Genomic DNA, 526,935 nt, shown 5'->3' on the forward strand with positions numbered 1-526,935 from the left:
TTATGATGGCCATTCTGACTGGTGTGAGGTAGTGTCTCAAATAGTTTTGATTTGCATTTCTCTAATAATCAGGGATGTTGAGCATTTTTTCATGTGCTTGTTGACCATCTGTATATCTTCTTTGGAGAAATGTCTATTCAGATCTTTTGCCCATTTTTCAATTGGGTTGTTGGCTTTTTTGCTGTTGAGTTGTATAAGTCCTTTGTACGTTTTAGAGACTAAGCTCTTGTCAGTTGAATCATTTGAAACTATTTTCTCCCATTCTGTCAGTTGTCTTTTTTTGTTTTTGTTTTTGTTTTATGGTTTCCTTTGCTGTGCAAAAGCTTGTCAGTTTGATTAGGTCTCATTGGTTTATTTTTGCTTTTATGTCAGTTGCTTTGGGAGACTGACCTGAGAAAACATTTGTAAGGTTGATATCAGAGAATGTTTTGCCTATGTTCTCTTCTAGGAGTTTGATTGTGTCTTGTCTTACATTTAAGTCTTTAAACCATTTTGAGTTTATTTTTGTGCATGGGGTGAGGGTGTGTTCTAGTTTCATTGATTTGCGTGCAGCTGTCCAGGTTTCCCAGCAATACATGCTGAAAAGACTGTCTTTTCCCCATTTTATGTTCTCGCCTCCTTTGTTGAAGATTAATTGACCATAGGTGTCTGGGTTTATTTCTGTGTTCTCTATTCTCTTCCATTTGTCTGTCTGTCTGTTTTGGCAGCAGGACCACACAGTAATCTGTTTTTGATTACTGTGGCTTTGTAATATTGCCTGAAGTCTGGGAAAATTATGCCTCCTGCTTGGTTTTTGTTCCTTAGGACTGCTTTGGCAATTCTGGGTCTTTGGTGGTCCCATAGAAGTTTCTGGATTGTTTGTTCCAGTTCTGTGAAAAATGTCATGAGTAATTTGACAGGGATTGCATTGAATCCGTAGATTCAATGGGTAGTATGGCCATTTTTACAATATTAATTTTTCCAACCCAGAAGCATGGAATATCATTCCATTTCTTTACATCTTCTTTAATTTCTTTGATTAATGTTTTATAGTTCTCAGCATATACGTCTTTCATCTCCTTGGTCAAGTTTATTCCCAGGTATTTGATTTTTTGGGGTGAGATTTTAAAAGGCATTGTATTTTGTGTATTCCTTTTCTACTATTTCATTGTTAGTATACAGAATACAGCTTTTTTTTTTCTTTTTAGGGCCGTACCTGTGGCACATGGAGGTTCCCAGGCTAGGGGTCTAATCAGAGCTAGAGCTGCCAGCCTATGGCACAGCCATAGCAATGCCAGATCTGAGCCATGTCTGCAACCTACACCATAGCTCATAGCAATGCTGGATCCTTGACCCACTAAGTGAGGCCATGGATTAAACCCACATCCTCATGGATCCTAGTCGGGTTCGTTAACTGCTGAGCCATGACAGGAACTCCCACAACCAATTTATGTATAATAAGAAATTCAGGGAGTTCCCGTCGTGGCGCAGTGGTTAACGAATCCAACTAGGAACCATGAGGTTGCGGGTTCGGTCTCTGCCCTTGCTCAGTGGGTTAAGGATCCGGTGTTGCGGTGAGCTGTGGTGTAGGTTGCAGACGCGGCTCGGATCCCGCGTTGCTGTGGCTCTGGCGTAGGCCGGTGGCTACAGCTCCGATTAGACCCCTAGCCTGGGAATCTCCATATGCCGCGGAAGCGGCCCAAGAAATAGCAAAAAAAAAAAGACAAAAAAAAAAAAAAAGAAATTCAGAATGTCTATAAAGACCGTAGAGCAAATAGTGTTTCTTGGTAAAGCCTGACTCATCCTTCAAGTCTTAGTTCAAAGTCATCTCTTCTGTGAGACTTTCTCTGAGCATCCTGACCATAACATCCTATACATATTTTTCTAGCATATATTATAATGCTGTATAACAACTGCATTACATAATCATATTTTTTCTCATACAAAATATTGATCTTAATGGAAAGAGTTATTTGTATAATACAGTACCTTGTCTGTACTTAATAATTTAACAAATATTTATTGAATGCATACTGTCAAGCTCTGTTCTTTGTATTTTAAATTTACTTTTGTTGAATAAGATCACTGCCCTTATAGGGCTTACAGTTTTCAAAAATCTGTGCTCAGTAAAAAAACATTGTTTAAATAAATGAAATTCAAATTTTAAGCCTTTTGGTAGTAGTCAGTAACAATGGATTAAACTTAAGAAAGCGGTATTTAACAAATAGACATAAATTCTTACAATTTGATTTTAAACAAAAACTTCTACAGAGTGTTAGGATGAGAAAAATGTCTTAATGGTAGTTTACATAACTTTTTAATATTATTGAGATATATATGATGTATAAGGTTACATAATTTCCAGGTGTACATCATGGTGATTCAAAAAATTTAAAGATTATATTCCATTTATAGCTGTTATGAAAAATTGGCTATATTCCCTGTGTTGTACACTATATCCTTGTAGCTTATTTATTTCATACATAGTCATTTTTACCTCTTAAACTTCTACCGCTATAATACCCCTTCTCCCTCCGCGTTGGTAACCACTATTTTATTTTCTGTATCTGTCAGTCTTTTTTGTTACATTCATCAGTTTGTTTTACTTCTTAGATTCCACATAAAAGTAATATCATATAGTATTTGACTTTCTCTGTATAACTTATTTTACTTTGCATAATACCCTCCAAGTCCATCCCCATTTTTGCCAATGTCAAATTTTTATTCTTTTTAATGGCTGAGTAATATTCTATTCTATAAACACACACACACACACACACACACACACACACACACACACACACCACATATTCTTTATCCGTTCTTCCATTGATGGACACCTAGGTAACTTCCATATCTTGGCAACTGTAAATAATGCTGCTATGAATGTTGGGTTACACATATCTTCTCAAACCAGTGTTTTGTTTTATTCAGATATTCATGTGAGTGGACTGGATGAGTCATATAGTAGCTCTATTTTGAGTTTTTTGAGAAACCTCCACACTGTTTTCCATAGTGGCTGCACAAATTTACATTCGTACCAGTAGTGCACAGTGGTTCCCTTTTCTCCACATACTTGCCAACATTTGAAATTTGTTGTCTTTTTGATAATAGCCATTTGACAAGTATGAGGTAATACCTCATTGTGCTTTTAAATTGTGTGTAATTTGCATAATCTATGATTTAAAATGTTGAGCATATTTTCATGTGTCTGTTGGCCATTTGTATGTCATCTTTGGAAAAATGTCTATTCAGATCCTCTGCCCATTTTTTAATCAGGTTTTTTTGTTTTTGTTTTGTTTGCTATTGAGTTGTTTGAGCATTTTATACATTTTGTATATAACCCCCATCAGACATATTACTTGCAATTATTTTCTCCCATTTGGTAAGCTGTCTTTTCTTCATTGATGGTTTACTTTGCTGCACAAAGCTTTTAAGTTTAATTAGAACCCATTGGTTTATTTTTGTTTTTATAGCTGTTTCTTTAGGAGGCAGACCCCCAAAAATATTTCTATGATTTATGTAAAAGAGTGTCCTGCCTATGTTTTTATTCTAGGATTTTTATGGTTTACAGTCTTACATTTAGGTTTTTAACCCATTTTTAGTTTATTTTTGTACATGGTATTAGAGAATATTCTACCTTCATTCTTTCACATGTAGCTGTCCAGCTTTCCCAGCACCACTTAATGAAGAGAGTATTTTTCTCCACTGTATATTATTGCTTCTTTTGTCATAGATCAATTGATCATACATGCATGGGTTTATTTCTGGGCTCTGTATTCTGTTCCTTTCTTCTCTGTGTCTATTTTTGTGTTAGTTCCATACTGTTTTGATTGCTATAGCTTTGTATTATACTCTGAAGTCAGTAAGCATGATTCTTTCTTTCAAAAGAATGTCTTGACTATTTGGGGTCTTTTGTGGATCTATATAAATATTAAAATTATTTGTTCTAGTTCTGTCAAAAATGTCACTGGTATTTTGACAGGGATTTTATTGAATATGTAGATTACTTTAACTAGTATGTTTATTTTAAAAATATTAATTCTTCCAATTCATGAACACAGTATATCTTTCCCTCTATATCACCTTCAATTTCCTTCATCAGTGTCTGATAATTTTCTGAATACAGGTTTTTTTCCCTCCTTATGTAGGTTTATTCCTAGGTATTTAATTCTTTTTGATGCAGTTGTAAATGGGATTGTTTCTTTACTTTATCTGATAGTTTTTTGTTAGTGTATAGAAATGCATCAGATTTCTGTATATTAATTTCATAACCTGCAACTTTACAGAATTCACTGATGAGCTCTAGTAGTTTTTTGGTGGTGTGTATAGGATTTTTTAATGTATAGTATCATGTCATCTGAAAGAGTGACAATTTTTCTTCTTTCTTTCCAATTTGAATTCCTTTTTTCTTTTTCTTATCTGATGGCTGTGGGTAGGACATTCAATATTATGTAGAATAAAGGTGGTGAGAGTAGGCATCCTTGTATTATTTTTCTGATTTTAGAGAAAATGCTTTCAGGTTTTCACCATTGAATATGATGTTAGCTGAGGATTTGCCATATATAGCCTTTATTAAGTTGAGTTATATTCCCTCTGTGACCACTTTCTGGGGAATTTTTATCATAAATGTATATTGAATTTGTAAAAGCTTTTACCACATCTACTGAGATGATCACATGGTTTTTATTCCTCAATTTGTTTATGTGGTGTATCACATTGATTGATTTGTGGATAATGAAAAATCCTTGTAGACTGCAATAAAACTTACTTGATCATAGTGTATGGTTCTTTTAATGTATTACTGGATTCAGTTTGTTAACATTTGGCATTTTGAGGATTTCTTATGCTCATCAGTTATATTGGCTTATAATTTTATTTTTTGTGATATCTTCATCTGGTCTCGTTATCAGGATGATACTGGCCTTGTAGAAGGAGTTCAGAAACATTCCTTTCTTTGCAATTTTTGGAATAGTTTTAGAAGGCTAGGCATTACCTCATCCCTAAATGGTTGGTAGAATTCACCTGTGAAGCAATCTGGGACTGGACTTTCATTTTTTGAGAGTTTTTAATTACTAATTCAATTTCAGTACTTGTAATTGGTCAGTTCATATTTTCTTTTTTTTTTTTTTTTGTCTTTTTGCTATTTCTTGGGCTGCTCCCACGGCATATGGAGGTTCCCAGGCTAGGGGTCGAATTGGAGCTGTAGCCACCAGCCTACGCCAGACCCACAGCAACGAGGGATCCGAGCCGCGTCTGCGACCTACACCACAGCTCATGGCAATGCCGGACCCTTAACCCACTGAGCAAGGGCAGGGACCGAACCCGCAACCTCATGGTTCCTAGTCGGATTCGTTAACCACTGCGCCACGACGGGAACTCCCAGTTCATATTTTCTATTTCTTCCCGGCTTTGAGAGATTGTGCACTTCTAGGAATCTGTCCATTTATTCCTGGCTGTCCCATTTTATTGGCATATTGTTGTTCATAGTAGCCTCTTATAATCCTTTGTATTTCTGTGGTGTTTGTTGTAATTTTTCCTTTTTCATTTCTGATTTTATTGATTTGGGTGCTGTCACTCTTGTCTTAATTCTGGCTAAAGATTTATCGATTTTGTTGATCTTTTCAAAGAACAAGATTTTAGTTTCATTGATCTTTTCTACTGTTTTTTAGTCTCTATTTATTTACTTCTGCTCTGATTTTGTGATTTCTTTCCTTCTACTAGATTTGGGTTTTATTTGTTCTTTTTTTTTTACTCCATTAGGTATAAGGTTAGGTTGTTTATTTGAGATTTTCCTTGTTTCCTGTGGTAAGTTTGTATCACTATAAACTTCCATCTCAGAACTACTTTTGCTGTGTCTTATAGATTTTGGATCATTGTTTTTATTTTAATTAGTGTCTGGGTATTTTTTTAATTTACTCTTTTATTTCTTCAGTAATTGAAAGGTTAGTAACATAATGTTTAGCCTCCATGTTTCTCTGTTTTTTTTTTTTAGTTTTTTTCCTTATTTAATTTCTAGTCTCATAGCATTGTGGTTGGGAAAGATGCTTGATATGATTTCAATTTTTTTTTAATTTACTGAAGCTTGCTTTGGGGCCTACCATGTCATCTATCCTGGAGAATGTTCCATGTGTTATTGAAAAGAATGTGTATCTGTTGCTTTGGGATGAAACGTTCTATATGTATATTTTGCTGATATATAGGAAAGCTATAACCTTTTAGACATTAATACTGTGTCTTAAAACTTTGATAAAATTGCTTATTAGTGCCAGAAGTCTTTTTGTCAATTCTTTCTAATTTTCTACATAGACAATCATGCAGTCTACAAAGACAGTTTTATTTTTTCCTCCCAAATCTGTATACATTTCATTTTCTTTTCATGTTTTATTGCATTAATTAGAATATCCTACTACAATATTGAAAGAGGTTCCTAAGAGGGGATATCCTTGCCTGTTCCTGAACCTTAGTAGGACAGCTTCAAGTTTCTTATTATTAAGTACATGTTTTTAGGGTTTTTTTGTTTGTTTGCTTTTTGCTTCTTAGGGCTGAAATTGTGGCATATGGAAATTCCCAGGTTAGGGGTTGAATCAGAGCTCCAGCCACATGGGATCCGAGCAGTGTCTGTGACCTATATCACAGCTCACAGCAATGCCAGGTCCTTAACCAACTGAGCAAAACCAGGGAACAAACCTGCATCCTCATGAATACTAGTTGGGTTTGTTACCACTGAGCCACAGTGGGAACCCCAGGTTTACTGATTGTTTTTATGGCCAGCTTTTTGTTTCCCTAATTTTCCCTAGTGTTTTCTAATTTTTGATATTATTAATTTCTAATTTTATTTTTAATTATTTCATTTTTCTGCTTGCTTTAAGTATAAATTTCTCTTATTTCTCTAGTTTCCTAAACTAGATTATTGAATTTAGACTTTGTTCATGTCTAATATGGACATTTATTGCTGTGAAGTTCCAGCTGAGCACTGTTTTTTTCTTTCATTCCACACATTTTGACAAGTTGTATTTTAATTTTTATTAAAAATTTTTATAATTTTTGAGGTTTCTTTGTTAACCCATGTTATTAAGATGTCTGTTGTTTTATTTCCAAATATTTGAGAATTTTTCAGATATAGAATTTTATTGATCTAGTTGAATTCCATAGTGGTCTTAAAGTGTACTTTGTATGATTTCTATTCTTTGAAATTTTTAAAGGTGTCTTTTATAACTCAGACTGTAGTCTTCTTTCATGAACATTTCATGTGGGCTTGAGAAGACTGTGTATTCAGTTGTTATTGTAACAGTATTCTATAAATGTCAATTAGATCAAGTCGATTGATAATACTATTTCCACCAATTATATTACTGATTTTCTGTCTGTTGATCTACATATTACCTACATAGATAGAGGTGTTACAGTTTCCACATGTAATAGTGGATTTATCTATTTGTCCTAACAGTTCTATCAGTTTTGCTTCATGTATTTAGAACATCTTTTTTAGGTACAAATATATTAGTTGTTAGTTTTTCTTGCAGAACTGACATTTTTACCTTTATGTGATACATGCACCATATCCCTAATAAATTTCTTTTCTGAAGCCTGTTTTTCCTTGATTAAAATAGCTAGTTTAGCTTTCTTTTTAAAATTAGTGTTGGCATTTTATATCTTCCTTCAGTCCTTTACTTTTAATCTGCCTGTGTCTGTACAGATATATGTTGCTTTTTTTGTAAACAACATATAGTTGGGTTTTATTTTTTATCCACTTTGACAATCTCTGTCTTTTTTTGACCAAGTGATTAATGATACATTGATAAATATCTACCTTGTTTATAACTGTTTTCTATTCATTGTGCTTGTTTATTGTTACTTTTACTCCTTTTTGTAAAATGTGGCTCAGTTGAGCATTTTTTATCTCATTTATCTCATCTTTTAGCATGATATTTATATTTTTTCTAAAAAATAATTTAGTAAAAATTGTTCTGAACTTTGTAATAATTATTTTTAAAAATCAAATTTTACCTTCAAATAACAAGGGAGTCTGGAAAAGCAAGTGTCTGGCTTCTATCTTAGTGATGCTCATAGGTGGAAAATTTCTCAAATATTGGAAAGATGTTCAAAATTGCTGTGTAGCTAGAAAGAATGACAAATATTTACTACATAATTTCTTAACTATTTTTTTCTCAACTATTTTTTATCATATTTCTCACCTTACTACTTAATCTCTAAAACAGTGAATTTCATTCTATTTTATCTTCCTGTTATTACATCATCTACATATATTTTGTTGCTCTTCAATTTTATAATTGAGTTTTCAAAAATATCATAGTGGCATGTTTTTAATTTCCAAGAATCCTCTTATTGCGATAATTTCGTGTTTTTGATTGAGTAATCTTTCAAATCTATTTAAAGGCATGCATTATAAATTTTTAGAAGGTTAACTTTTCTCTCCATCTGCGTGTATTCATTATCGTGTCTCTCTTTTTGCCTATTTGTTTTCCTCAAAATGCCTGGTAACATTTTTTTGCATCCATATTTATAAATGAAGGACTTGGTTCATCAAGCAAGGTATCATTATGTTTCTTGGTCATTTTCAAGCTTTCTTTCCTATTGAGACCTTCCACAAAAAAACAAACAAAAAAACAACAACAAAAAAAAACCCCAAAAAACCCAAAAGCAGTGATTTCCATAAACATGGTGGGGAAAAGCATAAAGAAAACTTCCTGTCCAGGGATAATGGTAAACTTTTCTAAAGAGCCCATAAACAATAATTAGACCAGGAAACATACTGGATCTTTCTGAAATGGTGAGATAAGGAAAGCATCACTGTGGTACAATTCATTTCAACCTGAGGCTACTTGTTGTTTTCTACATATCCATTCATGTCCATTTGAGGATCAGATTTCACATTTTACCTTGCTCCAGCCCAGGAGCTCATGGTAGATATTCATTTTCCATGAGTCAGAATTTTCACATGTTAACTATTCTAACTGAATTTAGCTGTAGTCTAGAGCACATTCAAATTGGATTGTCCCAACTATTGCACAATTCTGCTATGAACTGGCTCACTAATTGGCCTGTGGCCAGATCCTATGAACAACACTGCTGATCCAATGCTCTGCATTCCACTGCAGTTTCTAGCACTCATCCTGCTATCTCTTGGTTATTTTCAAGAAATTCCTCAAACTTTCAGTATCATGATTATATCCTTCTTTTTCTTCAGCCTTATGTTACATTTGTTTCTTCTCTTGCATCACTCTTATTTATCAAAATGATTTTATAGATAAAAAATAATGTCTGTCATCATGGTGTGGTGAGCACATGTGTTTTTTCCCACTTCACAGTAGGTGAATAAATCAGTGGGTAAATCAGAATGAACAGGCTAGCTTAGATTAAATGTGCATTGGTCTGATTGAAAATTCAGCTTTTTAAACCAGTATTTTTGGAATTTGTGCTTCTGCAGATTATTGTAAATGGGCATCTTTATTAATTTTAAAATGTAAGATATTATTTGATGTTTGTACAATTCATTTCAGTACTCCTGAGAAATTTTTTCTTAGCCCTTTTTGAACCATTATGTATATTCATTAATATAAAAAACATATATTGACAGAATGAATTTCTTTGCAGAACAGATACTGACTCACAGACATTGAAAAACTTATGGAGACAGTTTGGGGGTGGGGGGATGCACTGAGGTTGTGGGATGGAAATCCTATAAATCCTATAAAACTGGATTGTGATGATCATTGTACAACTATAAATGTAATAAATTCATTGAGAAAAAATGAAATTCTGTGGATAAATTTGCATGGATGGAGATAGAATTGTGGTATATATGTAAATAAAAAATGTAATTGGTTTTAAAAACATACATTAACATAAATACATTTTTATATGAAGATGAAACCATTACGGTTATTCTGGAGGGTGATATTTGAACTGGTGTTATTTTTTTGCTTCTAAATATATTTTGTTAATTTTCTATAATAAACTTATGTAATTTAAAGGAGTAAGTTGAAAATGAATGTATTTGTTTTGTCTTCTTTTGGTTTGCTAAATAAATGTTATACCATGCTCTTGGCTACATAAAGAAGTAATTATATTTTGAGGAGTAAATTTTTTTTAGTGATTTTTATTTTTTCCATTATAGTTGTTTTATAGTGTTCTGTCAATTTCTACTGTATAGCAAAGTGACCTAGTCACACATACATGTATACATTCTTTTTCCCAAATTATCCTCCATCAAGCTCCATCACAAGTGACTAGATAGAGTTCCCAGTGCTATACAGCAGGATCTCATTGCTTATCCATTCCAAAGGCAATAGTTTCCATCTATTAACCCCAGATTCCCAGTCCATCCCCCTCCTTCCCCCTCCCTCTTGCAACCACAAGTCTGTGCTTCATGTCCATGAGTTTCTTTTCTGTGGAAAGTTCATTTGTGCCATATATTAGATTCCAGATGTAAGTGAAATCATATGGTATTTGTCTTTTTCTTTCTGACTTACTTCACTCAGTATGAGAGTCTCTAGTTCCATCCATGTTGTGCAAATGGCATTACTTTGTTCTTTTTTATGGCTGTGTAGCATTCCATTGTGTACATATACCACATCTTCTTAATCCATTCATCTGCTAATGGACATTTAGGTTGTTTCTGTGTCTTGGCTACTGTGAATAGTGCTGCAATGAACATACAGGTGCATGTGTCTTTTTCAAGTAGAGTTTTGTACACCCAAGAGTGGGACTGCTGTGTCATATGGTAGTTCTCTATTTGGTTTTCTGAGGTGCCTCCATACTGTTTTCCATAGCGGTTGTACCAGTTTACACTCCCACCAACAGTGCAGGAGGGTTCCCTTTTCTCCACACCCTCTCTAGTATTTGTTATTTGTAGACTTATTAATGATGGCCATTCTGACTGGTCTGAGGTGGTACCTCATATAGTTTTGATTTGCATTTCTCCAATATTGAGAAGAAAATTTAAGGTATGGAAAATCTAAAAGTTTAAAAGGCCTTATATGTTCTGGTTGCATAGAGATTTTTTGTGTGTACTCTGAAGTTTAAAACTTCATGCATTATTTCTTTTCTACTTTTTCCTGCCATCAGCTAACCTTCAAAACAACATATTATTGAGATGATTCATGAGAATCAGTGTGAAATACAGTGTGTTACTGCTGGAAGTTTTTTCCTCCTTGGACTACTTTGTACTATATAAAGGAAGAGCAAAATTATAAAAATTGAGATCAGAAATTAGTTCTGTCAACATACCTTAAAAGAACTATAATTTTGTTAGGGATATGCAACAAAAAATTCAATGTTCACTATTCATTTAACAATAACATTGATTATTCAGAAAAAATAATGCATTACCAGCATTAGAAGATGAAATCATTTTGTCTAACACTCAAATACAGAGCTTTGTAGGTTCCATTATGATTTGACTAATCTCTAGCTCTCAAATTTCTCTATAGATTATATGGAATTATATGTACACAGATTATTTAAGTATTACGGCTTTAACATTTCTCTTTATTTAATATTTGGGCCTCATCCTATAGAAGTACCAGAGGAGTAAGAAAGAGAGTTGGCTTTAATTGTGGAAGTGACATTGGGAGGAATTTTCAAAATCTGGACAATAAAGAGTATAAAGTATTAATGCTTTCGTTATGAAAAATAGGCAAAATTTGAAAATGGTGTGAAATCTTTGGTTCCATGTACCATGTCATACACGAGTGACACTAACCCAAGGATTATCTAGGGAACTGGTTCCCAAACTTCAGGTATTCAGAATCATCCAAAGGACTTATTAAATTACAGATTGTTGGGCCCCACTGAGAGATTCTGATTCTCTAGATCTGGCATGGGGGCCTGAGCATTTTCATTTTTAATAAGTTCCCATGTGAGCATATGCTCCTGATTCAGGGACTGCAATTTCAGAATTGCTAACACAGAAGAAGGTGCCTATTAAACCTACTGTATACTATCAATTAAAGTTTCAGACTTTTAATTTATGACTGTTGAATTAATTAAACAAGGAGACTATCAGACTGAAGTGGCTCTAATGCAATGATAGCTTATATAAGCAAACCAAAACCTAAGCCTATAAATGCCTCATGGTTACAAAATTGAAACCCAAGAAACACCAGTCACAAATGGCCAACCAGGCTTTAAATTATAGTCAAACAGTTTCCGTCCTTGGCTTCTGTCAGCTGAACAGAAACACTTCCTGTTTTGTGCTGTCTGAATTGATTTTTGCTCAAATAGAATTTTAATAACTTTAACATGCCTCAGTTTATCTTTTAGCAAGACTTTTTTTTCAGTATACATGGAAATTTCTGTACAGTAAAACAGAAAACACTAAGCAGTAGTGCCCTGTAAGACATGATTCATTTTGATCATATCTAAACATGATCATCCTAGCTAAACATTTCTGTGTGAATGTGTGCATGTATGTCTATGATAGCTTCTCAAATGCTCCTTGAGTAAGTTTTAACACCTTACTGGTTCCCTGCAATAAGTTAAATGACATTTTCTTTCTTTTTTTTTTTTTTCTTTTTGCTTTTTAGGGCTGCACTCACAGCATATGGAAGTTCCCAGGTGAGGGGCTGAATTGGAGCTGAAGCTGCCAGCCTATGCAATAGCCACAGCAGCACCAGACCTGAACTGCATCTATGACCAACACCACAGCTTGCAGCAATGATGGATCCTTTAACCCACAGAGTGAGGCCAGGGGTCAAACCCATATCTTCAGGGATATTAATGGATACTAGTCAGATTCTTAACATACTGAGACATAACAGAAACTCCCTCAATAACATTTTTGACACAAATTCGTGTTATATTTGTATGAGTTATGATTTTACTTTTATAAAGCTTTAATAGATATGAATAAATGAATTTTGATGGAATTTTGGTGCTCTTCTGGACTTTGTAATGCAATTTTAATCAAGTTTAGCAGACAAACCATCAACACCTTCTAAATTAAAAACTACATGTTTTCTGAAACATTAAATTACTTTAAAATTTTTATTTCAACAGACTTCTGTTTCTTGCCTCAGATTTATGAGCTCTTACATCTTCTTAAAGCTTTATAATGTATTGTCACTCCAGCTTTCTTTTGATTTCATTTGCTTGGAAATAGCTTCTTCTACCCCCTCACTTTTAGTCTCTGTGTGTTTCTAGATCTGAAGTCAGTCTCTTGTAGGCAGCATATACACTGGTTTTGCTTTTGTATCCATTCAACCATTTTGTCTTTTGGTTGGAGCATGTAGTTCATTTATATTTAAGGTAATTATCAATATGTTATTAATTGCCATTTTGTTAATTGCTTTGTGTTTGTTTTTTTCCACCTTAATTCTTTTATTTTCTTCTCTTGTGATTTAATAACTATTTTTAGTGTTATATTTGGATTCCTTTATCTTTTTTGTGTGTATAGCTATTACAGATTTTTGGTTTGTGGTTACCATGAGGTTTTTATATAGCAGTCATATATATATATATATATCATTGTTTTACATTGCTGATCCCTTAATTCCAAATACATTTTAAAAACCCTGCATTTGTACTCTCCTCTCCTAATGATTAATGTTTTTGATGTCATTATTTTATATCTTATTGTTTTATGTATCCCTTACCTGCTTATTGAGTCATATTATATGATGATTATTATTCAGAGGTAATTTCCTCTGTTATCATTTAAGCAGCTTGTAAAGAGTTACTTTAACATGTGGAAATACACACATGGATCTATGTATGTTCTTTATAAAAATTTGGTGGCATCCATATTAGGTAATAAAAAATATATTTTTATAGAAATAATAACAGAACATGAAAATTAGGTGTTTATATACGCTTCCAGGAATTAAGTTACTAGTTGGGAGATTTATAGTCACAAATTCAACTGCAAGTTTAGCATAAATTTCCAGTGAGTCCTGGGAAATCACTAAGCTTTTTACTTCTTTTGTGTTACTGTTGGCAATAGAATGCCAACTATTGTAACATTTACTGGTATATGATACAGCAACTTGGCAACATTGATAAATTCAATGGTCTAGTGCAAAAAAAAAATAGTATCAAAAAATATGTTTTCAAAACCACCATGAGGTGTTATTTCACACTTGTTAGAATGACTACTATCCAAAATAAATAAATAAATAAATAAATAAATAAAACAGAAAAATAACAAGCATTGACAAGGATGTACTGAAATTGGAACCCTTGTGTACTGTTGGTGGATATGCTATGGAAAAGAGTATGGAGTGTCCTCAAAATATTAAAAAAAAATAGCATTAGTAATCCCACTTCTGGATATATATTCAAAAGAATTGAGAATAGGTTTTTGAAGAGATATTTGCATACTTAGGTTTATAGCAGTGTTACTGACAATAGTCAAGAGTTGGAGCAACCCAAAAGTATGTGGTATATACAGACAAGGGAATGTGATTCAGCCTTAAAAAGGAAGGAAATCTTGTCATATGCTACAACATAGATGAACCTTCAGGACATTGTGTTAAGTGAAATAAGCCAGTCACAAAAAATCAAATATTGTAGTAGTATATTTATATGAGTTATCTACAGTAGCCAAATTCATAGAACAGTAGAATAATGCTTCCCAGACCCTGAGAGCATGGGGAAAGGGGAAGGAGTAGTTGTTGTTTAATGAATACAGTTTAACTTTTGCAACTTGAAAAATCTGAAGATGTGTTAACAAAACAATGTGAATATGCTTAATCCTAGTGCACTGTACACTTTAAAAAAGGTTAAGATGGTAAGTTTTATGTTTTTATAATAATTAAAAAATAGAAAAATATATTAACCTTTCTAGATAGAACCAACTTTATGGCTTTATAAAAAGGCAGATACAGGAGTATAACATAAAGCTCATTAAAGGAATCTCTTCCCTCTGACCTTATGTCTTTATGCCTTAAATGCCACCCTTAGAGCATCATTCTCTGTGCTTATGAACATATTCCTTATTGTGACTAATACCTAACATAATGATGTATAATCAAGTATTTATATTTAAGAACATTTATATCAGATTGTTAAGAGTAACTTTTGATAGAATAAGGGAAGAAAAAGAGTAGAAGGGAAAGGGGTGCTTAGTGAAGGGAGAGTCCACCTCAGAGCTGAGGAAAAACTTTCCCTTCCTATTTCCTATTGCCCTGGGGAAAGTTGCTGTTACCATAGCAAAGGGAGTCTATGTGTGTAACCTATGCATTCCTTTCTAGCGGCAGACAAAAGAAACATTGTGAGGGAATTACTTTCACAGCTCTTCACCCCTGGGCCATTAGCATTAAGTTTAAGCAGTATTTTTCCTGTTTTTGAAGTTAATCCAATATTGATCATTTCTTCTCATTTCCACATCTTTCTTTAGTTCACATGAAGAACAACAGATTAATCATTACAATGGGACCAGAAGTGTTAATACATTTTAATATCCACTCCAACACAGACCACTCACCTCTCGGCCTTGTGCTGTGGAACTTACCTCTGAAGAAATGCCATTTTTAATTTTGTGATTTTTGCATGTATTACCAACCCCTCCCCCATGGTTACTATGGAAACTGGAGAGTGAGTGACTTCGTAACTTTAACAGAAGTTGCTATTGTTAAAGCTGGAATAACAATTGTGGATTTACCAGGGGAATACAGAATTTTCTATCATAATGTTGGCTATTTTTTTTAACCAGGTGTTCCATAACTCTTCTACAAGTGTATTCCCAGGATAGGAACAATATTTTCTGTATTAATGACATAGGAAAATGTTTGTGATTTTGAACAGCAGTATGATAGTGAAAAAAATTAAATTAATTAAGTCAATTTATATGACTTTATGTGTCTATATCTTTCCCTTCTATTCAGCCTTAAGCTTTAAGAAGAGCATCCTTAAAGATTTCATACATTTGGGTTTTCTTTATTTTTAGTTAAACACAGAAATGATTTATTATGCAAAATTTGGAGAGCAGAATAAAATGTAAAGAAGGTGAAAAAAAAAAAAAACTCAGGAGTTTCTGTCATGCTTCAGCAGCAACAAATCTGACTAGCATTCATGAGGACACAGGTTTAATCCCTGGGTAGAACAAAAGAAAAAAAGAAAAAAGAGAGAGAGAGAGAGAAAAGCAATCAGGACTGGACTAGCATTCATGAGATGGAGCTGTGAAAGTGAAAAGGAACCCATGCCGTGGAAAGCCACCTAAACAACAGGGATATCAGTGGAATGGAGGGACCTCAAAGTCTCCAAGAAAAGCACAGGAGCTGGACTAAGGAGGGCAAAGCAGAGTGAGAGCAGCACAGATCATCTGCACCACTGCCCTGGACACTACAGCCTGAGACACTCCAGCAGGGACTGGGCACTGAGAATCAGGCTTTGGAGGATTCTGCAAGTGGGAGCAGCCTGTGCAGCACCTCCAGTGCAGGCTAGGCAGAATGGCGTGCTTCTTGCATGGTCTACAGGTGGTGGGGGCAAACCACTGAAGTTATCTCTGACCCCACAGATAGGCGTGGCTGGCCATGACTAGGGGTCCATGAACAGGCACCACTTGCAGACAAATCACCTCAGACGGCACCACAGAGGAGGGCATTGCAACTGAACGCCATCTGTTGTTGCTCTCACTCCTCTGAGAGCTCACACACCCTGCCACAGCCACTGCCAAACAGGCCCATGCCAAGACATATTATAATAAAAATGGCAAAAGGTAAAGATAAAGAGGATTCTGAAGGCAGCAAGAGAAACACAAAGTGTTAATTATAAGGGAACCCCGATAAGGCTATCAGCTTATTTTTCTACAGAAACACTACAGGCCAGAAGAGAGTGGCAAGATATATTCAAAGTTCTAAAAGGGAAAATTTTGCAGCCTAGAATACTCTACCTACCAAGGATATCATTTAAAACAGAAAGTGAAATAAAGAATTTGTCCAACAAACAAAAGCGCAAAAAGTACAGCAGTACTAAACCCACTCTAAAAGAAATACTGAAAGGGTTTCTCCAAATAAAAAACAAGGAAGAAGAAATAGGATGGAGGAAATCACAACTGGAAAGCAAATCACTTAAATAAGCCAGCATACAGATCTAAAAGTGGGGGCAGGGGGGGGGACCTACTGTAAAAGTGATGATAAACAGAAGGAAGAACCAAAGGACAAACATGAAGATGTAAAAAAAGGACTTCAAAATCATAGAATGTGTGGAAAGAAAATAAGAAAATATACACTCTTTTTTTTTTTTTTAAATAATGTGTTTCAGCCTATATGGCTATCAGATAAAGCAACCAGATATACGAAGGGCTTAACATACTTAAAAAAGACGGAAACCACAAATCAAAACCAAACATTACATCCACAAAAACTAAAAAGAAAAGTACACGAGCATAAATTAAATGGAAATCATCCAACCAAAAAAAGAAAGGAACAAAGGAGAAACAGAATCAGCTGGAAAACAAGGTTTAAAATGGCAATAAATACATGGTTATCAGGAGTTACCTTAAATGTCAATGGACTGAATGCTCCAATCAAAAGACATAGAGTAGCAGACTGGATAAAAAAACAAGAGCCTATAATATCTTGCCTACAAGAGACTCACCTTAGGGCAAAGGACACATATAGATTGAAAGTGAGGGGATAGGAAAAGATATTTCATGCCAATGGAAAATACAAGAAAGCTGGGTTTGCAATACTCATATCAGACAAAATAGGCTTTGAAATGGAGGCCATAAGAAAGTAAAAGAAGGACACTATTTAATGGTAAAAGTAGTAATATCCATTCAAGAAGAGGATATTACAATTGTCAATATAAATGCCCCTAATATAGAAGCAACCATATACAGACAACAAATATTAATAGACATAAAAGGAGAAGTTGATGGGAATACAATAATAGTAGGAGACTTTAACACCCCACTCACATCAATGGACAGATCCTCTAGACAGAAAATCAATGAGGCAACAAAGATCATAAATGACACAATAGAAAAGCCAGACATAGTTGACATTTTCAGGACATTACATCCAAAAAAAAATATACATTCTTCCCAAGCGCACATGGAACATTCTCAAGGATTGACCACATACTGGCACAAAACTAACCTCAACAAATTTAAGAATATAGAAATTATTTCAAGTATCTTCTCTTACCACAATGCATGAAACTAGAAATCAACCACAGGAAAAGCAGTAAGAAAAAACTAACTACATGGAGACTAAACATGTTACTAAAAACCAATGGGTCAATGAGGAAATCAAGAAGGAAATTAAAGAATACCTCAAGACAAATGATAATGAAGACACATCCACTCAAAATCTATGGGATGCCACAAAAGCAGTGCTCAGAGGAAAATTCATAGCAACACAGGCCTTCCTCAAAAAAGAAGAAAAATCTAAAATCAACAACTTAACCCAACACCTAAATGAATTAGAAAAAGAACAAACAAAACTTAAAGTCAGTAGAGGGAAGGAAATCATAAAGATCAGAGAAGAAATCAATAAAATAGAGATTAAAAAAATAGAAAAAACCAATAAAACCAAGAGCTGCTTCTTTGAAAAGATAAACAAAATTGACAAACCTCTAGCCAGACTCACCAAAAAGAGGAGAGAAAAAACCCAAATAAACTAAATAAGAAATGAAAAAGGAGAAATAAAAAAGGATACTGAACAAATACCAAAAAACCATAAGAGAATACTATGCATAATTATATGTCAATAAATTTGACAACATTGAAGAAATGGACAACTTTCTAGAGACTTACAGCCTGCTAAAACTGAATCAAGAAGAAATAGATCAACTGAACAGACTTATTACTAGAAATGAAATTGAATATTAGTAAAAACACCCCCTACTAACAAAAGTCCAGGACCAGATGGCTTCACAGATGAATTCTACCAAACATACAAAGAGGAACTTATACCCATCCTTCTTGAACTTTTCCAAAAGCCTGAAGAAGAAGGAACATTCCCAAAGACATTCCATGAAGCCACCATCACCCTAATACCAAAACCGGATAAAGATACTACCAAGAAAGAAAATTATAGGCCAATATCCTTGATGAATAAAGATGCAAACATTCTCAATAAAATTTTAGCCAACCGAATCCAACAACATATCAAAAAGATCATATACCATGAGCAGGTGGGATTAATCCCAGGTTCACAAGGATGGTTCAACTTACTCAAATCAATCAATGTCATACCCAACATTCACAAAAGAAAAGTCAAAAACTACATGATCATCTCAATAGATGCAGAAAAAGCATTTGACAAAGTCCAACATCCATTCATGATCAAAACTCTCACCAAAGTGGGTATAGAGGGAACACACCTTAACATAATCAAAGCCATTTATGACAAACCCACAGCAAATATAATACTCACTGGAGAAAAACTGAAAGCCTTCCCACTAAAATATGGAACAAGACAAGGATGCCCACTCTCACCACTGTCATTCAACATAGTACTGGAAGTGCTAGGCACAGCAACAAGACAAATAAAAGAAATAAAATGTATCCAAATTGGAAGAGAAGAGGTAAAATTGTCACTCTATGCAGATGATATAACACTATATATAGAAAACCCCAAGGACTTCACATAAAAACTAATAGAACTGATCAACAAATTCAGCAAAGTAGCAGGATAGAAGATTAACACTCAGAAATTGGTCACATGTCTGTATACTAACAATGAAATAGTAGAAAAGGAATACAAAAATACAATACCTTTTAAAACTGCACCCCAAAAAATTAAATACCTGTGAATAAACTTGACCAAGGAGGTAAAACACTTATATGCTGAGAGCTATAAAACATTAATCAAGGAAGTTAAAGAAGATGCAAAGAAATGGAAAGATATTCCATGCTCCTGGGTTGGAAAAATTAATATTGTAAAAATGGCCATACTACCCAAAGCAATCTACAGATTCAATGCAATCCCTATCAAATCACCCAGAACATTTTTCACAGAACTAGAATAAACAATCCAAAATTTATATGGAACAACAAAGACCCAGAATTGCTGAAGCAATCCTGAGAAACAAATACCAAGCAGGAGGCATAATTTTCCCAGACTTCAGGCAATATTACAAAGCCATAATAATCAAGACAGTGTGGTACTGATACCAAAACAGACATACAGACCAGTGGAACAGAATAGAGAACCCAGAAATAAATCCAGACACCTATGGTCAATTAATCCTCAACTTTAGGAAAGAATGTAAAATGGGAAAAAGACAGTCTTTTCAGCAAGTATTGCTGGGAAAACTGGACAGCTGCATGCAAATCAATGAAAACTAGAACACACCCTCACCCCATGCACAAAAATAAACTCAAAATGGTTTAAAGACTTAAATGTAAGACAAGACACAATCAAACTCCTAGAAGAGAACACTGGCAAAACATTCTCTGACATCAACCATACAAATATTTTCTTAGGTCAGACTCCCAAGGCAACAGAAATTAAAGCAAAAATGAACCAATGGGGCCTAATCAAACTGACAAGCTTCTGCACAGCAAAGGAAACCATAAAAAATAACGAAAAGACAAACTACAGAATGGGAGAAAATATTTTCAAATGATTCAACTGACAAGGGATTAATCTCTAAAATAAACAAAGAACTTAAACAACTCAACAGCAAAAAAACCAACAACCTAATTGAAAAATGGGCAAAAGACCTGAATAGACATTTCTCCAAAGAAGATATACAGATGGCCAACAAGCACATGAAAAAAATGCTCAACATCACTAATTATTAGAGAATGCAAATCAAAACTACTTGAGACACTACCTCACACCAGTCATGACGGCCGTCATCAATAAGTCTACAAGTAGCAAATGCTGGAGAGGGTGTGGAGAAAAGGGAACCCTCCTGCACTGTTGGTGGGAATGTCGATACAACCACTATGGAAAACAGTAAGGAGGTTCTTAGAAAGCTATACATAGAACTACCGTATGACCCAGCAATCCCACCCTTGGGCATATACCTGGACAAAACTTTCCTTGAAAAAGACACATGCACCTATACATTCATTGCAGCACTATTCACAATAGCCAAGGCATGGAAACAACCTAAATGTCCACTGACAGATGAGTGGATTAAGAAGATGTGGTATATATACACAATGGAATACTACACAGCCATAAAAAGGGAAAAATAATGCCATTTGCAGCAACAAGGATAGAACTAGAGACTCTCATACTAAGCGAGATAAGTCAGAAAGAAAAAGACAAATACCATATGAAATCACTTATATCTGGAATCTAATATACAGCATAAATAAACCTCTCCATAGAAAAGAATCTCACAGGAGTTCCCGTCGTGGCGCAGTGGTTAACGAATCCGACTAGGAACCATGAGGTTGCGGGTTCGGTCCCTGCCCTTGCTCAGTGGGTTAACGATCCGGCGTTGCCGTGAGCTGTGGTGTAGGTTGCAGACGTGGCTCGGATCCTGCGTTGCTGTGGCTCTGGCATAGGCCGGTGGCTACAGCTCCGATTCGACCCCTAGCCTGGGAACCTCCATATGCCGCAGCAGCGGCCCAAGAAATAGCAACAACAACAACAAAAAGACAAAAAGACCAAAAAAAAAAAAAAAAAAAAAAAAAGAAAAGAATCTCACGGACCTGGAGAACAGACTTGTGGTTGACAAGTGGGAAGGGGAGGGAGTGGGAGGGACTGGGAATCTGTGGTTAATAGATACTAACTATTGCCTTTGGAGTGGAAAAGCAATGACCTCCTGCTGTATAGCACTGGGAACTATATCTAGTCACTTATGATGGAGCATGATGGAAGATAATGTGAGAAAAAGAATATATATATATGTATGTGTGACTGGGTCAATTTGCTTTACAGTAGAAAATTGACAGAACACTGTAAACCAACTATAATGGAAAAATAAAAATCATTTTTTTAATCAAAACTCATTATCCTAACTCAATTTTAGTTAGTATTTGATCTATGTTCTTCCAGGATTTTTTCTTAAGCATTTTTTAGCATAGTTGAGATTATTTAAGGTTTTAATTGCAATAAATTAAATTTTATTTATCATCTAGAACTTCTACCATTGGATAGTGAAATTAACAGTAATCATTCAATATGTATAACTGATTCCTTTTTGCTGTATACCAGAAATTAACATAACATTGTAAGTCAACTATACTCCAAAAAAATATTATTTTCTAAAAATTAACTAATAATAAAAAAGTAGTCCATTTGTCTGTTTCCTATTTTTTAAACTTGATAATACATTGGGTTTGGCTGGTGGTAGAGGGCATGGAGAATGGAGCATCATCAACATTTGCCATTCTTGAAAGCCCCAGGTATAGCGAATTTGCCATTAGCAAACTGTTTGAATTTATAAGGACCAGAGGTTGGAGAAAAAGAAAGGGTATTTATCTCTAAATTGAAACTGCAAGGGCTATACATGTTTCTCTTCTCAGCTGCCAAACTGTTACCATGCAAAGAATGCCCCTTTAGTTTAGATGCCATATAAAATAGATAAGATGTCAAAATATTCTTCTAAAACAAAGAATTTTAAAATTCAGTAAATTAAAAACTGAGCAGTGTTGGTCTACAATGCCTGAACTTGCCTAGCTGAAGAAAGAGCCCAGAGTCGGCAACACAGACATCAATGGTTTAACTGATAGGGGGATCTCACATGTTAGAAGCAAGGTCATGGAGCAATACCACCCATGTGTGTAACAGAGGGTGGGCAGAACATGGCAACAGATAGAGAGGGCAGGGGAGATTACAATAGGGTGTACTGTCCTCAGTTTAGCTCAAGGGTTACCAGGGAAACCAGCAGAGAGGTACACCCCTTGCTGCCCTTTTGATGAGCTATCAGGAAGAGATGTTCTGATCTAAATTTAGAACAATCATTAGCTGGGGCCTGGGGAAAGCATATAGGAAGAGGAGTCATGTGTTTAGGATATAAGTGAAGCAGGTAACGTCCAGCAGGGGATGTACAGAGAGCAAGAAAACAGCCACCTTGAGTAATCTCACCATACACTCCACCCCTACATACCCGGCACAACCCTTACAATCTTGGTCCACCACTCTTCTACAATATCTCTGGGGTCAGGGATGTAGGGGGCACTGCTACCAGACATATAATACAGACATCAGCAGCCAAAGATTATCAAGAGTTAAGACAAATGGTATGCTAAAACCAGTCATCCACCAGGATGTGGGCAAACTGTGGAACCAAGCAATTACCAGGTCAGTGGAGAGGGAGTCAATGGCAACAGCTCTCTGTCTAGTTATAATGAAGGTAAGGGCACCCTTGGTTTTCACTAACCCAGAGCCACTCCCAGAGGGAGGGGAAGGCCCTGGCTTTGAAGGAGACACTCTGTTGGCCTAGATAGGAGTCAGCAGTCACATCAAAAGTCTTATTGCATTTTTCTTTAGATGTCTACTCCATGTTATGTTGGGTGCCATTAGGGATAGACCCATTAGGTCTTTCCAACAGAAATAGTTAATCCCACTAGTTGGACTTGGATGTCCAGAATCTAGCCTTTCCACTCCACACAGGATAGCCCAGGGAGGCTCATGGCCAGTCGGCCGGGAAAAATATATGATGTGTTACACAGTAATGTTTACCATCAGCGGTCTTTCTGATATATTGGCATGCAGAACAGGAAGATGGTAAGAGTCTTTTCCCACCATTGTCATTTGTTCCGACCTGGTCACAGGTTGACTTTTCATGGAAGGCCAGAGAAGGACAATAACGGCCTCTTGCTATAGACCCAGAAATTAGACTCATTTCAACGTGAGCCCATTGCTGCTGTTCAGGATGCAAATAGATTTCCTCTGCTCAGGGAGGGAATGAAATGTAAGACATCCAGCAATAACAACAGGGGAGATCATGACCATGAAGCAAAATCAAGGGGTGCCCACATTCTGAGATAATACCATAACTGCCTGTGCTTTTTTCCTGGTCTGCAATACAGTTCAGAAAACTCAGGTTCTCAGTAATACAGGAATGTGTTCAAAATTACTTCTACAAGGGCCACCAATTTTTACATTGGATGTCTGAACAACAGCTACTCCATTTTGACTTTCAAATGCATTCCCCTCCACCAGGGCCAAAGCAGATACAAAATGCATGTTTGATAGGCCAAAAAACAGGTCACCCTGGTCAGTAAAGTTTTAAGTTAAACCTTTAATAAGCCAGACTGACTTCCCCATACATCCATATGTGAAGGTTTTTTTCCCATCATTTCCTCTTTTGATTGCAAATATTTCAATAGACCAAAGTATATGCCCTGGGTCCAAATCATGTCCAGAAGTCCCCTGGTGCTAGACCTTCTTGATATGTGCCCAATTATATTAGCTGAGGAAAAACTGATCACTCTCAGAGGTAAGTCATTGTATAAATATTTTACCCGCTATACATCTTATCAGTTACACTGAGTTGTTACCCAAACATTGTATGAGTTCTTTTAGCATAGACTTAGAGTAAGTAGTGTTACCTATCATGAGTAGTTATACTCTGTGACAACTTCACTAGAGAATTCTCTTTCCATCTAGAATAGCAGGGCCAAAGTATGGCTAACAATAATTTTCATAAATACAGACTTCAATTAGCAGAACAAGAATTTAATATCCACTGAAACATAATATTTTCCTCTCTAAAATTACCCTTGTCTCTACCAAACATAGCTCTAATTTCTGGTGATATCACGCAGAAGGAAAAGAAAAATGTTTCATTTCTACCCACAGGTTTAGTTTACCCAGTTGTTGTCAAAACAATAACTAACTTGAGGGAAAGGCTTCCCTCTACCTGGAAAACACACATAAAAACCGGTAATACTCCAGACAAAAGCCATAAAAATCATAACCATATTCACCAGTTCACTCAGTAACCAATCATCTTGTTAACTTTTTATGAAGCCATCGGGTTTTCCATTAGGATCCTTTAATTTGTATACAGCTCAGTAGTGAGATCTTTAATTTATCAGAGCCCTGGACTTATCTTTCCTGTTAATCTTCTTGAAGATGAAGCACTCCTGCAAAAGCCTCAGAGTGCTTACAACAATAACTATCTCTAATGATAACACTTTAAAAGTCATGGCTAAACACCTGATTACAATGCAATCAATAAAGAAATGATTACAATGTAATCAATAAAGAAACTTGATTACAATAACTAGAATTGTGACTGAGTATAATCTTAACTCTTAAAAACCTTAACAACTGGCAAAAATCAGGAAACAAATAATTGAGAACATCAGCAGATCATATCTGCTAGTCCTGATTGGGAAACTTATACTTTGGTCTTCCTCTGCTAAGAAGGCAAAGGTGAGTAAACTTAGACCCATCCAGTAGTTAATGTTCCAATATTTTATTCTGTTTGAAATGACCCACATTATAAAATAATTCTCTTCATTTAAATTAATTTAGTTTCAAGTCATGAAAATCCAGCAAAGCTACTTTTTTTTTTCCTTTCCATGACTGTGCCCATGGCATATGTCATTTCTGGGCCAGGGATTGAACTCACATAGCTTCAGAGATAATGCCAGACCCTTAACCCCCTGCAACACAACAGGAACTCCAAGAGAGACTATTTTAGATAGACTTTTCCAAAACATAATTATTCCTAAACGGTTTTAAAAGGCCTTCTTTTATTCCCTTCACTCTAAGAGATCAGGTAGGATTAAAGTTCCACAGAGTCCAGGTAGATCATTTACATCTTTTTTTTTTTTTTTTGTCTTTTGTCTTTTTGTCTGTTGTTGTTGTTGTTGCTGTTGTTGCTATTTCTTGGGCCGCTCCCGCGGCATATGGAGGTTCCCAGGCTAGGGGTCAATCGGAGCTGTAGCCACCGGCCTACGCCAGAGCCCAGCAACGCGGGATCCAAGCCGCGTCTGCGACCTACACCACAGCTCACGGCAACGCCGATCGTTAACCCACTGAGCAAGGGCAGGGACCGAACCCGCAACCTCATGGTTCCTAGTCGGATTCGTTAACCACTGCGCCACGAAGGGAACTCCATCATTTACATCTTAAAAGTACAAGAACAGAAATACCAATTCCTTCTAGAAACCTTACTTCTTCTGATGGCATATGAAAAAATCAGTTTTAGAATGTCAAAAATATCTACCTTGACTACTTTCAGGGATTTTTTTTTTTTTAAGTTTCTAAACAGTTCAGTTTAAAGAAAAAACAAGAATAGATAACAATACACATCTTTCACTGACATTCACATGCCTCAATTTTATAGGAATATGAACCAACTTTCAAGTTAACCATAACCTGTGCTGTTAGCTCAGCATCTGTGGCCTTTCTGAATCTAAAAAGCAACTGAATGGGAGTTCCCCTTGTGGCTCATTGGGTTATGAACCCAACTAGTATCCATGAGGGTGCAAGTTCCATCCCTGGTCTCACTCAGTGGGCTAAGGATCCAGAGTTTCAGGGAGCTGTGGTGTAGGCTGCAGATGTTTGGATCCCACGTTGCTGTGGCATAGGCAGCTGCAGACCAAGTAGACTCCTAGCCTGGAAATTCCATATGCTGAAGGCGTGACCCTGAAAAGACAAAAGAAATAAAAAGTAACTGGCAGCCCACAGCTGCAGCCACTACTCCTTTCTTCTCACCGTAATAGCAACCACAACGGCCTTATTGGTGTCTATGAATTCTCTGTACACTCTTGGTGGCCCCCCTTTGTCAAGAACAGTCACCGCAGGAGCACACATGCTAGTGAGTGGCCACCCTGGGATTTCTGTGCAATTCTCAGTCTTCAAGTGCTAGTGGATGTCTCCTACAACCTTCCACTCCCATCCTTATTTCCTGACATCTCAGCTTTCACGCAAAGTTTCTGGTCTCCTGGCTGTTCCACCAGTTGTTGGGCTGCACCCCCCGCCCCAGGCCTTCAAGGTGTGGACTTGCCCAGCCTCGGAACCAAAGAGCCCAGAATTAGCAACATGATTTAATGGACAAGGGATCTTACCTGTCTGAAGCAAGGTCCTGGAGCGACACTCCATTCTTTGCGGCAGAGAGCAGGCAGAACAGGGCAGCAGTCTTCTCTCCAGGGGGTGGGGAGAGGTTACCAGTTAAAAGGAGAATTGACTACAGGTTGGCTCATCAGTTACCAGGGAAACCATCAGAGGAGAATACCCTCACCTCCCTTTTGATTAGCTATCATCCAGATATGATACAAGCATTAGCTGGGGCCTGGGGCAAGTATGTAGGAAGATCAATTTAGTGCGTAGGTGTAGGTGAAGCAGGCACTGGTCTAAAAGGGGATGTACAAAGAGCAAGAGAACACCCACCTTGAGTGGCCTGATCATAAAGCAATTGCAACATTTTAAAATTTATTTTTATTTATTTTTTCATTTTTTGCTTTTTATAGCCATACCCACAGCATATGGAAGTTCCTAGGCTAGGGGTCTAATCAGACCTACAAGCCCCCAGCCTACACCAAAGCTGCAGCAATGCAGAATCTGAGCCGTGTCTGACAACCTACACCACAGCTCACAGCAATACCAGATCCTTAACCCACTGAGCAAGGCCAGGGATGTAACCCATGTACTTATGGATCCTAGTTAGGTTCATTACCACTGAGACACGCTGGGAACCCCCTCAACATTTTTTAAATGATAATTTACCACTGATATAAAACTTATGAAGGTCCAGAGACAATTAGAATTATATATATGTATATATTAGAAAAATGTCCTTTTTATTGAGAATTATTATAAAATTGTGCACAACTTTTTTTTCACTATTATTACTTTTCACTAAGAAAATTTTCTAGGAGTTTCCATCGTGGCTCAGTGGTTAATGAATCTGACTAGGAATCATGAGGTTGCGGGTTCAATCCCTGACCTTGCTCAGTGGGTTAAGGATCCGGCGTTGCCGTGAGCTGTGGTGTAGGTTGCAGATGTGGCTCAGATCCCACGTTGCTGTGGCTGTGGTGTAGGCCAGTGACTACAGCTCTGATTAGACCCCTAGCCTGGGAATCTCCACACGCACAGGAGCGGCCCTAGAAAAGGCAAAAAGACAAAAAAAAAAAAAAAAAAGGCGAATTTCGATAAGATAGCCCAGTATTTTCTTTTTCTTTCCTTTTTTTTTTTTTTTTTTTTTTTTTTGCTTTTTAGGGCTGCATTTAAGGCACATGGAAGTTTCCAGACTAGGGGTTGAATCTAAGTTACAGCTGTGGGCACTGCCACAGCAATGCAGGATCTGAGCCATGTCTGCAACCTCCACTATAGCTCATGACAATGCTGGATGACCTACTGAGCAAGGCCAGGGATAGAACCCCCATCCTCAAGGATACTAGCTGGATTGTTTCCACTGTGACACAATGGGAACTCCCTCTAATCTTTTTTACATATGAACACACCAAGTTTTTTTAAATAATTTTGTCCATTTTTGTATGGTGTACAAAAAGTAAATTTAATAATGTATATATTTTATATTGCATGTCAACAAATATTGCAATATATTCATTTAAAATAATAATTTTGATATCTAAAAAATTTTAAATTTTGATATGTAACAATTTTAAAAACACATAAATTTAGACTCCTTCACATTCATTGAGAAAACAAAGGTACTTAATTTCCGTGAATTAATTATGTAACACAAGACCTACTATGTCAAAAATATACTTAAAATGAAATATGCTTTATTTGGGGACTGAATATATGTTTAAAAGTATATTAATGTGAAACTGTTATACATCAAAAAGAGCAAAAACATTTTTCATGACTTTGCGATTCTAACAGATTCCTCAAAAATTCAACTGATTTGTTTAAAAAAAATTTTTTTTTTGGTCTTTTGCCATTTGTTGGGCCGCTCCTGTGGCATATGGAGGTTCCCAGGCTAGGGGTCTAATCGGAGCTGTGACACCAGCCTATGCCAGAGCCACAGCAACGCGAGATCCGAGCCGCGTCTGCGACCTACACCACAGCTCACGGCAACGCCGGATCCTTAACCCACTGAGCAAGGTCAGGGATCGAACCCGCAACCTCATGGTTCCTAGTCAGATTCGTTAACCACTGTGCCACGACGGGAATTCCTAAAAAATTTTTTTTTCATTGACAAGGCAAAAGCAGTGTTTTCAGGCTATTTCTGAAGATCTTCCTAAAATAAAATAATTGTTTTAAGGGTACAATAATTATTTCACAACACGTGGCTTACACATTATTTCTCATTTTAACATAAGTTTTTGAAGCCCTTCTCTTGAAGAACTATTTAAGAATATTATAGCTCTGGGATCTGGTAAAGAATAGTTTTGTATTATAACTACCAAGGAAACAAATTGTATGCTTTGTAGTATGACTAAATTGATGAGACTGATTTATTAAAGTGACCAACAATATCAAAACTGAAGAGAGTAAACTTATCCACTAGGGTATAAAAGAGATATTTTTCACAAGAATTTAATATTTTTCTTTGGATAAGATTATATCATGGACAACGAAAGCATTAACAAATCTCTTGAGCCTGTCTTTTTTTTTTTTTTTTTTTTTTTTTTGTCTTTTTGCTATTTCTTTGGGCCGCTCCCACGGCATATGGAGGTTCCCAGGTTAGGGGCTGAATTGGAGCTGTAGCCACTCGCCTACACCAGAGGCACAGCAACGCGGGATCCGAGCCTCGTCTGCAACCTACACCACAGCTCACGGCAACGCCGGATCGTTAACCCACTGAGCAAGGGCAGGGACCGAACCCGCAACCTCATGGTTCCTAGTCGGATTCGCTAACCACTGCGCCAGGACGGGAACTCCGAGCCTGTCTATTTTGCACATTGTACAATCGCAGAAAATCTTATATCAATAACATTTAATCTGTATAAAATTTTTCTCTTTTCTTTCTTTTATTTGAAGTCTGCACTTGTGGCATATGGAAGTTTCTAGGTCCCCAGGCTAGGGATGGAATTGGAGCTGCAGCTGCCAGCCTACACCACAGCCATAGCAATGACAGATCTGAGCCAAGTCTGTCTGTGACCTACACCACAGCTTGAGGCAATGCCGGATCCTTTAACCTACCTAATGAGGCCAGGGATTGAACTTGCATCCTCATCCTCATTGAGGTCGACATCCTCAACCTACTGAGCTACAGTGGGAACTCCCAAAATTATCTTTTCATTTGATAATTTTTCTTAAGGATTCCTATGATAATGATGAACTGGTTCAGGAGTATAAAGTGTATTGAAATAACTGAAAATATTTCTGCCATCTCTCAGAAGATAAATATATGTCATTGTGATATTCCAAGGGCTCTTTGAGAAATCTCACAGATAATTCTAATTTTGAAAGACATCTGGGAGTTCCTGTTGTGTCTCAGCAGTAATGAATATTATCCACGAGGACTGAGGTTTGATCCCTGGCCTTTCTCAGTGGTTTAAGGATCCGGCGTTGCCGTGAGCTATGGGGTAGGTTGCAGATGTGGCTTGTATCTGGCATTACTGTGGCATACGCCAGCAGCTACAGCTCCAATTCAACCCTTAGCCTGGGAATTCCAATATGCAGCAGGTGCGGCCCTAAAAAGCCAAAAACAAACAAACAAACAAAAAAACCCAAAACATCTAATGCTCACTTTTTTCTTAATGATTTTTATTTTTTCTCTTATAGTTGATTTACGGTGTTCTGTCAATTTCTACTATACAGCAAAGTAACCTGGTCTGACGCACACACACACATATTCTTTTTCTCACATTATCCTCCATCATGTTCCATCATTAACTGACTAAATATAGTTCTCTGTGCTATACAGTAGGATCTCATTGCTTATCCACTCTAAATGCAATAGTTTGCATCTGTTAACCCCAGAATCCCAGTACATCCCCCTCCCTGCCCCTCCCAATTGCAACCACAAGTCTATTTTACATGAGTTTCCCTTCTGTAGAAAGATTCATTTGTGCTATGTATTAGATTCCAGATATGTTTCTGCTGTGATGCAGTGAGTTAAGAACTTGACTGTGGCGGCTGGGATCACTGGGGAGGCTTAGTTCAATTCCTGTCCAGCACAGTGGGTAAAGATCTGTCGTTGCTATGGCCTGCAGCTCAGATTCGATTCCTAGCCCAGGAACTTCCATGTGCCATGGGTGTGGCCATTGAAAAAAAAAATGAGATTCCAGATATAAGTGATATCATATGGTATTTGTCTTTCTCTTTCTGACTTACTTCATTTAGTATGAGGGTATCTAGTTCCACCCATGTTGCTGCAGATGGCATTATTTTATTCTTTTTTATGGCTGAGTAGTATTCCATTGTGTATATATACACCATATCTTCTTAATCCATTCATCTGTCGGTGGACATTTAGGTTGTTTCCATATCTTAGCTATTGTGAAAAGTGCTGCAATAAACATATGGGTGCGTGTATATTTTTCAAGGAAAGTTTTGTCCAGATATATGCCCAAGAGTGGGATTTCTGGGTCATATGGTAATTCTATATTTAGTTTTCTGAGATACCTCCATACTGTTTTCCACAGTGGTTGTACCAATTTACATTTCCACCAACAGTGTAAGAGGGTTCCCTTTTCTCCACACCCTCTCCAGCATTTGTTATTCGCTGACTTATTAATGATGGCCATTCTGACTGGTGGGAGGTGGGATCTCATTGTAGTTTTGATTTGCATTTCTCTAATAATTAGTGATGCTGAGCATTTTTTCATGTGCTTGTTGGCCATCTGTGTATCTTTGGAGAAATGTCTATTCTGGTCTTTCACCCATTCTTCAGTTAGGTTGTTGGGTTTTTTTTTTTTTTGCTGTTGAGTTGTATAAGTTCTTCATATATTTTAGACATTAAGTCCTTGTCATTTCCATCATTTGAAACTATTTTCTCCCATTCTGTAGCTTGTCTTTTTGCTTATGGTTTCCTTTGCTGTGCAAAAGCTAATGCTCATTTTGGCAGCATATAAACTAAACTTAGAATGATATAGACAAGATTAGCATGGTCCCTGTACAAGTATGATGTGCAAATTTATAAAATGTTCCATATTTTTTTTCCAGCAAATGATGCTGGGAAAGCTAAACATTCACATACAAAAGAGTGAAGGTGAACTCTTACTTTATACCATATACAAAAAGATTAACTTAAAGTGAATCAAAGACCTAAACATAAGCACTAATGCTAAAAACAAACAAAAAACTTAAAAGAAAACATAGTTCGCGAGTGTGGTTGTGGGAATGATTTCTCAGATATGACCCAAAAGAACAGGCAAACAAAGAAAAAAATTGATAAACTGGACTAAATCAAAATTTAAAATATTTGCATATCAAAGAACACTATCAAGAGAGTGGAAAAGAAACCTATGGAATGGGAGAAAATATTTGCAAATCATATATCTAACTAGGGGCTAACATTCAGAATATATAAAGAACTATTCAACAAATAAATAAACAAGTAGATTTAAACGTGGACAAAGGAATCAAACAGACAATTCTCCAAAGAAGATATATAAATGGCCAATAAGCACATAAAAAATGTTCAAATCACTATTAGAGAAATGCATATTAATACCACAAAGACATATCATTTCACAAGTGTTAGGATTGCTATTATCAAAAAAAGGAAACAAAATAAATGTTGAAAATGATGTGGAGAAACTAGAACTGTTAGCATTGCTGGTGTGTCTATAAAATTGTGCAGCCACTATGGAAACTGGTATAACTGTTTCTAGAAAAAAATTAAACATAGAATTACCATATGAGGAGTTCCCATTGTAGTGCAGTGGAAAAGAATCCGACTAGTATCCATGAGGATGTGGGTTCAATCCCTGGTCTCCTCCATGGGTCAGGGATCCGGCATTGCCATGACCTGTGGTGGTAGTGGTCACAAACACAATTTGGATCCCGTGTTGCTCTGGCATAGGCTGGCAGCTGTAGCTCTGATTCAGCCCCTAACCTGGGAATTTCCATATGCCACGGAAATGCCTAAAAAGCGAAAAAGAATCACCATATGATCCAGCAATTCCACTTCTGGGTATATACCCTAAAGACTTGAAAGCAGGATCTGTTTTTTTGGAAAGTAGGATCTCAAAGAGACATTTATACATCCATGTTCATAGCAGCATTAATCACAAGAACCAAAAGGTGAGAGTAATCTAAGTGTCCGCTTAAGGATGAATGAATAAACAAAATGTAATATATACATACAATGAAATCTTAAAAAGGAAAAAAATTCTGACACATGCCACAACATGGATGAAACTTGAATAGATTCCAAATGAGATAAACCAGTCACAATAGGACAACTACTATATGATTCCACTTACATAAGCTACTTCCAGCAGTCAGATCCATAGAGACAGAAAGTAGCATGGTGGTTGCCAGGGACTAGAGGGGAGGAGAAATGGAAGATATTGTTTAACAGGCATGGAGTTTCAATTGGGAAAAAAGTTTTGGCAATGGATGGTGGTGATGGTGGCACAATAATGTGAGGTAAATTTTTGTACTTGATGCTATAGAACTGTACACTTAAAAATGGTAAAGATGGTAAATTTTGTTACATGTATTTTACCACAATTTAAAAAATGAAAAAGACATCCTAAAAACTTTTTTTTTTAATTTTAGTATCTAATCTCGAAGAAGCAAAATAAGAATTATCAGAAAAGAGAGAAGTTCCCGTCGTGGCGCAGTGGTTAACGAATCCGACTAGGAACCATGAGGTTGTGGGTTCGGGCCCTGCCCTTGCTCAGTGGGTTAACGATCCGGCGTTGCCGTGAGCTGTGGTGTAGGTTGCAGACGCGGCTCGGATCCCGAGTTGCTGTGGCTCTGGCGTAGGCCGGTGGCTACAGCTCTGATTCAACCCCTAGCTTGGGAACCTCCATATGCCGCTTGAGTGGCCCAAGAAATAGCAACAACAACAACAACAAAAAAAAAAAAAAAAAAGAAAGAAAAGAGAAAACCACATTTTACAGTAAAAATAGAAGGCGGCTACAAAATGACAAGGGACTTTAGCTATTCTGGAGAACTTTTTTTTAGTAATCAAGAACATAATAAAATCAGCACGAATTATCGGAACTTATTCTGGTGATATACAAAACTGCTAAACTTACAGATTACACAGAAAGGTAAAGCATACCCTTTATTGTCCTTGTTAAAAGCAGACTAAAGATTTCAATATCAATTTCTATTTCACAGGGAGAAAGTGAAATTCCAGTATTTCATTAATTTAGTCTTTAGCAGTGAGAGGTATTAACATATCTTTATAAAAAAACCCATCAAAATTAAGCAAAACTGTGACAAAATTTTTAAATATTTTGTCTATTTTCTTTCAGACTCTCCTAGATTATGGTGAATAAAATTCTCTTTCCTCAAATCTTCTACAATGTATTATATACACTCAAGTTTCATCCTTCACTGCATTCTTTAATATTCTGGAACAAACTGAACTTTACTCTAGAACAAATTTATTCTGTTTTTCCTCAAAAAAATATGCCAGGCTATCTCTCCTGGTTGTCAAAGGCTGTATTGCTCTTTCCCATTTTGTATGAGTTCATTTTAAAAAATTTTTCTGATATTTGTTACATGACTCATAGTATGTAACAATATATGACTCATATATTCTCTATTTGGAGAATGTTCCATGTTCATTTGAAGATCACTGTATATATCTCTTTATACTGGGTAATAGTTCCTTGCTTTGATGTCCCCATTATATGATATTAATCTACCACCCCAAATTTATTTTGTTTAGTGTTTATATAGCATATCATTTTAATCATTTTAACCTATTATTGCAGAGAGAGTATCGAATTGCAAAGGAGCATGAGGAAATTTGAGGGTTGAAGGATACACTCAGTATCTTGACTGGCAGTGAAATTATAAGAGTTATATATCTGTTATAACTCATCAAATTGTATACTTGAGTGCAGATTTTGGCACAAAAATAACACATCGAGGAGTTCCCATCGTGGCTCAGTGGTGAACGAATCTGACTAGGAACCAGGAGGTTGGGGGTTCGGTCCCTGGCCTTGCCCAATGGGTTAAGAATCCGGCATTGCCATGAGCTGTGGTACAGGTTGCAGACGCGGCTCAGATCCCGCGTTGCTGTGGCTCCGGTATAGGCCGGTGGTGGCTACAGCTCCGATTCGACCCCTAGCCTGGGAACCTCCATATGCCGCGGGAGCGGCCCTAGAAAAGGCAAAAAGACAAACAAACAAACAAACAAAAAACCACATCGATAAGGATGATTAAAGATAGAATAATCAAAAAATATCTAGAAACTCTTCAAGTATTTGGAATATTAATATGCTTCTAAATAAACCAGGGCTCAAAGAAGAAATCACAATGGAAATCTAAAAAACCTTGTGTTAGATAATAATGAAAAGATTTTGTATCAAAATATGCAGAATGCAGCTAAAGCAATGTTTCGAGCGGAATCTATAGTTCTGTGTGTTTACATTAGACATGAAGAAACATTTAACAACATTAATCTACATTTCTACCTTAGAAACTTAAAAATTAAAGTTAAATCCAAAGTCAAAAGAAATAAAAAATGAAAACTCAGAGCAGAACTCACTGAAATTGAAAATGGTCAATAATGGAGAAAATTAATGAAACAAAAAATTTTTTCTTTAAAATTGTTAATGCAATTGGTAAATCCCTAGGTAGGAGACATGCTGTTTCTTTTCTTCTATGACATAAACTCATCAAAGAATTTCAGTGTTCTAGACAATATTATTTCTTTCCCTGAATATTACCATGATGTCTATGGAAATCAGTCTTAGCAAATTTAGTGTTAGCATACAATTTAGGTAAGAGTTTGAAGAATGCTGTTGATTATACAGTGAGGTTAGGGTAAGTTCGTTCTCAGTACCCATGCAAAGACATCAAATTACAAACAAACATATCATGTTCACAATTTATGAAAAATAATCCAAAATTTTGAAATAAAGCCACGAGAATACAGTATATCTTTTCAAAGTCATACTGGATCATTATTTAATGAAAACCTCTGAAGATTATTTCTAAGAAAATTAAACTGGCACTTCTACCCAGGTTTTACCATTTTTTTCACTATTTGATTAGAGCCCAAACAATCTAAAATCCATGTTATCTTGTAGATTTCTGTGTGATAGAAGCATTTACTCCCAGCATTGTGTTGGGATTTGGGGGGTGGGGGTGGGAGCAGTGTTTTTTACTGTGAAGTAACAAGTTTTGTATCTAACCTAGTAATCTTATTCTAATTTTACTGTACTCAAGTGCCTATAAATAGTTCCTCAAAATGTTTTTTAATTAGCTTTACCATCTTACTTGCTAGGGTTAGGAGATATTTCTCTATTGGTCTCTCAACTTCTGTGTGTCCTAGGAGCAGAGGTACTAACTGCCTTTGTTCTGAATTATCTTTTCAAGAATGTTTGTATAACAAACACCCTTGGAAGATACAGTGTTTGCTTTCAAAGAAAAGTGCAGGTTTATTTAGAGCCATGGGAGAAAGACAGATCTACCTCCTAGGCAGGATGAGGGTCAGGCATGCTTAGTGTGTACTACCTAAGTTCAGAGTTTCTTTCCCAGAATGCAACCCACTGCATGCGCAGGAGTCACCTGGCCTTTTCCTATCACTGTGTAGAATTGTGGTTAGAAGAACTGGCACAAATATGCTTATGTTTCTGCTGCTTGCAGTGCTGTAAGTAATAACTTCTTTTGGCCTCTAACCCAGGCATCTTGTGTCTTCTGCTAGCATCCATGAATCCATGGCAGGCAACTTTTTCGCTTGCATCTAAGGTAAAATCTCAGACCCTTCACAGTTCTTGATATGTTCTTCATTATTTGAAAAATCGGGAAAAATACTTGAGCTGTGTTCAGTCCGTATTTGTATTTTAATTATTTGAAAACTGTACTTAAACATATTGACAGATCATCCACTGGGACATCTGAGTGGACTTTCATGCTGGATTCAATAGAACAGCATTGTCCAAGAAATGAACTTAAAGGATTGTTAAGCCTAGGCATATCTTTCTTCCACCCCTGCAGTGATTTCCACTCACTGTAGAAATTTACTTTGCTGACTCACTCTTTCACTCAGTTGTTTTCTTTTTTGTTTTTTGTTTTTTTCCCCTTTTCTTTCTTTTTCCCTCCTTGTTTTTGTTTTCTTCCTTGGCTCTTGGTCAAGAGTGTTAGTTGGTCTATGTTTTGTCTACCTGCATGTTTGGGCTAAGCTGCTTTTTACAGCCAAGTGCAGGGACAAATGTTCTAGCAGATCATCTTGACTGCATATTCAGTTGAGCATCTGATGTGGACTTGAATTTGACTCATGCGTGGCTGATAAATGTTTCCTGATTGATTGCAACAATTTCTGATAATCTCTTTGAATTGCCTCTCTGCAAGAATGATAAAGATCTGTTCTTTGTCAGGTTGAGACAACAAAGAATCTGGCTCATATCAATTAAAATATTTTTGTGTACACTGGAAAGGAAAAAGAACTGTGGAGTTTTTGTATTCTGTGTTTACTTTTACCCATGGCTGAGGCTGTAGAACTAATGGTGCAAATTCTTTTAGTGACTTTTCATGATTGAGGAAAGTCTTTAGCTCCTTTAGGGTGATTTCAAAATATTTTCCTATTTCAGAAGGGTATTAGTAAATTAGACTGTAAAGTCTTACAGAAGAAAAAAGCTCTGTTCTGATTGGTTTAAACAAGTTATTACATAAATATAATATTCCAAGAGTTTTTAGAAATTAAACTAAATTTTAATATTTTACATGTTAGTCTTTAAAAAATCAATTTCTAAAGAAACTTAGTTCAGAAGCATTTTCATATGAGGGTCCAAATATTCATTATCAAGGTGAAATCTGGACAAATTGGACTGGATTCATTTTTGGTTTAAACCAGGGTTTCTTCACTGTGGCACTGTTGACATTTTAGGCCACATAAGAATTTAAAATTAAACTCTTTGAAAAGACATCTCTCATTACATTTTCATTTAAACACACTTTATTATATTTTAATCCTAAAAAAAAAAAAAAAAAAAACTTGCGGAAACAAAAATAACTTAGCGGATCCATGGAACTGATGTTGGAAATCTTAATTATTTCAATCATGCAAAATTAAACTCACCTTGTACTAGCTAAAATATTCTACTAAACATTTTTATATGTTGATAAAACTAGAAGATAATGTGTTGATTTTAAGCTACAATTACATTACTGTAATTCATCCAAACAATTGTCTATTTAAGAATATATTCCTGATTTTTCATATATAAGTAAATCTCTATAATAATATCAATTTTTAAAACTCTAGAATTTTGCCAAAAGTTCTCAGTGTTGAGTTTTTCTTTCTAGGTGGAAACCACATCTATTACTTCAAACCACATCTATTACTTCGAACCACATCTATTACTTTGAACCACATCTATTACTTCAAACCACAGTTAACTTTTCTACTGAGTTTCACACTTGGCAAGGAAAAACATGCAAAAGAAAAGCAAACAATATAAAATTTCCTCTGTCCCTTTTTTATTTTGGAAACTTTTAACTTTATATCTGCACTAGGTATTCTAGAATTTACACATTATGACAGAGCAATGTTCATGAACAAATTAATTTCCAAATTTCCAAAGGGAAGAGAAAGAAGAAACAAGAGGAAACTAGCTTAAAACAGATATAAAAGTATCAATAAAAGGCTTATTATCTAACCTCTGCAAGGAAGGGAGAGGGATCAAATGAAAGAAACCCTATTTTCACAGAGATCACATAAGAGAACAAAGCATTACCATTATTTTAAACAATAACTAGGGTCTTTAACCATTTCATCAAAACTTATGATTAAAAAGCTGTTTAGTAATCAGAAAAGTAGGAAAACCTGAGGGGATAGATCTCTTATGTTAAAAAGTAGCCTCAGAGTTCCCATTGTGGTGCAATAGAAATGAATCCAACTAGTAACCATGAGGTTGCAGGTTCCATCCCTGACCTCACTCAGTGGGTTAAGGATCTGGAGGATCTGGAGTTGCTGTGAGCTGTGGTGTAGGTCGCAGATGCAGTTCAGATCTGGCATTGCTGTGGCTATGGTGTAGGCTGGCAGCTGTAGCTCTGATTAGACCCCTAGCCTGGGAACGTCCATACGCCATGGGTACAGCCCTAAAAAGCAAACAAAACAAAACAAACCAAAAAAAAGTAACCTCTTTTACATGTAGCTGTTCAGTTTTCCTTAAACCACATAGAGACTATGTTTTCTCTATTGTATATTCTTGTCTCCTTTTTCATAGATTAATTGACCATATTGCATGGGTTTATTTCTGGAATCTTTATTCTGCACTACAGATCTATTTGTCTATTTTTGTGCCAGTGTCATGCTGTTTCATTTACTGTTGCCTTGTAGTATAGTTTGACATCAGGGAGATTGATACCACTGGCACTGTTCTTTTTCCTCAATTTTGCTTTAGTTATTCGAGGTCTTTTGTGGTTGCAAACAAATTTTAGTATTATTTATTCTAGTTCTGTGAAAAATGTCATGGATATTGTGATATTTCACTTATATGTGGGATCTAAAAAATAAAACAAATGAATGAAACAGATTCACAAATACTGAAAACAAACTTGTATTTACCAGAGGGAGAAGGGTTGGTGAGAGGCAAGTTAGGAGATAAAAACTAGTAGGTATAAAATAAATATGATACAAGAATGTAATTAAATAAGATACAGGATGTGCATGGGGAATATAGGCAATATTTTTAATAACTTTAAATTGACTATAAATTATAAAATCTTAAATCACTATGTTGTACACCTGAAACTAATATAATATTGAATATCAATTATACCTCAATTTTATTTTCTTTTTAGGGCTGCACCTGTGGCATATGGAGGTTCCCAGGCTAGGGGTCCAATCAGAGCTACAGTTGCCGGCCTGCACCACAGCCACAGCAATGCAGGATCCAAGCCATGTCTGTGACCTACACCACACGTCATGGCAATGTCAGATCCTTAACCCAATGAGTGAGGCCAGGGATAAAACCCACAACCTCATGGTAACTAGTTGGATTTGTTTCTGCTGTGCCACAATGGGAACTCCTATACCTCTATTTTTTTTTTTTTTTAAAGTAACCACTTGTTTGAATACACAAGTCAGAGTATCCGCTTCCAAGGTTTTCTGCCCATTTGCATGTTGTTTACTTCAGAAATTCCCTGAAATGGCCACAGTAATTCTAAATACTCCTTGATTAAATGTCTACTTAGATCTCCTGCCCATTTTTTAATTGGGTTGTCTGGGGTTTTTTTACATTAAGCTGTATGAGCTGTTTCTATATTTTGGAATTTATTCCCTTATTGGTCACATCATTATCAAATATCTTCTCCCATTCTATTGGTTGGTTTTTTTTTATTTTGTTTATGGTTTCCTTCATTATTCAAAAGAGTTTAAGTTTAATTAGGTCCCACATGTTTATTTTTGCTTTTGTTTCCATTGCTCTAGGAGACAGACAGAAAAATATGTCACTGAGATGTATGTCAAAGAGTATTCTGCTTATGTATCCCTCTAGAAGTTTGTTTTGTTTTGTTTTGTTTTGTTTTAGTATTTGGTCTTACTTTTAGTCCATTTTGAGTTTATTTTTGTGTTGGATGTTAGAGAATGTTCTAATTTCATTCTTTTACATGTAGCTATCCAGTTTTCCCAGCACCACTTATTGAAGAACTATCTTTTCTCCATTGTATATTCTTGCCTACTTTGTCATAGGTTGACTATAAGTGTGTGGGTTTGTTTCTGAGCTATTCTGTTCTATTGATCTAGGTCTCTGTTTTTGTTCCAGTACCATTCTGTTTTGATTACTGTAGCTTTGTAGTACAGTCTGAAGTCAGGGAGTCTGATTCCTCCAGGTGTTTTTCTTTCTCAAAATTTCTTTGGCTATTTTGGGGCTCATGTGTCCATACAAATTTTGAAAATTTGTATTGTAGTTCTGTGAAAAAATGCCTTTGATAATTTGATAGGGGTTGCATTCAATCTGTAGATTGCTATGGGTAGTATGGTCATTTTGATAATATTAATTCTTTCAACCCAAGAATGTGGTGTATCTTTCTAGATGGCCAATAGGCACATGAAAAGATGTCCAACATTGCTGATTATTAGAGAAATTAAAATCAAAACTACAATAAGGTATCACCTCACGCCAGCCAGAATAGCCATCATCAAAAAGTCTACAAATAATAAATGATGGAGAGGGGGGTAGAGAAAAAGGAACCCTCCTACACTGTTGGTGGGAATGCAGTTTCGTACAGAAACTATGGAGAATAGTATGGAGATTCCCTAAAAAACTAAAAATAGAGTTACAATAAGATGCACCAATCCCACTCCTGGTTATGTATCTAGAGAAAACTACAATTTGAAAAGACACATGCACTACAATGTTCATAGCAGCTCTACTCAAAATAAAGACATGGAAGCAACGTAAATGTTCATCAACAGATGAATGGATAAAGAAGATGTAGAATATGTGTATTGTGTGTTATAGATAGATACATACATACATACATACATACATACATACATAGATACACAGATATTGATGTAGATACATATATAGATGTAGATATATACATATATATGTTTTATGTGTATACACACACACACATTAGAATACTACTTAGCCATAAAAAGAATGAAATAATGCCATTTGCAGCAACATGGATGGATATAGAGATTATCATACCAGGTGAAATAAATCATAGAAAGACAAATATCATATGATATTACTTATATGTGGAATCTAAAAAGATGAAACAAATGAACCTCTTTACAAAACAGAAATAGACTCACAGACATAAAAAATAAAATTATGGTTACCAAAAAGGAAAGGTGGGGAGAGGATAAATTAGGAGTTTGGGATTAACATATACACACAACTATATGTAAAGAGGATAGACAACAAGGACCTACCTGTATAGCACAGGGAACTATACTCAATTATCTTGTAATAACCTTAATGAAAAAGAACCTGGAAAAGAATATATATATATATATATATATATATTATATTTATATATATCACTATATATAATAACATATATTATTACTCAGTATTATATATATTTATACATATGGGTTCACTTAGGTAAACTCCTAAGACTAACACAACATTGAAAATCAACTATACTTCAATTAGGAGTTCCCATCGTGGAGCAGCAGAAACAAATCTGACTAGGAACCTTGAGGTTGTAGGTTTAATCCCTGGCCTTGCTCAGAGGGTTAAGAATCCAATATTGCTGTGAGCTGTGGTGTAGACCAGCAGCTGTAGCTATGAATAGACCCCTAGCCTGGGAACCTCCTTATGTGGCCCTAAAAAAACATAACAAAACAGAACAAAATAAAATAAAATACATTATACTTCAATTTTTAAAAAAAAGGAAAGTAAAAAAAAAGTACTCCTTGGTGAAATAAGCCAATTAAAGAAATATGCATGTGAATGAAAGCATGAAGACAGCACAAGTGTGGGCCACAGTGTCAAAGATGACCTCATGAGAACCACAGCACTTGGTGAGAATCTGTCCAATCAGCAAGTCTTTCTGGCTTGAGACTTCCAGCTCCAAGCAAAAGAAATGAAATTAAGTGATTATCAAAGGAACCAAAGCCAGATACAGGAACCTTATTAGGTTCAGAGAGGTGGCCCAAGGCAAAATTGGTCCTACAAGAATGAAGGTCTAATGAGACTTTTTGAACTTGTCAGCCCTCAGAGAAGAACTGAGAGACAAACTACTGAACCTATGCTAATCATTTCCCCTGACTTTTCTCTTATGACCTCACAACAAAAAGTGACAGGAAAAGAAAAAAACCCAAATATTATGTTATGAATAACAAGCTAGGTTTACCTTCAAATGTATTTTCAAGTCTGATCAAATAGACAAAGGATTGCTAAAAGGAGTCCTTATTTCAGGACATAAGAGAAACTCTGTTTTAAAATGCTTCACATGTATGTTTTGGACCTGAATGCAAGTGCAGTACCTACCTGACCACCCTGCAGTGGGAGAGTCCCTGAACAAGAGGTTAAAGAAACCTCAAGAGTCCACGTGGTTTCAGAGCTGAGGGCCTTGGGCTGTGTCAGCCAGTAGGTCTTGGTCAGGTCTTGTGTTTCCAGGGTCATCAATGCCACTTCCTCCAAAGACCAGCAAAAAAATCAATTGATCAAGCAAAGCAAAGTTTATTAGAATGACAGTCATAAAGGGGGGTGACGCCATGAAAGTCTTTATAGTATATCAGGAGGGAGATTTCAAGAAATAATATTTGTAGGGTTGAAGGAGCTGGACTGGCAAGGTTCAGAGCAAACCATTCATGGCAGGTTATTATTATGAGTATTTTGACACAATAATTTGGGATTGGTGGACATGGTAAGGTGTTCTGATGAATAAACTGTTGAAGGATAAGGAAGCTATTTACCCAAGACAGCTATCTATTGTCTTAATAGAAGAGTTATTTATCCAAATGAGCAAAGTCTCTACCTGGACAAAATTAGTTTGCAGAAATTCCTTTAATAGCAAAATTTACTGATTTACGGTCTTATCTCACTTGGCCAGAGTTCTCCAGAACAAACATTTGTGTCCTGACAGCAGAGGTGGTCTCAGTTCTTAGAACATTTCTGTTCTGTAACCTCTACTATAGCTTTGCTCAGTGACATACCTGGAAAGTATTATTGCTTTCCGATGCTGTCCCAAATAAAAACCTGTAACTATCTTGCAAAGGAAAAATTTTCTTCTGCTTCCTCAGAATATACCCTTTCTTTAGAATGGTATTAACCTTTCATTGGTCTGGTAATGTTTCTGTTTCCATTTTCTTACAAATGGAGTACTTGTTGTTAAAAGAATTCAAATAAGTTTTCCCAGGGTTTGCATCTCAGGATTTTTTCCAGCTTCCTCGGCACACTTGTCTATCCTTCCCTAACCTGCTCTCGTTCACAGGGAGAAAAAAATTCATCAAATTTCTAAGGCTAGAAATTTCTTCTGACTTTAATATTTTGTAGCTATTTCCATAAAAATCTAGGTTGAGAAAAATTAACAGTTTGATCTTGGGATCCTTATGTAAAGCAAACAATTTAGACATTTTTATTTAAACGTGATTGATAAGGAGTTCCTGTCGTGGCTCAGTGGTTAAAGAATCCGACTAGGAACCAAGAGGTTGCTGGTTCGGTCCCTGGCCTTTCTCAGTGGGTTAAGGATCCGGCGTGGCTGTGAGCTGTGGTGTGGGTCACAGATGCCCCTCGGATCCTGCGTTGCTGTGGCTCTGGTGTAGGCCGATGGCCACAGCTCTGATTTGACCCCTAGCCTGAGAACCTCCATATGCTGTGGGAGCAGCCCTCAAAAGGCAAAAAGACCAAAAAAAAAAAAAAAAAAAGATTGATTAAAGATAAGATGATAGAATCACTTTGTCACTTTGTAATATGAACTGTTTCATTGTTTTGGACTAGAGCAAAAATGTCTTTGTCCATCATAATGCAGTGAAGCAGTTTGAATGGGAGTCTGAAATACATATTTTACTGTTGCATCTATTAAAATAGAGAATTAAAACCTAAAATTGACTAAGTATTAGAAATATTTCTATAACCCATACAAATGAACTTCTTAATTTGACTAGCCAGATTAAGAGACAGACATAGGCAATGTAGATACATAAAGAAAATGATTTGTGTGTCCAAGTGTCAACAGAAAGCTTGCTTTTATTTATTTATTTATTTATTTATTTATTTATTTATTTATTTATATTTTGGGCTGCACTCATGGCATGCAGATTTAGCCAGCCCAGGGATCAAACCTATGCCACAGGAGCAACCCAAGCTGCTGCAGTGACAACACTAGATGTTCAACCTGCTGTGCCACAGGAGAACTCATATAGAAAGCTTTTATTTATTTATTTATTTTTTTTGTCTTTTTGTCTTTTTGTTGTTGTTGTTGTTGTTGCTATCTCTTGGGCCGCTTCCGCGGCATATGGAGGTTTCCAGGCTAGGGGTTGAATCGGAGCTGTAGCCACCGGCCTACGCCAGAGCCACAGCAACGCAGCATCCGAGCCGAGTCTGCAACCTACACCACAGCTCACGGCAACGCCGGATCGTTAACCCACTGAGGAAGGGCAGGGACCGAACCCTCGACCTCATGGTTCCTAGTCGGATTCGTTAACCATTGCGCCACGATGGGAACTCCAGAAAGCTTTTAAAAGTCAAGTGTGCAAAGACCAAAAAAGCCATGAGGATACCTGGAGTTTAATTAGGTATCTTCTAACATGTATCACAGTTATAGTCCTTAATAATAGAAAGAACATGAAAAGGATGCAAGAAGTGGTCAAGTCCAAAGGTTTTTGAAGATAGACAGAAAGCTATTTCAATATCTTAGGAGACAAAGTGGTGAAAATCCAAATGAGATGATGAAGCTAATGGCAACAATCTTAATGGGGACTGCACACTCCTTTTAGAAGACAAATGCAGACATTTCCTAATTAATGACCATAAACTGTTCCTGACAATAAGCACTTACACACTAAAGTGTTAAGAGAAGCCAATTATTTTAAACAGGGACACTTTTAATATGTTAACTATCAACTCATTGCTTCCAAGCAATTTCTTAAAATACTGAAAACCGTTGCATATGAGTAACAGGCTCTAACATTAGGATGTAAAATTATTATAACTAAATGTACTGTGTGCAGTAATCCTGAGACCTTTCTACACTATGGACATCATAAGAATCACAATAAAAGAGTTTGTATTGATGTTATGATTGCTTGTCAAGGCTTCTACACTGATTCTGTCATTCTGAATATTGTATTTGGTTTACAACTCAAGAATTTTCTCTCATCATTTTGATAAAAATATTGCACTGAGCTTTGGGGATATAAATATACATTTGTTCCCATATAAACACCAGCCTAAAATATTGTTTTGAGAGATAAATATGTTTTATGAAGTTAGAGATATTAAAAGCCTAGATGCATCCTAGTGGGAAAATCTTAGCTGAGGAGAGAATCAGCAGCTTATGCCTGTATTAGAAAATTTTGTAACTTATTTGCAGCTTCAATTCATGGACACGAACTATGTGAAAATTTTCTCCGTCCCCTTTTAAAAGGTAGAGTGATTTTAACTAAGCCTTAGAGACCCCTCACTGAGGTCGTTAAGAATCATGCTAGAATTTTGCCTTAGAAAGGAAAGAAATTCAGACACACTTCAATTAGGATGAACTTTGAAGCATTAGGCTCAGTGAGATAAGCTAGGCACAAAAAGACAAACACTGTATAACGCTATTTATATGAGGTATCTTGTGTGGTCAAATTCATGGAAAGAAAATGTAGAAGGGTGGTTGCCAAGGTCTGTGGGGAAGGGAAAAACAAGAATGATTTTTTTCCCCCTAAGTCAATAGACTTTTTATTGTATCTTAAAACATCACAAGGGAGTCCAAAGAATTATCTGGCATCTTGATGTTTCTGTAGCCATACAACACAGATCTTACTCATCAGCCTGCTGAACTGTTCCTTTCTCAGAAATAGAGATATGATCCAAAAATTTTCAGATATCCTTGTTCTTAACTTTTGTGGCTTGCTGAATCAAAGCAGCTGAATTTTATACAAGTTCAAGGCTGTTTCCTTCAAGAATCAGCTCATCTTTCTGCGTTTGAGATACTGAACAAGCAACCCCCAGCCTCATCTGAACCATACAGATGTATTTTTCACCCCCAAAATTTTGGATTTCAACAAGAGAACCATTCTCCTGAATAATGACGTTGATGGGGAAGAGAGCATACACAGACCTCATCTTGGAACAGAAGCCCAGTGTTACCCCTTGATCATGTTCTGTACATGACTACAGATAGTGTGGAACTACTGAACTACAGCCAGTAGTTCCTTTCTAGTTCCCCACCATTTGTCAACCTGGAGCCTCTTCTTTTTCTTTCCAAGGAGACTGAGTTCTACATTGATGTGGTTCTAGTGCCTCTTCAGAGTGCCTCTGGGGCCCTTCACGATAAATGTGTGTCCCATGGAATGTCGACAGTCTGATTGCTGAGAATGGTCTTCATTCTCGCAGTAGATGCAGCAAAGAAGGCTTTTTTTTTTTTTTTAATGGATATGGAGTTTTAACTTTTTCCAGATGAAAAGTTCTGGAGATTGGTTGCACAACAATGTGAATATACTTAACACTACTGAAATGTACACTTACCAATGGTAAGGATGGTAAATATTATGTGATACATTTTTACAACAATAAAAAAGAACAAAGAGGGAAAAAAGAATCATTCTAGAAGATCACATTACTCAGAAGACATTTCTAAACATTTTTGGTATTACTAAGTGTCTCTTTAGTGATAAAGCATCTTTTCACTCACGAAGAATTAGGAGTATATATAAAAATCTTAGAACATATAATCCATAGTGTTAATGTTTTGCATTAAAGAGTCTTGCATATTCACCACTGTATTTTCTTATAATATTTGTCTTAATTATTTGTAATTCCATTTTCAAAAGTGTACTTGGATAGTTGATTTAGGTTGGTGATATTCAATTCTTACTAAATTTATGTACATTCTTAAAAATGTCAGATAATTTGAGGTATTTATAAGTTTAACTTATGAGATTAACAAGAGTTTTAGTAGGCAGAAAGACTTATTAAAAAGTTATTAACTTATTAAATAACTTTTAATAAGTTATTAACTTATTAAATAACTTTTAATAAGTTATTGTTAACTTATTAAATAACTTTTAGTAAGTTATTGTTAACTTATTAAATAACCTTTAGTAAGTTAGTATTAACTTATTAAAAGTTAGATAATTGTTTTGCTGAAAAGAAAATTGAACATGTTAATGCAAAAAGTTAAATGTGAAAGGAAACTGAATAAACTGAGATTTTAAAGGAATTTAATAAGGTTCTAAAATCTCCCTTAAAAGCAACTATGAAAATTTGCTAGACTCCTAAAAAGAATTCAAATACTATAAGGTACATTAAAAGCTTAATAAAAAATAAAGTAAATAAAATATTCATTTTAAAAGTAACCTAAGTAAACCTCTAAGTGGTCATTTTTCACATAAAAGCTGTCCTTGAGGGCATAAAAAAAAAAAAAAAAAAAAAACACCTCACTTTCACACAAGCAATACTATGGCATGTAAAGAACAGAATGAAAGCTGGGTTGCAGCAAGTTAATGAATAGTTGTTAACTGCCACTGACAGTGTGAGCAATTTGGATATCGTATAGAATAGAAAGACAACTAAATTCAATGATTGCAGAGAACCAAGGCTAAAAATGTAGATGCAGAGAATTTGTTTCCTATTTAAATTATACATAACCCTTCTCGATAATTTTTAACCTCAGAGCCTTTACTCAGTTCTTTATTCATTAATTGCCTCACCAGCAGGCAATTTGAGTTCTAGGGTCGGCCTGACCCTGTGGGGCCATGACTACCAGGAGCCTTGATAATGAGCAGCTTAATTCTGTCTTCCTCTCCGGTACAGAGTAACTTATAATTCTGCTCAGGTGCAAAAGCAGTTTGAAACTGTCTCTGTCTCTGGTTCTCAAAGATTTTCTCACAATCAAAAATAGATTTTCTTTTCTTTTTAAGTAATCTGAAAAGCACCCCACTCAGTAACATGTACATTTAATAATTTGGGGGGAAGGTAATAAGGATGACCTAGTATGATATCATTTTAACGAGCCAGTCTCTCTCTAAGGAAGCTCTGGGCTTTGATGAGTCTGAGGCACATTTTCAAATGATTCAGAATCACTTATCGATCACACTTGGTGTGTAGATGAAGGTGTTAGTATTATTGACAATTTAAAAGAATAACAAAAGAAAAAGCCTTGGACTTCAAAGAGTTTCTAACAGTCTTTTTAGAATATGGAACAGTTATGGGCAGACAAGCCCAGGGCACCATGCTGCAGCCATATGTGCCTTCAGGGCCCTGAGTCACACAGCAGGATAAGAGGAAAGGAAACGAGGACTAGAGGCAGGTTATAAAAATGAAATTGCCTCCAAAGAAATCCTCAGACCAGTGGTCCAGTGGAACATGTCGAGCAGGGACTAGAGAAACCCATCCAAAATTACAGCTCTTGCTAACCACAGGACTTGGCCCAACTACCAGTTCAATGAAGATGTTTCCAATTAAAAAAAAAAAAAATCATTCAACGGGGACTTGCTGTTTAGCACAGAGAACTCTACCCAATATTCTGTGATAACCTGTGTGGGAAAAGAAGCTGAAAGAGAATAAACGTGTGTACATCTATAACTGAATCACCTTGTTGTACAGCAGAAAATATAACATTGCAAATCGTCTATACTTTGATAAAACTTTAAAAAATGGAAAAAAAAATCACTACCCTCACGGTGAGCCTGAAAATACATAATGACAATGCCAGAACATAAATCACCATACAACTTGGCCCCACAACTTCTGCAGCCATCAGCCCTGAATGATTAGGACTGGGTCAATGACTGCCAGTTTCTTCTCATTTTTGGCCCCAGCTTCTAGCTCAGGACCAACCAGAGAAAGCCATATAAAGGTCCCAAATCAATCATGCATGGTGACCTACTTCTAGTTAGCCACTTCTAGCTGCTACCCCCCTTTTCCGCTATCAAACTTCCTTGACTGTCTTGGAGTTTCTGCTAAAAGCAAGTGACTGGGCCTGACTGCCCCACTGTAGCAAGCTCTGAATATACCACTTTATAAAATTATAATTTGTGTGGTACTCATTAATTTCCACAGTTCTGCTAGAGGCCCTACATAGACACTCTCTTCTCTGCCTATTGCCACAGACCCCAGTATTTGACCAGATGCAGGACCCACCAAGGGAGAGCCAGGTGTCTTGCTGCTCAAGGCCTGTGGAGCCAGCACCAGTGTGGTGATGCAGCACTGAGTTCCTCAGCTATTTATCCTCAGTTTATTAGGCAAACTTTTACTAGTTTCTATTTGTTTGGCATTCTTGGTAGAATCTGTTTATTCTTTTCCATATTTGTGTGTGTGTGTGTGTGTGTGTGTGCATTCTGTTTTGTGTTATGCTGTCTGAAAGTGTTGTTTGTACAAGACAGGGAATCCCAGATTAAAACACAGGCATAGGTCCAATAAGTCTATTCCACATTTCCTCACCAATTTGCTTTTCTTACTAGACAGGCATTCATTTGGATGAATTCTGCTGAGAGTCACCAAAAACCTGATGAATTTTTCCTTCCATCTTGACTTTTTTATCTTGAGAGTTTGGCTTTGATCCAGAGACTGTTCACTCTGGTTTTCTGGCTGTGGGGTGAAGAGTTGGGGCAGGGTGTAAATGAAAAGATTATTGGGTCTGCATTTGGAAGTAGCCAGCCAACCTTCAGGTTAGGGGTTCAAAATATGAGGTGCATGAGAATCTCATTACTGATGACCATTGCCCAGCTCTGACGGTGTCAGCTAAGCCAAAGTCCTCCTTCTACGTATATACCCTCATTACAATCCTTGTTTTTGAGCCTCTCCTCTAAATGGCATGACTTCACCAAGGATGATCTAGGTCTTCGGTAGCACTCTGGGGAACACTAAACTTGAACAAAACTGATCATTTGAGAGGTGCCTTAGAAGGGAAAGGGAATAAGATTTCTCAGGCTTAATGGGCAGTGGTTTTTGATTGGTATGCAAAGACCTCTAAATGAAATTCTGAATCAAAAATTGCTTCACTATAAGAGTCTTTGGCCAAAAACAATGAGCACTTTAGCAAACCTAAGCGAAAGCAAACTAGACTCATTTCTTTTTTTTTTTAATGAAATTTTTATTATATTCAAAAATATTTTTTTTCTTTTTTTGGTCTTTTGTCTTTTTATGGACTCACATAGAGGTTCCCAGGCTAGGGGTCAAATCAGAGCTGTAGCTGCCAGCCTGCACCACAGCCACAGCAAGGCAAGATCTGAGTCGCATCTGCCACCTACACTACAGCTCACAGCAATGCTGGATCCTTAACCCACTGAGCAAGGCCAAGGATTGAACCTGTGTCCTCATGGATACTAGTTGGGTTTGTTAACCCCTGAGCCATGATGGGAACTCCTAGACTCATTTTGTAGTAAGTCCTCCAGTTGCCCCTTCTTCTCCCCCTTATCCTCTGATCTCTCTCCTTCTGCTCTTCCAAGGACACCTTCTTCTCCTTCCCCTGGTCCAGATCCTCTTCATCCTACCAACGACTCTCCAAAGACCCTGAAATACCACTTGCTTCTAAAGATCCATCCCTCTCATCAGCAAGGTATGCAAACAACTACAGAATTTAAACCTCTAAACTGAGGTAAATTAAAAGCTGTGATTAAGAATTTCCCTAAACCCAGACAAGGCCAACAGCTATTCATAGATGAATTTAGAATTCTTTTTGGAGTTTCCATTGTGGCTCAGTGGGTTAAGAACCCAATGTAGTCTCCATGAAGACACGGGTTTGATCCCTGGCCTTGCTCAGTGGGTTAAAGATTTGGCATTGCTACAAGCAGCAGCATAGGCTGCAGATGCTGCTCAGATCTGATGTTGCGGTGGCCGTGGTATAGGCCTGAACCTGAAGCTCCAAGTCGATGACCCCTAGCTCGGGAACTTTCATAAACCACAGACACAGTCATAAAAAAATAAAATTAGAGAGAGTTCCTTTGGATGTCTATAACCCAGGGTTACCTAGCCTCTATCAACTTGTACATACTGTGTTCAGAACTTCAGATGCTAATTCTTAAATGGCAGACTTTGATTGAACCAACTCAGAAAGGACCCTACAAGATTTCTCTTCTGACAGCAAACCTGAGGGTCAGAAAACAGCTCAAAAAGGAGAACAAAGTACCCTAAAAGCCCTACCTGAAACATTTCCATTTAAAATTGTTTGGGCCATTACTGAATTTTGCAAACAGAAAAAAAAAAAAATCAATGAGGAATAGGTTCTCATTCAAGATTAAAACATCTAGGAGTTCCCTTCATGGCGCAGTGGTTAACGAATCCGACTAGGAACTATGAGGTTGCGGGTTCGATCCCTGCCCTTGCTCAGGGGGTTAATGATCCGGCATTGCCGTGAGCTGTGGTGTAGGTTGCAGACGCGGCTCGGATCCCGCGTTGCTGTGGCTCTGGCGTAGGCCGGTGGCTACAGCTCCGATTCAACCCCTAGCCTGGGAACCTCCATATGCCGCGGGAGCGGCCCAAGAAATAGCAACAACAACAACAACAACAACAACAACAAAAAAGACAAAAGACAAAGATTAAAACATCTAAATTTTCCTTGCGATTCAGTTCTGATACAAAATATAGATGATGTCATACTTTTCTCAGAGAACAAGGAAACCTGTAAAAAAAAAAAAATGATGCCATTTACTTGCTCTCAGTCACAGCAGAAAAAAGGCATGAAGTCTCAAAAGATATTACATTTTTTCCCAAACACTGCTTGTTATTTAGGACATGGCCTAATTAAGAAGAGAAAAATACTCTCCAAATAGAATAAGACTACCCAAACTTATCCTATGCTCCCTATAAAATGACAATTGAGAGGGTTTCTGAGTTTAACGGGATATTACAAACACTGGGTTGCCAAATCTTTTTGAGTTTGTAACACTTGTTTATGAACTGAAGATCGTCCAGTACCATTGACCATGGAGTTTACTGAACAATCTCCAGTGGTGAAGATCTGAATATCTAGCCTTCCCTGAATTGATCAGCTTCTCACAAGTGACAGAATGTCCAAGGGGTGGGCGGGGGAGTACTGAGAGATAAATATGCAAATGGACAATAGCCAGATCAAGTGTGTATGTGTGTAATCCAGCTTTGACTCACAACTTCTGTGGCAATCAGCCGAAAGTGATCAAAACTTGGGCAATAACTGCCAGTGTTCCTCCTTTTTGCCTTGACTTCCAAATCAGGATGAACCAGCAAAAGCTAAGCAATCTCTACCACACAATTACACAGGATGCCTCACTTCTAGCTAGCCCTATATTTCATCTATAAAGCTTTTGCCTTCCCCTGTTTACCTCTGAGTCTCTGCCAAATGCAAGTGTTGGAGACTGACTGCCTTGTTACAGCAAACTCTGAAGATATAACCTCTGTTCATTCTTACCTCGGTTGTCTTTGGCATTTTCACATCCTCCACCTAGAACTGTCTCTTTTGAAACATTTTAGGTTCTTGCTATAAAAGTTCCTGAGCAGCATCGATCATACCCAGAGCCAGGATAGAGATGATGTTACTTGATCCCAAATTTCAGAGTCAACACGTCTGAGTGACAATGCCATTTTATTTCACTCTACCAACGCTACACTCAGGGAAATACCAGCCAGCTCAGCAAGAAAGCTAACATATTAACTCCAAAAATGTGATAGAAAAATTACCATCAAACCAGAGAGAGGCAAATGTGAGTACTGGGTATTTTTTAAGCAAAATGCTGGGCTTGCAGCTTTAACTTCCTGTTATCTGCACTGTTTTCTAACTCTGTAGGATAGAGGTTAACAAGCAGTTTTTTGTCTAATAGAGATATAAATAAATTCTATCCTGTATCATTTACTGTCCTGTGACTTATAAACCAGCTTAGCATCTAACTCAGAAATCTAATAGTAATGTTCTTTAATTAGATTAGAATTTAGATTCCTGGCTCCTCAAATGCTTTCTGGACTAATTTTAACATCTTACTGGTTCCCTCATTGATTGATAAGTTGAATGAAATATTTGACACATATTCATTTGATATTTTCCTAAGAGACATGATTTTACTTTTTGAAAATTATACTTTAACCATTAAAGATTGAGCTCTTAAAGGAAAGATATAATTTTTTTCTCCTTAAATATTATGATAATATGTACTAATACTTATCTTAAAATTGAATCAACCTTGCATTCCTGGGATGTAGTTTATATGATAATATGGTGCCAAATTCTAATTGCATATATTTGTATTTAGGATAATAGCACTTATAATTACTAACAATTTTCAGTGAAAGGGAAAAATCACTTATAAAAATATAAAAATAAACACATTAAATAATTTATTTTATTCCTATCATATGAGGGAACCAAACAGACGTTTTAATAGTTTACAGGAAAAGATAAAACAGAAAAAGGTTATGTGGAGTAAAGGAATTTTGAGAGGAATTGCAAAATGGGGGCAAAAATTTTTCCTAAAAGGGGAGGAAATTCAAGTAATTTCATTATCAGACAAAACATAATTTATGTATGTAAAAGTTACCTAAATGTAAACAGAAATGCAAAATAACTCAAAGACAATGAACAAGGCTAGAATCGATAACCTGAGATGGGATGGTACAGATGTTACATAGTTTCCATTGAAACAGAAAACATTTTTTGACATAATCATTGATAAATTGGTCTGTAATTTAACCTTTTTATGTAACCTTCATTGCATTTTAGTATTGTAAAGGGAAAAAAAATTCTCCAGTCCTTCCACTAAAGCAGAATTTCAAGACACATGGACATCAACGGTGTCCATTGGTGGACTAAGAATTTCCAGGTGCCTGTCTCTCTCAAGAAACATCAAAAAACCTGTTGAAACTTTCATAATCACCCTTTTAGAAACACTGGGAAGTAGTCAAGGATTTTCAACAACCCAAAAAAAGGCCACAGGAAAAGGGTAAGAGAATTTTGTGAAAATTAACTTAGTCTTGCTTGGCCTCTCTTCCCAGTACAAGAGCAGGCTTGGAGATGGTAACCTGTGCTCCTGATGTGGCACCATGGTTCCAGAGCAAGCCAAGCAGACCTTGTTCCTGAGTATTGTGTTTTGTTTTGTTTTTTTCTTTTGGCCTGTTCTTAGATTCCTGAAAGACTGATGTCAGGGGCCTGCCTTTGTTTTGCCTAACTTGGAACTCTCTCAAGGTGAGAACCAGCTATGTGAAGGATGTTTCACTAAAACATTGAAAGACAGAAGAATGAACTTCTACCAGCAGGAGCAAAAAAAAAAAAAAAAAGTAGACAAGCAGACATTATCTGTCTATCTATCTATCTATCTATCTATCATCTCAGTTGGCACAAAGGGTAGATACACAGAAAGCTAGAAATAAAATTATGGAGAGTGAGACTCTTTGGCAGAATAAGGGCTTTGAAAAGTTCCTGCCTATGATGGGGAACTTATGGAGAGTGAGACTCTTTGGCAGAATAAGGGCTTTGAAAAGTTCCTGCCTATGATGAGGCACATCATGCCCAGGGCAGGATGCCTGCTCAGAAAAGACCTGAGATGACCATAACCTTTCACTTTTGGCTGATCTTTAGGTTCAAAGAAAGCAGGGGTTGAGGACTAAGTGGGATTGTAAGCAGACTGGTTAATCAACCAAGGAGTGCCTCCACACAGTGCCAGTCTTCAAAGACCTGGAAGTATTGTTCTGTCTTTTCCATTCCTTCTTTTCTTTGCATTTTTCCTTCTTCTGTTAATTTTTCTTTTATCTTCTCTCTCTCTCTCTCTCTTTTGACTCCAGGAGTTTAAGGAAATCTCTGTCAAGAAATTAGCTAACAATTAAACTAAAGGAACAGAGACTCCAAATACATATATGACAGAGAATACAGTCCTTACAAAAATAGTGTTATTTCTCACAGCAAGCAGAAACAACAAATCCTGGAGAGAGGGGAAATTTTAATTTCCAAAGTTATCACATTATTATACGCAAAATATCAGATTTCAACAACAACAAAAAATTATAAGGTATACAAAAAAGGAAAAATTTATGGATCTTTCACAGGAAAAACAGAAATGAACAAAAACTGCACTGAGAAAGCACAAATACTATACTTAAGTAGACAAAGATCTTAATAAATGGTCTTATATGTGCTCAAAGAGCTAAAGGAAACCATGGGCAAAGAAACAAAGGAAACCAGGAAAATGATATTTCAATAGAGAATAACAAGAAAGAGATAGAAATTTTTAAAAGAGACCAAAGAGGATATTTGGAGCTAACAAACACAAAAATTGAAATGAAAAACTCACTGGTGGAATTCAAGAGCAGATTTGAGGAGGCAAAAGAAAGAATCAGAATTTAAAGATAAGTCAAATGAAATTATATAGTTGGAGGAGCAGGAAAAAAAAAAAGATGGAGAGAAATGAACAGAACTTGAGAACCGTGGGATACTATTAAGCATACTAACAAATGCATAATGGAAATCCCAGAAGAGGAGAGAAAGGGCAGGAAGACTATTTGAAGAATACTCAGTATTTCAAGAAATAGTGGCTAAAAATTTCCCAATTTAAAAAAGACATAAAGGGGATTCCTGTTGTGGCTCAGAGGTAATGAACCCTACTAGTATCCTTGAGGACGCGGGTTTGATTCCTGGCCTCACTCAGTGGGTTAAGGATCCAGCCTAGCGATGAGCTGTGGTGTAGTTCACAGACGTGGCTTGGATTCCAAGTTGCTGTGGCTGTGGTGTAGATGGGCAGCTGCAGCTCTGATTCAACTCCTAGCCTGGGAAATTCCGTATGTCGTGGGTGCAGCCCTAAAAAAGACAAAAAATAATAATGATAATAATAACAAAAAATAAAAAAGACATAAATCTATACATTCAGGTAAATACACCCTGAGATTGAGCAAATTTTCATAGTTTTAATAGTCACTTGTGTTTTCTGTCAACTGCCTGTTCATTTGTCTCATTTTTTCACTTTCCTAATATTTTTCTAATACCTTGTGTATGTATATATATATATATAAAAAATACATGTTTATGGTTTTATTTTGTCTTAATGACAGATGATTTAATTTTTATATTACCAGTTCTATGCTTTTTCTTTATTCATTGTCTGGGTTTCCTGTATTGCCTAATAGCACTTCCTCCTCTTCAAGATTATACAGCTATTCTGTTACACTTGCCTCTGATATTCCTATAATTTAATTTTTAACATTTAAGACTTTATTCCATATGCAGTTTATATTTTGTATTTGAGATATCAGGGGACTCAAGACCTTCTCTTCCAAATGTTTAACCCAGTTGCATTGACATAATTGCTGAATAATATATTCTTTCCCCTACGAACTTCTAATGCCATACTTCTCTTCCCCAAATCTTTAGAATTTAATATATACATGGAAAAGTTTGTAGACTCTCTTGAACTGCCTATTTCTACACTAATATCCTACCATTTTAATCAAGCAGCTTCAAGAAAATTTTTATGTCTAATAGCACTTCCTCAATAATAGTTTTTTCACAAACTTTCATGTGTGCACTTTTTTACATGCACCTAAGAGTTATTTTATTGAGTGTCAGGTTAAATACCTTTGGAATTTTGGTTGGAATTATATTAGATTTATATTTTATTCTGGGAAGGATGGCTATGAAGTCTTCTCAACCTGGAAAATGATGTCTATTTAATTGGATTTTTGTTTATGGTACCTAATATAATTTTCAAAAGTTCTTTTCACAAAAATCTTATTTTTCATATTAAATGCTTTCCTACATATCATATAATTTTTTTTCCTTATTATGGATACAGGACATTTTTCCATTTTGTTTTCCATCTGGTGATTTCTAATGTAAAAACTATTAATTTTTATGTATTTATTACTTGCTATTTATTAAATTCTCAAACTAGCTGTCAGTTTTCAAAGTTGAGCCTTTTGGGTTTTCTTGCTATAGATTCCACATAACTATAAATAATAATTTTCTTCTTTCAATAATAATTACACTTATTCCTTGTGCTTTTTGCATTATCTAGAATCTTTGGAAAAACAAAGAATAGTAGTGATAGCAGATATTCCTGTCTTTTTTCTGGTTTTAATGGCAATGCCTTCAGTATTTTTCTATTTTGATGATTTTTGTTGGTGGTGGTGGTTTCTGATAAAGACTTTTTCTTGCTTTAAAGAATTTCTGTTCCTTTTTGGTTAGAATTTTATGGCATTCCCGTCGTGGCGCAGTGGTTAACGAATCCGACTAGGAACCATGAGGTTGCGGGTTCGGTCCCTGCCCTTGCTCAGTGGGTTAACGATCCGGCGTCGCCGTGAGCTGTGGTGTAGGTTGCAGACGCGGCTCGGATCCTGCGTTGCTGTGGCTCTGGCGTAGGCCAGTGGCTACAGCTCCGATTAGACCCCTAGCCTGGGAACCTCCATATGCCGTGGGAGCAGCCCAAAGAAATGTCAAAAAAAAAAAAAAGAAAGAAAAGAATTTTAACCAGGAAAAGGTAACAAATTTTACCAAATCAAAAAAAAAAAAAAAAATCAATTGATGTCATGTATTTTTGCTTTTTGTTACTGTACTATATTGTTAGTGTTAGTCAACCCATTATAATTGCCTTACTAGTATAAATCCTACTGTTCTTTGAATAAAATCAAGACTTTTTCCCCATGCAGGCTATGGTAATTATTTTCAACATCCTTTCAAACCAAGTGCCTCCTTGGCCCATGCTTACTACTGTTCCACTCCACTAGCCTCCCTCATATTCCCCAAGATCACTAGGCCTTTATTACGTATTGCTGTCCTTACCAGGAGTGCTTTCTCCCTTGCTCTTCATATGTCAGACAGAGTCTAACCCAACAGACCTTAGCATCTCCTCAGACTAGCTTTCCCTAACTAATCTTCTTCTTCCACATATTCTCCATCTCCTTGAGTTAATTTTCTTTACATCAGTTTTTTTTTTTTTTTTAAACTACAAATTATCTTGCTATTTATTTGTGGTCTATTTCAGGGTTAGCAATTTTTTTTTCTTTTCTAAAGGACTCAGTAGTGAATATTTATACATCGTGGTCTTTATGGTCTCAGTCACAACTACTCAATTCTGCCTCTGTTATGTGTAAAGCAATAGGTAATGCATGAGGCAGGAGATGGGCTAGGTCAAAGAAAACTCTCCAGAATGGGCAGCAAGCCAGATTGGGCCTATGCGTTGGAGTCTGCCCATTCCTGGTTGTTAGTTGCTTCAGCTGTTCTTTTCTCAGTTTACCAAATTGAGTCTCAAGACCTGTAGTTGAAGCATTTCTTGAAGCAGAGGTTTAGCTACATTATCTTAGGTTCTTTAATCCAACAGACTATCTTTTCCATTATTCTTTTGGTGATTGCACATTTCATTTAAAAATCACATTTCTTCTTGGGATCATATTAAAAGACTTCAGTTATGAAGCAACTAAGTTTATATTGTTTGTTATTGATTTTAGTTTTTTCACATTTTAGTGAAAGAGTATCACTTACTCTCTTCATTTAAAATTTTTCCAAGACTTTTATCTGCCCAATTACAAGTGATTTTTTTTATAATTGTTCTATGAGTATAATAAAATAAGATGTATACTGATAGAGGTAGATACAAAATATCATATGCATATAAATGCTGGTAATTTTCCTGTTCAAAATCTTATTTGATAAATATTACTGATTGTCCTACTGATTTTTACTGTATGTTTATCACTATAAATATCCTTTGGTTGAATACTCTTTAATTCTACTACACCTGATATAATATCATCCTCTGATTATTTAATTTGTATCTTTCTATATCTCTTTATTTTCTTCCTTCATTTCTTATAGTCAATATATGGCTAGATTTTATTAAACCAATCTGAAATTCTATCTTTTCATGGGGGAATTGAACCAAATCAATTGTTCAGTTTGATTTTTGTTTTATCCAACTTATTTTATATTTACTCCTTTTATTTATTTTGTTATGGCCTTTTTTCACTTCCCATGGGCTTCTTGCATTTACCTTTTAAAACTATTTCTACATTAGTAATTTATTCTATTATATAGCTCTAATTTAATCAACCATATTTTTCTTCATTGGTATGCCAAAACTAAATCATTCTTGTACTGCTGTGCCCCAACTCTTTCTTCTCTGCTTCATCTGATACGGAGGAGTGCTGGTCTCTGACTGAGCTACAAAGTAGAGCTGCGGAGAGGCAAGATACGCATTCTAATTCTCAAGGTCTCTCAGATATTCTAACTGAATGTAAAGAATGAGCTAATGAGGAGGGAAGACTGGGGACAAGAACTTCCTCCTCAGAATGCATCTACTAGGAGAAGGTGGTGTCCAGCCAATTTCCGGCTGTTGACCCTCTTCCTGTCAAAAGGCTACATCCCTACTGCATTGTTCCAGGGCAAAAGGTCAAGCATTCATTGGCCTTGATTAGATTTGTTTAAACCTTAACATCTGCTTGTAATTAGTAGGAATCCTTCCAAGATTCTGATATATGATGAATTCTAATCCTTAGTTTCCAGAACCATTGCACATGTTTTATAATGTGTATTTTCATAGATATTTTACGAAAATTGTGATGGTTTTTATAGCTATTGAAAAAGTAACACATAACATTGCCTAACATTTGGAAAATGCAAAATAAAGTCCCCAAAAAGAAAATATCCATAGCCCACTTACACAGAAAAAATTTCTTTTATCAGATTGTTTTATAAATGTATTATTCTAATTCTGATTTTCTATTTATTCTTCGTAATGTAAAGTCTATTTGAAAGCTGTTCCATATCTGAAAGTTTATATATTATGAACTTTTTCCAATCTATATGTATTCTTCAACAGCAAAAATTTTGTTGCTACTTAGTATCCCATCTATAATTTCCAGAGAATTATTTTCAAATTCATTGGTAAAGTTGTGCTAGTATTGTCTTTTTACATTTTAGTATCTCTGGACTAAGCAGATATCTGCTTTCTCATTCTTAAAATTATTCATTTGTATTTACCTTCTATTGTTTTTTAATATATTATATACTGATTATCTTAAAAGCAACACTTTTTAAAACTTCTTTGGCAAAATTTTAATATAATTTCAAACTTGTATAAAAGTTGAATGAGTAGGATAGGAAATACCCATCTGTCTGTTACCCAAATTCACCAATTGTTTATATTTTGCCCATGTAATATATTACTTTATATGTGTAGATTGTGTATAAAATGTATATAATATATGTGTTACTACCACTATTGTACATTACACTACTTTTTTCTGAGCCATTTGGGACTAAATTGAAAATATGCCTATTTTTCCCTACATTCATTCAGTGTGTATTTCCTAGGAACAAGGGTATTTTCTTCCTTAACCACAATATAGTTGTCAAAATTGGGAAATTAGAACATTGATGCACTATTGTTGAATTTATAGTCTATATTCAGATTTGTCTTTGCCTTAATAATGTGCTTTGTAGCATTGCTTTGGTTATCATATCTCTATAGTTTTTTTTTTTTTTCAGTCTTGAAGACTTTCTTAAATTTTATCTTTCTTAACCTTGAAATTTTGAAGGCAGCTATTGCAGAATGTCTCTCCATGTGACTTTGTCTGATCTTTACTCATGATAAGATTTAGACTGTGCATTTTGATGGTAATATGACACAAGTTATGTGTCATTCTCATTATAGGATATAAGAAATAATGTGATGTAAGTTTTGGTCACTTGATTAAGGTGGTATCTGCAGATTTCTTCACTTTAGAGTAATTGTTTCTTCTTTTGTGATTAATAAGAAGTTTGTAGAGAGTTGAGACTATGAAAACGTCCTGATTTCTTATTCATTGATTTTAACATCTCTTCCTGATTTTTAACTCAACCATTCCTTCTGTATTTGTTGACATTTTACAGTACTATTTATTCTTTCCTGCTTATTTTTCATCTTGGTAGGTTCGTGCATTCTTATGTTATTAAACTGGTTATAACTCATTTCTCTATATATTTTGTAGCATATATATTTTGGTATACAACTCAACCCTTAAAGTTGTCATCTCTTGAAGTTGGCGTCTTTTTTCTAACCTTTAGATCATATTGCTTTTTCATTAGCTCTATCAACTGTTTCCTGTTGTTAAATTTGTTTCCATGTATACTCATGCGTACACTGAAATTTGATGCATAGAAGATGGATTATGTAATTTCAGCCTTTTACTCAAAGGTATCCAATCAGAACAATCTTGACTTGGTAAGAAAATAATTCACAGGTAAAATAGAACCTGCTATCAGATGTCAAAACACTAACCTTCTCTTTTTGCTTTTCACCATTTTAGTGTTTAATGCAGTAATGTGGTTTTGTGGAAAACCATCTGCCATTTTTATCTTTAGAAGACTATCTTTTTTGTTACGACACAGGAGGAGGACTTCATTGGATTTGTTAATGTTCTGTTTTGTCTGTTTGTTTTTTAGAGCCGCATGTACGGTTTATGGAAATTTCCAGGCTAGGGGTCGAATTGGAGCTGAGCTGCCAGACAACACCTCGGCCACAGCAACATGGGATCCAAGCTGTGTCTGTGGTCTACACCACAACTCGGGGCAACACCAGATCCCTGGCCCACTGAGCAAGGCCAGGGACTGAACCCACATCTTTATGGATACTAGTCGAATTGTTTCCTCTGCGCCACAACAGGAACATCCAGATTTGTTAATGTTCTAATAACACTGCTTTAGTGTTTGCACCATGATCTATATCATTCCCCACAAATTGTTGATTTTCAGTAACCACTTTACTCTCATTCATTATAAGAATCTGTAAGCATTACTCTCTCTATATATCCCATGCTTTCATTTGAAGTGTTGACAGGATTGGTCTTTGAGTTAAGCAATGTGCTTGCCAAGGAACAAAGATGATGTCATTTCCTCTGAGATTTCTGTCCCAGATAGGTGAGAAGAAATAGAGAAGAAACCAGACTTGCTTTTAGAAATTTGGGAAGAGAAATTCTGTGTGACTTGTCATTCTTTGTCTTGAATCTTTCTAAACTTCTGTATACTGGGATTGCTTCTTCCTTTATCTCTAGTTTTGACTCATCATGGTGGGGTTTTTGTTACTTAAATGTCATAATGAATGAGCCTGTTGAAGAGGCCCAAGACCCAGTATTTGTTGGAGACTTTGTTTCCCATGGAGTTGTTCCCAAGCAATGCCCCTGCCTGTCTTCCTTGCTGCTCATCAGCAGGGGCCAGGGATTGAAGTCCAGGCCTCCACTGAGGTTGCTCTTTATTCTTCAGACATAGTTCCATGATTATTTTCCCAGGGAAACCTGGTTGTTTTTAGTTAAGAATGCCTCTAGTCCCTTTCAGCAAAGAGAGCTAGGAAATAATCTTTATCGATTTATATCTATACATTATATCTGTCTTTATTTCTATATATAAATTAATGACTATGAGCTTCATTTCCAATTCAATACCACAAGGCATGATTGGTTCTCCTCTTTCCATATTTTTATCACTTCTTCACTGTACCTGAACAGTGAAAAATCTGGATCCCATGAGTCTCAATATTTTTATTTATTTGCACAAGTCTAGAATACACAAAAGTTAGTTTCAGAATTTTTAATGCATACTACTAAGAAAAGTAAGCATTCTAACAAGAACCTTGTTCACATGAGTTCCCACTGTGGCTCAGTGGGTTAAGAGCCTGACAAAGTGTCCACGAGAATGCGGGTTTGATCCCTGGCCTCACTCAGTGGGTTAAGTATCTGGTGCTGCTGCAAGCTGCAATGTAGGTCACAGATGTGGCTTGTATCCAGTGCTGCTATGGCTGTGGCATAGGTCAGCAGCTGCAGCTCCAATTTGACCCCCTAGCCTGGGATCTTCCATATGACACAAGTGCAGCCTTAAATAGGAAAGGAAAAAAGAAAGAAAAACAAAGAACCTTGTTCACAGATTTGCTTTTATACTTAGCTGCACAAAATCTAAGTCTACAATTGATGAGTGTTGACAAGGGCATACATACATATAGTCCACATCTTACCAAAATAATTTTCCATCTAAAACTGTAGGGCTTTTGTAGGCAAAGTTAAGATGTCTGCTTAAAAGAGACTGTAATAAATGTTAAGACTTTATGTAAGTTTCATTGTAACCATAAAGCAAAACCTATAGTAAATACACAGAAGATTAAGAGAAAGGAAGCAAAGCATAGCACTACAGAAAATCATCAAAGTAAGAGAGCAATAGAGGAACACACACACAGGGATTAAAAATAATCAGAAAAAGATTAACAGAATGGTAATAGTAAATCCACAGCTCTTAATAATTTCTTAAAATACTAGAGGAATAAATTCTCCTGAGAGTGGCTGAATGGATAAGAAATCAACAAACAAAAACACAACAACAACAACAAAAAAAACCATGATCCATCTATATATTTCTGAACTAAAGAGACTCACTTTAGCTTTAAGGACACATATAGACTGAAAGTGAAGGGCAGATACAAACCAAAAGAAAATAGGAGTAGCTTGGAGTTCCCGTCATGGCTCAGTGGTTAACAAATCCGACTAAGAGCCATGAGGTTGTGGGTTCGGTCCCTGCCCTTGCTCAGTGGGTTAACGATCCGGCGTTGCCGTGAGCTGTGGTATAGGTTGCAGACATGGCTCGGATCCCGTGTTGCTGTGGCTCTGGTGTAGGCCAGTGGCTACAGCTCCGATTAGACCCCTAGCCTGGGAACCTCCATATGCTGCGGGAGCGGCCCCAGAAGAGGCAAAAAGACAAAAAAAATAGGAGTAGCTATACTTATATAAGCTATACATATATCATGCAAAACCGATTTTTAAGCCAAAGACTGTAACAAGAGACACAAAAGGTCATTATATAATAATAAAGAGAATAATTCCTCAAGTGTAACATTAGTAAATATATATATATATATATACTCAAAACAGGAGTACCTCAGAGTTCCTGTGGTGGCTTAGCAGTAATGAACCTGACTAGCAACCATGAGGATGAGGGTTTGATCCCAGGTCTCGCTCAGTGGGTTAAGGATCCAGCATTGCTGTGAGCTATGTAGGCCGCAGACACTGTTTCAATCCCACATTGCTGTGGCTATGGTGTAGGCTGGCAGCTGCAGCTCCAACAGAACTTCTATATGATGCAGGTACAGCCCTAAAAAGCCAAAAAACAAACAAACGAACAACAACAACAACAAAAAAAAAAAACCACCAAAACAACAAACAAACATACACCCAAAAGCAGAAGTACCTAAACATATGAAGCAAATGCTAATAGACTGAAGAGTAGACATTATAAAAATATTAGGGGACTTTAATCCACTTTCAATAATGAGTAGGTTAGGCATACAGAAAATCAATATGGAAATACTGGACTTAAACTACACAATAAATTAGATGGACCTAACAGACATTTATTAAAAATTCCATACAATATTTATAGAATACACTCTCTTCTCAACTACATTCTCTAGAACAGATCATACCTTAACCATAAACAAGTTTTAATAAATTTAAGAAGATTAAAATCAGAATTCCCATCATGGCTCAGCAGATTAAATACCCAGCTAGTATCCATGAGGATGTGGATTCGATCCCTGGCCTTGCTCACTGGGTTAAGGATCCCATGTTGCTGGTGCTGTGGCATGGGCTGGCAAGTGCAGCTCCAATTTGATTCCTAGCCTGGAAACTGCCATGTGCCACAGGTGTGGACCTAAAAAAGGAAAAAAATAAAGAAGACTGAAATCATATTAAGCATCTTTTATGACAATATGATATTAGAAATCAATTATAAAAAGAAAAACCGGAAAATTCACAAATAAGTGGAGATTAAACAACATACTACTGAACAACCAATGAACTGAAGAAATCAAAAGAGAAATGAAAACATATCTTGAGAGGAATGAAATTGTAAATAAAACACATCAAAACTTATGGGATACAGCAAAGGAATTCCAAAAAGGAAGTTTATAATGACAAACTCCTATATCGAGAAATAGGAAAGACCTCAGAGCTTTTCCTTACACCTCAGAGAACTAAAAGAATAAACTCAACCCAAAACTAGTTTAGGGAAGAAAATAACAAAGATCATAGTAGAAATAAATGAAATAGAGACTGGAAAAACAATAGAAAAAAAGATAATAAAATAGACAAATCCTTAGCTAGAATTACCAAAAGAGAGAGAGAGAGAGATTTTGCACAGCAAAGGAAACCATTAAAAAAAATGAAAAGACAACTCACAGAATGGGAGGAAATCTTTGCAAATGATGCAGCCAACAAAGGCTTAATCTCAAAAATATACAAACAACTCACACAACTCAACAACCAAAAAACAAACAGCCCAATTGCAAAATGGGCAGAAGACCTGAATAGACATTTCTCCAAAGAAGACATATGGATGGCCAACAGGCACATGAAAAACTACACAACATCAGTAATTATTAGAGAAATGTAAATCAAAACTACAATGAGGTACCACCTCATACAAGTCAGAATAGCCATCAGTAACAAATCAACAAATAACAAATGCTGGAGAGGATGTGCAGAAAAGGGAACCCTGGAGTTCCCGTCGTGGCGCAGTGGCTAACGAATCCAACTAGGAACCATGAGGTTGTGGGTTCGGTCCCTGCCCTTGCTCAGTAGGTTAACGATCCGGCGTTGCCATGAGCTGTGGTGTAGGTTGCAGACACGGCTTGGATCCCGCGTTGCTGTGGCTCTGGTGTAAGCCAGTGGCTGCAGCTCCGATTAGACCCCTAGCCTGGGAATCTCCATATGCTGTGGAAGCGGCCTAAGAAATAGCAAAAAGACAAAAAAAAAAAAAAAAAGGGAACCCTCTTTCACTGTTGGTGGGAATGTAAATTGGTACAATCACTGTGGAAAACAGTATGGAATTTCCTCAGAAAACTAAATATAGAACTACTACATAATCCAGCAATCTCACTCCTGGCCGTATAACCAGACAAAGCTTTCAGTCAAAAAGACCCATGCACCCCTATGTTCACTGCAAGCACCGTTCACAATAACCAAGGCATGAAAATCATCCAAATGTTCTTTGACAGATGAATTGATTAAGATGATGTGGAATAAATGATGGAATACTACTCAGCCATAAAAAGGACAAAATAATGCCATCTGAAGCAACATGGATGGAATTAGAGATTCTCATATTAAGTGAAGTAAGTCAGAAAGATAAAGACAAATACCGTGTGATATCACTTACATGTGGAATCTAAAATATGGCACAAATGATCCTACCTACAAAATAAAAACAGATCATGGAGATGGAGAGCAGACTTGTTTTTGCCAGAGGGAGGGAGGAAGAGAGTGGGATGGATAGGAAATTGGGGGTTAGTAGGTGCAAACTATTACATTTAGAAGGGATAAGTAGTAGGGTCCTACTGTATATCACAGGGAACTATGTCCAGTCTCTTGGGTTAGAACATGATGTAAGATAGTATGAAAAAAAAAAAAGACGGTGTATATATTGTGGCTGGGTCACTTGGCTGTACAACAAAAATTGAAGCAATACTGTAAATCAACTACACTTTAATTTAAAAATTTTTTAAGTAAAAAAACTACAAAGGATCATAAAAGACTACTATGAACAATTATATAGCAACAAATTGGACAATCTAGAAGAAATGGATAAATTCCTAGAATTATATGACCTACAAAGACTGAATCATAAAAGTAATAGAAAATCTGACAGACCTGTACTAGCAAGGAGATTGAAACGCTAATTAAAAACCTCCCGGCAAAGATCAGGACCAGACAGCTTCACTGGCAAATTCTAAGAAATATTTAAAGAAGAATTAATATCAATCCTCAAACTCTCCTGAAAAACAGAAGAGGAGGGAACCCCTCCAAACTCATTTTAAAAGGTCAGCATTACCCTGATACCAAAGTCAGACAAGGACACCACAAGAAAAGAAAATTACAGGCCATTATCCCTAATGAATGTAGATGTAAAAATTCTCAACAAAATATTAGCAAACTGAATTCAACAATAAAATTAAAAGCATCATACACCATGATCAAGTGAGATTCATTTCAGAGATGCAAGAATGGTTCAACACAAGCAATTCAATCAATACAATACACCACACTAACGAATGAAGGATTAAAACCATATGATCATCTCAATAGATAGAGAAAAAGCATTCATATCTTTCATTCATGATTCATTCAATATTCAACATTCATTCATGATTAAAAATTCTCAACAGTGAGTGTACCTCACCATAACAAAGGCCACATATGACAAACCCCCAGTTAACATCATATTCAATGGTGACGATCTGAAAGCTTTTACTCTAAGAGAACAAGACAAAAAGCCCACTCTTGTTACTTTTATAAATGTAGTATTAGATATCCTATCCAGAGAAGTTAGGTTTAAAAAAAAAAGTAATAAAAGACATCAAAACAGGAAAGGAAGAATTAAAGCTGCCTCTATTTGCGTATGACATGATATTACATTTAAAAACTCTAAAGACTTCACCAAAAAATCTTTAGAATAAATGAATTTAGTAAACTTGTGAGATCAAAAATCACTATACAAAATTATTTTTGTTTCTAGAAACTAACAACAAACTCATAAAGAGGATAGTTTTCTACTTAAGAAAAGAGAAAGAATTTCCCATTTAAAGTAGCATCAAAATTAGTAAAATACTTAGGAATAAATGTAACCAAGGTGAAAGATCTATACACTATAACATTATGAAAGAAACTGAAGAAGATAGAAATAAATGGAAATACATTCCATTCTCATAAACTGGAATAATGAAAAGAGTTAAAATACTCCACACTACCCAAAGTGATCTACAAATTCAATGCAGTCTCCATCAAAATTCTAATGATGTTTTTCACAGGAATAGAAAAAAATTTCTAAAATTTGTATGAAACAACAAAAAGACCATGAATAGCCAAAGCAATCTTGAGGGAAAAATGTGGAAGTTATCACATTTCCTGATTTTGAATTACAGTAAGATAAAGATCTTTTTTAAAAAAATTATTATAGTTGATTTACAATGTTCTATCAATTTCTGCTGTAGAACAAAGTGACCCAGTTATACATATACCTAAATTCTTTTTCTCATATCTTCCATCATGTTCCATCACAAGTGACTAGATATAGTTCCCTGGGCTATACAGCAGGATCTCATTGCTTATCCATTCCAAATGCAATAGTGTGCATCTACTAACCCCAAACTTCCAGTCCATCCTACTCCATCTCCCTCCCCCTTACAACCACAAATCTGTTCTCCACGCCCATGAGTTTTTTTTTTTTTTCCTGTTCTTTAGATAGGTTCATTTCTTCAATATATTAGATTCCAGATATAAGTGATATCATATGGTATTTGTCTTTATCTTTCTGACTGACTTCACTTAGTATGAGAATCTCTAGTTCCATCCATGTTGCTGTACATGGCATTATTTTGTCCTTTTTTATGGCTAAGTATATCCCATTGTGTATATGTACATATTAATCCATTCATCTGTCAATGGGCATTTAGGTTGTTTCCATGTCTTGGCTATTGTGAATAGTATTGCAATGAACGAAGGGGTGCATTGATCTTTTTGAATGAAAGTTTTGTCTGGATATATGCCAAAGAGTGGGATTTATAGATCATATGGTAGTTCTATATTTAGTTTTCTGAGGTACCTCTATACTGTTCTCCCTAATAGTTGTACCAGCTTACATTCCAACCAACAGTAAAAGAGGGTTCCCTTTTCTCCGCATCCTCTCCAAATTTGCTACTTGTAGATTTATTAGTGTTAGCCATTCTTACCGGCATGAGGTGGTACCTCATTGTAGTTTTGATTTACATTTCTATAGTAATTAGTGATGTTGAGTATTTTTTCATGGGCCTGTTGGCCATCTGTATGCCTTCTTTGGAGAAATGTCTATTCAGTTCTTCTGCCCATTTTTCAGTTGGGTTGTTTGTTGTTTTTCGTCTGTTGAGCTTTATGAGTTGTTTATATATTTTGGACATTAAGCCCTTGTTGGTTATATCATTCACAACTATTTTTTCCCATTTTGTAGGTTGTCTTTTTTCTTATGTTTTCCTTTACTGTGCAAAAGCTTTTAAGGTTGATTAGGTCCCACTGGTTTATTTTTATTTTTATTTCTATTGCCTTGGGAGACTAAGAAAACATATGTAGAGTTGATGTCAGAATGTTTTGCTTATATTCTCTTCTAGGTGCTTGATGGTGTCTTGTCTTAGGTTTAAGTCTTCAAGCCAATTTGAATTTATTTTAGTACATGATGTGAGGGTGTATTCTAGTTTCACTGATTTTCCTGCAGCTGTCCAGTTTTGCCAGCACCACTTGCTTGAAGAGAATTTTTTCCCATTTTATATTCTTAACTCCTTTGTCAAAAATTAATTGACCATAGGTATCTGGGTTTATTTCTGGGTTCTTTATGCTATTCCCTTGGTTCCATGTCTGTCTTTGTACCAGTACCACACTGTCTGGATTACTGTAGCTTTGTAATATTGTCTGAAGTCTGGGGGAGTTTTGCCTCCTGCTTGGGTTTTTTTTTTTCCTGCCTCAGGATTGCTTTGGAAATTCTGGGTCTTTTATGGATTGGTATAAATTTTTGGATTGCTTGTTCTAGTTTTGTGAAAAATGTCGTGGGTAATTAGATAGGGATTTCATTAAATCTATAGATTGCTTTGGGTTGTACAGCCATTTTAATGACATTAATTCTTCCAATCAAGGAGTATGGAGTATCTTTTCTTTCTTTGAATCCTCTAATAAAGATCCTGAATTTTTCATAGTATATTTATTTGGATTAGAATTGCTATATAAAGTATCTACTATTACAAAATTGATTCTCTAAGTTAACCTCTTACCTAAGTTTAATGTCACTTTTCATCTTATACTTGAATCCCTTGAACCAAATCATTTATTAACAATCTACAAAACTTGTAAAAATCCAGTGGACATATTACAGATACAACCCATTCTAATTTTGCATGTTTCTGACTTTCCCGTTATCCCATTGTTTACCTGGTTTTGATTATCTGCTATGATTTTTTCCCATAATACCTTACTAACCCAAAAAAATTTTTAACAAATACATAATGAGAGAAAGAATGTCTCATCAAGCCAAGCTACATTTTTGGAACTTCTCTTTTCCCTTGATAATCAAACTAAAAGACATTAGTTGGTGATTACATTTAGATATTGTTAAGTAATAAAATTGCATACCTAGAAGAATAAAGGTATTCAACTCAAATCCACTAAATAATATTAGACACATGTTTAAATGAGTCTATTTTAGTAATTTTTTTTAAAAAAGCAGAAGGTAATGATGAAATCAAACTCAAAATTGTAACTTAAAGAGGGTTTTAATGGATTAGAGCTGAGATTTCAGTATAAATTCATGTTTAGTTTAAAATAAACACAGATGATTACATATGTAGAAACATGTATATTTGTTTATACACTAGCTAGTAAACACATACATTTCCTTGCTCTGTCAGCGAGAGGGCAAGAAACAGTGACATTCCAGTAGCAGTGAGGAGACCTAACACCTAGATCTTAGTTCCTAGTACCACTTTCCAAGAAGGAACCAGGACTCCTTAGAGAAATGGCTGATTCTAGTGTAGGGGCAGGAAATAGGATGATCTTGGAGTATCTTCAAGTGCTAGAAGAGTGAAGGTAGCCCTCCCTCCCAAAAAAAAAAAAAAAAAAAAAATCTCAAAACTTAAAACCCAAAGCAAAAACCCATGTGATGAAGACATGTCAAAGGGACACATAAGCAAACTGAAAGATTTCCCAGAAAACTGCAACAATTTGAGAAACTTAAAAACAAAACAAGGAGTAGCCACGTGGCTCAGCGGATCTGATTCTGTCACTACTGCAGCTTTGGCTGCAGTTGAGGCATGGGTTCAGTCTCTAGCCTGGGAACTTTCACATCCAGTAAGTGGGGGCAAAAAAATAAAACAGAACGGTATTGGGTTATAACACAAAGTATAAAATAAAATCTATGAGTTCATACTTATAGAACCAGATGATTGAATAAATAGATCAGGGGAGACAAATTTCCTGTACAGAGTTGCAAATAATTTGTGTAGATAACTCTGCTGGCAAGAAATAGGGCCATAACCTCCACTCCTTTAGTGTGGACTGTGCATAGTGCTTCCAAAAGGTACAAATGGGAAGGAGGGGAAAAGTAACTTTACAGGGGAGGAACCTGGTGAGCACTCCCTCAGACAGTGGATCAAGGTTAGCATAAACAATAACAAGTCATGTAAAAATAGTATCGAGTTCTCATCTTGGCACAGCGAAAATGAATCCGACTAGGAACCACAAGGTTGCGGGTTCAATACCTGGCCTTGCTCAGTGGGTTAAGGATCTGGCGTTGCCTTGAGCTATGGCGTAGGTTGCAGACATGGCTGGGATGTGGCCTTGCTATGGCTCTGGCATAGGCTGGCAGCAACAGCTCTGATTAGACCCCTAGTCTGGGAACCTCCATATGCTGTGGGTGCGGCCCTAAAAACACAAAAGACAAAAAAAATAAAATACAAATAAAAATAGTATTTACCCTTGATAGAAAGGAATAGGAATGGCACTCCACCTCTGTGATCTTCCTTCCAAAAATCCGTAACTCAAGTCTAACCATAAGAAAGATCACTAGTCAAACCCCAATAGAAGAGACTTCTATAAAATACCTGATCAATACTCCCCCAGACTGTCAAGGTCATCAAAAATGAGGAAAGTCTGGGAAACTGTCACCTGCAAGGGGAGTGTAAGGAGACATGACAGAATGTAACAAGGTATTCTGGATGAAATCTTGCAACAGTAAAAGGACCTTGAGTTAAAATAAGGAAATCTGATTAATATATAGACTTTAGATAATAAGAAGAATGTATCAATATTTGTTCATTAATTGTGACACATGTGTCATACTAACATGTCAAGGGAAATTGGTATAAGGTATAAGGGAATTCTGAAATATCATCTCAATTTTTCTGTAAATCTAAAACTATTCTAAAAACAGTTTATATTTTTGAAAGTATATGTTGGAGTATAAAAAGCCCTCTTGGTTTGAGATTGTATGTATAAACTATTAGCAGTCTAAAGGTCAATTGTATTGAGTTTTTATTTATTATTCTTTCCTTGGTTTGCAATGTTAACTGCATTCTTTTGATAATATGATTCAAAGCTATTTACTTTCACTCCCTCTGGCGAAAACTTCCCCATATGCTCCTCAGTATGCTATTCTGTAACCTCTTATTGCAGTATTTTTTTAATAAAAAACTCTTTGCAAAAACAATACATTGTGGAGCTGAGTTTTCAATTTTATTGAGTGAAGGACATTAGTTCTTCCCGTTGTAGGTTCAAATAAATTTTGTATTTAAAACATAGATTTCATATATATTATTTTACTCTGAAAAGGAAAATGTGCCTTGTTAGATAAACAAAATATACTGCAATATGTTACAGTTGTGGATCTTGAGGGCTGAAAATGACCCTGAAATGAAGAACTTCAAGTACAGGATTGTACAAATTATTTCAACAATGACTAAATTATGGCAGCCAGGACAAAAAGAACATAAGCAAAACAAAATTCTAAAAAAACTTAAAGCACATCATAAATCAAAAATATTTATAAATATTAGGAACAATATTCAAATAATAAAGGTCGACTTTTTTCACAATTTCTCAATATGGCACAGGAATATATGTGGGAGTCTATTTGCCATATTTATATAAATAAAGTCAGTTCATTTTTATCTGTTTTGGAGAATGTTTATTAAGATCAATGACTTTTCTCTGATATTAAAATTTTGCACAAACCCAGAAAAATTCTGGAAAGAAAGCTGTTTTTCCCTTTGTGCAGGATTGCTTTTTCTAGGGAGCTAAGATTGGAGAATTCATTTAGAAAAAGGGGGATTCTGGAGTTCCCGTCGTGGCGCAGTGGTTAACGAATCCGACTAGGAACCATGAGGTTGCAGGTTCGGTCCCTGCCCTTGCTCAGTGGGTTAACGATCCGGCGTTGCCGTGAGCTGTGGTGTAGGTTGCAGACGCGGCTCGGATCCCGCGTTGCTGTGGCTCTGGCGTAGGCCAGTGGCTACAGCTCCGATTGGACCCCTAGCCTGGGAACCTCCATATGCCACGGGAGCGGCCCAAGAAATAGCAAAAAGACAAGAAAAAAAAAAAAGAAAAGAAAAAGAAAAAGGGGGATTCTACTAGAGCATGATGATGTTACAAGTACAGAAAGCAGGCTTTAGATATTGGGGAAACTGGTACTGCTAAAGAAAATTATACCAATTCAAAGTAGGACAAAATAATGACTGTATGTCTTTTCAGTATCCTATCATAACACTGTCTGATAAGATCACCAAAGATTATCCAGTTCTCTAAGGGATGAGCCTTTGTTTGACTTACTAATTACCTTCGATTAAGACCCAGATTCTGTGAGTTATACGTCAGTGGTTTTTTTTCCAGTAGAAGTGTAAATGACTTCTCTCCGGTAGAAAAGATAATCCAGAAAGTTACACTTTTATCACCCTGTAGGATATTAACCATTTTATCTCTCACTGCGTACATTTACTTCAGGAAGACTTTTTTTCTTCTGACAGTGTAAATCAATCTTAATCTCTGTGTGTGTAGGTATTCACACATCTATACATAATATGTATGAATAATACATATTACATGTGTATATATATTTCAAGTGTTCTTTGAACCAGCTTAACCATTCTACTCGTAACTTTAAGTCAAATACACCTTTGACATATGTTTATACTGTATTTGTACGGGTCAAGCTATAATAAAATGACTCAAAGTATTTACTTTTAATTTTTCAGGTGAGAACTACATACATTCTTCAACCCTTTAAAACAGGTGACTGAAAAAAAGTTTTATGCCTCAATTCATTGGTTTAGAGCTGAATTACTGCCACTAGATTTCACCTCTTCCCAACTACTGCATATATCCTCATCTATTTATGATTGTGGCTCAAAGCAGTACTTGTGAGCTACTATTGGTAATGACAGAACACATAGCCTACCTTTTGTAATGTTGAACAGTTTGATCTTGTGATGGATGAACAATGTACCATAAGCTTTCAGAGCTTTTAAACAAAAGATCTTTGACTGATATCTGCTTAACATTTTACACTTAAAAACCCACCCACTTCATTAATGAAAATCAATATTTACTCATCTTTCATTAAATATTCTCAAGAGAATAAAATAGATTTCGATCTGTGGGTTATATGAGGGGAAAAACCTAATCGACTAACAACAACATTATCATCATCGTTATCTTTTCTAACAGAGAGAAATAATTTATCCAGTAATCAACTTTATCAATTGTCCTTTTCGGGACATAGTCACCACAGGATTGAATATAGTGCATAGATACTTGAAATACATAAAACAAGCGCAGAATAACTACTATGTTAAATATCATTAAATGATCATGTGGACAAATTAATGAACAAGTCATCTGGCTATGCAGTCAATCTAGGAAGGAAGATCTAGAAAATAACAGTTGTCCTTGAAACTCCCCTGTATGTAGCTTCTAGGACAAAATAACGAGTGTCAACAAATGGTGTAACCAGTATTGCCGATGAGAAAGCTCCTAAACGTTAGACTTTATATAACACAGTCAGCATTTTACACATAAATGGTCATGGAAGTACAAAGCCCTGTCCCAAGGAAAACTCCTTCTTTTCCTGCTTATATTTACTTATTGTTCTTACTGAACCAGTAATTTACAAGAGCCAGGAAGTGGCATGGTTGGAATTTTAATGCAAGACTTTTAACTCTATACCCAGTCCTTCTTCAAAAGATAATAGTATACATATTCTGTACACCTTGACTTTATTTCAGATCAGGGTTTATTAAAACTTATTTTGTATTTCAGCAAGGGAAAAAAGATTCTCAAGGTTTCACTTCATAGGAACAGGATGTGTGCATGTATAGTAAATTCTGAATAACCCATGCCAATAAAGAGCATTCGCATGAAAAAGGAAAATATAACTAGTGTAACACTTGCAATAGAGATCTGTTCTACCTCCAAAGATATGAATGTGTATTTACCTGTCCATTCACATGCATGTGTTTCATGACAAACACCATGTAGTCAATGCCTAATGTTTCCCACATATTTTCTGTCCAAATATTTAGTTAATGCCACCCACAATGGGGTTTCCCAAATACATACGTTCAGAAAACTTGAGGGTTTATCATTCTTTTACTGAAGTACTGTCTTTCTTACTGAGGCAAATTATACTTGTGATCCAAAGGCTAATAAATCTAATAAGCTTTAGGGTTTTTCAATACTTTAACAAATATACATAACACTACAATTTAGTCTTCCAACATAAAGGTGCCTTATTAAATAAGTCAAGTGGAAAGGCTAACCATGCTAGATTGGGGACTCAGAACCTCAGGTTCCAAGTTAGTTCACAGGACGTGTGTCACATGATACAATTAGTAAATCACCTGGAACTGTTTTCCTCAATGGAAAATCAGAGGGCTGGACTGATTTCTAGAAAATGGCTAAGTTCTTTCCCTTACACCTCATAATTGATAGTCTTCCTAAATTTTTCCTTCATGAAAAATAAATTTCAAATAAAATTCTTGTTTATGAAAGTATAAGCATCTAAAATAAATTGCAAATAACATTCTGTGTTTATTAAAGCACAAGCATCTAACATTTAAATAGATAGTTCATATCCTTTATAGTAGAATTATGAATTTGTTACTGGAGAAATGTTCAATTTATTGTAACAATAACTATAACTTTGACAGGAAGAAAAAAATTGTATCACTTAAACTTGGACATTCTGCAGTATTTTTTATATATTGACTAAAAATCAAACTGTATTAAATGCTAAGGATTATGTCATAAACTTTAAAAATAAACATCTCACAGATTGCCAGATTATTTATCTGAGAACATATAAATACAAACTAATATGAATCATTATAGCATTCACTTTTGAGTGTGACTAATGAAGTCAATAGTAAAACCTATATAACTGAAATTCCCAACTTTGAAAATTAAAAAAAAAAATTGTCAGTGTGAATTCTATAAGCTTCTGTTTTCCAATTCTCTAATTCTTCTTTTCCTATCAAAAATATTTCTCACTTAAGAATTATCTTCAGAATCATTAATAGCCAAATCAAGTTTCAATATGGTCTTACTAAATAATTTGGCACCTCACCTAAGGGAAAAAAAAGCAAATAATTTCCAGAAGAATTAAAACATAGTTTTTTCTATAAGTGTTGGCATTTCAGTTCTGCCCAGAGACCCTCTCAAATTTAGCTGGAGATAGTTTCCATGGTAACTGAAGAATGTGTTTGATGAGTCTTTGAAACAGACAAATAAGAATCTTTGCTTCTCATGCCACTTACAAGGGCTTAATTTCTAAAATATACAAACAGCTTATACAACTCAATAACAAAAAAAAACACCCAATCAGAAAATGGACGGGAGATCTAAAGAGACATTTCTCCAAAGAAGATATACAGATGGCCCACAGACACATGAGAAGATGTTCATCATCGGAAATTATTAGAGAAATACAAATAACTACAATGAAGTACTACCTCACATGGGTCAAAATGGCCATCATTAAAGTCTACAAATAACAAATACTAGAGAGGGTGTGGAGAAAAGGGGACTCTCCCACACTGTTGGTGGGAACGTAAATTGGTGGAGCCACCATGGGAAGCAGTTTGGAGCTTCCTCAAAAAACTAAAAATAGAGTTGCCATATGATCCAGCAATCCCAGTCCTGGGCATATATCCAGACAGTACTGTAATTCAAAAAGATACGTTCTCCTTTATGTTCATAGCAGCACTATTTAGAATAGCCAAGACATGGAAGCAACATAAATGTCCATCATGAGATGAATGGAAGATGTGGGACACACATACCACATATACATATATATATATATATAGTGTATGGGAGGTAGGCTAAGGAAGAATTGGGAATTTGGGATTAGCAGATGTAAACACATATATAGAATGGATAAGTCATAAGGTCCTACTGTATAGCACAGTGAGGTGTATTCAGTATCCCATAATAAACCATAATGAAAAAGAAATGAAAGAGAATATATATGCATATATCTGTATCACTTTGCTCTACAACATTATAAATCAACTAACTTCAATAAAATACATTGTTTTTAAGAAAGACTCTTTGCTTCTTACAAGTGAACAACAATTTACCTTTCTGATGCTTAATGGACTCGAATTTATGCTGGTTTAAGACAAAAACTGGAAAAAAAGTCAGTTCTGTCAACCACACAAAGTTTGGAAGGTAGCTATCAATAAAATTGAGGTCAGTATAAGATACTGATATACATCCCAGTTCTTTTAGTCTTCCTGAAATAATTTTTCCAAAGAGAGGAATATATTAACATTTGATATTAAATATCTTATACTGCTATGAAGAATTTTAAAAACTAATTTTCCTATTCCAAGAAAATATATCACTTACCATTGCCATTGTTGATTTTTAATTAATTACTTCCTGTGGAATCTGCAATGCAAAATTGTGACACTGTAAAAAAATCAGATTGGTCTTTAAAATTATTTTTTAATGGCCGCACCTGCAGCATATGGAAGGTCTCAAGCAAGGGAGCAATTCCGAGCTGTATTTGTATACACCATGGTTGAGGAAACACAGGATCCTTAATCCACTGCACTGGGCCAGGGATTCAATCTGCAACTCTGCAGTGACCCAAGCCTCTGCAATCAGATTCTTAACCCACTGTACCACAGCAGGAATTCTGGTCTTCAATTTTTTAATGTTTGTTTGGGGGGTTTGTTTTGGTTTTAGTAGAGAAAAATTAGGGATGGGTTAATGGGAATGCACAAGTCAGTATGTGAAGGAAGGAAATATTTGCAAACTACTGGGCTGAAAAACAGGTATACCTTTTCAAAAGGCTAAAAAAATCCCCATGAAAGTAAAAAAGAATATTGGTATAACTCAAGAACAAATCATGATCCTACTTAAAAGTATCTCTGCATACACTTGTATAGAAAAGATATAAAAGCAGATAAATGTACCCCAATCACAAACCAAAATCAACAAAAAGACAGTCAACTCCCTAAAAAAGAATCTGTGTTTCTCTTGGTTATGACACTGGTTACCAAGGTAGTGATTATATTTGAGAGACCCCTGGGTACAAATCCATCCTCTTGAAGACTTTCAATAAAATCTAAGTCAAACAGACCCTTCTAATGGACTAACTTGTGCTCCCAGTATTCAAATTCCCGAATCTTAGCAAATGGCGCTTGTTGCAAAGCAAAGGCAAAAATTAAGGTAATTATTGAAATTTTCCATTTAAAACTGCTTTTACCTCAACTCTCCAGAACAGAAAGTTATTTCCATCTAGTATAATTTCTTAGAACCCTGTGACCCAGGCATTGTAATTGGCTGGATAGCCAGTAGCCCACATAAGTATTTATGTGATTTAGAGAATATGAGTGCTGGTGTTGGGGCTCATGGCATGTAAAGTACAAGCTGAATTTAAGCTCTCCCTTACCTCTTTATCCAGACATATTTGGGCAGTATATAAACTGCACAGCTGTCTAAGATAGAGCATTGGATCTTAAGTATGCAGTGATGAATAGAACACCTACAGAAAACAATAATTGAAATCTGTTATTAAAGGACTGTTAGTATTTAAACCAACCCGATCAATAGTTTAAGAACCTACCATGTGCCAAGAACACTATTTAAGGAATACAAAAATGGGAGCTAAGAACTACAGAAGAACCCTCGTCATGTAATGACTTCTTCAAATTCCTATACCAAGAGACTTCACCAAACCAGTTGTGGCTTTTGGCAGCTGAAGACACATCCCCCTGGGATGACCTTACCCTTCTCCGAGTTCTGGCCTGCAAAAGCTCAAGGCTATCAAAAGAATTTAATGTTTGTTCTATCCTGTTCGAGACAATAGGACCCTGCTCCCCAATTCTTAGAACATTTACCAACAAAATCAAAACAAAAAAGAAAGCTTACAATCATAAATCCTTCATCCATCCCTTTAAGATAAATGTATATGTATCTCCTATAACCACAGAGTCTTTTTCAAGAACTGAAAGCCATTTCTTCAAAATGTTACCTGCAGAAAGGATAAGACCTCTGTCTTCCAGTCTCTTTCGGAGAATATAATCCTAACTTCAATTCTTGCTAGAAGCTACAGCTGGCCCAATCATGTGTATACTGACTGATCCTCTTACCCACTTTTCATAATTTTTCACTCCCCTGACACTGCTTGAGCACTCCCCTTTCCCTAATCCCCTTTTTTCCCTTTAAAACATTTAGTCACCTCTGTACAATTTGGAATGGAGCTCTGTTCTTTCCCCTGCTGCCAATAGTTACTGAATAGAATCTGTTTTCCCCACTCTAACTAATGTTTGGCTTTGTTTACCTTTGACAGGTCTAAAGAAAATATTCTAGTGGGAAAAATAAATGGCCATAAAATATAAAATAAATATGCTATGATAGTACGTTTGTTTGACTAGAGTGTGTATATAAAGACTGCACATTGATACAGATAATGATATATCTGAGAAGAAGAGGGACATCCATTGGGCAGAGGAGGAAAGAAATATGGAAGGAGAGGAAATTTATCTGGGAATTATGAGTTTGAATTTGAACAAGAGAAAGAGAATTTGGGGTTTTTTGTTTGTTTGTTTTTGTCTTTTTCTAGGGCCGCACGTATGGCACATGGAGGCTCCCAGGCTAGGGGTCTAATCGGAGCTGTAGCCACCAGCCCACGCCAGAGCCACAGCAACGCGGGATCTGAGCCACATCTGCAACCTACATCACAGTTCACAGCAATGCCAGATCCTTAACTCACTGAGCAAGGCCAGGAATCGAACCCACAACCTCATGGTTCCTAGTCAGATTCATTAACCACTGAGCCACGATAGGAACTCCAAGAGAAAGAGAATTTAATTTAGCACTGACATAGGTTCATATTATTCCAGAAGACATAAGCATTATCATAACTATACCAATAAATTGCAAGATCCATAAAGCACAGATCTTATTTTATATCTGTATCATCAATATGTAAAATACAATGGTCTAAATGAAAAGTCATCAAATTACCAAATACATGAAGTATAATTTAAACAGACACTAAATATATGAACTAAAAGGAAGCTTATACAAACTTAATCAGAAAATTGGGAGTTCCCGTCGTGGCGCAGTGGTTAACGAATCCGACTAGGATCCATGAGGTTGCGGGTTCGGTCCCTGCCCTTGCTCAGTGGGTTAATGATCCGGCGTTGCCGTGAGCTGTGGTGTAGGTCGCAGATGCGGCTCGGATCCCGCGTTGCTGTGGCTCTGGCGTAGGCCGGTGGCTACAGCTCCGATTCAACCCCTAGCTTGGGAACCTCCATATGCCACGGGAGCGGCCCAAGAAATAGCAGCAACAACAACAACAAAAGACAAAAAGACAAAAAAATTAAAAAAAATTAAAAAAAAACTTAATCAGAAATAAAGAAACATTACATCTGATGCCCATAGAAGTAAAAAGAATCATGAGACTTGTATGAACAATGATATATCAACAAACAAGACAACCTGTAAAAAATAGATAAACTGCTAGAAATATATATAACCTACCAGGACTGAATCATAAAAAAAAAAATAGTCAGTCTGAAGAAACCTATAATTACTGTAGACATGGAATCAATAATTAAAAACCTCCAAACAAATGTTTGGGACTAAATGGCTTCGCTGGTGAATTCTACCAAATATGTGAAGAATTAACACCACTACTTATCAAAGTTTTATAAAATACTGAAGGAGAGGGAATACTTCCAAACTTATTATACTGGGCTAGCATTACTGTAACATTCAAACCAGAAAAAGACACCACAAAAAAAAGAAAACTATAGGTCAATACCCATGATGGATATAGATGCTAAAATCCCCAACAAAATAATAGCAAACCAAATTTAAGAGCACATTAAGAGTGTCATACACTATGATCAAGTAGGCTTAGCCCTGGGATGCAAGGATGATTTAACATATGAAAATCAATTAATGTAATATGCAACATTAACAAAATAAAGTATAAAATCACATGTCCATTTCAATAAATGCAAAAAAAAGCATTTGATAAAATTCCATGCCCCTTCATGATAAAAATTTTCAACAAGAGTTCTTGCTGTGCCACAGCAGATTAAGAATGTGACCACAGTGGATTAAGAATCTGACTGCAGCATCTCGGGTCACTGCAGGTGTGCAGGTTCAATTTCCAGCCCAGTACGGTGGGTTAAGGATCCAGTTTTGCCACAGCTGTGGCGTAGGTTGCAGTTGTGGTTTGGATTCGGTCTCTGGCCTCGGAACTTCCAAATGCTGCTGGTACAGCCATAAAAAAAAAAAAAAAAAAAAAAAACTAGGAGAGTATCTGCATGAAAAAAAGACATATGTGCAAAACCCACAGCTGACATTTTAATCAATGGTGAAAAACTTAAAACTTTTCCTCTAATATCAGGAACAAGACCCTCTCTTACCACTTTTATTCGACATAGTACCAGAAATCCTAGTCAGTGCAACTGAAGGAAGAAAGGAAAGAAGGAAGGAAGAGAAGGCATCAAAATTGGAAAGGCAGAAGAAAAACTGTCCCTGTTTGCAGACACATGATCTTTGTATAAAAAATCCTAAAGACCTCACCACAAAACTGTTAGAATAAACAAATTCAGTAATGTCAACATACAAAAATCATTTGTGTTTGTATACACTAACAAGGAACTATCTGAAAAGGAAATTAGGAAAACAATATTATTTACAATAGCACTAAAAAATAAAATACTTAGGGAAAAAACCTAACTAAGGAGATGAAAGATTTATATAGTAAAAACTACAGAACACTGATGAAAGGAATGAAAGACTAGGAGTTCCCATCACGGCTCTGTGGTTAACGAACCCGACTAGCATCCATGAAGATGTGGGTTCGATCCCTGGCCTTGCTCAGTGGGTTAAGGATCTGGCATTGCCATGAGCTGTGATGTAGGTCACAGATGTGGCTCAGATCCCACATTGCCGTGGCTCTGGTGTAGGCCAGAGGCTACAGTTACGATTTGACTCCTAGCCTGGGAACCTCAATATGCTGCTGGTGCGGCCCTAAAAGATAAAAAGACAAAAAAAAGAAAAAAGAAAAAAATTGAAATCAAAGTCTATACAACCAAATGGAAAGCTTGTGTTCGTGGGTTAGAAGACTTAATATTGCTAAAATATCCATACTAGCGATTGAAAGAATCATCACAATCCCTGTCAAAATCCCAGTAACAGTTTTTTACAGAAATAGAAAAAAATAACTCTACAAAACATATGGAATTAAAAGTAGCCAAATTAATTACAACTATTAATAAAGCTGGAGGCATCCCACTTCCTGGTTTCAAAACATATTACACTTTTTACCTTGATCAAAATAATATAGTACTGGTTAGGACAGACATATAGGTCAAAGGAAAAGAACAAAGATCCAGAAACAAATCCATACATATATGGTCAACTAACTGATCTTCAAAAAGGATGGAAAGAATACACAATGGAGAAAGGTGCAGCCCTCGAAAAAAAATTTTTTTTTGTTTACAAAATGGTGCTAGAGTAACTAGATTTCACTATAAAGCCATCCATACTTTACAACCTAAATAAAAATTATCTTGATATATCACAGAAATTAAATTACAAAATTTTAGAAGAAAATCTTAATGACCTTGGTATACGTTTAACAGAACACACACAAAAAAACATAAAAAATTGACAATATACTTCATCGAAATTACATCTGCTTGCCAATAACTGTGAGGAATCTGACATTTCACTCAAGTTGTAAACTAATGCATAGCCTCCCATAGTTTTATGGATGCTGTCATCCAAGATTCCTGAATCAAAGCTTAAATATTCATGGCACAACAAGTAGCATGCCTATTCGCATATTTCTACCAATTTTCTTTGTCCCTAAATCCTACAGGGGTAAGGCAGATGGGCCTAGATGGATGTTTGAACATGCAGTGGGTTGCACTGTAGAAGAGGGAACTCAGATGTCTTATGATGTGCAGTACGCATGGCTGTCCTTTGCTCCAGGAAGATACATTCTGGCTTTTTGTTTGTTTTTTTTTTTTTTGTCCTTTTGTCTTTTTGCCATTTCTTGGGCCGCTCCCACGGCATATGGAGTTTCCCAGGCTAGGGGTCGAATCAGAGCTGTAGACGCCGGCCTACACCAGAGCCACAGCAACGCGGGATCCAAGCCACGTCTGCGACCTACACCACAGCTCACGGCAACAATGAATCCCTAACCCACTGAGCAAGGCCAGGGATCGAACCCGCAACCTCATGGTTCCTAGTTGGATTCATTAACCACTGCACCACGACGGGAACTCCACATTCTGTTTATTATACCGGATAATTAACATGCCTGCCTATTGCTCTGGAAGGAGACACTGTCCGTCTCTTTCTTCCAAAGCTACCTGCTATACAACATCCATTAAAAGATAGTCCAGAAAAAAGTTCAGGTAGTAACCTGCTCACAATAAATGAAGAAACATGAGAAATCTATGAAACACTGTTTCCCCAAACTGTTCTTGCAAAGAAACACTGTTAAGTACATGAAAAAGAAAGACACAGAGAAGAAAATATTTACAACACATCTATGTAACCCAAAACGTATAAATAGTATCTACTATTTGATAAATATACAAACAACCCAAAAAATAAGAAAAAGTCTTAAATAGGTATTTCACAAAAGATATATGAATGGCCATTAAGACATGAAAAAATGTTCAACATCAATAGTCATCACAGAAATGCAACTTAAAACCACAATCTGATACTACTACATATCCATTAGAATGGCTAAAATTGAAAGCACTAATATTAAATATATTTATATTAATAATATTATTAAATAATAAATATATTTTATATTAATGTTAAATATTTAATACATTTATTCATACAAGTGTATTTATATGTTTTAAATTTTATATAATTAAAAATATGTTATACTAAAATTAAATATACTTTATATTAATATAAAATGTTGACAAGTATTTGAAGCAACCAGAACAGTCATATATTGCTGGTGGGGGTGTATAATAGCATAATCATTTTGTAAATGTGTTTGGCAATTTCTAATACCCTTAAAAATACATCTACCCCAGAATTCCCTGGTGGATAGTAGTTAAGGATCTGGCATTGTCACAGCTGTGGCTTGGGTCACTGCTGTGGCACAGGTTTGATCCCTGGCCAAGGAACTTCTGCGTGCTGTGGGTGTGGCTCCCCACCCCCCGCAAAAAATAAACCTACCCCATGACCCAACAATTTTTTTTTAGGTATGTAGTTAAAAAGAATTGAAATGTCCAATAAAAGACTTACACAAGAATAAGATTTGTATAAAAATATAATACTAGCTCAGTCTGGAAACATCCCAAATATTCATTAATGGGCAAATGAATAAACTGTGATATATTCACACACATGAATACTACTTGGCAATTAAAGAAACAAGTACTACCAATATATACAAAAACATGGATGAGCTGCAGAAATATTAGGTTGAGCAAAAGAAACCGTACACAAGACTGTATGATTCCATTTCTACCAAACTCTAGAAGAAACAGAATTAATCTATAGTGATAAAAAGGAGATCAGTGAATGCTTTGGGGTTCGGGACAGGGCTTGACTTCAAAATGCTCAAAGATCATTTTCAAGTAATTGAAATATTTTGCTTCTTGATTATAGTGGTATCTACTAAGTTGTATACATTTATCAAAACTCATTAAGCTGTACAATCAAAATGTGTATTTTATTGCATATAAATTACATAATTACATAAATTTTATTGAGGATGTAATCCAGTTACATAAAAGATGACCTGAAATAACAAACTCACAGGTAAATATATTGTGAATGAAAAATGTGGTATTACATCTGAATACAGTGAAACATAGATTTAAATGTAATCATCTAGTATAGATGATTATACTAGATTCTGTACATAGAATGCAATTTTTATGAATATTGAGAATGTATTAGTAATTATAAGACAGTTCAGTAAGGTAGCTGGACACAAAATTAATGTATAAATCTTAATTCTTTTGCTATTTACAGTTTTAGAATGTAATGGTGAATATATCCAAGTAACAACATGTAAGTAAAAACACTTGGAACTACATTTGAAAGGACATACATAAACGTATTTTATAATTCCACTGTGGAACACAAGACATATTTGAAAAATGTAAGACTGTTTTTTGTTGACTGGTGCTTTATAACAAATCACTCCAAAACTAGATGGCTGAAAATATTTGCTTATTTGTAGATTTGCTAGGGTTTAGCTGGCCTGGAAGGAGCTTGCCTGGGCAGCTCTGCTTCCCCCATAATCCTTCAGGCTGGCGAGGGCACTTCTTCATATTGTAGCAACTGGAATGGATCTGTTCTACACATCTCTCATCCTCCTCCTGGGCTCCTAGCAGATGGATAATGTTCTCCTAATGCCAGTGGCAGAGGCAGTCCCATGACTCAAGTGCATTTCGAATTCTGCCTATGTTACTTTGACAATATATCTTTAGTCAAGGCAAGCCTGCACATTCATGGCCAAAGTCAATGGGCAGGAAAAAGTACTCCTATGGAGGAGTAGAAGGGACTGCAAATCACATGGAAAGGTTGCCATTGATTAGATGTGTCTACCCCACCCTGCAATTGATATGTTGAAGCCTTAACTCTCAAGGTAATGGTGTGGCATTGAGGCTGTGGGAATTAGGGAGGTAATTAGGTTTACATAAGGTTATAAAGAGAGGAGCCCCCATGATGGGATTTGTGCCCTTGTAAGAGGAGGAAGAGACATTAAATCTCTCCACCACATGAGAATACAGAAAAAGGCAGCTTCCTACAAGCCAGGACGAGAACCTTCACAAGAGCAGAATCTGCTCGTCTCTAGGACTTCCCAGCCTCCAGAACTGTGAGAAATAAATTTCTATTGTCTAAGTCACAGACTCTAGGATTTTGTTCTAGCAGCCTAAGACATATTGTCATTCAAGGGATAGATGAAGAATTGGACTAATAATGCAATATACTAAAAAGGCATACCTGGATTTTGGATAGAAAGAGTAATTATGGTGATTTTTAAACATCTTTGACACAAACTAATCCTTTGACTTCTCTCATGAAGAAAAGTCTGATTCCTCCGCTTGAACCTGGGGAGCCTTTGTTGATGAATAGAATGTGCCAGGAAAAATGCTGCATGACTCCTGAGGCTTTGTTAGAAAAGGCTGTGCTTTTTAAGCATGCCTCAGTACTTTAGAGTGACTATTATTGTGCTAAATAAATTCGTTAATTTGCATAATGTGTTAGTACACATGTTTTCATTAGTGTGACTAAAATATATCCAATAATTAACACCTACAATTCTGCTTACCTTTACATTTCAAAAATTGTTTTATGTAAAATCCATAAACAAATTCAAATAGACTTTTAGATTTGTTTACAGCACTCAGCTTTCAAGCCATATGAATCTCAATAATTAAGAATAAAAATAAAACAATTATGTAAGACCAATTTTTTCTGATTATTCTGCAAAGAACTTTTGAGGGGCTGGTTAGTAGCTACACTGTTGGTATAAGGCAAAGCATAGAGTAGACAAAGTTAAGAAGGCCAAGTCCAGACCAGTATAATAAGGTACAAAGGTAAGTGTTCACTGTATCACTTGAAGGTGGAGTTAGTATGGAACCACAGAGCTGAAGCTGTCTGTTCGACAGGGACTGAAGCCAACCCCAAATCCTTCGTCTTCACTGTTTTAAGAAAGAATTACACTGATGTCCTGAAATGCAGCTTGTCTCCACACTCTGAACAGCTGGATTCATAGCACCATGAGTCAGCTGACCAGGACAAATACAAGAACAAACGATAGTGTTCTACAAACAAATAGCTAAATAGTGTTTGTTTGTTGTACAGAATTAGGGCAGCTACAAGGAGAACATCCATAACCAAACTGATAGAACATATAAGCAAAATTTGAAGCAAAACTGCTTAGCAATAGAATGTGAGGTAGGTGGGTAGAAATTCACAATAGCAGATAAATTTGCAGGAATTATGGTAAGCATATTGGATTTTTTTTCTAACCAGATCCAAGACATGTTGTCCATGACATGGAGACCACTCATATACAAGTGTTGAGAGCAGAGACTATACCTTCCCAGGAGAACAGCATGAACTTTCTACTTCTGCTTGTTCCTCTAAAACACGACATGAGAATATATCTACCTCCTATTATCTCTCTCTGTTCAAATTCTTTTTCCAATTTGAAATATCTTCTTCACTCCTGCTGCCACCACAAAGACTTCCTGGACATTGATATCTGGTCCAAATCTCTCTGATTGAGTTCTGCTCACTTGCTTTAATATTTTCCATCAATTAGCACCCTTTTGATGTTGTTTTTTAAGCATGCCTGACAATTATTAATGCGTGGGTGCTATAATTTTGATTAAACTCTAAACTCTTAAAATGAACGTCCAACTTTTTTTCATTATGCCAATAATTGGCACAATGTTGTGTTAAGTATAAGGTGTACAATGTACTGATTTGATACACCTATATATTGCAATATGGTTTCCACTGTAGCATTAGCTAATACTTACATCACATCACATAATTACCATTTTCCTTTTGTTATAAAAACCTTTAAGATCTAGTCTCTTAGCAACTTTAAAGAATAACACAGTAAGTTGACAATAATCACAATGATATCCATTAGAACTGCTGAATTTATTCTAATTGGAACTTTGTAGCTTTTGACCACTATTTCTTTAATTCCTCCATTCTTGGTAACTACTATTCTATTCTGTTTCTATGAATTGGCTTTGTAAAATTCCACAGATAAGCAATATCACATAGTATTTGTCTTTTTTTGTCTGACTTATCTCACTTAGCCTAACAAGTGAGGTCCATCCATGTTGACTCAAAAGGTAGGATTTTCTTCTTTCTCATGGTTGAATAAAATTCCACTCTCTCTCTCTCTATATATATATATATACACACACACATGTATTTATGTGTGTATGTATATCCAGTCAGACACTTGGGATTTTTTCTCATGTTGACTGCTGTGACTAGTGTTGCAATGAACATGAGAGAGTAGGTATCTTTTCAATATCCTATTTTAATTTCCTTTTAATATATACCCAGAAGCAGGATTGCTGAAATACATGGTAATCAACTTTCAATTTTAAGGAAGCTTCATACTATTTTCCATAGTCGCTACAAAATTTACATTTATACCAACAGTGCATAAGTGTTCCCTTTTCTCTACTTCTTTGCCAACACTTGTTATTTCATCTTTTTTATGATAGCCATTCTAACAGGTGTGATGTAATATCTCATTGCCGTTTTGATTTGCATTTCCCTGATGATTAGTAATAGTGAGCATAATTTTATATATCTGTTGGCCAGCTATATGTCTTTTTTGGAAAAAAAACTAGCAAATCGAATTCAACAGCAAATTAAAAGGATCATATATCACCCTCAGCCTGGCACAGTGGGTTAAGGATCTGGTATTGCCATAGCTGTGGTGTAAGTTGCAGCTGTGGCTCGGATTCGATGCTTGGCCCAGGGACTTCCATATGCCATGGGTGTGGACAGAAAAAAAAAAAAAAAAGAAAGAAAAGGATTATACATCACGATCAAGTGCGATTTATCCTTGGCATGAAAGAATAGTTCAACCTACATAAACCAATAAAGATGATATCCACTTTAAAAGAAGGAAAGATAAAAATAATATGACCATTTCAAGAGATGCAGAAGAAGCAGATGACGAAATACAATATCTTTACATGATAAAACTCTCAACAAAATTGAGTATAAAAGGAACATACCACAACATACTAAAAGCCATATAGGACAAGCCACACACTTCATATTCAATGGTAAAAGCATGAAAGCTTTCCCTCTGAGATCAGAAACAACAAAAGAGTATCCACTTTTACCACCTTTATTCAACAAAGTACTGGAAGTCTTAGCTTGAACATTCAGGTAAGATAAAACAATAAAAATTATCTAAATGAGGAGAAAAAAAGTAAATTTTTCTTTATTTGAAGATGATATGATTTTATATGTAGAAAATCCTAAAGACTATCAAAAAATCGTTACAATTGATGAATTCAGTAAAGTTGTAGGATATAAAATCAACATCATAAATCAATTGTGTTTAAATACCACTAACAATGAAATATCTGAAAAAGCAAGAACTCAGTGAAAAAGGACTCAAATTGTTTATTACAAGTAAATGAGGACCCTAACTGAAAAGATAGGGACAGGGAAAACGAGGCAGAAACAATATTGGAGGTGATTTCCAGGAATTTTTTTTAAATTTATGGAATATATAAACATACAAAAATAAATAAATAAATAAATATACAGATGCAAGAACCTCAGGAAACTCCAAGCAGGATAAAGAAAACCATATATGAGGTATATTATAGTGAACTGATGAAAACAAAATGAGAAGAATTTCATAAAATCAGCCCGAGAAGAAAACCCACTACATTACAATAATAGAAATAAAGCTGATAATAACTTTTCAAAAGAAACATAAGAAGCAGAAGGTAAATTACATCTTCAAAGTGCTGAAAGAAAAAAAACTAATAATTCACAATTTTACTCAGCAAAACCATCATTCAAAATGAAAGTGAAATAAAGGTGCTTATAGACAAAAGCAGGAATAATTGTCAGCATACCCATAATACAAGAAATGCTAAAATAAATTATTCATGCTGAAATAAACTAATATCAGATGGAAGTACAGAACTCCAGAAAAAAATGAAAAGTATCTTAAAAAGTAAATATTATCTGTTTTAATCATGAATAATACCAATGTCTTCTAGAGTTTTATGACAAATATAGAAGTGAAATATATGTTGACAATTGCACAAGGGCATGAGATTGTTAAATTTAGTTAAACTGTTGAAAAATTTCTGAATTATTCATAAAATGGTAAAATTACTAATATGACATAATCTGAAATAAACTCAAGGATGACCTAAAATGGGCAACATAATCACTTAAAGATTAGTACAAAGGGTATATCTAAGAAGTTACAGATAAAATATAATAATTTAAAAAATACTTGCTTAATACAACAAAAAGCAGAGAAGAAAAAAATCAGAAAAATAATCGGAAAAAAATTGAAAATAGAAAAATGGTAGACTTAAATGCGGCTATTCAACTATACTAGTAATTACCTTGAATGCAATAGTGATGAAATACTAAAATTAAGAAGATAGCGAGACAGACTTTTTTTAATATATTCTATTCATAATGGACACAAAAATATGAAAATTGATAGGCTGAAAGAATGAAAAAATATGTACCATGGAACTATTAACCAAAAGAAAGCTGATATGGCTATGTTATAAAAATAATAATTTTATTTCCACCTAATTATATTTGTTTGCCTGTTTGTTTTTGCAGGTGGTGACAAGAGATTATTTATTTCTTTATTTAGGCTTTTTGCCTTTTCTAGGGCCACTCCCGTGGCATATGGAGGTTCCCAGGATAGGAGTCCAATTAGAGCTCTAGCCACCTGCCTAAGCCAGAGCCACAACAACACAGGATCTGAGCTGCGTCTGTGACCTACACCACAGCTCATGGCAACACCAGATCCTTAACCCACTGAGCAAGGCCAGGGATCAAGCCCACAACCTCATGGTTCCTAGTCGGATTCCTTAACCACTGCACCACAAAGGGAACTCCAAATTATGGTTTTAACATATATAAAATAAAAATTAACAAAACTGAAAGAGAGAAATAGACAAATCCATAATCAGAGTAGAAGATATTAACATAATTCTCTCAGCAGTTATTAGAACAAGTAGACAAAAATATCCTGAGGACATGAAAAATTTGAACAATACTATTAACTAATTTGACCCTAAATGATATGTTTGGATTACTACATACTACAATTGCAGAATACATCCTTTTTAAGTGCACAAGAAACTTTTACCAAAAATAGACCACACTCTAAACCATAAAGCATGTCTCCAAAAATTACAAAGAATTGAAATAGCAAAACAATAAATTTGAAATTGACAGCAGAAATAGAAGCAGACAATCCCCTATTGCATAATTAAACACTTTTCTGAATACCTCAATAGGTAAAAAAATAAAAACACAATGAAAATTAGAAAATATTTTGAACTGAACATAATGTAAATATATGAAAACATTTAATGAATACAGTTAAGCATATGTTAATACATATAGAAACTGCTTGCTTTAAATTCATACATTAGGGTGTTCCCATTGTGGCTCAGCGGTAAGAAACCCAACTAGTATGCATGAGGACACAGGTTCAATCCCTGGCCTCACACAGAGGGTTAAGGATCTGGTGTTGCCATAAACTATGGTGTAGGTCACAGACACAGTTGGGATCTGGTGTTGCTGTGGCTATGGGGTAGACTGGCAGCTGCAGCTCCAATTTGACCCCTAGTCTGGGAACATCCATATGCCATGGGTGCCCTAAAAAGACAAATAATGTAATAATAATAAATTCATAATTAGAAAACTGAAGTTTCTATCTCAAGAAGGTAGAAAGAGAAGAATAAATAAAAAAATATAAAAAGAAGTTAATGAAAGAAATGTAAGAAAAATAAATAAAAAGCAGACATACAGAGTTTCTGTTGTGGTGCAGCAGAAATGAATCCAACTAGGAACTGTGGGGTTGCAGGTTCAATCCCTGGCCTTGCTCAGTGGGTTAAGGATCTGGCGTTGCTGTGAACTGAGGTATAGTTTGCAGAAGTGGCTCAGATCTGGCGTTGCTGAGGCTGTGACATAGACCAGCAGCTGTAGCTCTGATTCGACCCCCAGCATGGGGACTTCCATATGCTGTGGGTGCAGCTCTAAAAAGCAAAAAAAAAAAAAAAAGCAGACATACAATAGGGATAATCAATAGAATTTAAAGTTATTTTTAAAAATAGTTTAAATATTGATAACCCCCCTGAAGATTAATCTTGAAATTATTTTAAAAATGGAGTTCCCATTGTGGCTCAGTGGTTAACGAATCTGACTAGGAACCATGAGGCTGCGGGTTGGATCCCTGGCCTTGCTCAGTGGAGTAAGGACCCCATGTTGCCCTGAGCTGTGGTGTAGGTCACAGATGCAGCTCCAACCCCGCATTGCTATGGCTGTGGTGTAGGCCAGCGGCTACAGCTCAGATTAGACCCCTAGCCTGAGAGCCTCCATATGCCGCAGAAAGGGCCGAAGAAATAGCAAAAAGACAAAAAAAAAAAAAAAAAAAAAAAAAAGGGAAAACACACATTACACCATCAAGAATGGAAAGGGTGATATCACTGCTAAAAGGGAGGGATATTCTAAATGCATTTTTTTAATCAGAGGATATTTTAAATTTAACAAATTGGATAAAATTATTGGAAAATAATTACTTTAAAAATATAAATTAAAAAACTAATGGAGGAGTTCCCTGGTGGTTCAGCAGGTTAAGGACCCAGCATTGTCACTGCTGTGGCTCTTGTTACTGTTGGGCTTCAGTTCAATCCCTGGTCCAGGAACTTCCACATGCTGTGAGTGTGGCCAAAAAATAAAAATTTTTTAAATTTTAAAAATTAATACAAAAAGAAATGGAATATCTAAATAATCATTTTTTTCTATGAATGTAAACTTTTCCACAGTGAAAACTCCAGCCCAAGATTACTTTAAAGGCAAATTATTTCAATGGGAGGAGGGATGAACTGGGGGTTTAGGATTGACATTTGCACACTGTGGTATATAAAATGATTGGCCAACAGGGACTTGCTGTATAGCACAGAGAACTCTACCCAATATTCTGTGATGACCTAAGTGGGAAAAGAAACTGAAAGAGAATGGATGTATGTACATATATAACTGAATCACTTTATGGTACAGCAGAAATTATCACATTATACACCAGCTATACCTCAATAAAACTTTAAAAAATAAAAAAAAGCAAATTATTTCAAAGATTTAAGGAAAAAATTCTATGACAATGCACACTCTGAGACAATGGAGAAAAATGAAAGACTTCTCAATCTGTTCCATTAATCTGTTCTCAATCTGTTTCTCTGACACCAAATTACCAAATACTTATAAAGACATCACAAGAAAGTAGCATTATAGGTAATATCTCTCATGAATATGGATTTTGAAATGCTGACCAAAATATTACCAAATAAATCTAGCAACGATATGTACAAATATATATGAATTACATATAACACACACACATACATAGTTGTTTTACATTAAAATTGATTTTTATTTCAGGAATGCCAGATTAGTTTAATATTTGAAAAGCAAACAATATAATTTTCCACATTACCAAAATAAATTTAAAAGTCATATAAGCATTTCAATAGATGGGAAAAAACAATTTTTTAAAAAGTTAAACTTCCATTCATGCTATAATTATTCTCAGGAAGACAGGAATAAAATAGAACTGCCTTAATCTGAAAAAAACAGTATCTAGAAAAACCTATTTCTATCATCATACAAAACGAAGATTTATTTAGTGAATACTTTCTCCCGAAAATTCAGAATGAGACAAAATGAATATAAACATAATTTTAGCCAATATCATAATGGAAGTCTTAGTCACAAGATCAGGACAGAAAAACAAAACAACACAAAACCAAGGGGGGGAAAAAGAAAAGAAAAAAAACATTGAAACCATCTACAAGAAAAACTATTAAATTAATAAGTGAATTTAGTGAGATTGATGGATATAATCAACATACAAAATATATACAAATATACAAAAATCAATTTGATTTCTATATGCTAGAAACAAACTAGCTTTCTATATATTATAGAACATACAGCAGCAAATTACTGGAAAGATAAATTTGCAGATATCATTTATATTAGAAATTCTAAAACATCAAATACTCAGATATGACCTACAAAGATGTGAAAAGCTTCTTCACTAAAAAGTATAAAACACTAACAGGTTTTTAGTATCTATTTATTTGCATTGTTTGAAAATAGGCAGGAGGAGTTCCCGTCATGGTGCAGTGGTTAACGAATCCGACTAGGAACCATGAGGTTGCAGGTTCGGTCCCTGCCCTTGCTCAGTGGGTTAACGATCCGGCATTGCCGTGTGGTGTAGGTTGAAGACTCGGCTCGGATCCCACGTTGCTGTGGCTCTGGTGTAGGCTGGTGGCTACAGCTCTGATGGGACCCCTAGCCTGGGAACCTCCATATGCTGTGGGAGCAGCCCAAGAAATGGCAAAAACACAACAAAAAAAAGAAAATAGGCAGGAGACTTCTAACTTCTAGGGCAAGGATGGATTATATACCTATAACATTAACCATATCAATTCCCATTTGCCTCAATTCTTTTCTCTTCAGGTAAAGAATCAGATTAGATATCACCCTACCAGTACTGGGGCCTGTAAGTAAACTAAAGAACCATAAAAATGTAAATCTGGAAGTTTAAGTTGGAGAGGAATTGCTGTCTGACTTTCCCTCCTGAGAGAGTTCAGAAGATTTTATTCCTTATTGTGAACATTGCATAAGATGAGAAAGGGAATGATATTGGACTGTTACCTTTTCAAATGTAAATAACTGTCTTTAGGGGAAGATAAGACAACCATCTTTGAATTTATAATCAAGATTTTATTTCCATGGCTTCAGTACTCAACCCCTGGAAATAAAAACTCATATCTCTGTGCAAGTAAATCTCTTTAAGTTCTCATTATCTGTTTAGTTATCATTTCAATTCCAAGACTTGTGTTTTAGCTCAGGTTTCATTTTCTTCACTTGAGAAAGCCCTAACTACAGAAAAAGGAAAAGCAAGCAAGCAAGCAGGCAGGCAAGATGGCAGGCAGACAAAATTCTCCCCAGCTTCATCAACACCGCTCAAAATTTTTATTTTTTTATTATCTTTTTATTTTTTTCTAAAATTTTTAGATATCTTAATAAATATCCATAGGCAATACCTTTAAGATCTTAGCTGTTAGCAAAATTATCCAAATATTCAATTCAAATGAATTCAATTCAATATGATCCCAATACAAATCTCAGAAAAAAATTTCCACAGGAATTGGAAAGCTGATTTAAAAATGTATGGGAAACCAAGATCTAGAATGCTCAAAAAAATTTTGAAAAAGACAAAGGAAAACATAAAACAAAAAGGCAGGAGCTCTCGTCGTGGCTCAGTGGTTAACAAACCCGACTAGCATCCATGAGGACACGGGTTCGATCCCTGGCCTCACTCAGTGGGTTAAGGATCTGGCGTTGCCATGAGCTGTGGTGTAGGTCACAGATTCAGCTAGGATCCCGAGTTGCTCTGGCTCTGGCATAGGCCAGCGGCTACAGCTGATTCAACCCCCTAGCCTGGGAAACTCCATATGCCACCAGTGCGGCCCTAAAAAGACAAAAAGGCAAAAAAAAAAAAAAAAAAAAAGACAACTCACAGAATGGGAAAATATATTTGCAAATGAAGCAATTGATAAGAGTTTAATCTCCAAAACAAATACCTCCTGCAGCTCAACATCAAAAAAACAAACAGCCCAATCAAAAAAAAGGCAGAAGATCTAAATAAACATTTCTCCAAAGAAGACATACAGACTGCCAAAAAAACCACATAAAAATATGCTCAACATCACTAATTATTAGAGAAATGCAAATCAAAACTACTATGAGGTACCACCTTACACCAGCCAGAATGACTGTCACCAAAAAATCTACAATGGTAAATGCTACAGAGGGTGTGGAGAAAAAGGAACCCTCTTACACTGTAGGTAGGAATGTAAATTGGTGCAACCACTTTGGAAAACAGTATGGATATTCCTTGAAAAACTAAAAATGGAACTACGGTACAATCCAGCACCCACTCCTGGGTGTCTATCTGGAAAAAACCATGACTTGAAAAGATATACGCACCCCAGTGTTCATTGCAGCACTATTTGCAATAGCCAAGACATGAAAGCAACCTAAATGTCCATCAACAGAAGAATGAATAAAGAAGATATGCAATGAAAAAAAAAAAAAAAAAAGGAGTTCCCGTGGTGGCTCAGTGGTTAACGAATCTGACTAGGAACCATGAGGCTGCGGGTTGGATCCCTGGCCTTGCTCAGTGGGTTAAGGATCTGGCGTTGACCGGTGTCTGTAGCTCCGATTAGACCCCTAGCCTGGGACCTCCATATGCCGCGGGTGCAGCCCTAGAAAAGGCAAAAAAAAAAAAAAAGAAGAAGATATGCAATGGAATATTACTCATTCATAAAAAAGAATGAAATAATGCCATTTGCAGCAACATGGATGGACCTAGAAACTATCACACTAAGCAAAGTTTGACAGTGAAAAACAATCATATGATAATCACATATATGTGGAATCTATAAAAAAGGATACAAATGAACTGGTTTATAGAACAGAAACAGACTCACAGACTTTGAAAACAAACTTATGGTTACCAAAGGGGACAGCTGGGAGGGGGAGGGATAGACTGGGGGTTTGGGATTGACATATGCACACTGAGTTATATGGAATGATTGACCAATGGGGACCTGCTGTACAGCACAGAGAACTCTACCAAATATCTTGTGATAATATATATAGGAAAAGAATCTGAAAGAGAATGGATGTTTGTATGTAGATGATTGAATCAATTTGTTGTATAGCAGAAATTATCACAACCTTGTAAATCAACTATACTTCAATAACACTTAAAGCTGGTAGTTTCTCAAGTGTATACATACATTAAAAATCACTTAACTCTTCCTTTAAAATTAGTATACATTATGAACATTTCTGAGTATATGCTACAAGTCAAACTTATAAAATGAGGAGTGTTTTTATCTGTTGAGAAGTGTGCAAGCTTTTTTGAGCATGTTTTGTATGAGAAACAAGGGAATTCTCAGAAGGAAACAAGAGTTTCTCCTTATCCGTGGTAATGTTCTATAAAGTCTTCATGAACACTGCATTAGCAGATACTGAACCATCCCTTCTAGGAGAAACATAAAATTATGTTCCTGCTAGCATATGGCCACAACATTTTTGTCAACTGATGAATATATACACTTGTTTTACATAATTTCTGCTTAAAAACACTAATATATGTTGTTTCATTAACATTGAACTTGCAGACAACACTATAATTCATACCTGAATGAATCTCATAAACTTCTGAGCTTAGGAACAGTAGACAGCACTTCAACACTTTGCCGAGGAGCCATGTGTAACTGCAAAATCACCAACAAAAAGCACAAAAGAGCATAAGCTGTGACATTAGAGTGCAAAAACAAGAGCTGAAAAAGAAGGCATAACCACACCTTATTTGAGCTCGGCTGGGAACATTCATATCAGATAACTCGAAATTTTCACCATTCTGTGCATGTCCATGAATGACCACAGAAATGATCCAAGTATTGATTTTTGAGGGTTACAAATAAATTTTAGTGAGTAGACAAAGCTGCAAACAGATTCCATGAATGAGGACTGAGTGTAACTAGAAGGCTATAAGACTCGTAAATCTTTCATCAATTCTCAAATTTAGAAATAATGTCCCTTAGGGGAAAACTGATTTGTAAGATATCTAAGTAGGCATAGAAGGAAATATGTAGAAATTAATAAAATATCAAGTCATAAATGAGAGTGAGAATAATAAAGCAAAATTGGACCTCTGGGCAAAGGTTAGAGAGAGCATTAAGGATGAACAAGAGGTATCACTGAAAGAAATATTAAGGAAGTAAAATGGATTGTGTAGTCCCTGAACATCAGCTAAAACCTTAAACTCATCTCTTTTGCTTCTAAGTGTTTTACTTTTTATCCTTTCCAATTGTTTTGATTTTTCTAATTGAGGTATAGTTTATGTACAACATTAAGTAAACTTCAGGTGTATAACAGAGTGATTCACCATTTTTAAAGCTTATGTCCATTTGTTATAAAATACTGCATATATTCCCTGTGTTGTAGAATATATTCTTGTGGCTTTTGTGTGTGTGTGTGTGTGTGTGTGTGTATGTGTGTGTGTGTGTGTGTGTGTCTTTTTAGGGCCACGCCCATGGTATATGGAGATTCCCAGGCTAGCGGTGGAATCAGAGCTGTAGCTGCTGGCTTACGCCATAGCCGCGCCAGATCCAAGCTGCGTCTGCAGAGGCCAGGGATTGAACCTGCGTCCTCATGGGTATCAGTCAGGTTCATTTACACTGAGCCACAATGCAAACTCCCTAGCTTTTTTATTTTATACATAGTAGTTTGTACCTCTTAATCTCCTACCCCTATTTCTCCACTTTCTTCTCCCTTCTCCCCACGGATAAGTACTAGTTTGTTCGCTATATTTGTGAATCTGCTTCATTTTTGTTATATTCACTAGTTTGTTGTATTTGTTAGATTCCACATGAATGATATCATACAGTATTTGCCTTTCTCTGACCTCTTTCACCTCTATGTCCATTTATGTGGTTGCAAATGAAACAAAAGAATGAAATGGCAGGGATTTCCTGTCATGGCGCACTGGAAATGAATCCAACTAGGAACCACAAGGTTGAAGGTTCAATCCCTGGCCTCACTCAGTAGGTTAAGGATCTGATGTTGCCATAAGCTATGGTGTAGGCCACAGATGCAGCTTGGATCTGGTATTGCTGTGGCTCTGGCATAGGCTGGCTGCTGTAGCTCCGATTAGACCCCTAGCCTGGGAACCTCCATATGCCACAGGTGTGGCACTAAAAAGCAAAAAAAAAAAAAAAAAAAAAAAAAAAAGAATGAAATGGCAAAACTTTCTATTTTTATGGCTAATATTTCCATTGTGTGTCACACACACACACACACACCTGGCATCTTTTTTATCCATACATCTTAGGCTGTTTTCATATTGCGTCAGTTGTAAATAATACTGCTGTGAACAATTGGATACACCTCTCTTTTTCAATTAGTATTTTCATTTTTTTCAGATATATGCCCAGGAAGAGGATTGCTGGGTCATATGGTAGTTCTATTTTTAGGCTTTTTGAGAAACCTCCATACTGTTCTCCATAGTGGCTGCACAAATTTACGTTCCCAGCAGCAGTGTAGGAAAGTTTCATTTTCTCCATATCCTCACCAGTACCTGCTATTTCTGTGTGTTTTTTTTTAATGACAGCCATTCCGACAGGCAGGTTTGAGGTGATATTTCATGTAGTTTTGATTTGCATTTCTCTGAAGACTAACGATGTTGAGCATCTTTTCATGAATCTATTGACCGTGTTTATGTCTTATTTGGAAATATTTCTATTTAGGTCTTCTGATTGACGGGATTAAGATGGCGGAATAGGACTGCAGCTCAACTTCTCTCCTAAAAACAACAAAATTCACAACTAAAGACTGCGCACTCTTCACCCAAATGGACCGGAAACCTTAAAAAAGATATCCTACTCCAGAAGAAAAAGAGGAGGACACATCAAGAGGTAGGAGGGGTGATTTCACGATGTAAACAACCCCATACCTCCCGGGTGGGAAGCCCCACAGACTGGAAACTAACTGGTTCACAGACACTCACCTACAGGAGTGGGAGTTCTGAGCCCCACATCAAACTCTCACGTGTGGGGATCTGGCATTGGGAGAAAGAGCCCCTGGAGCATCTGGCATTGAAGGCCAGTGGGGCTTGTGTGCAGGAGCTCCACGGGACTGGGAGAAAAGGAGACCCCATTCTTAAAAGGCGCACACAGACGTTCACGTGCACTGGGTCCCAGGGCAAAGCAAAGTCTCCATGAGAATCTGGGTCAAACCTGACTGCAGTTCTTGGAGGACATCCTGGGAAAACAGGGGTGAACGTGGCTTGTCCTGAGGGAAAGACATTGAAGGCAAAGCTCTAGGGAATATTCAGCAGTTGCCTTTCTCTGGAGGTGGCCATTTTGGGAAAATCTGACCCCACCCATCAGTCAGCTGCTGAGAAGCTCCAGGGCAAACAACAACCCAGGTGGAATCACAGCCCCGCCCCTTAGTAAACAGGCTACCTAGACCCCTCAGGCACACAGCTGCCTCTAATCCCATCCCCAGACTAAGCGCCACCCAACAGAGGGATTAGAATCGGCTCCACCTACCAAGGGGCAGGCATCAGCCCCTCCCATCAGGAAGCCTACAGCAAGCCCCCCATACCGACTTCAGCCACAGGGGGGCAGACATCAGAAGTAAGAGAGGCTATAATTCTATTATCTGTAAGAAGGTCACCATAGCAAAAACCTATAAAAATGAAAAGACAGAGAACTATAACTCAGATGAGGAGGGAGAAAGGAAAAACCCCAGAAAAACAGCTAAGTGAGGAGGAGATTCTTAGCTTCCAGGAAAAAGACTAGATTGTTGATGCTGAAGATGATGCAAGACACTGGAAACAAACTGGAGGCAAAGATGGATAACTTATAGGAAACACTGAGATACAAGATACAAAGAGATACAAGATATAAAACTTAAACAAGAAGAGATGCAAAATGCAATAACTGAAGTAAAAAATTCACTAGAAGAAGCCAATAGCAGAGTACATGAGGCAGAAGAACGAATAAGCAAGGTGGAGGACAGATTAGTGGAAATTACGGATGCAGAACAGAAAAGAGAAAAAGATTGAAAACAAATGAAGAGAGTCTCAGAAAACTCTGGGACAACGTTAAACACACCAACATTTGTATTATAGAGGTGCCAGAAGGAAAAGAGACAGAGAAGGAGACAGAAAAAATATTCCAAAAGATAATAGCCAAAAACTTCCCTAACATGGGGAAGGAATCACTCACTCAAATCCAGGAAGCACTGTGAGTACCATATAAAATAAACCCAAGGAGGAACACCCCGAGACACATATTTAGGTCTTCTGTCCATTTTGGGGGTTTTTTGATGTTGAGTTGTATGAGCTGTTTATATATTTTTTGATATTAACCTCTTATTAGTTGTATCATTTGCAAATATTTTCTCCCATTCAGTAGACTGTCTTTGTCGATGATTTCCTTTACTGTGCATCTTCTAAGTGTTTTCAGCACATCTTCTGGGGGTCTAAATACATAACAAACTCATATTGTTGTACTTTTATAGAAATTTATTTAAAATATATTAATCCTTTGATAACACACTACAATAACATTAATATAGATATGGCATTCAGAATGGACTTACATACATATTCCATACCTCATCAACCAGGTAGTATAGGTTGTGCTGCTTTAAAAAAAAACTTCAAATCTCAACAGCTTCATACAATAAATGCTGCTTTTGTTTTTTGATTTTCTCACACAACATGTCCTTTGCAGATCAGCTGGAGATTCTGCTTTAGCTATAACCTCATTCCAGGGAATAGCAACTGCATGGCTATTAGCAAGACTGTTCCTCCTGTCTTTCCACTGACCCTACCCAGAACTGTACAGTGTGGTAAAATATTTCTCTGTCATCAAGGGCTTTGTAGACAATACATATTGTTTAATAATCATTAGGACCAGGTGACATCTATGATTTGTTAGTCCCCAAACAATGAAAAAGTCCTTCATTGAGCATTCCCAGAACCAAGGAGGCTAGATACCCACTCATAAATCTTGATTTAGAAATGTACTCCCTTTTTCCAAGCATGTACTCTCATATCCTAGGTTAACTATAAAATTGTCCTAGTGGCCCCTTGGTAGTGTGGAATATAGCTAGTGAATGCTTTGGATCATTGTCTATATAATCCTGCCTGTGAATAAATTAATCTATAATTAACTGATTCATTGATTATATGGAACTGCCTGCCTTGTTTTTCTATTCTCAAGATACCTTCCCAATTCAGTGGGCACTTTTTGAATCCTCCATCCTTCAAAAACTATTATCTCAAAAGTTGCTTCTGGAGTGTGTAACAGAGGCAAAGAAATAGTTTTGGAGAGTTTTATATCAGCAATAAATGCTTCAACAGAGAAGTGATACTCATGGATTCTACTCGTAATCATTGGCCAAATCTAGTTAAATAATCTCATCCAACCAAAAGGGGGCTCGATATTTTGTTAAGAATATTTGTGGCTATGTTTACAAAGGATATAATCCCTGGTTTTCTTTTCTTGTAATATTTTCTTCTGGTTTTGGTATGAGGTTTTACAAAGTTGATAAAATTTCCTCCTCTATTTTCTTAAAGAAATCTCTAGGAGTTCCCATTGTGGCTCAGTGGGTTAAGAACCTGACATAGTGTCCCTGAGGATTCAGGTTTGATCTCTGGCCTTGCTCAATGGGTTATGAATCTGTCATTGCCTCATGCTGCAGCATGGGTTGCAGATGTGTCTTGGATCCAATGTAGCTGTGGTGTAAGCTGGCAGCTGCAGCTCTGATTCGACTCTTGGCCTGGGAACTTCCATATGCTGCAGTTGCAGCCATAAAGAGAAAAATGTAATAATAAATTTAGATAGTCTACTATTAAAAAAGGAAGGAAGGCTGGAGTTCCCATCATGGCGCACTGGAAACGAATCTGACTCGGAACCATGAGGTTTGCAGGTTCGATCCCTGGCCTCGCTCAGTGGGTGAAGGATCCGGCATTGCCCTGAGCTGTGGTGTAGGTCACAAGATGTGGCTTAGATCTAGCATTGCTGTGGCTGTAGCATAGGCTAGCAGCTATAGCTCCAATTGGACCCCAGCCTGGGAGCCTCCATATGCCATAAGTGCAGCCCTAAAAAGACAAAAAAAAAAAAAAAAAGGGAAGGAAGGAAGGTCTAGTAAGGATTATTTTACTCTTAAGGTTAACTAAACTTACCATTGATCCACTCAGAGCCTGGAGTTTTCTTTATGCAATTGACCCTTGAACAACGTAAGTTTGAAATGCATGGTTCCACTTATATGCATGTTTTTCTGATTATTGGAAAAAATTTTTTGAGACTTGTGACAATTTGAAAAATCTTCAAATGAACTGCATAGCCTAGAAATAGCAAAGAAAATTTTTTTAAGTTAGATATGTAGTGAAGATATAAAATACTCTTTACATACTAGTCTATTTTTTCATTTACTACCATAAAAATATACATAAATACATTACCAAAAGTTGGAAGTATAAAAACTTACACAAACACTCATAGATAGTAGATCAAGCCATTTGCAGTTGAGAAAAACAAAAGTAAATGTAAAAATAAAGTTAAATCACAACTGCATAAAATTAACTGTAGTACATACTATACTACTGGAGTAATTTTTAGCCACTGCCTTTGCTACTGTGGTGAGCCATGTGTTGTGAGTTTTCACTTAAAATACAGTGTGATACTGATCATCTCTATGCAAGCAGTTCATCTCCAGTAAATTGAACACCATGCTAAAAAGTTCTCTCTGCTGATTCTCCTGTATTTTCCATTGTTTGGAGTTGATACTGCAAACCTTGAATGACCCTATTATACTCACACAGAGTGCTCTAGTGATGCTGAGTGCTCCCAAGAAGAGAAGACATTTAAAGAGAAAGTTTGTAACATGACATTATTAGAGAAAGTTGAATTGTTTAATATGGACCACAGATTGAGGTCTGCAGTTATAGTTGCGCATCATTTCAAAATAAATTAATCCAATGTAAAGACCATTCTAAAAAAAAGAAAAGGAAATTTGTGAACCTATTTTTTGCAGCTATGCCGCAGGTGAGAAAAGAAAACTTTGTACTTTTTGCAAAATATCTTTTTATCTCATATTGCAAATGCAACTTTTATAGAGGTGCGGGGTTGTATAAGAAAGGCATACCTATAGGCTCTAATATGATTTGAGAAAAAGTAAAGTCATTATATGACAATTTAACACAAATGGAAGGTGAAGAATATAAAGCTAGAGAATTTAAGGACCACAAAAGTTAGTTTGAGAGTTTCACAAAGAGGTTCAGCTAAAAAAAAGCCAAAATAACAAAAGAAGCAGCTTCTACCCACCAATAGTGGCCCTAAAAAAGGAGAGGAGAGGGGAGGGAAATAAAAATCATTGAGGAGGGGGTTCCCCAGTCGCCCAGAAAGGTTAAGGACCTGGCGTTGTCACTGCCATGGCTGTGCCATGGATTTGATTCCAGGAACTTTTGCATGCTGTGGGTGTGGCCAAGAAAAAAAAACAAGCAAAATTAAAGCATGCATTAGAAAGAAGGAAGAAAAGAAAGAGGGAGGGAGGGAAAGGAAAGGAAAGAAATTGAGGAGAAAGGATAACGTCTGAATAGGTTTTTAATGCAAACAAAGGTGTCTAATGCTGGAAAAAGAAGTCACAAAGGACATTTATTAGTAAGGAAGAAAAGAAAGCACCAGGGTTTCAGGCCGGAAAGGACAGGCAGACTACTCTTTCGCTCAAAAACAGCTGGGTTTATGATCAGGACCACCCACTGCAAGGCTGCTAACTCCTGAGCCTTGAAGGGAAAAGATAAACATTAGGTACCAGTCTTCGTTGTACAAGAAGATGGCATGAACAAGAACCCTTTTTTTCTAGACTGATATCATGCTTGCTTTGTCCCTGAAGTCAGGAAAATATCTTGCCAATAAGAGACTGCCCTTTTTTTTAATTGTTTTGTTTTTTCAGGGCTGCACCCATGGCATATGTCAGTTCCCAGGCTAGGGGTCGAATCAGAGCTGCAGCTGCTGGCATACACCACAGCTCATGGCAAAACCAGATCCTTAATCCACTGAGCAAGGCCAGGGATCCATCCTCATCCTCATGGATTCTAGTTGGGTTCATTACCACTGAGCCACAAGGGGAGCTCCGGAGACTGCCTTTTAAAGTTCTTTTCATATTGAACTATGCCTCCTGGCTACCCAGAACTGGATAAGTTCAATGCTAGAGGCAACTAAGTATTCTACTTGCCCCCAAACACAGTGACATTAATTCAACGTCTAAAACAGGGATTCATAAGGACCTTTAAGGCTCATTACACGTAGTACACTACAGAAAGAATCATCAATGCTATGGAAGAGAATCCTTATAAAGAGAACATCATGAAAGTCTGGAAGGATTACACCACTAAAGATGCCATTTTTAATACATAAAAAGATGTGAAAGACATCAAGTCTGAAACAACAAATTTCTACTGGATAAAACTGTGTCCAGATGTTGTGCATGACTTCACAAGATGTACCAAAGAGCCAATCAAAGAAATAATAAAATTGTGGTTATGGCAGAAATGTTGGGGCAGGGGTGAAGGGTTTCAGGATACAGATTTCGGAGAAATTCATGAACTAACAGACATCACATCAGATGAATTAACAGAAGACGACTTGGTGGAGGTGAGTACTTCCAAAACAGTGCTAGGCGGGGAGGAAGAAGATGTAAAAGAAACAGTGCCGGAAAACAAGCTGACATTAGACAATCTGGCAGAAGAGTTCCAATTCTATTACATTACTTTTGACTTCTTTTACATGAGCTCTTCCATGGTACAAGTACTAAAACTAAAGCAAACAGGAGAATATCGGTATCTTATAAAAGTACTTTTAGAGGGAGTTCCAGTTGTGGCTCAGTGGTTAGTTAACGAATTCCACTAGGAACCATGAGGTTGAGGGTTCAATCCCTGGCCTTTCTCAGTGGGTTAAGGAACCGGCATTGCCTCGAGCTGTGGTATAGGTTGCAGACATGGCTAAAGTCTTGTGTTGCTGTGGCTCTGGCGTAGGCCAGCAGCTACAGCTCCAATTAGATCCCTAGCCTGGGAACCTCCATATGCCATGGGAGTGGCCCTAGAAAAGGCAAAAAGACAGAAAAAAAAAAAAAAAAGGGGAATTCCTGTCGTGGCGCAGTGGTTAACGAATCCAACTAGGAACCATGAGGTTGCGGGTTCAGTCCCTGCCCTTGCTCAGTGGGTTAACGATCTGGCGTTGCCGTGAGCTGTGGTGTAGGTTGCAGACACGGCTCGGATCCCGCGTTGCTGTGGCTCTGGCGTAGGCCGGTGGCTACAGCTCTGATTCGACCCCTAGCCTGGGAACCTCCATATGCCACGGGAGCGGCCCAAGAAATAGCAACAACAACAACAAAAAAGACAAAAGCCAATTCCCTCTCCTCCCTCTCCCACCCATAAAGCTTAGAATCAGTAAAACCCTTATAAAAAAAAAAAAAAAAAAGGTACTCTTAGAGAAATGAAAAAGCAGAAAGTCAGACAGGAATCTCCACGTATTCTCACAAAGTTACAACAAATGTGCCTGTCTCTCCTGCATCCCCTTCCACCTCATCCACCTCCTTCACCTCTGCCACCCCTGAGACAGCAAAACAACTCATCTTCTTCCTCCTCCTCAGCCTACTCAACACAAAGATGGCAGAGTAAGGACTTTTATGATGACCCAGTTCCACTTAATTAATAATATATAATCCTCACGTCATATAGTTAATGAACTTATCTGTTGTGCATGTGTCTTTGAGTGAAAATCTAGGAACCCCATGGCAAGAACTGTGAGATGTCTTTGTATCATCATTATCGCTGCCTAAGAATTCATCTTGTAGAACACTGCATGCAAAGCTTGTATTGAAGTAGATACACGATCCTTACATAGACATAAGGTGAGTGATATTTAATATAAAATTATAATGCGTTAACTTTATTACCGTTTTATAATTTTGCTTTCTTGCTTACACTACTGTACAATATGCCTCTCTCGTAATTGGAGAAACGGTATATCAGCCTATCATCATGGGTGGTCTTTTTTTTAATGTAACAATGTTTTCAATAATGTATTATGAATATGACTGTAATGCTGTCTGCCATAAAAATTCTATAATGATTCATTCATTGGTGTATAGGCCAGGCGACTGTGAAGCAATCATATCGATTACTCTAAGGTATCATAAAGCAATCATTGCTGCTTCTTTATTATCAGCGCATGAATCATTATAGCTGTAAATCAATATGAATTTCTTTTTCACAATACCTTTTCACTTTTGATGTCTAGTGTTACTAATACATATAGTATATCAGTATTTTGCATCATATAAGACAATATTGATGTAGGGCTGACAGACAACTCATCTTGTAAGCAGAAGAAAACTTAATGGTGTCAGTAAATAGAGTACAGTTCTGTAAAAGTGTTTTCCTTATGATTTTCTTAACATTTTCTTCTCACTAGCTTACTTTATTTTAAGAATGTAGAATACATAAAACACACAAAAAAATATGTCAGCTAATGTTATTGGTAAGACTTCTAGTCAACAGTAGGCTATTTATAGTTATGTTCTGGAGGAATCAAGTTATATATGAATTTCTGAATGCATGGGAAGGCTAGTACTTGTTCAAGGAACAACTGTACTTAAAAGGGATAAGAGGAATCATATTTTCTATTTTTTTTCTCAAGTCATATTGAACATTTTTTTGTTTTTCAAGGAACCTGCACATTTAATAAGCTTTTGAATTTACTGGTATAAAGTTGCTCACAGACAGATCTTTCTTGCCTCCCCACTTGCATCTCTTACAAGCATCCTATCCTAATAAATCTGTTTCTTGCCTATCACTTTGTCTTTCACTCAATTCCTTCTACACAGAGGCATAAAGAACCTGAACCTCAGTGAGTCCAGACACAGGGGGTGATGGCATTTTAGTCAAGTGGAAGGAGCTTGGATCTGGATAGAGGCGACATTCAGGGCGTTTAACAACTAGTGCACATCATAACCACACTGAACAGGCACAGGGGACTGTGCCATTTCTGGGGTGTTTTGGCTGTGCATCAGTGCTAAATCTGACAGTAGTCCCAGGCCAGAATGGAAGCTCTGCCAGGGACTAGTCCAGGCCCTTGGGAACATTACTTTAATCTCCTTTGGTCTCCTCCTGTGTTAAATGAAGGAATTAAAGTGAAGACTGGAGATGGGATTAGGAGGGCATAATAGAAAGACTAGAGCTCACCTTCTCTCTTAAAAACAACAAAATTACAACCAAATGAGGAACAACCTTCAACCAAATGGACTGGAAACTTTCAGGAATACATCCTACTCCAAAAGACAAAGGGGAGACTACATTAAGATGGTAGGAGGGGTCATGATGCTGTATAAGCAAACCTGTACTAGCTGGGTGGGAAGCCCACAGACTGGAAATTAACTATATCACAGAGACTTACCTACAGAAGTCTGAGTTTTCTCACGCCTGGGGTTCTGGGATTCCGAGAAAGAGCTCCCGGAGCATCTGGCATTGAAAGCCAGTGGGGCTTGTGCACAGGAGCTCCATATACAGCCCTATAAAGAAAAAAAAAAAAGTTTTAAAGAATGAGCAAAGATAGGTGGTATTTGGGGTCACAGTGACCCCACTACAGAATCCAGTATTTATAGATTGGGTTGAGTTATAAGGGGGGGGGGGGGGTGTCTAAGAAGCAGCTCCATCAATGTACCTGGCACTCTGATGCTAGAACTGCAGGGTAAGCTAGAATTGTTGAGAACATCAGCCAGATTATAGGAACTCCTGTGAGTTCCTCTTGAAGATATCTAATGTGGTTAGTAGCTAGCACTGATATCTGAGGAATACTGATGTTTATGAAATACCTGTTATATAAATCTCCAAGGGCTCTGGATGACCTGGATGCCTAAGAGAAGGCATGACCAGGATATGTTGGGCTGCACCAGCAGAGGACACTAGAGCCAACAAGAACCCACAATGACAGCTACCAGGGTGAGACAGAGGAGATGAGATATTGCCATGAAGTCAAAGCGACACAAGCAGCAGGTCACTATGGCTGACTGAGTGAGACATGCTCCAGAACATGTGAACATTTCTTCTGGGGCCAAAACATTAGAACAATAGATTACTGTTATTATATTTACTGACTCTAACTTCTAATAAAACTCCACTTAAATTTTGTGGGCAGTGTATTTACAAAAGAGCTCAGCTGAACATTGGTATCAATGCAGATACTTATATCAACAGGGAGATTTTTTTTTAGGATTCTTGGAATTCAAGACAAGTGATCGAATCAAGTGTATTATTATTTTTCCTATTTTTATCTTATCCCCTAACCAAAATCCAGAATATTATACTCATTTTTATTCCCTATGGTGTAACCCTGGTCGTCATGTTTTGGCCAAGTGTGACATTAATATATAAGAATACACACGTACACACACTATTTATCACCCTCCTAACTTTCAGCCAACTTCACAAATTGTCTTTCATTTCACCATTTCCTCAGGCAAAATCAGAAAAGCATTAAGGCTGGGTAAACATGGGTATTATATGTATAAGTTGAAATGACAGTAAATGACAATCTTAGTCATTCCTGGATCCTCTTTCTTTTAAGAAAAAAGTGTTATTTTTCTTAAGCATTAGTGTAAATAATGTGAATTAACTACATTTGAGAAATAAAAGGAGAAATTAAGCAAATGCTACAAGGGATATATTTAAATCAATAAAATCACAAAAATGAACATTGTAATAAAACTGTACAAATATTTAGCTAAATTGGAAAACTATTATGAGTGTTCCAGCATGCAATTTGGCATTATAACAAATCACAAGAAAAACCATGTCTTTGTGAAGGAAGCAAATGTGAAATGAGTAAAACTAAAGAAGGTTTTTTGCTAGCTCTAAAACAATGATTTACTTCAATTTTTCATGAAGGCTGCTTAATTAAATATGCTTAATATCTTGGCTTGCATGTTATTTTCTATTTCTTAGTGCTGAGAATGTTTTATATTTGAGAGGTATGTACAGCATATTCTAAAAATAAATCTTGGAACATGATTTTCACTCTTTATGAATGAGTAATTTTATTGCCAGAACTATTTGACCATTTACCAAATGTTCTGTCCAGTCACCTCTAACCTTCTAAACCATGTTAAAGGAAAATAGGATCTCCACAAAATTTTTGGGCTAATTCTTTTACCTTCACTGTCACCAGTTTTTAATTTGGAATCCTGGTTACATCTGCCAGTATTTGTCATTTGGAGCCAATTTTTTCAGTCTTGATTAGAGTTCCCACTTTTATTTGTTCTTTTACTCAGCTTTGAATATGTGGTATACTGCTATAGGTACTTCTAAGTTTTTGTTTTTGCTTTTTTGGGAATCCTTGAAATCTTAAATTTTTCTTCAAACTAGTCTGGACATACAGACTTACAGATGAATGAAACTTGTAAATCTTACTATTTCTCTCTTTCAGTTTCCTAACAGCTAATTCCAGTTCTATTTTATTCAAATTGTCTAAATCTTCCTCTGTAAATACCAATTTGGACATATTGGCTTTGTGTACATTAATGTATTACACATTTCCCTCTGACCTGGGGGATGCAAACAGAAGGGATGGTCTAGAATCTGGTTAGGGTAAGAGATTACACGCAGAAAAAGCCATCCATCCATATTGAATATACAATGAAAGACACAGACGATGCTATAGGAATACAAATGTTATTGAATCACTGGTTGCTAAACTAGAGAACACGTTATTTTTTTAAATTCAGAGTAGTAATGTCATTTTTCATTGTCATAATTATGGAATTCAATAAATTTCTAAATCATTCATGTCCTGTCAAAGTATAATGATCAAAAAGCAAAAGGAGTTCCCACTGTGGCTCAGCAGAAAAGAATCTGACTAGTATCCATGAGGATGCAGGTTCGATCCCTGGCCTCACTCACTGGATTAAGGACCCAGCATTGCTGTGAGCTGTGTGTAGGCCACAGATGTGGCTTGGATCTGGTGTTGCTGTTGCTGTGGTGTAGGCTGGTGCCTAAAGCCCAGATTAAATCCCTAGCCTGGGGACGTCCATATACCACAGGTGTAGCCCTAAAAAGACAATAAAAAAATAAAAAAGCAAAAGTTACTCATTTCTTAATACATATTAATTAATATACAATAAATACTTGTCATAGATTAAGTCATTAATGGTGGAACTAGTAAGGTAAAGCTTGTTCAAAGACCATTCTGAGAAACACATTACTTACAGGCATTTTGGGAGTTTATGGGGGGAGAGAATATTAAATATAAACTAGTTAATTTCCAAGAGAACAATTAAACCGTAACTTTTGCTATCATTTCGACCAGATAAAAGTCTGTAAGTTAATACGTCCTTTACAGTATCTGTACTCTAATCAAATGGCAAAACAGCAAAGTCAAGTACAATATAGTCTTAAAGAATTAAATAGTCCTTAGGTGGATCTTTGATACAGTGGCCTATGCTACATTGGAAGGTCACAATGCTCCATTTCCTATTTTCCAGTTTTGGATAAAATTTTCCTTTACTAGTTTACCCTCTTGGTTGTTTTAAGTAAATCACATAATTTCTTGGCTTCATTTTCCTTGCTGTCTGTTAGAAGGTATTCAAGATTTATTTTTCTCACAGTGGGGTTGATGCCAGAAAGATGGTACTGGAATACAGGTTCTTGTTCACGGCAGTCAAAGAATGAACTCTGTGAACACCCAGACAGCAAGCATCAAAGTTTTTATTAAAGGAAAGCAGATAGCTGCCAGGGTTACTGGCAGGGGGGAAGAAGAGCCCCCCCCCTCTATTGTCCTATAGGGGGGTTTATCCCTTAAAATGGGGGGATGCCAACATGGGGTCCAGAGAGATGTGGTCTTCTCTCATTGGCCTTGCTTAGCTACCTATATCAGTCCTTGTCCAATAGGGCCTTAGGGGTGGAAATGTCCTATAAGTCTCTAAATTTCTTTGTCCTTTTTGTCCTGTAAACTGAGTCACAGGGGATTAGGGATTCATGTCCATTTGGGCATAGGTACACTCCCTATAGTAAACTAGGCCTGCAGGGGATGTTACTCCCTGGAGCCCCCAAGCCACAAATGTTAATCAGAGGCCATATCAAAGAATGCATGGAAGCCGTGCTCCTACACTGACTACCTGAGTTAATATTCTGCCTCAGGGTTAACAAGCTAAAGTGCAAAAATGGACTTCAAAAATTAACATACTTAAGAGTTATTAATGATTAGTACTGTCCCACTCTTGATATTGAGAAATATTTATGTATTTGTGTGGGATTCTAGTTTATCTTTTATGGCATGTTTTTATAGTTAAGGGAATGTGTCCCTTTACTACCTGAATTTTAAGTGCTCTTGCACATTCTGACTAACGGTAGACATTAAATATTTGCTGAATGAAGACCTAGTTTTTGTGAACACTGATCTTTGTTAATAAGGAAAATGGTGTTCAAAATCACCTACTAGTGAGTTTTTTTTCTTACAGCGATTAATGTAATGGTTTTTCTCTGTAAGCATTCATAGTCTTTATTCCAACAGATCTAGATCTTCTTAGTAAAAAAAAAAAAAAAAAAAGATCCTGCAGAAGTATTTTTTATTTACATGTCATGCTTACCTTTGACAGTTGAGTATAGGTGATGTTCTTTTTTATTAATAGCCTTTTGATTTGTGTTAGCCAAAAATAAAAAATAATTCATCCACCCATCTTTTTCATTAGCCTTTTATGGTAACCAAGATATTGTAACCAAACAGGGCCTTTTGAGGCTCCTGGGCACATAAGCCTTTCTGGGTCCTCCATTTCTTGATTTTAGGGAATAAGCCTCAGCCTCTCTGACCTTCCCTGAGATCCTAAGGGCAGTTGCTAATCAGGAAAGGGAGAAGATGCAGAGACCAGGGAGGAGCAGGGTCAGGAGACCACAGTGCAGCCTTGGGGCAGGGTCCTTGTTCCTCCTTAAGGAATACACATAACAATATCCTCGAGCCTTTCTGCAGAACTAAAATCCCCAAAGAATGGAACTACTTGATGAAGCATTCTTCATTCTGGAGAGAAGGAGGACCACCAGAACCAATCCTGGGGCTACTAAGCACTAGCTCTGAGAAACAATGCAACCTCACCTCACCTGATCCTTATCTATTGCCCTATTTTCCACTCCTCATCTCTATAAAACTATAAAACCACCTCCTCATTTTTCCAAAGAGATCAGAGCCTCTTAAGGTATTAGCCTGCTGTGGCCCCCTTTGCCTGGCAAAGCAACACAGCTATCTTTTTCTCCTTTACCCCAAACTCTGTGTTTCAATTTGGCACAAGCAGGCAGAGGCTGAATTTTGGCAACACTTCTAGTCACAGACAAGAGTCCTCGTTGAACGATTTTAGGGTTTTTCTAGTTATGAGGAGCTGCAAGAATTGGGACCATAAAATCTCCTGAAAATACCTAACTATCTAAAGACCTGTTCTTCCAGTTTCCCCAGAGGACAGAGTGACTCACTCCTGTTCTTCAGCCTGAGCTCTGATCAAGGGGTGCTCCAAGTTGGCAGCTGCAGTGGCTCATGTTTTACTCCACATAGAGGCTGACAGCAAGTGCCAAACCTCAGTTCACACCACTGAGCCACAACAGAAACTCCAAGGGCTTATTTCTGCAGAATTCAAATATGTTGTATACAACCCTTGAGGAGGAACCAGTACCCTGCCTCAAGGCTGCAATGTTGTTTCTTGACTGTTCCTCCCTTGTCCCTGCACCCTCCTCCCTTCCCTGATGAACAACTGTTTGAACCTGCCCTTTGTAACCCAGGGAGACTTTTGGAAGCTGGAACTTATTCCCTAAAGACAAGAATGTTGGACAAAGAAAGGCTTGTGCACCTAGGAGCCCCACAGGTTTTCACTGTTATGGACTAAATGCTTTTGCCCGCCCCTCCCCGCCCCCCCATTCATATGTTGAAACCACCTTAACTCAAAATGTGATGGTCCTAAGAAATGAGGTCTTTGGGAGGTAATTGGGTTTGGTTGAGGCCATGAGGATGGAGGCACCAGGTGGGGTTTGAGTCCTTATTAGAAGAAGAAGATAGACCAGAGCTTCCTTTCTCTGTCACCTTGTGAGGACACAGCAGGAAAAGGGCCTTTACCAAGATTTTCTGGCATCTTGATCTCGGACTTCCCAGGCTCCAGAACAGTAAGCAGTAAATGCCTAATGTCTATTTAAGGCCCTCCTAGTCTATGATGCTTTGTGAGGGCAGCTCAGGCTAATCCAACTAAGACCCTCACCCTGAGCTTGCCTTCTGTGGGATTTTCTCTATTGAGTATGTAGTTTTGCCCTTTTTAAGCATAGCATTCATAAAATGATTTTTGTTGCACTTATTCCTATTTCTTATCAGTGGGAGAATATTGAAACTTCGTAGGAATAAGGTTTATAGACATTTGGGTTTTGTAAGATCTGTGCCTGTCAAATTTTAAGTTTTATTAAGTTGATATGCATGAAAATCATATATGATTTTTTAAACTTGACAAGAAACACAGAATTTAAAGTCAGTGCTGGCTCAATACTCTTTCACTGAGTGATGCCATCATTAACAATAGTGGAGATATTCCATGTTTATGCCAAATGTTTATGGCATTTGAATTAAGAACAACTACAACTATGAAGTTCATCAAGTTGTTGCTTTTGTTGCTGCTGGTTTTAATTCTAGTGAAAATATTTATTAAAAAGCTTTCTTTCAATATTTCAACAGAGAATTACTGACCAGAAAGATTCTTAAAATGACCTCCTTGTTTTACAGATGAGGAGGAAAAAGATTAACAATCTGATGGGTAGTCATGAAGAGTGCTGATAGTGTTGCCAAAATTCAGCCTGTCTGCTGATACCAAATTGAAATGCAGAGACAGTTTTGGGTAAAGGAGAAAAAGATAGCTTTATTGCTTTGCAGGCAAAGGGGGCCACAGCAGGCTAATGCCTTTAAAACTGTGCCCCCCTTGATAGAGAGTGGAGGTGGTTTTATAGTTTGAGGAGTGCAAAATAGGGGCATCGATAAGGATGAGGGTAGAGGTGAGGTTGCATTGTTTCTCAGAGCTGGTGTTCAGTGGCCCCAGGACTAGTCCTGGTGGTCCTCCTTTCCAGAATGAAGAATGCTTCATCAAGAAGTTCCATTCAGGGAGTTCCCGTCGTGGCGCAGTGGTTAACGAATCCAACTAGGAACCATGAGGTCGCGGGTTTGGTCCCTGCCCTTGCTCAGTGGGTTAATGATCCGGCGTTGCCGTGAGCTGTGGTGTAGGTTGCAGACGCGGCTCGGATCCCGCGTTGCTGTGGCTCTGGCGTAGGCCGGTGGCTACAGCTCTGATTCAACCCCTAGCCTGGGAACCTCCATATGCCGCGGGAGCAGCCCAAGAAATAGCAACAACAACGACAACAACAACAACAAAAAAGACAAAAAAAAAGACCAAAAAAAAAAAAGAAGTTCCATTCATTTGGGGGTTTTAGTTCTGCAGAAAGACTCAAGACTTCCCATTGGGGCTCAGTGGAAACGAGTCTAACAAGTATCTGTGAGGACAGGTAGGTTCAATCCCTGGCCTCCCTCAGCCGGTTAAGGATACAGCATTGCTGAGAACTGTGACATAGGCTGCAGATGCTGCTTGGATCCCACGTTTGCTGTGGCTGTTGTGTAGGCTGGGGGCCACAGCTCTGATTAGACCCCTAGCCTGGGTACCTCCATATGGCGCAGCACTAAAAAGATAAAAAAAGAAAGAAAGAAAGGCTCAAAGATATTGTCATGTATATTCCTTAAGGAGGAACAAGGACCCTGCCCCAAGGCTGCACTGTGGTCTCCTGACCCTGCTCCTCCCTGGTCTCTGCATCTTCTCCCTTTCCTGATTAGCAACTGCCCTTAGGAACTTAGGGAAGGTCAGAGAGGCTGAGGCTTATTCCCTAAAATCAAGAAATGGAGGACCCAGAAAGGCTTGGGTGCCCAGGAGCCTCACAGGGCCCTGCTCAGTTACATTAGCAACCTTCAGGAGATCAGGAGCAAACTTCTATAAAATGTGTGCCTGGCTCATGCACCTCCCCTTTCACTTTTATGACTTCTATCTTGATAGTCACCTTTCCTCTTTGGGGCACTATTTCAGCTCTCTGAAATATGACCTCCTGCTTACTATTTTTTGTTAAGTGGACAGACAAAACAAAAGATGTCAGGGTCACTCCAAAGAACAGCCACTCCCAAGGGTGGGTCAGTGAGCCCTGAGGAAAAAAAGAAGACTGGCCCACAGACAGGTGCACTGAGGTGCATGTCAAAGGAATGATTCCAGTAAGCCCAGACCCTTAACATCTTCCCATAGAAACTCTGTTGTCTGTAAATCTTTTTCTATAAATCTGGTTATCTGTAAATCTTCTGTTCCTACTGCCTTTCCTTTGTTGCAATAAATGATGTATCCTAGCTTCCCTTCCCTCCCTCCCCTACCTCCTTGGAGTGGTTTCTCAGGGCTACCTGAGATACTGTCTCCCAGGCTTAAGTCCTAATTTTGCTCCAAATAAAACTTAACTCTCAACTTTCAAGTTGTATTTTTTTGTTTTTATTGTCGACAGTGGTAATGAACCTGAGTAGTGTTCATGGGGTTGCAGGTTTGATCCCTGTCTTTGCTCAGTGGGTTAAGGATCTGGCATTGTCGTGAACTGTTGTGTAGGTTGCAGATGCAGTTAGGATCTGACATTGCTGTGGCTGTGGTGTAGGCTGGCCGCTACAGCTCTGATTTGACCTTTAGCCTGAAAATTTCCTTGTGCTGCAGGTGCGGCCCTGAAAAGAAAACTAAACTCTCAACAAATGAAAGATGTTAAGAAGCATTCTTCATTCCAGAAAGGAGGACCACCAGAAGCAGTCCCAGGGGCACTAAATATCAATTTAGAAGAAGTATGAAAGCTTGCATCTAACCTGATTCTTATCTGTGGCCCTATTTTCTACCCCCAAACTATAAAACAACTTCCTACTGGCTCCCAAAGGAGGGCACAGTGTTTAGGGCATTAGCCTATTGTGGCCTGCTTTGCCTGGCAAACCAATAAAGCTGTTTTTTTCACCCTTCGCCCAAAACTCTGTCTCCACATTTCTATTCACCACTGGTGGACAGAGGCCCAATTTCAGCAAGAAGGATAGGTACAAAAACCAAATCCTCTGAACTTGGGTAAAGGATGGGAAAAGTCAGGGATTGGGTTTTCCTCTAAAAGTCTCCCATGATATCTGTGAATAAAGTATTGTGTACATTCAAAGGTAGTAAACTGCTGTGACTCTTCTCTATGAGAGATTTTTATTTGGTATGTTTGGCACGATTTCTGGGAATATGCATTTTTATTAATCGTTGTGACCAATTCTGACTCAGGTAGTCACTGGACTACACTACTAAACGCTGGACTGGATGATCTCTGGGGTAGTTTAAATATCTAAAAAGCTGATTACAGAAGCCTAGGACTTCATTAGAATTCTGTCTGATTTTTCTGTGTGTTAATACAGAGTGTCAAACAAACAAAAAAAAATACTCCATGTGAGTTATCATGATAATTACCTGAGGTGATTCACACATCACCTTTGAGTTTATTTTTTCTTTTCACTAAACTACAAGAAACAATGAAGAGCTCTTCTTGTCCTTTGCTTGGCACAATGAACTTATTTTGCCCTGGGAAGAGTAGGTATTTAATGTTAGTTGATCTTCCTTCTCATACTTTCTTCTCGCTTTTTCTTATTTATTCATATTTTCTCTGGGACACTAAAAATTCAACTTTGTATAATTCCTAGATAACCAGTATCATTGGTGAGTATTCATGTGCCTCTATATAATAACTAGTCATTATTTTCTCTTAATTTGATTGGCCACTGTGTACATTACTTGGTTCAAATTATTTCTAATTAGAGTATCAGCCTCATTTGCTTTTTTATAATGCCCTTGAGCTGTTCAGTTCCATTAGTGTTTAAAAAAAAAAAAAAGGCTAATATAGAGGAAGAAGTCAGAGAATCTGACATCTCTAGTATCATACAGTCTGAAAAACTGCTTTACCTCTCAAATAAGGACATTTTTGTTTGTGTTGCTGTCTACTTTTATGGTAGTATGTGTCCACCATTAAAATCTACAGGACACACAATCTAGACCAATAAAGCAATATGTACTCAGTGATAATTTTCCTTTTGCTCTGCTTCTTAATAGGACAAGAAATAAGCTTTCTTAGCAGAGAGTCCACTCTATTATCAAGGCTCTTGGCCAATTTCCAGGCCAAGGCCTATTAAAAGCTTCTAAGAAGCCAAACAATTTAAATACCCTGCAGTTAAATTAAGGAGCTCTATTCAAGTAGACAACAGCAAAGGTGATAACACTTCCACAATTCTATTAACAATTCATGAATTCTCAGCAAATCTCAATGGGTTAATCCAATCACCACAGTTAAATCAAATGGAGCTTCCATTCTGCTAGTTTTTCTCTTCCATCCACGAAACTTTAATTTGCCTTTTTCTTTTTAATGAAAGGTTTTTTGGAGGAAAGAGGGCTTTGGGATTGTACTAGACTGGTTCATACTCTAGCTTTGGTCCTTACTAATAGCTTTAGGGAGATCTGTAAAGTTTCTAAGTTTTAGGGGTTTTTTTCCCCCTCCCACAAACATAATTTATAGAGATATTGCAGGAATGGACACAAGAGCCAAAATAACTTGCTTAGTACAGTGCCTAGCATACAAATTGTCCTTAGTAAATAAAAGCAGTTATTATTTAGGAAGAGGTCACACATTGAGGTAGATGAATGTGCCTGTCTTTCTTCCCTCACTCTCTCCTAATCCTTTTTATTGTTTTCCTCCAGGTGCTTCCCTCTCTGCCCGTTCTCCTACCCACATGACATCCACATCCAACTCTTCTACCAGCTGTCTGATAGAGTCCAGTATTTACCACCCTGGCCTTGCTCTTCCTGTTGATGTGCTATTTTTTTTTGGAACATCCTGACTCTATTGTTATCAAAATATAACCTCTCTTTTACTTGGATTCATTCATGTTTCATTTCTATCCACAGGTGTACTTTACCCAATTGTTGCAAATCACAACTAACTTGAGGCAAAAAGCTTCCCTCTATCTGGAAATCATAGATCAAAACCAGTAATATTTCAGACAAAAGCTGTAAAAATCATAACCATATTCACCAGTTCACTCAATAACCAATCATCTTGTTAACTTTTTTATGAAGCCATTGGGTTTTCCATTAGGATCCTTTAATTGCTGTACCCAGCTCAGCAGTAAGATCCGAAATTTATCAGAGACCAAGACTTGCCAAAAAGTTCCTTCCTGTTAATCTCTTGAAGATAAAGCACTCTTGCAAAAGAGTACATACAACACTAACTGTCTCTAAATGACAAAACACTAAAAGTCATAGCTAAACACCTGATTACAATGTAGTCGATAAAGAAACTTGGTCACAATAACTAGAATTATGACTGATTATAATCTTAACCCTTAAAAAATCTCTGGAGTTCCTACTGTGGTGCAATGGGATCTGTGGCATTTTGGGGGCACTGGGACACAGATTTGATCCCTGGCCCAGCGCAGCAGATTAAGGATCCAGCATTGCCACGGCTGCTGCTTAGGTAAAAATGATGGCTCGGATCTAACCCTTGGCCCAGGAACTCCATATAATATGGGGCAGCCAAAAATAAATTAATTAATAAAGCCAAAACACAACAAACAACAACAAAACCACCTTCTTGGTAAAATCAAGAAGCAAGTTATGGTGAACTGTTGCATCAGCAGTTCCTCATTGGAAAACTTACACTTCAGTCTTCTCCTAAAAAGGCAAAGACTTAAAACTTAACTGTTTCAGACTTAATAAGCTTAAGTCAATCTTAGCCAACTTAGACCCACCCAGCCATTAATGTTCCAGTATTTCATTCTATTTGAAATGACCCAGGTAGTCAATGAATTCTCTTCATTTAACTTTGTTTCAAATTACCAAAATTTAGAGGGACTATTTTGGATAAACAGTCCCAAAACACAATTATTATTCCTAAAGTTTTAAAAGGCCTCCGTTTTTTTACCCATCACTTAGAAATCAGGTAGGATTAGATTACAGTTCCAGAAAACCCAGGTAGATCGTTTACATCTCAAAAGCACGAGAAGAGAAACATCAATTACTTTTAGAAATGGGACTTCCTCTAATGGCATATGCAAAGTTTTAGGAATTCTCTTGTGGCATGGTTCCTTAAGGATTTGTCACTGCAGTGGCTCTAGTCATTGTTGTGACAAGGGTTCAATTCCGGGGTAATAGGAACTTCCCCATCCTGAGGGCATGGCCTAAATAAGTAAATAAATAACCCAGTTTTAGAATGTCGAAGGATCGCTGCCTTGGCTATTTTCAGGAATTTTTTTTGCGGTTTCTAAATAGCTACTTCAGTTTAAATAAATAACTGGATTGGAGATACCTTAGAAATCTATACATATAACTTCCATATGACCCTGCAATCCCACTCTTGGGCATCTATCCGGACAAAACTCTACTTAAAAGAGGCACGTGCACCCACATGTTCATTGCAGCACTATTCACAATAGCCAGGACATGGAAACAACCCAAATGTCCATCGACAGATGATTGGATTTGGAAGAGGTGGTTTATAGACACAATGGAATACTACTCAGCCATAAAAAAGAATGACATAATGCCATTTGCAGCAACATGGATGGAACTAGAGAATCTCATACTGAGTGAAATAAGCCAGAAGGACAAAGACAAATACCATATGATATCACTTATAACTGGAATCTAATATCCAGCACAAATGAACATCTCCTCAGAAAAGAAAATCATGGACTTGGAGAAGAGACTTGGGGTTGCCTGATGGGAGGGGGAGGGAGTGGGAGGGATCGGGAGCTTGGGCTTATCAGACACAACTTAGAATAGATTTACAAGGAGATCCTGCTGAATAGCATTGAGAACTTTGTCTAGATACTCATGTTGCCACAGAAGAAAGGGTGGGGGAAAAAATGTAATTGTAATGTATACATGTAAGGATAACCTGACTCCCTTGCTGTACAGTGGGAAAATAAAAAAAAAAGAAGAAATAACTGGAATAGGCAATAGTACATATTGGAACATGAACCAGAATTCAACTTAACCCTCGCCTGGGCTGTTAGCTCAGTGTCTGTGGCCTTTCTGAATCTAAAAAGCAACCGACAGCCCATAGCTGCAGCCACTACTTCTTTGTTCCCACCATTATGGCGGCCAATATCTCCACAAAGGCCTTAACGCTGTCTGTGAATTCTCCATACTCTCTTGGCAGCACCTATTTATCAAAGACAGTCACCACAGGAGCCCACATGCTAGTGGGAGGCCATCCTGGAATTTCTCTGCAACTCTCAGTCCCCAAGTGCTAACGAACAGACAGCTCCCACAACCTTCCATTCCCCACCTTACTTCACAACATCTCAGCTCTCAAAGGAAGTTTCGGGTCTCTTGGCTGTTTCACCAGTAGTTGGGCTGCACTCCCTTGTAGGCCTGGACTTGCCCAACCTTGTTACCAAAGAGCCCAGAATCAGCAACAGACACATCAGTGATTTAATGGACAAGGGATCTTACCCGTCTGAAGCAAGGTCTTGGAGCGACAGCCCTCTGTGTGCATCAGAGGGCAGGAAAAACCCTGTGGCAATCTCCTTGACTCAAGTGGGTAGGGGGAGGTTACTAGTTAAAGGGAGAATTGACTTCTGGTTGGCTCACCAGTTACCAGGGAAACCAGCTGAGGGGCACCACCTTCCTCTCCCTTTTGAGCAGCCATCAGGTGGAGATGTCCTGATCTAAAGTTAGAACAATCATTAGGTGGGGCTTGGGGCAATTATGTAGGGAGGTCAGTGTTGTGCATAGGTTTTGGCTGAAGCAGGTGCTGGTCCAGGAGGGGATGTACAGAGAGCAAGAAAACAGCCACCTTGAGTGGTCTGACAATATAATTCCAAAATAGAAGTTATTATGACCAGAGTCAATCCAGTAAATGAGGTATTGGTGGATAGGGGAGCCTCACATGTGAAACTTGTCAGGGAGGAAAAACTTTTCCTCTATTAGTTTCAGTGCTGGGAGACTGTGAATTAAACAAATGAAAGACAAATTAACAGGAGGAAAATCACATAATTTTATTAACATTTACACACATGGGACTTAACAGAAAAGTGAAACTCAAAGAAATGGTTAGACCTGGGGGCTTATATTACCATTTGAACAAAAGAAAGGAGCTTTGAGCTTCCGGTGATGGTAAACTGTAGGGAAATGACTAGGAAATACGTTAGGTAATTAATAGGAGATAAGGGTTATTTTAGTAAGGTTTGTTAACTTATCCTGGTGGATGTAGTCTCTCCATCCCTGGTGATGAGTTGTTCTCTCCCTGGTAGGAAGTAGGAGGGGGGGTGGAAGAGAAGGGAAGAAACACATTCAGAAAAGAAATGGGAGTTCCTGTTGTGGCACAGTGGAAATGAATCCAACGAGGAACCATGAGGTTGCAGGTTCGATCCCCGGCCTCACTCAGTGGGTTAGGAATCAGGCGTTGCCAACGAGCTGTGGTGTAGGCCACAGATTTGGCTCCGGTCCTGAGTTGCTATGGTATAGGCCAGCAGCTACAGCTCCGATTCATCTCCTACCCTGGGAACCTCCATATGTGTGGGTGCAGCCCTAAAAAAAAAAAAAAGAAAAGAAAAGAAAAGAAAGAAAAATAGAAAGAAAGGGAAATGTACACCCTGCTTTTAGGCAGATAAGTGGAGGCTGGAGAACTCTTCCTGCATTTGTTAATTGTCAGTTGCCTTCAGCTCAAAACAATCCTTATGTCAAAGTGGCATATTTTGGGATGGCATATTCTGATCTTCTTCAATCTCATACAACACCATATAGATAGTCAGATGGATACCCAAAGCAGGCACTTACTCAGCCAGCTCTATTTTCATTGTTCGCTCACCATAATCTCATAAATGTTATCAGTATCAACTTTGGACCTTAAAAGTACAGACTGCTAAGTCCTCTTTCCCACCTGTCTCTGGAGATTTGATCTGCACTGTCAACAAGCACTCCAGGTGACTGTCATTCCATTAAAAATTTGAGAACTTCACTAGTGTACCTTTGGCATGTACATATAATGAAACAAGCCACAACGTTCTTACAAATAATATATACCAATGTTTCAGTAAGGCCTGAATAGTGAGACTGAAGTTATATCTTGAAAGTAAACAGAATCCTTTCCCCTAATATGAGTTTGTCAGGCAACCTGCTACCTTACTTTGACCAATCCTGGAAGTTGGGGTCATAAACATAACCAAGCTGAGCTCTATTTTGAGATATAATAGCATTCTCTGGAGCGCTCTTAAAAATCCTGATTCTCGGCAGTTCCCTTCGTGGTGCAGTGGAAATGAATCTGACTAGGAACCATAAGGTTGGGAGTTCTATCCCTGGCCTCACTCAGGGGGTTAAGGATCTGGTGTTGCCGTGAGCTGTGGTGTAGGTCACAGACATGGCTCAGATCCCACACAGCTGTAGCTGTGGTGTAGGCCAGAGCTATAGCTCCAATTGGACCCTAGCCTGGGAATCTCCATATGCTGCAGGTGCTGCCCTAAAAAAAAAAAAAAAAAAAAAAAAAAAAAAATCCTGATTCTCAGGCCACACTCTAGAGCAACGATATCAGGACCTTTTGGGGTTGACCCAGGCATTTTTTTCTAAAGCTCCCCAGGGGATTACAGCATATAGACATATTTAAGTAACAGTATATTAGAGGCATGATTTTCAACGCTGGCTGCATATTAGAATTATCTAGTGACGGTTTACAAAAGACAGCTACCTGGAGCTCCATTCCCAGAGCTGATTCTCATTTAATTGTTCTTGGAGTTACCCAGGTTGTACAATGGGCAGCCCAGTGTTGAGAACAAAGGCACTAGAGCCCAAATTCAAAGTGAGAATGAGAAAGTGTGTTGAAGAGGAAAACTTACTTTCAGACTTGGAACAAAGAATAAGAGGGAAGGGGAAAGTGGAGGATCAAGTTTAGAGTTTCAGAGCAGGAAACAGGCAAATGATCCAGCATAGGCAGTGTAATATAAAAGTGAGCTAACAGTTCAAATACCCTAATCCTGCGCACAGCCCAGGGACAGGTTGTTTTTATTTCAAAGACTAAGCAATCCTACACTCCAGGCTTTAGAGAAGAAGCTATTCTATTATGAACTGCAGGTGTGTTTTAAAATAGCATAAGAAACATTAGAAAATTGTCATTGCTATTTAAGGTATGTGGTTGGCTAGGAAGACTCTATAGGTCCTCCTGTTCCTCCATGAATAAGGTATTAGGATTTATCAAGATCAATGTCTATACCTTTGATATTCGAAGTATTGGCTAGACTAGCAGCACTAGCAATAGCAAAGATCTTCTTCTAAATGCAGGATCTCAGACCCCATTTTACCAAATCAGACTTGTGTTTTAACAAGATTTGCACTTGAGTAAGATTTCTATGTACTCTAAAGTTTGAAGTACCATAAAATGGCACTTTAGGCTTAATATTTTGGACTGGTCCTATATTCAACTATGTAACTTAGAATTTTCCCCTCTAATCTCCAAAAAAAAATGTTAGCTGAATCCTACTGCTATAATATATGTACAGTTTCCCCAGCTGAAACTTTCATACAAGGAACTTGTTGGTGTGCCTAAAAGAACAGAACAAATACTTGGGGCTTTTAAGAGCTTACAGAACTGCTTGTGTCTGCTTGCTAATAAGTGTGTGTGTGTGTGTGTGTGTGTGTGTGTGTGTGTGTATGATGGAATTTGGTCTAAAATTTCCTTCATTGTAATAGGTCTTACATAATAGTGAGGTTGTGCTAGGATTTACCTTTAAATATTGGTAGCTACATATAGTTATCAAAATGGATGTAATCAATTGTAAATGACAGAATCAACAAAGTGAGTCACAAAGCTAGTTCAAACTTTATGCTTGACAGACTAGAACAATGGGTCCAGAGAGGCTAGGGACTTCCCCAGAGTCTCAGTGATTGATGAAAACTAAGACTAGAACTCAAAACTTCTGACTCTTGAATTTCAACTTCCTTTTTTTTTTTTTTTTTTTTTTTTTTTGGTAAACATGTACAGCCTTCTTTCCTTAGAAAATTACCAGACACCTTTATTTGCCTAGAAGTAGAGTGAAAACAAAGGTGAAGGAATGAGTTTTAAGGTCATCAAACTTAAAAAAAGAAACCTCAATATCACTTTCTTGGCGTCTCTTCTAGACCAGTCATATCCTCAAGCAGACCAGAGGGCACATGTAAGATATGCTTTAAGAAAAATAAAGTCTTCTTCCCCAATCATAGTTTTAATAATGTCACATCTCAAGAATAATTTCTTTCTTTCTTTTGTTTGTTTTTTGTTTTTTGGTTTTTTTGTTTGTTTGTTTGTTTGTTTTGGTCTGCACCTGTGGCATATGGAAATATGGAAGTTCCCAGGCTAGGGGTCCAAGTAGAGCTATAGCTACCAGCCTACACCACAGCCACAGCAACCGGAAATCTGAGCCGCGTCTTGGAGCTCGTGGCAACACCGGATCCCCGACCCACCGGATGAGACCAGGGATCAAATCCTCATCCTCATGGATACTAGTCAGATTCGTTTCTGCTATGCCACTTCGGGGACTCTAAGAATCATTTCAAAATTTCAGTTTATGTACAGCACTCTAAAAAATCTGGAGAAAATTTTTAGCTAGCAATCATATATCATGAATAATCATTTTAACTGTGTTAAAATGATAATTCTCCAAAGAAAGTGAAATAATGACTTTCATAGAGGTATAAAAAAATGACTCTCATATAGTGCTAAAGATTTTATTTCATTGGTTAATCAACGAGGGAACCAGACAAATGTTAAAACTGTTCACTGTTCAAAAGAAAAGTAAAAAAAAATCAAAATTTACATGGAATAAAGGAATTAGATTACAAAGGGAGGCAAAACTGGTCTCTATAGGAGTTGGAGAAATCAAACAAAATACTGGACAATAGAGTTTACATATCTATCAGTTATCTGCAATTTAATAAAGGGTGTAAAATAGCTCAAAGACAATGAATAGGGCTATTAGGAGACAACCTGGAAGGATTGGATTTGGATTTCAATTTTTCATTGAAATCCAAAACTGCTATGCTACAACTGATTACTCATTATTGCTTTTTTCTATAGCTATTATAATGTCTATGTACTAGTTTCCCTTCAAATAATTTAGAATAGAAATATAACTCAGAATAATAAAAAATGATCACTACCTAATATTTTAAAAAGGTAGACTCTAAAATGGAGGAAATAACTAAATGTGAAAAAAGGTAATGTTGAGATAAGGAAGAATTTCTTAAAGAAAACCTGAAAGGCACAAAATGCAAGGCAAAAAAAAAAAAGAGATGAATATGAATACACCAAATTAAGGATCAACATGTGCAAATTAGAGATATGACAGATTGGTACATGTGACGTTTACCAAGTCTAGAACCAAAAAGGGGTTGATAGGTAAGATGTGAGGAACTCCTGCAAATCAGCAAGGAAAAACCTGCACCCCCCAAAAAATAATCCACCAAGAATTATATCTAGGACTTTCTTTCATTCTAATATACCACCTGGTCCTAAGGGCCAGACACTTGTCTTTAACTGATGAGGACTACTAGTATTTTTTAAAAAGAAGTCAACAATTGTTGAATTATTTTAATTGTCAACAACAGTCAAGAGTTTCTGTGACGGGAACACTAGACTGGCAAATTTTGGGACTGGAGAGAAGGAAGTCAAGAACCTGAACTATTGCATTGAGAGATTCCATTGGGGAAAGGAAATGTATCCAGGGGAAAACAAGGTGGCTGGCACCTTGGGAGTTGAAGAGCACTAACAGAACCAGTGAGATGTCTGCATAGATGAATCCAAGATGGTTTGCCATCTGGGCTGGCCTTTTGCTACTTCCCACCTTTTCTGCTCACAAGCCTTAAACTTGAGAAGCTACTGTACTCACAGACCAAGAAAACCAGAAGCTAAAATTGTGCACACACATGTTTGTATTTATATTTGTGTATTTGGTCACTTATGTATGTTTATTATACTCATTCACTACATATTTTCTTTATAAAATAAATATAAGTCCCCAGGAGATAGAACTAAGTTTGTATGATGCTAAGTACCTGTATATTCTTATTATATATGAAATATATATATGTATATATATATGAACAGGAGTATCACAAAGATCAGAGGAAGAATATAAATTAAATAATTGGTTGAAGACAGTTTATGGATAACAGTTCTCAGTGTTCAGCACAATGCCTCAAATAAGGTAAATGCTCAGGAAATAACTTCACCAATGGGACATAAATGGTGAGTGTACTAAGTCCTGATAAAATATTTTTATTATCAATGAACTAATTATTACCCCAATCAACTACTCATTGTCTTTTTATTAAATTTTTTTTCCCAGAAAGAATGCCTTAAGAGCAACTGGTATTAAACGTATTATCATATGGGGCAGATATTTGCCAATATTTGATAAACTTATATCTAGTGACCAAGAGATCAAGTCAATGTATCTGGGGATGTATTTTGCAACTAGTTCAACTTGGAATATTACATTTATTATTATTACTAGAATATTATATTTTTTAAAATTAGAAATTTTATGGATGCTTTATCAAGTTATTTTATGTATCATCTACTGTAAATATAAACATGGCATGCACCATTGCTCTCTAAGGTAGACACTGAGGTCTCCCTCATCCATCTGTCTATATACTTTTGGAAGAAAATCTTGGCTTCGTCTAAAAATAGGCTGTTGGCCCATCTCTGTTGGAAGCAGTCTGGCCTTCTATTTAATCATGTGCTTCCTCGGCGAACCTATTTTTTATAAGAAGGAAATTTCCTACTTTGACAATTAGTTGATTGTCAGAGCATATCAATCTGTCTGTATTTGGCAAAATAGAATATGTTCACTCCAAATTCCTACCAAGGAGTATGTCCTAGATTGCGATATTGTTATAACCTCTGAGGGGAATTCTTATAACCTCTGTGGGGGAAAGATTTATTGGAAGATTAATAGAAGTATTTAAATATATTTCTTTACTTGTATTAATCAAGCTTTTTAATTTCTGGAGTTTTGATGCTTTGATATGAAGTGGCGGGTTTGCAGATCCTGGCAGAATTGCTCCTCTCAAGGCTAGCCAATTCCAAGGTACCTGTGTAAGAGCACATTTCCAACCAACCAATCTAGGGCCCATACCCCCAAATGGCCCTTTCATTGGGCTGTTACAGAACTCTCATACTCACAATTTTCTAGTCCTAATCACCCAAAAAGACATGTGCCAGACAACTAGAGACAGCCCTTATATCCTAGAGCCTGCTGAAATGATTCAAACTATCCAATCCTAAGCCTGGTTATTCTGCTTCACCTATTTCTTCCCTAAGAAAACTCGAGAGGCTCTTGGACTTTTTTCTTCCATTCCCTCTGCCTCCTGACTGACTGATGCTGCTTCCCTTCCTGGCCTGTGTGGCCTGGTGTGTCCCTTTACTGGGGAAATGTGAGTAACAAGCTCTCTTCACAGTGGGAATCATCTCCTTTGGTGTTGGCTTTACAAACCTAAATAATGATAAAACCTACATTTAAAAACACCTTTAGAGCAGACCAGACATTCAAAATTCTGCCAAGTCTCAAATCTCTTTGAATCTCTAAGTGAACTGCTTTTATTGAATAATCTTTGCTCTCATACCAGCCATCTATGTTTAAGTATTTTATTTTATTTATTATTATTATTATTTTTGTCTTTTTAGGGCCACACTCATGGCTTATGGAAGCTCCCAGGCTACGGGTCAAATCAGAGCTGTAGCTGCCGGCCTATGCCACAACTGGGGACCCGAGCTGCATCTGTGACCTACACCACAGCTCACAGCAACACCAGATCCTTCACCCCCCTGAGCAAGGCCAGAGATTGAACCTGTGTCCTCATGGATACTAGTCAGATTCGTTTTCACTGAGCCACTAGAAGAATTCCTGTTTTAGTATATTAAAAGAAAGAGATTTCAAACTTCTTTTTTTTTTGCCACAGGCATGCAAATTTTCCCAGGCCAGAGATCAAAACTAAACCACAACAGCAACCCAAGCCACTGCAGGGCAACGCCAGATATTTAACCTGCTGAGCCACATAGGAACTCTAAGTGTACAAACTATTTTTTAGATAAAAGTGAAGTTGTTGCTAATGGTATAACTCACTATTGTTATGAAATGTGCCTTTTATGAAATCATACAAAAGAAATATTATATCAAACATACTTTTAATCTCATATTTTAGTCTGAATAATATATTGATCAAATTGTACTGAATATACATATATAATTTTTGCTCAAAAATTTACTATGAAACTTTAAAGAAAATCTATAATTATTTTATTGTAACTAATTACCTATCAATGTATTCTTTCTAATAATATGTGGGTTTACTTCAGTGGTCAGTTGGAGCTGCGTCCTATTGGCCTCTGAGGGCTGACTATTAAATTTACAGGAATTGTATGTCAGTAGTTTGAAATTGGCCATGAGTGGAATAATTATAGCATGGAAATTGACAAATACTGAAAACCAGGACTCCCCTATTCCCTGTGAAGAGCTGGTTGTTAAACATCTGTCAGCACACCACTGGTTTTCTTTCATTTGTATTATAAACTAGAATATATCTAAATCAATAGGAAAGATTTCAACATTTTTAGAATTTCAACCTAGTTTACAATGAATATTTTAAAATTTGCCAAACATTTAATGAAACCAAATATAAAACTTCAGACCAATAACCAAGTTGCTTGGTTTTTTTTATGAGACCAATAAAATATCTTGTTAATTTGCTTTTTAAGTGAAGGAACTCAACTTGACTTTTTTTTTTTGTATTTTTGTACTTTTAGGGCCGCACCTGCGGCATATGGAGGGTCCCAGGCTAGGGGGCCCAATCAGAGCTACTGCTGCCAGCCTATGCCAGAGCCACGGCAAGGCCAGATCCAAGCCGTGTCTGCAACTTACACCACAGTTCATGGCAAGGCTGGATCCTTAACCCACTGAGCGAGGCCAGGGATCGAACCTGCCACCTCACATTACTAGTCAGATTACTTTCCCCTGCGCCACCACGACAGGAACTCCTCAACTTGACTTCTTAAGCTAAAGTAAAACAAGTGAAATGAAAATGTATTTGCCATTTTTAGATGTTTAAGGCTAACTAGGGAAACAGCTTCTCCTTTTCTGGTGAAACTGATGAGAGAGGAAGAGTGAAAGAAAAAGAATTCAAGGTAGGGAACAGAGTTCAAATAGTAATTGGAGTCTTTCCCGGCTCAAGCTCAGGGGATTAACTTCAAAGCAGAAGGACCGAAGAACTGACAGTATCTAATTTATCAGAGTAAAGATGAATCTGGGTTAGTCTGGACCACCTAAATCAGTCCTTATCAGGTAGGAATCAGTGTCTCCACCTAATCCACTAGCCAGAAGCAGGGAGTCAGAATCAGAAGGGCATCTGGTTTCACAAGGAAGTAGTGGTTTGACTTTTTTTTTTCTGCATTAGTAAAAAAAATCAGACCTGCCATTACAAATATAAAAGTCAAATTTAAAACAGCTAAAGCATTTATATACTTTCCAAGTATATGGCACGTAGATTTTCTAACACAGTTAAGTAATAAAGTGACTGAAAAATAAGGAAGTCATCTCTGTACTTTCTGAGGCATCAGTGAGGTCAAAAATATGAAACTTGGCAATGTAATCTTGTGTATGAATTACCTTCTCTTGCCAATGAAACTTGATTTTGGTGATTCTCCAGCGATTATCATACATGTAAAATTCATTTTCTTTGTTGTAGGTTCACCTTGCAGCAATGAAAAATATTTTTTCCTATTGTGGTCAAAAACACATAATAAAATTTGCTATTCACTTTTAAAAAGTGGGCAGTAGTTAATATAGTAGAATTAACCATATACATGTGGTGCAACAGATCTCTAGAATTTTTCATCTTGCAAAACTGAAATATCTATTGAACAACTCCTGTCCTTTGCATCCCTCACCCTACAGTCTCTTGCAATCACCATTTTATTTTCTGTTTAAAATTTGACTATTTTATGTATCTTATATAAGTGGAATCATGAAGCATTTGTCTTTTTGTGAATGATTATTTCACATAACCTTAAGTCCTCAAGTTCCATCCATGTGGCAGTATGACAGGATTTTCTTCTTTTTAAAAGGTAAACAGGAGTTCTCTTGTGGTGCACTGGATAAGGATCTGACATTGTCACTGCAGTGGCTTGGGTCACCATTGTGACACGGGTTTGATCTCTGGCCTAGCCACTTCTATAAGCTTAGGGTGTGCCCCCCCCAAAAGATACCAATTGTATGGAATATTGGATTCCATTGTATGCATATACTACATTTTCCTTGTCCATTCTTCTGTTGACTGACACTTAGGCTTCTAAATCTCACCTATCACAAATAATGTTGCCATGAACATGGATGTGCAAATATCTCTTCAAGATCCTATTTTCAACTTGGAATAAATATCCAGAAGTGGAATTATTGGGCATAGTAATTCTATGTTTAAATCTTTGTGGAAACTCATACTGTTTTCCATATCAGCAGTACCATTTTACATTCCCACCAACAGTGCATGAGGGTTTCAGTTTTTCTATATTCTTGTTTCTTACTTTTTTTAATAATGGCCATTCTAATGGGTGTGAGCTAATATCTCCTTGTGATTTTGATTAGCATTTCTCTAATGATCAGTGATATTGAGAATATTTTCATATGCTTGTTGGCCATTTGTATATCTACTTTGGAGATATGTCTATTCAAGTCCTTTGCTCATTTCTATTTTTTTAATTTTTTAATTAAAGTATAGTTGATTTACAATGTTTCTTCAATTTCTGTTGTACAGCAAAGTGACACAGTTCCCTGTGCTGTACAGTAGGGCCTCATTGCCCATCCATTCCAAATACAAAGAGTTTGTACCCAAAAACCCCAAACTGCCTGTCCATCTCACTCCCTCTCCCTCCCCTAGGACCTTAGCTCATTTTTAAATCAGAATTTTTTCTTTATTGTAGGAGTTTTTTTTATATATTCTGGATATGAACCTCTTATTAGATGTAAAATATGCAAGTATTTCCTCCCATTCTGTAGGTTTTCTCACTCTCTTTCCTTTGCTCCACAGAATTTTTAAGTTACTGTATTCCCATTTGTCTACTTTTGCTTTTGCTGTCTTTGCTTTTAGTGTTTCATATCCAAGAAATTGTTGCCAAATCCAACATCATGAAGCTTTTCCTATATTTTCTTCTAGGAATTAAAAAAATGTAGATATTACTATATCTTTAATCCACTGTGAGTTAACTTTTATACATAGTATAACATAAGGGTCCAGTTTAATTCTTTTGTAGCTTTATATTCTGTTTTCCCAGGTCATTTACTGAAGAGACTATCCTTTCCACAGTGTGTATCCTTAGCACCTTTGTTGAAGATCATTTTGTCATATATCTAAGATTTTTTTTCTGTGTCCTCTCCCTATTTTGTTCCATTGGTCTCTCTCTCTCTCTCTCTCCCTCTCTCTATATATAGGACCATTCAGTAACAGACAACAGGTTAATGAATAAAGTTAATTTAGAATATGGGGAATCATACTAGATTTAGGCAGTTGATTATGGGCCTGTGGACTCCCTTACATGTTAGTCAAAGATCTTTTATTTTATATTATTTTTTTTTATTTTTGCTTTTTAGGGCCCCTAATGGCATATGGAGATTCCCAGGCTGGGGGTCAAATTGGAGCTACAGCTGCCAGCCACAGCCACAGCCACAGCCACAGAAACACCAGATTCAAGCCGAGTCTGCGACCTACACCACAGCTCATGGCAACCCACTGAACAAGGGCAGGAATTGAACCTGAATCCTCATGGATACTAGTGGGATTCATTACCGCTGAGCCACGATGGGAACTCCCCAACTGACCTGTTTTAAAGTGTACATTCAATGTGTTTTAGTATTTTCACAGGGTTGTGCAACCACCATCACAATATAACTTTAGAACATTTTCCTATCCCCTAAAAGAAACTCCATAACCATTAGCTGTCACTCCCTAGCATCAACACCACCCCCTGTCCCAGCCTTAAATAAGCACTAATCTACTTTCTATCTCTATGCGTTTGCCTATTCGGGATATTTTGTGTATATGGAATCATACAGTATGTGACCTTTTGTGATTAACCTTTTTCATTTACTATGTTTTCAAGCTTTATCCATTTTGTAGCATGTATGACCACTTCATTTTTTTCATTGCCAAATACATTACACTGTATAGCTATATTACCAAATACATTACACTGTATAGCTATATTACAGTTTATGTATTTATTCATCTTATGATGGATATTTTTGTTGCTTTCCTATTTGGGCTATTACTAATAATGCTGCTATGAACATTCCTGTGTATAGTCCAAAGATTGTTAGTATAAGCATTTGGAAATAAAGAAGAGAAACCTTGTGGAGGCCCTGCTGTCTGACATTGTAAGAATGCTATGCTTCAAAGGAGAACTATGCATTGTTTAGATCACATTCTTCTAGCTATCTGATTGTAGTCTTTCTTCATCTTTAAACAGCTCCTTAAGGTGGAGATAGCTGATAGTAAGTCAAAATAATTCCTGGGTAGAGACCAATAAATCCTGACAGGTGGAGGTTTACTTACCTTCCCTCTCCAACTGTGGAAAAGGCCAGTTTTACTTTCATTTACACATTAATTTCAGTACTTTTAATATATAAATGTATTTAAAAAATTATTTTCCTAGGAGTTCCCACTGCGGCACAGCGGAAACAAGCTCCACTAGTATCCATGAGGACTCAGGTTCAATCCCTGGCCCCGCTCAGTGGCTTGGGGATCTGACATTGCCATGAGCTGTGGTATAGGTCATAGACACAGCTTGTATCCTGCATTGCTGTGGCTGTGGTATAGGCCAGCAGCTGTAGCTCCAACTTGACCTCTAGCTTGGGAATTTCCATATGCCATGCGTGCAGCCCTAAAAAGCAAAAAAAAAAAAAAAAAAATTTCCCTTGAACTGGTTGCTGGTTGTAATATCCGTTTCTTCATTAATTATTTAAATAAAATCATTAGCACTTTAAAAAATCTGTATGGGAGTTCCCGTCGTGGCGCAGTGGTTAACGAATCCGACTAGGAACCATGAGGTTGCGGGTTCGGTCCCTGCCCTTGCTCAGTGGGTTAACGATCCGGCGTTGCCGTGAGCTGTGGTGTAGGTTGCAGACACGGCTCAGATCCCGCGTTGCTGTGGCTCTGACGTAGGCCGGTGGCTATGGCTCCGATTCGACCCCTAGCCTGGGAACCTCCATATGCTGCAGGGGCGGCCCAAGAAATAGAAAAAAAGACAAAAAAAAAAAAAAAGAGAGATTCCATAGGAAACAATAAATATTTTTTTTGAACCTAATATATATTTATGATCCCTCAGTCAGTTCTGAATTGTTTGTTCCTTATATTTCTTAAGTTTAACATACCCAAATATATGGCTAGAATTTTGCAGGGAAGCCATAGTTTCCTTACGTGGAGAAATTTCACTTATAGCAAAGTAAAAGTCATTATAGTTTGCAATGACCTTGTGATTTAAAAATCCCACAGAAGCCATCAGAGTGGTTTTAATTAGGTAATGGTGATGTACAAATATTTTGGGAAATCTACCTATATGTAAATATGTAAGTTTCTGGGTCAGCACTTATCCAAGGGAATCTCAGTGGCAATTTTTGTGTGTGTGTGTGTGTATGTGTGTGTGTTTTTGCCTTTTCTAGGGCCGCTCCCGCGGCATATGGAGGTTCCCAGGCTAGGGGTGGAATCAGAGCTGTAGCACCGGCCTACGCCAGAGCCACAGCAACGCTGGATCCAAGCCATGTCTGCGACCTACACCACAGCTCACGGCAACACCAGATCCTTAACCCACTGAGCAAGGGCAGGAATCGAACCCGCAACGTCATGGTTCCTAGTTGGATTCATTAATCACTGAGCCATGACAGGAACTCCCTCAGTGTCAATTTTAAGCTTAGTGTTATATTTTTGAAGGTGCATTTGCTTTTCAGAAAATAAAACTATATCACATAATAAATGACTATTTATGCATCTAAATGCCTCATTTGGTCTTGATCCAGCTCTCCTTTGGGTGAGAGTGTGTTAGTCTATCATTTGTTTCTATGTCGCTGAACTTGCCTAATTTCTGAGGCTCTTGAGATGAGCTAACTTACAAATTTGCAAAATACATACACTTTGCATAAACTATATTACAACACACTCCACTCAAATACATCGAACTTACTATAAAGAAATGTTCAGGCTTCATAAAATAATGTCAGGCTAGAGTGTTAGTTCTGGAACAAAGCAAAAAAATTTTTAAAAATCCACAAAATTCGGTTTCTTGCTCTTTAAAAACCCACCAGGTCAAATTGGTATTTCCAGCAAAGATAATATCTTATTTTGGTTTTTGAAATTATACTATTTAACCCCCTTTTAAAATTTAAATTAATATCAGCTCCATTTCATTTCTCATTAATGTGTTTGTTTTATATCATAAAATATGAATTTTATTTCCTTTTAGGACCCAGCCAGGTGGTAGTAAACTATTTTCAGCTGTTCACTATATTTTTTTTGTATTCATAAATTAAATGAAATATTTAGATTATTGTTTAAGTTTTGTCATACTTCCAAAAGGAAATAAATAGTATTCTTTTTGTATAGACATGTTCCATTTTGGTGCCCATGGCTTTCTTTTAAAAACAGCATGTTATGGAGTTCCCATCATGGCTCAGTGGTTAACGAATCTAATGAGGAACCATGAGGTTGCCGGTTTGATCCCTGGCCTTGCTCAGTGGGTTAAGGATCCGATGTACAACAGCTCACAGACATGGCTTGGATCTTGCGTTGCTGTGGCTGTGGCATAGGCTGGTGGCTACACCTCCGACTCGATCCCTAGCCTGGAGACCTCCATGTGCTGTGGGAGCAGTACAAGAAATGGCAAAAAGACAAACAAAACAAAACATAAAAACAACATATTATAAGAGAATAAACGGTTTATAGAATAGATAATTATTAATGTAGATTTTAATAATTACATTATTAATGTAGAATTTAATAATTACATTATTATTGCTCAATTAAACGAAAATCAAGAGCAGGATTAAGACCCAAGATTTTCTAGACAGACTGGTCTCTTTAACTTAGGAAACGAACTTTTTATAATTTCAGATTGAAATTTTTTTTCTTCTAAGAACAATGCAAGAAAAAAGCCTAGAAAGCGTGTGATCCATATATACATGTAGACTAATCAAAGACACCAGTTGAGTGAAGTACTTTATAGTGGGTTAATCAAGAAGAAACTAGCTCTAAAGCCAGCAAGATTTGCAAATACAATCAGTGCTGGGTACTGTCCTAGGACAAGAACAAGAGGGTTGGTCGCTCAAGTTCTGTACACTGATTAGGATAAGTACTTTTTTATTATTAATCCAATTTCAAAAATTTAATAGTGTATAAACATGGAAGTCATTCTTGTGTATTTTCAAACTTCATTTGAAACTATTGTGCTAAAATAATGGTAATTAACAAGAGTCTATGCTGGACATCATGACTATTGCTAAGAACCTACAGAAAATACATTAACAACTTCAGAACAAATTTTTTTTATTATTTCTAGAAGGAGATGACCACGCCTACTAATTAAGTACTAGCGTTTTCTTAAAATTCGGTGTGTTATAATTCAAATTTCCTGTAAGGTGGGACCATAATGGACTTCCTCAAGGAGGCTCTATTATAAGAACTAGATTGGAAATGGAAATAAAGCAGAAATCACCTGTTTATTTGGAGACAAACCAGAGTATTTATTTACTTTAGTAATTAATTCACCAAGGCTAATGTCACGGAATTGGAGAAACTACTGAGTTAACTTTGTTACTCTTTGATTTTTTTTCTTTTCCTGCATATTTTCACCATTAAAGAGTGTTTTGGACATTTTCCTCAATAGTTGTATGCAAAGAAGAGCTATGCTATTACATAGCTCAAGAACTAGGCATAGCATCTCTAGGGGAAAAGAAGTACTGAATATGAATTCCAGTAAAAGGTTTTCAATTTGAATCTCAATTTGACACATTGCTAACTATTCTCTCAGTGAAGAATGGGCTGCGTCTCTCTCATATGTTTCAGTCTTGAAATAATCAATTATTCTGAAGCGGAGTAGACAACATGCCAATCCCAAGGATGCCAGAGTTCAGGTACACCCTGTGGGCAGAGGATTGTCAGGTTAAGTACCACTCCTAGAGGCCTTCTGCCAGAGCGGCTAATCTGCTGAAAGTAAAATGGGTTTCTGTGGACAGATAAAAAAAAAAAACCCTAACATTTGTTTTTAAACATGCAATTTGCACCACTATAAAACTGAAAACTGAAAAGAATCGTTATAGCAACTATTGTTTCGACCTGAGAAGCGGTGATGGTAATGAAAACATCACACAAATGTCTAGTCCAGTAAAATTCTTGGTTTTCTGTGTTTTATGTGGGCAACCAAATAAAGTAAAAATAGGGAAAAAAAAAAAAAGATGTATCACTTTGGCCTAAATGCACTGTGTAAATCTACAGTGGTTTATTTGTAGAGTTAATATATTAATAATAACTTAAAAATGATTTTAAGGATTCCCAAGAAGTCTATAGTTTATTACTTGTAGCAAATAAAAGTAAATAAGCCCAGCATGAACCTACTTTAGGCCAAAAAGCCAAGATACTGGATGTAATGTAGAATGAGAAATTAACCAAAATGATGGTACAAATTGTCAATGGCATGTCCAAGCCATGAATGCAGGTAGAAAATCATGCTGAATAATTATCAATTTATTTAGGCATAAATGATACCTTCTAGATGACAAAATCCATTTATTGATCAAAGCTTTTTCATAGCTAGCATCACAAAACCAGACTGGTCATAGATATCTCTGATGTATTCTGAATATAAGCATGAATACTCTACCAATTTTTTTAGAGAAATATATTTTACTGCTAAAATGTGTGTGAAATACCATTAAGACTAAAAAATAAAAACTTGGAGTTCCCGTCGTCGTGGCGCAGTGGTTCACGAATCCGACTAGGAACCAAGAAGTTGCAGGTTCGATCCCTGCCCTTGCTCAGTGGGTTAATGATCCGACATTGCCATGAGCTGTGGTGTAGGTCGAAGAGGCGGCCCGGATCCCGTGTTGCTGTGGCTGTGGCGTAGGCCGGTGGCTACAGCTCCGATTTGACCCCTAGCCTGGGAACCTCCATATGCCGCGAAAGCGGCCCAAGAAATGGCAAAAAGACAAAAATAAATAAATAAATAATAAAAACTTAATTTTTTACTCTTAAATAAGGACGGTTATTTTATTTATTTTTTGCTTTTTAGGGCCGCACCCGCGGCATATTTAGGTCCCCAGGCTAGGTGTTGAAACGGAGCCTACGTCACAGCCATAGCAATGCTGGATCCGAGCCCCATCTGCGACCTACATCACAGCTCATGGCAACGCTGGATCCTTAACCCACTGATTGAGGCCAGGGATCAAACCCTCATCCTCATGGATCCTAGTCAGGTTCGTTAGCTGCTGAACCAAGGAGGGAACTCCAGAATGGTTATTTTAAAAGATGGACCTTTGGAGTTCCCGTCGTGGCTCAGTGGTTAATGAATCTGACTAGGAACCATGCGGTTGTGGGTTCGATCCCTGGCCTTGCTCAGTGGGTTAAGGATCCAGCGTTGCCGTGAGCTGTGGTGTGGGTTGAAGACATGGCTCGGATCCTGTGTTGCTGTGGCCGCGGCTGTGGCTGTGGCTGTGGCCGGCAGCTATGCCTCTGATTGGACCCCTAGCCTGGGAACCTCCATGTACCATGGGTGTGGCTCTAGAAAAAGGCAAAAAGACTAAACAAACAAACAAACAAATAAATAAATAAATAAAAGATGGACCTTTAAGATGCCTAAATATCAACATCCCTGTCTGAAGGTGACAAAGCACGCTGATACTTACAAATGCAAAATAAAGCAGTTATTACTAAACTTTTGGTAAACAAGTGCCTCATTACTGTCAATACACTTTTCTTATTAATCCTGGAGAAGAAACAGTAGTAGGAGTCCTTTTTGCTAAAGTTACATGTAAAACTGCCTATAAGAATCACTTTCATTAATTTGCCTACTCCATAAAGAAGTTATTCTAGAGACCTCCAAGTTTGTTCTATTCTTTTCTCTCCCTTTGTGAACTTCTGTTAACACATAGCCAGGTGTCTTTCTGCTATAAATCAAGGAGTAATAGTCTGTGTTCAGTCTCAGCTTACTTAATTTTCCCTAGTCTTAAAATTGGATTCAGGTTACTTTCATAACTACACCCAATATTCCACTCTCACTTATGAATAATTTAATTACTTGAATATATACTCACAATATCCATAATGGAAACCTAAAAAATACAGTGAGAAAACCCCTAGAATAATATAGAATACATTTTGTGCATTTTTATTGACTAATTTTATGGTCCGTTTTTAGTAATCATGATAATATTGGTTACAAAGGAAATAAGAATAACAGCACACCAGTAGTCTACATGATTTATAAAAGACCCATAGATGAAAATCAAAACCCTCCTCTTCCCCAAATTTGGGGATGCCTTGTATGTCAGTACTGAACTTCACCTAATACTACCATAGCGCCTTTCCAATAAGAACGTGCAAAATTTATGACATCTCCCCCAAATATTAATGATCTATTGAGCTAAGTTTTGACCCTTCTAAAGTCCAAATACCTTTCTTTTTTTTTTTTTTTTTTTTTTTTTTTTTGTCTTTTGTCTTTTGTCTTTTTTTTTGTTGTTGTTGTTGTTGCTATTTCTTGGGCCGCTCCCACGGCATATGGAGGTTCCCAGGCTAGGGGTTGAATCGGAGCTGTAGCCACAGGCCTACGCCAGAGTCACAGCAACGCAGGATCCGAGCCGCGTCTGCAACCTACACCACAGCTCACGGCAACGCCGGATCATTAACCCACTGAGCAAGGGCAGGGACCGAACCCGCAACCTCATGGTTCCCAGTCGGATTTGTTAACCACTGTGCCACGACGGGAACTCCCAAATACCTTTCTTAATTTATAGAAGTGCAACTGTTGTCTAGGACAGGACTGTTCAATAGAAATTTCTGTGATGAAAATGTTCTGTATCTATACTGTTCAATATGGTAGCCACTAGGCACATGTAGCTACTAAGCCTTTCACATGTGGCTAGGGGGACTAAGGAATTTAATTTTATTATTTATTTAGGGTCACACCTGTGGCATATGGAAGTTCCCAGGCTAGGGGTGGAATCAGAGCTGCAGCTGCTGGCCTATGACACAGCCTCAGAAATATACCATCCGAGTTGCATCTGCGACCTACACCACAGCTCAGGGATCTTTAATCCACCGAGTGAGGCCAGGGAACAAACCCGCATCCTCATGGAAAATTGTCAGGTTTGTCTCCAATGAGCCACAATGGGAACTCTACCTGGTTCCTAAGTAACCTACACCACAGCTCATGGCAACACTGGATCCTTAACCCTCTGAACAAGGTCAAGGACTGAAACTGCATCCTCATGGATACTAGTTGGGTTTGTAATCACAGAGCCACAATGGGACATCCTGAGGAACTTAATTTTAAATTGTATTTGATTTAAATTAATTTAAATAACCATATATATTGGATTAGTTAGTACTGGTCTAATAGTCTCTTCAAACATTCAGAGAAGTGTTAGAAATGGACGGTAGATTATAGGCAATCCAGGAATCCAAAATTATCAGAAATTATGTTTTAAAAACTCTGTCTTTCATACTTTCAGTAGGAATTTTTCCAGAAGATTCACATTAAAAAAAAAAAAAAAGAAAGAAAAGAAAGAAAGAAAGAAAAGAAAGGAAGAAACCCAAACCAACCAAATTCTTTAGTCTGCTTTTCTGTATGAATCATCTTTTTGTAAAGAGGTGTAAGACTGGTTTTGTTGCCAACTCTGCCCCCTCTTCTACAGATAGAACTCAGTGATTAGGTTCTTGGATTTATTTAGGTTATTCTCTTAAAAAACATGGTTTCCACACTGCAAATAAATGACAGGAACTTTTCCACTAAATTACCCCAGACAGCACAAATGTTCTTTCCAAAAGTGGAGACTGGAACCACAGCCCCCTCACATTGCCTGTTACATCTGTTTATGCTTATAGAAGTGACATCCACATCATAGACACAGAATGCCAATTTTTTGGGAAAGCACCCAGAATTTGGTGAGGCTTGAAGAAAAGAAAAAATTCCACTGTTCAAAATAAGAGATACATAGAATTGAGTAGCTACAAAGCCCTTTTGAAATTAAGCGAGAAAAGATGTTGCTTCCAGAGTGTAGATTGCGTGTATAGACTTGCTGGAGTTCATACGCAGCAGTAATCATTCACTAGCGATGTAGCTGTAGGTAAATTATAGAACCTAAAGCTCAGTTTTCCCACCTGTAAAATATAGATAATAATAATTCTGTTGGGGAAATTAATGTAAGACTTTGAAACGGGCAAAAGATTATTGGGTGTCCTTTCAATGGAATGCTAGATGTTATCCACAGCACGCTGGAGTTGTGTGGTTCTACAATAGTTTGCACATTTGCCTGCCTTTGACCAGGCTTTTTACTCTTTAAGCCGTAGGAACTTAATGATAATGTAAATGGTTCTTATCTGTAGATATGAAAAATGGTTTTGTTCCTTAGAGATCCAGTTGATTAGGAACTAGTTCAAAATATTACATTTATTGTCTTATTAACTGGTTTTGTCTCTTTTCTGATTTTCCATAAAGATTTGTTCTTCACATTCTCTTGGTGTTCCCTCCCTAATTGATGAGTCAAATAACATTTTGGACACATTTTTCATTTTATGTTTCTATTCGAAAATATTTTTACCATCTTGAAAAATTATCCTGAGAGTTTCTACTCCATAGAGCTTTTTGGAGGATTGGTTTAAAGGTCTATATTGACAGTTATGATCACTTTGATATTTTGCATTGTAACACTTCTGGTATTTTTGATGGGGAAAGGTGGGGGTCCTGAGTATTTATAAAAGGGTGGGGTTGGGCGAAAGCATCTGAAAAATTCCTGACAAAAAAGTCAGATTTCCGCATATTTTCCTTTAGCGGTGGAGCCTTAAGGTCAAGATGGGTATTATGGGGAGCATTGTCCTAGGTGAAGGCCACAATGGACCTGGGCCTAGGTGTTGGCCTTCCAGGCCAGGAGCACATCCCAGGGTTCCAGATACTCTGGGGTCTGCGAGTTAACAGCACAGTTCGCGTGGCCCCGGCAGCTGTAGCCCCTAAACCCAATTCTCGCGGAACCTAGACCAGGGCTGAAGGGCAGGGCTTGCCCCAGGCCTGAGGGGCCCCTCGCCCACGGCCGAGGGGGTGGGGCGGCCTCGCCTCGGGCCGGTGCTTTTCGCCCTCCGTTGGCCGCCAGAGGCTCCCTCTCTCTCCCTCTCCTGGGATTTTGCTGCCGGGCTCCCTCTCTCTGCGGCCCTAGAGTTAATCCCATCAGCCGAGGTGAGGCACCTGTTACCCCGGGCCTTCCTCACCCCCCACCCCGGGCCTCTCCCGCCATCACACCCCGGCTCCCCCGCCAACCCAACGGCCAGGCGCGGGCGGCCGCACGTGGGCGAAGCCCCTGCCCGGGCCGGGCTCCCAGCCTCAGGCCGGCCGGAGCGGGCGAGCGCGTTGGGGCCCGGGCCGCCGCCCGCCCGCCATGGCGTTGGGGAGCGCAGCACGCCTCCCGGGGCCTCCCGCCGCCGGCCCGGCGCGCGTAGGGGCCGCAGCATAAGTGGAAGCGGCCGCCGCAGCCGCCCGCCGCGCTGCGCCGTGAGGAGCGGGCGGAGGGGCAGCGAGCGGGCCGGCGCCGAGCTGAGCGGCGACCGCGGTGGGGCGGGGGGGCGCCTCAGAGGAGGGGGTGGGAGCCTCGGCCGCCCGACCCTCCCCGCCGGCGGCGGCTCCCGCTCGGGTAAGGGGGAGGCTGAGCGCGGGGCGAGGAGTTGGGGAGGGTGGAGATGAGGAGGGAGAGAATCGCGATGTACAAAGGCTGAGTTGCAGGCTGAGGGTGGGGGTGGGTAGCGGTGGGGGAGCGGTAGGCTGAGGATCGGAGGCATGATCTGTGGGATCTATTGTTTCCTGGCACTCTGTGAGGAAAAACAAAGGGATTTATTAGCACTACCCTGTCATTTTTTTCTTCTCCTTTTTTAAATGTGGCCAGGGAGCTCGGCTCTCCCCGTGCCACACTGGGATCCGCCTGGCAGCCGCTGGGAGCCGCAGCCAGTGTGTTAGGACTTCAGGTGCTTCCTGGCACAAAGCTAGACTGCGACCTCCTACCATAGCGCTTGGCGTCACCTGCTCTCCCGGCCCTGCCCCTGCCCGGGGCCGAGGGATTGCGTCCCGAACCAGGCTTGGGAATCCGCTGCCTCTCAAGTTGGTGTTATTTATGTTTGTCTTTCGTGAGGGCAGGTTTTGAATCCCTCGGCGGCCCCATCGCCCCCGCCCCCGCCCCCTCGGGTTCAAATTGGCGGGGGAGGGAGTAGGGTGTGTGTAGGGGGGGAGGGGATGGTGTGTAAGGCCAAAACAAATGTCAGGGTAGAGGGAGATTGTCGATGCTTGACCAAAAATAATAATAACAACAACAACAACAACAAAAACCCCAGGCACCACACTCTGAAGCCTTTCTTGTTTGTCTGCATGGGCCATGCATGCTTGCTGGGCCAGGAGCCGAGTTTGGAGACTGTGAAACTGTGCGCTCCCTCATCTGCTGGTGCGTGAGAGTGATAGGGCTCGGCCTAATATTAAAAAATAAAGCAAAACAAAAACAAAATGAATAAATGAAAAAATCTTTAGAACTGTGTTGTCTGCACCTCAGCGGATCTTGAAGTATTTGATTGCTGGCATGTTGATGTAAAATCCAGCTGTGGGCTAGAGGAGACCAGCAAGTATGCATGGCGTTGTGTTTTGAGCTTGTAGTAAGTTAGAGGCAAGTATAATAATAAAAAAAAAAAAAAAATCAGGGCTATGAAAAGAGGTTTCATGGTCTGTTTATTTTCTGATCGTCACATTCTCGTGCATTTATTCCCATGATATTCTATATCCCACGCTGTAATTAATAATGTTCACTTTTATGAAACTTCCAAATATTTGCTTTGGTTCTGAACTTGGAGTGAAACTTACTGTCATGTAAGAACTTTCTTCTGTTTGTTTTTATCTGAAAGTGTTGCTTTGAGGATGCTGTAGATGAGAATATTGGACTAGAAAGAGTGAAATAAAGTCTCTGTAGGTGTGTTTCGGAGTGTGTAAACATAGATTCCAAACTTTCAATTGTACTTGTACAGGAAGAATAAGTTCTTCCTGATGTGGAGAATGTCAAATGGATTTCATTTTTCTGAGTCGGTTTGATGATTTAAAGAGCCAGGAACTGCTGGTTTCTTTGAAGGTCATTCTCAAAACTAACCAAAACTTGGGCTAAAATATTGCTGTCAAGTGTACTTATGTGTCACTGGTATGTGTGTATGTGTGTGATTTTGGTAGGGGCCTCAAGTTATGCTTGAAACAATTTTGTTACTAAAGACCAATGAGTTAGAACTTTTGAATTCTTGGCTTTCAAATTCTCATTTAAATAAGTAATTTCTTCTCTTCGACATGGAGTTAAGCCACTTAAAAGTGTATATTAGTTGACTAAACATAAATTAAGTAAATGAATTCAGAAATTCATTCTTTTCTGTTACAGATGAACCTCTAGTCTTGCTTTGAAAAAGCCATTTTGTGTAACTCTTGACTGAATAATTTCCTAATACACCTGTTGGGAGGATTACTGACACAGTATGCCATTTGAGAGGTACTTTTTCTTGACCAAATACTGGTGATTAGAGAAGAGAGGTTTTCTGTTTTTTTTCCCCCCTGATCATTATGAACATTGGTTTTTCACCCCTGAAGTAAAAATGTTGAAAACCGAATCTTCAGGTGAACGTACCACTCTCAGAAGTGCCTCTCCTCACAGGAATGCATATAGAACTGAGTTCCAGGCACTGAAAAGTACCTTTGACAAACCCAAGTCCGATGGGGAACAAAAAGCAAAAGAAGGTGAGGGTTCCCAGCAGAGCAGGGGACGGAAATATGGCTCCAATGTCAACAGAATTAAAAATCTGTTTATGCAGATGGGTATGGAACCCAGTGAGAATGCCGCAGTCATTGCCAAAACAAGGGGGAAGGGTGGACCTTCATCCCCCCAGAGAAGAATGAAGCCCAAAGAATTTCTGGAAAAAACAGATGGCTCAGTTGTTAAGTTGGAGTCCTCTGTTTCAGAACGAATTAGTAGATTTGATACAATGTACGATGGCCCTTCATATTCTAAGTTCACAGAAACTCGCAAGATGTTTGAGAGAAGTGTGCATGAGTCAGGACAAAACAACCGCTATTCCCCAAAGAAAGAGAAAGCTGGAGGGGGTGAACCTCCGGAGGAGTGGGGTGGTTCCAAGTCCAACAGAGGCAGTACCGATTCCTTGGACAGCCTTAGCTCCCGGACAGAGGCTGTCTCCCCAACTGTGAGTCAACTGAGTGCAGTATTTGAGAACACCGATTCCCCCGGTGCCATCATTTCCGAGAAGACTGAAAACAACGAATACTCGGTGACTGGGCATTATCCCCTGAATTTACCATCTGTTACTGTTACAAATCTTGACACCTTCGGGCACCTTAAGGATTCTAATTCTTGGTCTCCTCCAAGTAAACACAGTGATGATGCAGAGGATGCTGAGAAGAGTAATGTAATTCCAGTACTAGAAGTGGCTTCGAAAAGTACCTCTCTAGCTTCAGTGCCTAGTGAGGAGGCAGAGCAGAACAAGGAAGCCGAGGACTCCACATCTAACCAAGAGTCTTCTGACAGAATTGACAGAGACTTTCCTGAAGAACCTTGTGCTGAAAACAAGGCAGTGCCAGAGTCTGAAATCCCTTCACCACAAAACGAACCTTCAGAAGACGCAGAAGCTAATTTGGTTGGGAGTGAGGCAGCAATGCAACAGAAGAAAGATCTTGCAGGTGGTGATTTTACCTCTGCTGTTGTTTCTAGATTTGCCTGTGGAAAGGAACTACTGGAAGATTCACATCATTTTGGGAGTTCCCATGTTTACATGCACAGTGACTATAATGTATATAGGGTAAGATCCAGGTATAATTCTGACTGGGGAGAGACAGGCACTGAACAAGATGAGCAGGAGGATAGTGATGAAAACAGTTACTATCAACCTGATTTGGAATACTCAGAAATTGTTGGATTGCCAGAAGAAGAAGATATCCCAGCAAATAGGAAAATTAAGTTTAGTAGTGCTCCAATTAAGGTAAGTATGTTTTCTTAGTTTGTTTTTGAAGTTTTTTCTAAGTTTATTTCTGTAGTATTTGGGCCTAACCATATGCAGAATAGCTTTGACAGCTATAAAGAATTCAAGGTTGTTGATATACACATGCTGTCAGGTGATTTTAAAAGTTTGGAGTTTGAGAGATAGCCACATATTTCCTGATGTGCTTTATAGTTGTGTAAACCAGTACTGAGAAATATTAAAGTTGAAGAAATTTGGGGATTGTGAGATATATTCCAATGGACTGGAGTATGAATAATATGAACACTGAAAACCAGAAGTGTTAGTTCAAAATAGAATTACTTCTTTAACTAGTTTTACCTGAAATTATCCACAAGTAATAAAATTATCTGAATTTGAACCTTGTAGGATATGAGGTATAATGTACAATGGGACAGTTTGATAACCTTGAAATAATATTCTTTATTTACTTGCTTAAAAAAATCCGAGCTGTCTCTTAAGTGTAAGTGGATTATAAGGAATATTGGAACTTCTTTTTTGTACTGCTACTTGGTAGTGAATGTTTGATTCGTGGTAATATGTTAGCGGACTTAAATACTTTAATTGGAAAGCTATGAGTCTAAATAGCTTTGACTTCAGAATTTGTTATGTAGCTTTAAAATGAAATTGTGTGAAAGGACATTAAATTGATTTGCCATTCATGAATTTATTTTTACCTCTTAAAAACTGGATAAATGCCAGTTGAATTCAGATGCTCTATTCTAATGACTTCACTTAGTTAACATTTGGAATAGAAGAATAGCACAAAATACATCCTCAGCGGGTGGTGAAACATTATTAGCTGATAATGGCAATGGGGCAGGAGGTGTTTGGTTGAGTATAAGAATCTCCTGGAGTGCTTTTTCAAAGTGTACTTGCCCATCGGCTCTGTCCCAACATGCTGGCATGCCCTCCTCCGGGAGTCTGGAGGGTTGTGGTGGCAGAATGTGTAGTTTGAAACCACTTTCTGGGAGCTTTTAGCTTACACAGTGTGTATATATGATAAATTTGAAATTGGATATGGCATCTTCTTAAATTTTCTCCTCAAAATCTAAAGTCACTGTCTACTGTTCTTTCCATCTTATGACACTTTCATATAAGACATATAGTTTACATAGAGATAAATATGACCTTGCTTTAATTATGAAATACTTTTTTGAAATAAAATAATAATCTATGAAATTATTTACTGGTGTTAGCAGGCAAACTTCCCTCTCATTAGTGTAAAGCACAAGTTCTGGATCAGAATGGGACATGTCAAGTTAAACTATGTTTGAAATAACTACTAGAGATGGGAATCTAGTTTCTAAGTAAGCTAAATTTCTTTGCTGCTCTTTCCTACCTTCGTTATTCTCTCCCCTGCCCCCAGGTTATAGGCACTCTCTTTAGAGGTGCCCTTCCCTCAGGCCTATCCAGCCAGCTCCTAAATTTCACCGTTCATGTCCCCTTTGTAAGTGCTCTTGTTCGAACATCATTTTTTTCACCCTTTAGGAAGAAAGCAATGAGATTAAATTGCTACACATCTAGCAAGGCAGAAATAACTGAAATGAACTCTTCAAGGAGTTTGTTAAAACCAGTGACTGACTCCCTAATGGGGGATAGCAGCTTATGAAAATTTATCAGGTAGAACACTATCCACTCAACCAAATGGGGCATCAGCCTTGTATTTGGGTCCTGTGCTGCTCAAAACATAGCTGCACAGTAAGAGGTTTAATGGATTTTAAAGGATTTATCATTGAAATTTGGATGTTCATGTGTGAACAGACTAGGTTTTAGGATATGAGATTTTGAAATTGATGTGATTTTTTTCTTCTGTTGCTTATAACATTTTGCTTCTTAATTTTCACATGATTGTGTATTTCATATAATAAAGAAAGAAATAGATTATATACGTGTAACACATTTCATTAAGAACACAGATCACTCATCAGATTTGCGAAAGATAATGCACTCCGTTTTAGTGGGCGGTTAAAAGTACTAGTTGGAGTGGATTAAGTTTGTAAACAGAAGATTCATTCTTAGCCCTTTGTAATGAATGAGACAATTACTCTTTCTTGTTTCCGTTGTATAACATGTAAGTGGATTCACTTGGAAATTTTGAGCTCTACTTTTCTACTGGTAATGATGATGATGGTAGTGTTTAGATTATTCTCAAGATTTTTTTTTTGCCTCAGAGAGAGGTAATAATTAAATTCAGTGTTTAGTGCAGGTTTATCATATGTCTCTTCTCATGCTGTTAGCTGCAAAGGACACAAAAATCTATAAGGTTACCTCTTGCCTCTGTGAGCTTGTAGAGTCAGTTCTTAAGCACATGAAACAGTGTAAAAACCTGAGCTGAAGTGTCTAATGTCCTATGAATACTTTAACTTGGCTGTACTAAATGCATGGAGTGAACAGGATTTGATAGCTCATTTGGAAGGGAATACACTCAGCCATCCCCTAAGTGTGTTTCCTTATTCCTTTTATAAAGATTTATTTATGGAATGAGAAGTTACAATTTCCAACCTAAATCTTTTCCTTTGCAACTTAAATACATTCCCTATTTCAGCAATAATAGGGAGCATATTCCTTAACAAATATGATCTTTGGAACTTTTACATTCTTTTCCTGGTATCCTCATCTTATTCTTCACTAGGGTAAATATTCTCAACATTTTTGGTCTTAGTTTTAAAGTTTTTTTTATGACTTTTGTGTGTGTGAAGATGTTCTCAGTTTCTATTCCAGTTCTGTCTATTGCAGTCCATAGATATTTTATTTTAAATAGATGCTTCCTTAAGATGACTTAAATCTGGACCTAGAAAAATACCGAAATAATAGCTGACCTTTCTTGTGTAGCATATCCCTTGTATTAATTGTTAGTGACTTTTAGAAATGGTTGGATTGTTTCTTAATAGATAAATTAACGTGTTTCATAGTGTCATGGAAAATTAGAATGGAATAATGGAATATATAAAATCCAACTTTAAGATCTGAAATTTGGGAGTGTTAGGATTCATGCTAATTTGAGATGTGGAATTATGTCTTCATTCCCAGGAATTTCTCAAAACCAAGAAATTGAATTAAATTTGTGTTAGATAAATCAATGGTTGAAAGTGTGACATTTTAAATTATTTTTTCTGTTAATTCTGAACATTTACTGTGCCCTTACTATGTGTCAGTAGCAATGCAAATGAAATAAATACGTAAAATAACTGGAGCCGACTGAGTCATCAGTTGGTGGTAGGTGGGATGTGTGCAGCCCATTCAGGTCACTTCTTAGGTCATTCTGCTCAACTCTGTTCTTGGGTGGTCTAATATCATCATTACAAGCTTGTTAAGGAAGCATGTTTCAGGTAGCCTAATGTCCTTTGGATTGGTGTTCTTGAAACCATATTTTTCAGCATATCTGAAAAAAGGGTATTTTCCTAATTCCCAGCAAGATGAGATTGCAGGGTTAATGTTGAGCTACATCATGCTGTACTTTTCTGTGTGTTTTCTCAAGTTGTATGGAGCTTTACAGAGCTAGGGTTCAAGGGCAGCAGTGCTTCTCTGAGCCTTAAATGATAGCTGTTGAAATGGATCCCTTAGCATTCTCGCCCTCTTTTGGGGCTCTGAGTTGTTGTCAGGGGGGTTCATGAGGCCTTTTATTCAAGATGGTGTTCCAAGCGTAGTTCTGAAATCCAAATTTCTTTGTGCAGCTTTTTCTTTCTAACAGTCCTGCTCAGTGCTTCTAAATTTAAATTTGCATATGAATCACCTGGGGATATTTAAAAAGCATATTTCTTACTCAGTAGGTGTTTTGTGGGAAATTACCTTCATGCAATGGTTAGCCTCCAAGTATGCTACCCACTATCCCGGAGGTATGGAATAGACAGGCCCGGGAATCAAATTAAAATGCTTGAATCACACGATTTATCAAATCAGTTTAAAACACACAGCCAAAAGCAAGAAGAAAGCTGTGGGGATGGGGTAGTTAACACACTTAAGGTGCAAGCAATTTTGGAAGGAAAGACTACGCTATCCGAGTCCTGTGTACATTGTATTCATATGTCCTGTTCCTCTATCATGTCAGCCTTTCCTTTTGGTGATGTGGTTATTAGGATTGGAATTGATGTTTGAGCGAGAACACCACAGAGGAATGATGCCCTGGGCTAGTGGTACATACTTGCTGTATTGAAGAGTTATGATGAGTACACTCAGATACAGCTGTAGCTTTGCCAGTTTGCCTGCTGATGAGCCATGAGAGTTATTTGCATTTCTTGGGTAGAGCACCCAATGGTCCAGAATAGGATGTTACTGGGTGTTCTCATTGGAAACAGACTCGGAGGTGGCATAGCTGTCGATCCGGAGATGGCATGATAATGTGTTGGTCTTTTCATCCCTTTGTAGCCATAAGTAAACATCTTGTTTGTTCCATTATATTTTCTTTCTTTCTTTCTTTTTTTTTGTCTTTTTGCCGTTTCCGGAGTCGCTCCCGCGGCATATGGAGGTTCCCAGGCTAGGGGTCCAATCGGAGCTGCAGCCACCGGCCCACGCCAGAGCCACAGCAACGCGGGATCCGAGCCGAGTCTGCAACCTACACCACAGCTCACCGCAACGCTGGATCGTCAACCTGCTGAGCAAGGGCAGGGACCGAACCTGCAACCTCATAGGTTCCCAGTCGGATTCGTTAACCACTGCGCCAGGACGGGAACTCCTATATTTTCTATTTTGGAATATCTTACAGGTTACTATCTTGAGTAACATATCTTGTGAATTTTGTCCTGGTCTTATAAGCTCTCATTATCTGCGCTTGAGTCTCTATTAGCTTATTTACCATCAAGGATGATCACTTCTTAGTTTCCTCCAATCTGTTTGTTTTCTTGACCTTAAGTAGCAGAAGTTAATATTCTTAAACAATAGAGCAAACTCACAAACCATTAGGTCTGGGGTGAGATTTTGCATTTATGATAAGCTCTCAAATTGGTGCTGATGGTGCTGATGGTCAGCTGACTATTATTTGGAACATGATTTTGAAGTATAATGATCTGGCTCATAAAGGGGCTTGCCACAAAATGATGGGAAAGCTCATTTAACAAATTTGCTTAACAGTGGGTCTGCTGTAGCTGGTTGTATGGTATAATATTCTTTGATGATAAAACAGGTGTAAACTTGTAAAGTGAATGAAGCAATTTGTTTTCTGAATACCAAAGTGGATTATGACCCCTAAATTCATAAGGAGTTTGGGTCATTAAAAAGTCATAGCCCAGACTCTGCCTGAATTTTTAATTCAAAAATGGGAAGGAGGAAGTTCTTGATGGACTCAGAAATTCTATTTCTCTCATTATTTTGGAATCCTAAATTTAAAAAGTTTCCGAAGAAGTATAAAAATTATCATCTTATTTAGCTTGATTCTATTTGGATAACATTTAGATTGAACTTCCTTTTAAAATTTGATGTTTTATAAATTATAGTTTATACCAGGTAAATATGTAAAATATTTTAACATACTATTTAAAATCAAATAATGAATATTTATTGTGACCCCTTTTCAAATATTGAGTTAGTGTATTCTAATACCTCTGTTTTTCTGGGGGGGCCGTGGCTGCACCTGCCACATGTGGAAGTTCCCAGGCCAGGGATGGAACCCACTCTGTAGTTGCAATCTGCACCGCAGCTGCAGCAATGTTAGATCCTTAACCCACTATGCCACAAGGGAACTTCCTAATATCTCTTCTCCCCCCACCCCGCAATGCACATTGATCATTTAGTATTTAAAATGGATTCCTTTCTGCAGCAGACTGTTACATATGTTTGCTGACGTTTATTTGTAGTAGAAAGATTTAAAGTTTCTTGCCTTATTGTGTCCAACAATATTTTTTTTTCACCTCTAGATTTCCTCACAAAAGACACTAGTGGTTGGAGTAATGGAATTTAAAGACAAGAGGCTGAGTGTAGGGGAAAACAACTCCCTATTATGTTATCCATGCATTGTTTACTTTATTATCCCAGACATGTGCCCATCAGCAGTCATTTGATTTAAACCTCATTGCCTTAGATTTTTTTTTTAAACATTTTAACATCTTACTTCTTCACCACTCAAAAAGAAAAAAAGATTCCGAATTTCTGTAGAAAAGCACAGTTAGATACAGGGTAAATTTTGTATAAATAAAATAAATATTGTTATGTCAAACTCTGAATATCATTTCTTTTTCTTGTGCTAATTAGTAATTTTTTTCTTGATTTTCTGTGTTCTTCCTTTTTGGATCTGTTTCTTTTTTCTTTTTTTCTGCTTCATTATATTCTATAGTTTTCTTTTTGAATAGAAAGAAAACTTTTCAAGTACTGCTTCATATTTTTTCCTTCTGGTCACTTTAAAAATTTTCCTTAGTTCTAATCTCTTCATCTTGATTTGTGACATAGGAATTTAAAGATGAGAAATACTTAAAGGTAATCTAGTGTAATTTCCCACTCACTTCAGTTAGCCCTTCAATAGCATGTTGCTGACAGATGATCATTCAGCTTCTGCTTGAATAATTCCACTTATGGGGAGTTTATTATTTTCAAGGCAAAAAGAAAGTTAGAAGAAGGGACATATTGTGTGTGCATTTATATGTGTGTGTGTGCATGTATATTTGCTTATTTTCATTTTTAATTTACAGTTTTTTTATTGAGACAAAACTCTAATAAAATTTGCCATCCTAAAGTGTACAATTCAAGTGTCTGACACAGTATCTGGAACTCAATATAAGTGTACAATTTAGTGTTTTTCAGTTTATTCACAGTGTGTCCAACCAACACTACTATCTAATTCTAGAATATTTCCATCACCCTAGAAAGAAACTCTGTGCCTGCTAGCAGTCACCCTCAATTCCCCTTCTTCTCACATCCTCTGGCAAGCTCTGATGTACTTTCTGTCTCTATGGATTTGCCTCTTCTGAGCATTTCATACAGATGGGATCAGGGCATGCTTTTTAAAGGGAATGTAGAAGATGCAATGACTATGGCTTGAGATATGTTCAAATTTAAGATATCACTAGGACAGCAGACTATAAGAAGATCTAGAGAGCAAGGCTAAAAGAATTTTTGAATGGTGACATAGTCTCAAGATGAAGTGGCAAGATCTGGGGGCAACAAATCCTGCCTGCCTATTACTGCAATTTCATGGAGAGAAAGAAGGAAGACAGGAAGCTGAGGAGATTTGTTAATTGAGTAAGAATATTGTATGGGGCAGAGAGGATGGTCAGAATTCCTTGTTTGCTTGGGACACTGCATTTGTTTTTTTCTTCACATAATCTGAAATTGCCATTGATGAAGCTAACTGATCGTTTCAGCATAGGTTCTCTTTAAAGGCACAAATATTGCTAATGCTGATTCTTCATTTTTACGTTGCCTTTTCCAGCATGAAGAGACCCATGTCCTTTTCTAATGAACTGATGCTTATTTTTTCCATCCTACTGCTCTTATGTTCCTGCTTTCATTATTCTTTTATGTTGATTGGAATTGTTTATGGACAGACTTCACTCTTTATTTTAAGAATTTGCCTCCTCCTTCAGTAGTTCAATATAGATTTCATATGCCTTACTTGCTATCACCTATAATATAACCTAAGTAATTTTGGGAAGGCACTTATGTAATTTATTGCACAATGTCAACTAAAGTATAGTATACAAATCACTATTAAATATTATTAACTGGGAATGAAAGTAACACGAAGACTTTCTTGATATTTTGTAAACTTGGACACATCTGTGTCTTGAGGTTTGTTTTCTTATTTGTAATTGAGGCTCTCTTCCTGGTAATTTATCACTTAAGACCTCAGCTTTAACATCTTGTATTCTCTGATTATCTCAAACATTTCTATGTACCATTATAAATATTTGAAGAGAAAAATTTTGAACATCCTTTTTTAATTTTTTTTTTTTTTTTTTTTTTTTTTTTGCCTTTTTTAGGGCCAAACCTGTGGCATATGAAAGTTCCCAGGCAAGGGGTCGGAGCCGCAGCCGCTGGCATACACCACAGCCACAGCAATGCCAGATCTGAGCCGTGTCTCTGACCTACACCACAGCTCACGGTAACACCAAATCCTTAACCCACTGAGTGAGGCCAGGGATTGAACTTGCATCCTCACGGATACTAGTTGGATTCCTTTCTGTTGCGCCATGATGGGAACTCCCTGAACATCTTTTGTTGAAATACAAAAATGAAGAAATCACTTTAAATAGCTTTTGAGAGTGTTATTTATGCTATAGATTATAGTAAAAACTTTAGGTGTTCCCTGTTGGCTCAGCAGGTGGATCCCCCATTGCCACTGCTGTGGCTAGTGTCACTGCTGTGGTACAGGTGTGATCCCTGTTCTGGGAACTTCTGCAAGCTGTTGTTGTGGCCAAAGAAAAAAAAAGCCACTTTAAAATGATGAAAATATTAAATGCAAGGAGTACATTTTGATAGAGTGGCTTTTAGAGCAACTTGACTTTTGAAAGTATGACTTGAACTATATATTAAAACACCTTGCTAAGGAACCTAAGACTAAAGAAAGAAATGTTTTGAAATGTAGTTGCTGACATATTAATTGCTTCACTCACTTTTGTTCTGGAAATAGCTTCATAGCACAGTTCAACATGACTGAGATATTGATAATCTTTTGCACCATTCCTAATTTTTAAGCCTAGCTTGCTTTCTTTCTCACTCATCTTTACAAAAAGGACAATGAAATAGGCAGAGTATGAAGCTATTTGGAAATTTTGTATTTTAGGAGGATCAAAGTGTTACTGCTTATTTACTCTATTTCGGGGGGATTTAAAAAAAGCTTTTGTAGAGTTTAAATTATTCTCCATGTATTGATGTGTGGAGAAAAGTAGTTTTAAATGAAAGGGCACAGACACGTTAGCCTCTTGCTCTCTAAGTCAGATAATGAATGAGTTTTGTTCCGGGAAAGCTAATCTTCCTAATTATTTTCTACACCAGCTGGAATACATTGAGCTAGATTGGGACACAGCTGTTGGCAAGGGTCAGAAAGATAAACTGAGTGGTGACTGTGGAGGTTCTACAGGAGTGCTCAGGTGAGAGGCTTCCAGAGTAGGTGTTTGGTGTTTCTCCTTAGATGCTCTTGGATAGGCATGACCCTGAGAAGCTGCATGGCTCTGAGTCTAGCACAGTCCAGAGGTGGACCTTTTCTCTTTATTCCACTTCAGATCTCTCCTCCAAAAATTGCTTTTTATTTCTTCTCTTCTTTCAAAAAATATATTAGAGCTTTGTGGAGGGTATATTTGTAATGAAAATTTGTCTGATCCTGATAGAAGGATTTTAAATAGTACTCAAAGTCAGAGCTGCCTGTTCAGGCTTTTGAAGAGTTTTCCTTCACTGTAAGGGACCTTCGTGGAGGAGAGAAAAACAGTTTTATTGGTTAGTTTTAAAGATCCACTTGTGAGTCAATGCTGTATTGATGGATTCTTTTACTGAGCACTTGTGTCAGATAAAATGGATGTGCAAAGATGTTTCATAAAGGAAGAAAAAGACATAAATTCACACTTTTCATTATGAATCAACTAATATATATTTAAAAAACTAATTCCTAGAGATAAAAACTATGTATAAAATAAATAAGTAATGAGGATGTATTATTGTGTAGCACAGAGAAATATAGCCATTATTTTGTAATAACTTTAAGTGGAGTACAATTTATAAAAATATCAAATCACTCTGTTGTACACGTGAAACTAAGGTAATATTGTAAACGAAATATACTTCAGTAAAAAATTTAAAAGAAACCACTCCTCAGAAGAAAGGCAAAATTTGTTTGGCTATCATCTTGTGTACCAATATGTAAAGTATAATTATTTTTAAATGTTTATTCTGTAGGTAGAATAATAAAATGCAGTAATTTAAGTTGTGCATCAGTTTTTTTTTTTTTTTTTTTTCTTCTTTTTAGGGTCGTACCTGCGGCATATGGAAGTCCCCAGGCTAGGGGTCAATTAGAGCTGCAGTTTCCAGCCTACACCACAGCCATGGCAATGCCTGATATGAGCTGCACCTTTGCTGGAGCTTGCGGCAACACCTGATCTTTAACCCACAGAGCAAGGCCAGGGATCGAATCCTATTCCTTATGGACTCTATGTCTGATTCTTTTTTTTTTTTTTTTTGTCTTTTGTCTTTTGTTGTTGTTATTGTTGTTGCTATTTCTTGGGCCGCTCCCGCGGCATATGGAGGTTCCCAGGCTAGGGGTTGAATCGGAGCTGTAGCCACCGGCCTATGCCAGAGCCACAGCAACGCGGGATCCGAGCCGCGTCTGCAACCTACACCACAGCTCACGGCAACGCCGGATCGTTAACCCACTGAGCAAGGGCAGGGACCGAACCCGCAACCTCATGGTTCCTAGTCGGATTCGTTAACCACTGCGCCACGAAGGGAACTCCTGTGTCTGATTCTTAACCTTCTGAGCCACAATGGGAATTCCGAGTTGTGGATCAGTTTCAATATATGGTTTAGTAGATGCAAACTATAGCCTTTGGAATGGATAAGCAATGAGATCCTGCTGTATAGTACAGGGAACTATAGTCACTTGTGATGGAACATGACAGAGGAAAATGTGAGACAAAGAATGTATCACTGGGTCACTTTGCTGTACAGCAGAAATTGACAGAACATTGTAAATCAACTCTAAGAAAAAATAAAAATCTTAAAAAAAATACTGAAAAAAATATGAATACCCAAAGCACCCGTTTCCTCCTAGAAATTTTAAGATTGAGCAGTGAATATTAAAACAAACACACAAACAAGTCTTATGAAAAAAATAAAACCTGGACAAGATGGAGGTCCTTTGTAGATTAGTGGGTTAAGGATCTGGCATTGTCACTGCTGTGGCTCTGGTTACAGCTGTGATGGGTTTGATCCCTGGCTAGGGAACTTACGCATGCTACGGGTGCAGCCCCCCCCAAAAAAGTACCGATCGTCAGAAATGAAAATATTACGATATGGTAGGGGAAGCAGAATACAGGAATGATAATAATATAGATCAGTGTCTTCATTGACTTTGGATACATGTGCATAACACTAAATTAACACTGAAAGGGAATTAACCCTGTATATAGTTGTTTGGTCAGTATCTAGAATTATCTATGATTATTTATTTAGGATAGATTCCTAAAATATTTTAAAGCCCTTGATACACATAGCCTGCATTATTATGTAGAAATATTTTATTAGTTTATAATTAACATTGCATTGGAATGTTTTTCTCACAATCTCTGTACTAGCCCTTGGTATTATTTATATGCTTTATAGTTTAAAGCTTGTTGGGTATCTCATAATTTCTACATATTATGTTGATTTATTGGTGAGGTTGAATATTTTCATGTGTCGATAAGCATTTTTGGGGTATGAGTTCAGAAGTGCCTTTTTTTGTCAATGATTTGTAAAGAGTATATCAAAGTGTTATTTTTCTTAGTAAAAAGTTGAAAGAACTCACGTATTCAATAATAGGGGAATGGTTAAATTCATTATTTTATACACACACACATAATGTAATAAGGCTGTTTTAAGTCACGTTTTCTAAACTTTTTTTTTGTCTTTTTAGGAACACACTTGTGGCATATGGAGGTTCCCAGGCTAGGGGTCCATTCGGAGCTGTAGTTGCGAGTCTACACCACAGCCACAGCAATGCAGGATCTGAGCCATGTCTGTGACCTACACCACAGCTCACGGCAACACTGGATCCTTAACCCACTGAGCGAGGCCAGGGATTGAACCCGTGTCCTAATGGGTGCTAGTCGGGTTCCTTAACCGCTGAGACACAATGGGAGCTCCTCTAAACTTTTTAATTTTTAACTTTTTTTTGCTTTTTAGGGCCTCACCTGTGGCATGTGGAGGTCCCCAGCCTAGGGGTCAAATTGGAGCTGTAGCTGCTGGCCTAAGCCACACCCACAGCAACGCCAGACCCAAGCTGCATCTGAGAGCTACACTGCAGCTCAGGGCACTGAGCAAGGCCAGGCATCGAACCTGAATCCTCATGGATACTAGTTGGATTTGTTTCTGCTGTGCCACAATGGGAACTCCCTAAATTTTTAAAGATGAGAAATACTTTAAAAACTGGATAAATATTTAATATGCATTTTATCACAATTTTAGTTTTATAGTGTATATAGTTCTAGTCTTTGCACCTAGAACACAGAGTGGAAGTACATATAGCAAAATATTACCTTTCTTAATTTCTGGATGTGGAGAGTAAAGGTGATGTTTATAAAAATTATTTTTATTTTTCTAGATTTACTAAATTTCCTATGATTATATATTACTTTATATAAAAAAAGAAATGAGGGACACATTTGGAAAAATCAACAATAAGAGCTCCAAAGTTAACAAAAACATTTATAGAATACTATCTAAGATTCTAATATTTTTTAATGTAATTTTCTTTGGAGGCCAACATGTCACAGAAAAAAATTTTGGGGTATAAATTTATGGAAATATTGAAAAGATGATTAAGAAAACAGGTAAACTTTTGACAGTTGAATTTGATAAGTGCATGCTTTTTAATCCTTATTAGAATTGATCCCGTATTTGTGGCTAGGCTTTAAGTATTATGTGGTGGAAGAATTTAATGAATTTTAAATTATGATGAGCATATTTGCATAGGTATTAGATATTTTCTTTGAATTTCTGTTGTGTGTGTGTTATCTTTTCTTTCTATATATATATTTTTTCTTTTACAGCCGCACTTGGGGCACATGGAAATTCTTGGGCTGGGGGTTGAATCAGAGCTGCAGCTGCCCGACTATATATGCTACAGCCACAACAGAACCATTTCTGAGTTGCATCTGTGACCTATGCTGCATCTTGAGGCAACACCAGATCCTTAACCCCGCTGAGTGAGTCCACATTCTCATTGACACTATGTCAGGTTCTTAACTGGCTGAGCCATAGTGGGAACTCCTGTGTGTGATGTCTTAACATGTTACTTAAAATGTGTTTTTAAAATCTGGGTAGAAGAGTTCCCTGATGGCTTAGTGGGTTAAGGATCTAGCATTGTCAGTGCTGTGGCACCAGTTTGATCTTTGGCCTGGGAAGTTCTGCATGCTGTGGATGTGGCCCCAAAGCCTCCAAACAACTACCTAGGTGTGTATTCTGGGTCTGAAGTGAAAAATATTTTAATGCATAGTTTTACTAAAAGTAGTAAATATTTATTTAAAGAAAGCCTAGCAACTCTCCCATGTGAGATCATGTCTTTTGGATCCGTTAAATTACTGAGCCTCAACAGGCTTTGTCTTTCAGAAGCTGAGAGAAGAGATGGAAAGTTTAGTATCTTGCCTAGATATAATCCTATGAAAACACTTGCATGCACTCAATAAAAAATGGGATATTGTGGGGAGTTTGCGTTGTGGCTCAGTGGTAACGAATCTGATCAGTATCTGTGAAGATGCGGGTTTGATCCCTGGCCTTGCTCAGTGGGTTAAAGATCTGGTGTCGCCATGAGCTGCGGTGTAGGTTGCAGACGCGGCTTGCATCTGACGTTACTGTGGCTGTAATGTAGGCTGGCAGCTAAGCTCTGATTTGACCCCTAGCCTGGGAACTTCCATATACCGAGGGTGTGGCCCTAAAAAGATGAAAAAAAAAAAAAAACCCAAAAAAGGATATTGTATTCTAGGCCTCCATAGTATTCTTTTGAGTATGTTTCCTAAAACACCAGCTGATATGTAGTTAACTGTTGTTAATCTTAGCAAAAGTTTTAGCTGAGGAGATTCACTTGGAGTTACCATTGTGGCTCAGTGGGTTAAGAACATGACAGCGTTGGGATGCAGGTTTGATCCCTAGCCTCACTCAGTAGGTTAAGGATCTGGTGTTGCTGCAAGGTGCTCTGTAGGTCGCATATGCAGCTTGGACCCTGCATTGCTGTGGCTGTGGTGTAGGCCCGCAGCTGCAACTCTTATTCTACCCCTAGCCCAGGAACTTCCATATGCCACAGGTGCAGCTGTAAAAAGAAAGAAAGAAAAAAAAAAAGATTGATTTGATGTATGCTTAAAGTATATTGTCACGTAGTATTTTTAGAGTCAAAGGGTCAGTTCCTCTCATACGTTGAATGGTATTGTACCTATAAAAAAGCTTTGAGGGAGTTCCCGTTGTGGCACAGCGGAACGAATCTGACTCGCAACTGTGAGGTTGCGGGTTCCATCCCTCGCCTCACTCAGTGGGTTAAGCATCCGGCATTGCCACGAACTGTGGTGTTGGTTGCAGACGTAGCGCAGATCCCGTGTTGCTGTGACTGTGGCGTAGGCCAGCAGCTACAGCTCTGATTCGACCCCTAGCCTGGGGACCTCCATGTGCAGCAGGTGCAGCCCTAAAAAGATCAAAAGACGGAGTTCCCGTCGTGGCGCAGTGGTTAACGAATCCGACTAGGAACCATGAGGTTGCGGGTTCGGTCCCTGCCCTTGCTCAGTGGGTTAACGATCCGGCGTTGCCGTGAGCTGTGGTGAAGGTTGCAGACGTGGCTCGGATCCCGCGTTGCTGTGGCTCTGGCGTAGGCCGGTGGCTACAGCTCCGATTGGACCCCTAGCCTGGGAACCTCCATATGCCGCGGGAGCGGCCCAAGAAATAGCAACAACAACAAAAGACAAAAAGACAAAAAAAAAAAAAAAAAAAAGCTGAAAAGACAAAAAAAAAAAAAAAAGAAAAGCTTTGATATATAATGCTGGAGTATATAAATGTTGAGAAAAATACTTTTGTTGGGTGACAGAGTTTTCTGAAATCAGAAGTTTAAAGTGTTGCTTTTGACGTAATTAGATCAAGTGATAAATCAAATCTGGTAAAGTCTTTTAAATTGCCTTACTGTGTAATCTGATGCTGTTGTAATTTTTCATTAGGTATATTTAAACCTTACTGTGTTATGGCTAATAAATTCTATTTGTATTTTATTGAATACTGAGTTTATAATAGTACTATTTAGATGATCATACGTAATTGTAAGGATTATTTAAATGAAAGAGGGCAACATTATTAGGTATTCAGCCAAGTTTGAGATGAGACACAATTTTCCATTGGTGACTTATGCTCGTGGAATTTTTATATTGTTGCTTCCTTCTCTGAATAATGAATTCAGTGAGTAATATGTTCAAGGAATTAGAGAGCTCTCAGGAGATTGCTCCATTTGCAGAAGTATCAATTAGAAGTTTTAGTTTGAAGTTACTTGGTTTTGGCACTTATTGTTTTGTGAAATTCTCACCCTTAATCTAGAAATGAATCATTGACTTGAGTGCAGTTGATCCCTTTCTTTGGAGGATGGTGGAAATAAGCTGTAAATATTGATACAAAATATTTTTGAAGGTGTCTTTTTTCCATGTCTTGTATTTAATGTTTATGTAATATATTAGGGTTCTCCAGAGAAACCAAGCCAGTGGGATGTTATGTTTGTGTATATTTATGTGTATGTATGTGTGTGAATATATATAGATAGATAGATAGCTATTTGAGAGAGAGAGTGAGAGAGAAAGAGAAAGAGCAGAGATTTGTTTAAGAATTTGGTTAACATGATTATGGATGCTGGCAAGTCTAAGACCTGCAGGGTGGGCTGGCAGGCTGGAGACCCAGGGAAGAACTGATGTTGCAATTTAAGTCCAAAATCTGTCAAGCTGGAGATCTGCGGAAGGATCCAGATTGGAAACTCAGGGTTTAAGTTCAGAGGCTTTCTGCTGGAGAATTTTTTATTACTCAAGGGAAGTCAGGCTTTTGTTCTGTTCAAGCCTTCAACTGATTTGATGAGGCCCATCCACATTATGGAGGGAAAGATGTTTTACTTAAAGTCAGCCAATTTAATTGTTAATCTCATTCAAAAATATCCATGCTGAAACATCCAAAATAATGTTTGGAAGAGTTGTTCTACCCCTGTTATCCAAAGAAAACCTGCCAAAGGGGTTCTCCCTGTTGGGGCAGTATTTACTAATGGTAATAGTAGAGGTCGAAGAAAAAAAACCACCTGGTTTGGAATCAGACCTGGATTCAGATCCTGTTAAGCAAGATCCTTTTGATCTTAAGAAAGTTTGTTTAAACTTTGAAGGCAGGGACTTTGTTTTATGGTTGTGTCTCTAGCCCTGTCACAATGCCTTGCACATAATAGGCACTTAATCAGTGTTAGTAACCTTTGATGTCCATCACCCGTGCTCTTTATTTCTTTTCTTGCCTTCTTTTTTTTTTTTTTTTGGTCTTTTTTGGGGTGGCACCTGTGGCATATGGAAAGTTCCTAGGCTAGGGGTTGAATTGGAGCCGCAGCTGCCGGCCTATGCCACAGCCATAGCCGCGCCAGATCTGAGCTGTGTCTGTGACTTACACAATAGCTCATGGCAATGCCAGATCCTTAACCTACTGAGTAAGGCTAGGGAGCAAACCCGAGTCCTCATGGATACTAGTCGGATTTGTAACCCATTGAGCCACAATGGGAACTCCTTCCCCTTTTCTATTTGCTCATCCCACATCTGAAGGTAAAAATTGGGATGATAGAATAATCTTTGTACATGTATAATGATTGTATAATTTATTTATAGGTAGTCCTTCAAGTTAGCAGTTATGCGTGAAAGCTGAGTGATTCTATTACAGATTGTGGTCTTTTCTGTCCTCTCTTCTGACTTGCTGAAGCTGTTGTGTTCTCATTCACTTGGAAAATCTTAATCTATTGCCCTGTAAGATAATGATAGTTTATAAATAACCAGAAACAATCATTAATGTATGGTTGCATGAGATATGGCTATGCAGATTGAAGGGGGAAAATATTCATTTTGCCTTAACTGTATTTCTGCTTTGAGTGATTGCCCAAGCTTGTAATTAGTTGCAAGATAATATAAAAATTGATGCTCCATCTGAAAGTTGTAAAGCTACTTATTTAGAAATTGCAGTAATTTGCCACAACTTTGGTAACTTGAGTATGTGAACATATCTGTATTCTTACATGAAAATTATTGAAAATTTAATTAAAGAAGACATTTGAATTATTTCTTACAATTTAGTCTCTCCCTTACTTTTTTTTGTCTTTTTTTTTTTTTTTTTCTGGGCCACACCTGAGGCATATGGAGGTTCCCAGGCTAGGGGTTGAATCAGAGCTACAGCTGCTGGCCTATGCCACAGCAACACCAGATCCAAGCCACATCTGTGACATACACCACAGCTCACACCAATGCCATATCCTTAACCCACTGAGTGAGGCCAGGGATCGAACCCATGTCCTCATGCGTACTGGTCAGGTTCATTAACTGCTGAGCCATGATGGGAACTCCTAGTCTTTCTTTTACCTTTTATTTCCTGACTTGTTTATTAAAATGTGGTTTCTTTTGTTCTTATTAGTGATTAGAGAAGAGGAGTAACCTTTTTGATTACTTCTATCCCCGCTTTCTTGATGTTAATTTTAGAAATGTCCTTAGTTTTAGTTCCAGATCTAATTCATAATTTTATTACTATTTTTTATTCACTTGTCTCATTTCCTGATCACGCTTTTGCTGAGTATGACTTTTGTTTATCCAGAAAACAGTTTTCCATTTTTTTTCTCAGTGCTTTTAAGTAATTAGTAATAAACTATATGGATACAAATAATGCAAGGGTCTATAAAACATTATTTTTTGCCTCTGTGTTTTCCCCATGAATTATATTATGTAGAAGACATGTGACAATTGTTATTAGGGTGAAATATGAAATGGCCTTCCTCGTTCATGTAAATTTGTTTATGTACAAAATGTATATCATTTTCTCCAGGCAGAAATGGCTTTTAATGGCACGCTAAAAAAGAGAATTACTAAGCTGTTTTCTGCATTTGTCTTTTTAAATAAAGATGCAATTACTGTTTTGAGGGGGCATGTGGATTTCTGGAGACATAAAGTGTTCTATAAAAATTACCTTTTAATGCTAGTGATAGTGTTATGAATATGTGATAATTTGAGAGCTCATCATGTTATGTGAATTAATTGAGCCAATATGTCAAATGTGATGCTTCTATTGGTGATGATTTTTTTGATTATAACATTCAATAATTATTGTATGGCATTAGTCAAGGTTAATAAATCATTTATTATTTATCTATTATAAATAACTAGTTATGCTGCAGCTGTTTAGAGAAGCATTGTATTTGGAATTGATAGGTAATAGTAAAAAAAATCAAAGAATATACTTAATGTGTGTTGAGCTTTGGGTTCTGCTGTGTGAATATTAAGATAAATAAGATAAGCCCTTGCCCCTCATGACATTTATAGTCTTGTGAGGGAGATAGAGAAGAAAACATTTATAGAATGGTTTGATAGGTGCTATTATGTAGGTATGTAAGACAACATGTGTCATTTATTGACCAAAATGAGATTCTTTTCAGAATAAAAAAGGGGTAAGTAATGTGTATTTTTTGTTCTTTTTTTGTTTTGTTTTTGGCTGTGCCTGGCTGTCATCCATAAGTTCCTGGGCCAGGGATCAAACCTGAGCCAGAGCAGTGACCCAAGATACAGCAGTGATAATGCCGAATCCCTAACCTCTAGGCCACCAGGGAACTCCCTTTTTAAAAAAATTTAAATAAGAGCGTAGACCATTGATTAATCTTCTTTGTATTATACAATGTCTTGGGTGATCATGTAGTTTCTTTGAAACTGAGACACTTTTTAATAGTGAAATGAGTGCGGCCAGTATACGCAGTCACCTTTGTCACCTACAGAGGTACTTCTGAGCAAGGGTGTCTGTCTTCTTTGGGAGGAGAGGAATCATAAGGGAGAGCTTTTCAGAGGAAGTGATACTTGACACTTTAAGGATGACTAAAAATTGATTAGGTAGAAAATTGGGACATCCTAAGTCCAGGGAAAAAGCATGTTTGAGATAACTGCAAATCAGAACTGGAGGAACACTAGATGTGTGTGTGTGTGTGTGTGTGTGTGTGTGTGTGTGTGTGTGTTGTAAAAATGTGGGCAGGTAGTATTTGTATACTGAGGCATTGGAAATTAAATGCAAACAATGGGGAGCCATTGAGGAACTGTGAAGGAGAGATGACATCATCATTTTGCTCTAGTCCCACCCTCCCTCATAGGAGTGGTTATGGCAGCTTGGAGGAAATCGATGGATTCTCCATGCTTTCTCTTTCATTACCCGTGTTCTTTCAGTAAACATTTATCTTAGAGGCTTCCAACCAACTTCTTTCTCTTTAACTGACTTGCTGGGCCAGCTGCTGTTTTCTATTTGCTGGATATGATGTACTGACTGATGCTCATCTGAGTGATCCTGGTTTGAATATTACTCTTTAGAATGCCCTCACCATCATCCTGCCATATTGAATTGTAGGCTGTGGGTGGTTATGTACATTTCTAAACCTGGTTTTTTGTCTACTTGTTGTCTTTCTAAATGCATATTTAATTGAATACAATGTGAACCGATAAAATATGTGTGAAAAGAAAGATGTTTTAAAAAATAAAACACAAATGGAATTCTTTGGAAAGATAAATTGGTCACTTGAAAATCTTGCTGTTGGGGAGTTCCCGTTGTGGCTCAGCAGTTCACGAACCCAACTAGTATCCATGAGGACATGGGTTTGATCCCTGGCCTCACTCAAAGGATCAATGCTGGGTTAAGGATCCAGCATTGCTGTGAGCTGTGGTGTAGGTTGCAGATGTGGCTTGGATCCAGTGTTGCTGTGGCTGAGGTATAGGCCGCTGGCTGCACCTCTGGTCCAACCCCTAGCCTGGGAACTTCCATATGCTGTGTATGTGGTCCTAAAAAAAAAAAAAAAAAATCTTCCTGTTGAATTAAACGAGGATGATATGGATGAATAAAACTGAACAAACTTCTAAAAAGATTGACTATTCCAAATATTTTTTCAAGTGTCTTTAAGTTTTTGATCCACTTTAAGAAAGCCAAACCAGCCACCATAGCCAGTGTATCATGCAGAAAGATAGCACTGATTGTTGTTAATTTGCAGACCTAAACTCAGAGAAAAGGTCCTGGCATGATATCAAAAGGTCAGTGAATTGAATATACTTTTAGATATCTTTATATAGACGATAAAATATATACCATGTTTTTATGATTTCCCACTTTTAACTGCCTTTTTCAATTAGTTGACAAATTCTTAGTCTGGTTTGCTTTGGCTAAGAGGGCATCTTCTTGTCGAGAATGTCTTTTCTAAGCTGTGCACTAAGGTAATCACCTAAATTATGTATTAGAACTTGTCTTCTCTCAAGGTACCTATATTCCAGTGGGAGAGGTGAATGACAAAGTCAGTAGTTACCATGTAGTGAGAGAAGCAGTTTGATAGAGGTGTGCACAGGATGCTGTGGGTGTGGAGAAGGGCACCTAGGTTCTGGATACAAGTTAGGGGAAGTTTCTAAGAGAAGGTGAATCTCTAGCTAAGTTTTGAAGGTTTATTAAGTGTTTGCAGAGAAAGGCGCGTGTGAGCAAGGGAACAGGAAGGCACAGAGAAGAGAAAAACATGCTATCTTTTGCAGATCTTGAAGTTTAACATTGTTGGTACAAGGTAAGGCAGGGGAAGATCAGGAAGGCTTCAGTGTGCTGTTAGACAGGATTTTATGTGATTTTCTGGAAATTTATCAGTCATGGGAAGGATTTGAACATGGAAACGCATTTGAATTTGTATTTAGACCCTTCTGATGGAGGGAGGAAGATGGATTGAAGGAACAGGAGAGGAGATCGAGGTGGGGTGTGTATGTGGGAGTCTACGTGAGCAGGGATAAGACTGGTGATGTTTGTAAGGACGGGGGTTAAGACAAAGGAAAGGGGAAGCTGGGGCAAAATGGATTAGACAGAAGATGATGAGAGATACTATTTTTATAAAATTAACTTAATACAAAATTAACTTAATACAAAAAATCAGAGGCTACAATTTCTTACTCATCTATGTATTTCTTTTCCCCTCCAGTAATGACCTTGCCTAGTGCTTGGTTTATATGCAGGTACTCAGCAAATGAGAGACAGTGACGCAATTAGCTAGACACAAAGAGGGAGCTGATTATCTTTGATCCAAGAAGTGCAAAATAGTGTGGATAACCTTATGGGGTCCTTTTAACAAAGGCTGTGGATTTGAGGGTTAGATCCAGGTTTCTACATCATTGGGGTACTGTGAGGAGAAATGAGAATGGGGGGTAAGACCTGACAAGAGTGTTGGGAGGCAGCATGATAGGGCAGGCACACATTTTGGAGGAATAGAGTTTGAGAAATAGTGCTTTGGAGTAATCTTCAAAGAGATTAGAAAGATTTTAAGAAGTATAAATGTTTTACCACCTTCCCTGTGGGTCAGTAGGTGAAGTATGGAACTGAGTAATTCCAAGGAAATCTGGTCCTATTTATGGATTGAGACTGGGGGATGAGCTCTTCTAAACAGGAAAGGTAAGAGAGGTATAGATATGTAAAGATATTGATTAATATTTATTTCTGATAAAGTAAGATAGTGTTACTGTACCATTTAAAATATGTAGTAGTAAGTCAGGGTTGTGTACAAGGTTGGTGGCAGATTTGGAATCAGATTTCGGGTTCTAAAAGAACCAGTGCTGTACTTATTTATCAGAATCTTGTGATGTACACCTAGATTGTTAATGTTTCCATCCAAAATAGTCAGATGTGCAGACTGCTGTTACCTTCTGTAGAATTACTTTTCATGTCAGCTGGAAGTTTTTCTTTCTTTGTAGATTTTTCTAACTGTAATATTTTGCCCTCTGATATATTGGATTTGTAATTGATTCCCAAACAAAGGCTCCAGAATAATGTACATGGATGTTATTCTAAATCAGCAGCAGACTGAATTAGTATTTCTTTCAATCTTCATTTACATTGCAAAAATAAGTGCTCATCAGTAAGATGTGTTTGTTTTCTGATGGCATGGCGAGCTTCAGATGGTATTCCAGTAATCCCTAATTATGACCCAGTTGATTTCAAACAGTAATCTTTTGACTGCTCATGTAAATTAAAATCTTGTTCTGATTGGTCTAATGTTGTATAGTGAGGTTTTGTTCCTGGAAACACATGTCACTTTATAAAAATACTAAAATTAATCATGAAAATGAATAAAGACAACACAATGTAAGCTTATGCAATTACTCAGTATATTAACCAACACAATAATATTACAAATATTCCTTTTAGGGGATTTTTCCTCATGAATTAGACTGACTCTGGGTTCTTAAAAATACCACTTCTGTGGGTACAAATATGTGCCTCTGAAAGTATTTGGATAAGAGTGGCTATTTCCATGACTATTTCTTCCTCAGGGAATTTTTGCTGCTAAATCTACACTGACCTGGCTCTTGGCATTTACTTTATTTGAGGTAGGTGTTAGGCTGGGCATAGCCAGTTTTAAGGGCAAGTTTAGTTTTCTTTGTTGTTGTATAAAATAAATTGGCAAATGCTTGTGGTTGAGCCTTCTATCTCTGGAGTAGCTAGAGAGAGAGATACTTAGTATTGTCCTTTAGAAATAATGGATTATGATTATTATTATTTTTAAAGCAGTGTTTACCAGCTGAAAGGTGCTTATAATTTTTTATTGTTATATATTGCTTTATGGTTTTGTAAGTTGTGTCAACAAGCTTGCATTGGTACCAACTCTACTCCATACTTGAATTCTCTGAAATGAAGATGCTGGACTAGATGATCTTTATATCTAGAAATAAGTCCCTCATAGCTGTAAAATTCAAGCCTTTATTATATAATTCTTTTTAAATTTTTAAATTTTCAATTTTTTATTATAGTTGATTTACAATGTTCTGTCAATTTCTGCTGTACAGCAGAGTGACCCAGTTACACATATACATGCATTCTTTTTTTCACATTATCCTCCATCATGTTCCATCACAAATGATTGGATGTGATTCCCTGTGCTATACAGCAGGATCCCATTGCTTATCCACTCCAAATGCAATAGTTTGCATCTACCAACCCCAAATTCCCAGTCTTTCCCACTCCCTCCCCCTCAGCAGTCACAGGTCTATTCTCCTTTATTATATAATTCTTAATTTGCTGTGTGAGTCGTCAGACCCCTTACTTTTGTGTTTTTTTTTTTCAGGTGTGAATTTAACATTTGCTAAGTTTATTAGAACTGAGGCAAAGTTTTGTAGAGCTAATTCCAGAGGTTAAATTTAGCCCTATATTAAAATTGAGAGAATCTGAATTCATAGCATTTGACCTTGGAATTATAGGTAGGAGTGTTTAAGAGGAAGGGAAAGGGGGATGGTGAGACCCATCATGACACTTCATGAATTAAATTAACCACCTACTCAACCAATGATAATTATGCCACATCTTTTTTTTTTTTTTTTTTTTTTTTGTTTTATTCCTGCGGCATATGGAGGTTCCCGAGCTAGGGGTCGAATCGGAGCTGTAGCTGCCAGCCTACCCCAGAGCCACAGCAACGCAGGATCCGAGCCGCCTCTGCGACCTACACCACAGCTCACGGCAACGCCGGAACCTTGACCCACTGAGCATGGGCAGGGATCGAACCCGAAACCTCATGGTTCCTAGTCGGATTCGTTAACCACTGTGCCACGATGGGAACTCCAGCCACATCTTTTTTAATGCTGTTCTTCATTTACAAAGATGGAGATGGAGATTCCCATCTACCTGGGGCATAGGCTTTGTTAAAAAAGGTAATGGGGTTTTGTTTCAACTACATCGTATCCTCTGATCTCCAGTGTGACTGGCATCCCGTACTGTGAAACAGATGGCCAGGGGTACAATATAGAAGAGCACTATGTAATGCAATATGTAATTATATGATTAAAGGTCAGTAAGGAATTAACTTTGACTTTAAAACATACAGAGATTGTTTTTGGCTATGTATGTATACTCACATCTCTATGCGTATATATGGATATAGCATATTAGTGTCCTGCTATCACATAGGAAGATGTCAGTGCTTTAATTATTAAGAGTATTTACATGATCAGACTTCAAAGTTGAAAGAAATTCTCTGGGAACATAGTTTGTCATGATTCCTCTGAAAAGGTGCGCCTTTTACAAAGGAGATTAACAGAGAGTAGTTTATTATGGTTCAGGTCTTAACCGCAGGCTGCTCCTTTTCTGAAAAGTCAGAAATACAAGGTGAAGTTAAAATATTCTGAACCATTTGCAGAATTCCTCTGAAGCATGTAAAGTACCAGAGTGCTTAAGTCATCACTGAGTTTAGGTAGACAGGCAGAGAGATCAGAATAGAACGTGAAGTGGGAGTCATTCTGCTCCCTTCCCTCAGCTGTATTGCACACAGTGCCAGTGTGGTAATGGTGTGTGCTTATGTTTGAAAGTCATTGTGGTCAGGTCCTCAACCCTCATGCACTAGGGTGAGCTGAAGATGACCTCCTAGGGCAAAGTAGTGAGGCATAGTGAGATGAAGGCACTCGCAGCCCTCAGATAAACCAGACTGCATTTAGTTTAATTACTTTGTCTCTATTCTAGGGATTTCTTCATAATGGAAGGAATATTCCACTTGAACAAACATTTTGATTCTTGGCCTCTGTAGTTTCTTGAGTAGAGGTGTGCTATTCCTTACCAGTGGAGCAACAGTCAAGCAAGTGTTTGAGGGCCTCCTCATCCTAGCCCCTCAGATCTCTGGGATATTCTTTTGTACTCTCTCACATACTTCTTTTAAAGATCCTCTTATTACTCTGCTTCAACCACGTAATCAACATGATAATGAGATCCTTAAGAGTAGGGAGCTCCATGTCTTTGTACGTTTTCTGTCCCCATTGCCTAAGGCACAAGTTATGTGTTCTGTAATTAATTGTGAATGAGATAAACTTTATAGCTATCTGTACATAATTTAATTATATAAGGTCCTGATTTGCAGAGCTTTTAGGCATTAATTGGAATTACAAGTATATGGTAAATGGTCTGGTTTCATACAGAACTATATGCATCTCATATAAACTGCTCTTTATAGAAAATTAAAGAAGTAACAGTCTCTCTCTCTCTTTTTCTCTTTTTCTGTCTGATTTTTGGGGAAGTGAAAGTATTCAAGATATCTAATAGCCTGGTTCCTCAGATAGGCCAACTGGGTAAGGTGGCCCTGATGATGCATACTTGCCTTTCCTGTGACTTGGTATCACATTTTGGATAGGTTGCTATGTCATCTCATTTCTTTGTTTAATTTGGAATAACTTTGAGAATTAGTTTTCTTTTGTAGGCTGTAATATTGCGTATACTTATTTGTTGAGTGTTTGCTTTGAGCATGGTGGTATTTTAGACATATCTCTATATGCTCATGGAGGGTTTGTTCTTCCTTTGCCATTATCCCAGCCAAATGATGACAGTGCTCATGGGAGGGAAACAGATATTTGAGGTGTTATTTGTTTCATCGACATGTTTAACTCCTTTTGCCAGTGGAAGAGGTGTCTTGAATTTCAAGCATCTTCTTACTGTACCCTTGTACAGTGTGTACAGATGTGGCATTTACATTTCTTATTTACTTGGATTTTGCTTTTTATTTAAAGTGTTTATTGTGAAATATATTGCTTAGATTTTTATATCATAATAACTACTTTATGAGTAATTTTTCTTTTTTCTCATTGCATTACTGTTTTCAATGTTTTCTTTTTTTAAGATGTAGTTTTTCCCCAGTAAGAAAGTAATTGGAGCCCTTGAATCTGCTGTCTTTGTCTTTTGTAGCTTGTTATGTATAAACACCATATTGTTGGAGTTGATTTGATCAAATAATTTTTTCTTTTAGCCAATGCTAAATTGTGATTCTGTTTCAGCAACAGGAATTTAATCTGGTTTTATTTCAGATGTAATTGGGTTATAATTTTTGTAAGGTTCAGATTCCCTAGTTGATAGGTATCATTTTGTTATGATATTGCCATTTTTAGCCTGCATTCACCCATAAATCCCATAGAATTCCCCACATTGCCATCTACTTAATGTTCAGATTTCTTGTCCTCACTTCTAGGATCTTCTGCTGTTTTTACCCACTTCACTTTATTTTGCTTACTTGAAAATGAAGTATTTTAGAAGTTTTTGTTTTGGTAATTTTGTGCATGGTATTATACAAGGGATCCCAAATGATTTATAAGAAAATTTATACACAAAAAACCCAATAAAAATACAGAAGCACGAATAAAGCAAAGAGGAGCCCAAATGTGGAGATTGTAAATCAGCAAATTGGTTGCTCTATTTGTAGTTCACACATGATCTTGGGAACATCCTATAAATCATAATGAAAAAGAGGTATACTCAGGTATACTCAGTTATGTGTTTCTGATGTTAAGGACAAGCAGATTTTTTTTTTTTTTTTTTGCCTCAGAAGCAACGAAGCTTTTGTTCCTAAAGAAAAAGTTTTTATATAGGACCCTGTCATGTCAGTGATAATAAAAATAGCTAACATTTACCATGTTAGGCACTACTTACAGAGTTTTATTTGTGTTAATTTATTTATTCCTTAGGATAGCCCGTTACTTTATAAGAGTGGAAACCCAGACACTGCACACTTGAGCATGGAGCCCATGGTTTATGGGTGGACCCAGCATGTGGCCAAGGTGCTCTGGCCCCAGAGACTGTGCTGCTTACTAATGTGAGACTCAGTCTTTAGAACAGGTGCTTCATCATAAGCTGTATTCTCTCTATTTTTTAATCCTATTTGGAAAATAGTTTTTCCACTAATGCTTTTTTTTTTTTTTTTTTTTTCTTTTTAGGTCCACATCTGCAGCATATGGAAGTTCCCAGGCTAGGAGTCGAATTGGAGTTGTTTCTGCTGGCCTACACCACAGCCACAGCCACCCAGGATCTGAGCCGCATCTGTGACCTACACCACAGCTCATGGTAACACCAGATCCCCCACCCACTGAGCGAGGCTAGGGTTCAAACCCACATCCTTATGGCTAGTAGTTGAGTTTGTTTCTGCTGGGCCACAAGGGGTAGTCCTCTAGTAATGCTTTTAACTGAATTGAGAACTGATTGCTATTGCATACCATGATCAAAGTAAATTCAGGTTCTCAATTTGAAAAAAATAAACCTCTAACATTGTTTTTTTTCCAATTTCTTTTCTTTTCTTTTCTTTTTTTTTTTTGTCTTTTTGTCTTTTAGGGCTGCAGCTATGGCATATGGAAGTTCCCAGGCTAGGGGTCCAGTCAGAACTGTAGCCATTGGCCTGTGCCACAGCCACAGCAATGCAGGATCCAAGCCGAGTCTGCAACTTACACCACAGCTCACAGCAACGCTGGATCCTTAACCCACTAAGGGAGGCGAGGTATCGAACCCATGTCCTCATGGATGCTAGTTGTGTTTGCTAACTGCTGAGCCACAGGGGGAACTTCTTTTTTTTTTTTTTTTTTTCTTTTTAAAAAAAATTTATTAGAGTATAAGTGTATTTTTCAAGTGTACAGCAAAGTGAATCAGTTATACATATATATATATATATATATCCATTCTTATTCAGATATTTTTCTGATTATAGGTTATTACAGGATATTGGTAAAGTTCCCTGTGCTATATAGTAGGTCCTTGCTGGTTATCTATTTTTTTTTTCTTTTTTTTTTTTTTTTTTTTTTCTTTTCCCACTGTACAGCAAGGGGGTCAGGTTATCCTTAGATGTATACATTGCAGTTACAGTTTTTTCCCCCACCCTTTCTTCTGTTGCGACATGAGTATCTAGACATAGTTCTCAATGCTATTCAGCAGGATCTCCTTGTAAATCTATTCTAAGTTGTGTCTGATAAGCCCAAGCTCCCGATCCCTCCCACTCCCTCCCCCTCCCATCAGGCAACCCCAAGTCTCTTCTCCAAGTCCATGATTTTCTTTTCTGAGGAGATGTTCATTTGTGCTGGATATTAGATTCCAGTTATAAGTGATATCATATGGTATTTGTCTTTGTCTTTCTGGCTCATTTCACTCAGTATGAGATTCTCTAGTTCCATCCATGTTGCTGCAAATGGCATTATGTCATCCTTTTTATGGCTGAGTAGTATTCCATTGTGTATATATACCACATCTTCCGAATCCAATCATCTGTCGATGGACATTTGGGTTGTTTCCATGTCCTGGCTATTGTGAATAGTGCTGCAATGAACATGCGGGTTCATGAGCCACAGGGGGAACTTCTAAACCTATAACATTGTTAACTTTTGTTTTATTTTTTAATACATTGATTTTATATATCAAAGCTAATTTATTTATTTATTTATTTTCTTTTTAGGGTAACACCTGCAGTATATGGAAGTTCCCAGGCTAGGGGTCAAATTGGAGCTGCAGCTGCAGGCCTACATCACAGCCACAGCAACACCAGATCCGAGTCTCTTTTGTGACCTTTGTTGCAGCTTGTGGCAACACTGGATCCTTAACCCACTGAGTGAAGCCAGGGATTGAACCTTCATCCTCATGGATATTAGTTGAGTTCTTAATCTACTGAGCCACAGTGGGAACTCCTAGCTTTTCTTTGTTAATGTTGTCTATTGACTCATCTTTGAAAATTTTCTGTGAAGTAGTTCATAATTAACAGATGAGGAACCAGAAGCAGAGTTAAATCACAAGATCAGGGTAAATTAAGAGATGACCCAGGAGTAATTTGAATGCAGAATTTTGTTTGGGCAACATTTTGGCCTTTTACTGAATGTACATTTTATGTCCAGAGTAGAGCATCAGATCATTAGTCATTAATGTGTCTTTCTTATACCAGACTCATTGGCAGCTCTCTAAGTATAATTGAGTCACAACAGCACACTCTAAACAATTTTGACATCAAACACTTGCTTTGAATGTATTGTCCTTTGTTTAATCTCCTTTAGTGTGATCTTTCACGATCTCTAAGATGTGGTATAAATTTGAACTTCTCAGGAGTTCCTGTTGAGGTGCAGTGGAAATGAACTCGACTGGGAACCATGAGGTTGTGGGTTCGATCCCTGGCCTCGCTCAGTGGATTAAGGATCTGGAGTTGTCGTGAGCTGTGCAGACATGGCTCGGATTCTGTGTTGCTGTGAGCTGTGGTATAGGCAGGGGGCTACAGCTCTGATTCGACCCCTAGCCTGGGAACCTCTACATGTTGTGGGTGTGGCCCTAAAAAGCGAATAAATAAATAAATAAATAAATTTGAGCTTCTCAGTCTTAACTACTGAGATCTATCCTGAGTTATCATTCAAGCATTACCTCTCATGTTTATAAATTATTATTATTATTTTTTGGTTAAAAAGATCAGGCTTGTGAATTCAGAGCAGCTTCAGTGAAGGGTTAGGAAAATACTTCAAAACAAGTACAGTGAGCAGTTCACAGTACCCTTGTATTCTGTGTAGTCTCTTATCTGGCCCTTTGTCATTTTTGAAATAAATATTGTCCGTTATCTCTAACAAATATGTTTATATTTTGGAGTAATGAATATAGTTTTTGGATGAGCAACAGTTCTAACAGAATATCATCTAATAAAGTGTGAGAATAATAGATGGAGTGGTCTGAGATTATGACATGTTGATTGTATGCTCATAAATATATACTTTGTGTTTTCATACATTATGGGGGCGCATTTTCATTGCCTGAAATTGGTGCTCTTCAGTCATTTTCTCTCTGCCAAGGTAACAGAGGATGATAGGGCTGAACCTCATCTTTATTCCTTTCCATAGCCCTTCTTAGAGCACCAATGAGCAAGGACTTTGTACAGTCTAGAGGCAAATGACAGGATGTGGTGGTATATCCCAAAGATGTGTTACTGGATATTCACTTTTTTAGGGAGTGTCGTGATTGCATATGTTTGGGAAACTTTATATCATAGCTCCTTCTTGGAGAATCATAAGACTATCAGCCTATTCAAGGCTTCAAGGAAACCACACTGTCACATTTTTTAAAAAATTCTCTTCCTGCTGTATTCTATTTTATTTAGCCCTCCTTGGTATCATTTGGCATTCTATGACTTGTGGGAAACACTTTGGGGAAAATTGTTGTACAGATTTTAAGACAGAATTTTTCTTTTGAATTGCATTTCAAAAGTTCAGATGCTCTTATTGCCACCCCTGCCACCATAGATTATCCCAGAAATCTGAAATTTTATAATAATGAGTATCGGATTATCATAAAGTGGTTTCAGTTAAAGTACTGCTATGATCAAGTCGTTGCAACTTTCAGTAGAGCTTGTTGCTGTTTCATTTTACAAACTAGTTTTTAGATTTTACATTTTCTTTTAATTACTGGATCAGCCTGGATTATAGAATGCTATATTTTCTGTCTCATGATAACTATATTGCCATAAAATATAAGAAAATTAAAAACATTCTGCTTTCCTATGTGTAAATAGTTGAAAAGAGTGAAGTGAATATTTTAGACTCGTTTACATTTGGAAAAGAAGATTTGAGCAGCAGTCTCTACCTCTAGAGATAGACCATTTGCATAATTACACCTAAATTAAAGTAGTTTTCTTCAATAACTAGGTTTAAGTGCTGCTGTATGGGTAACAGAGAAGGCAGTGAACTTAGAGTGAGGATACTTTTAGACTTTTTCAGCTATATTTTCCTATTGGTAATCATTAGCTATAAGTGATCTCTTTAAAAAGGGTCTCAGTTTCCTCTTCCGGAAATGAAAGTCTTATTAGATGATATTTTTAAGACTCTTCCAGCTCCTAAAATCATTTTTTTAAAATTCAATATCAAAACAAAAATTTCAGTTATTATTCCTTCTTTGCCTGGAAAAGCTTTTAACACCAAATCAGGCTTAGACTAATAACACTTTTTGTTTCTAATAATACTGGAAGGCAAAGAAAAAGGGATTCTTGTTTTCATCCTACTATTTATACTAGTATTTTCATCCTACTATTGTCTGTCTTATTTTATGCATTGTCTTCTTTATTTTGTGGATTTGAATAGAACTATGATTTGAGTAGAATGTGTTTATGAAGGATATAAACAGGATATGAAAGTCTTTGGAATGCTCTTTACCCTGAAATAATATTAAAGTTGTTTAGATTGGTATATTAATTAAACCTTACATTAAGTACAAAGATATTGAAAAAAATGTATACATAAATATTTCTTTATTTAAAATAATAACCTAACAACTCAAAATAATTAAAAATTTAAGGGAGTTTCCATGAGGATTTGGGTTTGATCCCTCGCCTTGCTCAGTGGGTTAAAGGATCCATTGTTTTTGTGAGCTGTGGTGTAGGTCACAGATGTGGCTGGGATATCTGGCATTGTTGTGACTGTGGTGTAAGCCAGCAGCTGTAGCTCCGATTAGACCCCTAGACTGGAAACTTCCACATGCTGTGACTGGGACACTAAAAAGCAAAAAAAAAAAAAAAAAAAAAAAAAAAAATTACTAGGGGGAACTGTCACCAAGTATTAATTCTGTAATATGTTCTGTTTAATGAATGGCCAGCCCATAGTCTTTAATTGCTTCCTTGACTTCGTGAAAATCGTTTCTCTAGTTCTGAGACTCCTCAGTTCATATACATATACTTAGAATTGTCTCAATAAATTTATACATATAAAAGTAAATATAGGACTACATATTTTTGCCTTCATGTTTCTTCCTTTTTTCAGTTAATAGTATAACAGTTAAAGTCATTATAATTATATTATAAAGTTATTTCATGCCTGTGTATCATTTTTAATAGCTCCTTAGTATAGGTTTATAATAATTTATTATTTATCTGTCCCCTTTGATGGATTTCCAGTTTTTCTTTTTGCTCCTGTGAGTAACGCTCAGTTAATTTCTGGATTATTTTATGCATACATGTGAGTATTGTGGGATAGATTCCTAGAAGTAGTTATTCAGAATCCTTTCTGGTCCTCATTTTAGAAGTTACTCAGGATCCTTTCTTGTCCTCCAGCTTACTAAGCTCCCCAAGCTCCCTGTGCATCCCTCTAGCACAGAGCTAGACCATATTTTATTGTAAGTATTAGACTGTCCCCTTCACTACACAGTCTTAAGGGATACAGACTATGATTTATTTTTTATTTATTTATTTATTTATTTATTTATTTATTTATTTTCCCACTGTAGAGACTATGATTTATTTATTGTTGTATCCCTAGAACTGAGCACAAAGTAGTTAAAAATAAATTTGAACTTAGTTTGAAATTTGAAATCAATATTCAACTCCTTTATTTTAAAGTTTTGGCTTGTCTCTTACAAACTTCTTTAACTCTCTAGTAATTTCTTTCCATTGCATTTGGGTAATGACAACATAGCTCTCCTGATATTCATAGCCATCATCAAAAGGAGAAGCTTCTCTGTTCTTTGTAACTTCGGTTTCAGAAGCTTGGAATGACCCAGTTACACAAGTGTGGTTTCTTACAGAATGAAACATTTTACAAGTCTCTTGAGATAATTCACCTAATTAGAAATCAAAGCAGGAGAACCCTTATGTAATCAGCATTGTGGTAGAGTGAAAAGAATACAGGTTTGGGACTCAGATATCTGAAAGCATCTTCTTCATGGCACAGTATAGCCATTTATGTAAGGCAAGTTTATTGATCTCTGAGACCCTGTTTCCCCATCTGTAAAAGGAAGATAATATTATATGCTAAGATAGGTTGTTGGAACCATTAAAAGAGGTCCTAAGGCCTAGCATGGGAGTTGGACATGGTAGGCACTTGAGAAATGGTAGTTCCCTTCTCAGGCACCTTCACTTTCCAGCTTTGAGGGGGAACTGGCTCAATGACATCTACCATGGTTTTCGCTGGAATAGGCTGGTAGAGTAGAAGACATATCAGAGATTTTAGACAATTACTCTCCATTTTTTTTTTCCATTCAGACATAACTGGTATTCCTCCAATTTTTTTTTTTTTTTCCTGGTATGAATGTGTTGACTTTGACATTGCTATCGTCACCAGGAGAAAAGTGCTTCTAATTTACTACCATTATATCTTTTTTTCTCTGTCATTCTCCTTAATGAGGTTTATTTGAAAGACTTCCTTGATTGGTCCTGTTTCAAAGTGAGTTAAATTACATTTGTCAAAAGATCAGAAATGGCCCTGGTTTTCATCATTCCTGATCAAATCCATTGTTAAACTAATCTGTAAGTTTCATCAGACCAATGTGTGAACAAACTACTTTCAAGAGCATGAAGTAGCAGAGATAGAATCAATTGATTTTTCTCCAAGTTCTTTTTGGGGTACACAAGTGAAATATGCTGTACTGTATGTAGCCCTGGGGATTGATAGATTTCTGACAGTAATTTTTTGTACAGTCACAGAGAAGTATGATGATGTGAATATACTACTCTTTAAAATTTTTATTTTTTTATTTATTTTTGTCTTTTCTAGGGCCTCACCTGTGGCATATGGAGGTTTCCAGGCTAGAGGTCTAATTGGAGCTGTAGCCACCAGCCTACGCCACAGCCAAAATTAGATCTGAGCCGCGTCTGCGACCTACACCACAGCTCACAGCAACCAGACCCTTAGCCCACTGAGCGAGGCTGGGGATCAAACCTGCAACCTCGTGGTTCCTAGGTGGATTCGTTAACCACTGAGCCATATGGAAACTGTTACTTTTTTTTTTGTAATGGAGAGAGAGAAATGATGATTTCCTCCCACCCCCAAACTGTGGAAAAAATGTATAGGAATTTTATTAGCACATGTATTATTATTCTTTTCTGGTGTAGGAATGCTAAGCCAGAATTCATAATGTGTGTTATAGATGAATCACTGTGGAGGCCTTGAGCTATAGCAGCTAGGATGGATTTGGAGGGAAAAGATCTAGGTTTGGGATTCAACTCTGGAGCTAACCAGTTGTGGAATTTTGTGTATGTCTCTTCTGCAATCCAGTTTCTTCATCTGGAAAAGGGATAATTTTTCACATTGTTGTTTTGGACACTAAGTAAGTGAATGTGTGAAAAGCACTTTTTAAACTTAAAAATTCTATCTGCATTGGTATATCAAACTGTTGCTATGCCTGTATCTACTTCCGTGCTGGTAGATAGTGGGTGTGTATTAAATACTTGCTGAATGAATGAAGCAGGGGAAAATTAAGCTAGAACAATTTGTTTCTTAACGTAAACATTCAAGTATCCTTTTTTATTTTCTTTCTTCTGTATATTCCAGGTCAAGAAAAATGTTTATCTTCTAAAACACAGATTTTTGGCAGAGTCATGATTTTGGTGATAATAACAATGGACTGTTCCATATTCCGTTGTACTATAGAGTACGTTAGTCATCAGGACAGAGTGAAGATACAAATTAGTTATATTGTTAAACATTTTACCTAATAAATAACTCTTTACTGAATATACACTGTGAACCTAGTATTTAATCATTTAGGTAAACATTAATTGAAGCACATCATGTGTTCAAACTCAGGGGGTTATATAGTGTTCAGGGGATTATATAGTGTTATGTCCAGGACAAGATGAGCTCACCCAACCCTACAGCCCATCAGATATACCTTATTTCTTTACTTCCTTCCTTATGTAGCCCTTGACCTGTCCTGATTGCTGATTGCAAACTCCACAAGTGCAGGATTATGTATCATTTACTTGTGTACCACCAGTACTTGATATGGAGCCTAGGACCTAACAGCTGCTCCGTATTTGTTGAATGATGACTAGATGAAGGTCCTGATTTAGCAGTGTCTGTACAGGAAAGAACTTGAGCCATAACAATCACAGTGGCTCACCTTAATTAAACCCTACAGTGTGTCATGTCCTGTGCTAAGTGACTTACAGGTAGTAACTCATTTCATTCTGTCATAATACCTTAAGGAGGCTATATGATTCTTGTTGACATTTTACATACGAAGAGTTGGCATCTCGGAGGGGTTAGATAATTTGCCTAATGTGTTGTAGCTAACTCTTATTTCTTCCTTTCTTCCACTCAGGAGGATCAAGTATAGCATAACCTCTGCTTTTTCTTTTCCACTTGCTTCTGCTAAGTCAAATAGCTTAGCCTATTTAATCCAGATATGTAGCATCCTTCTTAATACTGTTTCTCTTTCCCTCTAACTCATTCCTAGTTACTCTGAAGAGTCTCTCCCTCTCTTGGTCTGTGAGCCAAAGATGAGGCTAATGATAGCTCATAAACATGAGATGAGGCTTAATGTTATATTTGTAATAAAGGAAAAAGAAAGCGTCATGCTTTAAAGTAAAATGAACCAGTTCTTTAGCTTTTACAATTCTTGAAAATGATTAAAAGTCTGTTCTGTATTCCTCTGAATCTCTTCATCTACTTTATTAACTTTCTCTCCTGAGGCCGTCTTCTTTTCATGATCAGGATGCAAGATCCCAAAATAAAACATTATATTCAAGACTTTTGGTAGATTCATATAATTTGAAAATCAGAAATGGGCTTATTTTATTTTTTTGATTGGGAAGAATCTTTTATAGATTAGAAAATTAAAAAAAAATAAGTTAGGAAACTCAAAGCGCCTTTCCCAGCTCCCTTCTTTCTGTAAGCCATAAAAAGTCTTTCATAATGAAGAAAATACCTCTTCTAGCAGCAGTTAAATCATAGAAGAGCTGGAATTTGAAGATTACGATATGCACACTGTCACTATGGTTCTTTATTTTGCCAGAAAAAATGAAACATAAGTTATCTTCTACTTGATTTGATGTTGTCTATGAAAGACCAACATTTTTTAAATATTGAGAGATAGTAGGATAAACAGTAATATATAAGGACAAAGATAAAGTGGAAATAGAGAAAAGAAGAGGTTTAAAAAAAGCAGTGGCATTTATAAGCTGTCATAGAGATCAGATGGGACAAACACTTAGAGGTAGTAACTGAGGGAAGAAGCAGAGATGGTCTTGTCATGAACAGGTGCAGTGATGAGACTGTGTGTGGGTAGTGAGAGAGAGAGTGTGTGTAGGTCACCTAAACCTCAGTGAAGATGTGGACAGTGGAATCATCTTTACATGGATTTTTAGCCCTCATGACTAGTGTCAGTAAATCCTTACATGTATGCTTTATTGATAATTCAAACCTTTTCAGTGTGTCTTTTAGAAGAGGTATGAAAGCATGTTTGCATATTTCAGAAAGGAATTTATTTAAAGATTCCTAAAATACAGTTTGATACCTAAATGGTCAAGCCTTAATTAATTGGCAACTTCTCTTCCCCTTCTTTTTTGTCCCAGGCTGACCAACTTCCCCAAATTAAAAGCCACTCATATTTGGGGAGTCTGATAAACTTTTGTGGACTGGGAAGTGTGGGAACCTAATTTCGATTTAAATCTTGATTTTTGTACAATTAAGTTTTAATTTCTGTACATTTAAAAAAATCTTTTAAAAATCATCTTGATTAAAGTTGGGGCACTATATTTTTTAAGCAGTCAAGGAAATGAGTAAAAAATCATTAAGTTTTTTGGCAAGACAATATAGTTCATTGGAAAGAACATCGACTTTGTTATTTAAGTTTGGGTTTTTACATCTAGGTTGTGCTCTTGAGCTGAAGTTATTTTCTCTGATCCTTGGTTTCCTCACCTGAAAATAGGAATGATTTCTACCTCATATGGCTTTAATTGTTACATGAAATGTATATGAGTGGCCTACTTTGTGTCTGATATGTGAACTCACTGAGTAAATATTATTTTCCCCACTTCCATCTTCTTTCAGTCAGATAGAACATTTCTCTCTGATTCTTAATCCCTGGACCAGTCACTCAGAAGCCATAATAGCACAAAAGTCAGTTTCCCTGGTCTATATAGATTTCCCTGAGTTTCATTTGAGCTTCAAAGTAGTTCTCCTGTCTTCTACAGAGGGAAACAGCCACTTCCTAGACTTGGGTGGGAGTGTAAAAAGAGTATGAACCCATCTAGGAATAGTCAACCATCTCATTTAAAAGGCAGTCATCATAATTGAATAATTTAGGACATAAGCTGGCAAACTATGACGCCTGGGCCAAATCTAAAACAAATCTGTTTTAATAAATAAGGTTTTTTAGAGCATAGCCATGCCTATTTTTTGAAGTATTGTCTATGACTGTTTTTATACTATAAAGGCAGAATGAGTAGTTGCGAGAGATAGTATAGCCAGCAAAATCTAAACTGTTTATTATCCTTTTTTTTTTTCAGAATAAATTTGCCAGCCACTAACTTAGAAGATTGTGATAGTTTCTTTAGGTGATAATTTCCTGAAAACTTTGGTTGAAATATTCATGTTTGAATAACTGTGTTAGTTTTCTCATTTAAAAAAACCATCTTATAGCTTCTGAGGGTTTGCTACACTTAGTTCTAGGTGGGCTAAAATATGATCTAGAATTTGTAGGTATCATTATTTCACTATTCTTGGACTAGTTAGGTATTTTGGGTAGAACATGTAGTTTTTATTATTATATTTCATGTATTTCCCCCAAATTTCAGGAAATTTGTTTCAAGATTACTAAAGTTTAGTAAATTACTGCTTAAAATAATTTCATAAGCAGTTTTAGTTTATATTACCTAGAAGTCTGTTTTAGGAAGTAAAGCTTTTTTCTGTGTCTACTTCATCTAATGTATCTTGAGCTATCATGGTACAAGCAGTGTGGTAGACCCTGGGGAATAGTAGTGGGGTGGAAACAAAATTTATTGAGAATGTTTTATTTTATTTTATTTTATTTTTTTTTTTTAGGGCCACACCCATGGCATATGGAAGTTCCCATGCTAGGGGTCAAATTGGAGCTGTAGCCACCAGCCTACACCACAACTGTGGCAGCTAGGGATCCAAGCTTCAATCTTTCTTTTTTTTTTTTTTTTTTTGTCTTTTGTTGTTGTTGTTGTTGTTGTTGTTGTTGTTGTTGCTATTTCTTGGGCCGCTCCCGCGGCATATGGAGGTTCCCAGGCTAGGGGTCCAATCGGAGCTGTAGCCACCGGCCTACGCCAGAGCCACAGCAACGCGGGATCCGAGCCGCGTCTGCAATCTACACCACAGCTCACGGCAACGCCGGATCGTTAACCCACTGAGCAAGGGCAGGGACCGAACCCGCAACCTCATGGTTCCTAGTCGGATTCGTTAACCACTGCGCCACGACGGGAACTCCCCTGAGAATGTTTTAGACCCAAAGATAGGTCCCTGTCCATGGTGACATTTTAAAAGATATGTCTATGAATTGTCATTATCTCTATGCATGACAAATAGCGATAGCTTATAAAAAAGAGGTTAGAATCATGTGTTGAGAATTCAGATCTCTTGCAGTGGGGTATGATTATGAGAGAATCATAGAGGGCCAAATTGTGACCTATGTTTTATCAACACTGGAATATTTGTTTCTTAAATCTTGACAGTTTGCTCATTTCTGAGTTTGTTCCTTTTGTTTGTAAAATGCTTATCTCTGTTCATCTCTCTGAGTGCCCTGTCTGTATTTCAGGTCTGTTTCCAACAACACCTTTTCCTTGAGCCTGAGCCTGTCCAGGCTTCCCTGTCCTTCCATCCCAACTCACATATCCTCTTTGATCACCTGTCCCTTTAGATCTCTCTAATGACATTAAATGAAATAATGCTGATGTTATCAACATTGTGTCTTCCACACACTTATTTAAACATGTAACATAGAATTAGTAATTTGTGGCTATAGTAGAGCTGTGCTCTATTTTAAAAAAAAAAAAAAAGCTCATTCCTGTTATTCCTTGGAATTGATTTATTGTTCTTTAAGGAAGATCAGCTAGTTTTTACTCAAGGAGGAAGAGGCGCCCTCCCCCGCCCCATTTCCTAAATCTGCAGTTAAACTTCGACTAAAACCAAAGCGATGACCTTGTGATCAATGACATTTTTTTGACTGATTTGTTAATTTGTAAAAATCCCAAACCCTTTTCAGAGCTGTTTCTATAGCCACCCCTTTCTGTATATTTTGTTGGGCTCTGATTCTTTTTCTCAAAATAGCAGATGGTCTGGATTTGGTAATCCAGTTTCATCTGACGAGGACTTTGAGAGCTCCTGTAGAACTTTAATTGAATTCCATTATTTCAGGCTTTTCAGATGTATGGCTAGTTAGGTTCCAAGGATTCAGAAAAATTGAAATTTTTAACCAAATTTTGGATTCTATTTAAAATCTTTTTTTTTTTAATTTGACGTCTTTTAAAAAAATTGTTATTTCCCCAATACAGTTTTTTTTTTCTACTGTACAGCATGGTGACCTAGTTACACATTCTATTTTCTCACATTACCATGCTCCATCATAAGTGACTAGACATAGTTCCCAGTGCTACACAGCAGAATCTCATTGCCAGTCCATTCCAAAAGCAATAGTTTGCGTCTATTAACCCCAAGCTCCCAATCCACCCCACTCCCTCCTGCTTGGCAACCACAAGTCTATTCTCCAAGTCCATGATTTTCTTTTCTGTGGAAATGTTCATTTGTGCCGTATATTAGATTCCAGATATAAATGATTCTAAGTCCAAATACTCTATCCAGTTTCAGTGGGCTTGAAGGAATGGTCTCTGATGTCTTAAGTTTCGTAAGATAAACCTATATGTTAAAAAATCGAGTAGGATGGTAGTAAAAGCATTAAGGCTAGGTCCCCCCGGCTCTTTGCAAGCTTAAGTAACCTCATGTAGGTCATTTAACCTCTTGTGCTTTTCTTTCCTCCTTCAAAATGACAATGGTTATACCTTCTTAAGTAGACATTATGGCGTTTATTTTCATGACATATATATAAGATAGGAATTCTTAAGTTCAAATGAATGTAGTGAGAGTTATCTGGGTAATTTAAGTCTGAAACCTTGAGAAAATGTTTTATGGGGGTAGAGGGACATATTTTAGGGAGAGTGTCTAAATAATTTTAATTGATTTCATTGTACTTATTCAAGCTGACTGAAAAATTGCCAATCTTTTATTTTGTTTTATATGAAATTGGCATAAAACTGCCATTTTAGTCACTTGATATTTATGCCCAGTTCGCAAACATCCTCTTGCTATTTAGTCACAGTGAAGGACAGTTACATTCTATTAAAGTATATCTGTTGAAGTAGGCTAAAATATTTATGAACATATGTTTCAAAATTTGGAAATGTTGGAGGAAAAGAATCAATAAAGATGTAAATTTGTTTTGTTACAACAGTTTAAATCTGTTAAATATTTTCTTAGTAATCTGCTTGACATGACAAAGCACTATAAATACAAATAAAAGAACTTGTTAACAAAGAGGTTTGCATGAATACAGAATTTAGTTTTTGGATTTTGTTTCATTAGTTTGAATATTAATTTTAATTTATTTTAACTAGATCAGTGGCTCATATGGCATTAATTCTGGGAACCTGTAGTCATCAGAAATCTAATATGGTGGTAGGAAGGTATGGAGATTCCTAAAAATGTTTAAAAAGACCCATGAAAGAGATGTTTTGAGATTCTTCTCAAACTAAAGTGATACCTGTACTATAGCAAAGTTCTGAAAGCTTCTTTTCCCTCTAGAACTAAGACTCTAAAGCTCTCTGGGAACACTCTGGGTAACTTACACCTTAATGATCTTAGAAAGCACTGGCCTTAAATTCTTAAATACTAAGGAAGAATGGTAAGAAAATGCTATTTAAAAGAGAGAAACATATTACAGAGTTTACCCATCTAATTCCAGTTTCAGTTAGAGTGAGCAGAGCCAATATAAAGGTATTGGGCCTGTGTGAGAGCTTTGCTTGGTTTAGATGGGGTGAACTCAAGCTTTTACTTTTGGGAGTTTGTATCTAATTCTCCTGAAATCCTCAGTTGCCTTTTTGTTTCTCTCCACCACAGACTTCTGCCATTCACCCCCTGATACAAGAAGGATAAAGAGCAATAAAGGGTGAATTTCATGAGGACTGTTTGGTTCAGTGGTTACTTCAAGAAGGTCATACTCAGGTTTCTTTCTGGTTCTGGCTCTGGTTGGAAGTATGAAATAGGGAATGGATCACCTAGCAGGTTAGCTCAAGGAAGGTCCTCAGAGTTGAGTGCCATGGCTCTCAAATAGATCAAGAATGAGATTTACCCAAAATAAAAGGCAACTATGACTTATTTTAGGGACTTCGGGACCTCTTTTAGGCCAGTAAGTGGCTTCAGCCGTGGTGGGAAGTCATCCAAGTGTGCTGATGTCTGTACTGACAGAAGTATACCAGAAACACATAGCTCTGGAAAAGCTTCCTAATAGAGCAGCAGTCTCACCCGGGGGCTAGTGGGGTGGTGATGGGGGAAACAAGTATAGAAAGAGCCTTAAAGTAAGATAAGTTACAGGGCATCATGTTGGGGTCATTTGCTCCTCTCTCCACTAGGGCACTTCTCTACTAAGATTATGTCTTCTGACTAGTAGAGTGGGCATTTCCAAATGGTTCATGCTTAAAAATGACATGTATTATACCTTTCTCCAGTCAGAAGTCCTATTCTTTTTTTTTTTTTGTCTTTTGTCTTTTTAGGGCCACACCCAGGCTAGAGGTTGAATAGGGTAGCCCCTGGCCTATGCCACAGCCATAGCAATGCTGGAACCAAGCAGAGTCTGCAACCTACACCACAGCTCACAGCAATGCCAGATCCTCAACCCACTGAGTGAGGCCAGGGATGGATCCAGTGTCCTCATGAATGCTAGTCAGATTCATTTCTGCTGAGCCATGATGGGAACTCCTCATTTGGCATTTATTTGGTGTTTTGCTCTTTAGATCTTGAATGGATATATTTAATATCATTGAATTCTTTTTTTCTGTATCTATTTGGATGATCATATAGAATGTCTCCGTTTATTTTTTTATTTTTTATTTATTTTTTGTCTTTTAGGGCCGTACTCACAGCATATGGAAGTTCTCTGGCTAGGAGTGGAATCGGAGCTGTAGCCATTGGCCTACACCATAGCAATGCAGGATCCCAGCCGCTTCTGTGAGCTACACCACAGCTTGAGGCAATGCCAGATCCTTAACCCACTAAGCAAGGCCAGGGATAGAACCTGCATCCTCATGGATACTAGTTAGGTTCATTAACCACCGAGCCACAAGGGGAACTCCTCCTTTTATTTTATTACTAGGTATTTTTGATGTTAAGCCATTCTTGAATCTCTGGGATAAATCTTTGTTGTATTTTATGTTTCCTATTTATTGATTAATTTTATTTTGCTAATCTTTTCTTCAGTGTTTGTGAGTGAGATAGGCCTCATAATTTTCCTTTACCTTTCTTGCTTGGTTTTGGTAATAAGGGTTGTTTCAGTCTCTTGTTTCATGATCTGTGGAGTAACCTTTGTTATTTTCTGAAATGGTTTGTGTAATGCTGGATTGTGTTCTTCCTTCAGTGTTTGATTCAGTTTTTTGTAAGACCATATAGGTATTTTTTGTTTGTTTGTGAGAGATTAAAAATTCTCCGTAACTATCTCTAAAGTTGTAGCATTGTTATGTTTAATGCCATTTTTGAGTTAATTTTGGTAGGTTATATTTTTTAGGAAATTGCCCATTTTGTCTTAGTTTTCTAAAGTATTACCATAAAGTTGTTTATAAAATTCTCTATTTAATAACATTTCTGCTGTATCTGTAATTCCTAATTTTGTCAGCTTGTCTTATTTATTACAGAAGTATGCCATTTTTAAGTTTTTCAAAAGAACCAACTTTTCTTTATGTTAATTTCTGCTGTTAATTTTTGTTTATTAATTTCTATTTATCTTTTGTTATATTTCCCTTTTTTTGTATGTTCTCTTTGTAAATTTTTAATTTGATGCATAGCTCATTAATTTTCAGCCTTTCTTTTTAATATAAGAATTTAACTTTGTGTACTGCTTCAGCTAAATCTCATCAGTTTTTATATTTGTATGTTTTCATTATTTTATTTATTTTTTTTGGTCTTTTTTTTTGCCATTTCTAGGGCCGCTTCCGAGGCATATGGAGATTCCCAGGCTAGGGGTCTAATCGGAGCTGTAGCCACCGGCCTATGCCAGAGACACAGCAAGGTGTGATCCAAGCTGTGTCTGCAACCTACACCACAGCTCACGGCAATGCCGGATCGTTAACCCACTGAGCAAGGCCAGGGATCGAACCTGCAACCTCATGGTTCCTAGTTGGATTCGTTAACCACTGCACCACGACGGGAACTCCTTCATTATTCATTTTTAAGTATTTTCTGTTTTCTGTAGTGATTATTCTTTTACCTATGAATTATGTATTTATTTACTTATTTTAATTTTTTTGTTTTTTGTCTTTTTGCCTTTTCTAGGGCTGCTCCCGTGGCACATGGAGATTCCCAGGCTAGGGGTGTAATTGGAGCTGTAGCTGCCGGCCTGCAGCAGAGCCCTAGCAATGCGGGATCTGAGCCGCATCTGCAACCTACACCACAGCTCACAGCAATGCCAGATCCTTAACCCACTGAGTAAGGCCAGGGATCGAACCTGCAACCTCATGGGTCCTAGTTGGATTAATTAACCACTGAGCCACAACCGGAACTCCAACCTATGAATTATTTAGAAGTGTGTTTTAAAATTTCCCCCCATGCATGCCTCCTATTTATGTTTATAGTATTTATTATATCATAGAATATGGTCTGTATGATAATGATTTTTTTAAAAAAATTAACAGTGGCTTTAAAAGTTAAATTTACACATTTTGAAGCTATTTTTAATTATATACAGTTAGACTTATTATGCTTTTCTTTATAATTTTTAAATCAGTTGTTATTTTTGCTAAGTGATAATTATGTTTGATGCAAAAATATTGCTGTTTCAGCTTTCTTTTGTAGATGAGTATATCTTTTTATCTTTTTACTTATGGACTTTTTTTTTAAATGGCTGCACCTATAGCATATGGAAGTTCCTGGTCAGGACCTATGCAACAGTGGTGGCAACACCAGATCCTTTAACCCACTGGACTGGGCTAGGGATTGAACCTGTGCCTCCACAGCAACCCAAGCAACTGCAGTTGGATTCTTTTGTCTTTTTGTCTTTTCTAGGGCTGCTTCCCGTGGCATATGGAGGTTCCCAGGCTAGGGGTCGAATTGGGGCTGTAGACACCAGCCTATGCCAGAGCCACAGCAACGCGGGATCCGAGCCGCATCTGCAACCTACCCCAAAGCTCACGGCAATACTGGATCCTTAACCCACTGAGGAAGGCCAGGGACTGAACCCACAACCTCATGGTTCCTAGTCGGATTTGTTAACCACTGCGCCATGACAGGAACTTCTGCAGCTGGATTCTTAATGCACTGTGCCACGGCTCAAACTCCTGCTTACAGACTCTTTTGTCTTTATGGTTTTTTTTTAGGCATTTCTGATGAAAAATATAGCATTGAAATTTTTTTTTTTTAAATCAAACTTTTAAGTAGGAGGTTTGGTCTATTTAGACTTATTATGACTACTAATATGTTTGTGTTTATTTTGAGCTTTTTTTGGTGTATACGCCCATTTCTGCTATTTTTCTTTTTTGTGACTTTGAGTTTTTCCTTTTGACTTCATTTGTACTCTCTACTAGTTTGGAAGATATAGAGTCTATTTTTTAGAATTGGTTATTCTAGCACTGCATTTGACCCTTGAATAGCAGCAGGTTTGAACTGTTCAGGTCCACTTATACATAGGTAATTTTCAGTAGTAAATACTATAGTATTACAAGATCCGTTCTTGGTTGGATCTGTGGATGCCAGAAACTAGGGATATGGAGGACTGGCTCTAAGTTTTATATGGATTAATCCTCACATTGTTCAAGGGTCAACTGAATATGCTTTTGTATGTACATATGTATCTAAGTATATATGCATATCTTAACAAAATCTAAAGTTATTCAATATTTTTACTATTTTCCTTAACATTAAAGTAATTTTTGTTACCACCCTTCATGTGTTTATAAAACTGTCTATATATTAGATCTTTTAAAAGATTATCAAATTAGATAATTATTATTAATGTAATTATTATTTCATATGATTTATGTTTCTGTTTTTCTTTTTCATTTTTCATTGTCTGTTCATATATCCCAGATTTTCCTCTGGATTAGTTTCCTTTTTCCTGAAGGGTGCTTCCTTTAATAACAGATTATTGGTATTAGCTTGCTCATATTTTTTGTCTGAAATTTTATGCTTTTTAAGCAACCTTATATTGCATACTGTCTCATTTCTATCATAGTAAAACAAATTTAGAGTAAAAATTTTACTTCTTAAAATGTATATCAAAATGTAATGGTTTTTGTAATATCTGTTGCTTTGTTTTATCCATACCCCTGTTCTCTTCCTGTGGCATGGATAACCCAGAATAACTTGTAGGAGATTCAGAATCTTTTTCTATTACAAAATTTACCCAAAATAGTTCTCCTATTTCTTTTGATTCCCACTGGATTGTACTTTCTTTTTTGCTCTAATTGCTGTCCTATAAAAATATCTGAACTTGTGTTAATTTTTAGTTCCCTTGACTGTCTTAGGTACTGCATTTCCTTATAAAAGGGGAATAGGTATTGTTAGTACATTCTCATTTATTGCAAATGTGTTCTTTCTTATGGTTTTTAAAATTAGTGCTTATCTGAGGGAGAACGAGGACTTTTGTGTATTTCTTCCTTTGTGTATTTGTTATAACATTGTGATAACCTGCATGACTAAGTGTCTCCAATTTCTACCAATCTTCCATAAGCTTGCCCCCCTCTCTGAATCAATCCTAACTTAAAAAGGCTTTGTGGCCAGTATTTCAAGTTGGGAAAGGTTAAGTGTTTTGTGCTTTTGTTATAGGGATGGGAACCCTTGTCTTGCTTCCTGTGTTTGGTTATCTGCTTTCATGGTACCTTGGCAACCTTAGCTAAGATCTCGCTATCTGCTACAGGTCAGCCTGCCTTTCTGCCAGCTTGTGTCTGTTGTCTGATGCTGTTCTCCAGTTACTGCTGGCCCCCAGGTTGGTTGGATTCCTTCCATCCGTGAATGCTACTGCATATACTTCCAAGTCATTTCAGTAGGCATGTCTAATTTCCTAAAACAGCCCATTTTGTTGGTATCTGAATACCCTGTTCTAAAATACCAGGGAGGCATTTTAGGGAGAAAAGAGTTAGTTGTTACACAATCTTTCAGGAGAAAACTATCTGCAAGTTAGAAAACTTCTTATTGAAAATTTGAGTGTTAATATTCTTCATCTGGTTATAGTTTATTTTCAAACAAAAATATAACTACCACCTCTGTGCCATAGAGTAGAATTTTAAATTGTTTATTTTATATATAAAAACTGACTTCTTAATTTCATTAGTTACTTTGCATTTCATATTATTTTGTCATATTTAATTCGACTGAACAAATGAATTACTTTTTACAGTACTGAAATATTACCTGATTTCTTTCGTTTTTTAGTTGCCACTTGGTGATTAATTTTTGTAAGTTAGCAGAAGTTGCACCATAGTATGACTGGTTACATTTAGCAGTAGGATATTTCGTAAATTGATGCAGCAGTGGTTAAACAAAAAAGTGTTTTCCAGAACATGCATTTTTGTCCCTATGAACTATACTTTAGAGTATGTTATGGTAAGTGAAAGTAGTAAATGTATTAGATTTCTTCTCTCAAATAAATGTCACTAAACTGATATTTTAAAGTAGTTTTTCTTTCTTCTGAACTCACATGCCTTTTGGTTTATGTTTGCTTTCTTGGTAAATATTCACATTTTACTTAAAGTAGACAAGTGTGTATGTATAGATTACCAGCATCCTGAAGGCAAATCTTAGCTTGCTTTATTTCACAGTCCCTGGCTCAGTGCTTGTTCAGAGTGTGTAGTAGGGCTTCCATTATTGTTTGAATTGAAATCAATGAGATGAGCTGGTGTTAAAGTTTAGATTCAGAATTTTCATTTGTCAGTATTGCAAAGATGTAGGTGATTGTAAGGTAACTTTCCTGCATTTCTTGCATTTCTTTTTATCTGTGTACTAGTATACATGATTACCTTTTCACAAATAAGGTGTTAAACATCAAAGTGGTTTCTATCATATTTAACTATATCTTTCAGAATTTATCATTATATACTTTATTTCTTTATGTATATATGAGACAAGCAATTACAGAGTTCTTGAGTTTTCTGTCTTTGGAAAAAGTTGAAATTTGGTTTCTTACATACTTTTTCTTTTTGTTTTAAAACTATGCTGCAACAAATTTTATCTGTTACTAGTGGCATTACATCAGATAATTGAAGCATAAAATACTGTGTTTAAAGAGACCTATTGTGATTAGCTTTGGTACAGCTAAAAATTGGCACCTGTAATGTTATACTTAGCCTGCTTTGCTGAAACCCCTCATCACACCTCTTTTTGTAGGAATAACTGTAATAGTAGGAGGTAAGCCATACTAAGTAAAGCAATTATAATTTTTTCTCTCTACCTTTGGCCAAGTAGTTGTGAGAAAGCACCTGTAGATTTGATAGGCTTGTTGTGATTTATGGGTAGAAATTTTATAATTAGCTAATACTCTCTTTTAGATTAGAAAATGGTCCAGTGGGTGAGGTGTTAGACCCTTATTATTCTTTATTAATCATTAATCAGCTACAAGTGTACATTGTAAGTGCCCACCTAAGGCAAGGCATAATGTATAACTTTGTTTGCAAAAGAGTCTACTATGTGGTTGCTAGTCTTAGGAGATTCAGTGCGTGCCAGGACATGGTAGAAACTAGGTAAATTTGTGAATGATGTACTGTAAAGAGTTTATAAATTTGGCTGTAGATACTTTGGCCTTCATGCTTGTACTGTCTTCTTGCCTTGAACTAGGTGTCCATGAGGCCAGAACTTCCCCCCCTTTTTTTTGTCTTTTGTCTTTTGTCCTTTTTAGGGCTGCACCTGTGGCATATGCAGGTTCCCAGGCTTGGGGTCTGATTGAAGTTACAGCTGCTGGCCTACGCCAGAGCCACAGCAATGCCAGATCTGAGCCGTGTCTGCGACCTACACTACAGCTCACAGCAATACCGGATCTTTAACCCACTGAACGAGGCCAGAGATCAAACCCTCAACTTCATGGCTCCTAGTCGGATTCGTTTCCTCTGCATTCACAATGGGAACTCCCCTGCATAGCTAGTTCTTGATGTTAGGTTACTGTGCCTAAATGTCATCTCCTTAGAGGTCTTCCCTGTTCTCTAGGTTAAATTAGCCTTTTAGTGTTATCATATCACACTTTTTGTTTCCACAGTAGAACTTATCAATACCTGATGTTTTCTTCTTCAGTCATTTCTCTCCTATTAGAATTTTTGCCCCAGGACAAACAGAGACTCTGTTTTTCATTTACCTCTTTATCCCCAGGCCCTAGGTCAGTGCCTGGTAACAAGAAAGTGCTCAAAAATGTTCGCTAACTGAATATGTGCATTTTCTCACTCAAACTATTTTTTGATCATTGTTATTTGTTATGATGGTACTGTGTGAGTTATTATGGAAATAAATTACAGTTGAGTTTTAAAATATAACAAATGGCCGTATCAAATCAGGTCAATAGAGTTTCATTCTCATCAGCAATATTAAATTAAGCTTTGCTATTGTATTTGCTTTCTTGTTATATTGATTATACATTTATTTCTATTCATAAAAATTGAAACCTGGCTAAAACCCCAGATTATATAATCAATTTTCTTTTTTAAATTGACTTGGTTACTTTCAAAGAAAAGAGACATTTCTGTATTTCCAAATTCCTTTAGGGCTTTCCAGGAATATGGCTTAAAATTCCAAGGATGAATATAGTTACATATTTTTTGCAGATTACAAAGTTAAGAAAATAGTTAATGAATGACTGCTATAAAGTTAACAAAAATAGTTAATGAACAACCACTGGGAAGTAAAATAAAAGTTTTCCTTTATGTCCCAATGAAATCTCAAATGATAATAAAAGGGTGCTCTAGACTTAGCTTGGGTATAAATGAAAAAGCACAAAAATAGTAAGTATTCATTTCACTTTTGGAAAGAATCATTTATCAGTGCCTTCAGTGTTAACTACCTACAGTTGAAGGGACTCTAAGAGTTCATATTCTATAGAAGTAGCCACTTTTAGAGACAGTTATTAAATTGACTTTATTTAATATGATGTTTTTGGTACTCCTGAGCATAGGAGTTGTGTATAAAAAAAATACTGAGGGATCATATTGTTTTAAAAATCAAATATTTAAAATTATAGGTGCTAATTCCAGGTTTTACCTTTGATTTATAAGTTTAGCATATAAATTATATTATTCTTGTTGGGAGTTCCCATCGTGGCGCGGTGGTGAACGAATCCAACTAGGAACCATGAGGTTGCGGGTTCGATCCCTGGCCTTGCTCAGTGGGTTAAGGATCCGGCCTTGCCGTGAGCTGTGGTGTAGGTTGCAGACGTGGCTCGGATCCCGAATTGCTGTGGCTGTGGTGTAGGCTGGTGGCTACAGCTCCGATTCGACCCCTAGCCTGGGAATCTCCATATGCCGCGAAAGCGGCCCAAGAAGTGGCAAAAAAGACCAAAAAAAGAAAAAAAAAAGTTATATTATTCTTGTGATATCAACTTGTTAAAATTTTGAATGATATTGAAAGTTTTGAATGATTTTTAGTCACATTTACAAACTTAAACCTTAAACCATTTAAAAAATGATTTATATAAGATTTACTATATTGGATTTATGTACTTTTCTGAAAACCAACGTAATTCTTACACATCTCACAAATTAAACAAATAAATGTAGTGACTCTAAAGTTCCCATAATATGTCAACACAGTGTGTCAAATGAGGTTTCTGCTTAGTATCATTGGTCTAAATCAGTTATACATTTTTGTATTTTAATTGGAATTACAAGGCTGAACTATCACTGTAATGGGTCAAATTATCTTAAAAGTTAGAAATACTTAAAATATAATTGAATTTATCATAAAATAGTAATGTTATGAGTTGGGTTCTCCTAAACAGTTTTACATTTAATCTAAATCTCAGGATTATATCTTCCCACGCAGTTTTCTCAACCATTTGAGACTACATGAGGTATTTGAATTGGATGCTTTTCAGATTCATGCCAGTTCATGTCATAAACACATTAAACTTTATTTGTAGATGACAAGGATATGTTAAGTTTGTCCCTTCTTAACCTTATGCCCATGATCCTATTCTAGTCAGGTGTAGAATATTGTCTTTAATAACTGGTAACTTTGTATTTCTTTGGCTTATTAAATATCTTTTTACCAAACTTTAAAGACTTTTGAAATTAGTGGAATTTTTTTAATGTTCTTCCTGGCTGGAGCACACAAATCTTATTGATATTGAAAATATCTGATTGGGAGTTCCTGTCACGGCACAGTGGTTAACGAATCTGACTAGGAACCATGAGGTTGTGGGTTCGATCCCTGGCCTTGCTCAGTGGGCTAAGGATCCGGTGTTGCCATGAGCTGTGGTGTAGGTTGCAGACGTGGCTCGGATCCCGCGTTGCTGTGGCTGTGGTATAGGCCGGTAGCTACAGCTCCGATTGGACCCCTAGCTGGGAACCTCCATATGCCACGGGAAGCGGCCCTAGAAAAGACAAAAAGACAAAAAAAAAAAAAAAAAAAAAATCTGATTGAATGCTGGCACTCCCTCAAGACTGTTTAATCACAACTTTCAGGGTCTTTCTACTGATATTAAGTAAAAGTGATTAAGTAAACGTGATTAATGAACTTTGTTAGTCTCTTGACCTTTAAGAGTTGTAATGTCCTCTGTACTGGGGTGAAAAAAAGAAAGTATTCTTAAAAGGTAATGCTAATCCTATGATATCTTTATGTTATAAATGATAGCCTGTAGTCCTTTTGGTTTAGGTCAACATAAAATTAAGAGAGAACTCTAAAATCCTTTTTTTTTTCCTATTTATTTATTTACTTATTTATTCATTTTCTCCAATACATTTTTTTTTCTGTTGTACAGCATGGTGACCCAGTTATTCATACATGTATACATTCTTTTTTCTCACATTATCATGCTCCATCATAAGTGACTAGACATAGTTCCCAGTGCTGCACAGCAGGATCTCATTGCTAATCCTTTTCAAAGGCAATAGTCTGCATCTATTAACCCCAAGCTCCCAATCCATCCTGCTCCTTCCTCCTCCCCCTTGGCAACCACAAATCTATTCTCCAAGTCCATGATTTTCTTTTCTGTGGAAAGGTTCATTCGTGCCCTATATTAGATTCCAGATAGAAGTGATATGATGTGGTATTTGTCTTTCTCTTTCTGACTTACTTCACTCAGCATGAGGGTCTCTAGTTCCATCCATGTTGCTGCAAGTGGCATTATTTTGTTCTTTTTTATGGCTGAGTAGTATTCCATTGTGGATATAGATCACATCTTCCTAGTCCAATATTCTGTCAATGGACATTTGGGTTGTTTCCATGTCTTGGCTATTGTGAATAGTGCTGCAATGAACATGTGGGTACATGTGTCTCTTTTAAGGAAAGTTTTGTCCAAATATGCCCAAGAGTGGGATTCCTGGGTCATATGGTAGTTTTATGTATAGTTTTCTAATGTACCTCCATACTCTTCTCCATAGTGGTTCTACCAGCTTACATTTCCACCAACAGTGTAGGAGGGTTCCCTTTTCTCCACACCCTCTCCATCATTTGTTATTTGTGGACTTATTAACGATGGCTATTCTGACTGGTTTGAGGTGGTTCCTCATGGTAGTTTTGATTTGCATTTCTCTAATCAGGGATGTTGAGCATTTTTTCATGTGTTTGTTGGCCTAAAATCCTTTTAGAAAGTAGGGGATGATAAAAGAAATAACAATTAAGTCCTACACTTTGTCAGATATTTCACATATATTATCCAGTTTAAATTGTTTCATTCTTAACCATATACCTGTCAGGTAAATTTTATTAGTTCCTCATAAAGTGTCTTTGTTTTTTGATAAAGAGATAGTGGTTCAGTGAGGTTAACAACTTGCCAGAGTCATAAAATTATTAAGTGATGGAGCCAGAATTTGAATCTAAATCTGTTTGTGTCCAGACCTCTTTTCCTGCCCTGTCACAAAATAAATTAAAATAAAATAGAGATGTGTTAATTTAAAAAATATGTTTCTTCCTCACATTTCCTTGTTTTCCCTGCTGATATATTTAGCAGAAAAGCCAAAGTTCAGTGCATTTCCTAAATTATCGCTATTGGTTTTGTAGGCTCACTTGTTGGCAGGGAGAGGCACGTTCTCTAGAGGTGGTATCCATTTGCAGGTTTCTATGACCTTTTCTCTATGTAAATGAGTTTGTTTAGGTAAAGGGGAGAACTGAGTAGTGATATGATGCTCTTAGTCCAGAAGAGAAGCTCCTCAGTTCACTACCTTCTTCACTTAGGTTTCTTCTCTTCTCCTTCCTCTGCTTCATGGGAAGGAAACAAAACTGGCCAATAAAGTGACTCATTTATCCTTGAAGGGGATTAGGATATGCTGCCTCCAAAGATAGCATTTTGGTATACAGGTTTTTTGAGTTGGAAATAATTTGACTCTGAACTGAGAGTCAATAGATGTAGGAAGGGTTCTCTGCCCTCCCCTTATCTGCCTAAAAGCAGGGCATAAATTTCCCTTGTGAAGCTGTCCTCTCTCCTGTACCACAGAGGAGAGCAATTCATATCACTGGATTTGGAGAGTTGGCACTGAGGTGAGTCTGCATAAGTAAATCTTATTAAAATAAGCCTGCTATTCCATTGGTTCCCCCCATATATTTCCAAGTCCTTTACCCATAATTTATTGTTCCTCAAGCCTGCTTTCTTTTGTTAAAATGGCATAAAGTCCTGGAGTCTACCACTTCTTTGAGTTTTACTTCTTTTTTGTCATCTCTCATTCACCTAAAATATTAATTTAAAAAAATGTATACCTTTTCTTCTCCTAACCTATCTTTTGTTACTTTAATTTGTAGGTTCACCATCACTGAACCTAAGAGAGTAGAGGAAGTTTTTTTCCCTTTGGCATCTAAAAGGGAAACTTAAATCTTACAAGGATAGTTCATTTTTTCATATAACTGGGGCATCTTTAGGCGTATCAAATATTTATGCTTTTCAAAATTGTATCATGACTAGTAAGTATATATTATTCTAATGACCCAATGGGTAGGATAGGACAGGTATTTTTCCTCTTTCATTAGTAAATAAATAAAAAAATGAATAATCTGAGTCAGGCTATTCCGAGTTAACCTTAGGCTCAGAATAGAAAACATATAATCTTTTAAACAAAAGGGAAGACTAGAAGTTTCCTTATTAATATAAAATTTGATAGATTTAGGAGTTGTAGATATTTATCTGTAAGAAGTTGAAGCATCTAAGGGTTAAAGTTAATTTTAGACGTACTGGCACCCCCTTTGCAAAAACTATTTAGAAATGTCTAGGGCCAAATTTGGATGTAAAAGGCCCCTTAGGCAGCAAATTACTGCCTAAGTTTGAGTTAAAGTATTTGGAAAATGTTTGCCCTTGCCCTGTAACACACTTTTGTTTTATTTGTGATTTGAGCACGTATCCCAGAACAGACTTTTCTTGGTACAGCCAATGTATTGGGGCCCAGCCTGAGGGTCAGTATGTCATAGAATGCTCATTTTGCCTTACTTTATGAGTATTGTTGACTATTACAGAAATATCTGAATACTCTTTATGTATCTCATGAAAGATAGATTTACATTTTGAATTTTTAGTGGGCTTTTGGATAGAAACTTACTTTTTTTTTTTAAAAGTTATTTATTTATTTTTTTGTCTTTTGAGGGCTGCATTTGCAGCATATGGAGGTTCCCAGGCTAGGGGTCTACTCGGAGCTGTTGCTGCTGGCCTATGCCAGAGCCATAGCAAGGCCAGATCTGAGCCGCTTCTACGACATACACCACAGCTCTCGGCAATGCCTAGATCCTTAACCCATTGAGCGAGGCCAGGGATTGAACCCACAACTTCATGGTTCCTAGTTGGATTTGTTTCTGCTGTGCCACGATGGGAACTCTGAAACTTACTTTAGATTCAAATGAATTTCCCAAGATTCACTGCAGGATCAGTCTTAATTTCAGGAGTGTTAGAACTCATTCTCTTAGGATCAGTTTGTTTTTGGTGCAGCCCATCTGGGTATCCATCCTTCATGTAGAATGAGTTTTATAAAATATTAGTTATGTTTAATCGTGGTTTTTTGTTTGTTTTTTGTTTTGTTTTGTTTTGTTTTGTTTTGCTTTTTTTAGGGCCATACCTGTGGCAGGCATATGGAAGTTCCCAGGCTAGGGTTCACATTGAAGCTGCAGCTGCTGGCCTCTGCCACAGCCACAGCAATGCCAGATCTGAGTTGCGTCTGTGACCTACAACTCACAGCAATGCTGGATACTTAACCCACTGAGTTAATGGTAGGGATCTAACCCACATCCTCATGGATACTAGTTGGGTTCCTTTCCGCTGAGCCGCAACAGGAACTCTAGTTATATCTAATTCATTCTCAGATTAGCTTGTGCTGTATTTTGGTGCAGTTTCCTGTTCCTAAAATTTATAAGTCACAAAAATGTACTACTTCTCAGATATCAGTTATTAATTAATTTTTAAAGTAAATACTGTCAACTCTAGTGGATTAGCTGTTTTTAGAGTTTTAAGGAACTTTCTGATAAAGCAAGATTGTGAGATACTTATATTGGATGTAATTTGAAACTAATGGATTGTAAAAAAAAATCCACTGAATATTTTAGCAAATATTCAAAAGAGTTTTTTCCTGTGTTAGGGGTTTATGACATAGGACCCTAAATTGGATTACTTTTAACTTCTTCCCCATAAGATAATCTTTTCTGTTTAAAGAAATGTAGAATTTATTCCTTATAAGGAGAAAATCTAGAGTTCTATTTATAAGCAGATAATATTCAAGTTAAAATAACAACCTCATGTTGAAAATTCAGAAGATAGCTAGCAAAATCACCTTGTATTAAAAAATGCATTGAAATGGGAGTTCCCATCATGCCTCAGCGGTTAACGAACCTAACTGGCATCCGTGAGGACTCGGGTTTGATCCCTGGATTCGCTCACTGGGTTAAGGATCTGGCATTGCTGTGAGCTGTGTTGTGGGTTGCAGACGCGGCTCAGATCCCGCGTTGCTGTGGCCCTGGCCTAGGCTGGTGGCAACAGCTCTGATTAGACTCCTAGCCTGGGAACCTCCGTATGCTGCGGGGGCAGCCCTAAAAAAAAAGAAAGATCAAAAAAAAAAAAAATTGAAATGATGCAGGTGGAATCTAAAAAAAATAAATATACTTTAAGTGCAATGAAACTAACTTTAATTTTAGCTTGATCTTGGGAGTCTGAGATACTACAATGTCATTGACTTCAACATAAAAGAACTAAGTGCATTCCCACTATAGTCAAGTTAGTGTATTAACACAGGTCCCTTTGAATTTCTCTATTTGTGGGTTTCAGTGTAGGCAGAAGGCTTGTCACAGAATAACAGGATAATAAGTAGTAGCTCTTAGAGCAATAAATTTCCTTTCCTAGATTTGTTTCCTTTTCATATATGCTTAATCAGTGAAACAATTTACTTTTGAATACATGAAGTCACAGCATTTAACATTCCAAATACTTATTTAAATACAGCAAAAATTTCTCTATCTTAAGATGCACGAGGAGTCAAGCATTCAGGTTTATGTAACCACATAACCCCTACCTGGACAGCTAATTCTAAAAATGTTCAAATAAAATGTATTTAATATCAAATTATTTTTGAATGTAAGTAGCTTTTTTTATTACTGAAACATGGCATTTTAGACATTTGAAGTGGATTGTGGGTTTACCAGTTAAGCAGCACTTAACCTAGATTAGTGAAGCATGGAATGAATTTGGAATGAGAATTTCCAACTTCTAACATGCCAGATACATCAGTTTTCAGCTATAGTTACTAGTTTTAATAATGGCATTTTTTTTTTTTTTTTCCTGTCTTTTTGCCTTTTCTAGGGCTGCACCCGCGGCATATGGAAGTTCCCAGGCTAGGGATCGAATCGGAGCTGTAGCCGCCGGCCCATGCTAGAGCCACAGCAACGCGGGATCCGAGCCGCGTCTGCAACCTACACTATAGCTCACAGCAATGCCAGGTCCTTAACCCACTGAGCAAGGCCAGGGATCGAACCCACAACCTCATGATTCCTCAGATTTGTTAACCACTGAGCCACAATGGGAACTCCAATAATGGCTTTTTTGAGTTATAATTCATAACCATCACATTGTTTTCAGTATTGTCACAGAGTTACTAAATCATCACCACAGTCTATTTTAGAAATTGTCATCAGATCTGAAAGGAACCTTGTACCAAGTCCTTCCCCAAGCCCCTCTCACCCCAGCCCTAGGCAACTGCTCATCTACTTTCTTTGTCTTCCGCACATTTTATATAAAACAGAATCATACAGTATTGCGGTCTTTTGTGTCTGTTTTCTTTCACTTAGCAAAGTGTTTTCAGAGTCCATCCATGTTGTCCTACACATTAATATTTTATTCCTTTTTATGGCCCAATAATATTTCTTTATATGAATATACCATATTTATTTATCCATTTTTCATTTGATGGACATTTGGAGTTCTTTCTGCTTCTTGGCTATTTTGAAAATTCATATGTTTGTTTTTGTAGGGACAAAGGTTTTAGTTCCTTTTGAATATATACCTAGAAGAGTATAGTGCACAATTGAAAACATGAATTTTTACATTGTTAAAAGTAAATAGTGTTTTGTATAAATGAATCAACATAAGGAAACATCTTTGAGTAGTGGAAATGGTTTTTTTTAAAAAATCCTGGCTCTAGTATTCAAACTTTTTATACCTGTGCTTCTTACATGGCAAGTAAGAATTGAATTAGAAAATCCATTTAAACTCTTAAGCTCTTTTTGTGTATTTTCTCATTCAGCAAACATTAAGTATCTACTCTGTGGCAGATTTGTGTAAGGACTTGAGGATAGTGAGTTTTCAGAAGAGCTTAGAGGCCAGTAGGCAGGTGGGGAGAGGGGAAAAAAAAAATATCAGAATTCATAGTCAGCAGTTAGAAGCCAGTGTTGTATATGCCCAGGGGAGGGTGGAAATCACTGAAGCTGCTGGACCATTGAGGAATGTAACTTACCCATTGTGGCTGTGAGAGATCTGGGGAAATGTCTTGGTGGAAATGATGCTTAAGAACCCTCAGAAAGTCAGCCAAGTGGATGAATCGATAAAGCATTTTATAACAAGAGCTACCTGGTAATTATTTCATGCTTAAAATTTTGACTGAATGCATTGTTGAAGTTGACCAAGCAAGAAAAAGCTGCAACTTTTTTTTTCACTATTCATTGCCAGCCTTATAGTTATTTTTCTCATTGCAAAGGAATGTAAAACAAGCTGATTAAGCTTAAAATAACTCTTAACTCTCACTTACCTCTTACTTGAACTATTTTAGTCACCTTTAAAACTATCAGTGATTATCAAGGGAGAATTCAGTTTTCTTTTTTTCAAGAATAGATTAAGCTTTGTTTAATAATCAGTTAATATTTTAGTAGTTGCATATCTCATCACAAGGAAATGCCCGGGAATGGCCTTGGCTGAGGGTCCCTAGATGGGAAAGCCTCAGAGTGGAGTTATTTGGGCTGGGAATACAGATCTTTTTTTTTTTTCCGTCTTCTTCTTTTTTTTTTTTTTTTTTTTGGTTACTTTTGAGGCTCTTGGCCTCACCAATTCCTCTGTCTTCCTCTCCTTCCCTCCCTCCCTTCCTCCCCCCCTTTCTTTTTTATTGAGGTATAATTGAGATATAACATTGTAAAAGTTTAACTTGTACAACATGTTGATTTGTTACATTTGTATATTCTGGTATGATTACCACTGTGGTGTTAGCTAACATTTCATCATACCACACAGTTACCTTTTCTTTTGTGATGTGAGAGCTTTTAAGATCTAGTCTCTTAGCACCTTTGAGGAATGTAATAGAGTATTGTTAACTATAATTACAGTGCTGTACAGTAGATCCTCCAGATCAATTCTAGTTATTCATCTTCTAACTGAAGTTTGTACTTTTGACCAATATATACCTAATTCCTCACCGCTCTGCCCCTAGTAACCACCATCTATTCTCCTTTTCTGTGAGTTTGGCTTTTTTAGATTCCACTCCTAAGTGGTAGCATACATTACTTGCCTTTGTCTGACTAACCTCAGTTAGCAAATGTCCTCAAGGTTCATTTTACAAATGGTGAGATTTCCTTCTTTCTTACAGCTTTATAATATTCTAGTGTGTGTATGTACGTATATATGTACATATACCACACACATGCATGTATGTATACACACATGCATATATATCTTTATCCGTTTATCTGTTGATGGACACTTAGGTAGTTTCCATTTGTTGGCTCTTGTGAGTAATACTGCAGAGAACATGGGAGTGTGGATATCTCTTTGATATTCTATTTTCATTTCCTTTGGGTATATACCCAAATGTGGAATTACTGAATCATGTGGTAGTTCTATTTTAAATTTTTTGAGGAATTTCCATAATGTTTCCTATAGTAGTTGTACCAATTTACATCCCCACCAACAGTGCATAAGGGTTCCCTTTACTCTGTATCCTCACCAACACTTGTCTCTTGTCTTTTTGGTGAGAGCAGTTCTAACAAGTTTGAAATGATATCTCATTGTAGTTTTGCACTGCTTGATGATTAATTATGTATAGCAACTTTTCACATATATTTTTGACCATCTGTATGTCTTCTTTGGAGAAATGTCTGTTTAATTTCTCTGTCCAGTTTTTAAGTCAGATTATTGGTTTTTTTGTTACTGAGTTGTATGAATTCTTTATATATTTTGGTTATTAACCCTTATTAGATAGATGGTTTGCAAATATTTTCTCCCATTATATAGATTGCCTTTTCATTCTGTTGTTTTTTTTGCTATGCAAAAGGTTTTTAGTTTGATGTAGTCATACTTGGTGATTTTTGCTTTTGTTGAGAGAACTCACAGTTTTCTATTTCTTTTGTAGCTGGCAGGTGAAGTGTATGTAACTTTGGAATCCTCTGTGTGATAATCTGTAGTAATCATGGTGGTGTTGCCAGAGGAGTGTTTGTAAGTGGTTGTGGGTCAGTGGAGAAACAAACAACAATTAAAAAAAAAAGTGCACTGAGAGTTCTAACTTGTAGACGCAATAATCTAGTTGAAATATTAAAAAAAAAAACCTCTTTAGTGCTATTTAAAAGAAAAATACAATGAACTTTGTTTATAAATTAAAATTCCCAGGATTTCTAAATTGGTCAGATATAAGAATTCTTTCTTCCCCTCCCAAGTTCTTCCCTGTCTTTTGTAACCATCCTTTCCTTTAAAACTTGATTTAAAGCTTGCCTTAAAGGAAGTCTTCAATCATTAAAAACTCCCCTCATCTTATTTTCTTGAATACTGGTATGTAATTTATTACCTAGTTGGTATTCTCCTAATGAATTGATTTAAAATAAAATTGAGATATTTTTGCCCTGGTCATGATGACCAAGGCACACACAGAAGATGAATGATAACAATTTTAATTCATGAATGTAGTTGTCTGTTTTTTTTCATACATCTTTGGTTTTATACTATACATATTGTTTCAGGATCTTGTTATTTTAATTAGGCAGTTTGTCTAATTCCAGTTTAGTTTTAGTTCCAGATCTAAAAGTGGGAAAGATTCATATTGACCTCAGCTTTCATGATTTATTACCTTGATGCAAATGAAGCATAGAACAGAGGGAAGAGAAATAACCTTTCTTAGATGAAGTGATGCATTCTTAACTTATGCTGTTAATCCTTTTTTTTTTTTTTTTTTTTTTTTTGCTACCAATAAGACAGGCTGCTCGTTTTCTGGCAATGACCTCTACCTTGGCCCTAACTCAGCTGTTACTGTGGCTCTTTATGCAAATATTTTCTCAACCTTCAATTTGTCACAAGTAGCTAAGCATTATCCCATGAATAATAGATTTATGATTTTTCTAGCATTAGCGGAATGGCTAGGATACTAACTTGTTCCAGCTGTGTTTCCTGGATTTGGTTTTTCTTCTTAGGAACTGGCCTTTTGAGCAAGAAGATGAATGGTCAGTTAAACATATTTGCAGTAGGTGTGTACTAGCCTGGCCCTGAGGAAGATTAATTTGAAGATAGGTTGAGACCACATAGAATACTTTAGGTTTTTGATGATCTAAATGTAAAGTGTCGCCAGGTCATGGGGCCAGGTAGCTACAGGTTACCAATGAATCTTAGAGAGAGAGAGAGGCACTTGCCAAAAAGTTGTTCCATTCTGAATTTAATATTCACCTTTTGACGTAAGTTCCATGCTCTTTTTATTCTTTTGTGGTAGTGAAAGAGCAATGAAATAGATTTTTATTGGTGAGACAATAGCTATTTCCTGGACAGAATAATTACAAAAAACCCCTTAGAAGTAGAAATGACCTACTCTATTTCCTGATTTCAGTTATTTAAAATAATGCTGAGATTTCACTTCCTCTATCTTTTTGCCTTATGAGATTTTGTCACTTTTCTTAAATTCTTTGAAGGCAAGGAGCCTCCACAAAACATAAAGTGAAAAATATATCTACTGCATCATAAAAGTAATATATGTGTTTGTATATTTTGATTATTATTGTTAACCAAGGTATGTTCTACCTTAGATTATAAACTCCTACAGTTATAAGGGCTACAATGTTTATTTAATCAGTTGATGCTGACTTATACTGTGTTTTGAAAGAAATATAAGATTTTGGATTTGTAGGGTGGAAGGAGAAGATCCTTCTAGATAAGAAGAGTATCTTGAATAGAATCAAGTTTTGGGGACAGCTGGAGTTAGTAGAACATAGTATAAATGATGAGGCCTTGTATGCTAGCCTGGGACTTGGACATAATTGAAGGGGGCCTAAAGACCAGTATTGGCTATTGTTGAGAAAGTGAGGGAGCTTTAAAAATTGCTTAAAGTAAGATTGTTGTTGAAGAGATACAGAGCAAATGGAAGATTAGAAGATGTCTGGTAGTGGTTGTAACAATGTGATATGTTAAGAGCCAAGAAGGGAATTTGGGACATAAGTTTTCCCTTGAAGGATTGATACATTGATAAGAGAGGAGTGGAAATTATAGATTTGGGGCAGCTGAGTTGTCTGTAGTGGAATATGTCAGACTTACAGAGTACAGTCAAACTGAAGAAGGGATTTGAATGAGGGTTTACAATTGGACTGTAAGGCTCATGGGGGACAAGAAAGAGAGATAGCTTGGGATCAGAATATAGAGAGTCAAAATTTAGGAAGATGAGTTTTAACTACGGTGTATAAATCAAGACAAGTTATAGAGCAGGGAAAACAAAAACGATGTTTTTAGAAATTTAAATCTGAGGAATTGCTGACATCATTTAGGAAATTGTAGTTTTTAGGGTCTTGGACTCTGATAGCAATAGGATTTCAGGGGAAGATGTGATATTAGCTGAATTGAGTGAGCTATGGAGGAATCTTAGCTAGAGGTTCTTCAGCTTGAATGTGCAGTGGAATCACCTGAGGAGCATGTAAAAAAAGTCCCAAATGACACCCTTTGAGGCTATTTTGGAAGGATGGGGAAAGGACAGAAATCTGCATTTTTAATAGGTACTCTATGTAAATCTGATATAAGCGGTAAACAAAAGTTTCCAGGCATGCGTATTGGGATAATCACAGATGAAGAAATGGAAATTAGGGGAGGAGAGCTATGATACAACTGTGAGTTTGGTTTTAGACAAGCTGACTATAATCTTTATTTGCTACAGTGAGTTTGATGGCAGGACATCAAGTTGAAAGACCTGTCCTGTAAAAATAGATCTTTGCATTTGGATGGAGTGCATCTGTCTGGCTTTGAGAGCGGATGATGTATCAGGAAGAAGGGTGCTGGGCAAAGAGCAAGAATGTGACCTTTTTTTCTGATTAATTTACCTCAGAAACACCAGGTACTGATGGATTGCTTTAGTTAAGTCAGTTCAACATGGATTTATTCTTATTTTTCTTCTAAAAGAACACTGACATTTCTTGTTTTGTTTTCTCAACTCTTGGGAAATGTACATAAATGTCTTTGGCAGAGTCATGCTGGTCTTGACATAACTCATTGTATTTTCAACCACTGTAGACAACTGTTTGAGCTATTCATTTGAGACACATTAAAATAATTCATAAACACATGAGGCATTGTTAATGATTACAGCACTAATCTGTGACATGTCTATGATTTATTCGGCTCTATGCCTTCTACTCCTTACCTATTCCAGTGTAGGCACTGGCATCGTTATTTTGTTAATAGTATCTGAGATGGCCCCATTTATAAGTGATTCTTAATTCTGTTTTTCAGAATTCTCCAGAAAGCTTTGCAGATAATTCTAGCTACTATTTTGAAGTTCTCAAAAATTAATTTTAATTTTTCTTAGTTTGGAAAACATATTTTGTTGCACTGTTTAGAAGATGTCTATATAAATTGCTCTAGTCTCTAAAGCAAATAAGTGGTGATGTTGTACTTCAGTCCCCAAGTTGATATGAATCACTGTGATGAAGGAAGTTTATCCATTCATAGAGGAAGAAAAGTAGCCTGGTAGCTTGAAGGCCTTCTTTTGGCTCTGTTGCAGATTTTATAAATGTTAAGCAAGCTCATTCACCTCTGCATAAGCTGGAGGTCTTTGAAACTGTACCATCTGAATGGAAGAGGCCTAATGTAAAGTGACTTATTCTTAAACATTCAGAAATGCCACGGGCCAAATTGAATCCCATGAAACCTACCCTATATGCAGATAGTTTCCAGCATGAGCCAGTTGTGTTTCAAAGTTTATATGTAAGGCAGCTGTTTGGAACTCAGAACACATTTTCCCCCCCTTTTACTGAAACAGTTTAAAAAATCTTGGCTATGTTCCCAGGCCAGCTCACAGATTTTTTTTAACCAAAAATGTGCCCTAAGTTTTAACTGTAGTTTCACTTTATTAAGTTGATATTTTTGTTTCTGTGGGAAAATACATCTCCAATCAATAAATTGTCTTTGCTTAGCTGGGATAGGGGCCTTCTCAGAAGGGGTCACTGGTCAAGCTGGGAACCAGTGATTTATTAACTTGTGCATTTGTAAATAGCTATCCTTTACCTGTTATAAAGTCATATTTCTAGGTTATTCATTCCCCAAATGGTTACTGTTTCAGAAAGATGGCCTCAGTTTCTCACTCTTTTCTTTCATTATTTCCTGTCCTTTTCCTTCTTTTCTCCCCAAATGTGGGCCATTATTAAGTGCATGTTCATATATCACAGGTTGCCTGTGACAATAGATTTGGCTATGAAATATCTAGTGCTCCTGAACTTCAAAACCAGCATTAATTAATAGGGTTAATCACTTCCTGTCTTAAATGAGGCTGGTGAGGGCTTATGATGTAAAGCTTGTTTGGGGAATTATCCTTTATCTGGCAAGGATGAGCACAATGGGTGTTGTCCAGGGCAAAAAACCCTGAAATACCTACTAAATTATCAGTGAGATACGGAAGTTCCCATTGTGGCTCAGCCGATTCTGAACCTGACTAGTATCCTTGAAGATGCAGATTTGATCCTTGGCCTTGCTCAGTGGGTTAAGGATCCGGCATTGTGGGGAGGTGTGGTACAGGTCACATTCTTGGCTTGGACCCCAAGATGCTGTGGCTGTGGTGTAGGCTGTCAGCTGCAGCCTTGATTCGACCCCTAGCCTGGAACTTCCATATATCCCAGGTGTGGCCATTAAAAAAAGCAAAAAAAAAAAAAAAAAAAAATCATTGACATAAATTATATGAGATGTATTATAGCTTTGCTTTTTATATTGTATCTTAATGCTATGAACTTTGGTGAGCCACACTTAATACATTTTCTCTATTATAATTACCATATTATGTTCTTAATCCATATTTTACTTTGGTCATGATTGCTGAATATGTATTCATCAAATGAAAGGAGCTTTGTAAAAGAATAATTAAGTTTAAGTTAAACTTTAAGGAATGTTGCCTTGATTTGATTGCTGTTGCTTTGAGTGGAGTTGAGGATTTAGGACCTTTCATTCATTCATTTAATTATTCATTCCATATATATTCATTGAATATCTATTATGTGTCAGGCTCTAGTTTAGGTACTGGGATATTGTAGTCCAAAACAGACCTGGTCCCTTCCCATATATAGCTTATATTCTTGCTGGGAGTATGGAGAACAATAACTGCGTAAGTAAGTGTACAGTGTGTCTAGATAGATTGTGAGGATAGATCCCACTTGGCTAACAGATTGGCTGTGGTGTATGAGAGTCAAGGATATCAGCGGAGATTTTGGCCTATGTAGTTAGAAGCATGTAATTGCCTTTCCTTACTGTAAGAATGACTTCAGGAGATGGGGGCTTGGAGTCACTGGGGTGGGTCAAGAATATGGTTTTATGTATTTAATTTGAGGTACCCACTAGGCATTTATTTATTTATTTATTTATTTATTTATTTATTTATTTTTGCTATTTCTTGGGCCGCTCCCGCGGCATATGGAGATTCCCAGGCTAGGGGTCCAATCGGAGCTGTACCCACTGGCCTACACCAGAGCCACAGCAACGCGGGATCCGAGCCGCGTCTGCAACCTACACCACAGTTCACGGCAATGCCGGATCGTTAACCCACTGAGCAAGGGCAGGGACCGAACCCGCAACCTCATGGTTCCTAGTCGGATTCGTTAACCACTGCGCCATGTCGGGAACTCCCCACTAGGCATTTAAATTGAGATATTTAATAGGCAATTCAGGGGAGAAGTCTTGGTTGAAGATAGAAATTTGGCAGTTGTCACCTGAGAGTGGATGTGAAAAAGGGAGAGGTCCAAGTATGAGCCCTGGAACACTCCAAAATTGAGAGCTTGGGGAGATAAGGAGTAGGCAAAGAAGACAAAGAAGAGCAGTTAGTGAAGTTCTGGAAGAACCAAGACTGTTGATGCCAACTTAAAATGTGTTTCAAGAAAAAGGAATGATCTGTTAAATATTACTTGTAGTACAACAACTTTGAGAATCCACCACTGATTGAGCAATAATGAGAACATTGCTGATTTCTGATAAGTCATTTTCATGAGAGGTGGAAACAAAAGCCTTGATTTCAGGAGAGAATTTAAAGGAGAAAAATGGAAGCTAGGTGTACAGATGATTGACAAACAGAAAGTTCTAGAGGGCACAGTGGCAGCATTTCAGGAGCTGAGGGAGGGATGGGAGAGAGGATCAAATCTGGGCATACAGAGAGTATTGTAGGGTGAGAGTCAGGCAGTGAAGGGTGATTTGGGCTCCTTAGGCTTCTTGTGGTGATTGATGGGAAGTGGTACAAAGGATGTGATGCCTTTAGCCCTAATAGTCTTCAAAGTAGATTATGATGCAAAGCCTGTGAAAGTGGAGGGAAGGGAAAAGATGGGAGTCTGGCCAAGGTCACCTAGAACTCTAGGTTGCAGCTTTGATTTTGGCCAATTAGTTCGTTTCTTATAGAGCATTTTGCCAAAGAATAATCTAGGAAAGTAAATTGAGGGAATTTACCTGAGTTGAATTGTACTAAGAAGCCAAGCTATGGCTTGTAAATATAGAGCTTTTGTGTGAATGTAGAGCTTATGTTTTTAATCAAGTTATTACAAAATAGTCTGTATTTTTACATGGCATGTAAATGGCTATTGAAAGAATAAATGCTTGAAAAAAATGAATAGATATTACAGGGTCTTTCAGTAAATTTCTTAATTTCTTTTTTCTTTCTTTTTTTTTTGCTTTTTAGTGCTGCACCTGTGGCATATGGAAATTTCCAAGCTGGGGTGGAATTAGAGCTGCAGCTGCTGGCCACAGCCACAGCAACATGGGATATGAGACACATTTGTAGTGCACACCACAGCTCATGACAATAATAACACCGGATCCTTACCCATTGAGCGATGCCAGGGGTTGAACGCACATCCTTATAGATACTAGTCAGTTTGAAACCTGCTGAGCCACAATGGGAGTTCCTTCAGTAAATTTCTGAAGATCTGATAAATATTTTTTTTTTATAGTTGCACCTGCAGCATGTGGAAGTTCCTGGGTCAGGGATTGAATCTAAGCTGCAGCTGCAACCTATGCCACAGCTGCAGCAATGCCAAATCCATTAACCCACTGCTCTGGGTCAGGGATTGAACCTGCACCTCTGAAGTGACCAGAGCCACTGCAGTCAAATTCTTAAGCCACTGTGCCACAGTGGGAACTCCAGTTTTTAGGTGTGAATAGTATTTTTCTTACACATTTACGTTTTTCCTCAGAGGTTGCTTAAAATGTCTCTGTTGCCACATCATTCCTCACCATTTTTTTGTCTTGTTCTTTTTTTATTGGCTGTATTTTCATTAAGAAAATTTTTGCCTTGTGTTTTCTCTGAAATAAATCCCAGTCATATTTAGATTGATATCATGACCCAGTGTAAGTATTCTGAGTACTGTTTCAACTTTTCAGTGTTTCTAAAAATTCTTTTACTGTTAGAATTTGCTTGTTGGAACAAACTCCTGCTATTTTGTAAGTCAAATCTGTCATATATTTGTAACTCCCAATCAAATTTTTAGTTTTTTCATCATAAATTGCATTAATTTCTGTTTAATCATGGCCAGGCTTATTCCACATCTCCATCAGTGAATCTTCATAGGACAGTACAACCATGAATCAGTGCCACCTTAGAGAATTTGTTTGGAGATCTCGCAATGGGATGTGTGGTTTGAGTATATTGCTCTTATATTTTTTCACAAGATAATAAGCACTAATGTTAAAAGCTATTTAGCATATGGATGCAAAGGGTTGACAGTAATTTTAGCTTACTTCTAGATAATGTGGACTTAAATTTTTTTTTTTTTTTTGAAAGCTGTTTTCAGTTGACTTGCAGCTACTTGTAATCTGTTATTATCAAGGTCACCCCACGGAAGATCTCTGAATTCTCATTGAACCATGTGTAGGTATTACCTATTAATTTTCCACAGAGGAAATATCAAATTCTTCCATGACTTAGGTGGAAGGATAAGGCTTGTTCCTTAGTGTTTGTTTTGAATGGTGACTGTGCACCTATCTTCTGTGTCCAATAGCCAGTTATTAAACATAATGGAAGCCAATTCTAGCTAAATGTTATATAGACTTAGTTCTCAATTAGCTAATATATTTAATTCCTATTGGTTGACAATGTAAAAATCATTACCTTTTGGCTTTGAATACTTTTTAGTACTTATTTCTGCATATTGAAATACTAAATCTGAAGATTAATACTTGCGAAGAACCATTGGTGTAATTGTCAAGATGAGTGTTTTTCAAAAAAAAATTTAATTCATAACTTGTAGTAAGAATTCATTCTACCATCTCAGTGCACAGTTCCACTTATGTATATGTGTTCCATATATGTATGTGCATGTATATGTTAATAATTAGTTATAATATGTAATCTGTGATATATGTGTATAGAAGTTGTGTAAAATAATACTTTTATATCATGTGGTACATTAGAATATTTTTTATTACAATTAATTTTTTTAAAAATATTTTACATGAACTGAATTACTTTCATTAAACCATTACTGGCCTCATGACTGGCTATTTGAATAATCCCAGCCTGGCTGATTTCCAAAGTGCCCTGTAACTATGGAACGTTTTACTGTGACAGTGTGCATAGGACTGACTGACTTTGATTTTTGGTTTTTGTTTCTTAAGAGAAAAGTGAAAGTATTGAATACTTAAAACCCATTGATCATAAGAAAGTGATCTTCACCATCAGATAATTTAGGAAATGCTTATGACAGTCATTTATTCATATAACTAGTCTTTATTGAGTGGTAACTGTGTGACAGGCTCTTAACTAAATATGTATTCTAGGGTAAAGAAACAAGCTATTTCCAGTTCCAATGAACTTCCCGTGTAGTGGAAGGAATAATAAAGAAGCAAATAAATATTTATAAATTGCTATGGAGCTGTGATAGAAAATAATGGAAGGTAGTTGCTTGCTTATAGTTTTTAATCACCTTGATTATGTGTAACTGAAGGAAGGAAATGGGAGATAGAAGCCTAGGTTTTGGGGCCTGGCTGTCAGCTCATATTTCTTCAGCAGGGCACTATCCTCTCCATCTGCCCTTTAAGGCAGGAGGTCTAATTTAAAAACTTATTAGAGATAATTTGCTCTGGGGCATTTTTTCACTTTGTATTATAGGTAATTTTTTTAGCCTCCTGTTTCTGTGTGGTATCCTCAGGAGGTATACCATGGTTAACTTATATTTATAATGATACGTGTTTGTATACATACATGTATATTCTAATACAAACACTTTTCTGTCTTTATTTTATTTTTGTTACACTAATGTCCCTATTTCCAAAAAGGTCAAGAAGAAAGATTGAGGTTATTACACATGGTTGTAGTTGTTACAGAGGAGGGTTGCTCAAGAATGAGAGTGTTTCCCTAAATTCCTTCTGCTTGTACATATGAAATGGAACCACAACACTTCATATTTTCCAGTTTAATTCTAATAGATGATGGCATTGCCGTGTATGGATGTTTATGTGTTTTGAGAACAATGAGATAGTAAAGATGATTTGTCAGATGGGAGAGGATTGGAAGTGATAGCTCTTTTCAGATTTTCAGTGGAAGAAGGACTGCACAATTTTTTAAAGATTTGGAACTAACTTGAGATCATTAGGTAGAAAATGTAGTGGGGCAGATTTGTTGGAGAGGGAAGAAACTTTATAACTTTTTTCAGTTAAATAATATTGGATATATTAGACAGGTTCTTTCAAGGTTGTACTTTCTGTTACTACTACCATAAACCTTTTTAGTTCTATTGCTCTAGTCCTAGAAGGACTTGGTCTATTTCCTTTCCCCAGTATTTTTAGCTGCCGGATATTATGCTCTCTTACAATAAAATAATTAAAATTGTTATCATAGATGAATTAAAATATTGATATTTGGAAGTAAGTTTCAAGATTCCAACTTTTAGATAGAATGTATACTTTTGGAAAGATAAGGCTTCTAGTTTTAGATAATTTTGATTTATCTTTCTAAAAATTCAGTTGGCTTATATCAAATCTTTAATGCTCTAAATGTACCTGCTACTTTCCAACCACATATATAAGGTTGCTTCTATGGTTTGAGCAGCAACTTTTGACCTGGAGCTGTTTTCTTGTCCGGGTCTCATTGGGCCACTTTCGCTTTAAGCATGAACAATCGTAATCAACAGCATAAACTGTCTGGTTCCTTGGTGACCTCAGAAATAAAAGGCCAGTGAGATTTAGCAGTAAAAGTAAAGTATTTGCAAATGGACGGAAATTGATAAAATGTCAACCAAAAGGCCATATCATGAGGTTGACAAAGTAATGAATATTTGTCTTTTGAAATTTTTTTTGTGTTTTAAACCTAGCTTTGGCTGTGTCTTTGTTGTGTATAATAATAATAATAATAATAATAATAATAATAATAATATAATTCATTCTATTCAGTAAAGAAGCAGCATCTCAATCTTTGTTTAAAAGAAAAAAATTAGATTCAAGTGAAACCATAAAAATAATTAAAGATTTAGATATTAAATTCTATTAAGAAAACAGTATCTTAGCTATTGAAAAAGTAATACTGTTTTGCATTAAATATGATTGCAGGAAAAGAGGTATCTTCTCCAGTAAAATCAAGACATGTTCATATCCTTCGAGCTAGTAGGCCTACTTCTAAGTGTGTATCCTACGTAAATAACCCCAAAGAAGGGAAATGGTCTTTGTAGCATTATTTATACTAGTGAACATATTTATCCTTACATACATACCTATATCTCCTTATCCTAAAGTGTAAAATTTCAGTCTTCCCTGATATGCTGTGTCATATGCAATATTTTACAAATATATATGGAATTATTGTAGCAACATGGATCGTGTAAAAATATTTTACACAATGAAATTTGTACCACTTCCATATGAGCATTTTTTTATTCTCAAAAAATGCCCTTACCTTTTGAAAACATGTTTAGGATAATTTTTTTGCCTTCTGACTTACTTGCTAACTTTTCTTCCAATTGCTCCTTATTCTATTACATACATTTGTGTTGTTATTCAGACTTCTAGATTTATTCTTGTAAACTATTAATTGAAATACAGTCAGTCCTCTTGTAGTCTAAGTTATTTAATATCAAAGCTCAAAAGTGAGGAAACACATCCTTCTGTGTATAAGTTTTGGTTTGTTGGATTTAAAAATAGGTTAACACAATGAATACTTGTTATTGCGTCAGAGGTTCATTTCCCTGGACACTTGTGGGCAAGGAGCCTAGGAATTTGTCATCTGTGTTTCCAGATGGGAAACTCTTACCTTTTGATATTTGGTCTTCGTTATAACTAAAATACTAGAACCTTTAGTTAGAAGCAGATGTTGGGACTATGTAGACCTAACCCAAATGTGTATATTGTGGCTCTGGAGGAAATAGCTTAGTTAAAACAACAACAAAATAATCAAGTATATTAGAGCCCCTATATAATTGAAAGATACAACTTTCACATTTCAAATTCTACTATTTATTTTAGACATTTGTAATTTAACTTTTTAAAAATAGACCTATCCAGTTTTAAAAGATTTGCTGTATAAAAGGCCAGTCCAGCAGTTTTTAAAGTTTTGTTTTTCCTTCTTCTTAATGTTTCCAAATGTTAACACTGTGTATTTAAGTAGTTAGTGAATTGCAGAGATGAGCCAGTTTCTAGCAGATCTGATTTAAGATTAGAAAGCCAGACTGAATAATTTCTATTGAATATAAAAACAGGATCTGAGTATCTGAATTATGTAGGTAATTTTTTTCTGGTACATTCTCTTAACCTTTGTTGAGAACAGTGAAGAACTGAAATGAGAAACTTCTACTCTAATACTCTATAAAAAATGAGGGGGAGAGATGAACAGGCAGAACACAGGGTTTTTAGGGCAGTGAAAATACCCTAAGGTTAACTATGGACTTTGAGTGATTATTATGTGTCAATATAAGTTCATCCTTGGTAAAAACATACCATTCTTCTGAAAGATTTTGATAATGGGGGAGGCTCTGCATGTTTGGGAGCTGTAAGTATATGGGAAATTTTTGTACCTTCCTCTCAATTTTGTTGTAAACCTGAAACTGCTCTTCAAAAAAAGTCTTTAAAAGTGAAAATAAGAAATTATGAATCAAGATAACATGTTGAGAGGAAATCATTCTTCAAGTAGAATAGCTGTAACTCAAATCCATGTACTTTTCCTTATACTGACATTTTGGAGTGATTGACATCCTGCCTCTCCACCTCTACCCCCTTAGACAGTGGTGGTGGCAGGATATTAACCTGTTTTTCTTACACTGCATAACTCCTGGTGTAGCCAGATCATTTCAGTGCTTAGCTGTTCAGTTCTTTTAAATTTGCATTATTTCCTTTAGGCTATTTCTTTATAAAACTAAAGATTAAATATGGTGACCTTTTTGACAAGGGAAAACAATTAAAGTAAATGTAATTAGTCCCCAAATAATGGTTACAATTTTAAGGAGTCTTCTAGCCCAGAGTTTTCAAATTTGTATCAGAATTGCCTGAAAGGCTTGTTAGACAAAATTGCCAGCTGTTATCCCCACATTTTCTTGTTTAATAGGTCTGAATATAGCCTGAGAATGTGCATTTCTGAGTTTTCAGGGGATGCTGATGTTGATAGTATGGGCACCACACTAAAAAAAAACCTCCCGGAGTTCCCGTCGTGGCGCAGTGGTTAACGAATCCGACTAGGAACCATGAGGTTGCGGGTTCGGTCCCTGCCCCTGCTCAGTGGGTTAACGATCCGGCGTTGCCGTGAGCTGTGGTGTAGGTTGCAGACGCGGCTTGGATCCCGCGTTGCTGTGGCTCTGGTGTAGGCCGGTGGCTACGGCTCCGATTCGACCCCTAGCCTGGGAACCTCCATATGCCGCGGGAGCGGCCCAAAGAAATAGCAAAAAGACAAAAAAAAAAAAAAAAAAAAAAAAAAAAACCTCCCATTGCTTTAGCATATGAGCTATACAACTCACTCTCAAAGTTTCAAAAAAGGGTAAACTCACCGCCCTCACATAGACATACAAGAAATTTTATAGCTATTGAACACATGATGAATTATTATGCAAATCATTATTAATGAAGTAGATGTTATAACTGATTCAAAGGAGAGTTAAAGAAATACAAATTTGTATGATGTAGGGAATATTGAAATGAACTTATAAATGGTCAGGATGTTGGTCTTTCCATATCAGGGATTCACTGAACCTCCTCTGGACAGATTGTCTATAGATAAGAATAATTTGCCTTGCTCTCAGCTATCTGTGATCAGTTATCTACAATTTACCTTGAGTGGTAAAATAACTCAGAGATAAGAAAAGACTGGGATTAGGTAACAAGGGTGTGTGCTACATAATCCTTATTTTTCTAGTGGAGCACACTCTAATGTTTTTTCTCATTCCCAGTTTCCGAACAGTGATTTACTGCAGATATAGTACATTGGAAATCTTTAGGGTGCACTTGGTTGTAGTTGTTCACCATTTCTATTTCTCATTTCCTTGTTTGCTTTACAAAGCCTGGTAGGTTGTGGTTTCTTCTTTTAAAATAGCTTTATTGAGATACAGTTAACATCCAATAAACTGCATGTATTTAAAATATACTGTTTGGTAAGTTTGGCCATAATGTATATATACACTTATGAGTTTATCATAGCAATGAAGATAATGAATGTATCATCATAACCGAAAGTTTCTCTGCATCCCTCTATAATCTGCCCCCTACACTCCAGACAACTACTTACTTTCTGTTGTTATACACTAGTTTTCATTTTCTAGAATTTTATATACATAATCCAGTGTGTGTGTGTGTGTGTATATTCTTATATATATATATATATTTTCGTGTCTTTTTTTTTTTTTTTTTTGTCTTTTTGCCATTTCTTGGGCCATTCCCACGGCATATGGAGGTTCCCAGGCTAGGGGTCGAATCGGAGCTGTAGCCACCAGCCTACGCCAGAGCCTAATCCTGTCCCTAAACGCAGTATCCCAGCTGCGTCTGCAACCTAAACCACAGCTCACAGCAATACCGGATCCTTAACCCACTGAGCAAGGCCAGGGATCGAACCTGCAACCTCATAGTTCCTAGTCGGATTCGGGAACTGAGCCCCTGAGCTATGACGGGAACTCCTATTTTGGTGTCTTTTTGTTCAGTATAATTATTCATATTATGAACATATCAATTCTTCATTCCTTTTTATTGCTGAGTAGGATTCAATTTTATGTTGTACCATAATTTATCAGTCTGCCTGATGATGGACATAGGGATTGTTTCCATTTTAGATATTACAAAATAGGGTTGCTATGAAATATATATATATAAGTTTTACATAAACATGTACTTCTCTTTTGGTAAACACCTAGGGGTGAGTTGATTGGATCACATGGTAGGTGTATATTTAATTTTTAAGAAACTGCCGAAACCACTTTCCAAAATGGTTATACCACTTTACATTCCCACTAACAATGTGTGAGTTCCAGTTACTTTACTTCTGCAACAACACTTGATGTGCTCAGTCTTTTAAATTTTAGGCATTCTGGTAGGTATAGAGGAGAATGATATTGTGGTTTTAATTTTACTTTCCTTAATTATTGATGATATCAAGCATCTTTTGTTGTGATTTTTTATGCCATCCATTTATCTTGTTTTGTGAATGTCTGATGAAATATATTCCTAGTTTTCAAAATGAAGTTTTTTTGTTCTCTTATTGTTGAGTTTTAAAATTTGTTTTATATTCTGGATACAAGCCCCTTATCAGATACATGCTTTTGCAGATACTTTCTCCCAGTGTTTGGCTTATCTCTTTATTTTCTTAACAATGTCTTTGAATCGTAGAAGCCTTTTAAATTTTGAAGTCCAGTTTACCTGTTTTTTTCTTCCACGAGTCATCTTTTGGTATCGTATCTCAGAAGACCCAAGGCCACAAAAATATTCTCCTCTATTTTCTTCTAGATTTTTATAGTTTTCAGGCTTACTTTTAAGTGTATTTTTAGTTAATTTTATATATACTGTAAATATTGATCTTTTTTCATATGGATATCTAGTGGTTCTTGTACCTTTTGTTGAAAAGACTGCTTTTTTTCTACTAAATTGCCTTTGCCAAAAATCAGTTGATCATAAATATGTGGGTCTGTTCATGGACACTGCCAGTGCCACATTGTGTTGATCTCTGTAGCTTTTTAAGTCTTAAAATCAGAAAGAGTTAGCCTTCCAGTTATGTTCTTCTTTTCTAAAGTGGTCTTCTAGGTACTGTGCATTTCCATATGGATTTTAGAATTAGTTTTGCCAGTTTCTTCAAAAGAGCCTGCTGCTATTTTTATTTCAATCTATAGATCAGTTTGGGGAGAACTGGCATCTCAACAATACTGAATTTTCATGAACAAAATATAGCTCTCCATTTATGTAGGTCTTTAATTGCTGTGAGCAGTTTTGTAGTTTTCAGTGTACATTCTTGCACTTTTTTGGGCCAGATTTATTCCTAAATATGTCATAGTTTTACTTAACTTTTTGACAATTTGATACATTTATAAAGATGGCTTCATGTCCTTATCTACCATTTCTAAAATTTATGTCAGTTTTAGGTTAGCTTCAATTGATTGATTTTTCTCAGTGTCATGCTTCAAGATTTTTCCTGCTTCATAGAATTTCTTAGAATCTTTGATCTGATGCCAGACATTATTGGATACTAAAAACATTTTTGTATTGCTATCAATATTTCTGAGCTTTTATCCTAGGATGCAGTCAAGTTACTTGGAAACAATTTGATCCTTTCAGATCTTGCTTTTAATTATTTGTTAGGCAGAGCAAGAGTAACATTTAGCCCATGGCCCATTATTTTTCACTAGTGAGGCAAGGCCCTTCTGAGTACTTTATGCAGTGTCTCATAAATCATGGTGTTTTCTAGGCTGGCTGGAACAACTGGGTATATATTTAGTAAAAAAGATGTACCTTGAACTCTAGTACATGATATATATGAACATTAATTTGTGATAGATCATAGGAGAATATTTTCATGGCCTTAAGAAAAGATTTATTATTTAGGACATAGCACTAAATCAAAAATTGGACTTGTTAAAAATTATAATCTTCTCATCAAAAGGCACTGTTAAAAAATGAATAGGAATACTATAAGAAAATATTTGCCCTACATATATCTGATAAAAGACTCCTATATAGACTATTCCAGGTACTCCTACAGCTGCTTTAAGACTTTCTTTTTATCACTGATTTCCAGTAATGTGATATTGATGTACTGTGGTGTGGTTTTCATTGCGTATGTCCTATTTGAGCTTCTTCTATCTATGAATTTATTATTTTTATAAAAATGCAGAAAATTATTGGCAATTATTTCCCCAATGCTTTTTCTCCCTTTTCTTCTTTCCTTTCCTACAGGTTATTTAGGCTCTATTTATTCTTTGCGGTCCTTTTAAATTTTTTCTCTTCTACTTTTGTGCCTTCCTATGTTTTTATTTTTAAAAATTTTTAAATTTATTTTTCTCTTTAGGGCCACATCTGTGATATATCGAAGTTTCCAGGCAAGGGGTTGAATCGGAGCTGTAGCTGCCTGTCTACGCCACAGCCACAGTAATGTTAGCTTCAAGCCGTGTCTGTGACTTACACCACAGTTTGTGGCAACACCAGATCCTTAACCCACTGAGAAGGGCCAGGGATCAAACACACATCCTCATTGATACTAGTCGGGTTCATTACTGCTGAACCACAACAGGAAATTCACTTTCTATGTTTTTAAATTTACAGATCTTTTCATTTCAGGTATTGTTGTTTCTCATCTCTGTAATTTCCATTTTTATGCCTTCCATTTTCCTTTTTATCATATTTCATTTTAAACACTTGAGCCGATTTATATAAACTGTTTTAAAGTTTCCTTGTTTCCTCAGTTTATTATTTTTTGCATCTTGGAGTATGTTTTGTTCTCTGTTTTTCTTTCACCCATTTGTGGATCACATATTTATCTTTTTACTCATAGTGCCTGGAATTTTTTGACTGTGTGTCAGATATTATGACTATTATGCTGTTAAGTATTTAGATTTTATTGTGTTCCTTTAAATTTTTTTGACATTTGTTTCAGGTGATGGCTAGGTTACTGTGCTTCAGTTTGATTTTTTGAGACTTTTTTCCAAAGCTTTGTTGACACCTTGTTATGTAGGCAGGTTTGGGCCTACAGATTAGATGTGACCCTTCTGGGGTATCTGTTCAGTGTCTGGGTTATTCAGTGTCTCTCCATTTGTGTCCCAGCCCAGTGATACCACTGGGAATTATTTAGCTTACAGATTCTGGATGGTTCTTTTTCGATCTCATGGAGTTTTCTCCATTCACATGAGTAGCTTAATAATCAACTATCAAATCATAGGACCTCTGTGAAGATTCCTGGAGCTTTTTTCTATGCCAAGTTCCCAACTCTCTTGTATTCTGCCTCATAAGCTCCAGTCTCTTTATTCTACCTCAGTTCTTACTTCTTTCTCCTCAACTCAGTGAGACTTTCATGATCCCCTTTCAAGAGGTTCCCCTCCCTTCACTCTGTTGTGGAAAGTGTCTCCTGGAAGACACTTTCATTTGTTTTGTCTGTTTTTCCACATTCATGGGTCATAAGTCCTGGGTTGCCTATTGTCTGTTTCAATGTCTGAAAAAATATCTTTTCCAATTTTGTAGTTGTTTATGTTAATAGGGCATCATGGCAGGAGTAGAACAGTTTCTGTTTTCAATAGAAGTATTTATTGCAATCTTGATTTTAAATAAATGTGATCTAGGGTTATTTATTTTTGTCATTTTCTGAGTAATTCTTTTCAGCAGCAGAGCCCTCTCCTTTTTTTCCAGATGAAATTCTACACAGGACTCCAATATACAAAACAGTTAAAACTTCATCTGCTCTCATTTAAGTGAGGTTGGAGCTGGCTTGGTTTCTACCTAACCCTGAAGCAGTTTGGTACTCCTGAAAATAAAATTTGAAGACCAGTGAACTATTTACCCCTCTCATTTTACATATGAGGAAACTAACTTCTAGAAGGGTCAAATGTTTTGTCCCAAAGTAATGAATCTTAAACTATCTTGCTCATGTGGGCTTTTCTGTCATTTGAAATAAGACCTCTTGTATCCAAACTCAGTGTCTTATTCTCCTTAGGTCAGCTTGATTGGGGGAAAAAAAAAAAAAAAGCTGAATCTGTTTCAGCACCAGATTCTTAGAGAACTCCATTTCCTATTAACCTTTGTATAGTGCACCAAGCTCACAGGAACTCCATTGTAACTTCTAGCCTTTTAAACAGTCTTAGAATAGTTTGTTTTAAAACTAGCCCGACCCTTTGGTTTACTCTTCTTTTTCAGTACTTCTATATGATAGATTTCTTTTTATCCATTTTGTAGGAACTCTGTATGAAGATGGTTGCCTACTCTTATTTTATTCCTCCCTCCTCTTCTCTTATTGTGGTTATGTTATTTAATCTCCTGGAAACTACTTAGACTATATTCTAAAGAATGCTGTACTTTGAACTCTGAATAGTAGATCATTGGTTGTGACCTTGAGTTGTAGGGGAAGTTTTTGTATTGAAGGAAGCAGAGTGTTAACAGCTTGCACTGTATTTCTTGGCAAAAACCTACTTTGTGTGTACCTGGGGCTGTCTGCAATCAGAATCTAAGAGCTTACATTTTAGTTATTTCATCCTGAAAGCCATCCTGTGTTCATTCACTGCTTTATTAGTGTGGTCTATAGTGTGGAAATGGGACAATCACTATAGACAGATGAGAGGGGGACAGGCAGGATAGATGTAGCATTAGTTCACTTTTTTGGTCTATTGGTTTTAGCTAGAACCAATAGACTAACATGAATTCTTTAATATGAAGAATAATGTTGCTGCAATTTTGTTTTATTTTTCCTTTTTACAGAAAAAGGAAATCAAAAGAAAACACCAAATACTTTTTTATGCATCATGTCTATGCTGTATAGTTTTAGAGTTAATATTTCCTTTGAGACACATCTGTGGTAACTATTAGAGGCTCAATGAATATTTGTTCAATGAACAAATGTACTAAACCTAAAAAAGCCAACAAATATCTCAAAAGAAATTGTTGATGACATTACTATTTGAGCTGCATTACTTTACAGAACAAGAAGAATTTGATAATTCTTTGGCAGAGCCAGTCAAATATTTTTATATTAAGGCTAGTTATGCCATAGTGATATAGCTCTTGTATGAGTAGTCCAGGAAATTTCTCTTACTCATCTTTGTGTCTTCAGTACCTATCATATTTATTTTTGACATCATAGATGTTCAGGAAGTGTTTGTAGAATGAGACATGAAGCCTGTTCTGCCATATTTTATTGCACTTGTGGACAGACCTAGCAGATGTTGAAAAATAATTTTTTTTTTCATGACTCTAACACTCTTATGTGGCTTTTTGCATATACACTTCAGATATACAGATGTTTGCTCGCTACTTGTGATATCCATTAGTAGCCATTGATTGGTCAACAGGGACCTGCTGTATAGCACAGGGAATTCTATCTAATATTCTATGACAATGTATATGGGAAAAGAATCTGAAAAAGAATGGATTGTGTATATGTATAACTGAATCACTTTGTTGTATAGCAGAAATTATCACAATGTTGTAAATCAATTATACTTCTATAAAACTTTATTTAAAAAAACAAACAGAATTAAGCACTATAAATAAATAAATAAATAAGACCACTTGTCACCAAAAAAAGAAATTTTTATTCTTAAAAATTCTTATATTTTAATATAGTACTTGATGCTTTTTCTGTATACTTTTCTTAGAGCCTAAAGAACTTGAGTCTATTTGCTTTTTTTCTTTTTTCCCAGGTAAAAACTTAAAATTTGTAGCTTTTTGACTGATTATTAACATTTATAAAAGAGTACTTTAGGAAGGGTTTCATGCATGTTATCTTGTTTGCTCCCTCAACTTCATTATAAGGTAGGTAGCCAGCTAAAATAAGTGATGCAGACAGATTCGTTGACTGTGTCAAAGATACACAACTAGTTAAGTTAGAACTCTGAGGCCAGTGGGTTTTTTGTTTGTTTGTTTGTTTTGCTGATTCTAAACTATCTTTGGATATTATGTTTTAAAAAGTGATTCAATCTATTTGCTTAATTAAGTTTTATTAGAATTGACTTGCAATTGTGATTAAAGAAACATTGTACTCAGCAGAGATAATATACATATATATACTTATATATATATATTTTTTTGGATTTTTGTCTTTTTAGGGCTGCACTTGTGGCATATGGAGGTTCCCAGTCTAGGGGTCCAATTGGAGCTATAGCCACTGTACTACTCCCAGAGCCACAGCAATGTGGGATCCAAGCCGCATCTGCGACCTACACCACAGCTCACGGCGATGCTGGATCCTTAACCCTTTGAGTGAGGCCAGGGATCAAACCCATGTCTTCATGGATGCTAGCTGGGTTCACTAACCACTGAGCCATGACGGGAACTCCTATATATATATTTTAAATCTTATCATAATTTTCTTGTCTAAGGCCTTCTTCCTCAATTCAGTAACTTGTTTCTGATATAAGCATATGGTGAGAAAACAATGATTCCCAGATCTGTTATTGCTGCTGTGGTAATTTGATGTTTATAGATAAGAATTTTAACTAATGGGAGGCTTGTCTGAAATTCACATTTCTCAAGGGGCCCATATTGTTTAGATATCGTAGTGTACTTGCACTTGTATTCGGGAAGGCTCTTGTAAACAAGGACTTGGCCTGCATTTTAATTAAAATTTGAATCTTTATGTAGCTATTCCTTTGAACTTTTAAAATAAAAATCTTAATTTTGAGGATAGAAAATTTGAAGCTTTTCAGAATGCTTTTTCCTCTCTCATACTGAATAACCATTGCAGAGATATGCATTTATATAATGGCAGAAAAGTTGAAAGTCAAAAGGTATTAAACCTTTCAGTGAATAAGAACCTTTGTGTCATATAATACATTGAAAAGAAATAAGTTCTGAGATTCTTAACAGATCTAATTTTCATGACTCCCACAAGGAACTCTTGTATGAGGATAATAAAACGATGCCTTGAAAGATTTTTGCAACATTTTAAATCAGTTGAAACAAATTTTATTTTGATTTGTTAGCCTCATTTATTTAGTACTATCTTTCATTTCCCGTATACCTTATCTTTTTGGTTAGTGCTTTTTGCTCATCAATTTAGGAGTTAATTTTTACCACCTTCTGAAAGCTGAAGTCTACCTACATAAGAAATTTTCTAAATATATTAAAGACAGAGAAATTCATTAAAAACTGATATTAAGTTCTCCCTTCCTAGAGACATATTTGAAAAACAAACAAGTTAAAGGAAATTTTAGTGTTTTTTTCTGAATTGGCATTAATTCAGGTAGTCTACTCTAAAAGTTAATCATTGATAAAATTACTTGAAATGTTTCAGTATTCACGTGAACATCACAAGCTGTGCTTTTTCAGAAAAGAGAACTTCGTAATAAATGCCATCTCTGCAGTGATTTTAAAGTGGCTTCACCTATGGTAAATACTGATGCTCTATTACGGGGGAAATAGCTAGCCCTTCAAAATACTTTGGGGGAATGAAAATTGCCTTTCATACTGAAACCATTGGGGAATGGTTAGGGGAGGCCTCAAACTTTCAAAAATATGTAGTTAAAAATATATGAGTATGGTATTTTAAGTATATGAATATTACTACAAAATTACAATACTATGAAATGTTATTTCTTTATACACTGTAAGTCTAATATGTTGATGTGAGTAATATTCCACTTAAGAAAGCCTTCAAAGCAGAAATCAGGTTTATAAGTGATCTGCAAGGCTATCCAAGTCCTGCAGGTTCCAGGGAGGAAAGGAAAGAAGGAAGAGTTGAAAGGTAGCTGGGGTGGATGTCTGGGCAAGGCAGTTGAAGTTGGGAATAAGCTTGGCTTTATGGCACCCAAGGAAGGCATTAGGTGGCTAAAATCAAAGGAAAGTCTAGTTGGGGATGCCTGTTAGAAGAATTCAGGGATCTTCACTGAAAGAGCACCCAGGTGAAGGTGAGGAGAACAGTTTAGACCTGAGAATGTATCTGTGGGCTTGAAACCCAGAGTTAAGAAAAAATATACAGAGTTGATGGCATTTTCGTTGTAGTGCACTGGTTATGAGCCCAGCTAGTATCTGTAAAGACGTGGGTTTGATCCCTGGCTTCGCTCAGTTGGTTAAGGATCTGGTGTTGCTGTGACCTGTGGAGTAGGTTGCAGACATGGCTCTGATCCTGCATTGCTGTGGCTCAGGCCAGCAGTTGTAGCTCTGATTAGCCTGGGAACTTCCATAGGCCTCAGGTGCAGCCATTAAAAGATGTTAAAAAAAAAAAAAAAAAAAGGAAAATATATGCAGAGTTGAAAGCTATTATGTGGCCTAAGATCAGAAGTAGAATGACCTAACAGGAAAGAAAAGTAAAAGAGGAAATAGTATCTCCTAGGAAACACAGAAGAAAACAGAAAGAAATCAGGTATGTTTTCAAGCTGAGATTCACTATTTGAATGGCATTGCTAGTGCCTAACTTACCTTTTTATTGTTGGTGCTCTCTGATATCCTTACACGGTAATTAATGAAAATATTCACCTGAATATATTCTTTATTTTTCTTTATTTACATTCCATCAGTGATAGCTGTAATAGCTATGTCCAGAAGAGAGAAGGCCAGCCTTATAATTCCTTGAATAGCAAGACTTTGGTAGTATCCAATGGATATGTCTATGGGAACCTGATCATGAGACTTTTTGACTGGAGAATTGCCAGTGTCATTGCAGCTTATAAAAAAAGCCCCACCAGATACATGTAAAGGATATTATTTTTCAAAGTATGTAAGAATAAATCTAAAGAAAATTGCCTTTTAAAAATGAGTTATTATTTCTTTTTTCTCCTTAGATTCATTAAGTGAGGTGTTGTTTTTAGTGACTAAAGGTAACAATTGTTTTCTTCTGTTTTCAGTAGTCAGATTCAAACCTGTTCTGAAAAACTTATGAATACTTATTTTATCTGTCAATTAATGCAAGAATCATACATGAAATGTAGGTGTATGTTTGTCTCTAAAATGAACAAATAAATATAACTTCCTGGTTGTGTTAGTTGTTACAAAGCATAGCTACTCAGATGTTATCCTGTACTTTGAGGAAAAAATTCTCCCTTATTGATTCCAAGAAAAATTATTAAGTCTGTCATATGAATGTTAAACCACGATGTTTTTAAAGGGTATATTTCTTCAATTTAAAAACTCTCTGATTAGGAAACAAAAACATAAAATTTGTTTACTCCCTCAATACTCAGACAAAAATTTCTCTTGATGAGAACCCTGGTTTTAATCTTTATATAAATTTTTACAGAAACAATTTAAAGTAGGGAGAGGCTGTTAGGTTTGACGAGGGAGGGGAGAAACTCGCAAGGCCAAGCTGCAAAAGAGATTTATTAAGGCCTCAGAGGGGCAGAGCTAAGCTCAAAATGGTGCCAGCTCTGAATGTGAGGAGGTGCTAGGTGATAAAGTATCAGTGGTGGAATCTGTGGCTGGAGTTCATGGTAGAAATGTGTGGAAGGAACAATGAAGAAGGAGGAGGGGAAGGCCAAGGGAGGGGTAGGTGGGGAGGGGAAGATGGTTGAGTCCCCGTTGACAGAGGGCAGTTAATCCTCGTAGGTGGTTAATCTATGCTTCACATTCCAGGAAAGGGTGTAGATCTTGTGCTGGGTGTACCCATGTCTGCAGTAGGTCTCCAAGGTGAACAGTTACTTCCCGGGTGTGGGGGGAGGAATCTGTATGAATGTTAAACCATGATGTTTTTAAAGGGTATATTTCTTCAATTTAAAAACTCTCTGATTAGGGAACAAAAATATAAAATTTATATTTTCTGTTCCCAGAGCTTCCTGGGAACCTATCAGAGGCAATCCTCAGTCTCTTGATTTTTTGACCTATAACATTGGTTCTCCAACCCTGGCTGCTCTTTAGAACCACTTGGGGAGATTTTTAAAGTTATCAGTGTGATCTCATCACCAGAGATTCTGAGATATTATTGGTTTGGTGGAGGCTCAGCAATGGTTGAGTTCCATAGGTAATTCTTTTTCTGTTTTTTTTTTTTTAATTCCAGTTTTATTGAGATATAATTGACATATGGCACTGTATAAATTTAATGTATAGAGCATAATGATTTGACTTCTGTACATCATGAAATGATTATTGCAAGTTTAGTGAATATCTGTGTCATACAGGTACAAAATTAAAGAAATAGAAAAAAATTTTCCTTGTGATGGGAACTCTTAGGATTTACTCTCTTTTATATATAATGTACGGCAGTCTTAATTATATTTATGTAATGCTGTCCATTACAACCCTAGTACTTATTTATCTTGTATGAAAGTTTGTACTTTTTGACTGCCATCATCCAGTTCCCCTTCCGCTACTCCTCAACATCTCTGGTGACTAAAAAATCTGATCTGTTTTTCTATGAGTTTGTTTTTGAAGTATAATTGACCTACAACACCGTGTTAGTTCCTGTTATACAACACAGTGATTCTTTTTCTTTTTTTCTTCTTTTTTTGCTTTTTAGGGCCGCACTCGTGGCATATGGAGTTTCCCAGGCTAGGGTTCGAATTGGAGCTACAGTTGCTGGCCTATACTACAGCCACAGCAACTTGGGGTCTGAGCCACTTCTGCGACCTACACCACAGCTCAGGTCAACACTGGATCCTTAACCCTCTGAGCGAGGCCAGGGATCGAATCCACAACCGCATGGTTCCTAGTCAGATTTGTTTCCACTGCGCCATGATGGGAACTCCCACAGTGATTCTTTTATGTATATTTCAAAATGATCACCACGATGTCTGGTTATAATATGTCACCATAAAAACATATTACACCATAAAAACATATTGACTCAATTTTGCAGCTGGAAGTTTGTACCTCTTAATCTCCCTCACCTATTTCTTTCCTCTCCTTGCCCCCCTTTCCTTTGGCAACCACCTGTTTATTCTCTGTATCTATAACTTGTTTGTTTTGTTATGTTTGTTCTTTTTGTTTTGTTTTTTAGATTCCTCATATAAGTGAAGTCATATGGTATTTGTCTTTCTCTGATTTATTTTACTAGTCATAATACCCTTTAAGTATATTGTTGAAAATTTTCTTTTTTATGGCTGCGTAGTATTTCATTGAATATATAATACATCTTATTTATTCATCTATTGATGGGCACTTAGATTGCTTCCATATCTTGGCTACTGTAAATAATGTTGCAATAAACACAGAGGGTGCATATATCATTCCTAATTATTGTTTTTATTTTTTTTGGAAAAATGCCCAGGGGTGGAATTGCTGGATCACATGGTGGTTCTTTTTTTAACTTTTTGAGGAATCTCCATACTTACTGTTTTTCATAGGTAATTCTAACATGTAGTCAAAATTGAGAACCATAGCCTTGGAAACATTCAATTGAGCTTTCCTTTGCCTTCATATAAAGTCAGAAAGGGAGAAGGGAAGAAAAAGGTAACCTGTAGCTAGCTACCCATCCGTGCTTATTTTTGAGAGATCAAGGTAGGGAAGCAGGTGAAGGCCTGGGATTTGCCTCCTATGTAGCAGGGCACTTGGGCTCTTCTACAGTACTGTAAGTGATGTTCTTGAATGTTACAGCACAGTAGCATTTCTTGCCAGGAGTGAAGGAATGATAGATTATTTTTGCTTCTCTGGTTTTGCTTGACTTTGGGTAAAAAGTTGACCATCTTGTGGTCTTTTAGGATTTTAGGAAAAAATTACTCTACCAAGAGTATCAGGTATTCTGTCAGAAAAATATATGAATGGAACAGATTTGAGTGTGTCACTTCAAACCAATGGAATTAAAAGCATTACTTTTTGCTTTCTGGCTAAGCTATGGCAGCTCAATCACTGGTAATTTCGTGAAGAAATTTATTTTAAAACAGCAAGAGAGCCAAATAAAAGCTATTAGTGAGAGAGAGAGTGAGAAAGAGGACACACCTGGGTTACATTGTGTCTCTTTTGAAAAAATCAGTGAGAAGGGTTTAAAATCTTTGAAGAAATCTCACTTTGTCATTATTCCATATCTGTACCCTTTTTTTTTTTTTTTACATAAGCTTAATTATGCATTTCTTTTTTTTTTTCTTTTTTAGGGTTGTACCTGCAGCATATGGAAGTTCCCAGGCTAGAGGTTGAATCAGAGCTACAGTTATACCACAGCCGTAGCAATGTGGCACCCTAGCCGCATCTGCAGCCTACACTGTAGCTCGTGAGATGCCAGATCCTTAACCTGCTGAGCGAGGCCAGGGATTGAACCCACATCCTTATGGATACTAGTCGGATTCGTTACTGCTGAGCCACAATGGGAACTCCAGTATATTTCTAAATTAACTAACTTAAGAATATATTATTGAATGAGTTCTGTGTAAATTGAACTATTTAAATAAAGACTCTGAAAAGAAGAAGGATCGGTCATGTTAATAGCACTTCTGGACACTGTACGCCTAAGTTAGCTTTTTTCCCCCAATCCAGAGGAATGCATAATATAACTACTGTAATGATTGATATTGCTACCTTGTAGTCACTGGTTAAGCACTCACTTCATCCAGTATTTGCTGTTGCATACTGCCGTGTTGAAGGGAAGAAGAACACACCAGAGGTGATGATTCCTTCCACTGATGACAGTACATATACTCTCCCACCCATCTGATGGCTGTTTCCTGGTGGAAAAGAAGGAATCTATTTTTTCTATCAATCAACTTGGTAAAGATTTTTGCCTATCCTAGAACAGAGGTGATAGAAGTAATTTTTATGGAAACATACAAATTTTAATAGTAAAGTATGCTAGAATTTTCATTCTGTGCATTGCATTTCAGGCCACTAGATACTAAACTGCATCTGGGCAGGGATTTTTCTGTTTTGCTCACTATCGTTCCTCAATAAAAGTTAAATGTTTTAAATTTTGATGAAGTCATTTGTTTACTTTTTAACTTCTTCATTCTTCTTATGTCTTATCATTTTGTGATTTTATGATAAAATCTACTTATAGTTTTCTCCACAGGGCTAAATATGGTAATCTTTTACAATTTATCAAAGGCACTTGGAAAAACTGATGATTTGTGAATAATTTATGAATTAATTTTATAAAGAGTTAGTTAAAAAATGACATGAATGCTAGTGTTGTCTTTCTCTCATAATCAACTTATATGAGTTTAAGTTAGATTTTAAAACATTCCAACACATGTAATCACAAATATGAAAGATATTAAAGAATTCCATTCAGAATCATACTGGTTTATTCACATTTCAGAACACTTAACTGTAAAAAATATTTTCTGTGGGATGGTTTTAAATTACTTAATTACCTAGTGAGTTTAAACCTGATTTTATTCTCAAAAACTCAAACTTCAGATCATTTTAGGACTATATATATTGTAAGATATGATATATACTAGCATCCGGTTATGGCAACATCTACCAGAAAAGTTAATATAGAATTCTTTAAGATGTGTGATTCAGAAAAATGTCTTGGCTGTATTTATAGCTGCCTATATAAATGCTGAAACTAACTAGCTCACAATATTTGTGAATTATTTTTCCCTCTTTGAACAGATGCTAATAGGAAAATTAATTAGCTTTTCCTATTATCTGGCATAAATTATTGTCATTTAAAGATATACGAAAATCGATGATGTATAGAATCATGTAGTTTTAGAAATGGAGAGGGTCTTAGAAATATCTAGACTTACTTTTAGCATCTTGGTTATAGATTATAATTTTGTAAAAAGCTTAGTGGTATTTTTATGGAGCGATTCTTTATTAAGCTTTTAGTACCTTAGCATTCTTATATTAGCCTTATTTGTTAATTTTTACCAAGTCCCAATGAGAGATTTGAACCATTTGCTCCAATTTGTAATTTACATAAGGAAGAAAATAGATTGAGATATTAAGATATTAAGATGTCTTTGATTTTTGAATAGGCAGCTCTAAATGAGTACACAACTTGTTATAACTGATGTTTAAGGATATTTTTACAAAACAAGAAATTTACTTTGCATTCAGTAGGATAATGCCTTCTGGTAACCTTTTGAGAAAAAATAAAAGTGACTACATTTTAAAGAGTAGTTTGCTAGAACCTTCCCCCTTCTCAATTGTGGTGTGGCCTGTTTGAAGTCAGATAGGGATTGTTTGCTTCTCCAGCAATTTAGTTATCTTACTATTGTCTGCTTCTCCTATGCTTTGAGAAACGTAGCTTCAAGGTCATGTGTGTGTTTGCGTGTGTATGTTTTATATGGTCTGTCCTTTCATCTTTTTGGGGCAGTCTTTTTCTTTGATCATCCTAAATTTTAGGTGCTTCATTGATATAGAGAGTTTTGTCCTTGCTTGAAAGTTACCCTATGGTAGGGTTTCTCATTCTAAGTACTATGACATTGGAAGCAGATAATTCTTTGTTCTGTGGGGATTTCAGTGTTCCTGGCTTCTATCGACTAGATGCCAGTGGCATACTCTCCCCCAATTTGTGATAACCAAGAATATCTCTAGACATTGCCAAATGTTCTGTGGGGGGCTAAAGTCTGGTTGGGAACCATACATGTGTTCCCCCTAATTATATATAAAGTATAAAAAACACAATACATTTTAGCTGAATTGAAATAAAATGTGTAGAAATTCTTTTTTTATAGCTTGTGTATACCAACAAATACATAAAAACTTTGAGAGGAAATACATTGTCATATAAAGAGTTTGTTTTGCATATGTATTAGATCAGTTTTAAATTCCACGTGTATTTGTCCATTTGTGGCTGTCAGGAAGTTGTGGAAACTAAGTTTTGGGTTTTTCTTTCTATAAAATGGAGATAGTGTCTATTTCACAGTTTTGTTTTGAGGGTCAAACTAGATGATTAATATAATAGGCTAAGCCCAGCTGAAAGTCAGATGCCTTTGGTGGGTATAGTTTGATAGTACCTTCCTCCCCATTTTACTATTTTCATTCTTTGATTTACATAAAGAATTCCTAAGGGGGAAAACCTACTTGAAATCTCCCCCAAAGTGGCGTTTATATGTATATAAATGTGGCATTTTCTGTATTTATTTCTTTGTAGAGTAGATTGCAAGACGTGACAGTGGATGAGAGAGCATCAGCTTTACTCTGGGATGGTGTTTCAGTTAGGGTAGTCTGCAGTAACAAACCCAAGTATTTAATGGTTGGTTCTTTTAGTTCCTACTTACATGATAGGCCTGGCTGCTTCAGGATGGAAGGCATTCATTCAGAAATTAAAGCTCCTTCCATCTAATGGAGTCACCATCTCGATTGTAATCTTCATTGTTGTCTAGATTGTGAAAGAGGCAATCATGTGAAAGGGTCATTCATACTCTCCTAAAAGCAGTGATCTGGAAGTGGTCATATAACTTCTGCTCATATTCTGTTTGTTCTTCCTTTGATGAGAACTTGGTTTAATGGCCACACATACCCTGGTGGAGACTAGGAAAGAATGGATTTGGCTTCTGCTTAGACTCTTTTCCCAAAGAAAGAGGATGCTGACTAATGTCTTGACAAGAACCATGGCATTGTCGTCTAGCCTGCAGATGTGCTGAAATTCTTACTTTTTGATAGCAAGGCATGGTGGCTTTCCAGTGCTGCCAGCAGCTATGTGTTAGGGAGTTTCTGAGTGCCCCTTTGATTACCACCTCTTTAGTCCCATCAGGGGTGTATCTGGATGATCTGTGATGGGAAGTAGAAATCAGGAGTAATCCACCATGGACTCTTCCAAGTATTCCTTTTGATTCCTGAGAAAACTGGGGAATTGTGCCACCCTGCCAAATGGCTGGCTTCTGGCAGTCAGGTAGGTGGAGCCTAGAGATGTGCAAGCAACTAGGAGCTTGGAATTACAAGAGGCAATTGAAATAGGAGAAGTATATATTTATATATATTCATAGACTGGTGAAAGTTGAAAATTCTGGTTACTTAGGGATAAAGAGGCTGGAATTGTGTACATGGCATAGAGAGAGAGAAGGACAGAGGACAGAAGGACTTGGTGGGAAAGTAGTGCTCCTTGGCAGAAAGGGAAAATGGCTCTTAAGTTTTGTAGGCATGCTCAGGTGGACAGGAAATTGTTTGATTATAAGAAAAACAGAAGACCTTTGTATCAATGACATATCCTATTAAGAACCTGTCCATGCCAGAGAGCTTATAAAGAAACATATTTATCATTTTTGGTACTGTATGTACTATAACAGTTCCAAGAATGTTAATGTCAAAGACTATTTACAGATATTAAATTTCATACCTTCCTCTATGTGCCATGTAATTTCTGAGATTCTCCAATTTTTCTTTGCAAATTTGATAATTATCTCTGCTTTTAATTGAATGAGAATTTGTTCTTTTAATTTTATTCTTTTTTGGTTTCTGTCACTAAATTCCACTTATAATACATTTGTAGCAACTCATAGGGTGGTCCAGGGATATAATACCTAAGTTGAACTTTGTGCAGTTCCTCAGTATTGACAGTATATCCTTAGCAACACAGATGAATATCTTCTGTAGTTAGTAGGTCTTGGAATAGTTTTTTTTCTTGTCTTCTCATTTGTTCACCTTAAAATATATAATCAAAGTACATAGTTAAAGAAAACTATATGCTGCTCTTTTAAAAATTAAAACTATTTCAACCAGAAATAAATTCATCAAATTGCAGAGTGATCATAACATTTTAATTTGTTTTATTTATTTTTTTGTCTTTTTGCCATTTCTTAGGCCGCTCCTGCAGCATATGGAGGTTCCCAGGCTAGGGGTCGAATTGGAGCTGTAGCCGCCGGCCTACGCTGGAGCCACAGCAATGGGGGATCTGAGCTGCATCTGCGACCTACACCACAGCTCACAGCAACGCCGGATCCTTAACCCACTGAGCAAGGGCAGGGACCGAACCCGCAACCTCATGGTTCCTAGTGAGACTCGTTAACTACTGAGCCACGACGGGAACTCCACATTTTATTTTAGAACACTCATTAATAGAAATTATATATATTTTCTATATATATTTATTTCAGAAACATTGGGGAAAATTTAAAGAAGTTGTTTATTCTGAGCTTCTGCCCTCTTTTTCTATAACAGATAACATTTTCAGAATTTGAACATAAACAGGAGGATTTAATGGACCAATGTTCTTATATTGATGTCTTGTGTTTAGTTGTATATGTTATTGTCCATAAAAATACAGTTTACACTGATGCCAGTATTGAACCTAGCAAGTGGATAAAAATGACAAATTGGATGATGTGCCTGACAGAGATAGTCTGAGAAGAGAATTTTCCTCTTTGAATAGAACTCTGTTTACTCTTGGCTAGAATTTTTCTTAAAGATAACAATACTGCCTTTCAGAATTCAGCCTTTATCTAAAGCCATTTTTCATATCACTATATTACTTCCAAAATACTACATGCTAAATATTGTGTTATGTTTAAAGTGAGAATTATTATCAGAATTAAGCACATAAAATTAATTTTATACTTTCAAATGTGGAATTACAATAGACCATTCTTTTATAAGATTGATTTTTAGATTATCTTATAAGTGAAAGCATCTGAAAAAATTTGGCAAGCTTGGTCTTTTACAAAGTGAATATGAGTTTCTATTTTAGGAGAATTCTGGCAGATAGTGGTCTTGTTTTGTCAACTCCTGATTGTAGGGGGAAATAAAGATGTTATTTTTTTTTTTTTTGATTTTCTTTAAACTGAGCAATCAAGTTAAAACCTACTATACTATTTCAAAAATAATCACCATATATATGTTATCCTTTTATTTCTATTTTCTCTGTAAATTATTATTTTAATTCTTCAATATTTGTTTACTAAAACAAAATTTATTAATCACGCATTTACTACTAGTCAGAAATTATGACTACTGACATTTAAAAAGTACTATACTAGAGGGAGCAAGTGTTCAATTCAAATTTGCCGTGGGGTGGATAAAGATTCTGAAAGAGAACGGACTACATGAATCAGTGTCAGCTTAGAAAGAGAGCTCTTTCTTTAACTCTGTTTTTTTTTTCTTTTTTTTTTAGTGAGTTAGATGACTCCCAAATCATGGAGTCAACATCAAACTCTACTCTGTGTGGAGTCCAACTTTGCACCATCATGCAAAATTGAAATGGACAGCTGATATTTTGAGTGGAGAAATTGGAACTAAAATTTATCTCAATGGGCTGATATGCTGTTGTAATAAAATATAATTTAATATGGGGAAATATGTTTTCCTAGATTTAACAATACACAAAATAGTTCAAGAATACTTTGCAAAATGGTTTTAGTTTATATGTTTTATAAGAACCAACAATATGTCAAAGCTGCTCAAGTTGCCTTAGTAATAATGAACTCTAGTAGTTACAGTTTTGGTCAGGTTTTGCAAGGGGCCCCCTGAACTCTGTTATCTGTTCCTCGGGAATATTTATTCCATTATAGACTTCATGGATTAAGGAATAATAGGACATCCACATGAGTGAACAAGGCCATATTTTGAGGAAGAGATACTTAGTTTGGAGGACTTGCACAAGAAGTCTGGAGAAGGAGAATACTGGGGTACTTGATCTAAGGAAAGACTTCTGACAATGAGCATGATCCTTGTGGAAGACAAGACTAACATCATTGAGTTGGTAGAAATTTTAGGGAGGTTGGTTATAAATGTAATAATTTAAAAAACCTTGAAGACATTTAATTTTGGATTGATTAGGTGCTTCACAAAGTGACCAGAACTAAAAAGCGAATCCCCATGATTACAAACTATAAGATCAGTATACACAATTAGTTGTATTCTTATATCCTAAGATCAGTGACTGAGGAATGAAATGAAAAATAATTCAATTTATAGCAGTGCCCCAAATCACAAAATACTTAGGTATAAATACAACAGAAGATGTCCAAGACTTCTGCACTGAAAAATATAAAATATTGCTAAAGAAACTAAAGAAGCATAGATAAATGAAGAGATTAAATTATACCCATGGATTGGAGGACACCATATCATTAAGATGGAAATTCTCTTCATATTGCTCTATAGGTTCTTTGTAATCCCAACCAAAATTCTAGAAGGCTTTAAAAAAATTTTTTTTAAATTATAGTTGATTTACATTGTTCTGTTAATTTCTGCTGTACAGCAAAGTGGCCCAATTATACATCTATACACACTCTCTTTCTTATGTTACCTTTCTTCATGTTCCCTCACAAGTGATTGGACATAGTTTCCTGTGCTTTGCAGCAGGTCCTCATTGTCTATCCATTCTAAATGTAACAGTTTACATCTATTAACCCCGAGCTCCCAGTTCATCCCATTTCTTCACCTTTCCCCTTGGCAACCGCAAGTCCGCTGTCCATGTCTGTGAGTCTGTTTCTGTTCTCTAGATAGGTTCATTGTGCCATAGTTTAGATTCTACATGTACGTGATATCATGTGATGTCTGTCTTTCTCTTTCTGACTTACTTCATTTAATGTGAGAATCTAGTTCTCACATGTTACTCTAGTAGGCTTTTTTTTTTTTTCAAATAGAAACTAACTAGCTGATGATAAAATTCATATGGAAACTCAAAAACCCTAGAATAATAAAAGCAGTTTTAAAAGAAGAATGAAGTTAGAGAACTTAACCCTACCTAATTAGAAGGTTTACTATTATAAAGCTTCAGTAATGAATATAATTTGGTATGGTGAAATTATGCAGAACAGAAAATCTAGAAATAAACTCACTCATAAATGATCAAATGATTTTAAACTGAGGGATACTTGACATTAAATATTAATTTAAGGTGTACAGTCTAGTGTTGTATACACTGTGAAATGATTGCCACACTGTCTAGTTATCACCTGTCGCCATATAAAATTAATATAGTATTATTGACAGTTTTCCCCATGTTATACTTTATTTTATAAAAAGTAAATTAAATGAGTTTAATTGTATTTATGTATTTATGTAATAACTGGACGTTCATATCTCCTGATCCCTTTCACCCATTTAACATGGTTTAATCTCCCCATTCATTTAGGCTTCTTTAGTTTTCTTTTTTAAGCAATATTTTGTATTTTTTCACTCTATATATATGAGTCTGGGTTTTGTTTTATTTTGTTTCTTTTTGTTTCATTTAAATGAAATCATGTGGTATTATGTTTCTCTGTTTGCCTTTGTTGATTAGCATAACATCCTCAGGGTCTGTCCATATTGTCACAAATGGCAAGATTTCATTCCTTTTTTTATGACTTAGTACTATTCCTGTGTGTGTGTGTGTGTGTGTGTGTGTGTGTGTGTGTGTGTGTGTACACCACAGCTTCTTTATCCATTCATCTATCAGTGGACATTTAGGTTGTTTCCATATGTTGGCTATTGTAAATAGTGTTGCACTGAACATGGAGGTACATATATCTTTTCAAATTAGCATTTTTATTTTCTTTAGATAGATGTCTGGTAGCAGAATTGCTGGATCGTATGGTAGATATATTTTTTAATTTTTTGAGAAACCTCCATACTGTTTTCCATAGTGGTTGAATCAATTTACATTTCCACCAACAGTGCACAAGTCCTTTTTCTTCACATCTTCACCAATAAGTACATGTTATTTCTTGTCTTTTTGATAATAGCCATTCTGTCAGCTGTAACGTAATATTTCGTCATGGTTTGCATTTGCATTTCCCTGATGATTGGTGATGTTGAACATCTTTTCATATGCCTGTTGACCATCTTTATGTCTTCTTTGGAAAAATATCTAGTCACATTCTCTGTCCATTTTTAATAGAATTTTTGTGTTGTTGTAGCATTGTCTAAATTCTTTATATATTTTGGATATTAATACTTTATTGGATATATGATTACAAATATCCTCTTCCATCCAGTAGGTGGCCTTTTCATTTTGTTGGTGGTTTCCTTCACTGTGCTTTTTTAGTCTGATGTAGTCCCATTTGTTTATTTTTGCTTTTGATTCCTTTGCCTTTGGAGTCAGATCCAAAACATAGCTAAATAAGACCAATGTCAAGGAGCTTACTACCTGTGTTTTATTTTAGGAGTTTCATAGTTTTATGGTCTTTAATCCATTTTGAGTTATTTTTGTCTATGGTATGATGGAGGTCTAGTTTCTTTTGCATGTGACTTTACATTTTTTTCCCCAGCACCATTTATTAAGGGGGATGTAATTTCCCCATTATATTTTATTCCTGCCTCTTTTGTCATAAGTTAGTTGTATATGAGTGGTTTATTTCTAGTTCTCTAGTCTGTGTCATTTGATCAATTGATAACAGAGTTTTCTTTTGTGAGGCAGTTTCCTGTGATTCTCTGACATTTCTACACATCTGAACAAGAGGCAAGATCTTTATTCCAGACTGTCTTTGCATAGATGTTTGTATAGCAAACAGCTTTAAGAAGTGCTTTCTCTGGGAAAGAGACTGGATTTGTTTTCTTCCAGGATGACAAATATAATGTCTTCCACTCAGGCAAAGACTAGGCAAGTTTGCTAGCAGCCCCTTTTATGAGAATGATGTTTCTTAAGTTACAGTGCCTTAGCTGTGACCTAGACCCACTGTGTGTGCAGCCTTCACCGAATTTACCTCCGCAAGTCCTCTATGGGACTTGAGGGGCAAGGGGAGCCAAAGTGAACAAGAAGCTCTTGCTGCCTAATATACTGAGAATAATAAAGTGTTTTATCTCCGACCCAGGAGTCTAAAGTCTTCTGCTAGCATCAAGGAAACTGGGCATGGTAACTTGTAGCTTGCAAGTAGGGTAAAATTTCAGACCTTTCATAGTTCTTGTTAGTACTGAGGGAATTTAAAGGGGAAGGAAAACCTTGTCAGCAAATGGCGCAGAAACAACTAGATATACATTCAGAAAAAAATGAACATCAACCGTTACCTTATACCAGATGTAAACATTAATTAAAAATGACTCATGCACTTACGTGTAAAATTTGAAACTATGCTACTGAAGAAAGAAAACATAGAACTTAAACTCTGCAACTGTGGTGCATGACACAGCAAGTCATACCATAAAAGAAAGTATTGATAAATAGGATTTTATCAAAATAATAAACTTTATTAAAAAGTCCATTAGAAGAAAAAAGGCGAGACTTGGAAAAAATATTACAAAATATGTGTCAGACAAAAAGACTTATGTTTGGAATCTATAAAGCATTCTTTCACCTTAATGATAGGACAAACAGTTCAATTAAAAACAGTAGGTAAATGTTTGGAGGCTTCACAAAAGAAGAATAAGCATGTAAAAGATGATTTGCATAATTTATCATCCGAGAAATGCAAAGTAAAAGCACAGTTTTCTACTTCTACAGACCATTAGAATGGTGAGCACGTGAAGCAACTGGAACTTTTATACATTGTTGAACATATCAATGTAATGTAAAATGGTGTAACTACTTTGGTAGACAGTTTAAAATTTCTTAAAAAGTTAAATATACAAGTGCCCTATAAGTCAGTCATTCTAACCATAGTTATTTACACAAGAGAAATGAAAACATATGCCCATACAAAGATTTGTACATGAATTTTTACAATGGTTTCATTTGTGATAGTCAAAACTGGAAACAACCCAAAAGTTAACAGGTGGATGGAGAAACAAACTGTGTCATGCCCGTATAATGGACAAAAAGGGAATAAATTGCTGATACATGCAGAATTATGGATGAATCTCAAAATAACCTTTAAAGAAAGCAAGGCAAAGAGTACACATTATATAATTCTATTTATATACATTTCTAAAAGGCCCAGATGAATCTTATCTTTGTTACTCAATGAATTTTATCTTTTTGTTGTTGTTGTTGTTGTTGTTGTTGTTGTTGCTATTGCTATTCCTTGGGCCGCTCCCGCGGCATATGGAGGTTCCCAGGCTAGGGGTTGAATCAGAGCTGTAGCCACCGGCCTACGCCAGAGCCACAGCAACGCGGGATCCGAGCCGCGTCTGCAACCTACACCACAGCTCACGGCAACGCCGGATCGTTAACCCACTGAGCAAGGGCAGGGACCGAACCCGCAACCTCATGGTTCCTAGTCGGATTCGTTAACCACTGCGCCACGACGGGAACTCCTCAGTGAATTTTATTACATTTATACTTGTACAGTGATCATCACATCCAAATTTTATAGCATTTCCATCCCAAACCCCAGCACATCTCCCCACCCTCCTAACCATCTGCTATGGAAACTATAAGTTTTTGAAAGTCTGTGAGTCAGTATCTGTTCTGCAAAGAAGTTCATCTTGTCCTTTCTTCAGATTCCACACGTCAGTGATAGCATTTGATGTTGATGTCTCATTGTCTGACTGACCTCACTCAGCATGATAATTTCTAGGTCCATCCATGTTGCTAAAAATGCTGGTATTTCATTCATTTTAATGGCTGAGTAATATTCCATTGTGTATATGTACCACACCTTCTTTATCCACTCCTCTGTCAGTGGATATTTAGGTAGTTTCCATGTCTTGGCTATTGTGTATAGACCTGCAATGAACATTGGAGTACATGTATCTTTTCGAGTCATGGTGTTCTCTGGATAGGTGCCCACGAGTGGGATTGCTGTATCAAATGGTAGTTCTATTTTTCATTTTCTGGGGAATCTCCGTACTGCTTTCCACAGTGGTGGCACCAATTTACATTCCCACCAACAGTGTAGTGTAGGGATCCCTTTTCTGCACACCCTCTCCAGCATTTATTGTTTGTGGACTTTTTGATGATGGCCATTCTGGCCAGTGAAAGGTGGTACCTCATGGTGGTTTTGGTTTGCATTTCTCTAATAATGAGTGATGTTGAACATCTTTTCATGTGTCTTTTGGCCATCTGTATGTCTTCTTTGGAGAATTGTCTGTTTAGATCTTCTGCCCATTTTTTAATGTTTTTTTGGTATTGAGTGGTAGGAGGTGTTTATAAATTTTGGAGATTAATCCCTTGTCAGTCGATTCATTTGCAAAGCTTTTTGCCCATTCTGTGGGTTGTCTTTTGTTTTGTTTAGGGTTTCCTTTGCTGTGCAAAACTTTTAAGTTTAGTTAAGACCCTTTTGTTTATTTTTGTTTTTATTGTCATTACTCTAGGAGGTGGATCTGAGAAGATATTGTTGTTGTTTATGTCAAAGAGTGTTTGGCCTATGTTTTCCTCTAAGAATTTGGTAGTCTCTGGTCTTATATTTAGGTCTTTAATCCATTTTGAGTTTATTTTGTGTATGGTGTTAGGATGTGTTCTAATTTCATTCTTTTACATGTGGCTGCCCAGTTTTCCCAGCACCACTTATTGAAGAGGCTGTCTTTTCTCCATTGTATATTCTTGCCTCCTTTGTCATAGAGTAGTTGGCTGCAGGTGTGTGGGTTTAATCCTGGGCTTTCAATCCTGTTCCACTGATCTATATTTCTGTCTTTGTGCCAGTACCATACGGTTGTATCAGATCACTAAAGATTATTCTATCACTGAAATTCTGTAATTGTAATTGTGGGTAATTTGTCTTCTGGCATTCAGAATCACCTCTCAAAAAGAACACTGCAAAGATATCTGGAATAACTGATCACAGGGTTCATGTTGATTCTTTCAGAGAATATTTTGAATAAATTTAGACCAATCTGGTAATGAAAAGTTGGACAACTAGAAACAACATCCAAAGATGAATGTCCAGTCATTGTCTGGATTAGCTAGTATTTATTATCAGGATTATAAATTAAATATAAGGAAAATTAATTTTTGTTATATAAATATGAATTCATATTACTTATTGTGTATTTGGAATGATTACGAAGAACAATCTCATGTGTAGCTTAAGAAATCTTAAAATTACCATAACACATTTTATTCATATATTATTTATGCAGTTGCACATGCCAACATATAGTAACATAGGTAAGTTTTTATTAGAAATCATGTGATGGGATGAGTATTCGATAACATTCTTAAGGGTAGGGGAAAAATATGTTCACTTGGTTGAATAGAATATGGAGCATAAGTGTGAATAATCAAGAAAAGTGTTTTTTAATCTTAAAAAGAATTTCTTTTAGAGGTCGTCTGCTCTTAGAATACGCTTTTAAGTTTTGCTCTAATATACTTGTTACATAAGGAACATCCTGTTTAATACGTATGAATTCCATAGACAGATGTTCCCTGCTGACAGAAAAAAACACCTACAGAAGTTGCTTGTACCAGGGCTGCATTGATAGAATACCCACCTTTGAGTAGAGCTTGAAGCAGGAAGATAGCTTTAGTGACCAAACGTTGTGGTTTCACTCTTTAAGCCATACTTGGATAAACAAGGAGGTCAGTGTGAACAGTCTATTTGTGGGTTGGTCTCAGAAGTCATTCTCAGAAGTTATTTCCTAAAAAGCCAAGGAAAATAGAGCTCCTGTTTTTGGCACATATGTCACAGCTGAGCCTTTCTGTTTGAAGAGCCTCATTTAATATTTTTTGCCTTTTGGATGGTGAGCTCTAGACTATATCCTAGACACTGTCCCATTGATAAAATGCTAATATACAGAGGGTCTGTGTATTCTTTGCACCAAATACTACTTCCCTTTTTCACACTGCTCTGCCCAAAAATCTTTTCCATACAGTGAGGAAGTGTTTCATGGATGTCCAAGCCAATTTTCAAAAGATGGTGTGAAAACATCAGTTAAAATTTTTAAATTATTATTATGTTTGTTGTTAGTGAGTCCTGTCTTAGTGGATCTTTCCAGTACTCTGGAAATATAAGCAGGTTTTAGCCTCTGGGAGTATGCCAGAAAATATATTTTTTTTTAATTAAAAAAAAATGTTTTCTTTTTTTCTTTTTAGGGCCATACCCATGGCATATGGAAGTTCCCAGGCTAGGGGTCTAGTCAGAGCTGCAGCTGCCAGCCTATACCACAGCCACCACAACTCAGGATCCAAGCTGCGTCTGAGACCTACACCATAGTTTATGGCAAAGCCAGATCCTTAACCATCTGAGCAAGGCCAAGGATTGAACCCATGTGCTCATGGATCCCAGTTGGGTTCGTTACCACTGAGCCACAGTGGGAATGCCAAAATTTTCTGATTTAAAAAAAAAAATGAGTTCACGCTATGGCATAGCAGAAACCAATCCGACTAGGTTGCGGGTTCAATCCCTGGCCTCGCTCAATGGGTTAAGGATCTGGTGTTGCTGTGAGCTGTGGTGTAGTTCGCAGATATGGCTCAGGTCTGGCATTGCTGTGGCCCTGGCACAGGCTGGCGGCTACAGCTCCCATTGGACCCCTAGGCTGGGAACCTCTGTATGCTGCAGGTGTGGCCCTAAAAGACAAAAGACAAAAAATATATATATAATAAATAAAATAAAAAATAAAATAAAAAATGAGTAAAATTGTGGTTGAGGTAATTGGTATTAGATAATACCTTATGATGGTAAAATTCTAAGCAATTTGATGGAAGGCATATTGAAATGATCATTAACTATTTAATCATCAGTAATTGAAGGAGCACAAAAGGCCTTTTCAGTCATAAGAAGTTATAGAAGAAGCCGTGTGTATGTATGGAAAGTGAATAGTTTTTTTCCCTTGATAAGCTCAGTAAAGGACTATTAGGTATAGCAGATTTGTAGCACTCTACTGCTGAAATTATTATAATTAATTTTTTTTTCTTTGGTCTTTTTGCCTTTTCTAGGGCCGCTCCTGCGGCATATGGAGATTCCCAGGCTAGGGGTCTAATCGGAGCTGTAGCCACCGGCCTATACCAGAGCCACAGCAACGTGGGATCCAAGCCGTGTCTGTAACCTACACCACAGCTCACGGCAATGCTGGATCCTTAACCCACTGAGCAAGGCCAGGGATCGAACCTGCAACCTCATGGTTCCTAGTCGTATTCGTTAACCGCTGCGCCACGACGGGAACTCCTATAATTAATTTTTAAATGAGAGTTTTGTCTAACAGATCTCGGGAAAGAAAATCCTATTTTGAAGCATGTCTTTTCTGTCTTACTCATTAGTTATTTACTTTTTGGAAAATTATTTAGACATGTGTATAATTTCTGCTGTATAATTTATTGAATCAGAACTGACTCACATTACCATTTTAGTTGGTATTTAGTGTGCTATATGATTGGTGCCTGTTCTGTAGTTTTTGTATTATACTAGTCTTAAAGTGACAGGAGGATTAGCCTGAGTAACTTGTCTGGTAGCAGCATGAGGTCTTCTTCCATTGCTTCTTAGGAGCCCGAGTAAGTATTAGGGTAAAAATAGTAATGACAATGCCAGAGAGGCCCCATAGACACATATGCCCTCTCATATGCTTCTTTTTTTTTTTTTCCACGTTAATTGTTAAGTATTTATCATGTTTAAGGGAAGTCATGAGTCAATAAATTCAATAAAGTGGAAAAAAAAAGAATAATTGTTTAAAAAGATAACATATTTCCAGTAATAAACAAGAAATTTAAAATTTACTTGGTGTTCTTAATTGCATGCCATGACTCAGTCTTTAATCAAGTTTCCTATAAAATCACAGGAATCAAAAAGCAAGAGATAATTATAAAAATTTTAAACTATCATTGGTAATTTTTTTTCCTGTAAACCTTACATTTTATTATTATTTTTTTAAATAGTTATTTCCCCAATACATTTTTTTCTACTGTACAGCATGGTGACCCAGTTACACATACATGTACACATTCTATTTTCACACTTTATCATTCTCCATAGTAAGTGACTAGACATAGTTCCCAGTGCTACATAGCAGGATCTCATTGCTAATCCATTCCAGAGGCAATAGTTTGTTTCTATTAACCCCAAGCTCCCCAACCACCCCACTCTCTCCTCCTCCCCCTGGGCTACCACAAGTCTATTCTCCAAGTCCATGATTTTATTTTCTGTGGAAAGGTTCATATTAGATTCCAGATATAAGTGATATCATGTGGCATTTGTCTTTAATACTCTTCTTTATGTTATCTCTCTGAGCTTGTCCTTTAGTTAGAATTTTAAGTTTCTTCCGGGAACACCTCAGGCCTATTTATTTATGCTATACACTGTACCTAGCCTTGTGCTAATGCTCTCTTTCCCATTGTTAAGTGTTTCAGTATTGAAATCCAGCTCTCTTACTTACCAGGTAAGTACTGGGCAGATGTCTCAGAGCAACAATTTCCTCATCTGTGAAGTAGAGATAATATATATATGTATAGAGAGAGAGAGAGAGAGAGAGCGCACAAGATAAATGGTCAGATCCAAATGAGATAACATTTAGAAAAAGTTTTTAAAAATATTCAAGTATTATTAGTCTTAACTCACTGTTTAGTCAGTAAATTGTATTGAATGGTAACCTTTTTGCATTTGGTGGTCTTCTAGATAACCAGTAGGCACTATTCCATTAAGTTTCTCTGAAACTGTAGTTAGAGAAAAACTGCATTTTAATACATTTCATTGAAAGCCATTTTTGTAACTACATGTATGTATACACACACACACACACACACACACGTTTGCAAAGATTGAGATTAGGAAATGAAACTGACATATACTTTTAGCTGTTTGACTTCCTAGAGTTAAATGCTTTGTACTTAGTCTAGCAGAGTTTTCTTGTCCAAGTGTTAGTTCTCAACTTCTTGTTAATGTAATGACAGCAAATGAGAGAGCCACTGTAACCCAGAAACGGATAAAGAGTGAACTTGGCTGTCTATCTACATGAAGCTGACGTAATCTGACTAATTCAACCAATGAAATAGTAAATTCGATGTCAGACCCACTTAACCTCTTATTTTTCCTTTAGGCTGCAAAATATATGTTTTACTTATTTCCAGTTGACCCAAGAGTGATTTCCCAAATAATTAACAATCAGTATGGCATGGGCACCAGGGATCTGGGACAGGAACAGTGTGCTGAGGACATCTTGTTCTACTTAGGGCTTAGATCTCTAGTTGTGGAATTGTGGGGAGTTTAGGGCAGGTGGCCATGCAGGAGTTCTGGCTGAGGGTACGGGGCAACTTGCATGGGAAATGGACCTGGGTCCTCTGTTAAACTGCAGCTCAGCTGTTGGCCAAGTAGTACAGAAACGTATTATAAACTTGTATGTAACAACCTTGATTTTACTTTAATGTGTATATCTAAAAATGGACTCACTATACCTGACTTTCACTTCTATTTTACAGAAACTTATTCATCCTTTTTATTTAATAAGCTGTGGGTGATAGTTGTAGGTATAACTTAATATAACATTAATTGCCTTTTTAGCCAGGTATATGAAAAATATCAGCTTTAATAAATGGAAATATAAGCTTTGAGAAAACTAAAGTAATCTTAGTCCTTTCAGAAAGTGATGATTTTAATTTATTTTATATGTTGAATTTTTATTTATTAGGTTTGTTATAAAAGCAACATTAACAGAGCATAGAACACTAGACTGTAGTTTTGGAAGTGCTAATTTACACATAATCTTAAAGCTGGGGGAAAAATACCCTTAAAACTTAAATGGGAGTTCCTGCTGTGGAACTGTGGCTTAAGAACCTGACTGCAGTGGCTCAGGTCATTGTGGAGGCACACATTCAGTTCTAGCCCAGTACTATGGGTTAAATGATACAGTGTTGCTGCAGCATAGGTTGCAGCTGTGGCTTGGATTCAGTCCCTGGCCCAGGAACTTCCATATGCCATGGGCGTGGCCATAAAATTTAAAACAAAATGAAACAAAAATGCTTAAATGATTTTAACCAGTTTGGTCCAACTTATCTTTGTTCTGTCTCCCAGCTGATAAATAAATGCCTAATGCCTGAGCCAGAACATCTGATTACAGTCTCCTGTTATTTCTACCATACCCTATTTGTGTTAAGAAGTAATGGCTCTCTTTACATTTTCTCTTCTTCAGATCACTTTAACAACAATTAAGATGTATAGCCTTCAAGATACAGCAGAAATTGACATTGTAAATCAATCATAATAAAAAATTTTAGAAAAAGATATATGCATGGAAGTTACTGTTTCTATTTAAAATTTGGATTAACTGAGGCCCAGAATTTCTTGGTTCCTGACCTGCCTATAATTTCATTATTCACACTGATTGGGTCAGAAATGCGTGTCACTTTTCCTGAATAGCCAGCCAGTGGTATCTATCCTCTTTATTCTTTTGGTTGCTTAAGGTCACAGTGGGAGTTAATAGATGGGGGAGATCTATGGACTTCTTCTCAAATATTCATGTTTGGAAAGCATATTACCAGGGGGAGAAAAACTTGATACTTAAATTTTTACTAAGGCACAATCCTTTTTCTTCTTTAATTTATTGAGAAAACCGAGATTCAGGGAACTAGGCTCACTCAGGAGGACTTACTCATGAAACTGACAGTAGGATTAGTAGAACTAATTGCATCCCTTCTCCAATCTACCCATATCTAAATCTTATTTCTTAAGACCTGGACCAAATGACACCTCTTCCATGTAGCCTTCTCTGGAGAAAGAAGTATATGACCTACAATGGTCAGTCTGACTCTAGAATAACAAAATGGGGAAAATCTGAATCTAGAAGTTACAAACTTAAAGAGAATATTTATTTTTGGCTATATAGTCTGGCTTATCTAGAATATTGTTACCATTTGGTCTGAGTTCTTTCAGTATCCTTAACAAAATATGCTTTTATTACAAAATATATACACAAAAGTATATAAAACAGTTTTACATTATGTATAATTATGAATAGCTATAAAATAAATGCCCATGTAACCACCTCCCACATGAAGAAATAGAATATTGTCATGAACTCAGAAGTCATTCTAATTTTTGGAGGTAACCACTATCCCTGACTTTCATGGTAAACTCTTTGTTCCTTTTTGAATAAAATTATTTAAAAATTTTATATGTATCCCTAAATGGTATATTTTCCTCTTTTTTTTTTTTTTTTTGGCTTTTCTAGGGCCACACCTGCGGCATATGGAGGTTTCCCAGGCTAGGGGTCTAATCGGAGCTGTAGCTGCCGGCCTACACCACGGCCACAGCAACATGGGATCTGAGCCACGTCTGTGACCTGCACCACAACTCACGGCAACGCCGGATCGTTAACCCACTGAGCAAGGCCAGGGACCGAACCCGCAACCTCATGATTCCTAGTCAGATTCATTAACCACTGACCCACGACGGAAACTCCTGCTTTTTTCTATTTTAAGTATATTTTGAAATCTTTTGCTTATTTTTTTCATCACATAGTGTTGTCTGTGTTTTTTGCTGAATTTCTGCATAGTTTGACTGCATAGCCTTTGTTGGCTTGTGTGGGTTACAGTGTCTTGTCTCATTCTATACCATTTCTTTTCAATCTCTGTTATGTTTTTTGTTGAATAACAGAGTTATCATTTTTAATTTAGTCAAGTCTATCAATTATTTTCTTTATGGTTGATGCTTTTAGTATGCCGTTTAAGAAATTTTTCCTCTTTCACATTAAGGCCTAAAAATTCACTTGAAGCTGTTGGTTTTGTTTTATTTTGTTTTGTTTTCTGGGTAGTGTGAAGGAAGGATCCAATTAAATTTTTTTTCTATATAGATATCTAACTGTCCCGACATTATTTATTGAAAAGATTGTTCTTTTTTCTGCTTCCATCAGGTGCCTTTTTTGTCCAAAATCAACTCATCATTTATTATGGTTTTGATTCTAGTTTTTCTGTATTGTCCCAATTATACTTTGTTTTTGTGTTGCTGGGCCAATATTGTGCTTTACTATTATTATAAATAAATACTAATTAATTTATATACAAAATTCCATAAAATATATTTTATATGTATTAGATGTGTTTATATATAAATAAATCACTACTTATAATAACTTCATAACTGATAGAGTTCTCACATTTTGTTTTTCTTTGAGATTGTCTTGTTTATTCTTGGTATTTTTCATTCCAATATAAGTTTTGGAATCAGGTGGTCAGTTTCCACACAGACTTTTGTAATTTAGGTTGTAATTACATTGAACCCATGGAGTAATCTGGGGTAAATTGATTCTGTAATCCATATAAATGGTATATGTCTTCATTTACCTATGTAACTATTCCTATTTAGCAAGGCTTATATACAAAATTAAAATAAAAATTAGCTGTATGTATATATAGCAACAACAAAACAAAATAAGATTTAAAAGATACAATTTGCAAAAACAAAAACTAAAATAAATTTCAACCTAAGGTTTAAATTTACCATCTTGTTTTTGTTCTTTCAACTGTAAAAGTTTGTCATCTGATTCTGCAAGGACAGTAAGTGCCCCACTTAACCACCAGGTGTTTGTACCATTTTATTAATTATTCAAATTAAGAAATATTCTAATTTGAGAAGTTTTTTGATTTTATTTTGTTAATGGTGTTCCTGTATTATCTTGCATATGCTCATTTAATCCTTCTAGCAACTGTATGAGTAGAGCATTATTGTCTCTGTTTTATAGCAGATGAAACTTAAATGTAGTGATGCTAATTAGTTTATCCATTTTCACAGAGCTAGAAAGTTGTGAGTACCTTGATCTGAACCAGGTTGTGTCTAACACCAATGTCCTATGTTTTCACTTTTAATATTTTGAGACATCAGTAACTCCTGAGGGCAGCACCATATTTCAGAATGGAGTGGTGATTGATTATGATGGGAAACCTGAATATGATAGTGAGAAACCATCAAAAGACTAATTAATATTCATTTTATTTTGTTTCACTAAGAAAGAAGATAATACATTTTTGGAGATTTCATTCAAAACGTTAAAATCAAAATTTAAGCTTACTGAGCTTTATGATTCAAATCAATTCAAATCATTTTTTCCCTACAGAAGTGAGGAATATAATGCATAAATATAATACTCATTAATGTTAGCTGTTGTTAAAATAGAAGAGATTTTATAGTTAAGAACTCTACTTTTCACATAAAGCTCAATTTTTAGGGTAGAAATATGTGAAACTCTAGCTTATATTTATATATCTTTTCTCCTTCTGTCAGTGACTGCCACCTTGCCAAATCTGTAGGAGTTTTATGATCTGTTATCCTTTGAGATCTGTGGATTCATTTAACATTTTGCTGTGATTTTATTGGTTTTGGAAACAAGAACTAAAAACTGAATATAGTTCACTATTCATATAACAAGATTTAAGGATGCCTCGTTTTTAAAAGTTCCTTTGGTCTCCATTAGATTTATTTCTGTTTGACTAATGAATAGATGGAGGGGGAAAAAAAATCAAACCTAGCATATGGTTTCTGCAGGTATGTTTTAATAACAAAATCAAGTTGGTCAGTGAAAGCTTTCAGAAAATGATTTTTTTAAAAACTTGAATTCTTTCAAATCAAGAGCAGTTTTTCCCCAAACCTAAATGTCAGTCATACTGCCTTTTTTCTGTATTCTCTATTCTCCATTTTTGTCCATTTTTTGGAAGTGTTTCTTAGCTATGTGGAAATTTGCCTGAGAGCTGTCTCCTACTTTGATAAAGGTCAATAAAATGATAGCTGGAAAAACTCCATATTGTCTACTATGAAGGCTAGGATGGAATAAAAGAAAACTAAGTAAATGCTGTTCAGATTTTTCAACAATATACTCAGAGCTCTTTTAATAAGACTGTGATATAGGCTGTGTCTTTTAAACTAAGGCTTGCAACTTGGTGCATAATGAAATAGATTTGAAGCATTGCAGTTGGCATTTCATTTAATGAATAGCATAGAATAGTATGGAAATTTAAATTTAAAAGTGAACATAAATTGAAGGGAATTTTGTTATTTTTTTGTCTTTTTGGGTCACGCCCACAACATTTGGAAGTTCCCAGGCTAGGGGTAGAATCTGAGCTGTAGCTGCCGGCCTACACCACAGCCACAGCAATACCAGATCCGAGCCATGTCTTTGACCCTCACCACAGCTCACGGCAATGCCAGATCCTTAACCCACTGAGCAAGGCCAGGGATAGAGCCCGTGTCCTCATGGATACTCGTCAAGTTTGTTAACACTGAGCCATGACAGGAACCCCTGAAGGGAATTTTAAATGGTACAAGTAGAATAGAGGAATTAGTGTATCAGTCAAGTAAAGTATTAATTCATGAAAATTTAGTATCAGGTCCACAGACACACATATCTATCAAAAGTGTATGTCAGGATTTAGTCCAGGAAACAGAAACAAGTGTTTTAAACAGGAAGATATTATGCAGGGAATTAGGTGCTTATTAAAGGTTATTTCTATTGGTATGACTTGCAAAGAGCATAGAACTTGTCCACCCAAGAGCTGCTTACATGCGAGGCTCTTGCTGGAGCTGAGTTTAAGAGCATACCTCCATAGCTGCAATCTAGTAATCAGGAAGTTAGATTTAAACTGCCGCTGCTGTGGCCACAGTTGCCTCTTAACACCAGAAAACTGAAAAGTGCCGCTCTAAGCACTGCTGTAGAAAACCTCATATTTCCTTGTCTTTATTTGCAGTTGAAATAGCTGAAAGGAAAATGGCCTCTGCTGCACTTTTGCTTTCATCATCGTAGACAAGTTGCTTATATTTGCAAAACTAATTTTCACCCAGAATTCTAAGTACAAGAGAAATGTATCCAGCTATCAAGATGGAGGGTAGAAGGGCAGATAAGGGAATCAGTGCAAAATATTCAACTCAGTTCACCTCTTTAATTTCTCTTTTTGCCTTTTTTTTTTTTTTTTTTTTTTTAGCCTTCTCTAGAGCTGCTCCTGGCATATGGAGATTCCCAGGCTAGGGGTCTAAATTGGAGCCGTAGCCGCCAGCCTACGCCACAGCCACAGCAATGCAGGATCTGAGCCACGTCTGCGACCTACACCACAGCTTACGGCAACGCCGGATCCTTAACCCACTGAGTGAGGCCAGGGATCGAATCCACAACCTCATGGTTTCTAGTCAGATTCGTTAACCACTAAGCCACGACGAGAACTCCCACCTCGTTGATTTCTTAGCACTCACACATGCTCTTTCCTACTCATGCCTAGGTTTTCAAACAACACCACTAGTAGCAAAAACATGCAACTGTCACACCTACATAAGAAATGGGTACACTTCTCCCCAAAAGGGGTTAGAACAAAGTCACTGTACCCAGTGAATGGATGTTCTTATTCAGTAGAGGTGCATACTGAAATATTTGTATGTTGTCTGGGATTTGCTTTAAAATATTTTGGAAAAAAATGGGAAGGAGAGATGAGGCAACGATGGCAGAAATGGTGGTAATTACTGAGACTTGATTATGGGTGCATAATGGTCCATTATTTGTCTCTGTTTTTGTATATATTTGAAAACCTCCACAACTGGAAATTAAAAGAATATATAAATGTGAATCTTTGCTCATAATTAACTTAAAAAATTGGCTCCTCGCTCCTATGTTTGAGAAGAGTAGCTGACAGAAGCAATGACATAAAGAAACTGAGCCACAGCAGTAAAGACCTGTACAAAGGAGAATAGATTCTCATTTTCTGAAATTTTTTTCAGTAGTGCATTTACTCATAAATATAAAGCATGGTCACACTTATCTTCTTATTTTAAAATGAAAATGCTACCTGGAGTTATGGTAATAATAATTAACACCCACATATGTGATGACCAAAAAGTGATTTCATATCTATTTGATTGAATTAACATTAGAGGAGTTAAAGGTAGATGTGATGTGTTCCATCTGAAAAGTATCAAGGCCAGAGCTTCTGACTCTAAAATATCAGGTTTACACCATGTAATATACTTAAGCTGTTACAGGTTATTAGCATCTTTGTGCTCTGTACATACATTTTCTTCTTCTACCCCTGTTGAGCATAGGGATCTGAAAAGAATGGTGTGTGTGTATGTGTGTGTGTGTGTGTGTGTGTGTGTGTGTACATTTTAATGTCAGATTAATATGAAAAGTGGATGTTGAGATTTCCAATTTTAGCTCTGACATTTAAAGATTTTGGCAGTTGTTACTCCCATCCATACAAGCAAGAGCTGGGCAAATTGAAAAACCCATGTCTCCTGTCTTAGAATGGAGGTTATAAGGCAGACCACCACTGTGAAATCTGGAGAGATATCTGTTTACCCACAGTATAAGCTGCTGAAGCAGTAACATTTAAATGGTAATTTTGTTAAGCTGCTGAGACTGAATCTGTCTTTGGAGACAGTTAGAAACTCTTGTGGGCTTCAGTCTTAGTCCACATGTTCATGGGCCATACCTATAGGAAGCTCATCAGGTTCTTACAGGGAAGATCTGAAAATGACTCCTTCATGGCTCTGGCAGGTGAACAAGTGATCATCATAAAATACACCCAGAGCCTTCTTCATAAAAAGCCTACTCTCTAGGGTGAAAGTGTTTATCAGAGCTTTGTCCTAGAGCCATGGGAATAGGGCATTCCTCTTTAGCCTCCTATTGCCTTCCTGTCTCACCCAAGGAAGTAGGGGAAAAGCTATTCAAAAGAAACACTTGTTTTTTGTTTGTTTGTTTTTGTCTTTTTAGGGCTGCACCTGCAGCATATGGAGTTCCCAGGCTAGGGGTCCAATCGGAGCTACAGCTGCTGGCCTACACCACAGCTGCAGCAATGTGGAATCTGAGCTGCATTTGTGACCTACTCCACAGCTCATGGCAATGCCAGATCCTTAACCCACTGAGCAAGGCAAGGGATCCAACCAGCAAGCTCATGGTTCCTAGTTGGATTCATTTCTGCTGCACCACAATAGGAACTCCAAGAAACACTTGTGAAAGTCATAGGCCAGAGACAGGCCTGCTCAAAGCTGAAATTTAATCAGGAGATTATAGAATGCTACCTCTCTCACTTGTATTTTGCCACAACAGTTACATGTCTCCAGTATAGTAACAGTGAATTTCAGCTGAAAGAACAGCAAGACACAGATTCCCTCTAATGAGCAGTAGGCAAGGAAGCTTAAAGTCAAGAGAGGAGGCCAAAATAAAGACATCAGAGGAATTTCATGCTGCTGCCACCTATACTACAGCAAACATTAAACATAACCCCATGTGTAGCCAGATGAACATAAATTCTCATATTGAAGGCCTCTTTACTTCAGTTTCTGTTTCCTAGTACAACATGCTTGCTTCAAAGGAACTCATAAGACATGCCAAAAGGGAAGAAAAAACAGTCTAAAGAGACAAAGCAGTGATCAGAATCAGATATGACATGTATGATACAATTGACAGATAGGCAATTTAAAACAACCATGATGAATATGTAAATGGCTCTAATTGAAGAAGAAGACAACATGCAGGAACAGATTGTATAATAATGGAAATGGAAACTCTAAAAAAGGATGGAAAGGAAATGCTAGGAATCAGAAACACTGTAGCAGAAACGAAGAATGCCTTTAATGGGTTCATTAGTGGACTTGACAGTGTTGAAGAAAAAATTAGTGAGTTTGAAGATAGGTCAATAGAAATTTCCCAAATTGAAATGCAAAGAAAAAAGAAACCATTCAAGAACTGTGGGACAGCTTATCCACAATTAGAATACTGGAGGATGATAAAGAGAGAAACGAGCAGAAAAAAGTGTTTTAATTAACAATGGCGAAGACTTTCGAAAGTATTGACAGAAAAACAGTCACAGTAAGCTCAGATAATACCAGGTAGCATAAATAGCAAAATAATCAAGCAAACAAGTGAAAAACAAAGACCAACAACCCATACCTAGGCACATCGTATTTAAACTGCTGTAAATGAGAGAAACGCAAAGAGAAAATCTTGAAATAAGCCAGAGGAGGAAAATGATTTTCTTATGGAGGAACAAGGGTAAGAAAGGTAGATGCTTGACAAGCTTATGCTTATTAAAGGCATATGTATTTATACCTTCACTTTAACAAGGGTGTTTAAATGCTTGCTTGCTAAATGTCATGTTTTGTGAAAGGTGATAGAGCTAAGTAAGACATAGTAAGCTCCCCCCCCCCCATAAAGTAGTTAAAATCTAGTAGAAGAAAGTTTAAAAAGTATTGAAATAATAATAACAATACAACAGATTTAAAGTTATCACAAGGGAGGAACTGAAACAAAGTATAACAGAAGACATAGGGCAAGAAAAGATAGCTCTGGCTAAGTGAGTCCAGAATAGGTCTATAAATGGATGATGTTACAATCGTTTCACTTCTTTTCTTGACCTTCCTCATTTTCTTCACATCCTATCCAGTTTTTATCTGCCCCTTACTCAAGTTATCTTCCTTCTGTTTCACTGAGGAAATAGTGACAATAGAAAGTATAGGCTGTCTTCATTTCCACCCTTGTCCTCATGCCACATCCAGATTTCACAAGGCACTTTGGATTCTCAGACAGTTTTTTCTAGGGCTGAATCTGTGGCATATGTAAGTTCCTAGGAGTTGAATTGGAGCTGCAGCTGCGGGCCTACACCATAGCCATAGCAACACTGGACCTGAGCCACAGCTGTGACCTGGGCTTCAGCTTGCAGCAACACTGGGTCATTAATCCACTGGGTGAGATCAGAATTTGAACCCACATCCTTGTGGACCCTATGTCGGGTTCTTAACCCACAGAGCCACAATGGGAAATTGTTTAATGTGCCCTCTCCTCTCTATTTTGGTAGGTACTTTCTCAACCTTTGCCTGTCTTGCATGATTATTTTGATGATCCCTTCATTCTTTTCCACAATAGAGTCTTTCCAGCATCCCATACATTCTCTGAGAAACAGATTAATCATTATCTCTTCCATTCATAAACTCTTCTGTTTCTCACTTTCCCTGCAAAGTAAAAATCTACCTCTTTAGCCTGTCTTTCAAGGACCTTCATATTCTGCCTCAAACGACATTTTGTGATTGCTGAGGGGAAATATCCCATGAAATAGTTTCCAAACTTATTTGACAGAAACATCCATTTAATGTCTTCCGGGTCTTTGATGCTTTGCAATGTATAGTTTGGGAAATGCTGTACTGAATGAAGAATGAACTTTGGGGAGTAAGAAACAGGAGGGAAAGCATAACTGAAGTACACTCGGTAGTAATGAGCCTGGAGGCCAGCTGTTGTATGAGGTCATGACACATGTTAGTTAGTACATGATTCTCAAAATGCTGATTTCTTCTCCAAGGTTTTTAGGAGTGGTCCTCTGTGTCTGTTTATAATCTGCAAAGACTGTCATGCAGAAAAATAGGAGGAAAAACTTTTCTGCTCTTAACCTCAGGAGGAAAAAGATTTTAAACATGTTTCTGGAAACTTATATTGGCAGAATTTAGTCTTTCAGGCAACTCAGTTTTATTTCATTTGTAGTTATATTTCATTTTAACAATGTGAGTGTAGGCTTATTTGGTAAATTTGAGAAGAATAATGCACTTTCATTTCTTATGAATTTTTGTGCTATTTTTATAGTCTCCCTAAAATATTATTTACATTCATCAAATTATCATGCTAAAATCTGAATGTGTCCTTGATAATGTTCCTATTGCAAAAGCTGTAGCTCATTAAGCATTCTTTTATTTGTAATTTCTTCTGACTGAAAAAAAACTCTTGCTTTACTGGAATAGGGACTATTATTTATTGTCATGTCATTAAGGAGTACTGAAACACTTTGAAGTGAATTATGATGCATCAAAATACTAGTTTTTATTGTATTATATATGATGTTTTGGTTATTATGATAATTTTGAAAATTCATTTTTTCCTTATTTTAAAGTTTTATTGATATAGAGGTGATTTACAGTGTTGTGTAAATTTCTTCTGTACAATAAAGTGATACTGTTTTATATATACAAATATCCATTCTTTTTCAGATTCTTTTCCTATATAGGTTATCACAGAATATTGGGTAGAGTTCCCTGAGCTATACAGCAGGTCCCTGTTGATGATCCATTTTATATATAATAGTGTGCATATGCCAATCCTAAACCCCCAATCCATCGCTTTCCTTCCTCCCTTTGGTAACCATAAGTTTGTTTTCTAAATATGTGAGTCTGTTTCTGTTTTGCAAATAAGATCATTTGTATCATTTTTTAAGATTCCACATATAAGTAATATCATATGTTTGTTTTTCTCTGACTTATTTCCCTTAGCATGGTAATCTCTAGGACCATGCATGTTGCTGCAAATGGCATTATTTCATTCTTCTTTATGACTGAGTAATATTCCATTGTGTATATGTACTACATCTACATTTGTTCTTTCTGTTAACTTTAGGTCTTGTCTGTTGTTCTCTTTCTAGCTCCTTTAGATATAAAGGTAGGTTGTTTCTTTGAGCTTTTTCTTGTTTCCTGAGGTAGGCTTGTATTGCTATAAACTTTCCCCTTAGAACGGCTTTTGCTGCATCCCATAGGTTTTGGAGAGTCATATCTTTGTTGTCATTCGCTTCTAGGTATTTTTTTTTTTCCCACTGTACAGCAAGGGGGTCAGGTTATCCTTACATGTATACATTACAATTACAGTTTTTTTTTTTTTTTTTTTTTTGTCTTTTGTCTTTTTGTTGTTGTTGTTGTTGTTGTTGTTGTTGCTATTTCTTGGGCCGCTCCCGCGGCATATGGAGGTTCCCAGGCTAGGGGTTGAATCGGAGCTGTAGCCACAGGCCTACGCCAGAGCCACAGCAACATGGGATCCGAGCCGCGTCTGCAACCTACACCACAGCTCACGGCAACGCCGGATCGTTAACCCACTGAGCAAGGGCAGGGACCGAACCCGCAACCTCATGGTTCCTAGTCAGATTCGTTAACCACTGCGCCACGACGGGAACTCCACAATTACAGTTTTTCCCCCACCCTTTCTTCTGTTGCAACATGAGTATCTAGACATAGTTCTCAACTTCTAGGTATTTTTTAATATCCTCTTTGATTTCCTCAGTGATCCATTGGTTGTTTAGTAGCATGTTGTTTAGTCTCTACATGCTTGTGTTTTTTGCAGTTTTTTTCTTGTTGTTAATTTCCAGTCACATAGTGATGTGGTCATAAAAGATGCTTGATATGATTTCAATTTTCTTTCTTCTTTTTTTTTCATTTTTTGGTCTTTTTGCTTTTCTAGGTCTGCTCCCACAGCATATGGAAATTCCCAGGCTAGGGGTCTAATTGGAGCCATAGCCACCAGCCTATGCTAGAGCCACAGCAACGTGGGATCTGAGCCGCGTTTGCAACCTACACCACAGCTCATAGCAACACCGCCGAATCCTTGACCCACTGAGCAAGGCCAGGGACCGAACCCACAACCTCATGCTTCCTAGTGGGATTCGTTAAACACTGCTCCATGATGGGAACCTCTCAATTTTCTTAAAGTTACCAAGACTTGATTTGTAGCCCAGATTGTGATCAATCTTAGAGAATGATCCATGTGCACTTGGGATGAATGTGTATCTGTTGATTTGGATGGAGTCCAAAAGCATATCCAACTGAATATGTATTCAGTTCATCTGGTCTAATGCTTCATTCAGGGTCTGTGTTCCCTTATTGATTATCTGTCTGGATGATCTGTCCATAGCTGTGAGTGGGGTGTTAACGTCCCCCACTATTACTGTGTTATTGTCGATTTGTCCTTTTAAGGTTGTTAGCAGTTGCCTCATACATTGTGGTGACCCTATGTTGGGTGTGTAGATATTTACAATTGTTATAGCTTCTTCTTGGGTTGATCCTTTGATCATTAGGTAGTGACCTTCCTTGTCTCTTAAAATATTCTTCCTTTTAAAGTCTATTTTGTCTGATATGGGTATTGCTACTCCAGCTTTCTTTGGATTTCCATTTGCATGGAGTATTTTCTTCCATCCTCTCACTTTCAGTTTGTATGTGTCCCTAGAAATGAAGTGGGTCTCTTGAGGACAGCATATATACAGGTCTTGTTTTTGTATCCATTCAGCCAGCCTGTGTCTTTTGGTTGGGGCGTTTAGTCCATTAACATTTAAGGTAACTATTGATATGTATGTTCTTATTGCCATTGTGTTAGTTGCTTTGGATTTGTTTTTGTTGCTCTTTTTTCTTCCCTTCTTCTCTTGTTCTCTCCTCTTATGGTTTGATGACTATCTTTAGTGTTGTGTTGGAGTTGATTTTTCTTATTTGTTTGTGTATCAATTGTCAATTTTTGGTTTGCGGTTATTCTGAAGTTTTGATGTAAGAGTCTATATATATATATATATATATGAGATTGTTTTAAGTTGTTGGTGTCTTAATTGCAAGCACATCTCCATTGTCCTGCATTTTTACCCTCCCCTTCTCACGATTTCTGATTTGTGTGGCATAATTGTGTGTGGATGTTTTTGTATCTTTACTGTAGATGTACCTTTACTGGTGAGCCTTGTCATTTGTGATATTTTTGTTTCTGGTTGTGGCCTTTTCTTTTCTGCCCATAGAAGTTCCTTTAGTATTTGTTGTAAAGCTGGTTGAGTGTTGCTGAATTCTCTTAGCTTTTGCTCATCTGTAAAGCATTTGATTTCTCCTTCAAATCTGAATGAGAGCCTTACTGGGTAAAGTAATCTTGGTTGGAGGAGGTTTTTTCCTTTCCTCCCATTAAGTATATCATGCCACTCCCTTCTGGCCTGCAGAATTTCTGCTGAAAAATCTTCTGATGACCTTATCGGGGTTCCCTTGTATGTTATTTGTTTCTTTTTCCTAGCTGCTTTCAATGTTTTCTCTTTGTCTTTAATTTTGGTCGGTTTAATTAATATGTGTCTTGGGGTGTTTCTCCTTGGGTTTATTTATATGGTACTTGTTGCGCTTCCCGGATTTGAGTGAGTGGTTCCTTTCCCATGTTAGGGACGTTTTCGGCTATTATCTCTTGGAATACTTTTTCTGCCCCCTTCTCTCTTTTCCCCTTCTGGCACCCCTATATAATACAGATGTTGGTGCGTTTAACGTTGTCCCAGAGTTCTTGGAGACTCTCTTCATTTGTTTTCAGTCTTTTACTCTTTTCTGTTCTGCATCCGTAATTTCCACTAATCTGTACTTCACTTCGCTTATTTGTTCTTCTGCCTCCTGCATTCTGCTGTTGGCTGCTTCTAATGAATTTTTTTTTCAGTTATTGTATTTTGCATCTTTTCTTGTTTAAGTTTTATATCTTGTATCTCTTTGCTCTGTGTTTCCTCTAAATTATCCATCTTTGCCTCCAGTTTATTTCCAGTTTCTTGTACCATCTTCAGCATCCACAGTCTAAAGTCTTTTTCCTGGAGGCTGAGAATCTCCTGATCACTTAGCTGTTTTTCTGGCATTTTTTTCTTTCTCCCTCATCTGAGTTATAGTTCTCTGTCTTTTCATTTTTATAGGTTTTTGGTGTGGTGTCCTTTTTATAGATAATAGAGTTGTTGCCTCTCTTCTGGTGTCTTCGTCCCTTGTGGGTGAGGTTGGTATGGGGTCTTGCTGTAGGCTTCCTGATGGGAGGTACTGATGCCTGCCCACCCATAGGTGGAGGTGATTCCTATCCCTCCGGTGGGTGAGGCTTTGTCTCTGGTTGAGATTAGAGATGGCTGTGTGCCTGAGGGGACTTTAGGCAGCTTGTTTACTGATGGGCGTGGGTGTGATCCCACCTGGATTGTTGTTTGGCCTGGGGCTTCTCAGTGCTGATGGGTGGGACCCGATTTTCCCCAAAGGCCACCTCCAGAGATAAAGGCATGCAGCTGAATACTGTCTAATATTCTTCTTCCAATGCCCTTCCCTGACAACAAGCCACATTCACCTGTGTTTTCACAGGATGTCCTCTAAGAACTGCCATCATATTTGACCCAGATTCCTATGGAGACTTTGCTTTGCCCTGGGCCCTTGTGCATGTGAAAGTCTGTGTTCTCCTTTTGGTAATGGGGTCTCCATTTCCCCCAGTTGTGTGGAGCTCCTGTGCAGAAGCCCCACTGGCCTTCAATGTCAGATGCTTCAGGGGCTCTTTTCTCCCAGTGCTAGATCCCTACACGTGGGAGTTTGATGTGGGACTCAGAACTCTCACTCCTGTTGGTGAGTCTCTGTGAAACAGTTACTTTCCAGTCTTTGGGGCTTCCCACCCGGGAGCTATGGGTTTGCTTTTATTGTGTAATTGTCCCTCCTACCTCTTAATGTGGCCTTCTCTTTTTCTTCTGGAGTAGGAAAACTTTTTGAAAGTTTCTGGTCCATTTGGTTGAAGATTGCTCAGCATTTGGTTGTAAATTTTGTTGTTTTTAGGAGAGAAGTTGAGCTTCAGTCCTTGTATTCCACCATCTTTATCCCCTCTCCTGAGATTTTAATTTAAATTCTGTAGAGACTTAAATTCATATATCCTTGTGTTGTATTTCATTGGAGGTATGTGTGTGCTTTGCGGAAATTAGTGGTGCTTCATTATGGTAACGCAAGTAGATTGCTAAGGCGTACTTCTGCCTTGAATAACTTTCTGAGAAAGAACAGGCATACACATTACTAAACAAATACCCTTGGTCGTGCTTTATATAAAATTGAAATACTGTGGACAGTAATATATAACATACAGCACAAATGAATGAAAACTTGTGAATGATGTTCTCTTTTAATAATACACCATTATAACATCATTTCTAAACATGGACTTAACTTTCTGCCTACCACAGACTGCCGAAAGCCATTTGTTTTCTATTCCTATTCTACTTTATGCGTTAATAATTCTCCTTGGTTCTGTCATCAAATGCTAAAGCATATTGTTCACTAATTTTCTTAGGTTTTGAAGGAATTAATAAATAAGATTTATTGACTCACTCTTCAGCTTACCCAAGATTAAAATTGCATTTATCTGAAAAGTACCACATTCTGCATTCTTTTTTTGAAAATTTGTTTGAACAGGGGAAACACCAAACGCAGCCTTAGGCTAAGTAAGGGGGAAATGATGCAGTTACTGCTTTTTAATTGTTCATAGTCAATATGTGGTTGCTCTCCCCCACTGGCTATTTTAACCTCTTCCTCTCTTCTCAAGTCCTAAAAGCCACACTTTATCCATGATTCTCACCCCCTGTTTACTGAAAAGATTGAGGCCACCTGAAGTGGTTTCTACCTCCTTCTCTTCCACCATAATGATTGATCTTCCTCGCCACTCATACTCTTTTTTTTCTTTCTTTTTTCTTTCTACTATATAAAAGTAATTGAAGGTTAAGAAAAAAATTTGAGCATTTTGTCTGTACAAAATGAAAGATAGGAATATAGTGTTCATTTTCTGTTATTAACTTGACAGTTTCTGATGGGTCTAAAAAAGGAAAATAAATATCAAAAATGGCTTGAAAACTATACAGGGCTGTACGTAATTAAGTTATCAACGATCTTTTTCCACTGTTTGAGTTTGATATAGTTTGATCCATTTTTTTAGCAGAATAGTTTTGGTTTAAAAGGATATAGTAAAATTCCAGTGGACTTAGTAAAAAGCAAGAGTGAAAAGAATAGAAAATAAGTTCTAAGATTCAAATTAAAAGGGCTTGGGACTTTATTTTGTCTTTATAAACTTAGCTACGATGACTAACTCCTTCAAGCATATGAAGTATTATTATATTGACATATACATATACTGTATTTTACCTCTTCAAAAAATCAAATGGAGAAAATGGCCTTAAATTGCGGCAACAGAGACTAGTTATAATTTCTGAATGAGGCATTATTAAGCACTGAAACACGCTACTAAAAAAGTCACAGCATTGAGTATCATTAAGATTAGGTATTTATTTTTATTAAATGTATTAGATATTTTTCCTAAAAGCAGATGACCTGATGATCTCTCATATTGTGTATAACCTCTTGGACTCTTACTATTTTAGAACATTGGTATTTGGAGCAGTGCAAGATACACTTCTTTTTCTCTTCTGTTGTATTTAAATTTTTCTCTAATATGCACATTTTCTAAAAGGATACTTTTTAAAACAGAATAGATGTTGGCTTACATGGGTGATAGTTGCCTTGAGTTCTGAGATTCTCTACCATGGATTCCAGATTATGGGGACATCAGTTGCTGTTTATTTCTTATTGACTTCTCACCTCCTTTTTCATTTCAGTTTGAAATTGCTTGTCTCTAAATAATCCATCATCTTTGATTAAATTAGACCAGAAATAAGAGTCCATGGATTCTAAAATAAAAAGCAAACATTCAGGTCTCCTTGACCGTACAATTCCAAAATTATTTCTGAATGTTTATAACCAACTTGATTGATCAAGTCTTTTTTTCCCCTTGTTCCTTCTCAGAGAAACCATGACTTGTAGCCACCTGCGGCTGCCAAGCCAAATGTGTTGTGACATTAGTAATGAAGGCTTTTTGTATGTCTTGGTTTTGGTGCTGACCCCTCTCCTGGATTTGTTGGTTTCAACAATGGAGTGATTCAGGAGAATAGAGAGGGACCAGTGAGAGCCCTCCAGGTGCTGTGTAACACACACCACTGTTGGCAGCAGCTGAGAGTTATTTCACATGTACCTTCGCTGGCATCATAGTCACTCCAGCCACCAGATTCAAGTCAACATGCCATCTCTGCATTATTTTTAAGGGCTCTTTTCTATGATGTAAATGAATAGTTTGTATCATTAGTGGCTATTAAGTTTTCCAGAACAGATGTTTTATAGTACATTTTTCAGATGTTGTGGACCATATTAGTTATAGCAGGTGATCAATACAGTTTGTCCTCAATAAAATAATCTCTATGTTTTCCCAAAAAACTGGAAAAGTTTCTTTTTAAAAGTTCTCTTCTTGAGCCAAATTGCTTCAGTTCTCCACAGGATCTTTTTGTGCCTGTTTTGAATGAGCTCATTGTTTATTCACAGTAAAGAATGTTTCTGATACTGCTTTGTTGTAAATACAGTTGAGTGCCCTTGCTGACATTCTTATGAGCCTGAAAAGTCTGTTCTGAGTACTTTCTCTCAGGCTTTACCTTTGCTGAAACTAAAGAAGGAGATTTTGAAGAATTTCCCTAACCTCTCTAGGTTATTTTAGATGCCTTTGATTTTCCTTTTGGATTTGCAGTAACTTTTGTCAGCTATGGGGATGGATTCACTGAGAGCCCCTTCAACTCTTTGCATTGTAATATAAGGTGTAGATTTAAAGGCAATACATAGTTGGGGTAGTTTATTCTTTGGGGCTTTGCAGTTGGAAGTAATCCACATAGATGTTTGAAGGTCTTTAAAAAATGTCTGCTGTATGCTAAACAGATACAACAAAATATAAGTATAAAAGCATGAGGGTTAATAAATATTTTCTGTTTTTCCTTAGACAGAATAGTTTTATTTGTATGATCAAATTAAAATAAGATTTTAGTTATGTCTTTCCCGATTGAACATTTATTTTAAAAAGGAACAGCTGTAAATAGAATAAAAAAGAGGACTTCATAATATTTTAAATTTCTCATCTAATTTTACGTAAAACAAAATGTATATTAAATGATTGTACAAAAAAAGCTGACATAAAACCTGATGTAGTACAAATATTGATGTTTATTTTTCTTCATGGGCTATGATAAAAATTCAGGAGCATTTTCCTACTTAATAGTTAGCATCCATTAAACCTATTTTATGACCTCTTGTATTATACCCCATTCATTTATTTATCATTTTTAAATGTTCATTTAAAAAATTATGTGACCTGGTAGAGTTTTAAGATAGTTTTTCCTCAGTTTTTCTAACTTAAGAAGCCTAGATATGAAAGATAAACAAATATTATGCAAGAAGTACTATAATAGAAATATTAGTATAGTAGTCTATTTTACATTATTTGTGCTTTTTAAGAAAATCTCTGGGATAAGCTTTACCAGGAATTTCCAACTTGTGTATTTACAGCGGGCGATTGTAAGTGTTCTGCAAGTTCCAGCATTGACTGTAGGCTGAATTAATAATATATGACTCACATATGTATTGATATTTTCTGAGTGTATATAGAAGCAGCCCTATTCAAGGACATGTGACTTATATATACAGTTATCAAATTCATGGTAGTTTTTTGGTCATTAGATGCCCTTTCAGTCAGCTGATGTTACGAGTGCATCCACTATCATATGATGGGTCTGTGTTCTGCTCTCTAGAAGTATAGAGATAGTTCAACTCATTTAGGAATATTGAAGATAGGAAAGATTTGAAGTGTAGTCAAAAAACTATGTTTAGCCTAGAAAAATAAGTCTGTTGGAGGAGAATATTTTAAAACACCTACAATAAGCCTATATAAGTAACTTAGTATAGAAGCATTTTAGATATTTTAGAATGGATACATGGGTCATTTAAGAATAATCCATTATGGGTTTCTCTAGTGTTTTCTCATTGTTTTGGGGAGTTAATTCTAAGTCATTTCTTAGAACTAGGGTGACCATTTAATTTATCACTGAAATCAGAACTCTTGAGAGTGAAAGGAGGTGCTATAACTAATTGCACCTGAAGAACAGGAGTACCTAGCTCTGTCCTAGACCAATTAGGATGTATAGTACCTGAATGGTAAGGCCTTACTTGGCTCCCTAGTCCCTGCTTGCCCTTTCCACCTCACCTACCACTTTTCCTCGTCTTCCACAATGGCCTTTTGCTCATCGTTGACTGGCCTGAGTTTATAGTTGCCTTAAGCCTTATACTTTGTCTTCCTCTCTCTGAAGCCCTTTGCCAGATCCTCACATGGCTAGCTTCTTGCTATTTAGATCCTAGCACAAATATCATTTCATCACTGAGAAGTTCCCTGTTCACCCATTTAAATGAGCCTTCTCTTTTCCAACATACTAACCTTTGTTTTTCAAGGCGTTTAACACTTTCTTAAATTTTTGTGTCTATATGATTACTTATTTGTTTGCTTTTCCCCACAAAATAAAGGGCAGGAATGGTGTTTATCTTGTTCATTATTATGTTTCTAGTGCTTAGAACAGTGCCTGCTATGTAAGGTTCAAAAATATTTGTTGAATGGATAAAAGCAAGTTAATAATTATAACCTAAGTGATTCACTCCTAATGAATTATATAGCATGGTGCTGAACAAAATTTATTTTGGGGAAAAGAATCTTAGAATAGGAGGCAGAAGGGACTGTTTTCTTGGATTATGTTAAGCTTTCACTGACTGTCCTTCACTCCATGAACCATGAATCTGGTAGGTAGAGATAACACCTGCATCACCCATCTCACTGTTATTATTATACATATTTGGGAAAGGAATGTACAAACTGTTAGCGAACTTTTATAATTAGAAAAGTTTTATTTTTTTATTTATAATGATTATTATAATGATTTTTATTTTTTCCATTATAGCTGGTTTACAGTGTGCTGTCAATTTTATACTGTACAGCAAGGTCACCCAGTTACACATACATGTATACATTGTTTTTTCTCACATTATCATGCTCCATCATAAGTGACTAGACATAGTTCCCAGTGCTCTACAGCAGGATCTCATTGCTTATCCATTCCAAAAGCAATAGTTTGCATCTATTAACCCCAAATTCCCAATCCATCCTGCTCCCTTCCCTCCCCCTTACCATGCATTTTCCACTTCTCTCCCACTTAAAATATTTTCCAACTTCCCCATTTCTATTTAGACCTCCAGGCTAGAAATCTTATAGTCTTAACTCTATCCACTCTTTTGTTCTTGTCAGGGAGTTATGTCTCTAAGCTCTATTAATTCTTCCTTTGAAACATCTCCCATTTCAGTTTTTATTACCACTACTTAACACTCAACTCTAGCACTGTCTCATCACTTTTTCCTAGATTACTATGACAATATTTAACATGTTTATTTTCTCTTCCCCATCCGGCTCACCAAAGGCAGGTTAATCTTCCTTAAAAGAGATGTTTTCCGGTAACCTTCAGTGATCCATATAGCCTGTTTGAAAACATCTGTATTTCTAAGCCTTGCTTTTCAGGTCCTACTCTGCCTGTTGATTTCTGCTTCATATCCATCGCCTCTGATTCTTATTAATACACTCATTTCTGTGCTTTTTTTCCCCCACTTGTTTCTCATTCTAACCTAGAACGCCCTTCTACCCAAGTACCTTATCCTCCAGGAAACCTTTTATGACAACACAACCCATGTTTAATCTCAGCATACTTTTAAAACTCCTTACATTTATTTCCTGTTACATAAATAGTGCACCTATTCTTGCTTCCATTTATTGAGTACTACCATATGCTAGGAATAATATTCCAAATATTTTATTTAGTAATTACAAAAATCAACACAAAGCAACCCAAGAAAAGTGTCAGTGCAGTTATTTGCTAACTTGTGTTGTTATTTAATTTTTGTATGTAAATGTTTTCATATTAAGAAATAGAAAAGCTTTCAGAAGGCAAGACCCATGTCTCATACTTCTTCACTTGCACATACTATTAGCGATATTAGGTTCTCACTTGTTAAAATTTCATGTACTTTTTTTTATTTCCCAGAGGCTGACTTTTCTTATCATAGGGCACACTTGATACCTATGAATTTGTATGCTAAAGAACTTTAATGGTCCAAGAAGTTCTTATCTAAACAATTAAACTGGAATGGCAGAAGTTCAGTGCATTTGCTAATTGCCTTGTAATCATTCATTATCCAGGAACAAGTTTATAACCATGGGATTTATGTGGTATTCACCCTTCCCCCTAACTAATCAACACACTGGCTTATAGTCATGCAAAGATAATTTCAGTACAACAGTGGAATATTTTGAGCAGCAGAGGGAATTTTTTGTCTTTCTTTTAATACAGTTACTTCAAATCTTGGAGGTCACAGTGGTCTGAGGTTAATGAAGTGTTGCATTCTTATTAACCATGGTGAGGCTGTGATGTTACAAAATACCAGATTTTTCTTGCCGTATGATTTTTCTCCCTGCTGTATGATTTTGCTGCAGTTTTCAGTTTGTGAATACTGCGTGTGTTATATTAACCATATTCCCAGAAGTTGCTTAGTGATAGCCAAGTTTGCCTGAATACTAATAGCATTTACAGCTGTGTATAATATCAAGTCACCTCATGAAACTTATCGCTGATCTGTTTAAACCAAATATTTTAACTAGTGATTTTGCAGGTATTTGCTTTAACAGCAGCTCTTAAGAAAAATTGAATGTGTACATTCTTGAATCTTGAAAAGCCTAAAATCTAAGTCAAATATTTGTATGTGGATATTTGCTGTAATAATTCAGCCAGAGAATTTCTAAAAATAATCAGACATACCATTGCTAGAATTTGTGAGACAAGTTCAAATTATATTCAAAACTGATTAAATTATCAATGTGATTTACTGCTTACAAACTGTTGAATTTTGATCTCTCTTTTTCTCTATGACACATATCTTGTTTGGAGACTTCACTTAGAGAAGAAAAAGAGGAATTATGACTTCATCAAAAGCCTCATTGGGGAATATCTTTGGCCTTCATGCTGAGCTTTTTCTTTTTTTATACTCATCTGTTCCCAGGAAATTCAGTCTTTGCACTCACGTAATTTGGGGGATTTCAAATACTACATCATTCAGCCACAGCTGTTTTAGATATGCCACAAATTGTAGTTGTATGAAATTGATTTTTTTCTGAATATGGTGAAAAGCAACGAATACAGAAAAGAAAATAAAGCAGGGAGATTTTAAACTGTCTCCATAGTAATTAATAATTCATTTGGCCAAAATGCTATTGTTTAGTAAGTAACTACCTAGCTTTTAATGCAGCATCAAATATGGTAGTTTGTTTCTCATTTAGTACAGATGTGGAATATTCTACATTTCCAGGGTGGCTTATAAAAAATTACAGTCATGGTAGAGATGTTTAATTTGGGTTTCCTCCATGAACTTGAGGCATTTTTTTCCCAATAAGGAACTGGAAGATAAATTTTAGGTATATTAAAGAAATAAATACAGGAGTTCCCTGTGGCACAGTGGGTTAAGGATCTGGTGTTGTCATTGCTGTAGCTCTGGTTCCTGCTGTGATGTGGGTCTGATCCCTGGCTGGGAACTTCTACATGCCATGAGTGTGCCCCCTCCCCCAGAAAAGAAAAGAAATAAATACATATAGCTTGCACAAACTTTGAAACTTAGAAAACCACCTCTGTGTTTTATTTTTTTCTAATCCTCTCTGAGCTCATTGTTCTTGTTTTGTTTTTTCATTTTTAAAATTATAGTTGATTTATAATGTTGTACCAATTTCTGCTGTACAACAGAGTGACTCTTTTTATCTACTTTAAAATACTATTTTCCATCATGGTCTGTTCTAGGAGATTGAATATATTTCCCTGTGCCTTACAGTAGGACCTTGTTGTTTATCTGTTCTAAATGTGAGATCATTTGTTAGCAACCTCTTTGTTACTGCTCATTTTTAATCCCTGCCACTTCCCAGTTTTCTACTTAGAATAATTTCTGTGTAACAGAATCTATTTGATTCCTTCTTCCTGTCCCATTTCAGTATAGTATTGAAGAGAAATTCATTATATTGAACAATTGTTCTTGTGTTTATTTAATCTAATAAACTTCCTCTCTAATCATCTACTTTTCTTCTTATTTTGAATTTTATTTATAGGAAGTAGGTCAGGGTTTGGAAAAGACCTTTGTTCTGAATAATTGTAGTGACGATATTTGCCAATTAGATACACAGAGTAATGGTTATAAACTTGTTTGAGTACTGGAGATTCATGGAGCGAGAACATTGAAAATGTATATTTTCAAGTTTGTACCTAGAGATTCTGACTTAGTAAGCCCAAAGTGACCCTGTGAATAAGTGCTAGACATAATTGACCGTATTGTTGTTAAGTCACCTTAAATGATACTTCAAGGATTGGGTTTAAAAAGGGGGAAAAAAGAGCTTTTGTTCTCTTGTAGATTTACCTCCAGAAAGTACTGTCTTTAGCTGGGCTGTTTAGTTGACTTGGAAGTGCAGAAGAATTTAAACATGTTTAGGCTAAATTAAAATAATTGACTATTAATGGATTCAATGCTAGATATTAGATGTTATGCTGGGTTGGGAGAAAATGCAAAGAATTATAATTTTCCTGGAAAAGGAAAAAAATATGTATCAGAAGACTTATATATATGTTTGGGCTGGAGATGGAACCAACCTAGTAAAGGAGACTTCTTAAGGAGAGAATGTAAACTAAGAAGAAAAGAGAGCCTACCTAGAGTCCTCAGGAATATAGTCTTTTGCCTTTGGTTAAAAGGGAAAGGGTCTGAAAGGGAGACTTTGAAGCAGTTGTGAGAAAAGTGAGAGGAAGACAGGAATGATGTGCATAGCAGGGCAAAAGAACATTTCAAGGAGGGAATAGTCAAATGTGTTGAAGCTGCCATGAAAGGTCAAGTAAAAGGAAGACTAGAATATTGGTTTTACCAAGGAAAAAATGAATGAGGCTTGGGGGTGGGGCAGAAGCTTCTTGTATTAAAGAGGTATTTTCCAACTTTAGTTATTCATGTATCATCTCTAAGGTTTTTTTTTTTTTATTTTTTTTTAGAGTGACACCTATGGCATATGGAAGTTCCCAGGCTAGGGGTCGAATCAGAGCTACAGCTGCAGCCTACACCACAGCCACAGCAGTGCCAGATCCAAGCTGCATCTGCAACCTATACCATAGTTCACAGCAATGCTGAAGCCTTAACCCACTGAATGAGGCCAGGGATTGAACCCACATCTGAATGGATACTAGTTGGTTTCTTAACTCACTAAGCCACAATGGGAACTCTTCATTTTTTAAATTTTCTAAGTACCATCTTAATTATTCTTCATTCTTTTTCTTCTTTACTTTTACAGGTAATATTGCATGGTTAAAAATAATCAAAATTTTATAAAAAGGTATATTTAATATCATCCTGGGCCTCTTCTACCTTGATCCTTATGAACAACCATTCTTATTCCTTTTTTTGTTGTTGTTGTTTATCCTTTTGTGTTTCTTTTTATGAAATTCCAGAGAACTCTGTCACAGTAGTGTTTTAGTCCTTATGAAAATTCCACTCTCTCCAAAGTATGAGAATAACAGCATAGTAAGGAGCTGTAGGTTCTCAGCCCAGAATTCAGAGAACTGTGAGCCAATCTGCCCTGTGACTTGTGATTAAACTGCCCAAGCACATCTCCCAAATGGATCATGACATGACCACTAATTATTTTATTACTTTATATCTATTGATCCTAGAACTTAAACAGTTGGTATTTTGTGTGAGTTTGAACATGCAGAATTTATCTACATTAGGTGTGAGCTTTATGGGCAAAAACTTCCGTAAAAGATGTGATGGTCTTAACGCCGTAAAAGAATTCTCTGGCTCAGTAACTCTACCACCTAGACTTGAATTTGGATTTTATTTAGTTTCCTTCATTCTGAGTGTATACTGGATTCTTTTGAGATTAAGATCTAGACCTTGGATCCTGATCCAGAGCCCCTTCCAGCCCTTTTTTGCTGAGAAATGTGTGACTGAGATGTCTTGCCATGGATGCTGGGAGGGTTAGGGTGTAGAAAAAGCTACAGTCTGAGGAAGATCGAGCAGACATTTTGGAAATGGTCCTAGAAATTTGAAAAATCCAGGACATGGACTGATGGTTCTCTAAAATCTACCATCCCCATTCTCTGTCACAGTGCAAGTTTCAAGACTCTAAAACACCAGCTATGTAAGTGCTGTAGTGTCTTTAGGCCTACTTTGGGTTAAAGCCAAGCCTTTTGTATGTTCAGATTTACTTAAGAAACTGAAATCCAAGTGTCTGAGTCCTTTTATGTGAGGCCAACAAATAATGTCTAGGTGGGCTGAATATCCACATTGGTCACCTCTGACAGTACGAGTTCAAGGCAGCCATGCAGTTTGGCAAGGAGGTGGGGCAGAGTTGAAGATTTATATAAACTGGCTTTATGGAGCATGGATTAAGATATACATTAGAAATTGAACTTGGACACTATCTAATAAAGAGTAGGTATGTAAAAGAAAGATAAAGTGGCATGCCCCAATCACAAGTGCCCAAAGAGAGGGTCCTTCATAATTAGTGCTAAAACTGAGAGCTGGTATTTTAAAAGTTAAAGTAATGGAATCACTCCATTATGTACTGTGATTAAACAGATAAAGTCAAAAGCTCCCAAACTTTTACTTCAAGTCATAATAGATTTAGGTGCTAGAATCATCTAAGTGTAGCTTTGCGACCTCAGAAAATTGGCTCTTTCACCTCACCCAAACGTCACTGTGACAGATTATTCAAATTTAGATATGACTTTAATGTAATAAACTTGTACCATCTGGCAGCAACCTCATACACACATCACCTAACTGTATACCCTCTGAATGAAGCCTCTTGGTAAAGATAAATATTCTGTTAATCCCATTGTAATTCAGACTATGAATGCACAGTGGTTAGATTAGAAATACTCCTAGTTTATGGGCAGATGACTCAGTAAAGATGGAAGTCAGTAGTAGTGGCTGAGATATGGAGTGGTGTTGGGTAACACAGAAATTTTACCTTCAGCCTTAAATATATTAGTTATATTGAGCTATCAACTTATTACAACAGAATCCTATTATAACGTGGGATTTTGAAAAATCTTTTTCATTATAAGGAGAGTCCTATGTCCAGACAATGAAATACCTGGACAAACAAAACACCTAGAATTTTCTGGGCTTCTTGTCTTCTCAGGCTTGTGCTAGGCTCAGTGCAGTGCCAGCAGTGGGAAGTTCTTCATGGAAATCTATAGAAAGTTATAAGCATGTATGAGCTATCTATAAAAATATTAAGTAGACAGGCAAAAATTCAACAGGTGACATTCTAATAACTGAAGTTTGCACCATCATCACTTATATGATAACATAACTTTAAAAAATTACCTCGGGCCTTTAAAAATGAGTTATCACAAATGAAAAAAACATGAAAGTAATATAAGAGACCTATGGGATAATATAAAGCGGGCTAATCTATGCATAATAGGAACTCCAGAAGGAAAAGAAAAAGAAAAGGGGATTGAAAATATATTTGATCACTTCTCAGCCTTTTGGCTAAGATCAAGTGTAGTATCTGTTCTTATCAGTTTAATATCTGATACGTTCTCTATCTGAGGTCAATATATTAAATGGATTTTTGGAGCTGGGAGTTGGAATAGGAGCTTGCTCCATCCACTCTACACATCGACCTGGTATTGCAGTACTTCCAGGAATGGTGCAGCTCATCTCGGGGGAAATTTCTGTGGTCAAAAATCACCTTTGGAGTTCCCGTTGTGGCTCAGTGGTTAACGAATCTGACTAGGAACCATGAGGCTGCGGGTTTGGTCCCTGGCCTTGCTCAGTGGGTTGGGGATCCGGCATTGCCATGAGTTGTGGTGTAGGTTGCAGATGTGGCTTGGATCCTGTGTTGCTGTGGCTCTGGCGTAGGCTGGCAGCTACAGCTCCAATTTGGCCCCTAGCCTGGGAACCTCCATGTGCTGCAGGACCGGCCCTAGAAAAGACAAAAAGACAAACTATATATATATATTTGAAGAAATTATGGTTGAAAACTTTCCAAATGTAAAGCATACTGATATCAAGATACAGGAAGCACAGAGGGCCCCAAACAAGCTGAACCCAAAGAGGCCCACACCAAGACATATTATAATAAAAATGGCAAAAGTTAAAGACAAAGGATTCTAAAGGCAGCAAGAGAAAAGCAAAGCATTAATTATAAGGAAACCCCCATAAGGCTATCAGCTGATTTCTCTACAGAAACACCACAGGCCAGAAGGGAGTGGCAAGATATATTTAAAGTGCTGAAAGGAAAAAATCTGCAACCTGGACTACTCTATCCAGCAAGAATATCATTTTAATTAGAAGGGGTAATAAAGAATTTCTCCAACAAACAAAAACTAAAAGAGTACAGCAATATTTAACCCATTCTAAAAGAAATACTGAAAGGGCTTCTCTAAATTAAAAAAAAGAGTGAGAGAAAAAAGAGGAAAAGAAGAATTAGGATGGAGAAAACCACAGTTGGAAAGCAGTCATTTAAATAAGCCAGCACACAGATCTAAACATGAAGATGTTAAAAAAAAAATAAAAAAGACATCAAAATCATACAATATGGGGAAGGAAAGTAAGAAAATATAGATTCTTTTTTTTATTTTAATGATGTATCTGAGCCTATATGACTATCAGGCAAAAGAAAGCAGATACAGGAAGGGCTTAACGTACTTAAAAAATAGGGCAACCACAAATCAAAACCAAACATTACATTCACGAAAACTGAAAAGAAAAGTACACAAACATAAAATAAATGGAAAGCATCCAACCCAAAACAGAAAAGAAAAGAGAAACATAGAATCAGCTGGAAAATGTCACTAAATACATATCTATCAATAATCACCTTAAATGTCAATGGACTAAATGCTCCAATCAAAAGACACAGATTGGCAGGTTGGATAAAAAAGCAAAAACCTTCAATCTGCTGCCTACGAGAAATTCACCTTGGAGCAAAGGACACATATAGATTGAAATTGGGGATGGGAAAAACTGTTTCATGCCAGTGGACAAGACAGGAAAGCAGGAGTTGCAATACTCATATCAGACAAAATAGACTTTAAAACAAAGGTCATTAAGAAAGACAAAGAAGGACACTATTTAATGGTTAAAGGATCCATTCAAGAAGAGAATATTACAATCATCAACATATATGCTGCTAATATAGGAGCACCCAGATACCTACAGTAAATACTAACAGACATAAAAGGAGAAATTAATGGGAATATAATCATAGTAGGAGACTTTAACACCCCACTCACAACAATTATCCTCTAGACAGAAAATCAATAAGGCAACAGAGATCCTAAAGGACACACTAGAAAAGTTAGACTTAATTGACATTTTCAGGCCATTACATTCAATAAAATCAGAATACCCATTCTTCTCAAGTGCACATGGAACATTCTCAAGAATTGATCGCATACTGGGGCATAAAGGTAATCTTAACAAATTTAAGAATATAGAAATTATTTCAAGTATCTTCTCTGACCACAATGGCATGAAACTAGAAATCAACTGCAGGAAAAGAAATGAGAAAAAACTGACTACATGGAGACTAAACAACATGCTACTAAAAAATCAGTGCGTCAATGAGGAAATCAAGAAGGAAATTAAAAAATACCTTGAGACAAATGATAATGAAGACACATCCACTCAAAATCTATGGGATGCCACAAAAGCAGTGCTCAGAGGGAAATTCATAGCAATACAGGCCTTCCTCAGAAAAGAAGAAAAATATCAAATCGACAACTTAACCCAACACCTAAGTGAATTAAAAAGAAGAAAAAACAAAACCTAAAGTCAACAGAAGGAAGGAAATCATAAAGATCAAAAAGGAAATCGATAAAATAGAGATTAAAACAACAATAGAAGAAATCATTAAGACCCCAAGATCTGGCTCTTTGAAAAGGTAAACAAAATTGACAAACCTCTGGCTAGACTCCCCAAGAAGAGGAGAGAACAAACCCAAATAAACAACATCAGAAATGAAAAACATTTAAACAAATGTTACAGATATTACAGAAATGCAAAAAACCATGACAGAATATGATAAACAACTGTATGCGTACAAATTTGACAACCTAGAAGAAATGGACAACTTTCTAGAAACTAACAGCTTGCCATTGTGAATCAAGAAGCAGCAGATCAGCTGAACAGACCGATCACTAGAAATGAAATTGAATATGTCATAAAAACACTCCCTACAAATAAAAGTCCAGGACCAGATGGCTTCACAGGCGAATTCTACCAAACAAACAGAGAGGAACTGATACCCATCCTCCTTAAACTTTTTCAAAAGGTTGAAGAAGAAGGAACACTCTCAAAGACATTCTATGAGGCCACCATCACCCTCATTCCAAAACCAGACAAAGAGACCACCAAAAAAGAAAACTATCGGCCAATATCTTTGATGAATATAGATGCAGAAATTCTCAACAAAATCTTAGCCATCTGAATCTAACACCACATCAAAAAGATCATACACCGCGACCAGGTGGGATTCATCCCAGGTGCACAAGGACGGTTCAACATACGCAAATCAGTCAACGTCATACACCACATTCACAAAAGAAGTCAAAAACCACATGATCATCTCAGTTTATGTAGAAAAAGCATCTGACAAAGTCCAACGTCCATTCATGATCAAAACTCTTACCAAAGTGGGTATAGAGGGAACACACCTTAACATAATCAAAGTCTTTCATGACAAACCCACAGCAAATATAATACTCAATGGAGAAAAGCCGAAAGCCTTCCCACTAAAATCTGGAGCGAGACAAGTATGTCCACTCTCACCACCGTTGTTCAACATAGCACTGGAAGTCCTAGCCACAGCAATCAGACAAACAAAAGAAATAAAAGGCATCCAAATAGGAAGAGAAGAGGCAAAACTGTCTCTGTATGCAGACGACATGATACTATATATAGAAAAGCCTAAGGACTCAACCCAAAAAACTAACTGAACTGATCAACAAATTCAGCAGAGTAGCAGGATGTAAGACTAACATTCAGAAATCGGACACATTTCTGTACACCAACAATGAAATATTAGAAAAGGAATACAAAAATATAATACCTATTAAAATCGCACCCCACAAAAGCAAATACCTGAAAATACACCTGACCTAGGAGGTAAAGGACTTATATGCTGAGAACCATAAAACATTAATCAAAGAAATTAAAGAAGATGTAAAGAAATGGAATGATACTCCATGCTCCTGGGTTGGAAAATTTAATATTGTAAAAATGGCCATACTACCCAAAGCAATCCACAGATTCAGTGCAATCCCTATCAAATCACCCATGACATTTTTCACAGAACTAGAACAAACAATCCAAAAATTTCTGTGGAACCACAAAAGACCCAGAATTGCCAAAGCAATCCTGAGGAACAAAAACCAAGCAGGAGGCATAATTCTGCCAGACTTCAGGCAATATTACAAAGCCACAGTCATCAAGACAGTGTGGTCCTGGTACCAAAACAGACCGACCGACCAATGGAACAGAATAGAGAACCCAGAAATAAACCCAGACACCTATGGTCAGTTAATCTTTGACAAAGGAGGCGAGAACATAAAATGGGGAAAAGACAGTCTTTTCAGCATGTATTGCTGGGAAACCTGGACAGCTGCACGCAAATCCATGAAACTAGAACACACCCTCACACCATGCATGAAAATAAACTCAAAATGGCTGAAAGACTTAAATATAAGACAAGACACCATCAAACTCCTGGAAGAAAACATAGGCAAAACGTTCTCTGACATCAACCTCATGAAATGTTTTCTCAGGTCAGTCTCCCAAAGCAACAGAAATAAAAGCAAAAATAAACCAACAGGACCGAATCAAACTGACAGGCTTTTGCACAGCAAAGGAACCCAAAAAGAAAACAAAAAGGCAGCTGACAGAATGGGAGAAAATAGCTTCAAGTGATGCAGTGGACAAGGGTTTAACCTCTAGAATATATAAGCAACTTAAATAACTCAACAGCAAAAAAGCCAACAACCTAGCTGAAAAAATGGGCAAAAGACCTGAATAGACATTTCTCCAAGGAAGATGTACAGATGGCCAACAAGCACATGAAAAAAGGCTCAACATCTTTGATTATTAGAGAAATGCAAATCAAAACTACCATGCGATACCATCTCAGACCGGTCAGAATGGCAATCATTAATAAGTCCACAAATAACAAATGCTGGAGGTCGTGTGGAGAAAAGGGAATGCTCCTACTGTTGGTGGGAATGTAAATTGGTACAACCCCACTGTGGAGAACAGTATGGAGGCACCTTAGAAATCTATACATAGAACTACCATGTGACCCAGCCATCCCACTCTTGGGAGGTATCTGAACAAAACTTTCCTTAAAAAAGACACATGTACCTGCATGTTCATTGCAGCACTATTCATAATAGCCAAGACATGGAAACAAACCAAATGTCCATCGACACACAATTGGATTAGGAAGATGTAGTACATGTACACAATGGAATACTACTCAGCCATAGAAAGAACAAAATAATGCCATTTGCAGCTACATGGATGGAACTAGAGACTCTCATACACGTGAAGTGAGTCAGAAAGAGAAAGATAAATACCATATGATAGCACTTATTTCTGGAATCTAATATATGGCACAAAGGATCCTTTCCACAGAAAAGAAAATCATGGACTTGGAGAATAGATTTATGGTTGCCAAGGAGAAGGGGTAGGGAGTGGGTTGGTTAAGCATCTTGGGGTTAATAGATAAAAACTATTGCCTTTGGAATGGATTAGGAATGAGATCCTGCTGTGTAGCACTGGGAGCTATGTCTAGTCACTCATGATGGGGCATGATAATGTGGGAAAACAGAATGTGTACGTGTATGTGTAACTGGGTCACCATGCTATACAGTAGAAAATAAAATTGTATTGGGAAAATAACTATTAAAAAATAATAAAAATGAATTATCATCATTCTCTGAATGGCATTTTATAAGCTGTGTTTTTGTCTCTATTAGCATGCTAATGTCCCTGTTACCCAAGGTGCAAAGAAACTTAATTAACATAGAGCATTGTACCTGAAAATGGCTTGTAAATTAATTTCCTTAAAATGAAAATAGTGAATATAGCATTTGCTTAAAATACCTCAGTGATTTGAAGAAACTTGTATACTTTGAGAAGATGCTGAACTAGGGCCACAAATTCTTTTTAAAATCAGCCACCAAGGCAGTTGAATTGAAGGGAGTCTCATTAGCTTGTGTCTTCTGGTAATTGTTTTGGTTCTCACTTTCCTTTGACTAGAGCAATTGTGTATATCTTGAGGATGAAGGAGTTTCTCCTTTGCACAGCTGACAGGAGCCTGGAGTCAGGGGAATGGATTACGTGACCTTTCAGGGTGAGAGGAACAATCTGCCCAACACTTTTTTCTTATTGGAAAGATTTAGAAACCATCTTCAGACTCAAGTTCTCACCCTTGTTTTTATCAAAAGAACATAACAATGAACATTTGAGAGGACACAAGAAGGAATTGCAAACCTCAACATCTCCAGGCCCCTATGTGTTGGTGTGAAGGAGAGCCAAAAATGTTCTTGGCAGGTCCTCCCTCCTACAGATAGAAGCAGCTCAGCATTTAGATCAGTGATTTTTCTCCTGTTCAGCTATGATTGTCTTAGTATAATTATAAAACTATACCCTTCTTACTTCTAGCAGAGCCACTGGATATTTTAAAGAAATATATCCACAACAGGCTTTGCTGTCAAAGAGCACTTATATCTGTGCGAGTGTTGCTTGGTAGCAGTAGTGGCTGTGGGTGTTTGATGGCAGATGGAGGACTGCAGGGCCGTAGCTGCAGTCTTGCAAATATTGTTAAAATAAACTTCCATTGCAAATAGACTGGTCAAATAGAGTGTCGTTGTGATGAAGCAGAGCTGAAAGACTAATCTGAAAAAGAGCAAAAACATTTATCTGAGTCATGGCAACTTTTATGCTGAGCAGTGTGGAAGAGGTTTCTTGGCAGTGAATTGGGGGGTTATGACCCTAAAAGGCCTCTAGGGAATGATTGGAAAAACTGTCATTAATATATTTTTTTTAATTTTAGTTTATTTTTAAAATTATTTCCCAAATACAATTTTTTTTTCTACTGTACAGAATGGTGACCCAGTTACACATACATTTTGATCAAAGAGAAAGCAGTTCCATTATTTATTTTAAGAAGGTTTCATTCCACAAACTTGTTTTGTACAACTCTGTAATATGTGTCTTACTTATTCAAAGGTACATTTTACCTGTATCACAGATTCTTACATGTGCCTAAGATAAAGTTTGGATGTGGTAAGTTTGCATATTAGATGTTACTTTGGCCAGCACGAGACACTATAATCACAGTTTTCTTAAAACTACAAGAGAGCCAAATGAATAAATGGATGGTTGTTACCAAGAGTTGTGGAAATTTATAGAGATTTGTCTTTAGTTTAGTTGATTCTGAGATATAGTTATAGTGAAATACATATTAGTTTATCATATATTACATTTTCCTTATTTTTCCTTCATATTTTAATTAGGTCATAAGACATTATTTTGAAATTATGTGTGGGGCAGTTTTTATCATGTGAATTCAAGTTAGTAAGGAGGGCATTACAAAATTTATTATAAAAAGGGGGACTTTGAGATCTACTTATCTTAGTAATAATTAACTTGGACCTTAAATTATTTAACTTTATAATTCAGCAGTTTAGCAGTTCCCATCATGGCACAGTGGTTAATGAATCTGACTAGGAACCATGAGGTTGCGGGTTCGGTCCCTGGCCTTGCTCAGTGGGTTGAGGATCCGGCGTTGCCATGAGCTGTGGTGTAGGTTGCAGACTCGGCTTGGATCCCACCTTGCTGTGGCTCTGGCGTAGGCCGGTGGCTACAGCTCCAATTTGACCCCTAGCCTGGGAAACTCTACTCAGCTATGCAGAAATATACTCTTAAGGGCAGAATTGTACCCTCCTGCCCAGATTCATGTTAAGCCCTAAGCCCAAGCACCTTAGAATTTGCCTGTATTTGGAGATAGGGCCTTTTAAGAGGTGCTTAATTTAAATGAGGCTAATAGGTGAATGCTAATCCAGTCTGATTGGTGTCTTTATCATAAGAGGTAAGTGGACACACAAAGAGGTAATAAGGGATTCACACACAGAGAGTAAAGATCATGTGAGGACATAGCCAGAATGTGAGCACATGCAAGTCATGGGGAGGCCTTAGAGGAAACCAAACCTGCCAACACCTTGGACTTTTAGCCTCCAGAACTTTGAGAAAATAAATTTCTGTTGTTTAAGCCACCCACACTGTGGTGCTTTGTTGTGGCGGCCTTAACAAACTAATACATGTACTCTTTTTTTTTTTTAATTTAATTTTATTGAAGTATAAGAAGACATGTACTCCTAAATAATTAAGTATGCAGAGCCAAATTTCACGAATGGGTAAACAAACAACAAAAATAGGAATTAAAGAGGAGATAATGCAGGAAGAAGTCAATTTAATTTAAAAATACTGTAAGTAATATAAGATAGTAAGTACATCTATGAAACAAGTGTTAGGTGTTCTAAAAATGTTTTTCAGAGCACAAAAAGCAGCTTTTAGACAAAAGTGAGAGTGGACATTTTATTTATTTATTTATTTATTTATTTTTGTCTTGTCTTTTGTTGTTGTTGTTGTTGCTATTTCTTGGGCCGCTCCCACGGCATATGGAGGTTCCCAGGCTAGGGGTTGAATCAGAGCTGTAGCCTCTGGCCTACGCCAGAGCCACAGCAACTCGGGATCCGAGCCGCGTCTGTAACCTACACCACAGCTCATGGCAACGCCGGATCATTAACCCACTGAGCAAGGGCAGGGACCGAACCCGCAACCTCATGGTTCCTAGTCGGATTTGTTAACCACTGCGCCACGACGGGAACTCCAGAGTGGACATTTTAAAATCCAGTATGTTTTTGAACATAGGGATGAGGAAATCTTGCAAAGAGGTAGAAGAAGTAGATATGGAAGATAGGAGAGAAAAATTAGATAGTAAAATGTGATCAACCCCGGAGGTCCAACTTCCAACTAACAGGAGTCCAGAAAACTAGAGAACAAAGGAAAAGAAAAGAGAACATATAAAATAAGTTGCACAAGGAGATTTTCCTAGAATCAGTACGTGAATATTGAGATAAAAAGGTTTATTACTGTTCAGTAAAGAAAAATACTTTGGTATCATTGTGAAATTCTAAAGCACCAAAGACAAAAAGAAGAAAACTTGTAGACGAGAAAAACCTCAATAGTGTGGAAATATGGATGGCATCAAATTTCTTAGTAAAAACAACGAAAACTCAAAATAGAGCAGGGAGTTCTCCTGTGGTTCAGTGGGTTAAGAATCCTGCATTGTCACTGCAGCTCTGGTCACTTATGTGGCACGGGTTTGATCCATGGCCATGGGCATGGCCAAAAAAAATATTTTGAGGGAAAATAATTTCCATCATAGAATTCTACACCAAAATTGTCAATCACATATGTGAATACATTAAAGCAGTTTCATACATGCAATGTTTTAAAAATATTTTCCCTCTGCTGAAGTTGTATACCACAAAACTAAGGACATTCATAGAGAAGAAGGAGTATAGAGACTCCAGGGAGTCTTATCCAGCAGAGAGAAATAAGGGAATTCCCAGAGTGATAGTGAAGTTTTAGGAAATAGTTGGTTAAATGCCTAGAGAGTATACATTCCATATTACAAGACCTCATGAGGGTCAAACAGGCATGAAACATATATTATCTGAGAGGGGGTTACACTGGAGTAAGGGAAGTTTTGCTTTGTAATTCTTCTTTTTTTTTTTTTTGTCTTTTTGCCTTTTCTAGGGCCGCTACCTTGGCATATGGAGGTTCCCAGGCTAGGGGTTGAATCGGAGCTGTAGCCACCAGCCTATGCCACAGCCACAGAAACGCGGGATCCGAGCCACGTCTGCAACCTACACCACAGCTCACGGCAACGCCAGATCCTTAACCCACTGAACAAAGGCCAGGGATCGAACCCGCAACCTCACGGTTCCTAGTCGGATTCGTTAACCACTGAGCCACGTCGGGAACTCCTGTAATTCTTTTAGACTGTCTTGGGCTGAATTAGTAAAAATACACATAATAAGTTATCCAAAAAACAAAGGCAATTATAAACCTTAAAGTGAACGAAAAGTTTTGCAAAAAAGTGACTGTATACACAGAGTGGCTCAGGTGTAAACAGTTTTTAAATAATAATGATAATACTGAATATTGACTTTTCCCAATATGTGAGGAGAGTGGTGTGTGTGTGTGTGTGTGTGTGTGTGTGTGTGTGTGTGTGTGTGTCTACCTAAAAGGAGGTGGGAGGGGGCAGGAATCAAGAGTGTGGAGAAGTAGAGGAGAGGATTAAACCAAATGAAATAGTACTATTTAGTTTAAAATTTTTTTATGCTTATATCCTTTAGGCAAAAATATTAATGTTAGTAATGGAAGTGGAGTTACCCATTAGATTAAGAGAATACATTCATAAGAGGGGACCAATTAAAATGGAAAAAATGTGAAGGAGGAGATCCATCCACTGCAGAATGGGGTTTTTAAGTACAGTCGATCCTTGAGCAACATGGATTTGAATTGCATGGGTGGACTCATCTGTATTATATTGCTGCAAGGCCCACTGTTGGTTGAATCTGTGGATGCAGGACCATGGATAGGGACAGCTGACTGTAAAATTATGTGTAGTAGATTTTCAAGTGTGCAGGAGTTGACTGCTCCTAATCCCTTCATTGTTCAAAGGTCAACTGTTGTTCTCAGTATCTGCAGGGGATTGGTTCCAGGAATCCCCTTGGATGCCAAAATCTGAGGATGCTCCAGTCCCTTACAGAAGGCTCTCTGGATCCATGGATTCTGTATATAGAGGACCAACTGTAGTCTGGGGAGAAAGAGAGAGGAAAGGAAAAGTTAGGGCATTTTGGAGACTCTTAGGTAGTTCAATTTTATTTAGATTATGTGTGTAAAAGGTGATATGCCCCAGCTTTTTTATTGTTCCATAATTATATGCTCAGCAGTCAGCCTGCATTCTTTTCAGTGTTGACACATGTAGATAATAGCAGCCAGCGTTCTTCACTTAAAAGCTTATTTTTACTTGTTAGGTGCCTCCTGTGCCTTTGAAACCCCTTTGTTTGTTCCAGCTCTCTCCCAACCCCACCGCCACCCCCCGGGAATCTCTTGTCAGAGACAGAGTGAACAGACAGACAAGAGACAGCCAAAATAGAAGAGAGTAAAATTAACCATTACTATTTCCTTAGGCACTGCTGTCCTTCAGCTTCCTACAGGCAGTGCAGCATCTCACAATAAAATGTTCTCTTTTTACCCTCAGAGGTTACAACCAAATAATTTCTCTTTGTTTTTTATTGTCCTTGGGTACCTTTTTAATATATGATAACTTTGGGGTGCAAACATTATGTTAGTGTAGAGGAAACTTTTTCCAGCTCATCTTAAACTAGTATTTCCCGAGCTATTGGCTGACTACGTTCTTTTTGTTAACCTTGCTGTAACACTCCAGTGGCACCTGGTGTTTCTAGAAATCATGCCACGTGTAAAAACCATAGAAGTCAACCTCACATCCTTGCAAACCTGATTTCTTTTATTAAAATGGCATGGAAGGCTATAGTTGTTAGACTTTATATGTCAATTAGAAATGATTTGGGTTTAATTATATTTGAAAATAATATTGTTGAATGGAGGTGCAGTTTAAAAAAGAGGTGAATTCAAGTATTTACTTGAGTAAGCATAGACTACCATGACCTTGTAACAGTTTACTTTGAAACCATTCCATGAAAGTAAATTTAGGGAGTTGCTGAAAATCAACAGTCAAAGAGAAAATGAATTGTAATAGTTTTCTGTGTCATAGAACCAGAAAAAACACCACTCTTGGCTAATGCTAAATTTTAAATTTCAGTCATTTTCATTTCTAGTATATATGTACAAGATGCTATTTTTGCTTATGGAATAAGATTCTTTTGTCAGAGTTTATGTACTTATGAAATTGTAAGTTGAGTATCATGATGAATAATACTTTTTGTGATTCCTTGGAGTATTTTGTCAGGTCATGCTTCTCCTTTTCCCAGCTCCCTTCTTACAGTCATTATCTATCTGTTCTACCTACAGGTATTTAACATCTTTGTTCTGTTCAGAATATTATAAAATCATTATTTGAATTCTACTTATATGAAAAGGGAGAATATTAGTGAACAATGGCTTCCACTTTAAAACTTTTAACTGATCTTCAGATGATCAGGATAATGATAAATGGCAAAAAAATATTTTTTTGAGAAAATATTTTAGAACATCAAAGGAAAAATAAGTAACTTTTCCATTAACATACTAGAAACATTTGTTTTATGATTCATCTCAAACTGGAAACTTTGGCCTTCAATTCTAACTATAAATTAAGATTTTCACTTCATTTACTTATATCCAGCACTTATACAACTAAGTGATTGTACTTATTAGAGATGATTTGATACTATCTTAGTTGTCTGGTAGGATTAGCAGGTAAATATCTCATTATGGAAAATTTCAAACAAATTATAAAATGATGAGATTTTAGTTTTTAGAGAGTAATTACCCCAGCTTATGCTCTTTGTTATGAATTATCAGTGGCACAGAAGTTATTTGTAATATAGTGGGAGAAACTAGCAAACTAGGAAGAGAGTGAGACTGGGGACAGATAAATCTATTTCCAGGGTTCTTTGCAAAGGTAAATAGTATCAGATCCTTGTGTAAGACTTTTGGAGTTTTAAATTTTATTTTGCCTGGGTACTACATCTAGTTGAATGTCTTTTTTTTGTGACAATTCATAGAGTGTGGCAAAACAGAATTGTGAATAGCTTGGTTCAGCTCACCTTCTACTTTTGTTAATTTTAACTGAGCACAAAATAGGGCATACAAAAATGTTAGCTATCTAGGATCATTATTCTGAATAGCCAAGATTTTCAAATCACTGAGGATCAGTATTTTAAAAATTAAAATAAAATATTGAATTATAAAAGCAATTATTTGCAAAAATACATAAATAATATAATCTGGAAAGAAATAAAATTTCTTGTATTTCTGTTACCTAGTGCTAATTACTATTACAGTTTGAAAGTAGATTTTCAGGTGATTTTACTATATATACGTATACTTTTATTTTTCAAAGGATCATGTTTTATCTACTGTCTTATGTTTTCCTCACCTTAATGTATTTTAAATAGTAGTCCATTATTCTGCAGTGTAATTTTAATTGCTGCAAATCATTATATTATATAGGTGAACCATATGTTCATGTTTAAGTAAATTAATTTATTAACTAGCTTTATTATAAAAGAAATATGAATATTCATGTTAAAACCAAGACATATTAACTAACTCTTTTATCATTTAGGGTGTTTTTTGTTTTCTTTTTTGGCCACCCCACAGCTTATGGAGTTCCTAGGCCAGGGGTCAGATCCAAGCCACAGCTGTGACCCAAGCCCCACCTGTGGCAACGCTGGATCCTTAACCCACTGTGCTGGGCAAGGGATCAAACCTGCATCCCAGCACTCCCAAAATGCTGCTGATCCCATTGCACCACAGCAGGAACTCCTCATTTATGGTTTTTTAGAGAAACTGATTTTTAATTATACTTTGCATTTAAAATAATTGTATAATACACAACTTTTACCCTACTAGAAAGAAAATACGGTTAATAATTTTGATGTTTCAGAGTTTATATTCTGAATTATTGTTTTAATTCTAGCTGTATATAAAGATACAGGTATATATAAAATATAACAGGATTAAATTTGGTTGACTTTCTTTAAACATTTCCACTATATGTATTTCAATGGTAGGCTTACTTCGAAACCTGAATTTTTTTTCCAATAAGAAGATGACAGAATTCTTCAAAGTTAATATAAGCCATTTTCTGTGTTTGGCTTTGAACAATACTTTATGCACAAAATCATTTGAAATTTCATTTAAAAATTATTGCAAGGTGAAAAGGTCTTTAAAGTGTAGTCTAATGTTAAACATTCCCATAAAATTTCTCATATACTTGAATGTCAGGATATGAACAGTATGCTATTCAGTAGGATATATTAAAGCAATAATTTGGAAGGTAAAGGCAAAAGAGACTAGGAACATTCTTAAATCCTACCCTGACTTTGGTACTAACCGTTGAAAGTATAAATCAATAGGATGTCATTGCCATCTTTATGAAAGCTTCTGAAATGGTCTTCTGCCAAAAATGCGGAGGCTTGTTACCAAATAATTTCTTCCTTCTTCAGAGTCCATTCCCCATGTAAAGTAATAAAATAAACTATTCGTGAATAATTTTAAGGATATCATAGTATACATTGTTTTTTTTTTTTTTTTTTCTAAAATTTAGTACACTTCTTATTGTGGAAGGTCTTTAACATGAAAGAGTATACCCACAGTCCTTCTGCTGCTTAAACCAGTTCTGAGGTCTGGATGGGTTAAGGAAGTACTTTTGAGCATCTGCTATGTTCATTTTGTTGTTTCTTCCCACCATTTCCAGAATCTCATAATGGTAGTGATGAGTAGAGGGCTGTTGTGTACATAGGTCAGGCAGAAGGATATGGAAATACTTACCTAGGTTATTTTGATATTTTTATCCAAGTTCAAAAAGCTAAAATACCTAAACTCAGGGTTATCGGGATTTTCGGTCCCTAGTCAGGTTAGAAATTCATAAATGTCACCAAAACCCCATTTGGTCATCATCGTAAACTATTCCAAAAATTACACTGTAATCAGACGCTATTTGAAAATATAGTTTAGTTCTAATGCCTCTTCTCAAGCATCATGTAGTGATTTTCTTCAAATCTTTAAAATTATGTCATTTCAGGAGGTCTACCGATAAATGTCATCACATGAAATTACTTTTGCAGTCACATGGTAGCTAACTTAATTGGGTGCATCTTTTGGTGGCACAAATTTCACAAGGAAAATTTATGCCCCATATTTAGCTGGGTAAGGAGAGGGCAGAGGACTTCTCTTGCCTCTATTGGTTCTCAGTTGCCTTCAACTCAATTCTCATTCCATGGTATCATAGTCTTGACTGGCATATCCTTCAACCTACTGTCTCATAGTGCATGGTATAATTTTATACAGAAATCTTTTAAGTTGCTCCAGTGAATTCTTAATTGAAGGTTAACATGAAGCATGCAAATTGTTTTGGGTATTAGTTAAACACTAATTACATATTAGGTCTGCTTGTGTAAATAAATCTCAAATTCAGTGATAATTTATTTCTAAGGATCCTAATAAATCTCAGATTAAAATTGAGATGATTAAGTGGAGGCATGTTTCTTGATATATAATACTGTTTCATTTATTGTTGTCTTATCCCTAGAGATGACTTGAGTCTGAATAACAAACCTTTCTAAACAGTTTAAACCTTACATTTCTTAGTTACTTTCCTGTTATTTACCACCTCTAGGAGCCGAAAGTCCTTTTTTCTTTATTTAGTCACTTACGTATTATTGCCCTGTGGTAAAATGGTTTATAAGTCCCCAGAATCTCATTACTTCTTAGGGTTTTTACTTCTTTTGTGAAGCCCCCAGCATTTTAAAGACATCAGTAAAATTTGTATGCCTCTTTTCCTGTTAATAGGTCTTTTGTCACTTTAATGTGTTGTCCCTATTGATAGAACCTAAGAGGGTAGAAAAAAAGTGTTTCCTCTCCCACAACTTTCATTTACTTTTTCTTTGACTTCCTTCTCATCATTTTGGCTTTTATTTACTCTGTTAAAACTTAGTTTTCGGAAAATGTAAAATTGTGTCTTTTATACAGATTTAATAATGAAGATGCATTAAAGAATTTACTCATAAGACATGAGGGAACCAAGTAGATGTTATAACACGTTCAGAGAAAGTTAACAGCATAGATTGATATGAGGTAGAGAAATGTTGAGATGACTTGCAAATGGAAGAAAAACTGGTTTTTCTACAGGGAGTGAGAAGTCAGAACACTCTGAACAGGTCAGAATTTATATGTGAACTATAATTATAAAAGTTAAAAAATAACTCAAAGACAGCAGTAGAACTAGAATTCCTTAACCCAAAAGGATATGCTATGTTAAGATGCATAGTTTTTATTGGAACACAAAGTTTCTGTTGACCTTACATTTGCATAAGAAATGTTTATGATATCTGTTTTATATATTATTACATAATTTCCAGAGTCGTCTAGCTTTCATTCTCTGTTTTAGGGGTTCGTAAAATTTTTCTTTAAAGGGCCAGGTAGCAAACATTTTTGGTCTTATTTTAGGTAGAGCACATACGGTTTCTGTCTTATTCTTTGTTTTATAATTATTTTCCTTCTACAACCCTTTACAAGTGTAAAAACCGTTAGTAGCTTGTGGGCTGTACAAAAACAGCCTGTGGGCTGCATTTTTTCGACCTCTGCTCTATGCAAATGATTTGAGATTCAGCATCAGTCTTTTCATACCATCAATTTCCAATTCTTCAGATCTTTGTTTTGATAAATCTTTTAACTGACTGGTATTCATTATCAAATACACACAAACACATTTTTTCCCTGTGAAAGCTCATTAGTGCAATGTAGTTATTTTTTGTTAGTTTGTACATGCTTCTCAGTGCTTTCATGTGCATTGGTGGCATGCTAAGGGCAGGGAAGTGGGAGTGATGTGCATTAGGTACAGGTCATGCATAGGTTCATTATCTGCAGAACATTTTAAAATAGTAATAAAGTTGAATAAAAGTCAGTCTATCCAAGTTCATTTCAAGAGTAAATTCAACTTCTGCTTTCATTGATAATGTACTAACAAAGATTGGATTTACCCTGCTCCTTGAAACAATAGAAAGATGGAAAACTGAATGCAGCAATGGCAGTGAAAATATTATATATCAGGCAGTGAAAGACTGTGATCCTTGAGAGATGGGAAAAAAGGTGATCCTGCAGTTGCCCAGATTCACCTGAAGGAAGTTACCAGACCATGCTGCAGTAAGCAGAACCAGGCAGAGAGCAGTGACCTAGTAACTGAGCTGGAATTCTGGGGAAGCCAAAATAGCTAGAGTCCTTGGGCCAGTAGTCATCAGAGAGCTGCACATAGAGAGCCCTCCCCTCCAGACATCTCCAGAGGGCCCTCCTTAAAGACTGAGATGAATGCCAGTCCATGTATGTGTATGTGAGACAAGTAGCCATGGTCAGGGAATGAAACACCAGAAAGGATTAGAGGGAACAGTGCCCATATGGCATATCTGGTATTAAAGAGTGCTTATTCCCAGCAATTAGAGTGGAAAACCTCAAAATTCTGTGGGTGTTTGTTAGAGTGTCAAAGAAGGGTCTCACCTTAGTGGGGAAAAAATTAATCTAGACTAAATATAGCTTAATTTCCTCTTAACAAAGTTTAAAATCAAGACCTAAATGGATGAGAGTTTCCAAGTAATTAACCATATGCCAGAAAAAAGCTTAAGAATATTTGTAGAAATACAAAAATATCCAAGAAGGTAAGTAGGATTCACGGTATCTAGCATTCAATTAGGAATTTCCAGGATATAAGAAGCAGGGGGAAAAGCATAATGAGGAGAAAAAACAGTCTTTTGTTGTTGGAATGACATAAATAGTAGAATTAGTACACAAATATATTACAATAGTTTGTTTGTTTTACTGTATTCATTATGTTTGAGATGCTAGAGAAAAGGTTGGGAGTATGAGATAGAGAAGTGGAATTTATAAAAAAAAAAATCCAAAGTAAAGTTCTAGAGATGAAAAAATGTACTGGGTGGATTTACCTGCATATTAGATAGTCAACAAATAAAGATTAGTGAAATTGAAGGTATAGCAATTCAAGTTCTCCAAAATGAAACAGGATGAAAAAAAAAAAAAAATGCTCAGGGAAAGCCCCCTGAATGGTACATAAGTAAACTATGAGATATCTTAAGTGGCCAAATAGACATGTAGTGACATCAGAGTGTTACCAAACTCAGATTTGGCTGCTTGCCCGTCAAAAGCCAATAATCAAGAGGCAAGTGGCTTTAATCAGAAAAGTTGGCAATCTGGGGAGGAGGTAGACTCATGTCCTAAGACCAGCTCCAAAGATTCTGCTCAGTCATGTTGGTTTTTAAGGGGAAAGAAGAATCTCAGTGAATCATCAAGGCAGGAGGTTGGGTTCTGCACACTTCTCTGTGCAGGCTGGCAGACTCTCTTCTCAGATGTTATCTTGCCTGCAGGATTGCTAAAAGGGGCTGTTAGGGACAGAGAGCTACTCATTATTTAATAGTTTAACTCTTCATTCTTGCTTTTTTATATCTAAGAAAAGAACCAACAGGTTAATTGGGTTCTTTCAGGGTTAGAGGGGAGCAGAAATAAGCAAAAAGGAAAGGGGCAAAAGAGCTGCTTTCAATTCCCCACTGTCAAACATCACTCCATTTCTGTGGGATTAGGGGCAAAGGTCCATCTTCTATAACTTTGGAGACTGAAAAAAGTATATAGAATACATTTGAATTTTAGCTCAAGAGCAGTAAAAAATACATTATGGAAAGTAGCCAACATAACTTACAAAGTAGTTGATACTTTAGACAAGAAGTCAGTGAAATTCATGAAAATGATATTTCATTTCAGAAAAAAGAGTTTGAATATGAGAGGGCCCAAAGCTTAAGGCTGATCAAATTATCATCATTCCACTCTGTAAAGCCACCTAACACAATATAGTTGTGCTATAAGAATGTGAGTCTGCCTTCTCATTTCCTCACCCTTTAAGGCATAGAAGTAAACACAATTCAGTTGTTTACTTTTATCCTGTTGAGAAATTGGTGATGTGTTTTGGATTTCACTCTCATCAGATACAGTCTCAGTAATTTAAAGATAAATACTTTACCTCTTGAAATGTAACATCAGTTGTAGCTCATTTTAGTCTCCTTACTCTAATTTTATTTGAAACTGCAAATAAAATACATTTCCTTTATTCACAGTACTGCTGGATCATGGGCTGTAATGCTTAAAGGACTCACAGTTTCATGGGAGAAGTGAAACGAGATGAAATATTTGTAGTAAAAGGGTAGAAGTTCTAATATATTTGTGTTTCTCATGGAACACTATTCTTTAGGATGATTACAGGTGTGCTGTAAAGAAATCAAATAAATTCAGCCAATCCTGGGCTTTTTTTTTTTTTTTTTTTTTTTTTGTCATCATCATTGTTGTTTTGTAATCCTAGATCTTCACTGTGGCTTTAATCTGACAATACTCATTGTGAATGTAGTGTTTGATTTTTTTCCCGGTTGTATGTAGCCAGGAAATCCTTTTTAAGACAATACCTATAACTATCTCCTGAAACTGAACTGAGGTCACAGTTTATAATAGAGGAGAGTATAGAACTTGAGTGGAAGAAGCTCCTAACTCCAGCTCTGTCAGTCAAGAAGGTTCCTAAATGAAGTAATGTCTTCATGGAATCTTAAAGGTTAAGTTGTTTGTAAGATGGGCAGGAGGATCGTTCAAGGGAATTCTGGTTATTGTACATAGTTTGAGATCCTGAGATTGTTAGAGATACTGATAAGAGTGTTATCAGGGAAAGGATGAGAAGTGAGACTATTTAAAAGTCTTGTAAGATCTGTTGTATTGTTGGAATTGTATCTGGTGGCTTATAAGAAGCCATTGGCGGTTTTAAATTTGAAAAAAATGAAAAAAAATTGGGGGCTCTTTAAGCAAAGCCCTGATTAAATCTGAGGTTTTTTTTTTTTTTTTTTTTTTTTTTTTACAAGCATACTCTTGTGACAACGTAGAGTGGTTAGAATGGTACCTGAGTAGTAGCTGAGAATTGAATTGACATGTGAAAAATCAATGTAATTTACCATTGAGAAGAGCTTTGTCACTGTGGAGGAGACAAAGAAACGCAAGCTGTTTAAGGAGGTGGAATATACTGGACCCATTCCTTTGATTTTTACGTTAAGGGACTTAAGTGGATGGTGGTGTAAGTCTCCCTCTCTCTCTCTCTTTTTTAAAAGAGCGTGGCATTCTGTATTGCATGCTTTCTAACTTTAAATTTTATAAGTTTTACTGAAGTTTGTAAGTACACAGAAAACACCATGCACTCGAGGAAACTTAACAGAGGACAAACTACTATAATTGCCTGTGTTCCTTACCACAGTTTCCTTTTTTGAGGTTTAGAGTGAGGAGCCTAGTGGACAGTATTTTCTCATAAAACTGAACCATTTATGAGATAACTTGATCAAGTTGTAACAGTAGAGACCAAAGTTCCCTTGTTAAAGACTGGGTATGATGGTATACCCTGAATTAGTAGGAACATCAATTTTCCTAACTTCTGAACTCCAAAACTAGACTTACCCACTAAATTCCTGCTGACGCTGGAAAATAAGAGCTTTCTCCAGCCAAGAGAAAGCCCTAAAGATTACACTATTAAGGAGCAGACCAGAATATGGGCACCTGCTTCCAAAAGAGAAGAACAGAGTCACGCAGGCCTTATTTCTTATTTCTAAAGGGCCAGCCAGATAAGTAAATCATTTTTACCTGGGTGGTGGGAATGAAAGAGGCACACTAATTGATTCCCTGCCCTTGGAAAATAAAACCAGGGGAAAACTGGTTCCTTTTCTCCTGGTCAGTGGCACTGCTAAGACTGGAAACCATTCATGGAATGACAATGTTCTACTTTCCAATAGTAGATGATTGTAGGTATAGTTTTGGAATTTCAGAGATGAAAGTGATCTTGGAGACCATTTACTTCATTCCTATCATTTTTACAGATAAGGTATATATGGACCTAAAAGGTCAACTTTCTTGGAGTTCCTGTCAAGGCTCAGGGGTTAATGAACCAGAATCCTTGAGGATGCAGGTTCGATCCCTGGCCTTGATCAGTGGGTTAAGGATCTGGCATTGCCATGAGGTGTGGTGTAGGTTGCAGACATGGCTCGGATCTGGCATTTCTGTGGCTGTGGTGTAGGCCAGCGGCTACACCTCTGACTCGACCCCTAGCCTGGAGACATCCATATGCTGCAGGTGTGACCCTAAGAAGACAAAAAGACAAATAAATAAATAAATAAATAAATAGCTCAACTTTCTTAAGATAACACAAGTGGAACATGTAAACAACTATTAATAAGCAGGAATGCTAATGTGTTTACTTTTTCAACAGAAAATTAAGTGAATGTCTTCATTTCTATTTTTGTGCAAAAACCAAAAATATGAAAATAATAAAATAAAGAAAATTCATAATCTAGCTACCTTAAACCAACACCTATCTTTTTAACACATAAAACTTATACATGAAGTATAATGTGACATCCAAACTGGAATTGGTTTTTGAGGAGGGCTCATTTGGTTCATGTGAGAGGACTTGCTTTGCTACTTGTCTTTTTTATAGAGAACCATTCTGAAGGAATACAAGGTACTATCAATAATTCTCTATAGCACATCTTGAAATTACTGTTCTAACATCATTTTTTATTAACTGTGTAATCATTTCTTGCTTCCCCTGAAACTAAAATAAGAAATTAGGCCAGATATGGCAAATACGTTTCTTTTGTCCTTCTCCTGACTTGATGAATTAGTAGTGACTGCACTGAAGAAGCTGGGAGATGGCTGAGTTTAGCTATTATTCTCCTGGTTAATCCACCAAAGAATGAGGGAAAGTATGTATGGTGTTTATTTGTATCCCCATTTGGGCAATTGCCAAGGTCCTGTCTGCTAGTAAATTTCTGTGCTTGTGTGCTTTAGAAGCTATTTTTTTTTCTTCTGAATTAAACCAATTTTTAATTTGGCTGAGTTTTAAATAAAATTATATGCTTCAGACTGATAGAGTGTGTGCCATTCTTATCTTTAGAGGTAACTCAGGGAACCAGTTCTTTCTGTTTTCACATGATGAAAAAATCATTCCACATAAACACACATACAGCTCAGAACTTCAACCAAAGCATAGTATTAGTTTTTTGCTCAGCATGAGCAGTGATCTTCCACTGAGCAGACCCTCAGCCAGATGTCTGAAAGAAGAGAATGTGCAGCTGACTTTCCTATAACATGTTCTCAGAATTAAAACCATAGTGTTCCAGTTACAACCTTTCTTGCATAGGAAGTGGGAGCTGAATCTTCTTTGTTGTTGAGGATAAAGGTTTCATAGTGTTTTAATATTTAAGGTCAAAACTCTCAAAAAAATTGTTATTTTGGTTAATGGTACCTTAGCTGTATAGTTTCTAATTCCTTGGCACGCATATGCTTATTATATATTTTTTAAAAACATGAACATGTCTTTATTTTGCATTTAAGATTTACAAAACAGATGCTCTTTTTGTTCCTTAGCCTCATCATTGCAAACATCAGTTATCACTATATAAATTGATACTAGATGTGCTTTTAAGATATATTTTAAATTAATATAAAGCCAGCTTTTATAGTATGTGTAAAGACTTATGCTTATTGATTATTAAAGATTTGGTGATGACCATTTAAAAAATAACATTTATTATTTTTTGTATATTTATCAATACTATATATATATTTTAATAGCCAGAAAAATATAAAGAAAATAAAGCCATTTATCATTGTAATACCCCCAAATTATTATGTTTATATGTATATGCATAATGGGATCATTCATATTCTCTCTGTGTACATACAGAGAGAATATGAATGATCAGGTTCACATATATGAATATGAACCATACACATATGGTTTTATAATCTTTTCACATACTATATATTTGAACATTTTTTGTGCCATTAAATAATCTTATAAAGTATGGTGATTATGGTCCTGTAAGAATAAGTGTGTTCCATCTTATGGATATACCATTATTTATTCATCTTTCTTTTTTAACATTTAGCTTGCTTTGAATTTTGTAAATAATACTATGATTAATGTCAGTATACATATATATCTGGGTAAATATAATCTGTGATTTCATTAGATTAAATCCTTAGTATCTATTAGGTCAATTGATACTAAAATTTTCAAGATTTTTTTTACATACTGCCCTCTAGAAACTTATACCAGTTTACTTTATCCATAGTGTATTAGTGATGGTTTGTCCCTTAACTTGCTTTTAAATCTTTGTAGATAAAAAGTGATTTATGTAATTTGCATTTATTTAGTTCCTAGTAAGTTTGAATTTTTTCCCCTAGTAATTGGTCCTTTGCAGTTGTAGGATGTGTGTGTGTATTTTATTTATTCTACATAAGGATGCTTATTTTATTTTTCAGTGTTTTTAATCGTGCTCCCTCTACTAAAGCTGTATGGTATGATGGGAAGGGCATAAACTTTTAATTTAGCCAGACCTGGGCTTAGATTTCAGTTGTCACATATATTTTCCATGTGTCTTTGGGCAAACTACCTGTCATCTCTGAGCCTGAAGTTCACTGATCTGTGAAATAGGACCATTATGGGATTTAAATGACACTTATCTCAGAAGAGTCACTCACTGATAGGTGTAATTATCTTCCTCTTCCTCACCACCTCATTATCACCTACCTGTCATTTCTCTGTATAGATATTTTTGAACAAAATTGAAGGAAAGGTTCATCTAAGTCTGCTTGTTTGCCTGTAAACAAAGTGGATGGGTTCTCTTCATGATCCACCTAATGGTCACTGTTGAATTCTTTTTAGTGGGGCTGATTGGAAAACATTTACCTTGCAGTTACTAAGGAAGAAGTGGGAAGAGCCAGCAGTGGAACAGGTCCAGCTACCAGAGGAACAACTTTTTTTGTTCTGTGTCTGATACTACTTTTTTGTTACGGGCTGGCTCCCTGTGTTGGATTTTTATGTTGCTTGTAACTTCTGCCAGAATCTCAGTGCCCCAAATGCCAGAGCTTGCAGTTGAAGCCAGCAGGGTAGTCCAGACAATGAAGTAGATTCCTTTGCTCATGTTGACAGCTTATTTGGAAAACTTGAACAGCTGTCTGATTCATGAATAGAGAACCTATTCAAGAGAGTTTAGTAACAAAATTTCCAAAAGAAATGAATGTGTCAGATAGTCTCCTTTATAAAGCACTTCTATCAACAAACATCTGTTGAGTATGCACCCTGTGTAAAGTACAATGCCAAGTGTTGACTTGCAATGGGGAATAAGACTAGTCTTGTGTTGAAGATTCAGATAGTGACAAGATTTAAACATAAAATATTATTAACAGATGAGAGGCAGGATATAAGCACTAAGTGATTGATGGAGGATTCAAGGACTTCTGGAGAAGGAGGAAGTTTCAAATGTTGGAGGATATTGTCATAATGAGGTTTCAAAATATTTAAGAAATTGAGTCCTATATTTTGAAACAGTTTTATTTTTTCTTCCAATGTGAAAGGATGAGGTAATTCTCTTTTGTATTAAAACTTATCTTCTAAACCTTTGTCAGGTTGATTAACAAGAGGCAAGCTTGCTGATCAACTTTAGGCACATGACACACACATTTACCCTCCTGATGTCAGTATGGCAGGTGGAGATGATATGGGAACATGTTTGGTAGACTTTAGCCCTTACACAGTTGATTATTTACATTTTTTGGCTTGAGAGAGGATAGGCACTAGCAGAGGGAGTTTCTCATAGATGGACCACCATGGCCATACACACAATTTGGTGTGATCTTTAGTGATCATCCATTAGTCAAATAAACCTTGCAAATGACTTTGCTAACTGGGTTTTATTGCAGGTTTATTTGACTAATGAATGACCACTAAATATCATCCCAAATTGTGCATATATGAAGACTTCTTTGTTTTAAATTTGTAAGTTTTAAAGTTTTTAATGATCAAGGCTCCCTTTTGCCTTGTGAAGGTCACTTTTCATTTGTTCAGAAGCAGTTTTGACTTAAGATACCATCTGTATATAGATTACTGACAGTTATAAAAGACCAATAGCTTTTAAGGCATTGTACTGTTAACAGTAGGTGATACTGATTTTGGTAAATATTTCACAGGGTATACTTACATCATAGCATCACATTATTAAAAAGGTAGTTTCTATTCATTAGTTTCTATTCATTAATCATACCTTGATAAAATTGAAAAAAAAAAACTAAAATAAAACCAGTAGATAGTAAAAAGATGAATAAGACTACTCCAGTATCAGGGAGCTGACATTTTATTTGAAAAAAAGTATATTCATAGATAAATACAATCTATAGTATGTGGTGTATTCTATAGGAGAGACCCCCAGAAAGGTGAAAGATGTTTTGCAGACATAAAACAAAGTAGTAACAATTTTTGGGCGACAGGGTGAGTGAAAAGAAGTAGTGTGAGGTAAAGGTTGGCTAGGTGGGCGGGAGTCAGATCTTGGAGAACTTTGATGTCTTTCTGAATATGTGAACTTTATTCCTGTGGGAATGGAGAACCTTAGGAGGCTTTTTAGAATGTCTTCTCCACTCCACTGCCATTAGAAAGTAATACTTGGTCATTATACAGAATTGGAAAGCACAGAAAAGGTGTTCAGAAGAAATGTAAAGTCAATCATAGATTCAGTCTCTCTTTCTGTTCCCCTCCCCAACCTCGTCTCCTAAGTCTGTCATTGTTGGAGACCCTGCAGTTTTGCTTTGGGGCCCTTTAAATTTAAACCTTTATAAAGGCATTGGACTGGTCCAAAAATAGGGAATATCTATGTAGAATCAGGGATCCAGGTAGCAGAGGTAGTTGCATCCTCTTCTCTGTTTGCAGACTATTCACTTATTTTTAGCAAATTACCATGTAGCTTTGTTGGCATCTTCTGAGGCTGTGGAGACAATTGATTTAAGAAGCATAGTGGTTAACACAGTATTTACAAAGTCATCATTTCTATTACAAGATATATGAGGTCTGAGTTAGTGTGATTCAAGGGTCAGTGATCCCTAGCTTTGACCATTAATCCTGTGATAATGGAAGTGATGGCAGCTTTCACCTCAAACACACCAAGAATTAATGACAGCACTGTCCTCCACATGTTTTGACAAAGATTGCCCATTATCTTGTTTTCCATAAAGCACTCCTGCCCTTTAAGTTTTGCCTGTAAATAAGGGAAGAATGAGACAGATACCATTTGTAGATTTAGCTTATGTTAACATTTTCGACGATGATCCAGAATTGCTCAATTATATTTGACTTTTGGAAAAGTCTAAATGGAAAGGACAGTTTGTTTATAGGAAAGCCGAGTCTTTCCTACTTTGTAGGGTAACATGATTAATTTTAACATTGAATCCACAGCTTTGCAGAATGTAGTAAAATTCCTGTTGCACCCAGCCTTAGGTTTATAAGCTCAGCCTTGTGCATAGCATCAGTGTTCTCATGTATATATGCATTCCCTAACACTTGGTGATTTGTACTTTAGTCTTGTTTTCCAGTTTTTTCCACCACGTGATATCTGACCTCAGCTTGCAGAGTTTAAAAAATTAAGTATATTTTACTCATGACCTTTATAAAAATTAAAATTTTCAGTTGGCTGTGTACATCTCAGTTGATGGTAGAAATGCACGTGAAAACAGTTGTTTTTAGCTCTATCAGTATTTGAACCTGTTGGAGATTTTAGAAAATTGTGCAACCTTTGCTTTCATTATTTGAATTCTGGTAAAGATGATAAACCTCAAGTATGGATTCTCTCTTCTAGAAATCAGCACATTCCTGAAGTGCCGGATTTTTAGATACACCTTTATCTTGCATGATTTCTACATAATTTCACCCTAACAACTGAGGAAAGATAGATCTTTTATTGCTGTTGTCACACACATGCCTGGTTGTCTTAGCTGACCTTGGAAGAGGAGCTTCAGTTCCCAGTATCTTGTTTTATTCATATTCCGTCTGCAACTGGTGATGCCACTGCCTTTTTAGCTTCCTAGTCCCTGTGTGAGGGCAGTGTGCCCATGTCCGTGTCTGCCTTCTATTGTCATGTGAATGACTGGCCACACGACCAGGAGTGCTTTGGGGAAAGTCTCTCAGTACCTCAAGGACCTAAGCTTCCAGTAAGCCCTCCCGGAGGGGTGAAAATATAGGATTCCCCAGGCTTCTAGCTCATCTCTCTTTCTAATTTTGGTCCCCTGTAAACCTCTTCTGAACTCCCATTCTCTTTCAAGGTTAGAGCATATGAATTTTATTCACACAACTAACCATGTGTCACAAAGCTCTCCCTACATACCTTTTTCTTATCTCTTACCGTTCATTCACTGCTATAGCTTTGGCCAGACTGAATTACATCTCAGTCCATAATTCTGTTCTCTTTCATTCCTACCTTGCGTATGCTATTCTTTTTCCCAGAGTGCTTTCCACATACCTTCCCTTCACCACTTATTATTTGCTAATGGTAACCATGGCTGGGTGAAGTCTGTGCTTCTAAGATCTCTGTGGAAATTCTTTCTTGCTTATACCTCTTGTCCCCTCTTTCTCAGACTGGCTTAGCTGTCTCCACTGTGTATGCCATAGCATCACTCTCATTTCTATCCCAGCTCTTAAGCTGGTTACAGTCACAGGTCTGAGGTAGTTAAGTATTTCCAGTACTGACCATAGTGCCAACCACTGAGCTGGTGCTCAATAAAAAAATTAAAGAATCAGTGACTCAAGAAGGGGAGAAAGTGTGCAGGTAAATTTTTTTCATATCTACCATTATCATTCATAGGCTCAGTAGTTTGAGAAGCTCATATTGCCTGTTTTGACTTTTAGAATAGAATGTAAATTAAGTTGACATTCTCTGTGGATTATATTTTTAAAAAAATTATTGGTTAAGAATACTGTTTATTTAGCCTCTAGATTATAACCATTTTACAGTAAGACATGGGACATACATGTGTATGTGCTTGTTTGAGTGAAACAATGTTCTAAAGTACAATGCATACTCTTATTGGTGTTTTCTATTCAGTTCTTTTCTATTTATTTTTATCAGTGTTATTCATAGCCCATTAGACTGATTTTACAACCCTTATAGGTCACAGTCAGCCCTTTGGAAACCACTGTTCTAAATAACTGTATTTTGTCCTGTGATGAAGACTTTGAGTGTTGGTGTATCAGTCAAAGTTCAACCAGAGAAAGTTAACCAGTAGGAGATTCATATTAAGAGATTTATTGCAAGGAATTGGCTTATAACCAGTGTAGAGACTGGATATGTACGTCAGAAATCTTGTAGGGCAGGCCATCAAGATGGGAGGGAGAGAGGCTGGAACATGGCAACAGACTGAAACTGCTGTCCAAAGTCAGAATTTCTACTTTCTCTGGGAAGCCTCAGTTCTGCTCTTAAGGTCCTTCAACTGATTGAATGAGGCTCGCCAAGATTATCCAGGGTTATTGCCTTTACTTAAAGTCAACTGATTTTGGACTTCAATCACATCTACAAAATATTTTACAGTGACACCTAGCTTGGTGTTTGATTAAATAACTGGGGGCTATAGCCTAGTCAAGTTGATACATCAAAAGACTGTCAGAGTAGGTGCAAAGAACCTGGTCTTTTTCCCATTTTATAATCTAAAGAGTAGGAGTCCATTTTGGTTCATCCACACTAGGATGCTTTACATCATATTCCTGTCTTCTCTGTACTAAAGTTAACCTTCTTCAACCCTTACCCACGTATTTGGCTGGTGATTTAGTCTCATCCGTGTTTTCACATTTTCTTCCATCACCCTGAGTAAATGCACAATTTTTGAGAGTTTTCTAGAGTTCCTTGTTTTGTTTTGTTATGTTTTGCCTTTTTTTTAGAGGCACACCCTCAGCATATGGAGGTTCCCAGACTAGGGGTCTAATTGGAGCTGTAGCCACCGGCCTACACCACAGCCACAGTAACTTGGGATCTGAGCCGCATCTGCGACCTACACAACAGCTCACGGCAACGCTGGATCTTTAACCAGCTGAGCAAGGCCAGGAATTGAACCCACAACCCCATGGTTCCTAGTCGGATTCATTTCCACTGAGCCACCATGGGATCTCCCTAGAGTTTCTTGTGTTTGGAGCTCTTTCTGCTTTTAACTTCTGATGATATTCTTGAACAAATGGTCACGTTCCTTTCAAAGCTCTTTTTACTCTGTTTCCAGGCAGAATTCTGGGCTTGGAGTAATCTTTCCAAGGTTCCTAAGACTTCAAAGTTTGGTCTTCATGATATCCCTTAGTCCTACTATCAGAGATACAGTCACCCTTGGGGGCCTTGCATGAGGGAGGGTAAACTGCTATACCTGAGGAACTTCCATGCCCTAGAAAAGCCTTTCTCTTCCCAGCCTCAACCCTCTTTGGTGTGGTCAGTGACACTCTCCTCTTTTACCTCGATACCCAACACATTGCTATTTCTCCCACCATCTGTTTCTGTTTAGACAGTTCAGAATCATCTCCCACGATGGGCCTTTAGAAACAACAATGCTCTCTGGTAGTGAAAGAAGAAGTAAATATCAATTGCTAAGACAAATGCTAGAACAGACCCTAACTCATCCTGTTGGATCTGTGCAAGCGTATTAATATTAACTTCTGTGAGTGGCAAGTCAGTTATTTTTCCCAGATTACCCCACCTCCAAAAAAAAAAAAAAAATCCCAATTGGTGCTAATTAGCTCAGTTTTTCTGTGATGAAGACACCTGTCCAGTGGGAACTGGACCAAGACCACCAGTTTATTTCATGCTGGCCATCAGTTGTCAGTCTGTAAAGCATATGTCTCAAATTTAAATTAAAAGTCTGGCTGAACTGAAAGGGAACAATGCTAATTTCTCGTGATTGTGTTTATTTATTACAATTTGAAAAATACTATGAAAAACATGAACATCAGTGGAATTGCCCAGTTTTCTATTAAATTATCTGCTAGAAAAACTCATTGATTTGGACTTCACTATCTTAGAGTTTGTCCAAATTTAGAATGAGCTAAGTTTCTATTTATTTACTACAGAGTTTCTTCCTGATTACTTTAATGACATAAACTGACTTTGTAAGGAGATATTAAACTTACTTTTAAAACTTTTCGAGTACTTTAATAATATGTATTTGCAGATAAGTGTGCTAATTATAGTTTAATTCTACTTTGTCCAAATGAAGAGATATAGGACCTTCTAATCTTTTTATTTCATTGATAATTTCTGTTTATGTGACCTTAATAAAACTCCACTTATTTGGAAATATTCTTTCATAAAAAGTTTTCTTAAATTTAACTTATCTTTCTTCAGAGTTGAACCATAGCTATTCTAAATTTGAAGATTTATATCTTCCATATTTGGTTGTTGATTATCTACAAGTATGAAGTGATTGGTGCCATAGGTAATACAAAAAAGTATGGTTGATTTTATCTTGGGTTTTGTATATAGTCTATGAATGTAACCAAGGATATGAAAATTTATAATACTCTAATGATGTAAGAAAGACACCATCTAGATATGATTATCTTCATCAGATGCCAGAAGACTAGTTTTTGGAGTCAGAGAATGTTATTCTCTTTTAAGGGCTTTATGATGGTTAACTTTATGTCAACTTGGCTGGCCCGAGGTGGCCAGATATTTGGTCACACATTATTTTAGATGTTTCTCTGATGGTGTTTTTGAGTGAGATTAACATTTAAATTGGTAGACTTTAAGTAAATTAAATTGCCCTCTGCAATGAGGGTGGGACCCATGCGACCAGTTGAAGGCTTAACAGAAAAGACCAGCTTCCCCTGTAGCAGAGAAAATCTTTTGGGCTTGAATTGCAGCAGCAACTTTTCTGTGGGTCTCCAGCCTGCTACTCTGCGATTTTGGACTTGTCATCTCTCTGATCTCATGAGCCAATTCCTTAAAATGAATCTAGTTTAGTATAAATATAAATATAGTATATGCTAAATATTTTATATACATACACATCCTGTTGGTTCTGTTTCTGTGGAGAACCCTGACAAATTCAGGCCTCTTGTGTTGCCCTTTGACTAGCCTGCTTTCTAACTCCCATTGTGTAGAATATATTTGTTTCTTCACTTTCTGTTCTTTACTTATCTATGAAAACATTAGGCTTACAATTACAGTTTTCCTTATAGACTTTGTCTTTTTAGGTATCCCTATATATACCATGTATATTGTCCTCTGAGCTTCAAATTTCTCATGTAAAAATATGAAAAGCGGGTACTCTACTCTTTTTCTCCCTTGCTGGACCAGTTGGTACAAGAGTTAAAGATTACGTGTGTGAAGTTTTATATTTGTCTGCAATTTATTTCCAATTATTTTTAGCATACACATCACAGTATTTATGGATATAACATTGTTTTAGGAGCGTTTAGTTAGCATTCCAGGTACAACAATCATGAATCTTCACACTAGGATTAATATTTGAAGACCCTAAAATAGATTTCTACACTCAGATATGCATACTTTAAATCTACATAGGAAGACTTACTAATGTTAGAGATGTTAAAAATATTGATAAAATGAGTCATGTTGAAAATATATGGATTTATTTAGAAATATTTTGTGTAATGGACTTCACATCAAGCAAGCTAAGCTTTTGGAGTAGCATCTTAACTCTAGTACCCATTTGGTCCTGTTTTCTGAAATGTAGGATTCCGTTGAGGGATCTAGTTAGAAGATCACACATATCCTGCTGTAGAATAGTGTCACAGTTACTCTAAGTATATCTCTATGCAGGTTACTTTAGTTCCTCTATGCAGGAACTAAAGGACAGAGATCTGAGATTTCACTGAACTTGCCAGGTAGAATTGTGGGTCTGTTTTTTCACCTTCCTGCTCATCAATGTTTTTCCATGCAGGAGAAAGCTTTTACCTATTGAGAATCCTTGGAGACTACTATGACTTATCCCCAAATGCCTGATAATTGTGAACTCCAGTTTGGCTTATGTCCATTTGCAACAAGAACCTAACATATTCCCTGGCATATGTTAAGGAAACAAGAAAGTATTATTCTTGCTATCGTAAATCAGTGAGGGAAGAAGAGGAAACTGAAGCTTTTTACATTGTTCTGAAGCTGTCAGGATCCTCCTTTCTGAGGATGATTTATTGCCAAATTTGTTTTTAAAACTTTAAGATATAGACTGTTGTTTCCATGCTCTCTTTTAGTTTTAATTTAGAGTTTCTTTAGCAGAGCCACTGAAACCATGTGAAGGTGAGTTAGAGTTCTGCCAAGGAAGCTTGTGATAGTGGGGCCTGTTTGAGGAAGCATGTGAATGCTTGGCTCATCTCCAGGAGCGTGCTGTGCCAAGCCATCATCTGAAACACAGCTTGCTAGAACCTGGAATATTTTCCATCTTTGATGTGTCAGGAGATGAAGCAGAACCCAGATGACAGGCAGAATGGAGACCTTGTGAAAGCCTTGTGGGAGATTCCTTCTAGGCAATATTTACAGAAAATCCTGAATTCATTTTGACCTTCATTGATTAAAGAAAATGTGTCATGAGGAAGTAAAGGAAATACATTTTTTTCTCTCTTGTTGTTGAAAAAATGTTGCTGTTGTTTTGGAAAAGTGTTGGAGCTCAGACTACCAGAAATGTGAAAAAGAAATCATCTGCGTTGAAATCTAATAAGCTAATTTTAACATTATTTATTTTTCGTAGCCTTGGGTTGCTGGGTCAGAAATGTCCTTGCTAACAGTATTTGTAAACTTGATACCCCTAAAAGCCTGCTTCTGCTGCAAAGCAAAGGGTGAGGTCTTGTTTTGTTTCCTTTGATCGAGGAATAGAATATAGCTTGTTGGCCCTGAAACAAGAAGTCTTAAATTTAAACATCCTTTTGTTTGCTTTTCTCAGTGAAATAACACAGGAACAATGTGAAAGTGATTGAACTAAATATATATTTATATATGTATATATTTTGAGTTGTATTGAATATCAGGACCCAGAATGCTGTTGGCCTTTATAGTTTTTTGCGTTTTTTTGCATTGCAGTGTAATCTTGATGGGCCTCTTATTATTATTTGAATAATTAACTATTTATATATATTTATATAGAAGTTATGGTGAGTAATATATATAAAATGGTAGAACAATTGTAAGAATATTAAAAGAATCATGACCATCTTAATGAAAGGGGAAGTCTTTACCTAGGTCAATTTTTCTTTCATCTCTGAGGTTTTTCCTGGTCAAAGCAAAACAAAGCTTGGCAGATGATTAGCCACTGTGTGATTATGGTGCATTGATCTGGACACAAGTAGGGATTTTGGCAGGCCAGTCTACATTATGATACCAACTAGTCTTGTAGTTCCTTTTTCCCAAGGGCATTAAGCATTGTAGTGGATGAAATATTCAAAACTTATTTGTAAATGAGAATATGAGATATGTCGTTATCTGGGGAATATTATTATCTCTCATATTACCCTGGGAAAGCTTTCCCTGCCCTGACATTGAACTGTGTGTGATTATGTGGATTATCTCCTTTCATTCTCACAGTAACTTTAAGCAGTAGATATTATTATTATTCTTATAAGCCATTTTGTAAATAATGAATCTGAAGCAGAGAGTGGTTTTACAGTTTGGCAAGGGCTACATAGCTGGAGAATTTAGAAGGTCTTTAGTTTAGATTAAAACTGGGATCATAGCAATTGAGAATATATTTATACCTATGTATGTATATATAGAGATAGATAAGTATAGATATACATATGGGTATAGATATAGATATATCTGCAATGTTTAGAAATATGTGTTTCACAGCCTTTCAAGTCCACAGAGATAGAGCTTTTTAATCACTGTATGAAATTACATATTTGTATATATCATAATTTAGTAAGACATTTTCTCTGTCATTGGACATTTTGCAAATAGTTCGGGAACTGCGATAGCAGGTTAAGGACCCGCTGTTGTCTCTGTGAGGAGGTATCTAGTAATCAGATGAACATATCACCATTTCATCCTGTAGAAAAGAAATAATATATTTTTTTCTCTTCAGCTTGATCATAGTTTCACTCCTCTACCCTTCTATTCAAATTAGTCTATGTGGTCTATTCAATAAATAGTAGGGAAAGAATGAGATATCCATCCGAAAAATATTCCTATTCCTTTTTTTTTTTTTTTTCAAGGGCCGCACCTATGGCATATGGAGGTTCCCAGGCTAGAGGTCTAATTGGAGCTACAGCTGCCAGACTACACCACAGCCACAGCAATGCCAGATCTGAGCCAAGTCTACAACCTACACCACAGCTCAAGGCAACACCAGATCCTTAACCCACTGAGCAAGGCCAGGGATCGAACCCGCAACCTCATGGTTCCTAGTCGGATTCGTTTCTGCTGCACCACAACAGGAACTCCTCCTATTTAATATGATTAAGAAAAGTAAAATTTAGATTGGTTAAAAACAAAAAATTATAAATTCCTAAAGTGCTAAAAGAAAATGTGGAACAATGTTTAGGCTAGGGAGCACCTTCCTAAAAAGCCACAGATCCTAGATATCATAAAGAAAATGAATAAACTATTTGAAGTACTATTTTCCAATATATAGTAATATAGTTTTCTGCTTGCTTTATTTAATCTCAGGATATCCTCAAATAACTTTATAAACCAGCATGACTGGTAAAGAACATTTTGATAGCACTTGAGCACACACACACACGTATGTGTATACACACATATTTTTAAATTCATGTATGGTTTGGTAGCAAAATTGAGTTATGTTCCAGTATGAATATCTTTTAAATCCTTATTTTGCAATCATATACTTGAACCTAGTAGCAGAAGCAGACAAGTGGCAATCATTAATGGAGTAATTTCCAATTATCTTTGCCAGTAGTTTCCAGTACATTCCAGATCCAACTAACTTTTTTCTTTTTTTTTTTTGGTCTTTTTTGCTATTTCTTTGGGCCGCTCCCGCGGCATATGGAGTTTCCCAGGCTAGGGGTCGAATCGGAGCCGCAGCCCCCGGCCTACGCCAGAGCCACAGCAATGCGGGATCCGAGCCACGTCTGCAACCTACACCACAGCTCACGGCAACGCCGGATCCTTAACCCACTGAGCAAGGTCAGGGATCGAACCCGTGACCTCATGGTTCCTAGTCGGATTCATTAACCACTGCGCCACGACGGGAACTCCCCAACTAACTTTTCTTTGTGTGTTGTTAAAGTTTGCTCCCTAGGCATGCTGCATTATTGTCTACTCAATTGTTTATGTTTTCTGAAAAATAAAGATACAGATATTTTGTCTAATGTTTTATGTTTGAATCATACATTCTACCTCTTCTACGTTTGAATATACAAATCTTTGTTTATTCTTTAAGATTCAACTCAAATATTTTTTGCTCCATGAAATTCCTCACTTTCTCAGGACAATAAAAAAAATTACTTGGTATATTCCTTTGTTACATCAGTTATCACATTGTATTGTAGTTTATTTTGATTTCTGTGTCCTTATTAAGCTGTGAGCTACTTGAAACTGTGCCTTCTTCAATGTCTAGTACAATGTCTGGCATAGGATTGGTACTCTGTAAGATTTTGATGAATGAATAAATGTGAGTGATTACCAGAACATATAAGGGAGGTAAAATATACAAAGGCTATTTAAGAGAAAGTATAAACCTGATGATTTAAGAAAAAATTAGAGGGTTCAATGGTAGGGGTATAGGAAACATATTTTGTGAAAAGATTAATTAAAAAGGTAGAAACCCTATAGTTTAGAAATGCACATTTTGATGCAGAAATAAAATGTGCTGTGGTGGAGAAATGCGGTAGAGACCAAGTGAATGGCACAATGCTATGAAAACATGTTGAAAGTTGGAGTAAAAAGAGCTGTTCATTCTGGTACAGAACCTACAAATTACATGGTTTTGAGACATATGTAGAATAAGGAACCATACTACATCTGTTTCTATATAGGCAATATGTATTTCTGTTTTATAAGTTACCATATATAGCATGTAAGTGTTGCAAGTTTTCCAATAATATGAATGTAAAGCACATCTGGACTAGTAGGGCCAGCTTTGTAGGCAAAAGACTTGCTTTCTTTCATCTCTGGCTTTCTGTCTTGCTTTCTGTTTTTATTATTGCTTAATTATATATATTTTTAAAAAGTAACAGATCTTAGATTTTAATTTTGGAGGACAGGACAAAGTTTTATCAGGCACAATCTAAATACATCATAATAGTGGCACAGTCTAGATACTTCATAATTGTTTTGAATTTGATCAAAAATGTCAATTTTTACTATGCAGATTAATTGGACTTGATGAATTATACATTTCTTTTAAATATTCTTCAGTGTTTTAAGTGAAGAATTGTATACCTATTCCCAGTTACTTTTCACATAAAAAATATTTCAACAGATATAAGGACAATATGTTTCTTATGGCTACATCTGAAGACCACATTTAGTAGTTTTTGAGTGATTTAGTTCATAAGGGAGGAGCAATATTCTCTCTGCAGCTCTTAAGCAATATTTTGATGGTTGTTCCATAAAAAAGGTTCAATGAGAATTTAATTTATATCTACATGCAAATAAAATGAGAGACGACAAATGAGAGCTTAACCCAGCCTAGTACAGTATAGAATAGAAGTCAGTTTCAGTGCTTCTGTGTTTGAAATATATTTCTAGATTGCCAACACACAAATCAGGGGTTGGATGGGTCATAGCATGAAATAGGTTCAGTGTTGGTCTTTGCTTCAGTAGCTTCAAGATGCTTTACATTAGTTTTATTCTAGCGAGTATGGTATACTCTGATTCTGTAAAAAGTGATAAATATTGCTATCCATATAATGTATTCTGTGGCTACTCTTGTCTCCCAAATTATCACAAGTGGTACATTTTTTATTTTAGGGCCATACTTGTAGCATTTGGAAGTTCCCAGGCTAGGGATTGAATTGGAGCTACAGCCGCTGGCCTACACCACAGCACAGCAACATGAGATCCAAGTTGCGTCTTCAACATACATCACAGCTCATGGCAACGCTGAATCCTTAACCCACTGAGCAGGGCCAGGGATCGAACCTGCATCCTCATTGATACTAGTTGGATTCCTTTCTGCTGAGCTACAATGGGAACTCCCTAAAAGTGGTACATTTTAAAAATTATAATTATAATCTGATTCAGTTTTTCTCTTCTTAACATCTCAATTGATTTTATGATAAAACAGTTGTTTAGAAGAAATTCTTCATATAAAAGTTTTTACTTATGGAGTTTTGGATACTTAGCAGATTTGTTTTTAATTTAAGAAAGCTGTTTTTTGTTTTTTTTTTCTGGGTTATCATCTTTTTTGTTGACGTCTTATTACAGGTCTTCAGTACATACTCCAATGAAGACTATGACAGGAGAAATGATGAAGTTGACCCCGTGGCAGCTTCGGCTGAGTATGAACTTGAAAAGCGTGTAGAAAAGCTGGAACTTTTCCCAGTGGAATTAGAGAAAGGTATATGAGCTCTATAGCGGCAACAATATTATATTGCTATGTTAATAATACAGAAATTACTTTATTTTCCCTAATATAGCCTTCCCCCTCCCAAGGATTGGATAAGGTTTTAATTCTTGTGGAGGGTTTTATTTTTAAATTTCATAAATAGTTTACATGAATTCTGTATAAATGGTGAATTAAAAGACTCCTCCCATCCCCTCCCCACTGAAACCCTTGTACTTTAGTTGGCTGGGTTGATGACCTGGAGTAAGGAAGTAAGGCCTGATGTTTTCTTTTTTCTTTTCTTTTTTTTTTTTTTTTTTTTGTCTTTTATTTTTGAGGGCCGCACCCACAGCATATGGAGGTTCCCAGGCTCAGGGTCTCTGCCAGCCTATGCCAGAGCCACAGCAACGCCAGATCTGAGCCGCGTCTGTGACCTACACTACAGCTCACAGCAACGCCAGATCCTTAATCCACCGAGCAAGGCCAGGGATTGAATCCACAACCTCATAATTTCCTAGTCGGATTTGTTTCCGCTGTGCCATGACGAGAACTCCATATACACAATTTATGTATAGTTCATGTGGGAGAGAAGAAACTCTATATATTGTAACCAGTGAGGAAGAGGCTTTAGCATGCATCTAACCTGCATGTACTTAAGAAAACTCATTCTGGGGAGAAACCCTAAAACTGTAATGAATGTAGGTACATTTTTAGCAAAAGAAAGCCTCCCGATGAACATGAATATTTCTACCAGAAAAACAATTAAAATGACATAAATATGGGAAATGATGTGTGCAGATATACTTAATGTAAGGAATGAAGAAAAATCACTGTGGTTACTCATTTGGTCAACAGTTCTTACACTGGAGAGAGACCTATGCCTGAAATCAATGTAGATGTGCCTTCGTTTGTGGATCACATCACACATTTCCTCCAGGGAGAACACTCTTTTAAGCTTTCCTTTGCACACAACTGAACAAACACATCACACTTAAGCCAAATGACAAAATTTTTAAGCATGTGTAGACAAAGATGAAGGGTTATGAGCTGTACTTAGAAGTGCTTAAAGCAGGAGCTAGTAATAAATAATAATCAATTACTTATAGATGAACTCTATTCTAGAAAGTACCAGTTAAGAATACTTAGTAAATTGAAGGTTATTTTTAAAAAGTCTTTAAAGTATCAGTCATTCAATTGAGCACATGAACCAGTTTTCCTTTACCAGTCCACCACTGTTGATTAGCTAATATTTACTTTTTAATATTTACACCACTACTATAAAGAGTTTGAGGCTGTTAGAAAATAACTTTGAGTGTTAACCCAAAAATTTGGAATACAAAATATTGTATCTTTTATTTCATTGATGTTAAAAATATGTTTGTTCACAGAAAGGAGAATTGAAAATATGGATAAACACATAATTAACAAAGTGAATTAACAAACATGTTTTTCAGTATTGTTTAAAGGGCCAATAAAATGAAACAAAAATGAATGTCTGTTAGTAGAGAAATAGAAAACAACATCACACTATAACATATAATGCATACAAAGTTGATATCCATGAGGTATTCATTGGATTAGAAAAGTAAGTTCAGAGAAAAATGGGTATAATACGATCTTATTTGTGTAAAGGAAATAAGGAAAATGAAGGCATATCTCTATGTTATATTTATGTATATGTTTATATGCTTGTATAGTAGGAAAGAGGAAAGTACTGAAAGACATATACCATCTTATGGAGATAAGGACCAAATATAAAAGAAAAAGAAGACCACGTAAATAAAGGGGAAATTCCAGATATATGATGATCACATTTATATATATATATATATATGTTTGAGTATGTAATGCTCTGTGCTTAAAATATTATATTATTTAGACAGGCTATGTTTTAAAACAGATTGATTGCTTAGTAACCAAATCATTACCTTTTCTGGGGATCACAATGAATAGCCAGCTACAATAAAGTGAGACTAAAATAATGAGCCTTTTGAGGGGTCCTATTTGACGTCTTTGCTCCCCAGCCTAAAATAAAAATTCTATCAAGGCAAGCATATCAATAACGTTCACAAAGAACAAAATTAAAAGCAGCAAATAGATCTTACCAGATAATTGTGGACAAGTATAAAACTTAGCTTGTTGCTTTTTTTTTTCCTTTTTCATAGATGAGGATGGACTTGGTATAAGTATTATTGGAATGGGTGTTGGAGCAGATGCTGGTCTTGAAAAGCTGGGCATATTTGTCAAGACAGTAACAGAAGGTGGTGCTGCTCAGCGTGATGGCAGGTAAGCCAACTACTGTTGTTAATAACTAAAATCTCCTAAGAAACATTTCTGGGAATTTCAAAGATAGCTTTCTTTTGATTTTTTAGGACGGAATTTCAGAGTGTGTCTCAGATGTGGAAAATGTTAAAACACATAAATTATTTTTTTATTTGTAGGCAGAATACGTTTCTTTAATGTATATAGGTAGGTAAGTGGATGGAGCTGTTATCTCTATCTGTTTGCCTTTGTATCTAGCCATCTGTCTAGCTAGTGGAAAGTAGATAGCACAAGCATGGGTGTATATTATTTAAGAATAGGTACTATGCGATCAGCATATATTTTAACTTCAGAAATATCAAAACAAATAATAGTTCTGGCAGTTCTGTAAATGACATAGGTAAAAGGTAAAATAGGAACTCTAATTCAGCAAGGATGGTAATTCTGGAGATAATGTCCTTCAAAAAATGTGTTCTGTGTAAATACACAGGTTCTTTTGAGTGCCGCCTAAACTTGTGGAATTAAAATATCCAGGAGAGGGTTAAACATCCACCTTCAGTAATTTGGATGCACACCAGAGCATCAGATGATCATTATTTTATGTCTTGGCTTTCATCATCTAAGCTACAAGTATCTTTAAAGATTTTGATTAATTCTGACCATAGACTACTGATGAATCAAGTTGGAGCTGAAGTAGAGGATTGGCAATAGAAATTAAAGTAGACCCCCAAATCTGAGTGTCAAATTCAAAGAAATGTCATCTTATTGTTATAGGACATTGAATAACTGGCTTTGATTTTTTTCAAAGTTTTGGTATATGTCACTTAACCATCTTATCCAAAATAATAAAGCATGTTGAAAATCATTTATGAATTTCCAAAGAGACTAGTAGTAGCATTATTTCTTTTGTAATTCTAAAAACATATTGATATACACAGATGTTTCCCAAGGGGAACTAAATCGATTTATTTAAATAGAAAGCCACACTTCAGCATCATCTCTTCCTATAAGGTTTGGGACCTCATCTTAGCCAATAGCCTTATTTGTATTCCCATAACACTTGAAAAGAAAAGAAGGGTCTGAAATTATTCTTTTGAGTGACTGTTCAGGTGACTGAATGTGTATCACACTTAAAGAAAGTGAGCTATCAATATTTTGTGTTTGAAAGTAATTTATTGTCTTCCTCCTTTTCAAATTAGTTGAAAATAACCTTTTGCCCCTTCAATGGATTACATAATGGTTGTAGTAAATATCTTCCAACTGAGATAAAATTTCTAAAATATACATCTTTTCTTTTTAAGTTTCATGAAAAATTTGTTATTCTAAAGTGATAGGAAATAATTCTTACTGTTAGTAATCAAACAATGTTAAATTATTATGAACTACTTCTCTTACATAAATGGGCCACAAAGCCAAACCAAAATACAAATTGATTTTTTTTTAAAGTAGAACATTCTGCATTCATCACTTAGTCAATTCCCATTGTTCTAAACTCAGACCTATTTGTTTTTCCATCACTATTTTTAAAATTAGGATTTTTTTCTGTTGACCTATTTACTGATTTGTTCTCCTCTGTGGTTTTAGTATTTAAAGTGAACTTTGCTTTATCAGTCCGTGTGAATTTCCTCAATCCTTTAAAATGAACGTTTACGTAGTACAGTAATCCTACTCTTGTTATAATAGATGCTTAATAAATGCCTCAGTGAATATATTGAGACAGACAACTTGATGGAATGAAATGAGCAGAATCTTTGGAATCATGTGGCCAGGATTCTTAATTCCATTCCCTCTACTTATCAGCTGTGGGATATTGAACAAATTACTAAATTTTCATATTATCTCCATTGCAGGATTGTTGTAAACATTAGATAAGTTTATGAAAATTAAATCTTCCACAGTGCTGTTTGTGTTTGAAACTGTCATTGATTGAAGTAGGAATAAGCTTGAAATTTATTAAAAAAAGTAATTATGGGAAGTCTTATGAACAACTATAGAAAGATGTATGAAATATGTACAGAATTATTTGATTTTGATGGTCAGAGGGACTTTTGAGATCTTTCATTCCATACCTTTCATTATTTATGAAAATTGAGTGTGTGTATCTATACACATACGTATAATTTATATATATTTGAAAAGAAGTGCTTACATTATTAGATTATGGCAGTATTTGCATCTTTTAAATTATTCTTCTATTATTACCAGCATTACTGGTGTCCTCATTTGCACAGTATTAAAATGTTTACTATTTAAAATGTTCTTAGGGAGTTCCCGTCATGGTGCAGTGGTTAATGAATCCAACTAGGAGCCGTGAGGTTGCGGGTTTGATCCCTGGCCTTGCTCAGTGGGTTAAGGATCTGGTGTTGCCGTGAGCTGTGGTGTGGGTTACAGACGTGGCTCAGATCTCACATTGCTGTGGCTCTGGTGTAGGCCAGTGGCTACAGCTCCCATTAGACCCCTAGCCTGGGAACCTCCATATGCCACAGGAGCGGCTCAAGAAAAGGCAAAAAGACAAAAAACATAAAAAAATAAAATGTTATCAGTGTAAGAATTACAGAATGAGCAGTTGCTTGCTGCCTCCAGTCAATTATAATTTTTAAGTGACATAAAATTAAGTGACATAAAATTTTTAAGTGACATAGAAAGATATTGTACTAAGGATTTACAAAACAGTAGAATTAATGTAATACGATTCTTTTATGGATATGTTTTCTATTTTTTTCATCCCTCCTCCTAACCTGCTCTCATCTATCTGTCCATCTGTCTGTCTTTCTCTCAAAAACATAGAGTTAATACACACCAAAGTTGAATGACTCTAATCTGTGTTTTTTGAAAATTTCAGCTAAGATGGCATATTTGATTTTTCTATAGCAAATATGTTATACTTTATATATTTTAAACTACAACTGAAAGTAATAAAGTTAACACCATGTGGCCTTGGGAAAGTTACTCTTCAGAGCTCAGCTGTGGGCAGAATTAAAGTTCTGGGCTAGATGTTCCTTTTATCTTTAAAAGGATGAGTCTGTATTATACCCTTCTAGCTTGCTTTGAGTTTCTTTTTTTTTTTTTCCTTTTTATCTTTTTTAGGGACTCACCAGTGGCATATGGAGGTTCCCAGGGTAAGGATCAAACCCAAGCTGTAGCCACCAGCCTACACCACAGCCACAGCAACTCAGGATCTGAGGCACCGTGTCTGCGACCTACACCACAGCTTCACAGCAACACTGGATCCTTAACCCACTGAGCAAGGCCAGGGATCAAACCCGCATCCTCATGGATGCTAGTTGGGTTCGTTAACCACTGAGCCATGATGGGAACTCCTGCTTTGACTTTCTTAATAACTCTTTCCTTCTTAAAACGATTTCACTTTAATCTCAGATTTGGTCAAGCTTCCTTTAAGGTATGTCAAATAAACAGATGTATAGAGAAAATTTGTTTCTCCCTCCCCTGCCCTTCCTGCCCCCAACACAGGATGCCTTTTTTGTTGTGATTGATTTTAGCCTTTCCAAATGACTCACAAACTCATCACACACACAAACTCACAAACATTTTAAGTACTTTTAACACTTTGCCATAGCTGTTTATCTCCTGGGTCATCTAGCATTGTTAAAAGTTTTGAATCTTCCTTTGGTATGATTTCTTACCTTTTAAATTTTCTTTTCATATTTGTCTCTACCTTTTCACATGACACCTGAAGTGTAGGGGGGGTGCTCAGTAAATATTTGTTGAATTAGCAAATACACTTTCCTCACTTCTAAGACATACAGTTCTGGTGCTTAACATTTTTATTTTTCTGTTGCTTTCTTCTCTTCTCTCTCTCTCTCTTTTTTTTGTTTTTGTGCATGCTACTTTGCCTCTCACAGAATAGCTTGTAATTTAGCTGAGGGGCATGATAGCCATTTGCTTTTTCTGTTTTAGTCCTAAATTTTTATTAAAATAATATTAAATATATTAACCATTAGTTTTTGCTGCCATAATTTTATGAAAGGACCTTTTACCACACTAATTATTTCTCCAGTCCCCTTAATGAATCTATAAAGCAAATGTATTTTATAATAACACAATTGAAAATGCTGATAGTAGAATAAATCATATGGGTGATAACTGACAAAAGATAGTAATAATGCTGGGCTAAATAAGCAAATTAAAAATGCATTTAAAATCTGCTTTGTTGCTGGCTCCTATGTTTGTTTCTCAAGCTTTTGCATATTATCATTTTGGGACATTGTCCTTTTCATTTTTCAATTTTTTGGAAAAGATATCAAATGTGAGGTTACGATGCAGTATATTTTATCCCCATCCAAGTTTTGGTTTAAAATATTTTAGTTATTTTTGGAGTTCCCTGATGGCTCAGCAGGTTAAGTCACTGCTTTGGCTCAGGTCCTTGCTGTGGTACGGGTTCACTCCCTGGCCCAGGAACTTTCATATGCTGCTAGTGAGGCAAAAAACAAAAAAAAATTAGTTATTTTTGACAGTCTTTTGGTAACACCAACATATAAAACAGATGAAGTTCTATTCTTTTGCTTACCTTGCAGCAAACTCTGCCCCCTGCAGGACCTGTCTATCCCCCGAGGTACTCTCCAACCTGGGGCCTGTCTGAATGGAAACTCTGTTCTAATTCCTTAGTCTGTGGTTTCCTCACTGCACACAAAATCTTGTGTCACTCTTCTTATCAAACATTTTGCTTGTTCAGCTCTTAGAGATTCGGGATATTATTGCTATGACATGTATTTTCTTATACATTTAAAACTTCGCTATCTAGCATTTTGGGGAAGACTGTTGTCCAGAGTTCATTAATATTGCTCCAGCTGGTCTCTCTCTCATTCTTCCTTGGTTGCTTTGCTGACAGAAGCCCTGTGAAGTAGTATTTTTGTTTTTGTTTCCCCTTCCTAGATACATAATGTCAATAAATAACTAGACTGAGGCTGGTGAACAGTCAGTCCTATTGCTCAGTTGTGTTTATGAGCACGTGGAAACAATTGAGGAAATGGCCAGGACTAGATCCCTTTTACAAACTAGCCAAGTACCTTCCTGGTAAATTCCATTCCAGTAGATAGTGTTTCTAGGGAAAAACACGCTGTTTCCTCCGCTATTCTGGAAAATTTTTGGATAGTCTTTTATTATCTGCATTCTTTCTACTTTGGAATGGTCTGATGCAGAAAGCTGTCCACTTAATTTTTATCACCAGGACTCATCCCGTGTCTTTTCTGTGTTTCTATTTATGAGCTAAGATTTGAGAGAGATTATCAGTTACTATGTGAGGTTGCATCGAACATTTACCCTCTCTCAAGATAAGAGATGCAAGCAAAGTGGGTAACAGATGCCCCCAAATGTTCCCTGCCATAATAACCATTTATGTAGTAAATACCTTGCTGTTTCATGACTTTATAGTATGTAGGGCCAATCCATGGTGGCCATAACCCTGAACAATTGCCCTTTTTGTAACTAGTATTATTTATTCCTATCATCCCTGTCCAGTTGTTTTCACCTCTCCTTCTGTTCATTTTTAGTTTCTTGAGTTTGTCTCCACATTAACCTCACACAACTTACCTTTAAAAAAGTAAATTAAAATGCCCACAAACTCCCTAGAACTTTTCCCCCTCCCTCCATCTTTTCTAAATTAAGGGCAGCTTTTATTTCCTTGTTTAACTATGTATCAGATTTTCAAATCTTTCTTTAATATATGTGTCCTTTTGAAATGAAAAGGTTTTTTAAATTAATACCCTTTTAATGAAAATAATAATCAAATAATCAAATAAAATATTGAGCCCTCTTCATCCCTTAATGCTCTCTGTATTGAGACAGGCAGGAAGAATTATATAGGGTCAGAAATCTGCATTTTAACTGTGAGATGCCTCTTTCTTACACTGGTCTCTGAATGCAGAAAGCAAATCCAGCCAAATACCTGTTGTCACTCTTCCTGTTGCATGGAATGCTTTATGGCTTGACTTTCTTCTGTTTTCTCAGTGACCATTTCCAATGTTCTTAATTCCTTCGTGGAGATCTATATATCCACTTGGCATCACTTTTCTTCTCTCTGAAGGGCATCGTTCCTCATTTTATCACCAGATCTGTTGGTGATGAATTCTTTCAGCTTTGTGTGTGTATGTCTGTGTTTTTTTTTTTTGGTCTTTTTGCCATTTCTAGGGCCACTCCCATGGCATATGGAGGTTCCCAGGCTAGGGATTGAATCAGAGCTGTAGAGAGGCACAGCAACGTGGGATCCAAGCCGCGTCTGCAACCTGCACCACAGCTTATGGCAATGCCGCATTCTTTAACCCACTAAGCAAGGCCAGGGATTGAACCCACAACCTCATGGTTCCTAGTTGGATTAACCACTGAGTCACGATGGGAACTCCAGCTTTGTATGTATTAATAGGTCTTTGTTTTACCTTTGTTTTTTTTAAAATATATTTTCTCTGTGTATAGAATTCTAGGTTGACAGGGTTTTTTTGTTTTTTTGTTTTTTTTTCTTTAGGACTTTTCCAAATTTTTTTTTTCTAATGTTGGGCTCATGGGTATACATGAACATAAGGATGTTTACACAGATGAATTAAAAAAATTAGGAAGTGCTGTAATATACAGATTGTTTTATTTTCTACTATATTTAATTGTTTATGATAAGCACTGTAAAAAAATATCTGTTGAAAAACAGGAGCTCAAAACCATTTGTATGAATTCCCCCTGTCTCTTACACTTTTGAGGAAATATCTTTTTGGCGTTGTGTTACAGATTGTAGATCTTTGCGTCCAGAACCTTTAGTCTAGTTATTTTATTTATTCACATATGCATACTTAATAAAGAACAAGTGACTATAATGCTTCAGTCTAGAGGAAAACTTTTTAGACAATTTCCACAGGCACTGTAAAATGCCATATTCACTTGTCAAATCAGCATGTACTGAATTTTGAGAACATCTTAAAGTTAGAAGTGTAATACATGTTCTTTGTTGAAAATTTGAAAAATGTAGAAAAATGTAAAGAAGAAAATAAAAATCTCATGTAATCCCACCATCTAGAGTTGATCACTCTTAAATCCTGCTATGAATTTCCTTTTAGAGTATTTCTGTGCTTATGCCTTTGTTTACTTATTTAATGAAATTGAGATCAATTGAATATATAGATTTATGGGTTTTTATTTTTTATTCATCAAGATAATATTTGTTGAGTGCTTACTGTATGTCAGGCAGTATGCTAGGTTCTTTATATTTTGTATCTTATTTAATCCTGTTAACAGCCCTGATTAAATACATAAAATTATTGTTATTTCTGCTTTATGTATAAGAAAGCTGTGGTTCCTCTTACATAGTCACAGCAGGTGAGTGGCAGAGCCTGGATGTGAACTTAGGATATCTGATTCCAGAACCTATACTTAAATAATATGTTACATCACATTGCTAAATACTTTTCCACAGCAGACCTTAAGGCTATGTTATGCTATAGTATTATATATGTGAACCATTTAGATATTATTATACTAATATGTTGTTTCAAGATATTAATCAGGTTAGCATTTTTATGTAAAAATCATTGTTAATATATCTGATTATTTCTTTGAAAGTACTTCCTTGGAGTGGAATTACTGTTAAAGTGCAGTATATTTTAAATGCACTTTAAACATCGCTAAACCACCCTTCAAAAAGGTTTTTCAAGTTGTACTTCCCCTTGCAATGTCTATTGCCCCTTCCTTAGGGTCGAATATTCTGTTATAAAATCCTGAATTACTTGATAATTTCTTGGTTTTTCATCTTTTAAAATGTTTACTGCACACTTGCATTTCTTTTTAAAACTTTCATTAAAGTATAGTTGAGTTACAATGTTGTGCCAATTTCTGCTGTATATCAATGTGACTCAGTCATGTATATATATAAATATATTTTAAAAAAATATTTTCCATCATGGTCTGTCCACCATGGTCCCCCTCCTCCTTGGCAACCACAACTCTCGGACACTTGTATTTCTTTCTACTTTTTGTAAATTATTTTTGGTGTAATGTTTTCATTAAATTTTTTTAACTGTTATCACCTGTTCTTTTAGTGCTAATCTCTACAGATAAGTGGTCCATACCACTGTCTTCACTTCTTAACTCTTAAGGAACTTTCTCTTCTACTCCTCTGTTCTGGTAACAAAAACGATCAAGTACAATAAGCAGAATTAAAGTGCACCTTTAAACTTATCACAGTAAAATTCTGTATTTAGTTTCTAGCCTTAATTTTCTGTGAAATGTATTGCTTTGAAAATTTTTTGCCTACTTTTTGAGATATCCAGTAGCCTTTTCTTAGATCTAATCTTAAACTTTTCAGTGTCATTTTAGTCGTTTATTTCTAATGAGATCCATGTCCCTCTCCTTGTAGGTTCTTTTTTTGGGGGATGTGTTTCTGTGTGTGTGTGTGTGTGTGTGTGTGTGAGAGAGAGAGAGAGAGAGAGAGAGAGAGCGAGAGAGAGAAAGAGAGAGAGAGCAAACCAGCAGGAGAGAGACTTTACAGGTTCTCCTGTATAGATCCTCCTATTTTTTCATCCTATATTGTAAGAATGCTTCACTTCCAAGCTGAGCTTCTTGAACTCATTTCTGTATTCAGCCAATGAACTGATTTTTAAAATGATTCTGTATAAATTGCTCCCAAATTCACACACATCCCAATCTTTGTGCATCTAGAACCTATTCATTTATTTCCTTTATATCTTACTTCTGTCTCATATTCAACATAAAATAAATTTAATTCTTTTCCTTATTTTATCTTTCTTTCCTTTGATCTGAACAACCTGTGTTTTCTGTGTTTATTCTGTGCTTCATCACTTTAGATGTAAACTTTCTAATCATCTTTTATTCTTTCATTTATTTTACCTACAAAATATTTTATTATATTGTGTATTTCTTTCTCTGGAGTGTCTCTCAGATTCTTCTTTTGTGTTTACTCTCTGGGCCTGGTCTTCCTCTTAATCCTTATTTCTGTGGGTTTCTTTCAGCCATTCTTTTCCTGTTCATCCTTTTCCTGATCCCAAGATTATTCTTCTACAATTGCCACTTTATGATACCCTTCTAAACAACAGCATATGATTGCTCTCCATTTTTTACCAGTCATAACCCAGGGTCTTGTTGGCATTGAATATCAATGTTATTTCTTAACAACATATTCAATTCTCTGCTTTAATCACAAAGATTACATTATTATTATTATTATTATTATTATTATTATTATTTTATAATTTATTTTTTTTCCCCACTGTACAGCAAGGGGATCAAGTTATCCTTACATGTTTACATTTTTCCCCCACCCTTTGTTCTGTTGCAATATGAGTATCTAGACATAGTTCTCAATGCTACTCAGCAGGATCTCCTTGTAAATCTATTCCAGGTTGTGTCTGATAAGCCCAAGTTCCCGATCCCTCCCACTCCCTTCCTCTCCCATCAGGCAGCCACAAGTCTATTTTCCAAGTCCATGATTTTCTTTTCTGTGGAGATGTTCATTTGTGCTGGATATTATATTCCAGTTATAAGAGATATCATATGGTATTTGTCTTTGTCTTTCTGACTCATTTTACTCAGTATGAGATTCTCTATTTCCATCCATGTTGCTGCAAATGGCATTATGTCATTCTTTTTTATGGCTGAGTAGTATTCCATTGTGTATATATACCACAAAAGATTACATTATTGTCTATACTAGTTTCCTTCCACAATCTCCTGGCACATCTGAGTCAAAACAATAATTACTAAAACTGCAATACATTAAGGCTACATGATATGTCAATTACTGTGCTAATCCTCATATGTATTTTTGCTTATCTTTGCAACCAGCATATAATGGTAGTTATAGTAGACCTTCTCTATCTAAACTAAGGATTCATTGTTTCAGGAATTCATAGTTGAAGAAAAAAAGTTTTATAGAAAATGGGATTAAGAAAACTGTGATCTGAGGTAAATGATAAAAAAACATCTAAATAAACTTTTGCTAAAATTAAAACAATCAAAATGCATTGTACAGTTCCACCAACAGTGCAATAGGGTTCCTTTTTCTGCACACCCTCTCCAGCATTTATTGTTTGTAGACTTTTTGATGATGGCCATTCTGGCTGGTGTAAGGTAGTACCTCATAGTGGTTTTGATTTGCATTTCTCTAATAATGATTGATGTTGAACATCTTTTCGTGTGTTTTTTGGCCATCTGTATGTCTTCTTTGGAGAATTGTCTGTTTAGATCTTCGGCCCATTTTTTGATAAGGTGTTTGTTTTCTGGTATTGAGCTGCAGAAGGTGTTTATAAATTTTGGAGATTAATCCCTTGTCAGCTGCTTCATTTGCAAAGCTTTTCTCCCATTCTGTGGGTTGTCTTTTTGTTTTGTTTAGGGTTTCCTTGCTGTGCAGAAACTTTTAAGTTTAAGTAGGTCTCATTTGTTTATTTTTGTTTTTATTGTCATTACTCTAAGAGGTGGATCTGAGAAGATGTTGCTGTCATTTATGTCAGAGAGTGTTTAGCCTGTGTTTCCCTCTAAGAATTGTATAGTGTCTGGTCTTATATCTAGGTCTTTAATCTATTTTTAGTTTATTTTTGTGTATGGTGTTAGGGAGTGTTCCAATTAGATTCTTTTACATGTGGAATGCATTTTAAATGGCATCCCTCCCTCAACCCCCAATCCATCATCTTTTTTTCCCAAGTACTCATTGCTTTTCCAGTTTTGTAAATTGTGTTGTTTACTATCAAGTCTGGGATGATGTAGCTCAAGCCATTTGTCTTCCTTATTCTTAACATTCACCATGCTTGCAGGATGAGAAACTAGGTCTGGGTTTACTTTACCTCAGATTTCTTTCTTTCTTTCCAGGGCTCCTTTGCAGAAACTTTGACTCACAGTCTGCTATCTACTTTCTACTTCTTTTCTTTTTCTATCGTTCAGTAATTTTTTTGTGTGTTTCTCTACACTACACAAATTTAACAGGATTCCTAAAACAACATATAGATGAGGAAATAGCAATGGAGATTTTTAGTAGATTATCAGGAAGTGAAAGCTTTGGAATTGAAATTTAGATCTGAGCAATTCCAAGGTTTAGATTCTTTTCTTACTACCACATTTCCTTTCATCCTTGTCACCCTATCCAGAATTATATTTTTCTCAGCATTTGATTACCTTCTACTTCAAGGCTAAGCTTAGTGTTCAGTTCTTCACCGAAATCATTTAAGTGGCATTAGTTGAGCCCATCTGAACTACTGGCCTCTGTACTCTTGAATGTAATAGACTGTAGCACATGCATGTGTGTTTGTTTGTCATCATGTTTTGTGTACTGAGTGCATATCCTTGAGTTCATTGTTCTATATCTACCTATCTCTCTATCATCTACCTATCTACATGTATACCTGAATCACTTTACTGTACACTTGAAACTACAACAGTATTGTAAATCACTATTCTGTTTTAAAAATCCAAAAAAAATTTAAAAAGGAATGTCAAACAATATCTGGTAACAGTAGGTGGAAGTATAAAATGTATGATATAGGAAAGGTTCAAGAATTTGAAAAATTACTAGGCTTGGATAAGTGGATAACTCCTCAAAGAAAAGAGCTGGATTTCCAAGAGAGGATTTTTGAGAAGGTGGAAAAGAGACTTATGGGATTTTTTTGTGTGTGTGTAAAGATTTTTTTGTAAAAGAAGGCAGAGATGTGAACAGTCTTTTCAGGGTATGGCTTGTCATAGAGCTCTTAGTTATGTGAGGATGTTGTTGGATAAAAATGAAAAATATTGAGATGATATTAGGGACTGATAATTTGATATTTGGTTAGATAAATAAATGAAGACACAATATTGATGAAATAGAAGGCTCAAAATTGTTAAGATGTCAGATATCCTTATATTGATCTATAGTTTCAAAAAAAATCCAATCAAAATTCCAAGAGGCTTCTTCTTCTCCTCCTTCCTCTTGCATCCTCCTCCCTCTCCTCCTCCCTCTCCTTCTCCCCCTCCTCCTTCTCCCCCTCCCCTGCCCTTCCTCCTCCCCCCTCCTCCTTCTCTTTGTTCCTCTTCTTTTTTTTTTCCTGATAGAAATTGATCAGTTGGTTCCAAAATGCATAGGAAATGCAAAGGGCCTAGAATAAAAATTCTGAAAAAGAATAAAATTAGAAGACTAATCTTGCCTAATTTTTTCAAGACTTAAATACAAAACAGCTGTAACCAAGGCCATGTGACATTGGTATAAAAAATTAGAAATATAGATCAGTAAAGTAGAATAGAAAGTAAGGAGTAGATTGAGACAGATATAGTTAGTTGATTTTCAATAAAAGTGCCATGAAAATTCAGTGGTAAAATGTACAGTCTTTTCAACAAATAATACCAAGAGAATTAGACATCCATATGGAAAAACAAAAAATTGAACCACAGACTTTACAACACACCATATACAAATTCACTCAAAATAGTTGTAGATCTATACATGAGTTCACACCATGAAATCTCTAAGAATACACCGGTGAACATTTTTGTATCTTACTATTAAGTGAAGATTTTTAAGAACAGACTCAAAGCATGGACTATCAAAGAAAAAATTAATAAACTGAGCTTTGTTAAAATTAAAACTTGTTTTTTGAGCTATGCACCTATGAAATGATGAGGGAAGCTATAGACAAGAAGAAGGCATTGGTTAAATATTCATGTGAGGACTTCTGTCAAGAATGTGAAGAACACTTAAAACTCAGTAACAAAAAGAACCACAACCCAGTTTTAAAAATACAGCTAAAATATTTGAACAGCCATTTCAAAGAGGAAAATATATGAATGGCCAGTAGCATACAAAACTATGTTCAATTATCATTAGTCATTAGAGAATATAAATTAAAACCGTAGCAAGCTACCACACCTGCTAGAATGGCTAAAGATAAGAATGCTGACAATATAAAATGTTAGCAAGGATGTGGAAAAAATGGAACAGTCATACATGGTTTTATGGGAATATAAAATTTTTTTTGGCCATGCTCATGGAATGTCAGTGTTTCTAGGCCTGGAATCAAACTTGTGCCACAGCAGTGACCTGGGCTGCTGCAATAACAATGCCAGATCCTTAAATCGCTGCAATGCAAGGGAACTCCAAAATTTTGCAGCCACTTAGGAAAACAGTGTGGCAGTTCTGTTAAACATATACTTAACCTTTCAAGCTAGAAATTCTACTCATTGGTATTTTCTAAGAGAAATGAAAAAGTATGCCTACATGAAGACTTGTATGTATGAATGGCAATTTTATTCATAATAGATAAAATTGGGCAACAACTCACATGTCTATCCTGCACTTTACTCCATATCTTCTGAATGAGAATTTTGGAGGAAGTGCAACTTGAATGATTTTTAATTTTCAAAATTGTTCCTTTATTCATTACATTTAGGCAGTTTGGGAACTAGTACCCTAGACTGTCCCAACCAGCATGGTATGCCCACTACTAGCTCATATTGTATTTTTATGCAAATTTGAAAAGTGTACTTCTCCCCTCCTCCCTCCACTTTAGGTACTAATCTACTTTCTGTCTGTAGAGATTTGTTTCTTCTGAACCTTTCATATAATTGGAATCATACAACATGTGATCTTTTGTGACTATTTTCACTAGTATAATATTTCCAGGGTTCATCCATGTTGTAGCACCTATCACTTTTCATTTCATTTTATTTCCAAGTAATATTACATTGAATGACTATGCCACATTTTGTTTATTCTGGCACCAGTTGATGGATATTTGGATTGTTTTTACTTTTTGGCTATTATGACCAAATAATTGCTTTGAACATATATGTACAAATTTTGTGTGGATAGTGTTTTCATTTCTTATAGGTATACATTTAGGAATGGAATTTCTTTTCTTTTTCTTTCTTTTTTTTTTTTTTTTTTTTGTCTTTTTTGCTATTTCTTGGGCCGCTCCCACGGCATATGGAGGTTCCCAGGCTAGGGGTTGAATCGGAGCTGTAGCCTCCGGCCTACGCCAGAGCCACAGCAACTCGGGATCCGAGCCGCATCTGTAACCTACACCACAGCTCACGGCAACGCCGGATCGTTAACCCACTGAGCAAGGGCAGGGACCGAACCCGCAACCTCATGGTTCCTAGTTGATTCGTTAACCACTGCGCCACGACGGGAACTCCCAGGAATGGAATTTCTAAGTCAGATGTTACTCTATGTTTAACCTTTGGAGAACTGAGTAACTGTTGAATATTTTCCAAAGCAGCTGCACCATTTTATATTGCCACATGCATATGTGGGTTACAGTTGCTCCACATCTCATGAAAACTTGTTATTATACGCCTTTTTAAAAAATTGAGTATAGCTGATTTACAATATTATATTAGTTTCGGGTGTACAATATAGTGATTCAATACTCTTAGATTAGACTCCATTTGAAGTTATTATCTACCTTTTGATTATAACCATCATAGTAGGTGTGAGGAATTATGTTATTTTAGTTTTGATATATATTCCCCTGGTGACTAATGTAGTTGAGCACTTTTTTCATATGTTTATTTCCCTTTTGTGTATCTTCTTTGGAAAAATAGCATTTCAGATTCTTAGCTTTTTTTTAAAAATAATCGACATATAACATATTAGTTTCAGGTGTACCACATAATTATTCAGTACTTGTATACATTGTGAAATGATCACCATGCTGTCTAGTTAATATCCTTCACCAGATGTAGTAAAAAATTAAAATAAAAAAAAAGTTTTCTTCTGCTGAGGACTTGCAAGATCTACTCTCTTGGCAATTTTCAAATATGTAATACAATATTATTAACTCTAGTCACCATGCTCTACATTACATCTCCATGACTTACTGATTTTATAGCTGGCAGTTTGACCCTGTTCACCCATTCTGCCCATCCCCCATGCCCTTCTCTCTGGCAATCACCAGTCTGTTCTTTGTATCTATGAGCTGATGGGTTTTTTTTTGGTTTTGTTTTGTTTGTTTTTCAGATTCCACATTTAAATGAGATCATATGAAATTTGTCTTTCTCTGACTTATTTTTAAATTGGTTTGTTTGTCTTGTTATTATTGGCTTGTAACTATTCTTTATAATATTCTAGATACCGGCCCTGTAAGTGATATGTGATATATAAAAATTTTCTTCCAATCTATGAGTTACTGAAAATTAACTAAAGCAATGATGATACTATGCATCTATTAGAATGGCCAAAATCCAAAATACTGTCACCATGAAATGCTGATGAGAATGTGAAGTAAAAGAAGCTCTCATTCATAGTTGTGTGCTGTTATTATATCAAACATTGTACAAATTGCAAATGGCTTCTTCACTGTCTCATGATTTCAGTCTCTCCCTTCACTGTCCTTCTCATCCTTCACCCTAATGGAGGAACATAATAGCAGCTTTCAAATATATGAAGGGCTATCATAGAAAAAAGGATTTGATTCATTCTATGCAACTCTAGTAGTAGAAGAACTACACGCTTTTCTTCTAAATTATATTATAAATAAGTCCTTCAAAAATAAGTGTTTCATCAAAATGCAGCATCTTTTTGGCTCCAGATAATATAAACCAAAGTAGATAAAAATCACTTCTTTAAATCTTCCTCAATTTGCTATATACACTCAAGTTTTGATCTTCATCATGTTTTTTCATATTCTAAAATAGGCTGATACTTTTAGACTAAACTACTATTCTTTCTCTTGAAAAACAGAAATTCATCCAAATTACCTCACCTACACAATTTTATTTTTTCTTTCACTATTTCTGGCATAGTATTAATTATTCATTTTAAATTTAACTTTAGTCTATTTGACTAACTTCTAGTAACAACTCTCACTGGTAGATAGGAACTTGATTAATAATTGCCTGTCATACACAAGCAGTTTAGGAGACTAGCAAATATCATTTTCTGCAGCCACGTGTATTATTTTTACATCTTCTTAAAATGCAAGGATAAACACCTTCATTAACACTATGCAAAGTTACAGTAACTTTGTAGCATTTTAACATAGCCAAGTTGTGTTTATTAAAAGCTATACTTTATGACCAAGGTTTTGGAGATACCTGAGACGCAGAAATCACATTTTAAGCTGACACTCCATAAAACACAATTGCTATTAATAAAACAGTTTGTCAAAATTATGATTCAATTTAGTTGAACAGGATTTTTTATTTTTTATGCTTTTTAAACTTTATGTAAGGATACTGATAATTTATCTGATCAGTATTTGTATCAGAACTTTAGGAAGTTCAGATTAACCAGCCTCTTCCTGAAAATACCCACAACTTTACAAAATCATGGAGAAAACATAGATAGGTATTTTAAACCAAAATTACTAAATTAGTCTTATTTATTCAAAGAGTCACTTTTATTGCATGAACTTGGGATCTTATATGAAAATATTTCTGAGCTTCTAGCAGAGACTCCTCTGTTGGCAGGATTTTTTTTTTAATGTCTAGTATATTTAAACTCTCATTAAATACTGGAATATAAGATTCATCAGAGTACTTATTATTCTCTATGAACCAATTATATCATTGCTCCTTTAATTTCAGAGGCTTTATAATTTAATTTATTAATACCCTTCTAAGTTCAGAACATTTTTCATTTTCACACAGTGAGAAATCATGGCTTCTTTTAATGACAGGAGCACAGAAATTTGCAGCTTCAGTTCTGCAACCTCAGAAACAGGTTAGGTAATCAAAAAAACACAAAAACTCACTGATCAAGATTTCAAAGGGCTTTTTCCTTTCTCATGTTCATGAAATTTTTTAATGAAATAGTTTGAGCTCACAAATAGACAAAGAAATTAAAGGATAGCAACTTAAATATTGCAGTGCTGAGATTTGATAAAGTTGGATATTGGGTACATGAGTGTTTATTTTCTCTTTTCCCTCTGCATTTCTCCATGATTGAAATCATTTTGAGGAATAAAAAAATGGCACATATAAAACATGTTTATAGATTTAAAGGCATTATATGATAAATAACAATACTACTATATGTAACTCCTAGACATAAATAAATAAATATACAAACATGTATACGTACAGCTATGTACATTATGTGCATGTGTATATATGTGTATATATATATGTGTGTGTGCCTATGTGTGTGTGTGTATACACTTGTGAGCATTACACATACACTTATAAGCATTACGTAATTCAAGTATACAAGTTAAATAGGAAGGATTACTTGCAATTCCTGGTGATATTTTTCCCTGGGGAGGAGAGGTGAGATGAAGGATGAGGTATGAGGCCCAAAGGATATATCCCCTGGATCTGTTATGTTTTATGTAATTTATTAAAGGGCTAACAAATTTTAAATATGTCATACATTAGCAGTTACCAATTCATTGTGATAGGAATATGGATGTTGGGTAAACTGAATCTCCACACTCAGTATTGCTTATTTCTGTTTTTCAAAATAACTTTTTAAAAACATTAAGCATTTGACTAAGACCTGGAGGTTGGAGACAAATTTTGGGTCAATAAGAGTATCTTAAAAAATAAAATATTTTGTCTACTTCTTTATTGGGAAGAGATAATATATTATTAGAAAAACTAATTTTTTCTCCCTCTTCCCAAAGAATACAGGTCAATGACCAGATTGTGGAAGTAGATGGAATCAGCTTGGTGGGTGTCACACAGAATTTTGCTGCAACGGTTCTCAGAAACACCAAGGGCAATGTGAGGTATGTGGCTTCAGATATGTACAATCTGGTTACTTGATATTTTGTTGAATTTTAGTTTTCTTTATATGTACCTATAAATATATGTAATTAAAGGAAGAATTTCCTCTAAATACACAAAACCTGCCTTTAGTTTAAAATTTTTCCTTTTTTATTATAATTACTTCATGTAAATGTAATTGAAAACACATGGTAGTATTGCAGAAAGACATGACGATATGAAATGTACAGTGTGAATCAGTATGGTTAATTACTGGGCTCTTTTATTGTGCCTTATTGCTGACATAGCAAGAATTTCTAGGAAGATAGAATTTCTCAATAAATATGAATTTATGCTCCAACTCCTTTCAATAAAACCAGTTATACAGTAAATTGAAATGATTATACATATATCCAGTGATAAATGTTATTTAGATAAGCAGGCTGAATGATTTAAGATTAATAAATGCTTTTTAAATCTCTATTGCTTTAAAGAATCAGGCAGGAATAATCTTTAAGTTATAATAGTAAGCTATAACTTTTCAACTTAATAGGACATTATTTTGGACTTTGAAATTTATATCCAATCCTGGGGTTCTGAAATTTGTAGCTTGCAAAAAAAAAAAAAAAGTAAGAAAGTAGTTTTGAACCAACTAAGGCCAAGGTTTGAAATCTGTTTTACTTGATCATAGGGTACTTATTTTTTAATGTAGTATTGCTTATGCCTTATGCTTTTCCATAAGTCCTATGAAGGGGACATTATTTACTGTGTGTAATTATGAAAGTGTTTTAATGTTATCATCATCAAAATGAAACTGCCAAATATTCTGAAAATATTGATGAGTTAATATTGCTATAAAGAGAGTAACAAGATTTTATTACAGCATATTTTATGTTGCACAGGCATGAATTTCGGTATTGTAATTTAGCTTTTTCAGTTGGAAAACAGTCTTTAATGCTGAAGGGAATGTTTAAGGAATAAAACCTAAATGACCACTGTGGGTAGTATGACTTCTGTGAGTACTGTGTTAATTCTTCAAGAATACCGATCATCCTGAGAAAAGTATTTTAAGGTAATAGGAAAGAGTACAGGGAAAACAGTCTAATGCTCTTTCAGAGCTGCATGGGTGGGCCCCTCAGTAAATGTGATTGTCTCTACAGAGTTGCTATTTGTTCATGAGACACCACTTTTTTGAATCAGTATAGAACTTTATTTTGAAGCTGCTCCATACGCTTCAAAGTAAATCTTAAAATGAGGTAAGATATACACTCAACTTATAAGAACATTTTTCAGTTGGAGAAAAGTTCCTTGTTTCATGAACTCATAATTTTGTGCTATTATCATGTCAAGCCTTGTGCAGATGGTGAATGGCTTCTTAACTGTCTCATGATTACAGTCTTTTCCTTTAATCCACCCTTCTCATCCATAGCCCTAATGGGGGGACGTAACTGCAGTTTTTAAATATATAAAAGGCTATCATGGAAAAAGGAATCAATTCATTCTGTGTAACTCTAGTAGTAAAATTAAGGCTTGTGGGTAGAAATAGTAATTCTGCATCCATTACGTCCCTCTCTTCTTTTAGAAACATTCAGTGGCCATCCATTCTGTGCAGAATCTAAGTTCTTATCCTGGTATTAAAAATCTTTCATCACCCAGTCTTATCACTTACCTCTCCCTGTATTCATGCTCAAGTAGAGTCTTACTAGTGTAGTCATCATCCTCCAAACATAACTTGTCAGTTAGTTTTTGTGCCTTTCTCTCTTCCATTCTTTTTGTTTAAAATCCCTATTCTGGGAGTTCCCATTGTGGCGCAGTGGTTAACGAATCCGACTAGGAACCATGAGGTTGCGGGTTCGGTCCCTGCCCTTGCTCAGTGGGTTAATGATCCAGCGTTGCCATGAGCTGTGGTGTAGGTTGCAGACGCGGCTCGGATCCCGCGTTGCTGTGGCTCTGGCGTAGGCCGGTGGCTGCAGCTCCGATTGGACCCCTAGCCTGGGAACCTCCATATGCCGCGGGAGCGGCCCAAGAAATGGCAAAAAGACAAAAAAAATAAAAATAAAAAAAAATAAAATAAAATCCCTATTCTGGTTAGAACCTACTTACCTTGAATATATTTTAACTACTTTGCCCTCCAAGAAGTCCTCCTTGACCTCCCTACCCCCTATTTTTCTCTTCTTCCTGATTATACTCATCATTCATACCAGTTTTTTTGACCTTGACATTATAGAACATTCCACTTTAATTTTGTAAAAAATTTTGTAATTTTTTTTTTTTTTTTTTTTTTTGGCTGCACTTGCAGCATATGGAAGTTCCCAGGCCAGGGATGAAATCCAAGCCACAGATGTGACCTATACTGCCAGTGGCAACATCATATCCTTGACCCACTGTACCACAGCGGAAACTCTCAAAGGCATACCTTTTATTTCCTCATTCACTTTGCAGAAATCTTGATATCAGAATGGTACCTTTAGCTTACTTAGTTCCCTCAAATTATTTAACCCTGGGTCTTGATTGAAATTATATAACCCAGGATCTTAATTGAAAAAGTCTTTTCTCATTCTTAATTATTAAAATGAACATTTAAATCCTCTGAATATATTTTAGGTGGTGGTTCTTCATAAGGTGTTAATACAAAAACAGGAGCCAAAAACTAGATCTTTTTTTTTTTTTTAATTTTTAATTTTTTTTGCTTTTTAGGGCCATACCCGCGGGCATGTGGAAGTTCCTAGACTAGGGGGAAAATCAGAGCTACAGCTGCTGGTATACACCACAGCCACTGCAGCAAAGGATCTGAGCCATGTCTGCAAACCACACCACGGCTCACGACAATGCCAGATCCTTAACCTACTGAGTGAGGCCAAGGATCAAACCCACAACCTCATGGTTCCTAGTCGGATTCCTTTCTGCTGCACCACAACATGAACTCCTAGATCTGTATTTTTAATGAATTGTTTTAAACTGAGGGTTTAAAATACGTATGGTTCTATACTTTTTATTTATTGGTGACCTTGCTATCTATCACATTTGATGAGTACTAAAATTTATTTTTTAAAAGGTGTATCTGAAAAAAAGTCACTAAATTTATTTTGAATTTTTCTAGCTACTAAGCATAAATCTAGAAAGAATATATGAAGCTCCTGGCTTTGTTAAAGAGCTAGGAAGGGGAAAGATAAGAAACTAGTAGTGATAAGGAAATCTAAACTGAGATTTGGATGGTGATTATATTTTAATTATTGGAAATCAGTTTTTTTATGTTTAAATGGTGCCTTCTTTCATTTTTTCAAAACTTTTTTTTAATTTCACAAATACATTATTTTGTTTTCTACTGTACAGCATGGTTAGCCAATTACACATACATGTATACATTCTTTTTTCTCACATAATCATGCTCCATCATAAGTGACTAGACATAGTTCCCAGTGCTACACAGCAGGATCTCATTGCTAATCCATTCCAAGGGCCATAGTCTGCATCTGTTAACCCCAAGCTCCCATCCATCCCACTCCCTCCCCCTCCCACTTGGCAACCACAAGTCTGTTCTCCATGAACATGGTTTTCTTTTCTGTGGAAAGGTTCATTCGTCCACATATTAGATTCCAGATAGAAGTGATATATGGTATTTGTCTTTCTCTTTCGGACTTACTTCACTTAGTATGAGAGTCTCTAGTTCCATCCATGTTGCTGAAAATGGCATTATTTTGTCTTTTTTATGGCTGAGTAGTATCCCATTGTGTATATATAGCACTTTTTTTTTTTTTTTTTTTTTTTTTTGTCTTTTGTCTTTTGTCTTTTGTTGTTGTTGCTATTTCTTGGGCCGCTCCCGCGGCATATGGAGGTTCCCAGGCCAGGGGTTGAATTGGAGCTGTAGCCACCGGCCTACGCCAGAGCCATAGCAACACGGGATCCAAGCCGCGTCTGCAACCTACACCACAGCTCACGGCAACGCTGGATCATTAACCCACTGAGCAAGGGTAGGGACCAACCCGCAACCTCATGGTTCCTAGTCGGATTCGTTAACCACTGCGCCACGACGGGAAGTCCTATGTAGCACTTCTTAATCCAGTCGTCTGTTGATGGTTGTTTCCATGCCTTGGCTATTGTGAATAGAGCTGTAATGAACACGCAGGTGCATATGTCTTTTTTAAGGAAAGTTTTGTCCAGGTATATGCCCAAGAGTAGGATTGCTGGGTCATATGGTAGTTCTATGTATAGATTTCTAAGGTACCTCCATACTGTTCTCCACAGTGGGGTTGTACCAATTTACATTCCCACCAACAGTGCAGGAGCGTTCCCTTTTCTCCACACCCTCCCCAGTGTTTGTTATTTGTGGACTTATTAATGATGGCCATTCTGACCGGTGTGAGATGGTATCGCATGGTAGTTTTGATTTGCATTTCTCTAATAATCAAAGATGTTGAGCCTTTTTTCATGTGCTTGTTGGCCATCTGTACATCTTCCTTGGAGAAATGTCTATTCAGGTCTTTTGCCCATTTTTTCAGCTAGGTTGTTGGCTTTTTTGCTGTTGAGTTACTTAGGTTGCTTATATATTCTAGAGGTTAAACCCTTGTCCACTGCATCACTTGAAGCTATTTTCTCCCATTCTGTCAGCTGCCTTTTTGTTTTCTTTTTGGGTTCCTTTGCTGTGCAAAAGCCTGTCAGTTTGATTCGGTCCTGTTGGTTTATTTTTGCTTTTATTTCTGTTGCTTTGGGAGACTGACCTGAGAAAACATTTCATAAGGTTGATGTCAGAGAATGTTTTGTCTATGTTTTCTTCCAGGAGTTTGATGGTGTCTTGTCTTATATTTAAGTCTTTCAGCCATTTTGAGTTTATTTTCATGCATGGTGTGAGGGTGTGTTCTAGTTTCATGGATTTGCGTGCAGCTGTCCAGGTTTCCCAGCAATACATGCTGAAAAGACTGTCTTTTCCCCATTTTATGTTCTCGCCTCCTTTGTCAAAGATTAACTGACCATAGGTGTCTGGGTTTATTTCTGGGTTCTCTATTCTGTTCCATTGGTCGGTCGGTCTGTTTTGGTACCAGGACCACACTGTCTTGATGACTGTGGCTTTGTAATATTGCCTGAAGTCTGGCAGAATTATGCCTCCTGCTTGGTTTTTGTTCCTCAGGATTGCTTTGGCAATTCTGGGTCTTTTGTGGTTCCACAGAAATTTTTGGATTGTTTGTTCTAGTTCTGTGAAAAATGTCATGGGTGATTTGATAGGGATTGCACTGAATCTGTGGATTGCTTTGGGTAGTATGGCCATTTTTACAATATTAAATTTTCCAACCCAGGAGCATGGAGTATCATTCCATTTCTTTACATCTTCTTTAATTTCTTTGATTAATGTTTTATGGTTCTCAGCATATAAGTCCTTTACCTCCTAGGTCAGGTGTATTTTCAGGTATTTGCTTTTGTGGGGTGCGATTTTAATAGGTATTATATTTTTGTATTCCTTTTCTAATATTTCATTGTTGGTGTACAGAAATGCGTCCGATTTCTGAATGTTAGTCTTACATCCTGCTACTCTGCTGAATTTGTTGATCAGTTCAGTTAGTTTTTTTGGTTGAGTCCTTAGGCTTTTCTATATATAGTATCATGTCGTCTGCATACAGAGACAGTTTTGCCTCTTCTCTTCCTATTTGGATGCCTTTTATTTCTTTTGTTTGTCTGATTGCTGTGGCTAGGACTTCCAGTGCTATGTTGAACAACGGTGGTGAGAGTGGACATACTTGTCTCGCTCCAGATTTTAGTGGGAAGGCTTTCGGCTTTTCTCCATTGAGTATTATATTTGCTGTGGGTTTGTCATGAAAGACTTTGATTATGTTAAGGTGTGTTCCCTCTATACCCACTTTGGTAAGAGTTTTGATCATGAATGGACGTTGGACTTTGTCAGATGCTTTTTCTACATAAACTGAGATGATCATGTGGTTTTTGACTTCTTTTGTGAATGTGGTGTATGACGTTGACTGATTTGCGTATGTTGAACCGTCCTTGTGCACCTGGGATGAATCCCACCTGGTCGCGGTGTATGATCTTTTTGATGTGTTGTTAGATTCAGATGGCTAAGATTTTGTTGAGAATTTCTGCATCTATATTCATCAAAGATATTGGCCGATAGTTTTCTTTTTTGGTGGTCTCTTTGTCTGGTTTTGGAATGAGGGTGATGGTGGCCTCATAGAATGTCTTTGAGAGTGTTCCTTCTTCTTCAACCTTTTGAAAAAGTTTAAGGAGGATGGGTATCAGTTCCTCTCTGTTTGTTTGGTAGAATTCGCCTGTGAAGCCATCTGGTCCTGGACTTTTATTTGTAGGGAGTGTTTTTATGACATATTCAATTTCATTTCTAGTGATCGGTCTGTTCAGCTGATCTGCTGCTTCTTGATTCACAATGGCAAGCTGTTAGTTTCTAGAAAGTTGTCCATTTCTTCTAGGTTGTCAAATTTGTACGCATACAGTTGTGTATCATATTCTGTCATGGTTTTTTGCATTTCTGTAATATCTGTAACATTTGTTTAAATGTTTTTCATTTCTGATGTTGTTTATTTGGGTTTGTTCTCTCCTCTTCTTGGGGAGTCTAGCCAGAGGTTTGTCAATTTTGTTTACCTTTTCAAAGAACCAGGTCTTGGTTTTATTGATTTTTTTTTGTATAATTTTTAATCTCTATTTTTGTTATAATTAATTTACAATTTTTATCTATTTCTGCTGTACAGCAAAGTGACCCAGTCATATGTATATATAATTCCTTTTCTCACATTTTTCTATATCATTTTCCATCAGAAGTGATCAGATATAGTTCCCTGTGATATACAGTAGCGTCTCACTGCTTATCCATTCCAAATGCAATAGTTTGCATCTACTAACGCTAACCTCCCAGTCCATCCAACTCCCTCCCCCTCCCTCTTGGCAACCACATGTCTGTTCTCCATGTCCATGAGTTTCTTTCTTCTGGAGATCTGTTTTTTAATTTATTTCCAGGAAATGTATGTGAAATTGGTGTCATCATTTGGGTATAAATCAAAATCATGCAATGGACGTCTGTGACTTCAAAGTCACAGAGACATCATTTTTTATCTGACCTTTTATTTTGATCTATTTTATCAAACTTTGAATTGTTACACCTGAAGGTTTTGAACTAATAATATTGATGAAAACCTCATTGATGTGCCATTTTTGACCCCAGAGAAATTATAAGACAAATAGTTTAATATGATAACTTCTAAGGGAGTATATGTTCTTCAATTCCATATCATTTATGTGAATCAAAGCATATTAAGTCACTGTGAAGAAGTGTTTCAGCTCAAACCAAGCAATATTTCTATAGAATTGGAAACCCAGGCCTGGCTCAAAGCATTGGAAAACCGTATTATTTCCTTACTTTCACTGATAGCTCTTAAAACTATGTAATCCCTGTGAGTACTATGCTAATTATGTTATTTACTTTAGTTAATTGATTAGGGGAAGGACTTATAGGACTTGATTTATACTCTGATATGATACAACACAATAGCAGGTGAAAGATAAAGATAAAGATGTTGGTGTCTCACTGTCTGACTGACTTCATTCAGCATGATAATTTCTAGGTCCATCCATGTTGCTAAAAATGTCGGCATTTCGTTCCGTTTAATGGCTGAGTAATATTCCATTGTGTTTAAGTGCCACACCTTCTTTATCCACTCCTCTGTCAATGGACATTTAGGTTGTTTCCATGTTCTTGGCTATTGCAAATAGTGCTGAAATGAACATCGGAGTACATGTGTCTTTGTGAGTCATGGTTTTCTCTTGCTAGATGCGCAGGAGTGGGATTGCTGGATCAAGTGGTAGTTCTATTTTTAGTTTTCTGAGGAATCTCCATACTGTTTTCCACAGTGTTGCACCAATTTACAATCCCACCAACAGTGTACTAGGGTTCCCTTTTCTCCACACCCTCCCCAGCACTTATTGTTTGTAGACTTTTTGATGATGGCCATCCTGGTTGGTGTAAGGTGGTACCTCATATTGGTTTTGATTTGCATTTCTCTGATGATGAGTGATGTTGAACATCTTTTCGTGTGCCATCTGTATGTCTTCTTTGGAGAATTGTCTGTTTAGATCTTCTGCCCATTTTTTGATGGGTTTGTTTGTTTTTTGGTATTGAGCTGCAGAAGGTATTTATAAATTTTGGAGATTAATCCTTGTCAGTTGCTTCATTTTCAAAGCTTTTCTCCCATTCTGTGGGTTGTCTTTTGTTTTGGTTAGGGATTCCTTTGCTGTGCAGAATTTTCAAGTTTAATTTAATAAATTTGTTTATTTTTGTTTTTACTGTCATTGCTCTAAGAGATGGATCTGAGAAGATGTTGCTGTCATTTATGTTGGAGAGTGTTTAGCCTATGTTTTCCTCTAAGAGTTGTATAGTGTCTGGTCTTGTATCTAGGTCCTTAATCCATTTCGAGTTTATTCTTATGTATGGTGTAAGGGAGTGTTCCAATTTTATTCTTTTGCATGTGGCTGTCCAGTTTTCCCAACACCACTTATTGAACAAGTAGTCTTTTCTCCAATGTATATTCTTGCCTCCTTTGTCATAGATTAGTTGGCTGTAGGTGTGTGGATTTAATTTTGGGCTTTCTATCCAGTTCCACTGATATATATTTCTGTCTTTGTGCCAGTGCCATATGGTTTTGAGGATTGTTGCTTTGTAGTATAATCTGAAGTCTAGGAACCTGATACCTCCAATTCCACTTTTCTTTTTCAGGATGTCTTTGGCTGTTCTGGGTCTTTTGTGCTTCCAAACAACTTTTAAAATATTTTGTTCGAATTCTGTGAAAATGTCCTTGGTAATTTGATATGGATTACATTGAATCTGTAGATTGCCTTGGGTAGTGTAGTCATTTTGATAACATTGACTCTTACAATCCAAGAGCTTGGTATGTTTTTCCTTCTATTGGTGTCATTTTTGATTTCTTTCATCAATGTCTTATAGTTTTCAGAGTACAGGTCTTTTGTCTCTTTAGGTAGGTTTACTTCTAGGCACTTTATTCTTTTGGATGGAATGGTGTATGGGATTGCTTCCCTAATTTATCTTTCTGATCTTTCATTGTCAGTGTATAGAAATGCAGTCAATTTCTGTGTATTAATTTTGTATGCTGCGACTTTGCCAAATTCATGGATAAGCTCTAACAGTTTTCTGATAGTCTTTAGGATTCTCTAGGTATAGTATCATGTCATCTGCTAATAGTGATAGTTTTACTTCTTCCTTTCCAATTTGGATTCCTTTTATTTCTTTTACTTCTCCGATTGCCATGGCTAGGACTTCCAAAACTATGTTGAGTGGTAGTGGTGAGAATGGACATCCTTGTCTTGTTCCTGATCTCAGCAGGAATTCTTTCAGCTTTTCACCAATTGAGATTGATGTTAGCTGTGGGTTTGTCATATATGGCCTTTATTATGTTGAAGTAGGTTCCCTCTGTGCCCACTTTTTGAAGGGTTTTTATCAGAAATGGGTGTGGGATTTTGTCAAAGGTTTTTTCTGTATCTATTGAGAGGATCGTATGGTTTTTATTCTTCAGTTTGTTCATGTGGTGTATCACACTGTTTGATTTGTGGATATTGAAGAATCCCACATCCCTGGGACAAATCCCACTTGATCATGATGTACAATCCTTTTAATGTATTGTTGGATGTTGTTTGCTAGTATTTTGTTGAGGATTTTTGCATCTGTGTTCATCAGAGAAATTGGCCTATAATTTTCTTTTTTGGTGGTATCTTTTGTCTTGTTTTGATATCTGGGTGATGGTGGCCTCATAGAATGAGTTTGGGAGTGTTCCTTCCTCTGCAATTTTTTGGAATAGTTTCATAAGTAGAGGTGTTAGCTCTTCCCTAAATGGTTCATAGGATTCTCCTGTGAAGCCATCCGGTGCTGGACTTTTTTTGTTGGAAGTTTTTAAATAACAGTTTCAATCTTGTACTTGTAATTGGTCCGTTCATCTTTTCTATTTCACCTTGCTTTAGTCTGGGAAGATTGTACTTTCCTAAGAATTTGTTCATTTCTTCTAGCTTTTCCGTTTTATTGGCGTATGGTTGCATGTAGTAGCCTCTTAAGATCCTTTGTATTTCTATGATGTCCATTGTAACTTCCCCTTTTTCATTTCTAATTTTATTGATTGAGAGAAGTCTCTCTTTTTTTCTTGATAAGTCTGGCTAAGGCTTTATCAATTTTGTTGATCTTTTCAAAGAACCAGCTTTTCATTTCATTTATCTTTTCTATGGTTTTCTTCATTTCTATTTCATGGATTTTTGATCTGATCTTTATGATTTTGTTCTTTCTGTTAACTTTAGGTCTTGTCTGTTGTTCTCTTTCTAGCTCCTTTAGATATAAAGGTAGGTTGTTTATTTGAGCTTTTTCTTGTTTCCTGAGGTAGGCTTGTATTGCTATAAACTTTCCTCTTAGAACGGCTTTTGCTGCATCCCATAGGTTTTGGAGAGTCATATCTTTGTTGTCATTCGCTTCTAGGTATTTTTTAATTTCCTCTTTGATTTCCTCAGTGATCCATTGGTTGTTTAGTGGCATGTTGTTTAGTATCCACATGTTTGTGTTTTTTGCAGTTTTTTTTTGTCTTGTTGTTGATTTCCAGTCATATAGCCTTGTGGTCTGAAGAGATGCCTGATGTTATTTCAGTTTTCTTAAAGTTACTGAGACTTGATTTGTAGCCCAGGATGTGATCAATCTTAGAGAATGATCCATGTGCACTTGGGATGAATGTGTATTCTGTTGCTTTTGGATGGAATTCTCCTATGATTATGTATTCAGTTCATCTGGTCTAATGCTTCATTCAGGGCCTGTGTTTCCTTATTGATCTTCTGTCTGGATGATCAGTCCATTGCCATAAGTGGGGTGTTAAAGTCCCCAACTACTATTGTGTTATTGTCAGTTTGTCCTTTTAAGGTTGTTAGCAGTTGCCTCATACATTGTGGTGACCCTATGTTGGGTGTGTAGATATTTACAATTGTTATAGCTTCTTCTTGGGTTGATCCTTTGATCATTAGGTAGTGACCTTCCTTGTCTCTTAAAATATTCTTCCTTTTAAAGTCTATTTTGTCTGATATGGGTATTGCTACTCCAGCTTTCTTTGGATTTCCATTTGCATGGAGTATTTTCTTCCATCCTCTCACTTTCAGTTTGTATGTGTCCCTAGAAATGAAGTGGGTCTCTTGAGGACAGCATATATACAGGTCTTGTTTTTGTATCCATTCAGCCAGCCTGTGTCTTTTGGTTGGGGCGTTTAGTCCATTAACATTTAAGGTAACTATTGATATGTATGTTCTTATTGCCATTGTGTTAGTTGCTTTGGATTTGTTTTTGTTGCTCTTTTTTCTTCCCTTCTTCTCTTGTTCTCTCCTCTTATGGTTTGATGACTATCTTTAGTGTTGTGTTGGAGTTGATTTTTCTTATTTGTTTGTGTATCAATTGTCAATTTTTGGTTTGCGGTTATTCTGAAGTTTTGATGTAAGAGTCTATATATATATATGAGATTGTTTTAAGTTGTTGGTGTCTTAATTGCAAGCACATCTCCATTGTCCTGCATTTTTACCCTCCCCTTCTCACGATTTCTGATTTGTGTGGCATAATTGTGTGTGGATGTTTTTGTATCTTTACTGTAGATGTACCTTTACTGGTGAGCCTTGTCATTTGTGATATTTTTGTTTCTGGTTGTGGCCTTTTCTTTTCTGCCCATAGAAGTTCCTTTAGTATTTGTTGTAAAGCTGGTTGAGTGTTGCTGAATTCTCTTAGCTTTTGCTCATCTGTAAAGCATTTGATTTCTCCTTCAAATCTGAATGAGAGCCTTACTGGGTAAAGTAATCTTGGTTGGAGGAGGTTTTTTCCTTTCCTCCCATTAAGTATATCATGCCACTCCCTTCTGGCCTGCAGAATTTCTGCTGAAAAATCTTCTGATGACCTTATCGGGGTTCCCTTGTATGTTATTTGTTTCTTTTTCCTAGCTGCTTTCAATGTTTTCTCTTTGTCTTTAATTTTGGTCGGTTTAATTAATATGTGTCTTGGGGTGTTTCTCCTTGGGTTTATTTATATGGTACTTGTTGCGCTTCCCGGATTTGAGTGAGTGGTTCCTTTCCCATGTTAGGGACGTTTTCGGCTATTATCTCTTGGAATACTTTTTCTGCCCCCTTCTCTCTTTTCCCCTTCTGGCACCCCTATATAATACAGATGTTGGTGCGTTTAACGTTGTCCCAGAGTTCTTGGAGACTCTCTTCATTTGTTTTCAGTCTTTTACTCTTTTCTGTTCTGCAGCCGTAATTTCCACTAATCTGTACTTCACTTCGCTTATTTGTTCTTCTGCCTCCTGCATTCTGCTGTTGGCTGCTTCTAATGAATTTTTTTTTTTTCAGTTATTGTATTTTGCATCTTTTCTTGTTTAAGTTTTATATCTTGTATCTCTTTGCTCTGTGTTTCCTGTGAATTATCTATCTTTGTCTCTGGTTTATTTCCAATGTTTTTTATTATCTTCAGCATCCACAGTCTAAAGTCTTTTTCCTGGAGGCTGAGAATCTCCTGATCACTTAGCTGTTTTTCTGGCATTTTTTTCTTTCTCCCTCATCTGAGTTATAGTTCTCTGTCTTTTCATTTTTATAGGTTTTTGGTGTGGTGTCCCTTTTATAGATAATGGAGTTGTTGCCTCTCTTAGCTCTGGGGTCTGCCCCCCTTGTGGGTGAGGTTGGTATGGGGTCTTGCTGTAGGCTTCCTGATGGGAGGTACTGATGCCTCCCCACCCATAGGTGGAGGTGATTCCTATCCCTCCAGTGGGTGGGGCTTTGTCTCTGGTTGAGGGGGCTGTGTGCCTGAGGGGACTTTAGGCAGCCTGTTTACTGATGGGCGTGGGTGTGATCCCACCTGGATTGTTATTTGCCCTGGGGCTTCTCAGCACTGACTGATGGGTTGGGCCAGATTTTCCCAAATGGCCACCTCCAGAGAGAAAGTCATGCTGCTGAACATTCCCGAGAGCTCTGCTTCCAATGCCCTTCCCTGACAACAAGCCACATTCACTCCTCTTTTCCCAGGACGTCCTCCAAGAACTCCAGTCAGGTTTGACCCAGATTCCTATGCAGAATTTGCTTTGCCCTGGGACCGAGTGTATGTGAAATTCTGTGTCCACCTTTTAAGAATGGGCTCTCCATTTCCCCCAGTCCCATGGAGCTCCTGCTCACAAGCCCCACTCGCCATCAATACCAGCTGCTCTGGGGACTCTTTCTCTTGAAGCCAGATCCCGAGGCATGGGGACTTGACGTGGGCCTCAGAACATTCACTCCTGTAGGTGAGTCTTTGTGATACAGTTACTTTCCAGTCTCTGATGCTTCCCATCCAGGAGGTATGGGATTGCTTATATTGTGTAATCGCCCCTCCTACCTCTTAATGTGGCCTCCTGTTTGTCTTCTGAAGTAGGATATCTTTTTGAAAATTTCTTGTCCATTTGGTTGAAGATTGCTCAGCATTTGGTTGTAAACTTTGTTGTTTTTAGGAGAGAAGTTGAGCTCCAGTCCCTCTATTCAACCATCTTAATCCTGTCTCCTTTGTTGTATTTTTAGTTAGCCCCTCTATGTGATGTGAATGCAGGCCCAATTTTGAAAATTACTGATCTAGGAGTGGGTTATTCCAAATGTGGCTCATTCCACTGGCATCATCTGGGAGCTGGTTAGAGAAGCATACACTCAGCACCACCTCTGTAGCACTCCTGAATCAGCATCTGCCTTTAACAAGGCCCTTGAGGTGATCTGAGTGTCTGCATATCAAAGCTGAGCAGCCAGGAAATATAATTTAAAGGTGAAATTATGAAATCACTAGAAAAAAATAATACTTAGTAGTTTGAAAGTGGTAAAAATTCTGGTTTGTATGCCTATGTAAAGAGAGTAGGAATCACCAGATATTAACAAACTATTTCAAAGTTAGACACAACTATGTTTCATTTATTTTTGGAACTTGATCTTAGCCTTCTGTGACGTCATTTGCTAGAGGTGTCCTAAATTTAGATTTTGACTCAATCTCTCTTGGGAAAAGAGAAAAAATATGTTTTGAATTATAGGATAGCTGGCAGATAGGTAAAATCACAGAGATGATTTTAGAATAAAGTATAAGTAATTTGTATTATATTCACTGATATTTCTCTTTGCTTCTTAGTACCAGGAATAATTGTTTTTCTCTAGTAAGTGCCATTTTTCAAATGAAGCCAGACCTCATGGATTCAGATTCTGTATTAACCACATATTAGATGTATAAGTTTATGGAGGTTTTTAACCTCCTTTTGCCTCTGGTTCTTCTTCATGATAGTACCTACCCCATACACTTGTGGTGGGTGTTATATGAAGCAATATATGTACCGCATTTAAATGAATGCCTAGAAAAAGTTGGAATTCAATGAAATATTATTATTTTCTTGTGAAAACTTTGATCGCTTCTTAGATGTTCATGTAGATTGCTGGAAAAATCAAGAGTCAATTTTATAGGAGTTCCCGTCGTGGCACAGTAGTTAACGAATCCAACTAGGAACCATGAGGTTGCGGGTTCGGTCCCTGCCCTTGCTCAGTGGGTTAACGATCCGGCATTGCTGTGAGCTGTGGTGTAGGTTGCAGATGCGGCTCAGATCCCGCATTGCTGTGGCTCTGGCGCAGGCCAGTGGCTACAGCTCTGATTAGACCCCTAGCCTGGGAACCTCCATTGCTGCAGGAGCGGCCCAAGAAAATGGCAAAAACCCAAAAGAAAAAAAAAAAAGTCAATTTTATACCCATTGCTAACAAAAGTACAGAATCTTATGGTATATGTTTGTATAAATAACTTTATTGTTGTCTTTTAAATCTTTGAGATTTTTATTTTTGTAATTTTCTCTATGTAACATCTTCTCTCATTTGTGAAATAATTAGTTAACTTAAATAATAAATACACATTAACAAAAATATCAATTTGCCCAATAATGTAAAAATGAAAGTCAACCAAGCCACAGTAGTCAAGACAGTGTGGTACTGGTGCCAAAACAGACCAATGGAACAGAATGGAGAACCCAGAAATAAACCCAGACACCTATGGTCAATTAATCTTTGACAAAGGAGGCGAGAACATAAAATGGGGAAATGACAGTCTTTTCAGCATGTATTGCTGGGAAACCTGGACAGCTGCACGCAAATCCATGAAACTAGAACACACCCTCACACCATGCATGAAAATAAACTCAAAATGGCTGAAAGACTTAAATATAAGACAAGACACCATCAAACTCCTGGAAGAAAACATAGGCAAAACATTCTCTGACATCAACCTTATGAAATGTTTTCTCAGGTCAGTCTCCCAAAGCAACAGAAATAAAAGCAAAAATAAACCAACAGGACCGAATCAAACTGACAGGCTTTTGCACAGCAAAGGAACCCAAAAAGAAAACAAAAAGGCAGCTGACAGAATGGGAGAAAATAGTTTCTAATGATGCAACTGACAAGGGCTTAATCTCTAGAATACACAAGCAACTTAACAGCAAAAAAGCCAACAACCTAGCTGAAAAAAATGGGCAAAAGACCTGAATAGACATTTCTCCAAGGAAGATGTACAGATGGCCAACAAGCACGTGAAAAAAGGCTCAACATCACTGATTACTAGAGAAACGCAAATGAAGACTACTACAAAATACCACCTCCCACCAGCCAGAATGGCCATCATTAATAAGTCCACAAATAACAAACACTGGGGAGGGTGTGGAGAAAAGGGAACGCTCCTGCACTGTTGGTGGGAATGTAAATTGGTACAACCCCACTGTGGAGAACAGTATGGAGGTACCTTAGAAATCTATACATAGAACTACCATATGACCCAGCAATCCTACTCTTGGGCATATACCTGGACAAAACTTTCCTTAAAAAAGACACATGCACCTGCGTGTTCATTACAGCTCTATTCACAATAGCCAAGGCATGGAAACAACCATCAACAGACGACTGGATTAAGAAGTGCTATATATACACAATGGGATACTACTCAGCCATAAAAAAGACAAAATAATGCCATTTTCAGCAACATGGATGGAACTAGAGACTCTCATACTAAGTGAAGTAAGTCCGAAAGAGAAAGACAAATACCATATATCACTTCTATCTGGAATCTAATATGTGGACGAATGAACCTTTCCACAGAAAAGAAAACCATGTTCATGGAGAACAGACTTGTGGTTGCCAAGTGGGAGGGGGAGGGAGTGGGATGGATGGGAGCTTGGGGTTAACAGATGCAGACTATGGCCCTTGGAATGGATTAGCAATGAGATCCTGCTGTGTAGCACTGGGAACTATGTCTAGTCACTTATGATGGAGCATGATAATGTGAGAAAAAAGAATGTATGCATGTACGTGTAATTGGTTCCCTCACTGTACAGTAGAAAATTAACAGAACACTCTAAGCCAGCTATAATTGAAAGAATAAAAATTATTATTAAAAAAATGAAAATCAAGTGTCCTTTCCCTCTTATCCCATGTCCTTAGTCTGCAGAAGAAACCATTGTTAACAGTTTATCTTTTCTGTTCTTTCAGAAGTACTGAAGTATTGTCTTCTTTTCTTGACTTTTCAGTTTTAATAAAAATCTAATGATTGCTTGTTACAAAACTTTAACCCATCAGTTTTTTTTTTTTAATAAAATAAACTTGCAACACTTTTTAATGTTTACTTTCTCTTATATAACTATGGTAGTCTTAGGTACTTTTTGAATGAGTTGATTCAAAAAATCAAAACCAATAACTATTTATAGTGTTATGGTTATAAAATATTCTTCAATATAGAATCAAGTGGTATCTTTGAATTGATAGAAAATGAAATGTAATTTTGTGTCATTCAGTCTTCATCACTATAAAGGAATCTCTTCAAGGCATGAAAGTGCTAATGGAGCTTGACAATTTATTTCCAGCTTTCTTGATTTCCTCTGGGTCATACATAGCTTCCTGGATGCTTGCATGTCTTAAAATGCATTATTTTGCCCTCAAATATGGCTATGTATAGTATTTGCAGTTCAAAATCCTTTGCTGTCAGTAGTATGAGGACATTTTCTATTGTCTTTTAGTATCTGTAATTAGTAATGAGAAGTTTGATGTTAATCTGATTCATATATCTACCCAATGGCTCATACTTTTTTACATTTCTAGGAGCTGTATTCAAAAAAGTCCCAAACTGGAAACAAATGTCCTTTAACTGATAAATACACATACAAATTGTATTCTATTCCATATGACAAAATATTTATTAGCAATAACAAAGGAATCAACTGCCAATATATTTATCTGCCATGCGCTGCCATTTATGGCTCATAAATATTATACTAAGATGCCAGTCACAAAAGGCTTTACATTGCTTGATTCCATTTTAAACTGCAAAGGAGAAGGGGGGAACATTTTTGAGGTGACAGAGTGTTCTGTATTGTGTTTATTGTGCTTTACTGTACAACTATATATATATTTGTCAAAACTTACCATATTTACAACTTAAATGATAAGTTATATTGTGTATTAATTTGGCCTCAGTAAAACTGATTTTTTAAATTTATGATAATAGTCACAATTAACTGAAAAAAGTGTTATTCTAATTACATTGATGGTGATTTGAAAATGAGGATCATGTTTCTCTAAGAAAGGCAGATGTTAAACCCTTTTATTAGCAATATGCATATTTTATTGTGCTGTATACTGTTATTTTTAAAGTAATTTATTACTACTGGGTTTTTATCAGGAAAAAATAATATCTCTATAAAATTCTTTATGTCTAGACCCTTTTCCTTATTCAAACATAGACTTGCATCGTAACTTTTAAGAGTTAAGTCATATTTTGGGGTCTGTAGCTTTAAGGGGGCCCTTCCCTACCTTATTTATCACTATATGCCCAGTATAGTTGGTGTACCTATTGTTGCATAACATGTTACTCCCAAATTGAGTGACCTGAAACAACAAAATTCTATTATCTCAGTTTCTGTGATGCACTTCCTGGCTCTCTTATGAGAGCCTCTCTGCAGGGATGCTTCACAAGAGTAAAATTAGAGAGATCCAAAGAAGCAGCCAGGATGCAATCTGCCATCTTTTCATTGAGGCAAAATGACATGCTATCAGTTCTGTATTTTATTTGATAAAAGTAACAATCTCCCCCCACACATACATGTAAGGAGAGAGAATTACATAAGACCTGAATATGAGGAGCCAGAGATTACTTAAATCCATTTTAGAGGCTGCCTGTTATATAGTGATCAGTAACTAATTGGATGGTTGGACAAACAGATGGATATAGAAAGAGAGGCAGACAGATTAATGTTATACTACAATATAATTTATGTGTCTAATGTTGCATACCCTATCTTAAGGACAACCCTGAAAAACTTGAAACTATTGAAGAAAGACTGACCTTTGGATGAGGAGAGGTCTGAATATTTTTTCCTTCTATATATAAAAGTAAAAGATTCTATAAATTTTTGTTTAAAAAAATAGAAAAAAGAAAAATTTAAAAGACATGGTAATGATTGTAAGACATTTGAAAAATGGAAAAAGGATTAGGTGTTCTTTTTAACTCCAGACAGCTGTCCTAATAGTGAAAGGCATCTGTTAAAGGAAAATGATGTTATAGAAGAGATTGTGCTTCAGTATGAGGAATTTCTAATAAATTATATGTTTGCTCTTCAATGCATTCACATTAAACTTTAAATGCTTTCTGTGAGTACCTGCTACTTATGAGCAATCACTATACATTCATCATGCTTTTATCCTCAGTGAATGTATTTAACGACTTTTTGACATCAAGTCATGTGACACTTCTGGAGGTCAGGATTTTATTGGAATTATAGTTACACCTAATAGAAAATAAATTAATCTGATGGTCTTAAATATTCCCCTGACCTTTCTGAAAGAGGTTGTAATATTCAGAAGAAAATATAAGTGAATGATAAGTGAGTTTTTTTATAGATGTGCTCATGTTTATTTTGGATTCACCCCTGGACGTGTCATTTCTCAATATGGAAGTTTAATTTTTTTAATTTAATATCAAAGGTATATTTGAGATTTTCGTTTGAAATGCATTGAATATTGAATGTTTTCACTTCATTCACATCAACTCAGTAAGAATTTTTCTTACCATTACAGCACAAGGGGAAATTGAGAGTTTCACTTTTCAATAAAGTCTTGGTTTGTGACTGGGTGTAATGAGTGTCACATATAGTAGAGGGCAGGGGGGGTATTGTCATATTCATGGAAATCATCAGTCATTGTGGATCTTGTATTTATATACCCTAAAGATGACCCCTTTCCCTCAGACAAGAGGAGCAGCCTCTATAAATTTGGGATCTTGATAGTCAGCCTTTCTGCTCATTAATATATGAATAGTCAGCAACACCTGGTGATAGAAAAAAGATTAAAGACAGTAGCGATTTCAAAAGACTACTTAAAGAGGACTTTGGCTTAATGAGACATTTTCTGGTGTCACTACATACAGATTAACATTTTTTTAAATCCTTTTAAATATTTATGGAAATGTTTAAACCTAATACCTCAAAGCTAACTATGAAATAGAGAAATGTCATCCTGAGAGAATGTAGCATTTGAGAAAATATTATTTAAGTTTTTACCTATTACACAGTAAATAGTCTTGAAGTAGCATGTGTTAGGCAATTTCTTTTAATCCAACCACTTTTTTTTTTTTTTAACATTGAACTGTAGTGTAGAAAAATGTTCTTATAATCAGAATTGGGTTAAATACAAAATTCATTTCCAGAAACTAATGCTTACAATTAGGTTTAAATATTTCAGACCTAGCTTTTAAAAGCAAACATTTTAAAGATGAATTTAAAAATTTTAAATGTTAAATATAAAATATATTAATATAGTTCCCAACATAGAAAGGAAAAATATGTTAGAGTCTGCAAGTACAAAACAGAGGGAAAAGCTTCCTTGTGTAGGGCCTCAACCTCTGAATCCAATCAGCAAATTTTAGGAAGGGCGCTAGATATACATTTGCCACCATTTGCTCAGTAGAATTAAATAAAACATTTTAAAAGCTATCAAGTTCATACCTTTCTACCATATGATCAAATATAGAAAAGAGATAGTTTTTACCAGAATATTTTATTTTTTTACAAGAATATTTTAAAGCACCATGTGATCTTGTGATCCAAGCCTCAAGTAAAATGCTAGTAGGTATTGTGCATCTGTTTGTCTTTTTTTAAAAAAAACATATAATTCAGGTTTGGGTGTGCATATAATAAATGTTCAAAAACTATTTGAATGAAAGAATTGATTTTAATAGAATTAATAACTATATCCTGGTTTAGCTTTTCCTTTTTTAAATTAGCTTAATTTCACATTGATAATTTAAATATTTTAATATCATGTTAGTGCCACTTTTGACTAACATATCACTTTTATTAGAATAACTTATGTCTGAAAAACAAAACACTTATAAATTTTCATTTTTCAACATAACTTCCTACATAATTCACACTGAATACATAGGATCTTTATGACTACAGTTTGGCAAAATGTAAATGGTATTTTATAGCTGTTTAATTTTTGTTTGACAGCTCACCAGAGGATTCAATCACGTGAAATCCATATAATCTCATCATCTAAACTCCAAAGGACAGTACATGGACAATGCTTTGTCTGATAATAGATGGAAAGAAAGGGAAAAACTGATTTATCTGTCTTTGCCTATTTTATCTCAGCTTGAGGGGGAGGGGGGCAGTTCTCACTGTCAAACACAATGATTGTCTTAAACAGTTAAAAACAAGCCATGCTGAAAACATAAATTCTGGTTGTAGATTTTGTTTTAATATTGCCATTATTTATCAAACATAAGCTTAGAAAATACATAACTTTTAATTTAAATGTACATTACAGGTTTTTTTTTTTTCCACCTCATTCTTTATAGCTAAAAAATTTTTAAAAAGGGAAAAGAATTTAGACAGTAACAAGAAATCTGTTTTTCTCTTAAAGGAATTTTCAATTTACAAACAGGTTTATTTGACTGCATGTATTGTCATTTCAGTTGAGGATGATTATGTCTAAAATACAAATCATAGCTGTGCAGAAACATTGGTTAATTTGGTCACATATATGTAGAGGGACTGATTGTTACAGACTTTATTAATTGTTATATTTTTGATGATTTAAAAAATTTAATGTAAAGTGATTATATAGTCCATTACTTTCCTATTTCAATTGCAGCAGAAATTAAGGTTTTTAGAGCACACTTCGGTGCAAGTTTCTTTTTAATCTTTTTCCGATGGTTGACTCACAAAAACCTACTCTGTTTCAAAACTAGTGAGAGCACAAAATAATGCCATTTGCAGCAACATGAATGGAACCAGAGATTCTCATACTAAGTGAAGTAAGTCAGAAAGGGAAAGACAAATACCATATGATATCACTTATATCTGGCATCCAATATATGGCACAAATGAACCTACCTACAGAAAAGAAACAAACTCACGGACTTAGAGAATAGACTTGTGGTTGCCAAGGGGGAGGGGGAGGAAGTGGGATGGACTGGGAGTTTGAGGTTAGTAGTTGAAAACTACTCTTGCATTTGGAGTGGATAAGCAATGAGATCCTGCTGTATAGCACAAGGAACCACATCTACTCATTTGTGATGGAACATGATGGAGGATAATGTGAGAAAAAGAATATATATGTGTGTGTGTGTGTGTGTGTGTATGTATGTATATATATATATACACACATACATACATATATATATATATATATATATATATATGACTGGGGTCACTTTGCTATATAGCAAAAATTGACAGAACATTGTAAATCATCTAAAATAGAAAAATTAAAAATCTTTTTTTTTTTGTATTTTGTCTTTCTAGGGCCGCACCCACAGCATATGGAGGTTCCCAGGCTAGGGGTCTAATCACAGCTACAGCTGCTTGCCTACATCACAGCCACAGCAATGCCAGATCCAAGCTGTGTCTGTGACCCATACCACAGCTCATGGCAATGCCAGATCCTTAACCCACTGAGCGAGGCCAGGGATGGAACCTGAAAAGAGAGATTGACAGTAACACAATAAGATTAGGGACTTTTGGGAGTTCCCCTGTGGCGCAGTGGAAATGAATCCAACTAGGAATCACGAGGTCAATCCCTGGCCTCTTTCAGTGGGTTAAGGATCCGGTGTTGCTGTGAGCTGTGGTATAGGTCACAGACGTGGCTCAGATGTGGTGCTGCTGTGGCTGTGGTGTAGGCCAGCAGCTGTAGCTCTGATTAGACCCCTAGCTTGGGAACCTCCATATGCCACTTATGGCCCTGAAAAGTAAAAAAAAAAAAAAGACTAGGGGATTTTTACACCCTATTTATATCAATGGACAGATCATCCAGACAGAATATCAATAAGGAAACACTGGCCTTAAATGACAGATTATACCAAATGGACTTAATATATAGAGAACATTTCATCCAGAAGTGGCAGAGTACACATTCTTTTCAAGTGCACATGGAACATTATCAAGGACTAGCTAGTCCACAAAACAAGTCTCATTAATTTAAGAAGATTGAAATCATATCAAGTATCTTATCCTACTGCAACACTGATGAGACTAGAAGTCAGTTATGAGAAAAAATTGCAAAAACACAAATATGTGGAGGCTATACCACCAAAAAACCAATGTGTCACTGAATTAATCAAAAAGGAAGTTAAAAATAATTTGAGACAATTGAAAATGGAAATACCAGTGATCCAAAATCTATGGAACACAGCAAAAGAAGTTCTAAGAGGGAAGGTTATAGTGATACAAGATTACCCCAGGAAATAAAAATATCAAACAATCTAACCTTATGCCTAAAGGTACTAGTAGAGACAAACAAAACTCAAAATTAGTAGAAGGAAAGAAATCATAAAGATCAGAGAAGAAGTAAATGTAATGGAAACTAAGAAACATTAGAAATGATCATTGAAGCTAAGGGCTGGTTCTTTGAAAAGATAAACAAAATGTATAAACTTCAGCCAGACTCATCAAGAAAATAAGAGAGGGCCCAATAAATAAAATCAGTAATTAAAGGGAAGTTACAACTGACACCACAAAAATGCAAAGAGTTGTATACCAATTAAATGGGCAACTAGAAGAAATGGATAAATTCCTAGGTATGTTCAACTTCCAAAACTGAGTCAGGAAGAAATAAAAAATATGAACACACTGATTACTAGTTATGAAATCAAATCAGTATTTTAAAAAACACCTCCAAAATAAAAGTGTAGGACCAAATGGCTTCACCAGTGAATTCTACCAAACATTTGAAAATTGACATCGATCCTTCTCAAACTACTTAAAAAATCTGAAGGGAAAGCAATGTTTCTAAACTTGTTCTCTGATGTCAGCATCACCCTGATTCCAGACCCAGGTAAAATTACCACAAAAAAAAGAGAAAATTAAAGGTCAATATCACTGATGAACCTAACTGCAAAAATTCTCAACAAAATATTAGCAAACTGAACTCAACAATACATTAAAAGTATTATGTAAAATGATCAAGTGGGATTTATCTTACTGATGCAATGATGGTTCAATATGAAAAAATTAAAATCAGGAGTTCCCATTGTGGCTCAGCAGATTACAAACCCGACTAGTATCCATGAGAATGTGAGTTCAATCTCTGGCCTCACTCAGTGGGTTAAGGATCTGGCATTTCCGTGGGCTGTGGTATAGGTATCAGACACAGCTTGGATTCCACGTTACTGTGGCTGTGGCATAGGCCAGCAGCTGCAGCTCCTATGCGACCCCTAGCCTGGGAACTTCCATATGCCACAGATGTGGCCCTAAAAATAAAAGTTAAAAAAAAAAAAAATCTGGAGTTCCCGTCGTGGCGCAGTGGTTAACAAATCCGACTAGGAGCCATGAGGCTGCGGGTTCAGTCCCTGCCCTTGCTCAGTGGGTTAATGATCCGGTGTTGCCGTGAGCTGTGGTATAGGTTGCAGATGTGGCTTGGATCCAGCGTTGCTGTGGCTCTGGCGTAGGCCAGTGGCTACAGCTCCGATTCGACCCCTAGCCTGGGAACCTCCATATGTGGTGGGAACGGCCCAAGAAAATAGCAAAAAGACAAAAAAATAAATAAATATTTTCAGTAGGTGTAGAAGTTTCAGCAAAATTCAACATTCATTTATAGTAAAAACTCTGTCAACAACATGGTGATGGAGGGACTAAACCTCAACATAATAAAGACCACGTATGACAAATCCACAGCCAACATAATGGTGAAAAGCTGAAAACATTTCCTCTAAGATCAAGATCAAGGATGGCCATTCTTGCCACTTTTATTCAATAATTATTATAAGTCCTTGCCACAGAAATCAGAAAAGAAAAAGAAATTGAAGAAATCCAATTTGGAAAGGAAGAAGTAAAACTGTCATGGTTTGCAGGTGACCTGATACTACATATAGAAAATCCTAAAGACACCACCGAAAAACTATAAGAACTAATAGTTCAGTAAAGTGTCAGGTTATAAAATTAATGCAAAGAAATCTCTTGTAATTCTATACACCGGCTACAAAATATCTGAAAGAGTAGCTAAGAAAACAACCCCACTTAAAATTGCATCATAAAGAGTAAAATATCTAGGAATAAACCTAACTGAGGAAATAAAAGATTTGTACTCAGAGTACTATAAAACATTGATGGAAGGAACTGAAGGTGACATAAACAATGGAAATATATGCCATGCTCATGAATTGGAAGAACTAATAGTTAAAATACTCCTCAAGGCAATCTCAGATTCAGTGCAATCGCTATCAAAACGCTACAGGTGTTTTTCACACAATTAGAGGAAATTGGCTCTAAAATTTGTATGGAATCACCAAAGATCGCAAATATCCAAACAACCTTGAGAAAGAACAAAGCTCTTTCATGAGGGTATCATGCTTCTCATTTCAAACTATAATACAAAGCTACAGTATTCAAAACAGTATGATACTGGCGCAAAACAGACCTATAAACCAGGTCTGAATAGAGGTTTCAAAATTAAACCACATTTATTTAGTCAATCAACAGAAGCAAGAATATAAATGGGGAAAAGTCTTCCTCTTCAGTGTGTTGATATAGCTGTATATCTACATGCAAAATAATCAAACTGGAGTACTTTCTCATACCATATACAAAAATAAATTCAAAATGGATTAAAGACATTATTGTAGGACCTGAAATCATAAAACTCCTAGAAGAAAACAGGCTATCTTCTCCTTAACATCAGTCCTAGCAATATTATTTTAGGGTGTGTCTCCTTAAGCAAGAGAAAAAAAGCAAAAATAAATAAATGTGACTACTTTAAATTAAAAAGCTTCTACACAGTGAAGAAAGCTATCAACGAAATAAAAATGCAGCCAACTGAATGGGAGAAGATATTTGCAAATGATATATCTGACAAGGGATTAATATCCAAAATATACAAAGAACTTATATAATTCAACAACAAAATAACAACCCAATTTTTTTAAAAAATGGTCAGAAGACCTGAATAGATGTTTTTTCCATAGAAGACATACGGCCAGCAAACACATGAAAAGATGCTCAACATCACTTATCATCAGGGAAATGCAAATCAAAATCACAATGAGATATCATCTCAGCCCTGTCAGAATGGCTATTATCAAAAAGACAAATAAGCATTGGCAAGGATGTGGAGAAAAGAAAACACTTGTGCTGTTAGTGGGATTGTAAATTGGTGCAGCTACTATGGAAAATGATATGGAAGTTCTTCAAAAAATTAAAAATAGAACTGCAATATGATTCAAATGTTCACTGCAGCATTATTTGCAACAGCCAAGGTGTGGAAGCATCCGAAGTGTCCATCATTAGACAAAGGGATAAAGACAAAGTGATATATTTATACAATGGCATATTATACCCATGAACAATGAAATCTTACCATTTGTGACTACATAGATGTGTATCTAGAGGGTATTGTGCTACATGAAGTAAATCAGAAAGGAAAGACAAGTAACACATGATCTCACTTAAATGTAGAAGCTGAAAAAAACAAAACAAAAAGTTAAGTTAAAACTGACTCAGATATAGAGAGTAAAACAGGCTTTTACCAGAAGAGAGAAGAGCGGGATGGGGGAGGGAGCGGGGAGTAAGCAAAATAGGTGAAAAATAAGTATTTTTCAAATAAAGAAAAATAAATGCAGAGATCTACCATATTCGTGGATCAGACAATTCAATATTATTAAAGACATCAGTTCTTCACAAATTGATCTATGGATTCAAAGCAATCCCAAATCACAGATTTTCAAGCTTTTTAAAATGAAATTGGCAACCTGGTTGTAAAATTTACATAACAATTCATATAACTTAGAATAGTCAAATTTTGAAAAAGCTATACAGAGTTGGGCAACTCACCCCCACCTTAAGGTTTACAGTATAGTAATCAAGGCAGTGTGATATTGGCACAAGGATAAATACATCAGTGGAACAGATTAGAAAGTCCAAAAATCAGCTCACAAATACACAGTCAATTGATTTTCAACAAATGTGCCTGAGTAATTCATTGATGGTAATGAATAGGTTTTTTAAGAAATAATATGGAAACAACTGGTTATCCATTTAGAAAATAATGAGACCTTACCAGACATCATGCATAAAAATTAATTTGAAACATTTCACTAACAAATACACAGGCAAAACATTAACACTTCAAGAAGAAAGATGGGAGAAAATCTTAGCAATATTAAATCAGACAAAGATTTCTTAGGAAGCACAAGGCACAATCTTTTAAAAAGTGAGAAATTAGATTTCCTTGAGAGACAGCTAATAAAATGAAAAGGCATGCCACAAATTGAGAGAAGATAATAAATCAAATAAATATACATGCAAATATTTTTCGTGTGCCTGTACATATCAATATATATGTATGTATCTATAATATATATAGATAAGGATATATATCCAGAATATATAAAGAATTACTACAAGTGAATAGCTAAGGATCTCCCAAAGGAAAATAATTCAGATGTTAAATGAATACCCAAGCATAATTTCACAGTCTTGTTTGAAACTACATCAAAATACTTCTAGGAGTTCCCTGGTGGCTCAGCAAGTTGAGAATCCAGTGTTGTCACTGCTCAGGTCTCAGCTGTGGAGTGGGTTCAGTTCTTGGCCCAGGAACTTCTGCATGCCAAAACTGTGGCCAAAAAAAATTCTAAAAAGACTTTTAATTACTAACATGTAAGTATAAAAATTTTGATCTTTAGTATATTTGTAGAGAAAATGGTAGAGTATTTCATTTAAAATTATAATTGAAAATAGCAATATATTGTAATCAGAAGAAAGCGTCAGTTAACTATAGAAGCAAGATAAACAAGACACATCCAAAATAATGAAGTTAAATAATATATAGGAAACTATATCATGGAGATATTTTGTTATTTCTATTTTTAGAAAAATACAAAGTGACTATTAATTTGTTGAACTAGAACCATAGTATTGATCAGGATATGTCATAAGTGACTAGCTGGTAACAAGTGAATGTCTTCTCTGGTTCTTTCTTTATATATTTTTTTCTTACAGGGATTGATATCAACAGATAGTTCCCCTTGACCTTTTGTTTCTTTTCTGGTTTTTTTTTTTGACCTTTTGTTTCTTAAAGCCACATCCTTCCTCATACGATTTCTTTCTCCAATAGAAGTGAACTAATTTACCATCTCTCCTTATTTTAGTTATTCATTTTAAAAAAAAAGACAAAAAAATCCTTCCCCTTATTTTTCTTATCTGCAGAGTTACAGTAACAGAGCAAAAAATCATTGCCCTTCTATTCACTCACTTAGGGTATGCTATGCCTCAAAATGTTTTTGAAGTAGTTTTCGCATTATAAATAGAACATAAATATGGAAATTATTCTGAAGTTCAGTGGTACAGAAATTTATGAACTTGCTTTCATTTTGTAGGGCATCAAAAATGTTAAAGTACTGTTGAATTGGTAACATCTGTTTTCTCTCCTCCTGAAGTAATAATTTTTTATAGTCCTTTACTTTTTCTCTTTCTTCTCTTTTGTGTTAAGTGTGCAAAAATCACTTTAATTGCTCAGCTAACCTCTCCTTCTACACAGCATACCTTTTAAAGAATGTAGGTGATTTTATTTATTTATTTATTTTTGAGACTTGATGGATCCTGATGAGATTTGAAGCTTGATTTTTTTTTTTTTTTGAAGCTTGATTAATTTTCTTAGCATTCCTTTTTGCTGGAGAGTCTTAACTATCAGTTTACTTTAACCTTCCTACAGATTTGTTATTGGGCGAGAAAAACCAGGACAAGTGAGTGAGGTTGCCCAGTTGATAAGCCAGACGCTGGAGCAAGAAAGGCGCCAGAGAGAGCTGCTTGAACAGCATTATGCTCAGTATGATGCCGACGATGATGAGGTAGGTCCCACTTGCAAACATTCTTTTTCCTGTGTTTCTTCTCACTACATCCCTACTTGATAAAATTCCCTTTACTGTATGGCAATATGACAGATCTTTGCAGTTTCTTAAGGAGGATGTGTCAACGTTCACCCTCACAGAAAAGAAAGATTACTTGCAATTGTTATTAACTTATCAGTTGAGTAATGGAATCCTATTATGGTATGAAGACTTTGGAATCAAGTCCTTTTTTACTACACTATTAAGACAAATTCATCAAAACAAAAAATGGTAAAAATACCAAAATGTGAATAGTAGCTATCTTCGTTGTTGGAATTAGATGATTTTATATTTTTTATATTTCTGCTGTATATTTTTTCAGTTTTTTCTAAATTTTCTACAATAAGTATGTAATGCTTTTTCAAAGAAATCAGTAAACATTTTGAGTGAAAACACACGCACATGCATACACAGAAAAGGACTGAAAATTGTTGAGGGTTTTCAGGGGTTTTTTTCCCAGGAAGAGAAAGTTCTTTGGATCTGCTCACTAAGATTTGTGCTAACACAAAGCAGAACAAAGCTTTTCCACCAGCACATATTCCATAGAGTAGATACATATTGGAATAATTTTGCATCCTGCTCTCTGTGGAAGATCAAGCAAGTGAATAGAAGCTAACCCCCTAGTGAAAACAGCTCTCCAGAACCCTTGTGTGTTTGTAATATAATACAGATGCTGGTCTATTTCTAATGTAAATGCCCATTGATATAATGGGACAACATACTTTATTACAAACATGTTTAAACACGCATGTGTTTCGTATTGGCATGTCAAAGGATCCATCAGCAAGTTAGCTGCAGTATTTCCATGCTTCATAAACATAGTAAATATTCGGATAAAACAAATATTCTTCTTTCTACCACCTGATATAAGGACAGTGCCACTTATTGTGTTCAACTTCTACTCATCTGAATGTATTCTTTTTCCAGAACTATTTTTGGTTTCTAGCCAGGACTAAGTGATGATTAATAAAGAGGCATTCAAATACTTTTCATGTATTTTTAGTATGGAATGTTCTAACCCAAATGTATATTAATTTTTCATGTTTGCAGTATAATGAGGATGTATTCTTTCTTAACTATAGTAGAAAAAATTTTAATGGTGCTTCAGTTAACTGTTGATAGAAGAGTAAACATCAGAAATTCTTCATGTGAATGGATTAGTCTCCTAGAATTCTGTTTGGCTGATTTAGTTTTTCATTTACAGAATTCATTTTAAATGAATATTTTTTTCATTATACTGAGATATATATGAAAAAAATTATCTTGGATTTCAAAATTAAAAAAGGATTTCCTCAGATATTTGAACTTTCATCCCCCTAGTTTTCAATTCTCTGCACTAGTATTTTGTGTTTTATCAGAGATACTGATTTACTTTGGCTGCCAGCCTGAATTAGGATTGTTAGAATCATTCTCCATAGGTTTGACTTTTACCTGCTCACTCTGATGGAAAGAATTTGGATCTGAGGTTCAGGGGAGTTCGGGTGACATCAAGTGGTGGAAGGCGAGGAGGGCAAATTTTCCAGTCTCTGTGCACTTAAGTGTCTTTTCTTTAAAGTATAGGTATTGGGCTAAATCTCTAAATTCCTTCCGGTTTCTAATATTCCATGAGCCTATGAAATAAAGCATTAGGTCTAATAAAGAAAAAAAGGAAAATAAGACAGTTCTTTAACTAAGGCTCCCCAGCTGAAATTTTTAGATCACATGCTACACACTTCCTCCAGTTATTTTGAGGAATCTGTCGCATTCATCCCCCAAAATTTTGGAACTCAGGCAGCAAAAGCTTTTCTTTTTCATGTAAGATCTTCTCAAATTTAATAATTTGAATAACTGCAAAAGGAATATTTGTCATTCAACATTTATACTTAGGAGTACATCATGTGGATTTTTTTTTGTTTGTTTGCCTGTTGTCATGTGGAAATCAGAGTTGACTGTCACCTGAGCAGATATCCTCAGAGATAACAGTGTCTGTGTGTTGGGGAGGTGGTAAATAAATATTCACTGCCAAGCACTTGGCCAGGTACCTCTCCTACATGATTTCAACAAATCCTTATAGCAAATAGAAAAGATTATTTTTTCCCCTAAAAATGTAGAAATTGAGGCATTTTGTATCAGTACAGCTAGTAATTGCCAGATTTAGGATGAGAATAGGGTCTTCTGGCTCGAAAGCCACTCTTGGCAACACACTCCTGAATTTGAATGGAGTGGACTGATGGGTCTGTCTGTGTTCAGGCACACATAGAAGAACTACGAAACAAGAGAGGTGGGAAGGATGATTCTTGTTTGGGGTTATGGAGTCTCTTGTAGTACAATAGGTTCTATAATTCTTTGTTCTATATTCCTGATAGTGGGGGGATTGGACACTTAGAGAATTATTTTACTGTAGGTAAATACTTAATCCAGAAGTAGCTTATAAAGATAGAGCTTAAAAAGAATAGCTGAGTATACAGCCATTTTATTAAAAAAAGAGTTTAGCTTTAGGTTAAACTTTTTTTTTCTGTCTGCAAGTTGCAGAAATAGAAAGCAGGTGCTTGCTATTATGCTACTCCAAGTAACCTTCACTTTATTGAAAAGGTCAAGGAGATCTTTCCATTGTTTTTCTTTCCCTCTCATGTTCCTCTCTGACTTATATTTTTCCCCTTTCTGGTGTGTTACACACTGCCTAACCAAACCATGTCCAGCTAAAACAAACTGTTAATTTTTCTGTGCACGGGAGAGATGAAAGCTGTTACAAAAAATAAAAATTCACTTTGGTGTAAACATGTTATTAGCTGATTTGAATTCATTTTTTTACTTATGATACCAGATATTGTTAAATTGATTGATTTGAATACTATGTCCTTATTTTTTATTTATTCTCTATCTCATTGTTAACAAAAAGTGAAAGACATAATGGAAATGAGTAGAACCAATATTGATTATCCAATGAGTAGATGGTGCTTGAATAATTGATTTAATTTTATATGTAATTGAACAACTTATTGATTTACATATCTTTGTTAACCCTGAGTTGTGTAATCAAACACTTGGTTTCTCACTTTCTTATCATTTGTAGAATCATCTTGTGATTTCAAAGTTAGAGTTGTTTTTGTTTGACAGTATCCCCTGCGACATTCCCTTAGCCAGTCAAGAAAACCTCTAATTAAATGCCAAACAACCAAGTTCATCCAACTAATTTCCAGCACCAACACTTAGATCAGTATTGTATGCTGAAGGATAGATAGCTCTGGTTTGGGTCAAATCATCCAAGGTTGATTCTAACTTGGAACCTGTCACATTGACAGAGGGGAGTTGCTTGCTTCAGTTGCCTACAGGGAAAACATTGCAATGTGAGAAATATATCCTGAAATCGTAAAAATATGGTGAGCCTTTTATCAGAACCATATTTAGGATTAAGAATACCTTGCCATGTGTTGTGTGTGCTTACATACATCTGTTTTAATGCCTTAAGAAATTATAAGTCATACTCCAATAGAAAAAGATTTAGATAATCCCCAAACTCCATTTATATTTCTGCATTTTCTGTTTTTTTTTTCCTTCAGATATTTAAACTGGGAGAGTTTAAAATAAGCAAACAGCCAGTTCAATTTGAATTGCATTACTATTTCTGTTCATTCTCTGTTAAGCATTCTGATTTTAAGTTAAAATGGCTGTGCCTAAATGCTGAAAAATAAAAGGGAGGATCCTACACAGAAGAGAGACTGTAAATGTAGATCTGAATATATCTGTAATTAGGTGATTGTATTTCTGGATTTATAGATCATTGTTCATTTCTTTTTCTTTCTTTCTTTCCTTCCTTTTTTTTAAACAACCCGAAAGGTAACCATGGAGGATTTCAGTAAACCCCTCAGACAGTCAACACTATCTCATGAAATTCTGGGGGTATGGTAAATTTTTCAACTAGATTTTAATTTTCAATAACAAATTTAATTACCTGTTATACTCCACAGCTATCAGTATTTACCTTTTAATGATGAGATGATGTAATTCGGTATATGTTTTGTGTAATGTGGGTGATATATGCATATTTTGGATATCTTTCTATCAAAGACTCTGAAACACTGTGGTATCAGACTGGAAATGAAGCATGAACTGGTACTTCATCACTGTTTTGAATTAGGAGTTATATATCATCGTTCACATTAAAATGAGTTATTTTATACGCAGTCTTAAAAATTATATGATTATTGGGAGTTCCTGTCATGTTTCAGGGGTAACCAACCCAAATAGAATCCAGGAAGACATGGGTTCAATCCATGGCCTCGCTCAGTGGGTTAAGGATCCAGCGTTGCTGTGAGCTGTGGTGTAGGTCACAGACAGGGCTCAGATCCCACATTGCTCTGGCTGTGGCACAGGCTGGCAGCTACAGCTTTGATTTGACCCCTATCCTGAGAACTTCCATATGCTGAAGGTGCAGCCATAAAAAGACAAAAAAAATTATATGATTATTTTTCAGTTGCTTCTTTAAATATTAAAATATAATATTTATCACATTTTAGAGTCTTAGATTATAGGTGTCATTTCAAAGCCTCTTTGGGTAGTAGTTCATAACAAGATTAATTATCACTCCAGAAACCAAGGTCCCTTCTCTTAAAATATAATTTAATCTTTCTTTCATAATTTGTTTTTATTACTAGAAATTATTATTATTACAACTATATCATGAAAACATTAGTTTATTTTTTAGAATCTTTTGGAGTATTGAATACAATTTAGAGCAGCTACTTACATGGATATGCATTTTTATTTCTTGTGTTAATAGGTAGTAATTAGAGATAGAAACATAATGGAAGTTATGGTTTGCATAAGTGTTAAAGGTTTACAAAATTGTATTTTTTATGTGAAAAGCATTAAAGGGAAAATATTAAGTTTGACTCATGCTATTTGCTGTTCCTGTTTGAAAGCAGCTTGTGTTGTGGGAACAAGAGATTGAAGTTATTATGGATGGCCTTTTAATAGTGTGAACTGGCTTTATACTGTTTATAAGGTTGAAAAACTAAGAATTGGGGGTATTCTCTTAGTTCTCCAAAGTTTGTGTTACAGCAGGCACTGGAACATCAGTGCTTTTTTTGTCCTTTATCACTAGGCTGCTCTCTCTAGTGAGGAAAAAGCCTTCTTTAATTTTTGTTGTCAACCATTTTAGAACACTGTGGCTGAATTGCAAGGAGTGTCTGGCAACTGCAATAACAATAACAACTATTTTCTTAAGGTTTGTTTTTTAGTGCTTATTTGTACCTTCCTGCTTGATGTATAAAATTAAATATTCTATATGTCTTATTAACTAGCTCTGTGCTCGAATAACTTCTCTAGAGCCGTGTATTTTATATGTTGAATAATAGTTTGAAAATAATCATTTGAAAAGTAATATTTAATTCTGAAACATAGCACATATTTTAGGCACAGGTTCTACAATTTGGACTCCCTCTCTAATATTTAACCATGGCTGTTTTTAACCCCTAACACTTTAAATATTTTTTGACACATATTAAAGGGAAGAAAAAGATATCTAACAGCAGGGCTGGTATGGTGTTTATACAATATAGTGTGCATGGTGATTTATATTGTCTTTAAATCCAGTGATTATTTTTTTAGAAAAGGATCGTTGGATACAAAGTTCTTAATTTTCAAAAGACCAATTGTACATATCTTTAAATTATAATAGTGCTTGTTTTCATGAATTATATGGTAGACATACTAAAATGTGTAAAAAGATCTTACACTTTACGTAATAAAATATATCTTTAGCTACCAGTAATAGCGATAGAGAAACCTAAAAATGCAAAGTTAGGTATGGTTAAAAGGGAGATTGCCTTAGGGTGATTAGAGGAGCCAGAAGAATAGGAGAAATACAAAACATTTTTAACAACTTGTTTACAGACTCTGATTTGACTGGATCTTTAAAATGATTAAATTTAATTATGTCCTTAGGTTTGTGATCCCCAAATGTACAGTAGTGGTCCTTGTCATTGAAACCCAGAATCATGTGGTACTTGGAAGACATTCAGTTAAAGGCTGTATCTATGCTTGATCTTACCTAAGCAGTGTACATATTGCACACATGTGCATGCGTGCACACACACACATACCCATCCGCAAACACAAACACATTCTCCTCAAGAGGTGGACATCCTTCTCTACTTGAAAGGTCCTCTCTAGAAATACTCTTTATATATAGAAACATTATTGTTTATAGCATTGAGCAGAGACAGGAAGATGGGTCATGTTAAGGGAAATTAGAAGTTAGAATAAAAAGCTTTGCCTAAATAAGGCCATCTTTTTGTAGCTCATTTTCTTTATTTTATTTTGTTTATCATGATGTGATTTGAATGTTTTCTTATTTCCATTACAACTGCCACATTGTGATATTTATTCATGAACTAGGTATGAAATACCAGATAAACTTTATCAGATACTTCTATGCCATTAAATTCTTCTGAGATGATAGACTTTGTACTTTCTAGAAACCATGCTATAACAATTCAGTGATGAACCACAGGGTTTTTAGTGTTAAAGAGATGTTATAAAAACAAACACAAGTGACAGACAGCACTTTTCCAACTTAGAAAACATTTATAAGTTGAATATAATTTTTTACCAAAAGGCTCTAAAATACACAGTGAGAGATAAGCCTTATTAGCCTGGGAAACCAACTACCTTTGTGCCATAGGGATCCTGCGGTTCCCCTTGTCTTTGCTTCTCCTGTTTTCTCTACCTTGAATGCCATTCCCTGCACACTTGGTTGCCCTTGCATGCCTGCTAGTGCCATTCACTTTTTAGTGCTCTGTTTGATTTCATCTGCCCCCTCCAAAACCCCTTCTTGGACTCTTTCAGCTGGGTTGAGGGCCTTTTATTTATTGAGTCAGTAGCACCTTGTGTATCCCTGTCTCCCATTATTTACCCATAAATCTCCCCGCCAGCTTATAATCTCTTCAAGGTAGGTTTCAATAGCTGATTGATTTTTAATACATACCAGGATGAGTAAAATACTGGGCAGATGAGAGGAAATCAAGAAATTGAACTGTATTGGATCACTTAAAGGATATTGGATATAAAGTAGAGAGTAAACGAGGAGAATGGAATCTAGTTAGGAACACAATCTGAAATAGTGGCGGAAGAATGGCATAGAATACAGGGATAAAGGAAATATCAAACTATTAAGACTAGAGATTGCAGATGGGAAGAAGACTGAAGGAATAAGCTATACTTGTCTTTTGGCATTTGGGGGTTTAGCACCTGTCCTTGCGCTTTTGCCGCCATATTTGAATTGTTTTGAGAGCCTGTGAATTTACAAGAAGACTCTGTATCTATCACATTGCACCAAAATCTTCTGCATTAAAGTTAAAAAAGTACATATTTCATTCCTTGAAAACCTTTGGGGCCTTAAAAATAACAACCTGATGACTCACATTGATATGACTGCTTTTTTAGTCATAACTGAATAAACATGTAGTAGAAACAGAAAAGTTGAAATGGCCAAAATGATGCCAGGATCAATACTACATAGATAATTATCTTCTCTTATTGTATTAAATTAGACTAGCCTGCAGTCATATAAATACATTTTAATCAACAAGAAAAAGTAAATGGTGACCTGACTAAAGGCTGAGTTTCTTACAGATGCCTTACTGTGGAGGTTTGCCGGGTCAGATAAGGGTTCCATTTATTTTAAACCGATACTGATGCTAAAAAGGATAGGGGTAAAAACTCTGAATTGGTTTTTGGAATTCTGGTTCCTAAAGGGATTTTTAAAAACTGCTTTATCGACTTCAAATAAAGTGTACAGGTTTAAAATATCTAATTTGATAATTTTTATCAATAGATAATCCATATTTCAGATATTAAAATCAACATGATTGAGGAATATTTTATTTACAATTTAATGTTCCAGTTTCAAATGTGTTTAGGTTAACAGTTTGATGAATATCCACCACCACAGTTAAGGCATAGAAAATTTCATTACCTCAGATAGTTCTTTTGTAGGATTTTGCCATCACTCTCAGCCCAAAAAACCCATTCAGTCTGCTTTCTGACACTATAATTTTATCAGTCCAAGAATGTCATTTGAATAGAATTATAAAGTGAATACTTTTTAATGTCTGGCCACTTTCATATCTCTATCATAATGTCATGTTTATCCTAAATGTTCTCTATATAATGATTATGTTGTAGTTGATGTTACTTTGGGTTACAACAGAAAAAGCTTAGGATAGGGCCCACCCAGAGTGGATGTCTAATTGGAAAACTCTGTCCTAAAGCTAGAGCCCCATGGGCTGCACTGCTCTAAGATGTAAAGATTTATTTTCTGAAGATGAAAATAAATCTAGTGTTCCACCCAAGAGACTGTATGGGAAATTGCCAGTGTCAAATCTTGGTACCGAGTAGAAAGGAAGAAAAAAATTTTCTCTGAGAAATTATGATCACAGCAGCCTGATTATATGTTGCCTTTGAGGAGGAAACAAAAAGCATATCCTTTCTTGAGGCATTCAGCTTCAATCAAAGCCTAAATGTTAAAGTTTCAAGAAATAGAAGCTTACAATTCAAAGTACAGAACTCAGAGAGAAATAAATCACCATGAGTAACAAACATCAGAAGAGAAAGAAGGGGAGGAAGGGAAAAGGGAAGAGAGAAAGAAAGAAGAAAGGAAATAAAGATAAGGTCCAAGTTGTTATCAGTTATACCAAACTGGAACAAATATCTCTAGTCACATGTAGCTTATTCCAGAAGATAGAAATGCAAATAGTACAACTCTGATACCAAGAGTACAGTAAAACTTTGAGAGTGTGAAGTGTATGAGGCAATAATGAGTTATAACCTAAGTACCCAAACCAAATAATGATGAAAAAGAAGACTTATAGGCTCATCCTATTCATAAAAATAATGCAAAAAATCCTAAACAAAATATTAGCAAACCACATCCAATAACATAAGAGAGATATCATGGAAAAGTTGAGCTTAGTCAATGTGCAAGTATAGTTTAACGTTTGAAAATCAGTCGCTAATTGCATCTGACATTATACTGGAAGGCAGGAAAAAAAATAAAAGAAATAAATTGAAAAGAAAGAACTAAATTAAAATTCTGTTATTCACAAGTAATGTGGTTGTCTATCTAGAAAACCTCAGACATATGTACAGATAAATTATTAAAAATAATATAAGATTTCAGCAAATTTGTTAGGTACAAAATTAATATATAATAGAACATCTATTTAAATATTTTTACATAGAGAAAATAAAACTTACATGTTATTTACCTTGGTAAAAGCAAGACCTTGCCTAACAAAAGATAGGTAAGACCAGAGTTCCCGTCGTGGCTCAGCAGAAATGAAACTGACTAGCATCCAGGAGGATGCAGGTTCGATCCCTGGCCCTGCTCAGTGGGTTAAGTATCCATTGTTGCTGTGGTTGTGGTGTAGCCCAGCAGCTATAGCTCTGATTCGACCCCTACCCCGGGAACATTAATATGCCATGGGTGTGGCCCTAAAAAGGCAAAAATAAATAAATAAAGAATGCCTTCACAATAATAATTTTTTTAAAAGTGCCTTAATATTAAAAAAAAAAAAGATAAGTAAGACCTTCATGGAGAAAAATAACTTTTATTGAAATAAATTAAAGAAAGTTTAGGAGTTCCCGTCGTGGCGCAGTGGTTAACGAATCCGACTAGGAACCATGAGGTTGCGGGTTCGGTCCCTGCCCTTGCTCAGTGGGTTAACGATCCGGCGTCGCCGTGAGCTGTGGTGTAGGTCGCAGACGCGGCTCGGATCCCGCGTTGCTGTGGCTCTGGTGTAGGCCGGTGGCTACAGCTCCAATTGGACCCCTAGCCAGGGAACCTCCATATGCGGTGGAAGCGGCCCAAGAAAATAGCAAAAAGACAAAAAAAAAAAAAAGAAAAGAAAAGAAAGTTTATATAGGACAAAGAACCCTCTTGCTCATGGATTAGAAGACTCGATAGACTGAGTCAATTTTCTATAAGTTGATTTATATATGAAATATGATTCAGGTAAAACTTATTCTAAGAAATTTTTAGTATAATTTGGTAGCCTGTTGCTGAAGTATGTGTGAGATAATAATGCACCAAATATAACCATGACATTTTGTATGCTTTAAGAAAGAGGTAGGGGGAGCTCCCGTTGTGGCTCAGTGGTTAACGAATCCAACTACGAACCATGAGGTTGTGGGTTCGATCCCTGGCCTTGCTCAGTGGATTAAGGATCCGGCATTGCCTTGAGCTGTGTTATAGGTTGCAGACACAGCTTGGATCTGGTGTTGCTGTGGCTGTGACGTAGGCTGGCATCTACAGCTCCATGGGAGTGGCCCTAGAAAAGGCAAAAAGGCAAAAAAAAGAAAGAAAAGAAAGAAGTATGTACTATTTTTTAATTTAATTTCAATTTATTTTTTAATTGAAATAACTTTTTGTTTTTTAATTTTTTAATTATAGTTGATTTACAGTGTTGTGTCCATTTCTACTGTACAGCAGAGTGACCCATTTCTACTGTACAGACATGTTCCCACACTGTCTTCCATCATGTTCTACCCCAACAGATTGGATATAGTTCCCTGTGCTATACAGTAAGGCCTCATTGTTTATTCATTCTAAATGTAATTTATGATTAAACTGTAGCAGTTTAAACCATGGGGAAAAGAATGGGCAAGTTGGTCAAGTTGCTTAGAAACACCCTGACTTTTATGAAAATTTTGTTTGAGACATAGATAATGCTTTAAATGAATTGAGAAATATTAGGCTTTTCAATGAAGGAAATATGGTGAAATTGTAATCCCCATCTCAGTCCATACTCAAAAATTCATTCCAGATGGATTAACTACTCAAATGTAAAAAGCAAAATAATAAAATTTAGAAGACAGTGTAGAAGATTGTCTTTTATGACCTCAGTGTAAGAAATGGTTTCTTACATGAGACATTTAAGGAAGCAAAACCATAAACGAAAGGATTGAGAAAGCTGACTATATTAAGATGAAGTACTTCTGTTCATAAAAAGAATGCCTTTGTAACAAACAATCCAAAAATTTACAAAAGATCCAGAATTGCAAAAGCAATCCCGAGGAACAAAAACCAAGCAGGAGGCATAACTCTCCCAGATTTCAGACAATGTTACAAAGCTACAGTAATCAAGACAATGTGATACTGATACAAACACAGATCTACAGACCAAGGGAACAGAAGAGAGAACAAAGAAATAATACCAGATACCTATGGTCAATTAATCTTTGACAAAGGAGGCAAGAATATAAAATGGGAAATAGTCTCTTCAGCAAGTGGTGCTGGGAAAACTGGACAACTGCATGAAAATCAGTGAAGTGAGAAAACACCCTCACACCATACACAAAAATAAACTCAAAATGGCTTAAAGACTTAAGATAAGACATATAAAACTTTAGTTTTACAGATAAAACATTCTCTGATATCAACCATACAAATGTTTTCTTAGGTCAGTCTCCCAAAGCAATAGAAATTAAAAAAAAAAAAAAAACTAATCAGACCTAATCAAACTTAAAAGCTTTTGCACAGCAAAGGAAACCATAAAAAAAAAAAAGACAACTTATGGAATGGGAGAAAATAGTTTCAAACAATTCAACCAACAAGGGCTTAATCTCCCAAATATATAAACAACTCACACAACTCAACAGCAAAAAAACAAACAACCCAATTGAAAAATGGGCAAAAGACCTGAATACACATTTCTCCAAAGAAGACATGCAGATGGCCAACAGGCACATGAAAAAATGCTCAACATCACTAATTATTAGAGAAATGCAAATCAAAATTACAATGAGGTACCACCTCAACCACTCAGAATTGCTGTCATTAAAGTCTACAGATAACAAATTTTGGAGAAGATGTGGAGAAAAGGGAACCCTCCTACACTATTGGTGGGAATGTAAATTGGTATAACCGCTATGGAAAACACTACAGAGGTACCTCAGAAAACTAAGGAGACAACTACTATATGATCCAACAATCCCACTCCTGGGCATATATATGGACAAAACTTTCCTTGAAAAAGACACATGCACCCTCATGTTCATTGCAGCACTATTCACAACAGCCAAGACATGGAAAAACAACCTAAATATCCATTGACAGATGAATGGATTAAGAAGATGTGGTACATATACACAATGGAATACTACTGAGCCATAGAAAACCAAAATAATACCATTTGTAGTAACATGGATGGAACTAGAGACCCTCATACTAAGTGAAATAAATCAGAAAGAGAAAGACAAATACCATATGATATACTTATATCTGGGATCTACTATATGGCACTAATGAACCTATCTACAGAAAAGAAACAAACTTGTGGACTTGGAGAACAGACTTGTGGTTGCAGGGGCCAGGGAGGGTTGAGGGGAGAGAATGGGGTGGACTGGGAGTTTGGGGTTAGTAGATGCAAACTATTGCATTTGGATTGGATAAGCAATGAGATCCTGCTGTTTAGCACAGGGAACTACATCTAGTTGCTTGTGTGGAACATGATGGGGGATAATGTGAGAAAAAGAATGTTTATGTATGTATAACTGGGTCACTTTGCTGTATAGCAGAAATTGACATCACATTGTAAATCAACTATAATAAAAAAATTAAAAAGAATGCCTGTGGTAAAGTAAAAAGACAAATCAGAAGGTGGAAGAAAATATTTGAAAAATAAATAACAGTTATTTTGTCTGATTTTATTTTGCTTTATTTTATTTTTAAAGATTGATGCCTCTTCCAGTAGTTCTTTTTTATTATATAAATTTTATTGGAGTATAGTTAACTTAGAGTGTTGTGTTAGTTTCAGGTCTACATCAATGTAAATCAATTATACCTATACATTTCCTTTTCAGATTCATGAGAGAATTATTTAAAAGCACTTCTATGAGCCAATGAGAAAAACTATGTATGGGCTACTGGCTTTAATAGTCTAAGAAATCTCAGTGGCCAATGAACACATGAAAAGATGTCCAACCATATTAGCAATCAAAATGTAAAAATTAACAATCAAAATGAAATACTATTTCCTACACACTGAATTCATTTAAATTGGATGTTTTAAGTTTTGGTGGGAATGTAGAGTAAAAGGAACTCTTATTGTCTGCAGTAGGATTATAAATTGGTCCATGCACTTTGAAAACCTATTTGGCACTATCTAGTGTGGTTGACTCAACAACTATGTTTCTTACTAAACACCTTAGTAAAATTCTTAAATACATGAAGTGTAGGACATACATAATATTGTTCTTGTAACAGAAAAGAATTGGATACAACTGACGTCTCTGTCAACAAGAGAATGAGTAAATATATTGTAGTATATTCAGACAGTGGAATGATAAACAGAACTTTTTTCTGTAATGTACAACAAATAGTGGAATTTCAAGAGCATATCATTAAAAGGAAAAAGGCACAGAAGAATACAAACAATATCAATCCATTTATACAAAGTTTTAAGTCATATAATTAATGATGCATTGTTTAGTTATATAAAAATAAAGGGAAACTAAGAAAGATAGAATCTGACAGAATTATTCTGGAGGGTAAGTGACTGAAATAGAATCAAGGAGGAACACACAGGATTATAACTGAAGGGTAGTGGTACTGCTTCTTTTCTTAAACTAGGTTGTTAGTTCACTGGTAGTGGTTATATCATTATTTATTATACTTTTTATGTGTCATAAATATTCTTTGTGTCAACTCAATATTTAATGAAAAAATTGAAATCTTCCAGGTGTAATTACTTATATTTAACAGTTATGTGGATATAAAATGAATATGACATGGTTCCTACTCTGAAGGACTTATAAAATGACTTAAGACTCTGTCTCAAAGTGGGAATCTTATAGTACTTCTTTAAAATTACAGATTTCTTCACCAAACCTCACATGTGCAGAAACAATATATGCACTGTACATGGCCTAGGATTGTGGGAGTTTGTGGGAAGGGTTAGCTACAATCAAAGCTGGAGTTGTCCAGTTTAAAGGTGCCAGGAAAACTAACGTAAAGACTTTATAGGAGTTCCCGTCGTGGCGCAGTGGTTAGCGAATCCGACTAGGAACCATGAGGTTGCAGGTTCAGTCCCTGCCCTGGCTCAGTGGGTTAAGGATCCAGCGTTGCTGTGAGCTGTGGTGTAGGTTGCAGACGCGGCTCGGATCCCGCGTTGCTATGGCTCTGGCGTAGGCCAGCGGCTACAGCTCCAATTCGACCCCTAGCCTGGGAACCTCCATATGCCGTGGAAGCGGCCCAAAGAAATAGCAAAAAGACCAAAAAAAAAAAAAAAAAAAAGAAAAAAAAGACTTATTGAGTCTGGTATTGTAGACACTTTGGAAAAAGAAACTGCTGCCTTGAACCACCAGATAGCCACAATGAGGAAAGGAGTAGCATTATTGTCCCTTAAAGGAAATTATAAATTGAGATTGTATTTATTATTAATCCATAGATAATCCATAGAAATGTCATCAGTGATATTTTTATTAGTTTTACTTTTTCATTTACTATAAATGCTATAATTTCTGGCTCTCTTTGATAAACTTAGCATTTTTGCGTCATATAAGTCAGTTTTTGTATGAATACACTGTATTTTCCAAGACTAAATTAGTTGAAGCATTAAAGAATTATTAACGTAATGATAACAAGTGCTACTTTGGTCATTGTAGTTGTTCTCTTTTGCAGATTAGAGATTCAGGGAAATACAAATCTCTTAGTCTCTTCCCACAGTTCTGCTGGCATCAGAATAAGTGCTTCATTGTTTCCTTGGCAAGTAAAATGAAACTCAAGGAAGCCTGCCAATTTGAAATTGCAGTGTGACATTTGAATTATAGAGGTCTGCTTTGGTCTGTTGACTGTTTAGTTCTGGATCTCAGTGGGAAAAATAGAGATCACTGATTCCTTCCTCATATAGAATATATTTATCAAAGAATTAAAGACAATGGCATTTATGTCTTAGTAGCTATAATTTATTAAGAGGAGTTGAATTAATAATATTGAATTATGGAAAAAATATACTTTATACTCCAAAGAAGCTTGATATTTTGCTGTGGAAGCAATAAATGTATACGGTAAAGAATTTAAATCATATTCAGGGCAATCCGTCAAAAGGTCAGATAACCATAGTGTAAAAGAATCATCACAGCAAAGGACATACAAAAGTAAAAGCATGAATTTGAAATTCATGGTTTCAGTTTTTATTTGCAAGAAGTTGTTCGTTGTTATTATTTGTTTTCTGTAACCAAAAAGCTGGACCAATATTGGTTGTACCCAAGAAATAAAGAGATCAGTTTACCTGCAGAGCAGAAGATATAGATAGGAAGGAATAATGATTGGAAAGTCTCTGAAAAGGTAAACTGAATAATATCGTAGGGACTTGAAAAAACATTTTTTTTCTCCATTAAATAACAATTGGGAAACAGCGCTTTAACATTGTTGAGGCATTGACTGCCCTTTGTTCTGGACTGTCTGTCCAACTGTTTATGTAGATAGCAGTTTTGGAAGATGGAGGTAGACTTTCCCTCTGGAGCAAGGATAGTAATACTCACTGCCTATTATGAAAGATGTAGGTTACCATACCTGTCTGGGTCTCTCTTCCCAATATGCCTACGTGTCCAGATACTCTCTCGCACTCTTCTCATCACTCTATGGAAAATGTGGCTTGAGGTACCAGCATAAAAATCATGATACTCTGGTATCAACTAGTATGAAGACCCGTTCTGGGTTAGAGGAAGGTCCTGACCTTGTTCAGACAACAGTTACAGGAATATATACTGACATAGAGCATGAAAAGAAGGAATTTGTCATTTGCATAGAAGCCTGTTGAATCCTTAGAACTTTGACTGGTTTACTGGGGAGATTATGGGACAAAGGACATAATACTAGTTAAAGAGAAATAATAGTTGAGCTGCCTTTTGACTCAGCCTCTTGTGCAGTTTATGACACCAACTTTAGATTCACTCAGAGTATAAAATATCTCAAAGTTTTTTGCAGTGAGTCTCGACTACTATAAAAGAATATTGGCCTATCAGGGAGATTTCTTTTAGATAGACACATTCTATGAGAAACCAGAGATGATTATTTGGGTCCTAGCTGGTCTATAACACTGATAAAAGTGTAAAATGAGAAACTGCCCCAAAACAATCTGGATAAATTCTTATGGTCTGCATTACCACTTGGAAAACTTCTCCATCCCTTGTGTTCAAACCAGACTTATGGTTGGACTCCGGATTGAGATGGACTCCATAACAAGTCAAGGATAAGGCTCCAGAATCAAAACTCCATGAAGCTAAATGGGTTGTATCAGTAATGATGGCTCACCTTATATATAGTGCTTTATGGGGACTGTAAACATTCGAAGTTTGCTTAAAACATAGTAACCACTGCCCTGCTTAAAACTGAAAATGAGCTGCTACTTATTACATGAAATTAAATTACTGAATTCATTTGAATAATTGAAGATGAATTATTACAGCCCCTTCTCTCTGCCTCCAAGCCTCTTGATCCCTCTCTTTCTACTCTGACCTCAGTTGCCTTAGGAGAAAGATGGCTAAGGATCAGGCTCAGATAGATCTCTTTTTCCTCCATAGAGACCAAATGAACCTCTTGAATACACTGGGAAACTCAAACTTTATGGTTCTATGGATACTGGCTTACAGAAGATCTCACCCAATCCCATAGTGAGAAAGGGTATCCAAATTTAACTGATGTGGTTTGGGCAGAGTCCAAAGCAGGAAGGGAAGCTAAAATGGCCTTTTGAGGGTGGATGGGACCTTTTTGGCAGATGCAGTCATACTGTTATAGCTTCTACTGCTAAATCTGTGATGGAATTGATGTGTTATTATATGCTTGCACTTTTTTGTCCCATTAGTGCCAGTGGCAATTCTCCCACCCAAGGATTTCCACATGTAGAGAAGTGATAGTAGGATATGTAGATCTTTCTCCCTGTTTTCTTCCAGATGGTCCAGCAGAAACAATATAGAGTCCCAGGAAAGGGGTACATCAACACTTGATGGCTGCCACAATACTCAGGCCATTTTCCAACACAACTCTGAATGCAGCAACCAAAAAAAGAGGGGATGGGGCAGCTAATTAACCTTCTACTAAGCCTTATGGAAACTGAAACTGAATGCCTGATCCGTGGAGGCCTTGTCACTCTCTGGCCTAATATTTTCCATTTGAGATGGGTCAACTCAATCTCACTGACCAATAAGGTTGGAAGAGCCCAACAAATCTTGTTAAAAGAAAATGATAGATTCAAGAAAGCTACTACCCTGGCACAGCAGCATGTTAGATTTACAGCAGAGGGAGCTCCCATGTTGAATTTCCTTGTTAGCTGTTTTTTCCCCTTTTGCAAAAACTATTTCTTTGTAACATTTGAGAAATTTCAATAAAAATTTTAATTAGAGAAAATATGAGAGAAAAAAAAGCCCAAGTAGCAGCTTTTATTTTTGGGAAACTTTGTGTGCTACTATGCCTCTTAAAACAAGGCCTCTAACTCACTGAGGCCTCTGGTGCATAGAGGTTTCCTTAAATGCCTGGGCTTATTTCACTGATGATTCAGCTAATATGTCAATTCCATCTACTAGGCTTTCCAACCTCAGCACCAGTTATGCAGACCCAAAAATAAACATGGTCCTTTTGCTCACTGGGCAGAACTCAAGGTCATACTTATAACTCTGGCCAACACTCCTCTTGATGAATCTTGTCATATTTTTACTGACTTTTGAGCTGTTGTCAATGACCTGTTTGGTCTGTCACTTGGAAGATTACAGATGGACAAATTAAAGTTTAGGATAGAAAACTATAGAAACAAATTGTGACAATCGATCAAACTCTTTGGGCTGTTCATGTAGCTTAGGGGTGGTCATAAGAGGCCTTCATATATTTAAAGAAACTATAATTATCAGATCATGTAGCCCTCAGGTGACTTTCCTGGGGGAGAGCTGATTTATTATTTATGTACATCCTGTGGAAATTATTCTCAAGTTTGGAGTCACTTAATTAGATGAGGTGGTTCAGAATTTGTTCGGAACTTGAGGTGATGTTATCAAAGACACCATCTCAATCCTGGAAGGCACTGAAGTCAATCTGAACTCACTGGCCGCGGTTGTTATGGATGATAGAATTGCCCTGAAATCTAGATTTCCTCTGTGTGGTCCAATGCCTAGTCTGTGAAATCACTGATAACCACTTGTGATAGCTGGGTTAGTATCTTAGGCTAAATGGAAAACTCCATAAAGAAGCTTAAGGATAAATCCACCTGGATTTCTAAAGTAGACCTTGATGATATATATGGGATTTGTTTTACTAATAGGGTCTGGAACTCTGGGGCATATGATTAATTTCAGTATTGCAAGTTGGACTCATTCTGCTGCTTGGAGGTTGTTTTTTTGTTTTGTTTTGTTTTGTTTTGGCAGCAGCAGAAACTGAATTTTTTGAAAAGTTTTATTGAAGTGTAGTTGATTTAAAATGTTGTGATAATTTATGCTATACAGTAAAGTGATTCAGTTATATGTCTAACCATTTTTTTTTCAGATATTTTTCCCACATAAGTTATCACAGAATACTGGGTACAGTTCCCTGTGCTATACGGCAGGTCCCTTTTGACCATGGAGTTCTTTTAGTAGTGGTTTTAATTACATGCTATGAGATAGACTGAACAGATTTGGTCCTGGCCACTCTTGGTCATACTTACCAGTTTAATCAAAGGAATGTCATACTCATGCAAATTCCCAAGATGCCAAGATAGTGTGGAAATGAGAGTAGATATTGTTGGGAGACTATTCTCCCATGGCTCTCTCACTTCTCTGCATGTCTCATGAGCAGAGGCACTGATGACCTTCAGATTATTCTTTCATGATATTTGTGTAGTGAACAGACTTGGAAAATAGAGATGGTGTCTCTCTTTAGTGCAGGTGACTTGCTTACTGCCCAATAAAAAAAAAAAAATTGAATTTCCTAAGCTCAGAATTCTTCACAGAAGATTTTATGGTTACACCCGCTGCTTCATTTTTAGACCATGACAGTATCCTGGATTTGAACTTTGTTTGGAAGCCATTTCTTAATTTTAGAATCAAGAGTTATCAGATCCATCTAGTCTTGGTTGCTGTCTGTGTAACAGTCTGTCAATTGATTTCTATTTGTCACATTTTACTATAAGTAGCAAGAAGAAATCAGGCACCTTCAACACTTTGTGGGGAAATCCGCTTAGCTAGATGGCTCAGTTCAGCAGGGATGTTTTCCATGATCTCCTTATAGAAGGTGGTGATGTCGCTAAGCTTTCTGCCTCTAAGCAAGGATTGCCTTTCCAGATTTCCACTTAGTCTTTTCAAGGCAATTCAAGCCACTTTTTAAAATTTGCAAATGTCATTTTATTTATTTATTTTTTAGATGCATCATTTTAAAAATTATTATTATTAAAATATAGTTGATTTATAATGTTTCATCAAGTTCTTTTGTACAACAAATTCACACCACTTTTAACATAGTCTTCAAAAGCCTCCCAACCTTCATTTCACTTCCTGTTTCCAAACTTGCCTGTTTTTCTGTGTTTGTTATGGCAGTACTCCCTTGCTATTGCTGTTTAACATTAGCCAAAACTGAGCAACTCAAAATAAGAAATATTCACACATTGCAGTATCTGTGGGTCTGTTTAGCTGGATATCTCTGATTCCAGATACCTCACAAGGCTGAAAATAAGGTTTCAGCCAGAGCTGTGGTCTTGTAAAGGCTTACCTAGGGGAAGATCTGCTTCTGAGCTCACTCATAGCTGTTGGCAAAATGCAGTCCACTTCCAGGCTCCCTTGTATGACTGCTGGCAGCCTAGGTCCTTGCTGACTGTTGGTCAGGAACATAAGTTCCTTGTACTGTGGGCCTCTCCACAGGGCCACGTGCAACATGGTGGCTTGTTTTGAAAGAGCGAGAGGACAAAAGAGATGCCAGTCATAGTCTTTTTGTGAACAAATCTCAGAAGTGACATCGCATCACTTTTGTTGTATTCTGGTTGCTAGAAGTGCATCAGTAGGTCCAGTCCACAATCCAGGGTAAGGGATTATACAGGAGCATGATTAACCAGGAAGAAGGGATCATTTGGGGTCATTTTAGAGCCTGCTTACCATAGAAGTAAATTGAATCCCTGCTTTTAAGGGGTATATTTTTTTAAAAGGAAGGTGGGGGTACTAAAGAAAGCTTTAAAATTCTGTAAAACTAATTCTAATTTATGAATGGTCTACCATGATTGCTAGACATTTTTAAGATGGGAAAGATAAATCTAAATTGTTACAAAATATTTTATAGGCAGTCTTAAATCTGTCTGGTCAGAATCTTAGGAAAAATAATTTGCCAGCAGTATTACCAGTGACCTGAGGAGTTGAGCATCTAAAGGCAAGGAGCACAAGATGACATCAGTAATCTAGTTAGAGATGTTAGATTTTGTGTGTGTGTGTGTGTGTGTGTGTGCCTCTTTAGGGCCACATCCTGAGGCATATGGATGTTCCCAGGCTACAGGACTAATCGGAGCTGCAGCCACTGGCCTGTGCCACATCCACAGCAACACAAGATCTAAGCTGCATCTACGACCTACACCACAGCTAACGGCAATGCCAGATCCTTAACCCACTGAGCGGGCTCAGGGATTGAACCTGCATCCTCATGGATACTAGTCCAGTTTGTTACTGCTGAGCCAGAACGGGAACTCCTAGATGTTTCTTGATTTGGTGACTAGACACTAAGTATGGAGTGAAACATCAGAAAACATTCTGAGACCAAAGACTGACAAGAAAATTTTAAAAGTGACTTGATAAATGAGAAAAATGAATATATAGCTCTTGGGCTCTATATCATATTGGGTGTTTTACATATTTTATTTCTTTGAATCCTCTCAGTACCATATGAGATTGGTGTCTTTTGCACCATTTTGTAGGAAAGAAGGTCACCAGAAGATACAAGCTAAATGATATGCCCACTATCATAAAATTGTGACATCGTTCTTTTCTTTTTGGGGGCCCTGGTCTCTCCAGCCCCGAAGCCATGCTCTTTTTTGTTGTGCTGTTCTGTGGCATTGTCCTGGAGAAACTAAGATGGTGAAAATAATCATAATCAAAAAGTCATTCAGGCCTTTTACATCCTCTAGACACTATGATCAATGCTTTGAATTTATCACTACTGGAAATTCTCCCAACATCCTCATGAAGAAGGTGCTATTATTCCCAATGATGTCAAAAGACAGTAAGTGGCCCAACATTACATAAACCAGGACACACAGAAGTCAACTACAGAAAAGGGAAAGAGAGATGCCTTTGGAGAGAAGGAGATGCTTTTGCTGAAAGCCATCTGGATGGTTGGCGTAGATTTAGGAATTTTAAACATTAAAGTGTTAGTTTGAGGTCTTTCTGCTCCAGAGAAAAAGCAGCTCTCTTCTTTTCTCCCACAGAACGGAGCCTGAAAATATATATAACCAAATTCAATTCCAGTAAACAAATTCCAACAAAAACTGCATAATTAAGGCTATTTTTATGATTAGCACCATTTAGTTTCCCTGAATTTACCAGAGCAAACATTGCTACAGAAAAAATTACTGCTAATGGTTGAACCTAACAACAAGAGAAAAATCCCCAAAAGGGTCATTTAGGCCCCAGCTGCAGCTGTGCTTCACTATATTTCTTGCTTGAAAGCTGAGAATTAACAGGAAAATCAGGTTCTGCTGTGCTGTGCAGATGTGGCTAAAACTGTATTAATTTACTCAGCAAACATTTGTTCAGTGCCTACTCTCTGCCAAGCAATATGCTAGCCACCCCAGGATTACATGGAGAGAGTATACCTGGCACTCTCAGGGAACTTACAGTATTATGAAGTTGTTGGGAAGAGAGTTTTATGAGTGATGTAAGGCAAAGTTTTATGAGTGATATAAGGCATGTCGTGGAAACACAAAGGAATGGATTAAAAGAGTCTCAAGGCAGCAACTTCATAGGATGTGCTAACGTAGATAGATATTCAGGAGAGGGTTGATGAGCGAGGAGAACAGAGACCTGGAAGTTTTCTTGGCCTTGGGTAGAATCCGGTATCTACTCCGGATACAAGAAGAAGAGCAAGTTTAGGGAAAGGAAGTGTTTTACCTCAGAAGTGACCAGTTTGTTTTTAAAAGATTTCATACGGCAAAGTGTTCTTAGACTTTATAAGACCAAAAGTTAGCAAATGTTTGGTTACAGGATACAGATTTGGTAAAGCTTTAATCTATTCATGTTATATTGCAAGTACCACCAGCAGCGATAGCAGTGATCACTTATTTTGACCATCTGCCCTGTGGCTGACCTTGTGTTGAACACTCTACAGGCACTGTTCAACTTAATGTCATGACAACCTTATTATACTAAGAAGCTACTTTAATCCTCACTTTATAGATGAGGAACTTGAAACTGAACTCTGAAAGCTAACTTTGCCAACATCAAGAGTCAGGATATGAACCCAGGGCTTTGCGACTTCAAAACCAAGATGCTTTCATTGGCCTCCTCTAGACTCACCACTGTAACAGATACTATCTGTTCTTTATGTAAAACCTAGCCTCAGATCTAGGTTTCAGATCTCAGCCCTCTTGAGTATTCAAGGCTCTAATATGTGTACATGCTTCTACTTCTGCCAGAACCACCAAAAGAGGCAAAACCTGTCAACTGTACTTATTATTGTAATTATGTATTTTAAGCAAATAGTAAGTGCTCTGATGGAATAAGAGTATAGTATGATATTTATGAAAATAAAATGTTTTGCAAAGATTCAGTAAAGAAACTTAGATGTGAGAAGAAAATGTAAAAGAGACAAACCATAAAAATCTAGAAGAATTTTGTACTCATTTTGCCTTGCAAGTATCTTTTTCATCCATTTTAAGACACTGCATAAGTTCTATAGATTCTATGCTCTGGTTGTGGTTTATATAAAAAAGGATGCATGAAATATCAATCAGCATGCTCATGAGTCAGATCTTTTGAAGGAGACCTCTGCACTCGCCCAGGGTGAGCATATTCTGAGAAGAGGAGAGGAACTTCAGAGCTCACTGCAGGAAGGTGCAAGTCTTCACAGTGATAATGATAATGACGAGTGGTGAATCTCAGCACAACCAGATTGTGCACCAGGCACTTCGGTTGGAAAAAAATGAAAGGAATATATTTCCAACTTTTTTTCTACAAAGGTTTAGTTCTGTAGACTGCAAGCCTACAGAAGAAAGAACATGAGCCTTGGGATTTGTTAGATGTGTGGCCTCAGAAACATAACTAACTGACCTTGGATAAAGTTTCTTAGACTCAGTTTCCTTGAGTAGACATGATATAGTTATACCTCTATCAGTTTTTCAAGACACGTGCAGCACTGGGCACAGAGTAAGTTACAAAATAATCATTATTCTTTTTTGACCATTTTTGGGGAAGCTATTAAAAAGTATAAGATACTAATCAAGAAGGCAGACAAGAAGATGAAAAGGCAAAAGCAACCTTGCCTCATTTAAAGTAGGTTTGCTGGTTAGGACAAAGAACTTTAAGAGTCTCTGTTTACTTGAAAGATGTTGAATCTTTCTAGAATAGGGAAAGAGAAGGACCTGGATACCAATGGAAATACTTGTTGTAACATGTTTTTTGGTACAGCATTGTCCATCTTCGTCTGTAAATGCGAGGTTCAATCCAGTTTAATTTTGAGGTGTATGAAATTCTGCTAACATATTCCTTATAATTTATTTTATTTGCAGATTAATCTTAAAAGTAATGTCCATTTTCAACAAAGATATAAGAAACAGAAGAACACATATTCTAAGTCTACTAAATGTAACTTTTAAATTTCCAGATGTTTATGAGGTTCTGTAGTAAATCCATTCTTTATTCTAAAACCTGTTTAGGATGGAGATGGTAAATGATCAGCAAGAGAATGGCAGCGTAATGTTAAATACTCTATCCAGAGCCTCTAATAAATAATAAGTAGAATCAGACAATGAAATACACATCTTATCCTCAGGATGCTTATAAGACTAATATGAAAGATAAAACATTAGTAAATGATAAGATGAAATGAAAGAAAAATTAATTTTAGTAGAATTGCAGGCGATTTGGGTATTGAAAAGGAGGTGGACAGGAAAAGTAAAAAAATAAAAGAACCAAAAGAATTCTTAATAACTTAGATTTATGGAGATAATTTTGATGACTCAAATGGATAACAAAGCCAGAATTATGCTTAAAGGTAAGAATTGCATATGTTGTATAAGCCTTAGTCCTATTATTCACTATAAGGAGTGTTAAAAAAATAAATGTGCTAGAATACTGCTTTCTCAGCATATGACTTTGCAGTGCGTTTTCTTGATATTATTGAAAACTTCCTTAGCAGGTTATAGGTATTACCAAGCAAATGCAGTTGGCATTCTTGTATTTATCCCTTTAAAAATATTTAGGGTCCTTTTACACATCAGGCTCCCTCTTAGGCATATATTTGTGTTCATTCCCTTAGACATGATAAAGAAGTGTTTGTTTTCAAGCTGGCAACAGGAAATCAAATTGTTCAACTCTTAAGTTTAAAATATGCTGCATTGTCATTATACTTTAAGATCTTATTGAGTCATTCATGATATTCATCATTAATTTGATATAGAAGTGAATTTTGTGTACCTGCCTTAGGCCTTCATAATAAACACATGGCTTTGCTGCTGATTGTAACCATAGGGTTAAAAATAAGCATAGTTTTATATCTCTAAGTCAAAACTTTAGGCAAAGTAGTTTGAGATCATGTTCTTGCCAGGCTTGCTGCATTCATATTAATTAACATCACTGGGATTTATAAAGTACCTATTAGTTCTAAAAGCATATATAAACAAGAGATGAATTAATTTACAAAATATCATATGTCTCGAATTAGAGCCCTTTTAAGGTTTATAGGATCTAATCATGCCACGAATGGAAGCTATCCTGAAAAAACTAGCCCCCACTGTGAACTGCCTTCCTCTTTGCCAGTGCCAAAGACATTTCGAATGGTATTTAGAGTTTAGTCAATTTCAGACTGGTTTCTGAAGACTCCTAGAATCCCAGGTACTGAGGAGCCGTATAAGATCAAGATACTCAAGGCCATCCACTTCTTTCCTTTTCAGTCAAAGTGTCCCTGATTCTATTTCTTGGGAGAAGGGGTTCTAACTAACATTAACTAGTTTGGAAAATCACTGCTCTGTGTGAAATATACTGAGCTTACTTTGATACACAAATGCCACCAAACTCAGTCTTCATGATCCTAGCCTTTGTGTGGGAAAGAGTCTGAGGATGCTGAGACATCCTTTGTTCATCATGGTCAGTGGCCCCCAGATTCCTTACTAGATATCGTGTCTACTTCTGGGCACCACAATTTAAAAGAAATGTGGAGAACTTGGGGCATAGTCAGAGTACAGGTGTGAAGACAAATACAGAGATTGAGACCTATGAGCAAACTAGATTTATTTTACTTTGAAAGAGAAAAGTTAGAATGGCAGTTTAATAATGGTCTTCCAGAAATTAGGAATTATTACATTGAGGTTAATGACTGGATTTCCTTCATGTGTAAACAAAGAAATACAGTTTTAGCTCTAGCGAAAATATAGTGTATAATCAAAAGAAAAAATAGCAATCAGATGCTAAGGCTCTTTAATCAAAGAAATAGATCACTAAGTATGCTATTTATGAAAAAAATTTTAAAGTCAATATGAATTTCTATCTCTATGCATTAAATGCAGTACTACCTGAAAGAACAGGGTGAATTAAATGATCTTTGTTTTTCAACCCTGTGAATCAGTTATTTTATTTTAAATTATATCATAAGGTATAGATTTCAAACAATTATTTTGTTGTTTTTAAGTTTTATTGCAATATAGTTAACTTAAAAGGTTGTGATAATAGCAAAATGACCTAATCATCCATATACATATATCCATCCTCTCTCAGACTCTTTTTCCCACATAGATTATCACAGAATACTGGGTAGAGTTCTCTGTGCTATACAGCAGGTCCCCATTGGCCAGTCATTCCATATTCCTCAGTGTGCATATGCCAATCCCAAACCTCCAGGCCATCCCTCCCACCCCCCAACCTGTCCACTTCTGTAACCATAAGTTTTTTAAAGTATGTGAGTCTGTTTCTGTTCTGCAAATAAGTTTCAAGCAGTTGTCTTTAATTAGAGCCTCATAGCCTGATGCTGTCAGGAGAGGAGCTACTTTCTAATAATGTTAATAAGGAAGTTAGTGGTGCGGAGGAGTATTTATTCCAGGGGTGAGGAACTCAAATACCTGCATGGGTCTGTGGATATCATGAAGGAGTGAAGCTAACAGCATAGAATAATGGAATTATGGAAGTTGTGCTGTATTAGTATGTGACCCATGTAAAGGGACAACCACTGCTGACTCTGGCCAGTTATCATGTCATAATGTGCCTATATTACCAGATCTTTGGCTTTCTCAAGGAAAACTGGAAATCTAGACTCCTGGATGATTTTTTTTTAACATTGACAAAATGCCGAGATATATAAAAGTAGTACAGTACAGGTAAAGCAGAACACCTGTGTTGGCTGTAAATTAGAAACCTTTAGTTTATCCTTTAGGTCATTAGTTAACCACCACATTAGTTAAACAAACCAAACAGAGCAGGAGTTCTGTGGCACAGTGGGTTAAGGATCTGGCATTGTCACTGCAGCAGCGAGTTGCTGCTGTGACACAGGGTCAATCCCCTGGCCCAGGAACTTCCACGTGCTGTGGACACGTCAAAAAAAAAAAAACAAAAAAACAACAACAACAAAAAAAACAGAGTATACTGAACTCTAAAGCATAGCAGAATTAATCTACAAAGCATTTTTTGGCTTAATTAAGGTCCCTTCCAACTCTATGAAGCTTTTGGTCTCCCCTACCTTCTTCCCTGCTCTCAGTATCAGATGTCTTATTCATTACAGGTGATGAGAATTTAAAGGAATTACTTATTTTCCTCTGCAACATAATTTTATTTAGTAAAACCATCAAATGCTTAGATTGGAACAAAGATTTTGTTGCTTTACTAAAGATCCTGCTGATGCTGTTAGAGTTTTAGAAATGTACTTACACATGCAACAGACATGTCCCTCTGGATCTTTGAACTAACATTTGTTTATAACATTGGCTGCATGAAGCATGCTCAACTTAAAAGCCTACTTAACACTTCTACCATATGGTGATCTATTTTATTTCTCTTTTATAAAATATTTAAAAATAACCCACCTCCACCTGGGTAAGGACAGCTGGGTTTCTGAAATACCCTTCCTTTCAGACAGGAGAATATGCCACAGATGAAGAGGAAGATGAGGTAGGACCTGTTCTTCCTGGCAGTGACTTGGCCATTGAAGTCTTCGAGCTGCCTGAGAACGAGGACATGTTTTCCCCTTCAGACCTGGACACAACCAAGCTCAGTCACAAGTTCAAAGAGGTAAGTTTATTCTCTGCAAAATATTTTTCTATAGCTGTCCATTTCATTATTAAGTATATACTTTTGCGTGGAAAGTGTTTTAAGAATAATCAAAAGAAAGCCTTTTAATAACAGGTTGTTTTGAAGCTCATTGAATGTCAAGGCAAAAGTTAAGTAGATCTCATTCCACAATCATTAATTTAAAAGCTTGTTATTTTTCATAGTGATAATTTTTAACTTGTCTGTTCCATAATTTCAAGCTATAGCTTAAATGGTCAGTTTTTGTGATAAGTTCATGTTGTATTTTTAAAGTTTTATGAAAGTTTTGGGACCTAGCGATAGGCTTTTCCTGAAGGCAGTGATTTCTATAAAGACTTCTTAAAACAGAAGAAAGGGTGGGGGAAAAACTGTAATTGCAATGTATACATGTAAGGATAACCTGACCCCCTTGCTGTACAGTGGGAAAAAAAAAAAAAAAAAAAAGACTTCTTAAAATTCTTTTCCTAAAATAGACAAGGTTCCAGTAGGAATTAGATGATATACCCAAGTGGTTTAGTTGAGGAAAATTTAATGAATGAACTTGGAACAGAGTTAACAGAACTACCAAGAAATAGTGCAATGTACAGGGACCAGCAGCAGCTGGAAGCTGTTGCCATCTTTTGGCTTAATGGTAAAGAGGAAAGAAATTACCTTTTTTGGAGGAGGGCCATGCAACATCTGCAGCTTTGTAAGATGCAGCCACTGCTAAAAACTACATTTGGGGGGCAAGGGTGATAATGTACCAAGAAAGACCCTTCTCTTCTTCTGCTGAGCCATCCCCTTGGCCTAATATAGACAAGGGACCCTGGGAAATTTCAGTCTTGAAATCTAAAGAGAGTAGTCTTCTGAGGTGGGAACTGTCAGGAAAGGGGCAGGAATGGATCCTGAGGGAGCAAATGCAGATAACCATAATAAACTCTCCTTCCAAATTAACTTCTCAGAACCCCAGCATGTGAAAAAAACAGTGATGCATGAGTCCCCAAGCATTTTACTCCTCATTGTTTCATGAACATCCTCCGTTGTTGAAGACAAGTGTGTCATTATTTACAGCCTCTCCACAATAACCCTGAAGTACCAAGCCTTAAAAACCACTGTTCTGTGGTGGCAAGTCTCTCGGGGACTTGACCACATGGGGAAAAAAAATTCTCTTGTTCATGAAAAACAAGGTTGATAACTGCACTTACAATTTCTCATTTTTTTATAATTCCTAATTTCAATGTATATGAGTAGGTCATTTTTATATGTTTTGATGTTATACCTAACACATCTAATACATTGACTTACCTTTTTAATGCATTATGTCAAATTTATATTTATGACACCAGTGTCCAAGTGAATGTACTTTTCAAATATAAATTTTTATTAAATAAAATAACTTATGTTCATTATAGAGTTTTGGAAAATACAGATTTGTATAAATGCCAAAAATCACTTATAATCCTAATATTGTGGTATATGGGATTATACTGTGTTAATTCCTACTCTTGATACTTAAAACTATATTTTTAGGATTTTCCCATGTCGTCAATATTTTTCCATAAATGATGCCTATTCACCATTCTTATGAATCTTTTATAATTCACTTAATTCCTTATTTGGGAACATTTCTTTCGTTTCCAGGTATTTTTAAATTACTAAAAGTAATATATTAATATGTTATCCATAGGATAATTTCTCACAGTGGGATTTTTAGATCAAAGAATATGAATATTTGGAGGCCTTGTACTTAATGCCAGGTTGCCACCCGAAAGCCTTTTCTTGGTGATACAGAAATTTATTTATTTCACTTAGTGTGTTGAAAATGCCCATTTCTCTTCCACATATTTTTATTAGTCAGGTTGAACCATTTTCATGTATATGGCTCCCAGAGTCCTTGAGGAAAAAAACATGGGTTTTTCAGATGATTTAGGACTATTCCTAGTTCTAAATCAGGTAGGAAATCTTGGTGACTATTATATAATGATCAGAATTCCCTACAGTAGAAGTAGAAATGCCTATCTTAGGACCATTTCTTATGAAGACTTTCTAGATTAACTGATCTCCTCAAACCAAAGAATAATGGAGAAAAAGAAAGTTCTTCTGCAAGAAGTGGCTGAGTGGGAGGAAGTGGTGTCATCTAGGTGCCTTTTTCTCTGAGGCTCTGATATATCCCAAGAATACATATTATCTAGAAGAGGTGATGAACTCTTTGGCTCTTTAAGAAAATTTCCTTGAATGTTATAACTCTCCATCCACCTTTGAGGCAGTTAGGACAGGTTGTGTAACCCGGCAGAAGCCTTTTTATACAGCTCTTCCCTTTTGCCAGGTGAATGTGACCCCTACTTTTTGGTAGATAATTGAGCTGGAAGTAGGGTACACATTTTTTTAATGGAAGTTGAAGAGCCTAAAAAGCAGGAATAGCATATGGAACATATCCTCCATTTTCTGAATTACGTCAAGGACTTAATGCTCCCTAAATGTTGTTTGAAGTGGACACCACGGTGTAGGCAACTTTGTGATCTGGACCAAGGGTCGGCAAACTATGGCACACCAGCCAAATCTGTCCTTTTTCATAAATAAAGTTTTTCAAACACAGCCATGGATATCCATTTGTTTATTGTTTGTGGCTACTTTCATGCTACAACAGTAAAGTTGAGTAGTTGCACAGAGACCATATGGCCTCCAAATCCTAAATTGTTCACTATCTGGCCTTTTACAGAATATGGTTGCTGACCTTGATATAAGCTGCTGCATGACCAGGACCCATTCTATGTAACATGGCTGTTTTATTTTTAGCCCGAGTAACCAAATCTGTAGTTTTATTTTATTTTTATTTTTATTTTTGTCTTTTTATTTTATTTTTAAAATTTTTTTTTGTCTTTTTTTGGTCTTTTTAGAGCCATACCTGCAGCATATGGAGGTTTCCAGGCTAGGGGTTGAATCAGAGCTGTACACAGCTCACAGCAACACCAGATCCTTAACCTACTGAGCAAAGCCAGGGATCAAACCTGTGTGCTCACGGATACTAGTTGGGTTCGTTAACCTCTGAGCCATGATGGCAATTCCAAATGTGTAGTTTTAATTTTGGCTTTTAAGAATTGGAGATTTTTCACCACCTCTAAAACAAGCAAGTATCACTTCTAATTCTTTTATGCTATTTTGTTTTATATTTAACATATAAATATATTCATTTCTTTAGGAGATTGCCACTGAGTATCCACTGCGTGGCCCTCTGTCACAGCATCTTTGTCTTGCACACCTGCCACTCTTACAGTTTGAAACTTCTTTATGTGATTAACATACATGCCCAAGTATTGTACAGTGTTAGGTATTTTTCACAAAATTATGTACAAAACCTAGGATGGAGGTAGAGAGTCATTTTGTGTTGGAGTCTGTAGAAAGTCTCATATTACAGAGGATTCCCTTAATTACATTATTTCAAGCAAAAGTACCTGTTTTACAATTTGGGCAAAGCTCATTAGATTGACATTCTCTCAATCATTCCTACTTTTAGCCTATTATGTATCTTGCTACTAGACTGTCCACTTATCAGTTTTTGCTGAATAGTGTATCCACAGTCTTTGCATAGTTCCTGGCATATGATTAATGGTTAAATATTTGGTGCATGAATGCTATCAAGTATATACTGGGATTTGTTGTATAATACAAGACAACTACCTAATTTAATCTTCCCAAATAGTTTACAAGGTGGCTAGCACTTTTATTAAATGCTCATTTACCTATTTCCTTCTGGTTGGAGACCCGGAATTATTTTCTACAGTATTTGTGCCTTTACACTCTGGACTGCTTTTGGCCTTCAGATTCTGTTCTATTTTCTCATCATTCTTTAGTGCAGTACTATTAGCATATATATAAAACATTGTGCTGTAAATCCCATCCATCTGACTCTTCTCTTCAGAAAGTCTTTACTTTTCAGCTTGTTCAAGAAAATACTTGAATCACTTTAACTCACTTGAAAAAACTTTGCAATAGTAATTACATTAAACCAGTAAATTAACTTCAGAAAACTGGCATTTTTATCACATTGACTCTTTGAACCCAAGTTTGTGGAATATATCTGTTTAATTCAAGTCTTTTTTTTTTTTTTCACCCTCTCTCAAATGTTATAGTCCCCTCTATTACATAAGTGTTCACCTAAGAGTAACAGAAAATCTTAACCAGAGTGGATTAATTAATAGCTGCCACAAGGGTTATATTAGCTCCAATGTAAGTTAAGAAGCTTTCTCTATTTTTTCTATTTTCAGAAATGACTTTTATAAGAGAGAGTTAATGACTTGCATAAGATTGAAATTTCTGTTCCCTAAAAGTTTATTATTACTCAGCTGTAAAACCATCTGTGCCTTTGTGGAGGAAGATTTTAAATACTTTTTATAATATCTGTTACTCTTTTCATGTTTTCAAGTTTTTCTTGGGCCAATTTTGGCATTTTGCATTTCTCAAGAGATTAATATGCTTCCATAGGCATTCGTATTTATTAACTTACATTTTATAGTATAGCTCTAAAGTACTAAAATCTTTAATATCTATAATTAGTTACATTTTTATTCTTTCTTTGAGTATTTTCAAATTTTTCTTAATTTTTTTAGAATTTTGTTTGTCATATTACCTTTACGTTTCTATTTTTTTGATTAAAAAATACTTATTTCATTTTCTACTAATATCTTTATTTTTCCTCCTTTTTTCTTTTTTGGTATTAATTAGTTGCACTTAGTCCATAAATGTCACAATTTTTTACATTTAGAATGCCACTGCCATTTAGATATAATTTCTCTTTTGATTTCCTCTTTAACACAAGAATTATTTAGTGGCATATTTTACTTTCCACACATCAGCTTTATTTTGTTATCATTTTGTTATTAGGTTCTGACTTTATCACACTTTGTTTGAAAAACATACTCCATATGGTAGCTATTTAGAATTTTCAAGGCTTTTTTTCTCTGTCACTCAGAGTTCCCCGTTATTTTTATTTTTTGTCTTTTTGCCTTTTCTAGGGCCGCTTCCCACAGCATATGGAGGTTCCCAGACTAGGGGTCTAATCGGAGCTGTAGACGCCGGCCTATGCCAGATTCACAGCAACACGGGATCTGAGCCGCGTCTGTGACCTACGCCACAGCTCAGGGCAACGCCGGATCCTTAACCCACTGAGCAAGGCCAGGGATCGAACCCGCAACGTCATGGTTCCTAGTTGGATTCGTTAACCACTGCGCCATGAAGGGAACTCCCAGAGTACCCCTTTAGACTTCTTTAGTAGCTTATCATAAACAGTGGTATTTAAATATTCCTAATGTATGCAAACAGCACACATATTCTGTGCTTGGGTATGAAATTTATATATCTCGTGTTGATGTAGCTGTGGTGTAGGATAGTACCTACAGCTCCAATTTGATCTCTAGTCTGGGATATATATATATGGATCCTATTTCCAGACCTACATTAGGAGGACATATCTATATGCCTAGTTTCTAGCCTGGATGCTAAATTCAGGCAGCCTATAATCTAAAGCAATTCGCTGGAAGTTCCCTCTGTGGCACAGTGGAAGCGAATCCAACTAGTATCCCTGAGGAGGCAGGTTTGATCCCTGGCCTCACGCAGTGGGTCTAGGATCTGACGTTGCCATGAGCTGTGCTGTAGGTCACAGACTCAGCTCGGATCTCACGTTTCTGTGGCTGTGGCGTAGGTCAGCAGCTGTAGCTCTCATTTGACCCCGAAACAGAAAACTTCCATATGCCACAGGTGCGGCCCTAAAAAGCAAAAAGAAAAGCAATTCTTTGTACTAAGGTGAGATATTTCCAAATCTCGCCACTCAGTTCTCAAAGTTAAAGAAAGAAAAGAAAAAGATGGTCCAAGCACTTACGTGGACTGGGGTCTGCAGCTGAAAGTATTCAGTGGTACTGTCAGCCACCTTGCTGCCTTCTTCTCCTCACCTAGCAGTTGCTTTCTGAATGACTAGGGAATGCTGAGATTTAGAGAACCTGGGTCTGAGGAAAGCTCCTAGGAAGATGGTGGAGGATGCCCACCTTCCTCGTTGGATAGACTTGGTATCTCAAGTCGTCAGTCAGAGAGGCACAAAGTGTCTTCCTATCTTTGGAGTGAAGCTTGGATAGGTTTTTTCTTAATTCAGCTTTATGACTCTGTCATATACTAGTAACAGGTGCTTTTAGTTTTAATGTCAATGTGGTTGAACGTGATTTCATTGGAAATTTAGTAGCAAGTAGGAAGAGGCTGAATCAGGAAGAGGCTGGCCAGGTGCCGTTTCAGTGGACTGTCCCGGTGTCCCCTCCACCTTTCCTCCTTAGGAGTCACAGCCATTAGCTCCTGTCAAAAACAGTTCTGCATTTGTCTTGCTGGGGAAAAAAAACAAAAACAAAACAGAGTCTAAAAATTGCATTATTTTACTTAAGTCATGGAGAATCTATGAAAAATAATCTTTAAAAGTTATGAATACCTTAGATAAGAAAATAGTTATCTTTGTGGAACTTTCCACTGATACGTGGAGGAGCTAAAAAATACTACATACTTAACTATAAACAGATATTTATTTTAAAAGTAATTGTAGGAGTTCTGTTCGTGGCTCAGCAGAAAGAATCTGACTAGTATCATGATGACACAGGTTCAATCCCTGGCCTTGCTCAGTGGGTATTGCCATGAGCTGTGGTGTCAGTTGCAGACATGGCTCAGCTACAGCCGTGCTGTGGCTGTGGTGTAGGCCAGCGGCTACAGCTCCAATTGAACCCCTAGCCTGGGAACCTCCATATGCTGCATGTGCAGCCCAAAAAAGACCAAAAAATAAAAAAATAAAAAAAGGAATTGTAATTACAGGCTATCCCCTACATCCACCACCTTCACCATTAGTAACCAGCTTTTGAATACCTGCTGAGAAAGTAACCTTATGGAAGTATTTCACCTCATGCTGCATGTACTGTAATTAGTGCTGCCATTCGCATTAGATTTATTGCATCATTCAGCCAGCTCATTTCAGCTAATTTTGTATAATCTATTCCTGAGAAAAACAGTTTTGTTAATGTAAAGCTAGGTACCATATATAAACCTTTCAGCCAAAATTATAAAAAAATGTGGCATAGCTTCACTTTAATAGCACCAGAGTATCAACAAACACAGCTCTGATTTTGTCTTTCGTGAAGCGCACACTGTAACAGGTAAGACAGACTACAGTCAAGTGATCACAAAGATCATTGTAAAAATTCTGAGTCCAATGCTGAAACCACTTCATTAAGTTGTATGCAAATATCAGTTATTATTTTGCCCTTGTAAAGTAAGAACAGAGAATGTCGCTCTCATTTGATTGTAAAATCTCTAGGACTAGAGCACTCTTAAAATTTTTCCTGCAAAGATAACATTTTTCCTTTTTAAAGAAAAATGTTCTCCTCACTTACCCCGGCTAAGTAAAGAGAGTGCAAAAGTTCAGTCTTACAGTGTTTATGCATAAGGATGTTTCTATTTCCAATGAAGTTATATTTGGATTATATTGATTCAGTGATATGAATACATGTTCTATATTCATCTTTTTGAAAGAAATAAACAGAAAAATAAACACAGCAGGTACACCTGCAGAATGTTATATGAGAGCTACTGTTCTCTGTAGGAGTGCGTGTGTTTATTTGTGCTGTGATCCTGGGGTGGATATTGATGGCATTCCTGTTCAAGATGACAGAAGAGATGAAAGAGATTGGCCTTATAAGTTGAAAGACACTAACCTGCAGTCCTTAACCTTTTCTCTTTATTTATATCGTCCCTTCCCATGTCTTTTCTCCAGTCCTAGATTCTCTGAAGCCCCAAAGTTCCAAGAGGTATTTCAGGCTCTGTTTCTATTAACCAATCCTATAGACCTCCACTCCCTGCAGTCAGCCTGATCAGTCTTGTCGGGGTGCATGAACCCTTGGACCTGCACTTTACAAAGGCTGTTAAACCTGTGGAAGGAGAGCTGCCCTAGTATAAGAAAACTCAGCTTTTTATGGACTAAGATGATAAGAAGATAAAGGGTCCTACCACTTTAACAGATTTAGTATTAGAGGATCGGACTGTGGACCGGAATTTATAAAACCTGGCTTTGACACTTCCTAGCTCTGCAATTTAAGCTACTAAAACAGTTTATTCCTATATAAAACAGAAGGGTTTGTTAGTTTATTTCTAACAACTAATGCTTTTCCCGTTAATAGTGATGGGTTTGTAGCAATTCTGTTAATGTGCATGCAGGATTAAAATAATCACATATCTATTATAATTTTAGGCCTTAAAAAAGTACTAGGGAAAACACTGCACTAAAATTTTTGTCCATCTTCTGAATATGTCTGAATTTACAGACTTCATTCTGCTTTCCTGTATCTGAAGAATTTGGCTGTAGTTAGTAACACTCTGGAGCTTTTATCAGTGTTCTCACCTCACTGCTTATGAGTTCAGCTCTCTTCTATTATCTGTTTCAATGAGATATGTGGGATGGGATAAGTGAAAATCAACACTTGGCTGCTTCACAGTTTCCCCTGGATTTGTCCTGCACATCAGCAGATTAATCTAGTATATGCATTCATGAAATGAAAGTACTGTCTTGAGATCAGAATCTCTAGATGCTGCAACCATGACAACCATCTCCAGGCTCTTCATTTCATAACTGTCACACCTGTAGTACCTGTAGTAGCCTTGGAGTTCTTCCTACCTAGCCTTCTCATTTTTCATATGGGAAACTGGGGACAGAGACATAGCTTGCTGGAGAGCATGGTGATTTGAACAAAGGAAAGCCAAAGTCCCAAGATGCGCTGCAGTATATTTGGTTACCCTGCAGGGTGTTAACCACTAAGAAAATAAAATCTGGCACTTCCTCATAGTTGCAGTGTTCATCGTAAAAATCTGCCCTTTTGATTTCTTGCTGCTCTTTAACTAGAACCAGAGTTCGTTTTATTTCAGGTGCAACATTTTACAGCATTTATCACTTTTAACTGAGAAGTAGGAGTTGGGATAATCATATTTGAGTTCTTCAAATTCTTCTTTCTTAGTCTAGGCTGACTTAATAGGGGCCTTATTCTGTGTCAGCTAGCCTCTATGCTGACAGCTTTACATGGGTTATTTCATTTAATTTTCCAATAAGGAAGGCTGTGATCTGTGAGGAACTGCATTTTACAGGTGAGGAAAATGAAGGCAAGAGAGGTTAAGTAATTTTCCAAACTCACATAGTTAGTACATAGTAGGCCTGAGATGAGTTCCAGCAGTCTAATTTAACTACTCTGCATACTTGGCTCATGGTAGAAGGAACAAAGAGTCATTCTTCTTGTCAATAACAATTGAAGATACTCCAAAAATCACCTAGGCATGTAGATTTGCTGGATCTCTTAGTGTCCACATGTACAAGATCTCTGTGGAAAATAATTCCTTATAGCTATGTGTATGTGTATGTGTACATCTGTTTGTCTGTAATGTATCATGTCTAGATCTACGTACTTTTGCTAATTTTGATTTATTAATTTATATTGGTAGAGAGATTAGTGCCAAAATTCATTAGAAGGAGAAAGAGTTATCTTTACAGCACCTTGTACAAGGCAGCTCTAAAATAAGTGCCTTTTGAATTAATCCTTATTTTATTTCATCTATAAGCCCTAATTTCCCATGTCTAAAGTGAGTCTAGAAGTGTAAGGATCCATTATTCAGTAGTGTCTTCACCATAGAGCCAGCATTTGGAGAAGCCATTTTGGCCCATATTGGCCTGGGTTGCCTGGCTTTGTCAGGTCCCGAGAGATTCATCCAGACTGGAGCTCTGAATGATTACAGACTTCATCAGGGAGGTGGAAGAGAAGATGCTAAGAATTTAGAGTAGCACTTTGCCAGGTACACTGGTGCTCTGAGCATCTGCTAAAGGCAGGTAAGTTAAGCATAGTACCACTAGGGCTATGGTGAGAAACTGAGGGAGCCAAGACCATTTTGGCCACGCAGAGAGTATTTCCTAGAGTAAGAAGGAGTGGCGGATGAAAGGAGCAAGAGCTGTGGGCAAGACTTAGAGGAGTGACCGGCTCCGAAAGCAAGAGAATAAGATAAATGGATGGGGCAGAATCTGATTTGAAAGTTTCAAGATCACCCTCAAGACCAAGAGCAGGAGCAGAGCTGTAGCTTTGTTGTCTTCAGGGTGTCGACAGGAGACCTGAAAGATCATGGAGAGGACATTTTGCCCAGAGCGTGAAGGTCCTCAGTTTCTAGGCTTTTATTCATCAGTATCTGAGTGTTGAATGAATCTGTCCTTGATTCTAACCTCTTTTCTTCTACATCCTTCTCATATGCCCTTACTGGCCAGGTAAACACCAAGGAAATGCAGGTTACAAACAAAAGAGAGAGCTGAGGTGTTCAGGGTGGTGTGCTCTCTAAAGGTTCACATTTGTCTTTTCATTAGCTGTCTTTCCCATAGGAAAACTTTAGACTTATTTGATTGCAGTAACATGGGAAGTTTGCAGTCCTTCTGTACAATCATAAATTGAAAATGCTCTGAAACAGTTTTTTAATATAATTTTGTGGCAGACTCATTTTGGTGGTAAACCTGACCCACACTGACAGGATGCTATTTGCAGCCTTTATGCACCTTAGTGAGAATATTCACATGTTTGGTGGCAAAAAAAATATTCCGTGTGTTTGATTACAGAGGGATTCCACGCCCCGCTGTGGGCAATAAGCAATTTATGGAAAATGCATCTTACTATGATTCTGAAATTAGAAAAATTCTGAATTCCAAAAACATCTGGCCCCAGGGGTTTTAGAAAAGTGATCGTCAACCCATAAATGTTTTTCCGTAAATGTTGGTGTATTTATTTATCCCTTAAGGAATGAATGTTTGCTTCGTTCTTCTCCTACAAAGAAAACAAAGTGGGGAGGGGAGAACAAGACAAATCCAAATGGCGGCTCTCAGGCCAGTAAACAGTAGCTGAAGCTTTGTGGGTGTCTAAGTCCTTAACAGAAGTAGACCTTTTAAAGGACACAAATCTAGATCTGTACTTTTCCTGCAATTAAAAATTTTTATGGATTTCGCTGTGGATCTGCATCATCCTGTTCTCCAGCTTTGCAGCTGCCTGAGCTGTAAAAGAGCTGCAAAGCCTAAAATGTCTTACTTGTGGGACCAGAGCGCCACCTTTCTTCCAGACTTGGAATGGAAGCTTTACTCATAGCCACCGGCTGACTTGCCCGTTGAAGCCATTCAATCCACAAGATTTTCAAGGAAACAATTTCTTGACACTCAAATCATAAAGGAAGAGTTGCAAAGAGGGCAAGAAAGTGTGTTTCCTTCTCTTTGGTCCCTGAGCAATTAAATTCGTAACCTAATCTGATGTTAGGGAGTGTGAGCCATAAACCCTGTGTTTAATTAGTTTGCACCTGGAGAGTCATTTTACACACTAGACATTTTAATTTACAACCTCCTGCATTGCAGCACTTTTTTAGGCCTTCAGCTATGTAATAAGGTATTCTGCTAGCTGCCGAGGCTTTAAAAATATAGATACTCTTAGTTCAGATATTTTTCCTTTCTTTTCTGTTTTCAGTTGCAAATCAAACATGCAGTTACAGAAGCAGAGATTCAGAAATTGAAGACCAAGGTAAGTACCAATACACAGTGTTTGAATTGTCCTTTTTAAACTTCAGATGCTATGAATAAATTCAACCCTAGGACTAAAAGATTTGTTTCTGTACATTTGAAAGAATCCTAATGCGAAAGATTGACTTCCACTGTTAGTGGAAAAACCTACCAGTGCACACCCTTGTGGGGTCAGTGCCACCATATCCCTCAGGAAAAGTAGCACAATATTTTATAATTGCATATTTACATGCTTGCACATATGTGGCCAGTTCACTCTGAGCTTTCCTCAAAAAGTATGTGTTCATAATAGTTCAACCATGTGACTTACATTTTGCCCCTAATTCCTTAAGCACAAGTTTTTACTATAGCTTTCTTTTTATATATCTTATTTTAAATAAGTTTAATCATTTATTTATTTTGACTTATTCTTCAGAAACAATGCATTTTAACATAACACATTAATTATTTTTCATAGGGAAAATTTCCAATTTCTAGTAATTAAATATTTTGAAATTTAATTAATATGTAAATAATTTATTTTAGGTATCAGATGCTACCAGAAATCTTTAGATAAGTTTAGTTCATATTATTTAAATTTCTGGGGGAAAAACATCTTGATAAAAGGGAAAAGGGAGCATATATTTTTAGTTTATTAATGAGATAATACAAAATTCAAAAGGGCATTTTTAATTGGTAAATTTCTTGAATTATGTCTTATTTTACCACATATGTAATTTCAAAGATTTTAAAGCAAACATGTTTTGAATTACTTTTAAAACAATAAAAATTATTTTTAATGGTCTTTTAAAAATGAAGACATAATTCCTCCCATACCAGTGACAATCTGTTTCTCTGTTCACATTGAACACTTGTTTTGGTTTTTCCATGTGTTTTAAATGGAGATGAATTAGCAAAGCTATTTTGGTTAAATGGTATTTTCAGCTAATAACTCTGTAGCTCTTTAGTCAGACCATGTCTATACATCATTCATGGTTTTAGCCAAGCTCTGTGAATAATAATTTTTTAATTAGTAGTGGTTGGTAAATAAACAACTTGAACACAAAAGCATTGCTTAATAAAAGATGCAGTAAAAACCCTGTCCTGCTTTAAATTGCTCTTGTTTCTCAGCATAGAAGAATAAAAGATTTTTTTTTAATTGTTGGTTACAATTAGAGAAAAAGATTCTCCTGTGATTGCAAATGCTTTAACAAAGCTGTGTGTTAGATATTTAATCAAGAAAATGCTGTAAATTAGTATTTTATATTTTCTCAATTATAATAACCATAGAATAGCTTACTTTACTGTGACTCTTTATATCCATGTTAATAATAGAATTCTAATTCTTTCTTTTTTCTTTTTTTTCTTTTTAGGGCCGCACCTGTGGCATATGGAAGTTCCCAAGCGAGGGGTCGAAACAGAGCTACAGCTGCCCACCTATGCCCCATCACAGCAATGCCGGATCCGAGCCTCATCTGTGACCTACACCACAGCTTGGGGCAACGCCGGATCCTTACTGAGCGACGCCAGGGATCGAACTCTCATCCTCATGGATGTGTTTTCACTGAGCCACAATGGGAATGCCCTAGAATTCCTAATTTTGAAATGTTTTTGTCTATTTTTCTACTTTGTAATCAGTTTTGCCAGTGTACTTAGGGCAAAATATCCATAAAAACATATATATTTCCATTTGCTGAATGCTGTATGATTTTAGAAAATTTTAGATTTTGAAAATTGGTGGTTTAAAATAACTCTGCATCCTTTTGAACTTTTGAACTTTATTTATTTATTTATTTATTTATTTGTCTTTTTGCCATTTCTTGGGCCGCTCCCATGGCATATGAAGGTTCCCAGGCTAGGGGTCGAATCGGAGCTGTAGCCACCAGCCTATGCCAGAGCCACAGCAACGCGGGATCCGAGCCACATCTGCAACCTACACCACAGCTCACGGTAACACCAGATCCTTAACCCACTGAGCACAGCCATGGTTCCTAGTCGGATTCGTTAACCACTGAGCCATGACGGGAACTCCTCCTTTTGAACTTTAAAGGAGCCATATGAAGTAGATGAAGCACTGGTTTAAAGATTAGACAGTTGTTGTGAATAAGTGACCTTTGACCCCTCACCTAAGAGCTCAGTTTAGAATTTCTGTAGCAAATAAGGTATTTGGACTAGTTTGTTTTCTATTCCGAGCTTCCCTGAAAGCAAAAACCACAAGAAGCTGCCTTACTATTCCATTAGAGAGATTTAAGTTAATTTAGCAAGAGTTTATATTTTTGTATACTTTACTATCTTTTGTACTTTTATGCAGATTGGGGTTTATCAGGCTCTAGAAACTCAGAAAAATGCCAGCACAATAACGAGCTACAGGCTATGTCCATGTCAGTTGAAATTAAAGATATAATAATATCATCAAAAGGGATACAAAGTAAAAATAACTTGTATTAGATTATTTTGCCCAAGGAGCTATTCCAAGCATGCTGATGTTTTACATCACCATCCTGTTTTATAGATATCATAATTGAATATTAGAGAACTTTAGTACTTTCCAAGGTTTAAGGGCCAATAATGGCAGAGCTGGAATTCAAATCTAAGCTGCATGACTCCAACGTCCTCATCATAACCATTAGGCCGTACTATGCTTCTGCCCTTCTCTTCTTCCCAGCTTGCCTCTCCCCACTCCCTTTTTAGTTAGCCCTTTACGTACAAATGTATGTTTTAAAAACCTCAAAAAGAAAGCATGTTGAAATTGATTGGATAGACTCAAACTCTAGAACATTTTTCACTGCCACAGAATTTCATACACCACATGGTACCATGGGAGTTGGAATCATATCCATGTTTTATCATTTATTAGATATGTGACCTTGGACAAACCATTTCACTTTTCAAGATTTCCATATTGTAATCTATGTACTAGTGAAAATAATACATACTCTTTTCATCTCAGGGTGTTTGATGATTGAGTATATGTAACAATGGAATGTAAAACATGCTGTAAAAATATGAAGGATTTTTTTCTACAAAAATACCCAGATTAACCTTGCTTTGACATTTTCTTTGTCCAGCTGCAAGCAGCAGAAAATGAGAAAGTGAGGTGGGAGCTAGAAAAGACGCAACTCCAACAGAATATAGAAGAGAATAAAGAAAGAATGTTAAAGTTGGAGAGCTATTGGATTGAGGCTCAAACGTTATGCCACACAGTGAATGAGCACCTAAAAGAGACCCAAAGCCAGTATCAGGCCTTGGAAAAGAAATACAATAAAGCAAAGAAACTGATCAAGGATTTTCAGCAAAAGTAAGCAGCTTCTAATGACTATAGAGTAGTTGCGTGCATCTCAAGAAGGTTTATATCCACTAGTTTTGTCATATGTAGTGGAAAAGAAAAGGTGACCTCAGCTATTTCCTAAGTAGCATAGATAAAGCATAGACATTCAGTTTTAGAAATCTCTTCTGTCATTTTTTTCTTATGAGATTGTATTTTGTTTGTAATTTTTTAGGCAACCAGTTACTTCCTGTTTTTTTGTTATTGTTGTTGTTAATTAATCACTGATAGTAACTATTAAAACATTTCAACCTCTATCCTTCTTGAAACATCTCTGTGACTCAGAAGTAAGAAGCCCAGCTGAAGTCATGCAGAGTGACTACTGGACGTAGTATGTGCAAAACAGCCACTGGGGCCTTAATGAGGCTGCTTCTATCTCTAAGATTCAGTAACTTCAGAATTTTCCCACTACAGAGAGTATAAATATTGACTAGCCAGACCCCCTGCCCTGTCACTTTCCTTTTCTCAGCTGCTGAGAGTCACAAGGACCTCAGTTCACTGTAGTAAGAGAAATCATCACTACACTCTGCTTTTCAGTTTCAACAGCCATTTCTGAGCTGATGCTGCTCTGCTTCCATCTGTTGGATCTTGGTGTAATTTCAGGGAGATGGTCAGGGAGATTTTTACCAGAGTTTTTTATCTGTTACTTCCGGCTAGCTAGAACAATAGAAAGTAGCACCTTTCTTTGTATCTCCTCTGTTCTTCTAGCTTCCATGGCCCTTAGAAGCTAAACATATATGTAAGATTCACCATACCTGTTATTTCCTATCATCAAATAATGTTTTTAATATTTAAAAGAGATTGCTATCAAAAGTTTATTAAAAAGGGAGAAATTGCTCTTAGGACTATAAATTTAGTACATCACTGTTTTAATTCTTCTTGCCAAAAATATAGTTAACTCTATTTACATAATAATTTTATGATAAAGTCTGCCTAACTTGAATATTGCATCCCAGATTCTCAAAATGGAGATATTTCTCCTTCTCCCTGTATCCTCTTCAGGTGTGTTAAGTGACAGCTCCCCCTAAGTGTTTCTGACCCATCCAGCCCCCATCTTCTGTCATTCGTGGGAAGCAATCTTATTACAATTATCTTTTTTTAAACCCTCACCATGCAGTCCCACCAGTTTACTAGGTATATGACTTTGTAGATGTGGAATTACATCTACTCGACATGTAATTATCTCCCCTAAATTACTCAAATTGGGTCATTAGTTCAGTAGCTTCTATCTAAATATGAACGACTGTTCTTGAATGAGGAGCTAAAAATGAAAACCATAGTAAGCAGAATCAAAGCTTTTTTCTTTTTACTCTGTAATCCATTAAATTGTTTGCTTTCATTACTAGATCCCTTTTCTCTAACTGTGATTGGGTTTTGTTTATTTAAATAACTGTTTGGTTATTTATTTCACTGTTCAGTATATTGCTTCAGATAAGAATTTTTACATGTTTCCTCATTTATTGAATGTTTGATGCAATGAGATTTATTATTTTCTTCTTAAGAGAACTTGATTTCATCAAAAGACAGGAAGCAGAAAGAAAGAAAATAGAAGATTTGGAAAAAGCTCATCTCGTGGAAGTTCAAGGCCTTCAAGTACGGGTGAGTTATGTGCCCAAAGCTACTAATTTGCCCAGTACTTGGAGAGCAGTGCTGCTTTAAAGTTTTATGACTGGGTATATTTTTTCTCTCTTAGATTAGAGATTTGGAGGCTGAGGTGTTCAGGCTACTGAAGCAAAATGGGACTCAAGTTAACAATAACAACAACATCTTTGAGAGAAGGACATCTCTTGGTGAAGTCTCAAAAGGAGATAGCATAGAGAACTTGGATGTCAAGCAGACATCTTGTCATGATGGCCTGAGTCAAGGTTTGTTTAACCTAACCATAAAAATTGGTTTTAAGAACTGTAAAAATTGGCCTTACATTCTTCTTTTTCTTATTCAGAGATTTAAAAGTTGAGGGAGTTCCTGTCATGGCTCAGTGGAAACAAATCTGACTAGTATCCAAGAGGACGTGGGTTCAAACCCTGGCCTTGCTCAGTGGGTTAAGGATCCGGCACTGCCGTGAGCTGTGGTATATAGCCTGGCAGCTGTAGCTCCAATTCAATCCCTAGCCTGGAAATCTCCACACGCTGCATGGGTGTGGCCCTAAAAAGACCTCCCCCCCAAAAAAAGAGAGAGAGATTTAAAAGTTGAAAAAGACTTCCTGCTATGGGAAAGAAGAAAGGGCTTATCAAAATAGGAATCTGTCATTTTGCTCTTGATTTATCAAAAATAAATATTTGATACAAAGAAATAACAAAATTCCAACTCAGATAAGGCAGATATTATTTACTGTTGATAGCTTAATAAACTGCCTTAAACTGATCATTCATCCCATCTAGGATGAGATACACTCCTTAGGTATTAATGAGTAGGCTTAAAATAAGTGATTTTTTAAATCACTAGAATGAAGATCTTTTTCATAACATCAGAAGGCTGACTACCTACTTCCAAGATGTGGAATTCATTGAGTTCAATTCTATAGTTTTCTGCTTTTCCTTGTTGTTCAGTGTATACACTTCATTCCTTCCTGTTAAAGACCAAATCAGACCGAAACTTTAGAAACATTTTCTTTTGTAAATGGTTGTTTTCTTTCATACACCAACCATAAATAAATCACTTACTTTCTCCCAAAACAGACACCCTTGTATGGATTGTGTGTATAAGAATGTGAATGAATGTTTTGATATGTGTAGTATATTTATAAATTAGATAGTGTATAAGAATTTTTAAAGGTAAGTACATAAGAGGATATAAAACTTTTGATTTTATCTTTTAAAATATCCATCTAGTAAATGTTAGGAAAAGAATGTCATGCAGCAGCATTGTCATGAAGTGTCTGACAACTCACAGGCAGTGGTGTGACATGCAGTAAAACTTGGATCACTAATGAGCTGTTTAATTCTTTGATGTTCTTTTGCACATAGTAAAATGTCTCCAATGAGATTTTCCTGATAAGTGTTTATATCATATCATTAACTTTGAGAACAAACTCTTAGCCATTAAAAAATGAAAAATGTTGGACATTTTCATGTAAAATTAAAGTAATATTTATAGATTTGAGTCTATTCTCTAAGTGTATATCCTTTTGCTGTGTTTTCCCTTACTAAGACATAATCTGTAAATAATGCCTCCCAGGAGTTAAGTAAGAGTATTTAGTACTAGCATTAGCACTAACTGAAGAGATGTGTGACTTCAGGAAGGTCATTCAACTTCTTTGGGTTGGTTTTTTACTACATATAGTAATAAAAATGGCAACACTTCTTTCTTCTCCACCCAAGTGTGTCTAGGGGCTATATGACTTAAAGTGGAAAAAAAGAAATTTTATTAGAACTTTGTGGAATTATAGTTTTTATATCTGGAACTCTATAAGATTATTTTAAGCCAGAAATCAATATTTTTTCCACCTGTTTGAATATTTTAACTCTTAAAATTCATTGTAGTTTTTAATACATATTCCTGCTGTGCCATACATGAAGTATGATCAGTAACCAGTAGCTTTTAAGAATCTGAGCCATTTCTGTTCATTTCTTTTAGTTCAGAAATCTGTATCTTGTCAACTAATAATTAATAGTATTTATTAAATTATATGACTACAGAAGATCAACAAACTATACCATTAACATGCTGATTTGAATCAAAACGGTACATTTCTTCTGAACTCTTTTTTCTTCTATTCTACACCCTCTATTTTGCCACATAATTATCAGTTTCCCTAGCAACACTGTTGGTTCACGGTGAGATGCAGAGACTACTAATTCTTCCTGAAACCAATCCATGCTAGTGCAATAGAGGTAGTATCAGTCATCTCAGACATTAGTAGCATACATATCAAGCAGTACTCTTCCAGTTTTGCTGCTGAGGACAGTCAGTGATAAATCTCCTTGAATTTCAATTGCTTGATCACATAAACTAAAATGGCTTGGTCAGTAGTTATATAGGAATGCTCTGGAAAGCACTTTTCTAAATTGATCCTTTGCTTCTGTTGCTAGGGAACGCTGAAGTCCTAGAGGTTTAGAAAAGGCAGTAAAGCAGCGAACCAAACACAGGCTGTTTGGCATCTAATGACCCCACCCCTCTCCTAGCCACTACCCCCCACCACACACACACACACACACACACACACACACACACACACACACCTTTTTGCAACAGGATGGATACAACAGTTGAGGTCAGTTCTGCTAGTTCTCGCCCTTGGGATGCAGTATTTTGCTTCCCCATGTCCCACGGACTGTCTAGTTCTGACCTGTTTTCCAAGCACTCAAGTGCTTTATTGATAGGATGAGAGGTTTAGCATATTTTTTGGTCTTGAGGCAGCTCAGTGAAGCAAAAGTGTTATCAGTTGTAGGTCAGTGAAAAACTGTGTTAGAGAGAAATAGCAAAAGAAAGAAAAAAAGGAGAGAGAGGAAAGGGCAGAAAGGTAAGAGGAGGAAAGAAAGATCATATAAACAGCTTCTTCTTCACATGGACTTAAGTTTTTCTAGGAATGAGCTTCCCAACAGGATGGTTTAATTATGTGACTCTCAATATTGACTTATGGTACATTTTTAGAGTGATAAAACAGTTTTTCAACCCATACAAAATTTATCGCCATTAAAGTTATATTTGAACACCAATGTGCTATGGTTCTTTCTATAAATTAAGCCTACTCAAGTATCTCATTAAAATGTTAATATATTACATATACGAATTTATTATTTAATAATTCTAGTACTTTTTTCTTATAATACATAAAGCAAATATAACAATTTTTTTCACCCAGAACCATAACAAACCCTAAATCCATTTTAGATTATACCAATATGCTGGTGAGAGATTATTTTACATGTATTCCAGGATGTAAAAAATGACAGTTTTGTCCTACTGTCATGTTTCATGTTTGACATTTCTCCATGTCTGAGTAATGCTGGCCTGTATGAAAGTTCTCTACCTCTATCCAAAGGCCCTGAAGTGACTGTAAATATCTGTGGCCTCCCAGATATTCAAGGATAGTCAGGATTAGAAAAAGAGCAGAGAACAGGCATGTTAAAAAGATCTTGGTTGTAGTCTTAGTTTGATTGAATTCCCTATAAAAACTCATTTCAATAACATGCTCTTCCTGAGCTTCCAGATATTCCAGGTAAGGAAGGTGAAGTGTTTGGTATGAAACAAAAACATGCTATAAATATTTTAAGAAATGAGAGGGAGGGAATTCCTGTTGTGGCTCAGGGTAACGAACCTGACTAGTATCCATGAGGACGTGGGTTCAATCCCTGGATCAGCTCAGTGGGTTAAGGATCCAGCATTGCCATGAGCTGAGGTGTAGGTCACAGACACGGCTCAGAACCCACATTGCTGTGGATGTGGTGTAGGCCGGCACCTGCAGCTCCTATTCTACCCCTGGCCTGACAACTTCCATATGCCTCAGGGTGCAGCCCTAAAAAAGCAAAAAAAGAAAAAAAAATGAGAGGAAGTTTGAAGAAGAGAAAAAGGTGAATAAAAATAGAATAATTTTTTCCCAATTCATAGACTTTATATGTTAAAGGTGTGTCACAGGATATTCTTGTATTAAAAGTATGCTTTGGATGCCTAAGAAGAATTTTTATAAGCATTGTGACCCAATAACATTTTTTAGAAATTAAAAATTCTTTTAATAGAAAAAGATAGCATTTTCAAAGTCAACAATAATGATAACAAACAGTAATTTCTAATACAATATTATAAACCAACTATACTCCAATTAAAAAAATCATTCCTAGGATGAGATAGTGTTTCTGCTGGCCAGGCAATGTTTTAAGTTACTCAAAATCATTCATTTCATCCTCACAACAACCCTAAGAAGTAGTATTGTTGCCATCCCATTTTATAGATCAAGAAAATGCAGATGGAGAAATTAAGCCATCTAGCCAAGGTCTCTCTATGAGCAAGAGGCAGAACCAGGAGTTGGACTCAGGCAGTGCAGCTCCATAGCCCATTTTCTTAACTAGTCACCGGAACCATACTACTTCTCTGGAATCTGATGCTTCTCCTATTCAACTGATGGAAACTCTTTGTTCCCAGAAAAGGCTGAAGTCATAAGTCAGGAAATCCAGAGTTATACCATTAATAGTTTTGAGGCATAACAAGAACTGGGTGACTGGTAAGTTTGTAAGTGTAATTCAAGGATCCTTTTGAAGTTTGGGTCTTACTACCAAATGCTTTTCTTTTGTCGTATCCATCTACTCAGCCAGTGAACCACCAATTAGATAACACTGCATGTTATCTTCTCCAAACTGTGAACATGGGAGATTATGTAAGTCATTTCCTCCTTAGTTCTTTTAGTTACTTACTATTTCATAGTTCTAATGAGAATTGTGCAAGAAGAAGAAGACATAAATTGAAAGATAGCAGATTGTAGGAACGTCTAGACCTTCAGAAAATATTGTATTGTATTAATTAGTCAATTCCAATATTTTTAAAAATAATATTTCTTAGCTGCTTTTTTAGGTGATTTAAGAGTATCTTAGAGGAAGGAGCATAATGAATAATGAAAATAGTATCTTCTTGCTATTTCTCCCTTCCCTTACTCTTTTTCCCACAAAGTGGTTTGGCTTTTGCAGTAAGGCCCCAGATTTACCAAAATAGTAGTCTACATCTTAATCATGAACCCATTATGCATGGTTGCAACACCCAGGACTTATGGGCATGTTGGTAGAAATCTGAACCTGCCTAGATATTCCAGCCAGCCAATTCTGTGGTCATCAGGCCTTATCCAAGTGCGTTTGTTTTTGGTGACCCAATTGTTAGCTTATTGGTTTGCACTGAATCTTATTTTTCTGAATTGAATCATTACTTAGTAATTTACTCATATTTAAATTAAAATCTTTATCAAGAAAAGCAAGGGGAAGTAACCAACTGCCATTAAGAGTAACTGCCTTTTTCACCACCTGGGTGTTTTTAAATTCTTATTCTTCATTCATTCATGCAGTATCTAGAAGTAACTTGGAGAGACCCCTTTATATGACAGGACAGGGTGAATTGAAAGTGGCAAAGTAGGAGTTCCTGTTGTGGCTCAGTGGGCTAAGAACCTGACATAGTGTTTGTGAGGATTCAGGTTTGATCCCTGACCTTGCTCTGTGGGTTAAGGGTCTGGCATTGCTGTAAGCTGTGACGTAGGTCACAGATGCAGCTCAAATCCAGTGTGGCTGTGGCATAGGCCGGCAGCTACAGTTCCAGTTCAATCCCTAGGTAAGGGAGAACAAAGAGGATGAGGACAGAGTGGAGCCAGAAATGATGCTACGAGTACATATACCACATTTATGTTATTTCTAACTGAGTCTTTAATTTCGCTCTAAGATTTCTAGTCATCAGAAGGGAATGGAAACCTTTGTCCATGACACTGTCCACAGTGTTTGTAAGATAAAGAGAAACCATCTGCTCATGAGACTACAGCAATATGTACAAATGATGCATTTGGAGCAAACAATGATATTAATATTGATAACATCCTTATAGTAAATCCATTGATGATTGTATTAGGGGATATTTGTACAGTGAACCTCAGTAGACTAATAGCATCACATAAATATGCACTGTGGTGTTCAGTAAAAGCAGTTTATTTATTTATTTTATTTGTCTTTTTAGGGCCACACTGGTGGCATATGGAGGTTTCCAAGGGGTCAAATTGGAGCTGCAACCGTGGGCCTATGCCAAAGCAATGCCAGATCTGAGCCATTTCTGTGACCTGCATCACAGCTCATGGCAACAAAGTGTCCTTAACCCACTGAGTGAGGCCAGGGATCCAATCTACATCCTCATGGATACTAGTCAGATTCATTTCGGCTGAGCCACGACAGGAACTCCCTAGTAAAAGCAATTTAAATCACTGAGGGGAGAAAATGGATTAAAAAATGATGGTCTCTCTTTACCTAGCTTGGTGCTCAGGTGTTCTGTCATGTATGTCAGGTGAAATTTGCTAACCATGTTTAAAACTTCTAGAATGTGTTACTGAGAGAGATGTGTCAAAAAACATCTAACACTATAATTGTAGATTTATCTATTTCTTCTTTTAGATATGTCAATTTTTGCTTCATGTGTTTGAGGTAGTATTAATAGGTACATAGCATTTCAAATTGACATATCTTCTTGGTAGATTGACCTCTAATCATTAGGAAATGTCCCTCTTTATTTCTAGTAATTCACTTTCTTATCTGCTTTGTTCAATATTTGAAAAGCTGTATCAGCTTTCTTTTAGTAAGTTTTGTGTGGTGTCTTTTTCCATTCTTTTACTGCAGGTTTTCTATGTCTTTTATAAGCAGAAGATAGTTGTTTATTACAGTCTCAATCTTGTTTTAAAAAATTTTTCTCAATCTTTGGATGCATTTAAAAAGTTGATTTTTTAGTTTATTTACTGATATGTTAAGTTTAAATCTAACATCTTACTGTTTCTCATCTAACAGAAAAAAAGAACATCTTTCTTTGTTCTTTTTATCTGCATTCTTGCCTTCTTTTGGATTAATGAAGTGGGGATTTCTTTTTCTTATTTTTTTTTCCTATATTAACTTTTATTCTTTGTGGGTATACCTACAGATAAAATTTAGAATATTTGCTGGAGGGATGGATTGACTATTCACTAAAATGTGCCAACTTAGTGATTGTGGATTATTTGTTTGTTTGTAAACAAGTTTATTACAAGTTTGTAAACAATTTTAGTAGTGACAAAGAATTTCTAAACATGAAAGAATATCAGTGGCTATACCTTATAACCAGTAATTGAAATTGAATGGACAAGCTTTATTGCCAGTCTTCATTTTATAAAAATAATCCATTCATTGGTTTTATGTGAAGTCAAATTTGTTCTGTTTGGGAATGAGTCCCTACTGCAATTAAAAATATCTTCCCCATTGGAATGTGACCTGCATAATTGAGTAAAGAGTTGAAAAAAGTCCTCAAAGAGCTGAAGTTTTCCTTTTTCTTAAAACACATTCTTTTTTGTACAAGTTTTTCTTTTCCTTAAAAAATAATCTTTGTAATACAGTACAGGCATAGTTCTTAAATGAGCTTTTAATAAATATAAAATGTCAATAAATTAGAAGTTATGCTCCCTGGCAAATGCATTACACTCCTAGAAGTTAGAGTATGGTTTTCTGTGTAATTAATTGATATATATCTGTATATTTAACAATTAAGCTAGATATGGGGTTAACATAGGTTTATGAGGTTTAAACTACCTAACACAATTGTGTTCTGGAATAGAGTTCCTCTTCTACTCTTGGATGAGCAGAGTGAATACCCATTGGCTAGCCAGAATTCTCTTAAAAACAAAAAACAAACAACAACAACAACAAACTACTGTTCATAAGCATAAATTTTGAATTAAGAAAGGTATTTTAAAGATATACATATATATTATCATGGCCAACTGTGCAAGGAACCCAAAGTTCATTTAACATTAGAAAACTCACATAATCCACACATTAACTAAAGGGTAAATGTATATAGGTAAATGTATATAATCATCATATTAGATAAAGAGAAATATTAAATAAATTTGAATACTTATTCATGATAAAAAGTTTATTAAACTAGAAATACAAAGGAACTTTCTTAACTTGTTATATGAGGCTAACCAAAGTCTATAGCAGCCATCATTTTAAGTGGTAAAATGTTAAAATCAAAAATTTCCTTTAAAATTAAGTCTGTTTTTAATATTTCACACTAAATGTGTATTACCACTTCTTTCACTGTTATCCTAGAGGTCCTAGCAAGTAGTAGACAAACAGAAGAGATACAAGATATAAGGAATGAAAAGAAAGAGGCAAAATAATTATGCACTGATAATAAATTAAATAAATAAATCTCAAGAGTCTATAGATCATTAGAATTAATAAGAGTTTAGCAAGGTGGATGGCTCTAAGAATTATTGGACATCAGTCAATTCTAACGAACAGAAAACATAATTTTTTACAAGCTACTATTTGTGATAGCAACAAAAAATATGATAGCCATTATGAATGTAACAAAAGAAGCTGAAGACCCATGAAAAATTCAAGAAGACCGATATGATAAATCAAAAGAGATAGGCAGCCTCAATATTGTAAAAATGCCATTATGCTAAATTACTCTATATATTTCATACAATTTCCATCAGAATTTGAAAAGGGCTTTTATTTTTTGGAACTCGACATTGTTTCTAAAATGTAGATGGAAGAACAACTTGGCTCACATACTCCTGAAGAAAACTGAGGTGAGAGAACCTGTTCTTTCAGATACTAAGATTCTTTGTAAAGCAATAGTATTAAGACAGTATGGTATAATCTCAGCAATTGAAAAGTAGACTAGTGCAATAGAAAAGAATCCAGAAATAGACTGACCCACTCATGACAGTTTGAGAATGATACGAAACTGACACCACAGATTAGTGGGGAAAGGATAGACTAACAAATTGACCATTCCTATGGAAAAAAAGTGAAACTGGGTCTGATCTCATACCATTCATGAAATAGATTTCAAATGGATTATTAAAGTCTCAAATTTGAAAGGCAGTACTTTAAACTTTTAGAAGAAAATGGAGGATGTTTATGTGATGTCTTCTCTAACCAAAAATTCCAAATCACAGGAAAAATTTGATAAATTTGACCTCAGTAATATTAAGGAAAATCTAATCATCAAAAGACACTACAAAAACATGGAAAGAGAAGCCAAAAATTGAGAGATGATATTTTCAGCCCTTGTAACCAAAAAAAAAGTTTGTTGTTATCCAAAATATACTTAAACCTTACCCCAATCATAAGAAAACATAACTAACATAATAGAAAAATGGACAAAACATAAGCAATCCATTCACAAAAGAAGAAACCCTAAGGTTGGTGAACATATACATTCAACCTCATTAATAAAATGAGGCAAAGATACAGTTCCATGGTAATATGTAATAGCCAGTATGTAGAGGGAAAACAGAAAACTTATACAACTATTTTGTCAAAACAATTTGATATTAACTAGTAAAATGGAAGATGTGCAAATTCTCTGGCCTATAAGTTCACTTCTGTGTGTATGTATGCTCTCCAGAGATTCTTGCCACATGTGCCAAAAGATGTGTTCAGAAATGTCTGGAGTTCCCATTGTGGCTCAGTGGTAATGAACCCAACTAGAATCCACGAGGATGTGGGTTTGATCCCTGACCTCGCTCAGTGGATTAAGGATCCGGCATTGCCATGAGCTAAGGTGTAGGTTGCAGACCGCTTGGATGTGGTATTGCTGTGACTGTGGCATAGGCCAAAAGACAAAAAAAGAAAGAAAAAAAAGAAGAAGAAGAAAGAAAGAAAAAAAGAAATGGACAGCAACATCTCTCATAACAGCTATAGTAAAAAGACAATTAATCCTAGTCAAACCTTTTAACATAATGTTGAGCCAACAAAAAGAATGATTTGAAGAACATTATGTACCATTCATTACTGTGTATATAAAGTTTAAAAGCAAACAAAATTGATCAGTATATTCCTTAGAGATATGGAATAACTAGGAGGAAAATAAAAGACAGGATACAGCTAGGAATGGGGCATAGAGAGGGCTTCAAAAATACTAATTTAATTTCTTAAGCTTGATGGTAGATACATGGATGTCTTTTCTTCCTTTTCTGATTCTATGTGATTTACATATGTGGTATACTTTTTTGCATAAATACAATATTTTAAAGTACAAAATTTTTAAGTGGCATAATTAAAAGATTAGAATGAGTAAAACCACAAAAGTTTTTTTAGGCTTAAAATATTAGTTTAATATTTAATCATTAAATTAAAAAGCCAGCACCAGCCAGATATTTACATCAATAAGAGTCCCTGAGGTCTTTGGACTCCTCCAAGAAATCATTTTCTGCTGAGGCTGTAACCATGTGTTGTCTTTGTCTTTTTTGCCTTTCTCTGAGCCTTCAGTGTTAGCAGCCCTTTTCTGAAACATGTGGATATGTGGCCAGGCCAGACTCCCTGCTCAGCATCTGATTTATTTCCTTATACTCCTAAGAGTATTTTGAACATTCACTTTTAGCACCGGAACCTAGAATTTTAAAGAGGGTTAAAAACATTTTTAAAGCCAGAATTTATGAAATGGAGAGTTATTGAAAGCAAAGTGAATGCTTGCACTATGTTATCAAGAGTGTCTTATGTGAAAACATGACATACACAGCAACATACACAGAATTATTCCATGCTGTCATGTTCTATTCTAAAGTGGAGTGGGGGAAAATTCTTGATTAGACTCAAGCTTTCTTTATCATGTATATAGATATAATTTCTTGGTAAACTTTTATCATTTTCATTTTTCTGGAACAAATTATTTTCAATAACTTTTAATCTCCAATAAGTAATTTTGACCATGAAATATTATTGAATTGCACTAATTAAAGGGTGAACATTCCCAGTAAATCACTGTGGAAAATTTTAATGAACAAGCCAAATGAATAAGAAATCAATACTTATTGATTGTTTTATGGCTTATCATTAAAGCCAAAAATCTGTTCTCTTGCTCAAAAAAAGCAAAGCACCTAAATTGCCTATCTAGTTTTGTGCAAGTTTTGCATCTGTCTCTGTGTAAGCCATTAAGTCTTTTGTTGCCAAATCAACGAGGCATTCAAAAGGAGGTATTCAGTTGCAAAATGGCAACTATCCTTGGTTTATATTTCTCACTGCATCTTTGAAAGTTTACAGAAGTCACCAGATCCTTCAGTCATACTGAGATATGCATTAGTATTAGATGTTTAAAGTTGTTTTGATAGAAAGTAAGTTATTTTGTCAGAATGAGCTTAAGCTAAGTAATTTTCTGTTCATTTTAGGAAAAGTGGGCTACTTCATGTTTTATTTTGGCTTTTCAATAAAAGCCAATCAAACAAGGAAGATTATGATCTTCTGGAAGGAAAGACAGTTTTACCATATCTGGACTATAGTTCCTTTTCAAGGAAATTTCACAAGATAGCTATGTTCTGAAGTGTTTCTTGTATTTTATAAATATGCTCTGGTTCACCATAGAATCCTCATTCTATAGATTAATAATACAGTTAAGCTAAGGTAAGCTGACTGAAATAGTCTGGGACGTCAGGGCGGAAGGATATAAAAGTAGCAAAGGAAAAATGTGCGGAGTTTTTTGTGTGTGGAGTGCGTTCTGTGGGATCCTATAGATTGTTCAAGGCAGGTCACGAATTTCACTTAAGATGTCTACCAGCCAAGAAAGAAACACGATCGTTTGTGGGGGGTCACAACATCTATAAAATTAAAACTCAAATAATGAACGGCTCTTTCTGGAGTTAGGGCCAGAAAATTCTCTTCTGTGCATGGTTCTGAACAATCTGACAACCGTTTTGTTTCCATAGTTCTAGCATTGGGATCTTAAAGCCTTTTTCTGTATGGGGTGCAAGAATCAGGTTGTAACTGAATTCTTTGAGTTGGACAGAAGTAATGTTCTACTTCAGTACTGTGCAGTGATTATTGCTGAGACCTATAGGAAAGTCCACTTAGGAGGAAAGTTAAGAAACATTAGAATACAGGTACACTGAAAACGCTATTGCTTGTGAGTTTTTTGATGAAACAGAAGGGTTTGATGGCATCAAAAAGTCATTCTGATTTTTTATTTTTGGTTTTAATGTTTGATTTATTCAGGTTATATCATCAAAAACTTATTTTTAAAAACTTTTGGTTTGCAAATTATTATTAAGTGATCTTTTAATCATATTCAGTTCTTATTTATATAGTTAGCCAATTGAACATCTACAAACTTTCAAAACTGCATTTATAAATTTGTTAAATTTTGATTTCCTTTTTAAGGGCTATTGTTAGCAACTGACTATTTCCAATCCCGAAGTTCTTGTACATCTGTTCTATTAAATTTACAAGTATTGTGAACTTTTAAGTTTTCATAAATCTTCTGATGCTGTACAAAACTCAGTGTTCCTCTAGTCTAAAGATACTTTCCCATTTAGGAAGCCAACAACTGACATCTCAGGTAACTTAGGTTATTTTCTACCAAAGGCATAACATCTGAATTCTTCCTTTACTAAATGAGGAAGCTGTTATATCACAATATGTATAATTTGAGGAGTTACCTAATTAGCATGCTTGGGATTACTCCTATCCAGAGATTTTTGACAGAAAGATTCTTGTTGGCAACTCTTGGTGAGAACACAGAAGCTTGTTTATTGCTGTCCTGTCAAGACACTGTAACGTGAAGAAGAGGACATTTACATAATCCACCTTCTTAGACCTAAGTTCTGCACATGACTTCATATTCCTACTCACAGAGTCTGCAGTTTCCAACCAATTAGTCCATTTGATTTGGCTTTACATTCTTTAAATTTTAGATTATGCTGATCTTCCTATCAGAATCTAAAGGAGCTGACAGTAAAGGAATCCTAAGATATTTAAATGTCCAGTTGTCTAAATCTAAATTCTATATTCCTTTATATTTTCAGAGTCAAGCAACTCTTACAAGTGTTCCAAATGATATACAATGAGATTTAGGTTATTTCCTTTTTTTTTTTTTTTTTTTTTTCTGACTTATAGCCACTTCCTCTGTGAATAGTCTCGTGGCATTACTAGAAGTCATTCCTGAGTATGGACATTAAAATTAGAACCTCTCTCCCCTCTGAAACAGGAGTGTTGGTCAACTGTAAGGTGAAGAAAGCTAAGTTAAATATCAGACTGCACTGGAGAAGCACTCTGTTCAAACAAATAACCAAACTATGTTTCAAAGGCCATAGAGATAGTTTTGAGATTGCATTTACTGGTAAGGTGGTAGAAAAGGACTCCCTCAACATTCTTCATAGCTTAGCAAATGGTTCATACAACCATAAACTCAGACCTAATTGAAAGAGTATGAAAAAACAATAATCTTCTGCTTGTTCTAAAATGGTGAAAAATCAAATCAGCCTGCAATCATCTGGCAGTAAAATAGCAAGACAGGCGAACAGCCTCTATACATGTAACAGCCTTCTCATATGGAGAAAGCTGATAGTCATAGGGGTTTTGACAACGTATCCTGGGCTGATATCAACATGTGATAATATTAAGTCCTAAGACACCAAAGCTATCAGATTAGAGTGGAATTAAGATATCTGTAAAAGGGAGTTCCCGTCGTGGCGCAGTGGTTAACGAATCCGACTAGGAACCATGAGGTTGCGGGTTCGGTCCCTGCCCTTGCTCAGTGGGTTAACGATCCGGCGTTGCCGTGAGCTGTGGTGTAGGTTGCAGACACGGCTCGGATCCCGAGTTGCTGTGGCTCTGGCGTAGGCCGGTGGCTACAGCTCCGATTCAACCCCTAGCCTGGGAACCTCCATATGCCGCGGGAGCGGCCCAAGAAATAGCAACAATAACAACAACAAAAGAGACAAAAAAAAAAAAAGATATCTGTAAAAAAAAATGTACTGAAAATATTTCTTCTTCTTTTTTTTTTTTTTTTTTTTTTTTTTTACTAATTTTAACTACATAACATAAAAAATTTAAAAACTATGTAATGCCAGAGTTCCAGTTGTAGCTCAGTGGTAACGAACTCAACTAGTATCTATGAGGGTGCGGATTTGATCCTTGTCCTTGCTCAGTGGGTTAAGGATCCGGCATTGCTATGGCTGTGGCGTAGGCCAGCAGCTATAGCTCCAATTAGACTCCTAGCCTGGGAACTTGCACATGCCACAGATATGGCCCTAAAAAGCAAAACAAACAAACGAAAAATTTCCTAATGCCAAAAAAATCTTAATATTACAAGTAAGGCTAAAATACCTGTTGACCAGCATCTCTAAATCTAACACCTTCCTTAGAGGTAACCACCATTTTCATTATCAAGTCTATCTTTCCAGTTCTTTTTCTATGCAATTGTATGCATATGTTTACCATTAGAAGATATATTTTATATTGCTGAATATTTTTAATATTTAAAATGAATATACATATTTTTCTGAAACTTTTTGTCCTACTTTAGTCACTTAAGAATATCTTGCCAACCTTTTTATGTCAGTGAAGACATTCACTGAATGCTTATTATGTACCGGTCACTTTTCCAAGCACTTGTGTATCTATTAATTCATTTAGTCTTCTTGACAATGCTGTTATTATTACATTTTTATTATCATTCCCATTTAGCAGCTGAGGATTCTGAGGGAAAGAGGGATTAGATAAATTGCCCAGTTTAGTGCCAGAGCCACTGATTTGGATTCTGTTCAAGCAAGACTAACTCCAGGTCTTCTCTCCTGGTAACCGTTTTTACACCACCTCTCTGAGATACATAAACCTAACTCTGAATGTAATATGTATCAACCCAAAGCCCTACGGGCCCATCTTTTGTGAACTTACAGTGACTGAATGATATGCAAATACTGTTCAAATTTAAAGATGCCACCAACTGCCTCATAAGGCTTGCCGTTTCATTTGATAATAGCACAAGCCAGACAGTGTGATGGTATAAGGTATGACTGTTTTGAGGAGAATAATGCATGTAAGAATGCAGAGCAGACCCCATTGTTATGCTGCTCCATTCCCCTGCTTCCCTCGCTGCCTATATCTGATCCGTGGGCAGCATTCCATTTACGTCAAAAATAACGTCAATCTAGTGAAAAAAACTGAATGACTCACAGCATTACTGTAGGGAAATGGTCTCTGTAATATGATCTATAGCATCCTAATTACACAGAACGTTTTTCATAACAGTTGCTAAAATCATAATCAAATCCATTAAATTCTTTTAAAGGATCCGATATTGAAGCAATATTGAAGCTAGCCTTAAAATGCAGATGGATTAAAGTGGAGTCCCACCCACTCAAAACTGCATTATCATTAGCTACTTCCTATCTTTTCCATATTTGTCTGTCTATATTTATTGATTCACTTATGTCTTTTCTTTTGTATTTCTAGCTTCATCTGAGTCAGAGATACGCTATTTCAGAGTCTGGAGGATCTGAAAGAAAGAATAGAGATGAAAGGAGAGAGGAAAAGGAAATTTTCCTCTGATTCTAATGGACAGTAGAACAAAACACACTGGAGAGAAGGGTTAGAGGAAGAACCTGGGGTCTTGGGTTTATAAAAGCAGTGTTATGTTACTGATTAAGATCTCTGTAGAGAATGAGTGACAATAAGAGAACATGGTCACCTAAGCCCTTACACTGAGTGGCACATAACTTAGAAATGAACCAATTGAATTTCTCCTGCCACACTGTCATCTACAAAACTGACAGCTAGTTTTTCTATGTAACAGTTTTATTCCTTGGATAAATAAAAAGTAAAATTCCTCAGGGTTTAGTTGTTGTTGTTGTTTTTCCTTCTGATGTCCTGTCCTTTTGGGAATTTGCAAGGTTAGGCTTTGATGTGTATTTTTGTTTGGAACATAAAGTAAGACTAAAAAGTTTCAAAGAGGGTGGAATACTTGAGAGTGACCTTCTAGAAGGAAAGCTTCGGAGGACCAAGCTCTATCCAGTCTTCCACAGATAGCTGTGGTGCAGTTGGCAGACAAGTTAGGAACCTTGTGTGTGCCTTTGGTTTTCCTAACTGAGGAAGAAGACTGGGCTAGAATCCTGAAGGTCCGTTTGAATTGTAATATTCTTATTCTTATATGACATGGTAGAAAAAGATAGCTTCCAGGGGTCATTAGATCACCTTCTGGTTACCCAGAAGCGCAAGTCCCATACACATTTTCCTTCTCTTTCACACATCGCCTCTACTCCTCCCGAGGGAGATGATACTCGTAACGTCCGTAGTAGTTGCTTCTCTGAACAGCCACTTCTTCCAGCTTCCTTCTGGTATAAGCATTGTTGAAATGAAAGTTCTTAGTTCCTCTCTATTTTTCTGGTTCTTTACTTAAAAAATATATTTGTTCCTCAGGATGGAAATACAAATTACTGATTTGTAATCCTTAATCACTATATAAAGTGGCCTTGGGATCTTTGTTTTCAGGCCCTCAAAAATTGTTCATTGCACTTGATGTGTTGTTGGGCACTTGCATAATGGATTTAAAGCACTGCTTCTCAGACTCCAGCTGACTTCATGTTTAATAAATGTAGTTATATGTGTGTACTCCAGAGGTTTGCGTCTAGTCAGTACTAGCTGATAATAAAGCAGACATACAAGATTGCCATTTGGGGTTGTCCAACACCAGACCCAGGCATATTACTGAATAGGAATGGAACCAGAAGCCCCAGAATAACTCTCTATACTCTCAACAATCCTGCTAATGAGTATTTCTCATGTTCCCTCACTTGATTTTCTCAGTACTTAGTGATGAGGTAGCTACTGCAGTTCTGGATGTTGTGTTCTATGCTAGATCCTCCAGGGTCAGGGTTCTTTTACAAAACGAGAATGAGCCTCCTCCTTGGGTATTTTTGGCACCAGGTGACCAAAGCTGATACTAAACCAACCAAAGAAGAAATCATCTGAGAAATAATTTTTCTGTAGTTTTCAACATCCTCCTTTTTTATGCTCTTCCATGTGTATGGATGATTAATAATATTTCATAATAAGCTATTGGAGAAGTGAATTTCCTAGACTATTCATGTCATATGTGAATTGACAGCTGAAAACACTGAACCCTAACTGCATTAAAATCTTATTCTAATAATTTGTTCAATGCTAGCTAAATTGCAGTGCACAGACTAGTGTCCGAAGCCTCAAAAATCTAGAATAATCATGGCAGCTCATCAGCTAACTATGTGAAGAGGACAATACAGTCAAGTTCTCTGAGCTTAAGGAGGGGAAAAAATATACTTAGCTGCTCTTTCTTTTGGGGCTATTGTGAGGAACAAATGAGATGATGTAAGTGACAGTGTTTGGTGTTATAGAAGGTACAGTCCAAATATGAGATAGTTAAGCTGTAAGATTTATGTGTATGGCAGTAAATGGAATATTATTGCATTCTTCATTGTGGTATTTCCATATTTTGTATGTAAACAAGAGCTTATAAAGTTGATTCTCTCTCAATTATTACAACTTTTAATGGGGAGCTGCAAGTTTAGATTTTATTGGAGGGAAGCAATTAATCAAGGAGATAATTTTTTTTCTCCATTGATGTGAAAAATAAAGGGACTACTGGTTAGAAAATATTTAGCTGTCCTTTAAATATGCCTGAATGGTCTGACTTTTCTGAGTATCCACTTTTCTTGCAAATATAGGAAATGAAAAGCCAAACCTTCTGTAAATATTGTTATTCAATGTATGTATCTCTTAGGGAAAATATATTAATTTTATTTGTTAGAACCACAGTCTCATGGGTAAAAGTACAACCTGAGGTTTTGTTTTATAATGTAATGTATTTGGAGCATAATAGTACTTCACAATAATTCTGTGAAAAGGAATTTCCTGGGGTTATGCTATTGAAAGAAACTGTTTTACCCTGTTAATATCAGCGCATATTAATTTTCTGAAACTCAGTTATTTGCTTTATTTTTAATAATTTAAATCCAAGAAGTATTTGATTATTAATTTCTTGACCATTATGATTTAATTTAAATGACTGCCACTCTGAAAAGATAAAATAGGATTAATAATCAAACTACCTTATTTCTGAGGAGTGGCTATGGCTACATATACAGATGTAAGAAGTAGCAGCATCCAAATAAATTCTATCAGAGAACATTTTTCCTCAGCCAGTGCTTTGGTATGTTCATGGGTAACCTTTCCTCTTCCCTTTTAGAATAGTAACTTTTGAGTCCTGCCTTAGACTCTGGGCAGCAATGTTAAGGGGGTGGGGAGAGGCAGACTAAAGAGACCCACATAAGACCCTCACTAGCTTTTACCAGGTCATTTTGTATGTGTGTGTTCTGTTGTACTCTTTTTTTTTTTCTCTGAGTCTTTTTATTTAAAGACTTAGACATTTTCCTCTGGAAAATCGGTGTTATTTCTGGTAGGGAGAGAAGATACCCAGGAAAAAGAAATGAGACAAAGACACATGCAAATAACTTGGAATATAAATTTAGAAGTTAATAAAAGGAAATTAAGGGGGAGTTTATTTTTTAATTCTAATTTTTTCAGCTCTTTTGCTTTATGTTTTCTCTTCCAGTTTTATTGAGATATAATTGACATGTAGCACTGTGAAAGTTTCAGGCATATAGCATAATAATTTGACTTCCATACGTCATGAAACAATTACTGCAATAAGTTTAGTGATATAGAAAGTAAAAGAAAAAAATATTTTTTCCTTGTGATGAGAACTCAGGATTTATTCCCTTAACTTTCTTGTATAGTGTATAGTAGTGTTAAATCGTGTTGTATATCGCATACCTATAGTGCTTGCTTCTCTTATGACTGAAGTTTGTACCTTTGACCATTTTCGTATGTTTCTTCCTCTCCCTACCCCCTACCTCTGCTAACCATAAATCTGATCTCTTTTTTCTATGAGTTTGGTTGGTTGGTTAGGGGCTTTTATAATTGACCTACGACAGTAATCTTAGTTCCTGTGCACAACATAGTGATTTGATATTTTTATATATTATAAAATGATCACCACAGAAACTCTATTTCCCCTCTGTTACTATACAAAGATATGACGTTATTATTGACTATATTCCCCGCTCTGCATGTTTTATCTCCATGACTCATTTGCTTTGTACCTGGAAGCTTGTACTGCTTAATCTTGCTTGCCTATTTCTTTCATTGCCATACCCCCTCCTCTTCTCTGGCAACCACCTGTTAGTTCTCTGTGTTCAAGACTCTGTTTTTGTTTTGTTATGTTTATTCATTTATTTTGGTTTTTAGATTCCACATATAAGTGAAATCATATAGTATTTGTCTTTTTCTGACTTCACTTAATATGATAATCTCTAGGTCCATCTATGTTGCTGCAAATGGCATTATTTTATTTTTTTATGGCTGAGTCATATTCTACCATATGATCAATATCAAGATCATATAAAGAAAATCTTGGAGTTCCCGTCGTGGCGCAGTGGTTAACGAATCCGACTAGGAACCATGAGGTTGCGGGTTTGGTCCCTGCCCTTGCTCAGTGGGTTAAGGATCCGGCGTTGCCGTGAGCTGTGGTGTAGGTTGCAGACGCGGCTCGGATACTGCGTTGCTGTGGCTCTGGCGTAGGCGGTGGCTACAGCTCCGATTAGACCCTAGCCTGGAACTCCATATGCCGTGGGAGCGGCCCAAAGAAATAGCAAAAGACAAAAAAAAAAAAAAAAAAAAAAAAAAAAAAAAAAAAGAAAATCTTGATCTTCTTTATCTGTCCATCTGTCAATGGACAGTTTATCTTGCTTCATCCATAATACCAGTAAATTAAGTACTTAGAGTTGTTTAATTTTTTTTTTTTTTTTTTTTTTTTTTTTGCTTGGATAGCCTTACCTTGTTACATTTCCCCAGCCATCTTAAATTTGCTGTTAAGTTCTTTGCTGGTCTTTCTAGAGAGTTCAAAGAACAAGCTAAATTTTTAGAAACTCTGTTTGGGTAGAAAAATGTATTAAGACCAAAATCGTACAATCCTTAGAGTTTACTGTAACTTTTGCTATATAAAACTTATGCTAATGGTCACTTTTTGTTATCTGCTCTTGATGTGGCACCTGACTTTTGTAGGGTTTTGTCTTGGTTTCTAAAAATCTCCCAACTTTGATTCCCCTTCCTCTTGTATCTTCATTCATCAAACTTTCTACCATGCATTCATCTAAATAAATAAATACAAATGATCTTTCTATAATTATCTTGTAGGAAGGTTTTATGCTCTATGGCTAATAGATTTCTCTTATTTTCTTGGTTAACTTTAGCTTTGGTTTCTTCCCTTAGGATTTGTATGTTTCTCCTAAATCTCATTCACTTCTTTGTTACCCATGGGAAACCAGACAGGCTGCCATGGTTGTCACCTGTTTCCTACCTGGCGTTACTGCCAACCTTGAGATTTTGTAATCAGTGTCTGTGGTCTCTGTCAGTCTTCTCCAAAGGTCTCACTGATTATTTTACAATACTTTTTCTAGACTTTAATGAAGCAGTCCCAGAGACAGAGCGCCTGGATTCAAAAGCACTGAAAACCCGAGCCCAGTTGTCTGTGAAGAATAGACGCCAGAGGCCCTCTAGAACAAGACTCTATGATAGTGTCAGTTCAACAGATGGGGAGGACAGTCTGGAGCGAAAGGTGAGCACCCCTGACAGCTTTCTGACTTGTGAGTTTGGGATGTATCCTTGTTCCTAGAGCTTTGAAGATAATGATTTTCTTGCCACCAGATTCTGTGTTCTAGTTGGAAACAACTGTAATAGTTCACTTCTTTGTCTCTTTTACTCGATATATTGTTGTAAGTCAAATTCCTTCTGTATTTATTCAGTGAACTAACCAGAACCATTGTCTATATTGTCATATTTCATGATGGTGCCTTTGCTATTCAGCTGTTGCTTCTACCTAATGATAAAAAATTAATGTGCAAGTAGTTTTTTCTATATGTCTTAGGTGTCTGTGTAAGCTACAATGGTAACATGGTGAATTGCTGTGAACTATGCAGTCTCATCTGTAAACCAACAAAAATTGGTTTTCATGGGGATTTACTTAAAAAAGTATGGTCTGATCTCAAAGTAAGTATCACATAGGACTTATGCTCAGTGGCATAACCTCCTTTATAATCTCTTATACCAACAGCCTTCAAACAGTTTCTATAACCACATGCACATTACCAAATCACTTCTGCCTAAGGGTTTGAGAACTTCTCCAGAATCAGATTCTGGTGCTCCATCCCTCACTCCAGTGGCTGGCAGTGTGCCCTTCTCATCTGACCACATAGCTGAACTTCAGGAAGGACCACTGCACCTAGAAAGGGAGCCTTCTTCCTCTCCTGGGGGAGGTACTTCACTCTCCTCCCCTTCGAAATCTGAACATGATAATGAAGAATCTCTTTGCCACCATCAAGCCACCACCAAGAAGATACTACAAGAAAAAGGTACTGGTAATTTTGTTGTTGTATAAGGAATATGTTCATTTTCAGACTTGTGGTTGCCAAGAGGGAGGGGGAGATGGGGGGATGGACTGGGAGTTTGGGGTTAGTAGATGCAAACTAATATGTTTAGAACGGATAAGCAGTGAGATCCTGCTGTATAGCACAGGGAACTATATCCAATCTCTTGGGATAGACCATTATGGGAGATAATATAAGAAAAGGAATGTGTATGACTGGGTCACTTTTCTGCACAGCAAAAATTGGTACAATATTGTAAAACAACTACCTTAATACTAAACAACTACTTTAATTTTTAAAAATGTAAAACAAAAAAACAGGTTTATTCTCTTCTTACCATGTCTGACATGTTCCTTTAAAGTAACCAAGTAGATGTAGTTATATTATTTTTCACATCTAAAATGCACATAAATATATATGGTATGTGTGTGTAATATATTTGTGTATATATTACACACATGTAAATATATATATTATAAGCAAATGTGTATATATATATAAACAAAAATACTTTCTTGTATGTGTTTTGTTTGATAAGCTTTTTTTAAAAAGAGCGAATTCTACAAATGACATCACTCCACAGTTTTCCTTTACACATAATAATATTTTATAGGCATCCCCCAGGGCCATATACACAAATTTAAATGACAATATAATCTGTAGTGAGCCTATAATATAACTGAGGCAACCTTTACACTACAGATGGATATTTAGGCTGTATCCTGTGGCGTTGTTGTTATTTATTTGCTTATTTGCTTACCACCGTATAAAAAGATATAATGAGCATTCTGGTGCTTTACATTCTTGGATGCTGATGCTTTTATTTCTGTAGAATAAATTTCCAAAAGTTAAATTGGTAGTATATTGTACTCAAGAGGAATTGTATGTCTTTAAATACTTTTATAGTAAAAAAAAAAAAAATTCTGAAAAATAAATAAAATAAATATTCAAAATAATAGAAGAACAACCAAAAACCAGAAAATGGAAAGAAGAGGATAATGAAGAGGATATAAACTGAGTTTAATGAATTTTTATTGAAATGAAAAGCCTATTCTTAACACCCCCACAAAAAATGCAGGACAGGTTGCCAAAAAAAAAAAAAAAAAAAAAAAAACAGAAATGAAAAACACCCATATTAGAAATAAGAAAGGAGATTCAGAGATTAAAAAAAAATTTAAGATAATATGCAAACTCTATGGCAGATTTGAAAATCTAGAGGAAATAGAAGATTTCCTACCAAAACATAAAGTACTCAAATTAGTCTAAAAAAAGGAAACTGAATAAACCAATGATCAAAAAACTATATTTTTCTAACTTTCATTTAGAAAAGCACCAGGCTCAGGTGGTTTTATAATTAAATTCTGCCTAATCTATAAAAAAATTGACAGAGGCTCTATATTCTTTTAATTACTCCAAGTGGGTGTGTTTTACTTATTTTATGTAGCTAAAGTCTTAAAAACTAGTAAAGGTCACGTGGAAGAAGAATAAAAAAAAAATTTTTTTTTTTTGGCTTATTAGGGCTGCACCTGCAGCATTTGGAAATTCCCTGGCTAAGGGGAATCAGAGCTGCAGCTGTTGGCCTACACCACAGCCACAGTAACATGGGATCCTAGCTGCATCTGCAACGTACACCAAGCTCAGGGCAATGCTGGATCCTTAACCCACTAAGCAAGGCCAGGGATCAAACCTGCATCCTCATGGATCCTAGTTGGGTTTGTTAACCACTGAGCCACGACGGGAGCTCCCAAGAAGAAAATCTTTTACATGTAGATTCTTTTTAAATATTAAGCTCACAAATTAAATCCAGAAGTTAAAATTAATTATATTTCATAATCATGTAGGGTTGATTCGGGAAAGGTAAGGATGGTTGAACTTTAGAAAATCTAACTGTATAAATCATCATATCAAGAAAGGAAAAGTGCAGTGGTATAAAATTAGTAGACATTGAAAAGTCCATGCCACTTGCATCTGCCAGATCAAATATTGTGATCTTTCTACAAATACATCCAGAATAAAGAAATACAGTTGCTTGTAGGGGCTCGTTTTGCTTCATAATTCTTAGTAAGCGTCACAGTTTTATCCCTGATATTTTCCCTGGTTTCCTTCCCTGAGCCTATTGATTGCTGGAGTTATCTTCCAGTCTGGTCCTAAGCGCAAGCCTTCTAGAAGTTTAAGTGCTTAGGGAGTACAAGATCTTAGTGGAGGCAAGAGAAAATATGGCAAACCTGCTAATTCATCAAAATCAGTTGTCAAGTTAGTGAAGGACTTGCTCTGTGATTTTGGCCTACTTTCAAAAGAATGAAGTCTTCAGAAACTCTCATTAACCTAAATTGTGGATTATAGTAACACTTTATAGAAATGTATTTTTGTAAAGCCCTCTCATCTCTTCAGAAAAAAAAAAAAAAAATACGGATAGACCTTTTTTGGTTCATACGAGGGCAGAAGAGCAGAAGCATGTATTTTGGAGCTGTTGGCTAATATTTTGTAGTCCACTGAGTTTATCAGGCATAACTTAGCTATCTGAAAGGAAGTGCCTTATAGACAGGGAGTGGATCACTCACACATTAAATCTGACCCAAAGTCTTAAAAGTGACTTAGTCTTGTCTAGATTATTTCTCTTTTCCTTTAATTTATTTATGGATCTTTGAAGTCAGCAGATGTTTCATCTTAGATTAGAGAAGTATTACATGGATATGAGTTGTGCTTCACAGTCCATTAGCAGTAATATACAGTAAAATGTGATTAACAGTAATTAGCACTAAAATGTGAGAATTTTCTCTTTCCCCCAATACCTCCTTTGTTTTCTGCTGCTCTTCTTTGGGATTAAGCTCCCAGCTATAATAAGCAGGACCAAGAAATAGGGGGTGGGTGGTTTCTTCTCCAGAGACCTAAAACTTGAGCTTCCCCTTTTTTTTAAATTTCCTGGGTTGGTCATGCTTTTGGTAACTAGAAAGGAGTAATTAATTAAGCTGTTACAAAGTATTAACTTTAGGAGTTCCCATTGTGGCTCAGTGTGTTAAAGACCGGACATAGTCTCTACAAGGATGCATGTTTGATCCCTGGCTCAATGGGTTTAGAATCCAATGTTGCCTCAAGATGCAGCTCAGATCTGTTGATGCTGTGGCTATGGTGTAGGCCTGCAGCTGCAGCTCCAATTCAACACCTAGCCCGAGAACTTCCATGTGCTGCAGGTGTGGCTGTAAAAAGAAAAAAATATATATAAAAAATAAAGTATTAACTTTCTAGTCAGACTAGTATGATAACCATTACTAGGTATTAACTATGATCAATTAAAAGCAGTGCTTCTCATTCTTTTCTTCCCTTGATAAAAGTTTCCAGCCTTGAAGTGCTTCCTATGCCTTCCATGTTCATTGATATTAATCTGTTCAAATCTGTTCATTCATATATTCAACAAATAGTTATTGAGCACCTACTCTGTGTTGGATATTTTGCCAAAGGCTGAATATGCAATAATGACCATCCTTTCCCTCAGGGCATATGCACATTAGAGTCTCTCTCTCTCTCCTTGATTTATTGCTTATTTATTTGTTTGGTGACAGACCCTGTCTCTCTGACACCCCATAACCATAATAACTGGGAAGGCCCTATACTTTCTTGCCTTCCACCCTCAGGCTCTGTTACACCTTGAAAGAGAGCAAAGAAATCTATGAGTTAAGACTCTCTACATTCTGTAAAATTCTTGAGTTCCTTGCCATGTGAGACTAATCCACTATTGAGATGTAGACTCAATAGAAGTATGGTTAACCTGATTTACCTTTGTGTATGTGTCTATATGTGCGTGGTTCGTACAACTCATTGGCTTATCATTAAAGGAACTAGAATAGTGTTTAGCAATACTCACAACTATGAACTCGATTTCATGTTTACATTCTTGCCTAACACACACTCCAGGAAATTCTGGTCCTTCTTCAAAGCTCAGCTTGAATCTCACCTCCTTTAGTGGACCCTCTGTACACCCTTCCCATCCCTGGGCAAAGTGAATTATTCTGTCTGATTACACAGAGATTTTCACACTGTTACCTTCTGCTTCCATCACATTGTGTATGACAGTAGGTGATTTAGTTGTCAAGTTTGAGCCAGAGATTTCTCATTCATCTTATTCGTCTTTGTATTCATGGCCCTGAACAAAAAGTATGGCATATAATTGATATTAATAAGTTTCTTCAATGAATTAATAAGTGTGTCTCTCTAGATAATCGATTCCAGTCTTCTAGAACAGAGGTCATCTAACCAAATCTGGCCCCACCTGTTTCTATAAATAAAGTTTATTGGAACACAGCCACACTCATGCGGTTACATACTATCTGCTTTCATACTACAATAGCAGAGTTGAGTAGCTGTGACAAAGACAGTAGCCCCACAACCTAAAATATTTATTCTCTGGCATTTTATAGAAGAAATTCGCTGGCTCCTGGTCTAGACATATATTTCCTTCCACTTGACATTGCTGGATAAACTCTGAATATGTCTTAGTCATTCGCTGCCATTTATCTAGATTTTTTTAAAGAAATAATACACTGTTACTTTTGGTCTATCAAGAAACTACAAGGTAATAATTAAATTATAGCTGTAGTTAGTTGATTGAAATCCTGAGGATAATACTCTGGTATTATTGTAACACCTGATTGAAGTTGGGTATTTTCTATATTGCAATGATACTGCATTAACAAGTCATCATTTTGTTGTCATATTTGTGGGACCTCAGTGGAAACTAGATAGAAAGAATCTCATTACAACTGGCTAAATGATAAACATTGAGGACTTGGACTTCTAATTGCTTGTGAAGGTAGTATTGGAGAGATTTCAAGAAGCCTAATGAAAATTTCACATACAGCTAAATAACTAAACAAACAAAAATGTCACATTTATTTTTCTTTTCCTGAAATCATACCAATCCAGTGTTGGTTTTTATGCGGACTAGAAGTTCTGATGTACATTGAAGGTGGATTTGATTGATTTAAAGTGGGGAAGTGCATTATTACTTAATCTTGCCTCTTCGGCCTTTTGAAAGCGTTCATTTAAGTGTTCCTTGGAACACACTTTGGCAAATGTGTGAGATAATGATGTGAGGTTGCCTAGCAGCAGGCTCTGTGATGGGCAGAATCAGGCTTTTAGTCCCAAGATGTCCAAATAACTGCCACATTAATAGGTGACAGAGTGTTGCCATGTACATTATCTCATCTGCTCCTCACACCACTCAGTTAAAACATCTTCCAGCGACCTTTATTTCCGAAAATAATAAGGCAATCTACTTTTAACTTTGCACAGTCCTAGCTATTAAGAGTTGCTCTAGAATTGCTTTGGAAGAATCCACTACTTTCTTTTCTTTGGCTTCTGTTACAAAAATTGAAATTCGGCTTTTTTTTAAATGACCATTAGCAAAATCACCTCAGAAGGAGTTTGTGCATGTCTGTAGATTTTTTTAATGTGAATATGTCACATCTCTGGCTATTTATTTCAGTTACCAAAAGAATGATGATGCAAAGAGCCATAATAAATATTTGAGAGTAGGAGTGGATTTTGACATGGGCATATTGCTAACTCTTCTGTTTCATTATATACATTTTCAAGGAATTGATTATTGTAATCTGAGTATCATTAACTAAAACTATGAAAAGCTTATTGCTAAAAATCCTTAGACTGTTTTTCAACATCCTATGCTTTTTCAGAGTTTCTAAAATAGACTGCTAAATGAGAACTGTGTGCACATGATGTTTTGTAAGTTATGTGTGTCTGGAAATTTCTCCTGAAGTAGACAAAAAAGCATAAGCAAAATTAACCTGCAATGTTAGTTAAACACTTTTTTAGGAAGACTGCTCTCTACACTCCATGCCAGAGAGTTGCTAGATTTAGTTTTGTTTTTTTGTTTTGTTTTGGTTTTTTTTTTCTAAAGCTAGAGACAGATAGACACCAACCGGCAACTGGGAAAGAGCAGTTTCATACATAAATATGCATCAAAGTTAAGATGCTCTTTGTTAATGATCGCAGATAACTAGATATGGTAAAATACAACACCAAATAGCATTCTTTGCTAAATAGTTCCAAGTGAAGCCTTAGGAGTTTCTACCTTATCCAAGGAATGTGTCACTGGTGGAATCTCATTCCTACAATTGACATTGAATTCCGTTGGCAAAGCCTCTCCTCTGATTGGTTTTTGGCATGATGTCAAGTGTCCCTATTCCCCAGCAGCTGCCAGCATAACTTAGAGAGGCAAGGATCATTCAGCCCCAAACACCGAGGAGGTTTTGGCCTCTTCCACATCACGGGAGGCCAGCCAAGTTGTGCTCCAAGCCAACTTCTAAAAAAGACCTTTCAAAGATATAAATGTTTGATGGCTGAGCTCCTGCTTAAGAAGTCTCCCCCATGTTCTGTCTCCTCAATCCTAGGACTGGCCACAAGCCATTAGCAAGGGGCAGACCAAAATGAAAAGCTTTGACTCTCACTTTCTTCTTGAATCTTCCAGAGTCTCAGGGATGACATGCATTACTGGACTTGGGACATATGGGGAAAGTGGGCTGGGTTCCTGTCACAAAGTGCTAAAACACAAAGACAAGAAAAGCCTGAAGGGCAGAGCCCAGACATTTGAAGCAAAGAGTTAGAGCCAGAGAAGGAACTAAAGGAAAGTCATTTGGTCCCTGCTTCATATATAAAGCATGATTTGATAGTTCTTATTCTTGCTTATTTTTTCCTTCCAGTATTTGAAACTAAAACCCTTTGTGATAAGTATTGGGCTTCTAACAGGTCCTCTCTTGGCTTAGCCGAATGTTCTTCAACACGGCCACGTTTCATGTATGTTTTAGAAAAAGGGCATCTATTATTTTCTTTTACAATTAGGAATTCAAGCAAACCCCTTAGATTCAGAGATGCAGTGACTTTTGAAAATAGCTTTTTTAAAATAATAGCAATTGTTTTTTTCATATTTGTTTATATCCTAGATGGTGCCACAGGTCCCAGATCACTAAGGGCATCTAGTTCATTGGTGGTGAGAGGAGGAAAAATTAAGCGAAAGTTTGTGGATCTGGGGTAAGTACTTCATGAAGTAAAAGGCAAGCCCTCTGCAAGAGAAGGATTAGAGGAGAAAATGTCAAATTCCCTGCTTTGACTGTGTGCTGTCATTATAGGGCACCTTTGCGAAGGAGTTCCAACAAGGGAAAGAAATGGAAAGAAAAAGAGAAAGAAGCCAATAGGTTTTCTCCAGGTGGCAGGTACGGGTGGGTAATTAAGAACAAAGGGGTACCTCTACATCTAAACTTTTGGGCCCCCTTCCATTGTTAACCAAAATCAGTGGTCAGTATCTTTGTGCCAAAGTGGTATACCTAGAGGTGAGATGAAAGAAAAATTACACAGTTTGTATTTGTCTTAACTCCAGTTATAACCTGCAGCTGGCCTTGGGTATATCTGTTGGCTTAATTGCAGAATTATGGTCACATGAACAGTATCAATAAATGTTTATCTAAATACAGCATAAATACATCTAGGTCATATGTCAATTAGATGTATTTCAGCTTTTTTGCCTGGCTACACACAATAGTTGTGTCTCCTCTTTTTAAGTCTGAAAGGGTAATTTTGCATTTAAGTACCTTGTTGGCTTTCAAGATTGTTCTATCCACATCATGTAAGTCCACTGTCTCTCACTGGACTGGATTTTTACAGATGCCATCAACTCTCCTTACTGTTCAATAAAGACTTCCCATGTAGAAGTGAGCTTTGTATAGCACGTTGTCATACTCTCCCAGTTTTATTCTGAGACCGCAGTTGTAAACTTAACATTATATAGGGAGACAGAGGTGCATGGAACTCTCTGAAGTCCAGCGGCCTGGATTTGAATCAGTGCTTCCCCAGTTCCTTCCTTTAAAATCTCGGACAAGTTATTTAGCCTCTGTGCCTTCATTTGCTCATATGTGAAATGAAGGTAATGAGAATAGCTACCTCATAATGTTAGTGTAAGGATTAAATGAGTTTTCATGTGAAGCATTTAAAATGGTACCTGGCACATAGGAGGCACTCAAAGCTAATAATAAAGATAGCAATTCACTATTATTATTATTGTTAAGAAGTTCAATATTTATCATTTCATTTGAACCTTACAATAAGTTTGAGAGGGCAGGTAGTGATAGCATACTTTATTGATGAATAAATTCACCTTCAGAATTTAATTGATTAGCCTAGGATTGATTATGCAATAGGCAACTAATGTCAATTAGGTGGGTCTTGGCTCCTGCCCAGATGTCTTTTCAGCACTGCATGTCACTTGCATCTAATGATATTTACATTTCTTTATGAATTTGGGGAATCATCCCAATAGCATAGAGAATGCTAAGAATAAAATAATGTAAAATTATTGGAGGACCACTTACTCATTTTATAGGTTGTCCCAGCTGTCTCCTTTTTTTCTTTTACTCTTTTCTGGCATACAACTTGGTGAGAAATTGTGCCTTCTCCCTGAGATTACAGGAGAATGGGGAAGAGGGTGAGGGATGAGAAGAGGGGATTCCAAAATTAATTATTTTTGTTAGTCTGGGTTTCTTTTATGTTGCACAATAAAGGAAAACTAGAAAGCTGTTTATATTGAGGACAGGAATCTCAGGAAAAATAAGGCCATAATTCAAGTCATTATTTTTAACTTTGTGTGGTTTTGGAATGAGAAACATAAAACACAAAGCTGTCTACTTTGTACCTCAGAATTAAGAATGGAAAATTATTATCCTTGAGAATGAGGGTTTGATCCCTGGCCTCGCTCAGAGGGTGAAGGATCTGGTATTGCTGCGAGCTCCAGTGTAGGTCACAGATGCAGCTTGGATCTGGCATTGCTGTGGCTGTGGTGAGGGCTGGCAGCTATAGCTCCGTTTTGACCCCTAGCCTGGGAACTTTCATACACCATGGGTGCACTCCTGAAAAGAAAAAAAAAAAAAAAAAGAATAGAAAGCTATTAAATAAAGCTATTAAATATACTCAGAGGGAAAAACAATAAATAGTTAAACTGTTTAAGAGAGAGAGGTGCTGAATGCACCATGGGGGAGAAACTTGGACACTTCTGAAGTGACACTGTTCTCCCTGTGGTCCCTGGATATCCAAAGCAGTCACTCCCTCCCACCTTTCAGGCTCCACCCTAAAAGGAACAGAAGCACAGGCCTCCAGCAGAGGCGAGGGGAGAAGGTTTGGCCAAATTTCTTCATAGTTGCCAGAGTTCTCATGTCCCTGTATAAACTGCAGTAAAAATCAAGCAGGTCTAGGTTCTATTGGTGAGTGCTCACTTTACTCTAGGCAAAGTCACACATAGTCCAGGTGGGCAGTCATCAGCACAGTGCTCAGCCACAGCTGATGCCAGCTCTTGAACCATCAGTCAGCCAGGCTGCAGTCAAGTCTGTTTTCAGACGTTATTTCTGCAGTCCTTCTGCATCAGTAGTCACAACAGTTCACATGTACAACATTACAAAATTCTTTTCAATTAGAATCATAATTTCATAATTATTTATAATTACAGTAGAATGTTGACAGCACTGAAAGGAATTCATGTAATTGAAACAGTAAGACAAGGAAGAGGAAGGACTTTTTCTGCTTCAAAAGAATTTTTTTTTTGAGCTATCATAGTTGATTAACACTAATCAAATCTAACAATAGCCTCTGTTCTCCTACGTAGATTAATAATGGGCCCAGAACCTTATAAAACATATTCCAGGAAGCACAGTTTCTGCCCAGTAGGAGCATAAGCAATTGCGTTGACTTCACAGGGGCCCCGAAGGTAGGTGAGTGGTCACGCCATCAGCTGCAAGGTCCCTCTGCTGGTGTGGAGAAGAACTGGGAATAAGCTATCAGTCCTGTGAGCTTTTCTCAGAAAAAAAGGGAGAATGATCCACAATTGAGTTGGTAATCTTATCTCTTAGGCCCTTTATTCAGTTCTTAGAAGATTGTAAAAATCTGATGATGTCATTCAGTCAGCAATAATCAGAGGCTATCAAACTTTAAAGAGATGAGACATTTGATAAATTTGGTCTAGTTTCAGTTTTTCCCTTTCCAAAGGGTTAGAGTTTATCATATTCCTTGTGGAGACAGCATAACTCAAGTACAAAAGCAACATGAAACAAATAAATGAGGTTAAAGTAATAATAAGAAATAAACTCTACAAAGAAATATGGTTTGGTTCTATCCTCTTCAAATATGTGCTCAGAAAAAAAAGGCAGGAAACACTTAGTTGTCAGAGCTTGTTCATCCCTTAAAGAGATGAACAAGAGTAAGATAAAGTACTCTTCTTGGCATAAGGAGCCACTGGTGTCAGTGGAATTCTCCTCTGGAGCCCTGTAGGAGAAGCACCTGGTTTAGTCACTGAATGGAAAGCATTGTGAGCAGTTGCATGTTTCTCAGAACAAAGCTAGATGATGGCATATGGGAGAAGACAGGGAAGGCAGACGGCATATTCCTCCGTGGAAATGAATCTGCTTTCACCTTAAAAGTGTTAACAGTGGAGAAACACTAGGCTGGAATCCAATGTTCATCCTGACACCGCCATAGGTAAGTCACTGTATTCCTTGGACCTTGGTTTCCCACCAAAAAAATAAGTGAGGTCAAGTAAAACTACATAGTCTGTAACTCCCCATCCATTTCTCCCTGGCACTCTCTAGCATGGCAGGCTCTAGTCAGTGGCTGTTGAGCACTTGAAATGTGGCTTGTCTATATTGAGATGTGTTGTAGAAGAAAATGCATGCTCGATTTCAAAGACTTAGTATTAGAAAAAAAGAATGTGAAAGATCTGATTAATAACTTATAATACTGATTACATGTTAAAATAATATTTTGAGTATTTTGGGTTAAAAAATATATTATAAAACTTAATTTTACCTCTTTTTCCCATGTGGCTAGTAGAAAATTTTAACTTACATATGTGGTTCATATTACATTTCTATTGGACAGTGTAGGAGTCTATGAAAAACATACTCTTTTGATTTCTAACTCACTATTTTGTAGGTCTGTAAACTAGCATGTATTCATTTGTTTGTTCCTTTTTTATATATAGGTACTCATCTTTTTTCCAAACATTATTTGTTTGTATACAAAAATACATTTGATACAACAGTATGATTTATTTTCAAAGTAAATTTATAGGGGAAAATGAGATGCAACAAAATGTAAGTTTGGTACTTAAAATAGAACATATTCAGCAGCACCTTCATATTAAATATAAAATTGGCCTCTAGTAAAAGCCAAGAGCATAATTTCAAAATGGTTAAGAGCCTGAATTCAAATCCCAATTTAGCCGTTTGTCATCTTGAGAAAGTTAACCTCTCCATGCCTCAGTTTTCTCGTCAATAACATGGAAACATCTACTTACTTTTTCAGGTCATTAGGAGGATTGAGATCACATTGAAGCACATTTTAAGTCCTTAATAAATATAAATGGCTATCATCATTATGAATATTTAAAGTATTCTTATTGCAAGGTATAAAACAAAATATTCTTTGTACATATTTTCCTGGCAGTCTCATTCACGCAGGGGTGGCTTTGGTACTGTCTTGAAGAATAAATGGATTATGTGTATCGTAGTTCAGTCAGCCCCTCATAGATGCCTTTTCTCTGAAATAAGCTTTAGATACACCATGGCACAGCAGTGAGTTTGAGATTCTACCCCATGACAAATACCTGGAGGAAAGTTCTGCCCTGTTCCTGAGCAAGGGCTGCACCTCTGCTCCAGAGCTGAAGTTGAAACATACCCTTTCATGAGAGCTGAGGAGCAGGATGAGTGCATGTGCTCAGAGAGAAAAACTCCTTTCTCTGCCTAAACTTGGTCCACAGAGGCACCTCAGAGAGGAGCCAAATTCTTCCTTAAAAAAAAAAAAAAGAATTAAAAAAATAAGAAACACAAATGCAGTTATAAATGCTACTGGAGAATGGAATAGAGGAAAATAATCATCAGGTCCAGTTTATCTCAAATATCCCCAATTATAAGACTATGGGACTACAGAGAAATATATTCATGTTGCTGCACAGTCAGAGCTTTTTAAGCATTTTTACTGGAATGTGGGACCTGAGCTAAAAGGTAAACCTGAGAAGTTAAATTATGGTAGATCTACCTGCAGGGAGGCTTACCTCCCTAAAGGGATATGACTACATTTTCCAGGAGTAAGGAGGAGAGGAGGTTGAGACCCAGCTCCGTGTAGGTGTTCTCAGGGCTGTACAGCTGGAGACACTAGTCTCTCTTATCTTTTATTGCAAGAGCCCAAGATTCTTCCCAAGTCGAATTTGTTTACATTAAGCAAATAAGATTTCTCTCCCTCTCTCAGAGGGGAGAAGGGGGATAGCTATCCCTCTCCTGTATTGTTCATGCAGATTCATATTGTTTATATTCTTCACTTATAGACCAAGTATAGGATGACACCTGGTTCTCAGTGTGTTACCCTGGAAAGAGGAAATTAGGGCATAGGGAACAAATGCAGTAACTTGCTGTGAATAATAACCTGTTTCTGCTCCAGAAACCTCTCTTTTGCATTCAGGATGATATAGATATTTTAAAACTTTAAGAGAGAGCTCAGACATATATTTAAAAAATAGATATTCCAGGTGTACTCCTCCTTCTCCCCCAAATTCTAACTTGCTAGGTCCAGATACCCAAGAATTTGTATTTGAACAGTTGCCCCAGAGGATTGTTTTCAGACTTATTTGGGGACTGCCGCACTGGTCCATGACCCAGGAATAGAAAGTGCTTCTTAGGGAAGACCAATCTGCCTCTGCTAGCATTTTTAAGGTTAGTTATTGTAAACTCCTGTACCCCAAGTTTTGGATAGTAAATAAGTAGATTTAAGGATACAATTTTTTTTTTAAGTTTAAACTTTAGGATAAAATTGAAGGTTAACACATCTCTGGTTGGTCTTTATTATCCTTGCAGACGCCTTTGTTTTTTAAAAAAAAGAAATGCACCATTAAAAAATCATATGATCTTCTAGAATCTTTAGTGTGGCAAACAGTTTTACCCACCCAACCTATGATCTCAATATTCTACCCAAATTTGGGTGACTTCTGCATCCTCTTTAGTTATCATCCTCGTGATCCCCTTACATTTGCATATTGCTTTATAGATTACAAGATACTTTTTCATTAATTGTCCCATTTGTTTCTCACAGTAATCTTTGAAAATGAACAAGAATTGTTATTATTTGTATTATTTATATAAATTTGGAATATAGCATATTTTAAAATGTGAAATGAGATGTGAGAAGGTTGAATTTCAGTATACATGTGGGACATAAGCTGTCCATAAGTTGAAGCACTTTTAGTTGAAAGGGAATCTCTGTGTTGTCATGATAGCAACAGCTAGCAAATAATAAGCAATACATCAGATATCACTTAGATATATTGAGAGTGACTTCTTCCAAGACAGAAATTAGTGCCCACTCCTGCTTTAGCTCCCGATAATTATTTTTTAACTGAAAGGTAAATATAAATGTGTAAGTATCTGCATTAAAAAAATCTGTTTTCAAATTGTTTCTCAGATACCTTTGAGTCCTTTAAATGTTAAACAATAGCATAGACCTTTATACTTTACAGTTTTCAAACCTCTTTCACACATGCTTAATTCTTAACCATCACATATGAGGTACATAAAATAGCCATCTTTTATGATTGAAGGAATAGAGGCTGAGAGTCCATGTACACAGGAAGTGACAGATCCTGGACCTCCAAGTATGGTATTAGGACCTCAGGGCTGGTGCTCCTTCTATGTATAAGGGACTAAGAATATATGAAAAACCAATAAGGGGTGTGTTCTGCTCAAAGTATCATGAGCCCAGAAATTTCCAAATTATTTAAATATATAATTATAAACTCCCAGACTCTTGGGAAGCTGTGTTCAGAGGAGGCCAGGAAAGAATGCTGTTATGAACTAATGTCACAAGTGGTGAGGCACTGATATATGACCCAAATAAAGGAAATGCTGTGAATGATAAACTTAATAGCAGTTCCTAAAAGACCATGCCCCTCCCTGATTTTAATTTATCCACATACATTTATTAGGTACATTCATAAAATTCGCCATGGCAATATTGATACCAAAATATTGATCATTGTTATAGAATCCAGATGGGAAAAAAATAAATACCAGGATCATTGTTCTAGGTGAAAGAGCAAAACTTTTACTCTCTCTTGTATGGAACAATTTCTCAAACTGATACCTCTATTCAGAGTCCCTTCAGAATTCAGCTCGATAAATTTTACATCTGCCCTTTCTTTATCTAACAACCCCTTGTCTTCATAATCCAGGATCTTCAGAAGCAGGCTGGAACCCTGGAAACCGAAGCCAGCCTCCATGTGCTCAACTGGCCTGCCTTTCTCATGGTTTAACGAAAGCCGGAAAGGATCCTATTCCTTCAGGAACCTGCCTTCACCTAAAAGTCCCCTACAGCCTTCTCCTGAAACTCTAATTTCAGATAAAAAGGGGTCTAAGGTAGAGAACACAGGAATTAAAAAAGCAAACAAGAAAACCCCCAATCCTTTCTCTTCAGTCTTTGGAAAGCATTCTCAACTTGTGTGTATACTCTGGATCTGAGAAACCAATGTAATAACACTGCAGTAAACAACGCATGGTATTTCTTGTGTGGGGGAGAAGGAAATCCTCATTTAACCACCACCTTCTTTAATACCGTCCCATTCTAGATTGTATGTTAATCTTGATTTGCCTGTCTTTTCACATATTGCTATTTAATCTCAGTTTGACAGTTAAGTCATGCTGGGAAAGATGCATTTAAATCATGGAACAGTATGATAGATATGTTTACCAAGTATTCCACTTTAAATTACATTACAAAACTATTTTTGTGTTACTCTTCAAGATATACTTGGAAAACAAATAAATTCAGGACTGAATATGTGTTGGATATATCTAAATGAAATTCTTTGAGGCAAACCAGTGCTGACACAGCATCCTTACTTATTTCTCAAGTCAAACGTCCATGTTGAAGAACTCTTATAATTCTATCAAAAAGGTTTTTAACTCTAGCAGAATTGAGGAATTATATGCTTATTTGTTTTTAAATGCATGATGGTTATTTCCAGCATGACACTGCAAACCTTACCTAACATTTTATTGAAACCCATATGGTGGCTAACTTTCACGTGTTGTTTGTTCTCCTTTTATCTGTGTTCACTTTTCTTTCTCAAAGAGAAACCTGTGATTAATGTTACTTGACTTTAATTCTTTTCTTGAGGTCAACAGCGCATAAGGTTTTGACAGAATTTGGAGTCATATCTCCACTGACAATATCAAGTGGTAATGTGCTGTGTTAAGTGGTTCCCTGCTTAAATGTTTTTTACTAGCCTAGCTCTGTGTACACTGATTTAGTCTCCTTTTCCGAAGTTTTAGCAACTTGGGAGTTTGGTACTTAATTCTCTAGTTTCTGCACAACCAGCTCAACCCAAGGCAAGGGAACCTAATGGAAAACTAACAGTTCAGTTCCTAAGGAAATGGAATAGGAAACAAGACGGTGTTGGTCAAGCACTTAGAGTTCCAGGCGAGCCAGTCCTTCTAGAATTATTAGCCAAAGAAGGTTTGGCAGCAGCAGACCTCTTTGGTCTTGAAACATTTCCAGTCTTGGATCTGAGAAATCTAAATTTTGTTTGAAAAATGCTATCATTATCTTGCACTGGAGAGACTCCAGGTTTGGTTTAAAATGTTTTCACAAATGCAGTTATGTGGTCATTGTGAGTTTATCTGACTTTAATAGCCGCCGAGCATTTTAATGAAGTTCTAGGGAAGTTTCTTTTACACACCCCTACCCCCAGCACCTCCAGTCTCTACCAGCACTGCAGCCTCCTTGGCACTCTGCTGGTGCTGTGTCAAGAGCTATATTTTAGCATGTAACTACTAGAGTAAGGTCAGACTGTGGCCTCCCCAGAACTCGTCATCTTGAAGGTTACATCCAGGAGAGGATCTGCCATTTCTCACAGTATTTATCATAGGCAACGGCAAGCGAGCCTTCCCAGGAGGTGCTCAAGCTACCTTTCTAATATGGATTGCCATCTGTTTCTAATAACTCAGGCTGGCCACACCATCTTGTACTTTTACTTACACTGTTACTCATCACGATTGGGGTCAAAGAAAATAGGCTTATTAATATTACTCCTCTGAGCAGCTGCAGAGGATAATGAATGCTGTACCCTTGAGGAGAGATTGAAGAATCAGCTCTCTAAAACACCTATCCTTCACCTGACGGAGAAGCGCCCCAATTCCCCATCCAGCACAGAAGGCGCGGTGTTCTCCACCATCGCCCGGTCACCAAACCCATTGTGAATTTCTGCTAAGATTACTTAAAAGAACCTTTCTAGAACTTGTAAACATACCTACCTCTGCTTCACTCCCTGTGCTCATTTAACACTGAGCTTTATTTATTTTTTCAGAATTTTACCTTCACCGATGACTTCAGTCCCAGCAGTACCAGCTCAGCAGACCTGAGTGGCCTGGGAGCAGAACCCAAAACACCTGGGCTTTCTCAGTCCTTGGCGCTCTCATCAGATGAGGTACTCAGTGGCCCTTAGGACAGAGCCATTTTCTCAGATTGTACATTTTACCCCTGAACTATCACCGGGAAAATGTTTATAGGTAGATTTTGCATATCAGTCATCAGGACCATGGTTTGATATGAAATCTTCATGATTTCGCTCCCTCTCTGCCTCAGCATAAAAGCAAAATGCTGTTTCTGAGCCCCTATAAACTGTCCAGGGACCTCCTCAACCTTGCTTAGATTTAAGTGGAATCTAAAGAGAGGCTGGGAGGCTGGGCGCTGGTGAGCAACCATAGGAAACAGCACAGAAGTCACGTGGGAGTTTGCAGCCTCAAGTCCCTTTCTTCCCCACTCCCCACCATCTCTACCCAAGATTCCCTCTGAGCAGGTGTCCTCTGAGCAGGGTGTGGCTAATTACATTAATGTTTGACTTGGTGCCCCAAGAGATAAGTAGAGGAAAGAAACACCAGTACTGGGAGTGGGGGGTGGGGAGGGAGAACCACTGTTAGGAAAGATGTATTCACCCTAAAAATTCCTTGTTTCTTTCTAACATGATTTTTGGTTTGTAAAAACTGTTTTTTTCCTCTTAAATATTTCTGCCTATATTCTTCAGGTTTGGCATGAATGTAATTATATTAAAACTTTGTACTGTATATGTGTGTTTCCTGTCTCTGTAACACTTTTCTTTTTGATTCCTTTGTTGCTCCCTCACTCAGAGCCTGGATATGATAGATGACGAGGTGAGCTCTCAGTGGGCTGTGTGTGGTGGCTTACATGGTATCATCTAAGCTTCTTTTCTTTCTTTGCAAATGGTTTAAATCAAACAATACAAGAAACTCCCCTCTGTAGTGGAGCCTTGGCCCATGTTAAATAGTTTCACTCCCAGCCTACAGCTTAGTTGAAAAGACATTCCTGAGCCAGGAGGTTCTCCCAACTTCACCTCCAGAGCCCTTCGATGTGTCCTCCATCACCATTTCCCCGACACAGTCCTTTGCCTTCATCTCAGCTCCCCCATCCCCTCCTCTGTGTTCCCTGCACGTCGCTGAAGTGACTCCTGTCTGTCCTCCCAGGTTTATCACAGCCTTCATCTCCTCTCAGCTTAGGGGTTCCAGGAACCAAGCTGCCCTTTGCACTACTCCGAATGATGTCCTGCTCTGGACAGAGACTGAGATTTGGAATAAAATAAACTAGTAGGTGTGGAGCTCTGCCATTCACTAGCCAGACAGATCTGTAGACTTTCTGAGCTTCATTTTCCTCATTTATTAAAAGTAATTCTGGAGGGAATTCCCATTGTGGCTCAGCAGTAACAAACCTGACTAGTAACCATGAGGATGCAGGTTCGATCCCTGGCCTCACTCAGTGGATTAAGGATCCAGCGTTGCCGTGAGCTGTGGTATAGGTCACAGATGCAGCTCGGATCCCCAGTTGCTGTGGCACAGGCAGGCAGCTGCAGCTCTAATTCAACCCCTAGCCTAGGAACCTCCATATGCCATAGGTGAGGCCCTAAAAAAAAAAAAAAAAAGCAAAAAATAAATAAATAAAAGTAATTCTGGAAATCACCCCACCTGCCTTCCTCACAGATTTGCTTCCTGCTCAAATGAAATAATGGCTATGAAATTTCCCCTAGGAATGTTTGAGGACTTAATGTTCTCCCCTTCTAAGTAAGAGATATACCTCAATATTTTAAAGTGTCTCTTTCCATATCTCTAATGTCTTACCAGAATCGGATCCATGCAGAGTGATGTATTATATAGAGAGATTAATGACATACTTGTTTTCTGCATCTGATAATCTTTCCAAAGTGTTTTAATGTAAAAACTTGCAACATTAGTGCGTATTTTTCAGTTTTAAACTTCCTACATCAATAATGCTGCTTTGTTTAGGGGAATTTTTAAATTTCCAAATTCCTTAAAAAAAATGCAAAGGTAATAACTACATGTGTGTGTTGTACACACTGCCAGAACCATTAGCTCACTCTATGGTTTAAAATAAGTGTGGCTCTAGTAGGCAAGAAATGGCTTTTGATAGCATCACATGCCATACTGAGCTACAGCTTCTTGGTCCTTTAACAACCCTGCATAACGTTCCTATCTCAGATCCTTGATGATGGACAGTCTCCCAAACACAGTCAGTATCCGAATCGGGCCGTTCATGAATGGAGCGTGCAGCAGGTTTCCCACTGGCTAATGAGCCTAAATCTGGAGCAGTATGTCTCTGAATTCAGTGCCCAAAACATCACTGGAGAGCAACTCCTGCAGTTGGATGGAAATAAACTTAAGGTAAAGAATTATGTGTTTGTGGTAGGTTACCAAGTATAATTTGTATTACTCATAGCACCTCAAATGTTTCCATTAGATAAGAGCATTCTTCATATCTGAAAGGTAATTCTCATCCACAAATGACACTGAATTATTTCTGAGTGGTACAGGAAGTTTTGGAAGATCATTAGGTTTTAAATCAAACAGTAGTCTGCTGACCAAGAGAGCTAGGGGCTCACTCCATAGCTTCCGCCAAGCAACACATGGTCCATGGATTAACTCTGCTTACTTCCTGTGTAGTATTGAGTTTTAATAATGGCTAATGTGGGCTCTCCCATCATGTTAGTGTTAAAACCCAGATCCATGAATCTTCCCCCCCGCCTTTTTTTTTCACTAATTTCTCTTCCAGCCTCAATTTCCCCTGCTTACCACTCTCAAACTGGGACCATGTTATCCCCAGAATTTTGTTCCCCGACTATGTGCAGGTCATGTCTTCCCTCCCCAGCCATCCCCCTTCATTTTCACCTGTCCAGTCCATCTCCTTTAGAGTCTGAGGTGACACCTACCCCTGTGGAAAAAGGGCAATAAGGAGCTCACAGCCAGCTCAACACCCCCAAACCTTGGCCTCCTGCTGGGCTGACAGGCAGATGAGTATCTCTTGACAGTCTTGAAAAGGTTAGAGATCAATCAATAGCCTGTGAATATGAAGGCCCCCTTGACAAGGCTGTCCCTGTTGGGGAGATGGATGCATCCTGCTGTTGATTCTGAAGGTCAGGAAACATTTAAAGTATGTAACCAACTCCCTTTTTTCTGAATTCCAAGCTCATCGAGCAACCTCCTCATTATAATCAGGCTTCCTTTATAGGTCTGCTGCTACAGGGAGAGAATGGCTAGTCACGCTGACATGGGCATTCTGGTCCAAAAGACATTTTGGGTCTTCATTGTAAATGAATACATTAGCAGAAAGGAAGCTATTTCGATTCTTCCTGCCCTTCTTGGAGCCCTCTGTGGCAGCAGGTGCTCACTCCTATCTTTTGAAAATATTGATGAGTTTAGCAATACCTTAGGCTATAAATGTCTACAGCCCAAAGGTTGGAGAAGCAGAATTATGCCCGTTTTTCATTCATTTACCCATTAATTACCAGTTCAGAAAGCATTTGCTTAATCAGGTTGTCTGAGCTAGGGACCTCAAAGAACAAAAGAACAAATAAAGCTCAGTCCCTCAGCAAGTAGATTTTTGGCACATGTATTCAGCTCTTCCTCAGTTGAGAACCTCTTCAATTATGTTTAAATTAGTTCTTGAGTTTGAACGTATTGTGATATCAACCTTCTCAGAAGCAGAGAGGTCATTGGTTTTCAAATTCAGTTGGTATATGTGTTTCCTTCCTAGGCTCTTGGGATGACATCATCCCAGGACCGGGCAGTGGTCAAAAAAAAGCTCAAGGAAATGAAGGTGTCTCTAGAGAAGGCTCGGAAGGCTCAAGAGAAAATGGAAAAACAAAGAGAAAAGCTGAGGAGGAAGGAACAAGAGCAAATGCAGAGGAAGTCTAAGAAGACAGAGAGGATGGCAGCTGCTACAGAGGGTGCTGGTGAGCAGTAAGACACCAAGAGAAGTTTCCACCTCTTCCTGCCCTGCTCTCCTCCGGAGGATGAAGAAGAAACTGATGACAGGGTAACTTGTTCTTTGGCAGACTGGGGAACCGTGTGTTCAACCACTGCATTTTCTGCATTAATAGAATACACTCTTTAATTTTCACCTACTGAAATAATCCCGTACCACCTTCGGCCTAGTAAAAAACCAAGGATCTCGTTGGTGAGGGATGCAAGATAGCAGTGTCTCTCTCTTCTTTAGGGTGTGTAGGTGGTGTCACTTGAAGAACCACTGTGACCCTGGCCAGCAGGAGCATAACACACCCTGGCACTGTCAGTGGAGCTCCATGCGCTTTCAGTGTGGGATCCTGAAACTGGGCAGTGGCTCATATCTGCATGGCCGAGAATACCACTCTGCCATGAGATCTGGGCTGCAGAATCCACTCCAGTGTGTGGGAAAGTTCCCCCTCATTTCTGTGTCTGGACAGTGAGACAACCCCACTGTAGAAATGTGGGTACTCTGCCACATAATTACTTACTATGTCAAAAAGCAAGCAAACTCTTCTGCTTGCTGGGCATCAAGAAGAGAAAACGAATCACTTTTGTTAACCCCAGAAGGAAGCAAAAGCCTTAAGAATGTGAATGTGGGTATTACATTGGGGTTCTGAGGGTAACATTTATCCTCCAGATTTAGCCAAACAAAGAAAAATTCAGATGCTAATACAGCCATGGGATGTGGGGCTCTGTTGTTTACTTTGCTACTGCTGCACGTTCAGTATTTCAGCAACACCGACACACAACGCAGTTCCTTTTTCCCCCAACAAATTGAACACAAAATTGATTTTTAAGGAAACCAACATTTTCAGGTTTCCTCTCCTGGGGAGCATTCTGGCTGGTCTTCAGCCTATGACACAGTAGGGAACTCATCACATATTTTCTACTCAAGAGTTCCCACGTGGGCTCAGTTACCATTTTAACAAATATACTTTTAAGGAAAATAGAAATACCAGTTAAAGTTAGATTTGACTAACATTCAACCAGAGAAGCAATTTTCTTGAGCACACAGAATGTTCCCGTAAAGGAGGGCTGTCAGTTATATTTTTGAGATGTTTTGAATGGTTTTTCTGAGCCATTCTCTTCCATTCTTTAGAGATTTCCACTTTACAGTTAAAGTTTAAGATGGTACACAGGATACAGTCTAGCAGTGCAGGCAGTTATACTCATTTTAAAGCCAGTATTAAGAATTTCAGTATTTCGTCAAACTAATTCAAATGCAGGAGACTGGGGCAGAAGGAGAAGAAAATAAACTCATCCTCAGAAATTTCAAGTGATAGATTTGTTGTTGTAGTTGTTGTTGTTGTTGTTGATGTTGTTGTTGTTTTGCTTTTTATGCTCATGTATCTGGTTCTCTTTGCTGCATTGGCTGTAAAAACAAGGTCATCCACTTTCCAGAGGACCAGTTTCAAAATAAGAGTTGAGGCCATATGAATCCTTGGACAAGTATTTTACTTCCTTTACTCCACTGGGGATTCTCTGTCCTTATCTTCCACTGGAGGTGTTCTACACACAGAGCTTAGGGGAAGGCTTTTGAAGGTTACAAGTAACAGGTAATGTAAAGGGGCTCCTGCCCACGTAGCTCCATCTTGTATTTTGAGCATGGTGTTTTCTGTTTTTTGTTTTTCTGCTTGTTTGAATATTTGAAATCTGGAATTATCTAAGCTAGAAATTTATAATTCTGTTCTTCCCCAAGGCCTACTTCCTTTTCAGTGACAGAGTATTATCTGTTAAGTTCCAGTTCAGCTCCTTCATCACTAGATATAGGCCATTCATTTGATCCTCAGAAGTATTGACATAAAGTAACATGGTATTCTACAGTTATCCAAGTCACTACCTAATTTTTCTGTCTTTATTTGGGATATGATAATGAAACTGCCATACTAGATACTCTATTAATATTTTGAGATGTGTGGTGCTTTGCTATTTATTAATATCGTGAGAAACAAAGAACCACTATCAATGAACAACATTCAACAAATCTTTTCTAATACTAGAAAAGACTAAATTAGTCAAAATCTGTTAATGCTAGTTATAAATTTTTGCCATTTTTGCTTATCTTTGGGGAAAAAAGTGATGTGGATCACACTGGAAGTTTCACTGTATTCATTTTAAGGGTGGAAATGGAAGGGTGATTATCTTATGTTTACACTTTGGTAATATATGAAAATGGATGTATATACTGGAAATGTCTATAAGTCTCAGTCTCTGCACATAATTTATGATCTATTATATTGCTTTTTCTCAAATGTCTTAGAAGTATTGTTCTTTAACTTTATTTGTTGTTTAGATCAGTGACCAACTGATAATATTATAAATCAAATTCTTATTCCTCAAATCATTTAGTTTGTATTATAATTGTTTTGATTTTTAAGTTATAGTAATTTTAGTTCTTCTTGAGTTATTTTAACATTACTAATTAAAACTGCAGAAATGTCTTTGATTGTCCAACAAAGGATAAAATGTGAGCCGATCGATAAAAGGGTATGAAAACAAAGTGAAGGACATCAGATCTTGTGAACATTTTGTTTTCCTATTATTTCCTTTATTGGCTCTAGTGCATGATGCCTAATTGAGATTCGTATTTTACACAGCTCCTACTTTGATGCTAGTCGTTTTCAGTGTCCTTACAATTTAACAGAATTATTGCTTCATGAACCTTAAAGACTTTGTAGTTATTTATTTATTTATTTAGAAAATGAACAAAAAGGGAATACCTGGTTATTATGAACTATGTTCCCTAAACAACAGCTCGGTATGATTCTAACAATAGCCAAAAGTGTTTTTGGGATACAGGTAATGCTTTTGGGGGCAGGCAGTTGTGGTGAGGCCAAGCTGTAGACAGAGAGCATTGTCTGAGCTGAGTGTCTGAGGCAGGGTGTTCCACTAAAAGACTCTCTCCCTTAAAGTAATTCACAATTTACGTAACAGTTTTCTCTCTCTCTCTCTCCCTTTCTTTTCTTTCTTTTTTTTTTTTTTTTTTTTTTGGCCTGAATCAGAAGTTTACTACAGAGGGATAAGTTAGGGTGAAAACCTAGTCTTGCTCATTCTAACACACTGATGAAGATCACCGTTAGTTTCATGACAACAAGGCTATGCTATGGTCTCCTCCTTCAGCTGGGGTTGACATGGATTTCCCACCCTCAACATCCCATAAGCATTTTCAACCCACAGCAGTTCATGATTGCAGTGTGGTAGGTGCTCATTCCACACACCACTTCTAGGAGGCGTGAAATGGGAACCTACCTTGTGCTTCTCTGTGTTGGAAACAAAGAGACAAGAGAACAAGGAACCAAACAAACTGTTGCTTTTTATCTATCTTCATCATCGCTACCCTGGAATCTTAAGATTCTACAGGCCCAAGCCAGGTCGTTTGATCCAGCACTTTAATTTGCCTTTATGGTTTTTATTGAAGACACATAATTCTTGGCTAGGTTCTTTGTGTAATAGGATTAACATGTGCTCTTAAATGATAAATGAAAATTCATTTATCTAACTCATTTACAAGTGTTAAAAATTACAGACCAAGCTGCCAGAGAGGAGAACCCAGTTTTTGACTGTAGTATTCAAGCCGTTTCAAAAGGGGTTGCCCCAGCCATTCTAGAAGGAATGTCTGTGCTTCAAATGTGATGTAGCTCCTTCATTACATGGAGCTATTTCAGAATTTCCAACCTCCATTTGAGTAACTAAATTTACTGTCCCAATAGAGCCGCACTTGAGGGGCATTTCAACTTGGTGGGCAATGGTCATGAACTAGGGTTCATGTCACCTATGTAACACCAAGTCCTTAGTGCTTTCTGAATGAAGAGGTAAAATGAAAAGGAAAAGCCCAGTTTTTAAAATATCTTTTCCAACTTACCTTTAATCAAAGGACTACCTCTGCATTGTTCTGAAGCTAAACATTTAAGGATGAAGTTCAGAAATAAAATGTTCATATTTTCTATTAGAATTGCTTTCATTATGATGTTGGAGGTAGGGAGTAAATTCTCAAGAAGAAGCAGGGTTATAAAAAATACGAATATGCTTCATTAATTCAATCCTGAAGAATACCCTCATATGCAGGCAGATCTTGTTTATCTTTGTCTTAGGCATTTAAAGTCTCAGGAAACTTAGTCTTGGTCCAAAACACTGGGGAAAACAAATCACAGGAGATAGTATACCAGTAGTATTTAAAGTAGCAGCAAGAATAAACCCAATCAAGAAGTAAAAGGGAAAAGAAAAAGCCTACAGAAGGAATTTCTCCTGGAAAATGGAAATATGAGTTTCCACCGTATGCTTCGCAGAGGGTCCTTACATGCTCTAGTGTGGGTGTCTATGTGAATGTGTTGAGAGGATGGTGGTTCCTCGAAGGCTCATACCTTTGAGTGTATGGACCAAAAGTGGAGTGTGACCTGAATCCGGATCTACAGCATGTAGGGAAGGAAAGAAAGGTGATGATTTCCAGTCCTTGGCCCCACCTCAGCCCCAGCTCCCAAACCACTAGGGATTCAAGAATGAATAAGGTAAGGAATTAGAGAACAAGAGGCAATTTCTCAAGAATGTGCATGCCGTTTGTGTAGATGTACAGAACTACGTATGTATGAATATATCCCCCCCCCAGTACATGCACACATACTGCAACCTCATGGCATAAAAATATATCTTGTATATGAAACTTGGTAATGTCAGATAGGACCCTGAGCAGTATCATAGCCTTATTGCCATTTTGTGTGTGTGTGTACATTGAATGGCTCATGAGATTTTAAGAGATTTTTTAATGTATTTCTACTAAATGCATTTATCCTTCTACATGTTTATATATTTTGGTAAAATGGTTTATTAGATATTTGGTATTTTAGTAAGATGAAATTTCCTCACATGTTTGGTTAATGCTTTGATGTCAAGATTGCACATTGCTGAGTTGAAGCTCAGAAGTGTATGCAGCTTTGGGCATTTTCAACTGCAGACTGCAGTTTCCTTGGCTGAAAATTGCATTGTGTGTTCTGGTGCATTTGCTCATGCTCTAAAATGACATTTGGTCGCTGTGATGCTTAAGTCACTAATTACTGGGTCTCTGATGGCAGTGTTGCTATCACATGACCATGTATTTACTTCTTTTGCAAAGTGATGACATGGCTAGGTCATCACCAAATATAACACAAGAGGATATGAGCGTGAGTATGTTGTTGGAAGGTGTATGCTTCTGTTCCCTTCAGCGATCGTCACACACCTCGGTTTCCTGTTAAGAATATAATCTTTCATCCATGAAAGAACAATTGGCCAAAACTCATTAAATTACTTTCAGAAGTGGGAATTAAGAGGCACTCCAGCTAGATAACACCTCCCAACAACATCAGATTTAGTTAGTGCTTAGTGACTACTCTTAAATATATATGTATGTGTTTTCCTTAATATTATTTATCGTCATCACTACTGCTTTTGTACCTTTTAATGGTGTTGCAGTTAAACCACTAGTACACTTGCTACAAATCACTAACAAAACCGGCCAGCTGAAAGGAGAGAAAAAGAGAGTGAATTCTATTCCATTGGAGAGAAGCTGATTTATTTCAATCCTTCTTTATGTATCACTGAAGGAAAAGAGTTGTTTGGAAATCATTTTAAGTCCAATAAGTATGGATAGCATGTTATCTGAAAATTTTAATTTGTACATTTTGGTGTTCGATCATTTGCATGGAAGAGACAATAGTGCCACGTCTGGATTGTTCTCTTGTGCTTGGTTAATATGTACTTCTCTAGATTGTTCCGTTCAAAACGACATTTCTTACTCTATGGTTTTCAGAGGCATTCAAAGCAAAATATCGCAGTGGTCCTTTGTTTTCTGACCAATCTAAAAATATCTGTGATTAAATTTAATTTGTTAGTGTAAATAAATTTCTTGCCAATGAGTATTGTTGTTGTTAGACAACGAATGCAATAAAAAGAGAAATACTAAGGTCTGTTGAAGTAATTTTTTTTTCCTCTTCCATTTTCACCTTCAACTAAAACAAGCCTTGACTGGGTAAACCTGTATTAACTGTCAAAATATACCTATCAATCAAGAGCAAAGTGCACATTTTCCATGGAAATGAAACTAAAAATAAGTTTTAGCCCTGGTAAAGTGTAAATTGGCAGCTAGAATTACATTTGAAAGCACAATTATGGAACTGGGCATAAAGTTAAATGATCAAAACTTCCACTAGGAGCTCCCTTGCCCACCTCTCTGTTCCCATCATGGCTTCACTGTCACAGCTTCTGATACCTATCAGCCAGGAGAAGGTCTGTCACAAATCCATTAGGCAGTTGGCCTCACACAGCATGGGGCAAACTTAGAGTCAGGCCATCCCATTGTATGGTGTTCCCATCAACAATTTTATTTCTAAAACCTGAAATATTCAGAAGACTGAATATAACGAGTGGGGGGTATTAATATCTTTCTTCTGTATACACAAACCCATAATTTATCTGTGACTAAACCGTTGGCAATGCCAGAATTTAGAGCTGAACATCACAGAATAAATGCATTGAGCTGTTTTCTCTTCCTTTTTGAATGATTTTGAGTATAAGCTGTCAAATTGTGTAGCTGTCTCATGAGGGCAGAATTTGTATGTTCTACCAAGAACAAGGAAGAACAGAGTATGGTCATTTTATTGATGATACCAAGTGACTCTTTTTAAGGGAAGTATCAACCTAAGCACCACAGCCATTGATAGTTTCAAAATAATATTTAGGAGGATCCAGCTTCAGGGGCCGTGAACAGTGTCGCTGAATAATTGCAGACTCATTGGGCATGTGATATTATGCTCACTGAGATCGTGACTACGATAACTCTAATCCTGAAGTGAAGGAAGTGTTTTTTTATCCAAACAAGATGTTCGTGTTTATTACTTTAACTCAATGGTCTTAAATTATCAGCAGCTGGCAGTTCTCAATTTCTCTGCAAAACATTTTTCCCCAAATGCCGGACCATTGTCACAGCAAGTGCGTTAGAAAAACTTTGTTTCTAATGGGACTGCCTCAGGATCCCCCCAAGATAATCCAGCCTGGAAGCTACGCCTTCAAGATAGACAAATAAATGAAGATAGGTCATCTTTTCATACCAGCTTTTATAAGAAAATGGCAAAGTCATCTATTCTTCCTAGTCACATCTCTCTAAAGACAGCCAAAGTTTATTAATTTTCTGCTTTTTTTGTTTACCTTTCCATTGATTTCTTTTTAGCCTCCATAGCAAGTTAGATTAGGAAAAAAAAAAAAAAAAAAAGGAAAAACTACCACCACCATCACTTCAACAACACTTTTGTCTCTGCTGATACTTAGTTTTACCTGAATCAATTATGGGCTTTTGTATCGAAACATCAAGTGAACAAACTTCTTCCTTTCACCAAGTTTGGGAAACTAAAATGTACAGTTTATGAAGGGGAAGTAGGAATGTTCCTGAGTATGCCAGGATGTCTGGTGACTTTGGGGAGGGATGCCTGGCACTGAGGGCAGCTTCTTAGCACAAGTCTGGTTGTCTGGCATGTGACCTGGAGGCTCTGGATGAGTGCTGGGCTCTGACGACACAAGAGTTCATGAACAAGACACGGCAAGGCAGCAAGAGCTCATGTCTTCTCAGGAAACACACATTTTAGGAAAAGGACCTTCTGAGTCACATTCTGTGGAACTACTTAAGACCTGACAACTGATGTGATGATTTTAGCCATTTTAATTAAAAAGGATTTTTATTGGTGTAAGAGGTTTTCGTATATTGCAAGACTGATTTGATATTATACTCTGAAAAAAGCCTTTTACGTCTTATCTGCTCCCAGTTAAGCACACTTTCATGTCTTGTGATTGTCCACATTTAAGGTTAGCATGAGATCACTGTGGTCCCTGAGATGTGGCAAGTGGTTGAAATGAAGAGCTCATGGTTGCCAAGGCATGGGTGTAAATTGGCCTGTTAGAGCTCACAGTAAAGAGCTCTGTGGAACACAGTGCCAATCAGCAGTTTCCCTTTGTATACAGAAGCAGTCGTACTTGCTTGTAAAACTGTGCCATTGTCTGCATAAACCACTGTAACTTTGGGTTCTTCTGTTAGAATGTTCTGGATTCGGAGCACCTATCAAAAAGTAATATTAGATTAATTTTTTTTTGTTTTTTTTGTTTGTTTGTTTGTTTTGTCTTTTTGTCTTTTGTCTGTTGTTGTTGTTGCTATTTCTTGGGCCGCTCCCGCGGCATATGGAGATTCCCAGGCTAGGGGTTGAATCGGAGCTGTAGCCACCGGCCTACGCCAGAGCCACAGCAACACGGGATCCGAGCCGCGTCTGCAACCTACACCACAGCTTGCGGCAACGCCGGATCATTAACCCACTGAGCAAGGGCAGGGACCGAACTCGCAACCTCATGGTTCCTAGTCGGATTCGTTAACCACTGTGCCACGACGGGAACTCCGGATTAATATTTTTTAAAGTCACTCAAAACATAGCTTTAAAATGGGGTCCTTTCTCCATAAGAAGAAGCCTTTAGGTAAACTATATTTTGTTCCAAAATTACTCTCTATATAAGATACCTATTTCCTCATTAGCAAAATGACAGATTTCGATCAGGTGATTCTTAACAGAGATAGAGACTGAGTCTTATTGGGGCCAGGCAAGAATTGTAAGTCAGTAGCACAGCCTGGGTGTGGTACATTAAGGATCAGTGGGGACTGTGGTAAATTGCAGGGGGAGGAGGTTTAACTCAGTAATAGCCAAATTATTCCCATGCTGGAATTTGGGCTAGTTTTTTTTGTATTTTCAGATATGCTAGTAATTTGGATGCTTACACCCAATTCTTGGTTTTCAAATGTACCAATAATAATAATTAAAAAAAAGAGTATTGCCCCCCAAAATAACATATCCCTATACCACACTCATCATTCCTCTGAACTTCAGGTTCCAACTCTAAAATATGTAAGATTTTATAAGTTCACTTGCCTTCATTTAGTTGAGCAGAAATATGATTGTATCATTAGCAACAGCATATATAAGCTGACTATACTTGATAGCTAATATTTGACCATTTGACCAATAAAATGGTAATTTCATATGATTCACATACTACAAGGAGCATACTTATAAGCCGGGAGCCCAGGATCATATTCACTAAACTATTTTTCATTTGTAGAATGAGGCGGGTGGGACTAGATGAACTCTAAATTCCTTTTTCAAGCTTGTGTTATTCTTAAGGCTTTAGGATAAAATAAAATATCTTTTCTTGAAGAAAAGATACCGAAACATAGACAATACCAAAATGGCAGAGTAGGAAGGCTAGTGCTTATGTATTCAAGGGTCAATAGGAGCTTTTAAAAGGACCTCTCCAAAACAGGTTGCACCGAAGACAGATCTTTTAGGAAATTGCTATAGCATTAACATGTAGTAATTACTGACTGGGGAATAGTTGATTGTGTACCTTGGTTTAAGGAAGCCACTTCCTAATAAAACTCAGTCACTCTTCTATGGGGCAGTGCATTAGATAATGGATTGTTATTACTTTTTGCTCTTTCTTACAAGATTCATCATTATAAAGGAAGAATTTTTTTCCCAGAAATCAAACCAAGTCCATGCTATAGCAAATGACCCAAGTTCACCAAATGAGCTAACAAGCAAGAAGAAATTAGAATCTAACATTTTGCCCAGTTCTGAACAGTGAATGTGACACAGCATACGTTTCTTTAATTCAGTTCTATTCGGCATACCTACCATACAATGGTCCTAATAGCTGAGAACTAGCAAAAGGCACAAAGGATTCCCATTCACCACAATCACAGCTGCCTTGTAAACCCAGAGATAAAGGAGTACGAAGGGCCAGTGTGTGATGGGAAATACATATTTGGTTTTCGCTTTTTATCCAAGAGACACACAGGCTTAAAAAAAAAAACCCCCCCCCTCCCCTCCCCGCTCCACCAGGGGTAGAAGGAGGGATGAGATTGACTCTTAAAACTAAGCTCTATGGAGTTCCTGTTGTGGCGCAGTGGTTGATGAATCCGACTGGGAACCATGAGGTTGCGGGTTCGATCCCTGCCCTTGCTCAGTGGGTTAACGATCTGTCGTTGCCGTGAGCTGTGGCGTAACTGGAATCCCACGTTGCTGTGGCTCTGGCGTAGGCTGGCAGCTACAGCTCTGATCGGACCCCTAGCCTGGGGAACCTCCATGTGCCGTGGGAGCAGCCCAAGAAATGGCAAAAAGACAAAAAAAAAAAAGAAAAAAAAGAAGCTCTCAAAAGAATACATAGCAGTAAACTATGTCAAAAATTATACCACGTGTTTGATATAAATAGCAAGTATTTTTGGTACATTCTGAAAACTCAAAAGTAGAAAGGCCCAGGTAAATCATAATAAACGTTCAAATGCCCATGGCAAAGTGAGTTTCAAATTCTTGTTTGCACTGAAAAAGACCCTGGACACAAATAGGGTCTTTGAGTACTCTAACTAAGATGAAAGAGAAGCTCTTTTCAGCCCAGATCATTCCAGCCAGTGACTTATGTTCCCATTTGCTGGGAAGTTTGGCCATCTCTGCTTTAGAACTGGTCCATCCCATGAACTTGGGCATGTACTGACTGATACATGGGAAGAGGGAGTTGAATAGGAAGGCAAGTAACACACAAATGATTAGACTGTAGCAATGTGGCACATGATAGTCTTTAAACTATTGTGAATTCTCAAATTGGAGAAACTCACTATTGAAATAAAGACATGGGCCCCAGTCCAGTGCTGGATATCCTAATGTAGCCCTTGAGGCCTCCCCCTGCTCCACTGTGCTCAGCCTGTTTGAAGCCTGTTCAGGGCTCCTTTGCCTCCACCTTCCAGTAAGTGTGGACCAAGGAACCATGGGGGATGAGCAACTGAGAGGGAGGTGGAGTGGTGTTTACTCTAGATGCCACCCCTCAACCAGAAGTGAGGTTCCCCTCCTGGCACCGCCACCACACATGGCTCTCTTCTTGTTCTGGCTTCTGGCAACCATTTCCACCTGCCTCATTGGCCTTGGAGTACTGCATTATCCACTGTTCATTTCCCTCCCCTACCCACACTTTCGTACATAGGACCCTCATTAAATCCCCTCCAATTACCCAGTTCACACTCAGATGCCTCCCAAGGACAAATTCCTCTTTATATCTGATCAACTGGTTCATCTATCCAAGTTCCCCTTTTATTTGCCCATATAGTTGAGATTTCTATTTTCAACTGAATTAAACAACTGGGAATAAGGTTGCTGATGTGATTCATTTTTCAAACTAACCTCTGACCCAGGAGGATTCTCTGGGTCATAAAAGAAGACTTTCATGCCATTGGGGTGGCATCCAATCCAAAGGTCCCCTGTCACAGGATCCACAGATATGTTATCCACAATTGTATCAAAATCTAGAGACTTCCGGATTAAAACAAAGGAGAGAAGGAAGCACAGAAAGTGAAAAAAAAAAAAAAAAAAAACAAGAGGTGATGACACTACACCTGGGAAAACCATCATCAAGGCACTGGTCACCAAACTCCTAGCTTCAGGGACATGACAGTTCTGCCCCATTTCACTAGCATTCAAGGAATTCCTATAGCTTTCCTTCTGTGCCAATATATAGCCAGTTTCCAGAACACACGAGGGAGGGGGTAGATCAGAAAACCAAGAAATATTGTTAAAATGATGATGAAAGTATTCAGACTAACATCTGTGCATGAACTTAAAACTGGAAGAAAAAAAAAGTTTTAAGTGCAGCATAAAACAGTTCCTTCTAGAAAGGCATGTGCAAATGTTATTTTTATAAGCATTCGGAAAACAGCCAGGAAATGTAGATTAATTTCTGATGAGAACATCAATGAAACGTAGGCTCTTCTTTAATGGCTAATCATATCCTATGCAGCCAGAGGAGAAATGATCACCCAGGGTCTAATTTTTGCCTTGGAGTTGAGGGAAAGTTTCTTCTTTAGCCTCCTGATATTATTCAACTCCCTGTTCTTCTGCTATTTATTTTCTAAATATAAGTTGCAAGCATGTGATGACTGCACAGATTGCTGTCGAAGCTTTGTACTGGGATCATAAATAATACCAACGATTCTTAATTCCGTCATTCATCATCTTCGCTGCCTTCTACTGGGGAGCATCAGTTTGTTTACCTCTAACTCTCATTTGGAGAAACAATATCTACCAGGTACCTCAAACAGAGGCCAGAGTATCTTAGTGCCCAGAGAGCCTGAAATAATCAGTGGTGAGTCATTGAAGAGGCCAAAGTGTGGGCAGAGAGTTGCAGTGAGCCTATGCTGCCCTGTGCTTCCTATTCAAAATGAGAGCAGTCCGACATGGCCCTGAAGGGACTTGTGGGCTCAAGCATTGAGGCAGAGCCTCCTTTTCACCTTCGAGCAACACCATCCCTCATTCCCACCCTGGAAACAGACAAGGTTGGCCAAAGGAGGTGGCTGAGCAAACATCTTCTGGCCAAAATCAGCTCCAGTCTTTATCCCCCAAACCCCATCTAGCTCAGTGTCAGACATTCTAAGCTGATAGGTTAAATTTTTAATCAGTTAAGGAAAATATTTGTCTCAGGGCTTTGCTATTAAATTCAGATAGGGTCATTACCAACCAGCGAACTTCATGGGAGATGAAAGCCTGCAGAGATGAGGGTGGGGAGAGAAAGTGGGAAAAGGACACAGAATCCTGGGGTCCCATTCATTTCAACACACAATTACTGAGCTCCTGCCATGTGCCCCTGCTGAGCAAGCAGCAGGCCTGGGTCCTGCTGAAGAAGAGCTGACAGTCCAGCAGAGAGCCCATCTTGGGCTTAGCAATGAACTCTTCTCTTGCAAATCCACAATTCTAGCAATACTAACTCACCACAAGGCACAAGTATACCACATTTCACAAAGCCCAGTGGAAATTTTTACCTTACTTGGTCAAGGAAACTCAATAAATTATTCTCTTTGGGAAAAACTGTCTCCTCTGTTAACAAATATCCCAATTTTTAGAGAATTTTAACTCACTGAAGTGAGACTAATTCATCGGCTGTGTCTTAGAATTTTTTTTTTTTTGAGAAGGGAATAACTTTTATTGTGGTAAAATATGCATAACATGAAATTTGTCATTTTAACCATTTTTAAGCATACAATTCAGTGGCATCAAGTATATTAGAAATGCTGTGAATCCACCACCATGATCAATTTCCAGAACCTTTCATCATCCCCAAAAGAAACAATATCCAATAGCTCCCCATCCCTCCCTTCCCCATCCCCTGGTAAGTGCTATTCCACTTTCTCTTCATGAATCTGCCTATTCTAGGTTCCTCATATAAGTGGAATTATATAGTATTTGTCCTTTTGCGCCTGGCCTATTATTTCACTAGCATAATGTCAAGTTCATTGGTGCTATAGCATGAATTTTTACTTCATTCCTTTTTAAGGCTGAATAATATTTCACTGTATGGCTACATTACACTTGGACAGGACATAAATCCATCCACATCTCATCACAAATTCTAAGAACAATCCCAGCTAGTTTATCAAATTTCTTGGCACACTGGGTATGAATTAACTGGTCTTAATTAATATGACCCTTCAAAAGAAACAAAAGAATAACATTATAGTCAGTGGAAGGAGGGGGTCTCAACTGAATTGCTGTCAGAAGTGGGAACCAAACCTGAAATAAGCTTTTTCCCTCAATCCCGCCTCCATGAGAGCAGCGCCTTTCTCATCCTGTGTTGAATGTATATTAGATTGAGTTTTATTCTTATGAAATCCTTTACCTTTCCATTTGCAGAAGTACCTATTGTTATAACCACAATTTGTCGTTATTCTTTCAGCCAGTATGAGTGTGTGAAAGTCCATTTTACTTCAGCTAATACCAAACTAGCCCTGCCAATGATTTTGAATGTCAAACATGATATTACATTTGATGTCACATCAAGGTAATTTTCTTGGAGTGAAGCCTCTCAGGACAGTCCTTGAGATGCGCTGATGGGCAGAGTCACATGGGACCAGCTGACAGCACTTCGTGCCAGGGCCAGTTCTGGCAGGGGAGCAATATCTTCGTGTTTTTTAGAAGCATGACTTTCATAATGCTCCACTTTGTTCTTATTTTTTCTCTCCTCTCCTTTATATTTTTTTTTGAAATTCAAATGCTTTTTAAACATATGAAAAGATGCTGTGTGTTGTTCATAATCAAAGAAATGCAATTTAAATCTACAAAATAGTGGGTTTTGCCATTTGACTGGCAAGTATCCAGAAGTTTGAAACTATATACTGGGCTGGTAAAAAATACATAAAGAAATATCCTCCAACATTATTGGTAGGAATATAAGTTGATTCAGTCTTTTAGAACAGTTTGTTGCTTTCCATCAACATTTAAAATGCACAAACCCTTCTCTCAGCATTTTCACTTCTAGAAACTTGTCCTCCGTATGTTTTACTTATGCACAAAACCATACGAGGATACACATAATGCCATCGTTTATAGTCTCAAGATTCTGGGAACTACCTAAATGCCTATTAGTAAGGGAATAGTTAGATACATTATGGTCTGTCCATAAAGTGATAGAGAAATTTATATATGCTCACATGAAATGATCTCCACTAAGTGAAAAAGCAAGGTTTGGAGCAGTGTGTATATTGCCATTTAGTGACAAAAAGGAAGGAGTGGGAGGATGTATATATGCAGATACACATATCTGCTTGATGTGTAAATTATTTCTGAAAAGATATACAAGGAATTGGTAACTGTTGTTTTCTCTCCTGTGATCAGGGAAGCCTTCTGTTGGAATTTTGCCATGTGCGTTTACTATATTTTTTTATTCAAAGTACTCTTAAAATGAACCTTTCCTTTATATTTTAACCCCTTTTGATCCAAATCTTTAGACCTGATGAGAATTGGTATGGGTCAAGATGAAACCCTGAAGGTGGCCCAGCCCCACCAGGTTCGTTCAGCAGTTAATCTCTTGAATGCCTACTAGGCGTGGGAACTCTCCCAGGAACGCACAAGAAAATATCTATTCTGTGGAACTTATGCCCTAGTGGGAGAGGCAGACAATGGAAAGATTAAGATATAAAGGATATTAGCAAAGGATGTTGAAGGGAAAATAAAGCCATAAAGAAGGAGATGGGAAGTGTGGGTGTGGGTGTGTTTAGGGAGAAGCAGAGTAACAGTTTAGCTTGGATGGCCAGGGAAGGCCTCACAGAAGTGACAATTAAGTGAAATCTGGAAGGATACAAAAGAGAGAGCCTTGGAGATCTTGAGGAAGTGCACCTGAGAGCAGAGGGAACAAGTGCCCCATCCCAAGGCAGGGCTAGTGAGCTCCAGAAATACTCAAGCAGGAGAGGCTCAACAGAGGGGCAAGGGCTGGAGACAAAGGCAGCAAGGTGATGGGCTGATGACCATTGTGAGTACTTGGGCTTTATGAATATTGTGCTGAGTGCTGCTGTATTAAATACAGGTTGAGGCAATTTCTTGTCTGTTTCATCAATATGGAGGGGGACAAGAGTGGGAGAGAAAGGGAAGGGAGGGAGGCAAATAGTGTAGGAAGGTGGAAGAAGGGGAGGATGGAGGGAGGGAGGGGAATTGAAGAACACAATGCCAAGCTTAAAATTCACTAGAGCAGAAAGTTTCAGAGGTGATTTGAATGGTTTGATGCCTCCCACTCTGCAGCTGAGCAAAAGTGAACAACAAGCACATATGATGCTGATGACTCTTAATAAAGGAGTGAAAAATTGGTTGTAACCCACTCCAATTAGATAATCCTTTTTTCTTCACTTTTAATTTCGCAAATCAATTAGAATCTAATTATCACTCTGCAAACTTACAGTGTTAATACATCTTACCTTCAATGGAGTTAAAGTCCAATTAGCATGCTTTTCATACACATGAATCTTATGAGCCATCGATTCAGCTATATAGACATACCTTCAAAGAAGAAAGAGCTACATCAAAACACGTGGAGTAATGTGATTCAGAAGGTTACCATGAAGTTGGAAGAGAAGAAGTTTGCTCAGAGACTGGAAAATGGAACCTGTCTCAGAGCACACCAAATTCTGAAAGAACTCAATGAGTTGGCAGTGAACATTGGAGTTATAATTTCTGAAAAGTTGCTTCTAAAGGTGGGAAGCTAGTTGGCCCCAATGAGCAGGTGTTCCATAACTCTAACACCAGCTCTTCATATCTGGAAGCAAAAGCATGACAGTGCTTCTCCTGGTTTGTCAGTATAATGGCAAGCCCCAGGTTTTGCATTTCAGAGGCCAGTGAGTTCTCACCCATGTGCCGCAGGAAAGTTCTTTGACAACAAAGGCCTTGTTTTAGGCCAGAAAAAATACAAGAGAGAATAAGAACTTGGCCTAGATCTAAGAGAAGGCTTCTTCTCCTCTACCCTGAGTCTGGTCTTGATCCTGTGGATTTAGTATTTATACATAGTGCAATGTCATAGTCATCATAGAGATCCATAGCCAGTCTAAGCACAGTGCAGCCCAGAGCGCAGAGAGAAATGACTACTTGATTATCTGCTATTTTTGAAGAGCAGGAGATGATATGAATAATTAAAAACTGTCTGTGTTGCTTTCTCTAAATATGTTACTAACCCTCTAAATATGTTGCAAATCCTTGATTATACAAGATGAGATAGAGTGCTAGCCAAAATGTGGTGCCCAGACCAGTGATAATCTGTGAATTGTTTCTGAGTCACCACCATATAATAACGTAAATCAACTACATCTCTAAGCATGCAACTTAGTGAAGCTAACTTTTGTTTTCTCCATGGTAAAACTTTCTTGCTAAAGGAATCAGTGCCTTGATTTACATTTCAGTGCAAGTTCTTTGTTTTGTCATAAACCAGCACTGCTATATTCATAGCTACAAACTCTTAATTTCATTATACACTCAAAAATCTTCCCTCAGGAGTTCCCATTATGGCACAGGGGGTTGAGAATCTGCCTGCAGTGACTCAGGTTGCTGCAGAGGTGCTCATTCGATCCCCTGCCTGGCTCAGTGGGTTAAAGGATTCGGTGCTGCCACAGATGGAGCATAGATCAGCAGCTGTGGCTTGAATTCATTCTCTGGCCTGGGAATGTCCACACGCCGCAGATGCAGCCATTATAAAAAAAAAAAAAAAAATCTTCCCTCAAAGCAAAACTGTTGAGTAACACTAAATGGCTACTGCAGTCCTCCCCTCTTGAAATGTACCCTCTCCCCCCACCAAAAAAAAAAAGAAATTTCAAATAATATGCCATCACAAAATAGAAAATTTTGATTTGATGTATATTATCCCCTGAAAATTTAAGATATTTTACATTTTTTCCAATTTCCTCTTACTGGGAAGACATGTTAAAATGCATCCCATTATTTAAAAAATGAATATGCTCTAAAGATGTCTAATGAGAATCTGGACACATGCATGGCACTTTGAGGAGTTCACATACTTGCCATCAGGTGAGATGTTGATTCCATTAGCAAAATCAAATCCACTGGCCATCACTTGAACTTCATTTGGACTGTAGTAAACAGCATATGACCATGCTAGACCCAAATACATCTCCCAGAATGTCAGGTAAGTGTCAACAAAATAGTGATCATTGGTGGCATAGAAGTGTTCAGGTCCCACAGCGACAATGTCATTTATTCTGCAATTCAAACACACATATGACACATGCAGGTGAAGGCATAATACATTACAGGATTATGCATTGGTATTCATCAATGTCTAGTTTAAAATCATGAAGTGGGATGGAGTCTTCACAATAGCTGTTATGGCTCAGAATTATGTGAAATCAATCCCTCCTTATACAATCATCAAAGTTGATAATTACCCTAAGAAATCCTGAGAGGTCAGTATAGCAAAGGAACATAACCATCCTATTAACCATATCTTTAAAACAGTGTTAGGGTGTGTGTGTGTGTGTAAATAGACTGACAAATCTCTGTAGAAATTACATTAGGCAAGGAATCATTATCAGGGCAAATTTCTTTATGCTCATATAGAACAATCCAAGGTAGCATCAAGCAGTGGAAAAAATCCTGGCAATTATGAATGAGTCTTGCATTTTAAAGCTCTGCTACTATTTGCTGTGTACAGTTAGGGAAAATTAATCAGTTCACATGTTAGGGCCTCAGTTTCCTTATCTATAAAAGGAAGATGAGATGGACTGGTCTATCTTTCAGCATTACAGGGTCCCTTCCAGCCATAAAGTTTCATGATTCTAAATAGAGTGAAATGTCCATGAGCAAGAATGCTTGGAAATAGGATCCTGTGGCTTTTTTTGTTGCTGTTGTTCTCATTTTGATTCTCTGTACGTAACTGAAAATCTAAGATATATGAGTCTATTTTTCTGCTTTAATAGGTACAACAGCGAACATATAAGTGAGTCATTCTGTGCTGATTGAGGTGACAGAAGTTCCCGGGGGCCATTATCTGGGAGAGAATTATCTCAACTCCATTGCAGAGGGCGTCACAGCTGGCACATCCGCTCTGACGCAGCTCTAGGCTCCTGGACCAGTTTGATAAGCATATAGATCCTCAGTTTTCTCATCTGTAAAGAGAGGTTAAATGATTTTCCCAAAGTCATACAGCTCATTAGTATAAGACTAAGGGTCAGCATCTTCATTTGTGGCGTTGCAGTGGGAATTCCAATGAGACAATGCCTGCTGTGTGCTTTTCAGGGAGCCTGCCACTCAAACCCTCTGTCAGTGGTAGCCACTGTTACTACATGAGAAAAAAACTCTAGGAATCTTGTAGATTCTGTACAAGCTTCAGGCATAAGCCTGGAAACTGGGGGAGAGGAGGTTGCTCTCTTTTTTAAGGTGAATTTCTGAAATCAGTATGCTTTATAATCCATTGCTGTTTTTCATCAAAAGAAAAAGAGCAGATGGTTTAGAGTAATAGCTTTGAAATCTGATGGACTCCATTTGAATCCTGGTGTTGCTTGTTATCCGTGGGGCCACAATGTCACTAAACTCTGAGCCTCTCTGTACCTTGAAAGATTGGGGTAAGAATAAAACAAAATAACGAATCAAAGATCTTGGAACTATGCCAGGCATATAGTAAGTTAATGACCAATAATGACCATTGTGTGATTATTATTAATAACATGCTTCAGATATAATAGATAAGTCATTGGATTATTAATGCTATAGAAAATCATATAAACCACCATAGGATACAAAGCAGAAAATATACATGGCTATCCCTAGGTTGAGAGGGCAGAATTTTAGTTAATTGTGGTAAACTATGGTTATTTTCAGTTTGATTCTACTTTGCCAAAGACTATATATATATATACATATATATATGCAATTACCCAGAAAAAAAAATAAGCTATCCCTGAAACCAGACAAAAAGTGAGATTTCCAAGATAAAATGGTAAAACAAATAAAATACATTTTCACTATTTCATAGCAACTCAGAGCACAAACTCCACACAAGCTACCATGGTTAGAATTCCAGCTGTACCATTTACTGAGAGTATCATCTGAGACAAGTTAAAGACTCCAGGCCTCATTTTTTTAAAAAATCCAAAATGGTATAACAATAAACTTAACTAAGAAAATATTTGTAAAAGGTTAATAAAATAAGCTGTTAAACTGATCATTACAGCACCTAACTTATGGTTGAAGCTCATTAAGCTGTTATTATCGCCATTGCTCTTACCATTAGCCCAGTTTCTCTGGCCTACACACTTTCCCCTAATATACATCTAGGTATTTGGCACATTCTCCAGACACTGAGTGTCCTCATTCTTCTTCCAAACTATACTTGTTGAATGAATGTAAGAATGAACTCTCACACCAAAAGCTGTTCTCTGAACTTTCATGCAGAAGATGATCTGGGTCATGGTAATTTTTAATGGCTACAATTGGTTGATTGACCTTCATCCAGTAATTCAACTTCTCTCCAATCTCACTTTCCTCAACATCAAACTTCCCAGGTAGGAAAGGAGAGGCAGAAGCACTGGTACCACTGAGCACATATCATTTATCAGGTGCTTTGATAGTACCCGCATGTATATAGCACACAATTTAAAAGAAATCTAGGTTTACAAATACTGAGATAATTGAGCTCTGCAAATAAAGGTTGGGATTCTAGAAAATCATAATAGTTAGAGGGTAAAAAGTGTCAAAGAAGAAAACATCAGATTATTTTCCTAAATCCATCAGTACTTCATAAGCCAAATACTAAGGCAAGTGAGGACCTTGACTTTGTGTTGGATTGTTGGGGATCAGGGGTCCATGTGTGTTTTATTTCTCTGTAGGTTATATTGTCAAGGAGCAGGGATGGAGCTCAGTGTTACAAAAGAGCTGCTATTTCAAAAAACCATGTGCAAAGAGGAATAGAGGCACCAGATTTCAGATCTCCTCTTAGGTATGTGTTTCTAATTCTTAGAAACAGGTAAGATTTTATTTAATACATACATAAATAGATAACAAATAGACTCAAAATGTGAAATTTGTCTATGAAACCGGTTTGGTTTTGAAATACTAGGTCTGGTTTTGGAGACGAACAGAGTGTTTTCTTGGTAAAAGTTTAAAGGAACATCCTCTGAGGCCAGGAGCCATAAACTGGCATCCAGCTAACCTGGGAAATGAGGGAGGAAAAGGACGAGTCTTCTCTGAGGGGCTCGAGTCCTCAAATTTTTCTGCAGAAGAACATTTGGAGGAGTTTGGGATCATTAGAAAGAAGAATTGCTATCATCCCCCCAGCCCCTGCCAAAAGGAAACACTAAAAGTGGATTAACCATCCACCACCGTTAAAGGAAAATAGAAATATGACATATCTCAGTACTTAGGCAGAAGTTTGTGTTTGATGGTTTTCAGATGCAAAAGTGTCTTTTCTTCTTCTTGAAATTTAAACAACTCAACCGTGGACTTCAAATCTGGATGGCTCACCACTAGCAGGTACACGGTATTATCTGAGAAGAGATTAAAAACAAAAATCGAAACATTAACTGAGCTCTCAGCTGTCAGCTCTGTCTCCAAAAAGCAATTTCAACCCACCTCCAACTAGTACTTAGGGTGTCAGGCAGATGGAATATTTTCATCTCTTTGTAGAGAGAAGCACTTGCAATTGCTCCAAAGAAAAATGGCTAAAGGGAGACCCAGTGACAGTCTCTAAAAACTCCAGACTCCACAGGGGGAAAAATATCCTCAACTTAAGAATGAGCAGCCCTTGACACTAAAACTCCAAAGAGCTTATTAAGCTTTCTACTGCAAATGGTCTCATTGAGATGCAGCATTGAGATAAAAGAGATAAAAGATGTGAAGAATATCAATAGAAGAAGGTGTGCTCAGGTGTAATTTACACAGTGTGAAATGATAAATTCCATAAAAAGAGCATCTGAAAGATAATATCAAAGGAAAGCAGCTTCTGGGAGTCAGTGCAACTCTGGGACATGAAATGCACCAGTCTAAGTGGTCAAGAAGGTGAGATCATACATAGTCGGCAAGTGAACTTAGACCACAGTCTTTGCCTTCGGGAGCAGTGAGTCTTTGGAAATTTTTGATGTGACCAAATTGGTGTTTAAAGGCAAATAGTATAAAGTTTAGGAGGTTGAATTGAAGAAATTTGAACAGAGAAGCCAGCTATGAGGCTCTCCATTAGTCTTTTCAGCAAACAAATGTTTACAGATATAGAGAACAGACTTCTGGTTGCCAAGGGCGGAGGGGGAAGGAAGGATTGGGAGTTTGGGATTAGCAGATACAAACTATTACATATAGGATGGATAAACAATAAGGTCCTACTGTATAGCACAGAAAACTATATCTAATATCCTGTAATAAACCATAATGGAAAATAATATGAAAAAGAATATATATGTATATATATATTTTATATGTATATATATATTATATATATTATATATAGCAGATACAAACTATTACATATAGGATGGATAAACAATAAGGTCCTATTGTATAGCTCAGAAAACTATATTTAATATCCTGTAATAAACCATAATGGAAAATAATATGAAAAAGAATATATATGTGAAGAATATATATGTGTATATATATATTATATATAATATATATGTGCATATATGTATAGTATATATGTGAAGAATGTATATGTATATATATTATATACATATATAAATGAATCACTTTGCTATGCAGCAGCAATTAACACAACATTGAAAATCAACTATACTTCAATAAAATAATTTTTTTTTAAGAAACAAGTGTTTAATTGATGTTGTGCTACAAAGGGGAAATACAATCAGATAAAGAGATGGAGAGTAATGAGATGTCTTCATGACAGTCAGGGAAGTTTTAATACTATCATGTCAAAGCAGAGACCTAAATGAAATAAAGGATTGAACTATGAATATCTGAGGAAAGAGTGTTCCAGGCTGAGGGAAGAGAGTGTGCAAAGGACCTGAGGTAGGAGCTTCGTTGGCACACTTAATAGTGAGGCTGTGGCTGGAACTGAAGGAATGAAACAGTGAGAGGGCTGAAGCCATAGAAATGGGAGCCAAGGCCAGTCTTGTTAGGGCTTTGGGTAAGGATCCAGGGTTTACTTACTGCGGGTTTTCAACCAAGAAGTAACATGACCTATGGGTACAATGGCAATCCAGGCATGTGGAGAGAAGAGATGGACTAGGAGGAAGGCACTGACAGGAAAAAGCAAAAAAGGATACCAGAGGCATTTGATAGCAAATATCAAAAGTCCCTGATGATGGCTGAGGAATGAGGAAGTTGTAAATCAAACAGAAGTGAGGATTAAAACCCCGATTTACATTTTGCACAGCAGATTCCACCTCTAGGAATTTATCTTAAGGAAGTATTTGCAGAAGATATATGTATAAGAATGTTTATTTTGGCATTGTTTTCAGTGAGCATAAAGGTGGGAAGAGGCTGAATATCCATCAACAGATGAACTTTATTACGATACTCCCACACAACTGAATTTTCAGCAGCCATGCAAAGTGCACTAAATGCACTGTCAGAGAAAGGAGTCCATGATGTAGTGCTTAATGCAAAAGCAATTTACAGAAGGGCTCGTGTTAGTATTTGTGTGGTTATTTCCCCATTTTAATTTAAAAGAGACTGCACACACCCACACCATATTCCTTTGCATTTAAAATATTTTTAAAATAAAATATGATGTTGATAAATGGGTGAAGAGATCATTGAAAGGGAAATATATATGTAGATATGTATATTTTGTATATGCATATATGGAAGAAGGGAAGTCATGAGGTAAACATGAAGAAGGGAAGATAAGAGCATGAAGAATTACTTTTTGACATTTTTTGAGTTTAATATGGCTGTAGGAGAGGTACCCAAATAGAAGTATCTAGCAAGCTGAAGGAAGGAATCTGAACAGCCGATAAAATAATAATGATGATGATAATAATAATCCACATTTGGGGTTGTTCTAGATTGCAGGCACAGTTACGGTTATAACGTGGCTAAACTTCTTGAAATAGAGAAGATAACGAGGAGGCAAAAGAGCAGCCCTTTGGGGAATGTTCAGAAAATTGGAAATGAGTGACAAAATAATGAAGAGGGGAGAAAACCTGCAGCTGATCAGAATGAGGACAGATGAGTGTGTTGGAATATCAGGGCAGGGAGGGGGGTGTGATTGACTTGAAGGAGAAAGTGGTCAATAGTATAAAATGAGGTGGAGGAAGGAAGAGGGAGAAGGGAGAGAGAGGGGAGGAGAGGGAGGAAGGAGAGGCAGAGCTGGAAGAGAGAGTTTGTTAATAAAAACATTGCTGATGAATTTCAAGGCAGCAATTTTAGCTCCTCTGACCCCCACAATGGGAAAAGTCTAAGAGACCGAAGGAGGGACTGTCTGGGGAGGAGATGGAGGCCATGAGGATAGACGTGGTTCTCAACTCCAATTTTAGCTCCTCTGACCCCCACAATGGGAAAAGTCTAAGAGACCGAAGGAGGGACTGTCTGGGGAGGAGATGGAGGCCATGAGGATAGACGTGGTTCTCAACTCTGGTCTGACATTTTTATCTCCTGGAGATCTTATAACAAGTACTGCTGGCTGAAGCTTCCCTCAGATTGATCAGACAGATAAAAATATTTGGGGCTGGGGCCTGGCATGAGGCTTTTTAAAACTCTCTAGGTCCTTGTGTGTGCAATTCAGGTTGGGAATTAATGTAGAGACCAAGGAAATGGCTGCAAAAAGAAGGAAAGAAATGGGATGAAGGCATAAGGGATGGGACAAGACATTAAATGAGAAGCAGTTTGAAGACAGTGACCGGGGAGGCAATGAAGGGGACTTTCTGTGAGTGGATCGATCTATAGGTTGCAGGTGTCTTATGTTAGAAAAATCTATTTCTGTAAATTCCTGGATCTGTAAAATTGTTTAAAATGGAAAAACCCATAAGGATTAGGGCTGAATATTATTACTATAATAATTATTGGGATAATCTGAGTGTTGGTGTTTTTTAAAAATAGGTATTTGCAAATCTTAAATATTTTAGCATTCTCAAGCATTTACATGGTTATAACTTCATATTTATTTAACATAGAGGGTAAGTTTAAGACCCAGAATAAGGACATTATTCATGATTATATTTAGTTGGATGAAAAGAAATATCCATTCTTTAACACTTATTCTGTTTTTTTAAATTCATTTTTATATTTTAATAAACATTAAATATGGTTACCTTCATCTGTGAAGGTGCTAATTCCATGAGGGTTAAATGAAGACAAATCAAAGTTACTTCCAGTGATCCTTAATTCTAACACCGTTGGATCCTCTTCATTCAGGTCCATCAGAAGTATTTTTCCAGGCTTATCGGGTTCAAAGACCTTTATTCCAGGATATTTTAATCCCTTAAAAAATAATGGAGGAGAAACCACAGGTGCATTACAAATACTTCATATGCTAGTGGAGGTGGGTTCACACTGCCTGGGTCAGGCCATGGGGTCACACGGGACGCCTCTTAGCTGGCTTTGTAATAGGCCCATGTGGTCTCTGGAAGCCAGATACTCCCCCAAGTGATCCCACACAACAGGCACAGACCCTTCCATCACCAGCTGCAAAGCCATGTGTGTCAAATATCACCAACCCATGACAATGATAAAAAATGGGAAGAGCAGGCCAAAGAAGCATTTACCAATGGGCTTCAACAATATAAGCAAGGAACATGGAGAAAACATTGGTCATGGTTTTTATACCATCTGCTGGCAGGTTCCTTAGAAGCATCTCAGAGACAAAGGTTTAGGAGAAGTCTAGTGAGCTCAGGGAACAAGGCTTTTCTTAGCCTGCAGGGAGAACAATACAGCTGCAATCTGTTTTCGATACTGGGGTCCCATATAAGATTTTGCTTGGACTATATATTCTGTTGCTTAAAAAACAAAGTTTGTACGACACTTCTGCAAAGGATGACTAGTCTGCCATTTTCATAGGAGAAAACTGGATTAAATCAATTACATCAGGCAGCAAAGGGGTTTTCAATGGCTGGATGACTTGTACATTGTATTCTATCAACTCTGTTATCCTAGACTAGCTTGTTGATTCCTTTGGTTTTGAGCTGTATCACCCACTATAATGGTCTGTATTTTGGAGAGAATCTGCATACAACCCCAACCACCACAACACAGTGGCTTCTCTCTTCAAAGTCTGGAAATTGAGGAATGACCTAGCAACAATTTTAAATTAAAAGGCTTATTCTGAAAAGCATTAAAAAAAAAATAGGTAGGAGTTTCTGTCGTGGTGCAGTGGAAACGAATCTGACTAGGAACCATGAGGTTGTGGGTTCAATCCCTGGCCTTGCTCAGTGGGTTAAGGATCCGGAGTTGCCGTGAGCTGTGGTGTAGGTCGCAGATTCCGCTTGGATCTGACATTGCTGTTGCTCTGGCGTAGGCTGGCAGCTACAGCTCTGATTAGACCCCTAGCCTGGGAACCTCCATATGCCACGGGCACAGTCCTAAAAAGACGGAAAGACGGAAAGACAAAAAAAAAAAAAAAAAAAAAAAAAAGTAAAAAATTCCAATGACATGTGAGGGGATATATATATTTGAGTTCACCATCATTTAGGTGCCTCACTGACCTCACAAATTGCCACAATGGAAGATAAGGGAATATAAGAGTTCAGTGTACACACAGGAATACTAACTAATATGCATGGAACACGTATGATCATAATCATATCATTGTGAATGCATACACGGTTTATTTTTGAACCATATCACTGCTTATTTTATTTGAAATAAATATACAAGGCTTATTTTATTTGAAATAAACATACAAGGCTGAAATATAAGACTTAAAGTGCCCATCCTAGAAAATTGTTCAGCTCATCAGAGCACGCTAAAAGAAAAGAAACACTTACAGTGCTAATGAAAGCCAGTCCATTATGAAGTACCTCTAAGTCTTCAGAGCCAGATTCTGTCAGAAAAGAAAGTAGCACAGATTGCTTCAGACTGTTGTAAGAAAGGGGTCCTTTTCTTTATTATTCTTAACTTGAAAATGGGAATACATATTTAGCTCTTCTTTGATAGGTTTGGAATAATTCTCTCATTTGTTTATACAAATTGACTAATGTGATTATTTAAAAATTAAAAGACATTAATAAAATTAAGTGTAGTTAAAGTTTACACTTAATATATTTATTTGAAATTTATGGACTAGAACTTTTTCTTCAGCATCTGAATCTCTTAAATTCATGCAAATTCACTAAATGTACAAAAAGTATGGTGATTTGAAAATAGCTTGCTGTTTTTTAAAGACACAGAGTATACTCCCAATATATGTTGATATTTAATAATTCCAAGTCAAATAAATTATTTGAAAGCCCTATTGGAAATATAAACAAAGTTCAAATACTTTGGTTAAAATGCAGATACATTTCATATGCCGAATATGCACTTACTATTAGTGATAAACATCAATAAAGTATCACCAAGTTAATCATGTTTAAGTATATGTAAATTTTTTGAATTTCAATCAATCTTGAGACATGGGATTTTTGATTTGGTATTAATAATTTTAGTGTAGATGCTTATTTTTCAAATATCCAGTGATATTTAACATCAATATCATATTTGTTTTCTAGAAAAAGATTGCACTATAAGATATATGACCTAGAACTATCAATGTCCTAACAGAAAAGAATATTTTTAGAAAGAATATATGCATATATATATGTAAACTGAATCGCTTTGCTATACAGCAGAAATTAACACATTATATCAACTATACTTCAATAAAAAAAGAATGATTAAAAATAGCCAGAAAGGCTGAGAGATGAAGAAACAAAATATTAAGGGTCCTTACCAATAGAAAATCAATACAAGACAATAAAATTTTCAGTAGAAAAATCTGAAATCTAAAAAAAAAAAAAAACAAAAACTAACCAAGCTTATTAATGCTAACTGTATTAAGACATCTGGTCTAGCCTTTTCAACCTCAGTCAACTGAGAGAAATCTAAAAAACTCTCAAAACATAACAAAAGCATGAATGTCAAACAATTTGTTCTCAAATAACAAAAGTGGTTGGTTGAAGCCAGATGGGAGCTTGAGTCCTCTGACACTCCCTGTTGGCTGCCTACCAACTGCTATTCTCTGGCCCTTTTATCTTTGCTATGGGGCCTGCCTCCCACAGTAGAGGCCCCTTAATCACTTTCCCAGCTTCCTTTGCAGCTAGGCCACCAGCCTGTTGTCTAGCTCTGACTAATGAGATCTAAGGGGAAATCTGCTGAGAGCTTCTGGGACAGTATCTCCTCCCAAATATTAAAAGAGAGATCCACTAGGAGAAGCCTTGTGGTAACTGCAAAGGTGTGTGAGGTCTTTTAAACAATTTACCCTTTACTCACTGCTTTTTCTCCCTTGCTGTCCCTTCTCTGCCATCTGCTCAGGTTACATTACCATAAAATCAAACACTGACTAAACAGACCAAACAAAACAAATGATCAAAAACCAGTCAAAGCCTGAGCAATAGGTTGGTAAATTCAAAAGTCAAGTAGTTTGATATTCATAACCAACTACTGAATAACTTAATAACATTCTCCTGGTTCACAGTTTTATTTTTGAACAAAATTAAACAGGTGTAGTAGTCAAAGAAATCATAAGATAATACTGAAAATTCAAGTGAGATACTTCCTCTTCTTAAACACTTACCTATTCCTTTTACTAATTTACAGTTAGGAAGTTCTACTGGTTTTATTTCTCGGAAAGCATTCATTCTTGTACTGAGAGAGAGAGAAAAATGGATTAAAATACCCATAAAACTATCCAGAAATTATACCTAAGTTGCAAAAGTAAGCAGCCTATAAAACTCTCCATAACTGTACTTTATTTGGGTTTCAACCCCAGTGTTAGCAATCCCTGGAACTTGAGCAATTCTACCAGACAAGGCCATGGCAAGACACGTTGTGGCCCTGGGCACAGCATTCAATATTTATTTAGCAGAGGCGGGTAGATACGCAAAGGAGATACGTTGGTGTCCTCTCCAGGGCTCTGTGCCCTTTGGCAGAACAGGAACTATTTCATCAGCTGTGTCAAGAGTTCTAAGTAGAAATTTGTGTTAAATGGCAACATGGTTCCAATTTAATCCATTGATGTTTTAGAGCTGCTGACAGATGGGCCTCCTGCCCATCTGCCCGGTCTGGCCCCAAAGCCTAGACTGGGCATCTGCTTTGGGGTGTACTACTTGACAAATGCAGGTGTGCATAAAGGGTTTATAACTTCAGAAAATCATACCCCAGTCTAGCATATTAAAAAGTCATTGCATGTGTGTGTGCACACACACTCACACACACACATGCACACACACCTTATTAAATCTGATTGTATAAACATCATGGGGAACATCTGAGTGAAGGACAAAGGAAAAAAGAACAGATGTGAGAAAGAAGTACCAGCAGGCTGCCTGTGCATTGCAGAGCTATTGATGTGGCATTTGAAAGAAATGGACCACAACATTAGCACAGTCAAGAGATTCAAACAATAAACATTTTTTTAAAACTAATGACACAATATTGTCATAGTGAGTATTAACAGTTATCCAACAATCCCTAGAAATCTTATTTGGCTAAAGATAGGCAGAGAAAGTTTTCACCTGTCTCACTGATAATTTAGTCTCATGGAAGTAGGAGAATGGGCTGGGGGTGACTGGATGCTTTGAATAAAATTCTTAACAACATGGTATAAAATAATAGGAATTTAGGGGTGACCGATCTTTCATCTTTTCATTCAGAAAAAAATGTAGCAAGTTCCTACTAGCCATGCCACTGGCTACCAATTCTACCTTCTAAGAGGGTCTGAGCCAAGAGACGAGGAGTGGCTTTGTTAAAGCCACTTTGTTAAAGCACCACAGTTCATCCTGAGGAGAGAACCACCAGTCTGGGTGCTAGAGATCCAGAGATGAATGGATAGATGAGGAAGGCTTGGCCAGCAAGGACAGGGTGTGTCCCTGAATGATGGACACAAACTTAGAAAGCAGACTTCAAAGGAAAGCTAGATCTGCCCCATGACCTGAGAAACAAAAAAGATATTTCAGCATTAGAAATCTGACATCATAATCACAAAAGTTTTCAATAAAGACAGAGAAGGGAAAGTGATGGAGCAGTGCTTACCATATTTTCATGCTGAGACCTGCATTAGGAAAAGCATTTTATGTGGCAGAAAGACACACCTCTCTCTGTCACACACACATGCATATGAAACTTTCTCCCTCCCTCTCTTTCTCTTACACACACACACACACACACACACATACACACACACACACACGAAACAAGGTTTAGAAAAGAATATTCACCCAAATACACACGATACATTCTTCACTATTCATTTCTATTTCATTTACTTTAAAATGCTGGTCCTACAAATTCCAAATGTTGGTGAGGATGTGGAGAAAACAGAGCCCTAGTACACTGTTGGTGGGAATGTAGACTGATGCAGCCACTGTAGAAAACTGTATGGAGGCTTCTCAAAATCACACAGGAAGAAAAGCCACGCAGCCTGGCTTGCCAGGTTCATTAAATTGATGTGTTCATAGAGGGCAGAGAAAAGCAGAACTGAACAGTTCCTGTTCTAACTCAGGGTTCTCTCATGGAAGTTGATCTCTAACCTGGAAAAGGCAAAATATCACAGTTAAAGGGAGCCCAGGTTATATAAGGAGGCATTAAGTCAGCACTCACTCAGTTGCTTTGGGTTCAAATTTATGGCCAAAGCAAGTCAAATCTCAACAGGCTAATCATCGCTACTATGGTTCAGGGTACTGCATTGACTCTGGTTTAACACTTAAACCTCTCCCTGAGGTATCATTTTCCCCTATTTTATGGATGACTAAGATTAAGTGGTTTTCCAAGGATAGAAAATTATAAAGTGACTGAATTGGGATTGAAATGCAAATAGGAATGCAAAGATCACATTCAGTCCTCTGCTCAAGCAAAATTTACAGGTATCTCTGCTTTTAAAAAGTTGGAGGAAGTGCCAGGAGACAGTTCAGCTTGTGTTACTATAATCCAGCTCATATTTTTCTATTTTACTTTCAATTATCAGGAAATATCATGTCCAGGAACATTAAATCCAAATGTTCCAGGTCAAAGGGATAAAGTTCAGTGTTAGAGATGTGTTGCTGATTCATAACTGCTGAACTGTGGCCAGAAATCACATACTCCCTGTTGTGAATTATTATTTGGAAACATGTGCCAGCTCCTTACGAAAGAAAGCAAGGGACTTTAGCTATGCATTGAGAAATCTGTTCTGGAACTTTCCATAAGTACCCTCACTGATCTACTTTCTGCCACTGCACATTCCTCAATATTCAGTATTCCTTATTGGGTCTTACTATCCTTAAAAGGATGAAATTAGGATTTGAAATCAGGTGCCATGACACCAAGGACACTTTTTTTTGTATATCACTTTCTCTCTTCCTTTCACTTGCTCATGCAAGTTTTCCCTCCATCCTGCTAATCCACCAGGAAGATTCCTGCCCATGACACTCTGTGGCTCCTCGTGATCTTCTGTGATAGGGTTAGTAACTCCTTTATTTATCCTCATGAACCCTCAGACATCTACAGAGTCTCTTACCATACTGTTTTGCAGTAATCAATTTGTGGCCTCATTGCTCACAGTAAACTCTGTGAGTGAACACTGAGTCCTGTTCATCCCTGTGACTTCCTGCATGAACACAGTGCTCAAAGAAAAAGAAGATACTTGGTGGATGTCTGCTGAATTGTTTTGTTGAATTAGTAGGCTGGTGCATCAGATGGAGAAGATGATGTTGGTTGCATTGATAGTGGAGATCACTGAGTTAAATGTCCTTAGCCTAGGGTCTCAATGAGGTATTATCACAATATACTTTCAAGTATCATTCATTAGATGGAGATATTTCATAGGTATATTTTTGAGACAGCATGTAATAAAAGCTAGCATGTGTAGAGTATCTTTCAAGTACCATATTTTATATATATCCTGTTGTGATATGCATAATGATCCCATCATATTTCAGTGGAGAAACAGGCTCAGGATGGTAAAGTTGAGACAGGCTGGGACCTGAGACCTGGGGCCCTTTGCTACAATTCTTGCACATGGACAAGCATCTCCTAGAGCAACAGAATACAAAGAAGATATAAGGGACTAAAAATAACTGCATGTATGTACAATTGGGGCAAATTATGAATAATAAGATGAAAAAGGACCAAAAAAACGAATTGCCACTTCTGAGGTGTCTTGAGCAAAAGCAGGGAACTGTGCATGATCTGCCCCTACTCTCACCCCATTTAAGGCACCACCTTGCCCTCCTCCCCCTCAGGGAGAGAGCAAGGGAACTTGTTTTCTTTCTTTCTTTCTTTCTTTTTTTTTTGCTTTTTAGGGCCGCACCTGTGGCATATAGAGGTTCCCAGGATAGGGGTCAAATTGGAGCTACAGCTGTGAACCTGTTACTTGTGATCACTCCCTCCTGCTGCAGCACAAGTCCTAATAAAGCCTTGACTAAATTAAAAAGTTCAAGAACTCAGTTTGGTAACAGAGTGACTTGAAAGTTGCAGAATTGTAGCATAGCAATTTGAATCACAATGTCTTTATATATTTTGATGTTTGGTAAGACACATTTTGTCTTATTGTTCCATCATGTAAGTTCTGCAACTACTGTCCGACAATTATGTTTCCTTAAAAAACTTAGATTCTGTATTAGGCAAGTTGCATTCAGTTCGAAGTGCACGTTGTTCATACTTCATGAGTTGAGTTTAATGGATGCATAAAAATCTTATAAGAGTTTATGTTATGATTTAGCACTAAAATGAAAAAAATATTATTAATACAGAAATTCATGGAAACAGCAATTGGAAATACATTTATATTAATAAAGGGTGAAAAAAAGAAAGTTGCAGAAACTAGATGCACCTCAAGTCTGTTGGACTCCCCCATTGATCCCTTCCCACTAGAGTGTGTTGCCTGGAGTGAGCCTGGGGGTAGCAGAAATAAGGCTAGCTTTGCGGTTTGCTTCTAGAGAAAAGGAATGCAGTGGTCTCACAGGTTGCAATGGGCAATTTAGGAACAAGGAAGTTGCCCCAGAGACGCAGGGCTGCAAATTCCACACTCCAGGGGGCGCTGTTTGTGTCGTAGTTCAGGGCATTTCCGGACTTGCGGAGTACGCACCTTGCCAAGCCACCGGACGCAGGCTACAAACATAGGCCGGGAAGATTATCGACCCTGGGGAGCGCTTTTATTTCCTTCCTCTATGCTGCTGTCAGCTCAGAAGCATCAGGGTAGCCCCCCGAAACACATGCAGTACCCTTCCAGAAGTTCCCTCCAGCCCTAGGACTCTCTTCTTGTGAACCTGCCCACGTTTGCGTTGCTGCTTCTCTGAAGAAAAAAGTCTGTATCCTCTCTGGGGATTCACTTCCACCCTGCGGCAAGTCTCAGCATGTAATCTCTTCCGTTCTCTCCTTGGGCAGATTCATGCCTTTCTCTGACCTTTAGGGGCCTTATTCCTAAAACGGGGATAAAAGTAAGTTCCAAGATGGGCGATGCAGGATTTGAATGTCCTTTTGAAATGGCGCACCTCAGATGGAACTCAGCCCCAGTCATGCCTCCGGTGGGAGAGGAACAGAGTGGTGCCTCAGAAAGAACTTGAACCCACAGTCTTCTGACTGAAACAACTGGTCTCAAGATTTACTGAAGCTCAGGTTCTTTACGTCTCTGGTCACAGGAATTCAGCAAGAGGTGTAAGTAGTAGATTTATTAATATCCTTTGTAAAGCCGTTGCAGGAAAATGGGGCAGAGATGGTGGTCATGTCCCAGGTCTTGGCCAAGTTCCTGGGATGGCTGCCAAGTGAGGAGCCTTAGCTTCTGGAAGAAAAGGCTTCAAGAGCAAAGCATAGTAAAGTGAAAATAGAGATGCACATTCAATAGAACGTGTCCTCCTCCGTCTCAGAAGGCTAGAGTCCTCTGGATGTTGCAGGGGTTGGTTAGTTTCTACAGGTTGTGTATTTCATAGTGCCAGTATTATTCCAACTATTTCAAGAAGGGGAGGAGTTCCCTTCCTGGCCCAGCTGAAAGGAATCTGACTAGTATCCATGAGGATGCAGGTTCTATCCCTGGCCTTGCTCAGTGGGTTAAGGATCCTGCATTGCTGTGAGCTGTGATGTGAGGAAGTGGCTCAGACCCCACGTTGCTGTGGCGGTAGTGTAGATCAGCGACTACAGCTGAGATTCCACCCCTAGCCTGGGAATTTCTGTATGCCACGGGTGTGTGGCTGTAAAAAGACAAAAAAAAAAAAAAAAGAAAGAAAAGAAAAAAAAAAAGAGGAGGGGATATCCAGGAATTGGGTCACTGCTCACTTTTTGGCCTTTTATGGTCAGCCTGAGAACTGTCATGGTGCCTGAGGGCTGTGGTTTAGCATGCTGATGTAGTACAATGAGATGAGGCTCAAGGTCTACTGGAAATCGAATCTTCCACCTTCTTGAGCCTAATGAGTTCTAACCAGTTTTTGTTACATCCTCAAGGCTTTGTCGCTCTTTTAAAGGTTGTGTCCTGCCCTCTTCCTTTTAGAATTGTGCATACAAATCCGCTGAAGAGCTTGTGAAATAATGCTGATTCTGATTCAATAGTGTGGGGTGGGGCCAGAGATCGTGCGAATCCTAGGACCTCCAGGTGATGCTCAGGCATCTGGTCCACAGTTCTTTTGAGTAGCAAGGTTTTAGAGCCCTTCAAACAGTGGGTGTGATTTCCTTTGCTCCCTCTATCTGGTCTGCTTATAGGCAGCCCATCCGCCATCTCCATAACCACCCATCCTTCTAGCCCTGCACTGCTCCTCCTGTCACAGCTGTTTTAGCCCTCTTTTTAATTCAAAAACCAGAGGTCCCCCAAACTCCCACTTTCCTTTTTCCTTCTCAGTCATCAGATTATAACCAGAAGTTCAAGGCCTGAGAAGCTCCCTCCCCATTTGCCGGATCCAAGTGCTGAAAGTAAAACAGTTAAGTTCTTACTTACACACCAGACTGGGTCTTCCCACTGCAGCATCCCCATGGCAGAGAGGCTCCTACAGGCATCTCATCCACAAAAGGAAAACATGGGCAAACCTAACAGGGGGACTCACAGAGACTGACATTATGTTAAACTATGACCATAGTGTGCATTGGTCCCTTGAGACAAATCAGAATCAGGGTTGGGGCCCAGAAACCAAGGCCAAGTTCCCCCTGCCGCCAAGTCCAGGCCTCAACTTTTTCAGTTGAAAATCATGTTTTAGTGCAAGTCAATGGTATGGAATAAATTGTCTCAAACTGTATCCTGGAGAGTTATACAGGACTTTATAGATGGTATCTAAAAACAAGAGTAAAGAAGGTAGATAAATAAGTCTGTGAAATGACAAAGTAAAATCTTTTTTTGTTTGTTTTGTTATGAAGGAGTTTTCAAAGCTTTCGGTATGCCAGAATGCATTGCTGCTCTCTAAAAAAAGGTGATAATAGATATCTCCCAAATGTATTTGTTCAAGGAGCCTCTTTTTTATGGAGCGAGTCTTGTGATGTGTTCCAAGGAACAAATGTGGGGAGATATTAATATTGGATCAGATAAGCTCTAAGACCTGATGTTGAGAGAGAAACGTTTTAGGGTGGTCACGGTAAAGCTATACTTTTACACAAAAGCATACACAAAATGCTTACAGACGCCATCCTTAGAGTAAATTAAGGAAGATAAACCAGAAAGATAGATTCTCACTCCTTCCTAGCAGATCTGTAACCCTTTAGAGGACATCTGTGGTCGGGGGGGGAGGATTGAAAAATATGGGCAGAACAAACCTAGGGAGAATCAAAAAGAGAAAGCCTAGAAGGGGTGTCAGACATTTATATCTCATTTATTTTCATTATAGGTAATACCACAATGAACACAAATATATATATATAAAATATGATATATTTATATACATTACTATTTTATGTATGTACATAATACATGATATATTCTCATTTGGCAACGAATAGTACTATGATCAATGAAAATCCACATATGGTAATTTTACATGATTAAAAACCCCAAATCACTCTTTCTTACGTTTTTCTAACAGTTTGTGATTCCAAAAATAACCAACCATTAGAAGAAAAAACCCCAATAGTTATAAAACTTACTCTGAATTTAAGTTTCTTAGCAGTCCATAGGGTCATATGATTTTTTTCTAAAAACCCAAATGTTCAGTTTGATTTTTAGTAATGTTTTACTTCAAAGTAAATAACAACAGGGTATTACTGATTAAGCCTTAGGGATTAAGATGATCTCTAGACTTTGAACCCTTAAAAAAGTTACTGTGAAACTCCTGATATAGTCTTAAAAACATTTTTTTCCCCTTGTGAGTACTTGAAGGTTTATAAAATACTTTAAGGAAAGCAGGGCACTAACATTTATTGAATAGTCACTATATCCAGGCACAGTGTTAGATGCTTCTGATACAAGGTTTATTGAAGCAGCTAATAATTTAGAAATATAAAGTCATTTGTTTAAGATCCCACAGTGGGAGGGATGTAGCAAGAGCCCAGGAGGTCAAATGCCAATGCTGGTGTTCTCTCCCCTTGGCCCCACCCAGCCCCCACTGGAGCAGGTGGCCCATTCTTTCCTACCTGCTTCTCCCCACACGAGTTTTCTGTCTCTCTTAACAGTGCGGCCTCAAAATTGAGAATGTCCAGGCAGCCAAGGCAGGAACTCCTTCTCTAACTCACACAATATCATGCCTCCCGCCCCCTGCCACTCTGGTTATCTGTTTTGAAGCAAAAGTTGAGAAGTGAATCTAGCCAAGATACACCTATATTCATGAAAAATTGTGTGTGCCAACAGCTTGGCCGCTCACACCCATGAGTCTTTTTAACCTCTCTCCCAGGCGGAGAGCAAGGGTATGCTTCCAGGTGGCTGGGGAAAGTGGGCTATTTATGAAATTGCTGTGGCAGATAAGGCCAGCACTCGCCTGAAGATTTTCTGAGAGCCTGGAACCTGCTTGGGAATCAGGGGAGCCTCCTGGGCCAGGCTAGAGGGTGGGACAGATAGGACCATGCAGCAGCCCTCGGCACAACCCAACTTACAGATAAGAAGACCGATGATCCCTGAAGAGTGCTAGCCCCAGCCCCAAGAGGGTGAGCACCATCAGCTTCGCCATGGTCCGACAGACCTTGGAAGAATGGACAGACAGATGCACCCAAGATAGGAGATGTACCAGAGACTTTTCCTGCCTGCAGCCTCAGGCTGCCCAAGGTTGGTCCCACCCCTCCCCGTCGGGCTGCTCACCCCGCCCCCTGCACCTCAGGCTTGAGGTCAGCGCTGAGACACTTTAAAGAGAGGAGACTGAGAACGAGCTGCCTAGACTGAGTGAAAAGGGGGGTAAAACAAGCAGATTAGAGGAAATAGCTGTGGGAAAGGAGAGACGAGCTTTGAGGAGCGCTCACTTTGTGCTAACAAGCTTCTAATCCTGGTGGCTCAGAAGGGTTCAGTAACTTGATCACCGTGACTCAGTCTGGAAACGCACAGAAGGAAGAGAGGGCTGTGCTTGAGCCCTCTAAGCCCTACTGAGCAAAGCAGAGTAGGAGGTGCCTCCACATACCCATCTCTGCCTTCTCTCCTGTTACCATGAGTGAGGTGTTTCCTGCTTCACTAAAGGCCAGCTCTTCTTTTTACTCTGGGCCCCCTTTTTTTCTTTTCTTCAGGATTTTGGTCCCAGTTACAATTTCTCTCTCCTACAACATCCACCTCTTCCTCTTTTCTGGAGTATTGCCGTCAAATACCCCCATGCTTTAGTGTCACTCCTCATAGTTTTCTGGGTTAAAATGCTCTTTGATCTCACATTCTAACTACTTACTGTTCTCTTTCTCTGCTCCTCTGTTAAAAAAAAATCTCTTTGGAATACTTGTCAACAGTTGTTGCTTCCATCTTAGTAACTCTTGTAACAGATAAATGATGGCTACAAATTCTTTGACATTGTTCCTGTTGAAAAGTGGGACACAGGTTCTCTCCCGTGAAGTTGAAGCTGTCTCTGTGAATGCCTTAATTGAGTAATGCAGTTGTGCTATTCAAGTTTGCAAATCATTCTCAGATTGTAACTGCTTTGGGCACAGATCACCACTTCCTTCTTTTTAAATCCTTTCCTGTCTTAGATTCATGATTCTACCCTCTCCCAGTCTTTCTCCAGCTTTCTTGGTCTTCTTTGCAGGATTCTCCTGTCACTGATCTCAACATGATGAAGCCCTTGGATAGTTCTCATTCCAGTGGGTTTCCATACCATCAGTGCGCTGGTGCTTCCAAAATGTCCATACCTAGCTCAGGCCTCTTATGGTGGCTCTAAAAGATCATCCTGGAAATGTCTACTTAAAGTGGCGTAAGCCACATCCAGAAACATCCTCACATTTTTTCTTCTGTCACTTATTGTTTCTGAAATCAACTTGTTGATTTATTTATACAATCATGCTCTGTTGTGGCCTAATGAAATGTAAGCTTTTTGTGGTCAGGGTTTTTGCCTTTTCCCCACTGCGATCCCAGGGCGTAGAAGAGAGGCTGGCAAAAAGTGATCCCTTATTAGACATTTAATGACTGGCTGGTGAGTGCTCACTTTCTGCTAACTGGCTGCCTAGTTGACACTCCCACTGGAGAGTCTAATATATTCTTCAAAATATCTCCAAAGCAGAACTGTTGATTCCCTCACATCAACATGTTGTATCCTCTAAGCCCTCCACACTTCAATAAATGGGACCACTGCTATCTAGTCACTCAGACCCCAAGTCTAGACATTTTTGTTCACCCATCTCTTTCTCTCCCACCTTCTTGAACCAAACATATGAGTCATAGGCTCTACTGCTGTATTAATTGGCTACTGCTGCACAATAAATTGCATAAAAATATACCAATTAAGAGCAACAGACATTCATTATGTCAGAATTTCTATGGGTCAGGTATGTGGGAATAACATTGCTGGCTACTCTGACCCAAGGTCTCTCATGAGTTGGAAGCTGAACTGACAGAGTTGCTGTGATGGTTAATTTCATGTGTCAACATGTCTGGGCAAAGGGATGCCCAGATAGCTGGTAAAACATCTTTCATAGGTGTGTCTGCAACAGTGATTCCAGGAGAGATTAGTGTTTGAATCAGTAGAGGAGATCCAGTCTCATCACTGTGGGCCATGCATCTTCCAGTCTGTTGAGGGCTTGAATAGAACAACAAGGTGGAGAAAGAATGACTTCTCTCTTTCTCTTTACTTGAGCTGGGACATCCATCTTCTCCTGCCCTTGGATATAGAACCAGAGTCCTGGTTCTCAGGCCTTCAGACTCTGAGACTTAACCCAGTGGCCACTCATTTCTCAGGCCTTCAGGCTAGACTGAATTATACTGCTGGCTTTCCTGGTTCTCCAGCTTGCAGATAGCCTATTATGGCATATATTAACCTCCATAATCCTGTGAGCCAATTCCCATAATAAATCTCTTCCATATATCTATCTACCTACCTGTCTACCTGTCTATCTGTGTCTGTCTGTCTGTCTGTCTATCTGTCCTATACTCTCAGTTCTGTTTCTCTGGGAGAACCCTGACTAGTACAGCTGTAGTCTCAGCTGAGGGCTCTGCTGGAATGGAGTGGAGGAGGTGAGATCATCTTCTTGTCAGGCTACAGTCCCTTGATTCATGGATCTCTCCACAGAGCAGCAGCGTAAGGTAAGAGCAAGAGTATGCCTCTCAGATAGAAGCCACAGTCTGTTAATAACCCACCTACAGAAGTGACATCCCTTCATGTCTGCCCTAGACTTTTTGCTAGAAGCCAACAACTAGGCAGAATTAAGCTCCACCTTTGGTCTTTAAAACCCACAACTTCCAAATAAATCTTGAATTAGCCCACTTCTCTCCATTTCCACTGCTGTCACCCTGAACCAGGCTACTGTTTGCTCAGACAACCTCTTTACTCTTGTCTCTCTAAGCCCCTGATTCATTCTCCTCACTTAAGGTAGAGTAATTTTTTTTTAAATTGCAAATCAGATCAGGATCTGATAATGATCTGATCAAATCAGATCAGATCATTTTCCTACTTGAAGTCCTCACTATCATTTTACTTTCTCATCAAGGTCTAAAAGGCTCACAAAATCTGGCCTTGTGCCTATCATCTGACCTAATTTCTTGTCTTTCACTCATGTATGGTCCAGCAACATTAGCCTTCTTATAAATCTATAAACATGCCAAGTTTATTGCACATTATTCTTGCCTTTGCTAGTCTTTGGTTAGAATGCTCTTCCCATTCCTTTACCTGCTCCCTGACTGCTCCTTGAGTTTCTCTTTTTTATCAGTCAGATCTTAGCTGAAAGGTCACTTCTCCTGAGAGGGCTTTTCCAATGTTACTGTCTATAGGAGGTCCCCCTTTCATCCTCTGCCCACCACCAGTCACTAAGACCCAAGAGCTGATAGGAAATGGTAGCCCCAGCACAGAGTTACTGGTTGTTAGAGTAATGATATCTTTCTGTACTTGTGGGTAAATGACCAGGGCCAGACTTTAAGAATCCTTGTCTAAAAGAAAAGTGAAAACTCTTGATTAAATAGTGATGTCCAATGGGCTACCAGTTAGTTTGAAATGGTCTCCTCTCTGTGGACCTCTCCCTCTGGGCCTCTGCACCTACAGTTTTGTCAAAACACTTCCCCCCATAACCTCTCTATTCCATTGTTGGTGTGACCACATCCCACTTGTTCTTTGAGGCATCAGTTTGGAACTTACTTCAGCTAGTCTTTCTTGACCCCTAAATCTTAACTACACTTCTCATACACACCATGCTTCTTCTTTATTATTCTTACCACCTTGTATGATTAGTACCTTTTTACTTTTTTTTCCCTTAAACTATGAACCTATATAACAATGCTTTTTTATTGTCATGGTCCTGATGCCTGGTAGAGCACCTAACCCAGGCTAGATGCTCAATATATATTGTAGAATAAATGAATGAATGAATGTCTGACAATCATTAAATATGAGCACCTAGGAGATTTTAATATGCCATATTTTACTGACTTTAAATGCCATCAGAGTTAAATGTTTATTATTTTATTACTTTATTATTTTATGTATCTCTAGAAAAGAAAAAAAAAACCACTATCAATCTACTACACATTCTTAAGAAATAATTTTCTATTTTAGAGTTATTAAAATGTGTAACTTTTTTTGTCACTAGCAATTTATAATCTAACATTTTTAAGTCCTCTAAAAACTCAGATGTCACCTTTACTTTTATAATTCATTTCTTGTTCTCCCTCAGTCCTCACATGCCATTTATTTGCATATGTTAAAATGTTAGTTCTTGAATACATTTGGTAAAAAGCATTTCTGCTAATTCTTTTATCTTCTCACACAAATCTGAATTCACTGAATATTCACTAAAAACTATCAATGCATGGGCAGAGAGCCAGAACCAAATCTGCAAAGTTTAGTTTTGTGTAAGCACAAAGGGTTAATTTGGTGGTACTAGGTATTCTTTCTCTAGATGATGCTGAACTTTTTTTGGCAGTAACTGGTATGTTCTCAAGTATCTGAAAGTATGAAATTCCAATGTCCTGAGGACTCTAATAACACCAGTCTGCTTGAGGCAGCTCTAGTAAAAATAGAAAACAAAACAAAACAAAAATCAAAAAAATCAACCCACAAACCGCTGGACTTCAAATACTGGATTCATGGTTACTTTCTGAAATTCTATGGTAGCAGAAATAACATCTGTAAAATGAAGATAATTCTTGTGGGTTTGCTGTATGAAGTAAGTGGAGAAAATATGTGAAACTGCTATGTAGATGTAAAGCATCTACAGTGCAAACAAAAAGTTCTATCCAAGTATAGAAAGATGTTTAGAAATTGCCTTCACTTCTCTAATCTCACAACATTCTGGTAAGTGGAATAAGGCCAATGTTATTACCCCCATTTTATGCAAAGTCATCCAGTTAGGAAGTGTAGGAACCCCAAATATGTATGTCCAGTTTTGGTGATCCTAAATTTTTGTGCACCTAAAAACAGAACCTCCAAGTAATTAATGCAAAAATGAACAGTACTATATACCACTTCACTTCAATTATCTAAGCATGCATCTCAGAAACTGAAAAATCTGAAGAAGTCAAAGGATAGAAATAATAAAGATAAGACCAGCAACCAGTGACACAGAAAACAATCAAGAAGGATAGGAATAATAAAAATAAGACCAGCAATCAGTGATACAGAAAACAAGCAAAGACAGAATATTGGGTGTATAGAATATTATTCAGTGATGACAACAAATGAAGTCATGAAACATGCAGCAACATGGTTGCACCTTGAAAATCTTAGGCTAAGTGAAAGAAGCCCCCCACAAAAGACCATTTTGAGTCCATTTACATAAAAGAGCCAGAACAAGCAAATGCACAGAGATAGAAAGCGGATTGATTAGTAGTTATAAGAAGCTGGATGAAGAGGGTAATGGAGAATAATGACTTAATGGGTATGGGTTTCATTTTGGGGTAATGGAAATATTCTGGCACTGAATAGTGGTGATAGTCACATAATATTGTGAATGTATTAAATGCCACTAATCTGTATATTTTTAAATGGTTAAGGTGGTAAATTATTTTTGGATTTTTTTTAGAACCACGTCTGAGGCATACAGAAGTTCCCTGCAGCATATGGAGGCCAGGAATCGAACCTGTATCCTCATGGTTACTAGGCGGCTTCTTAACCTGCTGAGCCACAGTGGGAATTCCTGAAGTGGTAAATTCTATGTTATGTGAATTTTACCCAAAAAACTTAAGAAAAAATATTTTTAAAAATTATTATTATTGAAAATACATACTACTAGTTATAAATTTTTAGTAAGATAGATAGTCATAAAGAGATGAAAAGGATGAAATCTTAAACTTGCTAAAAAAAATACACAAGAAGCAGAAAATCTCAGTATTTGTATATTTGTTAAAGAAATTGAATGTATTATTTAAAATTTCAGGCCAAGATAGCTTCATGAATGAATCAGTCCAAACATTTAAGGAAGAAAAAGTACTAATTTTTACACAAACTCTTCCAGAGAATAGAAAAACTCTTTCAGCTCTTTACCAAACTAACACAACCTTGATAAACAAAACCTGATGAGTTAATTGCAAGAAAAGAAAATCAAAATTACAGGCCAATATTCTTATGAACAAGAACATTAATATCTTAAAGTATTAGCCAATTGAATTCACAATAAAAAAACAGATAAAATATAATGATCAAGTGGGATATATACCAAGTGTACAAATTTGGCTTAAAGCTTTAAGTCAATCGTATACTTAATAGAATAAAGGATTAAAATAATATGGTCATCTTAATAGATGCAGAAAGCATTCTTAAAAATTATAGTCATTTATGATTTGAGGGAAAAACCTAGCAAAATTAGAAGTAGAATGAAAATTTCTTTTTTTTTTTTTTTTTTTTTGTCTTTTTTAGGGCCGCACCTGTGGCATATGGAGGTTCGCAGCCTAGGGATTGAATCAGAGCTGTAGCCACTGGCCTACACCACAGCCACAGCAGTGCTGGTTCCTTAACTCACTTAGCAAGGCCAGGGATCGAACCTGCATCCTCACGGATACTAGTCAGATTTGTTTCCACTGACCCACAATGGTAACTCCAGAATGAAAATTTTTTAATGAGATAAAGAATAGCTAACAAAGGGGAGAGGCTTATAGCAAATATCATGCTTGATGAGAACTTGAAAGCGTTCCCTGATGATTAAGGAGATAAGGATACTTACCATTATCGAATATACTCAATATTGAATGATGGGCAAGAAAAAGAAATAAAAGACATCAAGATTTAAAAGAAAATCCGGAACATTCATCATTCATAGACAACATGATTGGCATGTAGATAATCTAAAAGACTTTGCAGATAAACAAATCAATATGTGAATTCATGAAAGTAGTTAGATATGGGCCCACTATGCAGAATCATTTCCTTTTATACAGTAACAAATCATACAGTAACAGAAAATGAAAATACAAAAAGATGCTATCTACAATAGCATCAAAATTGCCAAATTCTTACAAATTTTTTTTGGCCACACCTGGCCCAGGCCAGGGGTTGAAACTGCACCACAGCAGCAACCCAAACCATAGCAGTGACCATGCTGGATCCTCTACCCACTGTGCCTCAAGAGAACTCCATAATTGGCAAATTCTTAGGATCTAATAAAACATGCAAAATCTCTACATAAAAGACTGTAAAACTTTACTGACAAATTAAAGGTCTCATGGATACATATATCACCTTCAGTTGTTAAAAGACTCAAAATTTAATAATGTCCGTTATGCCAGGTGATCTATACATTCAGTGCAATCCAAATAAAAATCCTAACAAAGATTTGTGGTAATTGACAGGCTGCTTCAGAATTTAAGTGGAAATGCAAAAAGTAAAGAATACCCATAAAAACTTTGGTATTTGGAAGAACAGATTTGGAGGATCTTACTACCAAAAATCAAGATTTATTATAATTCTATTGTAATTAAAACAGTGTAATATTGGGCATTCCCACTTGTGGCTCAACAGGTTAAGGACCTGATGTAGTCTTCGTGAGGATGCACATTTAATCCCTGGCCTCACTCAGAGGGTTAAGGATTTGACATTGCCACCAGCTGTGGCATAGTTCACAGATGCAGCTCGGATCTGGTGTTGCTGTTGAGTCCTAGCCCAGGAACTTCCATGTGCCCCAGGTGTGGCCGTGAAAAGGGAAAAAATAATATAATATTGTTGCGTCAATTGATAAATAATCTAGTGGAACAGAATAGAGTCCAGATATAAACTCATATATATATATATGATCATCTTATTGACCACTGAAATGCTGTGGGGGAATGATTTTCTTTTTCAATAAATATTGCTGTATCAACTGTATATGCAAGTGGCCACAAATAAATCTTGATCCCTATTCACAGAATATCCCAAAATATGTTCCAGGTGGATGACAGATTGAAATATGGAAAATAAAACAATGAATCTCTTATAAGAAATCAGAGAAGCATATTTCATAATCTTGGGGTATGCAGAGACTTCTTTTTTTTTTTGTCTTTTGTTTTTTTAGGGCCGCACCTGCAGAATATGGAGCTTCCCAGGCTAGGGGTCGAATCAGAGCTGTTGCTACCAGCCTACGCCAGAGCCACAGCAATGCCAGATCCAAGCTGAGTCTGCGGCCTACACCACAACTCAAGGCAACACCAGATCCTTAATCCACTGAGCGAGGCCAGGGATTGAACCTGCAACCTCATGGTTCCTAGTTGGATTCAGTTCCACTGTGCCATGACAGGAACTCCTGCAAAGACTTCTTAAACAAAATAACAAAGCCACATCCATAAAAAAATTGATAAATTAGATTTTATTAAAGTTGAAAATTTTCGTTCATCAGAAGACACTATTGAGAAAATGAAAAGATTCAGCAAAAAGTGGAAGAATATGTTTTCAATATAAGTATCCACAAAGTATTCATACCTATAAGTTAAAAATAATGTCAACACAGTTTTTAAATAGGCCAAACTTTGAACATTAACTGCGTAAAAGAAGACTCCAAATGACCAAGAAGCATATGAAAAGGTATTTATTCCATTAGTCATCTGAGGATTGCAAATAAAAATCATGATATAGTCCCACACACTTATCAGAATACTTAAAATTTAAAAAAGAAAAAGAACGATTGATACTCTTGGAAAGAAAGGGAGCAACCAGAACTCTTCAGCATTATTATTGGGAAAATATGTTGGTACTGCCATTTTGCAAAACTGCTCAGATGTTTAGGTGGAACTAAACATATGTGCTATAAATGGATGTATCCTATTTCTCAGTAACTCTAATTCTGTGTCTATAACCAACAGAAATGTTTACATATGTGCATTAAAATACACTCCATAAGAAGATTAATTGCAGCTTAGTTTGTAATTTAAAAAAAAATCTGGATGCAACACAAGTGTTCATCAATAGTAGAATGGATAACTAAATTGTGGGATATTTATACAATGAAATACTATACACAACAAATGAAAAAGAATTAGCCACTGCAGTGTGCTACAACTGAGGCTTACAACATTGGTTTATTTATCACTCATGCTACATATTCATTGCAAGTTGGCTGCAGCACTGCTTCCTATCATCACCAATCCAAGATCCAGTCTAGCAGAGCAGACATTACCAGTTTTGGAGCAAAGAGAAAAGTGACACAGTGAAAAATACACTAGTTCTTAATATTTCTACATGGAAGACGGGTCTTACTTCACCAGCATTTCAATGACCAAAGTAAGCCATATAGCCACTTTTGAATTCAACAACACAGAGATGTGTCACCAGCCTACTGAGAGTAACATACCAAGAAAAGAACAAGGATATTTGAACAACAGTTATCCAACCTACCAAAGAGGTTGAGAGAGTATCTAGATTCTCCCTTGGGCAAATGGGAATCATGATGAAGGTCAATGTTGGGTTCCCCAGAAGCTGAGGATTTCAGAAGCACATGATTTATTGATAGAGTGCTTCATCAGGAAAAATCCTGGAAAGGAGTGAGGGTAGCAGGATAAAGGGGAAGGACCAAAATATTTAAACCTATTAATGGTAGGTCACATCTGACTTTATTGTTTCCATTAGTTATTTATGGTGTGTGTGTATGTGTGTTTGTGTGACTTTTAGCATATGACGTGATTGTTTTGAATAGCAGTGGGCTCTTCTAGAATCCACTCATGAACAATCTATTTTTCAAAGATCTTGAATTTTCATTCTGCCCGCAGACAGTCTTCAGATTCCTTACAGAAGCCACAATTTTTTCTGTAGTGAAAATTGCTTACAGTCCACCAAATGCTCCATCTGCACTTCATTTAGGTTTTACTTCTTGAGGGAACCAGTGGCATTTTATGTGATACATCAGTTAGCTGGTAGAAACCACAGGACTCCTCTAGTGGATAAAGCCTGGAACTTTGAACACAATGAACACAATTTTGTGGTAAGTGTTCCTTTCACCATTTTCCAAAGTCATCCCTGATGGACTGAGCTTTTTCTGCTCTGTCTGTCGTGGAAAATATCAAATTGTGTGTTTAAAGTTTCCACTACATTCTCTGTTCCTACTTAAGCACATTCAGATTTCCTCAGTTGGATGACTTGCCCTATATTGTGCTAATTATGGTCTTTTACATCTCCAGTAAATTGCTTTCTGAAAAACCTCATTGCATGGGAAAAATGAGCTTTGGCAAAAAGTAAGTGGTTTGTTTTCTTGCTATAGACAATTTCCTGCAGTACTTTGACAAATGGTGTGTACACAAGTACATCAGTAACACTGTGTCTGCAACCTAGATCTTCCTTTGTGGTGTGATGGAGACACTAAATCAGCACTTGCCACCTCTTTCCCAGCATCCTTTGCATGCAGTGTTTTAAAATCTTAATAACTATGTATTAGAATCGTGTAAGGAGATTTTATGAAATACCAGTGCCTGAACTTCAACTGGGGCATAGGTGAGTGTGGGAGGAGTCAGATACCACACTTCTAATGCACCTTCATGACCTACAGAGGTGGAAACAAGAACCTCTATTTCCACAACTCTTGAAGCCACAGTATAGGATGCAGTTTTGTATCTTAAATCAGAAGGGCTTGAACAAAACCAAAATTTGAAACATTGAGGAAAAAGGCAGTATAGTAAGCATCTATTCTACTAGTTTGGATTTTGGTGGCAGGTGTGGCTCTAGATCCTACAGTTCTTATGATTCCTTGAGCTCTGGGTCTTAGTTATTGTGACCAAAATTATCTATACTCCCACTCACAATGCACGAGTTTCTCTATATCCTTAACTTCCCATCAAAACTTGACAATATGAGCCTTTTAATTTTGCTAGCCTAATAGGTAATTTAAAAGTGCTGTTTTAATCTGATAAGTAAAGATTCTGAGCTTTTCATGTGCTTCATTTCCCCCCCCTTCTGCAAATTGCTTCTTCACACCATTTGCCTGTTATTCCTTGGGGTTACTACCTCCACTTTGTTATTCTCAAGAGTTCTTAATATATTCTACTTTTTATAATACCTTGTCAGTTTAACTTGCAAATATTTCTCATTCTGATAATTCATCCATTATCTTTGTTAATGGTGCCTTTCGCTGAATAGAAATCTTTAATTTTGATGACTTGAATTCAATCAACTTTCTTGTCTTATATTTTTTAAACCTAATTTCAGAAGTCCTTCCCTAGCTTTAGGTCATAATGATACTCTGCTATAATGTCTCCTATTACACTAAAGGTTATAGAGTTGATCCTTGCTTGGTAGTTACCTAGTGGTGTTAGGTAGGGCAGTTTTATTTCCTTCCGTAGAGTGAGTCCATTCTCCCACTTCTATCTCCTAAACAAATATCCTTCCTCTATTAATTGATGAAGCTAATTTTCTCTTATTTGAATTCCCTAGACAGAAATATGTCTGTTGCTGAGATCTCTATTATATTCCATTGGTCTATTTGTTTTTTTCATGCATAAATCCTAAGTAGTTCTTATTATTAGTCTTATGCTTGCCTTTCATTTTTATTTTCTTGAAGTTGACTTAGCTTTTCCATATGCATGAAAAATCTGTTGTGAGATATCTATTGTATATACCTAAGGGTATATGTGTGTGTGTGTGTGTGTATGTGTATGTTATAGAATAATTATAAAGAGATGCCAGTGTAAACCACTATCTAAGTCAGGAAATGTAATAGTGCAAGCACTTCAGAAATTTCCCCATGTATCTTTCCCTGACCACAGATCCCAACTTCTTTGGAGGCAACCACTATTCTAACTTTTGTGATAATCATCATCTCCCTGTTCTTTCTAACATAACCACCTATGCATGCATCCCCAAACAACATTGTCTAATTTTGCCTTTTTTGGAATTCCCCCAAATAAAATCATACTACACATATTAACTTTTATTTTCTTCAGCTTGACATTATTTGTGAAATTCATTCATGTTGTTGCAAATAGCTCTAGTTATGGTGTACATCATTCAATACTATATCATTGTATGAATTCACTACAATGTATTTATCCATCATAATTTTATTAACACTTCATTGTCTAGTTTTTAGTTTCTTTTAATATGAATAAAATTTTACTACAAACACTTTATTTAATGGTGATAGAATTATAATGATTTACAAACTCTTTTTGATTCAGTTTAAGGAGCTATGATAGAGGACACTAACCACCTACCCAAATCCTTCCTCTCTGGGCACAAGGCTACCCAGCTAAACTAGGTTTCACAGTTTCCCTTCCAGTTAGGTACTGCCATATGACTATGCGGTTGTTGACAGAATGGCAGTAGAAGTGGTTTATGCCATTTCCAAGTCATGCTAAAGAAATTTGGCGTGTCTCCTCCCACTCTCTTTCCCTTTTCCATGAAGTGAAATTCAATATAATGGAATCCAACATGATTGATCATGAAGATGTTAATGCCTCTGTGTGAAAACTGCTAGACTCCTGGTGAACCATAAGGATCAGAATTTCCATACTCATCTGTCTCAGGAACAATCATCTGTGATCTCTGATGTGAAAGAGATTATAAATATTTTTTAAAATTAAGAAGCATATATACAACACTGGCATATAATAAGTCTTATCTAAATTTTACATATACTACTTTTTTAATCCTCTTACCAACCCTAAGTGCTAGTTACCCTTATTATCTCATTTTTAAAGAGAAGAAAACAGAAAAGGCCAGAGTTGCACGGATAGTAACTGGAACTCAAATCCAGAAAACTGGCTCTCCTGTCTGTGCTTTTACCCACTGTGATGTACTATCTTCTAGTAATGTTTTTATTCTTTAAGCCACTGGGTTTGAGGTTTGTTTGCTATAATAGCTTGGCAGGACCTTAAAAATATAGGAATTTGAACCTAGAAGTGGGGTTCTAAAAATAACCTTAAATATGTGGTTAGATTAGAGTTAAGGAAACGTCATAGGATGCAAAGCTGGAGACCCTTGTAATGTTTAAAAATATTTACTAAATCATTTTCTGCATTAACTCAAAGCCTGGCCACTTACCCAAAGAGCAAATAGAATGTCAACGTGTATTGATTGATTCTTAATTTTTTAGTAGAGGACAGTAATAAAATAATATGCTCAGGTAAGAATTTTACTGGACATAAGGCAGAAGGCTGTAGAGGAGGTCTATAAGTTTGGTTCTGTTTGCCAACAGCAAAGGGGTAAAATTGCTACAGGTCAGAGCCTTTCCCAAATACCTCCAGTGATTTGCTGCCTGTATTCTATTCTTCCTTATTTTTTCACCAAGAGGATTTACTATAGTTATTCTGCTCATAGGCAACCACTGTAATTGGATACATTGTGGGAACAATGACTTTATTTTCTAGGCTGCCTCTTGCAGCCACATCTGGACCTAATGAGGAAATAGAAACACTAACCAGGGATACTGTGTTTTGAACTGGATGCAGAAATTGGATGGGATTTTGAGTTATACTTTTGATAAGGGAGTCAATGGGTAAGAGAAGGGTGCAGATGGATATTTGTTGGCCAAAGGTGGACTGTGGCATAGATCACAAATTGTTCACTAAAATTTATTCTTTTTTTTCTCCTTGAATAAGTATCTTTCTAGTCATATTACATCACTTTGCAGTTAGTTAGGTGCAGCCATGTGGTTAGTTTTTACCATTGGTAAGGGAGTAGAAGTCATGGCTATCATTTCTGGTCCTGGGCCTTAAGACATTGGGTATTTCTTGCTGACACCCTTTAACCTCTTTCTCCTTCCAATTTGATAAAACACATAGTGGTGACCTAGCTTTTGCCATGAGATAACTATGCAGCAACATGATGCAGCTATTTGCTGCTCAAGAGCCACTCACCTATGCAGCGACATGATGAAGCTATTTGCTGCTCAAGAGCCACTCTCTGTGCAGCTCCCCATTGCTCTGTGTCCTGGAGGCTTTATGGGCTCCATTAATAGCTCCCTGTCTTCTGGATTCTAGTTGGGAGGCTGGAAGAGGAGTTCAGTCAAGATATTTATTCCCTCTGCTCTGTCTGTGCTGAGTTGTCACAGATTAGCTGCCTCTTTCTACCAGTGACCAGAACATCTGTTAGGAGAGTCTCCACATTGTCTATTCTCTTCTGGTTCTAGGAACTGCTTCCACCCCTTGCACCTTCAAACCTCGGGTTGGAAAGAGTCCCTGGCCTTCTCCCACCTCCATCTCTCTCCTTCCATTGCTAACAGTGGAGTGTTGTACTTTGTCTAATTAGTTTCCCTTGTCATTCCCACTTTTGTGTCCATAGTCCCCTTGAAGAACTTCCCTCAGTAGTCCTGTCTGTGTGTGTTTGTTCTTTCCTGCAAGATCCTCACCAGTGATGTCTCTGGATGGCCCCATCATGGGAAGCTGCCTCATCCATTACTCTCTTAAGAACTAGGAAGTAAAAGAGAAATAGGTCATCCATTTTTTTAAGGTGTTGTATGTTTTGTTTTGTATGTTACAGTAGGTTATCTTTACCCCAATTAACAGAGTATTATATTTTTTCTAGGAGTTTGTTCTTTTCATTTAAATTTCGAATTTATTGGTGCAAGGTGGTTCATCAACTCCTCTTTTTCTCTCTCTAATATCTATAGCAACTGCAAGTCTTAATTTTCATTTCTGATATTGGATAATTGAGCCATTTTTTTCATCATAAGTTTCACCAGACGTGTATTAGTTTTTATTCATCTTTTTAAAGAATGAATTTTGGGCTTTTGTTTAATCTTTACATTATATGTGGTTTTCTGTTCATTAGTTGACTAATTGTCATTATGAATTACTCAAAACTTAGCATCTTAAAACATTTTTATCAGGATGCACAGTTTTTTTGTGAACAAAACAGAAATGGAAGTGTTTTTGTATAACCTAGCTTCGACAGTCACACATCATCGTCTAGGATATCCTGTTGCTTACACAGATCAGCCATATTTCATGTAGCAGGGAACAGTGCATGAGGATGAGAATCCAAAAAATTAAGGATCTTTGGGGCCATCTTGGAGCTGTTTACCACATTGGTTTTTGCTCTTATCATTACTATTTTCCTTCCAGAGCTCACTTACCCGCTAATCATCAACCTAGTATCCCTGCCTGCACCTCTGAAAATTAAACAGAAAGGCTGGGGAAGAAAAGACCATAAATCATCAAAATGCAGCATTTATTGTGAGGGGCAATCCTTCTTCCCAAGCCAAGTGAGGGAAGAGGCTTAAAATAATCCCACAAAGATTGGAAGTGCCTGCCTGAAGGGAAACTCCAGCGCTCTGTAACTTTCTTAGGCCCTTACTGTGAAAGTATGTATTAGTCCCTATTAAGGAGATCCCCAAAGTCTCTGTGGGAATTTTATCATGTGGCCTTTCCTAAATTTGTCTGGGTAGAAGGGCAGGGCAAATTCTTAGGAATACACCAGCATCTATATACTCTTATTCTTCTAAATCTGGCTCTCAATGTTCCCTTAGTCTGGTAAACTTGATCAAATTTGAACTGTAAGAGTTAAAGACAGAAAAAAAAAAAAAAAAAAAAGGAACTCCTATTGTGGCTCAGCAGGTTAAGGATCTGATGTCTCTGTGAGGATGTGGATTCGATCTCTGGCCTCGCTCAGTGGATTAAGGATCTTGTGTTGCTGTGGCTGTGACATCAGCCTGCAGCTGCAGATCCATTTCAACCCCTAGCCTGGGAACATCCATATGCCATAGGTGCAGCCAAAAAAAGAAAAAGAGAAAAAGGAAAAGAGAAAAAAGGACAGTTATATTTTTGAAACTGATTTGTATATGTGCTTTTAATTATTTTATCCTGCATCCCTGTACCAGTTAGGCTTTTGAAATTTAAAATCTGAGAACTGACTATAACATTTTGCTGAGTCATTCATCCCCTAATGCAGTGAAAACTACAATCTTACTGTCTAAATCAGAGAAAGTTACATGGGCTAAAAAGTAGAATTTCACACATCTACAGAACTTTTCAACCAAACTTACAGCTAATTGAGCAAAATGATTTAGGAAATAAAGAGGCCACCCTAACACCCCACTGCCAGAAGAGGAAAAAAAAGAAATCAACCAACTAGGAAAGTCATGAAAAAGGAAAACAGTGGGGTGCTTGAGTATATGAAGTCCCATGACTTGGTAAAAATTGTCTTGGTTTTTGACCAAGAAAGAGTCACTTCTGTTCATTCTCATCAAACTAAGGTTGAGTTGATCCTTAAGATAAGACTTCAAGCCAATACTCTGATATTTATATTTATTTTATATTCTTTGGTCCAAGTCTATGGAATATTACTTAATAAGTGGTTATTGAATCAGCCAGAAGAGCAAGTTCAAAGCAGCTGATGATAAATGTCCTGAGGTCCCATCTCCTGGTTTAGAGCCAAGTCAATTACAATACTTTAAATACAGATATCACTGCAAATAAAGACCTATTACAAAAGTCAGATTAGCCCTGCTCTAAAGTAGGCAGTGTGGTCTTTCGTCAGATTTTCTAGAATCTGATTTCCTGTGTGTCTGCATTGAGAGAATTCAAGTTCGAGGAGGGCTTTGGACAGTCACACAAAGCCAACTCTTACTTTTATCCATGGGCTGGGCACTTGACTGGCAGTTTATGCCTTGTACAACTGGTGGAAGAGAAGGGTAACTGCAAATTTCCAAATGTTAGTTAGCTTTTCTCCTAGTCTGGACCGCAGAAGGCTCAGAACATCATAGCGGTAAGAGGTAGTTTTGCCACATGGTTACCCCTGAGCCCTAGATAAGCAGAACACCTCCTCACCACAGCTGACACATCTTATTGTAGAAAGAATATTAGGGTGGGCTTGGTTTCTTGTTGAACTGTCAACTTGACTTGCAATTTGGTGGATATTATGTAATCTTTCTGCTTTTCTACTTCCATCCATGAGAAAAGCTGGACATGTTTTTGTTGGTGTTTGTCATTTACTTATAGTTCCACTTATCATATAATTAAGGGTTTACTTTTACCAAATATCTAGCTTTTTTTTTTTTTTTTTGAATATCTGGATTCTAGAGCACACAGTACAGAGCTTTGTGAAATACGGTGCCTATGAGAAGTTTCCCCTTGTACACAGAAGCCACAGAGCTGCCCTGAAGCACAGAGCCAGTGTTGGCATACTCGGTGCTTATCCTGGGCTTCTCAGATAAAGCATTCTGGATACGAAGCACCTGTTAGGAAAGATCATTCATTAGTAGACCATACAAGTAAAAAGCCTTCAGAGACATCTTCCTTCCCAAGTACTCCAGGTCTAATATATTTCTCAAAAATCAATAAGCTAAAATCCATACAAGTTCAATCATCCTTTTCCTCTTCTGATGAAAGTATTAATGTCCTGATGATATCTAGCCAGTCACATGGACTAGTGTGTCTGACATTAGCCAAACTCCTCAATAGATTGTTTACACAATTTTGATATTTCAGACATCTCTATAGAGAGAGGTAAGAACTGTGGATGTTCTTATCTAACTATTGAGGGAACGGTGTTCCTCCCTCTATGGAAAGGGCCTTGCCTTTGACTGAGCATATAGCAAGGGGAGGGAAACACGGGATAAAATGATGAAGAGACAACCAGTTAGCCAGCTAACCCAACCCAGTAGCACAGCTGGAGCATCCCTTCAAGGAAGCATAAGAAATGCATACTTTGGAACTCAGTCTGACACATCAATGCCTAGTACTGTTAATGATCCCTAGAATTAACGTAATTTAGTTTGCTAAATCAGTAAATATATACGTGTTCAAGTTTCCAAATAGCCTGGATGAAGTTCACTCAAAGAGGACATGATAGGAATTAAAGCAAACAAATTAGGAACTCATGAGTCATGAGTCTATATTGACATCTCATTAAAATAGAGTTTAGTTGAGTTTTGTTTTTTGTTTTTTTTAATCTTAAGTAAGATCCTACAACTTTATCTTGGGTTCGTTATGTGAAAATAGTCAAGCTTGGATCATGTGAAAAATATTAGCTTCAACCAAAAAATAAAGTGATAGTGAAAAAAAGAAGTCTTACTTAAACAAATGATTAAACTTGAATATGGAGGCATGAAAATGAGTCTAAATAATTTTTGAATCATTCTGTGGATCATATTTTCATTCTTTTAAAGAAGATGTTGTTGGGCATTTGTAGAAAAGTTATATGTGTGACTTGGGGGACACATTTGAGACAAGATTTGCTTACTAACTTCGGGTAATAATTCTTCAGGCTCAATTCTTAAGCTGGACTTCTGTTTCTTTTTATATTTTTTGATGTTTTGGGGATTTTTTTTTTTGGTTTCTATGTTTTGTCAAGAAGTGTGGCTAATACTTTAATAAACAATTTTTAGAAAAACCCTGAAGAATAGCAATATTGGAAGCAGAATAACTATATGTTCTACTTTACCCACTGAGCCAATTATCAGGGTGGGATTTGAATCTCAATTTGGAAGCAGAATAACTATATGTTCTACTTTACCTACTGAGCCAATCCCAGGGTGGGATTTGAATCTCAATTTCCCAATTCCCCAGACCTAAATTCTAACACTACATCTTTCTTCAAACCTTACCTTCTCAGTGAGGCCTATTATGGTCTCTATATTTAATAAGACCTGTCATCTCTCTGTTCATAGCAATCTTGATCCTTTTTACTGTTAATGCTTTTTCTTCCCATAGAACCTACCACCTTCACACCTACTATATAATATATATTATTCTTATGCTTATTGTTCATTATCTGCCGCCCTTCCTAAGAGCAGGGATCTTTGTATGTTTTGTTTTCTGATATGTCCTAAGCATTACAACAAAATCTGGTACATTATAAGTGCTCTGTAAATTTTTGTGAATAAATCTCTCAGAGGATATGTGCCAAAAATTTATATCTGCATTTAAATTCACTAGAGATTTTTTATTCTTAAGCTCAATACTATAGTAATTGCAATGCTATATGCTATTGTTTTTAATGCCATATAAAATTCAATGGCATATGATACTATTTTAGAAGAGATTTAGAAATAACACAATATCTTTAAATGAGACGTTCTTCAGAACTATCGTATATAAGTAGAATCTGCTGGCAAAATCTAATTTTGTTTTGAAGGTATTGTCATTTAAACCCTTTCATTTTAGCTTCCTGTTGGGCTGTGTGAAAGATGGTTCCATATGTAACTCTCCCTTTGCCTAACTTCAGGGCCTGCTCAGTCTACACCCTGAGAAATGTGATATGGCAATCTGGGTCCATATAAATAATCAAGCTCATATTTTCCCATTATTCCCAATAGTAAGTATAGCCTTTGCAAGGATGGGATATGCTATTTAGCATGCAACTGGCACCAGGTGACTTTAAAGAGGTTAATAGGCTGTATCTCCCCATCCTGCCCCAAATCTCTACTCTTTCCATACTACATAAAATTTGTTCAGTCTGTAACATCACATATGACCTCCTAAATCCTCACAAGTCACCTCAACAAATTAGTCTTGCAGCTTTTCCCATAAGCTCAGAGAAGTTTAAAACTTACTTCTGATCCTGGCGGATCCTCAGTGTTATAGATCACCAGCTTGATGGCATTAGGATGGCATCCTGCCCAAATATCTCCCGTATCAGGATCAATAGTTAAGTTATCCACTAAGGTGTCTAACTGTATTACCTTCCAATAAAGAGGAAGTAGTGAGACATTGTTTTGACTTTTTTCCCTTCCTCCTCCCTCCCACCAGCTCCCTTTGGCTCCTGAAATTGGTATTTTTGCTACTAAACTTTAGAAGGGCAAGCATAATCTTGCCAGCATTTTTCTAAAATAGCCATATTTCCTTCATTCAAGGAACATATTCCCAGGTCTAGCTCAAGAGCTACTATTAGCTATAACATGTTGTGTGGGAAGTCAGGCCACTTTTACCTTGAGTGGAGTTAAATCCCAGTTGTCATGTTTTTTCATTACATGAATGTTTTTATCAAATACATCAGCCACATAGATATACCTTTGAAATAAATAACATTTACATTTAAGCATATAGTAATGAGAGAGAACACTTATTTTGGAGAAGAGGTATACAAATTCACAATATCTCAACATGCCACTGCAATGCCTTTCTCAACAAGAGTAAAAGAAAAGGAGTGGTATTTTTAATACTTCTAAAATGCTTTAAGTTTTGAATATTATATATGACCTTAAAGTAATGGAATTGCTGTTTCTAGATGCTATATTGGCTCGGTCTCATTATTTAGGAGTCACACTTTACTTTTTAAATTGAATGGAAGTAAGTGGCTCTCTTATAAGGCCAAAAGAGTCTATACTTCCAGAAAGTAGTGCTTGAAAAGAAGTATCAGATGATCATAAAACTAAATCACAATCATTTTTAAAAAGAGGAAGAACACGTGGAGCTGTTTTTCCACAGGGATCATCTCTATTTATTGTCTCACCTTTACATATTAATATTCATGGTTCTCTTCTTTTTAAAAAATCTTCTATTTTAAACACTTGAATGTTTCTCACACAATTTCATGCTGTATAAAATAGTGTTTTCTCCTAGAAAAATTTGCTAGAGTTTAACAGTAACTCTGAAACTTATGCAATTTTGCAATGCCCAATCTAAGGTCTCCTTCCCTAATAAGAACTGTTGAGTAACTGAAGTTACTTTTACTAAGTGGTTAAAGACTTTCTAGCCCCATAAGGGCCAGAGGTATCATGCATTTATTCTCCTTTTTAATCACTTAAGAATTTGGAACCAGAGCCTCATATCTTTAAGTCCAAACCCCTCAATTTCATTGGGGGAACCTGAAGTGCAAGAGGGCAATGGTTGGCTTAAGATCACATATTTGATGTGAACCCTGGCCACACTTAAGCCTCAGGAAATAACTACTTGTTCAGGGAAAAAGTTCACTAAAATGTCAAGGGCAAAGCATTGAAAATTTATAAAAGAGCTTACTTCTTGTCTGATGAGACTGTGATCCCATTGGCAGAATTAAATCCTTTGGCCACCACCTTAACCTCCCTTGGACTGTAGAAAAGAACATAAGTCCAGTGAAGATCCAGGACTATCTCTAATGTTGCCAAGAAGAAGTTGGTAAAGTAGTGATCTCTGGTGGCATAGAATTGTTCTGCTCCAAGAACCACAATGTCATTCACACTAAAATGAAAAAGAAAAGAAAGAAAGAAAAGAGAGAGAGTGAGAGACGGGGTAAGGGGTGAGGGGAAATCCCATGGACTATTTATTTAAAATCACTAGATCTCAAAGACCAATAAGTTTATCAGTTTGAAAAAGAATATATGAACTAGCATACATTAAAGAATTCCACTGAATGTAAAAGACTTTTCATTGCTCTGATGGGTTTTCTTTTAGCCATTTGTTATTTTCTTATTCCTCCCCTACACAGAAGTCAACAAAAACAGACAAATATACAAGTAAACCTCAAATCTGAATCTGTTTACCCGTAAATGTTAGTATTAGTTATCTGTGTGGGTATAGTGCAATTTACCAATAGTTCTGGTTCTCTTCCTTCTACAATAAAGCTTCTACATGCCCTTGGAATTAGGCATAGCCATGTGATTTGCTTTGGCAAATGGAATAAAGTAACATATGTGGCTTCTGAGATGGGAGACTTTAAGAGTCAGTACAAGATCCATCAGGCATCCCTCATTTTTCCATAGTAACTAGCCATTTTTCTGATAATAGAGAATGTAGTACTCTTAGGATCCTAGATGAGGACAACATAAAACTGAGTTCCTAAATCACTCACATTGGATATGTAGCATGAGTAAGAAAACAAAACAAAATTTTGTGGCCCTGAGCCATTAAAGAAAAGTCAGGATTTTTCTTTTCTATTATAGTAGCATAGCCCAGTCCATGTTTTCTCTGCGTGAGATTATGAGTGTTGTTCTTTCTTATTTATGTTCCTCAATATAATTAAAAATTTTAAATGAAGCAAGTCTTACTCTTACAACAATGAAAACAAAATCTTTTACATTTTGGAAAAGGAAAGAGAGACAGAACTTGAAAAAGTATTAAAAAAAAGACTGAATATTTATCGATTAAATTTAGGAAAGAAAAACCTGTGTGTATCAAGAAAAACTTTGAGGTTCTGATGTACAGTGACTTTCCCAAGGTCACTGAGCTACTCATCTTTTAGGTCTCATCTTATGCAATCTTTCTTCTAAAGAGTATTTATTACCTGACATCATGGGTTAAGTTAAATTCCCTCATGATTTGTTCTGTAGTACCTTGTTCTACCTCTTGAAATGCTTGGTCAGTGTGTATATCAGGGTACCTCTCAAGGTCCTCTTTAGTTTCTCAAAGCTATACCTGCCCTGTTTCAGCTGGGACTTATTCAACCAGCTCTGCATGGGTCAGAGAGACTTTCCAGAGGGCGTCATTACAGAGCTTCACTTCATGTCTGCTATGGGCCTCTTATTTCCCACTTCCAGGCTTCCATGTCCACATCAAAGCACAAGATATCACTAGAATTGCCTTGCACATGCATATGCAAGTATATACAGGAGTTAACATGCCTTGAGGCAAACCTGTGACTAAGGGGAGATGAGGCTGGTAAATAAACTCCTCTTTTTTTCTTATCTTGGCCAGATTATCTTGAAATGAAGCTTATGTTGCTAATCAGAAGACAGTCCTATAATTTCAAACAGTCAGTTGCACTTAGCAGTGGCCAGCTTGATAATGCATTTGCTATAGACCCTCTCCTATATGAGTTTCCTAGGGCTGCTGTGACAAAGTAGCACAGACTGGGTGGCTTAAGATAACAAAAATTTATTGTCTCAGTTCTGGAGGCCAGAAGTCTGAAATCAAAGTGTTGACAGAGCCATGTTTGCTCTGAAGTTTCTCCAGGTGGATCTTTCCTCTGGTACCTCTACCTGTTCCTTAGCTTGTAGCTGCATCACTTCAGCCTCACTTTCCATCTTCACATGTGTACTCCCCATGTGTCTGTCTTTCTTCTTATAAGGACACCAGTCGTTGGATTAAGGGTCCACTCTGCTCCAAGATAGCCTCATCTTAACTAATTACATATGCAATGTTCCTATTTCCAAAGAAGGTCACATTCTGGGGTGTCAGGGTTAAAACAACAATTCAGCCCAGAACATTCCCTTTCCCCTGCCTCAGGCTGGTCTCTAACTTCTCTGTCCTGGGCTGGTGCTCCCTAATAAAGTAGTTGTATCTCCAGTTTTCCCTCAGGCTTGTGCCTTCTGAGGAACTCATCCCATGAGGTGATGTCATTGCATTTGGTCCTCACAGTCAGCAGGTAGTTAAGTCAGGCCAATGAGAGAATCCCCATTTTGCTGAGGAAAACTGAAGCACAGGTTAAGTGATTTATCTCAGTCACCGGTGACAGTCTGGTCCCCACCCTGCCGCAGAACCCAGCCCAGTGCATCATGGGAAAAGTCAGTAACATTGACTACTCTTACTTCTTCTGCCTCTACTTTCGTTGCCCCCAAATTCTATGGGGAGAAATTCAAATGGGTTGTTGAGAAAGAGAGCATGGAAAGATGAACCTCCCCTGTTTTGGAACCAGTCTTTTTAGTTGAATCCATTTTATAAAAGGTTCTTCATTGTTATAGACTTGAAATAGGCAACCTAATCAGTAAAAAGCTTACATTTTTTTTTCTCAACACACTAAGAAAGATGTTTACCACAGTGATTAAGAGCCCATCTTTGAATTCAGATGGATCTGAGTTTACTCTCTAGTTCTACCACTTAAAAATTATGTAACTTGAGGGAGATCCTGTCATGGGGTCACAGAAATGAATCTGGCTAGGAACCATGAGGTTGTGAGTTCGATCCCTGGCCTTGCTCAGTGGATTAAGGATCTGGCATTGCCATGAGCTGTGGTGTAGGTCACAGATGCAGCTCGGATCTGATGTTGCTGTGGCTGTGGCATAGGCCAGCAGCTGTAGCTCCAATTGGACCCCTAGCCTGGGAACCTCCATGTGTTGCAGGTGCAGCCCTAAAAAACAAACAAAAAAACCCAACAAAAAAGAAAACAAACAAAAATTATATAGCTTGGAAACGTTACTTAACCCAAATCTGTGTTTACTTATGCCTGTTACTAAAGGCAGTTGTGATAAAGAAATGGAATTAGGTTTCTTTTTTTTTTAAATAAATTTTGTTATATTTATAGTTGTACAATGATCATCAGAACCAAATGGAATTAGGTTTCTTTGGCACAGTGCCTGACGCAATAGTCAATACTTCATAAATATAAATTTTTATATGTGTCTACAGGCCTTTTTACAAATTCTACTTTAAGACTTTGGCTGAACAAGGGAATGTTCCTTCTGGAGGCTGGTTATAACACCCAGTGGGTGTGGCTCTCAGAATACAATGGACCAGGATGACTAAAGGGTGTAGGTGTTTAAAGAGCCCAATAGCAGCTACTGCATTGTTGTGGTATGGAGGATGAAATTAGAGCTGAGACTATAATTGAGCACCTTTATAGGATTAAAGTGCTTTCAAAGAGTTAGAGGATATAAAGATGTTCACTGCCAAATACAGCAATTTCTGGTGAGGTGCTGGGCACTGTCACCATGGAAACCTTTAGAAAGCTTTAGAAAAAGAATGCTACAAAACGAAAGTTTAAGAAAGCCTGCTGAACTAAAGAAAACAAAGTACACAGCAGAGGTGCAAATACTTAAATTCCATACCTTTTGAGAAGCTCGTGTTTTATAGTTTTCAGGTGTATCAGAGAATGTTGTTGTTCCTCAAATTTAAATATCTCCACAGTGGACTCCATGTGGGGATGATTCACAACATAAAGATACACAGTATGGTCTAAAGTGGGAAAAAGGCATAATTTCCAAGAAGTTTGCTTTGATTACATCTGTTATTAGACTTAGTGTCGAACTTTGTCAAGTCCAAGGATTTTTCTTTGACATCTTATATTTGATCCCCACAACCCATCTGATAAGTAAGTCTATTGAAGAAATTGACATCTAATGACTTGTCAGTGATTTCACTCCCACCCAGTGGCAGAGCTGAGCCCAGATGTTTCTGTAGTGCTCTCTTTGGTCTCACCTGCACACTCTCTCTAACAGGAAGATACAGAACTACAGTGGTGCATAAACATGGATGTGGTTTCCCAAGGTGGCCCTTCAATAAGAGAAGTGGGTATAAGTCAGCAAAGTTTTGTTGGGATCTCTTTTCTGTGAGAACTGCCTACATTGCAACACACATTGCAGAAGTGACAGGCCTGGAGTTCCCATTGTGGCTCAGCAGTTAACACACCTGACTAGCATCCATGAGGACATAGGTTCCATCCCTGGCCTTGATGAGTGGGTTAAGGATCTGGCATTGCCGTGAGCTGTGGTGTAGGTTGCAGATGCGGCTTGGATCCTAAATTGCTATGGCTGTGGTGTACGCCAGCGGCTACAACACTGATTAGACCCCTAGCCTGGGAACCTCCATATGCCGCAGGTGCAGCCCTAAAAAGACAAAAAAAAAAAGTGACACGCCTGTGTACCTATGTTAAAATAAACATTCTCCAACTAGAGAATGAACTTCTAAAACAACTCAACTACCTGAGTTGCAGTAACAATATTCAGTTATTGGTGAACCGAATGGGCGTGGAATGTAAATATGAATGCAGGAGAAAATAGATTAGCCAATTCTAGGTATAACCAACCTCAGGAATGTTCACCTGTCTGTTCTCATACTGGAATGTGAACTTCTGTGACAAGATTGGGGTAGTCTTCTGGCTTCTCAAAGTACTGTTTTCTCACTTACAAGGAGCTCTAAGTGAGATGAGCTTTGGAGTTTGAAAGAGCCTGGCCCCATGTTCTCACTGCAAGAAGTGATCTGCATTTATCTCCCCCGCTCCCTGTTTCTTTGTTTCTTTCTTTCTTTTCTTTCCTTCCTTCCTTCTCTCTCTTTTTTTTTTTCTTTGTCTTTTTAGGGCTGCACTGGCAGCATATGAAAGTTCCCAGGCTAGAGATAGAATCAGAGCTACAGCTGCCGGCCTATGCCACAGCCACATCAACATGCAATCCGAGCCGCATCTGCAACCTACACCGCAGCTCTCAGCAATATCATATCCGTAACCCACTGAGCAAGGCCAGGGAGCGAACCCACACCCTCAAGGATACTTGCTGGGTTCGTTTTCACTGAGCCATAATGGGAACTCCACCTGGTTCCTTTCTTGATGTGGTTTCCAATCGCGAAATGCAGCAAATCAGGCCCTGAGATGCGGGCCTCTGAAACACATGGGCTCCTTTACCAAGTTAGGTAAAAGTACACTCTCACAGATGAGGGTCCCTTCTCCAGTGAAGCATCATATGTAGTTGGGTGTCAGGCAAAAAAGAGGTGACTGTTTAATTATTTATTTAGAGCCAGGAGCCCAAATTCTACCCAAATAAAAAGCACAGGATTAGAAGTAAGACTGCCTGGGTTCTAGTTTGGAAATTGCCATTTCCTAATGACAAAGGTGAAATCACACTTTATTGCATTTCTCTAAACTCCATTTCTTCATCTGTAAAACTGAGTATCAACATCTGCCATGCCTCTCTTACAGGGTTCACTCATTAATTCCTTTAACACATGTTCTTAGAGCACCTAATTTGCAGCAGATGCTGTTCTAGTCTTTGGGAATCCAGCAATGAACTTGTTGTTATGCTTTTATGGTGGTTACATTCTAGAGAAGAAGACAGGGAGGAAATAAGTAGTAAGTAAAGGAATACTGGAGTAGGGAGATTGTCTTCTCCATCTACTCATACCCACAAAAAAGTGACAGGCTTTGGTCTAGAGATAAGAAGGAGCTGGCTAGAGAGCAATAGTGGGAGAGGGAAAGAAAGTTACTATCTCTCCATATTAATTACCATTTTTATGAGTGCCTAAAGAAGAAATACATTGAGAAGATATATAACAAGGTTCATATCCTGAAACAAGATGGTGGAAAGACTCTGCTGAGAAGGTGACATATAAGCAGAAGCCTGAATGATGACGAAGAATAAGCCAGAAGTGGGGGAAAGACATTTCTAGGCAGAGACAACTGCAGATACAAAGGTCCTAAGGTATATAGCATTCTGTAGGACTGAAGGAAGTCCAGTGTGGCTGGTCCAGAGAATCAGGGAGACAGTCATGTCCACTGAAGCTGGAGAGAATGCCCAGATGCCAGAATGTATAGCAGTGCTGCCTAAGACGCCAAGCCATTCTGGAAATTTCGGGTTTATCTTCAGAGTAATGAGAACAATGTGGTGAATTTTCAGAAAGGAGTGACATGATGAGATTTGCTTAAAAAAGAATGCTTGCTTATGAAAATGGTTAGAGGTGGTGTAAGAGGGAAAGTATAATCAGGGTCAGGGTCCACTGCAGAATCCAGGAAAGACATGATGGGGACTTGGACCGGGGTAGTGCATGAGGACGGGGAGGGGTGAGCAGCTTGGAGAGATATCTGCAGGGTAAATTGGATGGAATGCTGGTAACTAGTTGACCAAATGGGGCAGAGAAAGGTGAAGGGTCAAAGTTGGGCCCAGGGTTTCATTTTGAAGAATAAATACATTATATATGAAAATGTTTTGTAAGCTATAAAGCAACACAGAATTGTTAGGTACACTTAATCTTTTAAAGAAAGGCTTGCTAAGCAAATAAACAGCATATATTAAATTCTGGGGGAATAGTAAACCTACTTAATAAAATAGTATTCAAGCATTTTAAAAGATACCCATTTATTTTAAAATGAACAAGTCTCTGTGGGTGCAGACCAAAGGATATATACATAGATCAATGGGATAAGTGGATTGAGATAATTATTAATCATTCTTTTTTGTTCATTAAATCACCCTAGCAAATTTATACTCAATGCGTTTATACTCAACTCCAGTATGTATTTGAAATAATTAAAACCATTTCTTTAAAAACTCTGATTTATAACACTTCCATTTGGCCTTCTCTTCATGTAGTTACTGCTAGTGAGGTTTCATTCTTATTTTCTACATGGTCTACAGGCCCACAAATATTTAAAAATTAAGTTAGTCTGGAATTATGAACTATAAGGTAAAAACATTGGACATTGTTTTAAAGCATATACAGTGCAGTCACAGCTATGCTGTGCTTTTTATAAGTTTTTTAAAGATATAATTCTCCTGTCATTAAATTCACACATTTAAAATGTACAACTTAGTGTATTCACAGAGTTGGACAGCCATAACCATTATCCTGTTCCAGAACATTTTCATTACCCCAAAAAAGAAAACCCATACTGATTATCCATCACTCGCTATTCCCACTTCCCCCCAGTCCTTCCAACCACTGATTTGCTAATTTAATTTTTATCTTTATAAATTTGCCTATTCTGAACACTTAATATAAATGGATATATTATAAATTGTTACAGTATGTGGCCTTTAGTAATTAGTTGTTTCACTTAGGGTCATATTTACAAATTCATCCGTGTTGTAGCATTCATCAATATGTCATTTCTTTCTATTGCCAAATAATATTCCATTATATAAACCTTTTGTTTATGCATTATTTTATGGGAAGTTGGATTATTTTCATCTTTTGAGTATTATGAGTAATGCTTCTATGAATATTTGTGTATAAGCTTTTGTATGGACCTATGTTTTCAGTTCTCACGGGTATATGCCAAGGAGTAGAGTTTCTGCATCATGTGGTAATTCTATGTTTAACATTTTGAGGAACTGCCAAACTGCTTTCAAAAGTGACTGCACCCAATCCTACCAGCAAACTGTAAGGATGCCAGTTTTCCTACATCCTTGCCAGCGTTTGTTATTGTCTGTCTTTTTTTATTATAGCCACTCTAGTTGGTGCAAAGTAGTATCTCGGTATGGTTTTGATTTGCATTTCCCTAATGACTAAGGATATTGAGTATCTTTTCATGTGTTTATTGGCCATTTGTATATCTTTTGGGAATGATGTCTCCTAAAATCCTTTGTCCATTTTTTAGTTGGGTTACTTGTCTTTTTGTTGTTGAGATGTAAGAATTATTTATTTATTCTGAATATAAGCCTCTTAACAGATATTTGATTTACGAATATTTTCTCTTATTCTTTAGGTTGTTTTCACTTCCTTGATGGTGTCTTTTGATGTTTTTAATTTCGATGATGTCTGACTTATCCATTGTTTTCTTTTATGTTGCTTTTTGTCTTTTTTGTTGTTGTTGTTGTTGCTATTTCTTGGGCCGCTCCCGCGGCATATGGAGGTTCCCAGGCTAGGGGTTGAATCGGAGCTGTAGCCACCGGCCTACACCAGAGCCACAGCAATGCGGGATCCGAGCTGCGTCTGCAACCTACACCACAGCTCACGGCAACGCCGGATCGTTAACCCACTGAGCAAGGGCAGGGACCGAACCCGCAACCTCATGGTTCCTAGTCGGATTCGTTAACCACCGCGCCACGACGGGAACTCCTATGTTGCTTTTTAATGTCACATGATTATCATGATTATTTTCAAAAGGCCTTTAATTCTTTCTTTTTTTTTTCTTTTGGCTTTTCAGGGCCGTACTTGTGGCATATGGAAGTTCCCAGGCTAGGGGTTGAATCGGAGCTACAGCTGTTGGTCTACACCACAGCCACAGCACCATGGGATCTGAGTCACATTTGCGACCCATACCACAGCTCATGGCAATGCCAGATCCTTAACCCACTGAACAAGGCCAGGGATCGAACTCACGTCCTCATGATACTGGTCAGATTTGTTTCTGCTGAGCCACAATGGGAGCTCCCAAAGGCCTTTAATTTCTATATTAGATCTCTGAGAACAATATTCAACTGGTTTTGATGGTCAAATGAGAAGAAAGGGGGAGAGGAGAAGGAAGGTGTGATCACAGTGTAGTCTCCCTTCTTTAATTTGATTTTTAAAAATATTTTGACACACATTTATTATCTTATAAATATACATCTTTATGGTGAAATGGCATCTTCCCCCCTTTTACATACATGTGGAGAGGTTAAGGATGAATGCTTTGTACTTCCCTCATTTCCCCCTTATTCTTAAGCATTCAAGCTTTACCTTTGTCAATGAAAGTACTGATCCCATGTGGATTAAATGATGCTTTGTCAAAACCATCACTGATGTTTAGGGCTTGGACCCTTGGGTTTGGCTCATTTAGATCCATCAAGAAGATTTGTCCTGGCTTATCTGGTGCAAAGTTTACCATGCCTGGATAGTTTAATCCCTTTAAAAAAAAATAGAAAATAAGTCTGCATATACATACATATCAAAGCATTATTTTCATATGGAAGCTAAAATCTCAAGGCCTAACAAAAAAGCAAGCTCTAAATTTCTTTTAAATTTCTGGGATTTCACACTGTCAGGTTGCCATTATCTGATCTGAGGGATTAGCAGTGTCATCTTAGCCATCAAGAATGGGAATGGGAATTTGGGAAGAACCTATGTTCAATTTTTAATATAGAGAGAAGGGGTTAAGCCAAACAGTATAAGTGGTATTACTTTGTTTGAGTCTCTTAGCCTGCCTATACTACAAGTTCCTTTATTTAAGCATTTATTTATTTATATTAAAGTATAGTTGATTTGCAATGTTGTGCCAATTTTTATTCTGCAGCAAAGTGATCCAATCAGACATATATATGCATTCCCTTTCTTATATCATCCTTTATCATGAGGTCTATCCCAAGAGACTGGATGTAGTTACCTAATGCTGTACAGTAGGACCTCATTGCTTATCCATTCTAAATGTAATAGTTTGCATCTACTAACCCCAAACTCCCAGTCCATCACACTTCCTCCTCTCTCCCCCTTGGCAACCACAAGTCTGTGCTCTATGTGAGTCTTTTTCTTCTTTGTAGATAGGTTCATTTGTGCCATATTTTAGATTCCACATATAAGTGATACCATATGTTATTTGTCTTTCTCTTTCTTACTTCACTTAATATGATAATCTGTTGCTGCAAACAGTTTCCTCATTTATAAAATGAGAAAGTGAAAATATTTAATTGCTAAGATTTCTTTCTAGCCCCGATATTCTATAGCTGACCTTCCTCAAAGCAGAGAGAAGGGGTGTATGGTTTCATTGCATTGTTCCCATCCTACATCCATTATATTATGTAGTGACAAAGAGGACAATCATCCAAGAATTAACTTAGGGGAACCAGTTTCATAAAGTAGACTGTTTATGACCTATTTTGTTCCTATAGATATATGTGAAGATTTTGGTGTGAAACCTTTTCTTCAAATATTGTAAAAAGTTCATTCCAATAACTTGGACAGTGGCTCTTTCTACCAGTAATAGCCATCCTAAATGGACTGGGCCTTTGCTGCATCCCCAGTCCATTATGTATATCAGCATTAACAACCTCGTAACTTTTATTGTACCCTCATTTCTATTTATAGTCAGATTAAATTCTCTCCTTCTTTCTCTCTCCCTCCATCATTCTTCCTACTCTATCGTCTCCCTTTCTCTCATTCTCCCCTCCCTTCCTTACAAGTATACACACACACACACACATACATGCACACTTATACTATTCCTGGCGCTTCCACTGCTCCCAGCCCCACTCCAGGGCGAGTTAATCTTTAGTTCCAAACAACCCCACCTATATCTTTAAGGTTTTCTTGAAACAGTCCCTCTATCCTTAAGTCTCATTAGAAAAGTGGCTTTCCCGAGACAACACTGGCACCACTGAAGCACATCAGAGGAATGGCTATTCCCTCCTTCATTCTCCTTAAGTCACCACATCTAGGGGAGAGACCAGCATGCCCCTAGGCACTAACTTCTACTTCTAGACCTTGAATCTTCTATCATCAGTCAAGGGCCCATCTTCTAAGGAAGACTCACTCTTTGCTCACTGGTTCCTTGTCACATTCTCTACCAAATCCCTTTGCCCTGTTCAAGCTTTTATATAGGGCTAGCCTAAAATCAGGTTGAAAAACACTGCAGTTATCATCTCAACTTCAACCAGATTTTCAATATTCTTTATCAATATTCGTGTTCATTCTAATAGGTAATCTATTGCATAAACCCAAATGTCTATTCTAAATTTATTTCATTATCTTCTAGAGCCCACACTATCGTCCTCCATTCTTAATGAATGACTTTACCTCTTATTTCACTGAAAAAAATCCCATACCATTCAATGAGAGTTTCCTGATTCCCTTCGTTCTATCTCAATAATTCTTCGGTTTTATCAATTCTCTTCCTTTCTCCCTCTTTTCTTAAGGAAAGAGTATGCTCCTTCTGTTCTTAATCCTACACTGTTTATTTGGTTCCCTTGTCTTTAGGGCCTGTCTATAAAAATCACATCTTTTCTCTCTTGCTTTACCACTATTCTTCACCAGCGCCTTCTTTTGCTTGAAAAATTGCTCATTTCTCCTTCTTTTAAAATCTTTTCCATCTTTACTACTTCAAGCTGGCATTTTCCTCACCTTCCCTTCACTGTTAAATTTCTTAGAAACATCACTTGACTTTGTTGCCTGATTTGAATTGCTCCCACTCTTAATTCCCTGGTATCAGTAGTCTGCCAGTCTATAGAACTGTCTCTATAAAGGTCATATCAGTGGCATCCAAAAGGCCTTATCTGATAACCCTTCTCCATTTCTTTATCTGTATCTCTGTGGCATTTGACACTATGGCAGAACCTTTATGTCAAAACTTCTTGTCAAAAAATCAAAAGCAGAATTTCCAGATAGAATTCCTGCTTCTCTTCCTAACTTTTACCCCTTCTATCCTCATCCATCCCCTTTCCTTCTCATTCTATGCTCTTTCCTTAAAGATTTTATTTGTAGGTATTGAAGGTATTTCTCCTATACCAGTGATTTTCAAATCTGCACATTTCCCTGGAACTTCTCTCTGGAGCCCTAGCTTGCATCCCAACCTTTTTTCCTTAGAGGAGTGCAAAATCAAATGCTTAAAACCAGAATTAGCAATCTCTCCTTGAATCCTTTCTGTCCTTCATATCTGTTCCTTCTGTTAAGGGAATCACTGCTCTCCCCAGTATCAGGCCATAAAACTGAGTCTCCAAGTCCACCCTTTCCTCCATAGGCAATTTGTCATTAAGCCCGGTGGCATAGATAATGATAACATTGGGGGGAAAAAGTCAGAGACATAGAATCCTTTCCCTTTTCACCTAAGGGAAAATTTTCCTTTTCCTAAGGAAAATTAAGCTCTAAGAAGTAAATTGCCTAATCAATCATATCATTAATTGTACAGCCTCTTTGTACCATGTCATAAAGAAAATTTTGACAGTAGGGAATGTTGCTTAGGAAGGCAGCTCAAGGCAGAACACCACAATAAGTACAGTAGGAGACTAGGGGAACATGAGGGCATTTTCCAGTTATCAGAAAGACTAGGTGCTCTAGGAATTGAAATGATTTAATAGAGAAATAAGAATGGGGCAAGCAAACTTAGCCTACATTAAGTTTCATCAGGAATGAAAATCTTCAATGAAATGGTTCATAATCACCTGATTTTCTGTTTAAGGCAGTTGGGTAAAACTCTATGGCAAGTGATTGCTAGCAGTTCTTTTGAGACCAGTCACCACTGAAAATGGTGAAAATCACCTGTATATATAGGTATCTTATTTCCACCAACAAACCACAGGCACTGAATTCCTCTACTGCCCTCATTCACTGGTGCGTACATTAGTACGTGTGCACCAGGTACTGTGTAAGGTGTTAAGTGTGATGATGAACCCTCTAGAGTCCTGGTCTGAAAAGGTTTGAAATCCAGGGAGACAGCACCAAGCAAGTGCATTAGATATGGCATGGCATCTGAGAACCTAACCACAGAGAACCTGCAGGACCACAGAAGAGCCACCTTGCCTAGAAAAAGAGTGTTAAGGATTTTCATGAGGAATTAAGTGCCACCACAGTGAGCCCTCATAGAGAACTAGGAGTTAGCCAGGACATGTGAAGGGGAGAGTAACCTTGCAGGCAAAGATCGTGCTAAGTCCCAAGATAAGGGAGCAAATAGCCTGCTTGGTACTTCTAAATAGACTAAAAATACCTATTGCACAGAATTACTCTCTCAATCAGCAGCTCCCAAATGTGTTCTAGGATGGCAAGAAAGGGCAATAGGAGAAACCAAGAAGAACAAGGACTTGGATTTATTGCAGTACAAAAAGATTAAAAATAAGCAAAGAACATTATCCTTATTCTGTAAGAATGAGTTGTTTGTTATTTTACAAAAAGAGCTAACATTTGTCATGGAATTATTTGTGATGAAAATTTCTACTTTATGTATAGGAAGAATTCAGTACATTTAGTTCTATGAAAATAGAAAAGAAACATACAGTAGGAACTACAAATATTATTTCCCAACAGAAAAGAAATCTCCTAGCTATAAAGTAATTATTTTCAAAGAACTATTTGGCATAACATTGAAAATCTAAATTGACAATAGATAATACAAGTCAGCAAAGAAAAAGCTTTTCTAAACAGCTTTGTTTTATTTTTGGTTTTGGAGGAAAACTAAAGAAATAAAATCCCTCCCACGCACCCACTCACCCCCACATGTACCACCACCAGGAGCAGTTTAAAATCCAAATGAGACCCTGACTACACTTGAGAATTTAGAAATTGGGACCGTTAAAAAATATTTTCTGTGCCCCTTTTTTGGCCAAAAAGACATAGATTTTGAAAATTTATGTTATTCCATAGTATTTTATTGGCAAAAATGGAATATTAGAACATGCAATTCTAGCAATCAGAATTCACATTGGAAATGTAGTCAATCTACTTTTTTCAAAATCCTAGGTCCTATTCTAAATCGCAACTGTTTTAATAAGTATGTGATAATTTCTAACATCTTCACAACATGTACATTTTAATTTACTGAAATTCAGTCCTTTGCATGGCCTCCTGATCATCCTAAACATGTGAAAGTGGTGTTGGGAATGAAATGTAGATTTTTCCCTCCTTCTTTTTGAAAGAGATTCTCTCTGAATGGCAAGAAACCCAAGACGGAAAAATGCCCAGGGTTCTGAATCGAGTAACACGGTTAACATTTAATCCACAAACATTTCCTGAGCTCCAAACACTGGCAGGCATGATGAGAGGGATACTAGTTAGTGAGAAGATGACTTCTAGAAGTTATCTAGTGAGACCTAGCCATTAGGGCAATGATAAGGATGGACAGCAGCAGGGGAAATCTGGAGCTCATCTAGGAATTGAATAGAATTCAATGTATATTTATTGAGACCCTACTGGGTATGTAATTGCCCAGGGAGCTGCCCACCAAGAGGCAGACAAGCCTAGCATTCCTGTGGTGTCCTAATTAGCCCTTTTTGGCTTTTTTAGTTGACTGGTTTACCCATGGGTGGGAGGAGTGTGCAGGGCTCCATCTAGCAGCTCTAGTCAGCAACATTAATGTACTGTCCATATAGCTATTGACATGAGCACCTGAGGAGCATGGAAAATACTCACGGTAGAGATAAAAGCCAGCCCACTAGGAAGTATATCAATATCTTCAGAGCCATTTTCTGCAAAAGAAGTGGAGGATCAGAAAGATGCAGAAAGAAGAATGAATTCTTCTTTAATTATGAAGAATTAAAAAGTAAATCTCACACACAGTCAAGACTTTGAACTTTTGGAGACTACCTTAACTTTTTCAACTATTTACTTGGGAAACTCTATTAAGTTTCAGGAATCCTGCATGTTACTCCACAGTAAAACCTTAGCCAGACTCCTAAAATACTAAATTCTTTTTTCAGAAGTCCATTTTCAGGAGAAAAAGGCAAATAACTATAAAATAAATTCATATCCTTGAGTTTTATTTTTTTAGTATAGTTGATTCACTATATTGTGCCAATTTCTATTGTACAGTAAAGTGACTCAGTCATATATATATATATATAATATATATATCATATATGAATATCTCCTGGATTTATTCTTTAAATAAAAACTCCCAGGGTATGTCCTAAGAGATTCAGCTTTACTCCCCGTAGAAGACTGATCTACAGACCAAGTGATAACATTGGAAAGTCATCACTGTGAAGGTCTCTCAAAGGCCTCTCTGTCCAGTATTTCCTCACCTTCAACTTGTTGAGGCCTGAAAAATCTATAATTCTCCAATCATATTGGGAAATGATGGACTAATTGTTCTCTGTTATAAAAGCAATAGATCTTAGGTTGGGCTCTTCAATATAAATGAATTTGACAGATATCTGTCAGATCTCCTTCTCATGGAGAGCTGGTTGTGAGCATTTTTCTATGGAAAGAGGCATATAATAAGTAAGTTATGACTGAACATGATGAAAAAGGGTTTCACGTGGCTCCTTAGTAGAGAGACCCACATTATGATGTGGTCCCAAGAAGGTAGCATTGAGGATGAAGGAAAAAGTTATCTAGTGTGGCAAACTGTAATTTACAGATATAGTAGAAACAAGATGTATCAAAGCCACATGCTCTTCTTAAAATGTGATGTTGATACTCTTCCATCAAGAGGTTAGGTCTTTATTCTCTCCCCTTGAACCTAGGTGGACTTTTGTAACTGATTTGACAAACAGAATGAGGTGGAAGTGATGCCACCTGATCTACAGGGTAAAGTCATAACCAAACCTGCCACTACTCATTTCTCTCTCAAGGCATGCAACCTGGGAGGCCTGAATCCAAATTTAAGAAGTCTGGCTACTTGGAGGCTACTCAGGAGAGACTGTGGAGGGACCATTCAAGGTAGAGAAAACTCCTAGAGAAGTCTCAGATGACTTTGGTTCCCAGCCTTTGAGTCACCTTAGCTGATTCAAATGGAACAAAGATTAGCTGTCTCTACCAGGCCCTGCCAAAACTGCAAACTCAGCAAAATAACTATTGCCATTTTATGTCACTAAGTTTTGTGTTGGCTTGCTGTGCAGCTATAGTAAATGGAACATGTGGGAAAATGGTTACCTGATGCAATCGGTTATTAGTGTGTTAAAAGGCAGTTGAGGGAGGATAGAGGAGAATGGGGGGAAAGAAAAGTAGAATGAAGATGAAGAAAATGCAAATTTGAATCAAGAGGATGATAAGCAACAGGCAATAAAAACTGGAGGACAAAGATGCATTCAAACTGGCTATACTGAAGGTTGAACTTAATCTGCAACTAGTAACCTGAAAATCAAATTAATCAGAGCTTTTCATTTTTTAAGCATTCCGGTTAATCAAGATTGACTATATATAGTTTTGATGGCCTGGAAGATTTAGCACATTTTCTCACATGGAGTAAATAGACATTGGGAGAATCCAGCAAAAAGAATAAAGCAATCTTAAAAATCATGTTGAGGAGTTCCTGTTGTGGTTCAATGGAAATGAATCCAACTAGTATTCATGAGGGTGTGGGTTCAATCCCTGGCCTTGCTCAGTGGGTCAGGGATCTGGAGGCATGGCCGTGAGCTGTGGTATAGGTCACAGATGAGGCTCAGATCCCAAGTTGCTGTGGCTGTGGGGTAGGCTGGCAGCTACAGCCCCACTTAGACTTGTAGCCTGGGAACTGAGGATCTGAGCCACATCTGCTATCTACACCACAGCTCACAGCAGCACTGGATCCATGACCTACTGATTGAGGCCAGGGATCGAACCGGCATCCTCATGGATACTAGCTGGGTTCATTTCTGCTGAGCCACAACAGGAACTCCTCCACTTTTCTATATTTTTTATTTCACTGGATGATACTCCCATCCCCCCAAGTACACAAAGTAGTTATCTTAAGAGTTATCTATCTTTTAATGTCTTCCTTTTCCTTACTCCCCAAATACAACTGATCACATCTTTCAGGCTCTAGAACTCCCTCCTTAATCTCTGTATAGCTTCCTGATAGGTCAGCTTTGCTCCCCTATAGCAATTCTCTGCACTGCTGACAGTCATCTTTTTAAAGTGCAAAACTGACCTTGTTATGCCCCTACTTAAAACCCTTCAAAGGTCCACTAGGGCTGGCAGTATAAATCCCAAGCCCTTTGGCCCAGATCCCAAATTCTCCACGTCTTGGCCCTGGTCTCAATTCTTCTGGCTCCCACTCTTCGTTTTTGACTCCAGGTGTTTTGCAGTGCTTCTGTTGGCAGTTCCTGAAATGTGCCTTAGGCATGCAGGTGAACAAGTATGTTTCTTGGCAACTCACACCTTTCCCACATCACCCTCACCTCTACTTGGCTGAGTACCATGGGTTCTTAGAGATGAACCTGGGCACTACCTCCTCAGCCTTTTCAATCTCTCTGGGTTCCAACGTCCATTTTATGTACTAATATGGTCACCTGTGACCACCTCCACCATAATATTTTCTACGCTTGGGCTGCAAACTTCTGTTCATTTGTTAACTTCCTACCAGAAAGATAGCTTCCTGGGAACAAGGACCAGGTTTTATTCAGTACAAGATCCTTGCACCCAATATAATACCTGTCTTTTCAATAAAAGCTGATTGGCTGACTAAAAAAGATAAACTGCTTTAGTTTCTTGAACTTTGCCTTGTCTTGAGATTAAATTATTGACAAGTGAGCGCTAATTTCTGAGTAGAAGTTGTCCTGCATTGAATGCTCTCTGTTGGCTTTTACTCTTGCAAACACTATTTTATATACCTCCTGTGATGGTAGTAACCTTACTTGAATAACTCACCTGCAATAGCAGTGGGCATTTTCCAGAGGTGCCATGCTAGTCTTTAAAAGATGAACTTAGTAAACAAAGATTTTTGAAGTATGATTTCTGGAGGCTAGAATTATTTTTACCTTTCAACCTTTCTTCTCAGGAAGAATACAGGGGAAGGAAAACAAAAAGAGGGAGAGTTTATTCTGCTAATAAAATTAACCACAAAAGTCTAGGTCTTGAAGAAAACACAAATAAGAATTTTTCCCTAGCTTTGTTACTCCTTGTTGCACTCTGCCTACAGTCCTTTAGTGTTTTCCATTGCTTCATAAAACTTTTCACTTTCAAATAGTTGGGTCTTACTATTAAATATTATTAAATAACACTTATTAAAGTGTTATTTCATTAGTGAACTTTATTTAAATATCCAGCCTGCCTTGTCTTGGTCAGTTCTATTTATTAATATTTCACTTTTTGCATCTCATATTTTCTGTTTTCTGCTCTTGTACTTCCCTGAAGCATCATAATAAAAATGTGCTGTCAGTAGATAAGAAAGGCAGTGTTACACAACAGAGAGTCCAAAAGCATAGAATAAAACTGCCCTGCCTCATAATCTAATCCTGTTACCCTCTAGTTCTGGACCACTGGACAAATAACTCCACTCTTCTGGGTGTCACTTTCCTAATCTACAAGGACAGATGGCAGCACCCACCGTACAGGATGGTTGTGATGATGATGTAAATGTTTCCAAAGGACTCAGCAGAATGCTCATAGACAGTAGGCTTTGATAAAGCAGTATTAATTTTTTAGATATATAGCCATATTGTCCTATTGACAGATGACCCATGATCATTCTCACTTGTTTAGTTTTGCAAATATAAAATGTACATATGCCAGCAGACATGAGAACTAACATGGCATTTTTTTTTCTTCTGCTCTAGTTTTAACTTCTCAAGTCTATTTGAATCATACAGTCTGAGAGTTGGACTAGACTTTAGCAATGATCTAGTCTAATTATCTATCTAAATTACTTGGCAGGCTCTCATCTTTTGAGAGATATATATGTGTAGTCCATATGAATATTACTACACAAGACAGGAAACAAATGAGTGAATGTTACATTTCTTTATTTTTTAAATCAAATTAAATTTGACTCCAAGCCCACATTCCACAAAACTGGAAGGAAATTCAGTCTGAGTCATTACTGGGTCTCTTTGGCAGGGTTTGTGCGCATATCATAGGTGGTGGATTTTAAAATGATCTTGAATACTTGGGAAAGTCTGTCTGGTCTTTATTCTACCCTAGTCACCACTGAATCACTCACTGCCAGGCCGACCTGGTCCCTTTAATTTAGGCAGTTCTGCCTCTTCCAAGTCCTGCGTGTGTACACATGATCTTTACTCAGGCTATGAACCAGCCCCCCTAAAGATACCTTGTAGCCATTCCTCCCCAGATCTTGATCTTCCCCCAGAATGGGGCAAGGGTCCATGTTATCAAAAAATATATATCCCTGCATTCTTATCCCATCTCCATCAGAATGCCTTGAAGGAGCTAAGATTTTTGAAAACCAAAATCAGGAAGGAGTTTGTCTTCAGTTGCTCTGATTTCTAGCCAGCAGCACAGAACTCATCTAAGCCCAGGGTGCACAAGGGCCAGGCTACTACTCTCCTTTTTTTTAGAAATTGAGGGGTGAGGGGAAGACAGCAAACCAAAATCAAAAGGGCTCTTTTTTTTCTAATACATATCAGAATTATATATATAGTAACATATCTTGAAGAGCTATATTATATATATATATATAAAAAAAACTTATATCACAATAAACTATGCTGTCATCCTGTCGCAAAACTGAAATAAGTCAGAGTCCATGACCCTAGGAGACTTACAGTTTGATTGTGAAAGAGAGAACACTGCTGGCTCTAAAATAAAGCATGTGGTAGATGTCACAAGTGAAGCTGTTGGTTTCAGTGTGCTGTGAAAGTTGAGACATAGGAGAGGAACTTCCAGCTGATTTCAGCAGGCAGAGATGAAAAAAATCAGTGAAGGTAATTTCATAAGCAAAGGTGAGAAAATGAAAGAACACATTCCTGGAACAGTAAACGGCATCTAGCTAGAATTTTTTTTTTTTTTTCTAATAGCATTATCAGGGAGAGTGAAAGGCTTGGAGCCAGAATAAGCAGTTGAGTCACTAAGGAGTAAATAGAATTAGTTAGTTCTGTGTCAGGACCCAGGGAAGGCCAACATGTTTCCCATAAAACAGTGAGAGACAAGGAGAAAACAAATGGTTCCTAAATTTTGAACTGAGTCTCTTTGAGAATGAGGATATCTTGCTTAGGAGAATTCTAGAAGAAGTGCTGGTTAAGGGTGGGGATATGAAGGAGGAAATGACAGAAGGGTTAAGTAGATCTCAGACCGGAAAAGAAGGCCTGCGGTTTGAGAGATCAGGGATCCAGCAACAGATTTTTGATTAATTTTTTTAAACATCTCAATCAGTTGTAAGCACCTTCAGACTAAAGGCTAAGTCATATTTTTTTGTTTGTTTGTTTGTTTGTTTTTCTGTTTTTTTGCTATTTCTTTGGGCCGCTCCCGCGGCATATGGAGGTTCCCCGGCTAGGGGTCTAATCAGAGCTGTAGCCATTGGCCTACGCCAGAGCCACAGCAACACGGGATCCGAGCCACGTCTGCAACCTACACCACAGCTCACGGCAACGCCGGATCCTTAACCCACTGAGCAAGGGCAGGGACCAAACCCGCAACCTCATGGTTCCTAGTCGGATTCGTTAACCACTGAGCCACGACGGGAACTGCAAGGCTAAGTCATATTTATCTTAATACTTGCAGATAAATTTTGAAGGAAGTGACACTTAAAGCTAGGAATCTCATCTAGGTGAGGGAAGAAGAAAGAAGAGAAGATGGGCAACAGAAGATGACAGAGAGGGAAGTGAAATGTCACAGAAGCGACAGGAGAGTTCAGTGAAGGACCTACCAAAGAGTAGTCAGTGACATTTGTCAAATGGTGGAGAGATGGCAGGAAGAAAAAAGACTGAGAAAAAGCTGCAGATTTTGACATTTAGGAGACCCCTTGGAGACATGGGATAAGGTAGCTTGAGTAAAGCTGAAGAAGCTGAAGCCCCAGTAGGAGGATTTAAGGAGTAGCAGTGAATTAAACTAGCTGGCAGCCTCACTCAGGTGAAGGGTGACCAAGACATTGTACTATCACATACATACCAAGTCCCTCAATAAGGTGGCAGTTCTGAGGTTCTACTGGCTCCACTTCTCGATATGCGTTAGTTTTTTCTCTGTAGAAAATAAAAACTCTGGCATCAATGCACAATATCCAAAATCAATGCCTAAACATGGTCTTTAATCATCTTCATATTCATTAATTCTGTTTCTCATCATTTATGGATGATAATATCAAATAAGTAGGTACCTCCTTTTATTGACATGTATTTACATAATGTGGACATTATGTGGGTAATGTGCCTATATTATTTATTTAATAATAAATATTAGTTTAAATGCACAAAATAATATTATTTAATGTGCGAAAGTATTGTTTATTATACTTTGGTTCCCCTAACCCCCTAGAATCTTGTCCTCACTGCTTTCCCAAAATTCAACAGGGTCTCCTAATAGCTAAGCCCTGTAGCTTTTGCTTTATTATTTTAAGAAATATCATGCTAATTTACTTTGAAGTATGTGAATTCCTTAAACTGACCACAATTTAAACAATTGGCCAAATTATTTTTGAATATAGTGTTATTTCCACAGTGAAACATTCTTCTAAATATCAGGAACAATTGTACATTTTTATTAAACTGTATTCAGGAAGATTCTACACTTAGACTTATCTTACTGTCACTTAAAAATATGCCTTAGAACTACTTTATAATTATTATTATTATTTTTTTTATAAATCACTTGGGTTCACTGGGAGCAAATGTAGTAATAAACTCTCTCAAGCCAAACTAGAAAGTACTATCAAAAGGCGTCAGGCTTCTCAGTGGATTCTAGATGTGAACTTCTGAGGTGGCCAGCTTCTACTTAGATAAATAAAAGCAACACAAAGACAAGTGAAGGCAAGTAGAGGCTGATAGATCCATTCAGAAATGCATATTATTGCCTAACATTTCTTTTTACTAGTCCCGTATTAAATTTTCCTGAGATATTTCTGGTATGTCTATCACTGTAGATGGTCCACTTTCAAAGGTGAGGTCAGGTACCTACAAAATGCTAGTTAGCCCCTCAGGTTTCAGTTTATTTTCCTCTGACTAGCTCTTTTAATCTGGGATAAATTCTGTAACCCAGTACTCCTCAATGTTCTTCTGGCCTTTGGGCAACCTCTCAGTCAGCAGTAAACGTCCAGCTGGTAGCCTGGTCGGCTCGCCCAAGTCCAGCGCTTCCAGCAGATTTAGTTTGTTTAGGAGCAGAATGCTGAGGGCGACGTGGGAAAGGGGTCCTGGCTTTCAGGAAATAAATTGGGGCATTTCTGCCTTATCATTTCAAGAAAGGCAAGAAGTCAGCTCAGTTTTCACATCCCTGGAATTGAGGAGTCCCCAGACTGCACATTCTTAAGCTTTAGAAAGGCAGCATGCGACAGCGCTTACCCTAAAGTGCAAGAGGAAAGAGCCAAGGATACTCTCACTAAGATGCCAATTTACCTTAATGCCACTAATCTCTCCCCGATTAAGGCTAGGAAGGCGCCCAGCAGAGTCAGAGCCACCAGCTTCCCCATGATCCTTGAGCAGCAATGAGCCAGGCAGAGCCCTGGGGGAAGAAGCAGTGGACAGGCGCCTGCCTTAACGCCCAGCCCGCCCCGGCCCGCTGTCTTGCCTCCGTGGAGGAGCAGGTGAGCTGCCAGGGCCCTGTCAGGGGGTTGCCCCGCCCCGCCCCGCCCTACAGCCTGGGGCTCAAGGTCACCTTGACCCTCCTGGGAGGTTCAAGGAAACCTTTAATCTTAATTGAAGGAATCCTTTTTTTCCCCTTTCTTTTCTTTTTTTTAAATCAAGGCTCAAGAGCCTGGAGCCCTGGATTCAGGGCTGGTTCTCTTAGCAGCTTTGGCAACATCCTACTTGTTGGCAGGAGAATAGAGGGAGTTTGCTGCCAAAAGCTACGAACTTGGACCTCTGGTCCGTCAGAGGACTGAAAGGGGAATGGGGGTGGGGAGGGGGGCCAGGAAAGAGGGGAGCTAATGTTGAGGGCCTGAAACTTCGCGTTGGTGGAAGGCAAGGAGTAATATGAGATGGTGGAGAATTGATGCCTAGACACAGGTAGGATGATAAATGAAAGTAATCGAAGGGAAGAGCTTTAACTCACCCTTCTCCAAGATTTGGAGCACAGGACCTTATCCTATGGCTTTGTGCCCTGCCTCTGAATGCTGACTGTGATGGGCACCCTGTTCAATTTGTTGACTTGGCAGATTTGTGAATATATCTGCTCCCAGCATTTGGGATAAGAAAAATCAGAAGTGAAGGAAAAGAAAGAAATAGAATAGGTAACATTAAGATGAGCAAAATTGGGGGGGGAGGGATTTGTTTCTGTAGCAACTGCTGTATGCGTTGCATTGTGTCTAGAACTTTTCCTGTGTTAATTTTTGATTCTCAGTACTTCTCTGAGGTAGGTAACATCCCAGTTTTATAGGTGAGAAATCCGAGGCACAGAGTAGCTGTATAACTTGCCCTAGGTCACACAGCTGCAGAGTCAGGCAGTCTGGCTCCAGAGTCTGTGCCTTTCCTTAACTGTGCTGCTTCTATTAAAGCTGTGGAAAAGAGGCTACCTGAAGGAACACTGTAACATCTGGAGTTGTATTGATAAGATAATTATTTTTAAGATGATTAATTTTAAAAGAATTCAGGCAAAGGAGGGATTGAATGCTATTTTCCTGAGGACAAATAAGAGGAGAGATGTGAAGATCGGAGTGCTCCCAAAGCTGAGGCACCAGGAGGTGTGGTGCAGGCATGCATGCAGGGTTTGGGGCTCATGCTGCCTGGGCTGGATCCAGCCTGGATAAGGTGCTTGACTTTCCAACACTGCAGAGTCTTCTTTTGTAAAAGAACATCTGCCTCATAGGTGGTTTAAAGTCAAAATGTTATGATGAATGCAAAATGCTCACCACTGTGCTTGGTACATTGTAAGAAGCCAATAAGCATTAACTATCATTTAGATCTGAACCTCCACATGAGAGTTTAGGCTAGTTATAGGGAGAGACCCCTATGCCATTGATCACTAGGTCTTCCAGTGCTAGTCATAGATCTTTGTGCTTTGTAGCTGCTCTCTAAAAATTGATTAGGTGGATGACTGTAAGATATGGACTTGGGTGAAGGAAAAATTGGAAAAATAAAAAGAAATGGAGTGGACGATGAAATAGAAATAATTGTCTTATGCGCTAAATATTTTGCATGCTTCATCATTACTTCTTATTATCCTCACTTTACAAATAAGGGAAGTAAGGCTTAGAGAGTTTGAGTCATAACTTTCATAAGGTTATATAACTAAGAAGTATCAGAGATTCCATTGGATTCAGGTCAAGGGACCCTAGAGTACTTATTCCTTTACCACTGTGTTTGCTGCCTCCCAGCACGGCATGAAGAAGAGGATAAGAAAGGAAGCACATCCTTGGGCAAGTGATTGCAGGTGCTGTGTCATCTATAGTTTGTTTTAAATTTCTTCACATTAGGCAGAAGTGTGTGTGTGTGTGTGCATTAAGTTATAAGTGGTTAGTTATCATGTGAACACCATAATCAGTCATTCAATTCCCCAGCCTGGAGATCACCATATCAAGTGTCACCATTAAAATCTGCACCTGCAGATTACACTCATTAGCTAAAGAGATATTAGAGATAATTATTCATGGCAAAGCCAGTTTTGTCCAAAATATGCGGGTTAACAAGACATATTATATAAGCAACTCCAGCTCAGCCTAGAATAAAAAGCATTCTCAAACCTTTGGAGTGGATTATTGGCTGTCTTAGTCCATTCAGGCTGCTACACTTAAAA

At 36.9% G+C, this 526,935-nt stretch overlaps 3 protein-coding genes, 1 long non-coding RNA gene and 1 pseudogene across 32 annotated transcripts; 1 reads left to right on the forward strand and 4 right to left on the reverse strand.

The window, feature by feature from the left end:
* On the reverse strand, positions 45,776-47,160 carry LOC100522026 (annotated as a pseudogene).
* Positions 77,504-79,596, reverse strand: LOC106504957. The gene is made up of 3 exons (XR_001298950.2): positions 79,491-79,596; positions 78,909-79,001; positions 77,504-77,899 (listed from the first exon to the last, which is right to left on the reverse strand). It is a non-coding gene; the product is annotated as an uncharacterized LOC106504957 (long non-coding RNA).
* PPP1R9A (protein phosphatase 1 regulatory subunit 9A) lies at positions 142,331-451,096 on the forward strand. 14 transcript variants are annotated; one of them, XM_021063370.1, is made up of 22 exons: positions 142,331-142,499; positions 144,715-146,320; positions 311,124-311,256; positions 313,407-313,527; positions 331,041-331,145; positions 359,374-359,509; positions 363,365-363,427; positions 364,689-364,754; positions 386,807-386,962; positions 398,506-398,559; positions 401,606-401,835; positions 403,365-403,461; positions 403,556-403,727; positions 423,791-423,948; positions 424,444-424,741; positions 431,713-431,800; positions 431,899-431,982; positions 439,026-439,209; positions 441,159-441,278; positions 441,979-442,002; positions 443,359-443,541; positions 444,911-451,096. In XM_021063370.1, the coding sequence occupies exons 2-22, from the start codon at positions 144,926-144,928 to the stop codon at positions 445,118-445,120; spliced, it is 4,077 nt and encodes a 1,358-aa protein (XP_020919029.1). In that variant the 5' UTR covers positions 142,331-142,499; positions 144,715-144,925; the 3' UTR covers positions 445,121-451,096. The 14 variants fall into 14 exon arrangements, with proteins under 14 accessions (XP_020919029.1, XP_020919038.1, XP_020919033.1 ...); XM_021063371.1 differs by lacking the exon at positions 142,331-142,499 and adding an exon at positions 142,842-142,950; XM_021063372.1 differs by lacking the exon at positions 142,331-142,499 and adding an exon at positions 143,048-143,411.
* Positions 450,692-481,766, reverse strand: PON1 (paraoxonase 1). 13 transcript variants are annotated; one of them, XM_021101907.1, is made up of 12 exons: positions 481,593-481,735; positions 479,518-479,847; positions 474,836-475,147; positions 474,323-474,549; positions 473,194-473,264; positions 471,407-471,462; positions 469,736-469,904; positions 465,892-466,018; positions 462,536-462,736; positions 460,949-461,030; positions 456,396-456,524; positions 450,692-453,238 (listed from the first exon to the last, which is right to left on the reverse strand). In XM_021101907.1, exons 5-12 carry the CDS (start codon positions 473,255-473,257, stop codon positions 453,080-453,082), a joined length of 987 nt encoding a protein of 328 aa, XP_020957566.1. In that variant the 5' UTR covers positions 473,258-473,264; positions 474,323-474,549; positions 474,836-475,147; positions 479,518-479,847; positions 481,593-481,735; the 3' UTR covers positions 450,692-453,079.
* Positions 490,086-524,993, reverse strand: PON3 (paraoxonase 3). 4 transcript variants are annotated; one of them, NM_001044604.1, is given in 10 exon segments: positions 498,323-498,674; positions 500,994-501,122; positions 501,369-501,450; positions 502,399-502,599; positions 506,121-506,247; positions 511,441-511,606; positions 516,811-516,866; positions 523,165-523,235; positions 524,601-524,706; positions 524,860-524,988. In NM_001044604.1, coding segments are annotated over 9 exon segments (1,065 nt in total). In that variant the 5' UTR covers positions 524,675-524,706; positions 524,860-524,988; the 3' UTR covers positions 498,323-498,515.

The sequence above is a fragment of the Sus scrofa genome, chromosome 9 (genome assembly GCF_000003025.6).
Source record: "Sus scrofa isolate TJ Tabasco breed Duroc chromosome 9, Sscrofa11.1, whole genome shotgun sequence".
NCBI lineage: Eukaryota > Metazoa > Chordata > Mammalia > Artiodactyla > Suidae > Sus > Sus scrofa.

Coding starts and splice junctions, on each gene's coding strand:
- PPP1R9A (XM_021063370.1), top strand. CDS start 144,926: ATGTTGAAAACCGAATCTTCAGGTGAACGTACCACTCTCAGAAGTGCC. Junction 401,836..403,364: donor ATCAAGGATTTTCAGCAAAA/GTAAGCAGCTTC, acceptor TTTCTTCTTAAG/AGAACTTGATTTCATCAAAA. Junction 424,742..431,712: donor GAAGATACTACAAGAAAAAG/GTACTGGTAATT, acceptor TTTATATCCTAG/ATGGTGCCACAGGTCCCAGA.
- PON3 (XM_021102270.1), bottom strand. CDS start 524,674: ATGGGGAAGCTGGTGGCTCTGACTCTGCTGGGCGCCTTCCTAGCCTTA. Junction 523,236..524,600: donor GAGAGATTAGTGGCATTAAG/GTAAATTGGCAT, acceptor TATTTTCTACAG/AGAAAAAACTAACGCATATC. Junction 502,600..506,120: donor AAACACGAGCTTCTCAAAAG/GTATGGAATTTA, acceptor TTTTCATTTTAG/TGTGAATGACATTGTGGTTC.
- PON1 (XM_021101905.1), bottom strand. CDS start 473,997: ATGTTGTGGTCCATTTCTTTCAAATGCCACATCAATAGCTCTGCAATG. Junction 469,905..471,406: donor GACTGGCTTTCATTAGCACT/GTAAGTGTTTCT, acceptor TTATTTTTTAAG/GGATTAAAATATCCTGGAAT. Junction 466,019..469,735: donor TAGCACCTTCACAGATGAAG/GTAACCATATTT, acceptor ATCTCTTCTCAG/ATAATACCGTGTACCTGCTA.